General features: G+C 45.7%; 6 protein-coding genes across 33 annotated transcripts; 4 read left to right on the top strand and 2 right to left on the bottom strand.

Moving 5' to 3' along the window:
• Window positions 1–20,314: 20,314 nt before the first annotated feature.
• HMOX1 (heme oxygenase 1) lies at window positions 20,315–28,678 on the top strand. Its single transcript, XM_006137962.5, has 5 exons — window positions 20,315–20,478; window positions 21,239–21,359; window positions 24,485–24,976; window positions 25,637–25,748; window positions 27,926–28,678. Exons 1-5 carry the CDS (start codon window positions 20,447–20,449, stop codon window positions 28,060–28,062), a joined length of 894 nt encoding a protein of 297 aa, XP_006138024.3. The 5' UTR covers window positions 20,315–20,446; the 3' UTR covers window positions 28,063–28,678.
• A 4,076-nt stretch (window positions 28,679–32,754) lies between these two features.
• Window positions 32,755–50,794, top strand: MCM5 (minichromosome maintenance complex component 5). 4 transcript variants are annotated; one of them, XM_075938037.2, is made up of 18 exons: window positions 32,755–32,772; window positions 33,232–33,313; window positions 33,711–33,908; window positions 34,945–35,071; window positions 35,241–35,369; window positions 36,968–37,140; window positions 40,556–40,711; window positions 41,242–41,408; window positions 42,384–42,555; window positions 42,757–42,868; window positions 44,243–44,386; window positions 44,801–44,866; window positions 45,821–45,997; window positions 46,830–46,942; window positions 47,443–47,571; window positions 48,430–48,572; window positions 49,190–49,317; window positions 50,369–50,794. In XM_075938037.2, the coding sequence occupies exons 3-18, from the start codon at window positions 33,742–33,744 to the stop codon at window positions 50,468–50,470; spliced, it is 2,205 nt and encodes a 734-aa protein (XP_075794152.1). In that variant the 5' UTR covers window positions 32,755–32,772; window positions 33,232–33,313; window positions 33,711–33,741; the 3' UTR covers window positions 50,471–50,794. The 4 variants fall into 4 exon arrangements, with proteins under 4 accessions (XP_075794152.1, XP_089637638.1, XP_075794147.1 ...); XM_089781512.1 differs by lacking the exon at window positions 32,755–32,772 and having other exon boundaries at window positions 33,076–33,313; XM_075938032.2 differs by lacking the exons at window positions 32,755–32,772; window positions 33,232–33,313 and adding an exon at window positions 33,352–33,458.
• A 5,256-nt stretch (window positions 50,795–56,050) lies between these two features.
• Window positions 56,051–157,976, top strand: RASD2 (RASD family member 2). Of its 5 annotated transcripts, none has more exons than XM_075938012.2 (5): window positions 56,051–56,165; window positions 109,878–109,991; window positions 137,819–137,875; window positions 153,353–153,632; window positions 155,695–157,976. In XM_075938012.2, exons 4-5 carry the CDS (start codon window positions 153,362–153,364, stop codon window positions 156,222–156,224), a joined length of 801 nt encoding a protein of 266 aa, XP_075794127.1. In that variant the 5' UTR covers window positions 56,051–56,165; window positions 109,878–109,991; window positions 137,819–137,875; window positions 153,353–153,361; the 3' UTR covers window positions 156,225–157,976. The 5 variants fall into 5 exon arrangements, with proteins under 5 accessions (XP_075794127.1, XP_075794131.1, XP_025034714.1 ...); XM_025178929.3 differs by lacking the exons at window positions 56,051–56,165; window positions 109,878–109,991 and adding exons at window positions 116,849–116,984; window positions 130,617–130,803; XM_075938016.2 differs by lacking the exon at window positions 109,878–109,991 and having other exon boundaries at window positions 56,057–56,165.
• A 45,832-nt stretch (window positions 157,977–203,808) lies between these two features.
• MB (myoglobin) lies at window positions 203,809–209,805 on the bottom strand. The gene is made up of 3 exons (XM_006137956.4): window positions 209,532–209,805; window positions 206,226–206,448; window positions 203,809–204,832 (listed from the first exon to the last, which is right to left on the bottom strand). Exons 1-3 carry the CDS (start codon window positions 209,624–209,626, stop codon window positions 204,686–204,688), a joined length of 465 nt encoding a protein of 154 aa, XP_006138018.1. The 5' UTR covers window positions 209,627–209,805; the 3' UTR covers window positions 203,809–204,685.
• A 13,326-nt stretch (window positions 209,806–223,131) lies between these two features.
• Window positions 223,132–232,012, top strand: LOC102461140 (apolipoprotein L6). Its single transcript, XM_025178944.3, has 4 exons — window positions 223,132–223,229; window positions 225,605–225,728; window positions 225,857–226,007; window positions 229,694–232,012. The coding sequence occupies exons 2-4, from the start codon at window positions 225,698–225,700 to the stop codon at window positions 230,583–230,585; spliced, it is 1,074 nt and encodes a 357-aa protein (XP_025034729.3). The 5' UTR covers window positions 223,132–223,229; window positions 225,605–225,697; the 3' UTR covers window positions 230,586–232,012.
• Window positions 232,013–266,323: 34,311 nt separating this feature from the next.
• RBFOX2 (RNA binding fox-1 homolog 2) lies at window positions 266,324–541,436 on the bottom strand. Of its 21 annotated transcripts, XM_089781502.1 has the most exons (15): window positions 540,994–541,427; window positions 475,938–475,988; window positions 334,016–334,240; window positions 321,620–321,766; window positions 309,717–309,770; window positions 297,292–297,384; window positions 294,571–294,631; window positions 292,571–292,624; window positions 292,356–292,448; window positions 291,112–291,244; window positions 283,688–283,731; window positions 278,518–278,590; window positions 275,298–275,386; window positions 273,686–273,758; window positions 266,324–272,485 (listed from the first exon to the last, which is right to left on the bottom strand). In XM_089781502.1, exons 1-15 carry the CDS (start codon window positions 541,174–541,176, stop codon window positions 272,431–272,433), a joined length of 1,428 nt encoding a protein of 475 aa, XP_089637628.1. In that variant the 5' UTR covers window positions 541,177–541,427; the 3' UTR covers window positions 266,324–272,430. The 21 variants fall into 21 exon arrangements, 20 of the variants coding, with proteins under 20 accessions (XP_089637628.1, XP_075793963.2, XP_075793970.2 ...); XM_075937848.2 differs by lacking the exons at window positions 278,518–278,590; window positions 283,688–283,731 and adding an exon at window positions 280,984–281,026 and having other exon boundaries at window positions 321,620–321,763; window positions 540,994–541,430; XM_075937855.2 differs by lacking the exon at window positions 278,518–278,590 and having other exon boundaries at window positions 283,692–283,731; window positions 321,620–321,763; window positions 540,994–541,426.
• Between the last annotated feature and the right edge of the window lie 20,956 nt (window positions 541,437–562,392).

The following is a 562,392-nucleotide window of genomic DNA, read 5'->3' as shown; positions in this document are numbered from 1 at the left end:
TTACTGTCCCCTCCCTGCTTTCCCCCTTCAACCCTCCTCGCCCTGCTGCACCTCCATATCCTCCCCCCGAGGGGCAGTCCCACTCCCAGCTCTGTGCAGAGAATCAGACCCTGGTCAGAGTGCTCAGTTCACCAACCGTCTGGCTGGCAGGCTCCTTCCTTCTCCCGCTGCCTGTTATGAAGGGACACCTGCCCTGCACTGGCCCTTTAAGGGTTAAAAACCAGCCCTAGGCGTGGGTGAAGTGGTGAGGTCAGCAGCTGTGGCAGGAATTAGCTAATTAGGGTCCAGCTGAGGGGAGTATAAATAAAGGCTCCTGGATGGGTGGAGTGAGAATCTTGCTGGGGAGCAGAAAGGGACTTGGCTGTTAGGGAAGTGAGAGGCTGCCTGACTTAGAGCAAGGCAGGTGGGGCTAAGGCAGCTCTGGCCAGGCCAGATTCCAAGATTTTGTGCAAAAGCAGCTGCTGTCTACACTGGCCATGAGTATTTGTGCAAGAACACTGATGTTCTAATGTATGAAATCACTGCTTCTTGTGCAAATACTCTGATGCTCCTGCTCAGGGATAAGCCCTCTTGCTCAAGTATTCTTGTGCAAGAGGCCAGTGTAGACAGCCATGTTAATTTCTTGCGTAAGAAAGCCTGATGGCTAAAATGGCCATTGGCGCTTTCTTGTGCAAGACAGTATCTACACTGACACAGATGCTTTTGCACAAAAGCACATGCCAGTGTAGATGCTTTCTTGTGCAAATACTCTTAATGGAGAAACTCTTCCATTAAAAGGATTTGAGCAAAATCATGCCAGTGTAGATGTAACCTGAGACTAGTAGGGCTGCAGAGGGGCAGCTAGGGGAGCCAAAGGCAGCAGGTTCACACCCTCTTGCCAGTGATGGATGAGTGGCCATTTCAAACTGCAGTTCTGAGGTAAGGGGCTAGATGAAGAGTGGCAGTGGGTCCCTGAGGCAAGGTAGGCAGAGATGGTTGGGGATTCCCAAAGCGGGGAGGACCCCAGAGTATGGTGGTACTGTGGCAGGGCACTACCCATGGTGGAGGAAGCCACAGTCTGGGAGGGACATGGGTTCTAACACCAAATGGTGGAGAATAATGAGTAACAGTAGGTGAGACACCAGCCAGAAGGGGGCACTCCAGGACTGAAGAGCCAATTCCCAGAGTGACTAGCAGGGGGTGCTGTGATGGTGAGTCATGCCGTGTTACACTGTATAGTGTGGTATCCTCTTTCGTTTGCAACTTTAAAGCAGGTGTGTGTAAGGACCTACCTTGTTTCTGGGTGCCCCTAGTAAAACACTGAACCCACCGATGGCTACAGCCCAAGCAATCTGTTACTCTGAAAGCCTACGGCACTTGCTCCAGGCAGAGCTGCACACTACCAAGCCTTGAAAGGGCAGACATGTCCCAGCAATTGTAAATATAGAGATTCACTACAATATTACCCATGACTGAAGTGGAAGCTGCTATGGTTTCAGTTCCTTGCGTGGTCAGTGTCACTATTTATGGTCCCAGCTCCAGGATGGTTTGTTTCTGATGAATAATTTCCTCCAATCATGATAGGGGAACAAATCTGTGTGGAGTGTCGGGGGACTTGGGGATTAAAATGAGGGTAGCGGAGAGCTCTGGGCGTAGAGGATCCTATGGACTGCACTGGCCTAGCTGTAAAAGGAGAAAGGATGGGAAAATTGAGGCAGGAGAGACAGAGAGGGAAAGCGCAAATATCAGTGACAAGAGGAAGAAGACATGAAAAGGGGAGAGGGCTGTACTTGCCCAATGCCTCAGTTCAGGAAGATTCAGGGGCAAGCTGGGGCTTATCAACTACAAAGGTACTCTAGCAAAAAAGGGGGGGGTTGGAAGCTGTGACAGATTGGACCCCCTGGGATTCCATCTGATGTGCTGAAGATACCACTGAGCCCACCTTTTCTGCCAGCCTGTGCACTCTAACTTGGTCTTGCTGAGCCAGGCTCTTAAACTTCCTCTAGCACACACATAGAGCTGCACCTGGCTGCAAAATGATCCAGACACCAAGATCAGTTCTGGGAGGCCACAGCACTCAGGTGTCCACCTCTCTTGAGCACAAACCCAAAGCTGTATGAAATTCACCTCCTTCCCCAATGTGGAGGAAGGTATGCACAACTTTGTGCCCCACACCCAGTTAGAAATTACATAAATTGGGTTATGTTATAAACCAGAAATAAGTTTAACTACAAAAATGCATATTTTTAACTGCTTAAAGTGGTAGCAAACAGAACAAACCAGATTAATAAGAAAATAATACTAAACATGCAAACTAAGCTAGATTCACTAAATAACTGGTTACAAATAATTCCTTGGGCTAGATATTGTTTAGGTAGAGTCCTTTACAGGCAGAGGTGTCTTTCTAGCTTGGGTCTAGCAGTTCTTCCTCCCCTGGCCTGCCCCTCAGTTCCAGTCCTTTTGTTTGTAGATGTTTTCAAGTATCATCGTTTTCCTCACCCACCTTCTATAGGATTTCCATAACTCAGGAATCCTTTGATTTCCCCCACCTCCTCATAGAACAGTACAACAGGATGGAGGTTAGGACAAGTTAAGCAGGTCACTTAACTCTGTAGCATCACAGTGTCTGAGTCGGTGTCCCTATAGAGCATCCCCAGGAAGGCCAAGCCCTTTTACAGTCTGTCCTTGCTGATAAGCCATTAGACCTGTCTGGCTTTGAAGTGTTAGCAGTGGGTGTCATCCAAAGTAGCATCGCTGAGCTAGGTATGTGTCAATATTCTTAACTTCATATACAAAAATGATACATGCCTACAAATAGAATAATCATATTCAGTAAACCAATCTTTCCAACGATACCTTACGTGAGCTACCTTGCATAAAGTACATCTCTCTTATGTTCTCATATTTTCATAAAGAATATGGAATGTCACAGAAGCCACAATTGGAAGCCCCTGTTGTAACAGTGGCTGGGCCTGTGTCCTCCTAAAGCATCTCACATACTGCAGGAATGGATGAAAGGCTCCATGATCTACCCAGACAACTTATCACCCTCTGCTATAAGAAGTTCCACTAACCTCTTGCTATTCCTGATAAAAGAACAAGGGGAAAAATGCTATCATGACTACCTTTTGCAGGAGGCATTAGGTTCTGGTTACATACTGTGAAGGGTTAAGTATTTAGTCTCTCTAGATTGCAGTCATAGTCCAACCTTTTTCAATTATTTATATGAAAAAGAGGTAGGCTTCAGCATAAAGCCGAATGAAGTTTTGATAACCCACGCATGTCTTTGGGTCTTTGTTTTGTTTTTGTTAATGTTTTCCATGTCAGTCTCTCTTTTTGCCATATGTTGTTCAGTCAGCAAATGCCTGAATCACAGCTCTAGACTTATCTGCTTTCTAGGTTAACCGGCTGTTGTGAGCTACTAAGGAACAGTATTTGTTGCTCAGCCATGTAGTCCCCTACTGAACCTTCACCAGTGATAGTTGAAATATTCTGAGGAAAGGTTAATCTGTGTGCCCTATAAGGCTGGAATAATCTTCCTAGTACAGAATAGGAGCAGCCCTGAGAAGGAGTCCCCACAGACTAATATCTGCAGATATTGCTTTTCAGTGGAAATCAGTAAGGGCAGGTCCACACTAGGAAATTTTGAAATAAAATCAAAATAACTCCCAAAATAACAAAATTGAAATCGCATGTCCACACCACAAGACAGAATTGAAATAGCTCAGAATTATTTCAAAACAGCAGGTTCACACTGATAGAACCTGCCTCGCACTTAGAACTCCAGGAGGGCACCAGGAAGACAGATGCTTCCTGTGGCTGCTTGGTCAGGCAAGCTGAGACCAGTGCTTTCAGGGGCTCCTCTCTACATCTGTGTCTCACACACGCCATCCCTACACTGCCTCCTTCCTCGGAGGACATCAAGCTGGTGTAGTGAGCTCTCATTGCCCTTGCAGACTCCACAGTGCACACACATGGAGCTGGAACTGCTGCAAAGCAGTGCCAGGTTCACAGGCCTCCTGCTGCGGATCATGGTGCAGTTTGTCCATACTGCCTGCATGCTATGCCAGCAGCACGACAACCAGCCCCAACCAAAGGACCCCTTCACTCAGGTCCTGGTGCTCCTGTTGCTGCAAAAGCCCCTAAACCCACTGGATGCCATCAAACACTGCTTCTGGTGGAAGGAAACCAGTTCTGACTGGTGGGAGCGCATTGTCCTGCAGCAATGGGACAACCAGCAGTGGCTCCTGAACTTCTGCATGCAGAAGGCCACCTTCCTGGAGCTCTGCTAATGGCTCACCCCTGTCCTCAGACAACAGGCCATCCAACTGCAACCTGCCCTCTCCCTCTGGAAGCTTGCCATGCTGGACAGCTACTGCTCTGTCAGGAACCAGTTCAGCGTGGGGAAATCTACAGTCCAGGCCCTGCTCCTGCAGGTAGCCAAAGCCATCAACAATGTCCTGCTGCCGAGGGTCGTCATTCCGGGCAATGTCAACACCATTGTCGATGGCTTTGCCACCATGGGCTTCGCCGACTGTGAGGCGGCCATAGACAGCATCCCCCTCTTGGCCCCTGATCACCATGCCTTGGACTACACAAACAGGAAGGGGCACTTTTCAGTGGTGCTGCAGGCCTTGGTGGACCACAAGGGCCGGTTCACAGACATCAACGTTGGGTGGTCAGGGAAGGTGCACAACGCCTGCATGTTCCGGAACACTGCCTCTTCCAGAAGATGCACACTGGTACTTTTTTCCCCAACCACACAATCAGGGTTGGGGGTATGGACATGCCCATGTGCATTCTGGGTGACACAGCCTACCCCTTGTTGCCCTGGCTGCTGAAGCCCTACACGGGCCACCTAGACTCCACAAAAGAAAACTTCAGTGTCAAGCTCAGCATGTGCCACAGGGTTGTGGAGTGTGCATTTGGCCACTTGAAGGGGAGGTGCAGGAGTCTCCTCATCCGCCTGGACCACAGCAAGCAAACATCCCCTGCTGTGTGCTCCACAACCTTTGCAAGAGCAATGGGGAGATTTTCCTGCCAAGGTGGGGTGCAGAGGCCGAACGGGTGGCCAGAGCTTACGAGCAGTTCGACACCACTGACATCAGGAGAGCACGAGGGGACTGTGCTCATCCAGGAGGCCTTGAGGGAGAGTTTCAGCCATGGCTGCCTCTGAGACTGTCCCCAGGGCCTCTCCACAAGGGGTCCCTGTGTGCCTTTCCTCACCCACCTCTCCCTTCCCATATCCCCCCTCCCCCGCAGGCCAACTAAAAAAAGCCTTTTTTTAAACAAACAACTCTGTTTATTTGGGGATATAAAACAGGTGAGGGATTGGGGAAAGAACGTGGAATGGGGGAGGGAGGCTCAGGGCTGGGGCTGGGAGTGGTGCCTGCCTCGGCCAGCTCTGGAGGCCTCAGCTTCCCTGGAGATCCCACCACTCTGTGTTTGGAGGCCCTTGGGGGGGACTGGGAAGAAGGGGCAGGGGCAGGGAAGTGGCTGGTGGCCTGTTCCGTGCATGAGGCCATGCGTGCCATCACCAAGGTGAGGGATGAGCACATGGCCTCATGCTGGCTTGACAGCTGGTCCCAAGAAACTTCCACTTCTCCTGGTCAGTGACCCACTCCTGGTGCTCATCGCCAAGCCCCTGGATGAGGGACTAGAGGCAGGCCAGCTGGTCCCCCAGCAGGTCTTCACAGGTTCTCTTCCTCCGGTGGAGTCGGGAGGATGGTGTGGGAAGCAGTGGACGTGTCATACATGCAGCTGGCCCCACTGTGAAGAAGAGTTACAAGGGCAGACATCCCAGGAGTCGCTGTGCACGAAGCCGAGTCCTAATCTCTGAGCTGACAGCGAAAGTCTCAGTTCAGACAATGGTGAGGTGCTTCAAACAAGGCTATCTGTTGCCTAGACAATGGGCACTTTCCCGCAGGGGCATGTACATCCCAGGGGAGCATCCCTACACCCATGTCCTGGGGATAAGCAGGCATAGGAAGGTGCCAGCCAAGCCAGGAGCGTGCAAGTAGGATGGGATGGCTTGGCCTCTGTCTGTGTCCCACGCATGTTGGGTCCAGCACTGGCAGTGCCCTGCGAAGAGGGAACTTCTATCCCTGCCTGCTGGAGGGTGTGGGGGAAGGTGTTGGTGGAGGTGTATGTGAGCCACAGAGGTTGCTTGCCAGAGAGAGTGATACTGGGTTCCCCTCCACTTCTTCCCCCCTGGAAAGTTCCCATGTAGGGGACCGGTCTCCTCCGCCTTGCTGTGCTTGACTGGGAGTGGATGCTGCCCAAGTGCGGGCATGACCCTGGGCAGCGTGCGGCACTGCTGTGGTTCCATGACCCCAACCTACTTAGTGGTGGCTTGTCATGGGAAAGTGTCCCATCATAGAGGCTGGAGTAAGGCAGGTGTCTCCAGGAACCCTGTGAGAAGGACCAAGAGGTTCTTGTGTAAGAGCGTCATGCAGCTGAGTGCTCTAAACTAGTGCTCCATGTGCACAGGTTGCTGCATGACTGCCAGGCCAAGTAAGCTGAAAGAGGAGTGTGCAGCCCATCATCTGTCCCCACAATAGATAGGGAAAGTTATAGAACTCACCTGGACTGCCATTCCTGGGTTTGTCCGATGCCTGGGAGACATCCTGTCCTGGGATGGGGGGAACCAACTCCAGCATGAGGAGCAACTTCTGGTTTGCAGACATGGTCAACTGGCTGATCTGCTCCTCCTCCTCCACAACCCTGCCCTAATGAAGGCTGGTGCTGGGCATGTCCTGGCTAGACTCGATGACAGCATGGAGAGGTGACCAGCCCGCTTCCCAGGGTGTCATCAAGCTGTTCACAGTAGTGGACTGTGTGTGGTGCCACCCCAGAGCATCCTCACTGCTCGCTGGCCTTATAGTAGGCCTGCCTGAGCTCTTTCATTTTCATGCGGACCTGGTCAAGAGTCCATGTGTGTCCCTTCTCGGCCAGGCTGGCAGTCATCTGTCCATAGACCTTGGCATTGTACTTTTTGGTGCAGAGATCCTGGAGTTTGGTCTCCTCACCCCAGACCTTGATGAGATCCAAGATCTCCACCTCAGTCCAGGATGGTGCCCCTGGCAAGGGGCAGCCGACGATACTGTGAGAGTGCTGGCAGCTGTGGAGAGTGGGGCTCAGAGAGAGTGCTGGGCTCGGCCATGGCCCCTGTGCTGCTGCAGTGTTGCATGGGGCTGACAGAGGTCTGCACGTGCCACAAGCCCTTTTCCTGCAGCCAGTTGCTTTCAGGGCTCCACAGGAGAAGGGGAGCAGTGGAGATGTCAGGTGTAGCCAGAGCAGCCACAAGTGCAGCTGAGAGAGGCCTCTGGAGGCCAATTATTTTGAAATAGCAGCAGCTGAGCATCCGCACTCACACTGTTTCAGAATAACAGTTTTGAAATAAGCGTTATTCCTCATGGAGAACAGGAGGTACTTTGAAATAACCAGCCCCTTATTTCAAAAGAACTGGTTTGGCAATGTGGACGCTCCGCTTGCTATTTCAAAATAAGGGAAGTTATTTCAAAATAATTTCCTAGTGTAGACCAGGGCTAAGAGGAAGATTTTGAAGATACCACAAAAGACCTTTGGAATTCCAGGGTACTTTGAAAAAACATCCATGGATTCTAGCCCATTCACTAGCCTGTGGGCATTATACAGCTCTGTCTTAGGAAAGCTGGGGTATGGAGCTAGGGTTTTCTAGACTCTGCATTCTCATCCCAGCACTTCCTCTTTTCCATCTGTCCTTTCCCTTACAACATCTCGTAAACAGGAGGTAGCTTCTGATTCTGCTTCTCTCTGCAAGAGTCTGATTGGATTCACTTCCTTTTTCTGACTCCTGGGTTATTCGGAGTCACAGAACCAGAAAAGAGAGGCAGAAGGAGCACTGTTTGTTTCAGTGAAAAAGTTCTTTCTATGGTGGTATCCTTGGGAGCAATCCAACTTCTGCCCTATTTCTGTAGGGTTGTGCTGTCCTTGTCTCTCCTCTCCCTCTAACACTTAAAGCTCCTTCTGTCCCTTCTTGACAGTCTGGCTTGTTATGGACTGATTTTCAGAAGAGCTGTGCCTCTCTGATTAGCACTTCCCCTTGCTGTGCTTTCTGTATCTGTGGTGTCCACATTGGCATGAAAAGACGTGTGCGCACTGCGGCCCTTTTATGTCACACAAGGGGGTAGGGAATAGAGGAGTGCCTTCTGGAACACGGCTGATGGGAACCCCTGTAAGCACCCACCGATGATTTGTTTTTTACCCAATTTACACTGGAAGAATAGGCCAGACTGCCAACCTCCTAACAGTGCTTCCTTGCTCTCTGAGCCTGTGGTAGGTTCTGTAAATGTGGACATGCTACCTCAGAGAATATTCGATTCTTGCCCATATTGGGGACACGGACCCTTGCCTTCTCAACATTGGGTGCCCAGAATTCGCCCATAGTACCTTTGAACTTATCTCGTAGTGTAGACGTGCTCTTTGAGGAGAACTTATTGCACCGAGTGCTTCCCTGCCATAATGCAAAGAGCAGGCAATTTTAAACATGAATAACACCTTTTCATTAGCTCCCAGAGGAAGAGATGACATGCTGGCCTATAGTACGCTGAAAGCAGCTGGTGCCCTCCACACCTTTGGGTGCTTCTTCTTTTGGGTCAGATCCCAGTAGAGTTGTACCACATGCTGGGTTCCATTCACAAAAGTTTCTGGCCTTATGTGCCATCTTGCCAGGTTTTCCTGTTCCCAGAAACAGGCATTTTGGGGGAGGAAGTACTTTTTCTGCTCCAGCTCCCATGTATATTCCAGAAGCTCCAGTTCCAAGAACTGCTTTTACCTCCTGTGTCACCTTTACTTACAATTTTGTAAGCACACATACCCTCATAACACTATCTTTCCACGACCTCCGCCTCCTCTGCAACGGGCATAGAACTGTGCTGTGTCTTGTGCTGATGAGGGCAAGGGAGAGGAATCAGCTATTCACAGCATAAGCTGTGCTCTGGCCATTCCAGTAGCCTCATAATGGAACCCCTTGTTGGATTGGTCAGTCCATCCCCTGTGAGTGCAGGGCGGTTCCCCATAGAACATTTTCTAGTGCTTGTTGCAGTCTAGTTGTAGAAGTCCCAAGAGAACTTTCCTTTGGACTTTTCCACAGCCTAAGTCATTCTCGTTGCCTATGATTTCTCCTCCTCCCCCCCACCTGCTCAATTTTTCCCTTTCTTAATTTTCTCCTATTGTTCATACCTTAAACAAGAATTTAAATAATTCATTGGAATTAACAACCATCAAGCAAATTGTAGACTATTATCTTGTCATCCCCTTAGTCATTGGTCAGCTGAGCTAGCTAGTATTTATGGCTTTTATTCTTTCCACCTGAGTTACCCTCAGTCCCCGATTAGCTTTGGTAAGATTCTCTGAACTCCCTTCAGTTTAGAGAGAGAGGGTATGGGTGAGAGAATTTTTGTACTGGACTACCTTCTGTTGGTGAAACAAGTTTTCTAGCTACGCCAAGCTCTGCTTCAGGTCTGGGAAAAGTACTCCCAGCATCTCAGTAAAATGCAAAGTGGAGCAGATAGTTTAACTAAATAGTTAGCAAACACTGTAGGGCACTATTCAAGGGTACAGCTACACCTCTGACATCACAGGACAAAAAGGCGGAGATGGGGTTAGTGGGTTACAGTTGTTGTAATAAGCCATAAATCTGGTGTGCCTGGTCAGTTCATGATTTAGTGTGTAGTAGAGTTATAAATTTATGCTCTCGGACTTGTCTTCTGAAAGCACTGTTTAGGTTTCCTTTGAGGATGAGGACTGATGGGACAGATATAGAGAGAGATCCTCTATGAAAAGCATTCACCCATAAGTAACAGGCTGTTTTTGTTTTTTTTTAATCATTTTTCAGTGTGAGTTCATTGTGTAGAGATTGTCTATCTGGTTTCACTCACATAGTTGTTGTTGGGGAATTTGATGCACTGGCTGAGGTGCACCACATATTGTGACAAGCATGTGTAGAATCAATGGATCTTGAAAAGTGTATTGTGGTGGGTGTTGATCACTGTAGCAGTGAAGATACATCTGCAGGTTTTGCATTTGTTGTGCTGGCAGGGTCTGGAGCCACTTTAAGTTGGTGTGCTGTGATCCTTGGGGAGCTTGCTTCTGATAATGAACTTAGGAGATTGGAAGGTTGTTTGAAGGATAAAAATGGGGGTTGTAGTTGTTTCATACTGGGGTCCTCACTGAATATGATACCACCCTACACAGGAGCCCACACAGAGTATCTGACATCTATGAGTGTGTGATCAGAGGGAATGTGTGCTCAGGGTATGCAGATGGTCCGTTACTGGAGTGTCCTTGTTTGAAGGTGGTTTGTTAAGGTGTATATCCCAGACTTTCGCCTTTTTCTTTTGTGGTGTATAAGTGCCTTACTGTAGATAAGAGATGTCTTGGTGTGTTTGGGATGGCTATGGAATCTATAAAGGTAGGTTTCTTGTATACGGTTAGAGCCCTGTGTGAATAAAAAATTTGTATCTGCATCCACATCTGTATCTGAAAAAATGAGCCATGGATATCTGCATTGATGTCCGCAGGTGTGGATGCCAGCAGATACCTGCAAATTGGCAGGGTTCTAAATACAAAATTTGTATTTGCATCAATATCTGCAAAAATGAGCTGCAGATATCTGCGGATTTGCAGGGCTCTATGTATAATCGTCTATAGAATTCCATTGTTGAAACTGATTGTGCTGTCTAGGAAGTTGATGCTTGTGTGGGAGGTTTTGAGAGTATAATAGACAGTGATCATAGTGTGATGTTGTAGAATATAGTGAGAGAGTCTTGCCATTTAGAGAATGAAAGCAACTCTATCTTTAGGTTTATCTGTAGCACCAGTAAGTGCAGTATCTAAGCCCTGCTGTCACTGGAATTTTTAGGCCTTAAACTCTGTGTGAAACAGTGAGTTACTCTCTACTAAGTCTTTTGGGGGAGGTTGAGGCAAATTCAAAGACCTCAATGAGATCTTCCAGTGGCTGCTCACTAAATAATATGGCATGTTCCTGGTGGCTTTTTGCCTTCTAGTTTGTAGCAATTTTACTTAATTAAAAATACTATGTAGATAGTAGTTGTTATTAACAAAATTCTTTAGAGATATGAACTTGGCCCAGAAGAATTACTTCTGTCTGCTTGCCCTTGGGCAATTTTTAAAATATACAAGTAAAATAACGTTTCTGGCCTCTGTCATACACTTCCTAATAGCTTTAAATAAATCACTTAATCTTGTTGTGCCTCAGCTCCCATCTCTAAAATAAGATTTCCTTTGTCTCCAGGTCCCAGACTGTGCTTGCTGTGTATTTATATAGCACTGAACCCAATACTAACACAACAGTAACATCTTGTGCTCATCAACCATAAATCTCAGAAGTGTTACGAACAAGAGTGGTACCATTCCCATTTTACAGTCGGGAAAACTGAGGCACTAGGGGACTAAGTGATTTGCTAAAATTCACTCAGCAGGCCAGGAGGTAGAGCCAGGACTCAAATCCAAACACATACAGAGCTTGTCCAGTTGTATCTACAAGGCTGCACTGCATCAGCAGGACTCTGATCTTGGGTGGGACCTTTAGGAGCTACTATTATACAAGCAATAATTATGGTTCACTATCCTCAGTGAGCATGGCAAAGAATAGATAAGAAGCTATTATGCGTTTCTTGGCATATTTTGCAAAGGGACATTAACTAATCTGCTGCATTTGCTTGTTTTATATTCATGAAATTTAAGACATTTTCTTGGGCTTATTACTCTTGCTTCCAGGACTGACAGTCTCTATGCCACTCTGAAGTCTAAAATATCTGAGTCAGTGTGAAGTGGTGGAAATAGCTGTAAGGATGGCTGATGGCTCTGTTTGTTCAAAATAGCGCCAGGTTCAGTCATCATTAGCATTCATGGTCTGTTACCATTCATTTTTTAAGTTCTCAGCTATTTTGACTTTACAAATTACACCCATACCATGTACAGCTGCAATAAAGCCTGTATCTAAAAAAGTCATAGACCACTGTGATATCAGAGGTAACTCAACCAATCACCACCATTATTCTACAACTAATTTGCATTCAACCGTTTCATTGGTTGGATAAAGGAGGCTACACAGATGGTGGATTATTTGGCCCAACGCCCATATCTGTGCACCCAACTGCCATCTGGGTAAATCAGCACAAATCTCCCAGCGTACCCCACCAACTCTAGTCAATCCACACAACTGGCACACATAATAACCCAAAACACATACACAACTCCTCACCGCCCCATACACAGCTCATTCGCCACCCACACAAGTCCATACAGCTCTCCCAAATCAACACATGTGAATTAACACACCTCCTCACCACAACACAACTAGGATACATGATAACCCTGTTAGGCCACAGAAAATTGGGCCTAGGGCAGTTATGCTAAGACAGACCGAGAAGAGTCCAGCAAAGGGTTCTGGGTAGTCCCTGAACAAAATTTGAGACACGAGTTAAGCAAGGGCATGAGATAAGCGAACAGCTGCATCTTTGTACTTGCTGAGCTAAACAGCTTGCTTAAGGAACTGATAAGAAAACTCCCTGTCTCCTCGTTGTCTGGTACTTGCCTTCTGTCTTAATAAGAAAGTTGCTAATGTATCAAGGCTACCTTGTACAGTTGGCAAGGTATGCATCCATGCTAGAAGTTTCTAACTAACGAAGGGGGGTGGGTTGCTTAAGTAAATAGTATATGATGCGACGGATCTGTCTATATAACCCTACTTGCTATAGAAATCGGGGGCTGGTTCTCAGTGGAGACGGGCTGCTCTTTATTGTCGTGTGCACTCTTCAATAAAGAGCTTTGTGATTAGACCTTGCTGGTGTTGCCTGTCTCTTTGCGGTCAGACAACGAACTGAAGCCGTCTGGGTTAGAAGTCCCCGACAACCCCAAACTGAAGCCTAGAATGTCTGCTGAATTGGTATGAAAGGAGTGCGGCTTGGGGAAGGGGTGGAGCAGAGGTGTGGTCTGTAGCGGGGATGAGGGTTGCCCTGGGCCCCATGCCAGGGGCACTGGGCAAGGGGTTGCCCCAGTTCCCACACTCCTCCCCTTAGGATGGTCCCGTACAACTGAGATACCAAGTTCAGGATAAACTGCTCAGAAATAGAGCAAATTTATCCCAAATCTGAAGGTTATTCTCCCATGAGATACTCCAAACCAGCAACAAAAACAAACACCTGTCTCAGTATACTGGCTAACAAGAAGTCAGAAAAGAACAAAGGGTCAGTCACACATCCAGGTCAATATACAACTCAGATCTTACCCCAAAATCACGGGCTGCATCTAGACTGGCAAGTTTTTCCACAAAAGCAACTGCTTTTGCAGAAACACTTGCCAGCTGTCTACACTGGCCGCTTGAATTTCCGCAAGAACACTGATGATCTCATGTAAGATTGTCAGTGTTCTTGCGGAAATACTATGCTGCTCCCGTTCGGGCAAAAGCCCTCTTGTGCAAATGCTTTTGTGCAAGAGGGCTAGTGTAGACAACGTGGTGTTGTTTTGCGCAAAAAAGCCCCGATGGCGAAAATGGCGATCGGGGATTTCTTGTGCAAAACTGCGTCTAGATTGGCATGGACGCTTTTCCGCAAAAAGTGCTTTTGCGGAAAAGCATCCGTGCCAATCTAGATGCTCTTTTCCGCAAATGCTTTTAACAGAAAAACTTTTCTGTTAAAAGCATTTGGGGAAAATCATGCCAGTCTAGACGTAGCCACGCTGTTGCCAGGAGTGGCCTGAGGCCGGAGCTGGCGCCCTAGGCAGAGGCGTGATCTGCACCCCCGCCTGCATGGCCGTCAATGGCTGTGACATCATCATCGGGCGCTCGGGCCAACGGCGCCCCTGGCTGTTGCCAACACTATAGTATCTAAAATCTAAGGCTTCGTCTACACTGCAGCCTTCTTGCGCAAAAACTTGCGGAGCGTCTACACTGCATGCATATTCTTGCGCAAGCAAATTTACAGCAAAGCATCAGAAGAGAGGGCTTCTTGTGCAAGCGTTATTCCTCTCCCCACGAGGAATAAGCCCTCTTGCGCAAGAAGGCAGCGTGGATGGGCAACAGGGGTTAAAATGGCCATCAGAGCTTTCTTGCGCAAGAGAGCATCCACACTGCCATGGATGCTCTTGCACAAAAGCACATCTCTTGCACAAAGGCACATGGTAGCGTGGACACTCTCTTGCACAAGACCTTTTGCACAAGAACTCTTGCGCAAAACAGTTCTTGTGCAAGAAGCCTGCAGTGTAGATGTAGCCTAAAGGTTTCTAGAGAGAAAGAAAGAAAGAAGGTGAGATCAGTTAAAGGAGTAAAATATTTATAAAAAATACAAAGTTCTTGGTTCAGGCTTGTAGGAATGATGGAATAATCTGCTGGTTTGATAAGTCTCTGGTTATTTCTCTTGAAAGACCTCAGTCCAGTGTTCCCTGTAAACTGGGCACATGCGTGGCCACTCAGCAGAAATTCCAATTTTGCCCAGCTGACCAGCAGACTGCTCACAGCTAGATTTGTGTTTCTCCTGGTGGTGCACATTCACATATGCCTTGGTGCACATCATAGAATTTATTCTGCAAATAGATGGAAAAATTCCACCCATGGATGGAAAAAAATTAAAGGGAACATTGCCTCAGTCTCTTGGTTAGAATGTTCCCATTAGTTTAAGACCACAGTTCAGAGGCTTGAGCAGGAAAGAAGCAAAATGGAGATGTTTCCGGGTCTTTCACTGCCATGTAGAGGGAAACCCATTGTTTCAAACAAAGCCCTCAGCACAGCTAGTGGAAAATTACAGGAAAAAAAGATGGGAGTTTGGAGTCACCTGAGCAAGTCACCTGTCCATGGCCGATTTTGCTTAGACATAGTAGGAAGCCATTACCTGTACTTCAGATGGACCATTCACAGGAAAGTCCATTCAGTTTAGCTGGGCTTCTCCCATGGTCCATTGTGAATTAAGTGTCCTTTTGATGGGCCAGTCAATTTGAATAATCCCTGCAAGATGTGCTGGTTAACTACCATGTGGTTGTTTCCCCAGCAGAAAACATCTGAAATACAGATACAGATCCAAAACCCATAACTTCAAATAGAAAAATGAAACATACATACAAATATATAATGATATTCATAATATTCAAATAGCATAATCATATTCAGCAAACCATAACTTTTCCATAGATAACTTACTTGACAACCTTTGTACAAGATTTGTTGCAAACCTGTAACTGTTTGCAACCATGATCTACAGGGTTATATTTTTATCACATAACATCACAGGTGGTGACAGATTGTTTCTTTTAAAGGCTCATTTAGATTTTATGCTGCGCTCTTTTGATGGGGAGGAAATTTCTGATTTTCCTTCCTTTTTTCACAGTCTCCTGCCATTTATGAAAGGGAACAAAGTTTTATTTTATTTAGCTGGTCTTGCCTCTGAAATGCTGGTAACTTGGGAGCTGTGTTTCTGTGGGAAATTCCATCTGCTTTGTGAACACTGTAACCAAAGAACAGCAAACTCAAAAACTGCACACAGCACAAGAGCCACGTAGCTAGATTATGCTGCTGACTAACCCTTTCAAGGGCCTCTGAAAACATGTTTGTCCTCATTTTGCTGAGTCACTGTAGTGCGTGTTTGCCTCTCCAGATTGCTGTGTCAAGTTTCAGTCCCAGGCTTTCTTTTGCTGAGTCACAGCAGGTCTGAGGTCCACGTGAAGCTGTGTACTAATCAGTTTCCTGTTTTCTGTCCTGAGATTGCAGCTGATTCAACTGGCTCCACTCCCATTTTGGAAACAGTCAGACTTCAGAATTATCTGGAAATACTTCTGAGCCTTAAATCCAAGGATCCCTTAAATTTCTGCTTCAATGGGGAAAGGAAAATGAGATTCATTTGGAGCTGCGAGAAAAGGGAGTTTTGGTAAAGTGGAACATGATTTCTAGTTCCTACTAGTTCCCCTAATCTGAGAGAGGCACACAATACACCAGATTTACCTGTTTGTGTGTGAGGTTTTTAAATGTTCCTGATCATGCTTAGACCCCAATCCTGCAAACACTTATGCACATCTTCCACTTTAGAGATGTGAGTAGTAGTCTCATTGATTCAAAAGGACAGCACAGTTAAGTCCTAAGGCAGTAGTCACCTACCAGTAGATTGGGATCTACTGGTAGATCTTGGAACCTTTGACAGGTGATCCTGGGGAGGTTTGGCCGGGAGGCTATCAAGTGCCGGCACTTCATCTGCCCCTCTCAGCACTGCCGAGCTGCTCCTGCCTTCTGCCTTGGAGGTGCCTCTCACCCCTGGGAGCCTCCTGCTTGCTGCGCAGGACACGGGAAGAAGAGGAAGGGGGGTGCTGATGTCAAGGTGCCCTTCCTCCCACCTTGTGCCCCAGCTCCACAGAGCAGAGGGAGGCAGGGATGGAGAGAGTTTGCTGGCTGCTTTTGGGAGTGGTGCAGGGCCAGGGTAGGGGTGAGCCTGCCTTAGCCCCCTGCACCTCCACCCAGAAGCCACCTATGGTAAGTGGTGCCCAGCTGGAGCCTGCATTCCAAACCCCGGCCCCAGTCATGAATCCCCTCCACCAGATAAGGTTTTTGTGAAGGTACAGGGCAATGTTTTGAGTACACTTAAGTGGCCCGAGTACCCTTACGGGTACTCGAGAGAAGTCGGGGGGGGGGGGGGGGAGTACGTCAACACAACTGAAATTTGGAGAAAACTGAATTTTTGTTTTAAGTTTTATAGTGGTTTATTATTTGTGTACTTTTTACACCCAAATATTTCATCACTTGCCCAGCTACGATTAAGTTGTTTAAACAAATGTGTTGCAATGGTAGAAAAAAATGTGTGTGTCTGAAAACTGTAGGTAGTGGGGGTACTTATAATTTTTTTAAAGGGGTACTTTATAAAAAAAAGGTTGAGAGACACTGGTATAGGGCACTGGAGGGTATGCACAGCTCAATGCTGTGAGTGCATAGCCCAGGTAGTTGATCAGCAACAATGTGCATTCTGCGGAGTTTGTCAGCAGTCTGTGCACTCCAATGTGTGCTCCGAAGAGCCCATTGGTGCTGTATATGCCCTAAATTCTTTTTCTGTACTATGTGCTCTCACCAAACTCTCAGCAGAATTTGTTGATTCTTTGTACTCCTGTTGTGTGCTCTGCCAAAGTCCAGAAGAGCTCATTTGTTCCTATGTCTCCTGTAACACAGAGAGCATATGTCCTGGGGAGTTTTTCTCTATTATCCACTCTTGTCACAGCCCGTGGCACATGTCCTTGTCATGTGTGTGCACTGCACATCTGCCAGTACTCTGAGTTCCTGGAACATTAGGAACAATTAATCCATACTGTGCACTTCTGTCATGCTCAGGGCATTAGTCCTGGGTGGGAATTCACCTGCACCATGTTCTTCTGTCATCTTTGGGAATGTTTGTCTTGGGACTTCATCTGTGCTCCCTTCTCCATAACACTGGAAGCACCTTGTCCTAGGAACTCTTCTATACGGTGTGCTGTCATCTTGTTTGGAGCATTTGTTCATGGAGTTCATCGGTACTATGTGAATCCACTACTCTTCTACTTTTTAAGTGTACAACCTCAGAATTCATCCATACCATGCACACACCCCTCACTCTAGAGGTGCATCTGTTCAAATTCAGCTATGTGGGCACCCATCCTCTTAGCAGTGTGCACCATAGGAATTCAGCCCTCCTGTGTGCCCATACCCATCATTCTAGAGATATGCACGGTTAGCCATTTAGCCCTCATCCTAGGAACATGTGTCCCAGGAGCTGACTTCTGAACGGTGATTTCAGACTTTCCATTTTATCACGGCTTAGATTGTTAAATGGCTACACCAGCATCATAGTGTAGGCTGGGCCATCCTGCCCTTGGCAAACATCAATGACTGCAGTGAATAACATTATCTCACTGTGGTAATTGCTTGCTAAGGTGTGGCATTGCTATAACCCTGGTCTCCAGAGGGGTCATGTCCTGTTTTGTTGGGGAAGTATTTAGGCTCCTGTCACCTCTATTAAAGCCTTTTAATTAAATATTAATTGCTTTCTTTCTGTTACCTTGCAGGCTATGATTACAGAACCAGTCTTGCCCTTCCAGACCACCAGGCTGCATTCTGCTATGTCATCATCTGGCAAATACTGCTAATTCCTTGTTTAAGTGGAAGCCCTCACTTTCCCTGGGGAATGTGTTCTCTTCCTACCAGAGCTGCCTGTCCATAAGATAGTTAGTGTGGGGCAACCACACCAGGCTTTGCAAGTGTGAGTCCCAGGGTGCTCCGGGGGATTAAAGGCCACCTTTCTGTTCTCCATGAAGTGACAGAAGGATTCCATATGTGCAGACCTGCATGTTGGAGGTCACCCTTCAGGACCCCTATGTGACAAGTATATTTTAGGTCTCATAAAGTCAGATCATGACATGAGGCTGCAACATCATTGCATAACTCAAATGTGACATTGTTATTTCACCCTGAAGTATAAATGCAGAACAGTGGCAGCAGCACCCTGAGCGCAATGGCACGTGGGGTGTGTGGGTGGAAGGGAAGTAGAGGAAACGCAGGAACGTTCTGGAGTGCCTTCCCTCATTGCTTTAAGAGAAAAAGGGAAGGCAGGGAGCCCAGCTGAGTCAGCTGCAGAAGTGCTGTGTCATCTTTCCTGAACACTCAGCCTCTTAACTACATAGTCCTGTATTTTGTTTCAGCTACACGAGACTAACACAGCTACATTTCTATCACCCTCTTAACTCCAAATGTCTGACAGAGGTGAAAAAATGTGTAGAGACACAAATCCTGCTCGCCATCTTCTATATCACAGTACTGGTGTGGTCCCCAGTCAGTGGCATGAGTCCAGGCCAGAGATCTGGGGTGAGAGGCTCATATCACAGTGCTTTCAGCAGGGTCCTGATCCCATTTTTCACCATACAGGCCGTCCTCGCTATACGTCCAAGATACATTCAGAAAAACGTGGAATTATAGCAAACTTAAAGCAGGGATTTTTTTCCCCCATTACTGACTTCCATTTACTCAAATTGTGTGCGTTTTGTTTTGTTTTTTGTGTGACTTAAGAGCAGGGAATGGGAGGACTTATAATGCATCAGTCCCTACAAGCATCAACGACTTTAGTGCAGAACGGATGTATACCGGGACGACTTGTAGCAGAGACGCCCTGTACCCTGTTTTCTGGTTGAAGGCAAGCACTCTTTTGCCAAAATTAAAGCCAATGGATGCATTTTCCTCACCCAGCCTCACACTAGCAGGCTGAGCTTCTCACCCATCAAAATAAAGCCTAAAGAAAACTCCAACATGGCCCTATGTGTTCCTAATTATTCACCAGTTATGACAACAGAAAGGCAAGTGCCCATCAATTACTGTCAGGAAATCAGTCTCTAGACAGTCCAGTTGCTCTTTGCCTCTAGTCCCAGATTAGATAAACTATTTATGCTGCAAGGTCTCTGCAGACCTTCACCAGAATTTCCCAGGTATATTTCACCATCCATCACGTCCAGGGATGTGTACAATATCCAACAGGCACAAAGCTCCTTTGGTCCCAAGGCCATGCCAGAGAGAGTGTGCAAACTCCTCTGGCCCCTGGGCCAGCCACATCAGGGGAACAAAACGTGCCCCCCCAAAAGCAGATATATTTTTATTTCTGCATACACCCTTAGTCGGCTCCTTGGCATGTACCTGCTTTGTGCGCTGTAATACTGTGTGGGAACATAGTACACCTTGCCGTTGAATCTCCCAGCCATCATTTCTGTTCACCCCCTCCTTAAAGTGTGAGCTCCTTGTTATCTGAAAGACTATACAGATACAGACAGACTGTGAGGGCTTGTCTACACAGGGAGTTATTCTGAATAGCTCTTCCTGATCAACTCCCAACGTGGACACTCATATTCTGGAATAAGAGTAACTTATTCTGAATGTGTTAATTCACTTCCAAAAATGGATTAAACTGATCAGAAAAATTTCACTCTGCAGGGAAGTCAATCAGGGCTAGACGCTCCACTTTAAATTCACACCCTGCTTTAATCTGAATTAATTTCCCAGTTTAACCCCCCTTAAACTTTAGTGAATCCTCCCAAATTCCTACAGTGGTGCTTCTTGGTTCTCCCTACTGGGCAGAAAAAGGGTTAATGAGCCTAGGCAAGCTGCCCAGCATTCTGTAAGGGGAAATCTTTCAACATCCTGTTGTTGGGCCTCATTGTCAAGATTGGTCAGGAGACTTGTCCCTCCCAGGGGGAAATAGGCGGAGGGGAGGGGGAGCCCACTGAGGAAAGTGTGTGTGTTGCAACATTTTCACCAGGGTCAGCTGTTTGACTGCTCACATGATCAGAGCAAAGTATAAAGCAGGATGCAGGAGAAGGGCTGCTTAACTCCGAGGCTTCTCAGCGCCCTGACAGAAGAGGGAAGGAGAGAGGAAGACAACAGAGGAGCACAAAAAAGAAGGAAGGAAAGACAAGAGAAATGGAAGATTCCAAGGCACGCGGGTCTGAAAGGTGAGAGCAGGGCTAGAATTCAAGGGAAATTACCATAGAAAAGAATGGCATTTCTCCCCTCTTGCTCCTTGGGTTGGGAATCCTCTTGCTTCTCTTCACCTCTACTGGGAATGGGAGAATCCTTTCCCCTGCCTCCTCCTTTCTGCTGAAGACGGGTATGACAATATTTTCCCCCCACTCCAGGAAGTATTTGGGATGCTGATGCTCCTTCTCTTTCCCACTTGCCCCTCACCCTCGGGAGATGTTTTTTCTTCCCTCCCCACTGTTGGGAAAGAGCTTTTATTTTGGAGGGGGTGGTGAGATGCTGCTTCCAAGGGGGAAAGTAACTTAAATTTCTCACAACCTTCCTCCCCCTTTGGGGGTAGCTGGGGTTGCAATAGGACAGTATCTATGAGAAATTTAAGTGTGGGATGAAGTACCTGGGGCTCAGGGGATTAGGAGAGGGGAGTTCAGGACTAGGGAAATGAATGTGAGGAGCTCATGACGGGAGTTAGGGATGTGCAGGAATCAGGGCAGGGGGCTCAGGGTAGGAGGTTGTGGGGTATGGGAGGAACTTGAGGGAGCTGTCTGGCTGCAAGATCTTTGGGGAGCTTGTGGGGAGGCTACCCACCCATGCTATGATGGAGTAGCCCAGGTGCCGGCAGCATCCAGAACCTCGCTCCTCTTAGCCAGGCAGTCTCTTACTAGTGTGCTGCACCGGGGTCCGGCTTAATTTCTCCTTTGCTTCTGACACTGATGGCTTTTCCCTCTGCTTTCCCAGCATGCCTGGAGACCTGTCAGAAGCCCTGAAGGAAGCCACCAAAGAGGTGCATGAGCAAGCAGAGAGCACAGAGTTCATGAAGAATTTTCAGAAGGGGCAGGTGTCCCTCCGGGAGTTTAAGGTATCCCTGCAGTGCTGTTGGGGTGGGTGGGGACAACTGAATTCTAGGTAATGTCTTGTGTCTAATTCAGAACAGCCAAGCCAGAGCTCTTAAATGGGAAATCTTTGGGTCATGACAACGTGGTGTCATTGTGTCACTCACCACGCCAATATCCAGCCCCGAGTAACTTCAGGGCTCTTTCAATGTCTTGCCAACTCCTCTTGCAAAATGTGGCATGGAACTGTGCATTTCTGGGTGGATAGTGACACTGAGCTGTGGTGTGCCTGGCTTTGCAGAGGCTGCATGAAAGGGCTGAGAAAATGGGTTGACCAGGAAAGGTTAAAGCAATTAAATGCCTAGGTGTCTTATGGCCAAATGATTGCTGAAGCTATAATGGTGTACCCGTATTTGAAGGAGGGGGAAGAATTATTTAGAATGATATATATGGACATACCTGGAAATAATGGTGGGAGAGTCAGACCAGGAAAATCCATGGACATGGATATTAGAAATCTTGTTCTAAAAATGAAATCTGCCAGGCTGAGGAATCCTGAAGGTTCCTTGTCATTTCCTCTGTAATATTAGAATTGTAACTTGGTTTTGCAATGGATGTGGCTATATGGTTCATGGATTTGAGCAAATAGCGTCTCTCTCAGTTGTGCCAGAGCAAATCATTGCCCCAGTTGAATGAGTAAATAAATGCTAATATCTTTGTAGCGCCCTTTTTGCTCAGATGTACATTGCACAGTATCTAGGTGTAACCCTGAAGATATAATAGGGTTCCTAACAGCTGAATCACATAATAAACAAAACCAGAAGGAAAAACAAGCCAAGTGAGCTATACGTTCCTTAGAGCCCTCAGCTCACATGGATTGTCCAGCAAATAGGAACATGACATTCAGAGCCGGTCTTAGGGGCTGGCGAGCCGGGCGCTTGCCCGGGGCCATCATTTTCAAGGGACCACCGAGAGAGCTGGTCTTAGGGGTGGGCCATGACCGCATATTGGCCTGACCTACTGAATCCTCCCCCCGGGTTTCTCTGTTTTTTCCCCCCCACCCCCTTGTTTTTTTTTTTTTTTTTTTTTTTTTTTGGTGCTTGACAAATTTTTGCCCAGAGCCGCCAATTGGCTAGGACCAGCCCTGATAACATTAGCTCTGCAATGAAGATCCAGATGAGTTTCTGGGAGGATAGTGATCTTTTGTCAGGGAGAGTCAGAAGTGACTAGGATTCCAAAAGGTGATGCAAACTGTCTGAAATTTCCAAAATCAGCTGGCAGATTTAGCTACACAACTTCCACTAAAGCCTGTAGTTAACTAGAATAGTTGATATTTTCCAAGCTAAGTTTTCTTAATTTATGCAGTTTTCCTCTAGTTTGTTACCACACTACTCTATTACCAGACCTTTCCAGGAATCTAGCTAATAGGGTCAGTGGTTAGAATCTTTTTATTTTTGTTGCTACCTTCCTTATAACATGCAGATCTTTTCTGAAATATGACTACGTAGAAATAGCACTCTGTATATTCAGAGTACTGTCTGATTGAAGTGGCTAATGTAGGAATGATTGCTTTTTATTGCAGTTAGCCCTGTAAAAACAATGCAGATCAGAGGGAGTGAATTGGTTTCTTTTCTGTCGTATTTTTAATCATCAGCAGAATTTTTAATCAAGCCTGAGCTATCTGTATCAAATAGCCATCCGATTCTGCCCTGAGTTACCCCTGAGTTACCCTTGATTGTAAAAACACGTGTACAATCCCACTGTCAGTGAAGGCAACATTTGACCAACAGAATCTTCTGGTGATGATGCACAAGAAGGAAAGACCCCATTTTAACAGCCAAACCCCAGTTTGAATGGTTGGAAGTTAGAAAAAGCATCTTGTAAGAGGAGAAAATGAGATATGGCAATAGAGACACAGCCAACACACAACCTCACAATGCTCTTTTCACCAAGTCCCTTTTCTGAGGTGAACTGTTCTTGCTGTCCCTCTCCTGTGACTGCAGTGTCCTTGGCTGCTAAAGTGGGTGTTTTTGGAGGAATACCAGCTAGGAATACTAGTCGTCCCCTGCTGGCCCCATGCTCCCTGCAGTGCTTTTGCCTTTGAAGTGTAGCAACAGCCCTACACTTCAAAGGCAGAGTCACCCTTCTGGACTAATGGAATAGTTAATGCAAATTGAATCGACTATTCGATAAGCCAATTAATCTAAATTTAACATCCCTAATACTAGCTGACTATCTCTGAAAAGACATTCCTGCCTAGACTCCTTGGCTGTGTCTAAACTACATGGGTCCATCGATGGAGCCATGTAGATTAGGCTGATCGGCAAAGGGAAATGAAGCCGCGATTTAAATAATCGCGGCTTCATTTAAATTTACATGGCTCCGTGCGCTAGTCTGGACGCTCCCGCGCCGACCTGAAAGCCCTTTATCGACCTCCCCGTTATGCCTCGTAGGATGAGGTTTACTGGGGAGGTCGATAAAGGGCTTTCATGTCGGCAGGGGAGCGTCCAGACTAGCGCACTGAGCCAACAAACAGCTGATCAGCGCGGCAGCCATGTAAATTTAAATGAAGCCGCAATTATTTAAATCGCGGCTTCATTTCCCTTTGCCAAACAAACAAATCTACATGGCTCTGTTGACGGAGCCATGTAGTTTAGACATATCCCTTGAGACAACGCACGTGAAAGTGGCCACCCTACTTATTGAATGAAGAGACAGGGGCTGCAATTCCAATATCCGTGGTGTCTGAGCAGAGGTCTGCCCATTGAGTGAATAGATCATAAAGTAAAAAGGTTGTCACAGTATGTCAAGGGATAGGACCTCCAGTTTCTGGAGACAATCAGAACTGAACAGTGCATTGGAGAATGTACCTTTGGGAATCATCCCTGCATGTGGGAAGAGAGGAAGAAGGGAAGGGGTCTGTGTGCTGAAGAATAGCTGAGAAGTGACCTAATATGTTTCTTCAGCCTCTAATTTCCATGATCCCAAGGACCCTGCCTTAGTAAAGAAGGGACTATGGGATGACATGGTACAATAACCAGTGACACATACACAGTGTTTATATGCAGATATGTTGTATTGACAAGAAGTGCACCTGAAGCTGGGGGGAGAGAGACCCTGTCGCTGATTTATTCCTTCCCTTTTACCACAGATGGTTATGGCTTCTCTCTACTACATCTATTCTGCTCTGGAGGAGGAGATTGAGCGTAACAAGGATCACCCAGCCTTTAGTGCCGTTTACTTCCCATCAGAACTGCACCGTAATGCTGCCCTGCAGCAAGACTTAGAGTATTTCTATGGCCCATCGTGGAGGGAAGACATCTCATGTCCTGAGGCCACTCAAAAATATGTGGATAGGCTCCACTACGTGGGCCAACATGAACCAGAACTCCTGGTGGCCCATGCCTATACTCGGTACCTGGGAGACCTGTCTGGTGGGCAGGTGTTAAAGAAGATTGCCCAGAAAGTTCTCCACCTGCCCAGTACTGGAGAAGGGCTGGAGTTCTTCACCTTTGAAGGGGTGTCCAGTGCCACAAAGTTCAAGCAACTGTACCGCTCCCGGATGAACTCCATCGAGATGGATCCAACCATGAAGAAGAGAGTCTTGGAGGAAGCCAAGCGGGCATTCTTGCTGAATATACAGGTACGTAGTCTGCATTTCCCCCCCTCCCCCCGGCCTCTCCCACTTAAGGTACAGCTGCTATCTGAGCATAGGCCAGGTAGCATTTGTACTGAATAGCTGAAGGGAAGCTGTGAGTTGAAAGGAGCCAGTATTGAACTTCTCTTATGTGACAGCTGCTTTTATGAGCCTCCCAAGAGACTCGATACTAGAATGCCCTTTTTTCCCCACAGGGCAACAGATCCTCTCCAGGATTTGATTGCAGGCTCTTTGTTGCTCTTGTTCGAACATGGGCATTTATTGGGGAGAGGGGAGGGGACAGGAATTAGAGCCCACCACTCCAACCCTAATATTTCCATGTATCTTCTCCCTCCCTTACCACTCTTTTCCATACTAATGCACACACCCAGATTTCCCTCTGATCTGAAGGCTGAACAATGGGGCTCAACTTCCTATGGAATTGCCCTGGGAAAGCATTTCACCCACTTTATACTATTAAACAAGCAAGGTGTTTACAAGATACCCTTAGGCAGTCTCCTTTCTGGAGAAGGAAAGACACAAAGGATCAGTGGTTGGATACGTCCTCTAGTTCCCAAAATGTTTTGTGCTGTAAGAAGGGGCTCATGGAGGAGAGAAGACCACATTTCCAAGTAATGAGGGAACTGTATGTTTTTTGCTGTCAAGGTGTTTGAGGAGCTGCAGAAACTGGTATCCCAGCCACATGAGAACGGTCACCCTGCTGCACAACAGAAGCCAGAGCTCCGCACAAGAGGCACCAGCAGAACACATGAGCATGGTAAGAACCTTCCTAAAGCCAGTTTTCAGAGTTTTGTCCTTCTCCCTCCCTGCCCTCTCCCTTGCTGAGTGGTGAGGAGGCTGCTCCGGCTCTCCTGGGGCTTCTCTATTTACACTCCCCTAGTGTTGGCTAGTGTGGCAGCTATGTGTGTGAGGAAACTACTACCGAGAGCCATAAAAGGAGGCCAAAACATGTCGGGGCTTGTGAGCTCTGCAGAAATAATAAAAATGTACCATTGTTATTCAGTGCTTTTCACCAGTAGATCTCAAGGTGCTTTACAAAGGAGGGCAGTACCAATATCTTCATTTTGCAGATGGGAAAACTGACAGTTAAGAAGGTTAACAATTAATGGGCCCGAGTCTCCTCTCCTCACTGGTTTTACAATGATATAACTCCATGGCTTCACTGGAGAGACACCTGTGTAAGCAACAGGAGAATTAGGCCCAACTGAGTGCATCCAGGACTAAAGGCTGATGGTTTGGCCCCAGTGCAGCACAGTAATGATCAGTGCCACAGTCCTGACTGAGGAAGCTCTTGCATTATAAGCCTGTTGACATGAAGACCTAGCCAAAGATCCGTCTTGTGGATTGAAACGTTTCGTGCTTGTGGTCAGTGAATATTTCTGGAAAGCAAGAGAAAATTCTTTCTTCTCCTGAGTGTTGGGCAAATGCTTTTATGTGGTGTCTGCTGCATTTCCTTGCTATGAAATATAGCACAGTCAGAACTACTCATTCCTGGGCTTGAGATCTTGTGGCTGCAGTATCCCGGGGCAGCTATTTTTCAAATGCTCAGCATTCTAGTCTAACTTTAGAACGACATGGCTCCATCTACTGACAAAATGCTGCCATTGTAGGAATGACACGGGAAGGTTCAAAGGTATTGCAAACCATGCCGTTATTGCAGGGTCAGAGTAATTATTCCATAGCAAAGGTTGCTTCCAGATTTCTACTGGAGAAAGTGACTTATCTGAGAATGTGTAGTTAAGATAAAGTTCTCCTTGGAACCTAAGATTTTGAAACAAGCAAGCAGCACTTTCATAGGTATTCAGTTGGGTTAGCTTCATTTCAGCATGAGAAATGTTATTCTCAACTTCACCCTTGTAGGTCTCTACACGTTCAAGCATGGGATAATTTTCACAGAAATGGCATGAGAAATTTTAATGCATCTTCCCACCCTAAAGTTTTTTTTTTGTAATGTTTCAAATGGTTACCTGCACTCTGCAACTGCTAGAAGTTGTTGAAGGAGCTTATTGGGGACTATTGAATGAGTGTGTGAGGTTCAGAGAGGCCAGGGATACAATGAGATATCCAGGAAGATACAATGAGATATCCAGGAAGAGAGGGAGACGCCCATTATTCTTGTGCACGCTCTTTTGGCAGCTGGCAGCGCTGCTAAGATCTGATAAAGGAGCCCTGCTTCAGCAGACTTTATATACTGCTCTCACACAGATCTAAGAAGGAATAGAGTGGACTGGGGCAAGGTATAGTGGGAGCGAGGACTGATTTCTGAGGCAGAACTCATATTGGGACATGAAGTAGGGCTGGAGCCAGGGAATGAAGGCTAGCTGGGGAAAACAAGGCTGGAGACTATCTAAAAGGTTTGGCTTTGTTCTGGAAGCAAGGCCAGGGAGGAGATGAAATAATATTTTAATGTTTCCCAGGAAAATCTTTTCACATCTCTTCAAGAAAGCTTTAACCAACCCTTAGGCTTTCTCCACACAGTGCATTAAGCTGTTCCTATGAAACAGCAGGAGCCTGGCGTTGTACCAAATTTGAGACTTTACAAAAAGCAAAAGGAACCAAAATGCATTAAGTTACAGCAATGGCAAGCTACCCTCCACATCTAGCATGGAGAAAAAAGATTATAGAGTACACCTGCAGGGCAGTGAGGGTTATTATACCACACACCTGGGAGGGACGTGAGATTTTAAACCACAAACCCAGCCTTCTGAACTAGCTGAAGGCCCTTGACCACTGACCTTGTGTCTCACTAGCCACCCACTTGGGGTGTACATTTGGTGTAACCATCCACCATTATCCTGTGCTATTGCTCACTTTGGCTTCAGTTCATGTGCCAGGGGCAGTGCACCTTTGGAAATGGATATAAAACTAACCTAGAAGCAAACCCTTCCTAGCCTGATTCCTGCTCTTACATATTTGATTTCTGTTGATTTTTAGGGCCAGTTCCTGTGAAAGAAGGTGAAAAAACATCACTGACGCACACTGGTATGCTGCCTAGCACTCCACTGGTACGGTGGATTCTTGCCTTCAGCTTCCTCGTGACAACGGTTGCTGTGGGCTTGTTTGCCATGTGAAGAAAAAGGACTTTAGGCTTTGCCCTCCTGCCTCTCCTCCTCAACCTAACACACCTTCCCCGTGTGATATGAGCAATACCACCCAACCAGCCCTCTTCCTGGACATTCTGATCTTGGCTGCGCCACTAACACTTTGCTAGTGGATTAAGAGGACTCCGAAGGCTCATGCAAATTCTCTCCAACCTGTGCTGAAAGCATTTCTGAACCCACAGACTGAACTTTGCCAAAAAGCTGAGGCAAAAAAAAAAAAAAATCCTGAAAGGCAAGGCTGGCCCCTGGCCTTGCTTCAGACAGTTCCTGCAAAGAGCCCCAGATATAAAATATAGGTTTGGTAGCTTCCCTGCTGCCTGGGGGAAAAAGCCTTACTGGTGCTTTGTTCTGTCAGTGTTTTGTGCAGCTGCCTGGTACTGCAAAGATTTCTTCTGTGGAGTTCTCAGGCTCCCCTCGGATTACAGACTTTTTTATATGACACTATTAGCCCCTTATAGCCTATTTTTCCAATCATGACTCAGGTCAATTTTGTTTTTAGATAGCAGAATGCAGTTGTTGAACAGTGTTGTCCTTGTGTCCTGTCTGTACAATTTATACATTAACAATAAACTTCAATGTAAGGTGACTCTGCTGTGTTTCCTGGGATTAGTGCCTGTCTGATGTGGGGGAGGAAGCCTTTTGCTGATTCTCTTATGCTTTGGGAGGGGCTTGCTGCATGCTCATAAAATTGACATGAGGCACAGAATGGAGGGTAAGCAGATCTGGGCTCTGTTCCCAGCTCTGATGCCAATTCTTTGTGTGACTGCAGGTTAAGAGACTTTCTATGGTAACTACACTTCCCTATCTGCATAACACACTCTGAGATCTAAGGATGAAAAGCTCTATGTAAGAGCAGGGTACTGGTAATTATAAAATGTCTCTGACATTAAAGGAAACAGCTGGTGAGTCAAAACCTCTCCACATTTCCTGGGCCTGAGCCTCAGCTGGTGTGAAATGATGCCGCTTGGTTGACTTCAGTGTAGCTGTGCTGACCTACACCACTCATGAGGCCCTGGCCCATCACAAATCCATTCATACTGCCTGGTTGAGAATTTCACTGTGGTTTCAGGAAAAAGAGGTATATTTAAAAACCAAGAAGTTAGTCCTGGTGATAACAACAGACTGACTTTTAATTATACAGAGTAGACCAAGCCTGGGCAAAATACAGCTCAGTCTGGATCTGGCCCACCAAGCCACCAGATCTGGCCCTCTGAGGCAGTGGGGAGCCCCAGGCAAGCTCCCCTGCTTTCCCTGCACTGTGCAGAAATGTGGCTGCCAGGCTTCCTTTCTGTTTCAAAACCTGAAGGGAAGGAGGAAGCTTCAGGAGCCACCCCACTCCCAGCACAATCCCAATAGCTAGTTTGGGCTAATAGCTGGTGAGAAACCGGCCAATGGCAGCTGCTTGTTTGAATAACAAGCAGCCAAGAACCATGCCCCCTCCACTCGTCTCAGTTATTCACTGAAGCACATGGCCAGGCAGGATGGCTGGCTGCGAAACGTTTTAGCTCTGTAAGCCTTAGCTAGGCAGGCTGGGTTGGCTGCTGGATGGTAAGTCTCTTGGCCACAACCTGCCTCTGGCACCCCAGCACCTCGCTCCCCCCTCCCCCCCCCACACACACCACATACCCAAACCCTCTGTCCTCCTCTTGCAGCCATACCCACTCCCAGATCTAGCACCCCAATCACCTGCTCTAGATCACAACCCCTTTTACCCATGTCATATCCCAAACTCCTGTATCTCAGTTCCCTACCCTAGATCACAACTGCCTCCTTCACCCAAACTCCTTCCTAGACTCCATTTTCCCTCCTGCACCCCAGTTCCTTACCCCAAGCTCCCCTCTGCACCCACCTTCCATCCCAGACCCCACATCTGCTCCACTAATATCATCAAAGAGTACGGCCCTCAACCGCTTTCCAAAATCTTGGAGTGGCCTCCTGTCAAAAATTATTGCCCAACCCTAGAGCAGACCAAAAAAAGAGTAACAATTATGCAAAGAGTTCTCTATCCACCTCCCCTTTCACTGGATGGAATTTGGATGCCTGGCTAGCAGCTATTGTAGTTGCAGGTTGTAGTTGTCTAATATAATCAAGTTGACTAAGTTCTGGGAGATATTAGAGAAAATAAACTCTTTGGCTACGTCTAGACTGGCATGATTTTCCGGAAATGCTTTTAACGGAAAAGTTTTCCGTTAAAAGCATTTTCGGAAAAGAGCGTCGATTGGCGCGGAGTTCGCGTTATAACGATGCGCTTTAGCGGAAAAGCGTTCATGCCAATTTAGACGCGCTTTTCCGCAAAAAAGCCCCGATCGCCTTTTTCGCGATCGGGGCTTTTTTGCAGAAAACAAATCTCAGCTGTCTACATTGGTGCTTTTGTGCAAAAGTTTTGCGCAAAAGGACTTTTGCCAGAACGGGAGCAGCATAGTATTTCCGTAAGAACGCTGACAATCTTACATGAGATTGTCAGTACTTTTGCGGAAATTCAAGCGGCCAGTGTAGACAGCTGGCAAGTTTTTCCGGAAAAGTGGCTGATTTTCCGGAAAACTGGCCAGTCTAGACACAGCCTTTATGTACCTTGGATGTTGATCTTCAGGGCATATTATGAAGTCAATCTCTATAGCCTGAGTTCTGAGGGAAGAGAGTCACAATAATGAGGACTGATGTTTGGGTATTGGTTGGATTTGATTTATTGCAGCTGGTTATTTTTTTGTCTTAGTGGCATGGAGTGGAGGTGGTCTTTTTGTATGACTATTTCTGGGTTTTCTTATTTTATTTTTTGGCAAAGAGGTAGGGCTCTGGATGGGCACTTTTAAAATATGTTCTAATTTGAAATACATAGAAGTTCATAGAAATACTTAATTATTTATGCAGTGTGTATGTGTGGGAGGATATTATGAGAGCTCTTCTTTCTTTTAAAAAGTGAACTAAGTTCTGGTAAAAGGCCCTATTCCAATAGTTAGATCTGGTAAAAGCTACATTTGATAAAAGGCCTCGGTTTGACAGCCTCACTGTAAATCAACAGAAGAGATTACAGCAAAGACTGAGGATCTACCTTATATTTACCTTATAGTTACAAACAAAACCTACTGCACTGGAAAGAGTACTAGGACAGTCAATACAGACAATGACTAAATAGTACAGCAAGTGCCTAACAACAAAGCAAATACAATTCGGCTACGTCTACACTGGCATGTTTTTCCAAAAATACTTTTAACGGAAAAGTTTTCCGTTAAAAGCATTTTCGGAAAAGCACGTCTAGATTGGCAGGATGCTTTTCCGCAAAAGCACTTTTTGCGGAAAAGCGTCCGTGACCAATCTAGACGCGGTTTTCCGCAAAAAAGCCCCGATCACCATTTTCGCGATCGGGGCTTTTTTGCAGAAAACAGTACTGTGTTGTCTACACTGGCCCATTTGCACAAAAGTCTTTCGGAAAAAGACTTTTGCCCGAATGGGAGCAGCATAGTATTTCCGGAAAAGCACTGACGATCTTACATGAGATCGTCAGTGCTTTTCTGGAAATTCAAGCGGCCAGTGTAGACAGCTAGCAAGTTTTTCCGCAAAAGCAGATGATTTTGCAGAAAAACTTGCCAGTCTAGACACAGCCTTCATGCGTATTAAAAAAAATCCACAGGAAAGCTAACTGAAGCTGGTCTTCTCCCCTCAATGTATTATTATTCAAGTTAGAAGAATTCATGCACACTGTACTGTTTAGCAAATGGTCTGGTAGCACTTTATAGACTAACAAAACATGTAGATGGTATCATGAGCTTGCGTCAGGTTTTCTTAGTGTATAAAGTGCTACCAGACCATTTGCTTGCTGGTTTTTTTTCCCGTAACAGACTAACTCAACAGACTAACTCAGACACCCCCTGAAGTTCCTGTACTATTGAGGGTTGCCAATTTTCCCTGAATGTATTCCTGGACGTTTCATCACATATGATCCTTAATTAAAGATTAATCTTTAATTCCTGGAGACTCCTTAGTCTGGCAATCCTAGTACTATTCTCTACACCAGAGGTGAAAGTAAGCTGGCGCACCCTGGTGTGCAGCTCTGGCAAGAGCTGGCAAAAGCCAGCAGGGAGCTATTTCAAGAGCAGGCAGGAACCCAGGTTGCAATAGGACAGTACCTGTAATACACTTTTAATTACTTTCACCGCTGCTTTACCTGAGTGTTTGTAAACTTGTAATATAACCACATGCTTTTCCACACCAGTCTTCCTGGAAGTACAGGTTGGACCTCCCTGGTCTGGCACCCTCGAGACCTCACCCATCTGGGACAAGGGAGTTTTGCTGGACACCAGGGAGGACGGTGCAAGGCTCCCTACTGGGCTTCTCTCCCCAGTCTCCCACCCTACAAGCTGCAGCAGCCTTACCACCCCGCGGAGCTCCCGGCAGCCCGGCTAGCTGCGGGCTCTGCCGCCCCATGAGCTCCAGCCCTCCCCCAACCTGCCCGCTGAGGACGCTGCTGCTCCATGCTCGGGATCCACTGCCCTGCGGGCCCTGCCACGCGGCTCCACGCCCAGCTGCTGGCAGCCTCTGCCGCCGGGGCGCGCTACTCGCTCCCGCAGCACGGCTGCTGCTGGAGCAGAGTCCCAGCCGCCCGGGTGCAAGCGGGACCTCCGCTCCCTGCAGCTCCGCAAGGGAGTCAGCTGCCCGGGGCCCAGCAGAGCGCGCCAGGGGGAGGTGACGCTGCTCTGGGGCCGGGACTCGCTTTTCCTTTTGGAACTGCCCGCAGGACAGAAGCACGTCACGGGCCCGGGCCGGGTTACAGGCGCGCGGGGGGGGCGGGATGCACCGGAGGAGGGTTCTCGAGGGGGCAGCCTACGGGGACCAGGCACGTGGGGCGGCTCGTTGGTGCGTCCAGCCAGGGGCGGCGGCAGCTCTAGACCCAGCAGCGCTGCCAGCCTAGGCCGCTCGGGCGCTGGCGGAGCCGCCCCAGAGCGCTGGGAACCGGGGACGGGGGAGGGGGGGGCGCGGCCGCCATTTTATCCCCCTCCCATTTGTCACGTCCCTCGGGTCGGGTTTTCGCGCCAAACAGCGCTTGGCCACACTGGGAGGCGGGGAGCGGGGCGGGGCTTCGGCGCCTCCTCCAATCCTCTTCCGTCTCCATGGCGACTCGCCGCTCGCTTCCCGTTCCGACAGGCCAGGAGGGAAGGTCGCGGAGCCAATCCCCGGCGTCAGGTTTCAGGCTGGCCAATAGGGAGGCGCGCTTCCGATGACTTCAGTACGTTTGTAGTCTCTTTCTCCCCCCTTCTCCCCCCCCCCGCGGCCAAGTTTTGCCGCGAAAACCGGCTGGTCCGCGAGTGCCTGGCGCGGGGCCGATTCGAGGGGAGCGGGAGCGGCGGGTCGCCCCGGGGCCTGTGGCCAAGGCGGGTCGGATGGGGGGGTCGTAGCCAGGGGGTCAGGTCGGGGCTGGGGGGCCGGATGGGGGGGTCGCCCCACCCGGGCTGTTGGGTGGGACCCCCTGGGGGTCGGGGGGCTCGGGTGCCGTTGGGGCTGAAGGGGGTCGGATGGGGGGTCCCCCCGGGCTGGGCGCAGAGGAGCGGCTGGGGCTGTTGCAGGGCGCGTGGGAGGGGAGCGCTCTCTGGGGAGCTGGACTGATCGTTTCCCTCTTTCTGCAGGTTGCCCAGGGCGGCGGAGCCAATTTTCACCATGTCCGGCTTTGACGATCCCGGCATTTACTACAGCGACAGCTTTGGGGGTGACCCGGCGGCAGATGAGGGCCAGGTCCGGAAATCCCAGCTGCAGAGGCGGTTCAAGGAGTTCCTGAGGCAGTACCGGGTCGGCACAGACCGGTCTGGCTTCACCTTCAAATACAGGTGCTGCTGAGGCAGAGAAGGAGCCCTTCTCACCAACTCTGTGTTTAGCCATCTGCCTTCTCCTTTCCTTTTGAAGGAACAGCTGTTTGCTTTCCTTGTAGCTGTGCACAGGCTCTCACAGAGCACTTTCAACTACAGATGCCAAACAACTTTTCACAGGATGGTCAGTGTCATCATCACTGTTTGGTCTGTTGGGGAAACTGAGTCCTTGAGTGGCGCAGTGATTTCCCCAGGATCACAGATCAGGGAATGAAAACTGGTTGTCTGACTCCCTGTCCTGTGCCCCATTCACAGTACTAAGCTGTCTTCCATGGGCCCACACTGCAAAGTATGGCTCTAGCCCTGAATTTCAAGTTCCGAGTTTGATGTTTCAGAATGTTTAGATCCAGGGTTTGGTTTGAGTTTCTCTTTAATGTAAGGATGTAACAGTTTTTCATCCAATGTCTTCTGAAATCTGTGAAGATCCTTCTGTGGACTAAATATTTTTCTACTTCCTGTGTATATTTTTGAACTGTAAGGTTTGTGATTCTTTTCTTTTATAAAGCATTGAATAAGTACTTAATTATCTGCAGAATGCATGGAAATAAAAATGAGCGCAGATCACCCAGAGACTGAGAAATAGCCAACCTTTCATCTTTTATTTCCCTGAATTCTGATTTTTAAAGTGAATGTTAATAACTGTTATTATATCATGCATTTTTAAAATTCAAACTTTGGGTGTGATAGACCTGATTACTTATGCTTAGAAGTATGTAAACTGTCTTTGTAACTCTGATAGCACAATGACACTAAGCATATTCGGACTAGAACTGGGCAGTTTTAGAAAGCGGATTTGGATGCCCTGTGAAAAATCTGTCCAGCAGCCTCCTTACAAAACTTATCTACTCTGCTTCCAACTTAATCAAGTCACTTCAAACAATTTATAGGATCCCCTTTATGCTGATTCACTGCCCTGGTCCTGCTGATTTACTTGCATTTGTTAAGAATTGCACTGTGCTTTCTGCTCTTCAAGTCTGAACTCCTTGTTGCCTCACAGGGATGAGCTCAAACGGCATTACAACCTTGGCCAGTACTGGCTTGAGGTGGAGATGGAGGACCTGGCCAGCTTTGATGAGGACCTGGCAGATTACCTGTATAAGCAGCCTGCAGAGCACCTGCAGTTGGTAAGAATGGGGAATACCATGGGAAGAAGGACATGGAGAACTACTGTAAGAGTAGCCTTAGAACTGGCAAGTTGCCAGCTAATCATGGGCAGTCAGCTGACACCAGTAGCCCCGATAATTCTTTGTGAGAGTGATAACCTGAGCTGTGATGTTCCCTCTCTCTCCCCAGCTAGAGGAAGCGGCAAAGGAAGTGGCAGATGAGGTCACCCGTCCTCGCCCAGCAGGAGAGGAGACACTTCAAGATGTCCAAGTCATGTTGAGATCAGATGCCAATCCGGCCAATATCCGTAGTCTGAAGGTGAGCTGAATCCACCCATGCTATGGAGCAGTGGGGGCAGTAGTTGTCCTCTGGTGAATTTGATTGTGGTGAGAGCTGTTAGAACAGTGGCGGCCAACTGCAGCCTGAGGGCCACACACGGTCCATCAGGGTTCTTTGTGTGGCCCACAAAACATTTTTACTGTTGCCTACAGTTTTGCTGGTTTCTCTTTGCTTAGGGTTTTTTTCCTACCAGAATTACTGAAATGACATGCATTTAAAGCAAGGGCATGTGAAGTGAGGGGAGTGCTGATATCACACAACATTGACTGCGAGAGTTGTGTGCTCTCTCTGCATCCATTCAAAGCATTGCTGTGGTTCAGTTGGCACATTCTGCAAATTCTAGGTACGCAAGCACCTTAGCAAAACTACCCTATCCTAGAAGACCATCTTGGTAACAAAAATCTTGCAGTCTACTGATATGAAGAGTCTCTCATTCAGCCCATGTACTAGCCTAGGTTGCCCGATGACTTACTCAAGGCTCAGATCAAGGAGTGAGTTGGATAAATGGTTTGGGGGTTGATCCATCTCTGCTCTGCTTACTGTGATGAAACTGCACCAGACAGCACGTATTCAACTCACTACATTTGATGGGATTTGCTAACTTTAGGGCTGTGCTACACACTTGAACATTGTGCCATTTGAACATTGGTTTGAGTCACATAGCTAAAGCCTCCTAGTGTAGCTACGTTAATAAAGGTGCTTGGACTGCTATAGCTTAGAATCATAGAACCTTAGAGCTGGAAGAGACCTCAGAAGGTCATCAAGTCCAGCCCCCTGCTCTAGGCATGACAATGTTTATTCCCATAAGTTTAGCACCTTTGTGCAGGTATATTCATATCTCTGTAATGACTTCAGTAAAATATTCTGCCTATCTGAAATAGCTAAATTGATTCCAGAACTGTGTACATCAGATCTTAATGGCTCTGTTGACAATTTTGGGGATGTCAGTGGATGGGTATTCTCATCTGTCCATTAGATGGTGAGAATTATTTTTGTGTCTCTGAGGGTTTTACTGAGGAACACTGTATTCTTCATCACAAACTTCTCTGATCAGTGCAAAATGCATCAAGAGACGTATCTATAGAATAATGAAGCATCTTGTTTAAAAAAAAAGCCACAGTCCCTTCCCTTTGGTGTGAGGCTATTCAGTGCCTTGTCTGCATGAGTCTGCTTCCCTGAGATGCACGCCATGGCTTGGAGCCTTAATGTGTTTCGGCAGAAGGGCTTGGAGAGGTAACAGACCTTTGAGCCAAGATACAGCAGAGCACCATTATTAAGGTGACACTCATAGCACGTTCTAAACTCAGCTGGCAGGCTATTGTATGGATCCAAACTACTGAGCAAAAATATGCTGCAGGAAGGTGTGTTTAGAGGGATGTACATGTTAATTCCAAACACTTCTTCTTGGTTCCCTCTGTGGGCAACACAGGGAAAGCTGCCCACAAAGCATCATAACCATGATCCTGGCAACTCTGTGCATAAAGGCTGCTGTGCTTTCCTTTCCCGCTGCCATGATGAGGTTTCCCTTCTCCATGTGTAAGATGTTTCCTTACCTTTCCCAACCTCTCCTCTCTCAGTCTGAACAGATGTCCCATCTGGTGAAGATCCCCGGGATCGTAATTGCTGCAACTGCTGTGAGAGCCAAAGCCACTAAGATTGCCATCCAGTGCCGCAGCTGCCGTAACACCATCAACAACATCGCCGTGCGCCCTGGCCTGGAGGGTTATGCACTGCCCAGGAAGTGTAATACGTAAGCAATGGGAATCCTTTCAGGAGTCGTGGCTAGGGTGGGGAGACTAAGTTAGGTCTCACTGGGTGTCCTGTGCCGGGATCTAGAGGACAATCATCCAGCCCTCTGCAGGATGGAGAGTCCTCTGTGCTCATGAATTAGTCTGTGATGACTTTTAATTTATCTGTGAATTGAAGGCCTTGCCCAGGTCCACATTGGTGGTGGGCAAGGGTGGTTAAGGCCAAATGTTAATGACCAGAATAGTGTAACTGAAGCACAGTCTCCTCCCTGCACCCTGGAACTTAAAGGGCACAGTCACACTCATGCATCTCAAAATGCCCTCCCTACCATCACAGAAATCCTTAAGCACTGCTGAGTCACTGAGTGCCACTGGGGTGCTCTGCATGGCCCGAGCCTTAAAAATAGATGATCCTTCCTTCTGGGGGCATCCAGTTGAAGAAGACTGCTTTTTACTAATACTTTCAATTGTTCAGTCCCCAGACAACACTTACTCTCTGTGCGTGTAAAAATCAAATACAGTCCTGGTCATCTGATCCATTTAATTTATTACCCTTCTCTGTCCCCCAATGAGTGCATTGCTCCTCCCAGTGAGCCATGTCACGATACACTTTCTCACACTGAGGCTGTGTCTTCACTGCTGTTTGTTTGACAGAAGTTCTGTCAGTCCAGAGGGTGAATAAACCACCCCACTGAGTGAAACAAGTTACACTGATATAAATGCGAGTGTGACGAGTGTTATGTCACAGGAGAGCTGCTCCTGCCATCATGGCTTCTGCCGCTCGCAGAGGTGGTTTTACTTTGCCTATGGGAGAGCTCTCTCCTGTCAGGCATAGAGCGTCTTTATCAGATGCAATGCAGCACTATACATGTAGGCAGGCTCTGAGTAATACCTTCCTCCACAGTCGACCCAGTAAAGTCAGTAGGGCTAGTGTATTGGTGCATTCAGCATAAATAAGGGGGTCGTGAAAATGGCTCTAAGCACATAGGGTGGGCTCCCTAAAGCTGCCATTCCGAGGGATTTGGATGCCCAGTTTCCATTAGAAATGCACAGGAGCAGAAATGTGCCAGTCTCTTACGTGTCTTTGGAAATCTGAGCTTTGGTTGAAAATGACTTCCGGTCTGTAGTCTCCCAAGGGACACTGGCTAATAAATCTGCATCAGGATGCTTTCCCTGCTATTCAGCCTACACTTTTCCTTTTTTAGTTTTCCACTAACCCTAACTAAACCTCTGTATTCATATGTAAATAGGTTTTCTCTTCCTTTGTATTATAGCCTCTTAGACTTTTGTCCCCACTTAGGCTTAGTTTGGTACATAACTATTTAAATGTCTAAAATCTTTCCCCATCGGTCAATCCCTTTTCCCTTAACCTATTTTATTTCTTTACTCTGAGCTTTCCAGTTTGTGTCCCTTTGTCTAACTCTTTGGAATGGGGAATGACTCTTAATGTGCATCTAAACAGCACCCAGCTGCTTTAATTTCCATTGGGCCCTGTAGCATTACTCTTCTACAAATAGCCTCCTCCAGTTTCTCACAGTCTAGGACAGGGGTTGGCAACCTGTGGCTCACTTAAGAGCCAAATATGGCTCGCAGCTTGAGCTCAGCCCCCGTCCTCCTCTCACAACAGAGAGTCCACAATGACGATCCAGCATTGCGCCCCCCACGCAAGATCGGAGCCAGTGCCAGCTTCTTGCATGCCAGATCCAGCTTGCAGGGAAGCATGTGCACGCTTCCTTATACACCCTACCTTCCCCTGTGCTCTGGGGAGGCAGGACACAGGAGCTGTGTGGCCTTCCCTGCCTGATGAGCACCAGAGTGCACCCAGCTGTGCCGATATGGGGGTGATGCACATTGAGCTTGCAGGTGCTGGGAGTGGGGGGAGGTTAAAATGGCAGCAGAGGTTCTAGATATTGGAGATGAGGAGTGGCTGGATTTCTTGAAGGAGTGGCACGTACGCTTCTTCCAGCACTGCCTGCAGACCCTGCCCAAGAGATACTCGTCCCTGAAGACCAGCAGGTACCAGCCAAGCTGCTCCTGCCTCCTCCGTGGCTAGACACCCACCCACACCCTGCTCCTGCCTCCCCTCCCCTCTGGCCAGACACTTACACCCAGCTTGCTCCTGCACCCTACCTCCCACCCAGATTCTGCACCCTCATCCATATCCCACTCAGTGACAGCTCTGTCCCACACACTGGACTCCTCATTTTTGGCCCCACACCAGAGCCTAGGGGGGGCCACAAAATCCACTAACCCTAGAACGCCAGAAGAGTTAATCTGGCATGAGACCTTGAACCTCAGTCCTCCCTGCACATCCTACCCCCACCCCACCATGGGGCTGGAGTACTAGGGAAATGAGGTGTTTCAGTTGGGGGTCACATTCAGTGAGGGTTGGGGTTTTTTGGAAGGGTTATTTTTTTTGCTTCTCACTTGTGTGGCCCCTGCTGATTTTTCTGAGAGACAGTGGCCCCGACCCAAAAAAAGTTTCCCATCCCTGCCATAAAAAAAAGACAACGGTGAAACCTTTTGTGTTGAACATAATATTTTACTTCAATTAAAAATGAAGCCTGTTCAGTAAGCCCGCAAAGGGGGCCCAGCCCCAGTCTGGCCACAAGGTCATAACACTCCTGCACCCCTCTTGCAAACACCAGTCCTCAGCCCATCATATGCCTGAACCCTCTGCCCTGAACCCCGTACCCCCACATCCCCATTCCCCTACCATAACTCTCCTGCACCACCCACACATTCCAAACTTGTGCGCTGAGCCCATCATACACCTAAGCCCCCTTCCCTAAGCCCCTCATACATCTCAACCCAAACTCCCAAATCCCCAGCCTCTGCCATAAGATTTACAGAAGATAGCCCGAATGTGTTCATGAAGCTGGATTTGACCATTATGAACTTCAAATAAATGTGCAAAAGATGCAGCAGCAGAAGTCCCATTATAAAAAGTCCTTGAGTACAATGTTTCATTTATGCTATTATTAATCATTATGTCAGTTATCAATAACCTTAAGTTGTATATTTTTAGACATGCAAATGGGCATTCTTATATGGCTCTTTGTTAACCACTTGTTCTGATTTTTTATGTAGTTTGGCTCTTGGGTTTGAAAAGGTTGCCGGCCTCTGGTCAAGAATGAGGTGGCTTTTCACTTGCCAAATCTGCCCATTTTTGGAGTTTCAAGGGAAACTTCTGGGAGGAGGAAGCAGGGAATCCCAGCGTGCCTTGCTGCCTGCTTCACTTATGGATCGTTAGGCAATGCTAAATAAAAGCAAAACTCAGCCTTGTCAGTTTACAGGGCATTATTCTCTGTAGCATCACTGGATGCAAATAGATCTTCCTGGTGGTCTCTCCTGAGTTCAGATGTCACTGACTAGTTTTGTATAACCTGTTTCTTTTAACATTCCTCCTTTGCTCAGGGAACAGGCCGGCCGCCCAAAGTGTCCCCTGGATCCGTACTTCATCATGCCGGACAAGTGCAAGTGCGTGGACTTCCAGACCCTGAAGCTCCAGGAGTCTCCGGATGCCGTACCACATGGGGAGATGCCCCGGCACATGCAGCTGTACTGCGACAGGTAATGCCAGTAAGATAATCCCTTGTAGCCTGTTCTGAGAGCTGTTTCAAGGAGAATCAGTGGCAGACCCAGCCATTTGCTGGGTTTGGATGTATGTGGGGGGCTCTCATCTTCCTAGCTTTTTGCAGGGCAGGGAGGATTGGGTTTGGTGAGGAATGGTTATAAACAAGATTTTGGAAACTTACTTGGTCCATACTTACATGCCTACCTCACAATTCTGTGAGGCTTAATGGTTTGCTAAGTGCTTTGATATCCTTGGATCATGTGTGCAAAGTTGAAAGGAGAGACAAACTGGAGCAGAAGAGGTTTTTCTTTTCTTGTTGAGCTTGAAGTGAAAATAGTGAATTTTGGTTTGAGGTTCTTTAGCTTGAGTGCCAGCTTCTTCGGTTCTCCAGGGGCCAGGAATCTATACACGTTGTCTAAGTTCAGATGGGAAGTAAAGGAAGAGAAGAAGCAGGGTTTCCATCTCTGATAGTCTTCCATCATATTCCTTTCTTATACAGAAATAACATTCCCCTTCCTCTTTTCAGATATCTATGTGACAAAGTCGTCCCTGGAAACAGAGTTACCATCATGGGCATCTATTCCATCAAGAAATCTGCCCAGACCAAAAGCAAAGGCCGGGATAACGTAGGAGTCGGGATCCGAAGTTCTTATATCCGTGTGGTGGGGATACAAGTGGACACGGATGGCTCAGGTAAAATTTTACATTGGTTTCCTTTCTGGCTTGGTTATGACATTGTGTTAGAAAATCCTCCATTCTGAGCAGCCTTTACCTGTGACCTCCAGCTAGGGTTGCCATAGGCATGAGTCCCAGGTTTTCTGTGCATATGCACTTCTGCTTTCGTATAGAGATCTGTGCTGCTTGTGCTCAGTAAAAATTCAACAGGAGACCTCATCAGCTTTAGAAAAATCCAGCTCCTATTTCAAAAGCACACATGGTTTTTGTTCTGCTCCCAATTCAAGCACCCCCAAAGCCTCAGGCATAACTTCCTCAAGGTTCCTGTTTTCCTCTCCCTAGCATCAATCAGGCCTCTGATCCTTCTCCCCACAGCAGGCATGTCACTTTCCAAGGTTGGTTGCTGTTAGCTGAGCCAACTTTTAAGTCTTGACTCTTTATTGCAGAACAAAATAAATGCCTTGGGGCACGTCTACACTACTGGACAACGTTGAATTAAGATATGTAACTTCAGCTATGTTAATTGCGTAGCTGAAGTCTAAGTAGCTTAGCTCAGCTTTTGGCGCTGTCTACACTGCAGGGAGTGGAAAGAAGAACACTCTGCCTTCTAATTCCCTTATTCCTTGTGAAATGAGGGTTACTGGCATCCACAAGAGCACCCCTCTGAGTTTGAATTAGCTGTCTTAACTCAACTGCTAATTCGAACCCTGGAAGATCAACAGCAGCAGCTTCGATCTTTCTCTGCAGCATAGATGTACCCTTACAGTCTTCTCTTTAAAACTGCACTGTCAGGCTTTCGTAGCAAACTCCAGTCCCTGCTGTGTATAATTAACTCCACTATCCTTTCATTGTGACTGTGTAACTGCTTTACTACAGTAGTGACCATCCCCGCAGTTAGATTCTGAGGAAAACCGGTGGCCAGCCAGGCTTGATCGAGGTTCATCTCTTCTGATGACAGTTCAGTCATCAGTAAACTGTCTCCACCCTTTCTAGGCCGCAGTTTTGCCGGCTCTGTGACTCCACAGGAAGAGGAGGAATTTCGCCATCTCACTTCCATGCCCAACATCTATGAAACTATTGCCAAGAGCATTGCACCCTCTATCTATGGCAGCACTGATATCAAGAAGGCCATCGCCTGCCTGCTGTTCGGTGGCTCCCGCAAGAGGTCAGGAAAATGTGTCAGACTGGGAACAATGGGTAGGGAGGGAGGGGGAAAGATGCTATACAAGGCATAACCCTCCCTCCCCCTGGGATCCTTTTCTGTTTGCTAAGAGCAGAAAGGTTCAGTTCAGTGATGTATTTTCTTGTGCTTTGTCTAACCAGAACACACCTCCCCTCCCTTCCTCCCTCCTGCCTCTCTCTGCAGGCTTCCAGATGGGTTAACCCGCAGAGGAGACATTAACCTGCTTATGCTGGGAGACCCTGGCACAGCCAAGTCCCAGCTCCTGAAGTTTGTAGAGCAGTGTTCACCCATTGGGGTAAGTGCCTTAGGTTACTTCTTTATCACCAGCAGAGACTTTGTATCAAGACAAGTTCCATGCGTTATTGAGAATCAGAGCCAGTAGATGACTCCATTGATGGTTCATGGGGCAGAATGGAAGCCAGTGTGTGCTTGGAGAACAGTAGTGATGAGCCCTTGGGCCAGCTGATCACAGTTAGACAGCAGAGGAATGGGCAGATATGGGTCAGAACTAGGGATGTTAAATATTGATTAATTGAATAGTCGAGTAACCTCATGAATTCTTATTGGTTACTTGACTATTCTGTAGTCCCCAGGGGCGGGGCTGGCAGGCAGTGCGCTTTGGCCCTGCTCCCAAGGGGCCCCCTGCCACTCCATACCATAACAGAGGCAGCAGCCCAGGGTGGCAGGTGGGAGCTGGTCTGCAAGGGGAGCCAGTTTAAAAACCTGATACAGAAGCAGCATTGCAGGGTGGCAGCAGCCCCTGCCCCGGGGGGTCTGTGCTTCCAGACCTGGCATGAGCCCGGGACTCAGCTGGCCCGCCTGCCCACCTGGCTTCTAATGCACTTTAAATGCAGAGCCACAGCAGGGGTAGGTCCCAGACCAGGCACGAGCCAGGACTAAGCTGGGCTGCTGGTCAACCCGCTAAAAAATTTACTGGTGGGGGGGGGGGAGATGGGTGTAGTTGATAAGCAAAAGCGTATAGGTTAATGCTATCAGTCAATTGACTACACTATTACATCCCTAGTCAGAACTAGGGGGCCTTTCTTACAGGGTGACTCTCAGAACACAGCTATGGTTTATTGGATATTTAACTGGGCATATTTTCCCCAGCCTATTGTCCAGGCTGGTTGAGCTGCATGTAACCAACTGAACTAACAGGGAAGTTGGAAAATCAGGTGAAATAATTTTGGTTGACTGCATCTCTTAGATGCTGAATTCCAAACTGAGTATGGAACTTTTATTTCCATCCATGTTTTTTCTGCTGTTGCCATAGGTGCTACATCTAGCTCTCCGTCTTTCTCTTGACTGAAACAAACATAACTCCACAGCCTGCTGAAGTGACCAGATAAATTACTCTCTGTATTTCATAACTGCATCATTAGCCTCTGAGCCCTCTAATGCTTTCTTACTACTTAGCCCAAACCCTGACTAAATAAAAGCCCCTTACTCTATACCCTGAAGGCTGCCAAGCACTGGCCTCAGTGTTTGTAATGAGGAGGTGCTCCCCTGGGCTCAGAATCTCACCGAGCAGCTGCTGAGCTAGCCTGTAGCTGTTACTGTTTTGAGGTCACAGCTCGGTGCTGCATTTCCTTCCCTCCCTGGCTGAGTAATGCAGGGTTGAGGTTGCCATGATGCCTGATCTACTGTCCTCTTTCTGTCCTTCCCTCAGGTGTACACCTCGGGGAAAGGCAGCAGTGCAGCTGGCTTGACAGCCTCCGTGATTCGAGACCCCTCTTCGCGGAGCTTCTACATGGAGGGAGGAGCCATGGTTCTGGCAGATGGAGGAGTGGTCTGCATTGATGAATTTGACAAGGTACAAACATAGCATGCTGTGCAGTGCTCAGAGGAGGATGTAAAGGGGGGGCCTGGGGTACATGGGGGAGCAACAGTGTTCCTTTGCCATGGTGGGAAATGTATCCTGGAAGGGAAGGGAGTTACCTATAAGTATGGTGGTTTGTGCTACAGTGTTGAAGGGAGAGGGTTGTTTGTGGTGCATGGAGTCCTGTGCCCTATGGGTGAGGGCAGGAAAAGGAGCTCGTATCAAGAGGCAATTGCAAGGGAACTTTGTCTGTGTGCATCAAAACCAAGTGAAACGTGACTGTCCTGGAGGCGGGAACAGTACTGGCTGCGTGCGGCTGTCCTGTGAGCCCCGCCTCCAAGAGAGATGTTCAACTGAAATCCAGTGGGTGTGAACTGTTTTATTTTTTCCTCTCCACCCATTGACAAGATGCGGGAAGATGACCGAGTGGCCATCCATGAGGCTATGGAACAGCAGACTATCTCCATCGCCAAGGTGAGCCACCAGCAAACAGCATTGGCCTCTGACTTGTGTTGAACCGTTTGTGAAAATGCAGCACAGCTGCTGAGACTGGGGGAGAGAAAAGGGAGGGAGGAGCTGTAGGGGTAGGTCCCTGAATCCAGCTCAGGGCTTCTTGTGGCACAGAGGGACTGGCTTTCATGGATTCAGAGGCTTTTGCCAGAAGGTGGCTGAGCCTCGAGGGTTGCCCTGGATTTCCTGCTAATCATTGGTTTGACAAATTGTCCAGTCTGTGGGGTTTGGAATTACTGAATGCTTTGGTCTAGGAGCAACAGGTCCTGCTCTGGGTCCAAGAGCACCTATAGGGAAATCCTCCTCCAGCTCAGCATGAGGAGAACCAAACTTCCTGTCTTCCTTCCCAGCTGCCATTATTACTGGTAACTCTGCCATGGCCCTTGCTCCTTCGGTTCAGTCTCAGGGGTAACTTTTGACTCCTCTCTCTTTCTTCTGCTGCCTAAACTTATGGGTTTTGCTCTTGCCAAATCAAACTACTTCCCAATACTGATCTGTCTGTGCAACTCCGCCCATGCTGTTCTGTATTAAATATGGCTTCCACCAAAGGGTGGCTTTAGTGAGGTCTTCCTCAAATGAGGTTCACATGGCTGCGCAGTCTCACCAGTAGGAGAAGGTAACCATATGGGGTTGGAAGGCTGGGAGCTGGCCCTTCCTTAGCCAGCAGGATGCCGCGTGTGGAGCCTTATTTAAAGTGTGTGTGTGTGGGGAGGGAGGGGGTTTCTTCATGACTCTGACAACCAGAGGTAGAAGAAATAGTTAAATAACTTTTCCCACCCTGGCCCTCTGCCATCCCACGATGCTCGTGTGCGATCCTGACATCATACACTGCTCTAGAGGCTCTATTGGGAGCCAGCAACATGGTTATTTTGTTGATGTGGGCTTTGACCTCCACCCCCGCTACTATTTCCCATGCAGGCTGGTATCACAACCACTCTGAATTCCCGCTGCTCAGTCCTGGCTGCTGCCAACTCTGTCTTCGGGCGCTGGGATGAAACCAAAGGCGAGGAGAACATAGACTTCATGCCCACAATCTTGTCCCGATTCGACATGATCTTCATCGTCAAGGATGAGCACAATGAGGAGCGAGACATGGTGAGGGCAGGCGGTGGGCTGGGTGCTGTGACTTGACTGGGGTGGGTAGGACACGTGCAGCAGGGGTATTGGCAGGGGGACATGTTGGGACAGAGGATTTGTGGAAGGGGGCAATGGAGGAAAGTGTTTACTCAGCTCACCGCCTCCGTCTGTCCAATGCCAAGTGGGTGATTTGATTTAAAGTATCTTGCAGTGGACCTTCTACAGGTTGGACATCCCTGGTCTGGCCTGACCGGTCCTTATGAGAGATTTTGCAAGGCCAGGGGAGGTAATTTCTGCCCCTCCCCACCCCGCCACTTCCAGCCCTTGGTCTCCTGGCAGCTTCCCACCTCCTGCTGCCCTGCTGATCCCTCTTGTCAGCCGTCGTTAGCACATGCTGGACATCCCTGCTGTCAGATCGCTGTGGGTAGCCCACTGCCATGCCAGCCCTGCAGGACTCCCTACAGCTGGCCCTCCACTGGGACTCTCTGGTCCTGCAACATCCGTGCTGGACCACTGCTGTTGCTGGACCAGAGTTTCAACCTATACCAGCTGCCCTTTTTTTAGCCAGTCTGAATACAGCACAGTCACTTTGGGTTTGGGGAAGGGAAAATAAATTTGGCAGGGACTGGAAGAAAGAGTTAAAGGTGTCTTCTGCGGTCCTGGACTCTGTGCACTAGGTGCCTATCCAGGTCGTAGCTTTAGAACAAAGAACAAGACCCATCTCTTCTCCTGACTGGCCCAGGTTGAGAAGGGCTTTTTCTGTTTTGCCTGGCACTTGTAACAGACCAGAATGTCTGTAGCATTCAAAGGGTGGTAGGAATTCTGTTATCCACCTCCCCGCTGCTTCTAGACGCTGGCCAAACACGTGATGTCGCTACACGTGAGCGCCCTGACGCAGACCCAGGCCGTGGAGGGCGAGATTGAGCTGAACAAGCTGAAGAAGCTGATCTCCTACTGTCGAACGTAAGTCTGCAGCAACTCTCCGGTGCTGTGATGATTGGGCCAGGCATCAGAACTGTGGGCAGGCTGCAAAGCTTGCTGGGCATGTCTCGTGGTGTGCTGTGCTAACGTGCTTTCTGCTGTGCTCAAACTCCTGCTGGGACTTAAGGTTACACTCAGCAATTTGGGACCTGCTGCTGGACTGGTCACCTCCCTGAAGTGATTTCATTTAGGTGGGCCCGGTACCAGACTTCTAATTCCTTAGTGGGAGCCCTCAGCACCCCTCCTTTACAGTCAGCCCCCAATGTCTTGGGTTATTTCCCTCCCTAGTTTGAAGGAGGACCTGGTCTCCTCCAGGGTTCTGCTCGAGATGCTAGCAGGGTAAGTTCTCTTCAGACTTAGACTTACCAGGGTGGTGGAAGGGGAAGACCCTCCACCATTGCACTGCATAGCTAGGGGCTTGCAATTATGTCTCTTTCCCATGTGTCTTCTGGCTCATGGTGCTTCCTGCTTCCTTCTCTCAGGAAGTGCGGTCCACGCCTCTCGGCAGAGGCTGCAGAGAAGCTGAAGAACCGCTATGTCCTGATGCGCAGTGGAACCCGCCAGCATGAGCGGGAGAGTGACCGCCGGTCCAGTATCCCCATCACCGTCCGGTGAGAAGCACACCTCTGCCCAGGTGCAGGGAGGAAGGCAGAGAATGTGAACCTCAGGGCATGGGGTGACACTATAAAGAGCATCTGGCCACTATCCACGGCTGCGCACGCTCCCGGAGAATGGAATAGGCTTGGGTTAACTCCAGACCTACATGGAGTTGGACCCTGTTAAAGCCACCAGAACTAAGTACATGTTCTCAGGCTCTTCTGAAAGTCCTGTAGTCCTAAAGATGGCTGCTCCTTTCTCCTCCTGTGCCCACCCAGATGTCCTTAACACTACTGCCTTCTGCTGGTGTAGGGATTGTGAGACTCCAATGCAGACCCTCACTAATAGGTGGGGTAGCATCATGCAGACCTGAGAGAGCTTCGCTACCTAAGGGAAGATGGCTAGAGCAGAGTAATGGCTGCAGACGTAAGGGTGTCTCCAGGCTGCTCCTGGCTCTCACTCATGATGGATGGGAGGGAAGATGTTCCTTCTAGTCAGAATCCCCCTGTCCCCCATTTCCCTTCTCCTCCAATTTTAATGACTAGAGCTAGAAGTGTATCTGCTTAGTGATAACTGTTAACTGATGTCCAGTGCTTGGAGGTGGGAGGGCTCTCCCTTGGGATAGGTGTTTCCCTTGGGTGGGGAGAGACCTGGGATGCGTAGATCCCAAGGCCAGAATGGTCCCTTGTGGTGATTTAGTCTGATCTCCATATAGAACATCCCCCAAAACAATTCCTGGAGCTGGGCTTTTAGAAAAACAGCCAATCTTTAGAGCCCTGCAAATTTGTGGGTATCCTCATCCATGAGTAATGGGCCCGGGGAAGTGGAGTTCCATGGTGACTTTATTAGAAAGGTTTCCCTGTGGTTCCCAGGCAGCTGGAGGCCGTTGTGCGGATTGCAGAGTCTCTCAGCAAGATGAAGCTTCAGCCTTTTGCCACCGAGGCAGATGTCGAGGAGGCCTTGCGGCTCTTCCAGGTGTCCACGCTCGATGCGGCCATGTCAGGCAGCCTGTCAGGTGAGGCCCTAAGGGAGTTGTGTAACCCCCTTGCTCCAGAAGCCTCCTGAGATATCAGTGATCTCCTTTGAGAACCCACTCCCCTCTGACCAGAGCATAGAGAACAAATCCAACCTCACAGCAACATAACTGCTGGGCAGCTGTGGTGCTGACTTCCCTGGGGCAGGGCTGCAGGTGCCCCTCATTCATTCTGGGGTAGGTGTCGTTATGTCACTGCTCTTCGGCAGAGGATTAGTTTGGTGCTATCTGTAGTGGGTGGGGAGCATGGACTCCCAAACCCCAGAGGAGATGCTTGAGTGAGTGTTTTTTAGCTCAGAACAGCAGGCCCAGGAATGGTGGGAGTGTGAAGGCTGGGAAGGGACGTAGTCAGGGAAGTAGGCCCCTGACTACACTGTTCCTTTTAGATATAATCTTAGCCAGGGGATTTGCAGAAGCATGTGACTGTCGGAAGATGAGATGAGGAGGATTCAGCCTGGGTGTTTGATAGTTGGTCACCTGTTGGGAAGTCCAGGGTTGTCCTGATTGCCTCTTGTGGAGAGGGGGCAGATTGGATCTCATGCAGGGCGTGTGAGGTCTTCTGGGGAGCAAGGATCTCTCATCCAGTATCTCCTGTCTAGGAGTGGAGGGCTTCACGACACAGGAGGATCAGGAGATGCTGTCCCGCATTGAAAAACAGCTCAAGCGCCGCTTTGCCATCGGCTCCCAAGTGTCAGAACACAGCATCATCCAGGACTTCATGAAACAGGTGAGCCTAGTGGCGGTGGATTGTTCCTGGGGAATAATCTGAAGGACTGTGAACAGAGAACCTGCAAGATCGCTATGGCTGCGAGCACTGGCCAGGCTCCTCCTCCTGCTGCCTGTGTATCTTCCCAGTCAGCTGAGTGCCAGGGAGAGGTGTGAAACCAGGGCAGTGGGTGAGTGTCTAGGGAATGCTATTGGGAGTTCTCCATTCTGTGTCAGCCCTGGGATCCCATAACACCTCACTGCAGCTCCTCCCTATGTTTCCACTGACATTGGAACAGTCAGAATTTCAGTCGAAGACATAGAGGAGAGTTCATCCTATATTACAACATGGCCCTTCCCTATGTAAGGTAAACGTCTGGCAGTCTTAAATGACGTCAGTGTGGTTTCTCACAGGCCTAGGGTACATTTTTTCTAAGCGGGCCACAGCACCCACTAAGGATGTTAAGAAGTGGGTAACTAACGAATCATGTACTCAATACAGTTTGTATCGAGTACGCAATTAGTTGACAAAGAGCCCTGCTGTGGCTCTGCAGTTTAAATGTAGTAGGAGCCAGGTGTGCAGCTCTTACTATATTTAAACTGCAGAGCCACAGAGAGGGTAGGTCTGGGACCTTGCACAAGCTGGGACTGAGCAGTTCCAGTTCGCACTGGGTCCCAGACAGCTGTGCTTCTGCCTCTTAAATGTAGTAAGAGCTGTGGGGCTCTTACTACATTTTAAAGGCAGCGGGTTGGGACCTGGTGCAAGCCAGGACTGAGCAGCTTGCTTGATCCCAGTTCATGCTGGGTCTGCAGCAGGTCCCAACAGGGAGCTGGGATAGAGCCAGCAGCGGGGGAGAAGGGGCACTGTGGATACGGTCCTGGAGGAAATCAGCTTTGAAACCGGCTCCCCCCAGCACTGGTTCCCGTTTTTCCCCCAATAAAGAGGCAGCTGATATGGAAGCAGCAAGGGCAGGGGGGCAAGCACATCCCTAGCACCCACAGCTCATGGCTGTTCTGTGAAAAGCTCCTAAGGGATTGCCATTCTCCCACTCTTCTTTTTTTTTTTTTCCCAGAAATATCCCGAGCATGCTATTTACAAGGTGTTGCAGCTCATGATGCGGCGCGGTGAGATCCAACACCGTATGCAGCGCAAAGTCCTCTATCGCATCAAGTAATTTCACTTCCTCACTCTCTCGCTGGTGGCCAAAACCATCCTAAGGGAACTGGGCCAGCTGATGCTGATGAGGATGCTCCTTCACTCACAGCTTGCTGGAACTCAGGTGAAAGCGCTGTAGTGCTGGTCTCGACTGTTCATGGAAGAAGGCTCCAGCTGGGCAGCTAACTGGGAGGGCACCTCAGGTTTTAACCAGAGTTTGATGACCGGAAAGACTCCTTGTCATGTATCATAGCTGCTCTAGGGAACATCATGATGACATTTTAATAAAACATTGCAAAGCTTTTAGTTGTATTGAAACTCCCAATAAAAGGTAATGTTGGTACCAATGGCTTTGTGTTCTAAAGAAAGCGGAGGGAGGAGTTTTTCCCAGGTCCCATTTGTCATTCTGCAGGATTCTCCATTGTCATGGCACCTGCTCTGCTTTGCTCATGCTATGGCGGGACCTCCATTTGCATTCCCTGATAGCTGAGCCACTGGATACGTTTCCTCCCCCAAGATGGGCCTTCAGTCGGCCCTGTTAGTTGAGGTTACACATACAAATGTAAGTTCAAGGAGTCGCTTTTCACAGGAGCAATGACACATGATGCAGTCTGCAGTGTGGGGTGGAAACGTGCGGCGAGCATATCAGTAAGTAGCTAACCACAGGGTGCTGTACTTTCTCCCACCTTCCAACAACAAAGAAGCAAATCTCTTGCTTCATACAAAGAGCAAGATGTTGCTTGTTAAGCCCTCTTTCAGTATCTAAATGTATGTTGCTGTCCTGCAAGGATTAGCTCATGGGTAGAGGCAACTAACTGGGATTTCTTTTGCAGACCTTGTGTATACATCTAAAGTCACTGCCTATCATTACACTTGTGGGAGTGTCCTGATTCTGTGCACACATCCCAATAACAGGCTTCGGAGGCAGCCATGTTAGTCTCTGTCCTTAAAAACAGAAAGGTGTCTGGTGGCACCTTAAAGATTAACCATTTCATTAGGGCATAGCTTTCATGAACTGTAACTGTCAGATGTATGAAGTGAAAGAAAAAAGAAACAGGAAGGAGTGGTACATCAGCGCTAATTCAATCAGGGTAGTTGTGGATAAGAAGGTGAGAATACCAGCAATAGAAAATTTACTTAGTTTATCTTGTGGATGGGACAGAACTATCCTGGAAGATCCTAAGGCAGTATGGTGATGCTGTATCTGAGATCTTCTAGCAATCACTTCACTTAAATATCATTTGCTCTCAGGACCAGCATAAATAGGTGTGAGGATCCTGAGTGCAGGACTTAAAATCCTTGAAGAGACTGATGCTTGTAGCATTTTCAGAATCAAGAAGTGTACACACACATGCGCACACAGTCTGGGATATGGAAGGATTTCCATGGGAATACATACTCATGGCCAGGAGAGGCCACTAGAGATCCAAGAACACAATTCTGTAATGCTACAGCCCCAGGATAGCTGTGGGCAATAACTCGAGGTGGAGAGATGAGGCATCATGTTTATGAAAAAAAGTAAATCATCTTGAGTTTATGGCCAGCAAGCCTCAAACTGTTAGCATGTGGCTGGTCACATGGCACCTTTTGGCTAGAGGAAGCTTCCCTAGTTATTCCTTTTTTTGGTAGTGAAATTGACAGTTATATTATTACACTTGCCGGGAGGTAGCGAAGGTAAAGAGAAGCTGGCCCATTGTTGGGTTGGTGGTCTGTTTGGATCTGGATTCAACTCACAGTGGGAAGAGTTTGGATCCAGGATTTGGGTTCAACTTGGATGTAATGTTGATCTGATACAGATCCAAACTGCAGAGCTGTTCTGGGTGCATCTCTAGCTTAGTTTTATCCCCTCAGTCTCTTATATGCCATGTCAGCAGGACCAGCCCATGGAGGCAGACTCGGCTCCTTTCTCCCGCAAGCACGGTGTGCTCTCTCCACAGCACCCCTCATCCCACTGCTGAGGAGAGACTGGAAACATGCACTGGGAATGGGCCCTGTCTCTCCCTTACATCAACATAAAGCACTGCCTATTGAACAAGAGCGACATGAGCTTCATAATGCCACACACGAGAGAATCTTTAAAGGCTCCCTAACATTTTCCACAGAGAACATATTAACAGGTCTTGTGACATGGCTCGTTTCCCTTTCCCGTTCAGTCACGCAGCCTACTTCCTCTCCTCTGTGCACTCATTGGATCTCTGAAGCAAGGACAGCAATTCTCGCATATAGAAAAGGATTTTTAACCGCCTTCGCTGTGATCCATTTTGAAATGCACAGCTCCCTGTTGGCTTTGGTCTTTGTATCGTGTCCCCTCGTGTCTGTTCTGCGCCCCTCAGCAGCACACCTAGAAGAAAGTTGGCAGCAGATGAACCTTGAGTGCGCTGCTTGCCATGGTTTTAATAATGATTCTTGCCCTGGGCTCTCACCCAGGTGTTTCTTTGGTTAACTTTGAAAGTGGTTTCCCCATTTTTCAAGCCAAAGGCCTATGAAGCCTTGAGACTGTGCCAAGAGGGATTTGAGTCTGAAAGGGTTCAAGCAGTGGCCTTACACCTGGTATTGTTGCTACCTGGGTAAGGGTTATGCAAAGGCATCCTGTGTTTTGTGGCATGAATAAGTCCAGTCACAAGGCCCTGCTGCCTGGCCAGCTTTTCAGTAATGATTCCCTAGGACAGGGGCAGTCACTAACAGCTGGTGATGAAGGTGTTGGAGACATGGCACCTGAAACCCAGGCGCCCACCTGTGCATAGCTCTGCCAGAGAGGGTTGAGGAATGCACCCCATTCACTTATCTGGTGGAACTGCTGCCTTTGTGTCTCACCAGGCTCTCTAGTAGGAGGAGCTGCATGTGTCTGCCTACATCACAGGCTCGCCCTAGTGTCTAGCCACCTCCCGGCCAGCACAGCTGTTCCATGTGGTGAGGCAAGGAAAGTCAAAAAACAGAGTGGCACCTACACCCATGTGACTGCTGGAGGCTGAGGAGTAGCCCCCTGAGACCCAAGCCTTGGAACAAAGAAAAGAGTATAGGAGAGGAGCTGAGAAAGCAGCCCAAATAAGGGTTGGCTCCCCACAGTGCATGGCCTTCTTGCCCCCCCATCTCGGAATAAGCTGTAGCACTCAGCTGGAGTGGAGGCGCAGTGTCCAATTACACACATGGCACCGTTCCTGACATTTCCCAAATGGCAGCCTCCTGCCCGGGTGCTCTGGAGGGGAAAGAGCTGTGGTTAATTGGTTTGACATTCAAAATCGAGGTGTGTAACTGAGACAAGCAAGAGCCTGCCACCTGCCTGTTCTAAGTCTACATGAGGTCAAGGTAGGGTCAAATTGCCCAAACCCTTCTAGAGAGCCTGCAGCTCCTGAGGTGGTCACGGCCTAGTTAAAGGGAATGAATTAATTGCAAGGCTGCCGCTGCAGCTATAAACGCAAGGGCTGTGACCTTCCAGAGTAGACCACAGGGTTGAAGGGTGGTAAGGATGTGTCTGCACCACAGTAAAGCTCTGTTAGCTTGCAGGCTGAAGTGCTCCCAGCCTCTGCCAGTCAGGGCTGAGCCATTGAACCAGGGGCTGCCAGATAGCTACTTAGTGTGCCCTCAACCTAAGCAGTGTGCATCTGGGTTTCCTGTAGGGCAGTGCTGTGCAGCTGCATCCATTTATCGGACTGGTGGCCCACAAATAACACCAGTAAGAGGCAGGCATAGGGAACAACCTAGAGCAAGTGAGTCCCGTGGTGTTAGCAGCACATTCTGCTCATAGGGAGCGACAGGTAGAGCTGCCAGGTGTCCAGTTTTGAACTGGACAGTCCGGTATTTGAGGGTTCTGTCCAGGAAACAAATTGAGAAAATACTGGACATATAAAATGTCCGGTATTTTCTAATTAGGTAAGTTTTATTATTATTAGGAGTATCAGTTCATAGTTGCGTACTGCCTGGCTGGTGGACATGCTCATGCTGCATGAGTGTGTCTACCAGCAAGGCAGCACGCAACTATGCGGGGGCGGGGCTGAGGGCGGGGTGGAATCCCCTGGGCTGGACTCGTTAGTGCTTCGCTGGGACCGTGCACGGGATGGGCAGTGCCCTGGGATCTGCGTGGGCCTGGGTCAGCCCCGCTCCCCACTGACCCCTGCTGCCCCCCCCCGGCCAGTTCTCTCCCACCCCAATCTCCCTTGGCCAGCTCCGCTCCTCTCCACCATCTCCTGGCCAGCTCCAGTGCCCCCGACTCCCCCGACCTCGCCCGGCCAGCCCCGCTGCCCTCCGAACAGTTCTCCCCCCCCCCCCCCTCCCAGCCAGCCCTGCTTCCCTCCCGGCCAGTCCCCCACATCTGAGATCAAGTGTGTCCAGTATTTTTTTTTAAAGCCACCTGGTAACCCTAGCGACCAACCCCATTTGGGCCCAAGAGTTCAGGGGCACAGCAGAAAAACTTTGGCTAGTTCTGCCATTGTTATGGTGACCAGCAGTGGCTTCTGCAGTCGGGTTGGCTCTTTTTGCTTTGCCTGTTGAGTCCTTTTGCTTTCCAAGGGGCTTAGCTTAGCATTCTTCCTGAGAAAATGAGGACGAACGGCTCTTGTGCAAAAGAGGGGTTTTGCACAAAAAGGAGCCATCTACACAGCTCCTTTTTGTGCAAAAGCCTCTTGCACAATAGCGGCCGCTAATTAATTATGCAAATGAAGCGTGGCAATATTCCACGCCACACTTCATTTGCATAAGCTTTCCCAGAAGAAGGCTATAGTGTATCCGTAGCCCTGGATTCAGTAGGGACATGTCTGGATGTGAAAGCGGGAAGAACACAGGAAAACCAAGTTAGGTTCCTCTCATGTGGAAAGTACGTGAGCAATGCAGCTTGGGTAAAGGCTTTGCCAGGTTTAGCTGGCCAGCACAGCAACACTATCCCCTCCAAAAGAAATCCCTGATGGAGAAAGCCAAGAGCATAATGGCTGTGACACCACACTCAGGGGGGCTGTTCAGGGGAGGAGGGCTGCTGGCAAGAGAAGCACACTCAGGCCTTGCATGTTGCTCTGCGGACTTCCATTTCCTGAGGGTACCCTGCTAGGGAGTCTAGACCAGTGTGAGTGCTTGTATTTGTTGTCGTTTAAGGGCTCTGACAGACAAGTGCTGGTGGTGACGTTACCCAAAAGGGAAAGCAAATAAGATGCAAGGGCACCAGTGTTCCCTGTAAGCTGAGCACAGATTAGCAGAGCACCCACAGCTGCTCACAGCAGACAGCATGTTTCTATTGGTAGTGCACATCTGCACATTCCTCAGTGCACATAACAAAATTAATTCTGCCCAAGGATGGAAAAACCTAGAGGGAAACTTGAGTGGTGGTCTTTCTAAGTCACTTGACCCCTGACACAGAGCTGAGAGCATGTGGAAGCCACAGCACTTTTCTCAAGGGCTCTCATAGTTCTAGGGGCTGCTTGGAGCAAGCAGGGGTATGACAGAGTGTGCAGACCCTGTGCTGAGACAGGAGGGGTTAAAACCTTGTGGGCAGAGGAAGTCCCGCCCCTCCACCACACTGGGCATGCTCCAAATGCTGGAGCAGTATAAAAGGGAGCAGCTCAGCTCAGTCTGGGCTAGATAATGGAGGATAAGGATCTGTTGCAGGTGTTCTAGAGTGAACCCAGCAGAAGACCTGCCCCAAGGTGTTGGAGAGGCCGGAGAGAGAGGCTGATGCTGCAGAACCAAAGGATCTGGAGACCATGTGGAGCAGCCCTATGCTGGATCTGGTAGGAAGTGACCTAGGGAAGGTTTGTGAGTGTTACCTCCCTCTTGAGTAACATTAGTGTGTTTTAGTTGGATTTCCTGCTGAGTGGATGGCAGAGTTCTCTGCCACTAATAACACCCTGGAGTACAGTGGGTGGGTGGGCGGGCCTGGGCCCTCCTACTGGGGCTACTGCCCCAAACCTATGACTCTAGCCATTAGGCTGAGCTGCCCTGAACTGAGGGCTATTATTATGGACTCTAGTTCTGGTGTTGTGTTGTCCTGAGAGCAAAAGGGGCAATGCAACTGATCCTGGACCAATAGGCCTTAGGGCAATGGACCAACAGAGGTTGTGATGGCCAGATGGCTGAACAGGTGGCATCCATACCCCTTGGTACCTGCACTCCAAGGGAGGGGATGTGCATATGCTGCAAAAGGAGGTTACAAACAGGGATGGCACAGAAGCTCTTACCTGGAAGCAATAGACTGCCTAATGTAGCTGATCTGCGACTGCTAGCAGCAAATGTCTCCAATGGCTGGAGATGGGACACAAGATGGGGTGGGCTCTAGTTACTACAGAGAATTCTTTCCCATGTGTCTGTCTGGTGGGTCTTGCCCATATGCTCTGGGTCTAACTGATGGCCATGTTTGGGGTCAGGAAGGAATTTTCTCCCAGTTCAGACTGGCAGACACCTTCGTGGGGGGGGAGTTGTGGGTTTTTTGGGGGGGTTAACCTTCCTCTGCAGCATGAGGTACAAGCCATTTCCTGACTTAAACTAGTGTAAATGGTGGATTCTCTGTAACTTGAAGCCTTTAAACCAGGATTTGAGGACTTCAATACAGCCAGATGATCAGGTGGGTGAGGGTCTGTGGCCTGTGATGTGCAAGAGATCAGACTAGACAATCATGATGGTCTTTTCTTGCCTTAAAGTTTGTAAGTCTATAAGCAGAGCTATATCTTCCCTCCCTTTTGCTGGTTTTGGGGAAGCCCTGTTCCCCTGAGGCCCTGATCTTTTCTGGTTGATAAAATGAGCTGCCCAGGCAGAAGAATTAGTACCTGACAGGGTGCTTCCTGGCGTAACCACCACCTGGGTGGATTTTAACCTGGGACCTCTGGAGCATAATGTAGGAGTTAGAGTGTGGGGGGATGTCTGGCTCTGGGGGAGAGCAGGGGGACTGGGTTTGAGTAGGGGGGAGGGTCTGGCTCTGGGGGAAGGGAGGAGGATTGGGTTAGAGCAGTTGGGGAGCTGGGGGTGCCTGGCTCTGGGGGAGAGGGAGGGCATTGGGTTGGGGGGTGGCTGGGAGTGCCTGGCTCTGGGGAAAGGGGGGCATTGGGATGGGGCGGGAGCGGAAGCACCTTAAAATCAAAGTTTGTGGATGCAGAATAATGCAGCCAACAGATGTCATATTTAAATTCCAGGGGTAAAAAAAAAAAAAAAAAAATCAGCATGTACCTGATTTACACTGTGTTTCTTTAAAGAAAATTCAAAGGCTGTTGTTTGCCAGGCTGAAGCAATTCTGAGATGAGAGTCTCTGTTATTATTTTGGAACCTCTCATATTTGCAGTCTGGGACAGGCACTTCAAATTTTGGCTAATTTTCTTCTCAGTTCAGTTAATTTTTAAAAACTCACAGGACATATTAGGGCAGTCATGTTAAGTTTAAAATACATGGTGGGGGTGCTTCTCTTTTAGTGTGAGAATATTACTGTATTTTTAAAGGGTTTTTTAGTTTGTTCCTTGTCAAGTTCTCTGAAGATCTATGAATTGGCAATGAATTTAAGTGACTACTAGAGACTGTTGTATTGGTTTTTGTCCAAAAGAAGTTCCGACCCCCTGCACTTACAACCATTTTTGTAAGTGTAGAAGGGGCCGGAAACCTCCGACTTACGTTCTTGGCCCGCATTTACGACAGGCTTGCGACGCTTCCTCTGGAACCAATTGCGTTGCAAGTTGGGGGCCTCCTGTAATATTTTTATCACTAAGTTTTGTGTACTATATCTTTCTATATAGATATATTAAATAAATAAATAAAATATAATATATATAAAAAATGCGTGGCTCTTTGCACTGTATCCACCACTATTTTGGCTCTTCATCTTTAACTGGTTGGCCACCCCTGATCTTAAGCATCATGATTTCTAGAAATGAATGGAACCCATCAGTTCCTCACAGCACTATGATCCTCACTCACGCTTTCCTTCCCCCCTGACTCACCCTGCCCACTCAACCTTCCTTTGCTACTTGCTTTGTGCTGTGATCGCAAAATGCAGTTCGATTTCTCCTGGTGACTTGAAACATTGTTTGTTTGAACGTGCAGTTCAGGTTGTAAGGAGGCAGTCCCAGGTTATAATGAAGCCTGCGATGGGCTCTCTTCTTGCGTGATACGTTGGAAAAGCAGGAGAATATTCCTGTGACTGGGGTGGAATGATTGATGTCTTTGGGGGGTTATATGATGTGTTGATGATAGGGTGCTGGGTTATGTAAGTGTGACTATTATTCTCTAGCAACTATTGCATGGAGTTTGGTTGGAATAAGTCATGCTGGGGTGTTCAGTACTGTTATTCTGTCTTGCAAATGAAATTCTAGCCTTAGTTGTTTGTTCTTTTGAACATTGCACTTTAGGGGCAAATCTGAGGCGGGGGCAAAACTAAGACTGGGTGAGACAGTGACTATGTTAGTGCTGTAGCGCTAACCAGAGAGCCTGACCAGTGGTTAGAGCACTAACCTAGAACTTAGGAGATTTGGCTTCAAGTCCCTCCTCCACCAGATTTCCTGAGGGACTTTAGGCATGTTACTTAACTTCCCTGTGTCTCAGTTCTCCATCTGGAAAATGGGTCTAATAATTCGTCCCTTCCCCCACATGCACATTAACATTTGTGAGCTTCTCAGCTACTAGCACAACAGGGACCAGATAAGTAGCACTATAGGAAGATGATCCCTACCTAAAGAGTTTAAAAGTGAAGGTCAATTCAAAAGTATTTGGGGGCCTCCATTTTTAGATGCGAAGCTTGACATTGTAAAGAGGTTTGGGGTTTTTTTTGGGTGGTTGGGTTTTTGTTTGTTTTTTGTTGTCTGGTGGGTTTTTTTTCCAAGAGCATGGTGGTGACTCATGGCCAGGACACCTTTCATCAGCCCTGGAATTCCAGGTTGCTGTGGCTTGCAGCATTGTAACAATTCTGGAGTTCTCAGATGGCCATGGATTTGCTACAACATGATTATAGGATGATGTAGCTGCACCCAATTCATGTTGTTCCTAGATCAGAATGGGTTGCTCTTTTAGGATAGCACTGCTAGAGGAATAGGACTGTCAAAGCCAGACAGTGCAAATTTGAGAGCTATCCTGCAGCAGCAGATTGCTACTTTTACGTGTTTGTGCTCTAACAAGAACACCCATATTTTGTCATAGGGAGGGCCATGGTACCAATTAGCTGAGGAGTGGCCTGATTTGTTTAAAAATGAAGCAGGTGCCCATATGGTTCATGCAGAGGAGTGCCACCCGAATACCCCAAGTGTCATCATGCAAAGTTGTACCAGTCTGTTTGGATCAATATGGGGCCCTGAATGCAAAGACTGGTCATCTCTATGGGCCACAATGATCCTAGAAGGTGGCAGTGACCATTAGCCACAACAGCCTGATGTGAGGCTCGAGGAAACTCACTGGCTTCTTCTCTTGCTTACTCAAGCCTCTGGTTGTCAGAAGCTGTGAATGAATGGAAGGGGACAGATCACTTGGTGATTCCCTGTTTCTGTTTACTCCCTCTGGGGCACCTGGCATTGGCCACTGTTGGCAGACAGGATACTGGGCTAGATGGACCTTTGGTCTGACCCAGTCTGGCTGTTCTTATGGTCAATCAGGTGTCTCTGCTGAAATGGCGGGGGAGCTACGCTGCTGTAAAATCAGCATAGTGGGGAAGAGACTTGGAGTGGCTGAGTCATCATCTTTGCATCACTCAGCTGCATGCCTTTGTCAAATACCATGTGGCAATGTGGTGAGGTGACCTCTGCAGGCAACTTGTGTCATTTAATTAAAACAAGTATATAAACCCTGGAATCCGGAAAACTATCACTACACGTGGTGAGACAAACAATGGAAGAGAAGTGCTGATGCTTCCACAGGCAGCGTGATCCAGTGGGTCAGGAACAGGACAAGGACTTGGGAGAGATGGGTTCTGCTCCCATCTCTGCAGCTCCGGGACCTTGAGCTAGTTACTTCACTTTGCTCTGCCTCCGTTTCCCCTCCTGCTGCTTGTCTTTGCTTTAGTTGGCTGAGTAGATTGTAACATCTTCACAGCGGGTACCGCCTCTTACTCACTGCATGTTTGCACAGTGCCTGGCACAAGGGGGCTCTGATCCCAGCAGGGATCTAGGTGTGATGGGAATACAAACAATAATAACAGCAGCACATTCAGGGGCCCTGCTTCAGCGCTCATTGTAACAAGCAGTGGGAGAGCCCTTCGTCTCATCACAGCAGGACTCTGGGAAGCTGAGTGACTTTTTCTTACTCTGTAAAGTGCCAGCAATGAGAAACTGGAAGAGATCTGTGGGGACTGTGAACCATAGGGATTGTAGAGTTAAAAAGTAATAAAAAACCACAGCCTGGCCCTCAGTGGCATTATGCTGTGGCTCTAGTACAAGGAGCTGTTTGTATTGACCCTTTGGTTAAATGTGGGGCTGTTGTTGAATTTTAGATGTACACTTGGAGTCAGGGCTGACTAACTAAAAGCCAAGAACAGAACCTGACCTAGTTACCAACTTTGTTTTCAGCACTAACTCTCACAACAGCCTCCCTGTGATCCACTAATTCAGGTCTATTTCCCTCAACTTGAGATCTAGCCCAGCTCTACAGATGCATACTTTTTCCCTCTCGCCCCTCTTTCTCTTCCTCTCCAGTGCTCCCATTAGTTCTTACTGTGTTCCCATCCATCACTATTGCTTTGTTCCAGTAGTGCTCTCCCAACAAGCTCCATTATCCCTGCTTCAGATGGCTTTTTCTCCCCTCCTCCCTCCCAATGTTTGCCTCGTGCCAGGTTCCCATTAACCTGCTTTGGGTCAGGTGCCCCCCCACACACCTTTCCAAATTTGGCTTCCAGCCTCTGGCTGCCTTGCAATGTTCCCCACACAGCCCACAGCTTCTATGCCCAGACCTGCGGGGTTTGCCCAGGGGCAGGACAATGGAATGGAATGCTCTGTATTGATTGTCACAGCTGGTTATTAGGAAGTCCCTCACAGGCCAAGGAACACCTGTCTGAGCCTGCCCTTCTCCAACCTTATGCTCACTCTCACCTCTGGCTTAGCACAGCCATCCCTCCCTGTGCCTTACTCCTGACTTTTCTCTGCTTCTTAATTTTTAACACATTCTGCATTCTTTCCCTTTGCATGGTCTGGTTTCTTTGCTTTGGTATCTGCGCCAGTGGGAGATATGCAGAACTTCCCCATTTTATATTGGCATTTCATCTATTACATCCTAGGAATGTCTCACACCCACACATACCACTGCATCATAGAATCAGAACACTAGAACTGGAAGGGACCTTGAGAGGTCATGATGTCCAGTCCCCTGCCCTCACAGCAGGACCAAGCACTGTCTAGACCAGTGTTTCTTACACTGGTGTGCTGCAGAACACAGTTGACTGCAAGGCAGTCAGAGGTGTGCCGCAGAGCACAACAGAATTCAAAATGGCTGCCCTTAAAGGGGCAGGTGAACTTTTCTCAATAACTTCCCCCCCCTTCTTTCCGCAACAAAATCCTTGGTGTTCCTCATTTAAAAAATTTATATATAGAGAGAGTTTGGTGTTTCTCAGTCTTAAGTTTAAGAAACACTGGTCTAGACCATCCCTGACAGATGTCTATCCAACCTGCTCTTAAATATCTCCACAGATGGAGATTCCACAAGCTCCCCAGGCAACTTATTCCACTGTTTAACCACCCTGACCGTTAGGAAGCTTTTCCTAATGTCCAGCCTAAACCTCCCTTGCTGCAGTGTAAGCCCATTGCTTCTTGTCCTAACTTCCTGACCAGGAGATATGGCACTCCCCTTTGCAAGCAGGAACTGTCATAGTCTCACCCACTTCCTCTCAGGACAGTCAGCAGCCTATTGTGAGTCCCATCACCAGGCCTCATGTGCTTCCCAGTCAATTGGACCTGGGCAACACTCTGTCATGATTTCTAGCTTTGGAACTGTAGGACGTGCTCCCAAGCGCCGATCTTATGACACCTTTCCTTAGGACATCATGCATCACTGTCCATCAGCTCTAACCCTGAAACTGGTATCTGAGACTTCCTAAGGCCCCTGGTCACATGTATATAATTCTCCAGCACTCCACCAAGACTGGTCACTCTGGGCTTCTAGTTCAACCCCTTTGGGAGAAAAGTGGCAGGAAAGTAAAAACTGCAGGCTTAGCAGAGGAATTTCTTTGCCACAGACTGTTAAAGCACTCAAAAGTTACAGATCTTTGAAAATGATGCAAGTCCTAGGTTGCCCTCTCTGTTGGTCTGAGCTACCCCCTTCCATGAGTCCAAGGTATATTCGTGTTTCAGGCTGGGCAGAAGCCCTCCTGTCCTCTTGTCCCAATAAGCCCTTCAATTCTGTGTTAATAGGTCAGGTTCCTGCCCGCAGAACAGAGCCCAGCTCATAAATGGGGTATTGGCCTCATTGCCAGGTGGTCAGATAGAAAATTCCAGCTCTTTGCCTCCCTTGTGGCTCCTCTTGTTCCATGAGTCAGCTGCTGAGACAAGCATAGCTGAGAGCTCCAGATATTTTGTCTTGGTGGCTTCTCCATGAGAGCCCTACAACAAAGGTCAAGCATGGTTCCGGGACAGGGCTGCTATCTAGGATGCAATTCAATAGACTTCCCTGGACAAATTCAGATGCATTTGACACCACACAAAATGGAGCTCCCCACCTGATGCAGACATACCCACTGTCACAGGGACTAGAAACCACCCTGGCACAGAGGTTAAACTGACTGGCCTGTAGTTTCACACAGGATTCAGGGCACAATCGGACATAGCTGTGAGTTTTGACTGGTTAGTTGTGGATGTCTCACTGGCGGGCACATGCTCAATAAACCTGACGGTTATTTACTTTGATACCAGTTCATCCTGTGGTAATCCCAGGCTCTCAAAATTCAAGGAGGCACATTAAGAAATGCTCAAGAATGAGTGAGCTAATGTGTATCCCATTTGCTCTGTGAAAAATGGGGCTATCCAGCATTAGTTATATTCATGCTCCCCCCCCCCCCCCCCCACCACCATTAGGCCACAGCTCTTGACTACATCTGCTCTCTCCAGTGTGAGTGTGCCCCTTTGGCCTCTGCTGACGGAATCTATCAGCTTTGACAGTATGCCCAGAAAGCAGGGGAGCTGACAGGGTCTCTAGACAACGGTGGGCAGGGGGAAGCAGCAGGCCCTGGAAGGAGCAGGCCCTCAAGTAGAAGGGGTGGGGCTGGGGCAGCCCGCCCTCAACACTGCCTAGATTGTCAGGTTCCTCCTGCAGCCCTCAGAGCTGGCTGGGTGAGTGGCATGGGGCTCTGGGATGCACAGCGTAGTGCTCCAGTGACCATTCTAAAGGGCACTGGCTATTGCCACCGCTCCTGTAGCAACTGGGAGCCCTGTATCTGAATTCTGGTAGCACCTCCAAGCCCTAACTAAAACTGGGACTCACTGTAGTATGCATTGGACAAAACAAGGAACAATGCCAGCCCTGGAGAGCTTGCTCTCCAAATGGAAAAGACAAAGAGTGGGAGGGGAAACTGAGGCACAAAGAGGTCATAAATTGCCTCAGGTTACCCAGCAGGCCAAACTGGCTTCACCTATTACTGGATGGGGCTTGAGGGAGTGGGAGGTAGATTAAACCAAATTTCAGTGAGTGGCATTGTAACCTGGCACACACTGCTGCAAGACCACTCAGGTTTGGCCCAGCCACTTCTCTATCCTGATAGCAGGGCAGCCAAGTCCAATTTCAGCGAGCAACATTGTAATCTGGCAGCACAGGGTCACAGCCCTAACCAGGTTGGCCAATTTTCAAATTTGGACCGTAGACATGTGCCTAGTTTGTGCCTGCATTCATCTGATTCTACCAACAGATCAGTGGCACCACTGGGAATAGACCCCAGCTCTCCTGATTCCGAGGCCAGTGCCGTGAGTAGCAACGTTAATGTTGCTATGGGAACAATAATGTTGGATTTGTTTGACTTCTGTTTCTTTTATTTCTAGAATCAGACAATTAACACACCGTTCCACCACAGTGCTAACACTGCCACGCTGCACCATTCTGTTCTGCATTTTGGGTACAAAAACAGCATACACGGCTACATAAATATTATGTGCATTCACACTGCTGCTTATCCTTTGAGCCCAAGCCCACAAAGTCTCATTCAGGGACCCCTGCATATGGCCCAATTTCTGAATACTCCTGACTAGTGTGTGCACATTTGTAATAATAATATTGTATTTATATTGCAATCCCTCTTGCAAAAGCACTCAAGGTGCTGAATAATAATAATTTCTCCTTCATTAATAAAAAAAATTCCAAATCACAGACAATGGAACAACAGCACCAGGCAAGTCTTTCAACAACAGCTCAAAACAATAAGGTCAGGCCCGTCCCATACAGAACTTTAGAGACCGATGAGGTTCATTTATACCAAATCTGCCACTGCCTAGTTGGCCAAGAGACAGAAAACTATAAGGAATGAATATGATCATGAGAGCTGCAACACATTAGCAACCAAGTTGCTGCAGTCTGAAGAAGACCCAAGTGACAGTGCAGGACATGGGGAATTCCAAAAACAGAGCATCTAGGTCACAAGGGCATTGCCATCACCATGTAGTCACAAAATAAACAAGAGTGCAACCTGTGCAATTTTTCAGCCTTCCTGGGGCACTAGTTTTTCTTTTTCACTGAATTGCCCTGGTTGAGGGAGAAACAAGACTAAAACATCAATGTTTCTCCTCTCTCCAAAGGACAAAAAAGGGGAAAAAATGACAATTACTTATCTTTGAACTTAGAATGAGCATAAGAAATTGCACCAAAGGAATAATTTTTTTCCTGGCAAACACCATAACATTGCAGGTTTGGATGAAAGTACATCCTTAGCCAGGACTCTTGCCCAGTATCACTAGCATGAAATTAATATGCAAAGTCACCCGTAATCAAATAGGACAGACACATTTCTAGGATCCCATGTGAACCCAGTGCTTGTGAGCCACAAGCCCATTGGAAAGGCAACTGCAGGCCAAGGGCTCTTCCTCTTGTCATGTTACTTGGCTTTCTTCCTGCCATGACTTCTGGGGTGTGGCAACAATTGGTGAGTGTGTGGGGGATGGCTGTGTGTGTAGAAAGCCATTGAACCAAAATGTAAACCCTATGTGAGGGGAAACCACTTCAAACCAGAGGGAAGCCCCTAATTCCAGCACCTATGTGAGTTCACCTCAGTTTTGAAGCCTTCTGGGTAAAACTTGTCACCAATTATTCAGCGCCAAGAGACTGGAATAGGCAGGGACTCGGGTGCAAGGGATGGGGCTGTGGCCAGCTAGTCTTCTGCACTGCCCAGAGCATGCCATGCCAGCCCCCTGGCCCTGAGAACTGCCCAGAGCACCACACTCTGGGGGCAATTCAAAGCCTCTGGGGCACCACTGCAGTGGCAGCAGCCAGGAGCTCCAGGCCCTTTAGAATTGCTGGGCCCTGGAGCAGCTGCTCTCATTACCTCTTTCTCCCCCTCCCCGCCCCTCATCAACTGCCCTGCCTTGCCCTGGAAAAAGGGTGATTTCAGGCCAAAAAATAGACCCAGGGACAGAAACTCCATGGGCTGTGTCTAGACTGGCCAGTTTTTCCGGAAAATCAGCCGCTTTTCTGGAAAAACTTGCCAGCTGTCTACACTGGCCGCTTGAATTTCCACAAGAACACTGACTTCCTACTGTAAGAAATCAGTGCTTCTTGTGGAAATACTATGCTGCTCCCGGTCAGGCAAAAGTCCCTCTTGCGCAAAACTTTTGCGCAAAAAGGCCACTGTAGACAGTGGAGATTTGTTTTCCGCAAAAAAGCCCTGATTGCGAAAATGGAGATCGGGGCTTTTTTGCAGAAAAGCGCATCTAGATTGGCACGGACGCTTTTCCACAAAAGCACTTTTTGCGGAAAAGCGTCCGTGGCCAAAGTGCTTTTGTGGAAAAGCGTCCGTGCCAATCTAGACGCGCTTTTCTGCAAATGCTTTTAACGGAAAACTTTTCCATTAAAAGCATTTCCGGAAAATCATGCCAGTCTAGATGTAGCCCATGGTTGGGTCCCTCATCTATGAGAAATAGAAAACCCATTTGTCTGGGGCTTGCGCTGTTTGCCTGGGGACACAATCTAAAGACTTTATCCTTTCACCTTCTTGCTCCTCAGAGGATAAAACTGCTTCCTGTTTATTCCAGAGACAGCTGTGCACTCAGAGGGGAGAGCTGGTGCACTGTGATTGCTGGGGCTGCTGCTTGGAGTTGTTTTTCCACAGATTGTTTGTTCAGCTGGGTTTTCAGCAGCTGTTGAAATTTATCCCTTTGAGAACTAGGAGCTCCCAGACAGCTCTTGGACACCTGGGTCCCCATTAAACACTCACTGTCCCCTCAGCCTGATCACCAGTCTGTTAAGGAACCTCCTCAGAGCAGAGGCAGACTCTATGGGCCCAAAGCAGATAAGTAGTTGTGCAGGAATGTAGCCACATCTGAGGTGCCTCCCTGCCCTTCTGTAGCCTGTGCAAAGGTCTTTCACAGTAGTATTACCCTGTGCTCTCAGAGGCCTCTTGGGCCAATGCCTCATCGGTATGATAAAGGCCTTTTGGAATAATGCTAGTGTGTTGTGGGAAGGAAAGGGAAAGCCTGGAGCAGCAAGGGAAGCTCCCTGCAGCCATTCCCCAGGGAAAAGTGAGCCATGGAATGGGAGGGTGGGGAACAGTCCCTGGAAATCACCAGAGACATATCACCCTTTCAGGACTCAGAGGCCCAGTTTGCACCTGCACCATGACCCTTTTATGGTGTCTCTCCTGGAATCAGGTTGTCTGAAACAGAGTGGAGTTTCACCCAAACTTTGGGTATTTCCTGATACCAGGAGCTTCTTTGGCTGGTGTGCAGCCACCATAGCTGGCCTGGCCTAGGCCATCCCCCACATGAGATACTTTGGCATGCAGGAGAGGAGAAAATGAAGCCAAAAGCTACTTCACTCCAGATATTCCCCATGGCTGCAATTGCCGCTTGGGTCTGTGGCAGCAGAGTGCAATTGGAGGCTGCTGTAACCTGCACCAGAAACCAAAGTGGTGCTCAGGTGACTTAAAAAAATCTTTGCCCCTGCCACCTACATGGGAACAGCCATATTGGGTCAAACTAAAGGTCCATCTAGCCTAGTAGCCTATCTTCTGACTGTGGCTATTGCTAGGCGATTCAGAGGAAATGAACAGAACAGGCGACCAGTGACTAATCTGTCCCATGTTGCCCATTCCCAGCTTCTAACACCATCCCTGCCAATCCTGCCTAATAGCCATTAATGGACCTAACCTCCATGAATATATCCAGTTCTTATTTTAACCTAGTTATAGTCTTGGCCTTCACAGCATCCTCTGGCAAAGAGTTCCACAGGTTGACTGTTATGTGAAAACATACTTACCTTTGTTTGTTTTAAACCTGCTGCCTAGTAATTTCATTTGGTGATCCCTTGTTCTTGTGTTAGACAAGGCACAAATAACACTTCCTTATTTACTTTCTCTGCACCCATCATGATTTTATAGACCTCAATCATATTTTTTATAGACACCCCCCCACCCGGTCATCTCTTTGCTATTCTGAAAAGTCCCAGTCTTATTAATCTCTCCTTATATGGAAGCAGTTTTATGCCCCTAATAATTTTTGCTACCCTTCTTTATACCTTTGGGCTATGTCTAAATTGCAGGCTTCTTGTGCAAAAAGTTTTTGCGCAAGAGTTTTTCCGCAAAAGCATGTCCACACTGCCATGTGCTTTTGTGCAAGGGATGTGCTTCTGTGCAAGAGCGTCCATGGCAGTGTGAACGCTCTCTTGTGCAAGAAAGCTCTGATGGCCATTTTAGCCATAGGGGTTTCTTGTGCAAGAAACCCCTGTTCCCATCCACACTAGCCTTTTTGCGCAACAGCTCTTGTGCAAAAAGGCTTATTCCTTGTGGGGAGAGGAATAACTCTTGTGCAAAAAGCCCTCTCTTCTGACAATTTACTGTAAACTTTGATGTGCAAGAATGGGCTTGTAGTGTAGATGCTCCGCAAGCTTTTTATGCAAGAACAGCCGTTCTTGCACAAGAAGCCTGCAGTGTAGACATAGCCTTGTTGTTTATAATATATCTCTTGAGCAAGCACATCTACACTGTTTCCCATCTTTTAATCTGTTACCAGTCCAGGAGAGGACCTTCCCTCTTATCCCATGACAGTTTACTTTACTTAAGAGCCCTTGGTGAGGGAACTTGTCGAAGGCTTTCTGAAAATCTAAGTACACTAGATCCATTGGATCCCTCTTGTCCATATGCTTGTTGACCCTGTCAGAATTTTAGTAGATTGGTGAGGCATGATTTCTCTTTACAGAAACCATGTTGGCTCTTTCCCCACAAATCATGTTAATCTATGTGGCTGATTATTCTGTTCTTTACCATTGTTTCAACCAGTTCGTCCAGTAATGAAGTTAGATTTACTGACCTGTAATTGCTGGGATCACCTCTTTTTTGAGGCTATCACATTAGCTTTCCTCAAATCAAAAGCTGATGTAAATGAGATTACCATCATTGTGCAACTTCACTTTTGAGTTCCTTCAGACCTGTTGGGTAAACATCATCTGGCCCTCGTGACTTATTACTGTTTAGTTTGTCACTTTGTTCACAAATCTCTTCTAATGATACCTCAAACCGAGACCGCTCCTCAGATTTTTTCACCTAAAAAGAATGGCACGGGTTTGGAAATTGCCCTCCTATCATCAGCTGTGAAGATTGATGCAAAGAATTCTACAATGGCCTTATTATGCTCCTTTAGCATCTCAATTGTCCAGTGGCACGGTTGGTTGGTTGGGCTTTCTGAAGTTCTGATGAACTATTGTTGTTGAGCTTCAGGGGGTAGCCGAGTTAGTCTATTAGGATATGTCTACACTACAGCATTATTTTGTAATAGTTAATTCGAAATACATTATTTCGAAATAACACATCTACACACAATGCATTTTGAAATAGCGTTTTGCTACTTCAAAATAGCGCGTCCACACTGAGTGGACGCTGAATCGCATTTAAGGCCATCCGGAACCAGGTCCGGCAGGGCATCAGGTCAGGAGTTAGCCTCAGGCAGCAGCCATACAAAGTATCTGAGGCCTGTGCTTAAAGGGACGCCCCCGGACAGCCGGTTCTCAGCTTTCCCTGCTTGCCGGTTCTCAGCTTTCCCTGCTGCAGCTTTCCCTGCTTGCCGGTTCTCAGCTTTCCCTGCCTACCTCGATGAGGGACAGCAAAGCATTTTGTCTCTGTGTGCTCTGGTTGCCGTCACTCGGGACACCACAGCACTCTGCAACATGGAGCCAGACCTGCCCCTGGGCACTCTGGTGCTTCTCATGGACACATTGCTGCAAGCCTGGCTGCACTTTTTGCAGGCTGCCAGCCGGGAGGTCCGTCAGGGGGCTGTCAGTATCCAGGAGGCCCTGCGGGAGAGCTTCCACCCTGAGGAGCACTAAGAGCCTCCCTGGTCTGCCCTACTGGGGGCTTGTGCCTCATTCCTTCCTCATGTCCTTCCACTTACCCCTCCCTAACCTCCCTTCTTGATGTCAAATAAAATACACGTACTTTCATGAACACAAACTTTATTTAACAAAACTGGGGGGGGGGGGGGGATGAAACTCTGGTGAGACTGGGGAAAGGAGGCAGGAGAGGGGAGAAGAGAAGGTGGGAGAGGGGAGGGGGAAACCTGGGAGGAGGGAGCTGAAAGGGGGAAGCCAAGGGAGGAAGGGGGAAGGGAAGCTCAGGGTTGAGGGTCTCGCTGGACCAACTTGATTTTCATGTAAACCTGCTCCTGGGTTCGCATGTGGCCTTTGGTGGCCAGGCTGGCAGCTATCCTGCCCTAGATGGCCAAGTTCCTCCATCTAGTGCGGAGATCATGGACGTTGGAGGCATTCCGCCCCTTCCCCCCCCCCCCAACCTGAATAAGGTCCATGATCTCCACCTTGGACCAGGAAAGCACCTGCATTCTCTAGGCCCTGGCAGGCTCCTGGGAGCTGGCAGATTGCTCCTGGGGAGTGGAGGAGGGCTGGCTGCCAGTGGCTTGCTGGCTCATGTTTTGGGGCCTCTGGGTCAGGGCAGTGACTGCTGGCTCTGGGCTGGCAGGCTTAGAGCTGGTACAGACACTGTGGCCAGAGTCAATCCCATTAAGGGCTCCAGGGAAGGGGGAGGGAGAAGAGTGTTCTTGGTTGAGGCTGGAGTGGCCACCAGGGTACCCTGGGAAGGCTGGTGGCCCCCTATTTTTGATATGTGTCTACACAGCACTTATTTCAAAATAGCTATTTTGAATTGGCATTATTCCTCGTGGAATGAGGCTTACCAAATTCGAAATAAGCACTCCACTATTTCAAACTAATTTTGAAATAGCATCTACACAGCCAAATCGCTAATAAATTTATTTTGAAATAAGGGCTGTTATTTCAAAACAACTTTGCTGTGTAGACATACCCTTACAGAAAAAACAACAAATGGTCTGGGCTATCTAACAAACTTTAGCACTTTATAGACTAACAAAACATGTAGATGGTATCATGAGCTTTTGTGGCACAGCCCACTTCTTCTGATGATCAGAGTTATGAGTAGGGGATATGAAAACTGGGAATAAATAGGAGAAGGGAAGAGAAAGGAAAGAGGAAGGGTGGGGAGGGGGGGACACTCAGTGTGGACGCGCTATTTTGAAGTAGCAAAACGCTATTTCAAAATGCATTTTGTGTGTAGATGCGTTATTTTGAATTAACTAGACATATCCTAATGGACTAACTCTGCTACCCCCTGAAGCTCAACAACAATAGTTCATCAAAGGGGGGGAGGGGGAAAGAGGAAGGGGGGGGACGACAAGTCATTATTAAGTATCTGGGTAATGGGTATTTAAACCTAAGCAGATAAAGATCAAAGTCAATAGATTGCTGAGACAGGAAGGATACTGCTCAGAAAGCTGTTAGCAACTTCAGTGATAAGTCCCCACTAGCCTATATCTCAAGCTTTCCCCGTGGATTTTGCTTGAAGAGCTGGCTTGTGTCAAGACTGCCACCTGCAGGTTGTCAGTGTGGTTAGGCAAGCAGAAATGTTCTCCAATTGGAGAATGGCTAGCGGTTCTTCAAATTCTCTTTTTGGCCTTTTTAATTATATTTTTAAACTTCACTTGCCAGAATTTATGCTCCTTTCTGTTTCCCGCAATAGGATTTAACTTCCACTTTTTAAAGGATACCTTTTTGCCTCTCACTGCTTCTTTTACATAGAGTCCAGTTCTGGGGTGGGGATCAACTGGGCTTCAGGGATGTATATATATCCTTCCCCAGCTCTCTTTCCAGGGTATAAACAAGAAATGTACATTTGAAAGACACTGCTGTCTGGTAGCAGAGAATCAGCTGTATGGTGTGCAGGAGGGAGATGGGCCTGCAGCCTCGGATGTCACACTGCCTCACTTCTCACATCAAGGTATATCTCACAAATACTTCCACATCCTCCCCTTGCCTAAAAGGCCTGTGTTCTTTGGGCTTATTGTTTCTTTCCAAGTGCCACACTGACCCAGATTCAGAAGTAGTGGTGGCCAGTGATCCAGGTGACAGATTTGTACATGACATTGCTTGCGCAGTTGTCTGAATTACTATGATGAAATAAAAATCAAAGCCTGACTCCCCCAGTGACCCACACATGGCCCCTAGAGTCAGCAGCAGCCCAGAATTAGTGCACCAAGATACAGAGTGTAAACAGAAAATGTGTTTAGCCATCCACATGAATCAATTGCAATCTGCAGACAAACCAGAGCCAGCCCTGATTTGCAATCTATTAATCAACCTTATTTTCCAATAGCTTCTACTATGCTCAGCCTCCCCCAGCTGTGCGGGATTAGGGACTCACAGGGATATCTTACCACACACAGTCTGGAATGTCTCTGTCAAGCATCAACTGCTCATGCTTGGTTTTGCAAAAGAGCGGTTGATGAATTAGGTGGGAGAAGGTATTTTCTGTAATCATGCCAGATCCTACTTTATTCCATGTTCTCTCACTGTGAGCTTCACCAGCACTTCCTTATCTACCAGCCCTTTCAGTAGGATAGATACAAATAGCAGATTTGGTGGCTCCATATTCTGAAAATGAAAGTTTGGAGGATGGATTCTGGAGCTCACATTTGGAAGAGTCAGGGGGTGCTGCAGGTGAAAACTGAGATGCCGTAACACCAGTGGCGATAGGAAGTTAGACTAAGACTAACCTAGCAGGGGATGCTGCAGGTCAAGGTTGAGGTTCATTGGGTAAAACTGCAGGGCATGGACAAGACTGGAGTGAGGCAGTAGGAAGGAGGTGAAGCACTGGAATGAGTTGCATAGGTAGGTGGTAAAATCTCCATCCCTAACGCTTTTTGCAGGCCAGGCTTGAGAGAGCCCCAGCTAGAATGATTTAATTGGGATTGGCCCAGTTTTGAGAGAGGAGTTGAACTTGGTGACCTCCTGAAGTCTCTTCCAACCTTAACTTTTTCTGATTCTATGCAGAGCTTTTGCGGAGGTAGGTGAGGAAAGCTTATGCAGGGACTGCTATGTTATTGATGGTTCTTAGCAGACCTGGGCAACTTTTTTTTTTTTCCCATTCAGAAGTTTGAAAAATGCAGATTCAAGTTGATTGAAACAATTCATGAATGCAGATCAATTCTGGTGAGCTTTCATTGGAAAGAAAAGAAAAGGAAATGTTTCAACTGTGTCGGAGGACCCTTATATGAAAGTGTCCCTAAAAGGGCAAAGTATTATATTTTATTACTGTATGCCTTATTTTTTGATATAATATTAGATTTTTTTTTCCGCATGTCTAATTGTGGTGCCACCCATTGAGATCCTGCTGTGTCCTCTGTCATACTGGACCACCTGCCACTGCACATCTTACAGTTCCTTCATCCCACCCTTCTTTTATTATATATATTTTTAGTATTCCTGATGTTTCATCTCATTGTACTATGAGCTCCTACAGAGGACAGACCTCATCTCTCCGCATATGCACACAGCTAAGCACTTCCATGGGAAACGAAATGTTGTTACCTCGGCAACAAAAGTTTTGAAGGAAGTCAGGGAAGAGTTCCGAACCAACCGATTGTGATGGAAAATGACACTCGGAATGAATGTGCCATGTTGCTATGGCAGCCAGAATACTTAAATGGAACGTGGTGTGTTGAAAATATAAAAAGATTCTGCTTAAAGCAAGTCTAACAAACTTTATTGCTTTCCCTGGTAGCTGAATAATGCCAGCCACATGACATTTATTTGTCAAACATGGCTTGACACGGAGCATAGCACTTCGTAAATGTTGCAGGCCACTTTCATTTAGCCATGTGCCAGATTAATAAGATTGCAGTTTCTGTTAGATGCTCTCTAGTTTTATTGCTCTGGGTTTTGGCAGTTCCACCTTCCCTTCTTTGAGGGTCCTTGAAACCAAGCTGGGAGGAGTTGCAAGTGCTTTGGAGGATAGGATCATAATTCAAAATTATCTGGACAAACTGAAGAAATAGGTAAATAGGATGAAGTTTAATAAGGACAAATTCAAAGTACTTCACTTGAAAGGAACAATCCATTTCACACACACAGAATGGGAAGTGATTATCTAGGAAGGAGTACTACAGAAAGGAATCTAGGGGTCATAGTGGACCACAAACCACCTATGAGTCAACAGCACGGGTGGGCAATAATTTTGGAAAGGGGACCACTTCACAAATTTTGGATGTGGCCGCAGGCCAACCTGGAAGGGGTGGGGCCTCAGGCAGAAGGGGCAGAGTTGAGAACTACCCTTCTGGGTACGGTGACCTTATTTTCTGAACCGGTTGCAGCTAGCAAGAGCGGTTTAATTTAAATTATGAAACAGATTAAGCATTTTAACTTTCTTATGTTAGTTTATCAAACTTCATTTTAAATAAAGTAAAATATTATGTCCAACACAAAAGGTTTCAATGCTTTCTTTATTTATGGGAGGTGTGGGGAATCCTTTTTGGATCAGGGGTCACTGACCCACAAAAAATCAGTTGGGAACCACACAAGTGAGAAGCAAAATCTCCAAAAAAAAACAAACAAACCTAATACTCGCTGATGTGGTCCCAACTGACACACCTCACTCCTCTGGTGCCCCAGCCTCACGAGGTGAGGGGAAGGGAAGGAGGAAACTGAGGTACAGGGCTTCCCATAGACCAAATATACTTTTCTGGAGCTAATGGATTTTTATGGACCTCCTTAGGCTCTGGGGTAGGGACAAAAATGAGGGATACAATGTGCAAGACAGGGCTGCCAGCAAGTAGGTTAGGGATGGGGTGCAGGATCTGTGAGGGAGCTGGGGTGCAGAAGCAGGCTGGGTGTAGGGAGTCTGGCCAGGTGGAGGGAGCAGGAACAAGGGAGGGTGCCGCGTGCGGCCAGAAGAGAGGGTGCAAGAACAAGGGAGTGTGTGAGAGCAAGCTGGGGGTGCTGAGTCTTAGGGGGGAAGGAAGTGATGGGATTGGGGGGGGGGGGGTCTGGGCATGAGGGGAAACCTTACCTGGCTTCATGCCCCCTTGCAGCAACAGCTGCAGCCATGCTGTCACAACCACCCCGGAGGGAGGCCCTGCTGCCACAGCCATGTGGTCCTGGAGGCCAGAGACACTGCTGCTGCAACCACATGGTCCAGGGCCAGCCCTGAGGCACCACTCCTTCCCCCTCCACACACACATGCCCATGGGGGCAGGGCCTGTAATTGCCTCACGGGATGGATCAAAGCCAAAGACAGGCTGGATCTGGCCTGTTGAGAGGCTTTTGCCCCCTCTCCCCTTCCCCCCCCGGTCAACAGTGTGACACTGTGGCAAAAGAAGTAGACATGATTCTGGGATGTATTAACAGGAGTGTGGTGAGCAAGACACGAGAAGTCATTCTTCCACTCTACTCTGCGCTGGTTAGTCCTCATTTGGAGTATTGTGTCCAGTTCTAGGCACCGCATTTCAAGCAAGATGTGGAGAAACTGGAGATGGTCCAGAGAAGAGCAACAAAAATGATTAAAGCCCTAGAAAACATGAGGGAAGGCTGAAGGAATTGGGCTTGTTTAATTTGAAAAAGAGAAGACAGAGGGGACATGATAGTGGTTTTCAGGTATCTAAAAGGGTGTCATGGGGGAGAGGGGGATTGTTTCCCTTGGCCTCTGATGATAGGACGAGAAGCAATGGGCTTAAACTGCAGCAAGGGAGGTTTAGGTTGGACATTAGGAAAAACTTCCTAACTGTCAGGATGATTAAACACTGGAATAAATTGCCTAGAGGGGTTGCGGACTCTCCCTCACTGGAGATATTTAAGACCAGGTTAGACTGGCATCTATCAGGGATGATCTAGATGGTGCTTAGTCCTACTGTGAGGGCAAGGGACTGGACTTGATGACCTCCCAAGGACCCTTCCAGTTCTAGTACTCTGATTCCTTACTTGTTTTGGTGGTGGTTTTGCTTTGTTACCCAATTGGCTGCATCTAGATTGACATAATTTTCCGGAAATGCTTTTAATGGAAAAGTTTTCCGTTAAAAGCATTTTTGGAACAGAGCGTCTAGATTGGCATGGACGCTTTTCTGCAAAAGCACTTTTTGCGGAAAAGCGTCTGTGCCAATCTAGATGCGCTTTTCTGCAAAAAAGCCCCGATCGCCATTTTCGCAATAGGGGCTTTTTTTGCGGAAAACAAATCTGAGCTGTCTACACTGGCCCTTTTGTGCAAAAGCTTTGCACAAAAGGGACTTTTGCCTGAACGGGAGCAGAATAGTATTTCCACAAGAAGCACTGATTTCTTACAGTAGGAAGTCATTGCTTTTGCAGAAATTCAAGTGGCCAGTGTAGACAGCTGGCAAGTTTTTTCTGGAAAAGCAGCTGATTTTTCTGGGAAAAACTGGCCAGTCTAGACACAGCCATGATGTTTTCCTTCCAGAAGACCGGAAGATTTTAAAACACCTGGAAATTTGTTCAAAAGATCTGGATTTTTCACTTGCTCACTAGTAAATTATACCGTAGTCTTTGAACATTGGGTATGTGATTAGTTTTAAGAACCTGGCCCAGTTTCATTCAGCTCATCATTCTTACCCAGAGACACGTTTCCCGCACTATCTATAAATATATCTTAACTCACCTGAAAGGCAGTGGCAAAATCAGTCTACACTGGAATCTTGTGTCCCATGGAATGGATTGTGGGTGCAGCCCTTGGAGGGGAAGAAAGAAGTCTAAATTGGATTCCTATGACCAGCTGGAATGGATTCTGGAAGAAGATCCTGAACTGCGACTGTGTGCCCTGGAATAAACTCATTGCCACCTTTTGGGGAAACTTGGCTGTAAACTGGGTTTCTGCATCGACCTAGAGTTGCTTCCTATTGCAACCAATGGAAGAGAGACCTTTCACTGGATTTCTGAATCCTGTTCTTCATGAATGAATTTACTTTGTGCTTCTGACAATACCCACAACAGAATTTTCAAACACAAAAGGGAGTGTCTCTGCCTCTGAGCATGAACACTCAAAAAACTGCAAAGCTGATAAGAAAAGGGCTGCAACAAACCAAAAAAGTGTCCTGAAGATGGTTAGCCACATCCCACTAAGATGAAACTTTAATGGCATAGCAAGAAGAATGTTGGTTAGTGGATAGTGTTCTACATGGCAAGCAGGCAGAGAAGTTAGATAAAAGGCATAAAGTACTCTTTCAGGAAAGCTGCCAAGGAACACGACTTTATCTCTTAAAACCCAGAACTTTCAGCACACTAGAACCAAAACAAGAGAGAAACAAAGCAGGCTGCTCCCTATGACACAAGGACCTTGTTGCTCAAGGCTGGCTCTCCTCCAGATTATTCACTTCCCTACAGAGACCCTTAGCCTGCTAGAAATATGAGGGCAAAACACATTGCATTTCGTGTGATATATTAAGATTTGAATACAGTTTTCCATGAACCACACTTAAGCTGCTTCAACTAATTCCATATAGCAGGATACAGGAGCTGCTCACACTGCTCTTGCAGAGTAAATGCATTACATTACCCTACTCCATGTCATTCTAGTTGCTGTACAGGTAAGTCTGCAAAAGGGATTTGAAGTAGGAGAGATCCTGAGGAATGAAGGCGGGAGGGAGGGAAACCCCTGAGGTAAGGGATATATAGATTTCTGTGGCTTCTTGGAATGGGTTGAGACCAAGTAGGTAGGACCCAGGTGCACAAACACACTGCAGTTATTTCTGGCTCCCAAATCTTCCTCCCTGGCTTAAGAAAAGATGCTCCTCTGAATTCTAGGGATTGAAGGTTTCCTAGTTGTTCCTATTCAGTGCTCAGTGCACACCTCTCCCTGAAATGTTCCTCTCTAATTAGAGAACTAAGGATGCAATTTGTGTCCAGGGGTTTGGAAAGGACATCACTATTAAATTCTTAACTTAATTATGTTTCCTTGCAATAGTTTCTAGTCTAGTCTCTTTTTTTCCCCTTGACAGTTTTATTTTGGAAATATTTTTCCCCCTCTGGGCTCTCTTTTCTGCCTCTGTGCAAGCGTTTACAATAGGACTTCTTGAGGTTTTATCTCAAGTAGGTCAACAGAGATCAGCTTATGCAAAACATTGAGTTGGCTCTGAGGAGACAGATGGGCTAAAAGAAAATGTTAAGTATTTCATAAAGATACACTGTGTTCTGCTCTAGTCATCTCGGCTGTGCTCCCTCCCCCTTCCCCCAACCTTAGCTTTTGTTTTTACTGTCTTCAGCCAACACAGGATAAGGAACCCTCTGAAGGTAAGGAGGTGGGCTGGGTTCTGGAGTGGACTAGGGGATAGGGCATTCGCCTGGGTAGCACAGGGTGGTGGGCTCAATCCTGCCCACCCTGGGAGCAGCCAGGCAGCCAATACGGCCTGTCCCAGGGATGGAGCTGGCTCCCACAATAGGAAAGCAGGATAAAGGATGCCCTGAAGATAGAGAGGTGAGGTGGGTCAATTCTGTGACAGAGCAATGAGAGGGTACAGGTCCTGCTGTTTCATACGCTTGCACTGCAGGCTTCCTCAGAGCCATTCTCTATCCGCACCAGCCTTGGATTCTACAATCAACTGAGCTTCCTCCCATCAGTGGCCTGTCAGTCCGGCTCCAGCTGCCTGAGAAGGCCCTGCTGCTTCATGCCAGCCCCAGACTCAAGAATATGAGCCCTTTCAACAGTAGTGTTGTGTCAGAGGCTATTGGACCTGTTGTAATCTGAGCTGCCTGCCTGACTACTCTGCTGATTATTCATGGCTTACAGAGTACCCTAGAAATGTATGGAGCTTTCAACACAGGTAAAGATGGCCTCCCTGGCTCATACAGCTTGCCATTCTAATTGGGGCCTCTAGGTTCTACCACTGTACACACATGGGCAGCAGGTATGCTAGGCAGGGGAAGACATTGCTTTCCTAAACTGCCAATCTGGCCCCACCCATACTCCACCCCAGAACACCTGCTGCAGGCATACAGGGGCAAAGTGTTGCAATGAGGGGGTTGGGGCTGTGCATTATCTGCCCTCCCCATGCTTCAGGGCCAGAGAGGTTGGGGCCACGTGCTGCCCCACCTCCCTGTGATACTGGGGGATGGGGCCTAGGCGGAAGGGGTAGGGTTGGGGGCTTGCCCTCCCTCAGCCCTATCTTCACCCACTGCCCCTGCAAACAAACAATAAACAACCCTAAATTAAGGCAAGACCAACAGGAGGAGATGGTAGTCCAGAGACAGGCAGGAGAATGGAGAGGACACTGAGATGTGCATCATAAGTATGACCACATTTAAGTTTCTAGGGGTTCTAGGAAATAGAACCCCCTGCTGTCCCTGTGGGGGGGTGGGGGGGGGGAGAAAAAGAAAAACCTGCTCTGGCCCACGTCCTTTGCATAAAATAAAATGTTACTTTCTTATAATTCCACATACTGTGTGTTGCTGCTTTAGCTGGAATGTGCCTGTTCTGCTGCCATATACGTGATTGTTACTATAGTGATTGTTACACATTTCCGCTTACCTTTCAGGAGTAAGACATGCCATGGAATAAGTGTGTCCCCTTGACTCTAGCCGCAGTGGGCTCTTGTTTGGGAATAGGATTCAACTTCACCAGGAGAGGGTGGAAGGTTTTGCAATAGGAATCCGGGTTCTACTGCAAGCCCTCAGTCCCTGGGTGACAGTCCAGTATTTCTCTGGGTTCTGGTTTTGGAGATTCCTGCATGGAGTGGTTCTGTGGGACTAGACCAGGCTGAGGTGTCGGGTGTGGTGCAAAGCTGGCCTTGCTACAGAGCACAGGGGCTGAGTTGGATGATCTCTTGAGGTCCCTTCTAGCCCTACATTTCTATGCTTCCCTGCAGTGAGGCCCAACTGGATCAGTGGTGGCAAGGCACAGGTGACTCCACAGTGTTTCATCGGGCATCACTGTAGAGTTTACTTCATCTAGGACTGATCACTTCTGCAACAATAGAATTGATGTTGTAGGGCTGGACCAAGGAATGTGGCCTTCTCTGCTCTGGAGCAGCTGGTAGAAGAGCCAATCCCCTGATATCCCTTGCTACTCCTTGTGATAGGGCGCTTGCCCTGCACTGGTCCTTTAAGGGTGAAACCCTGGCCCGGGGCTGGGAGCAAAGCCCCAGCTGAGGCAGTTCTAGTGAGGAGAGCCCAGCTGGGAGCTATATAAGGGGGAACTGACAGCTGCTCTGGGAAGAGAGCAGTGAGAGCTGAGCTGGAGGGCAGGGCTAGGGGAGCTCTGGCCAAGCAAGTTCCCAGGCTGCAGTGCCTAAGCAGGAGAACAGGGTGCTCTGGGAAAGAGGATCCTGGGGTGTGAGCAGAGCAAACAACAGCCTCTGGAAGGGGGGCTTAGACACTGGTGTGGGCACTGCCAGAGGGCAGTGTCTGGAAGAGGATGCTGTGACACGAGGAGAAAGATGGGTCAACACCACCTAGAGAAAGGCATCCAGCAAGGCAAGAAGAGCTAATTCCTAGGATAGCCAGCTGGTGGCGCTGTAGCAGTGAGTCGGCCCCTCATACTCTTGCATCTAATTGGACCTGTGACAGGAGCTTTAGTGGTGGAGGGGATGCTATGTGATTAAAAGTTCTGGACTCAACAAGGCAGGTAACTCAGATAGAGGAACCGTGGGCCTGACCAAACTCCCGACATATAGGTTGGCTGAGCATACATACGTATTGATAGAAATGTAGCCGTGTTAGTCTGGTGTAGCTGAAACAAAATACAGGACTATGTAGCACTTTAAAGACTAACAAGATGGTTTATTAGATGATGAGCTTTTGTGGGCCAGACCCACTTCCTCAGTGGGTCTGGCCCATGAAAGCTCATCATCTAATAAACCATCTTGTTAGTCTTTAAAGTGCTACATAGTCCTGTTTTTTTGCTTCAGCTACATATATATTGTTTGCTTGGATTTTTTTCCTTCTCCCCATAAATAAAAAGTACTTGTGGTTCCATGATCCAGAGGACTTCTGAGCACCCACAGGTGGGTAAGAGTCTCTGCAATGGTAACACAGGATGCTGGATTTTAATTTCCCAAATCCTAGAGTCCACGTGGCTTTTAGGTGGAGGCGTAAGACATCATTCAACTTATTTTAGAAAACGCCCCTGCACTGACTGAACCCAACCCTCATTGATTCTGTTGGCACCTGGTAGAAGGGTAACACACACCTCCCTTTTAAATGAAAATTAGGATTTGCAAAAGTGGAATTTGTCACAGGGACCAGATCGCTACATGAAACAGGTTGGATCCAGCCTACAGACTGGGTGTTTGACATTCCTGTCTGAGATGCTGTTGAGCTGAAACTGGTAGGGTTTAATTATAGATCCTATGTGGGAGGAGAGAAAGAGAGAGGAGTTGAAGATGACCCCAGGATTTGGGGCCCATGGGACAGGGAAGGCAGTGGCATAGCTAACAGTTCCAGACAAAGGAGGTGAAGATTAAGGAGGAATGATGAGTTCAGTTTTTGAGTAAGCTGCATTTTCAAGGCCCTTAACAATCCGTCCTCACTCTCTGTATTGGCTCCTATTCACTATTGAAATGATGATCAGGCCTGGCCAAAGAGTTTGTGGGGCCCAAGGCACCATGTTGTGGTTGGCTGCACCCTGTGGTCAGGCAGGTCCCAGCCAGGGCAGCAGGCAGGTGGGCACAGGCAGGCATAGGGCCCTGAAGGCACGGGTCCCAAGGCAACTGCCTTGCTCACCTTGCCGTAAGGCCAGGCCTGATGATGATTCCCACCTCTAATCAATCTATGATGCCATCCTCCACTGCCCACTTGTTAAATTGTCAAACAAGCAGCTTCGTGCTTTCTCCCAGGCTGCCCCCGCCCAACACAGGAGTAGCTTCCTGCAAACTTTTACAGAGCTGCCTCATTATCCTCCATCAAACCCCTCCTCCAAACTCTCCTTTGCCTACAAAACAGTTGAAAACAGTTAAGCTGCTGGTGTGCTGAGACCACAGCCTGTAGTTCTGACCAATACTGTCTTATTGTATTCCCTCATCTGCTTGTATCCATCTGTGTCTTGTCTATACTTAAATGGTAAGCTCCTTTGGGCAGGGACCGGCTCTGTTCTGTGTTTGTACAACACCTAGCACAATAGGCTCCTGGCCTGTGACTAGGGATCCTAACTGCTGTGGCAGTAATCATTATTAATAATAATAATAATAATAATAATACATACTTGATAGGTTGCAGAGGACTGTCTAGGACATGGGTTCCCAAACTGGGGGGTGTGAAGAAATTCCGGGGGCATGCAAGGCAACCCATTCCCCCACCCCCAAGTTTTGCTGCTATTTTTGTTTTTCAGCCCCGGTTAGTTCCTTTTTTTTTTCTAAACAAGTTTTGCTGCTATTGGGGGGGGGGGGGGCGTTAGGGTTTCTCAAATCAAAAAGGGGCATGAAGCTGAAAAGTTTGGGAACCACTGGTCTAGGAGGAGATGTATATGAGATGCAATTGGAAATGCAAATCTGAGGAGAAGGGTAAAGGTCAGGATTGGAAAGACAAATCAGAGACATTGGTGTGGGATGGTAATTAAAGCCATGAGAATGGATGGGGTGTCCCACTGACAAAGTTGAGGAACATAAGGGAAGACAGAGTACAGACCCCTGTGGGACCTTGTCAGGTTTTAACTCCCATCCCCTGCAAGGCAAGAAACATCGCCCTATTAGTCATACTCCACACCTGGGAGGATGGGGGTTGATAACTCATTGCTTCCTGGCAAAAAGAGGCAGAGGTAGGTCTTATGAGTAGACTGAAGGAGCTCATTTACGAAGGGAAGCTCTAGGAGAGAGGAGGAAGGGGGAAGGCCTGGACAGTCAGACAGGCTCCATGGTGGATTTAGGGAGAGAGAGTGCAGGACTCTGCTTATGGAGGGACCCTCACAGGTTGTATAGAAGGTTCAGGGGCAAGGAAGCCCTGATATAGGCTTTTAAGCAGAGAAGACTTCAGCAGTCCAAGAGGGCAGAAGAACTATTCAGTGCTGGTTATACTCACTTATGGTACCCAGGGTGAGTCTGAACTTAGATGACTTGAGTAGAGAGCTGAGTCACAGAAGAGCTGAGATCAGAGACAAACAGCCAGTAGGCTGTTCCAAAGTTGCTGATAACATTTTGCACTGACACAAAGGGGCACTCCAAGGGCGAGTGAGCCCCACCACAAAGACACAGATATAGTGAGAGCAAAATGCAGGACTATGTAGCACTTTAAAGACTAACAAGATGGTTTATTAGATGATGAGCTTTTGTGGGCCAGACCCACTTCCTCAGATCAAAAAGTGCGTCTGGCCCACGAAAGCTCATCATCTAATAAACCATCTTGTTAGTCTTTAAAGTGCTACATAGTCCTGCATTTTGCTTCAGCTACACCAGACTAACACGGCTACATTTCTATATAGTGAGAGGGTATATAGCAAGGAGAGCCTCAAAAAGAGACTGAGGAAATGGCTTGATGGGGTGGAAGAAAACGGGGAAAGCCATAATCTCTAGCAGGGTTGTCTTTAGGATTTATGGTGCCCTAGGTGGGATTATTAAACTGACTATGCCTGACTTGCTCGTAGCAACACAAACATGAGCTTACAGTATTGGTGCCCCAGAGATACTGGTGCCCTAGGCAACTGCCTATTCTGCCTATGGCTAAGGACAGCCCTGATATCTAGAGTAATTGGGAGTGGAGGTTTTCTTGACTGGAACACCTCTCTCAAGCGGAGTGGGAATAAGAACAGCGGCTTTGAAGTGGTCATTGGTACCATAGCAAGGGTTGATTCAGTGGAATGGTGGGGGTGGAAGCCAAATTGTAGGGACTGAAGGAGCAGCAATGCCAGCAGGGAATTCAAAGATTCTTGGCTTTTCGGAGTTTAATGACTTTTGGGGAAACAGAAAAATAGACATTTTCCATCTTTTAGATTTTTGACAACCCCTCCCCAAAATGTCCCTGCCAATGGATAGTTCCTGTGGAAAATTTCATTTTGACAAAAGCCATTTTTCATGCATAAACATTGAAATTTTTTGTTCACAATCAGCTCTGTGAGCCTCCTCATAGAAGCGTTTTGCCAGTGTATGCCCCAGAACTCAAAGACTTGGAGCTTCCTCACAGGTTGTCTTGTGTCTGACAACCCAGGACTCCAGTGGTGTGCACTACTCCATAGCAATGCCAGCCCTAGTAAGAGAGCAAAATATTTCTTATGTCTTTTTCTAAAATCAGCCTCCCAAGAAGCTTCTGGTTGTTCTCAACTTGGTTATATAATTCTTTGCTGAGTCCAGAATGCAGTTTGGTCATGAACTTCCAGACTTAAATATTTACATTGACGCTTCATGTGGAATGTTTATTCCTGCTTCTCCGAGTTCCCTCAGTTAAACAAATGGATATCACTTAATGAAAAACACTCCTTAGTACAACTCCCTTTGCACTTATACCCAGGTGTGGGATGGGCAGAGGAAGGAAGAAGGGAAAGAGGTATAAAAACAAAGGTGAGAAACATGTCTGGTTTTTTATATATAATGGCAGTGTTGTGGAGGACCGTTTCTGCATGGGCCTGTTAGCCTTGGTGCTGTTTGACTCAAGATAACATTTATAAGCCAATCTATTTATGTTAGTATTCTCATGCCCATTACCAAATTAAAACAGAGTAAGATATTTCTTCTTGCTGTGTCACCATGAAGTCCAGGTTTTTCTTCTTATTGTAGTTGGAAGTGCTTCCTACCATGCCTGTCTCTTGCTACAGCAGGTCTTAACAATTTTAGAACTTGCCCTCTCTACTTGAGGAGTCAGGGGCTTTGAGGGAAGTACCCTTTAAATGAAGGTTCCCTACTACACCGACTAAATAGGATTATAAAGCATATTAAGGAAACACGTTGTTTTTAAACTACACCACAGCAAGTTCCATGCATTACTGTCAGCTCTTTGCTGGTATGCTGTGGTCATTTTTGTCCAGGAGAATGACTGCAGCATGTGCAATTTTCCCAGCCATATGGGGGAATGGAAGACAGATGCCTTACAGGTGTACAGTCATATCCAACAATGCATAAAAAGGGTTAAAAATTTGAACAACGTACAATATGCAACCTGTTAAACTGCAGTTATAATCAAAACAGTGTCCATAGGAGGGGGGGAAAGGACAAACTGATCTGATCTCTGTGTGTATGCAAGTACATCTGCTGACTTCAGTGACAGAAATAAATCAAGACTTTCAAATATAGGCACTTAACGTTAAGTTTCTAAAACTATGCTGAAGTCAGTGGGAGCTGCGAAGTACTCAGAACTTTTGAAAATTAGGACACTTATTTAGAAGCCCAACTTTAGGCATCTATTTAAAAAAAAAATCCTGGCCACAGAATAGAGAGCTGCTGTTTTTTTTGTTGATTGTTATTATTTTTAGTCATGGAGAGCAAACTCAGATATGAGAGAACTATCTGGATTCTATTGTGTCACAACTGGAACTAAGTTCACAATTCTAACAGCCTTATTACTGCTGATTGAGCCATAAGCTAGACAGAATCCAGGTTGAGTTTGCCAGGTTTGGAGTTAACGAAACAATCCTTTTTACTCGTACATTGAGAAAAATTGAAGCAGAATCCCTGGAAGACAATAAATACTGAACACCATGCGGTTTTTATTTCTAGAGTAACATTGTAATGATGAAGGCACCTCAACAACCACCAAAAAGCACCCTGGATTCCTCAGCATTTCTGAAGCCCTTCTCCCAAGTCCAGTCAACATACAAGAATCTTAGACACTCATCAGGCAATCAACACCTCGTTGTTCACAGGATTCTGAAGGCAAACAATACCCAGACCAATTCCTCAAGGATGTCTGCCCAGCAGTGCAGACTTATTGGGGCACTGTAGCTTTGACATTATTCTGGGACAGTTATATCTAGTTTTAAGTGATGGAGCCAGACAATTGAGAGAGAATGTTTGCTAATGGTGGAATGTTCTTCTCTACCTTAACACAATTTTATAAATTAAACATTGCAGGTAATAAGCCTGAGGCTCTAATACCTTAATAATTTTGTTAGCTTTTAAAGTGCCACGGGACTCTCTTTCTTGTTTTTGCTGAAACAGACTCACACAGCTACCTCTCTGAGGGTATGTCTACACTACCCTCCTAATTCGAACTAGGAGGGTAATGTAGGCATACCGCACTTGCAAATGAAGCCCGGGAAATTCAAATCCCGGGCTTCATTTGCAATTGCGGTATGCCTACATTACCCCGCTAGTTCGAACTAGCGGGGTAGTGTAGACATACTCTGATACCTCTCAGTATAAAGAAATGTAAGAACGGCCATACGGGGTTAGACCAATTGTTCCATCTAGCCAGTGCCCCTGAGAGGGACCACAGACAGATGCTGCTAGTGGCTGAAGGTTTAGAGACACCTGAAGAACATTTTTGCCCCTGACATCTTGGCTAATAGCCACTGAAGGATCTATCCTTCATGAACAATCTAATTCATTTTGGACCCATTTATACTTTTTGCCTTCACAACATCCTATGGCAAAGAGTTCCACAGGTTGACTGCGTGTTGTGTGAAGGAAGCACTGTCAGGAATGAGGGCCTGCAGTAGTGCCTGCCCAGTTACCAAGCAACCAAAGCTGAGCCACAGCAGAGCCACCTGATTGGTCAAGGCAGTCAGGTGACTTGTTCTTAAAGTCCATCAACTAGAGCGGATAAGCAGCTGCCCAACACGCATGCCTGTGGATTTTCTGCCTTCCTGTGCTGGCCTCACTTCAAGTCCAGCTTCGATCCCTGCCCTGTACCCAGCCTTATTTGAGTCCTCTCACAGCTTTGCTCCTGCCCTCCCTGACTCCAAGTAATCCAGTTCTGATCCTCAGCTTTTGACTCCTGGTTCTGACTCTGTTTTGGCTCTGGCATTTGGACTCTGACTCCAGTTCTGACCCTTGCTGTGATTACTAGGCTTGATTCCTGCTCCAGTCACCAGGCCAGACCACCTACAACTCATTCTCCTGACAAGCACTTCCTGTTTGTTTGTTTGTTTGTTTGTTTGTTTTTGTTTTTAAACTTGCTGCCTATTAATTGCATTGAGTGATTCCTAGTTCTTGTGTTATGTGAAGGGATAAAGAACACTTGTTCAGGTTCTCTGTACCATTCATGATTTTATAGACCTCTATCATATGCTCTCTTAGTTTTCTCTTTTTCCAAGACTAACCATCCCAGTCTTTGCAATCTTTCTTCCTATGGAAGCTGTCCCATGCCCTGAAACATTTTCATTGCCCTTCTCTGCACCTTTTCCAATTCCAATAGATCTTTTTTGAGAGGGGGTGACCAGAACTGCATGCAGTATCCAAATTGTGGGCACACCATGGATTTACATAAAGTATTATATTTTCTGTCATATGAGCTATCCCTTTCCTAATGGTTCCTAACAATCTATTAGCTTTTTTGATCACTGGGGCACACTGAGCAGATGTTTTCAGAGGACTGCCCATGGCTCCAAGATCTCTTTCTTGAGTGGTAACAGCTTATTTACACTTCATTGTTTTGTATATACAGTTGGGATGATTTTTTTCCAATGTGAATTACTTTGCACTTATCAACATTGAATTGCATCTGCTAATATAGAAATAATTGGTAATAAATAACTGCTTCCCTTCAGACAGGCTCCTTATGGTCTCTGTGCAGCGTTTTATTTGCTCTAAAGGAGCCATTAAAGATCTTCCTTATGGTGTCTGCACCATATTATTGTTGCTGTTGTCTATAATCTGCTCCTTGCCTATCTTGTTTGCAGTATGAGAGCCATCCTTTTTGGTATCCGTGAGAAATTCTGTTTCTTCTATGAGAAGAGCCACATCTGCACATTTTGGTTTCAATATGCTCTCATCCATGGCCATGCGTAAGATGACCCTCCATTCCACCGATTTAATTTGTAATGCATGTTCTGGGTTGTTCGTACATAAATGTTATCCAAGGTCTTATATAAGGCTTTAGTGTGCTTCTCTCCCACCACACACATCCATCTGGGAAACTATTGATGACCATTTTGAAATCCGTTAGCAATGACACACAATTTGGCTGATGAATCAGAAGTTTGTTTTAGTTTTAGGCTATGTTTGTGTCTCTCTCAGTGGAGCCTGTCCCTCTCCTCTCCATGGTAACTGCTCTGCTTCTGACATCACCAGCCAAAATAGGGCATGGAGGTTATAAAATCCTGTGGGGATGGGGAAGTGGGAGGGCGATATGCAGATAAAATGGGAATATAATTCAAAAGAAACATTTTAACTCTTAGAATGCTAAGCAGTGTCAGGCAAAGGACATCTAGCAGCCAGAGTTCCCTATAAGCTGAGCACTTGGGCATTCACCCTGGGGAGATTCAAGTGCTGCCCAACTGATTAGCAGAGTGCCCACAGCTTCCCACAGCCAGCACCGGGTGTTTCTACTTGTGGTACATATCCACACATGCCTTGGTGCACATAAAATTTATTTGTCCATTGATGGAAAAATTTGAGGGAACATTGCTCAGCTGGGATTATTAGGGTTTGCCAGCTTGGTCATCAGTGCAAGTTTTGGTGTTCCTGGCAGCTGGGATAAAGAACTTGTGTGGGATTCTCCCTTGGAATGAATCCTGATCCACTCTGCTTTCCTGGTGCCAAAAAGTCTCCCACCTCACACAGATCTATGCTCATTGTGAGTCCCACAGGTGGGGGGCCTATATTGTGGGGGTAATGTTAAGAAAGATAGTTAACAGCAAGGAAAGATGATTAAGTGGCAGTAGATGTAAGGGAAGAGCATGCTGGACATGACTGTTGCCACTGCATGACTTTTTAATCATGTGCATTGCAATATTTGGGGTTGTCTTAAAGCCCCAGTGGCTGGAGGCAAGTGGTTAATAGAAGCATCTCAGCTTTCTTTTATTAAAAAGCAAGTTCTAACCCTCGTGGTTGCAGAGAAAAGCCTGAAAATATGACTCAAGTGCATCTTAAAGGCTCAAATACAAAAATAAATAAGAATCCAACATTTATTAACTAATCATTATTTGGAGTGAAGAGAGAGGTGAGGGCTTTTTCATTATTTTTGAAGGCTTGTTGTTGGCAATACAGGCAGTCCCCGGGTTACATACAAGATAGGGACTGTAGGTTTGTTCTTAAGTTGAATCTGTATGTAAGTCGGAACTGGCGTCAGCCGCTGCTGAAACTGATCAGTTTCAACCGCGGCTGAATCTGGATGCCAGTTCTGACTTACATACAGACTCAACTTAAGAAACCCAGGCGTCCCCAAGTCAGCTGCTGCTGAAACTGATCAGCGGCTGATTCCAGGAAGCCTGGGGCAGAGCAACTCTGCCTTGGGCTTCCTGTAGTCAGCCGCTGGTCAGTTTCAGCAGCGGCTGACTTTGGGACGCCTGGGGCAGAGCAGCTGGGGTGCTGCTGGGTTGCTCCAGTAGCGCGGCTCCTCGGCGCTACTGGAGCAACCCAGCAGCACCCCAGCTGCTCTGCCCCAGGCGTCCTGATTCAGCTGCTGCTGAAACTGATCAGCAGCGGCTGAATCAGGACGCCTGGGGCAGAGCAGCTGGGGTGCTGCCGGGTTGGTCCGGAGCGGCGCTGCGGGACCAACCCGGCAGCCCCCAGCTGCTCTACCCCAGGGGTAGGCAAGAAAAGCCTGGTCTGCTGGGGGGGCACTAGCTGCACCCCCCCCCCAGCAGACCAGGGAGACGGAGAGCAAAGCCGCGGAGCACGCCCGCAGCAGGACAGCCCAAGCGCGCCCGGGCTGTCCCACTGTGGGCATGCTCAGCGGCTTTGCTCCCCGTCTCTCTGGTCTGCAGGGAGACGGGGAGCAAAGCCTTGGAGCACGCCCGCAGCGGGACAGCCCGGGCGTGCCCGGGCTGTCCCGCTGCGGGCGTGCTCCAAGGCTTTGCTCCTGTTCCCCTGGTCTGCTGGGGGGGTCCAGAAAAGCCACTGGACCCCACCCCCCCCAGCAGACTAGGGACACCAGAGCAAAGCCGCCGCCTGGGTGGCTTTGCTCGTTTGCCCGGGAGCAAAGCTGCCCAGGCGGCGGCTTTGCTCGGGTGTCCCTGGTCTGCTGGGGGGGGGGTCCAGTGGCTTTTCTGGACCCCCCCAGAAGACCAGGGGGACAGGGGCAAAGCCGCCCGGGGGGGGGAGTCCCGCCGCGTGGGCGGCTTTGCTCCGGGGCAAACTAGCAAAGCCGCCCAGGCAGTGGGACTCCCGCCACCTGGGCGGCTTTGCTCGGGTGTCCCTGGTCTGCTGGGGGGGTCCAGCAGTTTTGCTGGACCCCCCCAACAGACCAGGGAGACCGGGAGAAGCTTTTCTCGCCCCGGAGGACACGGGTGGCGATTCGGCGCCCGTGAGCTCCGGGGCGAGAAAAGCCCCGTTCATAAGTGCGGATCCGACATAAGTCGGATCCGCGTAAGTCGGGGACTGCCTGTACAGAAGTGTTGAGTAGAGCTGGTCAGGAAATATTTTCTCTGTCCTGGGAAAATATTTGTGACTTTTTAAGTAATTCTCCTTCTGAATCAGGAGGAAAAGTCAGTATTTCTAAAATGTTTGCAGGCCAATGAACTATAAAATATATATAAAAATAAATTGGGTCAAGCAAAACTTTTCATTTTGACATTTTCAAATTCTAAGTAAACATTTATTTTGAATGGGGAAACCAAAAATTGTCATTTAAAAATGTCAAAACAGGAACTTTCGATTATTTCAGAACTTTCTTCCAAGTATATTTTTAAGTCAAGATATTAGTTGAAACTGACCCTCTCCTGTAAAAGTGTCTGTCAACAAATCAGTGTTTTTTGGTGGAAAAACAACCTGTCAAAAATTTCCCAACTAGCGCTGCTACTGAGGATGTTGTAGACTGGAAGACCTAGAAGGAGTTCCTGTGCATTGTAAGAGAAGAGCTGGAAGTTGAAGGAAATAGGAGGAGAAACGGTCAGGGGGAGGTTTAGTTTCATCTTTGTTCTTCATTGCATTTTATGGAGGCTCTTGGTGTTCTAGGAGTTAAACATTTCCAGAAGAATGGAAATTCAACTTCAGCCTTGTCAGAGCTCTGTCTTGTCAACACAATTTAAATAAACAGAAACTGAGGATTAAGATGCTGCACATAAACAGATCTGTGCAATGTGGAGAGAATTTTCTGGTCACCTCACTGGACTTTCCAGTGATGGCCTCCTGCTTTGAACAGTTTGTTTGAAATCCATGTTTCCCAAACATACCTGCACAGAGGACTGGGGTGATACGAGGCATTTCAAGAACAGAGTGGAAGAGAGAACAGAACTGGATTAACAAGGGAGGAGAGTCAAGGTGTGCATGTGTAGGGGATATGTGGACAGACACATGATTCTGAACGAGGGAGGGATGCAACGGGGGAAAGGAGCTGGTGCTCCAGACTAGTTAAGAGGAGCATATTATTTCAAAAAGGTTGAGGTCAGAAGAAAGGACAGGTGGGGATCATGCTGGATGAAATCTTTTCACCAAATCTTTTGCTAGAAAATGGCTTCCTGAATTTTGCAGAGAATTTTCATTTGTCATTCTTTTTAAATGAAAAATCAACCCCTCAAAATAATTTGTTTTTTTTGGTTTTTCAGTTTCCCTTCTTTCTCTCTATTTCACTCCCCCACCCCTTTCAGGTGGCAATATTTTTCAAAAATCGTTTTTCAGCTTCTCATCAAAAGAACAAAATGTTTTAAAGCAAATTCAGAAAGAGATGAAAATTTACCACCAAAATAAAATTTACTTTTTTACAAACAGCTCTAGATAATGTTTCCTTCATTTCTGAAATTTAATTCTATGGACAATAGAGGAAGAGAAAATTAAAGTTAGAGGAATAGGAAGAAAAGAGAAAAATGAACAAGGAAGAAAGAAGGGGGTGGGAAATGCGCATTTCTTTTCATTGACTTTTCAGTTTATGAAAAGTAAAAAAATGAGTTTCATCATAGATATTGGTACAATAGCAAACAAATGTGATTGCTAGGATTAATGGAAACTTACAAAATAATTAAACTGGGTTATGCCATCTGCAGAAACAGATGGCAAGGCATTTATTTAAGTGATTTTTTTTTTTTTAATTTACACAGCCATGGTATCTAGGCACAACATATGTAAAAAGCAGCCTATGCATTAAACAATACCACCCACAATAACCTATGTAGAGAGATCTTCTCTATGGAGTGTCCCTACCCAACATAAGGAAAACTCGGCCATTGATATAACCTTTGTTGGCCTATGAGGTTTGCCTGTCTTTAACGTCCTATCCTACTCTCACTGAAGTAAGTGGGAGTCCTTCCACTCAGGCTGATTGATAAGTTGGTTCAGTGTCATAAGCAATGAACTTAATGAACAGACCATGGAGAGGCAGCACAAAACCCCAAAATATAAAGCAGGGAGAGGGGGAGGAGAAAAAACCTGTCAATTATAGTGTCAGTGCTAAATAAGGCCAATAGAGTAGGCTGTAAGGGTCTGATACTTAGCTTTAGATATCGTTTGGGTGTTGAATATAATGGCCCATCCAATTAATGTCTTTGTTCAGTCTCTGGGTAAACATGTCAAATTTGCATATGAAGGCCAGTTCTGCAGTGTCTCTAGTTCAATGGTCTCCAACCTTATTAACCACAAGATCATTTTTTTCAATTTAAGTGCAATGTAAGATCTACCTTATACCCTTGCCCCACTTCCTTCCTGCCCTTTCTTTGAGGCCCTGCCCCTGCTCTGCCCCTTCTCCAAAGCCTCACCCTGCTCACTCAACCCCCCTTCCTTGCTCACTTTCACCAGGCTGGGGTAGGGGGTTGGAGTGCAGGCTCTGGTCTTAGGCCAAAAGGTTCAGAGTGTGGGAGGGGCTCTGGACTTAGCCCAGAATGGGGGATTGGGGTCCAGAAGGGTTTTAGGGGTGCAAGCTCTGGGATGAAGTTTGGGTGCAGGGGAATTCACATCTGCAGGAAGTTGGGTATAGGAGGAGGTTCAGGTCTGGGACAGGGGTTCAGGAAGCAGGCTCTGGCTGGGCACTGTTTAACTGAGATGGCTTCTCAGTGGTGGAGCAGTGGGGTTAAGGCGGGTTACTCCTGCACTGGCCCTGCACCACTCCTGAAAGCAGCTGGCATGTACAGCCATGGTGCCATGTGCTGCCCCTTATCTACAGGCACTGAGCCCACAGCTTCTACTGGCCACGGTTCCCCCTTGTTGATCAATGGGAGCTGCAGGAGTGGTGTCTGCAGGCAAGGACAGCATGTGGAGACCCCCTGCTCTGCCTTTCTCAGGGGCTGCAGGGACATACCAGCCACTTCCAGGAGCAGCAGTTACCATAGAGATAATGACTCCAGCCACGACAGGTTAGGCATTTTAGAACTCATTCCTCAAAGAATTAAATTTAAGCATAAGAGAGAAAAGAACATTATGAACTGCACAGACCAGTCCAAAACCAAAAACCAAAAATTACACACTTTGCAAGCAGTAAAAGTAGTAACAACAACCCCACAAGTATGTGCTGGGTGGGGAGATGAGAGTGAAGGACAGTGTGTGTTTGTGAGAGTGACAGACACACAGCATGTGAAAGTGACAGATTTGCATTGCCAAGATCCCTCCATCCCCTTCTCTCTGTGTGGAGATATATTACAGAAGTGGGTACACTGACATCAGTGCCCCCTCCCCCTTCTTCCTGCCACACTGTGCACAGCAAGCAGGAGGCTCCCAAGGGCAGGTCCAAGGCAGAGAGCAGGAGCAGCATAACAGTGGGTGGAGGGGCAACTGAAGTGCCAGTGCTTGATAGCTTCATGGCCAAGCCAGTCAGGATCACCTATCAGAGGCTCCAAGATCTACCGATAGATCCGGACCTACTGATTGGTGACCACTGCTCTAGTTGGTTCCTGAAATCACTTTGCAATAGAATAGCTACATTTTAAACCCATTAACAAGTGTCCAGGCAAGTTAAAATGTTGCCCAACAGGTTTCACATAGGTTCAATCTGCCCTAGTTAAACAGTATTCATGAGATAATTCAGACCTGAGCAAGGTAAGCCCAGAAGTGCAATCAATAGCAATAATTCACGGATATGAAGAAATATGTGTAGCAAGCCTATTTGTAGGCCAGTGCATTTCACAAATGGAGACTGAATTAAAAATGGAGAGCAACTTTTAGGGAAGAGAATGTACAACAAGGGCCAAAAATGAAAGCAGAATAAAGTCACTGTCTGGGTGGGCTTTCAGTAGAACCCTACTGTTAACTTTTGTATGTGTTTTATAATAAACTAGTATTAGACTTCCCAGGTATCACAGAAGCGGCGAGGAGTCCTGTGGCACCTTATAGATTAACTGAAGTGTTGGAGCATAAGCTTTCGTGGGCAAAGACCCACTTCGTCAGATGCCCACGAAAGCTTGTGCTCCAACACTTCAGTTAGTCTATAAGGTGCCACAGGACTCCTCGCCACTTTTGCAGATTCAGACTAACACGGCTACCCCTCTGATACAGGTACCACTGCTGGTTCAAGTAATGTGCTTTCTGTACATGCTCCCTCATACAAACAATAAAATTGTAGCATGCAAATTAGCTTTAGATTAAGTGTGTTGATTGGCTGAGTTACCTCTAATACTGGAGTGGTTTACAACTCTTGGTGTAGATGCAGGCCTTATTGTAGCTGAACACTGGACAGGTATAATTTGTAATGTCTGGGAATTTAATTTTGAACTGTAACAGACATTGAATCAAGTGGTGATTGACCATGGTGATATTATGAACAAAATGCTTTCAACTAAGCTTCAGAGGGGTAGCAGTGTTAGTCTGAATCTGCAAAAGCGGCGAGGAGTCCTGTGGCACCTTATAGACTAACAGAAGTGTAGGAGCATAAGCTTTTGTGGGCAAAGACCCACTTTGTCAGATGCATATAGTGGAAATTTCCAGAGGCAGGTATAAATATGCAGGCCAGAATCAGGCTGGAGATGATGAGATGGATCCAATCAAGGAAGATGAGGCCCACTTCTAGTAGCTGATCTGGAGGTGTGAATTCCAAGAGAGGAGAAGCTGCTTTTGTGGTTAGCAAGCCATTCACAGTCTTTGTTTAATCCATAGTTGATTGTGTCAAATCTGAAGATGAACTGTAGCTCAGCAGTTTCTGTTCGAAGTCTGGTCCTGAAGTTTTTTTGCTGCAGGATGGCTACCTTTAGATCTGCAATTGTGTGTCCAGAAAGATTGAAGTGTTCCCTACAGTTTTTGTATGTTGCCATTCCTAATATCTGATTTGTGTCCATTGATTCTTTTACGTAGGGACTGTCCAGTGGGCATGCCCCACTGCTATATACATGGCCAAACTGGACAATCCCTACGTAACAACCCCTCGGAACAACTATTCCAGAATAGCTTATTTCAAAATTGATGTGCAGTGTAGATATAGCCATAGTAACACACAGACTGAGTGACAATGCTGGAATTTTCTTATATACATTACTGTTGCTGCTACTGTACTCTGGATATTGTGGTTACATTATTATGGCTTCTATGGGTTAGGTGACTTCATTCAGTCAGCTAGAGAACAGACAGCACTCCCCAGATGTTTTCTCTGTCACAAATCACAATGCAGTTCAAGGTGGCGCTGTAATTTTGCCATTTGTTTTCAGTAGTGTGTTCTAGAAGTGTGCTGTTGGGATAAAATAGTATGTTTCAGTAGGTCCTACAAAAATACTAGATATTTTTGTGTTTGTGTGATGTTTTAAATTGTGGATGCTTGTCGATTTCTTGCTGGTTTCTTGGAAGATGCAGTCATCGCCTTGCACAGCAAAATATGAACTTCACGCCACTAGGAGAAGCCCAAATGCTGATTGGTTGGGAGCAAGTACTTCAGCATACTGAGAGATTGCTGATGTTGATTGGAAGTCTTTTCCTCTCAGACAGAAGCCTGGAGATTTGTGAGTGTTGATTGGGTGAGGATGTATTTTTAAAAAGTCAGATGATCCTGTGTGCCAGTTGGTTGGAAGGAAGCCCATGATAGATCATTGAGGTTGATTGATTGGAGACAGGGTAATTCAAAATGCTGAGAGAATTCTAGGTGCTGATTGACAGAACAAGTTGCATAATTTTCTCATTACATATCTTTACAACTTATATCTGTTACTACAAAGAGCTAAGGACTGTAAAATGATTATGTACATTGTGTGTTTTAATTGAAACCCCTTTTGCAGAACTTCAGTCATTTAGAACATTCTTTTATCAATTGGCACGTTAACTATCAAATGATGACGATAAATTTCCTCTAAGGGGAATTTACACTTTTTGAAGATATTGCATACAAAATTTTGCTAAAAGAAAATGTGACCGTAGGGAACTGAGTCTGGTACTAAATAGCCAGAGGCTACTAGAGCTGACATCAGCCAGGACCTATGGCACACAGCCATCCTAATGATTCATGGGATCATGTCTTCAACATTCCCATAAAACATACAAAATTTGTCTTTCTTTTCTGGGCTGTCTTCCAAGTGCTCTCTCAGAATTTCCATGAAAAGAAACTTACAGCATAATGGAAATATATTTTATACAATACATAAAAAATCTTACTTTTTTCCACAGCTGAGAACATTTTTTGCTGACTTTGGCTTTGTTGAGAAGCGAGGGTCATGGTGAATAAGTGACCGACCTGGGAATTTAAATTTGGGGTCCCAATGAGAGCCATCCATGTTGTTTTATGGAAGAAATATGATTTACTAAGATTTGCAGTCGGTGTTCTTGCCCATATTTAAAGTTCTGCCAGGTGAACTTTAAATTGGGGTTTAAAAAAACTATTTTAAATTAAACTGATGCAAAACCTATGTGGGACCAAGCACTTCAAGCAACAGTATCTAAAGGAGGTGACATCCAGTATAGCCTCCAAACTATATCTTTTCCTATTCTATCCCTTTTTCTATATGTTGTTAGAAATGCCAGTAACACAAGGCCTGTAGGACTTGAGTTAGCCTGTATGAGTTGGCTTTAGCAGTACAGTAGTGTGATAAGTGAGGGTTAATCATCCTTTAGAAATTATATATATATTCTTCATATCTTTTTAGAAATTATGGAAGACCTTGTGGCAAAATTTTCAGTTGGGGTCTGTGACTCAGGGCTTCAATGAGACCTAAAATAAGTCCAAAGCTGCAAGACCCAGTTAACGGACATTGTGGATAAGGAAATAGGAAGAAACAGGCTTCTTGTCTCTACTGCAAAGTTCCCGCTTTTTCCATGTCCAGGAACAAGTCCAAGGGGGGAAATTGGGTGATTTTATTCATGCATATTCCACACCCTGAGATTTTGTGGGTACAAAATCTGGTTTTTGGTCATTAGAGGCTGGGTATTATGATGCAAAAAGAGGGATAAAAGCTGTGGGAATAAGGAAGCTCGGGGCTCAGGCACATGCTCTATCTATTTCATCAACTTTCTTTCATTTAAACTCTTTGCTTCACTTTACTTATTCTTTCTAAGTCTGTTTCTAAATTTTCCATACTTCACCTTGCACCAGAGTCCCACAAGCAGAGGGAGGCTGGTCCTTCCATGCCTAGTCTTCTGGGAGAAGGGGGATGTGAGTATGGCATTATACTAGGTAATTGTATCTGTGTACTTAGAGAAGTACAATTCATATAACCAAATTGTGTTAATGTTACCCTCAGAGGTGATTGAATCAATTTGTGTAATCCGTGCTGTGTGCTTTGTTTTGTTTGCCATCTTAACACTTATCATAACAAAAATTTGGTTTTAATTTGGTACTGTCCTCATTGTGAGTGTGGCTGCTGTTGTGGGCCCCCCAATCCACCTCCAGAAATAGCTTTATAGTTTTCCACTTATGTGACCTAGGGTAAGGAGGACAAAAACCTAGAACCTTCTAGTCAGATTGGTAAGCCTTACCCACATACTTCTCCCCCAGGCTACACCAGTCAGCATACAGAGAATGGATAGATGGCAAGATAAGACCATAGGCTGAAGTGCTGTATGGAGTTGTAGAACAGCATTGGAGAACCAGCAACAATTGACTGGTGGATGGGGTCCCAGGCCAGTGTTCTGACTGGGAAGGGGACACCTCAGGTGAACAAACACGGATGCAAGCTAAATCACACTCTTACCTGAAGCAAAATGCAGGACAATGTAGCACTTTAAAGACTAACAAGATGGTTTATTAGATGATGAGCTTTCGTGGGCCAGACCCACTTCCTCAGATCAAATAGTGGAAGAAAATAGTCACAACCATATATACCAAAGGATACAATTAAAAAAATGAACAAATATGAAAAGGACAAATCACATTGCAGAACAGAAGGAGGATGCGGGGGGGTGGGAAGGGGGAGGAAGGAAGGTAAGTGTCTGTGAATTGCTGATATTAAAGGTAGGGAGAGTGGGATGTTTGTGAGTTAATGGTATTACAGGTGATAATTGGGGAAACTGTCTTGGTAATGGGTGAGAAAGTTCAAAGTCTTGTTAAGTCCCTGGTGGTAAGTGTCGAATTTTAACATGAATGACAGTTCAGAGGATTCCCTTTCAAGTGCAGATGTAAAAGGTCTTTGTAGCAGAATGCAGGTGGCTAAGTCATTTAGAGAGTGTCCTTTCTGGTTAAAGTGGCAAGAAACTGTTTTCTCTTTGTGATCTTGTCTGATATCTGTTTTGTGGGCATTAATCCTTTGGCGAAGTGTCTGAGATGTTTGTCCAATGTACATAGCAGACGGACACTTTCGGCACATGATAGCGTAGATTATATTTCTGGATGCGCAGGAATATGTGTTCTTGATCTTATAACTCACTTGGTTAGGTCCAATAATGGTATCAGCAGAATGAACATATTCATTCTGCTGATACCATTATTGGACCTAACCAAGTGAGTTATAAGATCAAGAACACATATTCCTGCGCATCCAGAAATATAATCTACGCTATCATGTGCCGAAAGTGTCCGTCTGCTATGTACATTGGACAAACATCTCAGACACTTCGCCAAAGGATTAATGCCCACAAAACAGATATCAGACAAGATCACAAAGAGAAAACAGTTTCTTGCCACTTTAACCAGAAAGGACACTCTCTAAATGACTTAGCCACCTGCATTCTGCTACAAAGACCTTTTACATCTGCACTTGAAAGGGAATCCTCTGAACTGTCATTCATGTTAAAATTCGACACTTACCACCAGGGACTTAACAAGACTTTGAACTTTCTCACCCATTACCAAGACAGTTTCCCCAATTATCACCTGTAATACCATTAACTCACAAACATCCCACTCTCCCTACCTTTAATATCAGCAATTCACAGACACTTACCTTCCTTCCTCCCCCTTCCCACCCCCCCGCATCCTCCTTCTGTTCTGCAATGTGATTTGTCCTTTTCATATTTGTTCATTTTTTTAATTGTATCCTTTGGTATATATGGTTGTGACTATTTTCTTCCACTATTTGATCTGAGGAAGTGGGTCTGGCCCACGAAAGCTCATCATCTAATAAACCATCTTGTTAGTCTTTAAAGTGCTACATTGTCCTGCATTTTGCTTCAACTACCCCAGACTAACACGGCTACATCTCTATCACACTCTTACCTGTGCAAGATAGCTGCCTGAATGTGTGCCACAGCTAAGGCACAGCTTGTGGGGGTTTTGAACCTGGACAAAGACATGGGGTGGAATAGTCAAGACAAATATTAAGGTCTCTAGTGAAGACAAGCCCTATATTGATTTAGCTTAACTCAATAGGGAGCTGAGTTAAACAGCATTGATGTAAGGCATGATTAAATCAAATTAAGAGCATCTACACAGAGTTTTACACTGATTTAACTCGGTCAGTTTAAAATTGCACCTTGGATAAACTGCTAGAAATTGGAACATAAACAAGACCACAGCGAGGAGATGGAGAGATGGCAAGCAGCAGCAGATGGGAAAAGGCCAAAACTTGCTCTGTGTAGAAGAGAAACTGGCTGAAAAATGAAGAAATGTATCTGTCAAATGATCTCTAAATTCCATTGGCAATTCAACTAGGCCCTAGTAATGTCCCTACAATTAATGTACATTTCATTGTGACAAGCTGCTCCGTCCTTGATCCAAAAGCTGAGCTTCGTTTTTCTACAATGCACAGTGGGAAATTCCAACTTCCCTTCATGATGATCAAGGACTAATATTATAAATAAGTATGGGATGTAAACATACATCCGTTCCCCTTTCATCACATGCTGCTTATTGATAGAACCTTTTTGTTCAAACACTGGCATGGTTCCATCTCAGTCTTTCTTCTCCTATGCCTTCCTACAGTGAGGTCACAATGCTGGATCTATGACATTTCAATCATTTCCATGGCAGCAGAATGTGATATTGGAAGGGAAAGGGGAATGCTTCACTGCAAGGGAGGGGGAGAGAGAGAATTGTGAAACACAAAGATCAGAAATGACAGGAAGGTGCTGTGGGGGAAAAAATACAGTCCAGATAAAATACATTGTTTGTTCCACTCATATTATTTTCTTTCAGCTTGTCTTTCTTTGTAACTTGTAAAATCAGTGGGTCAGAGGCTCTCTCTCCTTCATGGGATCGAACAGCACTGAGTGTAATGTTGGAATGTAACAATGCAAAACACCAAGCCAAACGCTAAAGAATTGAAGGAGCCCAGGGGAGCCTTGTCTTCCCAAGAATTATTCAGCAATCAGACTAGCTTTTATTATAAATTACTGTAGATCTGTTTGTTTCACGTTTGTTTTATTCTGTGCTATTCTAGTTGCAGATATATTTCCATAGGAAACCGGCTTTGGCAGCAGAGAGCTGTCAGGATACTGGGGGGAGCCCACAAGGTTTAAATGCTCCACAGAGCTGCAAGAGCCTCTGGATCTAGAGAAAGCCTGCAGAGCTTAGGAATTCTAGGGGCAAAACACATCAGATGGGGAGGGAGGGGGCATGAAAGCAGGAGAGAGGCTTCTGTTTAAAGAACAGCAAATGCCTCCCTGTCTCCCCACAGGAAATAGAAGGGAGAACTACATCTAAGAAAAATGTTTCTCTAAGAAGAAATAATAAGGCAGATCCTCATTTGGGGTAAATAAGGTCTGACGTTTTAACTGCAGACATACTGGAGCAATTACAACACCCAAGGGGTGTGAAAAATCCACACCCCTGAATGACATAAAGTTATATAGTACTAACCGCCCGGCATGGACAGTGCTGTGTCAACAGGAGAGCTTCTCCCAAGGATATAGCTAAGGCCTCTCAGGGAGGTGGGTTAACTACACCATGTGTCACAGGAAAGTTCCTGCTCATCAACTTCGAGCATCTTCATTTAGGGGCTACAGTGATGCAGCTGGATGCTTCGTTTTAAATGTAAACTTGATGTACTCCAGCTAAGGATCTGGTTCAATTTATGTAATAAGTCAACTAACTATGGGCCAGCGTCTCACCTCAGCTACCCTCCTATAAACCCAGAGTAACTTCCCGGGTTTCAAGTGGGATCACAACCTGCCTGTATAAATCCCTGCCGGTGCCCTGGACCCAGTGGCTCTCACAGGGTGTGTCTAGACTACCTAGTTTTGTCGACAAAAGTGGACTTTTGTCGACAAAACAATACCAGCGTCTACACTACCACGGAGTTCTGTCGACATAACGTCGACAGAACTCCGCGGTTTTGTCGACGCTGGTATACCTCATTTTACGAGGCATAACACTTTCTGTCGACAGAACTCTGTCGACAGAAGGTGTTATTGCCTGTAACACTGCGTCCAGACTACGGAGTTCTGTCGACAAAGCGGCTTGCTTTGTGGACAGAACTCCATGTTTCTGGACGCAAATTGTCGACGGAAGTTTTGTCGACAGTATCTGTCGACAAAACTTCCGTCGACAAAACGCAGTAGTCTAGACGTACCCACAGTTTTCTTAGGGAGTTTGTAACTTCCATAGACTTCCCACTTGCCCAATTGGCTCTCACTGGCTGTTTTAATTTGATAGTCAGAGGTACAGTGCAACGACATGTGTTCATAGGGAAAATAAAGAGCCTTCTGAGCTAATCAGAGAGGAAGGATGGTCCAGTGGTTAGGGCACTACCAAACTGGTGGATTAATCTGAGCTCAAGTCTCTACTCTGCTACAGGCTTCTTGTGTGACTAAGCACGTCACATATGTTGCTGCTGAGTAGCAGTTTATGAATTCCAGTGCTGCCTAACTGTTGGACTTTGGCATCTAAACCCCCTGTTTCCATTGGTGAAGTCCCTGAGGTGCATACATTTCAGCATGCACGTAGACAGATCAGTCTTGATGTTGCAGAGGGCTACCTGGTGCCTCACTTATCCATAAGCCCTGGTAGGAATCACAAAGTAGATGCTTTCCCCCATGCATCTGACCTGATAGGCGAACTCAGAACACACTTCACCTTGTGCAAAAGAGGAGGGGGTTGTGCCTGCTCCATTTTTACCCAGGCTGTAGGAGATCTAGGTTCAAATCCTGTCTCAGCCTAATGTGCAAGTCCATCCTCCCCAACAAACTCCATAGCCCTTAGCTGTATGGCATTCTGCGTTTGGTCTCACTAGCTCCTCTGTTGAAACTGTTCCACTTTGTATAATTACATATTTAGTGAGCCAGAGAACATGTGAGACTGATTCTGTAGCACAGCAGCTCAGGGCCTTACCTGGGAGAGAGGAGAGCTAGGTTCCAGCTGCTGTTCCAATGAAGCATTCTAATGCCTCAATCCTCGTTGTGAATCTAGCCCCTAATCTTTCTATGCCTCAGTCCCCCATCTGTAAAATAGGCATAGAAGCACTGCCTTACCTCAGAGGGGTGCTGTGAGGATAAATACAATCCACATTGTAAGCTGCTTCAATACTGCAGTAACATGGGCCATTGAAGTACCTCAGATAGCTCGCACACTTGGAGATCTAGCTCGTAGGTTAGACAGTATCTTAACACTGTGACTCAGCACTAGAACTACAGATAAATAATGAACCTTATTAAGCAGTTCTATTGTTAGGATACAGTACAGAAAATAATTAGCATACTTGGATAACCAATATCAACATCAGTGGTGTACATAATAATAGTAAGGTTGATGGCCCCTCCTGTGCCTTCCTGAGTATCTAGGCCCCGCAAAGCCCACAAACTGACTGGTAGATTCTGGGCACATGAAGCAAGAAGCAAATCAATTTTGTTTGGCAAACATTTCCACTTTTGAAATCCAAAAGCATTTTCTAATGAAAGCCATGACTAGCATTTCTCCTAGCTTCTATCCCTGAAAATGCTTCTTTAGAAAACCTCCGAAGCAATTTCTTTTTTAAAAAAAGGTGTCTGTGCATAGTCTTGAACTTTCTCCACACTCCATTAACTCTCCATTTCCTCACTGAGTCTTTGAAGACTTTTGTAAATTGAAAGCAATGCAGGTTATTAACCATGTGATTTGCTTGTTACACACAGATAAAAATCTTGCTGAGATGGAACTGGGACAAACAGGGAAGGGAATCACTTGTAGAGCCTTCAAGGATGCAAACTGAGGAGGCAGCTGTAGCCCTGTGGGGTGCAAAATGGGGGGCTCCTCCTTGTCGGGGTCAGTGGGTGGCCACTGACCCACTACACAGCACCCCATCTATAGTAAAGCGCCATGTGCTTCTGGCAGTATGGGAGTCTGACAATATATCCCAAGAACCGTCCCCAGGCCCAACCCTACGTCAAAGAGGGGTAATAGGCAACTAAACAGTTAGTACCAGGAAGCAGTTATAAGTCTGAGCCCAGGGCGGGGCTGCAGGGAAACAGTTTGTAAGCCCAAGACCTAGTTCAGGGCAGGACTAGCAGTAAAGCAGTTTATAAGTAGCTCAAGGCCCGTTTCCAACAGCTCCAGCCAGGTCCCCTTGCTCAGATGGCAGGGGGGACTCAGGCCCACCTGCTCCACTGAATCCTAGCCAAGGGCCCTAACAGCAGCAGAGTAGATGGCTGCTGGGTCAGCAGGGATCCGTGCCGAAACACACTGACACTGCTGCTACTGGGTCAGCGGGGGTCCATATCGCAACCCGCTGACCTTCTGCTAGACCGAAGTCAGCTGTTCCTGGGCTGTTTCCATCTCCCACCTCGGGTTGTACCAGGATCCAGGGCAGGTCCTCTGGACAGCGTAGTTTGGAGTCCTCCAGGCAGATTAACAAACTCTCCAGGCAGTCCTCCAGCAGTGGGCCTGGCAGGTCCAGGCCAGTCGTCAGCTTCCTCAGGGTCTAGTTCCCTACTTGGTTGTGCTGGGGAGGCTTCCTTGCTGGCTGGGGCCTGACTGGCCTTTCGGGCAGGCCTTTTATATCCCTGGCCCCGCCTCCTGGCTTCTGCCTAGGTGAGTTCCTAGGGCCACCAAGGCTCCTCCCCCTCGGGGTCAGTGGGTGGCCGCTCCAACCCACTAGAGCAGCATAATCAGCCGGGGCACTAGATTAAGGCATCGTCTACACTAAACCCACCTGTCAATCTAACCTTTACACTTTTAGCTACACAAATAGCACAGCTGAAGCTGATGTATTGATCGCGGTGTCTTTTGCACAGTGAGATTGGCAGAGGGGCTGCTCTCCCATCAACTCCAGCTAATCTTCTCACCTTGACCGAGTACTGTAGTTGACGGGTGAGCTCTCATAGATCGATTTATTGTGTCTAAGCAGACACGATAAATCAACCACCAGTGGATCGATTGCTGCAGGTGGGGTGAAGACAAGCCCTAGAACTGTTACAAGCCTTTTGACCTCTGTTGCTCCTGTCATCCTCTGTACATATTGTCTATTCAGATTGTAAGCTCTTTGGAACAGTGACTGTCTCTCAGTGTTTGCTCAGTGCCTATTTCAATGGGGTGCTGAGCTCAGTGCCTCTAGGTGCCATAGCAATACAAATACTAAGCAATAATCATCATCTCAACCAAAAAAAAAACCCTTCCAAATTGAGTCCTGTAATCAGATGATCACTAGTCTGATTGTGTCAGGGTACAGTTTGTTCTGGAGGGGATCTGGTATAACTTTGTCATCCAAATCCTGAAATGGCACATCATGGAGTGGGGGAAGGAGGCGGCTGGAGGGCATGGTGGCATTGACAGTGGCATCTTTTCTACTCCTGCCAGATAATCCAACGTGTATTCTTTTTTTTTTCTCTTGTACTGGGGTAATAGTTTCCTTTAGGAAGCCCAGTGTTCAAGAACAGCCTTATTTGGAGTGATGATCTCTGACAGTTTCCTATAGCCTGACTTCTGAAACAGACCCTAAAAGGCACAAGCCCTTGTGCCTCATGACACCTTTCCCCCAATCAGAAACGGAGCAGTTATGGTTGTTTGTTTGAAGTAGAATTTCATTTCCTTTTGAGCATCTGAGTCTCATATCAAAAGTCAGTTGCCTGTGGACCGGTGCACACCAAGTAAATACAAGATAAAGTGACCAATCCAAGGTCCGAAACCATGCCGGCCAAGGCTGTACCTTCCCAACAGCTCTAGCTTAGAGTAACTTGAGGCACATCTTCCATTTTAGAAAAAGCCAACAGGAAATCCCTATCCTAAAAAATAACATGCTTTTCTAAAAAGCAGCAATAAGGTCCAGCTTCTCCATCGGGTGTTTTATCCCAAAAGGCTTGCAAATAGTATTAGAATCCATAAAATCCATATTCCAAAATCAATGACAAATTTTGCCTTTGACTTTAATGGGCTTTAGATCAGGCCTATATATGCAGCAGGAATTACTTCACCCATTGAAAATGGGGATCCATATCTGGGATGAAATGTGGCATCCATTTAACAGCATGAGGCAATGTTATATAGTGGGTTAGGACAGAAAGTGAAGGAGAATACCACATCTCAAACCACAGGAAAAAAATACGTAAAAAAGATTATAATTAGCCAGATTGGAATTTGGCCAGGATACCAGAAGTCTAGGCCACTCCTCTTTCAGAAAGTGCTGTTGGATCTTCAATGACCATAAGTGGCTAGGATTAGGATCTTGGTTTTATGTCTGATCTGTAGTTCGGGAAGTTTCCAGATACCCAAATGTCTTCTATTTTCCCATCTGAATCACTAAATTCAATAGCTGCTCTAAGCAGCAGAGGAAATGTTAAACTAATGACTCCCTTTCTCTCATGAATCAGCATTGCACTAAAAAAAACACCAGTAATTTTTATTAATGCTCTGAGCGGAAGTTGATAAAAAAAGAGAAACATTAAAACAGAATGCCAGAAGTTGTACACAGCGAGACATTTCGCAGATTGTTTGTTTAAACAGGAAACAAGAATCTTAATAAATCTTAACCTTTTGAAAGTTATTCTATTCCATCTATAAATGCTTTAACAGGGAGACAAATCTATATTCCCATCCCAAACTGCTGTTAGTGCCCTATGATAAGGACTTCATAAAAGGTTGTTTCTCATTTTAATGTTTCATGTGACACCGGTATTTATGAAAGGTACCCGACTGACATCTCCAAAGAAAGAAACCCTCTATTTGTGCACCCAAGAGTGACGTTTGAGGCAGCAGCTGCTACTCCAGGTTCAACCTGCCTTGGAAAAAACACACATAATGTTGTGAAAAAGGAATTCACTCTTTACAGTCCATTTACTCCTTGGGCTCTCTGCTGAGCATACTGACAAGGGTGCCAAATGCTACAGTGACTTTTGATGTGGCCACCTATTCATTAACATTAGGATCAAGATTCACTCCCTCTCTCCATTCCCATAGCTCACCAGAAAGTCATGGGCCTGTAGCTACTTCCCGTAACTAGCAACCAGGGCTGGATCAGAAGTAGCGACTAAGGCCAGATCCTCAACTGTATTGAGGTCCCTAACTGCCATTGATTTTAAGTCCAGCACCTACCTACTTTTGTAGATCTGGACCTAAAGATTGATCAGGCCCCAGATTTCATGCTTTCACAAGGATTCATTTCAAAGGTTATTCTGTTGCATTTCTGTGTAGCTTTGGAGCTGGCTGTATTTTCAGTGGGTAGCACCAAGGATGGAGGAAATGCATTGCGGGAGGCATGCCATTTTGCTAAAATACATAGTGTAACTATAAGAAAGGTGGGTGAGACTTGCTTCCATGCTCCATGACAGTGGCTGATCAAGGAGACTATTAGGGATGGTGAATACACAAAATAACGAGCAAAAAGGGGGCCTCCCTGGCTGTGACACTGAGGAGGCTATTACGGACAGTGAGACACATGAGATGGAAGAAGGTAAAGCACCATGCTAAGATTTTGGGCTGATTCAGAAATTTCTCTAGCTGGAAAAGTAAACAGACTTATGCTCCTACATTACTCTCAGGTGAAAGATGCAGAAAACACAGTAGTACCAACCAGGGTACACCAAGGGATGGCCAAGAAGGAGCAGCATTGAGCCAGCCAGAATGGTCTAATGCCAGACCTGCCATTCTTTATCTCTCTCCATTATTACTATTGGAGGCTAAACAGAATGCATTTCCACAGGATCTTAATATGCTTGATAATCAGGTCCATTAATGTTTCTCATTTACATGAATGCCACTTTACACTGTTCTAGCAAATCAGATCAGATCTCTAAGAACATGAAGACAAAAATACAATTCTTTCTAGCTTACTTAGCTGCAGGATCAAAGAAAATTAAATGCTACACTATAAAGCAGCTGCTGCACTTGAAAATCAATTTAGAATCCACATTGTACAGATCTTTGGTTTATTGAACAAGGATGGAGAGGAAGATCTGGGATCATTTTTTGCAGAAACAAGGGCAGAGAGGAAGATATGGGTTCATTTTTTTTGCAGAAATAGCTCCCCAAAATACAGCAAAGAGCTGATGCCTCAAAAAGACTACATTCAGAACCTCTACAATTTTTACATTTCTTGTCTTGGAACCCGGTACCCAGGCAACAAGACATAATAACATAAACAGAGACAGAGTGTAACACATATATGGCCAAGGTAGTGTGAGGGAATCCAACCCTTAATGACTGAAAGCAACAGTTAATTCTTGCCTTGCAACAGAAGCAAAGCCAAATACGGAAGTGTGGTGTTTAATGCATCATTTGTATACCGTGGATCATAATTTAAGGCGGGGTAGGCAAAAGGGCCTCCGCGGGCCAAATCCGGTCCACCAAGTAGGTGGATCCAGCCCGTGGAGGCCCTGCTGTTCCCCTGCCTCCAGGCCAATTAGGGCCTGGGGGTGGGGGAGCACGTGAAGCCTCCTGCCATCCTGCCAGGAGCACATGGCACTTTGAAGTGCAGTTCGCTGCTCGCAAGGCAGGGGCAGAGCGGAGGAGGCTTCGCATGCTCCCCCACCCCCAGGCTCTATTTGGCCTAGGGGCAGGGGAGCTCAGGAAGTCTCCTCCCATGCCAGGGGCATGGGCACCAAGGGAGAATGTGAAGGGGGGGCAAAGGCACTCCCTCACCCCCAGACCAGTCATTGTGGGGAACAATGGGGAACCCAGAAGTACCTTGGCCCTGCCCCTTCCATTTGATGTCCTGTCCCTTTCCGTGTGGCCCAGAGCCACTTCAAAAATTTCCGAAGTGGACCCTGGCAAAAAATTATTGCCCACCCGTGCTTTAAGGTATGTCTTCACCACAGAGTTTACCCAGGATTTTACTCAGGTTTTGCCCCTAACCCTGCCTCTCATCCTCATCTAAAACCCTCTCACTTGAGTGTGGTAGTACTTTTAAACTAAGGACAGCTAGGGATACAAACTAAAGCTTAATACTGTTTTCACTCAGATTCGTAACCCACCCACTTTGCAGTGAAAACAGAGGCTAAATCATGCCAGTGCTGCTAGTCCTCCGGTTTTTTTTCGCCAGTTCCCCCATGTACCCAAAAAGGCAGGCAAATTCTTCTCCAATTCATGGGGAAAGACAGAGCGCCACATTTCAAAATAACTCGCTGTTCCGAAATTCCCCTTAGCCCTTGTGGAATGAGGGTTGCCAGGATGTCAGAATAAGCTGCCCATTATTTCAAAATCTATTTTGAAATAATAGGCTGCTTCAATAGACGCAGAATAGCTATTTCAAGATACTTCTGGTATCCTGAAATAGCTCCACAGTGTAGACGTAGCCTCAATGTTCTTGAGTGTAAAGAGCATGTGTGCAAGGGAGACTTGTTTCTGTTCAGGAAGGCTGACTAAACCCAGCACCTGAGTGTATTACTATCCATCCATAACCTGTGCTTATACTCCTAGCTGTGTACCACACCAGGTCTTGGAGGATCAAGGTTCATAGATATAGCCCATTAGAGGAAAACATTGGGGTTGCAGCCCTGTTTCCTACAAATCTCAGGTTTCAGCCCAAAAGCAAAATACGTTTTGTTCTGGGACCTAAGCAAGCCATAAAAGCACTGCAGATGACTGAAATAACTTCCTCTCATTAACTCCCTTTCAACTCAATGGCAGCACAGATGGTTTGAGGACCTGAACAATGTTGGAACAGATATGTAGGTTGGGTTTGTTCTTTGTAAAGAATTTCCAGTATATTCCCTTCAATGTAAAAGAGTTAAAACATACAGCTGAAAGTGCTACTCAACCTTGATTGCTTTTTGTAGGTAGGTTTGGTATTCTCTGTTAATGCTGTTTTATTTAATTTAGTAGGGGTTTGGGCTTGATCCTGGCTCAGTGAAGTCAGTTGTTAAATCCTAGTGGGGGTTTCAGTGAGGCAGGTGCAGGCTCTTCATGACAATCAGTTTCCCATCACCTAAAATTCCCCATGCATATTTATACTACTGCAGAAAATAGAGATGCAGGAAAATTGTCATGTGATTTTACTTTGGTGAGCTAATTTGCTTCTGAATCTGCCTCAGACTGGTTGACAGTGAAACACAAATGGTAACTGAGTGATTTGCCTTAAGTAAATCAGAGACAGAGCTCTCAGTAGAGGAAGATGTGGCCTAGCAAAACCCGCAAGAAGAGAGGTGTTATCCCGTGTGCAAGTGGAGATAATGATGTTTGAAAGTATAACTGTAGGTACAGAGACTCTGTGCTTCTCTTTCATCTAGGAAGCAAGTGAACACTGGGCTTGCTTCGTGAATGGAAGATCATAGCCAATCCTAACTGTAATATGCCAAAAGCATTTTACATGAGCTTTCATTCTGTATGATAGGACAATGTCTTGTCAGTTGGGATTAGGCCTGTTGTAAGTTACCCTTTGTTTCCAATATTTCTGCTTGCTATCATTTGAATCTCTGCTCTTTGTTAAACGAATTTAGATGAGCTTTTTCTACAATCAAATCTAAGTGCTGGGGATTATGTGGAGCTGTGTTCTGCAAAAGCAGTAAGCTGAGTTACACCATCCCTCTGGGAACAGAAGATCTGAGAATTCTGTGAGTATCCCACAGATTGGGGCTAGGCACTCCAAGGAGATGCCAGAAGGACCAGTAAATGGAGTGTGCCTATTGATAAGCTGGAGAGAGCAGGGCCATCAGGAGCCTAGAGGGGAGTGCTTGTGTTGCAAGGGACTAGTGGTGTTTGGGAGCAAATTCACAGCCCTCAGAGACGCAGGTTCTTTGCATTAAGCACAAGTGGTAGCAAAGTCCTCACAGCCCTGTCCTTATCTCCCCAAGGCAGCATCACAGAACAGTCCAGTGATTAGGGGCAATAAGATGGGATTGAGAGAATTGGCTAAGCTGCAGCAAAAGCTATCAGGGAGCTATTTAAAGAGCTGGCAGAGACCTGGGCTGTGACAGGACAGTACCTGTAAGAAATTTAAGTTCCTTTCACCCCTGGTTGTTATTCTGAAGTTACTTTCAAAGTCGATTTCAATCTGCTGGGAGTGTGAATAGGTCTGCAAAGATGCCAGTTAGTCAAATTGTTCTCCAATGTACTAAGTAGCCATCAACAGTAACTAATATGAATGTCACATGGATTTCCTAAGTATTCTACAGAGTGGGAATGCCTGGGAATTCCTGTTATCTCCCCACCGGGAGGATTCTCCATGGTGTAGAGGAATTGGATGGATATTCCACTTCTGTACTTCAGTTAGATTTCAGGAGCTGTATGGACGCAGACAACAGCTTTTGTCAAGCCACATTTTATGAACAGCATGGAATATGGAAACTTGCCTGTTCCCAAATGGGAAGAGCGGTTGATCCCATCCCTGGGAATAATGAATGGAAGTGGGGGAGAATTCTGCTACCGAAGGCTAAGACTAGACACTCGGGTGGATTAAGCCACTACTAGCTATTGGTTGAGGTCAGGGGAGCATCCTTAACAGGGTAGACCCATGTCTCCCTCACAAATTGTTCCATCTACTCCTGCTGCTGCTCCAAATGGTGGTGAGATGGGCCACCTTAAAAGGACAGTCCATCATCCCGAAATTCTGTAAGCTGGTGTCAGAGGGGCAGGGCTAACCCCACTTCTAAAAATCAAGTGTTGTAGTTGGCCATCTGTTTAGCCTACCCCTGATGCTGGCTCAGCTGCTGCTTTGAAAATAACCTCTTGTTTTGGCTTTCATACAGTAGCACACACAGGATAAACTGTTGCTAATTGTATTTTTTCCAAAGCTGAGAAGCCAGTCCCTATTGGCTGGCTCTGTGATAGAACTCCGAGAAGTACTGACTGCAACGTCAAGCTGCCCTAAAATCATGACTTCCCCACTCCACCCATCCCTTCACCACTGATCCCCATGTGAAATCCTACAAAATCCAAAGAAGTAAATGTACTGTGCTGTTTAGTTGATGATAGGTTTTTTTCATCCTTCCTCAACAGACAAACTAAACCTACACTGGACAGAGCTGTTCCATCCATCAAACCCCTATATTTATTTTCATTTGATAACAACCAAATCCCAGTTCTAAGTTTTCCAGAGAGATCAGAGTCTTGATCCAAGTGTATAAGCAGGAACAGCAGTCACATTTATTTACATTAGAAATGTGTGTACTAGTGCATGTGGAAAACAACATTTCAGGGTAATCCAAGATCCCTTCTGTACTCCAAGTTTTTACCATATCTGTAGTATGGTTGACTCTATCTCCCATGCATGCCCATACACTCTGGTTAACATGTGGTTTTTAACCATGTGGAAGTGCTGTGTTTCAATCCTCTTCTAGAGAAACCATTTATGAGTGAAAGAGGCCTGAAAGAACATTTTGATTTACTTGGGGACAGGAGGTTCTGTTAAGACGAATTGAGCTGTAATGGTGAGGCAAATTAGGCTCACCTGTGAATGGTCTGAGCTCTACCCGTGCCTAGGACAGTAGCTATAAAAGTCTCAGGCTGTTTCTACACTGGTGCGATCTCGTGCAAAAGAGGTCTCACTTGCGCAAAAACTTGCTGTCTGTCTACACTGGCCGCAGGTTCTTGCACAAGTAAACTGATGTTCTAATGTATAAAATCAGGGCTTCTTGCGCCAGAACTCTGACGCTCCCACTCAGGAAGAAGTCCTTTTGCACAAGAGCTCTTCCAGAAGAGGCCAGTGTAGACAGGCAAACATGAATTTCTTGTGCAAGGAAGCCCTATGGTTAAAATTGCCATCAGAACTTTTGTGAGCAAGAAAGCGTCTACACTGGCATGGATGCTCTTGCGCAAAAGCATATGCCAGTGTAGACGCTCTCTTCTGGAAGAGTTCTTGCACAAGAAGCTGCAACTGTAGACGTAGCCTCAGAGTAAGACAAAAGCAAGAGAGGGTTCTTGATTCTGCCCTCACTTGCACGGAGCAACACCTGTTAATTTCAGTGGGGACTCATACCTTGTAAATGAGGGAAGAATTGTATCCATATTTGTGTCAAGAGAAAGCTATGTAAACATACTGAAATGTGTTCACTTCATCTCAGGTAAGTGTATCAGAGGCCAGGTACACTTAATTTGGTTTCACCTTTAAACTAGACAGGATCTACAGATTTGATTTCTACTTTTTGGCCTTCCAAATGTCAAATTCTTGCTGTCAGGCTGTGTCAACAATAGGCAATTGTTCAGGAATTCCCATTGGTGCTATCTTTGGTTTAGATATCTATTGTTAGTTCCATTTTGGGTGCTGCCCACGATGTCTTGGATTGAAAAATAGTCTCTGTCCCAAGAAGCTCACAGTCTAAAAACACATATTAAGAGGAAGAGCCCAGCAGATCAGGAAAGGAATCACAGTGGTGACTAGTCACAAAATGATAAAATAAAATTATATTGACATTAACACTGAGGCTGTCTATATGCTGGCGCGATCTTGCGCAAAAGTGGCCGCTCTTGTGCAAAAACTTGCTGCCTGTCTACACTGGCCGCATGTTCTTGCGCAAGTAAACTGACGTTCTAATGTATTAAATCAGGGCTTCTTGCGCCAGAACTCTGATGCTCCCGCTCAGGAAGAAGCCCTTTTGTGCAACTGTTCTTTCGTAAGAGGCCAGTGTAGACAGGCAACATGAATTTCTTGCGCAAGAAAGCCCTATGGTTAAAATGGCCATCAGAGCTTTCATGAGCAAGAGAGCGTCTACACTGGCATGGATGCTCTTGCGCAAAAGCACATGCCAGTGTAGACACTCTCTTCTGGAAGAGTTTTTGCAGAAGAACTCTTGCTCTAAAGAGTTTTTGCGGGAGAACGTGCCAGTGTAGACATAGCCAGAGGGTTGTATTCCTGAGTGTAGGAGGCCAGGGAGGAGAGTTGGATTATGCAGATTATATAGCAGTTATCCCAAATTTACTCTTATCAATGTAAGGCATGTCGTCAAACTTTAGCTCACTAAAGTTACATCAGCATAAAGCTGCCACAATTAGTATATCACTTTTGCACACATGTGCTAAGCTCTTCGTATTGTGCAGCACGTGGATACAAGGAGTGCTTGTGCCAATGCAGAGCACAGTGAAATATGGGTAGGTATCCCAGTTTGCTACTTTCCACCATCCAGCACACTGTCTTTTGCAAAGTTTTTGCAATGCCTGAGTCACGTAAGGATGATTGGGAGCAAGACGTCAGCTTCCCAGCACAAATCATTCTCCATCACCTCACATCACATCTATATCATATAATATTTGTGCCTTTCTAAAATATCCCACAAACACACGCAGCCCTTCTTGCTGTCAATCACCTCTGACAGAAGAATGGAGCCTGCACAGTTCTGCACTACTCTCATGAGCATGCACAATCCTCCAGTATTTGCAGAGCTGCAAGAACTGAATCAGCGGTGACCATGACTATTTTGTGCAGGACAGATTACTGTGGGACATAGTGAAAACTATAGTGTTTGTGTGTTCCCAAAGCAGATGTAGATGGGGGAGCTCCACTTCTGGGGCTGAGAAATGAGCACTAACTGTGTTATGCTTGTAATAACACACAGGATCATTTTCAGGGGGAAAGACAATACACAGCATTTATTAAAAAATACAGTATGAAAAGTAACATATGCATTTATACACACACACACATCTTGTAGACAATTTACAGTTACCAGTCTATTGTGGCTCAAGTCAGTTTTATTGGCCAAGTAAGACTGAGCATGAGTGACGAAGTTGGGGTTTATCGATCGTGATTCAAGGCTCCTCTAAGGCTTGGCTTACAGGACAGAACCCAGAGTGTCATGGCAAGAACACTCCATCTTATACTTGTGAGATCCCATTTGTGTCTATGGGTTTTGCAGAGTCATGCTGCAATCCTTGATATGTTAATCCTGGGAGTTTCCTGCAGTTATCCTTTGATAACAGTGTCCGTCTGCTATGTATCCTTTGATAACATCTGTCTGCTATGTATATTGGACAAACTTCTTCAGACACTTTGCCAAAGAATCAATGCCCACAAAACAGACATCAGTTTCACAAAGAAAAAACAGTTTCTTGCCATTTCAACCAGAACAAATGATCATTGATTACCTGCATCCTGCTTCAAAGAGATTTTAACACAAGACTTCAAAGAGAAGCCTCTGAACTGTCAGTCATGCTTAAATTTGACACTTTATGAATGGGCCTTAACAAAGATGCTAATTATCTTACCCATTACAAAGATAGCTTCCCCAATTATCACCCCTAATATCATCATTTCATAGACATTAACCTCCCCGTCTCATCCCCCCTCTGTTCTAAAATCTGATTTGTCTATTTTATGTGTTCACTTTTTTTGATTGTATCCCTTTGGTATATATGGTTGTGCCAATTTTCTTCCACAATTTGATCTGAGGAAGTGGGTCTGGCCCACGAAAGCTCATCCCCTAATAAACCATCTTGTTAGTCTTTAAAGTGCTGCGTAGTCCTGTCTTTTGTTTCAGTTCAGTGTATGTGAAGCTGTGGTTTTCCTTAATGTCTCCCAGTGTGGGGAAGTGGGGTAGGCATGCACAGGCCCACCAACAGGCAGTTGCCCCAGGGCCTGGAGATTCAAAGGGGCCTGGGACTTTCAGCAGCAGTGGCAATTGGAGCCTTGGGCTCTTAAAGTTGCTGCTGGAGGGCCACGCAGAATGCTTCAGAACTCTGGGCTGCTTGCTCCATGCAACTCTGAGGACTAGGGAAGCATGCCATGGTTCAGGTGGCGTGGAGGGCTGCTTGCCATCAGTCCCAGCCCTTCTTCCTGAAGCCTCACCCCTTCTGGGAGCCCAGAGCTGCCCCCCTCACCTTGCCCAGGGGCCCATGCAGGATGTTGACTCCCCTGGCCATGAAACCCCTGATGCAACATGGTCTAATGCACCACATCCCAGCTTGCACAATCTTGCTGAACACGTCATCCCAAATCCTCTTCTTTCTCCTCTCTAACTGGATGGGCATTCTGCAATTGTGGAGGTGGAACCTCTCAACAGTACAGTGGCAGCAGTCATAAATAAAGCACTCAGAGGCATAGCTAGACTCACTGGTTGCATGTCCCCTGTCGTCATTATCCTCATCCTCACCATGTTCATGTCAGGGGCCTGCAACTCAGGTTTCTCAGAGGTATCCATGGTGGTGCATGCAGCTCTTTATAAAAGTGGCAAGTCTGAAGCTCAACACCGTATTTCATGCTTGCCTCCCTGGCCTGCTAGTATGCCTGCCTTGGTTTCTTTACCTTCATACAGCATCACAACTGATTGCCTTCCTCTTGTATCCCTTCCCCTGCTTCCCCCATGTTATCGGTCGACAGAGGTCCATATTTCTATGCCTGGTCCATAGCTATGCCTGCACAGCCTCTTCTCCCCACAGGAGATCCAATACCACCAACAAAGAGCTGCTAGGTGTGCTTAGGGTTGCCAAGTGTCTGGTTTTTGACTGGCATGCCCGGTCAAAAAAGGACGCTGGTGGCTCCAGTCAGCACTACTGACTGGGCTATTAAAAATACAGTCAGTGACTCTGAAGGGCTACAGCAAGCTCCTTGTCTGCCCTGGCTCAGTGTGGCTCTTGGAAAGTGACCGGCATCTTCCTGTGGCCTGCAGGCTCAGGGGCAGCCAGAGAGGCTCTGCATGCTGCCTCTGCCCCAAGCACCAGCTCCACAGCTCCCGTGGGCTGGGAACCATAGCCAAGGGAAGGAGCAAGGGTGGTGTCTGTGGGGGGGAGGCATCCTTGAGCTTCCTCCCACACCTCAAACCCTTCATCCCTGACCCCACCCTCAGTCAGATCCTTTATCTTCTCCCACATTTGAATCTCCTACCCCAGCCTGGTGAAAACGAGTGAGTAATGGACAGAGTGAGCAAGGGGCGGGTCCTCAGGGCAGGGCAGGATATTTGGTTCTGCAATCAGAAAGTTGGCAACCTGAGGTGGGATCATCAAACTGACCAATCCGGAAAAGGCATTTCAAGAACATGTGAGATTTTAATGCTAGGCAGGAGAGCTTCTCGTCTCCCTGGCCTCTGGGCACTGGAGTTCACAAGGTGCATTGGTAGGAGACAAATTTAAGCATAAATATATGTGCAACTAGGTTGACATGAGGCATTATACATCAGCCTAACTTCATAGTGCAGACCAGGCCTTTGTCTACTGCAGTCAGAGGTGCGATTGTGGTGGCACGGGTTGGCAGGCCCGTGCTCCCGTTTTAATCTAGCTACCGGGACTGCAAATAGCAGTGACGACACAGTGACGTGGACTGTACAAGCTCACTGGGGACTCTGGACAGGTGGTCAGATGACAACTTGCTCTGACGCCCGTGCTGCAATTTCTTCACTGCTATTTTTAGCTATGCTAGTTCAATGACAGCTATGGCAACCTGAGCTGCAAGCACATCTCTGATAGCAGTGTACACATACCCTGAGTCAGCCAGTTCTCCCAGTGTTGCCACGGTGGATATGTACAAGCAGGTGACCTGACCTGGCTGAGGAAGGACTCTCTGAAGGACAGAGGGGAGCGCTGAAGAAGGCGCAGATGTGTGAGAAACTGAGAAACCAGGCAGCTGTGATTAGCGGCAAAGATCCTCGCTGTCATGGTGGGGACAGATGCTGAGCCACGAGGTAGGTGGATAAGTTGGGAGGAACAAAGTGAAGCTGTGCTTCAACGGCAGTGGTGAGAAGTTTGAACTTGGTGTGATGGAAGAGAAGAATTTGAAGAGCCAGTGTGTAGGCCTCCAGCATAGCTTTGGCTAAGCAAAGAAAATGGCTGCACTGGGTTTGGCTTGAGTTTTTAAGAAACAGAATGAAGTTACTTGAAGGATTTTTATTCTTTGCCTCAGTCCTTAAAAGAAGGTATTGGCAAAAGGGCAGAGGGAAGAATATTTTTGAGTCCTGATCCCATGCCAACTGAAGTCCTAGGAGAGCATCCCATTGATTTCTTGAGATCTTACAGGCCGATGAGCTCTGGGATAATGAGGGACTTTTACCAGACTTTTGCTTTGTGTACTTCCCTTGCCACCTTTGAGAATGTATGGCAGGGGTATTTGCCTGACATGCCTCTCTCAACTATTCTACTTAAAAAATGTCACCTGATCCAAGCTCAAACTTTTGATCGAGGACTGAGGCCTTGGCTTTGATTAAGCTTAGGCATGCCCATAGGAAACTGAACACTCGGGAGTTCTCGCTAAATCCTTGTTCCTACAACTGGATCCATATGGACACATTCAAACTAGTGAGGCAGTGGAAAGGAAGCATCACCGTCAAGCAGCCAGCTGCAGAATCCAAGCCTGGAAAAGGGAAGCTCTAACTCACCAAGCATCTGCTAGTGAATGGGGAATTTTTGATTTGCCAAGAGAAGGAAGCAACAGCATGGGCTGGATAAGAAATGAAAACCATTGCCCTGGGTGCAAGAGTCTGGTCTGGCATTTTTTGGTAAACAAATGTTTTACAATGACAGATTCAGCATTAACCTGTGTTTCAACCTCCTTTGGCGTTGGATGCCAACACTAGATCTTGCAGATTAGGGGCAGCATTGGCACAACACCAGAAAGGATTGAAAAATTGGTAGGTTATTACAGCAACAGTCTGTGTTGTTGTGCAGAGAATTATTACCACGCCTGCTGGGAATGCCTGTCAGCAATTAAGTCTATAGATCATTTTTAGTGCTATCTGAATAGGGAAAAAAAATGTGATTAGAGCAAACCATCAGTGTTTACATTCAAGGGTCCTGAAGATAGCTGCCCAGTTAGCTAGCTGCTGCACATACCATTTCTTCTTTAGACACAGATTTGGAGATGGGTCTGGGCCGATCTAGCAATGTGCACAGTTTCAGTTAAATCAAGCTCAGCTTTCTGCTTATTATGATAAATTTGTCCTAAACACTTCCTGCCCTGCATAATTTCATCCACATCCATAAATGCACAATTCTTAGTCAGCAATTGTAACTTTGTCACTAATCATTCCAGAGCTTCATCAGGGCCTTGTGCTCTGTTATGTAACTTGTAGCATACCAGTACAAAGCTGTTGGAGTGACATGTTCATGGCATCTATTGTACTATGCTTTCAACTCCTTTTCTCTGCAGCTGACGTATTGCCTCACTCAGGTTTCTCCAAGCTTTCTGAAAGGTGGGTGGTTTTTGAAGGCTTAGAATTTTTGTAGAGAAGCCATTGTGGCTTTTCAGGAGGTAGCTGGAATCCATTGAAATGGAATTTCATCCTGAATTCTTTAATTTTGTTTGTTTGTTTACAAAGTTCCCTTGGGGGAATTTTAATGAGGAACAAAAATTAAAAATTGAATCACTGTTGACAGGTATTCTGAGCCCCTCCTCCCCCCAAAGATTCAGCAAGATGCTACAGAGGATGTGTGTGTGAGTGAGCTATATCTGAATTGGATACAGCAGTAGGTGGGTAATGGGGAGGTGGAGTTGGATGTGGCAGAGGGGTAACGTCTATTCCTACTAAAAGATTAAAGTTTAAAATTCAGTGGGAGCTGCCAGCGCTCATCAGCTCTAAGAATCAAGTGTTAGAGAGAGATTCCCCACCCCAAACACTTGTTCCAGCCCATGTATGCTGCATCAGGGGTGTAGAGATTGTAAAGGCACTACAAATGGTTGGGGAAGAATTGGTCCTCTATCAAGCCCCTTGCTAACTTCAGTGTAGGGGGGATGGTGCAGAGCCAGGGGCAGGAGCTGGGGAGTCTGAGTAGTGTCTATTGCTACAAAAGTCCTGGGCTGTATCACAGCCTGTAGGCATAGCCTGTAAGGCTGCTGTGAATTAAAGCAGCTCCAAAGCCTGCATCACATGCCAGCCAGCCCTGGACAGAAGTGGCTTTCATCCACATTTGTTCTGCTCTTGCTCTCCCAGTCTGTACATGCCTATGCTATGCCTGCCATGTGGTGATGGGAACAGAATAACATCCAGGATACAAGAAACCAATAAAGGGTAAAATAATGGGGAGGGTGAAACTATCATGACAAACTGAGTCAGAGAGTGACTGATGAGCTGCTGCCAATCTGACTGCAGGGAAAAGAGACCAAGATACTGCAAGTGAGCAAGAGAGAATGGAAAGAGTGATCGTCTGGGGACAGGGCTGTAAATAATTCTTCCCTTTTTTGGCAATGCCACAGCATATGGCAGCACAGAGAAGCCTCCTCACATCTTTGGTATTACGCTCTTAGTTTCTATAGTTCTTCCTCCTCAAAGAGGTTTATTGCTCTCACTTTGGAACCCAGTCCAGCTCACTGGAGCTAGCAGGGTAGTGTCTGGAAATATAGCCCCATTCAAACTCCAAAGGAAAACAAAGCTTGGGCAGGGCCCAGAACTAGAGAGAGGCTTTTGCTAGAATATAGAATACAAAATCCAGTGTGGATATAGAATACAAAATCCAGTGTGGATATAGAATACAAAATCCAGTGTGGATTTTGGAGAAGGAATGCGGAAGGAACAGTCTGGGATTTAGGCAGCAGGGCATGTGTCAGATCAGAAACCAAGCACAAAGTGGGGCAAAATGCAGGAGGCATTATCTGTTAAGGAGGACAGGTGAGCACTGCTGCCCTCAGAAGCAGACATGGCTGCCTAATGGATGAGGGTCCAGCAGGAGCTAATAGATCACCCTACGTACTTAGCACAATTAGACCTGATCTACACTAGGGAGTTATTTCAAAATAACCTTCCTTATTTCGAAATAATAAGCAGAGCTTCCACACTACCAAGCCCGTTATTTCAAAATAACGGGCTGGTTATTTCAAAATCTGTACTCGGGAATAAGCTTATTTCAAAATTGTTATTTCATGGATTATTATTTCAAAATAATTTCCTAGTGTAGACATGAGAACCCAGTCCAGCTCCTCCATTCAAATCAATGGGATGTCTCCCACTAACTACAGTGGAGTTGGATCAGGCATTTAGGCTGAGATTTTTACAAAGGACTAAAGGTGTTAGGTACCCAACACCATTGAATTTTGATGGGAATTAATAGCCCAACTTCCTTAGGCTCCTTTGAAAGTCTCAGCTTATAAATCAATACTTACAGCACTTTAATCACTGCTATTGCTCTTCTCTAAACATCCTTCAATATCTTTCTAGTAATTAAATGGCCACAAATGAATTCAATATTCCAAGTGTAGGTGTGCCAGAGCCACACACAAAAGGAATTTATTAATCATAGAATCACAGAATACTAGAACTGGAAGCGACCTTGGGAGATAATCAAGTCCACTCCCCTGCCCTCACGGCAGGACCAAGCACCATCTAGATCATCCCTGATAGATGTCTATCCAGCCTGCTCTTAAATATTTCCAGTGATGGAGATTCCACAACATCCCTAAGCAATTTAATCCTGTTTAACCACCCTGACAGTTAGGAAGTTTTTCCTAATGTCCAATCTAAACTTCCCTTGCTACAATTTAAGCCATGGCTTCTTGTCCTATTCTCAGAGGCCAAGGAGAACAATTTTTCTCCCTCCTCCGTGTAACACCCTTCTACATACCTGAAAACTGCTATCATGTCCCCTCTCAGTCTTCTCCTTTCCAAACTAAACAAGCCCAATTATTTCAGTCTTCCCTCATAGCTCATGTTTTCTAGGCCTTTAATCATTTTTGTTGCTCTTCTCTTGATCTTCTCCAATTTTTCCATATCTCTCTTCAAATGTGGTACTTGAACTAGACACAGTACTCCAAGTGACACCTAATCAGCGCAGAGTAGAGCGGAAGAATGACTTCTTGTGTCTTGCTCACAACACTCGTATTAATGCATCCCAGAATCATGTTTGCTTTTTTTGCAACAGTGTCACACCGTTGACTCATAGGTAGCTTGTGGTCCACTATGACCCCTTGATCCATTTCTGCTGTACTCCTTCCTAGACAATTACTTCTTGTTCTGTATGTGAGAAACTTCCTAAGTGGAATACTTTGCATTTGTCCTTATTAAACTTCATCCTATTAACATCAGACCATTTCTCTAGTTTGTCCAGATCATTTTGAGTTATGACCCTATCTTCCAAAGCAACCCCTCCCAGCTTCGTATCATCTGCAAACTTAAGAAGCGTACTTCCTACCGTCATCTAAATCAGCGATAAAGATATTGGACAGCACCAGTCCCAAAACTGTGGAACTCCTGTTGTGCCCTTCCAGCACGATTGTGAATCATTAATAACTACTCTCTGAGAATGGTTATCCAGCCAGTTATGCACCCACCTGGTTATCCAGCCAGTATAGTAGCCCCAGCCAGTATAGTAGCCCCATCTAGTATAGTAGCCCTATCTGTCCATGTATCCTGACTTGAGCCCTAGAGCATGCCCTGGGTTCAGGGTTAAAGTTGGCATAGTGTTTCTTCTGAGTGCTAGAGGTGTGCCAAGCTGTTTTTCATGCCAGTGTTTCCTAACAATAGTCATGTGTGCTGTAGCTAGCCCAGGAAGCAGGATTATGATGGTGCCAATTAGCACATCTTGTGTTTAAAGATATTCACTGCCCATCTCTGAGGCAAGAGAAATCCTTTTCTGTTAATGAGGGTTTTCTTTTGAAGCCTGGAGGCTGCAACAGCCAAGTTGGTTTCAAAGCGAGTCAGGAAAAGCAGCAGAGCTTCCTTGGGGAAAGGTGCCAGGCTGCAACAAGAGACAGCCAGCATCATCCCAGCACCTGGAGGTAAGAGAGGAGTTTGGGAGATGGAAGAGAGTGGAAGGAGATGGGCAGGGAGAGAAGTAATTCATAAAGCCCCCCAAAGTGTACTAGAAGCAAAGTTTATAAAGAATCCTGCTCTGTATGGTGAGCAATGGACATCTCAAGTAAAATCTGCCCCATTCCCAACATCTGGGGACAGCTAAGAAGAGTGGATCTGTTTGCTGCTCAGCGCTTGTGCTTGAGTACTGTTCTCTCTGTGTTTCCATGCTACTCCTGACAGGGCTTCACGCTAAGGGAGGTCAACTCTAGAATGGCTAGGAACCAACCATTCCCTGCAGCTACTGGGGTTGAGCACCTACTCCTGATATACCCTACTGCCCATGACAACAGCAGACAATGAGCACTACAGAGACATAACGCTGCCCTGCTAAACTCCCACGTGAAGGAGAATTTAGAAATCAAGGTAAATTAAAATGGCTAGTGTCAAGTACTTGTAAATCACTGTGTGGATCGTGAGATTTCAGGGTATTCAGTATAGAGAGGCTGGGAACAATGAAAAGCATTGATGGCTCCCATGTAAACCCACAGCAAGAAGCCTATCTGGAATGCAGTTCAGCTGTTTCTGAAGTCCATCTGATTATGGAATTCACCCACAGACTTTTTGTGTTTAGAACTTGACACTTTGATTCTGATGGAAATGAAAAATGCTGAAGAGGAGATTGAAAAGTCTCAGTGCATCCTCCTACTCCTCAAATACACACAATCTGATTTCTGTATCATGCTCACGTGCCAGTTTGGGGCTTGTAGCTAATCACTGAGGCTCTTGATTGGTGAGGAAGATGGCTCGATGCAGAAAGATGGTCGATGAAGACAATGGCCAGATTCTTCATCTGAGGCGTATTTTCCAGTGATGACTCCACCACCATACAGACAGAAGTTGAAATTTCAGTGCCACTTAAACAACGGCTCATAGAAGCAGAAAGAGCATGAAAGAGAAGCATTGTTTGCCCAAGTTTTTTTAATGTTTTTCCTAGAACAGATAGTTACATGTTTCTTGACTGATTCCAACTTAGTATGATAATGCTGTAGTCACCTGTGACATATTGCAGTATCACAGCAGCTACTTGCGTCATCAGTCTGTTAGAGCCGCTATAATGAGGATGAAATGGCCCCTCGTGGCACTGCATTTAATTCTTGTGGTTACTCTCCATGTCTGCATTACTGTTGCTGTTCAGTATTGATTTCCAAGGCCATCTCAAGGAGAACGTATGTTGCAAGAGGCATTAGGACAGAGATCCCCTCAGCACAGATTGGGCTGAGCTACTACACAGCCACCAGCAAAAAGATGTGTAACATCCTTTCAGCCTCGCTGCAAAACCAGGCAATGCTTAGCCTTTCCAGCTCGAGAAGCAGCTGTGCTTCACAACTAAAACCAACCATCTGCAAGCGATTAGAGGCTCAGCAGCTGTCCAAGGCAAGGCTAAATTGACTTTCTATTTGCCTATTGAGGGCATAAAATGAAGAGGCCTAGATTGTGCCTTTAATCAACAGCCTTGAGTAAAGGATTGTTCAGAGCCACCCTGCCCCTCTAGGAAGGATTGTACAAACCTTTCCAAAGATGCTTGGTAGACAGGAGCAGGATAGCACAGTCTGTTCTGCCCAGTAAACTTACCCTGTTCCAGTGGGCAGTGCAGAGGAAGGGAGGGACATGGTTTTCACTCCTCTTTGCCCTGATAGGGTGGTGACATGCAAACTGGCCCCACCTTGTGTAAGGTAGGAGATGTGTCCCGACCTGGCTGGCCCACAGACAGGAATCACACAAGGAAATAGGGAATTTTAAAACAGCAGTGTTTGGGGTCTTGGGGTGGTGTGAAGTTTTTTTGTTTTGTTTTTGTGTTTGCATTCACACCTTACCCCTTCCAGTGTGTGGAACTCTCTCCTTCCCTTTCTGTTAGCTTCTCCTCAGGCCATCCCAGCTAGGTCAGGTTGTGGTGTGGCACATGTTTCCTTTCAGTTCCCTCTTTGGCTGACCTGTGTGATGGGCTTGGGGGATTTTTTCTAGCTGTTACGGGATGCGCCTGACAGTTTGTTTATCTCTGCACTGTTTGGAATAGATGAACATGTGGACTTGCACCCTGTGTCAGCTTGCCAAGGCTTCTCTGTCAGCTCTATGCCTGCAGAGTATCACCACAGCCTGGAAATATCCAACAAGACTGCAACGTGTGGGATCCCTGTAGGGTTTAACTGCAGAGACCAGCATGGTAAATATCCATGTCTGAATGCTGACAAAATGCCCTAGCCTATGAACTAGTGCTTATTTTTGTAATGGAACAGACCTGTACCTGCTAGCAGATAGAACTTCAGTGGGATAGGGGTTACTACTTACACTGGAGAAACCAGAAGGCTTTCCTCATGCAAATACAGAACTAACACATGGTTAAAGGATTGATGGCTTAGCCAGTCAGCTAGTGGGCCATGTTCACTGAATATTTAACTGAATGTAAGTGTCTTTGGTAGGCCCTTTGCACTGAAGGGTGTTGCAATATTAAGGTGAGAAGAGAGAAAGCTTTTGCATATGCCATGCCTATATGGATAGCACTACAGCTCCACTTCCTGTAGTGGTTGATGGGTTGGCCAACCCCAAGTGTTCAGAATCATAAGTTGGGTCCTCAAAGATCATGCGATTGGCTTAGAAATAATGAGGTTTTTCGAAGAAGGTGGGTTTCTTCCTATTTATCATCTGGTTTCAGAGCTTCTAGGATGAACTTTGGGTCACATTTCTAAGCTTTTTCTCTGAAACCATGCAGTCTAAACACCTTGTTTTTTAAACGAAAGCTGAGATTCTCTTCTAATCATATGAATCTGGAACATTGCTGTGTTAATATTATGCTAAAACTCTTTTCTGTGAATGGCCCTTTAAATCCCTAAGGAAGCAGCTTGGTTGTCCATTTTAAGACTATCTGCAGTGTTGTGATAATACTCTGAGTACATAACCCAGATCTAAAGAAAAGCTGTGTGTAGCTCGAAAGCTTGTGTCTCTCTCACCAACATAATAAGCTGGTCTTGATAAAAGATATGACCTCACTCATCTTGTGTTTCATTTTGAGGCTGTCCATATTGGAGGTCAGTTTTAGCTTAGTTCAGATGCAGGATGTTAGTCACTGTGTTCCCTATGTCACAGTGACTTTGGAATTCTTTGCCTTTTTGTTTTCTTTAATCTGAAAAAAAAAAATCATCTAGATGCCCTGAATGACTGAGGCTCCTGAGCCTCAAATGGCTCTTTAACATGTCTCCTGCAGTTCTTTGAAGCACGTGATATTACAACACTGCATGATTTCATTATTAACCAATCAGGATGCTTTTATTGTGCTCTTAACCAATTGTAATTGATAACATAATAATATTTGGCCAGTCATTTTGCTATGAGAATTATACATACAAGCTAAATATTTCCCTTGTTCTGTGGTTTAAATATGAATATACAGCACTATAAAAATGAGTAGTCCTGTGGCACCTTAAAGACTAACAAATATATAGTATCATGAGCTTTTGTGGGTAAGACCCACTTCATCCAATAAGTTGGAGTGGAAATAAAAGAATCTAAAGATATATATATAACTTTGTATATATACAAATTTATATATAATAAAAATAAAAATAAAAGAAGTACTTGGATTCTGTTATTTCCATTCCAACTCATCTGAGGAAGTGGGTCTGGCCCACGAAAGCTCATCATCTAATAAACCATCTTGTTAGTCTTTAAAGTGCTACATAGTCCTGTATTTTGTTTCAGCTTCACCAGACTAACACGGCTACATTTCTATCACCATGATATTATATATATTTTTGTTAGTCTCTAAGGGTATGTCTACACATCAGAGCTATTTCGGGATACCAGAGGTATCCCAAAATAGCTTCCCCACATCTTCACAAGCCCCCCGTTATTTCAAAATATTTTTTTGAAATAACGGGCATGCTATTTTGGCATCCCGGTAACCCTCATTCCATGAGGATTAAGGGATGTCTCAGAAAAGCACTTTATTTCAAAAATTGGTGCTGTGTAGAAAGCACCAAATTTCAAAATAGCCTATTTCAAAATAAACTAGAAATAAGTGCACAATTTGCACAGCACAAATTGCATATCTTATTTCAAGTTTAGAGTGCAGTGGAGTCATAGCCTAAGGTGCCACAGGATTACTCGTTTTTAAAAATTATAGACTAACATGGCTACCTTTCTGAGACTTTTATACAGCACTATCATAAATGAAACATTGAATTCACACTATTACGGAATGTTGGTGGCTAATTTGGCTCCTAATCCCCAAAGTTTGAGTATTGCCACTCTAGAACAAAAGATGCATGTTGTTCTTTTTGTCTGAAAATACAGGACCCACCCCCTACCCCAAGGAAGCAATTAAAAAATATGGTCGAAGCAAGCAAAACCCTGATCATGCCCCAGGCACCACCATGCTCCAGCAGATCCACTTGGAGATTCAGCGTGCAGATTGACATAGTCCCTGGTTTCTCTCTGCCTTTCTCCTTTCATGAGGGATGAGCAGAGAACAGCTTCTTCACAGTTGAGCATCTAAATTTCCAAGTGTCCAATTGGCAAAGAGCAAAAAACCATCACGTTTACTCCTAGACTTTGTGCTTTGTGTCCTCAGAGCTGTGGAGCTACATTTCCATGAAGCAGACACAAAGTGCAGAGCCTGGTGGCATTTACACACCCACTTGGTCCAATAGCATTTCACTTCAGTCTCACCACAGTGACGGTGGTGGGGTTGGGCTCTTTGTTTGTTACGTGCACCTATTCAGAGGTGTAACACTTAGTTGTGGATGTTCAAGTTTGGCCAATGGCGTGGCGGGAAATGGCTTGCACTGATACTTTTCCAATAATGGGGCTGGCCTGCTGGCAGAAGGTGGTACTGTTCTGAAATGCCCATGCCTGTGCCAGTATGGAAGTGCCAAAGCTCTGGCAAACAGTTGGCCTCAATTTAACCCCATAACACTCAGTTTATGTGTAACTAGCTAAAGCAATTCTTCTGTCATAAGGCAAGTACCCCACTGCATCTTCCAAACCTGCTTATGGTTACATAACCCTGGAACTGCAGAGTCTGAGGTTGCTATGACAACTTGAATTCCCGAGTCTCCATCTCCCTGTCAGTAGAAAACTTTGGGTGTGTATGAAGGAGAGAGAGCAGAGCATATGCTGTGGTGATGGACAAAATAACTCCTTTGTTTGGGAGGGGCAGAGCATGAGAGCAGTGATGCTCCCTGGGGTACCCAGAGCTGAGAAGCACCGCACCACTACCTGTTCTTTTCATGAAGCAGTCTTGTCTCTCTATGCTGTGAATCAGCTCCCTGAAACAAAGCGCCTCTGGCAGTACATGCACTGCTTTCCAGACCTCGCTTTCTCCATACTGGTCGTGACAGCCACGCATCCAGGGGAGCCAACTGCTTCTGTGGGCCCCTGGGCAAGGTGTGGGGGGTAATTGCATGCCCCCAGATGGCATTGGAGTCTGTCATGATCATGAGGGTTAGCCAGCAGCCTGGGGACTAAGGGGTTAACCTTACCTAAGTCAGGTAGATTCAGCCAATAGGAATGTAGGTAGGAATTTCAAACTAAGACAAATGAATGTTTGGTTTTTCCTTCCTTTGTCTCTGGGACAGTTTCTACCTCGCGGTGTTGCTTAGGAAGGGTTGGTTTCTCTAGCTCAGTGGTTCTCAACTCGTTTCAGTCCACGGACCACCAGGCCGACCACCTCCAGCACATGTAGCACAGGACGAACGACACAGCAACCGCTCAGCACGACGGCAACAGCTACACCGATGCTCAGAACCTCAGAAGGAAGTTACTGGCAACACAACGCGGTTGCATCCTAGGTGACGCTATGGATGACATGCTGCGTGCTTGTGAACAAGCCATAAAACAGCCTAATGGCGGTGCCTGCTCGCGCCGTGCGACTTTGGACAATGTTCCTGTGGACCACCGAAAATGTCACCATGGACCACCAGTTGAGAACCACAGCTCTAGCTGGAGAGAAACTACCCCAGAGACACAGGAGGGAGAAACCAAACATTCCTTTGTCCTAGTTTGAGATTCCTACCTACATTCCTATTGGCTGAATCTACCTGACTTAGGTAAGGTTAACTCCTTAGTCCCAAAGCTGCTGGCTAACACTCATGATCATGACAGGGTCTCAGGCAGAAGGGGTGGGGCCAAGGCAGCCAGCCATTAGCTGCACGGAGCACACGATGCAGTGCTCCAGTGGCAATTTAAAGGGCCCAGGCTCCCCTGCCACTGTCACAGTAGCAGCAAGGGCAGCTGGGCCCTTGTCCCCGGGGCAACTGCCCCCTTTGGTGCTCATTCCATTGGTGGGCCTGCACACACCAACCCACGATACTCAGAGTTCACTACAGCAGTGATGCCCAACCGCTGGTCCACGGACTGATGCCAGGCCACGAACTGCTGGCTGCTGGGCCGTGGTACGCTGCCAGGCCACACCCATGTCAGTTGCTCCAGGACCAGGGCTGGGATATACCCCAGGCATGCGGCAGGTGGCTGCCAAAGCTGAAGCCGCCTGTTTGCAGCAGCTCTAGGGGCCAGGGCTGGGGTACATATTTTGGTGAACCCGTAATGTTACCGGTCTGCCAAAAGTTTGTGAATGGGTTTGCCAGTCCATGGTATAAAAAGGTTGGGAACCACTGCCCTACAGCATCCAGCCACTTATCCACTGAACCATCTAAGAATAACTGGTCCTCTGTCCCCAAAGGAACAATACACACTAAAGGTACGGCTAAACTACAATAGTTTTAAAAACTCTTCCACGTCCAGGGACTCGTTTGCTCTTCCACTTTTGTTCCAGACGAGCAATGTGCTCTTTCAGAAGCCCCTGTATTCCTCATTCCACAAGGAATAAGTGGACTTCGGAAAGAGGTTTTTTTTCCAACATTTGGCCCAGTCTAGATGAGCCAAATGTCAGAAAAGCCTCTTCCAACAAAAGTATCGAAAAAAGCGGCAGTGTAGCTGTACTCTCACTTGTAAGACTTAACTCAAGATCAGCACTTTGCCTAGCAGCACAGCACTGACCCATATTTATTATGAAAATAATAATAAGTTTATTATTAAAGAGCAGAGTTCAGTAATAAGAAGTATGAATGTTGGCAACAAGTGGTCACAGGTTAAAATCATAACATGCTTTCCTGTCTAAAAAAATGTATCATGTTTTCAAACTTTTCTTGGCAACAATGAGGGTTAGAAATTTAAATGCAGTCTTAAAATTTAAAATCTGAGGCTTTCACATCGTCACATTAATAATATTTTTTTTTTAATTAGGATCTGGGGCTGTAAGAAGAGTACCAAATATTATGTGGCTCACAAAACTGCATAAGTCAACAACACTGTTAATATCAGGTGGCACTGTAAAATTGGACTAAGGTTCATTGGTAGGGCTGTATTTGTGAGCTGGAGGGTTCTGGGGAGGGGAAAAGCAGGGGGTGATGCGAGTGAGGATTTAAATGCATGGCAGAGCTCTTGGAGGGGTTCTCAGGGCTAGAATAGTAGGGAACCTGCAGGTCATGATTAGGAGCATTGGTAAAACAGGGAGGAGAACCTCGGAATGAATTAGCAGGAGGCTGGGACTGAGGTGCACTGGTAGGGTGAATGGGAAGTTTGTATAATGTCTTTCCATCTGAGCCAGGGGTGGGGAACCTAAGGCTTGGAGACCCTGGATCTGGCCACTGAGGCTTGGGGATCCCCCCCAGCACTGGAGAGCTCATGCTGGTGCTTCAGCCCCACACCATCACCCAGGGGGATGGAACACATAAAACCTGCTACCCTGGTCCCCCTTTAGGCTCTGGTGGGGAGAATCTTTCTCCTTCTCAGTCTGGAGCCATCTCAGTGAGGGGAGGGTTGTTTTTGTTTCTTACTTGTGTGCAGCCCCTGACTGATTTTTTTTCTGTGGGTCAACAGCCTCCAACCTAAAAAAGTTTCCCCACTCCTAAGAATCTGAGCTATTCGTTACCTCAGTTTCATGAGCAGCAACCTCACCTCAACATTCCACGTAACACAACCTTTGTAGATGTCTTTGGCTTTCAGTCCAAAATGAGCAAGTGTTGTTACCAACCAGGCAGAACTGAAATGCAGTATGTATCTCTCTGTATATCTGTTTCTCTGGGATTAAAACAGAATAAAGTGCTTTTCAAAAAACCTGGCAATGAGGGCTAGTTTTTTTCTCGAGGTGGTTAAATAACCTTTCTAGAGATAATCTTCCCTCATCTTCCCCAAAAAGTCAATATTAACTTAATTAACTTTCTTTCTATAGTCTTTTCTTAAGACAAGAACAGGGAAATAAGCAACAAATGGAGAAATAGGGTAAGGTTAGGACCATTGAAGCCAAGGGTAGATTATGTGCAGCAGAGGTGACTATACACAGTTTGTAGCCTAATTAGCTGTAAAATGGTATGCTGCACTGCACAAATGCTCATAATTTTCATCTATTTTCACTAATTTGTCCAAGAGTTCTAATCCCTCTATAAATTGGACCTCATTTGCTCTGTGTTCTGGCACTGCAAAGAGTGGGACTCCTGTTGGTTAGGTTGACACTAATTAAATTGGTTTCCGCTGTTCATTTCACAGACGCAGTCCTCTTCCACTTCTAACGACAGTGGTGGTCACTGCTAGTGGGAGCCTTTATTAATCCAGTAGTTTTCACCACCGACAGCAGAAAATTCTGTTGCTAATTGGATTGCTATGGGATTATTTGAAGAGGTGAGAAGTTTCCCAAAGCCGAGGAAGGTCAGGAATATATGGAAGCAAAAAGAAGGTAAAAAGTAACTGTTCTGAAGTATGTTCTGTGAACTTTGATCCAGAACACATAGAATGCATTTTGGGTCTGATTCCCCATTACCCTAAACCTTGTACTGTCACTTACATGCACAAACCACTGCTATGTCAGAGTGGGAGCAATTTACATCATTTTCATATAGGCTCTAATTTGATCACAAGTTATTAAGTCTTGATGCAGGAATTGCTGGATGTAATTCCACTGCCAATTATACAGGAGGCCCAATTGCATGATCAAAATAGTTCCTTCTGGCCTTGAAAGCTATTCATTGAAAGAGTGATGTTATAGTGAAGTTGGCCCCATGTTGGCACAGCTGTTTGTAGCTTTCATTATAAAACCTGAAACTGGGACATGTTCGTCCTGATTTGGATTTCATTCAAAGCTTGAAGTTCAGATCAAATTTGCAGGTAAGCTCTCAAACATTGGAGCAGTGATAGAAATGTAGCCGTGTTAGTCTGGGGTAGTTGAAGCAAAATGCAGGACAATGTAGCACTTTAAAGACTAACAAGATGGTTTATTAGATGATGAGCTTTCGTGGGCCAGACCCACTTCCTCAGATCCAATAGTGGAAGAAAGTAGTCACAACCATATATACCAAAGGATACAATTAAAAAAATGAACAAATATGAAAAGGACAAATCACATTGCAGAACAGAAGGGGGATGCGGGGGGGGGGAGGGGGAGGAAGGAAGGTAAGTGTCTGTGAATTGATGTACCTTCCTTCCTCCCCCTCCCCCCCCCGCATCCCCCTTCTGTTCTGAAATGTGATTTGTCCTTTTCATATTTGTTCATTTTTTTAATTGTATCCTTTGGTATATATGGTTGTGACTACTTTCTTCCACTATTTGATCTGAGGAAGTGGGTCTGGCCCACGAAAGCTCATCATCTAATAAACCATCTTGTTAGTCTTTAAAGTGCTACATTGTCCTGCATTTTGCTTCAAACATTGGAGCAGCACTGGTTTCTGAACATTGGCACTTGCAGGTAAGTTCCACATTGAATCCTGCGGCTCGTTCAAACTTGAGATCAAATCCAGGGGACAAACAAATTTGAACAGTGCTTCTGGTGAGTGTCCTTCACCGTCTATGTAGCAATATAATGCTCTGTTTTAGCACTGCCAGCTCTGATTTTATTGCACATCTTGTGATATTAGGCCTTTCATTTGAAACCTTGGCTTTTATTTTAGCCCTTTTAATTTCAAAGGGCTAATTTTAATTTCACATTTGAAAATGTGACTCCCAAGGTATCCTAAAGGCTCAAAAATCAAACAATGAAAAGAACCCAAAACATGTTGGTTTTAGTCTCATAATCGGGAGAGATTTGACTTACACTTTTTGAACCCTTATGGGTGGCACTGTGGTCGAAAATACTGTATTATAACACCCAGTGTTCTCTGTAAGATGTGCAGCAGCACAGCTACACGGGTGATTAATTAGCCCTGCCCAGTCAGTCAGCTCCATGCATGGAGCCCTGAGCCTCTGACTGGGCAGGGCTGAGTGATCACCTGTGAAGCTGGGCTGTTGCACAGCTTAGAGGGAACACTGATAACAACTGGACAAATGGATTTGTTCCAAACAAATTATCAATTTCCCCTGCTCCTAACTTTCATACCATATGAACCGTTGTTCACTCATGCAATAACATGCCTCCCGGGGTAAATGTTCAGACTTTGCAATTAGTTTTCCTTACCTCCTCTCTCTGTGCTGATTATACCCGATCTTATGGTTCAGACACAGGATGGAGAGTGGTTGCGACAAGATTTCTAGTCCCACTTGATTCACTGTGTGACTTTGAACAAATTACTTTGCCTCTCCGCTTCAGGTTTTCATACGTCAAAAGAGACACAGATTTGTGTAGTTGTATCATAAGGAAGGTCTGAGGCTAAACTCCTGGGTGTTTGTAAAGCATTTTGAGGTATTAGTAAAAGACAACAGAATTTCAAGCATTCCTATTATTTATCAGTTTGGCTTCTGCTTTGCATCTTAAGTACATTATTGCTATGCTTAGAACAAAAAAAAGGGGGGGCAGGGGAATAGGGTCTGGAGAGCAAGAACAAAAAAGGGACAATCAGTGATTCTGAGTGCTTCTTTTTCCAGGAATTATACTTAATCACAGACTTTAATTTTTAAAAATCAGAGGTATTTAATATTGTGTGTCAAAGTAACGAGGCATTTATTTATCCCAAAGGCACCCTTATTTTTATAATAAAAAGAAAACATGGTAGGTAAAGAACAGTTATTGTAATTATTACATAGAAGTGGCACAGCTGTGAGATACCCCAGCAGTTCTATGGGACAGAAAGGGGAGGGTAATTGAGATTCACTTACATCTCTGAAGCAATGGACCTGATTCACTGCCATATTTAAACTATTTTTACTCTGGTGTGACTCCATTGAAACCAAGTGCCAAGGTGAAATCCGTGGATCTGCAATAGTATAACACTGGAGTAACATGGTGGTGAAGCCACTTTAGGGAGGAGGCCAAGGGGGATAACAAAGAGATTAATTATACTTAATAACAGGAAAAATCTGGTCCAGAGTCACTGACTTCAGGGAGAAAGTCTGAGGGTATGTCTACACTTGCACCTTAGTTTGAACTAGGGATGCAAATGTAGGCATTCGAAATAGTCAATGAAGCGGGGATTTTAAATATCCCATGTTTCATTAGCATGATCTCGCCGGCACGTTACTCCGAATGCCAGCAGTTTCGAAAGTGAAAGTGCACGCCCTGATGTGTTAGTTCAAACCAAGCCCCTTGGTTCGAATTAACGTTACTTCTCAAAAAATGAGGAGTAACGTTAGTTCAAACGAAGGGGTTTGGTTCGAACTAACGCATCCTGGCACTAACTTTCGAAACAGCAGGCATTCGGAGTAATGCTCCAGTGAGATCATGCTAATGAAACATGGGATATTTAAATCCCCGCTTTATTGACTATTTCGAATGCCTACATTTGCATCCCTAGCTCAAACTAAGGTGCAAGTGTAGACATACCCTTAGGCTGTGTCTAGACTGGCCAGTTCTTCCGGAAAATCAGCCACTTTTCTGGAAAAACTTGCCAGCTGTCTACACTGGCCGCCTGAATTTTCGCAAAAGCACTGACTTCCTACTGTAAGAAATCAGTGCTTCTTGCGGAAATACTATTCTGCTCCCGTTCAGGCAAAAGTCCCTTTTGCACAAAGCTTTTGCACAAAAGGGCCAGTGTAGACAGCTCAGATTTGTTTTCCGCAAAAAAGCCCCAATCACAAAAATGGTGATCGGGGCTTTTTTTGCGGAAAAGCACATCTAGATTGGCACGGACGCTTTTGTGCAAAAAGTGCTTTTGCAGAAAAGCGTCCGTGCCAATCTAGATGCTCTGTTCCGAAAATGCTTTTAACGGAAAACTTTTCCGTTAAAAGCATTTCCGGAAAATCATGCCGATCTAGACGTAGCCTTAGGGAAGAGCCAAAGGGATTAGCCCTCAGTTGCACCATCCACCACCAGTGGTCTGTCTCTGTCACAAAGAACGCAGTTTCTTTTAACAGGAACTCTGCCAAATCTATCTGCAAAGATATTTCTGGAAATACTGCCCCCACCATCTCCTGGAGCCACAGGTTGGAGGGGAGGGAGTGTTTTGAATAGATTTTAAAAAACAAGGTTCCAGAGAAGCGTTCTCTTATTAGCTGCTTCCCCACCCAGTCGGGCCAGCCTCCAGTCTGCAAGGCAGATGGAGCCTGAGTGTTTACACTGTCCCCGTTTATGTAGCGGCAGCCAGCACTGCCTGGCTTCTTAATGGAGACCAAAATAGAACTACCTGCCAGAGACAGCATCACATGTGCTGCAGAAGGCTGTGGTGTTTTAGTCAATGCTTCATGCATTTTTCATGTATTTCAGCTTGTTTCTGTTCCGTTTATTTTGTCTCTGTTTTTCCACCCCCTCATCTTTATTATGCTTTTGTTTTGATGCTTTCAAGTGATCCCCTTTGCTCATCTCTTTACCCCGTTCCTTCCTCAGTTCCTCAAGCTCATGTTGTAACCAAACATTTTCATAGAATCATAGAATACTAGGACTGAAAAGCACCTTGAGAGGTCATGGAGTCCAGACCCCTGGCCCCATGGCAGGACCAAATACTGTCTAGACCATCCCCGATAGACATTTATCTAACCTGCTCTTAAATATCTCCAGAGATGGAGATTCCACAACCTCCCTGGGCAATTTATTCCAGTGTTTAACTACCCTGACAGTTAGGAACTTTTTCCTAACGTCCAACCTAAACCTCCCTTGCTGCAGTTTAAGCCCATTGCTTTTTCTATCCTCAGAGGCCAAGATGAACAAGTTTTCTCCCTCCTCCTTATGACACCCTTTTAGATATCTGAAAACTGCTAACATGTCCCCCCTCAGTCTTCTCTTTTCTAAACTAAACAACCCCAATTCTTTCAGCCTTCCTTCATAGGTCATGTTCTTTAGCCCTTTAATCATTCTTGTTGCTCTTCTCTGGACCCTCTCCAATTTCTCCATATCTTTCTTGAAATGCGGTGCCCAGAACTGGACACAATACTCCAACTGAGGCCTAACCAGTGCAGAGTAGAGCAGAAGAATGACTTCTCGTGTCTTGCTCACAACACATCAGTTCATGCATCCCAGAATCATGTTTGCTTTTTTTGCAACAGCATCACATGCTGACTCATACTCAGCTTGTGGTCCACTATAAGCCCTAGATCCCTTTCTGCCGTACTCCTTCCTAGACCATCGCTTCTCATTCTGTGTGTGTGTATGTTTCTGGAAGGTTCCAACCCTGACAGGCAGTGATTGTGAGGGAGGGGGAAAGTAGGGTCACAAAATGGAGTGCCAAGGAGAAATACCTAGATAAACCAGTGTTGTGGAAACAGAACTGTGGAAGAGACTAGGTAGCTGCCATTTACCCTTGCTGCAGTTCCTGGAGAGCAGAAGCCCCCGGGAGGACTGTCTATGGAACCTCTCATACCATGCTGCTTGCCTACAGTCACCGAGCTGAAGGACTCAGCAGAGAGTGGTGTACACCATCCCTGGCTCCACATTCATACTTGTTTTCTGGAAGAAATGGGTGTTTGGAAAGAGATTGAAACTCATGACTTATGCCTGCTTCTATACTTTCATGATGGCTTCTAAACTAGGAATGTTAAATTTAGATTAATTGGCTAATTGAATAGTCGATGAAATTTGCATCAACTATTCGGTTAGTCGATAAGGGCACCTCTGCCTTTGAAGTGTAGCAGTGCAGCATGGGCACCCAGGGTCAGCGGGAGAGTCCCCAGCTAACCCTGGACACCACCCAGCACTGCCACTTTGAAGCAACCCGTTCCCTTCCCCCTCTTGCTGCCTCTTTCTGATAGAGGCATCAAGAGGTGGGGAAAGCAGCTAGTCGACTATTGTGTCGACTAGTCGTTCACATGCCCAGTATATATACTGACTTCTTTACACTTAGCTGTACAGCCCTCCCTTGGATAGGGGAAGAATAATACTCTCTATTTCTCTGGCACCTTCTATCCAAGAACCTCAGGGTATGTCTACACAGCAGCGTTATTTTGGAATAATTGGTGTTATTTCCAAATAACAAAGTGCACGTCTACACAGCAAACCATTATTTCAAAATAATGTTGAGCTGGAGGGTTTCTTACTCCGATTCCTGTGACGCTCATTTCACAAGGAGTAAGGGAAGTCGAAGGAAGAGGATTCTTCCTTCGACTCCCTGATGTGTAGACAGCACCAAAAGCCGAATTCAGCTATTTTGACTTCAGCTACGCAATTGACATAGCTGAAGTTACGTATCTTAATTTGAATTTTGCCCTGATGTGTAGACATGCCCTCAGAGACCTTTACAAACATAAACTAATTTAGGTTTGCGGCTAGAGATCAGTGAAAACTTTCTTTCAGCACATCTTTGATGAAAAATGGCTTGTTTTAAAACTGAAAACCTTTGCAAGACATTTTACTTTCTTGTCAAAACTTTTGAATTTGTTTTTGTTTCTCCCTCTTTTTTTTCCCTACCTCCTATTGTTGATGATTTAGGGTGTGTATTTTTTCATTTTTTCTGTTTTCTTTTCATTCTCCACTCTGTAACCTTTCTGAACGCTCAAATGAAATTCTAACTCTGCTACAAGGTAACTTTTCAAATATGGGCAAAGTTTTTTGAAAAGCTAGAGTGGCAAAAAGAGGAAAAAAAGCTGTCTGTACTTTGGGGAGGAAGTAAAATCTGGATAGCTTTAATTTTATGCCCTTGGTGATCAAATGAGAGAAACGGGGGGGGGGGGGGGGAAGAACTTTTATTTTTGTTGTTTTAATGAAAAAATGTTCAATTTCAAACTGCATGAATTAGAAACAACTTCAGAATTTTTCACAAAATTGTTCCTCCATTTTTCAATCAGTGTTATAGCATCTCCCTGTGAGACAGGTAACTATAGCTCTGTTTTACACTCAAGGCCAGTGAGGCACTGAGAAATCAAATTACTTATCCAAGGTTGCACACAAAGTCTGTGGCAGGGCCAGAAATAGAACTTTGGCTGTCTCCCAGGCTTGCATCTCAGCTTTCCTCTCATTCTAGGTTAACACTGTTGATACCCACTTATTTCCTCATATTTGTGATTGATTGTAAATACCACCCCCTCTTTGAGTGACCTTCATCACGATTAATTAGCTGGGGGGGGGGGGTGTCTCATCGTTATGTCTGCCCAACTTTTTGCTGCTTATAATATGTGTGACATGGTTGCCAGCCCTTAATTGTTGTCCTGTGAGTAAAGCAGTCCAGGAATACTTCCAGACAAAACTGGCAATCCTAGGGGTTAGTGAAAAGAGATGCAGTTTGCTGTCTTCTTTGTAATAACTTTGCAGTTATTCAGGCAAGTGCCATAAGCAATTGAAGTGAATGCAAGCGTAGTGGGGGGGGGATGAGTTTGGCACACTGAATAATAAAGAGGATTTAAAATGAATGGGAGAAGAGAGAAAAGCTGGTTTAAATATTTAATTTCTCTTGCGTTTGCAGTGAAAAGGTGACTGAGACCTTGGAACATCCTTTGTCTTGAACTAATTGTGATCAGAGGTGAGTGGCAGGCAATTTTCATTTTCCTTGTTAAGATAATAGATGGGTCTCACTCATTGGACCACTAGTCCATTAAATCAGCATCCAGACCAATGCTTCAGAAGAAGTAAAGAAATAACTATTATTGCACCTGGCCTATTATGCAGTGCTGTATCCTACGTGGGGAGGGGCCCCATTGTGATCCTGTAGCAATTAGTGTGAAAGGTTCTGGGAGTACTGCATCTTTAAAAATGGGGGATCCTGCCTGCAGTTGCCATTTTGTGCTTTTGCACAAATGCAGAATATTACAGAGCAAGTCACTTGCTTTCTGTCTGTCGTTTAGATCTGGAACCAGTCAGTTTGAGATGCGCTGTTCTATCGCTTTTCATTTCTCCATGCCCCTCCTCCTTTATTAGTAAAGCCTCTGGTGAAGTTGGGACATGCATCTTCTCCCATCACTATGTTTGTTCTGTTTCCCTTGACCATTATTGGTGCATTTTCTGTTCTGCTGACCTATTTTTTCAAGGCAGAGCTGAAACGAGCATGGCACGTTTGCTCATCCGCAACTACTGCATCATCCACAGCATGCTCTGCTGCAGAGACAACTTAATTTATGCACCAGCATGAGTGAGTGATCGTGGTCTCATGGGCCAGTGTATATAGGTGTTCGTTGCTGCAGAGCCAGTCTATGGAGGAAGAAACATTATTTTTGCAGGCCCTGACCAAATAATGACTGCTGGTTTTTGTGCAGCAGTAGCTGGGAGCCCCAGACCCTTTTCAATTGCCAGGCCCTGAGGAAGTTGCCCACTTTGCCCCCCCCCCCCCCCCCCACTGTTGGCAGGCCTGAGAGCGTGGCATGGAGACACTGCTCCTCCTTCCCCCAGGGGACAGTAGGTGGGGCTGGGGGATGCACAGAAGGAGCACACAGGGTGCCAGGGGATACAGGGAGCACATGAGGCAGCAGGTGGTGAGTTTTGGTAGAGCCCGGTTCTGGGCCAGGAATATTCCTGGTGCCAGGGCACCATGAGCCCATATAATTCACCACCTATGCCAGTTTAGGTCTATTTGTTCCTGTGTCAGTATTGTCTGTTAGTTTAAATAGCTCTTTACCCTTTCAGGGGTACAGCTAGACTGTGGAGGGGGAGGGAGGTTTCAAAACATTGGAGGCATCCTGAAAAAACTCCACCGCGTCCAGGGAACGTGTTTGCTCTTCCGCTTTTTTTTGTGGAAGAGAAAATGCGCTCTTTCGGAAGCCCCTGTATTCCTCATTCTATGAGGAAGAAGGGGGCTTCAGAAAGAGAGGTTTTTTCTGGTATTTGACCCAGTCTAGATGGGCCAAACGATGGAAAAGCCTCTTCCAACATAATTGAAAAAAGGTACACAAAATGCATAGCACATTTTGCATACCTTTTTCCAAGAAACGTGTAGTCTAGCCATACTTTGAAGTAGGAATAAGACCCTCCGGAAAAGGGCACTTTTTCCGGAGGATCAGGGCCAGTCTAGACGCTCTTTTCCGGCTTTTTTAAAAGCCGGAAAAAAGCAGCGGACATTTTTATTTAAATGCCGCGGGGGATATTTAAATCCCCCGCGGATTTCCCTACGACGACTAGTGAAATTTACATGCCCCTTCCGGAAAAGGGGCCAGTGTAGACGTAGCCCCAGTGTTTACCCTTCTGGTATATTTCTAGAAGGCAATCCTATTCTGTCTCAGCCGCCTTTTTGTTAGGCTAAGCAAACCTAGCTCTTCTCGGTCTCTCTGGGTGATGATTTTGGGTTCTTGATTTTTATCTGGTAGAAATTGGGTGGTAGCCCCTCTGTGCTCCTCTTATTTAGGCCACTGAACATCACATAGTGACAGGATTTTGGTTCCTATAGACCTGGATTCAGTTTGAATTGGTGACCTAGAGTAAAGGGCATCATATCTCAGTTCAAAAAGAATGTCCTGAGCTAGCCAGTCCCCACCATCTAGTATATGTCAGTATGCCAGGGGAGACTCCGCAGTTGAAGGACCTGGTCTAATTGCAGGAAAGGAGTGTGAAGGATCGGGTCTACTTTATAGCACCCTCTTCTGGCTGAACCCAGGCTGTGGCATCAGCTCTCTCTCTGGGGATATTCTGCCTGGGTCCCTCTCTCAAAATCCAGGCGGATAGTCTCAGCTCCCTTTAATTGCTGTGGATTTTATTCCAAGCTGCCTTAATGAAAACAAGATAAAAAATTCACAGCATTTCCCCACAAAGTCTTCACAGATTAGATCCCTTTCTTCTTTTTACTCCATCTTTTTATCACCCCACAAGTGCCTCAACCCAAGGTTCATGGCACTGACCTCTTAGCCTTTTGCTCTAACAGGCCTTTTCCCAGTCTATCTTATGTCCCTTTGTTTCTTAAGGTTGTTCCAGCCTCTGGCAGGAATTGCAGCCTCTCTTCCATTTTCTGCGCCTTTTATGAGGAATAGTGTAATAAGTTGCCAATCTTTTCCCCAGGTAAAGCAGGTGGGGCTGCTTAGCCAGTCAGCCAGCTATAGGCCTTTGACCCCAGAGGAATACTACTATCCCTTACATTTTCACATACCCCCTCTCCTGGAGTGGTCGGTCAGGCACTTACCATGGGGCCCATAGTAATCTTCAGTTCATGACAGGAAGTTGGCATTATGATGTCAACACTCTATTCAAAACTGAAAAGGCTGTAAAGGTGAAGTGCCAGTATGTCATGTGGACACTTGAGTTTTTTATGGTTTGGAGCCAACTTAGAGCCACATGGTCAATGACCAAGACAAAGGGTTTTCCAATCAGGTACTGCCTGTATATCTCAGTTTAGAACCAGACATTCCTTCTCAACGAACAAGTATTAGGTTTCCCAGAATAGGAGTTTCCTACTTTTCTAGAGGGTAGGATGTTCTTACCCATAAAAGGTTTAGGACAACACTGTATCTACAGCACAGTGTAAGATGTCAGGGCATGGAACGAATTCTCAGGAAAAACTGAGGATGGGCAATACAGTATTGACACTGGGGAGACTATGTGACTTGTCAAGGGTCTGATTATTTTCAGCAAGGTCATAAACAGTGTAGTCAATCAGACAAAGTTTGGTCCAAATCTTCTGTATGACCTGATTAGACCTAGGAATGCCTAGACCTGCTTTTTAGTTCTTGATGTAGTAGTGTTTGCTAGGGTCTCAGCGTTATCCACTAGGATTGTACCTTTCTGTTCCCTACTAGATATCCAAATATTTTGTTTCCCATTTCTCCTCCCTGCACTTCTTTGGATTTGCTGTTAAATGGCCTCCTAGTGGGCTTGAAGGACACCTGAAAGGTTTTGGAAGTGGATGGGCTGTATTGACTTTACAGAACCACATCATCAGGGTAGACTACAGAATAAATGATGGGACTTCTGATCTATCAGCCTTTGAAAGGTAGCTGGAGCATGCTAAAAACCAAACCAAAAGGCATGCTAAAAAAATTGAAATAGACCCAGTGAAGTCAGGCAGGTGTTTTTTCCTTTGGAAGTAAGGGGAATTTGCCAGTAGCCCTTAGTTAAATCTAATGTTGTGATGAAGCAGGCTTCACTGAGGCGATCCACTAGAAGATCATTGACTCGAAGCATCAGTTATGCATCAAATTCAGAAATAACATTTCTGTGACAGAAATCTACCCACAACTACTGGACTACATCAAGGGCTACAGGACTCTTTGATTACTCTCAATCTTCAAATTCCTATAGTTCCTGAACTAATTGGTTTTATGCCTTATGGGATGGAATGTGACTTCTGGAGGAGCTTGGCCCTATAAGATACATCAAGTTAAAAAAAGGTTTGTTCTGATAGTAGGAAGAACATTTCCATGGATACTTTCACAATGCTGTTTGCCTTCTCCACCCATCAAAGACCTATTCTCAAGTGGCAATTCTCCTACCCCTATTACAGGCGGCTTAGTGAGCTAAATGTTCTTTGCTTTCCTTCAGGTGGATGAAGAGGTTTTCCTGAACCTTCCAGAGTTTTCACAGATTTATGTGATAACTATTTTCTCGATTTGAGCAATAGATTTCATAGTCTACTGGTCCCACTCAATGGAGCACTTCATGTGATCCCTGCCATTTGTGCAGGAGCTTTCTCTTTGAGCTGGGAAGTATTTGGAAGTTCCTGGCTTTAGCCTCATTTTATTATTGCATGTGGGTTTGTTGGGCTGCAAGGGGTTAGTACAGGCAAGATAGCCCCCAGCTTCTAACCGTTCCCTTATTTGAGTATTGGAGATTATTGGGAGAGCACATGGGGTGTGCTTCCCAACACACCCTAACTATGCTTCCCACTCTGTGTCTAAGAGGCTGCCTCCCATCAAGAAGCATAATAGGGGAGAAGCCCAGGCAGGCCTGCAGTATTTGCCATACTGCAAACAAAATATAGAGGGGCGTTTGGTCCCAGTCTTTGGCCTCTGTTCCACAAACTTGAACATACTGGGAAGGGTCTTATTGGATCACTCCCTTCGTCAGTCTTTTGGGGGGAAGAAGGGGAATAAGACCCACTCCACCCTCTGGAGTGGTTTTACTTTCAACAGTGGTCACGCTTGGAGCATTTGAGATGTGAAATTCTTCCCCCCAATCAGTGAGGATTTCCACAGGAAGATCAACACAGAAAAACCCAGGAAAATGCTAGGGCAGAGGCAACAAAATTTCAGAAGGGAATGCAGGTAGCATAATCCACCAGTACAAAAATAAACTCATGACCTCGCACTCTTATCCCTACCTGTTCAAAAAGGGTTGCAATGAGGAGTAGAGGAGTCACCTTTTGGCAACTGGGGCACAATAAGCAGAAATCATCTACTTCCTTATGTATGCGTGATCAAAAGAATAGAGCCAATAGAAACAATCTGTCTTGGGTTTTCACCTTATGGAGGTGCCTTGACATGGAGAGTGTATGGGCTAGCTATAGGAATTCACAAGACAAGCTGGGAACTAGAAGTTGATTTGTTAGTTTGGGGATATCTTTCTACTCAGTGCATGATCCATCCTGTAATTCAGAATGGGAAGGGCAGAGACACTGGTAAAATTCATCTTTGGAGATGGCTATCCTGTTGATGGCAGCAAGTTAGCTGAAATATGCCCAGAGCATCTAGTCGTAGTGTTGAGTCACCACTACAACAAAGGTGACACTTAAGGCTACGTCTACATTGGCATGATTTTGTGCAAGAATTCTTTTGTGGAAGAGTTCTTCTGCAAAAACTCTTCCAGAAGAGAGCGTCTACACTGCCATGTGCCTTTGCACAAGAGATGTGCTTTTGCTCAAGAGCATCTGTGCCAGTGTAGACGCTCTCTTGCGCAAGAAAGCTCTGATGACCATTTTAACCATAAGGCTTTCTTGCTCAAGAAATTCATGTTGCCTGTCTACACTGGCCTCTTGTGCAAGAGCAGCTGCGCAAGAGGGCTTATTCCTGAGCGGGAGCATGATAGTTCTTGAGCAAGAAGCACTGATTTCATACATTAGAACGTCAGTGTTCTTGCGCAAGAACTCGTGGCTAGTGTAGACAGGCAGAAAGTTTTGGCGCAAAAGAAGTCGCTTTTGTGCAAGATCGCACCAATATAGACACAGCCTTAGGGTGCTGCAGTCTAGGATGGGAAGGAGATCTGTGGTATCCAGGGATAGGGGACATCCCCAATATTCAGTAGGCTGTTCCTTCACCCAGACCTGCTTTTCTCTTCTCACTACTTCATAGAGTCACCTCTGGCTTGTCCTCCCTTCTTGGGCTGTGTTTGTAAACTTTGGGATCATTAGGGAATTTCGAATCGGTCACACCGAGCAATGGGAAATGGATCCCAGCTATCCTCCATTGAGTTCTTTTCTTGCCTCTTAAAAGTGTCTGAGCAGCATGGACTTGAGTCTCTTCCCAGGAGGGTCTGAAGAGGTTTCCAGTCATGTCCCAGAATCATGGACCAAGGTAGGCAATCTGCCACTCTTGCCCAGAGGCACCATAATTGATATGCTACCTGAAAAATAATGCAGTCTGTTGGGTATGTATGGAATTTCCCATGAATGTGAGAAATCTAAACCAGTTCTAAGATTAGATGTCACTGAAGTAGCATTTGCCCATACCCTGAGACTGTGTCTAGACTGGCCAGTTTTTCCGGAAAATCAGCCACTTTTCTGGAAAAACTTGCCAGCTGTCTACACTGGTGGCTTGAATTTCCGCAAAAGCACTGACGATCTCATAGACGATTGTCAGTGTTCTTGCGGAAATACTATGCTGCTTCCATTCAGGCAAAAGTTCTTTTGTGCAAAAGGGCCAGTGTAGACGGCCCAGATTTGTTTTCCGCAAAAAAGCCCCGATTGCGAAATGGCGATCGGGGCTTTTTTGTGGAAAAGCGCGTCTAGATTGGCACGGACGCTTTTCCGCAAAAAGTGCTTTTGCGGAAAAGCGTCTGTGCCAATCTAGACGCTCTGTTCCGAAAATGCTTTTAACGGAAAACTTTTCCGTTAAAAGCATTTCTGGAAAATCATGCCAGTCTAGACGTAGCCTGAGAATATTAATTCCTCTGCCAAGTTTGGCCCCGTCTTTCTTGTGACTACAAAGGGCTTTGGGTTCAATTCTGTGGGTTTACTTGGACTCTCACCTGCTTGGCCAAAGAAGCATCTTGAATAGTCACATTCCATCATATGGGCACTTCTGACATAAATGCCTGTTGGCCACAGTGATAACATGCTACAGGCCATCATGGCTATAGGGGCAGTAGTGGTCTATGGGAAATCTGGAACTTTGAGGTCCCTTTTTCTGGACATGGGGGACCATGCTAGGGGTAATGTTTCAGTTGTATTGTAGTTATAGTCTTTTGCTACCTTTCTAATTGGGGCCAGCTGACTGAGAAGCTGTTCTTCCCACACCTAGGCACTTCATCCTCCAAGAACATCTCCATGGCTTCCACAGTGCATCTGGGCTGAAACCATTGAAAACAGGTTTGTACCAATATAGGGAGAATATGTTCCATGAGCTCCACTACTGTCTTGACCTCTGGGTTAGCCATTGGGTAGCCAAGCCCAGGAGCTATTGCGTTACTGCCCAAAGGTGTTTTCCATTAGGCTATGTCTACATTGGCATGATCTTGCACAAATACTCTTTAACGCAAGAGTTCTTGCGTTCAAGTATTTGCACAAGAGAGCATCTACACTGGCATGTGCCTTTGCGCAAGAGATGTGCTTTTGCGCAGGAGCATCCATGCCAGTGTAGACGCTCCCTTGCGCAAGAAAGCTCTGATGGCCATTTTAGCCATCAGGTTTTCTTGCACAAGAAATTCATGTTGCCTGTCTACACTGGCTTCTTGCGCAAGAACAGGTGCGCAAGAGGGCTTATTCCTGAGCAGGAGCATCATTGTTCTTGCGCAAGAAGCACTGATTTCACACATTAGAACATCAGTGTTCTTGCGCAAGAACTCCCCGCCAGTGCAGACAGGCAGCATGTTTTTGCGCAAAAGCAGCCGCTTTGGCACAAGATCGCGCCAATGTAGACACACCTTAGAGAATAACTCCAACCAAAGTTTCTTTTGATAAGGTTCTACAGAGCAACCGAGGCAGTCCCCGATTACTGCCCTGTGCATTGCATAAGATTCTGCCTCATCCATGTTGAGAGCCTGATAATCTGCTTGGGGACAGATGTGCCACCCAGCAATTCCTCTGCCAGCCTACTGTGGTAGCAATACACTCAAATATGGGCAGGTAGGCCTCAGAATTATCACTGCTGCCCATTTTGGTCAAGGTAAAACTGGATGAAACTCCAAGGCAGGCCTCCCTTCTGTGGCTGATCCCTTGTCCCATTGGCCACCATGAGAGCAAGTGAGGCCATTTCCACCTAGAACTGCCTGTTTTGCTCAGTCTCATCAAGATGGCTTTCCTTCAGGTGTTGCTGAGAGGCCAGGAGAGCCTCCTGGCATTAGTGTTTCCTTTCATTCTCCACATTCTTTTGATTTACCATTAGAGTATCTCCTCCATGGTCCTTCTTGATGGAGAGGGTATGACGGCACGTTGGGGTTTTCCCGTCTCCTGCACCCCCGTAATGGCACGGACAGACTCCACCAGCCAGTAGAATAGAGGGAGTTTATTGCTTTTCCAGAATACAGCACAGCACAGATGTAATCTGGTTACAGGGAAGGCCTAGGATGCCTCAGCCCCCCCCCCCCTTGAGGTGGGGGATCCTGTGGCCCTAAATCCCAGCTCATTGCCTAGGCTGCTTCCTCCATGATACTAGCCAGAAACCTAACTAACTAACTCACTTCCAGCCCTGCCCCCAGCCAGGGCTCCACTCCCCTTCTTCCCATTGTTCCGCTCCCTGGGAGATAACTCGTCAGACAGGTTTGAAGCCCCCTTGCATAATGACTCATCCTCTGCCCTGCTGGGCCATGCTGCAGTCAGCAGCCAGTGGAGGTCACTCACAACCCAAGCCTAGCAACCAGCAAGGTACAGAGGGTGCAGAGCAAAAGGTGCCTAGGCTGTTCAGGTGCCACATATGAAGAATTAGGCCTACGTTATCATACCCTCTTCCAGCTCCACCACGGCTGGTGCCAGTGCTCTTTCAGCTGAGCCAAAGCTGTAGGGTCAGATCCCAACCTGGGTCAAGCCTGCCTGGAGCCCACTCACAGAGTTCAGGCAGAGTAGTCTCTGCTCCCATTAATTGCTGGGGTTTTTATTACAAGCCTTCCTAATGAAAAGATCAAAAGTTTCACAGGCTTTCCTCACAAAGCCTGGATTAAGATTAAGCCTCTTCCCCACATCCAAATTTGTCCCTCACCCTACAAGTTTATCAACCAAACCTTCCTGGCTTGTTCCTCAGAATCCTGTGTGCTAACAGGGCTTTCCCCCACACTCCCCTCCGTTTCCTGGAGTTGCTCTCACCTCTAGCAAGTACTACTGCCCCTTCTCCCATTCCCTGCTCCTCCTTTTCTGAGGATCAGTCAATTAAGTTGCCATCCTTTCCCCAGGTATAATGGGTGGGGCTTAATTGGCCAGCTGCAAGCCTCTGACCCCAGACAAAAGGTAAGGCAGGGAGCTGAATCCATGCACTGACCTATCCCCCATTATTGTGTGGTACCATCATAGAGAAATTACCAGGGACTGCTGAAAACCTTTGTTCCTGGGCTGGTGCCTAAGAACCTGGCAGGCTGCAGCTACGTGCACATTCAGCAGCATGTGGGTGGGTATGGTTGGAGGTCCTCTTCCTAAGAACTGATTTGTTATTCATAGAGATAAGGGGTGTAGATAAGGCAGGAGACTATTACAGAGCAGGGTAGTAGCAGTAGTGTCAGAATGCAGTCTGTGGAGAAAGTGGTCAGAAATACAGGAAGCAAGTTGAATCACTGCTTTTAGATGGGAAATTAGCAATGCCACTGGGTTGATCCAGATCAAAATGAAGTTGCAAGCCATGTAACATTTGCAGTCTGATTTTAAGTTCTAGATTAAAATCAACAAGCACTCCTAACAGCTGCACAATGTCTCAGGGAAAGGGATGCTATATCTCAAAGGAATCATAAAAATTAGGAATGTAAAAACCCTATTTGGTTAACCACTCAGTCCATCTTTGTTTAGCAGGAAACGCTGAAAAGGGGAAATGTGCTTTTAAAAAGTTAATGAGAGATAATAGGAATAGGATTAACAAATCTCTCACACACATGATCATGCACACAGGTCTTTTTTGGAAAGAGAGAGAATTTGCAATCTGGAATATGCAGGAAGTTTAGTGGGGGGGGGGGCCTTAAAAGACCTTCAATAAACATAAGATCCACCCCCTTGGTAATTCTTCCACTGTCTCTGACTTCGAGGGAGGAGTGAGTCAATTATCTGTGAGTTCTGCCGAAGGAAAACCTACAACTTACCAGCTGCTGGGAGAGAGAGACAGGGAGAGAGGAAGAATCATTAGACAAATTTTAAAATTTAAAGAAAAAGCAAAGCCACCTCTGTACTGAAAAGGGAGCATTTTTAAACAAATCTCAGATGAGAGGGAAACCCTGCTTTACCTGCCAAGATTTTTGTGCAGTGCAGGAGTGAAGGTGTACTTTCAAACCTACTATCATAAGAAACTCCCAGGCCCCCCTCCTGAACCCGAATGTGCTTCCCCCCCCTGCAGTATGGGTCAGCTGAATGCACATACCAGCCTTGGCAGCTAGGTGTCGCACCAGAGGCCAGTTCCAACCAAATGAGTCTACAAATTACAAGTTGCAAGAAAAGCAAGTGTGAGTGGGAGACCTAGAGAACTGAGATTATCAGGAGAAGAGCAAACCTCTTCAGAAGGGAAAAACTACCTCTGGTACAGAGAGCCTACCTTGGATCATGTCAGTCTTCTGACCCAATAAAGATCACTCATGGGGGACCAGCTGCTGGATCACTCTGGTCTTTCCCAGTCCAGCTAGGGTCCAAAGCGGTCAAGAGGAGCCCAGCCCAGCGACTTGGGATCCAAAAAGGATCAGCAACACATCTGATTAAAACCATCAAGACAGATTTATCTACAGCACTAAGATTCAGGATTTCTCCTCCACACAAAGAAAGGTAAGGGAGAGGCACTTGACCTAGCATTAAAGCAATAGAGAGAAAAATACCTTCCAAAAGTAACAGCAGTGTGCATGAAAATGAAAGGGACTCCAGGATTTTCTAATCAATGACAGGTCTCTAATGCACAGTTTGGTTTGCTTCTGCCTGTCTTTTTTTAGCCAGATGCAATAAATCTTGTAGGACTAATGTATATAGAGATAAATACTGTAACTGCTGACTGTAAACAGTGGCACCTTTGAGTGCTTTTGTGTATGTTCAGTGGTAAGGAGAATACTGCATGTGGTAATTCTCGTAATTTGAGTACTGAAAGCTAACAGCAAAAGCTCCCGGTAGCAGGTTTTCTGTCTTCATTATTCTTTTTTCTGTGACTGGTACATAGGATCAGACTTTCAAAACCTGATTGGAATTTAGGTATGATCTCTTTAGTGCATGCATGGATTTGCAAAGGCGGGTGCATTATAATGTGGTCTTAAATTTGGGGGGGAAATAGCATTATCTTATGTTTAGAGCAAAGGGATAAGGTCAGGAGACAGGTTTAAGGTTTTTCTTGTCAGTGGCTCACAGTGTGACTTTAGACAAGTCATTTTATCTCTCTGGGCTCTGGTTTCACAGAAATAGGGATAGTAGTAATTATACCCACCTTATGTGAACCATTTTAAAATAATTGGATAGAAAGTGCTGCAAAAGGGCAAAATAATATAAATCGGGTGTTTTATTACCCTAAAGTCAATGCCTGAAGCTAAAGATGCAGCAGGGAACATCTATTTTTAAACCTTCAATAAACTTGAAGCAAGAGACATAGATTAAAATCAGCTGGTGGTGTTTGTTTGTCCTCTTGCAATTGATTTTTACTTTATTTAGTAAAAGTGTGGTCTCCTTCTGTTTCTTCTTTATTACCTTTAATCTTTTCCCGTGTATGGCTTCCTGCATCCCCAAAGGGGCTTAAATGTGGTTTCTTTCTCTGAGTAAAAGAGGAGAAAGGTTTGAGTCTGCCAGAAGCTGTGGTGATGGGAAGAGCATGAAAGACAAATGAAGGTTCCAGGTTGTGCTGCACCCTGCAAGTCAGGTGCACAGTGGAGGCAATTAAGTGAATAACAGCTTCAGGAATTAGAAGGGCTGAAAGAATCTATTTACTGTGTACTAGACCAAAGGCAGGTTGCAAAGCACGGGAACTTCCTTAAAGGAATAATCTGACAAACAGAACCAACTCCTCAATGGCACCATACGATGACATTGTAAATTAATAAAATCTAGCTGTGCTGGGGGAGATCTGCTTCCAGCTGTTGTTTCCCCTGACCTGTGCACAAACACCTCTAAGTCAAAGCCTCAACGACTGAACATAGGGCGGAGGGAGAGAGGCGAGCACGCACACAATAAGGTTTTGTCCTGCTCAGGATGGCAGGTAGTGTAGCCTAGTGATTGGAATTTGAGGCACTCTGAGAATCAGGAGATTTGGATTCTGTTCTTCACTCTGCCATGGACTTGTTTGACCTTGGTCAAATCACTGAGGCGCTCTGTGCCTCAGTTTTCCCGCTGTGAAATGGGGACGATAAAACTTTTCTCACGGGAGTACACTGAAGGAGCCATTAACAGAATATGCTTTGAAATCTCTAGAATTGGAGGTGCTGTGGAGATGCAAAGGTGTCACTGATATATTGCACCTTTCATGCTCCGTGCCTCTTTAAGAGAAAGGAGAAATGTTAGAGCCCATGTGTATTGGTACCAGGAAAAGATAATACATTTTAGGATAGTTCCCAACTTTACATTCTCCCATGCTTCATCAAGTTTGTTAATTCGCCCAAACTATAAGGCTCCCACTAGTTCCCAAGAAAGAAGCTATTCTGCACACTGTCAACTCTGATTTTTAGGACCTATATGAGAGAAACATTCCTAAAAGTCCATTGCATACAGCTGCATGAGAAACAACCCTGTGCTAGGCAGGACAGACAGAAAGTGGATTATTTTTATTTTCGGTGGAGGAATGTGTGCTGTCACATTTTAGGAGAGAAGAGACAGAAGGTTGTAGGGGGCATGCTATAAAGTGACGTGGCACAGCTGGAGCAGCATGCCAAGTCTACGTGTGTAAAATGAAACTGACAACATCTGTATGCTCCCAACCAGATCCAAAACTAAAAAAATTCTCTTCTTCCCCAGTTCAGTTGTTTGCTTCTTGTTCTCAGCAAGGTGTGAAGGACCAAGATCAGTTTTCTGGTTTTATATAGAATCACGATGGGCTTGGGTCCAGATTTTCTGCTGTACATTGGCCCCAGCTGTGGCCAGATATTCCAGTGCTCAGCCCCCTACAGAGAGCTCTGCTGAACATCTGGACCAATGTTCTAACATTTCCTTCAGCGCTCAGCTGAGGAGTGTGTGTTTCATTCCCATTCCCCCCCTTCCCCAACCACTGTTGTGAGCCGCCTCTTATGGCCATTTTATATTATGATCCATTAGGAGAGCCCTGCGCAGATACAAAATTTGTATTCTCATCTGTATCCGCAAAAATGAGCCGCAGATGCAGATACCCATGGATATAAAGTGGAAATTTGTGGATTTGCAGGGCTCTATTCATTAGGTTTGGATAGTCACCTACTTTAACCACTATAAAGCGATTAGCAAAAATGAATGTTCCTCTATGCCCTCAAATACAGACCAGATGATGCACACGTGCATCTCGACATGCCTGTGCTATCATGCAAAATTCTCCCACCGATTGAGATGAGACACTCCCCTGCTTGCTTTCTTGATGGGCTGTATATCTGTGATTTGCTGCTATTTGCTCAGTTTCCTTTAACGCAATATTTGTGTGTTTATATGATGGTAGCACCTAGAAGGTACAGTTGGGATCAGGGCCCTGTCATTCGGAGTGCTGAATCAAACAGGTTAAGACAACACTGTTAGACTCCCATATTTGAAGAAGGCTACTATCCTCTAACAGTATTCATCACAGCTACATGATATTAGGCTAGATGCTCAGCTGGTGTAACTCAGCAAAGCTCGCTGAAATCAGTGCAGCTACACCTGTGTAGAACAGCTGAGAATTTGGCCCATCACTGAATAATGTCAATCTTCTAGGGAGTATCTGGCAACATTTATTCTGCTTTTGAAACATTTATTCTGCCCATCTTACTAAACAAAGCTCCAAGAACACAATGGGGAAAAATCTCTAAATAATTCAGTCCCCAGCCATTTGGTGCACAGTCTGTAGAGCCTGCCTATCAAAGCGTACAAAGGAGAGTACAAGGGCAAGTGAACACTACTGGCTGTAGGTGTTTCTGAGGAAAATGCGTGACTTTGCACTGAGATGGTACAACCCGTTCCAAATTAGTCAAAACATAGGACTGGATTTTGCTAGCCTAGCCTGACTCAGCACTCACATTGACACAATTGGACTATACTACGTGTGCAAATGTTACATCCTCCTGACAGTATTTTAGACAGTAATCCCCATTGAGTCTAATGTAGATTATAATTTGCCTTTGGGACAAGCACTGCTTTTCCTTTTGTGCTTCTTCTAGAGCTGAGAATGCTGTCAGTGCTCAATAAATAACAATAATAATGAGTAGTAACGTTCTGTTGTTGCCTTAAGCCACAACACAAAGTCTGTAGGGATGCTGGTTCAGACTTCATACAGGCTTCTTTATTTGCAATGACTATTTCTTTACTTTTGCTTAGTACCTAACACATGTAAAACATTTTAAATAATTTTCCTGGCATAAATACCAGATACATAAAGGCATGGGAGATTAAATTCACATGGGGGAAAGGTTAGGAATCCAGGGGGGGGTGTGTGTGTGTAAATTCTCAAAACTTGCTATTCAGTAAACAACACTTACATTAAATAAACAGCACTGTGGGAACTTGATATTTCTTTCATAAGACTCTGGTAACCAAAATAAACTGTCCAAATGTGTAGCTCTGCTTTGACAGATAGTTTTCTACAGCATGCCTGTATTTCTCTTTTCTGTGCTCCACATATTTGATCTAAGAGATGAAAAAGATCTGTGGAATCCATGGTTTTTCTATTGAGATATCCTATATCTGTGTGCGGTGTCAAAATATAATCTCTTCGTCTGTAAACTCACTATAGTATTCATCTTGCACTTTGGTTCTACCAGAAAGCGGCCCTCTTCCCTCACTGTCCCCCATTTCTTTCCAGTTCACTCAATACAGCCAAGACCTGCCAGAACCAAGAACTAATGTGCATGTAAGGAGTGACACACTGATGAAAAATAAAACTAGTTTTTCTACAGCTCCGTCCATGACCAGCCATCTTGCTGCAAAGCAGTAATATTTGAGATGCTAACAGTTTGAGAGTGAAGAGCTCTGGCATTAGAGATTTGTTGGATACAAATCTGGTGCCAAAATCTGAAAAATAACATTTGGGGCCCAAGTCTTTGAAGTTAGTGTCCGATGATGCAATTCTGAACCTACAGTTTGTTGCCTGTGCCAGCACTTTAGATCCTAGAAAACAGGTACTGTGAGCAGCTCCCATTTAAACGTTAAAAAAGGAGTTGCTAGATCTAAATGGGGGATGGAGTGTGCTTCTGGAAACCTCTCTGCTTCATTTAGGAGTCCAAATGAGAACTGAGCTCTTTTGAAAATCAGGCCCAAAATGTCTGTGTGATTTAAACTATGGGTATGAAACTGGAGTCAGAGCTAAAGCCAAGATGGTAGATTAGCCCTCAATGTTCCAACAAGGTGGCAAATTGAAATTCAAAACTTCATATTAAAATATAAATTTCTTCATTTTGACACGACTTAAAAAATTCTCCTTAAACTAGACTAAAAATAAGGCTGTTTCCACTCATGCAGTTTCCTTATGGACCCCAACCTACTAATTAGAACCAAACTATCTTACACCATGGAACAATCCACAGTGCTCTTTGAGATTTTTTGTAAGAAAACCCAGGAGTCTTTACACACCAGTCTCACTCTTCTGTCCTTTCTCTCCACCCCCACCTGCTTTTATTTTGACCCTTTCAGCACCAAGCAATGATGAAGACTCTGTCCAGTGGGAACTGCACCCTGAGCGTGCCAGCCAAGAATTCTTACCGCATGGTGGTGCTGGGAGCCTCCAGGGTGGGCAAGAGCTCCATTGTCTCCCGCTTTCTCACCGGCCGCTTTGACGACCAGTACACTCCCACCATTGAGGATTTTCACCGTAAGGTCTACAACATTCGGGGCGACATGTATCAGCTGGACATTCTGGACACATCTGGGAATCACCCATTCCCCGCGATGAGGAGGCTTTCTATACTGACAGGTGAGAGGTATGGGATGAGAGAGAGATGAGGGGTGTCCTTCTGAGGGGTGGTAGGTCAAGGATCCCATCTTGGATCTCTTCTTGAGAATAACCTTGACAAAGCTATTTCCTAAGAGAGCATTGGTTTATATGGTGAATGAGGAAAAATAAGGGCTAGATATAAGGAATGACTGGTAATAGTATAGATCTTATTATAAAGACACATCTTTTCCCCAGAGACTTTCCTTGACTGGAGCACTCCAGCCATCACCAGGGGGTATATCAGTCACCTAGGAACCAACTTGGAGAAATTCTAAAGTCTGAGTTTCTTTACCTAATTTATTCTCCTTCCCTCAACTCCCACATATTATACACACCGCTTGTTTTGATGTTGTTTTTTTAACTGCAGTGACAAGTGAATTATAAAATCAAAATCTCACTGGTATAAATAACAGCAAGAGAAAGAGGAGGTTTGTCACCCCCATGCACAAGCAATGAAACATGCATGTCAAATATACACCAAGGAATTTTAAAAATGATTTGACAAGGATTTTAGTTTTAAACTGGTGTCCTGCATTTGGACAATTATAAATTCAGTGAAATGCATCTCCCTAAAATCACTCCCTCCACTCTTATTATTTCTGCCTTCTGCTATTAAATACTCCCAGAATTCTCTCTTACCACATTTTGGGAAAATGGCTATAATTACAAGAATGGTGGCTTCATAATGAAAATGTGGATCAGCTAGTAGTTCTGTTGTTTTCAAGTGGGTGTTGCTGTGCATGCATCAGTTCTGAAAATTAGACTGTGGGTGTGTACACACAGATAAGTATAGGGCCAAGTTCATAGCCCACCTGAGTTCAGTACTACAGGCAGTCCCCAGGTTACGTACAAGATAGGGACTGTAGGTTTGTTCTTAAGTTGAATTTGTATGTAAGTCGGAACTGGTACATATTGTAGGGGAAACTCTAGCCAAACATTTCTCCAGAGCTCAGTTTTATTCTCTCTCGCCTCACTTCCCTCAGTCCTTTATTCTCAAGCTGAGGTATCTGCTGAGAAAAGCCGCTCCGCGTCTCCCTGGTCTGCTGGGTGGGGCACTAGCTTCGTGTCTCCCTGGTCTGCTAGGGGGAAAAGCAGCTAGTGCGGGGTTGTCTCACCCCGTTTGTAAGTAGGGATCTGATGTAAGTCGGATCCGTGTAACCCGGGGACTGCCTGTACTTGCATTACAATTTATCCAGTGACACCCTAAGTCTACATTAAGTATTGTCAGCTACCAGAATCTAGATCCTACATGATACAGGGGTCAAACTCCTGGATGTGGGTGGGGAAAGATCTCTTTCTCAGTTGCACATAAACTGCACTTAACAGGTTGTTATTTGCATTGTCTTATATTTATACAAGAAAGATTCTCCCAGCATTATAGTAAAACCAGAGGAGCTATGTCATTTGCATTTTCTTTTGTACTCTGTTTCTCTTGAGCAATGGAAATGCTAGCAGAGCACTGCCTTTTTGGAAGCTCAAACTCATTTCTCAGATGCTCTGAACAGACAGGCTTGTTGGTCTGGAGGTCAAGTGCTGCTCCTGTTCTTGTACCTTAAAAGAGTCAAAGCAAACTGGCGACTGTTCTATCGTCTTGCTACACAGGTGGTGTTTTTCATGACAAATGATCTTGAGAAGGGGGAGGAAGGACTAAGTGACCCAGAAGAATTAAGTCAGAATGTTTTTGAAAAAACACAATGCAAATGGGTAACACCAATGAGTCAAGTGCCGTTTTGGATCAGACAACAGGATATGACTGAGGAAATACTTTGACAATAAGACATTTCTACAGCTATGGGAACAAGGAGGAAGGGGAATCAGAAGGTGACCAGGAACTAGTGTCCTTAGAGAATGTATAGGATTGAAGGGAAAATAAGCAAAGAGAAAGAGGAGGGCAAATGAAATGCATTACTTTTGAAACAGAGGTAATCAGTGTAGGTGAGATAATATCTTTCATTGGACCATCCACTTTGGTGAAAGTGAAATACACCATTCTGAGGTGGATTCTAATGAACAAGTTTTCTGGTTCTCTTTTTAATTACAGGGGATGTTTTCATCCTGGTGTTCAGTTTGGACAACAGAGAATCCTTTGATGAGGTCAAGAGGATCCAGAAACAGATCCTTGAAGTCAAATCCTGCCTGAAGAACAAGACCAAGGAGACAGCTGACCTCCCCATGGTGATCTGCGGCAACAAGAATGACCATAGTGAAGTCTACCGCAAGGTACGCTCAGACGAAGCAGAGAAGCTTGTCTCCAGTGATGAGAACTGTGCTTATTTTGAAATCTCAGCCAAGAAGAACACTAATGTGGATGAGATGTTCTATGTCCTCTTCAGCATGGCCAAGCTACCTCACGAGATGAGCCCTGCCCTCCACAGGAAAATCTCTGTCCAATACGGTGATACCTTCCACCAAAAATCCTTCAGAATGCGCCGGGTCAAAGAGATGGATGCCTATGGCATGATCTCCCCGTTTGCTCGCCGACCTAGTGTCAACAGTGACCTGAAATATATCAAATCCAAAGTTCTCAGGGAAGGCCAGGCAAGAGAGAGGGAGAAATGCACTATCCAGTGAAGGGGAGCCACCATTCTGAGTGAGGTCATTGTGTTTGGTGCAGTGCCTTAAAGAAAATGGTTTGAGAATGGGTTCATAGCACCCACCTGATGGAGGATGCCCACTATGGCTATACGGATGGCTCTTCCTCAGACCACCGCAGAATTGCTAGTGTAAATAGTAAACTTCCAAGTTACCCTTGTAAACAGTTGAGGAAATCGGAGGTTTCAAAAATGACCAGCTTCTTTATTTTATAATTAAGTTGCTCTTCGTTCTTCTCCTATCTGAAGAACTTGGACATGTAAAGAAGGATTTGCTTTACGTCTACCCAGAGAGTAGGTCAGTCACACAGAGAAGGCATTGGGTATATGTAAATAACTGTAATTCATCATTCTGCTGAGGAAAAACAAATGTGAGACTTTTTTCAAGCACACTTTTAAAATGCTCCAGTTTATTCAACTTCATTCAAAGGAGAATGGTGTTAATCCAGGCTCCCCGGACTGAAGGTGGACTCTATACATGGATATGCAATTCTGACTTGCCAGTAAAATGACTTTTGCTTTCAAGTAGCTTAAAAGGTCTGGGTGCAATGAAATTTTGCTGTACTAGTGGCAATTTCTGAAAGCGATCGACGTAAATGTCACTTTTGTATTTCAGCTTTAATCTTGTTTTTGTTTGTTTTGTTTTTTTAAGTGAAACCAGATGGCAATTGTGTATTTGAAACAAAAACCGTGTCTGTGTTCTAGAATTGCCAAGTTTTTTTGGTTTAAGGTTACATAATATGCACAGTAATTGAAAGTGAAATTGTTGTACTGTAAAGCCAACACTTCTGACTGCTATGCTCTCCTTGTGTGTGATTGTGTCTCAAAACAAGCACAATTCTGCCACAGGTACTCTGAATTCTTTATCTTAAATTCTCACTCCTCCCTCCCCTTCCTCCCCACACACCCATCATCAAAATAGTTCCATCCACCTGTGTTTGACATGAGGTAGACCTGATTTGAATTTTGATTTGGACCATTATAGAAAGAGATTTGGACCTTCCCATGAAATTCAGGGGTGACTGGACATGGGGCATTGATTTTTGGACCAATTCCTCTTGGAACCATCCCTTCAGACCAGAGTTCTCCTTATTAGGTTTCCCCCAATGGAGAATGGGCTTAACCACCACTAAAGTCCCTGAGAGTATAGTCCTTGTGCTAGCTCTCTGCATGAGGGTGAATTTCACCACTGTGATTAATCTGGAGCTTAACCACTCTTTCCTACTCTTCCCTTGCCCTGGTCCCTGGCTGCTCTCAGCGTCTTTTCTGTTTCTTGGTGTGTTGGGGCCCTAGGTGCACTCAGAGTGACAGATGAATTCCCTCAGATAGGCGTATGTCGCTTCCATTGATTTAAATGGGAATTGGGCTTGCATAGCTGTGAGCAGAATCTGATTCTAAAACTGTAAGTAACAATCCTACGTATTTTCTTCCTATGAGTGGTTTTCCATCCCTCACATGCTGCCCCTTTATGTATCCATATTGCTGTGGGCTGAATGCTAGCTCATTCTGTAACTTGACAGATGACAAAGAATGATAGGTGTTTGCTAGAAATAGCCTCCGAGAGATCCAATCCTGTCTCCACTTGTCCGTCATTCCAAACTCGCCATGTATCGCTCACAGGTACAACACACAAGTGTTTGACTTCTGGTGCCATGGCAACACCCTATCTTATCAAGTCTCACTCACTCTTTATAAACACATATACTGTTTATCATTAAATCTGATTTATTTATTAGCAGTGTCCTGCCTGCTTTTGCTTTGTACAAGAATTATTAGAAGGGCTGTAAGGTTTTTAATGTAAGACATCAGATGATTTTGAAGAGGGAGCTTCAGTTGAGGGCTTATAAAAGGATTCTGGTTTCCAATGGGAGTATACATCTGACAGGACTATGACAATTCCTTTAGACTTAGTTTTGATATAGCCCTGCTGGGAACAGAACATTTTATTCTCTGCGGAAGGGTTCTACACCCTATGTCCATCCCTGCCAGAGCTCTGAGCATTCCACATGTTTTTGACAGCTCCTGAGAAGGGGTTAAGTTCTTTGGGTCACACACCATGATGTTATGCTGATAGCACAAACCAAAGAGGACCTATAGCTCCTCCTGACGACAGGCAGCTAGCTGTGTTCCCCATGTTGCCCCTGTGCAAGGAACCAGCCACTCTCTCTTTCATCTCATGGGCTGAAGATACTGTCTACCCCTGCTTGCATTAGATGTGGTCCCTATGATCCTACATCCCCTGCATCACTTCTGACCCATCATTAGAACACAGCAAATACCTTTATTTTTATTCTGTGGCAGTTCTGAAAAATTGAAGAAAAAAATTCATCAGAATTTACAGCCATTTGAAAAAGTTGGAAACTTCTTTTCTGGTCAAATTAAATGTTTCATTCAACCTGAAACAAAACATCAGGTTGATTTTTTTTTTCTAGCCTTTTATTTAATGAAAGCAAAAGACATGGAGAGCTAGAGTCATGGAGGAGTCCGTGTCCTCCTATTAACAAGTAGTGTAGTCGGGTGCTCAGCTGGGAAGGGTGACTGAAATCCAGAACAGGGATTTGAACCAGGCTTTTCCCCTTCTACATTAGTGTCCTAACTCTCATACTATTAGCTAAAGAGAGAGCACATACCCCCAATCACTACCACCAGCTCCTCCTTGATATTGTGATTAGTGCCGAACACCCCTTGTGACTTTTTGACAAATTAAAATGGTTTGTTCTGATAATATAAAACGCACAATCCAGGGCAGTATTTAGGGTGTGGCCGGCTGCCCATCCTCAGACTCTGGGCAGCTTTTGGAGAGGCTGAGTCTGTGCTGTTGTCTGGACATTCCAAGGAATGTTGCTGATGGAATTGCTCTCCATTGCTTTGAATCACAACTGGATGGTGATAAACAGTGAGTCTGATCACCACTAATAGTGAACAATGCTGTTTACAGTCCTGGGGGCATCGGGAGGCTGTCCTGGCTAGCTTACAGCTTTAGATAAGAAGATACAATGTGGAAAGAAGCCCAGATAGTAAAGGGCGTGGGAGGAGGGCAGGGTGACAGCAGTCTGATGATGTGGCTGCTTTGGTACGTTCTGCATGAAGGCTGCTAAAGTTTTTAATAATCTGTTAGTTGCTGATGTTGCTGGTCCAAAGTATGTGCGGGAGGCTTGATTGGGAAAGACTGAGGGATGATGCTGGGGGGGGGGGGGGTGAGAAGGCATGGATGGGATGATGTCACACAAATAAAAGACGATCAGACTGATTCGTAGTTAGCATGCCTGGTTCTTGTCAAGACCTTGTCTGTGGGCCTCCTCGGGATGGGTAGTTGCCATGTAGGAGTGCTGCCATTACACCCTTGAGAGAGCTATTGTTGTGGCATCTGCTGGGAAATGACACCTTTTTTCTTGTGGTAGCCTCCTCACTTAGTTCTTCTGGGCCTATAAAGAAGCATCTGAATGTTTATTTTTGCTTTATTTTTTCAGATTTAATCTTTGTTACCCCTTACGCCCCTCCTTGACAGTAGTGGAATTGGAGACAGGCCAGGGAAGCTTTAGAAATAAAATCATTGTAGTACCCACCTATCTGTATTAAATGGTTTCCTTGAAACATGTCTAAAGTGGGATATAATGTATGTTTTCCCTCTGGTTTCCATAGTGACAGTCTCTTTTCTCTCAGCCCACAATGGCAACAAAGTCAGCAGAAAGTTTGCAGTGGGAGAGGTATACAAAAGCTGATCTTCACCAGTGCCAATGTATATTGTTCTCAGGGAAACACACTGTCAACCCTTCAGGACAGGGGCCAGCCCCCCCTAATATATCTTAACGGATACTTCCAACAAGGTGTGGAGAGAAGCAGAGTGGAACTGCTGTTCTATGTAAAATACCAAATTCCATGCAATAACTATGAGGCATGGTGCAGAGGGATTTGCTTTAGTCATGTTGCAGGCCAACATCGTGGGTGGATTTTAGCATTCTTGTCCCATCTTCAGGACTCAAGCACTCTCCTTCCTTACAGAGCTGCCAGCTGGTGGGTTCAGGGGATGTGACCTTTCTCCAGGAAACACTGGATGCAGCTGAAAGGCAAGATCATTCTGCCACCCACCTAGAACCTCTCCTTACTCCCCTCCCGCACACACAATCAGAGACTGACGCCAGCATCTGGACTATTCAATGGCTATTAGATCCTGCCTTATTAGATGGCTATTGACAAGGCAGAGGGGATTAGGCCAGCAAAATTTATTATGGGGCTAGAGAGTGTGTCTTTCATGAGGATTACAGAAAGACTAAAAATGTACAAATTAGGCAGACAATCTTTAACGGTGGTGATGGAATGAAAACTTGCTATAGAAGTTGAAGAGGGCAATTGTAATGCTGGCAGGGGAATTGAACCTGGAACCTGTGGAAATCAGCACATGAATGTCTACTGCACGAGATAAAAGCCATCTGGCTTTCAGTGCAGGCTGTAAAGCAGACTTATAATTCTCTCTGGAAGTGGTCTCAGTGCCACTACATGGGTCAGTTCACCACACTCAGAAGGTGTGTGGGCTACATAGACATCAATCAAGAAAATGAATAATTTATTGTTGGCCTCTACAGTATCTGAGTTAAGAAGGGAAAATATTCCTAAAAGTGGTATCTATGTCTATAATCTCCCAAGGGAAGTCATGGAAGTGTTCTTATGACTAGCTAGGGATCAACACTATATACTAATGGGACATGGACTAGATAACAGAATAGGTTATCTCCATCTCTAATGGTACGTCTATACTGCAGCATTATTTCGGAATAACTGACTATATTTCAAAATAACAAAATGTGCGTCTACACAGCAAACCATTATTTCAAAATAATGTCGAGCTGGAGGACTTCTTACTCCAACTCCTGTAAGCCTCATTTCACGAGGGGTAAGGGAAGTCAAAGGAAGAATGTTCTTCCTTAGACTTTCTGCTGTGTAGAATGCACCAAAAGCTGAATTAAGATGTTTCGACTTAAGCTATTCAATTGATATAGCTGAATTCGCGTAGCTTAACTGGACTTTTTCTCTGCTGTGTAGACATACCCTAAGAATGTCTCCATGGTGGAACGTGAGATGCCCAAAGACAGTAGCCAAGAGATCAAACTAAATGAGCACAGTGGTACCTTCTGTTCTTTGATTCTGGAATCTATGAAAAATCTCCCCAAATTTCCCTTCACTTCCAACCCCTTTCCTTCCATCCACTCTCTCTCTGTCATTTGGAGGTGGGGGTCATTCTCTGATCCTCCTCCAAGCAGATCAGTATTACAAGGTAGGCCTAATGGCCTCTACTATGCCCCATTTAGAGAGCATCACAAGAGGAGCTCCGTGAACTATTTGCAGCAAACCATCAATAAATTATGCATGAACAGGCACAGACTCTTACATACATGTTCATTATTCAAAAGTATTTGATCAATGATTTATGCAAATACATTTTAGCCAGAGGGTGGATGGATCATTTAAATTCGATGAGACAGAGGAACGGTGAGATAAGGTCACCACATTTTTCAAAATTAAAAAAAAAGGGCAGGAAATTTTTGTAACCTCTATGAAGGGTGTAAAATACTCAAGTGCTCCATTGATTTTCAATAGATGTTAGGTACCTAAATGCCATTCAGGATTGGGGTCTTAGTCTCTGTGAGCACTGTCCTGCATTCCAGGGGGATTGTGAAGAGGAAATGTGTAACAGATTGTGGGGTACTCTGATACTGTAGTGGTGGAGTTTCACAGAAATACCAAAGACAAGCTACCTTCTCATCTGGTGGTCGAGCTGTAATGCCAACAATGAGCGAATGCAATTACACTTCCTAGGAACAATACACAGACTATGGATGTCCTCCTGGCAATCTTGAAAATCACATCCATTTAAGTGTTAAAATGAAACCAAACTGAGGCTATATCTACACTGCCTCTTTTTTGAGGAAGAGGCAATGCAAATGAAGCGCTCATTAGCAGGAGTGGCCTGAGGCCAGCTGCGGCAGCTGGCGCCCCAGGCAGAACGTGCAATTGGCACCCCTGCCTGCACAGCCGTCAATGGCCGTGACAATCATCGGGCACCCTGGGCACCCCCGTGACGTCATCATCAGGTGCCCCGTTGAAGGCGGCACCCTAGGCAACCTCTGAATCTGCCTATACTCACGGGCTGCCCAGCTGTGGATTGATCCCTGCGCTTCAATAGGCCCCGCGCCAGCCCCGCTCACCCTGCCCTATATCTTCCGCTGCTGCCCTCACCTGCTGGAGCCGCCTCTGCCGCTGCCTTTCGCTGCGAGTCCGCAAGAGGCTCTGTTAGCCAGTGGCGCGCGGCGGCAGCTCGTTGCCATGGAGGTGAAGGGTGACGCCTGGCCATGGTGCCCGGGTATCCCTCTGCTCCGCCCTCCTGCCCTGCCCAGAGAGGCTGGGGGTGGGACGGTTTCTCCCCCAGGGGGAGCCCAGACCCCCCTTTCCCACAGCGCCCGGGGGTAGAGCGACCCACCCGCAAGGGAGACCCCATCTCCTCCTGCCAGTCCCCACCTCCCCCCACTTGTGGGCACAACGTGATCCAGCTCCACAGACAGCGCCCCCCTACACACACGTCCCTGGGAACAAGGGGAGTTGCTAGCTCCCCCCACCCAGCCAGGAGGTGTTCGAGAGGCTGAAATGGTAATTTTGGCCTGTCTGATGAGTCAGACACCCCTGCCTGCTGGTCCTCCCTATGGCCCATCTGTGCGCCATCCTCCACGTAGCCACACCCTGCCTGCCCCCCAACCCAATTAACCACACTCTGCCTGCCCCCCCAAGTCCCAACACCCACACACTGCCTGCCCCCCAAATCCCAGCACCCACATGCTGCCTCCCCCCAACAACCAATGCTGCCTGCCCCCCCAAGCCTCAACACCCACATGCCCCCTGCCCCCCACACCCCATTTCAACACCCACACTCCACCTGGCCCCCGCAAGTCTCATTGCTGCCTGGCTGTGGAACACCCAACGCTGCCTGGCAAATACCAGCCACGGGCAGCCAAAGAGAATCTACTGTGAGCCAGGAGCGTTTTGTAGGTCTTTCGATTATATCGATTGAAAACGACCTGTGTAAAGAAATGGACTTTACTGACATAATTGAAGAATGTGCTGCCAAAAGAGCTAAACAGCTATAGTAGACTTAAATACAAATTAAAATGTTTAATTATTAATGCAGAATTGTGTTTAAGAATGAATTACAATATAATTCCAATAACAATTATCCAACTAAATTAAGTTTCTATCAAATTTACCTGATTCACATTTAATATGAAAAATAGCCTTCAATTTGCACACATGACATCTTTTTTCTATTTTGTCTCCAAAGGTGGGGGGACCACCCCTGCTCATTAGCAACTGCTCCTGCATAATCTCTTCCAATGCTTTTTGCGCAAGAGGTTTTTGCGCAAAAACTAGCAGTGTAGATGGATCCATTTTGCGCAAAAAAACCCCCCTTTTGTGCAAGATCCTTATGCCTCAAAAAAGGAGGTATGCAGATCTTGTGCAAAAGGGGGTTTTGCACAAAATGGACCCATCTACACTGCTTGTTTTTGCGCAAAAACCTCTGTGCAAAAATCCTCAGGCAGAAATTATGCAAATGAAGCACAAGAAGTTGCTAATGAGCTCTTCATTAGCATACTCTCTGCCTGCAAAAGAGGCAGTATAGCCATAGCCTGAAAGTATAATCCCCCACCGGATCAATGCATAGTGGTGTGTGACCTGGGAGTGGATTGCAGACAGGTTAGAGCCCAAGAGTCTGTAGTTCTGGCGTGATACATAAATTCCTCAATCATCCCCTAGCTGCTTTGGAACCCAAACCTCTAATGAAAACACAAGGTGATTACAAAATAGTGTGTGTGTTGAGAAAGTGACACTGGCTGGGGGTGGTGGCAGGACAGGTGGCTCTCTGACTGGCTGATACAAGAAAGTGCCCACATGCAAGGGGACAGTTTGTTCCAGGCCTGGTGGCATACTGCCAGCCAAAGAAATACAGGTTTCTAAAAAGGAAAATAAACATAGAGTAGCAAAGCGTTCGGCAAAGTGACAGGAAGTTTGCATGATGAGGATGAACTGTTCTCTTCGGACTGAGCGCTGCCGCAGTTCTCAGGCACTTTTCAGGAGCTGCTTTCATCTGGGAGAAGAGAGCCCTCCATTTTGGCAACTATAGATGAGAACAGTTCTAGCCAGGCATGCCACTGACAAAATAAACATTAGCCCCTTACACACAAACACAGTGATGACTCATACACCTTGCGGCGCCATGGATTTAAGTGCAGTTCTACAAGGTCCAGTAATATTATTACTACTAAAAGCCATGGTGTTGCACAGGAATGGGAATTGGGCTCTGTCCACACTCCCTCCTACAACCAATGATAGGGTTCGATGCAAATAAGTAGCGTGAGGATGGTGTTTGGTTGAGTTACCTCTGATATCACAGTGGTCCAGGCCGCTTGGCATGGCGTTGATACAGGCCTTACTGTAGCTGTTCACTGTATGGGTCTAATTCATACATTCAAAATGGACGAAAACTTAAACACTGGAGGTTGACAGATGGTGAAGCCCCGTGATAATTGAACCTGGTGCTATTCAGAACAAAGAGTTCTCAGCCATGCTTGTAGTGGTGTCCCTCCCATCACACTGACTCAACAGCCATTCTAGGCTTCAGAATGACAGTTTTACAAAGACTATTATTATTTCATGTATTGACTGCATGTGCGGCGGTAATGCTGAGGTGTCCCAATTTTGGGGCCAGGATTCATTGTGCTAATTGCTGTATATACACAGAACAAAGAGATGATCCCTGCTCCAAAGAGCTTACAATATAAATAAAACCCTGGGTAGAATTTGGCTCACAAGTAGCCAACGGTATTATAACCATACCGTGCCTATCATTATGATGGCTGGCCTGTGCTTTATTCATGCTGGCTAGTCATCTGCATAGCCCTTGGCTCTCTTCCATTTTTCCTGTTTGGTAAGGTGAAATGGGTATATTTGTATGCTCTAAAAGTCAGCCACTGCCTGGGTAACAGCTGGTGATAGATATGTCTGTGAAGACCTAGCAACTATTCTAATAAGTAGCAGTGCTGTTCATTTGTGCTGGGACTTGCTAAGACACAGCTGGAGAGGACAGAGCTCCCATGCAGTCCTGCCCACTAGTCATAGAATTCTAGCTGATTCTGAGGCATGACAGGAAAGCCAGAATTTGTAATCTTGTCCCCCTCTGATCTGGGTGCCTCGTGCTTGCTGATTTTCAACATTACTGCCACACATACAGTCAATACATGAAATAATAATAGTCTTTGTAAAACTGTTATTCTGAAGCCTAGAATGGCTGTTGAGTCAGTGTGATGGGAGGGACACCACTACAAGCATGGCTGAGAACTCTTTGTTCTGAATAGCACCAGGTTCAATTATCACGGGGCTTCACCATCTGTCAACCTCCAGTGTTTAAGTTTTCGTCCATTTTGAATGTATGAATTAGACCCATACAGTGAACAGCTACAGTAAGGCCTGTATCAACGCCATGCCAAGCGGCCTAGATCACTGTGATATCAGAGGTAACTCAACCAAACACCATCCTCACACTACAGGTAATTTGCATCTAACCCTGTCATTGGTTGTAGTCTGCCTATATTCACAGGCCGCCCCTGCTCATTAGCAACTTCTCCTGCTTCCTTTGCATAATCTCTTCCAATGCTTTTTGTGTAAGAGGTTTTTGAGCAAAAACTAGCAGTGTAGATGGATCCATTTTGCACAAAAAACCCCTTTGGCGCAAGATCCTTATGCCTCAAAAAAGGAGATCCCTGCCTCATTTACAATGTCGACCTGCCTAATCTGCATCCCTCTGCCGACAGAGGGATGCAGACTAGACATACCCGGAGAGCTGTTCTAGGGATTGCTAGATTGAGATGCTGTCACTTTGCTCCTTAGCTGACACTTAGGTGGTTCAGTAAGATGTAACCAATTGGCTACTGAGTGTGGGAGAGGAGATGTTACTACCCCATCACTGAAGGCAAAGCAGTGAGGAGTAGGGGCAGCAGGAGGAAGGATTCTTTTCTCTACGGCACCTTTGCACTGCTGCAGAATGTAATGGATCTGGTAGAGCCCTGCAGCCAGACAGAAAATCCCCTCCCCTTGCACAAGCTTGGGCAAAGCAATCAAAGTCATATATTGCTCTGCAGCTGGAATACCCAGGGGGAAAAATAGTGGATGCTCATTGCCCACCAGCCACCTGATGATCAGCTATTCAGCAACAGGCAGGAGGTGCTGGGGAAAGAGGACAGAGCAAGGGTGGGATGAGGTGGGGCCTTGGGAGAAGGGGTGGAGTGGGGGGGCTTTGGGACAGAGCAGGAGTGGAGCACCCACCGGAAAGAAAAAAGTCAATGCTTGTGGTCTACATTGTTCTAAAAAGCCCTACTGCAAGCCTGTCTGTAAGATGAGTGTTGTAGGTGGAAGGGGTCGCACTGGCTTCTACAGCCACTCAGCAGGGGACCAAACTGGTTTCTATGACCACCTGGAATCAGAAGGGTGCAAAAGGGTTGAAGCCTTCTTATCTCCTTCTCCGTGGGCTGGGGGAATTCTCACCCTGGCTCATTTCTTAGAGTTCTGCCAAAGGATGACATTTTCAAAAGCACCTAATAGACGGTGGAGTTGTCAACCCCACTGATTTCCCATGGGGCTTAGGCTCCTAGGTCACTTGGCTCCTTTTGAAAATGTTCCCCCAATTGTTTTAGTGGAGAGAGGGAATCTGAGATCTGATGTTTATTAAAGAGCAATGTTGCTTCCGACCAGGCTCCCATTCAATAGAAGGCTGAAACAATAAGTGGTTTGCCAGAAGAGGTATTTAAGCTGAGAACCTTTCCTCAGCCAAATGGCTGAGAGAGGTCTTTATTTTCACTTGATTACATTTAGAAAATAGGGAGGCTTGATTTCTGTTCAAACAGTCAGGCAAAGGAATGCACTCCTGGGGACTGCATTGACGCATGGACAAAGGTTGTTTGTTATTGTCCCAGTCAACATCTTTTCATTAATCAGGGATTAAAGTAAGAAGGACCTCAGGGGCTCACAAGTTGGTTCCCTCCCCTCCTCACTCCCCCTGGGGCATGGAGAGCTCAGCTACCTAGCCCTCCACCTCCTCCTACCTTTTCACTGGTTGGTGAAAAGAGACTCTGAAGCAGGTGCGGCAGAAGGGGCTGGTTAGTGTCTGATTGCAGGCTTTTCTGGAGCTCCAGGACTTCTTGTCACTGGGTGGAGCAGCACTAGCATCTGCTGGGAGAATTATTCAAACTGGGAGTCTCTGACCAGCCTCCTTTCTTCTACTGGAAGATATGTTCCTGATGCTTCTCTCCTCCTTTAGGCTATGTCTAGACTGCAGGCTTCCTTCGGAAGAAGCTTTTCCAGAAGAGATCTTCTGAAAAAACTTCTACCAAAAGAGAGCATCCACACTGAGAAAGCACATCAAAAAAGCCATCTGCTTTTTCGACAGATAGCGTCCATTCAGTGTGGATGCTATCTCACATATAAGCTGTGATTACTATGGGTGGAATGGCCACCAGGGCACCTGTGCTTTTTCCTCTTTCCTCTTCTCGCAAAAGAACTCCCTCTTCCCCGTCCACACACGCCTTTTTCCGAAAGAGCTCTTTCACATAAAGGTTTCTTCCTTGTAGAAAGAGGTTTACCAATGTCAGAAAAAAACCTCTGTTCTTTCGATTTTTTTTTTCCAAAAGAGCATGATTGCAGTGTGGATGAAATTGAAGGGTTTTTTTTGGAAAAAAACTCTGTAGTGTAGACATACCCTTATAGGCAGAGAGGGAAAGAGAAGAGTATACCACTTTTAGGCCTTCCTCCTTTTCTGGAGAAAAGCTTGCCTCCTCCCTTCACCAAAATGAAGGAAAACAAAATGGCTGTCAATACCCTGTACTCGCCTGGCATTCCATCACTGGGTTCTGGGTGGACTAAGTATGTTCCTTTACACCAGGCATGTCAAACTGGCATCTGGAGGGCTGCGTGCTGCCCCATCAAAGTTTTTCATGGCCTGCCAGTACATTTTGAGAAAGACTGAAGTGCAGCCCGCTGGCCACTCGGATGACATGACCGAGTGCAGGTCACGCCGGCTGGCCGCTCTGTGCAGGGCGCCGCAGCAACTACTCAAGGCCAGCCAGCTGGGCAGCTGTGCACATGGCCCCCAGCACATGCTCAGAGCCAGCCAGCCAGCCACTCTGCACATGCCCCTCCCAGCACGTGCTCACAGCCAGCCAGCCACTCTGTGCATGCCCCCCCCCCCCACACCACCACCACCTGCCTAGCATGTGCTCACAGCTGGCTAGCTGCTCTGCAGGCATCAAGTGCCTGCTCACAGCTGGCTGCTGTGCTCATGCTGCCCCAGGGCCTAAGGAAGTGTGGCAGGGGCAGCAATGCGACAATGGTGGTTTTGGAACCCAGGCTTTAGGTTGGGAGGGTCTGGGGGGGGGGCCCTGCCTCTGGGGGAGGCATTAGGTTGTGGGGGGGCGGGGAGTGCCTGGCTCTGGGGAAGGGGAGAGGCATTAGGTTAGGAGGGGGCTGGAAGTCCTTGGCTCTGGGGGAGGGAGGAGGCATTAGATTGGGGGGGGGGGCTGGGAGTGCCTGGCTCTGGAGAAGGGGAGAGGTATTAGGTTAGGAGGGAGCTGGAAGCCCTTGGCTCTGGGGGAGGGGGAAAGCATTGGACCACAGCTCTTCCCCTTGTACAAACATATAATTAAGTATTATATGTATGGTCACATACTGTTTCTCAAATAATATAACATACAGTTTTTTTCTACCAAATGGAATGGAATCAAGAGTACTGTAATATAGATACACGCAAGGGTCTGATTTGTGGTTCCCAGTTTAATTTTTCATATGTCCTGAGTTTTAAGTACCTAACTGCACTGTGTTAATATTTGTCATGATTTCCTTCAAATGTAGGCATTGCCAAATCAGCTAGTGGGACCCTCTAGTCCAGTCCAGTATTCTAGCTACAAAAGTGGCCAATACAAGATGTGTCACAGGATGGGGTGGGAGTGTGTTCACATATGTCCACAAGAAACTACAGTGAACCATAATCTACCGGATAGGGAATGTAGTTTCTTCACTCCCATCATTTTGTGGCTGGCTTATGACCTGAAACATGAGTGGGTTTTAATATGTTGTTTAACCTACCTATGGTATTTCAGATGTTCTCAATATCAATAAGCCTTTATCCTTTAAAAAAATCTTACAAACTTTTGGCCTTACTGCTATTTAATGGCAGTGAGTTCCACAGATGAATTGGGTCCAAAAAGTTTCCTTTTATCATTTTTAAATTTGTTGTCATTTAAGTAAATGTAAAAAGATATTCAATGAAGCCAGGTGAGGATGACCCATTCATCTTTGTAATGGCATTACAATACTTTCAGTGTTATTTTCTTTCCTTATGAATTCAGTGAAATCCTTTCCTTATGGATTTCACTCTTCCTCTTCCCCTTTTAACATCTATTATATACATTGAGCAAATGGTCTTTTTTGTGTGTGTGAAGCTGGTCAAAACAACAGGAAAATCGGGTCTGTCTGTCTTTGCAGCAGCTATGCTAATTACTCCCTTTTCACATATTTCAAAGTGAAAATAATACTGTTTTTTTAAAATAAGGTTTCAAGACCATGCTCTTTTTTGTAATTCCAAGATCCATTCCTAGTGCTTTTAAGATAGAAACAATATTTGTCACTCTCCAGTCCTCTAGGAAAGAATTTATTTTGATGAAATTGTTTAACTTCATTAGTAGCTCACCAAGTTCGTTCTGAAATTTCTTCCAAAGACACGAATCATTTCATCGGCACCTGTTGCTCTTAGATTTATCACTTTGTTCTAGCACCTCATCTTAAATACATCCACAGAAATTAAAGAACAGTTTCTGTGGAAAGGAAATTACTTAGCTTCTTTGCAATGTCTTTATTCTCCTTTAATTTTCTGTTTACTCTCTGCAGACTCAACAATGTCTCTCATAGACTTCCTGCTTCTTAGAAACAAATATTTTTGTAATGTTTTGGCTGTTTGCGCATCAATTCCCACTTTGCAAACCTGATATCTATCATGGGGTATGTCTACACTACAAAGTTAGTTCGAACTAACGGATGTTAGTTCGAACTAACTTTCCTAGGCGCTACACTAGCGCTCCGTTAGTTCGAACTTAATTCGAACTAACGGAGTGCTTAGTTCGAACTAGGTAAACCTCATTTTACGAGGATTAAGCCTAGTTCGAACTAGCTAGTTCGAATTAAAGGCTGTGTAGACCCTTAATTCGAACTAGTGGGAGGCTAAGGCTTCCCAGGTTTCCCTGGTGGCCACTCTGGCCAACACCAGGGAAACTCTATTGCCCCCCTCCCGGCCCCGGAGCCCTTAAAGGGCCATGGGCTGGCTACACAGTTTGTGCCAGTTGCAAGGCTGCAAGCACCCGTGCCAGCAGACCCTGCACCTGCCACAACATGAGCCAGCCCTCCACTGCTCCCCAGGACCAGCCTGGCGGCTCCCAGGAGCCTGCCCGGGGGTGCAAAAGGCGGGCGCCCGCTTGGTCAAGTGCGGAGATCGTGGACCTCATCGAGGTTTGGGGGAAAGCCTCCAATGTCCACGATCTCCGCACTAGCCACAGGAACGCGGCCGTCTACGGCCGCATGGCTACCAGCCTGGCCACCAGGGGCCACCAGCGCAGCCGGGAGCAGGTCCGGTGTAAAATTAAGGACTTGCGGCAGTCCTACTCCCGGGCCTGCCAGCCAGGGGCCGACCCAGAGGCCTGCCCCCACTTCCACGCCCTGGACCGCCTCCTGGGGGCTCATGCCATCCCTGCCCCCCGGGACGTGATTGACCCCGGGGCAGAGGGCCCGCTCCTGGAGACAGAGGAGGAGGAGGAGGGCTCTGAGAGCCAGGAGCCTGCCGCCAGCCTGCCCAGGACCCGGGACCCCCGAGGCACCCCACAGAGCCGCTCGCCTGTGTTGTCTGAGGCCGGGGAGGCGTCCACCTGTGAGTACCCTCGTGTTCCCCTTATGTGTACGGGGGGCTGGGGCGAGAGGGAGCCCCGGGACCGTGCGCCTGGGCCTTGCCCACCAAGGAGCAGCAGCTGGGGATCCTGCAGGGGCCCTGGCCTTGCAGAGGGGAGCTGGGTTTCACACACCTGGGCCCCTGGGGTAATTGACCGCTGGTCTTGTTGCACCACAGCTGCAGCACCTGGGCCTTCAGGGCGTACCACACCTCCTGCAGCAGCTGCCCGTGCCCGGGCAAGCAGGAGAGCCAGGAACGAGGAGGAGTACCAAAGGCGGCACCTCCGGTTCATGGACCATCAGCTCCGCACCCAGGACCACTGGGTCCAGGAGGACCTGAGGCTGCGCCGGAGGAGTCTGGAGGCCCTGGAGGAGCAGGGCCATGCCCTGCGAGGCCACCTCCAGAGCCTGCTCGACCGCTTCCCATTTCCTCATCCCCCTGCTCCCCCTGCTCCCCCTTCTCCCCCTGCTCCTGCTCCTGCTCCTGCTTCCGCTCCTGCTTCCTCCACAACCCCTGTCCCTCCTGCCCCCCCCCTCCACAACCATTTCCCACCGACGCCCCCAGACCCGCAGTGTGGCGAGACGGGAGAGGCAGCCGGACTCCCACCCCTGAGCTTTCCTTTCCCTTCCTCCCTTCCCTCCCCTTCCAGCTCCCTCGTCCCAGGTTTCCCCCTCCCCTCTCCCACCCTCCCCCCTCCCTCCCCCCACCCCACTTATGTTAAATAAACAGACGTTTTTGTTTCAAAAACAGGTGTCTTTATTTTACAGTAGGTAGGGAGGGGAAAGGGGAAGGGGGGTAGGGTGGAAGAAGGCCCCAGTGGGGCATGCAGGGAGAGGTCAGTCCTCCTCCTCCACCAGGAAGCTCTCCCGCAGGGCTTCCCGGATCCGGACGGCCCCCTGCTGGGCTTCCCGGATGGCGGCGGTGCGGGGCTGACCGTAGTGTCCAGCCATGCGGTCAGCCTCAGCCATCCAGGCTGGCAGGAAAGCCTCCCCCTTCCGCTCACGGGAGGGATGTTGTGCTCGGCCAGGTCCAGACGGGTGAGGAGGCATCGAAAGCGGGCTTTCAGTCGCCCGAAGGCCCCCTCCACCACGATGTGGGCCCTGGTCAGCCTGGCATTGAAGGCCTGGCGGGAGGGATTGAGGTGCCCCGTGTAGGGCTTCATGAGCCAGGGCTGCAGTGGGTAGGCGGCATCCCCCACCAGGCAGGCGGGCATGTCCACGTCCCCGACCCTGATGTAGCGGTCGGGGAAGAAGGTCCCGGCCTGCAGCCGCTGGCACACGGAGGAGTTGCAGTACACCCGGGCGTCGTGTGCTTTGCCGGACTAGCCCACATTAATGTCCGTGAACTGGCCCCGGTGGTCACACACGGCCTGCAGGATCACGGAGAAGTACCCCTTGCGGTTGACGTACCGGGACGCCTGGTGTTCTGGGGCACGAATGGGGATGTGCGTCCCGTCGATGGCCCCCCCGCAGTTGGGGAAGCCGAGGGCACCGAATCCCCGGATGATGGCGTCCGGGTCGGCGAGGCGGACCACCCTGCGGAGCAGCACCCGGTTGATGGCCTTGACCACCTGCGGAGAGAGACACAGCAAAGCGCCAATCAGTGGGGCGCCCGGGTGGCTGGGAGCGTTCGTGCCCTGGCAGTGCCCCGCGCCCCACTCCCGGTAGCAACCCCCCTGGCGGCGTGTAGTACGGCCGGGACAGCCCGACCCCTCCGGTGCGGGGCGCTTTCGCCTCCTCCCGCCCCCCCTTTGTCCCTGGGGCGGCCCATCCCCTCCTCGCAGCCCCCCTCCCCCCCGGCTCAGTGGCCGACGAGTGCCATACCTGCATGAGCACCGCTCCGACGGTGGATCTCCCCATGCTGAACTGGTTCCCGACGGACCGGTAGCTGTCCGGTGTGGAGAGCTTCCATAGGGCGATGGCCACCCGCTTCTGGAGGGGGATGGCGGGCCTCATGTGAGTGTCCCTTCTGCTCAGGGCAGGGGCGAGCCACTCGCAGAGCTCCAGGAAGGTGTCCCTCCTCATCCTGAAGTTCTGGGTCCACTGTCGGTCATCCCAGCGCTCCAGGACGATGCGGTCCCACCAGTCGGTGCTGGTGTCCAGACGCCAGACGCGGCGGGGCACGCCGGTGACGGGGCGCTGCCGCGGCTCCTCCATGGCCCCCAGGGCGGCCAGGCGGAGAGGCAGGGGGCTGACGTGCACCAGGTGGTGCCAGGCAGCCTCGAGCCATTGCTGGCAGGCTTGCAGCAGCAAGTCCAGAAAGTGCACCAGAAGGTGCAGGGCGAGCTGTGGATCCATGTTGCCACCTGCGGCGGCCCCCCCCCGAAGGGAAGCACCGACACAGACGGGCACAGAGACCAACGCTTTGCTGTCCCTCAGCGAGGTTGGCAAGCAAGCAGGAAAAGCTGAGAACCGGCTGTCCAGGGGGGGTCTCTTTAAGCTCGAGCCTCAGAGATAGCCTCAGACAGCAGCCACACAAAGCAACTACAGGCAGTCCCCGACTTACGCGGATCCGACTTACGTCGGCTCCGCAGTTACGAATGGGGCTGCCCCAGAGTACACGGACTGCGGGACCTCGCGGTCCTGCCGCCCGTGTACTCTGGGGCTTTGCTCTGCGTCTCCCTGGTCTGCAGACCAGGAAGACGCAGAGCAAAGCCGGGAGGGGCTCGGGCAGCGGGGCACCCCAGGCGCGCCTGGGCTGCTCCGCTGCCGGCTTCCCAGAGGCTTTGCAAAGTCGCGGGGGAAGCCAGCAGCGGGACAGCCCAGACGCCCCGCGGCTGTCCCGCTGCCGGCGTCCTCAGAGGCTTTGCTCCCCGTCTCCCTGGTCTGCTGGTCTCCAGCAGACCAGGGAGACGGGGAGCAAAGCCGCGGAGGACCCAGGCGGCGGGACCGCGGTGCATCTCAGTCCACCGCCTGTGTCTTCCTGGTCTGCTGGGGTGGGGTGGGGGGGCGCAGCTAGTACGCCCCCCCCCCCCCAGCAGACTAGGCTTTTCTCAGGACGCATGTGGCAGAGCAGCTGGGGTGCTGCCGGTTGGTCCTGCAGCGCCGCTCTGGGCGCTACTGGTCCAACCCAGCAGCACCCCACCTGCTCTGGTCCTGATTCAGCCGCTGCTGGTCAGTTTCAGCAGCGGCTGAATCAGGACGCCTGGGGCAGAGCAGATGGGGTGCTGCTGGGTTGGTCCAGTAGTGCCGAGGAGCGGCGCTACTGGAGCAACCCAGCAGCACCCCAGCTGCTCTGCCCTAGGCGTCCCCAAGTCAGCCGCTGCTGAAACTGACCAGCGCTGACTACAGGAAGCCCGAGGCAGAGTTGCTCTGCCCCGGGCTTCCTGGAATCAGCTGCTGATCAGTTTCAGCAGCAGCTGACTTGGGGACGCTTGGGGTTCTTAAGTTGATTCTATATGTAAGTCAGAACTGGCGGTCAGTTTCAGCAGCGGCTGAATCTGGACGCCAGTTCCGACTTACATACAGATTCAACTTAAGAACAAACCTACAGTCCCTATCTTGTACGTAACCCGGGGACTGCCTGTACTGACCTGATGCCCTGCCAGAACCGGTTTCAGCTGCCCTTAAATGCCCCCCTGCGTCCAATCAGTATGGACGTGCTAGTTCGAATTAGCAAAACGCTAATTCGAACTAGTTTTTAGTTCTAGACGCATTAGTTCGAATTAGCTTAGTTCGAATTAACTAATTCGAACTAAGTTAGTTCGAATTAGCGCTGTAGTGTAGACATACCCTTACATTTTATCTATCCTCATTTCATTTTCTGCTCTATAGACTTAACTATAGACACTGTATTTCTTTAAAGAAAATTCAAAGGCTATTTTTTGCCAGGCTGAAGCAATTATTCTGAGATATGAATCTCTCCCTTATTGTTTGGAACAGTTTGGGACAGACCTGAATTTTTAGAACTCAAAAAAACCCCATAATCCTCTTAAGTAAAAAAAAAATGAGGAAACCATACCAGAGATCAACAAGCTGGAGTGAAACAATTGTGCTAATTTACTTCTCAGTTCAGTTTAAGTTTAAAAAACTCACAAGACATAATAGGGCAGTAGCGTTAAATTTAAAATACATAGTGGAGTGTTGTTTTTTAGTGTGAGAATGTTACAGTATTTTTAAAGATTTTTTTCATTGTTAGCTTTTTGTGCTATAAACAGTCCTTAGCTAAAACATAATCTAATAAATAACTATTGCTTTCTGACAAAGTACTTTTTTTGCTTGACAAATTGGGAATGGCCCTGTGGCCCTGAAAGCTATCAGTTTTCGTTTGTGTGGCCCTCGGTGGGCTTCGAGTTTGACATGCCGGCTTTACACAACTGCACACTATATATACACACGTGCACAGTATATTTCTTCCCTTTGCTCTGCTTTTGTTAACATGCCATGTCCCATCTGACACAATATTGAAGTATCACTTCACTACATGATGCCAACCTCCACAAGGGTGTGCATCCACCAGAATGGGAGGGTTCTCCTCCTACTTTGATCTTTTCAACCACTAGTAGTTTAAATTGGTAGTCTCTGGGGGTACGTCTACACTACAGCGCTAGTTCGAACTAACTTAGTTCGAATTAGTTAATTCGAACTAAGCTAATTCGAACTAACGCATCTAGAACTAAAAACTAGTTCGAATTAGCGTTTTGCTAATTCGAACTAGCAAGTCCACATTGAGTGGACTCTGAACAGGGCTTAAGGATGGCTGGAAGCAGTGCCGGCAGGGCATCAGAGGAGGACTTAGAGCGTGGAGATGCTGTCTCAGGCTAGCCGAGGGCTGCGCTTAAAGGGTCCCGACCCCCACCCCGGACACACAGTTCTAAAGGGTGCCCCGCTTGCAAAGAAGTTCTGGCTTGGATTGCCCGGAGTACCCACACTGGGCACATCACACCACTCGGCCATCAGCCCGGCTGCACTTGCCGCAGGCTGCCATCTGGGGAGAGGGGGCAATCGGGGGGCTGCAGGAGAGCTTCCACCCCCAGAAGCCCGCAGAGCCAGCCCAGTCGTCCCCATCGGGGGCTCGTGCCCCATTCCTCCCTCACCTCCTTCCACTTACCCTTCCCTAGCCCCCCTTCTTATTGATGTACAAAATAAAGATAACGTTTCTTCCAACATTGACTCTGTCTTTATTGAACAAAACTGGGGGAGACTGGGAAAAGGAGGTGGGAGAGGGGAAGAGAGAGGCTGGGAGAGGGGAAGGCAACTACAATGATCAGGGGTTGGGAACAGGTCCCAGATGAAGAGAGGCTACAGAGACTGGGACTGTTCAGCTTAGAAAAGAGGAGATGGAGCGGGGACAGAATAGAGGTCTCTAAAAGCAGGGTTTGGGTGGAGAGGGTGCATTCAGAAAAGTTCTTCATGAGTTCCCATAAAGAAGGACTAGAGGACACCAAAGGAAAGGAACAGGTAGCAGGCTTCAAACTAGTAAGAGAAAGTTGTTCTTCAGAAAGCAAATAGTTAACCTGTGGAACTCCTTGCTGCAGGAGGCTGTGAAGGCTACAACTAGAACAGAGTTGAAAGGGAAGTGAGATCAAGTCATGGAGATTGGGTCCATGGAGTAGTCTTAGCCAGGGGGTAGGAGTGGTGTCCCTGCCCAAAGTTTGTGGAAGGCTGGAGAGGGATGGCACGAGACAAATGGCTTACTCACTGTCTTCGGTCCATCCCCTCCAGGGTCCCTAGGGTTGGCCGCTGTCGGCAGACAGGCTACTGGGCTAGATGGACCTTTGGTCTGACCCAGGACGGCCATTGTAAGCTCAGGGCTCAGGGCTGGGGGTCTCAGTGGACCCCCTTGATTTTCATGCACACCTGCTCCTGGGTGGCCAGGCTGGCAGCTCTCCTCCTGCCCTAGCCGGCCACTTTCCTGTGCCTAGTGCGGAGATCGTGGACGAGGTCCACGATGTCCGCACTAGCCCAGGAAGGTGCCCACCTCTTGCGGTCCAGGGCAAGCTCCCGGGATCCGCCAGCCTGGTCCCGGGAAGAGGGGGTGGGTGGGGGACATTGGGTGGGTGGCTCTGTGCCATGCCAGGTGCAGGGTCTGCTGGCTGGGTGCTGGCAGGCTTGCACCTGGCACAGGCACCGTAGCCAGCCCGTGCCCCTTTAAGGGGTCCGGGGCCGGGAGGGGGGCATAGAGTTTCCCTGGTGTTGGCCAGAGTGGCCACCAGGGAAACCTGGGGAGGGCTAGCCTCCCACTAGTTCGAATTAAGGGTCTACACAGCCCTTAATTCGAACTAGCTAGTTCGAACTAGGCTTAATCCTCGTAAAATGAGGTTTACCTAGTTCGAACTAAGCGCTCCGCTAGTTCGATTCAAATTCGAACTAGCAGAGCGCTAATGTAGCGCCTATTAAAGTTAGTTCGAACTAACATCCGTTAGTTCGAACTAACTTTGTAGTGTAGACATACCCAAAGAGACCAGAGTATTGGCGTGTCAGACAAGGCAGAGGTGCTGAATAGGTAACCTCAGAGACATTGCTAGATAAGCAAAGTTAGTGACCTCACACAAGCCAGGACATCATACCAACTGGCTAAAGCAGCTGAGTTAGTCACCAAAAAACCAGGAGTGTATGGTCAGTGAGTTTATAGGGACCTGTTCCTTGACAGTAGAAGAGCAAGTCTGAGATGTTGAGACAAAACCTTACAAGAGGCCTACAGCTTGATATCATTCCAGTATTGTAGAGGAACTTAGTAACCTAGCTGTGATGGGGTACGTTACTTATCTGTGTCCCACGAGGGGCCAGCAGTGACCTATTTAGAAAGCTTTTGGACTCCAGTCAGGAAAGCAAGAATTAATCTGCAGGTACACAAAACCACTAGCATCCTTTTGCCCCTCAGGACGCCACCCTGAGACACCTGAGAGGAAATGCAAGTTAGCATTAAGGAGCTGGGGCAAGTCTGCAATCACTGGAGCCTATCTGCTCATGACAGAGCCAGTCAGAGTAAGTCTGTTTTGCTTCAAACTGGTAGTTGTTTGATCCTGGTTTAAAAGTTCCACTTTCTCTCTGTGCTCTAAAGAGGAGCAGGGACCAAAGTCTATGTTTGTTTTCAGGCCATCTGAAGGCTTTACTCTCCCTCTGTCCCATGGAGATAGGAAGAAAGAGCAAGAACATGATTGAAACTAGTCCTTTTAGGGCTGCCAATTTTCTAATCCCACAAAACTGAACACTCCTGCCCTGCCCCTTCCCCGAGGCCTCAGCTGAGGCTGAATTAAGAAAGGGGCTTTAGGGGCTACAGCGTAGGGCCCCAGGCTAAATGGGAGGAGATGGCTGTAGTCATTAAAGCGTCCGTGTGCTGTATTCCAGGCCAGCTTTGCCCAGCTAGGGAGGGGAGGTGGCTCCACACGCTGCCGTTCCTCCTTCCCATCTCCAAGCTGTGTTGCCACAAGGAGCACCGCACCAGGTAGTTCTGTCTTGGTGTTGCCCTTGCCTGCAGGCTCTACACACACCCCATCTCCCATTGGCCATTATTCCTGCCCAATGGGATCTGTGGGGGCAGTGCTCACAAGTGAGAGACACCTGTTCCCCTCTTCAAATGGGAGCTGCCCCAGGTAAGCACCTGCACCCAACCCCCTGCACTTACTTCAAGCAGTTTCTGGTTGGTGGCAGAGTGGGGCTGAGACAGGCTCCCTGCCTGCCCTGGCTCCACACAGCTCCCAGAAGCGGACAGCATCTCCCAGCAATGCACTGAGCTTCACTGATTACCCCTGGACCTGGGGGCAACAGGGAAATGCCAGCTGCTTCCAGGAGCTGCACAGAGTCTGGGCAGGCAGGAAGGTTGCTTTAACTTTGCTGCGCTGCCAGCCAGACTTGTAATGGCCTGGTCAGTGATGCTGGCTGGAGCGTTGAAAAGCCTGGCAACCCTAAGTAGTTTTGGGGTTGCAGAGGAGTTTGGGTAGCAAACTCAGATCAATTCCTTGAGTCTAGAGCCTGGATCCTAAATTCCAGAGGGTGGGGTGGGTGAGAGTTCCTACTTCCTTCAGCGATAACAGTCTGCTGGGAGGACACGTTGCACCACCCTCAAAGATTCTCATATCAGCACAGCTGCTGAGCTAGAGGCCTCACAAAAGTCTGGGCTTTCATTGTTAACTAGCAAGCTCTAAGACTGGGGTGGGGAACCTCAGGCCTGAGAGCCGGATGTGGCCCCTGGCTTGCCTGGATCCAGCCCCTGGGGTTCGGGGATCCCCTCCCATTGGGGAGCCCACGCTGGTGCTCCAGCCCTCCCCCCCCAATCACCCCACGGGGCTGGAGCACACAAAATCTACTAGCCTGGGCAGGGCCAGCCCACAACATTTTGGCACCTGAGGCAGGGAGCTCAAATGACGTCCCCATGCCCCCTCGCTTGGGCCAAAACTTGGAAAGGTCCCAATTCTGCCTTCTTTCTGTTCTACTCCTCTCATGGTACTGCTCTGCTACCTACATATGCACCAGCAACAGACACAATTTTCTACACTCTGGGTCCTAGTGGTGCCCCCCCTCCCACACACACACAGTCTGGCCCCTGAGGCGGCCGCCTCAGTTCACCTCATGGTAGGACCAGCCCTGAGTCTGGGCCCCCCTAGAATCTGGTGTGTGAGGAGACTGTGGGGAGTGTCTTTCTACTTCTCAGTTTCTCAGTTTGGGCCATGTCAGTGAGGGTTTGTTTTGAGGCTTTTTTCTTCTTTCTCACTTGTGAGTGACCCCCGACTGATTTTTTCTGTGGGTCAGTGGCTCCCAACCCAAAAACGGTTCCCCACCCCTGTTCTGAGAGCTAAACCAGCGAGTTCCCTACAGAGGTGCTGAGCAGTGGTTAAAGAGGAGCATGTGGGAATACCGCTCTGCTCTTCCTCCTGGCCATTGGGAGCTCAGCTCACCTACCTCCTGTCTCTTCACAGGCAATTACAATAGGGACTCATAAGGCAGGAGAATCAGACATAGGAGTAAAAGCAAGAGCTGTTGCCCGCCTGGAGTATTTCTGAGCCTCCATGGCTTTCTGCCAGTCAGTGGAGCAGCACCAAACTTTGATGGGGAGAGAAGAATTGTCTAGGCTGCATGTTCCCTACCTGTCCCCTTTTTCGCAGAGGAGGATCTGTTCCCCCTGCTCGTCCCCCATCTATTCTAGGGGGGCAGAGAGGAAAAGAACCAGAGCCTGGTTGCATCCAGCTCTCCCTGCTGGTTAGGGTAAAGGAAATTGTATCACTATCCTCCTCTCCCTTTGCCATAATCCAGGAGGAAAGGTGTGTGTGAAGGGGAATTTTTATTGAATTGGTGATAGAAATGTAGCCGTGTTAGTCTGGGGTAGTTGAAGCAAAATGCAGGACAATGTATTGGTGACATTTTAAAGGGAGAGATTTTCTTAAAATGAATGTTGCTCAGGCTTTCTCTTCTGCCTCGCCTGGTATTCTGGTTAGATCTGTGAAGAAAACGGACATTGCTGCCATGCAGAAACATAGGCTAGGAAGGGATCCCGGGTCAACCAGTGCAGTCCCATGCTGTTCTGGGCAATGCCACATATTCTGGTTCATAAATGTATCAAGCTCCATCTTAAAAGCAGATAGGTTGTTTGCCCCCACACTTACTGGAAGGCTGCTCCAGAGCCTCACGCCTCTGAGAAGGAAAGTCTGTGTTATATTTTTTCTCTAATCTACCCAGCTCTTGGCTACACCAGTTCCGTGCTGTGATGGAGGTAGAGGAAGCAAATGTTTCTGGTTGGCAAACAGTGCTCTTGTTGCTTTCTAAAGTAGTATCTCCAGCCACAATGCGACAGGCACTCAGCATTGTTTGCGGGGATGAGGCAGAATGGGCTGCATTGCTTGCTCTTCTAAATGACATCAGCTCTTCATGGAGGAGGGGGGAGTCCTATCTAGCCAAGACTTCAGCAGTGGGAGGAGGTGGAAGGGCAAATAAAAAGGAAAAGCGAGACAGCAATTTTAACTGTACAGACTTTCTTGAGCTTAGCCATGCTTCAAAAGATCAAGGGCCTGATTCCCACTGACATAGCCCTGCCAGCCTGGTGTAAAAGGCCTCAGAGTAAATGAGAGAGTCATGATCCAAAACATCAGCTTCATTCATTAATCGCATCAAAAAGACTTAGCACAAAACAGCAATAAATTAGTGCCGGCTTCCCTGCTGAGATAATTCAAGGGATCTTTCCTTCCGCAGCAGGGACCAATTTTCCTGTTGATTACATATTGTGATTAATATAGGGAAATTTCTTGATTAAAAATGTCACTGAGTTTGGCCTTTTCTGAGGTAACTTGCCCTGTTTGTGTCTGTCCAGGGAGTGAGCCATTTGTTTCGGTGATAGTTGTGATATCAATGGGTTAGAGTTAATCAGTGGGTCTTCAGGTATCCACTTCTAAACTGAGTGAGGCTTGTCAATCACAGCAATGCTTATCTCCTCCTTACCTCCCACACCACTGATTAGTGTCACTCATCCAGCAAGCAGGGAGAAATTGCTTGCAGATCCTGCCTCCGCTCCAAGTGACTTGCTGAAAATCAAATTCATACAATGCAGCCGAAGAATCATACCTCGTAGGTGGAAGACAGAGGAGGAGGGGGGATATATTTTCCTCTTACTGACTGTGTGGCTCCTTTTTATTGCTTGTAACAAGAGTAGTTAACAGAGCCAGGGGAGAAAAATGGCTGACTTTTTGGAAATGTTGCATAATGTCTAAGCGGTTGTACTCAGGTTGCACAGGACAGCGGTGGACTTTGGGGATATTTGTGAGACAGTAGGCCAAAGATGTTCCTGTGAGAGCTCCCTGCCCCGAAAGTGAAGATCTCCTGTGGGATCAGCCCCATGTGGCAGGAAATGCAAGAGGCTTTACAGTACAATGTTGAGGCAGGAGGGTTGACAGCAGCATCTTCTGTACGGGGCTGTAGAAGGCAATTGCTCCTGCCATGGGCTGGTACTGTGGAGATGGGACATCTGGTAACTAGAGGTGATTCTGAGCAGCAAACCTCAGATGTGGAACTCTCCAAAGTTTGGGAGTGCCTGAAACCAGAGTGTTGGTCTGGGCCCTCTATTTTTGGTTCCTGGTTGAAATCTGGCAGAAGATGAAAACTCTGAGTGAGAGGATCCAAGGTCCAAATCTGGGTGAGGCGGAAACAGCCCTGTTGCTTATTGGTCATATTAGTGAACGTAGAGACAGGTCTTCTGGGTTCTATTTCCAGGTCTACTACTGACTTTCTGTGAATTAGGGTAAGTGATGCTGCCTCAGCTTCCCCATCTGCAATTTAAATATCTAGCCCAGAAAGGTGTTAGGAGACTTAGAAATAGTCACAAAGTGCTTTGAGCTGCTCAGATGAAAGGCAGAGCATTAGCGTGTTCTCTCACTATATAGGTACAGCACTAAATAACTGTTCTAGTGACTGAACAGTGGAATTTGGGGGCTACAGAGGAAAGCCCTGTGAGGGAAAATAAGTATCCAGATTAGTGATGGGTAATCACAAATAGTGGCCCTCCTTCACCTCAGTGAGCTGTAGCAGCCTGCAGCCCATGGGGGATCCACCTGTGGCCTGCAGATCCCCTTGTCTTCCCCCTTTCTCCACATGCCTGTCACGCACAGGGACATGGATCCCCACACATCCTACTCTTCCCCTCTCTTCCAGCATTTTCAAGCACCACAAATTGCCTGATTCACACTCTTTCCCCTCGTCCCCCTCCCTCCCAGAGCTTGAACAGCTACAAACAGCTGATTCACAGAGGGAGGAGGAGGAGCAGGGACAGAGTGTGAATCAGCAGATTTGTGGTGCTCCAAAAGTGCTGGGGGGGGGGGAGGTGTAAGGCTTCCCCCATGAGGGATGGGGGAAAACAGGGGGTCTGCAGACTGTAAATGGAGCTCCAGTGTGCCACATGTGGCCTGTGGGCCATAGGTTGCCCACCACTGATCCAGACCCTCTATGTGTGTCCTTTCCATGGGAGGTAGATGTCATTAGTGCCCGTGGACAGTCATCCACTCCATGGAACAGAAGAGGCTGCATTTGATCTTTGTCATACCTACTCTCCTCTGATTTCAAAGTATCTGGGACTTGGTACTGCTTGGTGCTTTGCTCTTCCTCTCCTCCACTGAATGTGAGGGGAATTGAGCAAGTTCCTCACCGTGCAAGAGCAGGTCTGTAAGTGAGAGACTATGCCTGTCACTTCAGTCTTGTTCAGAGATTCACTCACATCCGGAACCCCCCATCGCTCTGCTAGGCCCCCTTCTAACTCTGGCTCCCTTTCCTCTTCAGGCAAGGTGAAAGGGCTTCCATCCCCAGGATACCGCAAATATATAATATGCTTGTGTGACAACCCTGACATTCTGCCCTTTTCACTGAAAAAATTTACAACAAAAAGCCACCCCATCATCCTCCTTCAAATCCCTTGTTAAAACTCTCTTTGACAGCAACAAAAAAAATAACCTTTGACAATGGCTAGGCGGTTGGTGTGCTGATCCCACCACTGTCCATCATCCTGACCACTGTTGTCCCATTATTTCCATGTGCCCCCCTATCTCTCAAGCTGTACTGACCCCTACTTAGTTTTTTAGCTCCTTGCAGGGCAGGGCTGCCTTTTAGTGCTGTGTTTGTACAGAACATAGCACAATGAGGGTCTGGCTCCAGGACTAGGGATGCTAGGTGCTATGGTCATACAAATAATTAATACTAATTTTACTATATATTTTAGAAAGGTGCACCTGTCTGTCTGTCTGTAAATCCATTTGATCAAGAACTCCTCCTAAATTGTAAAAGCTAAGACCACCAAATTTGGTATGCAGCTTCTTATTATTATCATAACTTAAAGCAAGGTCATGGTTTGGTTGTGCCAGAACCATGGGATGTGCCTAGAACTCAATATTTTCTCATACAATGGAAAGGGAGGGGTCTGGAAGGAGGGACAATTATACTGTAGAATGACCAAAGGGGGAAACAAGGGGCCAGAGATGGTGACAATGACAGCTATAACTCCATTGGGCAAGCAGACGGCGGGGGTGGAGAAAGGGACAGCTATCTAATATATATTTCAGCGAGATTGTCTGTTTGTGTGTCTGTCCCCCAGCTGGGGCACATGCACCTTCCCCTGCCTGTGCCCACTGCAGCAGTAGTGGCCGTGGACAGGCACGTCTCATCGGGCCCCAAGCTGCTGCAGTGAGAGGGGGCTGAGTTAGTCCTCTCTCCCTGGGGCAGCTTGGATACTGAGCCCCTCATTCCCAGCCAGAACAATAATTTAAATGAAGAAAAGCAAAACTTACATGAGTTAGGGACCAGAGAAATGCCGGATAAATCTAGAAAAATATAAGAACAGTCACAGTACGTTAGACCCTTTGTTCATCTAGCCCAGTATTCTATCTTTTGACAGTGACTAGTGCTGGATGCATCAGAGGGAATTAATGGAACAGGGCAGTTATCTAGTGATCCATCCCCTGTCGTCCAGTCCCCACTTCTGGCAGTCAAAGATTTAAGGACCCCTAGAGCATGGGATTGCATCACTGACTACCTTAACTAGTATTTATCTAATTCTTCACCCAATTATACTTTTGACTGTCACAACATCCCCTGGCAACAAATGCCTCAGGTTGACTGTGCCTTTTATGAAAAAAATACTTTTTTTTTTTTTGCTTTAAACCTGCTGCCCATTAATTTCATTGGGTGACCCCTGGTTTTTGTGTTATGTGAGGGAATAAATAACACTTCTTTATTCAATTTCTCTATATCATTCAGGATTTAATAGCCCTCTGTCATATCACTTCTTAATTGTCTCTTTTCTAAAATGAACAATCCTCAGCTTTTCAGTCTCTCCTCAAATAGAAGCTGTTTCATACCTCTAATCATTTTTGTTCCCTTTCTCTGTACTTTTTCCAATTCTAATATATCCTTTTTTTAGACACAGTGACCAGAGTTGCACACATTATTTGGGTGCAGGCGTACCATGGATTTATATAGCAGCATTATGATATTTTCTGTTCTTTTATCTAGCCCTTTCCCAATTATTCCTAGCATTCTGTTAGCTTCTTTGACTGCTGCTGCACACCGAGAGGATGTCTTCAGAGGACTGTCTACAATGACTCCAAGATCTCTTTCTTGAATAGTAACAGCTAATTTAGAAGCCATCATTTTGGATTTATAGTTGGGATTATTTTTCCAGTGCACATTACTTTGCACTTATTAGCAACAATTTTCATATGCCATTTGGTTGCCCAGTTTTCCACTTTGGTGAGGTCCTCTTGTAACTTTTCACAGTCAGCTTTGTAATTAACTATCTAGAGTAGTCTCATAGGGTGCGTCTAGACTGGCAAGATTTTGCGCAAAAGAGTCTGCTTTGGCGCAAAATCTTGCCGCCTGTCTACACTGGCCACGAGTATTTGCGCAAGAACACTGACTTTGTACTGTACAAAAGCAGTGGTTCTTGAGCAAATACTCTGATGCTCCTGCTCAAGGATAAGCCCTCTTGCGCAAATATTGTTGCGCAAGAGGGCCAGTGTAGACAGGCAAGTTAATTTCGTGCGCAAGAAAGCCCGATGGCTAAAATGGCCATCAGAGCTTTCTTGCACAAGAGAGCGTCTACACTGGCACGGATGCTTTTGTGCAAAAGATGTCTTTTGCGCAAAAGCATCCGTGCCAGTGTAGATGCTCTCTTGCGCAAATACTTTTAACGGAAAAACTTTTCCGTTAAAAGTATTTGCGCGAAATCATGCCAGTCTAGACGCAGCCATATTGTTTGCAAACTTTCCCGTTCCAGATTGTTTATGAATACATAGAACAGCATAAGTCACAATACAGATCCTGAGGGGACCACACTAGTCACTTATTTCCATTGTGAAACTGACCATTTATTTATCCTTTGTTTCTGATCTTTACTGGATCATGAGTGGACCTTCCCTGATGGAAGGTTAATATCAGGTGATATGTTATCAAGTATTCAAAAAGGGCCCAGTTCTGCTCCCTGATAATAATGGCAAAACTCCTATAGCATAGGATTAGGTCCAATTCAAATTTAGGACTCTTTTTGTTGGTGATTGTACATGTTAACATTTGAAAAACTGACACTGTCAGGTATCCAATAAAAGTCCTAAATCTGAATAACATATAAAAAAAGATTCCCTCTAGAAGCATATGCCCAATTTAGGTGAAATATCTCCAACACTTGTCTCTTGCTCTAACATAATTTTTTGGATGGAATCAGTAAACTCACACACAGACTGCCCCTGCTTAGTAGGACAAGTCCCTGCTTTTCTTCATAGCAAAACAACTAAACCTTTTACTACTGCTGGCCTTACCTAAAACGCCTCCCAAGCCAGTGCAATTCAATGGGATTTTAGCATCTGTCTTTAATGGAAGTTTAGAGGCCTAGACACTGTTTTTTAGTTAGCTTTCATAAGCGGACAAGCATGATAAACATAGAGATTCAAGGTGAGATGGGTCCATTGTGTTCATTTAGTCTGGCCTTTCTAGTAACACAGGCCTAAGAATTTCATCCAGTAATTCATGCACCAAACCAGTGGTGCCAGATATGCCCTCCCATTTTTTACTAGCCCTAAGGGTGAATGACAGGGGTGGCGCATAGAAAGGAGCAAGCAGGGTCTTAAAGAAAGATGCAGTGGGGAGAGACGGGGTAGAGCCACAGGGGAACAGGTGGAGTGAAGACGAGGGCTCAGGCAAAAGGGGCAATGTGGGGGCGGGGCTTCAGAGCTAAGAGGTGGCCTGAGTGTGGGGCCTCAGCAAGAAGGGACAGCAGGGGGCAGGGCCTAAGTCTGGGTACTAGTGTCCTCCTCCCCTCCCCTGCACTTTTCAGGAATTTCCAGTGCTCCTGCACCAAGCCACTACACCACACTAGAGTTAATCCATAGCTGTAGTTGACAGCTGGCAATCAGGATCCTTTCACCCACTGTATGATGGGAAGGCACAATCCCTTCCTCAAGAATAATAAATAGAGGTTGGAGCTTTGACAGGGGAGACAACAGCAAATGTGGAGAGGAAAGCTGGTTTTGGGAGAGCAATCTATGAAGAATTGAGCAAAGACATATCGCTATATTCAACACCCAAATGACATCAAAAAGCTAAATATACCACACTTTATTATTAGCCTCATTTATCACGGATACTTTAATTGACAGTGTGTTTTGTTCTTTTTCCTCCTCCCGTTTCCCTCCTCTTTTTCTGCTATATAGTTGTACCCTCAACTCCTTGCTCCATTCATCTGAAGAAGTGGGTTGTGCCCACAAAAGCTCATGATACTGTCTATATTTTTTGGTTAGTCTCTAAGGTGTTACAGGACTATTAGGTTTTGTAAGCATTTTGCGATTGCTCTGTATATTTTGTTTCCATGCTCCTTTTCTATTTTTGTTCGTTTTAACATTGGTGGGGAACCTGTGTGAGATTATGAGCCCTTCATCTGCCTCGGTCCAGTCTGAAGACTCCATCTTGGCTGCGGGGATCGTCACCTACTCCGTTCCTCTTTGCCTGCAGGCTGGACTGAATGCCAACAAGGTAGTGGTACAGGGCTGACAAGAGCAGGATGTTAAATCCAGATGTCTGACCTTAAAAATGGAATAAGCACTAGACTGGCTCCCAAGGAAGAGAAATGGTTTAGCGGGGAGAGGCCACCTGGCAATGAAGTCACCTTGGTAAGGGCCTGTGGAGTAGATCGCCTGAGTAGGCCAATCACTGAGTCACTTGAGAGGGACTAGAACACTATAAAAGGCAGGAGTTACTCTATCTAGTTGCTGTCTCTCTTTGCCCATTTTTCATGAGCGTAAGCTCAGGGAAGCTGCTGTGGAAGACACAAGGGCTATGTCTACACTGGCAGGATCTTGCGCAACAATGGCTGTTCTTGCGCAAGAATCTGCAGAGCATCCACACTGCCCACCTGCTCTTGCGCAAGAAGATTTACAGTATGGTGTGGTAAGACAGGGCTTCTTGCACAAGAGCTACGCTCTTTTCTAACAGGTGTTAGCCCTCTTGCGCAAGAGGGCAATGTGGACGCGCGGCAGGGATCTCTTGCACAAGAAAGCCCTATGGCTAAAATGGCCATTAGAGCTTTCTTGATCAAGAGAGCGTCCACACTGCCATGGTTGCTCTTGCACAAAAGCACATCTCGCACATGGCAATGTGGACGTGTTCTTGAGCAGGAAGCTGCCAGTGTAGACATAGCCAAGGAGGGGGACCTGTGCCTATCTGGAAACAGACAGTACTCCTGAGGGAATCATTGGTTAAAGTGAGGGGAATTGTGAGGGCAGGCCCATATGCAGGGGCATGCAAAGGGTGCAAAGCCCCTCCCCCCAAGTAAGCCTGCTCCAGCTGGCCAGAGGAAGGCAAGAGCGGCATTCTGCCTGAGCATCTCTTCCTCGAACTCTGGCCTGTCAGGGGAAGGCTGGGGCTGATTTCCCTGTTTACTTGGAGGACTATGGAGAGGTGCAGTCACACCCTTGCAGCCCACATAGGAAATGGCCGGGAAAGCAGGAGACTAGTTTGAGATGTTAGTAGAGGCAGAGCTTTAGAGGAAGAATAAGAAGGAAGATTCTGATCTCTTTTGTGTTGTGTAAATGCAGATTCGTGCCACCCTTGACCTCACTGCAGTCATTCTGGCATTACACCCAAATATGTGAGAGCCCTAGTCAGGCTTACCTGAAGAATTTAAATGTGAAAGCCCTACAGTGGATCAGCAGTTGGAAAATCCTTGCTGGGCCTTTGAGTTATTAGTGACAACAAATTTGCAAATGTTGATAGATAAAGAGAAAAGATTATAATGATGGGTGTGTGTGTGTGTGTAAGTAAAAGTAAGGGTGTGGGGCACTTAAGAGCATAACAGGCAATTCTTTCCTCACTATGTGTACTACCCAGTCAGATTGTCTCATGTTTCTCCAAAGCTGCTGTGGCGAAAGACATACAAAGTCAAGTTTCTCAGTAGCATCTTGCTCCAGACCAGAGAGTGTCTGTTCATGGGGGGGGGGTGCTCCATTTATGGCGGCTGGGCATGCCAGAGCCTGGCCCCGCCCCAAGTCCCACCTCCACTCAGTCTCCTCCCCAAAGCCCTGACCACTCGCCACGCCTGCCCTGCTCAGCCTTCTCCCTGAGACTCCCACACCTGCCTCATCCCCCAAGCCTCCACCCACACTCTTCTTTCACCTCCGCCCCTGAGGCCTTCCCCACCCACCATGCTTGCCTCTTTGCCTCCTCTCCCAAGACCCCGCCCACCTGGCTGGCTGTTCACCACACACATGCATCGCTTTACCCATCATCACTGTGACCTCCATGCAGGCAGAAGAGGGATGGGAAGAAGAGTGGAACCTTGGGTGGGAAGAGGATAAGTGGGACCAGAGTCATGCTCCTGGACACCCTTTGGGTGACAGTGTCCTCCAAAGATAGTAGGCCTGCTGCTTGGGAAGCCTTCTCCCTCCCTAGTCTCTTATACCCACGTGTCTGTTAAATGTCTCCCCAAGAGTTTAGTTCACATTCCCTCATGGAAGTTCTGTTGTGGTGGGAATGGTGTAAGTGTAGCGTCTTAGCCCACTACATGCACCCAACGCTTATTTTTTCTGAAACGTGCCCAGCTGGGGGGATGCAAGGCACAATGATGCCATCTTGTGGACAGTTACAAAAAGCGCCAGGTCTCAAATCCCTGCAGACTTGACAGCAGAGGCTGTACAAGTTCCACCTGGAATAATAAATACTTGACATCTTCACATGTGTACACACAGCACCTTAACCCTCACAAAGCTGCAGTCTGGTGGGTAATTATTCCCATTTTACAGTTGTGGAAACTGAAGCACGGTGAAACGGAGGCAGGACTGCAAGTATAAGCTAGGAGTTCCTGGCTTCTATAACCATGTAAATTCCTCTGTGGTTTGAGTCTAGCCTCATAAGGAGAGAAAGAACTTCAGCTGAGCACCTTTCCAATTACTTCACTGGCAGTTGGATTAAGGCATATATAGGCGACGAGGAAGACTGTGATGTGGAGTTCTGGATGTGACAAGTGGTCAGACAGGGTTAAGACTCCTGCTGGCTAAATGATGCAAATTCAACCTTTCCGGACATACTAGTAGATAACATTTGTGATTCTGTGGGTTTGTCAGAGGTTAACAAGCTAACCCAGGGGTCTCCAAACTACGGCCCGGGGGCCGGATGCGGCCCGCGAGGCCCTCTCATCCGGCCCGTGGAGACCTTTTTGGATTCAAAGGCAGAAGAAGTGAGATTGTTTCAAAACCCATTTGAAGCAGATGTGGCCAGTTGCCCAGATGAACTGCAGCTGGAAGTCATTGAGTTGCAAGCAAATGACCTCCTTAGGGACAAGTTCAAAATAGGACTGGTGGGTTTTTACCAGTTTTTGCCCAAGGAAGACTTTCCTAATGTCAAAACTTTTGCATCAAGGTACCTTTCAATCTTTGGAACAACATACCTGTGTGAACAAACATTTTCAAGAATGAAATACGTGAAGAACAATTTGAGAACAAACTTGTCCGATGATAATCTCAGGTCACTGTTGATGTTAGGGACAACAAATCTAAAGCCAGAAATGTCTGCTATTTTGGCATCCAGGAAACAATTTCACCATTCACACTAATACAGGTGTTCATGTGTAGTGTATGAATGTGTTATTAAATAATAACTGAATAAAATAATATTAAATAAATAATTAAAAACAACATCCATGTTTTGATTGTTTTTTATTTGGACCCCAAGTGTGTAGTCGGCCCCCGAACTGCTGTTTGATAGTTAATGCGGCCCTCGGGCTGAAAAGTTTGGAGACCCCTGAGCTAACCAAATGGTTCCTGGCTATACAAGATTCATCTCTCTTTGATGTGTCTCGCAAATTTTCCGTGAATGTTAGAAAGCAATTGCCTTATGTGTATCCATATAGCTAATTACCAGTGAACTTGGGAAATAAGTCTATTTGGAAGGCTCCATGATTATCTATTGTTCGTCTAAAGCCTGAACTATGAATAGGACCCTGGGACGATGCAAAAAAACTTGGGTCCTCATCCTCTTTAGCTCCGATCTGCTTGATGTTTTATCAGGGAAAGTTTTGGCTTGAGCATTCCAGTCATAAGCTGAATGCACTTTGAACATAGGCATTAGACTATAACCTGTGGACTTACTCTGTACAAACTCTTTGCAACTACAAAGCTCAATAGTGATAGCATTTTGCTTCAACTACCCCAGACTAACACGGCTACATTTCTATCACTAAAGCTCAATAGCTCTCTTATGAATCTGGTCTCAGAACTGAATTAAGATCTGCATGTGTGTTGATCTCTTTTAACCAATACTCTCTCGCACTCTCTTTTTTTTTTTTTTTTTTTTTTAGACAAATTTTAGTTTAGTTAATAAGAATTGGCCAGGCCTGCTGATGGGGCAGCAGGGAGCAACAACTGCTTCAGACCCTTAAAATCACTGCTGAAGTGCCACGCAACACACTCCAGATGACACGCCACACTGCAGCCCTGCCCCTTCCATTTGAGGCCCTGCTCTTTCCAGGAGCGCAGAGCTTCCCACCCTTCCCCCACCAGCACCATCACCACCACCTTGCCCAATCCAGTGGTTAGGGTACCCATCTGGTTGCCTAGAGTGAGGCAGCAAGATACATGGCCAGAGCCAGAAACTTGGGGGGGCAAAGGAACTTTTACTCTGAGGCTGTGTCTACACTGGCCACTTATTCTGGAAAATCAGCCGCTTTTCCGGAATAACTTGCCAGCTGTCTACACTGGCCCCTTGAATTTCCGGAAAAGCACTGACGATCTACTGTAAAATCATCAGTGCTTTTCCGGAAAAACTATGCTGCTCCCATTCGGGCAAAAGTCCTTTTCCGGAAAACTGTTCCGGAAAAGGGCCAGTGTAGACAGCACAGTAGTGTTTTCCGCAAAAAAGCCCCGATCACAAAAATGACTATTGGGGCTTTTTTGCAGAAAAGCGCATCTATGTTGGCACTTACGCTTTTCCGGAAAAAGTGCTTTTCCGGAAAAGCATCCTGCCAATGTAGACGTGCTTTTTCCGGAAATACTTATAACAGAAAACTGTTCCATTTTAAGCATTTCCGGAAAAGGGTGCCAGTGTAGACGTAGCCTGAGACTTTAGCTGCTGAGCATGTGGCAGAAGTTTCATGGATCAAAATGGAACCTAAACTGGGCACTTAGATGCCTACATTTGGGATTGGGGCCCCTAAGTACCTTTGTGGGGCTGGGTCATAGTAACTAGCATCCTCCTGCTGTATGTTGTCACCACAAGATGACACAACAGCTCATCACTGCACAAAAATCAAGCCAGCCATCAGAACTGGGGGGCAGGGTCTCCTCTTTTGTGCCAGGTGAGTAAAGTGTAAGGCCAGAGAAGACCATCGGCTCATCTAGTCTGTTCTCCTGGGTCATCCAGACCAACCATTGTTGTTCACCCAACAATTCCTTTCTCTCCACCCATCTGTACAGGCTAGGAAACCAGATCCTCCTGCAGGCATTCCCACATGCGGCATTCCCAGCATTAAGAATTCTCTTTCTCCTTTCAGGGGCAGGTGCTGGCCCATACCAGGTATTCTGGGAGCCCCGAAAGCTCCACACCAGAGTAGCACCTCTCCATTAAAATGCCCAGTTTTCAAGGTGGGAAAACTTTTCATTCAATAAATTTCAGTCAGTTCTACTTCTGGACTGGCAACGGCCTTTTGTGTCTCTCGCCTGATGAGTCCTCCTTTTCCTGGGCGGAGAAAAGGAGGTGCTCTGCAGGAGCTGCACTTGGAGGCACTGCTCCTTCCTTGCACTGCTGTGTGGCACTCTACCTTGATGGGATGAGGTCAAAACTCTTCTGACCTGGTAGCTTATTTGAAGAGACAGGCCTCGGTGGAGCTAGTTACTCTTTATTGAGTTAACATCATGGCACAGACCTCTGAGCTCACTGGTTCAGTACCTCTAACCAGGCCTGCCGATGGTGGGGGGCAAAGGACGGGCCTGGCAATTTAAAAGGACTTGGGGACTCCTGGCCACCGCTGCTGCTACGATGTTGGCGGCCGGAGACCAGGGTGGCTTCCTGCAGTGCAGAGGCTAAATGCCACCCACCCCAGCCCTGCCCTTCTGGCAGCAGAGTTATCCCCTCACCGTGCCCAGGGGCCTGGCAATTCTGTCAGCTCTCGCACCCCCCACCCCAGCCTCTAACTTTCTGGCCTATGTTAAAGGGCAAGCCTATGCCATTGGAGGTCATTATTCTAATGTCTTTAGCTTTTCTGGCTTTCCGTGAAGGCACAGCCATTTGTAAAGTCAGTCAGTCTGCTTTGCTGGGATATTGTTGAAGCACCGTTTCAAGTTCCTGGCTCAGCACTGCTGGTTTGACGTCAAATGACTAGCCTCTGCATCTCGTTGGTCTGATGACATTGGCAATGGCCTCTATGATGGCCTTCACTATGCTGATATCTATGCAGAGGAGTCTCTGAGATTACCTGCTCAGCACTTCTAGCTAAGTGGTCAGAGATGAGCTACTTGGAGCAGGAAACGTGTCATCTTTTGTGGTGTCTCATTGGAGGATATAAAATATGCTGGGTGAGGTTAGACCAGATTCAAATGGAGAATTTCATAACAATGTCTGATTCCAAAGAAAAAGGTGTTTATGACATATGTCAAAAGCGGCGAGGAGTCCTGGGGCACCTTATAGACTAACTGAAGTGTTGGAGCATAAGCTTTCGTGGGCATCTGACGAAGTGGGTCTTTGCCCACGAAAGCTTATGCTCCAACATTTCTGTTAGTCTATAAGGTGCCACAGGACTCCTCGCCGCTTTTGCAGATTCAGACTAACACGGCTACCCCTCTGATACATGACATATGTCAAGTTACTAACTGTGCAGGCAACTGTTATGTGGTCTAGTCATTGCTCATATACCATGTTAGACTGCAAACCCTGTTTGAGTAGGTTACCAGTCTTGGCCAGGATCTCTAGCACTGACTATAACAGTACCTTAGACATTTTAAGGTTTTGTGAGCAAGACAACTCCTCTAACCTATCATTCTGTACTGGGACATGCTCTGAAGAGAGATCTGTTCAACATCTCTCCCTCCAGATGGTGCAGTTATCAAGTAACTCACAGCAAGCAAGAGGAAAGCACTATTTAAATGCCTGTTTTCTTACTAACTGCTTCTTTGCACCACTCATTTCTGCCAGGCACTGTCGATAGACTTCCCTACCCTGGGATACCTATATATGACTGCAAACTCTGACTTTGGGAATGAACTCTTCTCTGATCATTTTGACATAGAACACTTAAGTCTCATCTCAAGCTGGGAGGGTGTGTGTCTGTTTCCTCCAGCTGTGGTTTTACCTCAGGCTAAGCAGAAACAATTCTGGAAGGCTTTGCTTCCTAAAGAAACTAAACTAGTGATTTTGGTTCTGGACTTCCAACACTCCGGTCATCTGAAGAAGTGGGCTGTGCCCATGAAAGCTCATGATACCATCTACATGTTTTGTTAGTCTATAAAGTGCTACCAGACTATTTGTTGTTTTTTAAGTTTATCCTGGACAGACTAACTCTGCTACCCCTCTGAAGCTTTTAAACTAGTGATGTAATTCCAATAAGTCCTGGCTGTGCTGGAAGTCACAGTACTCAATAAAAAGGAAATTTCATATGAGACAATTGTGAATAACTTGAGGAGCAAAGTCAGATGACCTCAGCCTTCCTAGCCAGCTATCAAAGGAACAATCACAGGCTCTTCTGAACAGATCAAAAGCCAAAGGCAGAAGCTAGCATGGAAGGCAGTGACAGCTTACCCAAAAAACTCAGTTGGCCACTACATAGTTGCGCATAATTTGGAAACGTAACTTAAGGGACTGAGTCTCAGCTTGGGAGCCACTGGTAGATTTTGGAGCCTCTGACAGGGGATCCTCACTGGTCTGGCCAAGAGGTTGTCAAGTGCTGGCACTTCAGCCGCCGCTCCCCCCACTGCTGTGCATCTCCTTCCCTTTGCCTTGGAATTGTCCCCTCAGGAGCCTCCTGCTTTCTGTGCAAGGCAGATGGGGGAGAAGAGGGATGCTGATGTCAAGGTATCTGTATCCTACCTCCAGGACTTGAAATGGGGTTTGCTGGCTGCTTTTGGGAGTGGTGCAGAGCCAGGACAGGGGTGAGCCTGCCTTAGCCCCACTGCACCCAGGAGTCACTTGAGGTTACAGTGCCTATCTGGTGCCCACATCCTGGAACCCCAAGGCCAGATTAAGGGGGCGGGGGGCTAGCCGGGCAGCTGCCCGGGGTGCCAACCTATGGGGGGGGCGCCTGATGGCATCTGTAATGGGTGTCACGTGCCCAGCCGCACGGCACCCCTTAGAGCTGCCATCAGGCACCGCGTGCCCGATTGCAGCTGTAAAGTGTGCCAGGGGGCGGGGCCACACATGTGCTGTGTGCCCAGGGGCGGAGCCGCGCATGCATCACGCGCCTGCTGCCCGGGGCACAGGAATGGCTCGAGCCGGCCCTGTGGAACCCTACCCCAGTCATGAACCCCGTCCTGCACCTGCAGCCCTGAGTAGCCCTGCATCCAAATGCCTCCCAGAGCCTGCACCTAGAACCCCCTCCAACACTCCAACTGCCTGCCCCAAGCTCAGCTCAGAGCCCCTCTCCCACTCCAAATCCCTTAGTCCAAGACCAGAGCCTGCACCCCAACCCATTGCCCCTGCCTGGTGAAAGTGAGGGAGGGAGGATGGAGTGAGCATGGGCGGGGGCCTTGGAGAAGGGGCATGAAGGAGATGTGGCAAGGGGATTTGGGGTTGAGGTAGATCTTGGATTGCACTTACATGCAAAAAGTGATCTTGTGCATATAAAGGTTGGAGACCCCTGTACTAGAGTTGTAAAGGGGCATGAATAGAGTGGAAACTGTCTCCTCTCAGCAAATATGTTGGTGGAATGGATGAGGGAGCAGATTTGGGTGAGGGGTCTTTTTGTTTGTGTGCGTCCATTGATATCTTACTCTCTGCGCCTGCTGCTGAAAATGGTGTTTGGAAGTCTGAGCATGTTAAAGAAATCACAGCCATTGCCACAGAAAGGACCATCAAGGTCTTAGGGTGCAGTAGGCTAATACAGCGAGACCTGATTTCCACTCTTTGCTACATTGAAGGTGGAATATGTTGAGTGAGCTCAAGCCAGTGGCTTTTGGAGCAATCCAGGGCAGGGAGGAGAGGTGGCCAGAATGCACCACACTCCAGCTATTCAATGCTTCCATAGGAAGCAGCACGTAAGTAAGTGCAGCCCTGTGACTGCTCTAGCTTGCATTGGAGGAGCAGGCCAGCCACTGGCTGCCCAACACAGAGAGCACAAATCTCACTCAAAGCCACTTTTGCTCCTTTTCTACCTCCCATTCCTGCCCTACCCTGTGTGCCCACAGGAACAGATTAACAGAATCAGCACGTGAACTGAAACACAAAAGCGATGGACTCCATCTTAGTTTTAAACTGAAATCTCTAAACAGCCTATTTCTATTGAGCTTCTACAGGGCTTCCATGATATGCTGGCTATTACATATAGGCTGTGTCTAGACTGGCCAGTTTTTCCGGAAAATCAGCCACTTTTCCGGAAAAACTTGCCAGCTGTCTACACTAGCTGCATTAATTTCCGCAAAAGCACTGACTTCCTACTGTAAGAAATCAGTGCTTTTTCCGGAAATACTATGCTGCTCCCGTTCGGGCAAAAGTCCTTTTGCGCAAAACTTTTGTGCAAAAGGGCCAGTGTAGACAGCTCAGTTTTGTTTTCCGCAAAAAAGCCCCGATCGCGAAAATGGCCATCGGGGCTTTTTTGCAGAAAAGCGCATCTAGATTGGCACGGACGCTTTTCCGCAAAAAGTGCTTTTGTGGAAAAGCGTCCATGCCAATCTAGATGCTCTGTTCCAAAAATGCTTTTAACGGAAAACTTTTCCGTTAAAAGCATTTCCGGAAAATCATGCCAGTCTAGATGCAGCCATATTGTGCCAGGAGAGAGAACAGCCCGTTTTTATTGCCTTTACTGGACCCTTTACAGGTGAGCATAGCTCACACTATTGCTACAGCACTATACAGCGTTAGAGAAGTTGCAAAAGTTGAAGCAAGTTTTCCTATGAAAACTTGAAGCAAGTTTCCCCACCATGTGTGCCCTGCCTCCCCCCTCCACCCTGAGCTGTTTAAAGTTTACATTGAAGGATAAGCTGCTGATTTTAAAATGAGCATGCTGCTGTTAAATCAGAGTTCAGTCTGGCAGACATGCCATGTGGATTTAGTCATGAGGTACTGGTGAATGCAGCTCTAGTCAGTGGGATAGCACCGGCTCCCTCTCCTTGGGATAAATAAAGGAGAATGAATTTGACGCAAGCATACAAATCACAGCACTGTTTTGACAGGCAATCCAGCCGCCTTTCCTCACAGACATAACCCACCAAAACACGCCATGCCCTCAAGCACACACTGACTAGCAACCACTGCAAGTAGGAGGGATATCGGCCTTTGAACAACAGCATGGGGGGTGAGGGAAGGGTGTCTCTTTTTCCTTTTTTTAACACGCTTCCATTGATAGCAATCACTCTATATCTACTGCTGGGAACTGTGATTTGAACGGCATCTTAGCGCTTTACAGAGATCATAGCCATTGCCACAAAAAGGACCACCAGGAACTCAGGGGGAAGGAGGAGGAATTGTTACACAAAGGCCTGGTTTCCAATTTCTGTTACATTGGAAGTGGGATCTGTTGGCTGGGCTCAAGCCAGTGGGGTTTTTGCCCAAATTCCAGCATGTATAGTTCAGTCTGACAGTAGGGCTAGGTCTACACTGGCGGGTTCTTGTGCCAAAAATATTCAAATGAGGCTAAGCATGGAATATTGCCAAGTCTCACGTGCATACCTAATGAGCTGCCGTTTTTGCGGAAGAGGCTCTTGTGCTAGAAGGAGCATCTACACTGCCTCTTCTTGCACAAGAAAAACCCTCTTGCGCAATGCTGTTATTCCTGAAAATAATCAGTGTAGCAGCATTGCGCAAGAGGGTTTTTCTCATGCAAGAAGGGGCAGTGTAGACAGCTCCTTCTAGCACAAAAGCCTCGTCCGCAAAAATGGCAGCTCATTAGATATGCAAATGAGGCTCGGCGATATTCCACGCTTAGCCTCATTTGCATAGCTCTGGCGCAAGATCGCGCCAGTGTAGACATAGCCCAGGAGTGGTGGGTGCTACTAGCTCAGGACACTGTTGATTGTAGCCTAAAAGCTCACACTAAAATCCATAGCACCGTGGGAGGACTCCTCTAACTACAGACTAAACTGGTATGAGTGAAAAGGCTATTCCTAATTGTACCCCAGATGGCTGTCACCTGCTGTGCCCGCAAAATACAGGCTACTCCCTTTACTGTCTGTTTGCACGTATACATCTCTAGCTTAGCATCTCCAGGGGCTTGCAGACCTTTCTGCTTTGGCCTGCCTCTGATGTTCACAGCACCAGCAGCTCTTTTCTTTGCAGTTCTATTTACCACTTTCAGTGCTGAGAATAATTTGAGGTGGTCTGTGACTTTCCCCCACATTAGTGTTGAATAGGAAAAATTGCCAGGATGGTTTTCATTTAGCCATGACTTTCTCCAGCCCAGAGGGAGATAAGCCTGAGCCCTTTCCACTCCCTGGCTCTGAATAACAGACTGGCACTATGGTTTTAAAAGTAATGGCTTTAAAAATAGATAATAAACCAGACTACCACATTGCTAATTAAGTACTGATAACGTGCTCCATCCCAGACACGTCTCACAGATAGACAGCCCCTGCTGGCGCTCTTCCAGTCTAAAACAGACTAAAACGTAAAGAATGTGCTTGAACGCCATCAGAGGAAATATGTTAAGCTTTTAATCTGATTTTAGTCTGTGAATGTGCATCTGGTGGATATTACCAAAAATTCTGACATTAGGGGGGATGTGGATGAGGAAAGGGAGTGAGGTGGTTTCATAAACTGAGCCTAGGGGGTCATTTCATTTACAGAGTGAGCATGGAAGGCATCTTGAGGACAAGAACAGAAGGAGACTAACCAGGAGTCAAGTCTGCCGTTGCTGATAGACCAGAGAGATGTAGGGAAAAGGGCTTGCCATAAGTTGCATAGGTCTGAGAAGTAGGACATGGAGGAATTATGTCAGAGTGTGAAGGTGAGGCTGAGTTGTTTAAGCTTGTGGTGCTGGGATTACCCTATGGAACTGATTGACACCTGACACAAAAGCATATATGTTTTATTAAAGGGCCTATTAAAGCCTAATAGCTGCAGTGAGTGTAGCCATGATAAAAGGTCTTGCTATGGCCCAGCAACAGGTCAAAAGGATTATCAGCTTGCTCAAGACACCTTTTGCCCCCTGCCTGTTCATAGTAAAGGCAGTGAACAAATATAAACTAACTGGAGCTCATGAAATTGGCGGTTGCCCAAAGGCTGAGAGCAGGCTTGATAGCCTATTGGTTGCAATTTCTACTGTTTTCTTTTCTCCTTTCATCTGTCCAGTAGTGCTTTACCTTCACGCCTTCTCTCTGTCCCATTTAGTTTTCCTCCTCCTCTTCCCACTCAAAGTAAACACATGACATCCTGCATCCCTCAAAGGGTTTCTGCCGAATGGCTTGACTATTCTTGTATGTGTTCCGCCAACGGAGGGGGTGAGTGAGAAGAGACAGAGCCCTTCTGACATATCAGCTACTCTCATGATAATCCAAGAGCTCACAATGAGCCAGCAGGATGGGACTGCTCTCACGTAGGCCCTAGGCAAAGGCCCCCCACGTTAGCATGATGTCAACGCCAGTAATTTTCCACCCTCTACAGTGGGACTCTGGGAGAATCTACTGTGGAATTTGGAAGGGAGGGGTTGGAGGGAGGAGCAAATGAGAATGGGATAGAGTACATGAAATTGCCATGAAGTCCCGTACCAAGAGTTCCAAACAAGTACCACTGTCGGCCCATGAAGCTGCTTTTCTTAGAAGCAAGGAGGCACAGAGAACTGGTAGCTAACACCCGAACGAGAAGCGACTTGGACTTCCAGGCCAGGCTATTCAGTTGATTCAGTGTGTGACCAGGCCAGAACAAGGCTATAATATTAGATCAGGACCCCTGTGTGCCACATGTGTGTTGCCCTTCACGGGGGAAACAAACAGCCTCAGAGACAATCCAGCACCAACTAGTTCAACTCTTGGTGCTCCTAAATCACCATTTGCCCCAGCAAGAGCTGAGGCAGCTGGATCAATCATCTGAGAGGGATCAGGCACAGATATGGCTCATCACTGTGACTTGAGCATGAGTCCTAGTTTCAATGCACGGCTATTGTGCTGGAAAATCACTGCCTGTGGACGTGTGCAAGAGCCTGGGATGCACAATGTTCCAGGGAGGTGCTGCTGTTTGCAACTGCGCACCATAAAAGGCTGCTTCAGTTTGTCCTGGGGTGGCAGAAGATGCATGGGGGTTTTTTGGCTTGTAACTTTCTGGAGTGAGGGCAGCCAAGCTGGGCCAGGACCGTGGTACAACTCAGCCAAGCCTCTATAAACCAGCTCTTTAAAAAGCCACAAAGTCACCTTTGCTGACATTTGCGAAGGGATTATATGCAAGTCACAGGACTGAGAGCTGGCCCCTGCTGTGAGTAGGCGCTCAGCAGCAGGGAATGAATTTGTGCTAATAAATGAGCCTGCACAGTTTTCTCTTCTGGTAGATGCAGTTCTGAGCTGCTGGTAGACACGTTTGAGCTAAGGTTGCCAGATGGTTTCACAAAAAATACCGAACCCACCAAAAAAAACACCGGGGAAAAATTCTATTCAGCGGGAAAAAAAGCTGCAGGAAAAGTTGAAGGAAAAAAAAAACAAAAAGGGGGGAGGACTAGGGCCAAAATGCAGTTGCAGCCCCTTTAATTCCCGGGCCACTCCCCCCTTCCTCTGCCCCATCATGTGCCAAGCGGCCTTCCATTGGGCACCTGAGCCAGGCCTCAGGAAGAACAGAAAATACAGGACATTTTAGATGTCCGATATTTTCTGCCTTTTTTTACCAGATGGAAGGCACAAATACCAGGCTGCCCGGTTCAGTACGGGATACCTGGCAACCCTAGTTTGAGCTGGTCTTCTCTTTCCATTTACTTCAGTCTGAGGATGGCCGGCCACACGCACCTCTTTGCCAGTCCCTTGTGGCCTCCGACCTGATTCACCACGTCCATGAAAAGTGAACTTTCCCTGTAACCATGCTGAGCTGGCAACGTTTTGCAGCATTTGCACTGCTTGCAGGGAATGGGACAGCACCTTTTATGTAGCGACAACCGGGACACAGCCTCTGTGCACTTGGGACATTGCCCAGCTCCCAAACTGGGCTGAGGCAGTTGCCGCATGGACAAATGTCCTTGAATGGAAGGGGGGGGGCGGGTAAATGGGCTGAAGAAATGACTGATGTTCTGGGCACTGTTGCTCACAAAGCCGGGGAACAAAGCCAGTTACAGTGCCCACGAGAGGGGCTTTATTCTCGCCCTATAAAATAATTAGCCCTCACCATCCTGACATGCCATGAGCCAGTGTTCAACACTGCAGCACTGAGCCACTAAGATGCACGCCAGTGCTGCCAGTCACTGGAGGGGCAACCTCATGCAGCAAGAGGACTGTCCATGTGGTAGGTGAGCCTCAGCGATCAGCATGTTGGGAAGGTTTTAAAGCAAACGCCGCCACCTTAGCCTGCTTGATATAAAAAAGTCCTAGCTAGTGAGTTCTAGGGAGGTGGGACCATCATATCTATACAATGCCCAGCAAAACACCACCCTGCACACCAGCTGAGGTGCTTTCATGCTAGCACACTAACATACAAATGGGTGCCTGGCTTTCTACCAGGTCAGTGGGGTATGAGCTTAGCATTGTTCCCTGAGAGCTTGGCTGGGGCGGATAGAACCTCAGTTCATCCAATACAACTGTCGCTTAGGCTGAGCATGCCGCAAGTAGTCAGACACAACACAGTCAGTGGTAAGCCCTCACCTCGCCTCATTACACGGCCCCAAATTAAAATAGCCATAGATGGCTGCTGGCCCACTTGGACTGACAGAAGCACCTGCCCATAGCCGCAGAATTTAGCTCCTCACCAAGCATAGCTTTGCATCCAAAAGCAGCAGCTGTTGTCTCTGGCAGGGAATCTTATTGTGCTCGGCCGGAGCCTAAGCCCATATATAATATGCTGTTCATCCAGCAGCAGCTGGGGTACCCTGACCTGGAATGAGCAAGCTGCAAGCAGTCTGACTGAGACAAGGGCTAAGCAGGCTGTAACCTCATCTAGGTGGCAAGAGGAAAGCATCTTTCAGCGACCCTTCCAGCCAGTTAACAATGCCAGACTGAAAGGTTGAGTTCCCAGACACGGGAATGCTGATCACGACCCGGGAGCGGGGAGTGGATTTATTAAGGGAGCAAAGTAAGAAATACTCCCTGTTCCATCAAGGACTTTGCTCCCATTCTCCTCTGAGTGGCAGAGGGGTTTGGGCCTCTGATTTGAATGGAGAAGCAACAGGACCATCCTAGCAAGGATTCTCTATTTGAAGGAAATAGGGGGCTTATCCACTGCTGATTTCACTCACAGGGGCATGAGGAATGCTCTGTAAAGCATTTATAGTCCCTATTACAAACATACTGAGCCCCTCACTATCCTCAATGTAGTTATCTTCACAACCTCTCTGTGTGGCAGGGGAATACTGCGATCCCAGGACACCGCACAACTAATGCACGTCTTCATACAATACAGAGTCAACCTGTGGAACTCCTTGCCAGAGGATGTTGTGAAGGCCAAGACTATAATAGAGTTAAAAAATAACTAGATAAATTCATGGAGAATAGGTTCATTGATGGCTATTAGCCAGGATAGGCAGGGATGGTGTCCCTAACCTCTGTTTGCCAGAAGCTGGGAATGAGCGACACTTACCTGCTCATTCCCTCTGGCACTGGCCACTGTTGAAAGTCAGGATACTGGGCTAGATGGGTTTTTGGTCTGAACCACTGTGATGAGTCATACAGGCTTATGGAAGCGACATGCCCAAGGTCAACAGGAAGTCTGTGGCAGAGCAGGGAATTGCACTTGGGTCTTCCAAATCTTAGGCTAACCACTGGTCTATCTTCCTCCATTGTAGGTTTTAACATTTACCCACCACATGCACCCCCCTAGTACCCTCTTGAACGAGGAGTTGCATTTCTTTTATTACCATGTTTTAAAGGACATAAGGAATGTACTGCCTGTAGAAAGAAGAGTACCGCGTCACCTTTAGTTCTCTGCAGAAGCAGTGCCATTTGAGCATCAGCGAAAGGAAGAACGCATGCTGGGGCATGAAGGATCTCCAGCCCAGCAGTGACCACAGAGTTTGGTCAAGGAAACCACATGGCATGGACCCAGAATTAAACTGAAGTCATGAATCTATGCTGGTATTTGAGCAATGACAGAGCTGAGGAGGTCTGCCCCATACACAAATATAAGGACCTTTTAGTCCACCCTAGAGCAGCTTGATTTCCCCTGCACCATACAGATTCCAAGTGCAGCTCAAAATCTTGACTGGTTCCCCAGAAGCAGCTCCCTGTCATGGCCACAGAGAGGGAATGCTGGGTGTTTGCTTTTTTCACTTCCCCTGCGTCTCACCTACACGCATCCCAAGAGTAAGAAGCAGACACAGACTCTGGTACAATAAGCGTATTTATTTACTGTGCAACACAAAGGCAAAACCACAGCTGCTGGGGATCACAGAGTCCTACACTGTCTCATGAGGGTTTTGCCACCGTTAGTGTAGTGACTAGTGACACTTGGCAGCCCCCAGAGGCTGACGGGCTGTTCTTACTACTAGCATTGGCACTGGGGCAGCAATGCAAGCACCCCACTGTATCCTGCTAGCTTGTCTCCTCCATGCTCTTGAGAGGCTGCCCTCCCTGCTTAGGGAGAAGTGGGAAGCTCCCCACAGCCCATTCACTCAGCTGAGGCTGCTAAGATCTTCCAAACTCGTTATTCTGACATCTCACGGAGACCTGATTTTCCAGAAGGCAGGAGCACAGCACTTCCTGACCATCAGGCCCCTTTGTGGCATCTCTGGCAGGGCACCCAAACCTCCTAGCTCCTTTTGAAGATTTTGGCCAAAGCTGTCCATTAGTGCCAGCTGGGGTGGCAATTCTAGCAGCAGGCAGGAGAGGTCTCACTTCAAGCCCAGTTTCTCCCTTTGACACACACACACACTCACTCACTCTCCTATCTCTGGCTCTGCTATGAGATGGGGCCATTGAGAAGAAGCTGGGGGCATAAGGTCTCAACTCGTCCTTTAATGAACAAACACATTATTTTGCTAAGAAAAAAGATCATTCCTCCTCTAGGTGAAGCCAGGGAAGGACGAGGGTTTATAGTACATATCACCGTGAGTGCCTCTCTTTGGTGAGAGACTGAATACTGCTCTAATAAAAAACACCCCCACACTTTTTGCATGATCATTTAAGAGGCACCCAAGCCAGAGCCAAGGAAGCTATTCTAAGATGCATTGCTGGGCCTCCGTGGAGGTGTCTCCTCGTGCACTCACTAGCCCTGAAACCCGAACTCCTTGTACTTGCTGGCCATGCTATTTCGGAACAGCTCCAGGGCCTTCCTCATCTCAGCCTGGGAATCGGCCCCAAAGTCCGCGGGATGCTTTTCAGCAATGACCTTGACAATGATTTCACAAATGAACTGTCAGGAAGGAGGAGAGGGGGGAAAAGAAAAATGGACAAGTTAGTGTCACTCACAGTAGGGAGTCAATCCAGTCAATTTCAGTCAATCCAGAGTAAAAAACTGGTCGCAGGTAATAGACATGACATTTTAGGGGTGTCTACACAAACATGGCAAGAGGAGGTATAAATCTACCCTGGGCTAGCCGGCTGTACACTGTGGCTGTGTCTAGACTGGCCAGTTTTTCCAGAAAATCAGCCACTTTTCCAGAAAAACTTGCCAGCTGTCTACACTGGCCGCTTGAATTTCCACAAAAGCACTGACTTCCTACTGTAAGAAATCAGTGCTTCTTGCGGAAATACTATGCTGCTCCCGTTCGGGCAAAAGTCCCTTTTGCGCAAAACTTTTGTGCAAAAGAGCCAGCATAGACAGCGCAGATTTGTTTTCCACAAAAAAGCCCCGATCGCAAAAATGGCGATCGGAGCTTTTTTGCGGAAAAGCGTCCGTGCCAATCTAGATGCTCTGTTCCGAAAATGCTTTTAGACCCTGCTGCTGCACACTAAACATTTCTTAGTGCACTTTGATTTACCAGAATGGGAGTGGATGAAAGTGAAACTTTTGATGCACGGCAGCAAGGTGTCTACAGGCACTTGTAGCATGGCACACTCCTGCAGGGCACATTCACACACCAGCTTCCCACAAATTAAGAGCTGGCATTGACAGGTCCTAGGGCTGAATTCAGGAGTCCTTCCCTCAGACACTCGAGAAGCGCCAAGGCCTATGGAGCACTAGGCTGGGACATGGGGAGATACCTGGATTCCAGTCCTGGATCTGCCACCGACCTGCTTCTTGATCCTGGGAAAGTCACTTCCCCATTCATTCTTAGTTTGCCTGGTCCATTTACACTGAGTTTGTGTAGTGCACAATAGGTCCCTGATCTTCACTGGGCGTCTAGGTGCTGCTGTAATACAAAGCACCCTTGGGTGCTATCACTCACTGGTCTAATACAATCTGGTTCCCCACAAGTGCTGGCGCTGCACACACTGGTTAGTTATTGCTAAGGGTTGCGTATGAGCAATGTAAACTTGGGGACTCTCACACAGGAATCCAGCTCTTATACATAGACCTCCCAGTAATGAAGTGGTCTCCTACTCATCTAAGTCCAACTAGACATCAGTGTCCAGCGATACGACAAGGGATGTGAACGGTTAATCAGTTAACCAGTAAGCATCTCCTGGCCGCCGCCCTCCCCTTCCCTTCCCTCCCCCCCCCATTTAAGCGGTTAACTGGTTAAACACAATTATTAAACAGAATTTTACACCCCTAGATACAACCCCTCCACACACTGAAGCCCACGTTCCCTCCACACACTGAACCCCCCTCTGCCCCTAGAAACCCTCTTCAATTCCCGTACCTCCAGGTACTTGACAGGGATTTTATGCTTGGTAGCATGGCTCTCTGCCAATGGCTTCAGCTCCTGCTCATGATTGTTCTTCTGCTTCAGAATTCTGCCCAGGGCAGTAAGGACGGTGATGCCGTGCTTCTTCAGTTCATCTGAGCTCTTCATCTCATCCGCCGTCTTCAGGTTTTTGAACTTGGCAAAGAGGCTCTGGGTCTCAGGGTGAACCTGAAAGAGCCTGCAAACAGAGGCAGGGAACCCATGAGAAAAATACACCCACAAGAAATGCCAGTCTGGATCAAACCCTGTATTGTACCCATCTCAACACTGCAGTATGGTCGCAACTCTAAGCAAGCACACCCCAGCTAGCTTTAATTTAGCTAGATTGGCTACCGGAGCAGTGAAACTGAAGCAGAACGGACATCGGTGTGGCCTACCATCCACATAATTACCCAGGGTTCTTGGTAAGCTTGTCCTGTCCATGTGACTGGCTTTGCTGCTGTGGTATCCAAGCTAGCTAGAGTTTGGGTATCCCTATGCATATTGCTATCACGCTGCCAACCGGAGTGTAGACATACTCTTAGATAGTGATGCTTCACAGGAAAGTGTAAGAACCGCAGATATAGGATCATCCGTCTCCCATGAAAGTCTCATTCTGGTCCTCAATTGTTTGAGATTAGTTTTACGCTGCCTTGAAACAGGGGCGTTGGAACAAATTGTATAAGGTGGGTGTTGAGAACCATTGTAACAAACTGTAAACCCTGGATATGATGGAAACCAGTTCAAGCCAGACAGTGTGGCAGCAGCACCTCCAGCATTCCTAGTTCTGGCATTTATGCCTTGAAGCCTGAAGTTTTAGATCCTTTCCAAGTTTTCAGCAATAGCTATGACAACTCAGGCTATTCCTGTCACCCACATACATTTCTAATCCCTTTTGGAACCCTGCTGTGTTCCTAGCCTCAACATCCTGTGAGTTCCACAGTCTAATTACATATTGCGTGGAAAAGTGTTTCCTTCTCCCCATTTTGAATTTGCTACTTTTGCATTGCATTGCATATCCCATTGTTCTTGTGTTACAAGACAGGGAGTACAGAAGCTTCTTTCCTGGACCAAGCATAATTTTATAACATTTAATCCTGGCCTCTTGTATTTGTCTCCTTTCTAAGATGACCAATCGCAGGCTTTTCCATCTCTCTCCATGAGAGACCTTTGCAAATGATGCCTCACAGCAGGTGCCCAGCTGACATGTTTTGCCCTTTGGCACCAGTCACCTGGGATTGTGCCAGTGTATTAGGATCAGGGTAGGAGCACAGGGCCAGCAATGACACAAAGAAGTAACTGACATTTGTCTGAGAGAACCCTTCTTCCCCTGCTTGTCATGGGGCTCTGCAGATTCACACAATTTAATGCGCTGCCTGCTTCTTCAGGCTCTCCTCCAAGAGGCATTGCAGCCATTAAACTCTGCATTCCCATCCAAACCCATCAGCACTGCTCTTAAATTGGGAACAATGTTAGACAGTGCCCCCATCCCGGAGCAACCTTGTACAGTACTTAAATACTGTAAATGCTTAAATTTCTGGGTCAGTTTATCAAGTACTACATGCACCAAGATGGGTCTTTTCCTTCTTGCTTGTTTCCTCTTCACGACCTAGTCTGATTGAGAAAGAAATGGCTGTCACAGAGGTATCTTTTAGGGGAGGACATGCAACAAAATCCTTCACTTAGTATCATTTGAAGTCTGTCGGGACCAACTAGCCTTGTTAAAATTCCACCACTAAATTGGAAGAAAATTATGATAATTTCTATGCTTGTGATCAATATCCCTTCACCCACTACCTGGCAAGGGCTAAATTGTGCCTGCTAAAGATGAGACATCCTCGGGACTCCTAAAAATACCTCTGATGAGCAATTTTTGTTTTGCTTGAAATGCGTCCAGTTGCATCAAGTGTCAACTATTTTCCAAAAATATTCCCAGGATATGATATCAACCTACAAGCTCTTTCACATAGCACAAGCTGGACACACACCACTATGGCAAAAGAAATCTATGAGGCCTCCCTGTATTCAAATCGCTCTACATGAAACCAACTGGCTATTTAAGTCTTGAGGTAGGGAGAGATAAGCTATGTATGTTATATTATTAAAAGACTGCACTGTCAAGATGTATCTATACACCACCATGTCCAGCTTTTCCTATTGTTTATGCTGTCCTCATTTCCCCTACTCTCTCTCTCTCTGCCGGTCTTTCTTTTCTGTTGTGAGCTCTCGGGAGCAAGGACAATTCCTTCTTTTTTGTTTGGAAAGTGTCTAACATATGGTAGCCACTACCAGAACCAAAAATTGTCATACAAGAATACTGCGCACAGGATATTTTTCAAGAGCAAAGTATAGACCTTTCCAGTGAAGGGCTCTGTGTATGGGTTTGCCAAGCTATGTTGCTTCCACCCTTAAGCTATGCTGAAAAGAAAACATTCTCATTCAAAGAAGGGAAGCAGACGAAGAGATCCTCCAGTCGTCTGCACCTTGTCCTCTCTTTGCAAGCATACACCATACCACTGGTACCTAGGCTTTAGTACCAGCTAAAGGAGAACTCTTGTGGTAGACCCTAATGAAAATATCAACAATATGTCATTGGCCTCACATATAGGTGAAACGGCCTTACCGTATTACAAATAAAACACTCAACACAACTTAACCAAGAACATGTTTCCATGCAGCATTTTTGTCACATGTACCCCAGGGGATTTGTGACAACTGAAATTGGGCAGGCAGAACTGATACATAAAGGAGATCTCAATTTACATAGCATATGTCCCTTAGCAGAATGCTCACTCACACATGCCTTGGTGCACATACAAACATTTATGCTGCACATGAATGGAAAAAAATCCACACATGGATGGAAAAGATTAGAGGGAACATTGACGGGCACTCACCTCACTCAGGCATTTTGTTTCACTGTGTTCTGTCAGTGGGGACCTGGAGGGTAGCTGCTGGCTGAAGGGGGCAAAGGGAATGAGTGACAAAACCTTTTGTGTAGGTGAAAGGGGGGGAAACGTTAAAAAGTTATAAGCTTTCGACCCAGAAACCACAGGGACAAGGAAACCACTGCCCTAAGAAAGATCAATTTAAAAACAAGTCAGTTCAAACAATGTTAGAGAAAACTAAAGCTCCAGGGCTAATGAGGCACATTCACTCTCCTTGTGTTCTCACCTGTAAACCTTTAAGGGATACTCAAAAGCAGATTGTTCCTAAAATCCAGTGCACCAATCACTTGAACCATGCTCTCACTCAGGCTTCCATCACCAGTTTCCTGCCTACCTGATCATAACTTCCTGCCCGTGGGCAGGGATGTCTGATTCCACCTTCGCCCAGATGCCCAGGACATGCTGCCATTCATTATCACTGAGCCCCATAATTTGTTGGTGCTTGAAAAAAAAGGCAGAGAGGGGTTCAGGTTGTCTCCCAATTGATGCAGCTGTGTGCCTTGCCTCCGAGTGCTCCTAGACAGCTCGCTCCTGGGGTTTATAATCCCTCCGCACAGACAGACACCTGTCAATTGTCAGATGGAGTGTCGCTCTCTTTCAGGCTGGTCTACCCTAATCTGCTCCTGTCTCTCTCTCTGGGAAGCTATTTTGGGTCAGATGCTCTTGTGGCTGCCACTGGTGGAATAATTTCTCCTTTTCCTATTGGGTTGGCACATGTCCCGTTGTTGTAGGCAGAAAGGGCACTATTGAAACGCAGTGCCAGGATCCTGTCACAGAGTTCCAGTCCCAAGGACCCAGGAGGCAGAGTCAAACTTTTAAGCTGTACGTCTCAGAACCACAGACTTAACAGCACCGAGATGGACCATGTCTGTCTGCCATGACCCATTCTCTCCACCCCATTCATCCCCACAGAATGGGCAGCAGGTGGGGGCTCAACTTTACTGATTACAAAGAGCATTTCCTTTCCACTGCTGATCTGGGATGAGATTTTAAATTTCCGTTGTAATAGTCTTATTTTCGTTTCCTCCGATAAAGCAAGTGATTCTATTTTGGAAAATCACACAGTCTCATGAAGAAGTCTCCTCAAGAAGCTTTAGTTGCTCTGGGTCCAAGTACCATGTGTTCCCTTCCTCACTCCCCAGAGCCAGAAAAAAACCAAAGGGGAAATTACATTATAGCACTGAAAGGCCTGAATGTTGCAATGGGGCACCCAGAGCGTGTCACGGAGGATTTATCAAACGATACAAAAACCTGACACTTTGGGGCTTAAAACCATCTCTAACTATCAGAGACCTAACGCTAGGGGCAGATTATCCCATATCTGCATATTGCAGGGCTCTGAAGTGTCTGGCACTGATACCTGTCAGAGACAGGACTCTGGGTTAGATGGATCCAGGGTCTGATCTCATCTGACAATGTTTAGCTTCCTCATTGTTAACTGTATGTCTATATCCCTACATTCAAATACCTGCATCTGTTTGGAGACAGTGGGGGAAAGGGAGGGAGGGACAGCGCTGTGTTCACAGTTTGGAAGACTTACCAACCTTTTTTATAGCTCCATAGAGGGAGCTAGCCACAGGGGAAGGAAAGACAACAGGCAGGCATATTCAAGTGGTAATTTAATCCCTCCCAGGTTCAAGAAATCCTTATTGGCATGGTCAGAACATGGCCTGATGATAAAATTAATATGCACCTATAGCTGAGGCTAAGCAGAAGTATATATGCACAAAGGGAGCTTTTGTTAAGAGCTGAACATTAATACTGGCTTAGAACTTGAGAGCTCTGTGTTCAGTTCCCTGCTCTGCCACAGACTTCCTATGTGACCTTAGGCATGTCACTCAGGCTACAGCTAGACTGCAGGCTTCCTTCGGAAGAAATTTTTCTGGAAGAGCTCTAAAAAAACTTCCAAAAGAGAGTGTCCACACTGCCAATGCACATCGAAAAAGCGATCTGCTTTTTCCACAGATAGCACACTGAATGGATGCTATCTCGCATTTAAGCTGTGATTACTATGAATCGAGTGGCCACCAGGGCATCTGTGCATTTTCCTCTTTCCTCTTCTTTGGAAAGAACTCCCTATACCCCGTCTACACACACCTTTTTCCGAAAGAGCTTTCGGAAAAAGGCTTCTTCCTCGCAGGAAGAGGTTTACCAATGTCAGAAAAACCCCTCTGTTCTTTCGATTTTTTTTTCAAAAGAACACGATTGCACTGTGGACGTAAGTGAAGTTTTTTTCAGAAAAATGACCATTTTTTCAGAGGAAAAAAAACACCTCTGTAGTGTAGACATAGCCTCAGTCACTCTGTACCTCAGTTTCCCAACAGTAAATGGGAATAATAGCAGTGCTGTGAGTATAACCTAGCCCTGAGGCATGGGTGCAGCCTTCTCCCTTTTCTCTTCAGGGATATGGCTCCTGAGGCACCTGGTTCCTCCACCCAAGGAAATGTAGAGGGCCTGTTCCTTGGCAAAATATTTAACACCCATATTCATATAGAGGAGTGTTAGTCAGAATACACAACAATAAAACAGTTATATCAGTTCCCATAGTAATAAAACAACAACCAATACACCAACAAAAGACTAAATTAGTCACCTATAAACTACACCCACTTAATATTTACAGCCAGTGCAACCCCCCTGCTCCCTCTCCCAGCAGCCAGCCTCTGCCTAGGCAAATAGTGAGGTCAGGCTCTGTCTTTGATGCAGGCTGCAGTACTGCAGTCAGTGTGTGGCTGGCTTAACACACATCATCAAAATAAACATCAAAATAAGGGTGTTTTTTTATGCAGTACTGTAATCCCACCATTCTGTAGTCTGGACTTAAGTGTACAGTTAGGCTGGCTTTCGATTTGCAGCCGTCCTGGTGTTTGATTTAAACTGAGATGACATCGTCCATTTTTCCAGAAATTTCAAAAGGTCTTCAAATCTTCCCTTGGGTAAGAACGTGGAGGGTAGAATGGTTTTCCCTGGCTGTGAGGCTACTGTCCCTGCTATACTCCCAACACAACCAAAAAGCCAGAAGTAAACCAAATCCTTTGTTTCTGAGGTTTGGCTTTTGATTGGCTCTGGTAGCATCCTCTGGTTTCTTTTCTCCTTGCCTGAGATTCTGGGCAGTCTGGGAAATGCGGTACTGAGCCTGTGTTGCTATTGCTGGGGTAAGTGTAAAGGCAAGCCCCCGAGGTGTACAGTATAATATGTCAGGAACAATCAGTTCCAGAGAGGGCTACACACTCCCACTTCTGGAGAAACTTGATGTTCCCATCAAGCACTTCAAGAGACATTTAAAACGATACATACATTATATTTCATTTATTGGTCCTACTGAAACACGCTGTTCTACTGAAACCTGAGGACAACATGCAGGTAGTATTAATGTTGGACAGCGTGCTCATGACACCTACTTACACTGCTCCAGGAGAGGGGCACTGCAGGAGACAGTAGGGGTGTCATAGGTCTCACCTCTTGACCAGACTGTTTGGATTTAGCTGCAGTCTTGGCAGCAGGAGGACATGTACTTCCCACCTCAGCCTCCACACCTGGGTCTGCAACTTCTCTCTGGATAGGATTCTTCTCTACAACCATGGCCATGCCATCTTGATTATCTGGTGGAATGAAAGGCTCAGCCATAGGGCTTAATTTACCTAGAGCAGTAAAGTTTTGTTGAAACTAGGGGGGGGGTTCGTTTCATTATGAGTCTTGTCCCTTCCAAACGTTATCAGATCAATGTGCTCATAAAGCATTTCCCCGCACGGGGTGCTGGTACTGTAGCATTAGTACTGGAGTCTTACTGTGCAAGGATCAACAGATGATTTCTTTGGAGAGTTTTGCTAGGTTCTCTTCCTTCCTCAGCCAAACTTTGTAGACCAAAAGACCTGGCACCTTCTATGATGTAGATTTGGTCTTGCAACAATCAGCAATCGAATGTTTTTCCTGGAGCCCAAGTTTTTGCATTAAGATCTCATCCCAGGTTTGAGGGCTTGATCTCTTAGGGTACGTCTACACTATTACTAAGGTAATTCGAACTAACGGATCTAGACTAAAAAACTAGTTCGAATTAGCGTTTTGCTAATTCGAACTAGCATGTCCACATAGAGTGGACCCTGAACCAGGCTTAAGGATGGCCGGAAACAGTGCCGGCAGGGCATCAGATGAGGACTTAGAGTGTGGAGATGCTGTCTCAGGCTAGCCGAGGGCTGCGCTTAAAGGGTCCCGACCCCCACCCCGGACAGACAGTTCTCAGGGGTGCCCCACTTGCAAAGCAGTCCTGGCTTGGAGTGCCCGGAGTACCCACACTGGGCACATCACAGCACTCGGCCATCAGACCAGCTGCACTTGCCACAGGCTGCCATCTGAGGAGAGGGGGCAATTGGAGGGCTGCAGGAGAGGTTCCACCCCAAAAGCCCGCAGAGCCAGCCCAGTCCTCCCCATCGGGGGCGCGTACCCCATTCCTCCCTCACCTCCTTCCACTTACCCTTCCCTAGCCCCTTTTCTTGATGTACAAAATAAAGGACAATTGTGTTCAAAAATAGAATCTGTCTTTATTGAACAAAACTGGGGGAGACTGGGAAAAGGAGGTGGGAGAGGGGAAGAGAGAGGCTGGGAGAGGGGAGGGCAACTACAATGATCAGGGGTTGGGAACAGGTCCCATATGAAGAGAGGCTAAAGAGACTGGGACTTCTCAGCTTAGAAAAGAGGAGACGGAGGGGGGACAGGATAGAGGTCTCTAAAAGCAGGGGTTGGGTGGAGAGGGTGCATACAGAAAAGTTCTTCATTAGTTCCCATAAAGAAGGACTAGAGGATACCAAAGGAAAGGAATGGGTAGCAGGCTTCAAACTAATAACAGAAAGTTGTTTTTCACAAAGCAAAGAGTCAACCTGTGGAACTCCTTGCTGCAGGAGGCTGTGAAGGCTACAACTAGAACAGAAGTGAGATCAAGTCATGGAAGTTGGGTCCATGGAGTGGTATTAGACAGGGGGTAGGAGTGGTGTCCCTGCCCAAGGTTTGTGGAAGGCTGGAGAGGGATGGCACGAGACAAATGGCTTGGTCACTGTCTTCGGTCCATCCCCTCCAGGGTCCCTAGGGTTGGCTGCTGTCGGCAGACAGGCTACTGGGCTAGATGGACCTTTGGTCTGACCCAGGACGGCCATTGTAAGCTCAGAGCTCAGGGTCGGGGGTCTCCCTGGACCCCCTTGATTTTCATGCACACCTGCTCCTGGGTGGCCAGGCTGGCAGCTCTCCTGCCCTAGTCGGCCACCTTCCTGTGCCTAGTGCGGAGGTCATGGACGAGGTCCACGATGTCCGCACTAGCCCAGGCGGGTGCCTGCCTCTTGCGGTCCCGGGCAAGCTCCCGGGAGCCGCCAGCCTGGTTCCGGGAAGAGGGGGAGGGCTGGGGGGCATCGGGTGGGTGGCTCGAGCCGTGCCAGGTGCAGGGTCTGCTGGCTGGGTGCTGGCAGGCTTGCACCTGGCACGGGCACCGTAGCCAGCCTGTGCCCCTTTAAGGGGTCCAGGGCCGGGAGGGGGGCAGACGAGTTTCCCTGGTGTTGGCCAGAGTGGCCACTAGGGAAACCTGGGGAGGGCTAACCTCCCACTAGTTCGAATTAAGGGGCTACACAGCCCTTAATTCGAACTAGTAAATTCGAACTAGGCTTAATCCTCGTGGAATGAGGATTACCTACTTCGAACTAAGCGCTCCGTTAGTTCGAATTAAATTCGAACTAACGGAGCGCTAGCGTAGCGCCTATCAAAGTTAGTTCGAACTAACGTCCGTTAGATCGAACTAACTTTGTAGTGTAGACATAGCCTTAGACAGGTATTTGGCTTTGTTGGAATCTCTGCCTTTTTTTTTTTTTTCTGATTCCGGGGCTATTTTATATGCCTTAAATGCTATCTTAGCTGGATGTCACACTGGAAGTTGATTTCAGGGTAAGAGCCACCAGCAGATACTCCAAAGACTAAGTTCACTTTCAGTCTGCCTCTCTCCCAAACATGGGGAAAACCCAATGGACTTATTTCTTGTGTAATTGTAAGCATGTACTAAGAAGCCACAACACTGACTCTATTTGAACTTTTGGTTAGGGTTCAGAGTGCCTGGCATGTTTAACAAGGTCCTATTAAATCTCTCTGGCTAAGCGCCTTCTTCGGGATGGTAGGGGCTCATTTTGGATTTCCTCATGCCTCTGATTTGCAATAGTTTTAAGCTGACTTTTGAAAGCTTTTCCTGAATCTGAATGGATTCTACGGGGCAATCATAGAATCCTAGGGCTGGAAGAGTCCTCATGAGGTCACTGAGTCCAATCCCCTGCTAAAAGCAGGGCCAATCCCAACTAAATCATCCCAGCCAGAGCTTTGTCAAGCTGGAACTTAAAAATCTGTAGGGATGGAGATTCCACCACCTCCCTAGGTAACCCATTCCAGTGCTTCATCACTCTCCTAGTGAAATAGTTTTTCCTAATATCCAACCTAGACCTCCTCCACTGTAACTTGAGGCCATTGTTCCACGTTCTGTCAACTGTCACCACTCAGAGCAGCCTGTCTCCATCTTCTTTGGAACCCAAACCATAGTGCACAAAGAACTTTTCCCACAGCATCTTTGCAATGATGGCAGGTTTCTAGTCCTTTGGGTCCTTTAAGAACAAGTATTTTTTTTTCAGTGTTCTCAGTATTACTTTCCAAACTTAAAAAGTCACTTCCATACAAGATCAAGGGGGTCCACAGCTGGTGATATTAACTAAAGAGGCAGATTTCTTTGTCAGTGTTTCTCTTTATATACATCTAAAGCAAACCTTACAATGCTTTTCCACCTCATGAACCATACATGGCCAACAGAACCTGGACTTTACTACATTAAGAGTTTTGTGTGCACACAAGTGATCATTTAGGGGTAGGAATGGTATCCCTTCGCCTCTGTTTATCAGAGGCTGGAGATGGATGGCAGGAGACAAATCACTTGATCATTGTCTTCGGTCCACCCCCTCTGGGGCACCTGGCGCTGGCCACTGTCGGCAGACAGGCTACTGGGCTAGATGGACCTTTGGTCCTGCCCAGTCTGGCCATTCTTATGTTCATTTTCTTCATGGAGAAAGTATAGGGCAATTCTCCTAAACTGAAAAGGAGAATGTTTCTTCAGGGTCATTGAACCTTGGTTTATGTGAAAAAATAGTCCATTTATTTGGGTAAGCTTACGCCATCTTGGTGAGAAGACTTGACTGATGACCTTTCTGTAGAGAATGAATTCAATCTCTTAAACTGAAGTCAGCTTTCTGAGCTTTTCTCTGTGGAGACTTTACTCTTCACAGTAAAGAAGTCATGTCCAGATGGGGGAACTGGGCATAAACTATAGAGATAGCTTCTGGAGGGGATCCCAGCTAGTTGACAGCTCTCTTCAGGTTGGTGATCATTTTGTCTATAGATTTTAGCATATGGTGTATAGCCATTACATCAGTATCAGGAATTGTCCTCCAGAACTCTGCAGTGTTCTGTCCTAAGTAAAGGTATCAAGACAGAGCATCATCATTAGTATCACTCACACTGAACTGGTATTAAAGTCATAAATGGAGAATACTGAAAGCCACTGGTGCCCTGGTGTATTAAGCTTAGCTGATGTTAGCACATAGGATAACAGATTGTTGTTTGTAAGCTCCAGAGACTTGGCTGTGTAAAGATAGTCATGACACTTGCTCACTGCTATCCATTTCAGTGCCAGAAATTTCAACTTAACGAGCAGGATAAATTTTTTTCTCCTCTTCTTTCAAACTTCTACAAAGGCAAGGCAATGGGCTTTAACTTTTTATCATTTCCTTGATTTAAAAAGAATGCTTCCAAACCATTAAGGCTAGTGTCTGTGTGCAAGGTGTAGAGTTTTTTACACTGAGTATAGACTCATCCCAGGGCCCATGTCAGGCTCTGTATGAGCTGTTGGAATGTCTACTCATATTTGGGGTCTCATCAGACTCTGAAAGGTTGAGACTCCTTAAAATTAGTTTTTTCTTTAAATGTTTTCTTGCCTGTCCCCTCAGATCTGGTATGGGCACAGATCTATCCCTGTGTTAGTTCATGCAGGGATCTCATAATTAATAAATAATTCTTGACAAACCTGTGGCAGAATCCACTTAATTCTAAAAAGAATAGTAGACTTCCTAAATTTCATGGCCGAGACCACATAGTCAAAGAACTTATTTTGTTGGGCTTGGGAGATCTCTCCAGTTCAGACATGATGTATCCCATGTATTTGATAGAAGTCTGGAAGAAAACACACTTGTACTGTGATAGTTTTAGGCCATATTCCTGCAAACAATACAAGACCTGTAGCACATGTGTGTCATGGTCCTTTAGGAGCATCCCAAAAAATGATTTCGTCCTCTAAATAGACTAGCAAAAGTCTTCCTTTGGTAATGAGCCTCTGTAGTCCAGGGTTAGCCCCACTAGAAGCTTAGTGTAATATGTTATGAACAACCAGTTCCAGAGAAAGTTACAGACACTATGGCGAGGAGGGCCAGATAAGTACCTTCAAGAGGTGTGCATGGCATCTCTCAATGACACATACGCTTAGAGCAGGGGTGAACAATAAGTGACCCATGGGCTGGACTTGGTTCGCCAGAGTTAGGCCCTAGCAGGCTGCCAGACACTTTTTAAATCTGAACATCCGCAGGAAGAACCGCTTGAAGCTCCTGGTTGGATTACCATTTCTAGCCAATGGGAGCTGTGGGAAGTGGTGGTCGGTCTTACAGCGGTGAGAGATTTAAAGCTCTGATAACTCAGGACCCACTAGGGATAGAAATAAGAGTTATAGTGCAAACACGCCAGGAAAGCTGTCTTTTCAAGAACATAAAACGCTTTATACAACCATGGTAAATCACAAGATATCAGATTTTAAATTAGAGACACTGTTACATAGATATATTATCTATATAAATACGTTGTCAAAATTGATTTGTTCTAATTTTCCTCTTCTTCTGAAGCCCATATAGCTGGTCTCATCGTATGTAAGGGAGTCTGGCTTGACAAGCAAAGGAATATAGAACTATTAACATTTTATATCACTTTAAACTTGTTTAAAACAAAGTTTTCTTGAAAAATATGGTGTAATTACACATATGCAATCATAATAATATGGTCTTATTAGCACATATATGAGCTAATCACATAACTCATGGGTAAAAAGACTTTATTTTCTTCTAAGCAAGGAATTCATCCTGAACTCAGCCTATTATTATTAATATTGTGGTCAGAGACCAGAACCCCATTGCTAGGCACTGTATGAACACAGAACAAAAAGATATTTTCTGAGCCAATGAGCTCACAATCTAAGTAAAACCCTAAAAACAAACACCAATAAAACCTCCATATAACATCAATCTCTCTGTGCCTCTGGTCACCATCTATGAAATGGAGATAAACTTGACCATCTTACCGGCTAAAATTCATTAATGTTTGTGAGGTCCATAAGCATCTAGATAAATCAATTATGCTAATTAAAGAGAAATGACATATATCATTCCAAATAGCTTCCAGCCACCAGAGGGAAAAAAACATTCTGCCTGATTAGATCATCTTTGTAAATCACATAGAAACACAGTGTAAACTTGCTAATAATTCTAACAGTATATAACACTAGGGGCTAATAAAAATTCTACGTCCCTGAGAGACATAGTTTTACCAACCTAACCCCCCTTGCCCATAGAGAGGGCCAAATTTATAGCTTACTCAGAGCTATCTCATCCATAAGACAGTTCGGGATGGCCACTCTGGACCTCATACTTTGAGGGATCCCATGGAACCCAGGACAACCTGAGGGAACACTGGGGGGCCTGGTGCCAGCAACAGGGGACAGGGCCAACCCCGCACTCACCAGCAGCAGCAGGAGCCACAGGAAGCAGAGCAACCCAGCAGCCAGCTCTGCTCCGCTATCTCCAGGCTAGGTCACTCCACCATGGTGGCAGGAAGCAGAGCACTCTACCCGCGGTTCACTCTGCTGCCCCAAGCAACACATCTGTGAGCCAAGATCAGGGGAGTGCAGCCGGCTGGGGCCAGGTCACTCCGCTTCCTGCCACAGTGGTGAGTGTAGGGGGATCTGATCCTAGCTGCTGGCCAAAGGCCCACCCGGTAATCCCCCAGGTTGCATCGCTTTGGGGAAGAGATGCAATGGGCACAGGCGGGAGTAGAGCAGAGGTAGGAAGAGGTGGGGCAAGAGCAGGGCTTTGGGGAAGAGGTGGAGTGGGGACGTACCAGGGTGGAGCAGGACTGGGACAAGGTGGGGCAGGGACAGGGTCTGGGGTGGGTCCCAGGCCCTGTACCTCCATAGGGATGGCTCTAACCTTATTCACACTCCACGGCACAGCATCTTCAATGCCCTTCCCCCATCCCTGCCTTCTGCTGACCTTCATGTTTTCCTTAAAAAAAAATGAAACTTTCAACCCACCTTTAACTTTTAGTTGCTCCTAGAACGCCAGTCCCTCAGGCATGTACCTACTGTGCCTAATTAGAAATCCGGCCTTGAGTGTAGAGAGCACTAGGTCAAGATAAGAATTCTCCCATTGACTTAGCTACTGCCTCTCTGGGAGGTAGATTACCTGCACCAATAAAAAAAACCCCTCCCATCAGTGTAGGTAGTGTCTACACTGAAGCGCTGCAGTGGTAGTGTTTTAAGTGTAGACAAGCTCTGAGAAAGGATACACGGCTCAGTGGGCCATTAGCTAGCTGGAACCAAAGATATGCTCTGAGGTTCAAAGCAGAATACTAACAACCTAACAAGTAGTCCTATGTCCCGTCCCTCCTCCCCTTTAAAATAAGGATGTTAAGGACTAGTCGACTATCCGATAAGCAAATGCTTATTGGATAGTCAACAGGATAGTCAGCAAGTCGCTTCCCCCCCTTGCTGCCTCTATCAGATAGAGGCAGCAAGGAGGGGGAAGAAGAAGAGGTACTTCAAAACAGCATCACTGCTTGAAGCCTGGGGCCAGACCCCGGGCTCCACCCAACGCAGCTGCTTTGAAACACTTTGTGCAGCCAGGCTGGGGTGCCCCCAGGCAGCATGCAATGTTTCAAAGCAGCAGCGCTGCATGGAGCCCGGGATCGGCTGGGGATACCCTAGCTGACCCTGGGCTCCATGTGGTGCTGCCACTTTGAAACACTGCTGCAGCGTTTCAAAGCAGCAGCACCACATGGAGCCCAGGATCTGTGGGGAGTCCCCTGCTGACCCTGGGCTCCATGCAGTGCTTTCACCTTTGAAGTGTAGCAACGGCCTTAAGGCTGTTGCTACACTTCAACGGAAGAGGCGCCCTATCAACTAATCGAATCATTGATGCAAAATGCATCAACTATTCAATTAGTCGTTTATCTGATACCTAACATCCTTACTTTAAAGTCCTAAAGAGTCCTATTTCCCAACTCTTGCAATTCCAACTCCTCATGAGTGCTATTCTGACTGGTACTCTCCTTCAGGTTCTGTCCTGTATGTCAGCCAGCTGGAGAGGAGGGAGGTATGAGAGAGCAACACAGAGAGATAATACCATCTTCTATATGACAAGTGCTTTCTGCATGCTCATACCTACATTCCTTCAGGTACCTGCAGCTCAGCCCAAACTTCAACCTATTGGGCATGACCTGCTGCCACCTACTGGCCCTAGGAGAGAAATGCATTAAGCCCAGACTCTTCATTCATAGTGATGCCATGGTAGGATAATCCCCATGACAGAAGCCAGAGATTTTAAAGAGTTCTATTTCTCCCTGTGGCAGAGGGAAAGAAGAATAGATTTTACAGTCCATTGCTAACTAAACATGACCAACATCTGTAGAATTAGCCCCATGCTTGCAGGACTGTAATTATAGAAGACTGCTTCTCCAGTTCAGTATGTTGCAAACATGTTAGCTGTCATGTTCTGAGAAGGACAGTTTATAAGATCTTCATGAGAGCAAGAGATCTATTATCATCTCCAATTTATAGCTGGAAACCGACAAACACACAGAGGTTATGTGACTTCCTCAAGGCCCTGCACAAGGTATTAAGAGAGCCAGGAAGAAAACCACGTTCTTTTAGTCCTCTGCAAGATCCTTCTAAGATATGACAAAGACACTGATTTAGTTCTTTCAATGACAGCTGTTCCTTAGTTACTCACAAGGGGCCTGTCCACAAAAAAGAACCTATGAGATCCTCCAAGAATTATGGACCTGTGAGTCATACCATTATGTTTATGAAGGGGGTATTAGAAACTAATTCCAAACAGTTCGAACCTAATCCAAATTGTTCTTGTGATGATACAACCACTGTGAAGAAAGAGAGAGAAAGAAAGAGAGAGAGAGAGAGACTCATCTGTAGTCCATAAAATGAATGGGAATAAAGACTGGGTCTGGTGACATCAAAAATTCACTCTCCTGAGGTCACCAAAATTCCTGGCAGCTCACTCTTGTCTCTCAGTTAAAACCCTAAATACAAAATGCTCAGCCTTTTGAGTCTTTTCAGAATGCATACAGTAAAGGCCATGCTCAGGACAGAGTTGTTAGCATAGCTGGCTGAAAAATTTTGTTTGAGGTTTTCTTCTTCAAAGGCACAAATATTTCCAGGTGAAAGAAAAAGAAACAGATAGTTGGGATACAGAGATGGGAGTGTTACATCACAGCTAATTTAATCAGAGTGAATTACTACAGACACAGCTCTCTCACCAAAGAGTTTAGAGGTGAATTAGCTCTTACATAACACTCCCAAATCAATATCAGGTTCTTTTTCTTTTACTTCATGCATCTGATGAAGTTGCAACTCATGAAAACCTATGCTTTAATAAAATTGTTAATTTTTAAGGTGCCACCAGACTCCTTGTTATTTTTGCTGAAACAGAGTACCACAGCTACACCTCTGAAATTAGGTCAACATAATTTTGTAGTGTAGATTGAGAATGGCACAGCTAAACACAAGATCAAACTAATAGGTTACCATATATAGTTAGTATATATTCTAAGGGATTATTCTAGGTGAAGTGGCCTGTTAATACCTCTGCAGTCATAACACAAAACAAAGTTAATGAGCTACCGATTGTTGTAATAAGCCATAAATCCATTCCAGTGTCTTTATTAAGATCATGATGCTAGACCACTAAACTATCTGTTCTACCTTGTATTTAGCTGTGATGGTCTGAGTACCTTTCCCAGAGCTGGAGAAGACTTCTGTGTAACTCAAAATTCATCTCTATCGCCAACAAGTTGGTCCAACCTTTTACCTCACTTATCGCCAACAAGTTGGTCCAACCTTTTACCTCCTTATCGCTACAACAGGAGGGTGTAGCCAGCAAAGGAGCTGACTCAATGAAAAAAACATACTTTTTGTTTCACTCCTCCCACGTCCCTTCATAACAGATTACACTGGGTTACACCACACTTGGTAAACACACATTAAGGGCCTTTGCAAGTATATTTAGCTTTTATATGACATGGCTTTAAATACACTTCTGAGAAACTCCTCTTTATTTCCATACAGAAATCTGTGCTTTCGTCTACTCAGAACGCCCTATGATTTCTCAGGCACACTAGCGAGGGGCAGGCAGAGAGGTAAGTGTCATAGCATTTTCTCAGGGTTTTCGATCTTGCAGACTTTATATCGAGGGAGAGAATATTGTTTTGCTTCCTGCTGGCCTGTAGGCAAACTTGAAATTCTCTGTATACTGCAAACTATTTATGATTGAAACATAAAGCCGACTGTTAGGAATTTCACCATAAGCAGATCTCCTGTGCTCTTACACTTACTTCTTCCCTTCCTCTGAAATACTATGTTTACTATCTCTTCTCTGAGCACCCACAGATTCCAGCAGCAGGAAGGAGGGGCCAGGCTGCTTCCTAAAAGGGGAAGGGGCTATAGATGGAAGAGCAGTGAGGGGAGGAGAGTTAATCATCGGTGGGACATGTTGAGTCATTCACTTGTGTGCTTTATTTATCTGTTTGTTTGTGTGGTCAGTTTGAAGGGCATTAAAATCCAAGGGAGCTTTGTCATTAACTTCTGTGGTCCAGACTTTCAAAGACAACTAGCTGCTATGTAATAAGACGACTGGTATGTAATAATTTTATGTACCCTGTATTTCTGAGATTATTGGTTATTGAGATAGACTGTGTAACTTACACTGGGGTAGTGGAAAGTTTATTGTAACTGTATGATGCTCAAATTCAATGAAGACTGTTGGAAAAAACAACCAGGAAAGAAACTTAATGGTCCCACAAGAACAAAGCTTCTATCCTGTCTCTTTGCAAGTCTTACTCTGCCAGGCTAGGAGACATGTAGTCAAATGGTCTATAAATGGAGTGTTCACTAAGCAGTCTTTAAAGGTGACTTTCTCTGAAGCAAGAAGAGAAATGGTTCCTGAGCTAAGGCAACAGATTATGCAGGGCAGCCCCTAGAGCTTTCAGGATGTTTATAGGAAGCTCCTACTTACCTGCCAAGGACCTCTTGTGGAAGGTGTTAGATACCTTGTACATTAGACATGCATATAGTCTGTTTATTGTTTTAATATTTGGTTAGTCTAAAAAGCTTTGGTTCTCAATAAATAATTCTCTGCTTTAGGAAGGCTTTCCTGTTACTGGATAGGGGATGCCATTGTCATTGGTCACGCAGGGGACTAACTGCAGGCCCTGAAAATAAGTTAGCCTGCTGAGGTAATTATGGCTGATCACAGGGCACTGCAGCCAGGGCCTGGACTGTGAGCGGGAGAATCACGAGTCCCTCCCAAGAAAGACCCATGGCATGAGGCCCAAGACCAGAGCAAAGTGTCCTTGAAGAAAGCAGATAGGCTCAGAGGTGCAATTAGTCCGATGACTGGGACAAAGGGCTTTACCCCCATGCAGGTTAAATTGTGCTGCACAGCAGCCACCGTCATACTCCCCCCCCCCCCCCACCACCACCACACCACACACACCCGCACCAGGACCTTTCTATTATGACCTGAAACAAAAGAACACAACAAAAAGAGAGCAGTTTCATTCCTGTGGAAAGCTCATCCTGTTTAGTTACCAAATCAGTATTCTGACTATACTGACTCCCATGTGCCAGGGATATGGCAGGATTCAGATGAAGGCCACTTGTGGTAGGGAAGGGAAGGGTAATGGAGGTTAACTTACCAAGGCGAATGGGCCAATATCCACTGACCATTATGTGGTCAGTATTCACATTTCAGTTCACACACACACACACACACACACACACAACGAGGAGGAGGGAGAAAATTGTTTTCCTTGATATATGATGACAGGACAAGAAGCAGTGGGCTTAAATTTCAGAAAGGGAGGTTTAAGTTGGGCATTAAAAAAAACTTCCTGCCTGTCAGGGTGGTTAAACACTGGAATAAATTGCCCAGGAACGTTGTGGAATCTCCCATCATTGGAGATATTTAAGAGTGGGTTAGATAAATGTCTATCAGGGATAATCTAGATGGTGCTTGGTCCTGCCGTGAGGGCAGGGGACTGGACTTGATGACCTCTTGAGGTCCCTTCCAGTTCTAAGATTCTATGATACAAGGTTGGTTGAAAGTACTCTGTTGGCCTTCATACCAACTCATTAGCCATTTGTTAAAATGACTGTAATAATTTATTTACCCTGTATTTCTAATTCAAATTAACCTAACTATTTCTAGATGTACCATAAAGGGTGATTAATTTTTCCTAAAGAAACTGCTGTGTAGGGCATCCCACATCAAACTCCTTATTTTATTTCCCACTGTGTTTTCAATTTTTGATCATCCATATTTTTGTCTCTTGTCAAGCATTGCCGTGTTGGTGGCCATTTTGTGTAATTTATCACCCCTTGCAGCACAGTCTGACTGGACACTGTCTGCTTTAGCGCTACAGTCTCTGATTTCTGTATTCACCTTTACAATGGGGGTCTTGCCATCCTTAGCAGCTTTTTGACTGTAAAGCATCTCCAAGCTAGATCTTCAGATTTCATTGTTAGCTTCTTCTAGGCTTCTTTACCCATCTGCAAAGTTTACAATAAGTGCTAATACACATTCAGTTATTACCCCATTTAGCACAATGTAACTGTGCATTTCCAGACCTCTGGCTAAATCCAAGTGCAGGCTTCATAGATTAGCCTCTCTTCAAGCCAGGAAGAATAACTTTAAATATACAGGGATATTTAACACAGAGGTTTTTAAGAGCAGTAACATCAATCCCCTGCATAACCAATTGATTGCAAATTACCAATCACAGCATGACAGGTTTCAAGCTGCTAGCAGCATCAAGGTGCTAGATTTCCTCTGCCCACAAAAGGGAGAATGTGTGCCAGATATGATGGTAATTTTGTAATGGCTGGGCATATTCCACTAGCAAACTAAAATGGGACCCTACCTTCCCATTAAACTTAACCCATATATGATACTTGTTTCTTCTGTTGATTCACTTAGAACCATGTTTTCTTTCTACCTTTCCCTTTACCAGGGTGGAATTCCCCCTTTTCTGCATGAGAGGTGCTGAAGGACTGCAATGTAAAGGAAGTCACAGAGATTGCACCTGGTATTTTCACCCGATAAGATGGCCTCAGGAACATTTGGTAATTACAAAGGTATCCCTGCTCCTGCCACTGTGCTATTTCTCTTTCCTTCTGTAGTCATGATTTAGAACTGGAAATGCATGCATCCTTTTAATAGTAGGTCTGAAGGCACTCCGGTCTGATGTTGGTTTTAATCTTAGAAAACTTTGATGACTATGATTGGGAATATGACGGCAGCCTGGAGGTCTCAGAGCTTTTGCGGGAGAAAATATACAGCGAGGAGCTGCAAAGCTTGCTTTCTGAAGAGTGGAACTACATGGAACTGTTGCAGGAAGTGGTGAATCTTGAGAGGTAAGTGAGAGAAACTTTGGCCAAAGGCGAAAGAGAGTGTGGCTTCTCCCCTCTCCTTGCCACATGCCAGGCCCTTCCGTCCAACCAAACGAAAATAGGAAGCAAACAAAAAACCATAATGATGAGGGTTCACCCCAAAAACCCTGCAGGGTCAGATGAAATGTCCCTCTCGTTGGAAAATTTCAAAACAGCCCAACTGCAATGTGTTTGCAGTGATTTGGTGTTCAAGTGATTTGGCCAATGTCATAAACCTGGGCCACCCATGGTGTTCCCATCAGATTCAAACACTTCATATAACTCATTCAAAAAGCCAACATCAGCTTTGTACAAAAAGAACCAAAAAAGCAGGTTAACCCTGGATCCCCACCCCTTCCGAATACAATCCACCCATCTCCTACTTGAATCAGACCTCCCAGGACCCCTCACCCCATAGGATTGCATCCTTTGACCTATCCCATACATACAATCAAAGATATCTTCTTAGGAACAAAGTGGCAGCAAGCCCTGCCTAAAACTATTAAAATACCTCAGTCTCCCTTGTTTGTTCAGCAGATTCCTACTTTTGCCATTATCTGTTTGATTTTTCCCTCTGTCTTTTTCTGATCTGGTTTTACTTGAGATTGATTAAGCCCAGGTAAACAATTTGATCATGATCATGTAACCGGTGGGGGTGAGGGGGGTACGATACAGCCCACAGCTCAGATCCAGCCCACCAAACTGTTGGATCCGTCTGTGGCCCACTTGGGGGGGGGGAAGGAAGCACACAAACTCTCTTACCCCCGCCCCAGGCCCAGGCCTCAATTGGCTTGGGGGTGGGGCAGCGTAAGAAGTCTCTCCCTCCACCCTGCCCACACCCACCGCCACTGTTAGGGGCACGTGGCTCATAGATGAAGCTGTGAGCTGTTCGAAGCGGTTGGTGGCTCCCTCTGGCTGCCACATGCCCCTGGAGGCAGGGGTCGGGGAGGAGGTTTTGTGTGTTCCCCTGCCTCCAGGCCAATCATCACAGCTGGGGGCAGCAGAATGCAGGAAGTCTCTTACCCTCCGCCAGGAGCACTTGGCGCATAGAGGGAACTGCTGGCGGTTCCACCTGCACGCTGTATGACTCTGGAGGGGTGAGAGACTTTGTGCACTCCCCTGCCCCCAGGACCCGATTGGCCTGAGGATGGCGGAGCACACATGAAGTCTCTTGCCTCCCAGGGATGTGCGCCCCTGAGCAGCACATGGAGGGAACCTATGTGGCTGGGGCCTGCCTCAGGGACTCTGTTGGACTGCTGGCTGGGAGCCACCTAAGGTAAGTGACTCCCAGCCAGAGCCTGCACCCCGTGCTACACTTCTCCCCCAGGTCAAAATTCACTCCTGCACCCCTTCTCCCTCCCGGACCAAGCACCCTAAACCCCTGCCCAAGGTCACAACCCTCTACTTCATTAAATTCCCTCTCAGACCCCACACTCTCTCTTGCACCCCAATCCACTACCCCACTCCCTTTTGCACTCAACCTCCGTCCCAGACCCCACACTCCCTTCATTGAAATGCAGCCTTTGGACACTTTCCAAAATCTTGGAGTAGCCCCCCCCCCACCAAAAATTAATGCCCACCCCAATCTCGCCCAATCTTCTGCAATAACATAGGTCATGGCATTTCACCCAGTAATTGCTGTATTTAGCCTCTGGTTCCTAGTTAAGACAGAGCAGGGCCACCCCGAGCCATTTTGGTGCCCCAGGAGGGTGATGTCACCCTGGGCGCACAGCGCATACGCGGGCCCACCCCCAGGGTGCATGGGCCCACCTCCAGGTGCATGCGCGAGCCTGCCCCCAGGGCACGCGGGCACGCCTCCAGGCACACGGCGCATGCATGAGCCTGCCCCTGGGGCACTCGGGTGGGTGCATGGTTCATGCGCTGTCCAGCCACTGCCACTGGCGCACAGCCCGGGTGGGCTATGCCTGGCTGTGCAGGGCCCCGCAGCTGTGGGGGGAAGGGCACTGCAGGGGTTAACGCGGCCCCCGCCCTGGGCAGCCACTGCAGCCCGCTGGGAGCTGGGCACGTGGTGCCTGATGGCAGTTATAAGGGGTGCCGAACGCCCCTTACAGCTGCCATCAGGCGCCCCAGCCCCATCAATTGGTGCCCCGGGCAGCTGCCTGGCTCACCTACCCCTTAGTCTGGCCCTGAGACAGAGCATACCTGTTTTGAAAGATACCCAAGTTTTATTTGAGACTCAGGTCATAGAGAATCTATCACAACTCAAAGAAAGCTGTCTCAGGGTATGTCTACACTACCCTCCTAGTTCGAACTAGCGGGGTAATGTAGGCATACCACACTTGCAAATGAAGCCCGGGATTTGAATTTCCCGGGCTTCATTTGCATAAGCGGGGCGCCGCCATTTTTAAAACCCCGCTGGTTTGAACCCCGTGCAGTGCGGCTACACGGGGCACGAACTAGGTAGTTCGAACTAGGCTTCCTAGTTCGAACTACCGTTACTCCTCATTTCACGAGGAGTAACGGTAGTTCGACGTAAGTCGGATCCGCGTAAGTCGGGGACTGCCTGTATATATATATTTTAAAGGAAGCTGCCCCTTTAAGACAGCTGCCATCTTGGGCACCATTTTTAAACCCCTGCATCTCCAACCCAGTAAGCACAGGGAAGCCGGGGTTGGAGGGGGAGGGAGCCGGTTGGGGGGGGTGCAGAAGCCACCTGTGGTAAGTGATGCCCAGCTGGAGCCCGCATTCTGAACCCCAGCTCTAATTCTGAACTTCTCCTGCACTCCAAACTCCTGCTCTCGCCGAGTTCCCCTGCATCCAAACTCCCTCCCAGAGCCTGCACCCCCTCCTGCACCTTAACTCCCTGCCCCAGGCTCAACTCAGAGCCCCCTCACTCTCCAAATCCTTTAGCCCAAGATCAGCGTCCACATCCCTCTCCCTTGCACCCAGCCCTCTGCCCCCAGCATGATAAAAGTGAATGAGGATGGGGAAGGGAGGGAGAACAGAGTGAGCAGGGGCAGGACCTCGTAGAAGGGGCAGGAAGGAGTTGGTGGAAGGGATTTTGGGTTTGAGGTAGATCCTGGATTGGATTTAAATTCAAAAAGTGATCTCATGATTAAAAAGGTTGGAGACACTGGCCTAGCGCAACCTACAGGGGACTTAGGTTGGCTTAACTACAGTGTGCAGGGGGGTGATGTTGCAACTAATTTCTAGGCTACACCAAGGACACTTGACTCTCAGGTGCCAAGCTGAGCTTTCAAGGCTGGCTGTATCATTATTTGAATTCCAATAGCACCTAGAGATTCCAACCAAAAGTGAGGTTCCATTGTGCTGGGCACTGTGTCATGCAGGCTAAGAGACAGTCCCTGCCCCAAAGAGATTACAGTCGAGGCAAAGGGTGGTGGGGAAACCAGGAACACAGAGGTAAAGTAACTTGCCCAAGGTCATCCAGCTGTTTGGTGAGTAGCAGAGCCAAAATTAGAACCAGGTGTCTCCCAACTCCCAGTGTAGTACCTCAGCCATTAGAACAAGCATTCTCTGCGTAAGTCTGAAAATAGTTTCACTGACTGGCACAGTAATGTTTCTAATATGCACAAGGTGACACATCTGCTAAGGAAGAGGGGGTTAAGGGGCCATTTTTAACAGTCACTTTTCACAGCACAGCTTTAAGGTTTTTGCAGTGACCAAAATACACCTGGGGCTTCTAACAGGTCTGAAGGAATCGTCCCTTGGGAAGAGAGCACCAGTGAAGATATCATCGTCTTTCTGAAGCAGTTCCCGAAGCAGAGAGAGGAGATAGAGAAGTGTATCCAATGCCTTAAGGAAATGGCAGACAACATTGACAAGACCCATAAGAGGTGCACCATTGCCAGCGTGGCAGCAAATTCCACCAGCGTGGCTTCTGGCATCTTGACCATCCTTGGGCTGACCTTAGCACCGCTGACAGCAGGGGGAAGCTTGGCTCTCACAGCAACTGGGATAGGCTTAGGGGCAGCGGCAGCAGCAACCAGCATTTCTGCAAATCTGTATGAGAACGTCAGCAATTCAAAGGAAAGGAGCAAAGCCAACGACCTTCTGGCGAAATGCCAAAGCAACCTGGAAACATTGACCTGCTCTGATGAAGTTGATTTCAGATCCAAATTCTCCCCAGCAAGCGAGGCCACAGGCGACCACCTGAAACACGTCCTTTCCCCTGCAAGTAAAATTCCCGGGGTCATATGCAAAAGCGTGACGGGGATAAGAACCAACGTAAGAGCGTTCCAACTGGTAAAAGCTAACCCTGGCTTGAAGGCCTTAGCAAAACGGCTCACTGCAGCTGGGAGCACAGCCCGGAATGCAGCAAAGGGGACCAAGCAAGTGCAAAAAGCCCTAGCGGGAACCACGTTTGCCATGTCCAAAAGCGCCAGGGTGCTCGGTGCCACAGCAGCGGGGGTTTTTGTCCTGCTTGATGCCTACAGCCTCATGAAAGACTCCATCCATTTAGCTAAGGGGGCTCAGGTAGAGGCGGCAGTAGATATAAGAGAAAAAGCCAGCCAGCTTGAGAAGGACCTTCAAAACCTCAGTGAGCTGTATGAGGAGCTGAAAGGCATGGTGTACGGATAGAAGACACACACATTTTCATTTCCAGCGTTGGGCCACAAGAACCACCAAACCACAAGGGGAGGGGAGATCATGGTAGAAAGTCAAAGCCTTCCAAAGCCACACGTGCTGCTAGCTGACAAGGAGATGCCAGCTCCACTTTGACCAAAAGCATCAAACTCTGAACAGCTCAAAGAGATTGCAACCATAACCCAGTCCCTCCTGTCTTTGGAATTCAGTGAAAGGAGCAGGAGACGTTGTTCAGAATCTGTGGCATCCTGCTAGGAGTTTATCCTATCCTGCCTATGCTTACGAGAAAGCAACAATGTCCTGCATGCACGTGTGAGACATCTGCTCAGGGGTGAAATTGCCAAGCCAGTAACTGCTTTTCAAATGAACTTGTAAAGCATGAAACTTTTTCTCCCTGTCTGTGTGGAGTATATTAGCTGCCTTGCCCACATCTGTAATGCTCACTGAAGCATTTTAATTCACCTCAGAGTGAATAGCTAGAAATAGCTGAAATAGTTGTGCCTTGTCTTTGTGTTAGGAGTGACACCTCCTTCCCTTAATGCCAGGGGTTCTACAGACACCTATTAAAAGACTCCGCCTTGAAGAGATTGAAAACCCAATAGATAAGGCAGACAAATGGGGAAATAGAGGCAGAGAGAGGAAAAGTGATTTGCCTGAGATCTGCCAAGACAGCAGCAGCGCTAGGCACAGAACCCAGGTCCCTTGGGTTCCATGCCACTAGACAATGCTGTTGTTAGGCATAGTGGATGCTGTGCCGACGGGGTAAGCTGAGGGCATCATGCACTTTCAATGAGGCGCTGACAGGCATGGTGCCACAATTCTCCTTTTCACGTGGAGATGAGAGAATCCTGCGTGGCTGAAGGGGAACCAGACTTATGCTTGGCAGAGGCCCTTTCCTCCTCCTCCTCACCCACCCAGTTATTTGACCAAGTACAGCACTAGATGAGGGAGGCTCGGGACCCCACCACATCTGGAATTCAGCACCCGCTGTTTAGCAAGAGATGGCAGGAGCCTAACCTGAGTCAGGGGCCGTCGTTAGCACCATTCCTGTGACTCAGCACTTCAAAGCTAGGGAGGCAACCCTCTGCCTCAACCTCTCTCCTTGCAGGGAGTGAGTCACTTCACTGCAGGGCCCGGTGCTCCTGAGAACGGCTCCTGCGAATGCTGCTGCACAGTAACCATGGGCAGCAGCGCTAGAGAGAGAACCAAGCTAGCCTATGCCTCCCTCCCACTCACCACCGGGAGGAAGATAGAACAGGGGGTGCAGAACCCGGGGCTGGGAGTGAATGTCTAGATGAGTTGATGTCGGCTCTGGAAGCCCCCCGCATACTCCCTGGAGTACATGCAGCCCTGCTTTAACCAAACATGTGCTAGCATGGGGGAGGTGACAGGGCGAGTAGCAAAGCACTATCTCAGGGAGCTGGCACATCAAACCTTTTACATTTCACAGGGTGGGAAGGGCGCGCACACTCTAGCAAAGAGGAAGCTAACATGTTGTTTCAGGCTCAGGCTTTAAACTGAAAGTGTGGCCTCTGCTCAAGCGCTCCCAGTGCTCTGTGTAAACCCCCTCTTTGAGGGGGGCAGCTAACAGCTCTGAGAGCACAGTTCGCAGCACTGTAGCCTGGTTTACACGGGAGCTTTCCAGGGCTATGACTTACTGAGCTCGAGGGGGGGGGGGGCGTTTTTTCACACCTATGAGCCAGAAAGTTACAGCTCTTTTAAGTGGCAGTGTAAACTTGGCCTCAGGCAACACTAACTAGCCACACTTTGTAGCCTTGCTCTGCCTGGGGCAAGAAAGCTTAAAAGAGACAGCCTGCAACAGGACGGGGTGGCGCCTAAGAAGGGGAGAGTGCTGTACCTTGAAGATTTCTGGGTACAGGGACAGATCAGTGAAGAGGAAGATGATTACAGACCCTGCCACCACCCCTGAGAATGTCTGATATACAGCAGGGGTGACCAAAAGGGAGGGGGCTTGAGGCAGACCCTAATCTTGAGCAGTAACATCATCTGGGGAGTTGAGAAAATATACACAGATAGTAACTCAGGGTTCGTCTACACTGCACTGTTATTTCGAGGTAACTAGTGTTATTTCAAAATAACAATGCGAGTGTCTACACCGCCATTCTATTATTTCAAAATAGTTTTGAAATAACGGGCAGCTTATTCTGAAATCTGTAGACCTCATTCCATGAGGAATAACGCCTATTCTGAAATAGCTATTTCGAAATAAGGCATGTGTAGATGTTCCAGTGCTGCTCTTTTGAATTACCCCTCACCAGGGCCATTCTAAGTTATTCCTCCCCAGTGCCACCTGGGGCTCTAAATTGAGATAGCACATCTACATTAGGGAAGCCTGCCTCGGACTAATTTAGAGGCTTTCTTGCAATGTAGACGTGGTGTTTCGAAATAAGCTATTTCAGACTAACTTTCAAAATAAGCAATTCCGGAATATAGCCGTGCAGTGTAGACGTACCCAAAGGGTGTGGCTACACTGCAGGATTTAACTTGAAATAAGCTATGGAAACTGAGCTACGTCAACTGCGTATCTTATTTTGAAATTGCTTATTTCGAAATAGGGAGCATCTATATAGCACCTATTTCAAAATAGATCACTCTTCCTCCAACTTCCCTTACTCCTCATACAATATGGGTTACAGGAGTCAGAGTAAAAATTCCTCCAGCTTGACAGTATTTTTGACACTATTTTGAAATAACTGCCTACAGTGTAGATGAGGACTAAGTTATTTCAGAATAACGCTAGATACTTCGAAACAGTGTTGCAGTGTAGACATACCCTTAGAGAATAAGGAAAGCTGCATCAGCCCTTGAAAGGAAAATAAGAGGAAGCTATTTCCCTAGAAAATGTACCCTGTATGGTAGCTGTGACATCGCTCCCACATCCTGGCTTTGAGACTAATAGATCAGATTCTGTACAATGACTATGGCAAAACAGGTTTATTGGTATTTGAGGCAGGGAAGAGTTAAGCATAAGCATGAACCAGCTTGGTACAGGTCTGAAATCTTAGCTGTGCACATATATATTTCCCACTAGACTCATGCAGTTTAATTCCTGACTCATTATGAATTAATTAAAAATGTGTTTGAAAAAAAATTAATCCAACTCACAAATAAAAATGCAGAATCGGAAAGGAGCAGCCATGGAAATTAAAAAACATTTTTCAAAATTACTGATAATATAAATGGAGGAGGCACTGAGGGCATCACATGCAGCCTGTATCCAGTTTTAATAGTTACACTGGAGCGGGGAGAGACACATAAACCCCTGTAAAGCCCAGCCCTACCATTCCGAAAGCATTGCCTGGGAAACATTTATTATTTGTTTTGCAGTAGATGCCAGAGGCCCCAGAACAGGTACTAACTAGGAACAACATGGCAAAACATTCACAGTTCATATGGTGCCCATTCCCAGCACAGATGCCCAGATTGTTGTGACAGTGAAATCACATGCTGAATCCAAGACATTACTGCAAAAAAGTATTAGGGGAGGAGGACACATAGCCTAGCAGGCTGAGAAGGGAGTCAGGCAGATTGTTGGTACGTTCTGAATGGCTAGGTTATTGTGACATCAAAATCATAGGTGAAAGCCAGATTGCAAAGAGAGAACTTATTGCCTTTCCGCCAACCCATGATGGGAGCGTGTATCTGAACATTCACATACAAATCAAGCCTGAGTCTGCACATTGTACTAAATGGCTTCATTCCACACAGAGCATCTCCTGCTTTCCATACGTTAGGCAGCTTTGCACACACAGAACAGGCCCAACCCAAAATCACAAACCCAACCATCCACAAATTCTTGTGAAAGGCAGACCCAGGTCTGTAGCTTGGGGAAGCCTCCAGTTCTTTAATGTGCTGAATTAAAACCCTGGAGTCCCCTGGGAGCAAGCTAAAGCAGCCTGTGACGGGGGTCCCAGCCCCCGCACTAGCTCCACCAACAGCGCTGCATTCGCAGCCGATAGGCTGCCACCATTCTGGTCCTGTGGCACTTGCGCAGAGGCAGCGTGTGGGGAGGCGCCCTCATGGCGCAAGCACACACCGACTGGTGTGCAAACTGGCGGGCAGACAGACCCACGGGAGCAGGGACACCGGCAGGTACGCCGACGTGGGGAAAGGCGCTGATGCTTAAAAACGGCGCCAGTGCAGACTAAGGGAAGGAAGGAGGGAGCTGAGTCGGCTCTTCTTTTGGCCCCTTTGGATGGAGCACCCTGTGACAGCAGTGCGGGAGAACGGAGAGGAGACCATATGAGGCCGCCTGGAGGGCACGGAGGCAGTGAACTAAAGCGGACAGTGGAGGAAGCTCCAGAGTGAAGGGCAGAAGGGACTTTGATGGGACCTTTGAAGGGACATAGAGGAGCGGTGCGGCAGGACTGCGCCGCTGCCTGTTCACACAGCCACAGAAAAAAAATTGGGGGTCCTTAGCACCCACCAGCAGCCCCACAGGTCAGCTCCTCCTCCTCCTCCTCCCCAGCACCTCCCATCAACTGGAAGCCCCATAGATCACTTCCTGCCCACTGCTGATCAGCTGTTCAATGGCATGTTGGAGGTGATGAGGGAGGAGGAGAAGTGGGAACAGGCAGAGGTGGGGTGGGAATGGAATGCAGATGGAGGCTTGGGGGAAGAGGTGGAGTGGGGGTAGGACCTGGAGAGGAGCAGGGAGCCCAGCACCTGTGAGGAAATCACAACGTCAGTGCCTCTGATTACATTCCTGCAGGTACCTCTCCCATATTTTAAATGTCTAGCCACTGGGATAATCTGAAGCCACCTGGTGGCTACCCTCAGAAAAACGCACCAAGTGCAGATTCTTCTCATGCACAAACAAACCAGGCGAATCTGTGCAATGCAGACAGTTCCGTGCAGTGACAAAGTCAAGGTACTGCAAGGGACTCAGGTCCTGGTACAAGCACGAGGCTCAACAAATGGCAACGACGACAAGTACCACTGCACCAGGACCCTTGGGAGTGGAATCTTCCTCCAATTCGGCCCTTGTCCACACTACACAAGCAGGGTAGAGCAGGGTAGAGCTTTCGCAGCTCAGTAAACAGAGACCAGGGTCAGGAGATGGCAGCCCCCACAAGGGAGAGCTGCACCTTGCAAGCCACGGAGCATAGTAGCCAACTATAGTGCGGGGTGTCACCAGCAAGGTTCCCTCTAACCTGCATGGTAGTAGAGCCCCACAGCTGCTTAATGAGCCCCACCAAGCCAGGGGCTCAGGGCATGGAGCTGCCTGGCTTGGGGAGGGGCACTTTTCCCTCAGCTACAGCAGCAGCTGCCCTCCCTCTGCCAGGCAGCCCCGTGCGCAGAGGAGCCCCTGCTGCCACACAGTTTAGAGGGACCCTTGGTCACCAGGGCTGGGCTAAGGCATGCTGAGGCCCTAAACTATGTCAAAGTTTAAGAGACCCCATTGCATTAGAATAATATAAAATTTTGGGGTAACAGAAAGGACTATGAAAATAGAAATAATAAAGTTTTCTATTTGCATATATACCGATACATAGGAAAGGATACAACTAAAATCTAGTCATTTTTTGCAGTGAGGCCCCCTCATAATCTGAGGCCCTAAACTGTAGCTTACTATGCTTGCGCATAAATCCAGCACTGCAGCGTAACTGTGAACCCCCGATTTCTAGGTATCTTCTAGCACCCTGAGTGAACCACACTGGGTTCTTTCATCTCTAGCCCTTAGTGAGCATCCATTCCCAGTGATAACATAGAGGGTTTCCTTTAAGGATGTTAAGGACTAGTCAAATAGTCAATTCCCCCCCCCCCCCCTTGCTGCCTCTGTCAGAGGCAGCAAAGCGGGAGAGGGCGTACTTCAAAGCGGCAGCTGTGCGGCATTGCCCCCTTTGAAACAGAGTCCCCAGCTGACTCCGGGTTCTGGGAAAATGCCATGTGGAACTCAACAGTCAGCTGGGGAGTCCCCAGTTGATCCTGGGTTCTGCTGAAATGCTGCGCTGAACCTGGGCTCCACGTGGCATTTCACATCAGCAGCGCAACATGGAGCCTAGGGTCAGCTGGGGTCTCTGAGTCCCCTGCTGAACCCAGGCTCCATGAGAGCGTTTCTGCTTTGAAATGCATAAGAGTCCTTGCTGGGAACTCTTGTACATTTCAAAGCTGGCACCCGCATGCAGCCTGGAGTCAGTGGAACTTCCCGCGGGCCCCAGGCTGCATGCGGAGTTGCGTATTCCTCCTTTGAAATATACAAGAGCCCATGTAAGGATTCTTGTACATTTCAAAGGAGGAATGCAGAAGTGCCTATTGACTAGTCGAGTAGTCAATGGAAATTCCATTGACTACTCAACTAGTAAATTAATGGATATTTAACATCCTTAGGTTCCTTACTGGGCTGCAGAGGTAAGATGCAAAGACCCTCAGTACAATTGCTTTTAAAAAATCACAGGCAAAAGAGATGATAAATGATCGATTCAGTAGCAATTAATTCAGAGTCCCCCAAGGCCCAGGGCAGCCCAGTATCAGGCGATGAAGGAAGAAGCCTTAGTGTCACCTCTCTAACCCCTTGCAATAGATAGTGCTCGTCCTTTGCCAGTGGCAGGCTTCAATCTGATCCAGCTCTCCAGCCTTCCAGGCTCAGCTCTCAAGCTGCCTTGACTTTTCAACCGCCAGCTCCCCTCATCTCTTTTCTGAGCCATGTCTCCCAGGGACCTCCTTCTTCCCTCTCCTGGGCTGGACTCCAGAAGGGTTAGGGAGACGTCTGCTGGCTGAATGTTGAACTGGATTTGAACAGGTGCCCAGGAGTTTTCATGCTCAACCTATATGAGCCTTTTCTCTACAGACCGGCTTTCCATGTTGAAAGGCAATTTAATGCAGAGTTGTTACCTAAAGCCCCAAGAGCTCAATTTAGCCTTGCTGAGCACACCCTGAAATCCCCATGGAATTTGCTGTTGGTTTCTATCGGACTGATTTCTTGGTTCCACTTTCTTTTGAAAGTTTTGCTCTTTGTCCTCGCACAGCACAGCCTGTATGTCAGTCAACAGGGAAAGCCACACAAATCATTACACAGACAAATGTGGCACCCCAAGGGGTAAGTGCAATAGGATTTCATTTGAACTATTGATTTAGATCTTCTATATTTATCAAGCCAGGTGCTATTGTTTTGCCTCCTGCTGGAACACATAACACACTGTGGTTGGAATTCTCAGAAAAAAAGTGAACCATTTACAATAGAAACCATACAGTGGACATTTGTGATGGTTACAGCAACCAAATTCACTTTTCCTTCATTCTCTTAATTGCTCGTCCTAATGCAGCACTGTTGTTAATATTAACTTTCCTTTCCTTACTCCTATGTGCTCTTGAACCCAACCCACATACTTATCAGATCCAGGACATATGTACAAGACTCGGAACATGAGTTGTCTTGTACTCAGAAATTCACTTTAACAACTAGCCACCCAGAGCACTTTAAATGACTACTGTAGTTTTTTAATTAAGGGAGCAAATGCATTACAGATTTAAAAGATCTACTAAAATAATTGAGTCCACTCCTCTCTTGTGCCCCGCTTGTAAAAGATTGTTCCTCGTGATATATTTTCTAGTGCTTCATCTAGCATCAAAAGATAAGAGTCCAAGCCAGAAATGTGATCGGTTTTATTTCTCCTGCAAAATAGATTCTGCAGAACACTGAAGATTTCTTAGCATCCTGCCCTCTACACACAGAGAACAGCCTTATGTTTCAGTAAAATGGCATTTCAATCTGACATTTGCCAGATTAAGGCAAAAGAACTAACAGAGACAAGGTAATATCTTTTATTGGATCAATGTCTTTTGGTGAAAGAGGCAAGCTTTTGAGCTACATATGGCTCTTCCTCAGGTCTTGAAAAGATTCTCAGGATATGTTTACATTCAGGTCACGGCTTCACTTCCTGAAAGATCAATGATCAATCTTCTGGAGTTCGATTTAGTGGGTCTAGTAAAGACCCACAAAATCAAACGCTGAGAGCATCCCCATCGACACTGGTACTCCTCCAATTGTGAGGAGTAAGGGAAGAAGACGGGAGCATTTACTCTTGTCGACCTCCTACTGTGGTGATGATGCCAAAGTTTGAAATAAGATACATCGACTCCAGCTATGCAATTAACATAGCTGAAATTGCGTTTCTTGATTCAAACTTCCACACAAGTATAGACATGGTCTCAGGGACAACTCATACTGCTGACAGAGTGGGGCACAGTGAGGGCAGCAGCTTCAGATGTTACTGAGCATGCTCAGTGTGAACATGCTCAGTACAAGCCAAGCCACAAATTGGGGGTGGTGGTGTGTGCCCCCCATCCGCAGAGAGCTACAGGATTGGGAACAACCCACTCCTCCACCCCAGCCTATTCTGCCCCTTTCCCAAGCCACCTCCCCAAGCAATGCAGCCAAGGGGTGTGACAATGGCAGCAAGGGTCAGGCCTGCCTTGCACTCACTGGCATCTGGGGGAATCCACTAAGTGAGTTTGGGGAAAGGGGTGGAACCGCCCCACGCAGTCACTAGTGCCAGGAAGTGAAGCTACACTGCTAGGAGTCAGAGAAACAGAGTGGGCTGGGGCTGCATCACTCTACTCCCCACTGCCACTGGTAAGGATGGGGTGTGGAGGTGGGCCCAAGCCCTGCTTCCAGTGTCAGGTCCTCCGCAGTCCAATGGCCACCCTAGGTCCTGCAGGCCCTCTAGCACAGAGGGCCCAGAGTGGTTGCCTCAAACCATCCTATGGATGGGACAGTCTCTACCCACAATCGCACCCCATGCATCACCTCTGGCCACACTTAAAATGGTGCAGTGGTGAATGCTGCAGCTGCACAGCTGTAGTGCTTCAGGGTAGACACTACCTACACTGATGGGAAGCGTTCTCCCATCAGTGTAGACAATCCACCTTCCCAAGAGGCAGTAACTAGGTTGAGATTCTTACCAACAACCACAGGACATACCCCATTAATACCAACCCTGGAACTTTCCCTTGCAACAAACCCTGTTGCCACCTTTGTCCACATATTTACTCTGATGACACCATCACTGGACCTAACCATGTCAGTTATATGATCAAGAACACATATTCCTGTTCATCCAGAAATATAATTTATGCCATCATGTGCCAACAGTGTCCTTCTGCTATGTATATTGGACAGACTTCTCTGACACTTTGCCAAAGAATTAATGCCCACAAATCAGACCTCAGACATCTTCACAAGATAAAACCAGTTGCTTTTCATTTCAGCCTACCTGGTCATAGTCTTAAAGACCTTACTACATGCATCTTACTTCAAAGAGACTTTAACACCAGATTACAGAGGGAAACTTCAGAACTTTCTTTTATGCTTAAATTTGACACTTTACAAATGTGCTTTAACAAAGATGCTAATTACCTTAACCCCGTGGTCCCCAACCCGGTGCCCACGGGCACCATGGCTCCCGCCGGGCTCTTTACATGCGCCCGCGAAGCAATCTGGGCTGGCAGGTGCCAGCCCCGGGCGCATGGCCGGTCCCGGCCCCGGGTGCGCCGCGCGTGCCGGTGCCGACCCTGACCCCCGCCCCCGGGTGCGCCGCGCGTGCCCTGGCCCCGGCGCCGGCCTTGGCCCCGCGGCGCTTACGGAGGGAGGGGGGGCACCGGCCTCGGGTGCGTGGCTATGGGGGGGCCCCGCCCCCGGGCATGCGGCTGGGGGGGCCGCCCCCGGGCGGGCAAGTGTCCCCGCCCCCTGGCGCCCGACAACCTGAAAAGGTTGGGGACCACTGCCTTAACCATTACAAAGATAGCTTCCCACTTATCACCCCTGATTAGCCATTCATTGACTCAAATAGCTATTCCCTCCCTCCCTCATCCCACCTTCTGTACTAAATCTGATTTGTCAGTTTAATAATGTGTTCGCTTTTTTCATTGTATTCCTTTGGTATATATAGTCATGCCAATTCTCTTCCAGAATATGATCTGAGGAAGTGGGTCTGGCCCACGAAAGCTCATCACCTAAATAAACCATCTTGTTAGTCTTTAAAGTGCTACATAGTTTTTCCTTTTGTTTTAGGTTGACAGAGGAATTCTTCCATTGACCTAGCACTATCTACCTTGTTCTTCATCGCAAGAACCGGGCGGTTCTCTAGCGTGGCGCTGTCCCTGTGCACCAGCTCTGGCCACTCCACGTAATCCACTCCCGAGACACTAGCCCTCCCAGAGGGCTTCAAGTGGGATGCAGACCCTTCTATCCCTTCCCCATTGGAAGTGATGGAGTGGTTCAGCATTTGACCCTACACGAGAAAAAAAAAATACATTACACGAAGCTGGTACTGCACATATATAAGGATAGCTACTCCTCTCAGGGGTAGTGGGAATGTTGCCCATGGCATCCCTGAGGCTACCAACAAAGAGACAGCTCATGCCAATTTTGATTCCACTGACAGTTTTGTAAGATGGACTCCTGTTCCCATTAGGGACTAGCCTCTTAGTCATTCCTAACAGCCTCATTTGTTTCCTCCTGAGTCACCTGTAACAAGAGACCGCTGAAGGGTTCAGCAGAGAAGATCCAGAGGGTATTTTTCCCTGAGATGTCTTCAGGGGCATCCAGTATTTCTGAAGGTACTTAAATATCTGTTGTAGCTCAAGACATTTCTCAATCTCCCCCTCTATTTTTACCTGATCAGAACTGGTGCATCACATGTAAAACACCCTTTCCAGGCCAGAATTTCCTCCATTCCTCTCTCATCATCTCATTGGCCATGTCAGACTACTAGGACCCTAATCAGAGTCACCCATGTGACCTGTAAAACACTCCCAATTATAGCTGGTCAGTGGTAAAAGACTAAGACCCAAATCTGGGTCTTCTGAATGATTATAAGGAGCATTTTCAGGCCTTGCTAGTCCAGAGACTGAACGACCAGGACTTGGAACTGAGTTCTAATCTCCTACACCTCAGTACAGTGCATGAGCCACTGTCTGTACCGTCTTGCCCCCCTCTTAATTTGATGCTCATGTGAAACACAAGGGAATGCTTTTTATTTATTTTAAATGTTATTTAGAAAATCTCAGTGACAACCTTGAAACATGACCTCCCGAGGTCTCGTCCAGCCCTATGATTCTAATATCAAGGCATCTGAAAAGATTACTGGTGGACAAGTTTTTCACTGACTTGAATGCTGAAAATTTGATGATGGCGAAGCAGGTCTTGATATATCTTGAGAGGTAACACACAAAAATTTTGGTTAGTTAAGAATTTTCATGAACAAAAGATAACCACGAGCAGCCCTGTGGCATCTTAGAAACTAACAAATGTATTAGGTCATGAGCTTTTGTGGGTAAAGCCCACTTCATCAGATGAGTTGGAGTGGAAATTACAGAATCTGGGCTATATATAACAGCAAAAGACGTTACTTGTCAATTGTAGGATCAGTGTTAATGTAGATAACTAAGTCAGGGTGAATGTGTCCCATTCACAGCATTTGATGTGGAGATGCAAATATCAAAAGCAGGGAAATTGCCTTTATAGTGCAGTAACCAATTCAAATATTTATTCAAGCCTAAGTTGATAGTATTGAACTTGTAAATGAACTCCAATTCAGCTGTCTCTCTCTATAATTGGGTGATAAAATTCTTCTGTAGAAGGATAGCTACTTTCAAATCTATTATTGAATGTTCAGGGAGGTTAAAATGTCCCCGTACAGGTTTATGTGTGTTACCATTCCTGATGTCTAATATGTGTCCATTTATCCTTTGGCACAGACTATCCGGTTTGGCCAATATACATGTCAGAGGAGCATTTCTGGCACTTGATGGCATAGATCACATTAGTGGATGTGCAGGTGGATGAGCCCCTGATGATGTGACTTCTGTAGTTAGTTCCTGTGATGGTGTCACTGGTATAGATATGTGGACAGAGTTGGCAACGGGGTTTATTGCAGGGGTAGGATCCTGGGTAAGTGCATCTGTGGTAAGTATTTGCTTCAGGTTGGGTTGGGGGCTATCTGTAGGTAAAGTGAGGAAACACATTGACAGAGACAGACGAGTACGCAGAAGTCACCTACTCCAAGACAGGCCCAATAAGGAAAATAACAGAATACCTTTGCTCATCACCCACAGTCCCCAGCTTAAACCTCTTCAGTGCATCATGGACAATCCACAGCCTATCCTGGAAAATGATCATTCACTCTCACAGACCTTGGGAGACAGTCCAGTCCTCACCTACAGACAGCCACCCTGACTTAATTAGGTTCATTAAAATGAGTCCTTCAATTGACAAGTAACTTCTTTTGCTGTTATATGTAGCCCGGATTCTGTAATGTCCACTGCAACTCATCTAATGAAGTGGGTTTTACCCACAAATGCTCATGACCCTAATGCATTTATTAGTCTCTAAGTTGACACAGGGCTGCTCATTGTTTTTACAGTTATAGACTAACTTGCTACCCCTCTGAGAAGATAACCAGTTGATCTGCTTTAATTTACTTCCAGGTTCTATGTTATGTGAAAAATACAGGCTGTGGTGTTCTAGTTCGATGCACAGGTGCACGGTCTGTGAAGAATTTCATATATTTTTTTCTGAAAGTGCATTGGATCTACCTGGAGCAGGGTTACATGACACAACATTAAAGCCAGCAGCATCTGTCCGGAGTGGGTGCTCTCAATGTTGCTAATGTCTGTGAAGCTGAATTGACGTTGTTCAGAGTGGGAATTTTTCAGAGCAGGGCTTCTTAGAATTAAGGCCTAGGGTTAGCCTTTTTAAGGTATTCTATGCACTCAACATCCATAAATGTTAATCAAAGTCAGAGTCCTTCCTATGGGGAGTGAAACAGCCTCTGGGTGCCAGTTACGACAGAAAGACGTCCCACTCCCAAGCTTCAGGACACAGGACAACCTCTGAGTATTGGCTTTTAGGAGGAAACGTTCCTGGGGGCAGGTAATACTATAGCTGCCTACTGCAGGCATTGATGGATTCAAGCACCTAGCACTGGCCTCCATCAGAGACAGGGCACCGAGCTCCCATAGATGGACATCAAAGGAATGCTCCAACCTGTCAGCTCCTATGTCTCGCAACCGTGACATGTTCAGCCTGAATTCAGTGTTCATTCGAATGCTTCTACCTCCAGTGACTTACGTGCTTCAGAATAAATCCCACCAGCACTTCCTCCTTCCTATCAAACTATATTTTCTTCCTCAGTAAATGTAGACGCTGGATCTTTTGCTCCTCACACAATAACTATGTGAAGAAACCACATGCACAGAACTGGGTCCTAAGTAACCCTGTTTACTAACCTACACAAGCAAGCCAGGCCTAGTCATGTACATACAGCTGCTCTGGCTGCTGACTAGGTGCTTCTAAAACACAGAGTGTGCCACTAGGGGGCTCACAGGCTGTTACAAGCGCTACTACACTAGACACAATGCAGTGGCTAAAAGAAGGTCACTCACTTTTTAAAATCCTTTGTCTCTGGGCATTGCCTCCAGGAGTTGAGCTATTTTGGGACCACTAGCTGCCAGGGGGCTGGATGCTTCTATTCAGAAGCAAATGGAGTGTTCTCTCTCCCCATTCTGCAGAGAGCAACTGAGGGGCAACATGACTTGCTGCTACTCGAAGTTGACTCCCTTTCCCCCTGCTCCAAACCAGAAGCTTGTGTGGGCCGGATGCCCAGGCATAGTTTGTTCTGCAAACAAAGTCTGGTTGTTCGGCCACCTCAGTCAAACTTCTGGGCTTGCAACAACTTCTGGGCACTAACGCACCAGTGTCCATCCAGGTCTCAAATGCATGGGTAGCACAGGTAGCTTCATGCTTCTGCTCCTCCTGTTGCAGATGAGTCTGTGCTGCTGTCTGCTGGGGGGGGGGAAGGAGGGGAAGCTGCTTGTCTCAAACCCCCTCCCTCCAAATGATAAGAGAGCTTCAATTATTGCTATTGATGTAGCATCCGCACCAGGGGTGGGCAAAAGGGCCTCCACAGGTTGGATCCGGCCTGCCAAGTGGGTGGATCCAGCCCACGGAGGCCCTGCTGCTCCCCTGCCCCCAGGCCAATCAGGGTCTGGGGGCGGGGGAGCTGCGTGAAGCTTCCTTCGCCCTGCCCCAGCCCTACAAGGAGCCTGCGGGACTTCAAAGTGCCATGTGCTCGTCCCAGGGTGGGAGGAGGCTTCCTGTGCTCCCCCATCCCCAGGCCCTGATCTAGACAGCTCAGACAGGCCGGGTCTGGGGCTCCCCATGTGCTAGATGTAGCACACACATATATATATTAATAGAAAGGATAGGTTAGGTGGTCCCTGTCCCAAAGAGCTTACAGCTGGGGGATACAGCCAGCGGGAAGGGGAAGGTAACACTGGGACTAGCCTGTTCAGCTGCAGTCACTGCACCCTCACCATCTTACCATCATGGACTGGTCTGCAGGCACTGTGGCTGAAGTCAGTTTTGGAAGGGACTCACCAGGAGGCATAGGGGCTGGAACTAAGGGTGCTGGGGATGCAGCAGCACCTCCTGGCCAGAAGTGATTTCCATCAAATCCACAGTCTACACTTCAGTTCAATGGCTCTCAGCACCCTCACTAGATGTATTGTTCCAGCTACCCTGGCAGGAGAAGCAGCTTTATAGAATCCCACCTTCCCCGAATAGCTACGTGTCTGCAGTTTAGCATGTACTGTCACTCCAACATCTGCAGACTTGGATACAAGGTGAGGGTTATGGCAGAGGAACCTGAACCTAACAGTTTCACTGGAGCACTTGCTATCCAGGAATAGCCAATATTCAACCCTTTTGTGTTTGCCTATTTGATTGTTCCAATCATACCTTTAGTAGCTCTCAAGTGTTAACTGGCCCGGTGACATCTAATATAAAAGCATGACTTTATCATCCCACAGGAATAAAAAAGGATCTGTGACTTTCTGAAGCAGTTTCCTGAGCAAAGAAACAAGGCGGAGAACTGTATAAGATGCCTTGAGGAAATGGGAGACAACACTGATGAAGTCCACGAGAAATGCTCCAAAATAAGTATTGCAGGGAACACTGAGTTTGGTTTCAAGCGTGTTTAACCTAGCAAAACATCATGACTAGCTAAGCCTTGGTTTGGAGACATTAGGTCAGTGTTAATTAAACTTTTTGAGACCATGGAACACCAAACAGTAATATTTTTTATACGAAACACATATGAAAAATGTCTTCAAAAAAAAAATTGTTGTCAGAAAAAAAAGACAAAAACAAAGAAGTAACAAACACAAAGAAGAGGTCGTGGCACACCTGAGAGTCATTCATGGCACACCAGTGTTCCGCAGAACATAGTTTAAGAAACACTGCATTAGGTGATGTTGCAAATATTGCCAAAGCTATATACAAAGAGCATAACAACTTCAAGATAAAGAAGAAAGTTAGGGAGCTGCAACAGCAATATGAAAACAGTCTGAATTATCTGAAAGTTTCTAATGAAGAGGATTGTGAATCAGAATCTTTTCTGAAGTCTGGGGCCCTACACACCAACTGGAATGAGTTAATGTCTCCTGATGGTTCAGTTTGTGGATTATATAGAAACAATAAAAAGCTATGTGAGTTGACTCAACACAAAACTACCCCCTAGCTCAGGCTCTTTGGCAAGGCACCCCTCCACAGAAGGAAACAGCATCACTGGCACAACTAGACAATCTAAAGAAATGGGAAGTGACTTTGCTGAAACACCATCTGCTACATCCAAAGGAAACTGGGCAAAAAATGCTGTAATAGCACCAGTCATCATAAACAAAGGTTGTGTAATAAAGGAAGAATTAAAACATTTATCTGAGAGAGGTGAGGGAGAGACTGGAGCTGAAATAAGAAAAATGGCTGAGAATCTGAAAATGAAACTTGCGGCAAATTAGCACACATTTAAATGCAAGCATACACAGAGATATTAGATTTAAAAAAATACTCTTGCTGAAAGGTTGCAACATAATACTACAGGTTGAACCTCTCTAGTCCAGCACCCTTGGAACCTGACCAGTGCCAAACCAGAGAATTTGACGAACCACAGGAGGTCAATATTGTCTAGCAGCATTACCAACACTTCCACTGCTTACTGGGCTCTTAGAAGACATTTAGGGGTAAATTAGAGCTAAGTAACAGCACAGAACACGGAGAGCCAGGTCTGGTGGCTGTAAACAAACTTTATGGAACTACGAGAAATTTGGCCACACCTATGATAAAACTAAACTAAAATCATACTGGACTATGGATGTTGCCGTATCAGAGTGTGCCGGACTAGAGAGGTTCAATCTGTATTATAATTTGGAAACATTTACACTGAAAAGTTACATCTGTAAAGTTACATCCGCATAATTTCAGGGATGTGAAAACTCCATAGCATAATGAAGCCAACATAACCTCCAGTGAAGCCAGTGCTAGGCTGATGGAGGAATACTTCCATTAACTTAGCCTCTGCCTCTTGGGGAGGTGTATTAACTGCAGCCATGGGAGAATGCCTCCTATCTCTTCACCTAATAAACCATCTTGTTAGTCTTTAAAGTGCTGCATAGTCCTCTCTTTTGTCCTATCTCTTCAGTGAATGATTACAGTGAAGCTGTGAAACTGTGCTTTGGTAGTGGTTTAAGTGTAGGCATAGCCTCAGAATCATGGTATTTAAGGCCAGAAGGCACCACTAGATCACTTACTGGCCTCTTGTTTAGCTAGGACCCTTCATTTTCAGCTTTTATTTCATTTGATTTTTCCCAGGAATTCATCCATGTGTATTACCACCACAACAAAAACAATGCAAAAAACTATTTATAATTTTACTGGCTATATATTGGGGCTTATTTTGGTGGACCGAAAGACAGGGGCAGGGGAACATTCAATAAATTAATGCTCAGAATTCTATTCATCACTGTGGTTTGCTGGAGAAGTAAAAGAGAACTCAAACCACAAGGCTACCTATCAGTTTAAGAAAAAAATATGTATCTAATTTCCAGGTAAAACTTTTCATTTTACTAAAGGGTTTACTGTTCTGTACTTGGAACTATTAGCCAGTAGATATTTCCATTTAATAATTGGGCCACACTATTTGCAGGGCACCCACCTTCAACCTTTTCTCCTTTTGCGGGGTTTTTTTAAACTTTCAAATACTTCCTTGTAGTCTGAAACATATTCTGATACAGATATTCATTTTCTTCCCATTTTAGTGTCTCAAATCTTTAAATTATTATCTGCTAACAGTTTGAACTGTATATGTGGCGTGAAATCCATCAGTATGTTCAGACATGCACGCACTTTAGAGCCTGTGTGTGTGCCTAGTTTGTTTATTGTGTGTATCCTGTAGACTAACACCTTGTCTTACTTCAATAGGCAACTTTGCACATAGACCAAGACTAATGTATTGGCATACCACTTGCAATAGAAATGGTGTGGGATTGGAGAAATTATTCAACTTTCTTTATATAGCTGGTCAAATATCACAAATGCACAAAATGCTCCAGGGCATGAGAAGCACCTAACCATCCTAAATATAAACCATGGTATACAACAATAATTTCCCATTACAATGTCTGAAGGATCAGCTGTGAGGGACAGAATCCTATGCCCCATATTCAACATGCTCTTTATAAAAACAGATCGCTTTTGTCCATCACTCTCTCCGAATCAGTGAAGCCATGGTAAGCAGCACCCCCTCCCCACTATGGAGTTGTTTGTGAAACTCCGTCTCTTTCCCCTCTGTGCCCCAGTCACAAAAACAAAATTATTTCAACCTAGCAGAGTTCCATTCCCGTGGTTGTTAGAGCTCGGAAGGTCAAGGTGTATCAGCTGAATGGCCAGCATTTTCTATCCTGGTGCCCTAAGATCCCTTAAGATTTACTTTTTATGTTGATGACATCCTTGTTCCAAAATTTTTTTTTCTACTTTCAATTAAGGCATGGCTTGAGAAAACACATGCGTGGAACTAATGTTCTCTTTCCCCCCTTGACCCAATTATCCAATGTAGTGGGCTTTGTAAAGGTCTGATTTCAAGTCTGAATCTCACTAGATCTCAACCATTGAATCTCAACCACTAGTTATTTGCAGTATTGTAGCTGTGTTGGTCCCAGATATTAGAGAGACAAGGTGGGTGAGGTGATCGCTTTTACTGTGAAGCAATAGTTGGTCCAATATAAGATATTACCTGACCCTCCTTGGCCTCTCTAAAACATTTATCTGGAATAGAGCAAGGAAAGCCTTGGATATTATTTGCAAAGGCAATTGTGAAAACAAATTGAAAGAACAATCTGGAACATCTTAGCTGTCTTGGCCCTGGTCTACATCAGTGCGTTATTTCCAAATAACCCCCTATAGGTCAAATTTTTAAGCTGAGCATTCACGCTACCAAGCCTGTTAATTCAAAATAATGTGCTGCTTATTGAGAAATCCATACTCCTGCTTTCCTCTGGGAATAATGCTAATTTCAAAATAGTTATTTCGAAATAGGGTTAGTGTGGACACTCCGCTGCTGCTATTTTGAAATGACTACTCCCCAGAGTCATTCAAACAAATTACTCCCCAGTGCTTCCTGGGGCTCTAAGTCGAGGGCCACATTAAGGGAGTCTGCTTAGACTAATTTTGACGCTTCCCCATTATGGGGACACACTATTTCAATTTTGTAAAATTGGGAATTATTAAATCAAATGTAGTTATTTTGAAATGATTTCCTAGTGTAGACCTGCCCTTGGAGACTGTTCAGGTCTTCATGAATTGTATGTGACTTCTGCTCTTTGCTGTCAATGTGTGATTGCAGCTGATTCACTCTCTCTTAAAATACAGAGGAAGTCCAGCCAAGTAATCTCATGGACCTTCCTGAGGATCTCCATCTTCTGAGATAAACCTTGACACTCCGGTGAGTTGGAGATCAAGACACCTGCTCCCCTTCTTTTATCATTCCCAGGTAAAATCCCTGACTCGTCCCCAGATGATACCATATGGCTCACTCAGAGCAGGCGTTCTAGACACAGATACATTACATCAGGGCAGTGGTGAACAATAATTTTTGATGGAAGCCACTCCTAGATTTTGGAAAGTGGTCAAAAGCTGCACTCTTCCATGATATTAATGGAGAAGGTGCAGGGGTCTGGGATGGAGTTTGGGTGCAGAAGAGAGCTTGGGGTAAAGGAGGGGGGAGTTTAGGTGAAGGAGGCAGTTGTGACCTGGGGCACTGGACTGGGGTGCAGGGGGTTGGATTGTGACTTAGGGCAGGGAATTGTGGTGCAGGGGGTCGGATTGTGACCGAAGGCAGGAGGGGACTGTGAACTGGGGCAGGGGATTGGGGTGCTGGATCTGAGAGAGGATATGGGTACAGGAGGGGGACAGAGAATTTGGGTATGTGGTGTGGGGGACAGAAGGTCCAGGAGACTTACCGCCCAGCAGCCCATTCCTGAATCAGCCTCCCCAACAGCCAGCGTTCCCTCTAAACTGCTCAGTAGCTCTGACTGGGCAGGGCTGATTAATCACCTGTGAAGGTGGGCTGCCATGCAGCTTAGAGGAAACACTGTTGCCTGCCCTGCCCCGCCCCCCCCCACCACAGACTGCAGCCATGTGCTCTGGAGCCCCTTGTGTTTCGTGGCTGCCTGTTATTGAAACAGGCAGCTCTCATTGGCCTGTTTCTGGCCAGAAACTGGCCAATGGGATTGTGTTGGAGGTGGGAGCTGCTCCTAAAGCTTCCCCCCTCCCCTCCTGATTCACAGATTTTTAAAAAAAAACCACCCTGCAGCCGTGTTTCTGACCAGGGAGCCTGCCTGGGGCTCACCACAGCATCCATGGGCCGGATCTGGTGGCTTGGATCCTGCCCGTGGGCCATATTTTGCCCAGGCCTACATCAGGGGTATGGACAATCCACTCGTTGAATGAAAACAAAAGGAAACTTTTCTATTCAAGGGAAAGAGACCATTTATGGGGAAAAATGATTTTCTGATTTTTAAGAAGCATGGAGAAGCTATCCATGAGGAGGGAAAAGACCAGAGACTTTGTTTTAAAAGGGTTCAGTGTGGCAGCTATACCCAAAAGAACTAGTATTTTTTCTTCTTTTAATATATTGAGTTATCATGTATGATTTAAAATCATTATAAATAATATAGGTATGCAAGAAGATGTATGAGCTTTGGAGATATCCTTTTTTTCTTTCCTAGAAGAAAAAGTTGATATGGAGATTTGACTGAAAAACGTGTTCACTTTATTTTTCCTGTCCATGCGATTGTCATTATCTATATATTTTTTCTAGTAAATAGGTTGTATCTTTATATGGCCTTTAGTGTCACCTTTGATTTTGTCTGCAAACAAACAATCTCAAACAAACAATCAGAAAAAAGGGCTTTTTCTACATTTTTATTCTTCTGCTTATTCTTCTATTACCATGTGCTTTGATTAATGTCTTATACATTTTCAGTACACTTGAATAATTAAGTAATTCCTTGAGGACATTATTTTCCTCACATGGACATACACTTAGTGCCTTAGTGTGGAGAGGGACTCATCTCTTAGCCATATCACTGATCAAGTAACTAGATCCAAAGAAGAGACCAGAGCAATGAAGGAGAATGTGATCAATTTAAGAGTCTGATTACCCAGAGTAGGACAGAATACTAATTCCTCCATCATCCCAAAACACCTCTCTTAGGCAGTTTTCACTATTTATAACATACATACTCTGCTCAGACATTGTGGTAATATTTTATAAATGCCAGTAGATTTGATAGCTCAGAAGCTGAGATGGGAGAATGGGGGGAGGGGAGGGAGAAAAACTTGCTACATGTACATAGGTTGTAAAAGTCAGTAGACAGGGAAAGCAAAACTTGAGGTTGAGAAATATTCTGTGTATTTCCCAGTCCATAATTGTTTGGTGCTCCCACAGACTTCAATGGAAATCTGGATCTTTCATTTCTTCTGAATATCCGGCTGTTTCTATTCAGATACCTAAATATGTACTTCTGTAATTATTTTTAGGCTCCATAGTTTGAAAACTTTTGTCAGTGTCCAATTTCCCAAAATGGAGAGTCAGATAAAGCTTCTGATAGGGTGGAATGGGGATTGCACTTTTAATTTGATGGGCCAGATTTTTCTCTAAGCTACAAGATATGGAGTCTTAAGTATCACCCCTGAAATCACTGGAATTATTCTAGATCAGGAGTAGGGAACCTTTTTTGGGTCAGGGGATGCTGACCCACAGAAAAATCAATCAGGAGCCACACACAAGTGGGAAGTGTAAGAGAGAGGGGAAAAAAGAAAAAATCCCTTCATTGATATGGCTCCCAACTGAGGAGCAGAAAGAAGCAGAAAGATACTCCTCACATTCACTTCACATACCAGAGCCCCAGGGGGAGGAGAAAGGGGGGAAGCAGGGAGGTAGGCCTAGTAGATTTTGTGTGCTGCAGCATCTCTGGCTTCCCCATGCTGGATTTTTTCTGAGTCCCTTCAATCCAGGTTGTGGCTCACAATAAGGATGCCCTGTCTCTCTGCTCCTGGGTGACAAGCTTTTGAATGGATGGCAGTCACTATTAGACACTCATAGAACCATAGAATACAGTGCAGATTAGAGTGGAAGAATTACTTCCTGTGTTTTGCTTACAATACTCTTGCTAATGCTTCCCAGAATTATGTTTGCTTTTTTTGCAACTGTGTCACACCATTGACTCATATTTAGCTTGTGGTCCACTATGACCCCTAGATCCCTTTCTGCAGTACTTCTTCCTAGACAGTCGCTTCCCATTCTGTCTGTGTGAAACTGATTGTTCCTCCCTAAGGGCTCATCTAGACTATGTGGAACAGTCGAAAGAGGATATGCAAATTCCACAGGATTTGATAATTCTTCAGATCGCACTTTTGAAAGCAGAGCTTTCGAAAGTGAAAGTAGTGTAGACGCGGCTTTTTTGGCGAGCCCCCCCCCCATTTGTCAAAAAGCCACGTAAACCTCAAAAATGTGGCTTTTCAACAAAGGGGGGGGGGGGTTCGCCAAAAGAGCCAAGTCTAAATTACTTTCACTTTCGAAAGCTCTGCATTTGTCCTTGTTTGAATTTCATTCTATTTACCTCAGACCATTTCTCCAGTTTGTCCACATCATTTTGAATTTTAATCCTATCCTGCAAAGCACTTGCAACCCCACCCAGCTTGGTATCATCTGCAAACTTTATGAGTGCTTTCTATGCCATCACCTAAACTATTGGCAAAGATATTGAACAGAAGCCGTCCCAAAACTGATCCCCATGGGATGTCACTTGTTATTCTCTTCCGGCATGACTGTGAACCATTGGTAACTACTCTCTGAGAATAGTTATGTAGCCAGTTATGTACCTACCATATAGTAATTCCATCTAGGTTGTATTTCCTAGTTTAATTATAAGAAGGTTATGCAAGATTGTATCAAATGCATTTCTAAAGTCTAGGTATACCACATCTACTGCTTCTCCCTTACCCACATAGCATGTTATCGGGGCGGTCCGTGAGCCTAGGCAAACTAGGCAGTTGCCGGCCCGGGCGCCCAATGATGACATCATGGGGTGCTGGGGCACCCCGTGATTACATCACGGCCATTGACGGCCGTGCAGGTGGGGACGCCGATCGTGCCTTCCACCTGGGGCACCAGCTGCCACAGCTGGCCGCAGGCCACTTCTGCATGTTATCCAATCAAAGAAAGCTATTGGGTGGATTGACATGATTTGCTCTTTACAAATCCATGGTGACTGTTACTTATCATTTTACTATCTTCCAGCTGTTTGCAAATGGATTCCTTAACTATTTGCACCATTATTTTCCCTGGCACAGAAATTAATCTGACTAGTCTGTAGTTTCCTGGGTTGTCCTCATTTCCCTTTTATAGATGGGCACTATATTTGCCCTTTTTTAATCTTCCGAAATCTCTCCCATCTTCCATGACTTTTCAGATGATAAATAATGGCTCACATATTTCTTCTATCAGCTCCTTGAGTATTCTAGGATGCATTTCATCAGGCCCTGGTAACTCGACATCTAACTTTTCTAAGTAATTTTTAACTTGTTCTTTTTCCTATTTTAACTTCTGAACCTACCTCTTTTTCTCCAGCATTCACTATGTTAGGCATCCAATCACCACCAACCTTCTATTATCTCACCCATTACAAAGATAGCTTCTCCAATGATCACCCCTAATGTCATTACCTCACAGTAACTTCCCCTATTATCACTCCTATGTCATTACCTTACAGAAACTTACCTTCCCCCCTCACCCCAACTCTGTTCTAAAATTTGATTTGTCAATTTCACATGCATTCATTTTTTTTTATTGTATCACTTTGGTATATATGGTTGTGCCGATTTTCTTCCACATATGGATCTGAGGAAGTGGGTCTGGCCCACGAAAGCTCATCACCTAATAAACCATCTTGTTAGTCTTTAAAGTGCTACATAGTGCTGTCTTTTGTTTAAACAAGTTATTAAGCACCTCTATCTTTTGCACATGTTCTGTTACTGTTTTTTCCTCTTTTTTGAGTAAGTGGTCTTCCTTTGCTTTGGTCTTCCTTCAGTATATTTGTAAGGTATCCAATGTACTAAGTCTGGGAATACAGTAGAAACATTACATACAGGTGAGTCTCCTCCTTTTATTTCCCCACCAAATGTACCCTTTCTCAATTGCCACTTACTAAGACTTTGGGGTTTTCAGACAAATGTATAATAAAATGGGCAAAAATCAGAGCTGTTGGTCCCCTCCCAATGTAGCTCAAAAACAACATGGTGAGCAGTGGAATGTCAGCGTCTGAAATAGCTAATGATTTGGACACCAGGCCTGCTTTCAGAGGCAAGGATGTGTAAACTTGAAAGCTCTTTAAGGAACATTTGACTTGAGAAGGTGACATGACCTGACCCTTCCCTCTGGGGTTTTCTAAATCAGTGTTTCTCAACCTTTTTTTAATAAAGTACCTTTTACATAAACTATAAGTACCTCCAGTACCTACAGTTTAAAGACACACACATTTTTTCTACCATTGCAACACATTTGTCTAAACAACTTAATCATAGCCAGGCGGGCAATGAAAATTTTGGGTGTAAAAAGTACAAAATAATAAAGCGTTGTAAAACTTAAAACAAAAATTCAGTTGTCTCCAAATTTCAGTTGTGTTGACGTACCCCCTAGACTTCTCTCAAGTACCCCTAAGGGTACTCGGACCACTGGTTGAGAAACACTGGTCTAAATAGTCTGAAAATGCACATTCTTCCTTGTCTGCTTTAGGGATGTGAAAGGTTAACCAGTTAACCGGTAAGCATCACCCGTAATAGATGAGGCTTACCACTTCTGGTTAGGCCCCATGGGGCTGGAGCCCCCACTGGTTATCACGGACAAAGGTTGCTCTGGCCTGTCCGGAGCACCCTCTGTCTGCAGTGAGCCTGGGCACCCCCCAAGCAGGGCTGCTCCATCTGTCCGAAGAAGATTCTGTCTGCGGCAGGGGGTTGTTCCCACCCGCCCCCTTTAATCAGTTAACCAATTAAACAATATGTTTAACCAATTAGCCATCCCCAGTCCACTTTATGCCCTAAGGCTCCAATGTGGGCAGAGATTTACGCATGGTCTTAACTTTAAATCCTGGCCTCAGTTCATTCTCTGCTCTATCTTCCTTAAATACTTTACGAAAATGAATGGGTTCTTATGCAGGAAGACGGTAAAGCGCCAAACTCTGCTGCTAACTGGTACCTCTCCCCCTTTAAAGGGAAACTGTTTCCCCAGCTAGTGACACTACATAATACGCACCCTTCGTGTTGCATCAGTCTTTATATTGGTATCACGATATCACATCTGATAACCAACCTGGGTAAATAGAGCAGGTGCTTACTTGAGACCTTCTACTGCCGAGTATGCTGGACTCTTGCTGTCAGCCCTCGGAGTGACCCTGGCAAAGTAGAACATGGCTCAAATTTCAACAGCTGTGGGCACAACTCCCACTATTACAAATTGGTGCCACTCCAGCAAAAGCAGTGTACTTTTACCTGCTTCCAGCAGCTCTGAATTCAGCCTCTAATTCTTCGTTTTCTCTGTAGGGCTCCATTTTCCACTGAACTTGCTATAAAACTCTTGGTTTAAACAAGGAGGGCGTATTTTAAAAAAAATAGAAAGTCGATCAAAGATTTTTCCATTGTGCCTAGAAAAGCAGGTGTTAGACTGAGGAATGAAGAATCACCACCCGGAAGTACACACCCACATGGCAACTCCGCCTATTGCACCATGTGAAAACCCAGTGCTGCTACTGGAAAACACCCTAAAGCTGTTACTCCTCAGACAGGTACAGTAACTCTGGATCTGCAAGATGTATCATACACATATATATTCCATGGCCCTATGTGCACTATCGCTCAAAGGAAAACAATATTATAGTATCAACGTTGGACAAAAACACCACAACCAGGGAAGCACTGTGTCCAATAGGAAAGGCTATGATTATGTCATGGAGGTCATGAAGGTCACAAAATCTGTGACTTCCAGAGACCTCCATGACATTGGGGCATGGGTCAAGCCACTTCTGGCAGTGGGGAACCCTCCCACAGCAGCCCAGCTGCCTTTGGTGGTGAGGGGACCCCACAGCTCCAAACCCAGCAGGGTGGCAGTTCCTGCTCCTGTTTCCCAGCTTGCTGGCAGCAGAAGGTCCCCCAGACCTTCTCAGATGTCCATGGAGGGACCATAGCAGCTGCTCAGTGCCCATATACAGGGTGCTGGGCCCTCTCCCTCCCTCTTCTGTCAGGAATGTTTTGAGTAAAAACCAAGGATAGATCATGGCTTCTGCCATGAATGGGAACTGCAAAGGAGAGTGTAACTTACCTGGAGAGCAAGGAAAGGGTTAAGCTAACCTTAAAGCCCTGCACCTGAGGCAGGGGGCTTTGGGCACTGAGCTAATGAAATGCAGCTAAAGAATTTCAAACTGAAGAGAAATCTTTTGTCTGAGACAGACTGGAATCTTCTCCAGGAACAGAGGGGAGAGATGAACTCTCCCAAAAAGCAGATCGCCTGGCTTCATGAGAATGTGTGAGTAAGGAAAAGTTTAGGTAGTCTGACAGGTTTATTATTTTCCTTGTTTGGGGTTTGGGAATGATGTTCAAGCTAGTTAATTGTTTTTTATTTACTCTCTCATAACCAAGAATTATAGCCCAGGGAAAACCTCTGAGTTTATTCCAATTCATGGCTTTAACACCTAGTCATTTACTATGCTTTCAACAATAGTCTTATTTTAATAATAAAAGTGTTTTCTTTTGTCTTGGTAACCGGTATTGGTTGATCTTTTGTGCCCTTAACTTACGTGCCTGGTTGAAACCACATTACCCGAGAGGAAGCAGATTCTCATTGTTCTCTCTGGGAATGTTTCCTGTTTGTTTTTCCCAACTCCTTGGGGACAGCAGGTTGTGGAGGGGAGGACGCCTCAGGAAGGGAATTCCAAGTGATTTCTTACCTGGAAAATGATTTTTGTTTCCTTTGTTTTCATGTTGTATTTAACGCTTGGTGGTGGCAACAGCGATTGCCGGATTTCAGGGAAACTGAAACCAGAAAAAAAATTTCTGTTGTCTCTGGGAAATGCAGAGACAGGATCTTACAGAGATTTTAATTTGCTAGCCAGTCCCCATTATCTACACTCAAAGTGCCAGGTTGGTGGATTCATGTGTGACAGCTTCTGTGAATTTTTTTGTTTATTGCCTGTGACCCATCCCTGACTTTTACTCAAAATATCCCTGACACAACCCTAGCATTACTAATAGATACATTGTGCACACCTCTCATTATTGAGATCCTGAGGTTACATAGCAAATCTGAGACTTCACGGCAAATGCAGGGGAAATGTCCTGATGGTTTGGGGTAGGTAACATTCCCTTGAATTGCCTAATGCTTGAGGTGTTGTTTTAGAACCCTTGGGCTTCAAAATAGCTATGTCATTGTGGCGTAGTGGGGGTGCTGTCTGCTCTGTGACCTGGGGTCCCCCTGCGTTGTGATGTGAGATTCTCACTGACTCTCCCAAATGTATATTAACTCAGACACCCAGGCTCAGCCTCCCAGGGAGGGAGACAAAGGAAGGAGGGCGGAGACCAACACCTGGCTGGGGGGCAGGGCTGAAAGAATTTTAGTTTCTGTCTGGAATCATGGAGGAAGCAGCCTAAGCAAGGGGGCTGGGAGTTAGGGGCCCAGTCTCCCTCATATCAAGGGGGGCTGAGGCATCCTAGGCCTGGCCCTGTAACAGAATGACATCTATGCTGTGCTGTATCCTGGAGAAGCAATAAACTCCCTCTATTCTACTGGCTGGTAGAGTCTGTTCGTGCCACTACGGGGTTTCAGGAGTCGGGGGAACCCCCACGCGCCGTCACAGTCATGATGTCTAATTCCTAGGCCAAATCTAACAGCACCAGTCTCAGAAGAATTAGCTTTCCAAAGAGGTATGGAGAAACTTACAGTTCTTCATCAGCAAGGAGCCCAGCTGCACACATTGGCAATATAGAGCATGCAAGATTGTTCCTGCATAGGGAATTTCTGCAGAATGTGGACTGTAGAGGATTGTGCATGGGAGCAGAGGCTGACAGCTAATGGAACTATGGAGGTATGGGCCCTGACTAACTAGGGAGAGATCAGGTACCATCTCAGCTTGGGGTATAAACAGGGATGGGACCCATGAGTACAGTGTCTGTGCCTGGCACAGGGACTGGAAAAGCTCAAGGTACAGGCAGGAAAAGCTCACCTTGTGAAATCCTGGCCCCAGTGAAGTCAGTGTGAGTTGTCATTGAGTTCAATGAGGTTGTCACGCCACGATCCCGGGGACAGGGAAGCGGCCTCTTTTATTACTAGAAGAAAACAAACAAAATTATGGGACTATGTAGCACTTTAAAGACTAACAAGATGGTTTATTTGATGATGAGCTTTCGTGGGCCAGACCCACTTCCTCAGATCAAATAGTGGAAGAAAATAGTCACAACCATATATACCAAAGGATACATCAAAAAAAAAAGAACACATATGAAAAGGACAAATCACATTTCAGAACAGAAAGGTGATGCGGGGGGGGGGGAGGGGGAAGGAAGGTGAATGCCTGTGAGTTAATGATATTAGAGGTGGGGAAAGTTAGATGTCTGTGAGTTAATGGTATTAGAGGTGATAATTGGGGAAGCTATCTTTGTAATGGGTAAGGTAGTTGGGGTCTTTTGTTTCAGCTACCCCAGACTAACACGGCTATATTTCTATCAGACCCCAACTACCTTACCCATTACAAAGATAGCTTCCCCAATTATCACCTCATATGTGTTCATTTTTTTAAATTGTATCCTTTGGTATATATAGTTGTGACTATTTTCTTCCACTATTTGATCTGAGGAAGTGGGTCTGGCCCACAAAAGCTCATCATCTAATAAACCATCTTGTTAGTCTTTAAAGTGCTACATAGTCCTGTATTTTGTTTCAGCTACATCAGACTAACACGGCTACATTTCTATCACTATTCTGAACAAAATTATGGCTTCCTTTGTCGAAGTTCCCCCGTTCGGGTACTTTAGGGATGTAAATACGGCCTGATTGCCCCAAAGTTCACAGTTAGGTCCTGCTATAAGCGGCAGTACGGCCCGCCAAGTCAAAGTCCACGGTCCAGGGCTTCTCTCTAAGCAGTAATATGGCCTGCCCGTCTGCAGTCCAGGGCTTTTCTGTAAGCGGTGGTGGACCTCACTCCTAACCCTAATTCCGGAGGAGGTCGAAGTCCAGCTACTAAGAAAAGAGAGGAGGTAGGGAGACCTGCACCAGCCCTCTCTCATGGGTCCCAGCTCAGGGCCCTAAGGACACGGTCAATTAAGCTCCCGTCCGGCTAGCGGGGACTCCTCCCGAAACTCGCTAGCCTGCAGGCGTTGCAAAAAGCCTCGCCCTGGGCAACTTCCTACCCCTATGGTTCCCACTGCTCAAACCCGGGCGTCACCTCTGGTTCCTACCTGCTGCAACTGCACCCTCACAAACACTATGGGACTTTCCTACTGAAGCTCCTCCTCCTAGTAGGCAGGGAACAGCGTCCCTCCCATTGGGGGCTGTCATTTCTCCTCCAGCCCCCCTCATTCTCCCCAGTGGGTTTTTAAACCCCCTGGCGCTCATCTCTCCCTGCCCCTGCACACCTGGTGGGCGTGCTGCCGAGCCCCACCCTCTGGCGCCAGATGCCATGTAGACCTGACCTGTGGCTCCGCCCCTGATGCCATGCGCCCCGTGGATGACGCTTTAGGCCCCACCCCCGACTGCAGGCCATGACATGCTGCCTCCCAGCTGTTCCGTGGCATTGGAGCAGGCGGTGCAAATTGGCTGCCGCGAACCCCGCCCCCCCATAAAGAGCCAGGGTCGGGTCGTGGGAGTGCGGGGCTCAGATGCTTCGTCACAGATGTGAAGATTTCACCCAGGGTGTTTATGAGGTTCTGGAGGATATAGGGCCCGGATGAAAGTGGAAGTTCAAGGTTACAGTGCACAGAATCATGGAGCCTGGAAAGGTGTGCATTGCTTGAATAGACTTGGCTGGGGGCGGGAGCTAGGGGAAGACATGCATTGTCTCTCTTATGTTTCCCAGGCACTCTTGGAACCCTCAGTGTTACAGCAGCACTTCCACTGCATGAGGAAATGTATCAGTTGCTTAAAGCATCAGTCTGTGTCCAATTTTGGGCTTGAGGGTATTGACCATCTGCAGCTGCGATGGGTAATTTCATATTGTTCAAAGCTGTCCCATAATAGCCAGAAATAACTACTCGCTGGGGAGGGCCCTGTACCAATGCAGCTGCACCACTGTACCACTTCTGGGGTAGATGCTCTAAGCCCATGGGGGAGCTCTCCCATCTGTTAAATAACTCCTGCCTCCATGAGAAATGGTTCCTCTGTCAACAGAGAGCTCTCCTGTGGCCATAGCACTGCCTATGCCGGCACTTTGGTCCATATAAACTCACGTCACTCAAGGGCGTGGATTATTCACACGCCGAATGACCTAAATTATACCGTAGGAATCTGTAGTGTAGACATAGCCTTAGACCAGAGTCAGCAGTAATTATTAGGATCACAGCAGAGATGGGGTTGACCCTGTGTGTGTCTTCAGAGGCCACTCCAAGTCCTTTTTCTGTCTCCATCGAGTTTTCACAGCTTTTTATTGCTGCTCACCCAGGAAAGCCAAGATGCTATGGAACAGCAAGCTGGATTCGACTCTGGTTCACACGTTTTTTGAGAGAATTCTACACTAAATTATAAATAAACTACAATATTTATTGCCTAGATCACAGCCATAAAGAACTCTGCCTTACCGCCAGAGCCTATGGTAAGTTTGCAAGGTTGGCAGCTAGAAATCCCTTTCTCCCCGCTTCTTTTTAAGTTACTTGTGTGACTAGACGTTAGAGGCACTGAGACATATCTGTACAATCCACACATACGGAGCCTCGTGTGCTGTGTTTACCATTTTTGATAAGTTTTGGAAGGGTTACCCCATTTTCCCCTTTCTATCCACCCCTCAAAAGCCCTGTCTCTCAACAGTCACCGTGCTTGGGGACGCAGCTAATTCCGGAACCAGTCAGTGTTGCTCCTGAGTCATGGAGGGGGGCCACCTCCCCTCAAGCGGTAAGAATGCTGTCATCCCTGCAGCTGCCGAGTATGTGGCCAGGAGACCTGACTTTATGCTTTGTAGAACCTGGGCCTCTGAGACAACTGTCAGTTGCTTCACACATGTGAAATGTACTTAAGCAAGTGCAAGAGGTGTTTATGGAGTCTGAATTCCTTCCACATGGACAGAGAACTGAGGAGTAGGATTTTTTTTTTAAAAAAGCACCAACACTTTTTAACTCAAAAATCTAGAGTTCTTACAGTTGAGCCAGAGGGCGAAGGGGTGGCCTAGTGTGGAATGGGCAAGGGGTGCTAGGGTGACCAGATGTCCTGATTTTATAGGGACAGTCACAATATTTGGAGCTTTTATTTATGTTGGCTCCTATTACCCCTGGCTCACCCCATCCCGATTTTACACACTTGCTATCTGGTCACCCTCCAGGGTACAGTGCATCAACAGTGCTAGGCTTGTAAATTCACAGAAAAGATCATTTGTGATGAAACAAAAATGAAATGAAGACGTTTATACAGAAGCAGTGGCTTCTCAGCTGAGTTAGGAAGAAAAGCCACAATTTCCATAAACAGCAAAGTGACTTTGCAGCTTTACGTTTCCTACTGACACAAGCAAATGTGGTTTGCGACTGAAAAGATGGGGAGTTTATCACCCAAGAGAGTCAGGACAAAGTCTGCCATGTGCACATGGCAGAGCGAGGCAGATGCAAAACAGATGTATTTATATCCTTCCATGAATAACACAAGCCAAGTCAATCCATACCTTTGTGCTAAAGTTAGAGTGCAGCACTCAGCATGTCCTTAAAAAGACAAAGTGCCCACAAACTGGGACAGCTGCTCTCTGTGCAGGCGCTGCACTTCTCCTCTCTCCCACGTGTGCACAAAATCTCAAGACCATTGCAAGGATGATCAGCTCACAGCAGAGCAGGAGACAACTGCCGCATGATTTCTGGGCGTACAAGGTCAATCTCTTCTGGCAGACATCTTGGGATACTGGCATCTGCTTTGAGGGTCAAGAAAATGCTCCCGCCTCCCATTTTTACCAAAGAGTAACAGAAGCAGAGTGCGCGTGGTTAGGAACAAAGCTCCCCTTTTCTCAGAGCTAGCCCAGGCCCTTCCGAACGCCAGCTGATGAACGGCGTGTACGTCCAGCCTGTGAATCTAGACGTGAATTTCCAGTATGTCTTTGCAAGGGCACGTCTGAACTCTTGTGCAGAATGTGAGCTCTTTGGGGTGGGAGTCATCTTTTTCTGACTAGGACTTAGCACAGAGGAGCCCATGTTTTCACTGAGGGCCCTGGCTGCTATTGAAATGCAAATTATACAACCTAAGGCTGTTGACTGCTAAGGTGAGGCCAGAGGTTGAGGTGATAGGACTGGAGAGCGAACCCACTAGGGCAAAGAAGTAACCCCCCCCCCGCCCCCCACAATGCTCCAATTTCAGTGCCTTGATTGATAAAATGGGGCTCTCGGAAACAAACACTTTTTGAATAAATAAAAAAAGAATGCTCCCAATGGGGTCTCAAAATGTTTTAGAGCAACAGTTCTCAAATTTTTGGCCCACACCCACCTCGTTTAATGCAGGCCTTTCCATGGACCACCAACCAACCACCCTTGATGACAAAATGGGTGCAGGAGCAGGGTCAGGGGGCTGGCATGGAAGCAGGGTGCAGGAGAGGCCTGGGAATGTGGCTCTGGGTGGGAGGTAGGGTACAGGAGCAGGCTGAGAGTGGAGGGGTCTTGGTGGGAGGCAGGTGGAGGGGTCTGGGAGGGAGGGTGCAGGAGTGAGGTGGGGGTGTGGGGTCTTGGCATGAGGGGAATGGGAGCAGCAGCAAAAATCTCCAGGCGAGCAGTTTCCTATGCTGCCGTTCCCTCAGCCAAGAGAAGGGAGAGCGGCAGCATGCGGAGCCATTTCTATCCCCCTGTAAAGAAGATCCATCCCCCCCTACCACCTGCAGTGGGAAGCTGCTGCTGGCATTTCAACCTCATAGGGGAGGAGTGCGGGGCTGGAGTTCCAGCGCAGGCCCCCCACTGTGGGGAAGAGGGGTGAGCCCCAAGCCTGTGGCCCACCTGCAAGGCGATTGTGGAATAGTGATCCACAGACCATACTTTGAGAATCAGTTTTAGAGCCAACACTATCATCAGGAACAAACCTGTGTGGTTGTCTCGATCAGCCACTAGATGACAGACTAGCTGCACCAGAGTGCTGTGAAAGCAAGCCCAGCACCTATTATGAAAGAGATGACATCTCAGGTAACTCTGAAAAACATCCAGTGCAGCAGATTCATAGACATAGAAGGCCAACAGGGACCGTGGTGATCATCCGGTGTGACCTGCTGCCTAACACAGGCCACAGGACTTCCCTAAATTAATTCCTTTATCAGGTCCAACAGCTATGGTTGAACTAGAGCAGGTCTTGTAGAAAAGTGCCCAATCTTAATTTAAAAATTTATACAGCGATGGAGAATCTACCATAACCAATAAATAATAAATTGTTCCACAGGTTAATTTCCTGCACTGTTAAAAAAAAGGTTTTATTTCAGTACTGAATTTGTGTAGCTTCAGCTTCCTTCCACTGGATCTTGTTAGACCGTTATCCTCTAGACTGATGAGCCCTGTTATCAAATTTCTGTTTCCTATATAGGTACTTACAGAGTGTGATCAACCCATAACCTTTTCTTTGATACCTTAAATAAATTTAGCTCGAGTGTATCCCTAGGTGGCGGCAATGGGCAACCTAAAATAAGGAGTGGGCCATGAGTGGCCCTTCACCTCAGTGGGCTGCAGCAGCGTTCCCTGTGGCCCCACAGCTCTATCTGTCCCTCTTCCCCATGCACCTCGAGCACACTGTGGCACCAGAACCCTGCACTTCCTACTCGCCCTCCTCCTTCCCAACACTTTTGAAGAACCGCAAATTGCCTGATTTGTGCTCTGTCCCCACTCCCTTCTTTCCCTCGCAGAGCTTGAAAGCTAGGGGAGGTGTAGGAAGTGCAGTCCTGAGAGGCACATAGGGCAAGGGGTCGGATAGGGGGGTCGTGGTCTGTAGGTGATGCCGCAGTGGGCCACTGGCTGCGAAGAGGCATATTTTCCAATCTTTTTATTGTTTTTGTGGGTCTGCTCTGAACCTTTTCTCATTTTTCAACTGAAGTGTGAGCACTAGGACTGGACACAGTATTCTAGTACATAACCACACCAGTGCCAAATATCAACGGGATATAACCTCTCTACCCCCACGTGATATTCCTTTTTACACATCCAAGGATCACAGCAGCCCTTTAGGCCACAGTATTTGGTCACACTCAAGCCTTTTCCAGGGTCATGGCTTTCCAAGATAAGGTTCTTTCCTTCCCTCCCTGCCATATGACCTACATTCTTTATTGACCTTACACCTGGCTATCTTTGAAACATATAGTGTTCATTTGCACCCACCATACCAAGCAATGCTGATTACTCTGTGCTAGTGACATGTCCACTTCATTATTTACACCCTACCCCAGAATCATTTCTGATAAAACTCTGCAGATGCCCCCAAAGCATCTGCAACATTTGGGGCATCTGCAAAGTTCATCAGTGATGATTTTGAGTGTTCTTCCAGGTCATTGATGAAACCGTTGACTAGTATAGGACTATAACCATCCCATTAGAGAATCAATAGAAACATACCTGCTCTGTAAGGACTTCCCATTTGAGACCTATCAGTTTTTAATCTATCTAAGTACAAACTATGTTGATTTTACTATTGTTCTAGTTTCTTAAATCAAAATGTAGTTTGGTACCTAGTCAAATGCCATATAGAATTCCAAGCATATTACACCTAAACTCCCACCTCATCAGCCAAACTGGTAAAATAAATGAAATGATATCAAGTTCATTTGAATAAATCTATTTTCCATAAACCCATTGTTGATTAGCATGAATTATTTTACTCCTATTTCTTTATTAATCAAATCCACTATCAGCTGTTCCATTATCTTACTTGGAATCAAAGTCAGGCTGACACTTAATTGGGTAATCCCTTCTTAAACATTAGCACATCACTAGCTTACCTTCCAGTTCTCTGGAACTTCCCTAGTGTTCCAAGACCTGTTAAAAGTCAATATTAATTGTCCAGAGTGCTCCTTGCCTACCTATTTTTAAACAGCTGGATAATAAGTTATCTGGATCTCCCGATTTAAACAAGCCTAACTTTAGTAGCATCTGTTTAACACTCTCCTTAGTTACTGTTGGAATGGAAAATATTTGATCATTAAATGATGTGAATACATCATCTAGCTTTTACCCCAAACGCAGAACAGAAATATTTTCAAACATTTCTGCCTTTCTACATACCATTTCTTTTGTTCCTGATGTGTTTCAGAATACTGCTTATTGTCCTTAACTCTGCTGGCCACAATTTTCTCCTGTCTCCTTCTGCTCCCCTTATCTCCGTCTACAATTACAAGTAATTCTGCCAGCAGTATGATTTATTATTTCTCCCTCATTCTTAGGATCATTAGCCTGGAAAATGCATTTATTTCAAGGGCTAATAATAATACACTGGCATGTGTACACCTTTCATTTCAGTATTTCAAAGCTCTTTATAAAATATGAATGCATTAAACCTCAACACTTGTGTGCGATAATAGGTATCCTCATTTTACGGGCGAAGAGGATCAGAGAGCTTAAAATTACTTGTCCAACCTCCCACAGGAAATCTATGCAGAGCCAAGATTAGAACATAGAACTGCTGACTCTGAGTCATGTGCTAAGGGCCATGCTAACACAAATGGCAGGGAGGCTGAGTACACAGGTTTAAGACAAATGGCCTTAAAGATACTATGGGCTGACTGACATATTTTAGCCTTTCACCCTCTAACACTGGATTCAGATGTGGATGAGGTCACAGGTGAAAAAGTCTCAAACCAGATCCACAGTGAATGGGATTTTCTGCTTTTAAGAACACACAAGAAATGGACAGCAGAGAGTGCTGCAACACAAAACTGGGAGATACTGACAGCTTTGGGGGCCCATGGGATGAACAGGTTAGGTCAGGATGGAAGTGTGAAAGGCCTGCCTGCGTTCTGACAGTATTCTCAGCCTGTCTGTCCTGAGCTTTACAGTTATCATTTTTTTAAAGCCCCTCTCTTCTCTCAAATTAAAAACCAAAAAATGCAAAATTATTTCCCAAGGGGATCGGGCATGAAAACCAACAACATTCACAGAGACCCAGTAAACAAGCACTCAAGACACATCAGACTGGTGTTTCTCTCTTTTATTTAAAAACAGTGCTTCATTACCATTTGCAAAGGGTGAGGAAGGGCTCCTCCCTTGCTTAGAGTTTATAAAAGCCAGCAACATGATCAATAATTTATACACATGGATAGTAATACAAAAAAAAAAGGAATAAAAGCTAAAGATCTAACTACTCCGACCTTCACAATTCCAGCTACTTGATAATAATAGGAGTAACCCAATGAATACTGTATGGTCTGAAAGCTACTATACAATATGATACTTAATGAGGGGGGCAGGAAGTTAGAGATGGTCACAAAGCCCTGGGATGCAGACACTGCTTCTCCAGAGTCAGCAGAGAAATGGGACCCTGAACAAGCGGCTTAGGCGTCCTAGGAAATGATACAGGGGAGAGGAAAGCATCCAGTTATGATGCATCCTATGCCCCAAGGGTACCTGGCAATGGAAAGGTGGTGGGGAGACCGCATGAAGGGGCGAGTCAGTCGTTGCCACTGGAGGTTCTGTGGAATTTTAGCCTTGCACTGAAAAGCTCCAAGTCTCAGCAGATCAGCCCGTGAGGTCAGTAAACTCTCCACCAGCTCCATATCGCTCTACAGCCCTGGTTCTCGTTTGCTATCGGCCCCAGGTTTTTTTGCTCCAGCTATTTACAAGCAGAATTGATAACATAAAAAGAAAAAAAAACAAATCATATCCCCTGGGGTAAAAGAGGATTACTTCGTCACTTGAGAATGCAGCCAAACTGAGCTGCCAAAACTACAACACGCGCGCGTGTACACACAAAAAATACTGTCAAGAGAAAAATAGAAGAAAGTGACTGAAGCTGAGACAATGGGGGAGGCCAGATTCCCTTAACAAGGGAAGAAACTGACCCCCTCTCATCCCTATCCCCCCAAAAAAAATCAGGCAAAAGAGAGACTTGTTGACCAGCTTTAGAATCAATCTGTAGATTACTGGCACTTTGCAGATTGCCAGTCAAATGAATACTCAGGTGGACGGCTTCATACATCAGCAATTTCCTTAAAGGCAAGGTTTTGCCTGATGTATTCTTACTCAGCTACCAGTCCTTGCCAACTGGCTGCACTGGCCCTGACCTTATTTGTCATCTTCCTGTGTAAGCATTCATCGGTTGCTGCCAGAAACATGGGTAAGACAACAACTGCAGGTGGTTACAACACATCAGGAATGTCCTCCTCCACTGTGAGTGGTGGCAACCGATTTAGGCATTGGACGTCTTCATTCTATTTGTTTTGTGTCCGCTGTGTGCTCTGGGGAGAGGCGTTATATTGCATACAGGAAGGATTCCGCCATGGAGGACACCCAGAGCCTACTTGAAAAGGGCCCCATTTCACACTCTGGCTATCACATTCCTGCATGCTTTGTCAACTTGTGATTTCATTATAGAATAACATAAGTTGGGGGTGGGGCAGTCAGTAGGGTGGGGGCAAGGAGGGAGGAGCTTTTCAGACAGTAACATCACCAAAAAATAGTGTTTTATGCAACAAAGAATCAAGTCTCACTGGTGTATATACTACAAAATGTTTGACATTTCCAAGAGCATGACAAAATAAAAACACACCAAAGTTTACATTGGATGTTCACCTTGTTCACTAGTTTGTTTGTTTGTTTTTTCTCCTATTTTAAAACAGTGCAAACAAGTAACACACTCTTTAAAAACAACTTCCTCCTGCACCAAGGCATGGATTCCTCAGACGTGGCCATACTAGAGGGGCACAAGTAGCAAGTTCTTGCCTAAGCTGCTTGTGTGGTGTACCTTTGGAGCTGGACTCAGCAAAAGAGGAGTTCCCCGGGGCCAACTTTTCCCCCTTCTCGAATTTCTAAGTGCTCCTCTACACCTATTCTCTACTTGTCTTTTCCTTAGGGATCAGGAGGAGTAAACGGGAGATAAATGAAGGTTTGCAAAGTCTCTACGGTGCCTACAGATCAGAACTCCAAAAGCCGCAATAGCCAGGGCCTCATTTAAGAATTATTCTTACCACAAGGTTGCTAGGCTATAAAATAGTTTTATAAACCATGTTAGACCACAGTTAGGCCCTCCCTATATTGGGATTTGGGCCATTACTCAGATCTCATGTAGAACTCTTCACCTATGGGTGTCAAAGTGCTTCACAAAGGTGGATAAAGTATCACTATCCCCACTTTGTGGATGGGGAAAACTGAAGCACAGATGGATGAACTAACCTGCACACTGCAGGGTCACGAGCAGAATCTAGATTAGTCCACTTGCAGCCAAATGCCCCATCCCACTAGTCTCCTGCCTCCATAGCACTGGGCTGTCTAACCAAGTACATAATTTAAAAGCATGGTTTTGGCTAATACGGTTGAACTCTGTAGACGGAACCCCCACATGACTGCCTGTCTTCCAAATGACTGGTTATTAAGCGGTTAGTAATTGGGACACTAAAGAGCATGTCTACACACAGAAGTCGTACTGCTTTACCTACACCAGAGTAGTTAAAGTCATACAACACCCCTAGTGTGGACACAGTTATATATATATATAGGTGCCTTATGCTGATACAGCTTATTCCCATGTCGAACAAGCTATACTGGTATAGCACACCTTTATACCACAATAACAGCACTCACATTAGGAACTGTACCAATATAACTATATCATTAAAATCACCCTTCTAACCAAACCAGTTGTACTGGTACAAATATTACGGGTAGACCAGATCTAACTGACTAAGCCAAACTGTGTTTGAAATTCTTGAACAATGACCATTACAGGGCAGAAGTGCTAGATATTCTCAGTGAATAAAGCCTGCCCCAGTTCTACTACTATTTCCCTCATCCCGGTAAAAAGCGTGAGTATAATTAATTCTGCATAGGGAGATACAGGCCTTCCTCAATCTTTGGGACAATTGATACTTCAAAGATTGATACACCCAAGGCTTGACTAATCTGAATGGAAATCGGTCCTTTGTATCATGAGCCAATTCATGAAATGTCATCTGTGGGATCAGAGTCATTGTGCCTGCAAGAGGGAGGAAAGGAGAGAAGAGGCTCTCGCTTGCCATGGTACAGCATTCATAGGAGCAACTCTGCTGCACAAGTTCAGCTGTGGCAAAGTTGTCTGGGAGGCCTTGGCTTTGGAAAAGTATCACCTAGACTGTATGGATGGTAACTGTCCAGAATTACAGAACCAACTCCTGTAGTCAGCTAGGCAAAGGGCTCAACTTCCCCCAGTCCCTCATCATGGACTACAGGAATCAGGGAAACCCAGGTGCTTATACACTGAAGGGCCGAGAGCAGTGATTAACAGATCAGAGCAGGCCAGACACTGATGCATCAGGGGTCTGGCCTTTGTGGATCTGAAGTTGGTGATGGTGGGTGCTAAAGCAGTAGGTGACCCACCCTCTGCAAAACCCAGGCACTTGTGTAATGAGAACCCAGATTCCCAACAGAGTTTAGCTGCCAAGCACAGCTTCTACTTAGAGCAGAAAAGTGTTCAGCCTTGCCTACAGATTGAGAGGCAAGAGGGCAACCAATTACATGTTGCACTGCCATGGTGCAGGAGCGCTCTTGAGAAAGCGGAACTTAACCTTTCAAAAGCTACAGTCAGAACCAGCTGAACTGGGACACACGAAAGGGGCCAAAGCAGCTGCCACTGTAGAGCTAAGCAAGTTGAGTCCTCTCACCTTTTCCCACACTGTGGCCCCACGGCATTAGCAATTTCTCTCTCCTTCCTGAGACTAAGGGAAGAGACATCCCTCTAGCATCTTAGGTGTGGGAATGATCAACTCCATTTCAGGCTTTTGCTGTGTCTCAGCTCCAGAAGGGAATCCCTCATCTGCCACATGATGGAAATTGGCTTCCCTTCAATATGACGCTAGAAGTTCTACTCGAAATTTTTTCCCCATTCAACCAGTAAAAGCCAAAAATCACACCATCCCCCTCATTTCCTTGATTTTGTGAAAGCCCCAACACCCCACTCCCCCCATCCCATTTTCAATCTAACTAAAATATTTATATACAAACAACAAAAATTGTCATAACTGCAACAAACCAAACTTTGGCTTGAAAAAAAAAACCCAAAACAAAACACAAAAAAGTGGCCAACAGGCTGGCAGTTTGGTGTCCCCTTGTTTTAGCTATTCTTTTATAGAATCAATAGCTTTAGGGTCTCTAGCTTAACTAATGTCTCCCTGATCCTTCCCATTTCAGCACCTCCTTCCTGCTAGGCACAGGGAGGACATGTGCTGCGGGAAAGAGCAAAGATGTGTGTCGCACATGGCTGGGTCAGTGCACCGCGCAGACAGCGCTGCTCACTAACAATGCTTGCAGTTCAACGCGCCTGGTTTCCTATTCTGATATCAACTGTTGCCAGAGAAGCAAGTGTATGATGGCAGGTATTCAAAAGCTCTAGCTACAAATCCACATCCCACAGAGCCCTTCTGCGGGTGAAAAGTTGCCCCGAACCAATTCAGCTAGACAAGAGAGCCAAATGAATTGTGCTTCTCTCTCTGTTTCTCTAGGGTCTAGGGTTAGATAAAGCTTCATAGAAGAGTTGCTGGGAGCATTACAATAACTAACGACTGGAGGGGAGACTACTCATCCTCTGAGTTCTAAAATCAAGTTCAGATGTTGACAGCAATGACTCCCTGACACAGTGCTGCTCCTTGAAGTAACCTAAAAAATACCTGCTTTTTAAAACAAAAGAATCACTCTAGTTACAAGTGCAGAAGGGAGATGACCGTGGGAGTTATGGAGCCCTTCTAAATAGTCTCTCTGCTTTAGAATCTTACAATCTGTAGTGTAAATGTGGACTGAGCTGTCTAGGTGCTCTTTGTCAGATACCGTGAGGCTGGGCGAATGGCCACTGGGACTCTAGATTAAATATTTAAGGGCCTCAAATAGATGTAGGAGATGGGAGGTTCGTAGGATTTCAGAGCTTGTACAAACTGCTCCTGCCTAGTCTCAGACATCTGAGCTATACAAAATCACATCAGGAAAAATGTTCTGACATAAAACACACACTCTCTTGTCCCTCTGCAGCTGATCCATGACTCATTTTTGTTGTTGTTGCTCACACTAACCTAAATGATTTATTTGCGATAATGCCTGAATTGGAAGAGGGACCATGAAGGCTGAACCTCAGAGCAGCGCAGTGTAGCACTGATACAGAGTTCTTTTGCCAGCTTCCTCACCCAGAAAGCTGCAAACACTCCATAAATCTAGCCACGCTGATGTCTGAGACACAAGCACTCTCAACCATTGCCTCAAGCTCTGCCGTTACAGGCCCACATTTGTAGCATCACACCAAAAAACCTTCAAGGAAATAAGGGAACAGAGAAAGACCTTTGAAAGCAGAGGGCAAGGGAAGGACAATTACAGTCCTGTAGTGGACAATAGTCTATTAGGATTAGGTGTGGGGGGAGGGGAAGAGATGTCCAGAATTCATTTCAAAATCTTGTGTCACCTCCCTCCCCCTGCAGTTAATAACCGAAGTCTTTGGGCAAGTTTGGGGAATTTTCTCTTGCCACCTCTCCAATCCTGACACTGCTGAAACTTCCAAGCATGTGCATGCCAGATGGTGATAAAATGCTGGAAGTCTCTGCATCTCCCATCTTTTCAAATACAAAGGACTATTTCTCACCAGCATGTGGGTTCCAGCCGCAGCCAATTAACATGTCCCTCCAAAGGACAGAAACACAGCAAGAAGAGGCTCTCCCTCACAACCTCCTGTCTCACAGGTGCCAAGCACCAGACCCAGGTAAGTAACTTTGTCCACGATTAGTTGCATGATATTGGTTCCTAACATCTTTCCTCATCATTCCGTGATTGGTAGGATAAGCTGTGCACCAACATACAGACACGATAATGCATTATTTTTTACCACAGTTAAAAAACAAAAAAACAAAAAAACAAAAAAAGCACAATCTTTGGAACAAAAGAATTAAAGGCAGAAATTTAAAGGAAAAATACATATTCAAAGAACATAGTGAGGTATAAAAAAGTATTTTCTCTTTTGTTTTTTTTTTTGTTTGTTTTGTTTTTCCTCCTCATCTTGCTATAGAGTTCCTCTACTAGTAAATATTGCAATAGCCAGGCCTCATGAACTGGGGGGCTGTCCCACTTGCAGGGGGCTCACGTCACTTCAGTAGGGGGCAAATCGGCTGTAGCCACCTCGGTATAAACTCGCCTGCAGAAGTTAAAAGAGCAAAGAAAAAGTGATTAGGAGCTGGGGAAAGAAACATTCAAAACAATGACAAAAACTCCGAAAGGGAATGGAGAGTGTGTGTCCTGGCACTGATCTACCACCTCTGGTGTTGCCCACTGGTTTATGAGTTAGGAAAATCAGAAAAAACAGATGGCGATCTCAGGTGGGACAGTTTCAAAGTTAATTGAAAGTAGAGTTGAGCAAATCTCCCAATCCAAACAGGTTCAAAGACAGGCGTAGGCATTAATTTTTGATGGGGGCCACTCCAATATTTTGATAAGTGGTCAAGGGCCGCACTTTTCTATGGAGAAAGTGCAGGGTCCAGGACAGGAATTCGGGTGCAGAAGGGAGCTTGACATAGGAGATTGGGGTGCAGGAGAGACTGTGGGGTCTGAGAGGGAGTTTGGGAGAAAGAGTGGTTTGTGACCTGAGGCAGGGGATTGGGGTAAGGATGTTAAGTAGTGAGTAAATGACTAATTGTGTACTCAATACAATTTGTATCAAGTACACGATTAAATCATCAAGGAGCCACTGCAGCTCTGCAGTTTATACGTAGTAAGTGCCAGGTACGCAGGCAGCAGAGTTCATACTATATTTAAAAGGCAGAGCCTCAGCAGGAGTAGGTCTGGGACCCAGAGCGAGCTGGGAGTGCTACAGCCCCTGCTGCCAGTCCAGACTGCTGTGGCTCTGCCTTTTAAATGGCAGGTGGCTCTTACCACATTTAAAAGGTAGAGGTGTAGACCAGCTCCAGCTCCTTTTAAGCCGGTTTCCCACAGCACCGACTCCTGCTTTCCTGCCCCTGGGCAATGGGGTGGAGAGGGGTGGGGTGGGAGAGAGGGGGAGAAACGCGAGTTGACTGTTTGACTACTCTTTTACATTGGGGTGTGTCCAGGAGGGGGTATGGGTGCAGAGAGCATTCTAGTCTGGGGGAGGGTTTAGGAAGGGTGCAGGGTCTGGAAGAGGGAGTACTGGAGTACTAGCTCATCCCAAGTACATAACAGTTTTTTCGGGCAATACAGATGAGCGGGCACGGACTACATGGAGAGCTTCTGTGAAGTGAGAGGCTCCTTGACTAAAGAGAAACGGTAGGGAATGGAGACTCTTAGCAGCTCCTGTGCTCTGGGCAGCCACTCTCCAGACTAGGAATGAGAGAAATGGCTGGAGAAAGAAAATCATACTTACCACAGCGCCAACTCCGTAGCTAGCGGCAGGGGCAAGGGCGTGATAAGGGTCTGCTGTGTATACCCTGCCATAACTGAGAAAAGGGGGAAAAGAAAAAGTGTCACCCCACAAAAGGGATTTAGACGTTGTTTTACCATAGGAAGTGTGGTGTGGGTGTCTGTTACGCCCCACCCACCAGCTTGAGGCAGCTCTACTCCAGATAGGGGGTGGTAGAAAGGCCTGCAAGGAGAAGCAACCCAAAAGCCATATTCTCAGCTAGCAGGAGTGTGAGGGGGCAGCTGGCATCACATTTGGTGCCCCCCTTACCTCTAGTGGTGCAATTTTGGAGGAAGGCAACTACTGGTATTAGGGCAGCTGCTGTGATTATAGCAGCTACATGGATAGGAGAGAGGACTTGTTCAGAAAATGAACATAGGAGTGCAAGCTTTAGAGCTAGATAAATGAGGGAGATTTTTCAGTTGTCTGGAAATTCCAAAGCCATTTAAAAATTAGTTTAAGTCAAATGATTGATTTTAAGTGTTTTTCTTTCAGTTTTTGTGTTTTCAAAACTGAAGGAAATTTTAAAATAAAAAATGGTTTTGACCCCCAAAACTGAAACATTTCAGTCTGAAACTGTCAAAAAAATATTTTTTCCAGATTTTAGGGAGCAATGGGGGCAGGTGAGTTGGACAAAACAAACTTGTAAAACCATGACAAATTCCTGAAATGTTTTGGTCTGTATGACTGAATCTGCATTTTTTGACCCCCCCCCCTCCCAAAAAAAGTTTTGGATGCAAGTTTTCCACTAGATCTAGTGAGACTGAAGAATCCCCCTTCACTGCACTTGAATTAAAAGCATTTTTCATTGTATAGGGAAATAAAAGACCTTACAACAATTACTCTGATAATCATCCAAATACTTCCTAGCACATATACATAAGTTCTTACTAAAGGATCTCAAACCACTTTTCATGGTAATGTTTACTATTTTACACATGTGGAAACTGAGGCACAAATTGATTCAGTCAGGGAAGTCAACAGCCTCCGCGGGTCCCTGGGCAAGGTGGGGAGGCAGTTCCACACTCCAGGTAGGACGGGGCCTCAGACAGAAGGGGCAGGGCAGGGGACAGCCAGTCCTCCATGCTGCCCAGAGAGTGCCTCACCCCAGCCCTCAGAGCCATACAGAGAATGCAGCCCGGTAATCAGGAGCCCCGGGGCCCTTTGACTCATTAGGCCCTGGGGGAAACCACTCCCTTCCCCCCTCCATCCACCATCAGCAGACCTGGATTGAGTGACTTACCCATAGTCACAGAACAAAAAAACTAGGATATAAGCCATGTCTCATGACTCGCAGTGCCTGTTCCTAACCACAGAACCATGTTGCTTGCTTTGGCAGAGGGGGAGGGGGTAAAGTAGAATGCAGGCTTAGCACTCGGTCCCATATATCTGACAGATTCAGAGCCCAAGCCTGGAACAGCCCAAGTGGACATTTTCCTCTAAAGTTTCTTGTTGAGGTGGAGGTGGGGGGAGCCAAGATGAGCTAGAGTAATGAGGTAGAGGAATATTTAAATGGAGTAGCAGTACTCCATGAATCCCTGAGCACATCAAGCTTGCCCCATTCCTCCTTACATACCCATCGCTGTAAGCTGCTGCAGCGGCGGCAGCGGCTGTGGCTGCTGTTGCAGTAGCAGGCTGTGCATATCTGTAGGCTGCATATCCACCCTGCAGGAGAAAAAGAGAACTGACTTTACAGATACCTGTCCACTCCCAGAAATCAAAACTCACACACACACCACAAGGAGAGGACATGTTTCAAACTGCATCAGCTCCCATGTCACATCCATCACAACAGTCACCCTCAAACCCCTGTATATTCTATCTCTCCCTCAGAAGGGTTGGAAAGAGCCTTGAATCAACAGTAGGCAATTTAAGGAAAGCCATGGACCGAAGGAAATCTTATAGGGTCATTCAAGTAGGAAATTATAGGTGGTGTTGAGGAAAACGAGGACAGAAAGGCTAAATGTGGGTGTTCTCTTTTCCAGCAATATGCACATTAGAAAGAAAGTCACTCAAGGAAATGCCTGCTTTTGTTTCCTTGATGTGAGAAGAATAAGACAGTCAGCTGGTCCAGACACACAAAAGAATCAGACCAGGTCCACATTACAGGGGAAGGTTAGCTTAAGGTATGCAATTCCAGCTATGTAAAAAATGTAGGTGGAACTGACGTACCTTAAGCTGAACTTTGGCACCGCCTTCACAGCGGGAGGTTGATGGAGAAATGCTCCAGTTGACTTCCCTTACTCCTCGTGAGGAACAGGACTACCGGCACCAAGAGGGGAAACCTCAGAATTTAATATAGCGGGTCTTTACTAGACCCACTAAATCAAATGCCAGAAGATAGGCTGCCGCAGCATCAATATTCCCACAAGTGGAGACGTGACCTCAGTTAGTAAAACTCCCAGAAATTGAACCAGGTTCAATTAAGTGGTATTCTCAGTAGAAGTGGAAAGGGTTAAATGTCTACAGAGACTGAAATAGCCTTTTGCCACTTTGGGTTGGCCCCTTAAAGTAAGGCTGAGGCATATTGGGTGATGTGGGGGCATTACATCTGGGAAGCTTGCATTATTGCTCTTTTCCATTCTATAAATGCTCTGAGAATAGAGAAGCCTTTGAAAAGATGTTGAGATGATACAGATCACAGAAGGTTGCTCAGAAAGTTAGTTACAGCTCCCTGGGAATTGGCAAGATTCACTCTAAATTCTGAGCCAAAGGAAGATTTGAAGGTCTCCCAGTGGAATTCCTGAAAAGTGAAAATCTTGAAGTGGGTTTTATCCATGGAAATTTGCGATATGATTGAATCTCTCTGGTCTGACACCCTCAGGACCTGACCAGTTCTGAACCAGAGAATTTTCCAGACCACAGGATGTCCATACTGTCTAGCAGCATTACTAACACTTCCACTGCTTACTGGGCTGTTAAAGGACATTTAGGGGTAAATTAGCACTAAATAACAGCACAGAACACTGAGAGCCTGGACTGGTGGCTATAAACAGACTTTATGGGACCACGAGAAAACTTGGCTATACCCACAAAAAGTGGACCAACTAAAATCATTCCGGATGACAAACGTTTGCAGACCAGAGAATTCTGGACTAGAGGAGTTCAACTTGTACTATATATTTTTGTTAGTCTCTAAGGACTAACAGGACTACTCATTGTTCGAAAAGTGAAAGACCATTCTTTCCTTTTTCCCCCTTCTCTGGGCTGAGAGAAACCCGAGCAGTCTGACAAGTGGCTTTTTATATCTTTCATGGGGCAATTAAAGATAACCTATGGACTGAAGGAAATGTTCCCACTGAGAAGGGAGACAAAGGCCCATCTCAAGAGGCTTCTTGTGTCAAAATCTAGGATAACAAGCTTGATGAAATGGGAATTTGATCTGCTTTTACTGTATAACTTTGAACATGGCTTTTTGTTAATCATATGGGTACTGTATGGCAAGTTACTCCAGTTTGTGCTGTGATTCTGAATCACAGGGAACATCACTAAAGCCAGAAAACCCAGAGACTGTATTCAACATTTACACAGTTGTGTAGGACCAGGAGCTGGCCTTACATCCTTCATCCCTCTGGATTGACTTGATGACAATTTTGTCATAATTAGCAGATAAACTGTTTGGCAAAAGCAAAAACTCAAGCTCATACTCAATCTGAGAGAAAATGCATCATCCTTTTCTTTGTGAAGTCTGACTCAAAGTTTTCCTCTTTAAAATTAAAGGCTACTGCATATTTTTTTATTTTCACTGCCTTAGTGGAGCTCCTTGGAATGTAGAGTGGGGTGCTGAATGGAAGGTTGCTGATACTTTCTTACTGGAGCAGATGAACATATAACGTGGATGGCTAAATGAGGATCTTCCTGTTAATGGGATACAGCATGCTGCAAATCTTCTCCCATTAAACATCACATCATCTTTTTAAAATAGTCTGATGACACGGCTTTTACCCTCCCACTCTTAGCTGGCTGTTTTTAGTCCCTCCACTTCAATTTGGTAGGTTTTTACACTTTACTGCTGATCCCCAAACACGAAAGAGCCTCTAGGGTGTATGAAGCTCAGTGAGACCTAGTTCATCCATATTAATCTTCTCCTGCAAATGCAAGCAAAACTTGAAATTGAAACCACTACGGTACTCTCCTTGTTTAAGAGACTCCTGAATTCTTAGTAGGTCTGATGTTCAGAGAGATGCAAAATTGGCCCAGTTCCACACCTATTTAGTATCACATGCAGGGCAGCGTGCATCAGAATATGCCCAGATTCCCACGCTTCCAAACATTTACTATTCACATTGGAGACCAAGAGCCGTGTTTAATGTGACTGGAGATTATTGTGAACATAACAGCAAGATGCAGTTTGAAACCAAAAAAAGGTTTTCATTTATTCTCTTTTAACTTACATGTCATATAATGGGAAAAGGGACACAGGGACTGGAATCAGGTGTAGGAAAGGTAATGGCGTAACATCTATTAATCAAATTAAAAACTAAGCATGCTGACATCTGGAGCTAGAACAACCAGCAAAATCACCACGTTCAGACTCATATTGGCTAGTTCTATCTATCCCAGCATTCTCTTGGGACAGCGGTTCGTCCTAGGCTCTACCACAAGCTCGGTGAAGTACACAGCCTCAATTACTAGAGCGTGCAGCCACAACGACCTGCTATTACGGAAACAGTCAGTCACCACTGAAGTTAACATTCCAAACCTTAATAATCCCCGCATCCCGCCCCAAAATAAAAGTATCTCCCGCCCTATCCCTATCCCACACCACAATGTTAATAATTATAACAAGCAATAACCCATCTGTTATATCAGAGAAGGGAACAGAGACTCCACTGAGAGATTTAGAGCGAGATGTTAACATTTCTTCAGCTGACTGCACAACAAACAAAAAACAGGAGAAATAATTCATTGGAGAAATGAAGTTAAGAAACAGCTGACGTGTATTGGTTTTAACCATGCACTGATGGAAAACTGAAGCTACATTTAATTTAAAAAAAAATTTAAAGGATGTATTTATATACACACACATAATCAAACTCATTTGATCTGGAATGGTTTACAAATTCTATTTGTGTGTACAATAAAAACAAAACAAAACAAAGGACCTAATATGGCTATGGTACATTCCTGATCTACGAGAAAGGAGCATGGATCACTTATTGGGATTCAGGTATCTGGATTTATCTATAGTATTACCTAACCAGATTCGAATACACCAAAATGGAGGGAAAATAAAAGGTCCCATTTCTCACTCTTTTTCATTCCTTGAATCATTTTTGGTGAATTTTAGGGCTGAAAAGCAAGGGGAAGCTTTGTGTATGGGTTTTCTTCCTCAGCAGCAGCCCCTGCTTTTCAAGTCCTAGGACTCGCACTTCACTTCATCTATGCAATTCAGATCCCTCACAGCTTGTCCAATGCACCTACAATATCTCCATCCTACTCACACACAACTTTGCCTGACGTAAAAAGCAAATCCATTAATTCACTCACAGAGTGAATCCCCAATGGTTTCTTATGCCCCTCTCATTAAGCTTATTTAAATTGTGACATTACAGGATATTTTCACTGAATTTGAGTGTTCATGTCACCCAATGAAAAAGATAGCTCTTGAAGTTCCATACTTCTCCAGTGCTGCAGAGGGATCCAAATGGGGCCTACCAGTCCCTAAATACCAAAGGCAATAGTGCAATTTCCTACTACCTATTTAGGCTTTTATTTTTTTTAAACCTCCAAACTGTAAAAATAAATGAATGGGTCTGGACTTCTTGCGAGAATGTGATGTGCAATACCTTCCTACCTGCAAGGCAGCAACAAATCTCTCCCACAAGAACAGAGGAGGGGCAAGGAGAAGGGCTGTATGTATTTAGTCCACAATCAATTGCAAACAGAAGGCCCTTTTACAGTAGGTATGAGTCTCTAGAGTGCACAGTATTTTGACTGGGTTGAGGGAGTTCTGTGAAAATAGATGAGGACAGTCTAAGCACTGCTTCTGTAAAGTGTAAAATAGCTTTGTTTGAGTTCTTTTACTCTCCAAATGTCTCAAGGGCTAAGAGAAGTTGTCTTTAATGAACCTCTCCTCTTATGTTGCTATATGGTGGACCCTACACACTGATTCCATCATTCTCATTTGTCAATTTGATTGGACTTTCTTAGGTGTGTAGCAGAAGTTCCCTGAACTCAAACTGCTTTTCTGACGGCCAGAGAACTAAGATAAGCAAATACCAGTGACGGCCCAGCAGAAGAAGCATAAATCAAAACATCCCCTTTGGATTCCTTTGCAAAATTAAAATGTGGATTTTTTTCAACATTCATTTGTTGCAAGTAGCTGAGAATTATTTGATAACTGATGTAAGTATGAAGCTGCTTTTTGAACTGAAGCCACATTTCAGCTGCCCACTGAAAATTCTAAAGGCAGATATTTTCAGTTGCTTACACTGCTCTTCATCACAAAAAAATCCTCCAAAAACAAAAACAAAACCCACCCCATGCTCTCTCTTCCAGACATAAGAGCCATATGAGGTAATCATAAACTAAACAGTCCTCAAGGAAATCCAATTATACCTTCCAACAAGCTTCCCCTCTCCTCTTTCAGTGCCATATTATTCAGGCATATTAGCAGTTGCCCTTTCTCTGGAGTGGTAGAGGACACAAGGGAAAGAGCAGAGAAGAGTGCTGCTGAGGTTCAGTACTATGGAGCACCTGCCTACCTCTAGGTGTCAGAGGTATTTCTAGAAATATCTAATGAGTGTGTCTTGTATTCTCACCGATCTATCAATTTTAGGGTTACAAGTCCAATTTTAGGAACAGCTTATTTTCTAGGCCTATTGCATGTCTTTTCTTCATGTCCCACAACCCCTATCATGGAAGGTTAAAACGCAGAAGGGGCTGGAATTGATTTCTAGGATTTCCATATGTGAAAACTGGCAGGTAAGCACTGTGGATCGGCAGGTGTGAATTGAAAGAGGTGACAGGATAACAGTGTTCACTGCACCAGGTGCACCTACATAGTAATGGGACAAGCATGACCTTATTAAGGACCTTCCACTTCATTTTTGGAAGGAAAAGCCACTTGGTGTGAAAGCTGAACATGTGCAGCCCTGAGGAAGCAGGAGCTTTGATCGCACGCTCACAAGACTGCACTGTCCTAAAAAAAGCCTCTGTTCCCATCTCTAATGTGGCGCTGGAATGGTTAGTATAATTCAGGTTTTTTTCCACTGCAATCCACAATCTGATTGGTTGGCAGGTCACACTGGCACTCCTACCTGAGGTATTTTAGCGCTAATGATTGGTTCCTGTAAGACTATTCTATAACAGAACACAGGAAGAGCAGTTCAAAAAACACAGCTGTGGGAAGAAACAATCAAACAAACAGCCCGCATAGGGGCTCACCAGCCTTTTCTTTCCAGTGGATGCAAGCACGCTTTTCATAGATGGGAGTGGTCTTTATGAGTGGTTTGTTATCCCAGACTGACCCCATTAAGGAGAAGCACTCCCTTTCCTAAAGGTCAAAATGGAGCGGTTATCCCCCCAACCCCCTCCAGAGCCTGGGGCAGATCACTTTATAAATTCAGTTATTTTGCCAGAGAAGAATGTGTCCAACAAGAGATGGAACAGCCCTTTTAATAAAAGAAAGTGGCTAGCAGGATGGTTGCCCCAGAAAAGAAGAAGAGGGGGGAGGAGGAAGAGGAAGATCAAACAAAACATGATACCTGTGTGAGAAGAAAGAGCATCCAAAGCTCAAGACAACCCTCTTCTCCTTCTACTCAGCCCATCCTGCCAGCTGGAGGTCCATCTCCCCCTGTTTTTCCTTAGCCCGTCCATACCAATTCAGTAGGTGTGAAGGTTCTTCACCTTAATTTCCACTGTCCCCACAACTAGGAAACCCTCTTCCCAAATCAACCACCAATGGCTGAAGAACCCTTTTCCTTCATCCTATAGCTTAGGACAGCCCCCGTACAGCAACTAAATGAATACAATCCAATGGGCTATGAGGCACTAGTACACAGTCAATTAGTGCCAATCCAGAGTGGAAAGTGGGGTAATTTAGAAGTTAGGGCTGAGACACAGCTCTGAACTCTACTAGAGAACTCTAGCAATAAAATGTAAAAAGGTAAACCTGGCCAACCTATCTTCAGAGACACCTTATATTGCAGTCCTGTTTTCCCCATTAGTGGGACCTGAATTGTTACAGTGAGATGACAAATAGATTTATCTGAGAGTTCTAATCCCTTTTTTTCAAGTAGGCATATTAAATGCTTAAATTGGAGTGCAACATGAGGTGGGTGTGCAGATTCTCTGTACTACTAAAGCTGCTATCATGTATTAGGATAAATGAGCAAGGTGCAAGATAAAGATCTGAAGGAACTTCCTGAAAAGAATCAGAGGATAGCCCTAGCCAACATCTCCCTCTCAACAAGGCTTTAACGTGTTAGACTGTGCAAGAGAAGCCACCAAGTGCAGATTAACTGCCTGTTTACCTGCTTAGTCACTGCACTTTCAGTACCAAACTTACTGATTTATATAGACTACTTTAGGAGTGACAGAAAAAAATAGAACCCTTTCCTATATCATGAAGTAGTATTATAATGGAACACTTGAGTGGGCAGGTCACTTTCTAGGTGAGCATATGCGCAAGAGCACATGTGAAAATCAGGAAATGCATGTGCACATGCATCTACACGTGAAACCATGTGTGTGAGAGTTTACCTCCAGGCAACTTCAGTGAGTGTGTATATAGGTTGGGAAAAGTGTTTTACAAGGTCTGAAGCTCCACAGAGACCAGAGAAGCCTAAAGGCAACCCTATCCACTACCTAGCAACAGACACCTAGATGAGTATCTTTGGATGATAGGGGCACCATCTTCTAAGCAGTATGGATACCAAGCTCAGCTATTCTGGTCACTGTACCCACACACGAAACAAAGTTCTTGTAACTCCAAAGATACATCTTCTCTTATTAAGAGAGATCTTTGCTGGAGCCCCAGAATCTGAGCAGGATGAGGGTGGGGAAAGTGAATTTAAAGTTCTCTGGTCTGGAGAGCTCACTCCTCCACTGTAATTGTTATAATGGAACTTTCCATCCAAAGGAAAACTGTCCTCCTCACTTACCAGTCAGAACCTCTGCCACCTTGTGTTCTGGAAATGGGAACTCCACCCACAATCAGTTCAAACATCAGTGTTCTAGGAATCCTGGATACAGACTTGTTAGTGAAGTCACATGATAGGGCACAGCCTTTTGCAGTACTTGATAAATTTACCAGGAAGCAGGAGGCTGCTGACTCCTCCATCTACCCATCCTCATACACGTGCACTACAACTTCTCCAGGGAGAAGAAAGAGAAAACCCTTATTCTATTTAGGTACCATCTCAACTAGCAAAATGAGATGTCAACTTTCACTCCAGTATCTTAGACTCCATTTTTAATCAGCCCCGGGTCTCATCCAGAGGAGTGACATCCACATTCTAATGGTATATGAGCTTTTGTAAACACAGAGCTCAATTAGCTTAGTCCATGCTGCACAAATCAAGTCTGAAAGAGCCCCAGGAGGGGAGAAGAAGGGGGAAGGGAGAGGGAAAGGAAGGGGAAAGGTCTGAGGCTAAACCAGTCCTGTTATATTTCTATCCAAATTATGCAAATGAGAGAAGTATTGAGAGAAATTTCAATTTGCAAATCATCTCTCAGATTGATTAGTAGCAGTGTGCATGTGGGGGAGAGGACACCCAGTAAACTGACCCTGGCAATGATCAGAAAACCCATAGGCTTAGGTCTTGCACCCAGGGGCAAGCGCAGTGACAGAGAAGCATGCTTGCATTCTTAAATATATAATATATATATCCACAAGGAAGAAGAAAATCAAACTAAATGATATTTTAAAAAAATCAAACCAACCAAATAAACAAACAAACAACAACAACAAAAAGGCTGGCTTGTCGGGGGTTGGGGATGAGAAGGCTCCGGTGTGTGTACTTACATAGAGGTCAGCACCGTAAAATCCATCCTGGTAAACCACACTGCAGAAAATCCACACAAAAACAAAAAAACAAAAACAAAACAAAAACAAAAAGAACAGAAAACACATTCCGGTTATTGAGGACGGCAGCATGCACATGCGTTTTACACAGGCAGGTGATGTATGAATCCACAACCTGAGCTTTCGGGCAAGAGCAAATCAGCAAGAGAATGTGTGCGCACGTACCCATGCGGCCCCATTTCATCCTTCATGGCATGCAGAGGGGAGGGGATGGGACAGTATGCATAGGGTTGGGAGGGAAAGGGTGGGGAAGAACAGCCTTCATATTTTGTATAATAAAAATAGACTCAGAAAGACCTGATGCCCTGAAGAAGAGAAACACAGGTTTAGGAGCCTCTACTCTGGTTATGATCCTGGAATTTTTTTAGTTACTTCCTAAACACATGGAAAGATTGGCTTCATGAAGTAGGTTTCACGGGGACTAAAGAAGCCCTTTAGAAGCAATCCCATAAGGGATAGAATCCACCTAAGTCAGAAGCACATTGGAGAAAGTTGTGTTTAATTCTGCATGTTGAGTTTCACAGGGCTGCATGACTTTGTTTCTAATATCCATACATCACCTGTTTTTACCCTGTACATTAGACATGCGATAAGATTTGGCTAATCACACAAGCATGCAAAGTATTATTATTCAGCATCTTAAAGAACCGATGCAACACCTCAGAAAAACAAGTCAATCAATTCTGATCAAAGTAAACACAGAAATGTAATTAAAAAGAAAAAAACCAAAAATACCCACAATGCATTGCTTTCACAAGCAGAGATAATGAGCTAAAAAGGTTAAGTGATTGATCCAAGGTCCAAGAATTGAAAGGTGCAGTGGGATCATCCCTGATAGTAACGACATATTCCACAGCAGAGAGGAGCAACTGGAAGGGCTTGGATGGGCCGGTGCTCTCTTTGGCTTCATTGGCCACTATTAGTTTCTCTCAGAACTTCAAGTCGTAAATATATCAAACCAGGGTCTGGGGTTCCCAAAGAGCCACTCCTACCAGGATACTAGGCAATGTAAGGCTGCAATGGAGCTTGCTTTGGGGATGGGGAATTGGGGAAGGACAAGGAAGGACAAGAAGGAATACTTCAGCTAAGCCCCCTCTCCCCCGTTATAAATATACACTTTCATATTGCACAACTTTCTCCTGATTTGTTCTCTGGACAGCCCAGTGACAAGCACACTATACTTTTAAAAGCATATCTTCACCATCTTTGAGAACTACAGGGACACGTGTATGACTTACCAATAGAATTACCACAAACTAGAAAGAGATAGGGAACATTAGCTGTAATTTTATTCATGTTATCATCTGGAGTGTAAAATGCTGCCAAGATGTTGACCCTCTCCCCACCAATTAAAATATCCCTCTATTGTAAAATACACATAGAGAGGTCAGTATATCTTGCAAACAGATTGGATCCTGCTATTAAAAATAGTGGAGTGGTGTTAGTCATCAGTAAAGTCTTTTGGGTAAAGTTGTGACTAACCCAAGATAGATGCAGCCCCAATGGACAGAGTTGCATTGGTCTCTAAGAGGACGAGATGTGGAGATGAAGAGAAAAGATGATGATACACCACTGGCTTCTTAAAAAACAAACGAAAAAGTACAAGAAACCATATTGTGGGATGATTTGTCACTAGAGAAAGTTCTCCTCTGTAACCCCTAATAAATTGAGATTGGCTTATATCTGGAAGTTTGAGGGTTTAAATCCTTTCCAAAACTTCTGGTATTTTTTTCCCCTCACCTCTTAGCATTGTCTATAAGAACTTTGGTAATTGAGGCCAAAAACTTAGCAAGATTCAAAAAGGCACAGGATATTTATATGGCTAATAAGACTATCCAGATTTATTAATTCATTAATGCAAACAATTTTTGAAGTGATAATCATATATTTTAAGACCAAACAGACAGCTATGATTATAGGTTCTGGCCACCTGCATTACACAGACCACAGAATTTCACCAAATGGGTTCTGCATTAAGCCTACAACTTCTGTTTGAGTCATAGCATATCTTTTAGAAAGCCTTCCACTCGGATCTGCATCACCCTTTTTATCCCCATGCACAGGTGCAGGCCAACACACACTGCCTGGAAAAACTTCCAGATTCAGCTGCATGGAAAGTTTTTTATTTCTAGTTTGGATTGGTCTAGTTTCAGCTTCCAGGAATAGGATCCTCTTATGCCTTTTTGTCTGCTGGATTAAAGAGTCTTGTACTATCATAAATTCTCTCTCCACATAAATACTAATGGGCTGTGATCAAATCACTTCTTAACCTTCATTTTGTTAACCCAAATTGATTGAACTTTTTTCAGGTTTAAGTGTGTTAGCAAGACATGTTTTTCAGATCTTGAACCAATTTTTGTGGCAGCTCTTTACTGGACCCTCTCTAATTTCAAATGCATGGCCACTATATAGGGACACGGTACACCAATAAGTTACACTTACTGCCACATCACCTCCCTACTACTTCTCAATATGAAGCTGCTTGTACATTCAAAGATTCAATTTTCTCTCTTAGTCCCAACATTGTACAGTGATTTCATGTTCAGTTGGGTTATCCACTATGACTCCTAAATATTTTCTGGATCACTGCCTTCCAAAATATAGGATGGGAGTCGACCATCTTGGTAACTTCTGTTTTAAGTCCCTACGTGTATGACCTTGCATTTAACTGTATTAAAATTAGGGTTGTAAATGGTTAATGGGTGAGACTTACTGGTTCCAGTTAATTGGTGGGGGCTGGAGCAGCTCCTTGACCGCCCTGGGGAGGGGCTGCTCTAGCCCCAAGGGGCCCAAATGCTGTCGGCTGCTCCAGCCAGCTGGCAAAAGCAGTCCCTACATTTAGTGAGCCCAGCCAGGGAGGTATGCCAAAGGTTACCTGCTGGCTCCCCTGGAGCTGCCTGCAGAACCCACAGCAAAGTCTCCCTGGGAGCCGGGCTAGCAGTCTTTATATATAAGCTTTATACTGCAGAGCCTGCCGCACATGTAACTGTGTAACCACTAGGATTTTTAGCAGTTATTTTTAAACGACTTTTTACATCCCTACTTAAAATGCATGTTCATACATATTTTATTAAACCTCATGCTTCGGGTCTTGAACCAAATCTCTTATTACTAGGGATTAAGAGGTTTCTTGCCCCTTTCTCTGAAGCATCTGGCTCTGAGGGTATGTCTACACTAGAAAGTTAGTTCGAACTAACGGACGTTAGTTCGAACTAACTTTCATAGGCACTACACTAGCATTCCATTAGTTCGAATTTAATTCGAACTAACGGAGCGCTTAGTTCGAACTAGGTAATCCTCATTCCACGAGGATTAAGCCTAGTTCGAATTTACTAGTTCGAATTAAGGGGTGTGTAGCCCCTTAATTCGAACTAGTGGGAGGCTAGCCCTCCCCAGGTTTCCCTGGTGGCCACTCTGGCCAACACCAGGGAAACTCGTCTGCCCCCCTCCCGGCCCTGGACCTCTTAAAGGGGCACCGTGCCAGGTGCAAGCCTGCCAGCACCCAGCTAGCAGACCCTGCCCCTGGCACGGCTCGAGCCACCCACCCGATGCCCCCCAGCCCTCCCCCTCTTCCCGAGACCAGGCTGGCGGCTCCCGGGAGCTTGCCCGGGACCGCAAGAGGCGGGCACCCGCCTGGGCTAGTGCGGACATCGTGGACCTCGTCCACGACCTCCGCACTAGGCACAGGAAGGTGGCCGGCTAGGGCAGGAGAGCTGACAGCCTGGCCACCCAGGAGCAGGTGTGCATGAAAATCAAGGGGGTCCAGTGAGACCCCCGACCCTGAGCACTGAGCTTACAATGGCCGTCCTGGGTCAGACCAAAGGTCCATCTAGCCCAGTAGCCTGTCTGCCGACAGCAGCCAACCCTAGGGACCCTGGAGGGGATGGACCAAAGACAGTGACCAAGCCATTTGTCTCGTGCCATCCCTCTCCAGCCTTCCACAAACCTTGGGCAGGGACACCACTCCTACCCCCTGGCTAATACCACTCCATGGACCCAACCTCCATGACTTGATCTCACTTCCCTTTAAACTCTGTTCTAGTTGTAGCCTTCACAGCCTCCTGCAGCAAGGAGTTCCACAGGTTGACTCTTTGCTTTGTGAAGAACAACTTTCTGTTATTAGTTTGAAGCCTGCTCCCATTCCTTTCCTTTGATGTCCTCTAGTCCTTCTTTATGGGAACTAATGAAGAACTTTTCTGTATGCACCATCTCAACCCAACTCCTGCTTTTAGAGACCTCTATCCTGTCCCCCCTCCATCTCCTCTTTTCTAAGCTGAGAAGTCCCAGTCTCTTTAGCCTCTCTTCATATGGGACCTGTTCCCAAACCCCTGATCATTGTAGTTGCCCTCCCCCCTCCCAGCCTCTCTCTTCCCCTCTCCCACCTCCTTTTCCCAGTCTCCCCCAGTTCTGTTCAATAAAGACAGAGTCTATTTTTGAACACAATTGTCCTTTATTTTGTACATCAGGAAGGGGGGCTAGGGAAGGGTAAGTGGAAGGAGGTGAGGGAGGAATGGGGTACGAGCCCCCTATGGGGAGGACTGGGCTGGCTCTCCGGGCTTGTGGGGGTGGAAGCTCTCCTGCAGCCCCCCAATTGGCCCCTCTCGCAGGATGGCAGCCTGCGGCAAGTGCAGCCGGTCTGATGGCCGAGTGCTGTGATGTGCCCAGTGTGGGTAGTCCTGGCACTCCAAGCCAGGACTGCTTTGCAAGCGGGGCACCCCTGAGAACTGTCTGTCCGGGGTGGGGGTCGGGAGCCTATAAGCGCAGCCCTTGGCTAGCCTGAGACAGCAGCTCCACGCTCTAAGTCCTCCTCTGATGCCCTGCCGGCATTGCTTCCGGCCATCCTTAAGCCTGGTTCAGGGTCCACTCTGTGTGGACATGCTAGTTCGAATTAGCAAAACGCTAATTCAAACTAGTTTTTTAGTCTAGATCCGTTAGTTCGAATTAGCTTAGTTCGAATTAACTAATTCGAACTAAGTTAGTTCGAATTAACGTTGTAGTATAGACGTACCCTGACAGAGGATACTAGACAGAACATTGAGTGTGATCCAGTCTGGCAATTCCTATTTTTGTCAGATGTTTATATTGATAATCTTTTTGAATTCTGCTAAGCTCTAAGTCTCAACGATATCTTGTGGCAATTATTTCCACAAAATAATTGTGTATTGTAAAAAAGTATTTTCTATGGCCAGTTCTGAATTTTCTACCTTTTGAATTTTATTGAATGTCATCTTCCTAAGTATCCATTTTATTTTACTAACTCAAGGCTTGGTTCTCATTTTCATGGTCTCATCTTTCCACTAAAAGGATAGGGGAAGTAACTGATGCAGGATATGATTCCAGAAAGGTATGTATGACATGGAACATACAAGGTTAAAAGTGGCCTGATGTCACCTCAGTTGTAAAGCTGTTTCTCTCCTACTCTTTTTTTATAACTAACTGCTCCGTGCATTTTAAACTTTACAATGAGGAAGACAGGCATGCCTTGCAGAGGAAATGTTGGAAACCCTGTCTATGACAATAACAAATGTATTAATTAAACCCTCGTGTCTGTATCTAGAGCAATACTGGGTCATTTATGAGTGGAGCTTGTTTACTACTGTCTTCCAACTGTTTGCTGGACAGTTCACTGAACATGAAGACATGTGAAATCAATCCGTGACATCAGATGAACTGAATGAATCACAAGGAAATACAGTCACCAGATATTATTTAGAAGGGATGGTAATGGTCCATGGCCCGTATTCCAAATGTAAATAACTCCTTTATACAAAGATGGGAGTGGATTTAACCAATCAGTCATAAGTATAGAAAGGTTGTAAGGAGTGTTTCCCAGCGTACCATGATGATAGACTCTTGTTAGGAATGCTCTAGCCGTTACTATCAGGGATAAAGAATAAAATTATTTCCTACAACAGGATAAAAGTCCTTCTAGATAGTAGCACTTAGCTCAGTTTTGCTTGTGTGCTTCACTCTGGAGTATTTCCTGATAAAATAGGACTGGGTCATTATTGCACTAACATAGATGGACAGAGATTGTAGATCAGAGGCCAGGGTTAGAGAATAAAGGATATAAACTTGTAATGGCAGTGGAAGGAGATGGAACTATGTAAGAGGGATGATCTGAAAATTCAGCAAAAAGAATGCCATTGTCAACTCCCATGTGTTCAGGCAACAGTGTCACATCCCAGGGTCATCGGACCAACTAAGCCTAAAATATCTATCTGCATAACATGAGCTACAAAGCAGTTCCAACTATTGCTACAAGTTCTTGCTGTAAGGTAGACAGATGTCTGGCCACGGCAACTTGCTTCACTGAGCTCTATTTTAAAAGCCAGACTGGATTTTACAAAGAAAGGGCACAGTAACCTCCATCTTAATCTATTATACATCTCCCAAGCCGATCAGTACATCTGAGGATAAGGTCCAAAAGTACTGTGATTTTAGGAGATTTATGTTCTATGCTCTCCCCCCTCATAGCTAGCCTAATAAGGACAAACGGGTGTGCATGTCCAACTTTTTTGCTCTCTGGAAGGATTCTCTCACTGAAAGTCCCTCTGTGAAAATGTGAGGATGTTGCCTTGAAAACAGGGAAAACAGTCTGCATGGGGTAAGCAATGTGAATGAGGCATCCTCAGATTCAAATAACCCAAAGAAACCCAGTAATGTACATCTTTCAAATAACAACAGCATAGTTTGTTGCTACAGATCCATTCCACTGCAAGGCTAACAAAAAATCAGATGGTGAAGGATGCTAGATCACGCGTTCATCAAGTATTTCATACCATTCTTAGAAACATACTGCCATTTCATTCTCCCTATACATCCTCTCCACCCCCACCTTAATTTAAATGGACTTGATTGATCTTTGTTTTAAACCTTTTTAAACTGTCTCCAACAAAGAAAGCAAATCCATTGTGGGTAACTGGCTCTCCTATGCCCTACTCCCAGATGGTGAGGCATGAAGGTAACTGATAATACGCCCCACTCCTGGATCACAAAATACAAAGGAGTGAAGAGAACAGAACTTGCCTCACTCCACAGACTTGAGACTCTTTCTTTGTCATGCCAATGATAGATAATTTCACATGGACAAACTGCTAATGCACATGAGAAGGAACCCACTGGTACCTTAGGCAGTTGCCCTTAGTTCCATGAGCATCAGGATACTGACGTGTACAGTATCCTGTAAGTGTAACAAAAGATTTTAAATCTTCCTTTTTCAGTGTCAATGGGGGCAGAGTTCTCTGGTAGTGGTGCAGCCTGATTCTCACCATCCAACAGAACTCTGATTTTTATCCTTGGCCAATCAGCTACCTCTCAATATGGTGTAGAGCACTCTGTTTTGATGTCCAGTGCTTACCCTGGGTAGGCAGGGATGGCTGTGGGGGGTACTGCCCGGACTGCACCGTACACTGTCCGTCCTCGGCCCCGCAGGTGTGCGCCCCGGAAAGCAGCTGCTGTGGTGGCTGCAGTTGGGTAGGGGAAGCCTGGAACTGTCAAGACAGATAAGAAGAAAGATGAGAGGGATCAGAACTTGTGCCCCATTCAAAACTGTCTGCTTTGAACAAAATAATACAATAGGCTCCAGGGCTATGGGATGCTCCGCGTCTGTCCAGCAAAGGGGCATGCTTACAGCCCTGTAGAAAGAGTGTACCTCCTGCTACATCACAGCCCACAGGGAGAGAGGGGCTGCAGAGAGGTCTAGCATGCAAGGAGTTAATGCTGTGTCATGCCTCTTTCATTGCAAACATGGCACAGTTTTTTTCCCCACCCCCATTTTGACACTGCCATACAGTCTGGTTAGAAAGAATCAGAAGCACAGAGAGTTGCTACCACTGTAGCAGGTGACTCTTCCAAATTTGGATGAGGCTCTTTGAAATAATTCAGCATGAGCCCCTTAAACAGTCAATTGTCCTGTCCCTGTCCCCTGCTTTGCCATCCCCTCCTCCCCATGTTCAATTTAAAGCCAGAAAGATGGGATAACCCCTGTGTAAGGCTGCAGAAATTCCCCATAAAATGCCAGTTTACCAAGAGCCCATCATCTTCTGATAAATGGGACCAGTAACCGGTTACTTGTATATTGGGCCCTGTTTTATTACACTTCATGCTGGAGTAAACTGGCCAAGGGTAAATTAGGTCAAAACCTCAGAGGCAGCTGCAAACACAATGCAATAAGAGATACCCAGAAGGAGCCAGTTGTTAAGGCACAAACTCAACCCAAGGTGCTTCCAGGCGCATGCCACTAGGGGGCCTGCAAGTGGACTCGCAGTTTGGCAGCTTGTATAATACGTACTTTGGGGATTTGTCTGTTTGGTTTCTTTGTTTCTGAAGTACAAGCAGTGGCACTCTCCTTACACGCCCCTCCCTCCTGTTCTGCATCTTCCTTATTTCAGAAGCCCCAGTCAAAACCAAGCATAGAAATGCACTGCAAGATGAAAAGGTCATGACCACTGCCCAGGTGGGAGGCACTGGATGGTGGCAAATCCGTCCCCAACAAGACCCATCCTTTCAAGTATATATCATACAGGCTGGAGAGAAGAGGGCTAGCAGATCATTGTTTACTCAAGCACAGTAACAGTACAGGGGCCAACTGGGGCTACTTACTGATTAAAGGAATGTAAGTGTTAATACCCCCCCTTCCTGACAGGGGCACTGCGGCGTCATTGCCCAGCGAGACATCTGCTTGAAAGCTGGACGCTAATTTAGTTTTAAAAAGAATAAAAAACGTAAAAAGGTTATAAAGAAACAGCAGACTGTGAACACAAACAAACACCACTGCAGTTAAGTGGCAGAAATGGAAGTGTCTACTTAAATTCTACCTGCATATAACTCAGGGCCGTACACTGCTCCAACCACAGGGCTCAATTTCCAACCTGAAACAAGCAGAGACGGCAATGAGTCCACCCAGGAGAAACAGTGGGAAGGGCCAGAGAGGAAAATAAGCTTTGCATCTGAAACTCAGCTTTTGGTGCTTCTCCCACTCCTGCTTCCACCAAGGTCCCTGTGATTTTAAGTGGATGCTGACTACCTTTCCTAGATATAGATGATTATATGAGAAATAGGAACAAAATATGAGCTGATCCACTGCATAGAAACCTCTCATGTAAGCTATAAGAAACAGAACGGAGCAGATTGCCAACTTTCTTACACACGTGTTAACTACAAATCCCATAGTTGGCTCACAAGACCCTACATTCTCTCTGTGAATCTTCCTGTCAGTTCTTAGTATGCTATATGATCATTGGGAACGCTATGGATTCTAACTATGTCTAACCCACTGATTCAATCTGTGACCTCAGGCAAGTCAAATTATATCCCTATGTCTCAAAAACATGGGCTATGATATTTACTGGAGACGCCACTGACAATGGCATGGCAATTGATTTGAGATTTCCCAGACACCTGAATCTCTCACACAGTATACTGCACCAAAATATTTCAAACAAGTTTGTTCATTCACATTTTCTCTTCTCCGTTTTATTTATACTTTGCTGCTTTCTCCATGTTATATCCCTCAGATCCAATCTTTCCCAGGGAATCATTTAATAGAATCTGTACAATGGGCAAGAACTGAAAACCATAAAAACAAACACACACGAGAGCAATGGTTAAATAAGCAAATACTGCTTCTGGTGAAAAAACTCCCATTGTAGATTGATATGAACTGAGGCATTTTCAGAGCTGGAAAACCTGTTTGTCTCTGCTTATTCTAATAAAAAAGGGAAGAGAACTAGGATTAGGATGGATCCTTGATCACACCCGATTTTCACAATAAAAGGTCTTTACTTTTCAGAGAATACCTCATCTATTTACTTGGAAACCATGCAGATTTTACTATTAAATATCACATATCTTTCCTCCACAGGAGTCCTATGAAACTTACCACACTTTAACTAAGCATCCCCATCTTTGAAATACTATCTTTTTGGTCTGATTTGATCACAGCTCAAAAATGTCAGTACTTAATATGCTGGGGGATAATGCACAATGATGTAATGCATACCATCTCTGCAGCACGGGGCCTACTGCCTGTGCATTGCCAACTTTGTAAACAAGACACTGAGATGATGGGTGCCAAGACAAGAAGCTGGATAGATATGGATTTTAATTACCAAACCTCGTCTCTTTCACATGGCAGTGAACAACACTAACTAGCACACCTGTAACTGCCCAAATGCCATATACCTTCATTTTAATGGCAGGGGTAAGGAACATTTTTTGGGTTGAGGGTCACTAACCCACAGAAAAAAAATCAGTCAGGAGCCACACACGAGTAAGAAGCAAAAAACAAACCAAAACCAAAACAAAAAAAAACCAACAAAACAAAAACAAAAGAAAAAACCCACCTCACTGAGGAGGCCTCCAACTGAGAAGGAGAAAGACATTCTCCACATTCCCCTCACACACTAGAGTCTATGGGGAGGCCTGGTCTAGATTTTATGTGCTCCAGCTGCCTGGGGAATGGTGGGGGAGCTGCAGCACCAGAGCTAGGGGGAGCCCCAATCCTCAGGGGCCAGATCCAGGCAAGCATGGTGCCACATTTGGCTCCTGGGCCTTAGATTCCCCACCCCTGCTTAACGGGTTGACAAACCAAAGGATGCTCAAGCCAGTCACCGTGATCTAAATGTCATTATGATGTAACCCAACTTCTGGTTCTGAATAATCTTATACATTCTCTGTCCCCATTCCCAGGGTAACACAGCACAATCACTTTGTACTTCCCATAGTGACTTCAGTTGAGTAGCCAGAGATTGCACTGTAGTGTTTGTCACCACCCCTGAAACCTTTCAGTTTATCGTTAGCACAAACATTCTCTTACCATTTGCATATGGTGTGACCATCTTCTTATTGGTCATCACTCGCGCTGTGGCATTATTCACCTAAAAGTAAGAAAGGGGATGGGTAGGAGAGGGGAGGAAGCACAAGATGTTAGGGAAAATGATACCCCTCTCTCCAATACTACATAGTCTATATATCTTTGAGCAAAGAAATCAAACTACTTTTATAAAAATGCAAGACATTTAAATTACTATTAGAGTTGCCATTTAATTGTAAACATTACAGCAAATTGTGACACTTTATGCATTTAAACAAAAGGCCAACGAGAGTAGTTAGGATTCTCAGACATCCTGCCACCATTAGAGCACACTGGATAGCTGCAGCTCACCAATCCAATGGGCAAAAAGCTTCTGATAGCTTGTCCCAGTCCTACTGGAGTGGTAGGGATGGGGGATCTCTGAAGCTGAGGCAGAGGACAAACAAAGCAGGTGGTGAATAAGCTAGCTTCTTTTAGAAGCCCACTATTAAAATGTGGTAATCCCCAAATGTCACAGATAAATAGTCTTCAGGAAGAAAAGTAACATGGATTATAGTTGTCTTGAATTTAATCTTTCCAGGCCAAGGGAGACTCTGGAATCCTGTGAGATGCTGGCCCAGTTTCAATTTGTCCTTGGATTACTGATTTGTGTATCTCTGATTTTAAAATTCTCACAAAAATCTCTCAACGTAAAATGCAGAGGTATAGATGGGTTTCCTGGTTTCATTGTACCCTCCACCCTCATTACAGAGCTCCGTATAGTTCCAAGCTTCCTGAGTGCTACAGTAGCAAGTGGGTGTTACAGCAGAGGTGGTGCTGATAAAGAAAGGATGGATGGGGTATGAAAGCCAAGTTACTGCAGCCCTGTGTCAGAGGCAGCCTCGGAGCTCTTGCAAGGAGGGTGAAGCTTTTTAGTAGGAATCTGTCAAAATCTCAAACCAGAATAGGAATGAAAGGAGCCAGTCTTAAGGAGAAATAACTTTCTCCCACCCCCACTGGCCAAAAAAAAAAAAAAAAAAAAAAAAAAAGTTTCTGTATGTCCTTTAGGAAAGGTGAGCGAGTGCAGGCGAGGGGAGCCTGGAATCACATTTACTCTAGTTTTGGTCCAAAAACAATATAAACATACATTTAAAAAAGAAAGAATGGGAAACAACAATGATAAGACTGAGAGCATGCAGTTAAACACACACAAATAAAAGAAAGAAAAAACGATTGGGGGAGGGGGAAGGAGAAGAGAGGGTCTCACAGACAATCATTAAGATGGAGCGAGTGCCCAAAATCAGCTGCTATAGCGAAGTGCAACACAAGCACTCAAAGGAAAAACTGCCAGAACCAATCAGAAACCACCAGTCAGCAAAGAGAGACCAACAGCTGCATTTAACTGAGTAAAGAAATAAACTGGAAGGATAGGGAGGAGGGAAGAGGTGAGAGAGAGAGAGACCAATCATAGCTACAAACAGGTCTGGGAAAGACAGCAAGAAAAAGAAGGGGAAGGAGAGAAAAGAGTAGGGGATGGGTGCATTAATAAAAACCAGCCAAACTGGAGTTCAGTAACTCTGAGTAAGATGTGCAAGGGGAAATCACCATGAAGTCAGTAATTAAACAGCTCAGACTGCTACAAAACGATACGTACATCCAAAGTCCAGGCGGCATTACTCAACAGCATTGAAAATAAAAGAGGGGAAAAGGGAAAGGAGGCGGGTGGGGACAACAAGTCAAATCACATTTTGTAGTGTTAATGTGAGATGGCAGATGGATTTTTTTCTTTCTTATTTTTGTTTTTGTAACTTTAAGAAAAATTTTTAAAATATAAGCTTCTTCTCTAGCGCTTTTGTTTCACTTACCGCCAACTCGTACCATCGCCAGCATTGTGTATAGTTACCATGGAAAGAGTGAGTCAAGTGAAGGGCCCTAAACGCTAAACCATCGAAAAGGGAAATAAAAAAACAAAAACAAAAAAAAAGCAAAATATGCAGACATCTTACTCAAAACGGCGGCTTTTTTGTTTAATATTTTTTAATATTTAGTACTCTTTTTTTAAAGAAAGAGGGAGAAAGGGAAGGGGCCAGTTAGCCTTCAACAAGGTGGAACAGAAAATTGTTGAGCACCATACAAAGGCCTCATATGGAATCTACTTTGGCCAGCCACTTAACCCTTGTATTGAGAGCTTTCCTTACAGGAAGTTTTAGGAGTTAACTTTAATTAACTGCAGGTAGATGTAGAAGGCAGCTATCGCAGCCCATTCGGTACCTCTTCCCTGCCCTCAACATCAGTTCACACTCATATGAAGGAGAACTGGCCTCTGAGGAAAGAGAGGATACTGGCTGGCCCCCTGCTTTATTGTCAGACACAGAGTTAGAAATCAGACAGTACTTTTTGAGTTACTTTTGTTCAAGCCTGATAACAAACAGGAAATCGGAGCCTCACAAACTGAAGCAAAGGAAAATCAAGACAGCAGAAGGGCAAAAATTTGGAGTAGGTGGGAAACAAACTTAAAAAAAAAAAAAAGAAAGAAAGAAAAAGAATAATATTCAAATCAATCAAAGATTTTTTGGGGGAAGGGATGTCACTTTTATACATTTCAGTGCACTGGGGTGAAGGACACAGACACAAACACACGCACACACAAGACGGGGATCCAAATGTGAAATAAGTGAGGCAAGACACAAAAAGAAATAAAAAGAATAAATATAAAGAAGAAATTGAATTACTGAAGACATGCACCTCGATTTTACGGCCCTCTACCACGGTGCCGTGTAATTTCTCCCTGGCCCTGTCTGCATCAGCACTATTCTCGAAAGTTACGAACCCGAATCCCTGCATGCAGCGGGAGAAGGGGGGAAAACATGCACATCGTTATATATTGAAATACTGATCTCTAGGTAAATAGAGAAAAAAATATCACAGTATGAAATTGACATCAGCACAACTCAGCAATACTCTCCTAGAGTCACATAGTTGGTTCATGCATGTTTCATAAACAAAAGAAATTCAATTCAATAAAATAAAGAATTGTAATAATAATATTAAATAATAATAATAAATAATAATGAAAAGAAAATGTAAAAGCAATTGAGGCCAGACCAAAAAAGAAGTACAAAGTTACTCGAGACAAATTTTCTAAAAGGTAAATCCTAGACCCTACTCTACTCTGATGTAGAGAGGCTGGTGAAACCCAAGCCGGGACATTTCATGCCACTGCCAATTAAAGCCTGTGCTACTTTGTGGTACTGCAAGGCACCTGGTCATTTCAACAGTTTTTTGCAGGAGAGAAGTCTCAGAAGGGTAGCTGTGTTAGTCTTTCAGGTGCCACGGGACTTGTCCCCCCCCCTTTTTTTTTTTTTCTTGGCAGATCCAGACTAACAGATTTATTTGGACTTAGTGGGTTTTACTCACAAAAGCTTAAGTCCAAATAAATCTGTTAGTCTTTAAGGTGCCATAGGACTTCCCATTGTTTTTGCAGAAGAGAGATGTAGTTGGAATTCAGCACTGGGCACCAGGAATTCCCATGTTCTGATCCTGGCTCCTACATAGACATCCCTGTAGCTTTGGGCAAGTCACCCGCGGTGCCTCATTTTTTCCCCATCTGTAAAATGGATACAATAATAATATTTACTTACCTCACACAACTGTTGTGAGGATTAGATGTTTGTATAAGGTCTCTGGGGCAGAGATCGTGTCTATTTCTATGCTTGTATAGTGCCTAGTACAGGTCCCAATGCGATCTCGGGCTACTCGGTGGTACCAAAATATCAACATGTAAAACACTATATATTGTCAAAAAGAGCGATGTAAAATTTTCCCGTCACGGACATGTCATGTCACATCCATAAATTGTCTGACCGAGATTTCTGTGTGTGTTAATGTCATAGGCCATGACAGGATTTAGCGGACATCCCCTACCAATAGCTGCCTTCCTCCTAACTCAGTTACACACCTGGGTCACTATCTTAATACTTCCCACTTCCAAAGGCTTTCACAGTTTTTTCTCCACTGTGTGCAGAGACCAGATGTATCACCAGGTGGGCTTGAATTCTGAAGCTGGAGAAGAATGGTTTCACGCTGGCCTGTTGGCAGGGGCGCTGGAACAGTCTGTATAGTGGGCATGCTGAGAGTCATTGAACAAACCCTGTAAACCCTGATATGATAGAAGCCACTTCAAGCCAACACCTAGACCTGTTGAGGTAACTATGGTGGCCCCAAAACTAGTGTAATATCCCCAAAGAGGCAAAGCTCTAGGCCTTACTTAGTCAAGGCCACCCTGAACATAACATATATAATCTTTTTCCTAAGTCTCTACTCATGGGTGTTCATTCAATCATAAAACTGTGCAATCACACTGACTCCCATGGCGATGAACTGCACTGTCACACAGATGGACTGACATGACTAAATGAACCAGGAATTTAACTAGCGACAAATGATATATTTTGACAGACAACCCTGATGATTTGGACATTCCTAATATAAGTCTACTGGTCAGGGACCAAGGTTAAAATTTCACCTCTGATTGTTTTTAAGATCCTTTATGAACAGAAAAGGAATACCTAGCTCCTGTGGCTTGGTATACAATGAACACCAGTTGTGTACTGACAGTAACCTGTGCTGGAACCATCCTGGGGAGCAGGGAGAACAAACCTTGTGTTTGATGTAATGGAAACAAACAGGCCCAAGTAATGTGCATAGTGCCATTTCCCTGCAGAGACATAGTCTTGCATCTCAGCTCTGTAACCCTCTCTCTCAACACACAGAAGATGCAGGGGATGAAGTGGATTAGTAGTAGCTTGATTTCTAAACAAGGTTAACAGCAAAAGGATAGTGGGCCATATTTTACAAGTGTTCTTTCAGGATTTATAAATGAGAACTTTAAAGGTTTGAGCCATTTGTTATTCCAGTAGCCTTCTGCATGGTAGACCTTAGGGATGTTAAAGACTAGTCGACTATCTGATAAGCATTTGGTTCTCGGATTGTCTTTTGAGGAGTTCACTAGTCGTTATCCCTCCTTGCTGCCTCTATGAGATAAAGGCAGCAAAGTGGGGTGGGGGGGCCACGTCAAAGTGGCAGTGCAGCACAACGCTGTCACTTTGAAACCCCAAGGCGGCCACTTGTGTGGCAGGCTGCCCCTTTAAAATGCCGCCTCTGTGCGATCGAAAGGGGCAGCTCCGGAGCTCGGAGTCAGCTGGGGACTCCCTGCAGCATTTCCCTGGAACCCGGGATCAGCTGGGGAGTCCCCAGCTGACCCCGGATTCCACGCAGCACTTCCCCTGCTGGGGCTCTTGTACATTTCAAAGGAGAAATGCGGAAGTGCTTATTGACTAGTCAACTAGTCAATTAACCACATTTTAACATCCTTAGAAGACCTTATCCTTCACAACAAGGTTTCCAGTGCAAAGTCCTTTTACATTCGTAAAGGGGAGAGGAGGATTGTTCTTGTTTGTTTTTAAGATCAAGAATAAAACAAATAATAGTTGATTAAACTGTTGTGCTGGATCTATAAGAGAATCTCATGTCTTCTCTCATCCCAGGAATCTAAACTTCTAGCCAATTATATTTTCCTGGTTACTTTAAAAAAAACAATAACCTTATGTGACTAATAAGTATCTCCTTTTTCAAAGCAGCTTAAAAATGTGCTGCTGAAATAAGTCAAAATTTGGACCACGTGGTGGGCAGAAAATCAGGAATAACAAATTAGTCTGAATTGATAAAACCCTTTTGAACCTTGCCTCAAACATGCTGGAGCTGAGATGGCTGTCAAGGGAGGATAAGATCATAGGTTGCCTTTAAAGGCAACTCATGAAGGTGGGACAGTTATGGTTTTGCCTCTGCTTCTTTATGGTGAATAAAGGCAGTCTGAAATGTAAAAAACGGAATATAAAAACTTGCTTCTTCATTAAAAAAAATCAGTAATTATCTGTCATGGAAGAGTTTATGGAGAAAAAAAGAAAGAAATCATGACAGTACAAAAGACAGAAAACGGAGCAACAGAGGACAAGGGACTTTAGGGCTTGTCTACACACAAACTGGAACCGAAATAACTATATTGGTATTATTTCACACCATTCTAGACAGCATAAATCTGCATGAGGACACTTATTTTGGAATAAGAATGCCCTATTTCAAATGAACTTAAGAAAAATTTTTTAAACAACTAGTAAGATCAAACTGGGGCACTCATTCCAAAATGAACGTCCACATACAGACTTGTACCAAAATAACTAAAAGATATGAGTTAAAACTAATTTAGTTATTTTGGTTCAGTTTATGCATATAAGACCTCAGTCTTATCACTCTGCTAACACTTATTTAATTGTAATACCCAATTAACACTTTACATTATGGATGCATTAAAGTATGCATCATATAGTGCATATGTGAAACTTCCAACTAGTATTCTAGTATTCCACTGCTACAACACTGCATACAACTATTACTCCAGTTAAACTGGACCAAACCTGACCTGACGTTACTTTTATTTCTAAGAAGTAAACAACCTCTCCTCCACTCTTCTTCCCCTCTAAAAAAAAGAACCTGGCAGAATTTTTATTTTCTTCATTTGTTTCAGAAATGTCCATGAGGGAGTAAAAAGGCACAGAACTGATTTTTAAAAATCCATATAAAAAGGTGGCTTACAAAAGAATGGAGATTATTTGGTACCTATATATAGCAGTCTTCTTTTTCTCTCCTTCATAATTTCTGCTTGACTAACTGCTTCACAAAACAATTCTTGGAAGTTTCAAGCAAAAATATTTGCTAGCTTGGATCCACAATGGGCAATGGCACTCTCTACCTCTGCAGGCAGAGAGCCAGATTCAGGGACAATAGAGGCCTGGGTCAAGAGAGATCTGGGGTTTCTAAATATTACAAGTAGACTAAGTTGAATATGACTGTTATGGCTTTCCATCCCACCCTCAACTTTGCTAATATCTCGACTGTCAGTAGGAAATAAGATCAAAATTAGACAGTACTGGGTACTCCCCCCAAAAACTCGCTATAACATTTGAGCAATTTGTAGCCCTCTCTATTTTCCCAAAAGCTTGAGGGCCCTGAAGAGACCGAGTAACTGTCACCCTTTTAGTCTGGCCTCAGATTCTGCAATAAATAACAAGCAACAGGATGAGCAGTGTAAAAAATAGATAGATAGATAGATAAATATAGTCTTTGAATGTTTCCATCTCTGAAGAATGAGAAAGAAAATTTACCATGTGACCGTAAAGGGAGAAATCAAAAGCAGACGGTTCTCCTGGGTGTGGCCAGAACACAGAAATTAAAACAAAACAAACAAAAAATAAAACAACAACAAAAAAAACCAGAAAATAAAAACCAAAGGAAACTAAACCGAATCCCTTGAAATCCATGCATTGTTAACTCTTTGTTTTCCACTGTGCTTAGAACATTCACCTGAGCAGCAGCATCTTTGTCTTGTGTTGCTAGAACACAAAGCCTCTGAAGGGCATTTCCTTAATTTGCTGCTACATTCAAAAAAAATTTTTTTAACCAAAAATAAGTTGTTTTCTGAAAATAAATCCTCTTTATAGATACAGTTAAGACACAGAAGCATAGAGACATGGCCAGGAAAGTCCAGCAGTGAGGGCTGCCTGCTTCCAAGACTTTAGAAGAGATTAGGGGACCTTCCACCTTTCCTCCATAATCCACCTGAGATGAGTGATTGGAATGCACCAACAGCAACAGAGCAGGAGTTTCAGAAACAAACAACTGTTTAAAGAGTGGAAACATATTCCCTAAACCCTGGAGTAGGACAATAGTATACAACTTCTGGTCAGTAAAGAAAATCAAACTAAATGCTTGTCTATATGCAGAGTTGCACATAGCTGTAATTTTAAATGGATTTAGTTAAATCAGTACCCAGCTGGCAGTGTTAACTCTTTTATTTTGTTTTCCACCACAGTTTGTTTAGTTTGTCTTAAATTAATTAAGAACAGGTATAAACTAAGCAGAAATTAGCTATCACTAAGCAGAAATTAAACTTCACACCAGGCTTCGCTCAGGTTCAAGATGGTGTGTGTTCAAGATCTTAGCTACGTCATTTTCATTCCCAATAATTACTCTGGGCCTTGCTAACCTGTTCCTCCCTACCGCCCAAAAAAGTGGCACTGACTCATCTTGTCTGTTTTAAAACCAATTTTTAGTTAAATCGGTACATACCTGTGTGGACACACTTATTTCACTTTAATAATAAAATAATAATAAGGCTATGTCTATACTGGCACTTCTTTTGTCAATCAGCTATGTGAAAAAAAAACCCATACCCCGACCAAAAGTTTCATAGACAGAAGCGCTGGTGTAGACAGTGCTATGTTTGAAAGGAGAGGCTCTCCCAGGCTATGTCTACACGGCCGGTTTTTGCCAGCAGAGTAGACAAAGCTCCACTGACATAGCTACTGCTATTTATTAGCAAAATGCAGGACAATGTAGCACTTTAAAGACTAACAAGATGGTTTATTAGATGATGAGCTTTCGTGGGCCAGACCCACTTCCTCAGATCAAATAGTGGAAGAAAATAGTCACAACCATATTTGTTAGGAGTGATTATGCTGAGGGGAGATCTCTCTCCTGCCAACACAGAGTAGCTACTTGGGACACCTTACAGTGGAGCAGCTGTGCCACTGTAAAGTCAGCCGTGTAGATATAGCATTACTGACTTAATTTAAACTAAATTAAAGTGATTTAAACCAATATAAGAGTGTCCACACAGCCTTTTCCATTGGTTTAACTAAATGGATTTAAAATTACAGCTTTCATTAAATGGGAACAGCCTTCTTGTTTAGGCTTACTTCTCAGGACATTCTGTGCCCCAAAATTAAAAATTCTAAACCAAAGTAATAAAAATTCTATGCACAATATTTTGTACATTGATCTATTCCCCCTATAGCTAAGGAGCGATAGGTGTAGGAAGTGAAGTTGAGGGTGGAGTGTACAGAGTTTCCTATAGCCTCAGGAGAAATCTGGGGGATGGTCGGACACAGCTTGGGATGCCATGCTGGGGAAGAGGAGGTCCTGTCCTCCCTACTGGGAGGCACAGTATAACTGCTCTTGTAGCTTCCCTATCAGAGACATTTTCTAGGGAAAAGTAAAGAAATCTGCAGGGGACATAAATTCTGAGCATGTGTAGTTGCGCAGAAGTCCCACAAGAGTTAACTTAGGCAAGCCCTAAGTAGCATGCAGCCATACTGTTAAAAAACAGGAGTGTGCTTTCTGTATCTATCTTATGCTGTAAAAATTGTACGAACGGAGCAAGTATATGACTCTATGAGATTTCCTATCCCTGACCCTAGCTTTTAAGGGTAGGGCTAGCAAGAGGAAGGGTGTTTGACTACCAGTGTTCTGAAGCTGTTTTTTGCTTTTTATCATAAGGGTGAGAAAGCCTCCACTTGGGCTGCTGCTACTGCCAGACCAATTCTGAACTTGCAGTATGAGCAATATGATTTTACATAAATAAATTCTGGTGATGATGCTTCAAGAGGTAAGGTGCTTGGTTTTGTTTTCTTACACCCATTTTTATGTTTCTGCACTATTTTTTTCTTTGATCATGTTTTCCTCTAAAGATCCAGATATAGGTCCAGGAACAGGTTTGACAAGGTGATGTCCCCCATTCCATACCTCTAGCAGCAAGGCTCCAGGAGGTGTGTTTCAATCCTTGGGGAAAGAAGAGGTGATGACTGGGCACTGGAGCAGCATGTGAACATAAGATGATTTACTTGGGGATAGCAGAGGAAATGAGAGAGAAAGATTTGTACATGTGTGCCCTTTAATCGTCACTTTTGGGTTTCTTTGGTTTCAGAGCTCAGGAATGCAGGAGATGCTATTGATGCAGCACAGACTGCCATGGCAACATTCAGTACAGGAAGTCAATTTCGGGGGGAGGTGGATGTTTCAGTGTGCTTACTAACCATCTCTACCTGTTTTCTGCATGAACTGCCAGAGTCTAAAACAAAATATACAGAATGGGTATGATATTTTATCAAATGTTAAAATGAAACAGCTACCTGGGCGTAGTTCCTCAACTGCAGGGGCATGAATCAATGCCCAGGGAGCTTCACTGCATCTGCCCAACCCTAATGCACTGAGACCCCCTCGTGCCAAGATCCTGAAACAACTCTACGGAGAGCCCAGTGTGAAATAAATTGCTCTGGGAATCAAAATCCAGTAATCAGATATGTAGCCAGTAGCCTGGGTCACCTCAGTAGCAGTGTGCACTGTTGACAGGAGGTTTGTCAGCTAGCAGTTAAAAGTGGAACTCTATAGATGTGATCAATGTATATTTATCCAAGTCACAACCCCTTTTAGGGTTGAGTTCCATTGGATTTGCTCTTGTGGATACCACCTTCTCTCCCATAGAAATTCAGAACACTTTTGAGGACACTGGACTAACTCTTTTTTGATGGGTCTGGGTTTCCCTCATATAAGGCAGCAGGAGACATAATTTACAGCAATGTTTCTTAAAATTTTTAAGACCGAGGAATACCAAACAATTTTTTTATGAGGAACACCAAGGATTTTTTGTTGACCCCCCCCCCCCCCAAAAAAAAAAAAGTCTGGGAGGGGATGGTCAGGGGAAGTTATTGAGGGGAAAAAAGGGCCAGGGGAAAGTTATTGAGAAAAAAAGTCGCCTGTCCCTTTAGGGCAGCCATTTTGAATTCTCTTGTTCTCCGCAGCATACCGGTGTGCCACGGAACACAGTTTAAGAAACACTGTAGCATTCTGAATCCAATGACATGGGAGCTATACTAAAACTGAATTATTCTGGGGGGGGAGGGGAGGAGGGTTGTGTGTAAATGATTCCCTCATCAGCCAAGATTCGTAGTTCTGAAGCAGTCTTATTTTGTAATTAATATAATCACGCACCCCTCAGAACACTGCATCTTGAATGGCTCGTGAAGAAAAAAAGTGCTGTTTCCTTCTGGTATAATGTTCTGATGTAGCTTTTGCATATAGGACATAGGGGAAGCTATCTTGCAGCTAAGCATTAACTCTGCAAACACACAAACCTATTCAGTTGTTGTACTAATGTTGGGACATCAACTAAAAGAGGTGCCTTCCCTAATAAGGGAGCATCATAAACCTTCACCTACTCTTGATATATTCTGTTCCCACTAACATGGATGGTGAATTGGGAATGGGAGTTTTGTACCATTTACATGAATTACAACTAGAAATTTAATGATAGGCTAGGGGAATCAAAACCAAAAAGCTAGTTTCCCTGGAAACAAAAACATTCTATTTGAGGGAAAACTGAAGTCATTCTGTTAGGCAAGCTGAAAAACAACAAGAAAACCAAGAGGCTTTTTAACATTCACTTATGCTTTCTAATGGGAAAGAGCACAGAACTGGTGTAAAGATCACCAAGGCCAACACTGACATCTTAAACAAACTTGATCAAAGGAGCAGTCTGGAATCCAAATCATGTGATTAGAGGAAACCACAACATGACTTGGAACTAATTCACCCTGCCCCACCTCACCCTTCAGAAAGTTGTTAATGCAATTTATAAAATGGGCAACCCAATCCAGGGTGTGAAGTTGTTGTGACATATTGTTTACGACTCAGTTACTGTATTCCTCAGGTGTGCGGGGACCATGATCATTTGCCCTGTTGGGTACAATTTCTCGCAAAATGTAAAAAAATAAAACATCACCCATCTAAGTGAATTAACAACGCAGAAAGAAAAGGTATCAGTTCATCTCAGGTGGACCCAAAAGGAAGGATATAAAGTTTCACGTTTACTCAAATCCCTATATTTACCAGCCTTGGAACAATTTCTGGCAGAGAACCTCTGCCATCATTAGGCAGGGACAAAGAACTGCTCAGACCATGGAAGAGTTTCCCCATCACGTACTGGGTGGGGGGCAAAACCAGGGGAATCTGGGATTTACCTTTAAACCTTAAATATTTACCAAACACACATACAAGCTAGACCCTTTAGAAACCATGGGAAAGGGAAAGGGAGCATTGAGAACACAGCACAAGGCAGGCAGCAGGAGCATCTGCTTTCAGATTCCCAAGAGAGAGGAGGAGGAGAAGAGAGAGGTTTCATACAATTAGATTATAAAGGAAACCACATGGCAGGAGAAATATATTCAGGTTTTTTTTTTTCATTTTATTTTGGAGGTGGGGGGAGAACCCAAGAGTGAGTAAGGGGCTTCCAGAAAGATCCATTTCCTTTGCTTCACCATCAGGTCACCAAACTGTTGTTTTTATATTATAGTGTGAATACCAGGTGGTTTGTGCAGCTATACCCCACTCAGTAACACTTGTGCTTCCCATTTTCACACACAGTCGGAATAATTTTGACATTTTTTAAAAAACAATTATAATTGCTTTGGGTATAGCAGGATGCAAAATACCATTCTAGGGGTGTATTCTGGCTTCCATTCAGGCTGTTTCCCATCTCTGAAACAGCAAGCATCAGTTTTGCAAACAACTACTCATTGCTGTGAAGTTGACAAGCGGTAATAGCAAACTGGAGATTCAGAACATTGTGTCTCTGGGTTGTTTTGATTTTAAAAATATCTAATAAGAATCCAGAGCAAAATTTTGCAAATAACTCTTCAGCAAACATGGTTTTTGTTTAATTGAAAACAAGAAGCCTTGGGCTTAATGATCTTCTTGCATAGTTAATGTTCATAATCAGAATTCAAGGTTTCACAGAAAACCACCTATGTTAACATTGCTGAAATGGGAAAAACAGGTGTGGGTGTTTAATACAAGACTGGGGAAGGAGGTGGGGTTTGTATGGAGATGGAAACGTACATAGAACTGTAAAGCACAGATACTGTGGGGGAAAAGAGGTACAGTAAACTTCTGATAATCTGGCACCTTTAGGACCCAGGGGCTTCCTGGAATCAGCCGCTGATCTGTTTCAGCAGCGGCTGACTTGGGGACCCCTGGGGCAGAGCATCTGGGGTCCTGCCGGGTTGGTCCCGCAGCGCCGAGGGGCAGCGCTACGAGACCAACCCCGCAGCACCCCAGCTACTCTGCCCCAGGCGTCTGGATTCAGCCTGCCGGTGAAACTAACGCTGCTAGTCAGTTTCAGCAGCGGCTGAATCCCGACGCCTGGGGCAAAGCAGCTGGGGTGCTGCCGGGTTGGTCCCGTAGCGCCGCCCCTCGACGCTGCGGGACCAACCTGGCAGCACCCCAGCTGCTCTGACCTAGGGGTCCCCAAGTCAGCCGCTGCTGAAACAGATCAGCGGCTGATTCTAGGAAGCCCGGGGCAGATCAGCTCTGCCCCGGACTTCCTAGAATCAGCCGCTGATCTGTTTCAGCAGCGGCTGAATCGGGGACCCCTGGGGCAGAGCAGCTGGGGTCCTGCCGGGTTGGTCCTGAAGCACCGTCCTTTGGCGCTGCGGGACCAACCCGGCAGCACTCCAGCTGCTCTGCCGCAGGCGTCCCCAAGAGCAGCTGGGGTGCTGCCGGGTTGGTCCCGCAGCCCCGAGGGGCAGCGCTACGAGACCAACCCGGCAGCACCCCAGCTGCTCTGCTCCCGGCTTCCCCGATTCAACTGCTGGTCAGTTTCAGCAGCAGCTGAATGGGGGAAGCCTGTCTGGCTGCCCCAGCACTTCCGGGTTCCTGATGGTGCCGGACCATCAGGAGTCCCAGAGCACTGGATGCCGGACTAATGGAGTTTTACTGTATATAGTTCCACTGATTTTTGACAGGTCAGTTTTTTTTTTAAATGGGATTACATTCAGAAAAGCAGGGATTTTACTAGAGGCTGTTCACAATGCCCAAGAGAAATGCCTAAAATCAAGGCTAATTCACAGACAGCTTTGGCCTATAAACATCAGACTGTGCAAAAGCAGAATAAATATTTACAGATTCAGTCATAGCTGAATGTTCCTGGTAAAAGCAAGTAGGATTTACTGTATCTATAAAGAGAAAGAAAACTTCCAAGCTAAACTATCTAGAAACCAATTTACCCATATTGGATTATAAAACACACAAAATAGGCAAAGGGTGTGTGTGCGCTGTCAGAAGTGGAGTGTGAATCTTGGTTCTTTTAGACAAAAAACAACCCCTTGCCTGGATTCCAAAGAATACATGGAGAGAGTAAGGAATTTTAAAAGGCAATTTAGGGAACACAGGCGAGAATTTGTAGAGAACCATGTATGTAAGTATATCGCTGAGGGAGAAGTGAGGCTGCATAGTGCTGTGAACTTCAAACCCAAGGGAAAAGGCAGGGATTTAAAAATATCAACTGCTTAGCTGGCTTGCATCTTAAAAATCTCATGTGAGAGGGGAAATTTTCATGTTTAATTGAGAATGGGAATTGTAGCACTGATTAAGTCAAGCATAGTATAGACATGCACTGTGCAAGCTTCCCCCACAGAGCTCTGCCAATGCACCTTGATCCTGACCTGCAACACTCCCTGCTATTCCAGTGCTGGACCTCCTGGGCAGAGAGAGAATCACATCAATTTGTCATTGTGATGATCTTGGTTATGAGATGAGACCCAACTGCCAGTTAGGACAAAGATCACTGAAATTCTCTACATATGACCTGAGCAGCAATTTGAAGCCTGGTCTCCAAAGAAGTGACCTTCCCTCCCTTTTAATGCATCTTAAAGGTGAAAATAGCTGCACCAATAGAAATTCAATAGGGATGGGTTCATACCGAGAGAAACTGAGGGTGCTTAATTTAAGCATCAGAAATCTCAATCAAGAAAGGCCAGTATTTCTCACAACAGCCTATTCAGTTTTTGAAGGCGAGGGAAAAATGCCTTGCACGTGTGAGATATTCCATTTATTTTCAATAAGCACTTTTCTATATAACAAAACTCATTTTATGGATCTCAATACACAACATAATGTCACCTTGTCTTTCCTTCCCCAGAGAGCACCACATTGCTCATGCAGTGAAAACTGTGGCTAAGAGGGCTCAAATGATTCCCTCCTTCTTCAGAGTCGGGGAACTTGGAATGCTTGGGAGCATCTGGATGTGCTGCCCAGAACTAACTATGCTCAGATACTGGAGTTACAGGGAGCAGGAAAAAGTCCCAGAAGGAGCTTCTCCCTCCCCTCCCCATTACACCAGTTCCTCCTGATAACTGTAGAGCACATTATTCCAGGCAATAAACTACTTCTTTCTCTGTGCAATCAAAACAAGAGAAACTGGATATAGAAACAGGACTTACCTTGGAGCCACGCTCATTAAAGATTATCTCTACATCAAGAATTTTTCCGAACTGCTGCAGAGACACAAGAGAAGAAAGATTTACTTCTTGCCAGCCACTTACCCTCTTTCTATTTTTGTTATCTTTACACGTGAAAAGAAGGGAGGTGGGAGTCCTTCCATTTTTGGCTCACAAGTGAGAGCACTAAATACCAGTGACAATCCCAGAGCTGTCCCAATTCTCTGGGGCTCTCAGACTCTCTCTCAATTATAGGCCCATTCGTTTATTTTTTTCTTCTCTCGGCGTACTTCTAAATCAGTTTTATGGTATTGTCTCCATTCACTTTTTCAACAATCTCCCTCCTCCTCCATTCTACTGTTTCCCTTTGGACTAGTGACACCTCCCAAATTTAGTCACATCATTCCCTCTGCTTCCTGAAAGGGCTGTAGCAAAGAGAAAATGAATTGTAACCCTGCTTCTCTGAAGAGAAAATCATATAGGACTCCTATTTTTGGGAATCATCTCCCCTGCATAAGACAGATAGGAACTGCCCGAAACTCTCAGGAATTTTCAGGACTGGCAACCTTAAAAATGTTCAATAGTCTTGAGTAAAACTGTAGAACAGTGGCAGGCAGCATGTGGCCCATCGGAGTTTAGTATGTGGCCCATGAGACATTTTGTTTTGTGTTATCCACGCATAGGGTTGCCAGATTCTGCTGGTTTCTGTCCGCCTGTTTTTTTTCCTACTGGTATTACTAAAGTGACATGAATGCAAAGCAGGAGCACATGAAACAACACATTGACTGCTCCCTCTGCATCCAATCAAAGTGCTGCTAAGTTTCAATCAGTATACCCAGCAAATTCTAGGTATGCAAACACAATTAGCAAAACTACCCTGTCGTGAGAGACCGCCTTGATTATGACAATCTTGCAGCCCACTGAGATGAAGGATGACCATTCATGGGGCCCACTCACTAGCCTAGTTTGCCCTTTGTGGCTGTAGGAAATGAGTTTGGTGAGAACATTTAAAAAAATATATTAAATCATGTTTTTTACACGCCCGCCCATCCTCAAGGTGTGAGTGTGAGACAATCAGTGTTGTTAACTCAAATGATTAACCGGATTTTTGCCCCTAAGGCTGGAGCTATCTCCTGAGGGCTTACCCGAGAGCAGGGCAGTGTACAAACTCATAGGGAGAGATTGTTTCTGCCCTGAAGATCTTGCTCATCTAGTACAAATAGTAACTGCGACGTGGGAGTTGGAAATAGGATGCACCAAACTACATTTTTTACACATACTCACTGATGACTTCCAGATGAAAGGCACTGCAGTGCCTAAGCAATGCCCAAAGGCATCCAGCCCTCCAGAAATAATATTGTTACACTTCTACAATGAGACTTGCTTTCTGAAAAGTGTATTACATCAAGATCTGACCCTCCTAAGAACATAAAAAGGCTGGGTCCTCCACTGTATGGATACAGGCAACATCTCCTGCACAGTGCTCTCAAACACACACTACAGTAAAAGTGCTCTCCCAATCTCATCCATTTAGGGACAGGGCAGTTCAAATCAACCAAAATATAAACACCAAAAATGTAATAAAACAAACATTACTATAATATCCAAACTCACTTTTGAATATAACATTTTGCCATATTAGTAATTTTAACAAGTACAGTTATTCCAGGGTCTTTACCCTACATATAGTATTACATTCAAAAATTTTCCTAAATAAAACATGCTACATTAAAAAACATCAAAAAGTTACTGCTGCAAAATCACTCACTCAAGTTAGGAAATGATGTAACTAAGATTGCATCTTGTAACTTTAACTCAGCCCCCTTGTGCATGTGCATTATGATAGCATGATGTGACCTTACTGTTTTTACCACAGGACCCTTGCCTTGTTCAGAATGGTAGTTAATGAGGCACCTGTCATTTGTTAATGAGGACCCATCTCATTTGTTGCAAAAACTGGAAGGTGCCAAGTGAATTTTCTAGGTACTCAATTTGAGAGACCTGGGGCAAGATTTGCAGAAGTGTTGAGAACTCATGACAGTAAGTGAAGGTGATTGAAGCTATTCTTTGAACATATGAAGTGATGTTATCCTTAAAAATCAGACCTTAGGTATCTCGACTTGTGCCCAAGAAATTAGTGGATATTTCTGACAATTTTAGGCCTCTTTCTTTGCTGCAGTTTCCCATTTGTAAAATGGGGATGATAATACAACTTCACTTTTCAAAGGTGTCATGAAGATAAGTTCATTAATGTTTTTTACACTTGGATATGATAGTGAATTCACTATAAGCATGGGCATGAGGAAATTAATTTTGCATTCAGTGAAAAGTTTCAATATGTATTACATAAGGCACTGGGCTACACACTGAGGGCTCGTCTACACTGGCCCCTTTTCCGGAAGGGGCATGTTAATTTCACCTATCGTAGTAGGGAAATCCGCGGGGGATTTAAATATCCCCCGCGGCATTTAAATAAAAATGTCCGCCGCTTTTTTCCGGCTTTTAAAAAAGCTGGAAAAGAGCGTCTACACTGGCCCCGATCCTCCGGAAAAAGCGCCCTTTTCCGGAGGCTCTTAATCCTACTTTGAAGTAGGAATAAGAGCCTCCGGAAAAGGGTGCTTTTTCCGGAGGATCGGGGCCAGTGTAGATGCTCTTTTCCGGCTTTTTTAAAAGCCGGAAAAAAGCGGCGGACATTTTTATTTAAATGCCGCGGGGGATATTTAAATCCCCCGCGGATTTCCCTACTACGATAGGTGAAATTAACATGCCCCTTCCGGAAAAGGGGCCAGTGTAGACGTAGCCTGAAGGAGAAAAATAAAGAGATATATTTAATGAAGTTCCCCATTCATTGGGAAAAGCCCACCATTTTGTGCACTGATTAAGGTTCGGTGTATTCAAAGTAATTAATTAGCAAGCAATACCCCCAATCGAAACAGGGTTCGGAGTCTACTTGAGCAAACATTGCAGCACTGCTCTTCTGACATTAGTGTCACAATGATTGCATAACGGTCTTTAAAAGAATGCATGGACAGGTCCAATATGGGCAAGTCATTGAGGAATGTTGTGACATTGCTTGGGCTGCCGTCAAATACGCCTGTATCTGTTAATGAGGGGAAGGTGACATTATTCTGTATGTGGTCTTGATGCAAGATGTTTATCCATCTAGAGATGGTCTGCACAGTGACCACTTGTCCCCTTATGCAGTCCATATGACAAGAAACATGGCAAAGCAAAGCAAAAAACTGTTCTATCTTGTTCATATAGAAGGCTAACGAGAGTCAAACATCTAGTGTATGGAGGCACTACTCTTCTGGGAAGGAACACAGATTAGGGAAAAACACAGGCAAATACACCACCCGGTTCAAGTGAAACAGACACCACCTTAGATACAAACTCTGGGTATAGCCAAATCGTAACCTTGTCCCTGGCTGTCAATGTCCTCAATTCACACACTCTCCTGGCAGAGGCAATGCCTATCAAGCATGCATTTTTTTACGAAAGGCGGGACAATGGATAGGAAGTGAGGGGCTTGAATAGAGACCACATAAGATCTGCTAAAAATGTGTTCAGGTTCCACAAGGGTCCCTTAATTTCCAGTATATGCTAGCACTTTACAATGAGATGTTCTAGAAGCTGAATCTGACAGGAAATTCTTAGGTCCCTAGCTTTCACTAACAACAGTGGTTTGGAAAGGGTTAAATGATTTTCACAGACCACGTGACATCACTAAGGTTCATTTCTATGGCAGTCTGGAACATTAGCTGATGCTACCTGCCTGGGGGGAGAGCTGACCTCTGGGCTGCCATTCTATCCTTGAGGGATTTCTTCCTCACCGTCACATTCACTCCTTTCTCCACTTCAGTGCTGTCTACCCAATTTCACCCTTTGCACAGTATTTTTGGATAACCACTCGAGGCAAAGGCTTTGAGTCTCTCAGAGATGATGTTGAGGAGATCAGATCTGACATACAAAAGGGGGAGAGAGGAAAAGGAAGCTTGCAGCCACCCACAGCCGAAAACTCAAACAACCTTGAGTCCCCCTGCAGGAGACAGAAGGATTGTTTCAATATGAGTCACCAAAGGAAAAGCCTCCTGCTTCCTACGAAGGGTGGGAGTGAGGGGGTGCTAAGAAAGCCCCACATTACTGCTCCAGGCTGTGGATGTGTTAAAAGAAGCAGCACTGACAGGGGGAAAGGGAGCAGAGTCATTGATTGTTTCTCTGGTAAAGCCACAGTATGCAAATTGTTAGTCTTTAAAGTGCTACATTGTCCTGCATTTTGCTTCAAAAAATGGCATGTAACTGAATTTGTGCTCAAAAGATAAATATAGTTCTGACAGACCACTCCTGGAAAGTTCATACCTCTCTCACTGGACTTACAGATATTCTGAGCACATTGGCACAGAGTTACTAGTCACAATTCTCCCCTGAAATCCATGCTAATGAGCCAGCTGTCCAGTTGAAGTTACTGTTGATTTAAGTCAAGTAACTTTAAAGCACAAACATCACTTGGTGGAGAATGAAAATTAAGTAAACCATTTACTTTTCCGCCATATAACATAACATGACAATCCTTGGACAGGAAATCTGCACTGCAAGTATCTGGCAGTTATAATGTGCTTTGTGGAAGGAAGCTTTGAGATAGAAGTATAGTAGTTCAATATGTCTCAGTTTCCTCTTTAGTAAAATGCAGATGATATTGTTAGGTGCTCAGGCATAACTGTGATGAGCCTGAACAGGTGACTCAGAGGACAGAGGCTCCTGAACTCCCAGGGCTGTGTGTCTCACACGAGAAATAAACCCAGGTCATCTGCACAGCAGGAAATTATGTTGCAATCTACTGCATTAACTGCCAGGAACTCAAACCTAGGTCTCTCACCAGTGCGTACTCCCATCCTGGTGCAATAAAAACAGGACTTGATCCCTGACCAGAATCAGAGAAAAGAAAGGCTGGAAGGGAACTTGAGAAGTCATCAGTCCACTTCCTGCGCTGTGGCAGGACCAAGAAAACCTAGCCCATATCTGAAAGTAGGTATGTTAAATTTAGATTAATTAACTAATCAAATAGTTGATGGGATTTCCATCAACTATTTGATTAGTCTCTAAGGGCGCCTCTGCCTTTGAACTACAGTAAGAGCCTTACTGGGCTCTTGCTACAGTTCAAAAATGGAAGCCCCGCAGGGAGCACAGGGCCAGCGGGGACTTTTAAGCCAGTTCCCGCTAGCACTGGTTCCTCTCCCCCTCTTGCTGCTTCTCTTTGATAGAGGCAGCAGAGGGTGGGGGACAAGCGACTAGTCATCACTAGTTGACTATCCAATAAGGTTATGCTTATCAGATAGTCGACTAGTCACTTATATCCCTACCTGAAAGTTTGTCCAACTTGTTTTTAAAAATATAGTGATTGGGGTTCCACACGCTCCCTTGTAAGCTTGTTCCAGAATGTTTGTCCTTCTAGCTCGATAGTTTTTTCTAATATCTAACCTAAATTTCTCTAGCTGAAGATTAAGCTCATTACCTTGTCCTGTGATCACAGTCCTCTTTCTACAGCCTTTAACATAATTGAAGACAGTTATCAGGTCCTGCCCCAGTCTTCTTTTCTCAAGATTAAACATGCTCAGTTATTTTAGCTTTTCCTCTCAGGTTAGGTTTTCTAACCCTTTCATCATTTTTGTTGCTATTCTCCAGACTCTGTCCAATTTGTCACCATCTTTCCTAAATTGGGGCACCCATAACTGGGCACAGTTCTTCAGCTGTGGCCTTACCAATGCAGAACGGAGCCAGAGAATCACCTCCTATGTGTCATACAAAATATTCCTGGAAAGAAACCTCAGAATGACACTGGCATTTTTCACAGGTGTAACACATTGTTGATTAGTTCAATTTGTGATCTACTGTAACTCGCAAATCCTTTTCAGCAATGCTATAATCTAGCCAGTTAGCCCCAACTTTGTAGTTGTGCATTTGACTATTCTTTCCTAAATGAAATAATTTAACCTTGCCTTTTTTCAATTTCATCTTGTTGAATTTTGACCAATTCTTCAAATTGCCAAGATCATTTTGAATTCTTATCCTCTCTTCCAAAGTGCTTGCAACCCCACCCAGCTTGGTGTTATCTGCAAATTTTATGAGCAAACACTCCATGCCATTTTCCAAACCATTAATTAAATATTAATGAGTACCTGACTCAGGATTGACCCCTCAGAGTAGGGATGTTAAATACTGATTAATTGAATAGTGGATTAACCTCATGAATTCTTATCAAATTACACTTGACTATTCTATAGTCCCCGGGGGTGAGGCTGGCCCCACTCCTGAGGAGTTACCCACCACTCCACGCTACTGCCTCTGATACAGAAGCAGCAGCACGGGGTAGCAGCAACCCCTGTTTGGGCAGGATCTGAGCTCCTGAACCCAGCGCAAGTTTGAACTGAGCCAAGCTGCCTGCCTGTCCGGCTCCTAATACACTTTAAATCCAGAGCTGCAGCAGAGGTAGGACCCGAACCCGGCGCAAGCCAGGATTGAATCGGGCTGCTGGTCAGCTTGCTAAAAAATTTACTGGCAGAGGGAGGGGGGAATGCATTAACTATAGCATTCACTTATAACCTTTTGCTTATTGGTTAATTGACTACACTATTACATCTCTACCTGAGACACCCCATTAGATAAGTCTTCCCAGTTTCACAGCAAACCATGGATTACTACTAAGTATGGTCTTTCAACCATGGCTGTTCAAGCTCAGGGAGGGAGAAGCAGAGATGGAGCATGAATTAGCAGATTCACGGTGCTCTGAAAATGCTGGGGGAAAGGAGGAGGAATAGGAAGTCTGAGGCTCCAATGCCTGAGAAGTGCATGGGAAATGGGGGGAAGACAGCAATGTGTGGGCCACAGGTGGAACCCCAGTGAGCTGCAGGCCACAGGTTACTCACCACTGTCATTCACGTGGTCCACTGAGACTAGTCTTGCTTGCCTTTCACTGGTCAAAGAACTAAGTGCAAGACCAGAAGACTAAAGGTGTAACAGGTCAACCAAAGATATAGTCATCCTTTAGTTGAACTCCCCAGGCTCATATGGAGAACCACTGCCTCTTAACCATATAGGCACTTTGATGGGGGGCTTTCTACTAGTGAGAAAAATTTGCTCGATCATCTCCGAACATGCTTCCTCCTCATCATCTAGCCATCCACAGCATGAGATGAGATGCTGTGCTGGAAGCAAAACCTGATCACAATACTGAGTCAGGAGATCAAGATGAAGAGGCAAGTATATGGGAGGCCATAACAATAATGCGAGGCTGCTGGAGAACCAACTTTGTCTTGGCCATGTTGGAGCAATAAAAATAAGCCTGGCATAATCCAATTTCAGCTTAAGAATGACCTGTAGGATGACTGGAATTGAAGGAAAACCATACGGGGAGTGACAGTTCCCAGTTCAAGCAAAAAGGTCACAGTACTGGAACAGAAACCTCTTCAGGAGCAAAACAACTGATATTTCTTGCATTTTGTGGCAAACTGATTGATAGTTGGGATGCCCCAAAATGCAAAGACTGACCACAAAACTCTGGGCTTTGGGGACCATTTGTGATTCATGGAGAAATTTCTGTAGAGATGATCTGCCATGTGATTTTGAATCAGGGTAATGTTTTCACTGATGCAAAGCTACTGGAGCCTGATTACCTCTTGATACAGGACATTGGAGCATGCTCCTCCACATCTGTTCACATAATACACTGTGGTGATATTATTGGTAAGAAAATGCACTGCAAAGTCCCTGATGTGATCTTGAAAGACCCAACTGCAATGGTAGATGGCACGAAGCTCCAGGACATTGGTATGCAGAGAACTTCCTTTTCTGACCACAGTCTTTGAACTTTCAGTGACTCCAGATGTGCTCTCCAGTCTATTAAGGAGGCATTAATGACAAGAAGCATCAATGACAAGAGGAAAAAGAGGAATGAATGCCTTGACACACACTGTCCTGAACCATACACCACTGTGAAGAGTCCAGAATTGGCAGTGGAAGTTGAACCAGTCTATCCAAAGGTTGACAGTTTGGATGTTACACCAACTTCAGCAACATCTAAAAAGGGTGAAGGCACAACAGGGCATACTGAGCTACCTATGTGCATGCATCATGAGACCTAGAAACCTCAGGCAGATGCAAGCTGTGGTTGAGGTTCAGATTGCAGTTCCAGACACAGACAGTGAACCCAGTGAAACCAGTTAGTCGGTAGTAAGAGTCTCAAACTCAGAGTCTAGCAGGATCCCAAAGAATTCAGTTCTTGTCTGAACCAATGTTGACTTCCTGTTTAGGATAGAGGCCTAGATGATCAAGTAAGCACAGCATAAACTGAAGGTGAGAGGATTTCATCTCTGGACTTGCCTCTCTGTACCAAATTGTGCAGATAGAAAAAGCTATAAATTCCCCTTTTCATGAGGTACAGTCACCATAAATCATGCATTTGGTAAAAACCTGGGAAGCTGGTGAAAGGAAGCAGGGCGTACTATGATAGTGTTTGTATACCATGACAAACCTAAGAAATGCCTGTGGTTTAGAAGAATTACTATATAGAAATAAACATTCTGAAGTTCTAGGGAAGCAAACCAGTTGTGATTTAACACAGGAAGAATGGTTGCTAGGGTGATCATACAGAATCTCACATATCTGACATTCTATCAGACAACAAAGGGGAGGACAACTCCAATCTGGATCTCAAAGAGTCCCAAATATTCTGCAGTGAAACCAGAGAAGCCAGAGCCAATGGGGTGGAGAAACATAGGGGCTGCATACATGCTGAAGAAGAATGGGGAAATCAGCATCACAGTATTGAGAGACTCCCCTACTTGGTACTGGGAGAGGCACCAGTCTCAAGGCTCTGGATGGTACCAAACTGGACAATGAGACCTCCTAAAGTGCAATGACAGTGCCAAAAGGCATACCGGCATTAAAGGGGTCCCTGATACTAGTGCAGCATCAGCCTCAACTCCACAGTTTGGGACACAGGGGGTGTGTCTAGACTACCTGTGCCACGAGGCATACCTGTGCCGATCAAGAAAGGCTTCTTTGTCGGCGCGTCGCGTCCAGACTGCCCCGATCTGCCGACAAACAGTTGATCGGCAGAGCCGGGCAGCCATTTAAATTTAAATGAAGCCGCGATTATTTTAATCGCGCTTCATTTCCCTCTGCCGATCTGGCTAATCTACATGCCTCCGTCGACGGAGGCATGTAGTTTAGACGTACCCAGGCAGTGGTGTTGAGGCGCTAATGAACCCAATTGCTCTGCAATGCAGCCAGATGGTGCCAAAGATATAATGGAGGATAAAGTGGTAGATGCTATGGCACTGGAAAACTCCTGAAGTAATGGAGAGTCAGGAACTGAGTGCCAAAGCAAGTCTGACACTGATGTCACCAATGTGGAGACAAACACAGGTGCCAATATTACCAGTATGGCCTTAACAGACACCCCAGGGTACGAATCAACAGGAAAGTCTTGCGCTGATCTCAGTGTAGTACCAGGGATCGGCTCCATCCCACATGTTGGAAAGAGTTCAGTGCTGGTCAGCACTCTGAGAAGAGGAGGAAGAGCCTCCTTGAGTGCTAGTGTGCTTCCAATTAATCTTATGAGATATCTGAGAGAAGAAACAGGTGACCCAGGAGCGGATGGGGTAAACAGAACCACTTTCTTGCCTATGCACGTTTACTTCATTTGCTCCTGGGTCGCCTATTTCTTGTCTAACATCTGGAGCCCAATGTGGGACATTGGCACAGGATGCTGCAGGTTCAATGAGACCACGCTGCTCCAAGATTTCTTTGGCAGTGGAAAGGTCCTGTACAGCAGCCCAAGAGATAAGATATTGTCTGACCACAGGAGAGGTCCCCCCGCCCTCGAATCTCACTGAGGTTTGGAGCTGACCAGCATCCAAGCTATCGCTTACCCAGCCACTCGGACATTGTGTTCAATATCCAAGGTAAACATGAGTAGACAATAAAGCGGTTCCGTTTACTCCATCTGCTCCTGGGTCGCCTGTTTCTTCTCTAACAATATCTTCCTTGCTGCACTAAAGAAGGAATAATGACTCCTCTTTCTCTTGGGGGAATAACCAGAATCCAAATGTGGAGCAGCATCACTTGCTGGTCATGAAAGCAACCACCAATAAGACAAGGGATCTCAATCGGCCTCTTGGTCTTCTTCAGAAGGTGCTGCTTTGCACATAATATCTCTTTCATCCTAATCCTTTTTATGAATGACTTACAGATGGAGTACCATTCCTCAATGTGTACCTCAACTAGATACAAAAGCACCTCCCGTGGAGATCACTATTAAGGAGGGCCCTCCCACATGATGGACAATGTTTGAATTCTGGTGAAGGCAACACACAGGGAAGCCCACTACTTAAATACTTTAATAGCACTAAATTTAACCTACGGGACTACTAACTACTATGCAAAGGAAAATCTTTCAGATAAATGACACTGAAAATAGAAGAGAACACACTATACAGGGCTCTGGCTCTAGCCCTGGGTGAGGGGAAGGAACTGAGGTAGGTTGGGGCAGTACCATCATTATATAGCCAGGAGAGAGAGTAGGGCGATAAGATACGAGCATCACTCCTACAGATACCATCCATAGGCAAAGTTCTCCAGCATCAGCGCACTGAGCATGCACACGCCTACATGGAATTCACAGACACATCTACTCAAAGAACCATCCTATTAGCCTTCAAGTGCTCACAAATGGATTGTTTAATAAGTATCTTTCCAGGTATCCAAGGTTGGATGATAGGCCTATAAGACCTTTCTTCTTCTTTGTTCCCTTTTTAAAGAAAGGTACTAAATTTGCCCTTCTCCAGTCTTTTGGGACTTCACCTGTCCTTCATGAGTTCTCAAAGACAACTGTTAACAGTTCCAAGATTACTTCATCTGGTTCTGTAAGTACCTTAGGATCAATTTCAGCACGGATCTTCCAACTTGAATGCATGTAACTTATATAAATAGTCTTTAACCTATTCTTTCCCCATTTTAGGTAGCATTTTTTCCTCCTTTCCCCTTATTAATATTAATTGTTTTGAGTTTCTGGTCATCATTAACCCTTTTAGTGAAGACTGAAGCAAACTAGGCATTAATACTTTCTTGATGTCATCAGTTATTAGCATTCCTTCTCCACTAAATAGTGGGCCTACACTTTCCTTTGCCTTTTTCTTGCTCTTAATGCATCCATAGAAATTTATATTTCTCCTTAGAAAGTTGTCCATATTTCCACTTTTTGCAGGATTCCTTTTTAATTTTCAGGTCACTAAAACTCCTGATGGAGCCATGCTGACCTCTTACTATTCTTGCCATTTTTCTTTCACATTGGGACAGTTTGCTGATGCAAATAAGGTATGGTTTCACAGAACGCCTGCTTCATTCACCGAATGTTTAAGCTGTACAATGACTGAAGCAAGAATGAATAGTAGGCCATGGTGCAGTTAGAAATTATTTAACACATACATTTAGAGAAACACTACAAAGTTGCATGAACAACCTTAATTTTGTATTTCCTGACTTGAGTTCTTTACTCTGCAGACTTACCAGTACACAAAGTTTTGTTTTATTAAATGGAATTCCCTAGATTATGTTAAAAGAAAAACAAAACACGATGCTACGAGGAACTATTTGCAGACAAAATTAATACACTGTCTGCCACATAGGGTGAGCAGTCAGCAAGCCAAAGGTTCCTGTTGATTATGTATATACACTTCACCTGAAGCATAGCTCTTACAAACCTTGTATCAACATTTGAATTCTTGTGCGTCCACAGGGGACTAGTTCCTGGTCATACATATGAAGACAGCCTCTGCCCCAAAGAGCACTATGTACTGTACTTGTAATGAAATAGAGTCTGTTGTTCCTTAAAAACTTCAGTAACTTACCCCAAACATCTGTCGGAGATCTGGGTCCCGGAAGCGGAAGGGAATGTTAGAGACATGAAGCCGCTTTGGAGTGGACTTGCTCTCCGTATTCTCACTGCTTTGTGTCTGTGTCTGCTGTCCGTCTGTCTGTGCCCCTCCTTCTGTCTGCTGAAATCAAAGAGTGACAAAGGGAGGAATGAAGAGAAATCATACAAATTCCAACCAACCCTTATCAGATTGTCTCTGTCAAGGTATTTATACTACACTTGTAACTGTGCTACAGTAATTGGAAAAAAAATGCAGCAAACAATTGATCTTTTGTTCTCTCTCTCCTTTCCATGAGCAAATAGTAAGAGGATCATAGTCTTCATTCTGGCCCCCCTTCCCCAATATAATCTTTTAGCTTAGTAAGTTCTTCTCTTCTTTTCTTTTTTTTAAAATAGTTTCTCCTCTTTCCCTTGGCTTTTCTTCCCTCTTGTTACCAAAGGAAAGCTACAGTGAAGAGGTGGGTCTTCTTTTTTGTCCTAATGCTGTAAAGTAATAATATCATTCTAATCTCTTATGGCAGCGTGTTCATGCAACGATCAAAATCCTATGACTGAGGTGCAACTTTCTAATAGACTGATGTTGGTAGTGCATCCCCAGGCAAAACTGCATTTTTTCTGCTGCGTTCCATTCTCACAGGTACTGCCTCCAAATAGGACCTGCACTAAACTGGTCACAAGCAATGGCTATGTATTCTTATGTTTAATTTATTTTATAGCTAATTGAAAATCTCCTCCAAGAAATTAAACAAGTATCCATTTTTAGGTCCTACAAAAGACTTGAACTACACCCCTTTCTGGCTTTGCAGCCAAAATATATGTGCTGCCCCTAACCCTGTTTTGCATCATAGATGATGTGGAGGCACAAATGAAGATGTCTTGGTAGGAGGCTTTGACATTGAAATTGAAAGAGCCAGGTTTATTTAATCTCCAATTGAATCTCTCTTCCAGGAGATTCCTCAAACTGTGTCATGACTTTGTTAACCCCAGCATGGGGGAACCCACCCCTTACTCTGAAACCTGAAAAATGCACTCATGGACTCATGACTGCCAGCAGTAGAATGGTGAAATTGATAATAATCTGATCAGTTTTATTGCTGTGTCCCTTTCCAACAGCTGTGATTGGTATGCCAGGATAATCTCTAGAGTGCCTATTCACCCCTTCTTTTGTCATCTGTCTCAGATGAAGATTTAATTCTTTGGCTGGATGTCTAGTAAATTTCTTAAACCCTGCTTCATTGTCTCACATGGTGAGGGCTTACTGCTCTCTTTCATTCACAGCAATAGTGACAAGTTATTGTGTGGGAAATCAAAGGGCTAACAAAGATTTTTTTCAGCCTATTTTAGGCTTGCAAGGACATATCCAGGGTCTAACAGTTTAAAAACAATCATGTGTTTTGATTCTGCTGGACTTTATATTTTGTCTACCAAATGTGCAGAGAAATACTCCCAGGAGACTTAAGCAAAGACTTGACTCCCCCACCACTGACTGGATTTACCTGGAGTGTGCTACACATTATGCAGCAAGGATTTGGGAGCCTCCAAGGATATGTCTACACTAGGAATGTCAACGTGTAATCGACTATACAATTAACCAATAAGCTTAGACTTATCAGTTAATCTTGTTGACTACACTCATTCCCCCACCCTTGCTGCTTCACAGTGCTGCCTGCTCACACCCTGCACTGCTGTCAATCAGAGACAGCAGTGGAGGGGTTGGGGGGTAGGGGAGGCAGCTCCGCCTCCCGCAGAGCAGCCTCTGTCCATGGCAAGCTTTGTTCCACCATGGACAGAGGCTGGTCCTCAGCAGCAATCCCTGTCCGCAGGGTGTCTGAGTGCTCCACAGACAGGCAAGGTGGAGCAGCCTCTGTCCCCAGGGAGTGTGGGCCTCCTGCACACAGGGGCTGCTCCTAGGCAGCTTGTCTGTGCAGGGAGCTGGTTTTAAACTGTCTCCCCTCATGGACCGGCTCCTGCCTGCCATCCCATGCTGCTGCCTCTGATACAGCAGGACAGGGTGGTAGGGGGCTCCCCGAGAGCTGAGCCGGATACACTGGCTACCGCCTTAGCCTCCAGGGACTATAAAAAATAGTCGAGTAACTGATAAAAAGTAGTGCGGTTACTTGGCTATTCAATTACCCAATAGCTAACATCCATAGTCTACACCAGTGTTACCCAAATGGTGTTCCGTGGAACCCTGGGGTTCTGCGAAGTGAAAATAAGGGTTCTGCGAGAAAATGCCACTACAATAACATTTTATGATTAAAATTTTTTTTCTACACATTAAATGTGATTTTTTTAAATATGTGCAATTAAACTAAATGTTGATCTCATGACCTTAGTTAGCATTTGTTTATTATTATCCTTACTTATTTGTGGTCTACTTTTTCTGCTCCATATATAAGACTGTTCCACAAAATTCTTTCGAGTTTAAAAGGATTCTGTTGCCAAATAAAATTGGGAAACACTGGTCTACACAGCAAAGAAAAACCCATGGCTGGCCTGTGCCAGCCAACTTGGGCTCAGGATAGGGGCTCTTTCACAGCATTGTAGACTTCTAGGGTGGGCATGGATCCCCAGGCTCTAAGACCATGTGGTTGTCTGGCCAGTTGAGTATGGCTAGTTCGCAATAGAAGTAGCTATTATAGTGGCTACTGCTTCAAAACTGGTCAGAAACCATGACTCTAGAAGCCTGAAAGGTGGGAGGGTCCTAGAGCTTATGCCCAGGAACCTACACAGTAACACCCCCGCAGCGCCAAAGCTGGTACAGGCCACCCATGGGTTTTTCTTTGCTCTACAAAGTCCCCAAAACCTGAAAAGAAGTGTCTCTCCACTGCTATTCAACACGGGCAGCAATATCACTGAAATTCACTCCACCACAAGTCTCTCTCTTTGACATACATTTGAATTATATAAGACTAACAATAGCATGTTAATAGCGAGCACTGTGGCCTCGGCATGCCGATCAAAGCAATGGCAGCTTTCCATTTTGCTTCACTTAGGCAATGCAGGCAGTACAAATGAGTTCGATCTATTGGTATAGACTAGCACTGAGGGGGGCAGCGGAATGGCATGGGAATGCAAGCATCTCTATTCACGAGTTGCCATAAAGAAGACAGCATAGCAATATGAGCCTCACACACACTGGACAAAGTACACCATTTCCAATCATCCACAATTTACCCATCCCCAAATATCAGCCACAGAACATCCTGACAGATACCATATCTAAAATGTACCACTTCCAGAGGCTTTTCCCTTCCCTTACTCCGTGACAAAATGCATCTCCAAACACATATGTGGTGCACTCTAGGGGAAAAATCAATGAAGCCAGCTTGTGATTAAATCACACCATGCTATCTGGCAGCTTTATTTTTATGACTCATCAGAGCCCTCTGCTCCCCAGGGCAAATCTGTCCAAGGCAAAGGACAGAACACATGGCAGCTCATCCATCACCAGTGCAAACAGTGCCCAGTAATTAGTACTCCAAAACAACCCCCAGAAATCATTAACTTCCCCAGCATTACTGAGTTTTGAAGGGATTCTCTCTTCAGCCAGGTTTTAGGCATGTCTGGGGGTCCCACCAATGCAAATTTCCTAACTTTGAGCTTCTTACAAGAGATGGTAAATGTTGCAAGTAGACACACACAATGTTCCCTCTAATTTTTTCCATCCATGTGCAGAGTAAATTTTATTATGCGCGCCACCGGTAGAAACATATGCTGTTGGCTATGGGTGCTCTTTTAATCAGCTGTGTGGCATCTGAATCCCTTCTGGGAGGCAGGCCAAAGGCTCAGCTTATAGGGAACACTGGACACATACACCATGTGATAGGCAGATACCCTCTGTCCATCCCTTCCAAGCATGAAAGGGTAGACTCTCTAAAGTGAGGTATGTCAGCACAAGTTTAAGGACTCTGAACAACTTCTGATGTAATCTGCCAAAGAATAGGTCTGTTGGAAACCAGGCATGGAAACCAGGAGGCTGTGAAGTAGTGGACATGAGGAGAATATAAACATTCTTAGATGCAGGAACTCATATCTTACTAAACCTGTACTGCGTCATACAGCAACCTATTCAAAAATCCCTCAACAGGTGTGTCTGCATATGGCAGGATGCTGCTGCCATATAAGAGATAATATTTCACAACACATTAGCTTTGTATAGTGAGATAAGGCTTCAAACAGGGGAGACAAGAGGTCTTCTGTTAAACCTTAACTTGACTATGATGAGACTCTCAAGTTCAGAGACAGGTAACACTAAAGGGCACATTCTTCTACATGAATTCAATAGTTTCCTGCTAATGTCAGATACGTTCTCTCTGAAAGTTATAAATTGCACAGGCAAGGGAATGTGCTCATCAGACTAATGAGTCTTTTCCAGTTCTAATATCTGTGGCCTTAAAGTGAGGTTCACTCTTTCAACCAGCATGAAATTGGCTTGATACATTTGTCTATTGCCATATATTCAGTTGCCAATACAAATGGAAGAAATTATTTTCTAAGGTCTCGGTCTTGTTTTATTGGTCATTGCTTGACTTAATTCATCAGGAGATAAAAGCAAAAGGCCTAAGATTTCTTCAGAGGCAGCATTTCATGGAGACTGGTGGGAAAAATTACCCTGAGTCACATAATTAAAAAAAACCCACATGCTTCACAAACCAAATTTCTCCTCCCCACACCACCTTTCATTCTGGCCTGACAGCAATATCTGGCCCCAAACTACACCAGTCTGTTCTGAAACAGCCAGTGAACATGCAATTCTACAGAATGCTCACTCAAATTAGGATCTCAGTTCAGATTTTCGAGAAGCAGCGGATCTATACTGCTTGAGCCAACAATGAATATTTATCTGCCTGGGTGTGTAGACATAGGGGGAGTAGACAAAGGGAGACTGACAACAGCAAAGATCAACCAGCACAGAACTAAAAATACAAAGTACAATTTGTTTCTCTCTCTCTCACATTTGCTTCTTCAGAACTGGAAGTTATCTACTATATATTTAAGAGTGTTTGTCTGTGTGTGTGTGTGTGTGTGTGTGTGTGCTTGTTCAAGAACTCTTCCTAAATGGTAAGAGCTAGGACCACCAAATTTGGTATACAGTTTCCTCTTATCATAACTTAACGCAACATAAGAGCTTGGCTCTTCCAGGAAAATAGGATGTACCTGGAATGGGATTTTTTCCCTCATAAAACCAAACAAAAAAGAGAATCACCAAACTAAGAACAGTCCCCAAAAATGACAATCAAGCGAATGGTCAAAGAGGGGTCAGAGCAGGCTCAGGGAGAGCAAAGGCTCAGAGCAGGTATGCAGAGGGCCACTTTTGCCTGCACACAGCAGCTCTGTTCTGAGCCAGCAGGGCGGGGGGAGGGGGGCTGTGCCTCCCCATAGCCATGGCAGCTCTGTGCTAGGACTATGGAGCGGGTGCCTCACTCCTCCCAGCCATGGCAGCTCCATGCTGGGGCCAAGGGAAGGGACACCCTCTCCCTACATCTAGCCACATCTCCTCTATGCTTAGTCCAGAGGAGGGGGCACTTCTTCCTTCCCCCCAGCAATGGCACCCAACCCAGAGCTGCCCCAGCTGGGCGACAGATAGTCCTTCAGTGACTTCCACCCAGTCTAACTTGGAACTGCCCCAGCCATGGGGAAATTTACCCCTCCACCGGCTGGAGGTGCAACAGCCATGCAGAGATGCTTCTCAATTGGCCCCAAGCTGCCGTGGTGAGAGAAGGCTGAGGTAAGTCCTCTCTCCCCAGGTCAGCCTGCATACCGAATCCCGAATCCCCAGCCCCACCCCAGAGCAATCATTTAAATAAAGCATGTATATTTTCATTTTATTTAAGAAAAATAAATTGAGTTAAGGACCTGAAAACGCCGGATAAATGTAGTAAGTTATACACTGCATCCTTCAGATGCAAGTTATGGAAAATATAAAAGTTTGGAAATAGGAGGTCTAGTATCTTTGAAGCCCAAGAACAAGGGCAGGCTATGGGTAGCGTTTATTTACAAAACACACAGAAAAATGTAAACTATTATTGCCTGTATTCAGAGCAGAACTGGATTGCTTAATGAGCTTTGGAGTTGAACTACAGCATTTTTTGACTCCACTAGTTATAGTCTGACCCCAGAACAGGAAAATGGTGAGCTTTCAGAACGATATCGAGGCAGTGACTGAAATTCACTGCTATCTGATGGTTATGTGCCTATCGAAATGTAAGGTTCTTGCCGAGTTTTTAGGAGGGCAGAGGAGTCTCAATCCAGCTTCTAACAGGTAAATGTTCATATCATGAAAGCATAACAGACCCCAACAGATCCACTATAAAGCAGTTAGATCATGGGTTCCCAAACTGGGGGGGTGTACCCCTCGGGGGGGGGGGGGTGGGCGTGAAGAAATTCCAGGGGTGGTGCGAAGCATCCCGGCTCCTCCTCCCCCATTAAGTTTTGCTGGCCTGGTCAGTTCTTTTCTTTTTTTCGCTCAACAAGTTTTGCTGCTATTTTTGGGGGGAAGAGGGGACATGAGGGTTTTTCAAAAATCAAAAAAGGGGGGGCGTGATGCCAAAAGTTTGGGAACCACTGAGTTAGATAGAGGTGCAGGTTAATTACTTCAAGGCTCATGAACACTGAACCCACCATCCTTCAGTCCTACAAGTTCTTCCTACAAGTTGTTACGTCTGAAGTACACTATGACCAGTGACTGTGGGAACTTGCATTGTCATTGCTTCCGCTGTATCTGTTCTGGACACTGAGGACTTCAAATGCAAGTCATCACTTTTCAACTGCACTAAATTTCATTTTTAAAATTTACAAATTAATTTCCATTTGTATTAATTACCTTAAAAATATGGAGTCCGAATTACAGAGATGGCAACATGGATGTCTAAATGCAACTCACGACATTCTAGGCTAGCAGTTCTCAAACTGTGTGTCATGACCCTATTTTAATGGGATCACCAGGGCTAGTGTTACACTTGCTGGGGTATAGGAGTGCATCTGAAGTTGAAGCCCTGAATCCCACCACCCAAAGGCAGGGGGCTTCAGCCCTGAGTGGCAGGGCTCAGGTTATAGGCCCCCACCTGGGACTGAAGCCCTTGTGTTTTGACTTTGTTCTCCCCACCTCTTCCTCTCCCTGTCAGACTATGGGGATCAGGCTTTGGCCCCCTATCCTGGTATCGTGTAGTAATTTTTGTTATCACAAGAGGATCGTGGTGCAATGAAGTTTGCGAACCCCTACTCAAGGCATACAGAAAGAAAGCAATTATTTTGAGGAATTCTGTGGCCTGTGTTACACAGGAGGTCAGAAAGGGTCCTTTCTTGCTTTGGAGCCTCTGAATGTATTAAATGTTCTTCTATGCAATGCAGTGTACACACAGGATTCTTTTGATGGCCACCAAGCCAGAGCCATCATAAAAGTCTCTTCGGAGCAAATGCATCTTTTATCAAATACAGAAGCTTTGGCACACAAGTCAGAGAACGTGGTGGTGAACAGTGTCCTGCTTATTCATTAAACAATAAGTGCTGAAAACTGAACTAAGCTGCTTCATGGTCAGACCATGCTCTCAAGTTTCAAATTTTATATTTAGCTGCTTCAAGACAGTGGTTTCCATACCGTGGACCATGAACCTCAGTGGTCCACAGAGAACTGGTCGGCCACCCAGTGATGGCTCCTCCACCAGTTAAACTGCATTAAGAGACAACTAAAAGTAAGTGTTACGTATTTTCTTAATATTAAATTTCCTAAATATACAATTGCTGTAGTTACCACAGGGATCTTATATTATCCATGAGAGGGGAGGTAATCTATGCAACAGCAAATTGGAGAGAAGAAATCCATGGGACACTCCTTTTGTTAAAAGGCGGTTCATGCTATTAAAAAAAAGTTTGGGAACCCCTATCCTAGGAAAACCTTGCCCATTCAAAAACCTACGTTTTGATGCAAATAATATACCCAGAAATCTGAAAGTCTAGTTCTTCTCTCACCATTCAGTTTGACTGGAATATGTGGACCTCACTGTGAATGTGATTCCTCATTCTCCAATAAAAAAGTACATCTGTATTCCTTTGGAGTATGCACTGCATTTACTAAATGTGTTAAAGTGACAGTATGCCAGAGATTTATCTGAGACACTGATCTCCGCAATTAGATTTTATATTGTACTAGTTCATGACACAATGTGAAAAGCAAGCTCTCAACACCTGCCATGTATTAGGGTGCATCAGGAACTTTAATCTCAAGCAATTTATGTATGTCTATTCCTAGTGTTAAAAGTATATATGTACTTATAACACTAGACACAGATCCACACACACACACACACACACACACACACACACACACACACACAGAGAGCTTCTTCCATCTATTCAACTGGCTTCTTTCATCAGTTTTATTCACCTTATAGGGAAATGTTGTTTTCTACTCTCAGGAAAGCCATTTTAGTTCACTAGATGGTTAATCATTCCTCTAAATAAGTCTCTCCACCTTGGACTGTCTCAGATTGACTGTCCTCAGGCTGTTTTATGTCTACCTCTGTAAACTGATAAAAACTCAAGAGTCATAGCACTGATGGAAAACTGAGATGCAGAGTATCAGTCAGGGAAACAGACTCTTCTGCTGCAGGTTGTTTTGTTAAGCCAAGTTTGAACTGATGTCCCTGTCAATTTTTGATCCAGCTCTATCAACTGTGCTTTGGGCATAGTGTAGGAAAAAAGGCCAGATGTTTTGGAAACAGACTCATAACTCCAAGTTCCAGGCAGGAAACAGCCAAGCACATACCCTGACCAAGAAATGTGGACCTTGCCAGAAAATAATTGATTAGCTCTTATGTAGAGGAATGTCCAGTAGAGTAGACCTTGACTCATGAAGGTTTTTTTTAATTTGTAACTAGAGCTGACATTTGAACTCGGGACTCCAGACTGTGTTAATTAACTCACTGTGTCACTGTCAGCCCCCCTTACCTCAGCTTGCCTGGCTTGTGTGCCGGAGTCTGACTAGCACTAGCTCTTAAGAGAAGAAACTGGTCCCAACGCGTGGAGGATGAACTCCTTACATTGCTACACAGGTTTGTTATCAGTTAGATGTACCCCACTCCAAAACCAATCCAAAAGTGACACACTGTCTTCTCTGTGTCATTTCTGCAACAACCCCCACCTCTGCCAGGCTGAAAAGCAGGAATTTTAAGTTCTTCCTCCCGCCCCCACTTTGCTGACTCTGTACTGCACCAAATGTGCATCAGCACAAAATCTGGTTTTAAAAGTAGGGAAATGTTTCTTTTCTCTAGAAAGAATTCCTGAAGTGCCCTAACGAGTCCAGCTTAAGACCATAACATCAGAGGAATCTGCAGACCTGCTGGATTTGGGATCTCACTTGCACACATGTGAGGGCAGCTGTTCTTGTTGAGTGCTGTAGTGAGAGGAGAGCATCAGCAGCCCTAAAACAACTTTACACAGTATTAGGTTAGTACAGTTCTGTGGGTCAGGAGATAGGATTAAAAAGGGGGAGAACTTGTGCATGGCAGATGAATACACACATGCAACAAACACACACAAATATGAATTTAATAACTGGCATGCATAGTGGCCAGTGCGCTTGAGTTACGGGTATATTCAGAAAGATAGCATCATCTCCCTGGAGTGCTGTATTGTAACACCAACCTGAGTGGCTAAGCCTCCTAATTCTAACACAATACAGTGAGTTTCTCTCAGTTTCCACATGATTGCTTAGTGTGTGGAGCAAAGAGAAAAGCTAAAAGGAAATACACCCCAAGGCTTATATTCTATGGAATCAAAAAAGCTTCATACACTAAGACCCCACTACAGGAATAGAAAGGAACAAGTGCAGAAAGATTCAAGGCCCAAAATATGTAAGACACAGACAAGGAAAGCCCTCAGCTACTTTGTCCACTCCCCTTTGGATTTCCATGAAACACATAGTGGCTTGCCACAGACTGGAATCCTCTCAGGTTAAGTAATCCTGGCCAAAACTGCCACCACTAATTTGTCATGGGTTTTTTTTGTTTTTTTTTTAAGGACTTAATCTTTACCCTTTCCTGGAAAGCTCTACTCTACTTTGCAGTGTTCACTTGCACACCTTTAACTATGTTAAATGGTTATAGTAGACATGCCTACTGTTTCCCGTAGCTGGTACGAAAGCTACATGCTACACAACTTAATTATCTAACATCTCCCTGTTGCACTCCCTCCACAGACTCCAGACAACAATTCTCTCTCACAGCAGGCACTCAGCAACGCACATGAGCTTCTATTCTTTCCTCATAGGCTACTAAATGCCACTGCCTCACCCTGCCAGAGCACATAAGCGGACTCCTATTCTCATTCCTTTGGCTCTCTGGAGCTTGTATTAGTCGATGAAACACAGAGCTCTTCCCTGCAATGCAATGTAGATGGCTCCTAATATGGAAGAGGAACAAGAGGGTTGGCAGCAGCTTGTGTCCAGGGTCAAGGCTCACATCATTCATTTCCATTAAAAAAAGCAACAAACCATTCTTAGTGTCCGGGTGAAGTTTACTGGTTTAGGTTAACCAGTGGAGCTGGAGCAGCTCCCTGACTGCAGCAGGAAGGTGGCTGCTGCAGCCCTGCAGGGGGACCTGCCATGGACAGGGGCTGCCCCAGCACAGCCCCTGCCTGCAGTGGGCCTGGGCACCCTGCAGGCAGGGGTTGCTCTGGCATCCCATGGAGCAGCGTCTGTCTGTGCTGGGCCTGGTGATAGGGGGAGGGGGTTGCAGGCAGGGGCTGCTCTGGCAGGGCTAGAGCAGTCCCTGCCTGCAGGGGAAGGAGAGAGTGCCATTCCAGCTGGGCATTCCACTCCCTCATCCCCGTTTATGTTTAACTGGTTAGCCAATTAAACAGGATTTTACATCCCTAATGGGAATAACAAAGGCATGGAGAAGCTAGGAAGCACTCTGCACTGGCATGCAGATCTACAGTGCTTTCCCAACATCCAACTCCAACACTGAGCTGGTAACGCTTAGTATTGCTTTGCATTGCCAGGCAGGAGACTAAAATTCCAGTTCCTATGTTGCATTCACTGGGTGAATGGGTCTTGGGACAGCTCAGTGTCATAAAGGTTATTTATATGACTCTCACTTGACTTGCATCAGTCTTCGGTTCCATTTCTAGTCATGATCTGTCATTGACTAGGTTTGCACTGGCCATGTGCCATATGAAGTGAATTCAATGTACTTAACCAAGCTTACACTCTTCCTTCTGTACAGTTGTGAGACAATCTATTTATCTTGCAAACACCATAGTTCAAAGCAGATCTCAAGGTCAAGACCAATGCTGTCATCAGTGCAGCCAAGACCCATCACAGAGACATGGGTACTACTTGCTGTGCATCCATACACGCTTGAGCTGGCACTGTATCAGTCCTTCCAATCACTAGCATTAAATTTGCTCCATATTTATAGGGAGAAAAAATAATCTCTTTCAGCCAAGTACCTAACTACAAGAAAAATTGAAAGCATTAGCAGATTAAATCCACCCCTTTGCACCGAGGCCTCTCACCATAAGGCTCTTTATTAGGAAGTTAAATCTTAGCAAGTGGCTTAAGGGGTGGATAAAGCTTTCCCTGGGATAATCTGCCAGCATGTTGTCCAGTTTCTTTTCCAGGCTATGGGAAGATGAAAGTGAACAAGGAAGAAAGTTGTTCAGCCAAAAGGTTGTCTCCTGCATATGTCCACATCTTTGCTTCACCTATACACCTGGCCATTTTCAAAAAGCCAAAATGTCTTCCCCATCCATTATCTCCTTGAACTGGGATATTTCATGTGTATCTACTAATTCTAATCCTACCTATAATTTCAGCCTTCTAGTGCATGTTTTCACTTTTTTTTTTTATTGCCCATTAACTCAAAGTAGTTAACACATTTGTAAAGACAGGACATCCCCAGAATGGTTGGTGTAGGACTATTGTTCAGTCACAAAGCTTATGAAAGTCACCATAAAGCATTGCTGCAGGAGAGGCGATATTTCTCTCTTCATAAAAACAGATTTATTAAGAGAGCATATCTGAAGGAAGGTTGGTGCATATGTGAACACTTTTCATAATTCTCTCACTTTTGGGGTACAAGTTGCCTGCCTCTGATATAAGAGTGACATTATCTATAGAAGTGTTTCCCAAACTTTTTGGCATCATGCACCCTTTTTGATTTTTGAGAAACCCTTAGGTCCTCTCCGCCAATAGCAGCAAAACTTGTTGAGCAACAAACACACACACACACACACCCATGATCTATAGGCTTGTGAGACATTAGGGATGGAAAAGAGCCATCAGGTAATCTAATCTAAAAATAATTTCAGGAAAAGCACTATATGAACGATATGTATTGTTTTCCCACTCTGCAATGGCTGTGCGTACCGTAAGAGATCCATTCTGTGTGCTGGGCGTGTTCGTGCTCTGCTCTCCATGCGCCTGCGTACTTCCGTAGAGTGTCAGATTGTGCTCGCTGGTCTGGCCTGCATAGTCCTGAGTGTGTGGCACCCCGTACTCTGTGGGGATCCCATTCTGTGGGGGTGGTGGGAATGGGATTGTGGTGAATGGCTGGACCATTGCATCAGGAGTGGCTGTTGGCTCCTGGTTACCCTGGAGAAAGGGAAAGAAGAAAATGGATTTAATATCTACAAATGATGGACTAGCACCTCAATCTAACAGCAAGCAGGTATGCAATCCAGCCCAGGTAAATATCCAATTCACCGTCACTAACTTCCACCCAAACACATCCTCCATTGTGTTTTATACAGAAAGGAACACTCCTTCTCCCCTGAGAGCAACGGATTCTCATTTTTTGAAGTCTGCTTTGGCAGCTTTGCTGATCCTAGGTAGAATGAAGGTGTCATATTTGTGACTGAGGACCTACACACCCTTGAAATATCACAAGCCCTAACTAAGCCAAGCCAGGTGTATCTTTGGAAGCTGACTGGTCTGCATCTCCTTCTCAATCCCAAACTGTAGAACAGAAGGCCCTGACTTTTCCTGAGTGCTCTCTGTGTTTCAGTGTAGGCTGGCATTAGTCCTCAAGCCTATAAAATGCCAGTGTGCTTAGCTGGCGCACCCCACTTCTCCAAGCTTCTGTTAGGATATTTTTTGTGATCATCTGCATCCTCATGACACTCCTCCCCCTACCCCCGCCCCCAAGGCAGCACATCAAGTACCCCTGCCTAGGACAGAACTTCTTGCTTCTATACACCAGTAAAAGCAAAAAGCAGAGATTTGTGTTCTAGGACAGATCTGTGCAAAACAGATTACCCAGTTACCCAATTACTGGAATTCATGCTTCTTGCCTGCTCCTCAGAAGACAGACAGGAGCCACGGGGAACTGAGAATTGAGACTACAGGCCTGCAGCACTTGCTCTCTCCCAATCATTAGCATCGCTACCTTCAAACAAGGCACTAATTATACTCCTCCCTCAGCTCAAGGCATCCCACAGAGATCTCTGTGCTAGGACAATGGGCTTTTTAACAGCTTTTGGCGCCGTTTGATGCCAACTGGTTGTCTATTAAACAAATACTGCACCAGACAAAGGGTATCCCCAAGAGGGTAAAAATCCCACGCTGCCATGCCTCCAGAGGACCACTCTGCCCAACTCTGTAACCACTATGCCCAACTGTCAGGGCTCAACATATCCTCAGAAAAGGGAGAAAAGCATGGCTGGAAGAACTCAGTTACCTGGTGTAAAGGAAGATTGCTCCATAATACTCAAGTCTCTCTAACCTTACAAGACTAGACTACTGCTCTGCTTCTATTACACCCTGCACCTGACCAGAAAAATCCAAGGAATAATCAAGCTGTTGAACAAGCCGTTCAACTCTGTCAATGTACTGTAATCCTGATTTTAAATTTCATCTGCTACTCCAAACATGGGTCCTCCTCCCACAACTCTGAAGTAGAAAAGACTGTTGTAATAGTGCTATGCTTAAATCAATGGACAAAAATGAAAACTAGTTTTGTCACTAGATGAGGCAGAGGAACCTCTGTTGGGAAGGGATTCACCAAGGGGTAATTGCTGCAGGAAGTTATAAAGTAGTCTTTCAGCTAAGAATATGGAGACACTGAAGGGAGCTCCACTGAAACGGGACAAATCTTTCAATCCATTTATCAAAATGCCTGCAGCTCCCATTTCAGGGTGAATGAAACGATGATAAATTCAATGCACCTCCAGCTAACACCGGTCATTCAGATATTGGCTGAATCCCAAATTTGTTCTGACACTAGTATATCTGGCCTGTGTCCCCTGCAGGCCACATGATCATGCAAGACTGTAGCTGGGAAGGTGAGGGAAGGGCATTCAAAACCATTTAGCAGTGCAGAGCTGCAGCCATTACTTACTGAATCCCTACACAAAGCTGCATAGAAGCACTGTTGCTTGCAGAAAAAGAACTCTTATCAAGAGGCCTTATCAAAAAAAGAAAAAATAGTAGGCATAGTCCAGCCCAGTACTGCCAACTGTCAGCAGCAATGCAGCCACAGCACTGTTAAATTCATAGACAGCGCTCAGACATTTTTACCCCATGCCAAGAAAATGGCTGCACCACTGTTGGCAGCTACTAGAATATCACTATAATTTTTTTCAGTGTATTTTTTTCAGAAATTTTTTTTCTGTACAATGCAATGTTCCCCTCAAGAACCAAGAAGAATGGTAGCCTCACCATGCTTTCATCTCTATTCCAATTGGTTTCCCAAACCTGACAAGATTCCTGTCTTTGCCTATTTAGTGAAATGAAACAACAAGCAAGTTTTATTTTTTTTTTAATGAAGATAGGCCTGAAGACTTTATTTTTAAATGAAGATTTTAAATAGACACCAGAACTAAATTATGCTTTGGCCTAGAATTTTTTTAAACCGGTCATCATGAGAGAGAAAGATTATCATAACAGAATATTTAGAGAAAAGTAATGTTAATACTCCTTCAGTTTATTTATTGTGAGTATTTAACAGCTATTTATAGTTGGTTTCCCTGTTTCCCCGGTTCAGGTCAGTTCCCCATATCTGTAGGTTTCTCCATTTTTAAAACAGAAGCAAAAATAGAATTACAAAAATTGGCAGCAGGACTCTGGGGAAGGTGCAGAATCTGAAACTACTAACTTATTTATTTTTCACTGGACCAGCTTTCACTCTAACACTGAAAACAGAATGCTAATTAGATTGATTTTAAAAACAAGTCGGACAAACACCTGTCAGGGATAGGGTTCCCAGGTGTCCAGTATTCTACCAGACAGTCCGGTATTTGCGCTCTCTGTCTGGTAAAAAAAAAAATCAGAAAATACCGGACACGTACAGTGTCTGGTATTTTCTGATTTTTCCAGCTGTGCACCGGACAGAAGCCTGGCGTGGGAAGCAGCTGGAAGGCGGGGCCACGATTGGCGCTGGGAGCCTGTGATTGCAAAGAAGCCTGGAAGGGGCGGGAGGAGTAGCTGGGAGTCCCAGCCACTCTCCCCGCCAGGCTTCTGCACAATCACAGGCTCCCAGCTCCAATCGTGGCCACACCTCCCAGCCTGGGAGTCCCAGCTGGGAGGTGGGGCCGTGATAGCCGCTCTGGGCGCATCAGAAGCCCAGAAACCTAGCGGGGGCGGGAGGAGTGGCTGGGAGGTGGGGCACGATCAGTGCTGGGAATTCTCTACAGTCATTTCAGCTGCAGGATAAAAAGGAGTTCTCCTAAATTCTTCTATAGCCTTAGCTTTAGTGGAATAGAAAACAATGAAAATAGCATGCACATTTGCACAATTACTTCTAAGCCTCTTTTCATAGAGCTGGTGTAGGATGAAGGCTGTTTATAATAAAGTTAAGTATTAAACATAGCATGTGTGTTCGTGGCAGTGGTTTTTTTTTTTTTTTTTTTTTTTGCTCGACAAATTTTTAGCTAGCATGTTTGGTATTTTTTGGAAGACCATCTGGCAATCCTAGTCAGGGATAGTCTAGGGCTATCTCAAACTTCATTGCATGGTGACCCCCTTCAGACAACAAAAATTACTTCATGATCCTCCCTTTCCTGGGGGAATGGGGGGAATCAAAGCCTGAGCCCACCTGAATCCCTCCACTCCAGACAGGGAAGTCACAGTTAAAGCTCAAGGGCTCAGCCCCAGGCAGTCCTATAACCTTAGTCCTGCTGCCCAGGGCTGAAGTCCCTGGGTCTTTGGCTTCAGCCCTGCACATTGGACCTTAGTCTTTAGTCCCAGCAAGTCTAAGCCAATTTTCATGACCCAATTCAAAGGGAGTCTTGGTGCACTTTGGAGTCTCTCACAACCCACAGTTTGAGAACCATTGGTCTAGGTTAGTGTTTCTCAACCAGTGGTACAAGTACCCTTAGGGGTACTTGAGAGAAGTCTGGGGGGTACATCAACACAATTAAAATTTGGAGAAAACTTAATTTTTGTTTTAAGTTTTACAGCGCTTTATTCTTTTTGTACTTTTTACACCCAGAAATTTCATCACCTGCCCAGCTATGATTAAGTCGTTTAAACAAATGTGTTGCAATGTTAGGAAAAAAATGTGTGTGTCTTTAAACTGTAGCTATTGGGGGTACTTATAATTTTTTAAGGGGGTACATTATTAAAAAAAAAAGATTGAGAAACACTGATCTAGGTTAACTTGGACCCTGCCACTGCACAGGGGGCCAGACGTATCTCTTCCAGCCTTACATTTCTATGATTCTATGAATAAGACCTATTAGGTCACACAATCTATCATTCTGATTGTGCAGGATTGTTTTCTCCAGGACATATTCTATTATTTTATTTAATCGCATTTCAAAATGACCCAAGGAGACTTATCCCACAAACGTAATCTAATTTCATTTTCAGAGGTTGTTTCCCTCAATTTAATTTTATTCCATTCCTCCCATCTTACCTGTACTTGTTCAATGCTACATAACAACGTTCCCACTTATAGTCACTCTCAACATTTTAAGGGTGAAAATTCTATGTCTATTCTATACATACAATATGATAGGGACTAACTTAGCTACAACAAGAGAGATCTTGGAGTCACTGTGGATAATTCTCTGAAAACATCCACTCAGTGTACAGCGGCAGTCAAAAAAGCAAATAGAATATTAGGAATGATTTAAAAAGGGATAGAGAATAAAACAGAGAATATCTTATTGCCTCCATATAAAACTATGGTATGCCCACATCTTGAATACTGCATACAGATGTGGTCGCCTCATCTTAAAGAAGATACACTGGCTTTGGAAAAGGTTCAGAAAAGGGCAACAAAAATGATTAGGGTTTGGAACAGGTCCCGTATGAAGAGAGATTAAAAAGACTTTTCAGCTTAGAAAAGAGACTAAGGGGGGATGTGATCGAGGTCTATAAAATCATGACTGGTGTAGAAAAAGTGAGTAAGGAAAAGTTATTTATTTATTCCCACAATATAAAAACTAGGAGTCACCAAATGAAATTCCCAGAGGATGTGGTGAAGACTAGGACTTTAACAGGGTTCAAAAAAGAGCTAGATAGATTCATGGAGGTTAGGTCCATCAATGGCTATTAGCCAGGATGGGTAGAAATGGTGTCCCCAACCTCTGTTTGTCTGGAAATGGGTGACAGGAGTGGGATCATGTGCAGATTACCTGTTGTGATTCCTCCCTCTGGGGTATCTGGTATTGGCCACTGTTGGCAGACAGGATACTGGGCTAGATGGTCTGACCCAGTATGGCCGTTCTTATGTTATGTCCCTTCTAGCCTTAGTTGATGCTTAGACAATACATATATATTTAGCTCTTGATCACACCTCATAAACTCAAGTATGACCATTTTTACTTCTCTTCTCTGAATGTCCTAACATTTTTCAATCAATTTCTGGTGATAAATACAGTACAGACCAGAGGAGACTGTCCCAGAGCCACATGGGTTTATTCTGCTGCCACACTATTGCCAACTCATTTTTAGTTTGATGTTTCTTACTATATTTCACCAGTATTCTTATCCACATTACTCCTTCCCACTGAATATTTGTATTTCAGATTCTTCTTCTTCTTCAGATGTATTTACTTGCACATTTTTAGTTTAAACTCATTATTCTCTGCCCATAATTCTAATTTAGTTGGATCTCTTTGTATTATTCTCTGTCCTCACTAGGAATACCTCCTATTACACTATCCATAAGTATCATTATTGTCCTGTTATCATCAGACGGTTAGTGAACTTCACGTCTTAATAGTTGTTCCATTATTTTACTATTACTCATTCCTAGCACATACAGAACACTTTACATCTTTAAACTACAGCACATAGTACAGGGAACACCATCAAGACCTGAAATTACATATCAAATACAGCAATTGCCAGGATTGGGCTCCTCACTTTCCCTCCCAACATGTAAAAAACAAATCTCACAGCAGCATTTAAGCAAACTGATTCTCCCACTTCCCAAGTCTGAACAAAATAAAGACATGCAAACTTCCTGACAACCACGAACAGGAAGAGAGATGTGGATGGATGGACTGAAACTGCATTGCCTACCCATCCTCTCTACAATCTGGCTCTGTCTGGAGGGTCTTGTCAACAACAGAATGTTTCAAACTCTCTTCTGCAGACAACAGCCGCCATCCCAGACTAGCCAAACAGGGAAGTGTTGCTCACATATAGCAACAAGCCCTCCAAGTGCAGTGGTAGCTTAGCAAACATAACTAAAGAAAAAGCAGTGTAAGGTAGTGTACACCCTGCAGTACAGAGTAAGAAAAAATTCTGCTTTCTTCCCCTAATTCAACCAGGCAGGGATTCAAACCAACTCTCCTCACAAAAGAGATGAACAGATTCCTGCATCTGATTCACCAGCACACATCCACTTGTGAAGACCTCACTCCCATAAAGATATGGGGAACATCTCTCAAAGCAGAGTCTCTGTTCAGAAATGTAATTGAGACAGTGGCTAGAGCACAAAAGGGACATGGGATTCATATAACTAGATGCAGGGGCTCCATTTACAGCTTGCACTTAGTCCTCTTGCCTTATAAGATGTGGCCTGATCTAGTGCCTAGCTCTCTGGAAGCCTATTGGATGGAACTCAAAGAACAGTCACCTCCTCCCCAATTTAGAGCTTGTCTTCACATCATTTTTTTTAAAACCAACGTAACTAAAATTTTAAAAATCTGATTTAGTTTAATTGCTCAAACCCCATGATGGCACACTTGCACCAGCTCACACTGGTATTGCTTACAGTTGCAGATTTAGTTAAATCATAGTAAAAAGTGGGCATAGATTAGTCTTTACAGAAATGTAATACCTAATAAAGATGTGGAGCCTGGGACATTCCTTTGAATATTTATTAAAGTACTTAATTCGCCACTGAAATATTAATTAGGTAAATTCCTTTGGCAGTCAGCAGGTGGTGATCCAACATCATGACACTGAAATGGAGCATAACTACTAAAAAAATATGGGCCTGGTCTAAGCACATTTTTATACTAGTACTACCATTTTGGTCAGTGGTGTGATTTTTGTTGTTGAAATAGTACAAGCTATAGGGTGAATACATTTACGCTGGTACAACTACGCCTTACACCAGTACAGTTCATGCCCCTTCCTGTATGAGGATAAGTTATCCCGATTTAAGCACATTTATACCTGTGACTATCCTAGGGAGCTTGCACCACTTTAACTATACGAGTATAATTGAAGGAGTACAACTTGTGTGTTTAGAGAAGCCCATAAAAATGTCATACTGGATTAGATCAATTGCCTACCTAGTCCAGTACCCTGTATGACAGTAGACAGCATCATCCGCTTTAGGAAGGTACACAGAATTTCTGTGAATAACCTACCCTTGGAGGAAGTCTCCTTTTCCTCTCAGGTAATGGTTGGTTGACTTATGTCCTGAGAAGTAATAGGGTTTAAAAAACACCAACCAAGCAAAACAAAAGAAGCCACCAAGCAAAAGTCAAGGCACTTTTCTCAACTGTACCGTCTATACTAACCTTTTTACTTGTGGTAACGGATTGTTAACTTGAGGTAAATACACATTTGTAAAGACTAGTGTGTTCCATGCAATAATTATTTATTCTTTACTTCTTTGCCCTGGAGAACAGACTAGACATGGAGAACAAACAGAACCTGGATCTAGAAGACAAGCCCACAGAGGAAGGCACTAAGCACATGACAGCTTTCCAATCTACTGATGTTGTCTACAGAACTGTTGAATTAATGGTAACGTGTGATAGGAATGAAGCCCAGTGTTATACTTCCTGTCTTATGGATTAAGTAATGGTGAGTAAAACTAATTAAGAATCTGACCATGCAGTTCCTTGGTGAAATAAGCTAGGAGGTGTTTGCCAGAAGATGATCTTCAACCAGTTTCTTCTTGAAGAGACAGAAGCAGGACACTTCCTTGTCAAAGTCTCTTTTTTTTTGGTGTGAAGTCAGAAGTAAAATATCTTAGCAGAGGAGTCCACTAATGCAATCCATGCTTTCAAATTTCACTACTTGTTAAAGAAAAGAAGCCAAAGAAAGTGCAGAGTATTTGTGGCATAAGCCAGCTACACTGCAACAAGAGAGGCCAGAGATTGTGTCTGCCTCCATAAAGGTGACACCAACTCTCCCGGTCTCTTCCTGAAATTAGGGCCTTGGCCAGGAGTTGTTAATAGGCTGGGAGTGTGCGGGCACTCAGGACGTCAGCTCTAATGGAGGTGTGCCAGAGCTCACAGCTTCAGCTCTGCAAGGTGTTTCAATCCCCCCCATGGCTCATACAAGGCTGAAGCCCTTATTTCAGGTAAGCTTCCCATGAGGCTAAAACCCCATCAAAGATGCACCAGGATTCAAAGCTACAGTCCCACCGGATGCACACTGAGGCTCATGACTTCAGCCCCGTGGGACCGTGGGAGGGAAGTGGGGAGGAGGAGAAGGTGCTTCAGTTCCAACAGACCTTTTATGGGGGCTGAAGTGCTGATTCTTGGTGACGCTTCACCCCAAATCCAGGTGTGCTTCCTGTGGGGATAATCCTCCACTGAAGACATGCTGGGACTTAGACCTTCAGCCCCACTGGAGGCTCTCTGGAACCAGTGCTTCAGCCTGGCAGAAAACACAGCAGGGTTCCCAAATGTCCGAGACAGAACATCAACATTTGCTGCCCGTCGCAGGAGAGCCATAGCCTGTCATACCTCAAAGGCTGGTATAGGGGGCTCTGTCTGTGAGGTGGAGCACTTCCCATATAAGGGCATGTAAATTACTGATCTTCCCCTGCTCGCTCCACCCACTGCAGTGAAAGATCAGCCAATGGGCTGACTTGTGGTCAGGCCTGCTCTCTCCACCCATTGCGGCAAAAACCAACCTATGGGATGATAAGTCCTCAGGCAATAAAGCAGGCAGGCAAACCCCCCCAACTGGGGATCACATCGTGTCAACGCCTGGCCTGATCACCCAGTCGCCTTGCACCCCCCGCTCTCGAGTCTTTTTGAGCGTACCTTGAGTTGGTCGACCTGAGTGGAGACAGTTTGTGAGCATGTGGCTGGTACTCGTGTTCCTGCTGTCTTCAGAATCGGTATAACCCCTCTCCCCCACGATTATCCCCATCCCAATTGATTTTTGAGTTGCCCTCATTGCCTATCAAGTAAAAGTAGTTTAAGAGTTATTGTGCTAGTTCTTCTAATAGTGGTTGTTAAGGGTTTTAACTGTTCTTTGTGTAATATAGTGTAAATAGTTAGACTTATGAACAACACCAGTGTGAATTCGACTGTTTCTAAACCCTGGGCAGTTATTGGGAATTATTATGATTTAGAAAAGCCTCAGGGAATTGTTTTATATTGTTTGATGATTTGTTTGTTTTTCATTCTGATGATTGTCTGGCGCCCACGCATGTGACTAAGTTTACAGTCATTAGGCACCAGAGTCCTCATCAAAATAAAATCAGTTTTTATTTTTTTGAACTTCCAGTCATGATCTCATTCTTTCCGGCATCCCTTCGAACCTCGTGTATTGCGGGGACTGACACCAAACATTTATCCAGCTCCAATCTGGTGCAGCTGAAATTAAGCCATGATGGTAGGAGCCTGGATGCCTGGGGCTGACAGCCAAGTAGCCCTTGGAATGCTACCTACCACCCCAAGCAAAATCTAAAATGGCACCTCTGAATTATTCACAGACCCTGCAATGAAAATGTCCACAATCCCAGCCAAGCTGCTGAGACTGCATATTTCCCATCTTGGGGACACCTCTTCTGATTGGGAGCCAGGGAAAAAACAATCTGGGCTGATGCAAGAAGCAGGTGGTGCTCTCTGGCCGTGCCCTCATCAAGTGCCATTTTTACAGGAAAAAGGAAAGAGTTCAGTGACTTCCAGCAGCTCTACTCTTCCCTATCTTCTACCCTTGGGGCAAGGAGAAACTCTTGTGCGTCTTCCTCCCTGACTCCTTCAGCCTCGCTGGGAAACACACTGGCACTCAGGGCTTCAGAGTGAAGAAGTGTTCCAAGAACTGCAAAGTGAGCCAAGGTAGTCCCACCTCCAGTGCTTTCAACTGTGCAGTCAGTGTGTTTAAAATGACAAAAGAGGAAAGTTGACACTGAAAAACATGTATTTAAAAAAAAGCAAACTGTCCCTTATTTTGCCAAAGGGTCGACCAGTGTGTTTAATTGGTAGAGGCTGTGGCTGTTGTTAAAAGTGGGGTCATCAAATGGGACTACAGAATGAAGCACATGAATATTTGTATCTGTTTGACACTTTATCCACGTACTTTCTCAAAGTCTCAGGTAAATTTAATCTTTCTTGGAAGTTATTTTTAGGTTACAAAGTGGTTTGATTTTATTTTTCATTTGTAGCTGTAAAAAAATATATTTTGCATTGCATATTGCAGGTATATCGCATGGCATAGTACGTGGTCACTAAATAGTGGCATTTGTGGTGTGAAAAAACTTATCTGGAGTCCAGACCTTGACTATATCTTACCAAGACATTTTGACCTTGACAAAAAAATAATTGACTATCCCATGCCTTGTCCATACACAGGCTGGCAGAAGCATAACTAAAGGTGTGGTTTTTGAACCAGTTTGGTTCATTTTTTGTTAACCAGGTACAATTTGTGTGTAAATATTCTTGTTTTAATTTGAGGTTCGCTTATACATATAATTTTTAATTGGATTAAGCTAACCCAAAATAATGCACTCTTAAAATGATAAAAAGAAAGCATCTAGCACAAACTTGTACTCGTTTAACTAAACCTGTTTAAAGACCCACCTTAAGGTTATTTAGTGCAAATACATATAGAGAGAAAACTTCCTGATTCAACATTTGAATGTATCTTCCTATAAATTCTGCACTATTCAAACCCAATCAAAATATAAGCAGGAGACTTAGGCTCTGTCTACATTGGAAAGGTTGGCAACAAAAGTGCTGTTGATATGCAAAAGTTGCAAAAATTGAAAACTTGTCAAACCTGTTTTTCTGCCACCCACTGTCGACATATCATGGCCATGTTGTTAGCTCCACTGTCGATGGAAAGGGCAAAGAAATGTGGATGGCATCACCGTCAGGCGCTAAGCACTGGGACAATGCTCAACATAGCAGTAGGAATTTTGGGAACATGAAAAACATCCAGTCAGTCACGTCTTTGCTTCCCAGCCCTCCTTGGGCTTCCGGCTTACTTTCACGCAACTTTGTCCTTGCTGCAAATTCCAGCATCTGCTGTGAAAAATCATGGACCCCAGATTTCTCTCCCATGTAGTGTTCAATGTGCTTAGGACATCATGCATTGCAGGAGAGCTACTTATGTGAGTAATAGAAGAGGACAAAGACTTGGATGTGGATGACAATGTGAGTGACAGGGATAGCAGCAAAGTGGCAGCGCATTGGGCTCTCATGGATAAGCTGTGTACAGTAGGGATTGCACTTGTGCTAAGGAAGTGAGTTATGGGATCACACTGTCTTGCAGGTGCGGGATGAAGATCAGTGGGTACAGAGCTTTAGGATCAAAGCAATCTTCCTGGAGCTGTGTGCTGAGCTGGCCCCTGAACTGCGGTGGAAGGACATCTGAGCGAAAGCTGCTCTCTTAGCAGAGAAGCGCGTTGCCGCTGCTTTGTGGAAGCTGGCGATTCCCAATTGCCACCGTTCAGTTGCAAATCAGTGTGGAGTGGGGAAGTCCACCGTCAGGGTAGCACTTCTGCAAGTATGCGAGGAGATAACTAGCATGTTGCTGCACAGGACTGAGACTCTGGGAAATGGGCATGACATAGTGGCTGGCTTTGCTGAAATGGGCTTTCCAAACTATGGCAGGGCAATTGATGACACACATATTCTCGTTATATGGCAGCGCCCCCCCGCCTCCAACTGCATCAGTCATAAGGGATACGTCTCCATGGTAATTCAAGCACTTATGGATCACCATGGGCATTTCACAGACATAAATGCGGGGTGTGGGGAAAGGTGCCTGATGCACCATCTTCAGCAACAGTGGAACAGGAAAGCAGCTTGCTGGGACTTTCTTTCCAGACCAGAAAATTATAGCGAGGGATGTGGAAATGCCCATAGTGTACCTGGGTGCCACGGCTTGCCCCTGACGGCCATGGCTCATGAAGCCTTACATGGGGCAGCTAGACAGCAGCTAAGCCAATGCCACATGGTTGCTGAATATGCCTTTGGCAGTCTGAAAGGGAGATGGAGGGGTCTCTATGGTGGGCTGGACCTTTCAAATGATCATACCCTCAAGGTAGTGGCCGCATGCTGTTGCTTACATAATTTGTGTGAGAGTACGGGTGAAGTGTTTGCCTGCGGGTGGAACAATGAGACATAGTGCCTGGACACACAGATAGAACAGCCAGACACTCGAGTTGTTCGAGGAGCCCATAGGGTGGCTATCAATATCAGGGGGCTTGGAGGAACCACTTTGACAATGAGGATGCTGACATTTGTGTGTGCTGGGGTTGCTTCTCTACCTCATCCCACTGCTTATCCTGAGTGAGGCATTCCCATCCAACCCACGGGATAATTTCAAGCTTCCATAGGGGCCAGAGCGATTAGTGTGAGTTGTGTCACACAAATTCCAGCCTGCACAGCAACTTACCCTGCATCTTTTCCCTTGCATCATGACTGTGCGTCTCTTCCCTTCTGTCATGCTCCACGTATAGTTGCTGGGAGTCCTCACAAACATCAGAACTTGAGGACAATTCCTCATTGCCTGGTGCACAGATTGTTACCAGATTGAGCTTCACCTCCTCGTCTGCTTCCATCACTTCATCAATAACTCCTGTCTCCTGTTTCTGACTTTGCACTATGGGAAGTATCCATATTCTCCTTGGGTGTGGATATTGGGTCTCCATCCAGGACTGCATCCAGTTCTTTATAAAAACAACATGTTTTGAGTGCAGCACCAGACTGGCTGTTTGCCTCCTTCGCCTTCTGATACACCTGCCAGAGTTCCAAAATGTGTGACCATGCGTGTCCCACTTCCTACAAGTCACTTGCAGCTGTGATTGCAATGATTCTTTATCCCCACACAATGATAAGATCCAAGCACTCTGAGATGCTCCAAGCAGGAGAGTGTTTTGAGTAATAATCACCTCTGTTTCCCAGAAAAAACGCCATGAGGACTGCTACACAATGAGCCAAACACCAGGAAACGGATTTTAAAGTTCCCGGGGCATGCAGGTGGGAGAGGGACATCTGTTTTCATGGCTGCAAAGCAGTGGAGTTAAAAATGCTGGCCAAAGTGACTAATCAGGCATTGTGGGAAATATCTTGGAGTTCTTTAAACTTGAAAAAAAAAGAAAACCTACTGTAGAATACACTACATGATAGTAAAATAAAGTGAAGCAGAGACACAAAAGTCCCTTGTGCAGGTGTAAGTTTTTTGTTGCCAAAATTAAACGTTTGTTACAACTTTTGTTGCGTTACAATGTGAACACTCTCTGGATTTTGTCTCTAAAAACATTTTTGGGTGAAAAAACTTGCCAGTGTAGACAAGGCCTTAAAATTTTTGCATGTACTCCAATGTTCAGGGAAGCCCACAAAATCAGAGAAGTCAATGAAAAGGAACAAAAAGAATCACTTGTTCTTGCATATTTTAGTCTTGCAATATTTTACTCTCCCATTTGCCTCAGATGGCGGGAGGGGGGGTTGTTTTATTTTTTGGTTGGGCAAGGAAAATAAAAATTCACTCTCTCATTGACAAAGGTATTTTGTATCTGAACAAGAGAACTGTCAAGAAAATTGTGAAAGAATGCCTTATTTAGCATTTCTTTTATATGTAGGTCTCTGATATCTAATAAAAACCTAAGAAAGGAGAGCTAACCTAAATTATGTAACTCCCTTCTCCCCAGGATAAGTCCTCGCATACCCATGATATCAGCTCAGATTCAGACACTCTTCCTTTTTCCTTCTCCTCTTTTCTGGGGAAATGTCAGGAACTAATAAACAAACGGACAAACATCCCATTCCTGTCTGCAGCCCTACTACCTCAAAATCCATAGTGGCACGGTGTTGCTCAAACTCCATTGGTCTCTCAGACCCTTAAAGCAGCTTGGTGGCCAACTGGGAAACGAGACAGAGTGAGCAAAAGTGGGAGCTTGTCTCTGTACATACAGGAAGGAAGGAAGCTCTTATGCTATTCTCAAGAAACCCATATGAAATTGCTTTAGACAGGGGACTCCAGCCTTGGATACTTCATATGGAAATAGAAGCCTCTTCTGAGTAGCTTTCAGATGTCACGATGGAAAAAGATAATTCAAGTGCCACCACCTACGCACTTGGGACATTAGATAAAGTTTATTTCAGTAATCATGTAGCCACAAAAAATGTATTGGTTATATGGTTACTAAAATACTCCCCAGGGGGTGGGACTGGCAGTCAGTGCAATCTTGGCTCCTGGCCCCACTCCCAGGGAGCCCCTTCAAGTGACGGGTGGCAGAGCCGGGCCGTGAGGGGAGCCGGTTTAAAAATTGGATCTCTGCACAGACCAGCTCCCGCCTGCCACTTCTGATACAGAGGCAGCAGTGGGGGGAGGCAGCAGTCCCTGTCTGTGGGAGGCCAGAGCTCCCTGTGAACAGAGGCTGCTCTGGCAACCCATGGAGTAGCCTCTGTTTGCAGCAAGCTCGGGCCCACCCTGGACAGAGGCTGCTCTGGCATCTCACCTGCTCCCACACTGATGCCCATGATACAGAGGCAGCACTGCAGGGCGGGGGGAGGAGGGTCTACAGAGACAATGCTTGTGGAGAGCTAGGTTTTAAGCTAGCTCCCCCTGAGCACTGGTTCCCACCTGCTCCCCAACTGTTGCCTCTGTGGGAAGCAGCAGGGTGTGGGAGACAGGCAGCTCTGCAGGAACCAGCAGGTTTTGGGAGTTGGCTAATACAGAGGCAGCAAGGAGGTGTGTGTGTACTCGTTTTGATTAACCAGTAAGCCTAGGATTATTGTTATTGTTTAATTGTTTAAATGACTATGTTCTAACATCCCTACTACCCACATTTGAAACTCCAAAGAGAGGCCTTTCAACTATCTCATTAATATAGGATTCAAAATCAAGAAGCAATATTTACCATTTACATGTTCATACTGAGAGCATACCTGCAGTCCCACCTAAGGATGTTAAATATCGGTTAATTTACTAATTGAATAGTCAATGGAATTTCCATCGACTACTCGACAGGCACTTACACGTGACTTATTTGAAATGTACAAGAGCCCCAGCAGGGGCGCTTGTGCATTTCAAAGTTGGAACTCCATGTGGAGCCCGAGCCAGTGGGACTGCCCGCTGGCCCCAGACTGCACGCAGCATCCCAGCTTTGAAATGTACAAGAGGCCCCAGCAGAGAGTCCCGCACTGACCCCGGGGCTCCATGCAGCACTGCTGCTTTGTAATGCCACACAGAGCCCTTACCAGGCTGTGTGTGGCGCTGCTGCTTTGAAGTACCCCCCCCCCCCCCCCTTTGCTGCCTCTATCTGTGGACACAGACTGGCTAACCTTGTGAGGAGGGCTTTAAACTAGGTTTGTCGGGGGCAGGTGAGCAAAGCCCACAGGTAAGTGCTGAATGTGCGGGACTGGGAGATGGGTTGGAAATGGGGGGGACTACGGCCTATAATGGCAAGGAGAAAGGAGGGTCAGGGCACAACAGGGAGGCAAGATCAAATCAGTATCTTAGATGCCTATATACAAATGCGAGAAGTATGGGTAATAAGCAGGAAGAACTGGAATTGCTAACCAATAAATACAACTATGATATCATTGGTATTACAGAAACCTGGTGGGATGGGACGCATGATTGGAATATTGGTATGGAAGGGTACGGCTTGCTCAGGAAGGACAGACAGGGAAAAAAGGGAGGAGGGGTTGCCTTGTATATTAAAAATGTACACACTTGGACTGAAGTGGAGATGAACGTAGGAGATAGCTGTGTAGAGAGTCTCTGGGTTAAGCTAAAAGGGGTAAAAAACGAAGGTGATATCATGCTAGGAGTCTACTACAGGCCACCTAGCCAGGTGGAAGAGGTGGATGAGGCCTTTTTTAAACAATTAACAAAACTATCCAAAGCCCAAGATTTGGTGGTGATGGGAGACTTCAACTATCCAGACATATGTTGGGAAACTAACACAGCGAGGCACAGGCTATCCAATAAGTTTCTGGACTGCATTGGAGACAACTTTCTGTTTCAGAAGGTTGAAAAAGCTACCAGAGGAGAAGCTGTTCTGGATTTGGTTTTAACAAATAGGGAGGAACTAGTTGAGAACTTGAAAGTGGAAGACAGTATAGGGGACAGTGATCACGAAATAATAGAGTTCATGATCTTAAGGAAAGGTAGAAGGGAGACCAGCACAATTGAGGTTATGGATTTCAGGAAGGCAGATTTTGATAAGCTCAGAGAACTTGTAGGTAAGGTCCCATGGGAAGCAAGACTGAAGGGAAAAACAACTGAGGAGAGTTGGAAGTATTTCAAAGGGACGTTGTTAAGGGCCCAAAAGCAAACAATTCCGCTGTGTAGGAAAGATAGAAAATATGGCAAAAGACCAGCTTGGCTTAACAAGGAGATCTTGCATGATCTCAAAATAAAAAAGGAGTCATATAAAAAATGGAAACTAGGACAACTAACAAAGGATGAATATAGGCAAGCAACACGGGAATGCAGGGGCAAGATTAGAAAGGCAAAGGCACAAAATGAGATCAAACTAGCTACAGGCATAAAGGGAAACAAGAAGACCTTTTATAAATACATTAAAAGCAAGAGGAAGACCAAGGACAGGGTAGGCCCACTGCTTAGTGAGGAGGGAGAAGCAGTAACAGGGAACTTGGAAATGGCGGAGATGCTCAATGACTTCTTTGTTTCGGTCTTCACCGAGAAGTCTGGAGGTGTGCCTAACGTAGTGAATACAAGCAGAGAGAGGGTAAGTTTAGAAGATAGGATACACAAAGAACAAGTTAAAAATCACTTAGGAAAGTTAGATGTCAGCAAGTCACCAGGTCCTGATGAAATGCATCCCAGGATACTCAAGGAGCTGATAGAGGAGGTATCTGAGCCTTTAGCTATGATCTTTGAAAAATCATGGCAGACAGGGGAGATTCCAGAAGACTGGAAAAGGGCAAATATTGTGCCCATCTATAAAAAGGGGAATAAGAACAACCCAGGAAATTATAGACCGGTCAGTTTAATGTCTGTCCCAGGGAAGATAATGGAGCAGGTAATTAAGGAAATCGTATGCAAACACTTGGAAAGTAATAAAGTGATAGGGAATAGCCAGCATGGGTTTGTGAAGAACAAGTCATGCCAAACTAATCTGATAGCTTTCTTTGATAAGATAACGAGCCTTGTGGATAAGGGAGAAGCGGTGGATGTCATATACCTAGACTTTAGTAAGGCATTTGATACGGTCTCGCATGATATTCTTATTGATAAACTAGGCAAATATAACTTAGATAGGGCCACGATAAGGTGGGTGCATAATTGGCTGGATAACCGTAGTCAGAGAGTTGTTGTTAACGGTTCTAAATCCTGCTGGAAAGGGATAACAAGTGGAGTTCCTCAAGGGTCTGTTTTGGGACCCGTACTATTCAATATCTTCATCAATGATGTAGATATTGGGATAGAGAGTACTCTTATTAAGTTTGCAGATGATACCAAACTGGGTGGGGTTGCGACTTCTTTGGAGGATAGGGACATAATTCAAAATGACCTTAGCAAGTTAGAGAAATGGTCAGAGGTAAACAGGATGAGGTTTAATAAAGAAAAATGCAAAGTGCTCCACTTAGGAAGGAACAATCAGTTCCATACATACAAGATGGGAAGCGACTGTCTAGGAAGGAGCATGGCGGAAAGGGATCTAGGGGTCATAGTGGACCACAAGTTGAATATGAGTCAACAGTGTGATGCTGTTGCAAAAAAAGCAAATATGATTCTAGGTTGTATCAACAGGTGTGTTGTAAGCAAAACTCGTGAAGTCATTCTGCCACTCTACTGTGCACTAGTTAGGCCTCAGCTGGAGTACTGTGTCCAGTTCTGGGCGCCACATTTCAAGAAAGATGTGGAGAAATTGGAAAGGGTACAGAGAAGAGCGACAAGAATGATTAAAGGTCTAGAGAACATGACCTATGAAGCCAGGCTTCATGAACTGGGCTTGTTTAGTTTGGAAAAAAGAAGATTAAGGGGGGACATGATAGCGGTTTTCAAATATCTAAAAGGGTGTCACAAGGAGGAAGGCGAAAATTTGTTCCTCTTGGTTTCTGAGGACAGGACAAGGAGTAATGGGCTTAAAGTGCAGCAGGGGAGGTTTAGATTGGACATTAGGAAAAAATTCCTAACTGTCAGGGTGGTCAAATATTGGAATAAATTGCCAAGGGAGGTGGTGGAATCTCCCTCTCTGGAGATATTTAAGAACAGGTTAGATAGACATCTGTCAGGGATGGTGTAGACGGAGCTTGATCCTGCCTTGAGGGCGGGGGGCTGGACTCGATGACCTCTCGAGGTCCCTTCCAGTCCTATTATTCTATGATTCTATGATCTTATACAGGCAGCAAAGAGGGGTGGGGGAGAAGTGACTAATTGATTCAACTATCTGATACGCATTTACTTATCGGATAGTCAACTAGTCCTTAACATCCTAGTCCCACCTGCAGCCAGTCACCTATCCCAGATGCCCTGAAGAGTTGAACTCTTCATACCTACCACAAAGCCCCATACCAGGGAAAATGGATGGACTCAGGGGATTTGAAATGAGATACAAAACCTTTTGTCTCTATAACACTATTTCAAAATGGTTCTTCTTGTTGTTCAAAATCTGTCACCAGTTGTTCAGTGGGGTAGGTACAAAGAGATGGGGGAACATAAGGGTCCTGAATTCAGCTTTAACAACTCTGTTGTAATGCGTGACGGTGAGTCGGGGTTCCCTGCCGATCCTGCACTCCCGTAGCAGCAAGAACAGACTCCGGCAGCCAGCAGAACAGAGAGGATTTATTGCTCCTCCAGGATACAGCACAGCATAGACATGATGTGGTTACAGGAGTCAGGGCCAGTATGCCTCAGACCCTTTGGGTTAGGGAGTCCCTTGCCCCACCTAGACCCTCAGCCCTCAGCTTCGGCTGTTTCCTTCATGTTTCCCAGCCAGCAACTGCCTCGCTCCCAGACCCTGCCCCCAAACCAGGAGTTTGTCTCCACCTCCTTCCCTTTGTACTGCCAATACACATGTGGGGTGAGTCAGTGGGAATCATACATCACAGCACAGGGGAACACCAGGTTACAGAGCAGACAGCACCCCCACTACATCACAGAATGACAATGTATACACGTGTTACCAAAATTAACTCTCAGTTTTGTCCTTCATTGGCTTGTATCCACAACACAAAAACATAACCACAACTGCTCCCTTGCTAACACTTCAAGCACAGGGCAAGGACTGACTAAAACATGGAAAGCGAACACTACTCAGAGTTAGATGGAGAGCTTGCACTGCTACCATATCTGTTCCATAAACAAGAGGTCTTCAGCACTCAAGGCTGTCCCTCTAGTACTTTTCACCAGCACTAAACTGCATTGGATAAAAGGAGACAGGAGAGAATACTGAATTGGTACTTGGGCAATGTGGATTCTATTCTGAGCTCTACCACTGGCCAGCTGATGAACCCCAGGCACCTCTGTGCCTCAGTTCCAACAGACAGACAGAAAGAAAGAAAATGATACTGACCTCCTTTGTAAAGCACTGTGTAACAGGCAGATATTACCAGTGCCACAGTATTATGAATTCTTTTGTTTGAAGGCTCGGACATTTGTTCTCATCACAGCAGCTGTCTTTACACTGGGATTTTTCAGGCCCGTAATTCACAGTAGGTGCAGTCCCACTCATGAGAGCACCAACGGAAGCTATAGTTCACAGAAGGTGCCAACATATACATGCATTTTTACCATCTAATGGTGAATAACATGGTGGTAAAAATGCTTGAGCTCATCTGAGCCTTGTATACCCAACAGAACTCACTGGTGCTAGCCTTGGTTTTTCAGAACACCATGAGGATGTATAGGTCTGAAAAATTCTGAGAGAGACAGGCAAAAGAAATTTGAGATATGAAATTTAACCCCTGGAGTTTTTTTTAAACACATTGTAGGGAAGAAAACCAAACCCCTCCTGCTGTGGGAAAGGAAGAAAAGAGGGATGTTTATTTTCAAGAACCTGAAAAACAGCAAACACCCTGACAGTCACTGTTCCCAACACTAATCAACCTCGATTCTCTTCCTATGCACAAATACAAGTTTTCAGTGTTTAAATGGACAGGTTAATCAAGAGGCTCTCAGTACCTGTGGAAAGACATCCTCGTGGATATAGTCAAGATTTGAAAAATATACATGTACGTTTAACACGTACTAGCCAAGAACTAAGCCTAATCATCAGGCTGAAAATACATGTGTGCTCTGAGTCATACCTTCCTCTGCCCAGTCTCCCAGTGGTAACCTCCCCTGATGAACTCCAAAACTCTGGGTCTACTGCTGCTGAACTCTACTTCAACCACCTCACCTACGAAATCTATTTAGAGATGTAATAATGTAGATGATTAACCGATAAGCAAAAGCTTATAGGTTAATGCTATAGACTATACACATTCCCCCCTCCCTCCACCCATTGCCAGTAATATTTTTAGCAGGCTGGCCAGCAGCCCGGCTCAGTCCTGGCTGATGCCAGGTCCAGGACATACCCCTGCTGCAGCTTTGCATTTAAAGTGTATTAGGAGCCAAGCAGGTAGGCAGCAAAACTCAGTTCTGGCTCACGCTGGATCTGGGAGCTCAGACCCTTCTCCCCCGACAGAGGCTGCTGCCACCTTCCTCTGATACAGAGGCAGCAGCACGGGGTTATAGGCAGCCAAGCAGTGAGAAGAGCTGGTTTTTCACAACTGGCTCCCCTCACAGACCAGCTCCCGCCTGGCACCCCGCATGGCTGCCTCTGATAGAGAGGCAGCGGAGCAGGGTTTCAAGGGGCTCCTCGGGAGTGGGGCCGGAGCACACTGGTTCCCAGCCCTATGCCCGGGGACTGTAGAATAGGCAAGTAACCAATAAGAATTCATGAGGTTAATCTACTCAGTTAATCGATATTTAACATCCCAAAATCTGTTATGACTGGCACACCCCAAAAGTCAATTTATGCTCCTAAGGGGTTTCCAACCACTTTACGTTGACTTGCACAGAAACCTGCTGGAGTGGTTAGGAGGGACCCCATACAGAAGCAACATCCTCTGCTGGGATGTTTGGAGGCTTGAGGTTTCCTTTCCAGACCAGAATCTTAATCACCCAGCACAAGGAAGCAGCAGACTAAGGATAAAAGGTTCCCATACATGAGCCCATTATTAGAGAGACAGATAGAGGGCATGCCACCGGTGGCATTCAGACTGACTTCCAGACCCTCAGTCCACAGTTTCCCCAACAAAAAATATTCCGATTGTGGAAATGGGAGTGGGGAAAGGAAAACTCTTTGGTGAGATGATGTAATAGTGCTGGCAGAGGCCACAAGTTGGGCATCTGGTTCTGGGCAGTGCCACCCATCCCAGATGTGTCTGCTCCAAGGGGTAGGAAGAATGGCAGTCCCATCCCCCATTCCCCCCTCCCCACCAGCACCACCACCACAGCCCCTTCCTTCAAAAACAGTGACTGGAACACCCATCCCAGTTACCTTCGTAACAGAAGTAGCCAGATATCCCAAAAAGTGGTCAAGGAGCTAGCTCTGCAGATTTAGAAAGACATCACAATAAACACTAGAGGATTTTTTTTACAACAGATTAAATCCTAGAGAAGCTGGTGGCTTTCCCCCAGAAAAAGTCCTACTCAGTGTAAGCAAGTGGATTTTTCAAAGCCTTGTCTACTGCCCGCAGTGCAATGGGCGTCTCATGAAAGCTCTCTCAAACTGGTCTCCTCTGGAAAAAATTGCGGAGATCCATTTGCAACCAGAAGCCAGTCTTCCTTGTCTCTTTCTCTACAACTTAAAGAGGAAAGCAGGGTGGCTCTGACAGCAATACTGAACTATGCAAAGCAACTGCCTACATAGTAATTTTGATGGTAGGGTGGACATAAAAATTAAGGACTAAATCAAAGCCCAAATGTCTTATTTCACTTATGTAACAAAATCCATTCTTTGATTCCCTGTTCCTGTGGCCAGCAAAATATGCCCCTTTGCCTACACTTCCTTTCCCCAAATCCAGCATCTCAAGATGAAAACCAAGGACATAGCAGCAGTGCTGGCTTAGTTACCATCTGGAAGGGGTGGGGGAGGGAAGGAGGGAGACAGGGAATGCTGGGAAAGAGAACAACAACACATCTGGAAGCAATTGGTAGGGTTTCAAATGCCTTGGAAGGAACTGCAGAGCTGGCAGGAAGCACAGTGAAAAGCTGTATGTACGGACACGACTATAGAAATGAGATGTGGGGGAACATATAGCAAGTATTTATGTATAAAGCACAACTCTTGAGAGTCTTCACTGTAGCAGCTAAAGCTCTCAAATCCATGCCACTTTCACTGCAGACTACACATACCACTGGTCCAATCGTCCTGGGCATGGAGAATTTAACAACAATCAAACCGGATCAGATGCACGCAATCCGAGCCAAGACAAACCAGACTCTCCTCTGTGTCTTAAATGCCAGGACTCAATGGCAAAGCAACAATAATGTAACAATCTGCCATAGAGGTGTGGATGGAGGAGAGAAGTGGCAAAGGAGATCTGTGATTGACTTGGCATGTTATTTTTAACGAGTCTGGTGGCTCAGAAATCCAGATTTTCTCCCACACTGGCTTCTCTAGCTAATCTAGCTTCCTCCTGCCTTCTGTTATTCATTTGTTCCAAGACCAGATTTCCATCCTAAAGGAAGGTTTCATTCTGTATTCTGGAAAGCACTGTCTGTGCAAAGGATTTAGGGCTCATATAAAAAAGCAACTCAACATAAGCTCTCCATGCAATCCTGTGGTAAAAAGGGCTAATGTGAACCTTTGCATTGGTAAGACATATTTTTAAAGGATGTTGAAAAACTGGAGGGAATATATAAAAGAGCCATAAAAATAATTCGGGAGCTAGAGAAAATGCAATATAGTGAGAAACTTAAGAGCTCAATCTATTTAATTTATCAAACAATGCAAAGGTGATTTTATTACAGTGTATAACCTCCGTCCTCAGAAGACAACACCAGATACCAAAGGCTCTTTAATCTAGCAGAGCTAGACAAACAAAGAACTAATGGCTGGAAGCTGAGGCCAGACAAATTCAAATTAGAAATTAGGCACAAATTTTTAACAATGAGGGGGATTAACCACTGCAACAAGGTAAAGTGATGGATTTTTCACGTCTTGAGGTCTTCAGATCAAGAGTGGATGCCTTCCTGGAATACAAGATTTAGTTAAATTTAAGTTATATTTTAGAAAGATACAGACTACTGAGCTCAATACAGGAGTAGCTAGGTAAAATGTAATGGCATGTACACTCTGCAGGTGGTCAGACTAGATGGTCTACTGGTTCTGGCCTTAACCCTCTATGAATTTGTCAGACATATCTGCAAGTGATTTCTACTTCATTGCAGAATCTCTTTGTACAGCAGGGAGAGCAGTAACCTCAATTTAACATATACTCGCCTGTAACCACAACCTTGCACCAAATTCTGTTTTAAACCTCCCACAAACATTGCTCAGAGCTGCAGCCCAAGATACACATCTGACTCCCACCTATGTGACATCCTCTACACTTCCAGTCTCTCGGCAAGCGCTCGGTAAAAGTAGGCCTTGATGCCCAGTGGCGGATTTAGGGCAGGGTGAGCGGGGCGGCTGCCCAGACCCCACACTTCCTGAGGCCCCGCGCATGCGCCGTGGCACCACAGCACATGCGCCGTGGCACCACGGCGCATGCGCTGTGTCAAAGGGGGGACCCCGCAAAATTTCGCTGCCTGCGGCGCTGCCTTGGGCCCCGCGGCACTCTCATCCGCCCGTGTTAATGCCTTCAAATGAAACATTCCCCTAAGCCTTCCAAAGAGAAGATGCTTACCCCTATTCCCATTCCACTAAGGTCTTGTTGATATTAGAAACACATACCAGTTTACAAGGATCAATTTAAAAACTGCAGTCTCCTAATATGCAGGATTTAAATCCTTGCGTAAGCTAAAATGATGTAAAGGCATCTGGTATTGGGGCTTCCATCAGTATCTAGACTTCTCTAAAATGTTATGTAACTCCCAAAGATTACGCCTCAGTGAATCCCAACAGTTGTCAGCCATCTACAGCAGTCTGTCAAGGAGTGAGAAGATAACATTTTCCCTCTTTCCATTGGTCTGCCACCACACCAGCGATAAAAGGGCTAAGTCGCATCAAACTCAACCCCCTTCTGTCAACTGGGCCTACATATAAATGCCAGGCTAAACAAGGCTACATACCCTAGGACAGTGGTCCCCAACATTTTGGGGCTGCCGGGCGTCTGGGGGCGGGGCCGCTCACACACTGCGCGTACGGGGGCGGGGCCGCTCACAGGCCACATGACTGGGGGCGGGGCCAATCATGCACCGCACACCCGAGGTCAGCACCGGCTGCCCAGGTTCCGCGTGGCGCCGCTGGGGCCGGCAAGGGCACACGCGGCGCCCCCGGGGACGGGGCCAAGGCCAGTGCCGGGGCCGGCAAGGGCATGCGCGGCGCACCCGGGGGCGGGGGTCAGGGTCGGCACCGGCACACACGGCGCACCCGGGGCCGGCCATGCGCCCGGGGCTGGCACCTGGTGCACGCCTGGGGGCGGGGCCAGCCCAGATTGTTCCGTGGGCGCATGTAAAGGGCCCGGCGGGTGCCATGGCGCCCGTGGGCACCGGGTTGGGGACCACAGCCCTAGGATATAGGCCTGAGAGTAAGAATGAACATCTGGAAGCTAAAAGAGAGACTCTTTAGGATACATGCCTAAAAGCAAACACGAGCTTCTGTTACTCAAAGGAAATACCAAGATGTAAGCCCGAACACCCGTATGAATTCTGTACTGGGGGGAATGCCTTATATTTATTCCATTTTCATCACATTACTGAAAGGAATTGCCAAGGAGTACTGTTGGGATTGGCCTGTAATCTCATGGAATCAGAATCACTCTCCTGGTGACAACTGCAAGCAATCCTGGAGATTTCAATTAGATATTTTAAGAAAATGGCATTACATCATGTCAGAATTGGCAACCCTAAGTACTGCAGCTTACCAGTCTCCTGAGGCACCAGTGCTGCCATCAAGTTGCACTGCCTTTGCAGCAATGAATATTTAAACAGGGCAATAAATATTTCAGAACACATTCATTCTGACGAGAAGTCTATTAGGGTAAAAGAGAAGACATAAATGCTGCAGGGCCATGGCCACTCCTTGTCCTGATCCTCCCTCCTTCATGAAGCCTCCACTATGCACCTGAGAACTTCAAAGATTAATGAGCACAGCTTCAGTTACTTTCCAAACAGCAAAAACCATGGCAAAGGAAAAAAAATGTGTCCCCCTCTTTCCCCCCCCCACATCCCAGGAGAATGAAACCACAAAATGATCACAAACTGCCTTCACCAACCCCTAGGGAGATGCAAACTTTTAGGTGATTATCTTGTTCTGGGGGAGAACAAATTGCTTTAAGTCCAAAGCATAGACTCTACTCTTCCACTATACACCCTGAAAGAGTAAGGGTACGTCTAGACTACATGCCTCTGTCGCCAGAGGCATGTAGATGAGGCTACCAGACATGCCTCCTGGGATGAGGTATACCTGGGTGGTCGAGAAATACCTTTGATGTCGACCCCCGCGCGTCCAGACTATCGCGCTGAGCCGACAAACAGCTGATCAGCTGTTTGTCGGCTCAGCGCGGCAGCCATGTAAATTTAAATGAAGCGGCGATTATTCAAATCGCCGCTTCATTTTCCTATGTCTGGTAGCCTAATCTACATGCCTCTGCCAACAGAGGCATGTAGTCTAGACGTACCCTAAGATACAAACATGTATGGAACACCAGTTCAGGGCCATATTCACTGAGTCACAACAACTTTGCCAGTTAGGTTTCCCAAAAAATTTTGGCTGCTTCTAAAATTCAAGCTGGATAACCAAAATTTCCACTGAAAATGCGAAAAGAGCAGACGATACATTTTAGGGACATGGCATGCCTCCATTTACACCATCATTGACTTTGATATGCTTAGATTATAGGAAGGGGATAGATAATCTAAGTCTACTTATAGAAGTAGTCATAGATCATCCACTACTACTTACTCATCAAGCTATGAAAGATGCCATTTAATATTCTGAACAGACATACAATTTTAGGACAAGCCATTTTGGGCATTATTTAGCCTTTCACTGAAAACAAAACAGTGGAATACCACCTCCTCCTTCTACTGGCCTGCCTGAATGTTTCCCATTTAATTAATACAAAGTTTAAGAAAAGCAGTATGAGTTCTATCTCCAAGTGATCTAAAGTGCAGGATAGTGATGCGGACTAAAGCTAGAACCAAAAGGTGGAGTATAGGTAGATCCCTGCACATCCGCAGTTATCTACTTCATATCCATGGCTCATTTTTGCAGATACAAATATAATTTTTGTATCTAGAACCCTGCAAATTTATAGATATACACTTTATATCTGCAAGTATCTGCTGATTTGGATGCCGATATCCATGGATAATTTTTGGAGATGCAGATGTGGATACCAATTTTGTATACGCGCAGAGCTCTAAATATAGGCACCTGCCCTCTCTCAGAAGGTGGAGAGAGAAAAGAAATAATGCTTGAGATGAGATTTTAGGAAGAGGAAATTTCTTCCTAAAACTGGACTGAGTGGTTTTCTGCACCATCTCATTGTCAACACTAGTGACACAGAAACGTATCCACCAACTGCCTTGCAGCAAAATGGTCATATACTTCCCCTATCCAATCCCCATGCCCACTCTGCACATCCACTGATTTGATTAATCCATTGGGATGAAATTTATAGGAATACCTGGATCTTCCTTGAGAAATTCATCTTTCAGGTACACTGGTGAATTCAGTATTACCAGTGACACAAAAATGGTGTTCCAGCTAGTGCCATTGACCTGACAAGTTTCCGAAATCTAAAAGGATAAATTCTGTTTCCTATTTCTCATGGATTCTGGGTTTTTGCCCCCTGTTTAGCATCTTTTCCTAACTGCCAGGACAAGGGATTGGGTAGAGAAGAACAAAGTGAGAGGACTTGGTCTTTGCTTCCTTGGATGATAAGAACTGAAGAGAGGGTGCAACTTGAAGCTATCCCTCTAAAAGCATAATCTTATCAAACAAATCAGCAACAACAGAAAGATCTAGGTTTCCACAAGAAAAGAAACTTGTATAACAGAGGGAACCTCCTAGTGCAAATGGGGATTTATAATGTACCATGAGTCCTCTTTTTTTACTGACCATCAAAATGTCTGATTTCTACTTGGCCTGCTGTGGGTGGCCAGTTTCATATTAATGAAACTATCTTCTCTCCCTCCCGCCCCCTTCCATGGCATGTTTTGGCTCCTATATGAAATATCGAGCAGTCAAGTGGCAAAGTCTCTCCCCCCAGATAGAATTTCAGGGAAGTGAAGCTGTGTATTGAATTGTTAGATCAATCATTTGCTGCCTCCCTCCATCCCTGCAGAACTGAGGCTCCATAAAAGTTAGCAGAAGACACTACTCCAGACTATGGTAAGGGGGAGGCGGAAGAGATCCTGCTTACGTCAACATTATAAAGTAAAGACCACAAGAAAGTGGTTCCCAGGGAAGCAACAATTCTATTTTACCCTTGTTGAGGGCTCAGATTTTACAATCCCACTCCCATCTCACTGCAGTCACCATTAGTATCGACAGAATTCGGGATATTAAATTGCAGGTAATCAGCTAATCGAGCAATCGATGGAATTTTCATTGACTTCTCGGTTAGTCAATAAGAGGGGAAACTGCACAGCCACAGTGGGGTTGGGAGATAACCGTGCTGCGGCTCTCCCTTTAAAATGGCAGAGGTGTAGCAGAGGGGATGGGGGGCGCGGCGGCCTAGGAGCAAGCTGGGACAGTTGATTTCCAGCTTGCTCCCAGTCCCCTCCATTGTGCCTGTTTTTTAAATGCAGGCTCTTAATACATTTAAAAAGCAGAGGCTTTTTAAAAGTAGTTGTAGCCAAATTAGTCCTCATCATATTGTATATATAGTTGGGATTATTTTTCCCATGTGCATTACTTTACATTTATCAACATTAAATTTCATTTGCCATTTTGTTGCCCAATCACTGAGTTTGGTGAGATCTTTTTGAAACTCTTCATAGCCTGCTTTGGTCTTAACTTTCTTGAGCAGTTTGGTATCATCTGCAAATTTTGCCACCTCACTGTTTATCCCTTTCTCTAGATCAGGCATGTCCAAAGTCCGGCCCGCGGGCCAATTGCGGCCCGTGTTCCGGTTTAATACGGCCCCACAGGTAATTTGGCAATATCTATCTTTTATGGCCCCCAACGAATCCATATGTATTGAGATGAATACATTGTAAAATCTCAGTTAATGTCAGTTGGTCTAAATCAGTTATAAATATATTTGGACACAACATGTATACTTGGTGTTATGTTCCTGTTCATATTTTTTGAACTTAAAAGTTGACAGACAACCTTTATTACCAATAATATGTAATGTACTTTACAATGTTCCTGACATATATTTCAGCTTCCTGGATTTTTTTTCATCTGGCCTTCAGATATGAAAGGCAGAGTGATTTAACACCTGTTTAGATTTGTCATCCATGTGACGAAATGAAAAGTATGCCGTTTGCAATAAACTTTGCATAAAATAGTTAATTTGCATTTAATTTTAATGGTTCAAAGAATGTCAGGCAAAATGGTCGGCCCTCACGCATGTTCACTTCATCAAATCTGGCCCTCTTTGAAAAAAGGTTGGGCACCCCTGCTCTAGATCATTTATAAATAAGTTGAATAGGATGGGTCTATAAATTGAATAGAATACTAATGGAAGACAGGGGACAGGAGAGAAGATATGTGGTACTGTGCAAACACAGATGATCAAGATTGTAATTCTGAGTATTTTAGGAGGAATAGAAAGCAACAGAACATTAAAGGAGTCAGGAGCTCAGAGTGAAGCAAAGAAGAGACTACTCTCAGTGCTATCACCACATTTTTTCTGACATATACTGAGGGCACTGGAAAATGCAATTGTCTCTCAGCTCATGAAGTCTCACACAGAACAGAGAAAAACAGTTTGCTCCATCCTACAGACATGTTCCTTAGAAGCAGATGTCACTTTGCAACTGAACATATTCATTGTTTTGGAAGCAGAAGTCCCAGATTGCTGGATAGGTTCCACACAAGCCTCCCCCAGATGGGTAAGCACAGCTCACAAGACACACTTTATCTTTGTCAAACTCCAGAAACCTTTTACAGTACAGAGCTCTGGGCAGTTTGTTTTAGTTTATTTTTATCTAAAATAATAGGATTGGGGCGTCTCCTTTCTGGAAAGAGTTCTGGCCAGGTGCTAGATGAAGTTTGCATCAGTCGTGCAAAACCCACTTTCCATTGTGTGTTAGTTCCTCCCAATTAATAGTCAGCATGTTTAAAACAAAGAAAAGGAAGTTCTTCTTCATTCAGCGTACACTCAACCTGTGGAACGCCTGGCCAGAGGATGTGGTGAAGGCTAGGACTAACAGGGTTCAAAAAGGAGCTAGATAGATTCATGGAGGTTAGGTCCATCAATGGCTATTAGCCAGGATAGGTAGGAATGGTATCCCTAGCCTCTGTTTCTCTAGAAGTGGGTGACAGGGGAGGATCACATGGGGAGTACCTGTTGTGATCCCTCCTTCTAGGGCATCTGGTATTGGCCACTGTCAGCAGACAGGATACTGGGCTAGATGGATCATTGTTCTGACCCAGTATGGTCATTCTTATGTAACTAGCCAATAGCCCGTCATAAAACGGGATTTTTCAGGTCTCTCCTCCATGTCCATCTCTCTCTCTCTCCTTCTCTTCCTGCCTCCCCCCCCCCTTTCAGCTCTCCTCTTCTCTCTCCGTCTCTCTTTCTCTTCTCTCCCTCCTGCTCCTCACTCTCTCTTTCTCTTCTCTTCCCCCTCCTGCCTCTCATTCGGGGTACCGCGGAGCCCAAACAGTTGTTTGGGCTCCGCGCTCCCCATGCGGGGGCAAGCAGCGCAAGCGGTACGGGAACCACGAAGCCTAAACAGTCACTTGCTCTGCTTGCTCCCCCGCAGTGGCCCAGCCGTGGTGGCCCCCTGGCCATGTACGTCACCGCCCCGCCCCCCTTCCCCTCCTGCCGTGGCGCTTGGCTGAGTTCTGCATGGCTCAGCCTGGGCCGCCGGGAGGGAACAAGCGGAGCAAGCGGCTGTTTGGGCTCCCCCACAGCGGCCCGGCTGAGTGGCGCAGAACTCAGCCGAGCACCAGAGCGGGAGGCGAAAGGGGGTGGGACAGAGACGTACATGGCCGGGCCCCGCCCCCTGGCTGTGTACGTCACCGCTCCAGCCCCCTTCCCCTCCCGCCATGGCGCTCGGCTGAGTTCTGCGGCTCAGCCGGGCCGCTGTGGGGGAGCAAGTGGTGTAAGTGGCCGTTTGGGGTCCGTATTCCCCATGCAGCATGGGGGTGCTGCATGGGGAGCGCGGAACCCAAACGGCCGCTTGCGCCACTTCCTCACCTGCAGCAGCCCAGCTGAGCAGCGCAGGAGTCAGACGAGCACCATGGCGGGAGGCAACAGTGCCCCCCAGAGTCACAGACATTGGGCTACTATATATGTATTCACACTAGCCAATTAGCCCATCATAAGATGGGATTTTCAGGTCTCTCCTCCACATCGGTCTTCTCTCCTGAGCCTCCAGTCTCTCGCTCCGTCTCTCTCTCTCTCCTCCTCCTACTGCCTCCCCCCCCCCAGCTCTCCTCCATCTCCTGCCTCTCTCTCTGTATCTCTCTTTCTCTTCTCCTCCCCCTCCTGCCTCTCACTCAGGGGAGTGTGGAGCCCAAATGGCCGTTTGGACTCCGTGCTCCCCATGCTACATGGGGACCACAGTGCTCAAACGGCCGCTTGCTCCCCCACGGCGGCCCAGCTGAGTGGCACAGAACTCAGCCGAGCACCACGGTGGGAGGCAAAGGACGTGACTCAGGCAACAGCACCGCCCAGAGAGAACCGCTGGCATTTCAACATTACAGAGTCTCAGACATTGGGATACTATATACAGTAAAACTTCATTGGTCTGGCATCTGATGGTCTGACACCATCAGGACCCCGGAAGTGCTCCAAGCAGCCAGACGATTGGAGCTGCTCTGCCCCCGGCTTCCCCAATTCAGCCACTGCTGAAACTGACCAGTGGCTGAATCGGAGAAGCCGGGGGCAGAGCAGCTGGAGTGCTGCCGGTAGGTCCCGTAGCACTGCCCCTCGGCGATGTGGGACCAACCCGGCAGCACCCCAGCTGTCCCCAATTCAGCCGCCGCTGAAACTGACCAGAGGCTGACTCCGGGAAGCCCGAGGCAGAGCTGCTCTGCTCCGGGCTTCCTGGAGTCAGCTGCTGGTCAGTTTCAGCAGAGGCTGACTTGGGGACACCTGGGGCAGAGAAGCTGGGGTGCTGCCAGATTGGTCCAATAGCGCCGCCCCTTGGCGCTGTGGGACCAACCTGGCAGCACCCCAGCTGCTCTGCCCCAGGCGTCCCCAAGAACAACTGAGGTGCTGTCGGGTTGATCTCGCAGCGCCAAGGGGTGGCGCTACCGGACCAACCTGGCAGCACCCCAGCTGCTCTGCTGACCAGCAGCGGCTGAAACTGACCAGCAGCGGCTGAATCGGGGACGCCTGGGGCAGAGCCGGACTATCAGAAGGGGGGGGGGCTATAAGAGGTCTGGGGTGGCATCCCCCCCACACCACCCTAGACCCCTCATAACCCCCCTTCCGATAGCCCAGCATATCTGATAACCCGGCACCCCCTTGGTCCTAAAGGTGCCGGATTATCGGAAGTTTACTGTATATGAGGATTCCCTGGATCTAGACCGGAGGCTTTTAACCTTTACTTTCTTCCCCCAAAACTGTGGAAGGAATGTATTGAATTTTAATACTCCTAAAATGGCCAAAGATTATTAACAGCACAGTGTATCAGTCTAATTTGCCACATCCTTGCTATTCTAGTCCTTTCCAGGGCCAATACAAAACAACAGACTTACAAGAAAAGACTTACAAGAGAGTAAGTACATATGAGCATAGTGTATAAGTTTAAAATAGTTAAAAAAAATTAATTTAAATGAAATGCATTATTTTGAAAATTGTATCTATTTTAAATTAAATTTGAAATTACAACAAACTATGCTAAGGTCTAAAACTCAGTATCATGTAGTACAATCATTCAATTAAAGATACTATTAAGCAGAATGTATAAGTTTGTTGCCAAGGTTTTAAAGAAAGTCATACCATTGAATTGGTGGAAGTCACTGGTTACACAAATGGAACCAGTTTGCTGAAGTGCTAAAATCTTTATCTGACAGTCATAGCCTTCTATGCGAGTACAAAGAAATATTTCCTTCATATCAGTTTATATAATTAGTTTAGTTCACATTAAGACCCTCACAGAGTGAAAAAGAAGGAAAGCTTGTTTTCCTTTTCCAGTCTACAAATAAAAACTAGGTGCAGGAGGATGAGATCTATTAGTTCTAAAATCTTAAAAGACATGGTGATCAGAAACAATCTGCTGAATTCATTAACTACTGATTATTATTATTATCAGGGCTCGTCAAGTGGCGGCGAGGCCTGCTTGCCAGCTGCGTGGTTCTGCAAGCTGTGCATGAGCAGATCGCGCGGCGCCGGCTATGCCAGCTTGTAATCTACTCGCCTGTGGATTTGTCGAGGCCTGATTATTATTATTATTATTATTATATCATCATTTTACATTATTGTAGCACACAGAAGCCCTAATCATGGCTAGAATCCTTTAATAATTAGCTAGTTTTAAAAGCAAAACGTGTCTCGATAAACATTTTTCCTTTATATATCCAGTGCATGCAAGGTACTTTCATTTAAGTAATCTATATATATGAAAAAAAAAATTCCTGCTGCACAATAGAATGATTTCATCAGGTTTTCTGGCCACAAAAGCAGCCAGAGTGCGTGTGTGTAGTGTGTGTTGGTGAGCATAGCGAGCAGGGCGCCACACCCAGTAAAAACTAGGGATGTAAGCAACTAGTTGACTAGTGATGTAACTAGTCACTTCCCCCCATTTGCTGCCTCTATCAGAGAGAGGCAGCATGGTGAGGGGAGGGAACAGGAGCCAGCTTAAGAGCTGATTCACCCCAGCACCATCTCCGTGGGAGGCAGGAGAGGTAGAGGCACAGCAGGAAACAGTGTGAGTGGGGACCAAAGCAGTCTCCGCTCATGCTGTTTCTGCTGCGATTCTGCTTTTGAAATGTACAACAGCCCCAGCGGGGCTCTTGTACACTTCAAAAGCAAAAGCCCCACAGGGAGCAAGGGGCCGCCTGTTGAAATGTACAAGAGCCCTGTCAGGGGTCTTGTACATTTCAAAGTCGGAGGCACCACAGGGAGCTTGAGGTCAGTGGGGAGTCCCCTGCTGGTCCGGAGCTCCCTGTGGGGCTTCCTTTTGAAATGTACAAGAGTCTCGCTGGGGCTATTGTATATTTCAAAGGCTGAGTTGTCACAGGGAGCACAGGCCTAGCGGGGAGTCCCCCACTAGCCCCATGCTTCCTGTGGGGCTTCCGCTTTTGAACAGTAGCAATAGCCCAGCAGGGCTCTTGTTATAGTTCAAAGGCAGAGGCACCCTTATAGACTAATCAAATAGTCGATGGAAATTCCATCAACTAGTTGATTAGTTAATCTATATTTAACATCCCTAGTAAAAACCATTTTAAATGCTGTTTTTGTGCATTTAATTGAATTCTAATTTCAATCCAAATAAAGCTTGACATACATGACTAAAATATTCATCTAAATAAGAAATGCATCACTCACCATTTTCTAACATAATAAATGTGTAAAACTTCAGAATCTAAATAAATGTATAGTAGGCCATATAGATGCTTAAATAAATGTGTATTGCTAGATACAACAGACCCTCCAGGTTAGCAAGAAGTAGTATCAATTTTCTTGAAATGGCTATATTTAAATTTCAAATCAACATGTTTTAATGGTTACCACCTAATGAGGAAATCCATCTCTCTTTAGGAAATAACTACAAAAATACAAATGTAGATCAAGACTAAAATTGATTATTGAAATCAATCCACCCTGTTTATGGAAGATCTACAATCAATTCAGGAATTAAATATTGATGTTTATTTGAATGTATGATTCTCCAAAATTTTTAAGATAACATAGGATGACCTAATATACTGCTTTTATATCGTTCTCTAAATTCAATGCCAGCGAGTTTGCCATGATTCCTGAAAATGCTTACCTGGTCTCATAATTCCAAGTATACTATTACTCATCTGCTAAGATTACTAGAATGTTAGCATGGAGACTATTGCAGTTATGCATTTACTATGTTACCCAAAAGTGGCTTTGCCTGCCACCAGACTCTTTCCTCCCAGGCTTATGTTAGACACTAACTTGGCACAGTTGAATGGCAAGATAAAGTATCCTCCTGACTAACCTTGAGCAACATTTCACATTTTGAAGCCACTGATGCCTTTTATGATCTGTCTGGATCAATAAAATCTATCTCCCTTTACAGTCACCTAAATATTTTAAGTTCTCCATTACTTAACCATTAGATATTCCTTTTCTATTGTTAATTTCTCAGAGTTTCCACTCCACTCATTCACTCACTAGTCTTCTCCAGCTACTTCTGCTTTGCTCAGAGGTTTGGCTGAGGGATACATAGTTCCTGATGTGATTCCATTGCTGGTGAGTACTTCTGGCCTCACATTAAACAGTTTTTGAATTGTTATTTGTGGCTTTAGGACTGCCTTGATTCCTGACAATGAATCTGGAGTTTCAAGCTTCTGGTTTAGCTTTCTCCCTGCTTTCTTTCCCAGACCTTCAGTAACTATTGTAAGAATCAGCTCAATTTCCAAGATAATTAAGTGTCTCTCCCCTTCATTTTTAACTGAAGCTAAGCAGTGCTGCTATACTGCCCATCTCTCACACATCCCAGAGCTAGATGGTTTCCTTTAGGACGAGTCTTATGCCTTGTCGATTTTCAAAGTTGCACTCCATTGCCTAAAGCTACAATTTCTAACTGATTTATTTATATTTGCCTTCAGAGTACCTAAGACCGCTGTAGCTTTGTCTGTATCTAATAAGCTTACTATTGGGTAATCTTGCCCTCTCTCACTATAGAAAATGGGGATCTACATTTTTCAACACGAGACCCAATTCTGACTCAGTGAATATCAGGCAGGACGGGCGGGGGGGATGTCAAAAATACCTTTAAATGGCCTTTACTCACGCTATATTCTTGAGCATTTCGGAAACTGACTTTGCCTTGCTGTGAGAACATCTTTACTACTGCTCTTACACTCCTCAGTTCTCATGTCCCCAAACAGACCATGAGAAGCAGAGAACAGTCAGAGCACAGCATGCTTCCCACTATGCCCCCTACTCATTCTGATCAGCCCTCTTTCCTCCCTGTCCTCTACTCCACATTTGTGTAGCCCCCTTATAGGGAGGGAAATGTTTGTCCCTTTACACTGGCACACTGTTGAACACCAAACAAAGCTAACATTCCACAAAATCTCACCAATTCATAAGCAGTCAACAAGTTCCTGGACCCCTCAAGAAAAGAGCCACCTATCCCTCTCCTATTGTCTAATCTAGTCAATCAGAAAGCAGTTCCTTGTAGAAAAACATGGATATCAAATTCAATCTGTTCAAATAGCTGATTTTGGTTCCTGTCTGTACTGCACTTTCTAATTCAGCAACTCCCAACCACTGGTCTGTGGACCGGTGGCAGGCGGCAAACCCCTGCCTGCGGGGCCATGGCACACAGCCAGGCCACATCCTCAGCTGCTAACGAGCCCTGCCCACTCGAGAGCTCCATTCCCTATAAGGTGCACACCTGCGTGTACACTAAAAATTCTCCTTACACCTACCCACAGTGAGTGGCACTGCAGACTGTCCCATGTGCTGCGGCTGGAGCTGGGCCGTGATGAGGCTGTCCCTGCAGGGACAGCCTCACCAGCCCTGGCTTCAGGTCTGCAGCAGCCACGCAGCCCAGCCAGCAGGGCTGCGTGCCAGGCGGCTGTCCCATCTCCTTTCCATTGCAGGCAGTGTGTTTGGGATCAGGGAGCGGTGCCTTCATGGCCATGAGCGTACTGGCCTTTATCGATACCGAGGTGGATCAGGTTAGAGGCCCGGGGAGCCATGCTGGGAGTCCATGATTTCCACCTCTCCTCCGGCAAGGCCCGGGTTCCCCGACGGGGTCTTCCCTGCCAGCTCCGGCCTGCACCACGAGTCTGGCCACTTCCCAAAGTCCTGGGGCACTGCAGCCATCAGCACAAGTCAGAGTTGTGCAGGGGGAGCCAGGCTTCCTGACTCAAACCAGTAAGTGTCTGGGCGCTAGTACCACCGAGCTGTTGGGTAGGTGCCGTGAGCCCAAGACGCGCATGGGCTGAGAAACCCTGGGCTTGTAGGCACCGACTATTAACAGCCAGGGGAGGAACTCTCGAGCTACCAGAAACATGCACCCACCCGTCACTTGTGCCGCAGACACCGCCAATCCCGTGATTGTGTCAGGGGCTGGGTTGTGTCCAGGCCTGGCAGTGCAGCGGCGGGGTCTCTTCCCAGCCACAGGAAAGCACTTTGCTGCATGGCAGGAGGGCCGCGTGGAGCCCAGCACAGCCACCTTAGAGCAGCCACGACCCGGGCAGCAGTGCTCAGCTGGTGGCTGGGAGGCAGCACAGGACTTGGTATTGGGGGGGGGGGGGGGGGACAGGCACTGGGGCGGGGCTAGTAGTGGAAAGGCTCTGGGGACAGGGCTAATATTAGAGTCTGAGGGCTGGCACTGTGAGGAGGCTCTGGGGAGATTGGTTGCAGTGGGGCTCTGGAAACAGGAGGCTGGCACTTAGGAGGCTCTGAAGATGGGAGGCTGGCACTGGGGGTTTGGGTGCAGGGGACTCTGGGATCATTGGCTAGTGCTGGGGGGTAGCGGAGGGATGGGGAGCTCTAGAGGTTAGGGCTGACACGGACTCTGGAGGCTGGGGCTTTTGGTATATGGGTAAAATTTTATTTGCATATTTGCATATTCATTATTTGCATAATGAACATACATATAAAATGGTGCTGGTCCACCAAAAGTTTGTGAATGTGTTTGCAAGTCTCTAGTATCAAAAAAGTTGGGAGCTACTGTTCTAATTAGCACTACAGTGAGAGATCTTTCTCAAAAAGGGGGCGAGTTAAATGTCCTTCCCACTGCCCCTGAAAGTAGTCACTTTGAATAGTGTGTTCTGTTTTGATCACCCTACTGCAAGTGTTACATAGGGCACAACAAAACAAGAAAAGATACAGAAAAGGACAACAAAACAACTTAAAGACAGTGTAAGTTTCCAGGGATGTGTGCACCACAGAGGACAAAGGCTGTCCAAAAGAAACTTGAGTTCACTCTTAGGTGAACCTCTCACACTTCTTAAAAATATTTTAAGCCTAGCTATAACCTAGGGATTGGAAGGCAAGACAGGCTTTTTATAGAAGGACAGGATAAACTGAAAGGTGAATTGGAATGATATTTGTATTTACTGCTTAGGTCAAACTTTGATGTCTAAAACGTATTCAAAAACAGTTATCTGAAAGTCAAATTTGCTCTTTGAAATTTAGAATTCTAAGGAATGTAGGATGGCTCTCTCTAAATAAGGAAGGCCAGCCCAGCAGGCTTTAACTGCACTCTCAAATTCCTCAACGTATTATAGTACTTAAAGTTTGTTAAGTAGGCTGTCCCCCAAAAGTTGTAGTGTCCTCTTGCACCCACAGATAACTGGATGGTACTGCACTTTGTAGATCAGGAATGGAGAACCTAAGGCCCGGGAGTACTGGGGAGCCCATGCTTGTCTCCAGACCCTCTGCTACCTCACCATGGGGCTGGAGCATGCAAAATCTACTAGCCACTCCTCCCTCCCCACCCCCCCAACTCTAGTGTGCAAGGGGAACATCTTTTTCCTTCTCAATCGGGGGCCACATCAGTGGGGGGTTGTTTTTGTTCGTTTGTTTGCTTCTCATTTGTGTGCAGCCTTCAACTGATTTTTCTGTGGGTCAGAGGCCCCCAGCTCAAAAAAGGTTCCCTACCCCTGCTGTAGAACCTCAGAATTATGCCCTCACCAGTCAACCACACACCTCATTTGAAATCAAAAGAACACAGGCAGAAGTGCACACACACAGGAAAGCAAATATAATAGTGCCCTGCTAAATGTAAACTACTGAAAAAATTAAAGGGAAAGCAACATTTTTCTTCTGAATAGTAAAGTTTCAAAGCTATATTAAGTCAATGTTCAGTGGTAACGTTCTGCAAGAACCATAACTTTTTTTTTTTTTACAGTTACGAACATTTCAGAGTTCAAAAATGGAAATTGTTCATAAGTTCTACTGTATTTGAGATAAGAATAATTATTACAAGTAGGCTTGAAAGCATTAGATTTGTATTGGTCGATACATGTTTATTTTCCTGCACACACAAGCCAAATGAAAAAATAATTCCATCAACAGTCAAAACTTACAAGTAGGCCAAAAAAAAAAAATCTGCTTGAGAAGTAAAGAGTTTTACTTAAGGATGTTTATTGTGTTTATTTTGACATGTGATGTTGTTAACAGTTATAAAGCTTTAACTTTTTGATTCAATGCCTACTGTCATTAAATAATTACTGATTGACACCTCCCACTGCCTGACTCCCCCACAATTTTTCACAACTGTGAAAAATTATATTGATAAACTCAGGGAAATGTATTAAAACATATTTTTGCATAACTGAACATTTTAAAAGATAAAAATAAGAAGTTTAATTTTAAACTGTTATCCATCAACATTATTTAACAAATAAAACTTGAATTTTGCCAAGCCCAATTATAGAGCTTGTACTGTTGCCTATTTTTAAGATTGTCCAACACTGTTCATTGTGGGACTCTGTTTTCAGTTACTTATAATTTTGTCAAACTATTTGAAGTTTTCTATGCTATGTGCCATTTTTTATGCCATGTGCCCGTTTTATATGCCATTTAGGCTGAGTTTTTGTGAAAATTTCAACCAAAATGGTTCAGCAGAAAAAAAGGGATGGGAAAAATATTTTGTTTTTCCCAATGTAAAACATTTCAGTGACTCTTTCTTTGAAGAAACATAGCACCACCATGCTGTGAAGCAAGGCAGTTTGGCAGAGGGAGGCCTTGGTGTGAGAGATGTCTTTTCCATTCCTTTGAAAATCCACTCAAACTTGGCCAAATTATAAGCCTTTGGGGGGAAATCAGTTTGCACATGCTAGGTAGAAAAATCTTAGATTTTAGCAGCTAAATTCCCTCAAGATTCCATCTGCAATAGGCATGTTCTAGCCTGGGGCCAAGCAAGACTTTCACTGCAACTGCAGTTCTGGACTGCTGCTGACCATATGGTGGGTCTGAGCCCAGGTCTCAGCACCTGAAGAGATAGCAGGGGAGACTTTCTTTCCTGTGTTCTCCTTTACTCTTCTACTGGTTCTAGGCAGAGAAAGAAACTGCCTGACTAGAATTCAGAGGAGACAAGAGCCAGGCCTCCTGGGGGAAACTGAGGAAGGGAGAGTAGCTGGCACAAGAAGTCTGGGGATAGCAGCTACAGTTGCAAGGAAGACCAAGACTGGCTGAGCAAATAGACTGGGATGATAGCCACAGTGATAGACTCAGGCTAGAAGTTAGCCAATGAGGCTGGCTGGGAGAAGGGATCAGAAAAGAGGGGGGAGACGTACTGAAATTGGACAAGGAACTAGGGATGTAAAAATCACACCTAATTGGTTAACTGGTTCAAGGGAAGGTGGGCAGGAGGGCAGATGATGGAGCTGCCCATGCATGTGGAGCACTCGGGCCCACTTCAGACAGAGGCTGCTCCAGATGCCAGAGCAGCTTCTGCCTGCAGGGATTCCACCATGGACAGAAGCTGTCCCAGATGCTAGGAGCAGCCCCTGCTTGTGGGGCACCTGGGACTGCCATGGACAGAGGCTACTGAGGACCCCAGAGCAGCCCCTGCTTGCGAGGTGCCCATGACCGCCCCAGATAAAGGCTGTTCCAGCCGCCACCAATTAACCTCAACCCAGGGGAGGTGATTGGGACTAAGAGCCAGTAGGGATGGGGAATACAGGTGGGTGGGGGGAGAAAGTCCTCTGGTGACTGGAGCCAGGAAGAGAGGAACTAGACCTGACTGGGCAGAAGGAATTGGGATAAACAGCCAAGGGTGGGTCAAAGACAGGACAGGGATGTGGACAGGATGGACCGGACAAGGCAGAAGGGGTTATGGTTGGGGGAATGAGCAGTAGAGTCTATACCCACAAAAGCACCCTTTCCTCAAAACCCTGAAATGGAATTTAAGACTCCTGAATCTCCCCATTTCCTTGGAGTCAGCAAATAGCTCTGCAACCCACTGGCAAAACCTATGTCTCATTTCCCTCTAGTGCTGGTCCACCTACTACTGATATCATTTACTCCCTTAGCTCAAGTGGCAGAGATCTGGATAGTAGATCTAAAGGTTCCAGTTACACTGATGATCTACTTGTGTGTCAATACAATGCCACGTGATGGAATTTTATTTGTTCTTTTTAAAACCTTTTTCTTTTCCATGAAAAAAATTGTGAGATCGTGAAATTACAAACGGTTTCATAATGCATATTTCACAAAGGGGCTGAACGGAGTTTGTATAGACAACCTTCATTCTGGAATGTCCTGATTTTGAGTGCTTTACTTTGTAACCTTAATATCGTTCTTTTAACTTGTTCTGTCTGGTCTGCAATATTAATATGAATTACATAAACAGACTGAGCTTGGTAAGGCGAAAAATAAGAAATTTGAAAGCAGCATACAGTCCCTCTTAACAGGCTCAACATCAGTCCTGATTTATTTTCCATCTATTTGCAAAATCCATTTAATTCTTTATTTTTTGAAAAAGGTTTCACTAGCAAGTCAAAAAAAAAAAAAAAAAAAAAAAAAACACCCCATCTGCACAGCAGAGAGACCATAGATAACCCTACAACAAATCAGAGCAGTTTCACATAATGTAGATGGAAAATAGATTTAGCGGGAAGGTAAGATTTTTGTTTTCAGGTTCCAGAAAATAAATGAGAAAAGGGAGAGGACCCAACAACATTCCTCTTAAATCTATGTGGTTTTTTTAACAAGCAAACTTCTTCCATCTGTGGGCCCCATAGTGAGGCCATCTGATTGCTTCTACACCCTGCACTTAAACCTCTGAAGGAAATCTCTGGATTAATTCTGTAGCCTAAGAAGCTAACTGGTAAATGGCAAGAGTGAAGGTAAGAGGAAAGAAAAGAGAATAATATACTACTTTGTTCCAACAAATGAACAGATGCATCTCCCATTGAAATTGTTTCTAGAATTTGACACATGAGCACAATCACTTTACCTATAAAAGCTAGTGAGAAAATGGAGTTCATCCTGATATAAATGTCTGTAAGCCAAGTCAGCCTGCCCTCTCATGATTTTCCTCCGGCAAGTAGCAGATCCTGCTTTGCAGTCAGTAGGTGTCCAATACTAATTCATTGCAATCCCATCGGTTACAAAGAACTTGTGTTTTGGTTTTTTTCCAACTTGGCCAAAAGACATACAGGAGAACACCAACGGTTCCTTATTCTCGAATGGCTCTTGCTAACTCACCATATCCAGTGAGCAATGTATTAGGATCTTTCATGTTGGGACCACTTCTGGAAGTAATAAAAAAAACCCAGTACTTTCCATTTACATAGCACTTTTAATCTGATAGTGACAATATGTTTCACTGTGAGCCTAAGAACTCCAATCTCCTAATTTTCAATCCTAGACACCAACCACTAAATCACCTTTGACTCCAAAAATAGTCACGCGCTAAAATGAAATAGTTAATTCCTGAGACTGGATTTGAGCAAATGGCACAGATGTATCAAATTCCCTTTCACACCACCTCACTGCTTAGGAATCACTAAATGCAGTCTGCCATCCTGAGGCTGCTAAGTGAGTGCCTGGAGTTTGCACTTTCAAATATGCCTGAAAGTCCTCAGTAGGGTGGTGCAGAGAATAGTCTTTCAATGCTTCTAGGTCCTGACAGGCCTCAATGATTTTAAGTTCTTCTTCTAAATGCAGTAAAGACTCTTAAAATGAGCTTGATACCCATTACTAGATTCCTCACTGGGAGGCTCTCTTGGAAAAATTACCTGCAAGGACTCCTGCTCTCACACAAACAAACTCACCCCTCCACTACCAACAGTGTCTGCAGCATTAGAAAAAAAAAGTCCTAGGAGCATAAACGAGGGAAAATGAGCAGAGACAAGGAAATGCAACATGCACAGAAGCAATGTATATTTAAATGGGCACCCTTTTCAGAATGAAAACTATGAACATTGAATCCTAGCATCAAGAGAAATGCAGTCTTTCAATAGATTGAGCACACTGTGACAGGAACCCCAAATCGAACAGCAGAGAAGAGAGTTTGTCCGAGGAAGATGGAGACACCATATAGCAAAAAGGGTGTGGGAGGACTAGAGAAACACACATCATACAGGGAGGGGAGTCCTTGAAGGAACAGGGAGAATTTAGTTCTACTCATCACACAGGAAGGGGAGATGTGTTTAAAAGAAGCAAAGGGATTCAGCAGCATACAACTCTCCCGAGAGGGAGTGAAAAAGAAATCTCACCACCTATTGTAAGAGGAAGTGGAATTGAGTCTTTCTTACAGACAGTTCAGACAAAGGAGGACAGTTTCATATAACAGAATGCATTGTTTATTTTTAGATAATACAAGATAGCATCCTTACCTGGCCTCCTGTCCCTACCCCACCTAACGTACAGCACCTGACTAATCCCAATAGAGGGTGCAGACAAAGATCCATTTTATCTGGTCATTACTGTAAGGGTGGATTGGGAAAGACAGGGAGAGAGATTGAGGCAAAGGAATGAGATGGGCACAGGGAGAGAGAGGCCTTTAATGAGTCAGAAAGTTGCTCAGATTCAAATAAGATCTCCATTTAAGGAGTTCTGCATTTGTTTGCAAAAGAAGCAGAGACTGGGCGAGCAACTTCTGGCTGCAGAGGGTTGTCTAACAGATTGGAGCGAACCTGGAAAGGAAAGGGTTATAGAAGGGGGAAGGGAAGAAATAATCTCTGGAAAAAGTGAGGCCTTTGCTAGTATGTTTTAACTGGAACATAAATTAGTCTCAAACCCACAAAGCCCACCACCTCCCTGAGCCCTGGACAGAGCGTAGTGAGTCAAGCACGTGCCAAAATAAACTGTGCTAGCTGGAGTCTCAGAGGGGTGCTGGAGGGAGAGGGGGCATGCTGGCAGAGAATGGAATGAAGTCACTTCTGATGGTGTCACAAAATGGAGACTAGTAATCCTACAAGGAGATTCAGGACTCACGTGAAAGGGAATACCAGACCCTCAGATACTACTGCCTATATCTGCCACAGAATGCAAAGCTGCCACCCTCCTACCCCACGACATGTTAAGAGAGAAAATGGGGCACTCTAGTTTGAAGACAGCAGCTCTCTTGTGTCTGGCTTTAATTACAGCAAATATCCCCTCCTCCTCTTCCCCCCTCGGAACAAGAACCTTGAGCAGGCAGCAGCCCAGGTGAAAAGCTCCATTCCTCCAAGCTACAGGGGAGGGGGAAGCAAACAATGGAACGGGTGATTCATTACAAAGGAATACACTCCAGAATTGCCTGTGGCCACATGGGCTTGCTGAACTCCTTAAAGGCACAGCAGCCCCTTTTCTCTTTTCCCAGATGTTCAACACCTTCCCCCTCTTTCAGCCATGATGGGAAACAGATTCTGAGGAAAATGCCAGCAAGGCACAGGCCTGTCCAAGAAAGGGAGGGCTTTGTGTTTCACTGAAGCTAGCAATCTTACCATGTAATTCACAGAGAAAAGTCCTTTAACATATAATTTTTTTCCTCTCCACCTAAGGCTTTCCCTTTCATCTGCAATTAGCACATGACATACTAGACCCAGGTTACACTCATTTTCACTGATTTAGGATTAAGGGAATTGGGGCACATTCTGCTAATGAACTCATTTTAAATTCTCATTAGTAAACTTGATTTCCTATTTTTAAAGTATATCAGAATCTCCTGTTTCTTCCCAAACATTAATTCTAGCTTTGATCTCTTCCTCGTTTTTTTAATGGCCCTTCATACATCACAGCTCACTCTCTCACTTCCAGGGAGACTGGGAAGCTTGTTCCCTAAAATATGACAAACCATATCACCTTGATTTGAGATGTTCCAGAAAATGGGTGTGCAGCAGATTGTGAGAAAATATGACAGCATTACACAGAGAAAGACTGCTTTAAGCTTAATACAGATCACTTGCTTTCCATACATAAAGGCTCAAAGTCCTACTGGAATAAGGGTTTTCACTCACAAGCTTTGAACAGGGTCACTGCAATACACAGAATCAGACAACTCTAACATGGGAGAGGATGCTGTTCTGTATGCCACGTTATTCTAGACCACGTAACACCCCAACACTGCAGCAAAGTCACATAGATAGAGCCTGTCTTTAAGCAACCTATGCAGTCCTCCTAAAAGATGGCACGACTTTATGGATGAACTTTACTTACATTTGAGTAAACTGATATCACCAACCATTCAGAGAGCCTTCAGAGAAAGATGTCGTCTGAGCTTTCAGACCCATCTGGTTATTTTAATTTTGATTTCTCTCGTATCAGAGTATTAACGTGCAACTTCCATTAAACAAATGTATCCTTGAAATCACACGTAAGACTCTGAAGCAAAATGCAGGACAATGTAGCACTTTAAAGACTAACAAGATGGTTTATTAGATGATGAGCTTTCGTGGGCCACCACGAAAGCTCATCATCTAATAAACCATCTTGTTAGTCTTTAAAGTGCTACATTGTCCTGCATTTTGCTTCAACTACCCCAGACTAACACAGCTACATTTCTATCACTTAAGACTCTGTAATTCAAGGTCAACCAAGACTAGTAATTCATGAGATTGATATGTTCTCCCACACGCTTGTGAATTAATGGTTCTCTGGGACAAGCAATATATCAGGCTTTCCTCACCTGGCTTATTAGGGTATCCCCAGAACCCATTAATAGGTTTTTAATTTTTCTGTTTCATGAAGTACTACAAGAATCCCATCTTTCGAAGCTCCTGCATGTCTCTATGCCTACACGTTCCATCACAGGTTTTCTGGCCATATGCACACACTTACTGTGCACACTTGTAATCGAGGGCACAGGCACACACATGTACAACTATATAAAGACACACACAATACAGACACAGGCTATGTGCACAATAATTGTACACACAATAAGGACACATCACATACGCACACAGAGGAATACAGACTATGTATATACAACTGTACAATAATTGCACAATCTATAGGCACACTACAGGACGCTGAGGATGCGTTTTCACTGCATCCTTAGCGCGAAATAAGCTATGATATTTGAGCTATGCAAACTGTGTAGCTTATTTTGAATTAATTTTGAAATAGCTTATTTTGAAATTTGGTGCTGTCTACACAGCAAAATAGAGCGCTATTCCGCAATGTCCCTTAATCGTCGTGGAACAAGGTTTACAGGGATGTCACAATAGCGTGCCCGTTATTTCGAAAGCTATTTCAAAATAATGGGTGCACTGTCAAGACACAGAAAATGCAATTTAGGGATACCGGAAGTATCCTGAAATAGCGCCGCTGTCTAGATGCATCCTAACTGTTAAGGCACAGTTTTAGGACCATTTATTAAACTAAATGGAGGCAGAAAGTCTCAGAACATTACTGAAAGCCTTCTGCTGAAAACAGAAAGACCTGGTCTGGATGAAAGGGCACACTGATGGAGATGACAAGTATGACAGTGAAAGCAGAAGAGGGGAGCTGGGGAGACCTGGAAAATGCCTTAGTGCAAGAAGAGAGAGACTGAAAGGGGTTAAAGCTGGTATCACCACTTCTTGTGGCTGTCTCATGCTAAGCCAAACATCTATGAAATGTCCCCTTGCAGTGGGACAGGCACAGTCACAGCAAACATGCATTCAGTTAAGCTAAGGGCAGTTAAAAATGGATGTGTATGTGTGAAATTAGAATGTTTTCCAAATAAAGCGGGAATCCAAAGAAAAAGAGCATTCACCAACCGCAGAAATCTGATGAAAAGTTCCCTCCGCTAGACCTCTCCTCCACCCCCACTTCCTTTGGGAATACCCCAGAAAGGTTTCTGGCTCTGCACGGTACTGCAGGGCATTATATAATGTCTAACGGTAAAGGATTCCAGCTTCTGCGATGCTACTTCCCGCCACTGCCTCCTCCTCTCCTTACTTTCTCCCTACAATGGTGACTTGGAGATTCCATGCCAAAAAAATCCCAAAACAAGAAGTGTCCTTAAAAGGTGGGCACTGTCCGATAAAATCCCCTCACAGGGGGAGAAAGATGATGGCTGCAGACCTTGGGTAAGTTCCCTGACAAATGTCAGTTGTCCTCAACACAAGCACTTTCCCCATTCTAAACTGTAATTAGTCCCATTCCCCTTTTTACATCTGTTTAAAGAAAGGTCCATGGCTTGGAGGGCAACCAGCAGAGCCACCTGAGAGATGGTGGCAGGGGGATATTTGCCTTTGTGTTTGTCGGAAACAAGTCATTAAAATGCAGATTTAACCCCACTGTAAAGAAGACCTACATATGCCCATGCACTATGCTCTCGAGAGGGCACTAAAAAGCTAAATTAGTTGTCAAAGATGAGGGGTTTCAAATCCCCTGCTCCGTAAATATGCAGAGGACCCCCATCTGCTGGGGCCTGTGCTACTAACTGAGCCATAAATGAATAATTCTCCCACAGATGCCATAGCCACTGAGTGAAGGAGTTAAATTCCAGCTCCCAAGCCAAAATAGGAGAGGAGAAAGGGAGTGAGGTCCAACCCCCTGGTAACCTATTCATGCAAATTCTCCTGTGAACCTGGAAAGTGAAGCCCCTCGTTTCATGGCAGTTGTGTGAGAATCCCTCAGTACCTCTGCAGTCCCTCTCCCTCCCTCTCAACATCAAGACAAAGAGGTAGACAAATCCCCACAGGGTCTTTCCTGAGCTGCAGCTGCACAGCACAGGAAACAGGAATCTGCTATGGAGCACGGGTGGAGGGGGTAAGCTACACACACACACACACCCCATGCAGATCAATCCTCCCGCGGCTCAGAACGCTAAAAGCTGCTTTTTTCCAGCAGGCGAGAGCACTGCGAGAAGCCTCCCCATTCCCCGCTCCTGGGAGTTTCAGGGAGAGACAGCAGACCGCAGCAGGGAACACAAACCTTACCTGAGTTACCATTTTCTTTTTCTCCATAAACCAAAGCGGAGTAGAAACAAGTGGGAGGAAAAAACCCTTCGAGACGGATGTACTAGAACCTCCTTGGCTCTTTGCTTTTCACCCTGCCCTCGTGAGGATCTTCTGAGCTTGTGGGGATTTCCCCTTTCGCCCGTTTTCCTCCCTTTCTTCTCTAGTGTTTCTTCCTTTCTTTTCTCTTCCTCTCTGGCTGCCTCTCCCTCTCCCCCTCCCTCCAGCTCCCTCCCATATCTCAGCCAGATGGCTGATGGAAGCCCCACCCCCGAATGCCTAAGGTAATTAATCAGAGCAGGGTCCCGCCTCCTCCTTCCATCCCTGCCTGGCCTGCTGACATATCCAATTCAGAGACACAGAGAGGCCTTTTGGAGGCTGCGACTCTGGGAGCCAGTGTTTGCTCTCTGTGTATGTGGCTTGGGGGAAAGGGATGTGTGTGTACAGTTGTCATGTGTGCGCTCAGCTCTACATGTAGGCAAACAGAGATGCACCAGGAAGGTTGGCTAGTCACTGAAACAGAACTAACCTGAGAACTGCATACACTTTCTCTCACAGCAAAAGGTCAACAGCCATGAAGGTTGCAAATCGTGTTGCAGCTGACAATATGAAATATTTATTTACACTAAAGCACATGCCTACAATACTGTCTCATATGTCAAATGAGCCTAGATGCTGGTATTTAAGTGACAAGGATTCCCCACAATTATCAAGGCATAATTGCCAATGCACACATTTCCAGAGTGTCCCCCTTGCAGGGCTTCAGAATCTCCATAAAAAAATAGGGCAGAGGTGACATTAAAAAATATCTGATCCTAAAACTGTGGGATCATTTGGAAGAAGGGAGAAAAATGTAGCAGTATGGAAACAAAAAGTATTATACAGAAAAAAAATCTCTGCCCATATGACAAAATATGTTCCATGTAAGTGAAACTAAAATATTGCTTATGCCCACTTGAACCCATGGTCTCAAATAGTTCAACAGACTTAACACAGAGCTATTGTCTACCTCAATTTCCCCAGACCAACCTAAGTCCTGGACCAGAAACAGCCTGACAATGGGAGATCACACCTTAACTTTTGCCTGACAGTCTGATACTTTTACACAGAACTATCACAGACGTTAAAGTCACTGGATGAGAGATTACACGTGAACCTGATGAGATACCAATGGAAAAGTTTGCATTGGTAACAGTATTTCCTTCATCCCAATTCTTTCCCAGGCTCCTCTATCTATCTGGTGTTTATCTGGCCCCCTTGGTCACTGTAGCTGAGTACCACACAATTTTTAACATATTTATTTGGCCAACTCCCTGTGTGAGATACCATAATCCTCATTTTACAGACAGGCAACAGAGGCATAGAGCAATTGACTTGCCCAAGGTCATACAGGGAGTCTGTGGTAAGCAGAGAATTGAACCCAGTTTTCCCACATCCCAGATTAGTGTCAACCACTGACCCATCCTTCCTTATCATTGTATCGCTTTCACCTTTCCTCAAGAATAAAACTACAGGGCACCAAAGTCTCTCCTTCAAATAAATCATACCTTACTGAAGGCCACATGCACTCTGTGTAGCACATTGGGAGCAAATTCTACTGCAACAACCTTTAAATCCTCCACCAATATTTATTCTTTTACCTATGTAATACTCTTCATCCTTATCCATTTGCCTTCCTGCCAACACACTTATGGCTTACGACTGGAAAATACCTTTCTTTATCCTTCCACATATTCACCAGTTTCCACCATTTATTTTGGTCTTCTGCTCGTCTGTTTGGAATTTTAAGTGTCATATTGATATGTCTGGCTTTTTTCTATTGTTCCTCAAGGTTTTTTTTAGATTACTATTTTTCTCTTTCCAGGCAGCATCCAAATAATAACTTTATGTGGAAATCATGTCAGTGGCATCCATAAAGTCTGTCCTAATTATGTCTATCATCATCTTGTGTTCGATGCTTTAGGTTGATTTGCTCTATTTAGAAACTTTCTATTGTACTCTGAAGAACTGTAAGTATAATGAGTTGATCTTATTAATTTCTGTTGTATATTTCCATGTCTTTGCTCCATAATGAGGGACTGACATAATGCTAGTGTTAAAAATTTGTATCCGTGTCCATTATGCTACTTTTCAAAATCTTTTCAAGTTTATTAATGTTGTTTACTCCTTTTTTATTTGTCGATGCATAAACTTCAGGTCACCATCACTGTACATCTGACTCCCTATATAAGTAAGTCATTTTACCTCATCTATTGTCTCTTCGTCTATCCTGATGGTTGCTTTGGGGACACTGATAGCCATATATTGTGTATACACACACTCTTATCCTGTTGATAAACAAACCAACTTGTTTTGCCATGCCTGCCAAAAGCTGGGTCTTGTCTTCCATTAAGTGATGTGTTAAACTAAGCAGGACAATATCATCAGCAATATGAAGTAATCCAATTGTGCTTGATCAATTCTCTATAATATTCTTCATTTTCCTTCTATGGTTACTTTCCTGATGACATACTCAATGATCAGTGCAAACAACAGTGTTAACATAATACACCCTTGCCTTATCCCAGTTGTCACTGCAAACCTCTGGCTAATGTTACTCATCTCTGACTGTACATTCAGCAGCACCATCTAGATAATTGATTATTGTAATTAATTTTGAAGGTGTTCCATAATATGCTGTAATTCTCCAGATACTGTTCTGTGTACACTCCTGTCAAAAGCCTTCTGGAAATATATGAAATTGATCTTAGGGGCTGGAGTTCTTGCTGCTTCATGCCTGTTTTTATAATATACCTGAGAACAATATGGTCTGCACATGATTTCAATGGTCTGCTAAAACTTGCTTCTTTTACTGTAAATTGGAGATCTATTTGTTTCTTGATACACTTAAGGATGATGTTGCATGTGATTTTTCACAGGAATTGAAATTAACATGATTCCTCTCCAGATATTTGCCAGTAAGTTGGTCACTCTTCTATGGCAATTTTAGTCTGAGGCCTCTCTTCCCCTTCAATTAGGTTATTTTCTTCATTCGATATTCTAGGTAAAAACAAGTCTGGGGGGGTTGTTTCATCACTTGCTTTGAACTCTGCTACAGTATTGTCTGTCCTCTCTTAATTCCTTTCCCATTTTTTAGTTTACTGATGGTTTTTCTAATGTATTTCATTAGAATATCTCCTAAATCAATATTAAATTCTTATGATAAACCTTCACATATTTCTAGTTGTTCACTTGGCCTATATAAAACAATCTGAAAATATTGTGACCATCTTTTCCTTTGTTATTTTTCTGTACTAAGAGTCTACCTAGTTGCATTTTTCATAGGGCCTTTGTTATTGCTATTTTTTCCTATTAGTTGTTTGTCTTATATAGGGCAATACAGTCACCTCTTTAGGTAGGATCTTCAGCCTCTCAATATTTTCTATCAACATATGCTCTGTATCCCTCCTGGCTCTCTTTTCAGTCTCTCATCTAGATTTCTGTATTCTTCTTGCTATTTGCTTGTTTTTTTGCATATTTTAGCATGCATGTATATTTGCTTCATATTACTTTTCTTTCATTGTTGCCCAAGTATCATCACAAATCCATTCTTCCCCTTTCGATTTCATTATTACTAGAACTTGTACTTTTCTAGATAGCACACACTGAAGTTTTCCCAGATAGTATCAATGACTTTGTTTTCTTGAGTTGATTCCATTAGAACCTGTTCTACAGCTGAAGCTGAAAAGCACTTATGTTTGGATCTTTTAACTGTGCACTTTTGATGCCTAGTCTTCTTTTAACGACCCTCTTCCTCTAAACTGATCTTCAATTTAGCAATATAAAGCAAGTACATTTACCAAGGAACCACAAAACTATCCTGAAATGCAGAAATGATCCATCTGGGAAGTTTTACATCACTCCATGGATTTCTTGGAGGTGCTATCATTCCACCTACCATTGGCTATTCACACTGTAGATTTCTATTAATCGTTCACCATTTTGTTTCATAACTTTATTCAACTCATCACTATTGCTTCCAGCCTTTGGAGAAAAATCACCCATAGTCATGTTTATCAGGGAAAACAGTTACTGAAGTAAAATTATAATTATTTGGGGGGGGATTTTTGTTGTTACTTCCTATATGTGGCCTTGGCTCGCAAAATGTCACCCAGGAGACCAAATTCAGAACCTTCCTTCGAGTTTACCAGTGAAAGCAGGGATGGGGTAACATTTGTAAACTGGCTCTTCTCCTTGGATTTCTAAGATTCTGCTTCTGCATTGTTCTTCAAGCTGCCTAGCTTTCCAGTCTACACTACTTTTCGGTGCTCTGGCTTCAACACCCTCTACTGCTTGGTTCAGTAGAACAGTGCCAGAAACAGGTACTATAATCCAATTATCTCCTTAGAAATAAAGTTGGAGTGCGAGAGGGAGCTGCTGAGACACATCTTGGCAAGGCAGGAAGGCCGAAAACAAAATGTCAAGTGGGCAGTTGCAGGAAAATGGTAAATTCAATCTAGGACATCTTGGAAAAAAGGCAACCTCCATGGGTGTAGAACTCTTTGAGTCTCAGGGTTGACTGAGGTGAATAGGACAGTTCACGCTTCTCAAAGCCATTGTTTCAGGATGTCTGCAGACTCAAGCATGTGACACTACATCAGTTTACATTTGGTTTAGATTTCCAAAGTTCTCTCTGCAACTGTAACGGGTAGAAACAGACTTTCTTTCAAAGAAAGCTCAGATTACGGAGCAGAATTTTGGCAGTTGTCTTTAACTAGACAATCTTAAATAAAATTAGACACTCAGACCCAGAATTTAACATTTCAGTATAACAAATATCTCCTAACTTCTCTGCCTTCGGCAAAAGCTTGAGAGAACAGATGGGCTTAAAATGCGCTCTACTGAATCAATTTTAAAAAGTACTCCAAAGTCAAAAACTCTCTACTGAAAATGCTTTGCTGCCAGCTCCCAACATTTGAAAAATGTTAATATAGGTACACCAACTCATTTAAACTATTGTGATGAGAGAGAGAAAATAAGGTGATTTCTTGGGTAACCAGGTCTTAAAATACATACGGCTTTAAGGGTCAATCTCAACACACTGAATTATACCTAGGAATGAATGAGAATCCAGTGTAGTCTGTGGAGTACTGATAAAATATGCTACCTATAGCTAAATGGGCAAAAAGGCACATTCAGCACAAGCTGCAATTTCAGTGTGCTTTTAATAGTGGTCCCATATACCATTTTGCAATCTGGAAAACATGTATAAACTCAGCCCCAGTCATGTTGGAGAGAAATTGTTACAATCAACACACTAGAGATAGAGACACTTCAAAAGGAACATAACCACTGCAAATTCTACAAGGGGAATGGGAGCCAGACCCAACCGACAGGAATAGAAACAAATCCAAATCAACCTCCTACAAATATTTTGTTTCCTGTGCACAGTCCTGCATGTATCACAATTTACCCTACATCGGTCCAGAATGCTACCCAGGAAACCTTAAGAACCCTGCCTCACAAAGAAAAACTTAGCCTCCCACACCCAGTAGCCAGCTTGACGCATGCATTTACTCTTACTGTAACTCACAAGCCCAAGATAACTTGCAGCAGCACATTGCAGTAGATAAATCCCAAGGCTTAAACAAGTGATTTGATGGTTATTTTTACAATTAACTCAGAGACAAAGGTTCATGTAGTGAAGTCATTAACACAAAGGAGCAACAGCCACAATCAGTGAGTCAGTACGATGGCTTTGATCCATTTTGGTTTTCACCTTAGAAATTTCTAGAGACTTTTGCTAATAAAACCCATCTCTGAAAACAAAGCAACTGCTCATAAGTCCAACCACTGTTCAAGCGCACTGCATCTAGTCACTTCCTTTGTACAACCACTTGACACGAGACAGAACCAGGATCATGCCCAGGGCTGGCCTTAGGGTCAGGCGATCAGGGCCTAGGCCCAAGGCACTGCAGCCAGGGGGGCACCACAAAGAGCTCTGACCCTGCTCCTCCCCTTCAGCTCCTTTTTCCTGCTGGCCAGCTTTTCTCTTCCTGCAGGCCCATACACAGGGGGGTGCGAAGGGTTCCCCAAGTCAATGGGAGGGGGCTCTGCAGCTGCCTTCTATGTGGTCCGCTGCTTGAGCTCAGCTCCTCTCCTTACCCCAGCAGTAGGGAGCCCGCGCTGGCACTGCAGCCTCGCCCTCCCCCCTCCCCTCTGTGTATGGGCCTGGAATGCCAGTGACAGTTTCCCGCTGGTGCGGGAGAGGGGGAGATAGAAAGCCCCAAGCCTCACTGCATGATCCAGCTGGCAGAGAAAGAGCGCTCCCGCTCCCCCTCTCCTGGCGGGCGTGCTGCTGTTCCCGCAGCCAAGGGGAGGAGGAGCGCTTCTTCCCCATGAGCCGGATCGCACAGCAAGGCTCAGGACCTCCTCTCCCTTGCAGGAAGCCAGTGCTGGTGCTCCAACGGAATCCGGCCAATGGGAGCAGTGGAGGCGGTGCCAGGGACTAGCACAGGGCACAAAGGCAAGTAAGTGCCTCCCGCTGCCTCACGCCCAGCTCCCACACCCCAGCCCCCTCACACATCCCCACTCTGCCAAGACCTCGCCCCCCCAGTGTACTTCTGCATCCTCCCTCCTGGCCAGACCCCTACCCCCAGTTTACTCCTGCATCCTTCCTCCAATCCAGACTTCACCCCACCTCTCACCCAGATCCTGCACCCCATTCCTCTCACTGGCAGCCCTGTCACGCACACTGCGTCCCCCACTTTTGTCCCAACCCCAGGGCCTACAAAATCCACTAATCCTGGAACCCCAAAAGAGTAAATTCGGCTTACGGGAAGCCCTGAACCTCAGTCCACCCTGCCCCTCTCCTCGGTGGGGCTGGAGTGAAAGAGGTGCAAAGTGTCTCAGTTGTGGGCCATATCAATGACAGCTGGGGGGGTTGGAGGGTTTTGGGGTTTTTTGCGCTTTTCACTTGTGTGGTCCCCAACTGATTTTTCTGTGGTTCAGTGGCCCTCAGACCCAAAAAAGGTTCCCCACCCTTACTATAAATAAAAAAAACATGGGAACCATTTGTGTTGGACATAAATTAATATTTTATTGTTTAAAACAAAGTTTGATAAACTAATATGAGAAAGTTAAAGTACTTAGTTTAATAATTTAAATTCATATTTCCTTTCTTACTGGTTAAATTAAACTGTTCTCCCAAGCTGCAGCACTAGCAAAATGGCTCAGGTGTAATTATATAATTAACCGTGAGTTGCCATTAGCAACTGGTGGTCCACGGAAAGGTTTGCATTGGACCAGGTGAGCCATGGGCCAGAAAGTTTGAGAACCACTGGCATCAGGTATTGGATGATACTGGACAGGGAGGCAATGTGGTAGTCACAATGGCAACACAGAACTGGAGGTGGGGGTGCAGGTGGGAGGGAAGTACAGAAGTTGGGGTGAAGATGGTATTGTGCAGAGGTTGGGGTGAAGGTGACAAAATGCTGGGGTGAGGGGCACAGTATAGGAGTTATGGTGCAGGAGAGGCAGGAGTTAATGGCGAAGGGGGCATAGGATGGGGGTTCAGGGGTTGGGGGAGCTCATGACAGCCAAAGGAAATGGGGGGCACTATGCCTGGTATAGCAGGGCAGGGGAACCAACATACAAGTGCGCCCAGGGTACCATTCTTCTGAAGGCCAGCCCAGAGCACGTCCATAGAGGTGCCTACACTGCTGCCTTTATCTCATACCCAAATGAATACTTCGCAAGCTAGAAATTAGCTCCCTTGTTTGGTATATATCTACTGTATCCACCATCTTTGTTCCTTTCTGACTGAAGAGGAATGCCCAAGGGCCAATGCGCTCTCTGGTGCGACAAGCAAGGAAGGTTCTCTTTAGGGGTTTTGTCTAGGGATATGAAGGGTTAGCTGATTAACTGGTAAGCCAGTTAAGGTTAACCAGTGGGGCTGAAGCAGCTCCCCGCCTGGTGCAAGCAGGGGGTTGCTCCAGCCCCTGCTGGGGACCTGCCATATACAGGGGCTGTTTCAGTGCAGCCCCTGTCTGTGGGGCATCCTGGCTTACGACAGGCAGGGGCTGCTCTGGCGTCCCGACTAGAGCAGTCTCTGCTTGTGCGGAAAGCAGCCCCGGCCTGTGGCCGGGCACATTGCAGCCCAGTGGCGGGCAGGGGGACCATTCCAGGTGGGCTGCAGTGGCCAACCCACTTGCCCCCTTTAGTCGGTTAACAGGTTAAACAGTATGTTTAAGCAGTTAGTCAATTAAATGGGATTTTGACCAATACAAACAAAATCCCATTAAATAATTTAGGACAGAATTTCCAGAAAGTTGTGTAGGTCAGGATTAGGCATGCTAGCAATTCTCTCTATCATGCTCTGCTAGAAACAGCAAGAAAGAACTTAGAGTAGGACGAACAAGATCCATGCGATAAGCAGATTTCGTCCATTCACTCTGGGTACCTGGGATCAGATATTGCTTTGTGGTCATGTGAAGTAAGATGGGTAGGTCTCCACCCAGCACCTCATTTGTGCACACCATAGAACCACACCATAATTTAGCATTATTGGCGGTCAGTCTCTACTTAGGAAAAGCCCCAGGTTGAAACTGCTGGGGATGCTGCTGTGATAGAGGTGCACCAGCAGAGCGGAGTATGGAAAGCTTACATAGCACTTCCCAGTCCTGCGCCCAGCTCTGTACTATCAGGTTCTCATTTCCCAGTCACTACATTAATTAAAAATTTAAAACAAAGTGTATCTGTACACTGGCACTGATTGTGTGTGCATCTTGGTGCAAGTTCAGGTAGGCAGGTATGCACTTGGAACTTCATTTTATCATTGGATAAACAGCATTCTAAAATAACCAAGGGGAAACTTAACCACTGTCTCTGTAAGAGGCTAAACAGACAGGCTTTGTTTTCCAATGGGGCTCTACATCACACCTGGGCATTTCCTACCCATTCTTAAATTCCTTTATAACCTCAATGCACTTGATGACTTCCATCAGCCCATGCCATTCAATTCCAAGGGAAAAAGAGGCTGGAAGGAGAATAATTAGACTGCAGGTGACTAAGGTGATGTCAGGTATTGAAATTACACCATAACCATGAATGCATAAAAAAAGGGTTAACATTTGGTGCAGATAACTGGCTTGCAGTTAAATTGGCCACCATGGTTAAAAGGTTTATACACCACAGGCAGATAGAATCAACTGTGCTCTCCTTCACCCTCCAATTCTTTACTTCAAGTGCCTCCAGGGTTCGTTTTAATTTTGCTTTGCTATCCCTATGTTTCTCCCTTGGTGGAGTAGAAAGAGAGCACACTCTTCGATTTTAACATCCTATTACGTACATTTCTGTGCTGGCTCAAACAGAGATGAGACAAACCTGCCAGCTGGACCAGAGCCAGATAAAAAGTTGCAAGTGCAAAGAACTACATTTATCAGGAACAAATCTTAACAACCAAGAGACACACTTCTGGTGGCGGATTCTTTTCACGTAGCGTAATACGAACCCCAGAGCAGAATAATCTAACAAAACACTGGCTATTCAGTGGCCATTGGGGCATTCTCAGGGCACAGAATCTTCACCCGATGTTTATTTTGTTTGTTAAATTTTGTGGATGAATTCGGTGCTTGTGAAAATGAAGTGCTGCTAGTGCTGGCTAGACAGGCATAGAGCAGAAGATACCATTCTCCACATCAGTGTGCCAAAGCACCTCGGTTCTAATATGTTGCTTCAGAGCCCCTCAGGAACACCACGCAGTCTGAGTAGCCATATTCACCTCTGAATACAGGCCCAACAAATGTCCACTAAGTACTAGCCTGAAAACATCAAGTCATGTCACCTACAGCCTAAAGCAGACTTTCACCCAGATCTTCACAAGTGAAAGGCAAATGGCTCCACAAATCCTGACAAAATCTAGTTTGTTACAACTGACAGAGGGGGGACAGGTGGGGAACAGCTCCCTCCGTTTCTGAAATGGACTGCCCCCAGATGATGCAATGAGTCGCCCAATAAGAGAGTCACTTCCCAGAGTATGAAGGTTTTATAAATTCAAAACCATTTCCCACCCTCTTTGGGGGGGGGGGGGGGGGGGGGGGGAAAAAAAAAAAAACAAAAAACAGGAAACTGCATCTGGAACAACTGAAATCTCCAAAGTTAAATGCCAATCCCCTTGACAGGATCCCCCAAACAGTAAATTCACAGTTCCTGCTACGGCAAAGTTCAGTGCAGAGCCCCTAGAAGGCTGAGGCCTGCTCTGCATCACGTGAAGGGGCAGAGCTTAGAAGCCTATCACCCTTCCATAAAATGCATGCCTACGCATATCTCAAGACAATATGGAAAAGATAAAGAGGCTATTAATTTGCAACTGCTCCTTTGCTTACCTGGACAACTGGGTATTGATAATCCATACAATACACACCATACATAGCCAAAGATTCTCCAATTAAAGACCAGTTAGACAGAGAACTGGAAGCTCCAAATCTGCGTCTCCGTCTTGCAGTCTTATGCAAAGGACTCTGGCAGCACTGTGCAATGCTTGGCTCAGGACTCTGGGTCTACTCAGGTTGATACTGGCTCAGCTGAAAATGAAAAGGAGCTGCCTGATTCAGTTCAGATCAGCCCCCCTTCTCCCCTCCCCAGTGGCATCCAGCACTGCAGAGCCAAAGTGCAAAGGGGCAGAGCTGAGGCTACTAAATTAGGATTCCTGAACTGAAAACCGAATCCTCAGCTGACAACTCTCCTGCAACTCAAGAGGGGAACACTTCACAGCAACAGACAGAGATGGGAGGAAGCAAGCAGCATTTAGAAAAGGGCATATGCTCTTGGTTGTAAGTGCGTCAGAAGGAAAACTCCCAATCCAGGACAGCAAAAAGCATATGGGACTGTTTCTCCCCCTATGCTGAGTTCCTTCTTACTATCCGAGGCAGGGACAGGTGCTGGGATTAGCATAGCGAAATCCTTTGGTGATGCAGAAGGGGGGAGAAGAGAGACACCACATTGATATATGCAGTGAAGGGATCTCTTTCATGACAGAATACAGGCTTGTATCGTTTAACACCTCTCTCTCTCTGCATTAACCCAGGCAGAGACAGCTGCCGGAACCAGCACTGAAATGGGGTGTGTATGAAGGGAATGGGGCCCCCAGCTCTGTGGCAACATGAATCCACTGAGAAGCCTTGAAACATGCAGGATGCACGCTCTCAGCTGTTCCAGTCAAACTTGGGAGGATTAACTCTGGCTTGTCAGCAAAGGGGATGGTGAGGGGTGGGGAAGGCAGCTAGGTTTGGAAACCCAGTTGCTCTTCCCGTTTTAGGAAACTCCCTTGTACCTTTCTAAATGTACACACATTCCTACAAGAGGATACTGGATGTGTAACTGACATGGACAGATGATGAGTAAATCTGACAAAGACCAGCAGGTTCAGAAGTTCCTTTTAGAGCACTGAATGCCATGTGTGTTATCTGTAACCTGAGAACTGAGCAGCGATTCTTAGAAGACAGACTATGGCCTGAAAGGGAGGTGGAGGGAAGGGGACACAAAAGACCTCTAGCAACAAAACACAGAAAATTTCACCAAGTTCTGCTTGAAATTGGCTCAATTTCAGACATGACCCTGATTTGTTCAAACATTCATTTAACACTTAGAAAAGAGTGAGCAATTCCAAACTGCTCTTTGACGCCATACACCATCAACCTCAGAGGATCAGTAATGGTATCCTTCACCTTGGAGTTTCAAAAACTGATCACCAAAGCTGTGGTGATCAAAAGCAGTGTCTACCTCAGTTATCCATATCGTTTTAACTAGAGATGGATTTTTTTTTTACACTTCAAATCTTGAACTCTTACGAAGCATTGCTGTGCACTGTTAAATAACTTCTCTGCCCTACCTCTGAGGTGGCTACATTTCAGTGAGGGATGAAACAATTTCTGCATGATAATATTCACAGTTGTGACCCCTATAGTTAAGGTTTAGAATCAATTTATATCCTGTACCTTCTTATCCCTATCCTACTGCTGTTTTCAAGTATCTTAATTACCACCCCACCCCTCAATTTAATAGATGGAAATGTAAGCACTGTACCCAACGTATCAACGCAGGTTGGACCTTCTTGGTCCAGCACCCTCTGGACGTGACTAGTTCTGTATGAAGAACTGTGCTGAACTAGGGGATGTCATTTCTGCCCCCTGGCCACTGTGGCCCGGAGCCCTGGCTGGACCGCCAACATTCCAGACAGCCTCTGCCCTCTCACTGGCCCCTCTACCTTGTCAGCCCTCGCTGCCTCTGCACATTCAGATCCTGTTGCTGCACTAGGCAGTCTCTGTTGCCTCCGCAAGCTGGGATCTCACTGCCCTACTAGGCAGTCTCACCACTGCACATGGTGCTCCCGCTGCCCTGCCGAGAAGACCCGCTGCCGTGCATCAGGCTCCCACTGCCCTGCTAGCCTGCAGGGCTCCCAGGCGCTAGCTTTCCACTGCGACCATCTGGTCTTGGAACATCCGTAGTCCTGCTGTTGCCAGATGAGTGTGTCCCAGTTTAGAGAATTTCAATCTGTAATCCTTCTTGCAAAGCAGAAATCAAGTTAAGTTGGAAGAAAATTGGCTTATTTCGTCTATGCAGAAAAACATTTTCATTCCGTATTTAAGTACACCCTAACCTGAAAGTGCTTTAGAACCATGGGTGCCCTCACACATGTGAAAAGTGCTTCAGATTTAAAGCTCGGGGGAGGAGGGGAGACTTATTTTCACTATACATGTGTCAAGTTTATCATGCTTGCTACCAGTAGTGCAGCTCCACTGGTGGTAGTGACAGGGCAGACACAGCCTCATGCTGCATAGATACACAGCAGTTCTGTGCAACACAGTGCTTAAAATACTGGCAGCCACCAATGCCTTGCCCTCTTCTACATTTGTGTACCCACTGCTGCTACCACCCATGGAGCCGAAGTGGTGACAGCAAAGGTGGGGCATTTTTTTTTTAACTAAAAAAGGCCTAATTTAACATTACATTTAAAAATGTCACAAAATCATAACCTTAAAGTATTTTAATGCTGAAAGGATACCATCAACATGATCATTACTATTTATATTCCATTAGTCTGTAGAGGCCCCATTGTGCTAGGCATTGTACAGAATAAGAGACTATCCTTACCCCCAGGAGCTTACAACATGAGTCAGGAAAAGGAACAGAACCCACAATAAAATAAAATAGAATCCATTTTAAAAATGAGTTAAAAGCAGTTTCAGGTATTACACCTGCCCCCAAGTGCCTCACTCCACCAATTCTGGTGGTTATATGATCATATTTTCCTACTTTCAAAAATGTTTCTATCTCCACAATTGCTGTGTGAAAAGACCAACATAAATAACAGGAAAACCAATTGGTTCTAAAGGGGGAAACAGTGAAACTTGCTATCCATAAAATGCTGTGGAATGGACAAAATCAAAGGAAACTTTTTTCTCTAATCTTCAGTACTGCCTGAACTATAATAAGCAAATAACTCTAAGCAGAAGTGCAATGTTTTAAAGTTGATATCGGTTTACATACTTAGGCTTGCTAGCATGAATTCACTTAGGTGGCACCTCACTGATGAAGTGGTTTCCCACCACCATCTTCAGAAAAGTAAATGACAAAACCTATTTTTACATCATTGCACTGCCACCAAGCCACCATTCTCATGCAGAAAAAAGTACAAATATGCACTATTTATTGCCCAGTATCCAACTACATGGACTTCCATTCTAGAAAATGCTGTTATAAGGCTATTCAAAATAGCTTGTTTGTTATTGCAGAGTTGCTTGTAAGCACTGGGCCAATGGCGCTGGGGATATTAGGGTACATCTAGCCTACAGGCTTTTGTCGACAGAAGTTTTGTCGACAGATACTGTCGACAAAGAGCGTCTAGACTACATCCAGTTCTGTCGACAAAGCAGCTTGCTTTGTCGACATGACAGTGTAGACGCAAAGGACAGTGTAGATGCAATAACGCCTTCTGTCGACAGAACTCTGTCGACAAAAGGCATTATTCCTTGTAGAATGAGGTTTACAGCCATCGACAAAACTGCTGAGTTCTGTCAACGTTATGCCGACAGAACTCAGCGGCAGTGTAGACACAGGTATAGTTTTGTCGACAAAAGTCCACTTTTGTTGACAAAACCCTATAGTCTAGACACACTCATAGAATGAAGTTGCTTACACTATTAACCAATAAACCTGAGCTCATTGGTTAATCCTAATGACTATGTGCACACATGCACCCCTTGCTGCCTCTATATCAGAGACAGCAAGGGTGGGGGGGGAGGTGGGAGCCGGTGCCCATGGGGAACCAGCTTTTAAGTCTCCTGTCCCCCTCCCACCATGCTGCTGCCTCTGATAGAGGGGCAGCAGCGCAGGGGACAAGGGAAGCAGGCAGGAGCCAGTACACACGAGAAGCTGGCTTTCACGGAGCTGTCTGCCCCCACCCCTTGCTGCTTCCCACAGAGGCAGCAGCATGGGGGTGGGGCCTCTCCTCGAGCACTGGCTCCCGCCTGCCCCAAGTGTAAACATGTAACTGCTGAAAAATTCAGCAAACACGCATGTACAAAAATAAATGTTTGCTAACATCCCTAAAATGGCACAGACCGTTACTGAAGGAAATGGCAGAGAGAGATTGTTAAATGTTGAGCATCCTAATATCAAAAGTTACTCTTCACACGTGGGGTATGTCTAGACTACAGGCCTCTGTCGCCACAGTCATGTAAATTAGACTACCCGACATAGTCAATGAAGCCAGGATTTAAATATCCCCAGCTTCATTAAAATAAAAATGGCTTTTGCCTCGTGAAACGAGGTTTACAGGAGTGGTCGACAAAGGCTTCCCTTGTCAACCAATCCCCGTCTTGACTTGCGCGCTGTGCCGACGATCAACTGAGCCGGCACAGCGTGGTGGCCATTTTTATTTTAATGAAGCCGGGGATATTTAAATCCCGGCTTCATTGACTATGTCGGATAGTCTAATTTACTTGCCTCTGGCGACAGAGGCCTGTAGTCTAGACATACCCTTGGAGAAGAGACGGGGCCCCAACTACATTACCATGTGACACGGTAGGAAATGATTTTCAAACAAATAAACAAAATTCTAATAATACAGCTAACATGATTCATGACACTAGAGTGGGCGGGGCAACTTTTTAAAAACCATGGCACTGATCCTATAGACTCTTTGCATGTGAGTAACTAAGCAGATAAGTACTTCCTATGAGACCAGGGCCCTCTCCACACTAATCAACAATATGTTATTTCTGATACAATAAAAATCAGACCCTCCCCCCCCACTCTCCTTCCACAAACCTGGGGTTGTTAAAGTAGACATGACCAAACTCTTTTTAGCACTAGCATGATAACTCAAAATTACAAACTAACATGAATTAGTTACTACTGTATCTACTCTTCTGGCATGATCATAATAGCTTAAATCATTTTCTACAAAAGCTTTTTAAAACAGCTTACTAACAACACTGCCTAGAGACTGTGGTGTTGACAGGCCAGAAAGCCAGAGTACATACAGCATCTGGGGCTTTTTTCTGTGTTGTGCAATGGTCATGCTACTGATTTACTTTATTAGTAAATTATATCAACACATCAACTGTTTCACAGTAAACAGAATGTATTTAATCTTACCTCTTACACTAAATACTCTCCTCTGAAGATAGCACAATAATCCTTAACCTCATTTTGTATTCCCACTTCAGACACCATCCCCCCCAACATACTCTAGCTATGTTCAGGTTCCCTTCATCCCAGGAAGACTGACTAGCGCACTTGATGACACACCCCCAAACGGACATCTTTAATAATTATTTGCTACATCTGCTAAACTCGGTCATGAGAGCTCTGGAGAGGAGCTTGGAATATGTTTATGTTTTTTAAAGATTAAGACAAATATAAGACACAAGCCAGAAAGCAAGAATGCATTTTCTGGTGTGGTATGTACCAATTTCCACAACAGCTAAATAGACCAAGAGGCCTAGCCAGCTCTTACAAAAATTAGACAAATGGATGGGAAATAAAATGTCCAGATAGCACATTATTTAAGCACTGCATGTCCCATTCCATATCAATGCAAATCACACGGTCTGTGCATGAACATGGCTTTTGCTAGGCCAGAAGATGACTAAAGCTACGTTTACACTGGGAAGGTTTGACAATAAAAGTGTTGTCAACATGTAAAAAGCAGGGCCGGCCCACAACATTGATGCCCCCCCGCCACCTCTCTGCACCAGCAGCAGACACAATTTTCTACACTCTGGGTCCTAGTGGCGCCGTTCCCCCCCCGCCACATACACACACAGTCTGGCACCTGAGGCGGCCGCCTCGCTTCGCCTCATGGAAAGGCCAGCCCTATGTAAAAGTCTCTAAAAGAGAAAAACAAATCCAACCAGTTTTTCCTTCTTTCATTGTTGACACTTCCATGGCCACATTGCTAGCTGCCTGTCAACACAGAGAGCAAAGCAACGTAGGTAATCATCCCACAGTGCAGTGTTGTGGGAATGCAGAGTTGATCTCTGTGCTTCTTGGGATTCCCTCATAGCTCTGTGAGCTCTCAGTTTTGAGGAATGTCAAAGCAGCACAACAGTCTCTCCAGTCCTCTCTCTGCAGCAGCAATCTGCCGGCCACTGTGTTCCCAGTGTAGGACAGAACAGAAGTACTCCGATCATTTGCACTTTGTTTGTTCCCCAAATGGAGCAGCTCGCTCAGCTGTCATACTTCCCGGAGCTTTGAAAGGGGAAGGGTGAATGCCTGCAGGGCAGCAGAGATCACAAAATACTGAGCACAGCCATGCAAGCAGGCATTGTTGGATACTGGCAGAAGCCAGTTCTCTCAACAAAACAATCAGCAGAGTCCACAATGCCTTTTTGTCAACAATAAAGTGAGGGGAAAAGACAAAAGTCTCTTGCAGGGATATAAGCTCGCTGTTGCCAAAACTGGGTGTTTCTCCTGATAAAAGTCGCATTGCAGTATAAACACTTTCACTGTTTTGTCGCCAAAAGGCAATTTTGGCTACAAAACATGCCAGTATAGACAAGGCCTAAGTGAACTCTTTCTGGACTAGCAATACATCTACTAAACTGCTGGGGGGGAGGACGAGGGGAAGAAAAACTCTCTCAAAAATTATTGTGAATTTTGACACTAAAAATCTTTTTGAAGGAAATTTCCACTAAAAATTGGAACAATTAAGATAATTCTAACTGTATGTGGCCCCTGGGAAGATCAAACATTAAAGTAGAGAGGACATCAAATTATGTACAGTATACATGAGGAGATGCTCACTAGTACAGTGCAGGGTACAGAGCTCAATGCTCTATAAGGGAACGAGGTATATTAGCAGATTAAAGGTGAAAAAAGGCGAGAGACCTAGAATTGTTAGACGCCTCCTTTGGTCACAAGAGCAAAAAGATTTGGAAGTCTCAGCATAGCACATACTGGATAGTTTATAGCTCAAAACCACCACATAATTTGACACAATTGGCAAGGCAGAATTCAAGTATGTTTGCAGAGCCATAAGAGAGAAACTTGCACAGTACCTGCATGGCCTGAGCAAGTGTAGACATTTCCAGTTTTTTCACAAAAAGGGGACATTTTCCAGTATGGCAAGTGTAAATATGCCCTAATAAAAACATTTTATAGCTCAAGGAAATGAAATCCCTCTGGCAGGAAAAAAAAATCCCAAAAAGCTGGAGCAAGCTTCAAAGATCAGGTTACATATGGTAGGACTTATGGCCTCTATACATTCATTTTTCTCTGAGACAGAAGGCTCTCTGGCAGACAATGAGACCTCAGTTGTTATCCATCCTGGCTTTCATGGATGTGATCCAAGACATCAGGAGGATGTTAATAGGCATAATACTGAAACAGACTTATTTAAAGAAATGGAAACTCAAAAAATGTTTCTATAGATTCCTTTTTCTTCTCATAAAAGACTGGAGATTTCTCCTATTGGATCTTCTGCCATTTTGCTCAGCATAACTGGGTTTTCAAGACAATGTCTATAAAACTATTACGTTCAACTTGCCATACAATAGAGTCTTTTACTCTAAGTCAGGGGTTGGGAACCTAAGGCCCGGGGACTGGATGCAGCCTACAACTTGCCTATATCCCGCTCTCAAGTCTTGGGGAGCCCATGCTGGTGCTTCAGTGCTCTCCTTCCCCAGTTGTTGCCCCAAAGAGTTTGAACACACAAAATTTACTAAGCTGGGGCCCCCAAAGCTCTGGTGTGTGAGGAGAATGTGGGGAGTGTCTCTTTCTCCTTCTCAGTCGGGGGCCACATCAATAAGGTGGGTTGGGTTTTTTTGTTTTTTACCTGTGTGTGGCCCCCAACTGACTTTTCCTGTGGGTCAGTGGCCCCCAACCTAAAGAAGGTTTCCCACCCTTGCTGTATGTCTTTGTCATTTAATACCTACCCCTGAGTTTGTGAAGTACGTGAGCATTCCACGTCATTAGAACATCAAACCAGATTTGAAAAGCACAAGACAGGAAACATTCAAAGAGCAACACTGAAATTTAGATACAAATATTGTGAGCTCTGATTAGGAATTGGGGACACCAAGGGTATATCTACTTTGCATTTTGTGGGATAGGTCTACAGCTCATGTAGACACACCTGTATTAGTTTTAATCTAGCAAACTAGGGTATTAGAGCAGAGAAGTTGTGACAACACAGACTTCAGAGTGGTCTGTATAAGCCTGCCCAAATTCCAGATTAATTACTAGGGTGGCTAGCCCATGCTGCTCTGGATATATTTCTCCAGTATAATTCAAATTAGACTTAAGATAACTCAAGTATGTCTATGTGAGCAACAATCACATCCCATGATTACAATGCAGACATATCCCAAATGAGAGACTCATCCAAATATGCACCCCCCCCCCACAAGAAGTGACATCACTGACACAAGTGAAAGTGGAGTACAGGCAGGCCCCGGGTTATGTCAGTCCGACTTAAGTCGGACCCCTAGTTAGGAACGGGGGGGAGGGTAGGGAGAGCGCAGCTAGTGCAGGGTGCCTCCCTCACTGTTGCCACCTCCGGCGGCGCGGGGGGTGCTTCCCCCCAGCAGACCAGGGAGACGCAGAGCGGCTTTTCTCGCCGCGGAGGACGCGGGCGGCAGGATCGCCGAGACGCGCCGCAGTCCCACCGCCTGCGTCCTCCGTGGCAAGAAAAGCTGCTCCGCGTCTCCCTGGTCTGCTGGGGGGAGGAGGGGGCGCAGCTAGTGCACCCTCCCTCCCCCCCACCAGCAGACCAGGCTTTTCTCACCGACGCCTGGGGTAGAGCATCTGTGGGGCTGCCAGGCTGGTCCCACAGCGCCGAGGTGTGGCGGTACTGGACCAACCCAGCAGTACCCCAGCTGCTCTGCCCCAGGCGTCCCCAAGTCAGCCGCTGCTGAAACTGACCAGCGGCTGACTACAGGAAGCCCGAGGCAGAGCTGCTCTGCCCCGGGCTTCCTGGAATCAGCCGCTGGTCAGTTTCAGCAGCGGCTGACTTGGGGACACCTGGGGTAGAGCAGCTGGGGTTGCTGCCGGGTTGGTCCCCGCAGCGCCGAGGTGCGGCGCTGCGGGGACCTACCCGGCAGCGCCCCAGCTGCTCTGTCCCAGGCGTCCAGATTCAGCCGCTGTTGAAACTGATCAACGGCTGATTCCTCGGGCTTCCTGTAGTCAGCCACTGGTCAGTTTCAGCAGCGGCTGACTTGGGGACTGTGACGGCGCGTTGGGGGTTCCCCGTCTCCTGCACCCCGAAATGGCACAAACAGACTGCACCAGCCAGTGGAATTGAGGGTGGTTTATTGCTCCTCCAGCACAGCGCAGCACAGATGTAATCTGGTTACAGGAACTGGGGCTAAGAGGCCTCAGTGCCCCCCCTTGAGATAGGGGAGTCCCAGCCCCCTCCCCAGCTCCTTATTCCCTGCCTTCCAGCCAGGAACTAACTAACCCTCTACCAGCCCTGCCCCCCAGCCAGGGCAGAATTCCACCTTCCTTTGTTCCTCTCCATGGGGGGTGTCTGGCCACTGGTTCAACAAGTTTGGCATTAGCTTTGCCTAGTGAGGCTTTCCCTGCTGGGTCTTGCTCCAGACAGCAGGGGTCACCACAGCCCAGCAAGTACCCCTACTACGTCACAGGGACACCTGGGGCAGAGTAGCTGCGGGACCAACCCAGCAGCACCCCTGCTGCTCTGCCCCAGGCGTCCCCAAGAGCAGCTGGGGTGCTGCCGGGTTGGTCCCGCCACGCCAACGGTTGGCGCTACCAGACCAACCCAGCAGCACTCCAGCTGCTCTGCCCCAGGCGTGTCTGATTCAGCCGCTGCTGGTCAGTTTAAACAGCGGCTGAATCTGGACGCCAGTTCCGACTTACATACAAATTCAACTTAAGAACAACCCACAGTCCCTATCTTGTACGTAACCCGGGGACTGCCTGTACCAGTAACAGGCAGTGACACTAAACTCCAGTGCCCTCAATTGATGGTAACTTCCTGTTTTCTCCAAAAATAAAGTTCTGCACTCAACCAGAGACAAGTAGTGAGCTCATGTCTTCCCAGCACAGCTCCCAGTCAAGGCAGACTCCCTTGGGATCACTGCTCTACTGAGAAAGAAGTGATGAGGCAGATCTTGGGACTAATGAGAATGAAACCATTTCCGAGACATGTGAAATGTTACCGTCACCTAGCGCTGTAAATCATCTTCAAAATTGCTCAGAGATGCTCTCATTACTACTACCATAGCCCTGGGAGGAAAAAAGTGCACTTCTGCCCACATGATCAGTAAGCATCTTTCTTGTCTGGGCATCAGCACAGAGGTCGGACAGCTCAGGAGATTTCAATATAATTGAATGTAACAAAACAATTACTGGATAAATGCAGGTGTAGGTGTGGAGGTCAGTCAAAGGATGCTTACAGTTGAGGAGTTCTTCCCGATACTGTTCCCTGCCACTCTAAAGAGTCCTAAGCCAAACTATGTAATGCTGGAACCAATGCAATGTGGCTTAACAGCTAAGGGGGGGGGGGCATAAACTGTAGTAAATATGATACTCTGGTTTGGTTACAGTCCTCAGTTCCTCATTGTTTCGTCCACACTCAGTTATAATACACCAATGGTTTATCTAAACTGGGAAAATAAACTGAGTTTAAAAAATGTGTTAAACACCACAATTTTAAAACACAACTCTGAAAGTAAGGTAGACAGCCCAAGTTGTTCTTAAAATTGATAATTCTCAAAGACCTCACTTTCCTACTCTAGGCAAATTTTAACAGAATGGGGGGGGGGGGGAGGAAGTCAGTGTGGATACGCAGAGACTAGGGATATAAACAGGTAACCAGTTACCTGGTAAGCATCATCCTTACCGGGTAACCGGTTAACAGGTGCCCAGCCCGGCCAGAGCAGCTCCCTGCTCAACCTAGCCAGGCCTGCCATGCCACACCTTGGGCAGGGAACACTCCAGCCCAGCCAGGCTCACAGTGTGCCACAGTAGGCAGTTAAGTGGTTAAACATATAATTTATCCAGTTAACATTTTAAACGGGATTTTACATTCCTAGCACAGACAATATGTTACAAGACACTCGAGTAATTGGAGAGTAACCCTTTCTATCTCGTACAATTGCCTTTGTGCTGTAGGAAACTGGCAGGCAACAACAATCAGGTGGGAAAGCTAATGACAGTTTTAACTAATGGATGAAAGGCTGATCTCCGAACATAAGCATCCAGTTTGGTTAAGGGCACTGCATGATCTTGGGGACAGGGTGTTTTCTTATTAGGAAAGCTCCTAGCCTACTTTGAATAGTATAAAAAGATTAATTATAATTGATAATAGGCTTCATAGCAGAGATAGTTTTAAGAAAAGGTTTAATTTTTATCTCCAAATTATGGCTTTATAAGTCATCAATATGCATATAACATAAAAGACCTAGGAGGAGACTTTCTTTATGTTGTGAACTGTGTCTATAATGTTTAAACCACTGGGTCTACCATAAATGATAATCTTCCTCAGATGGAGTGGATTCCAATGGACTGAAACTCCTGTCAATAGCAGGTTTGGCATATATTTATCAAGGTGGGTAATAGCTGGGCAGAAATTAATTCCTTAAATGCACCAACAAATGGAAGACTATCTGACAGGGCTTGGATCCTTTCCAAGTAATAACAAAAGCTCTTTACACACGCAATTTTATATTCCCAGGTACATTATGAAACTTTGGAAGAAACAGTGGAAGACCAAGGAGTCCTAATTCTACAATCAGATCTATGAAGACAGACCTCAGCTAAAGTAAATAGAACACCTCACAAGCATGTAGTCTGCTTAGATAGATTCAGCTAGCTAGGATATAGGTTTGATTCAGGTTGAATTCAGACATTGCCATGAGAAGAAACTTCAAATGGACACACTGTATTATTTTAATGTTGTGAGATATTCCATCAGGAGAATCTGCCATCAAAGGTTGGGTTTTCCTCATGGTCCCGCCTACATAGGAAGACAATTTTAATAGAAACAAACTGTAAAATGTATGTAAAAGGTTAAAGTCCCAAAATAAAGCACAAGTCAGGAAATGCCAGTGCCTATGTTGCACAAATAACAAACTTCTCCACTTGTGTACATATTATGATACAATCTTTAAAATACATTATCTTGAGATGCTGGCAGCATGTCTGCATACCATAACCTGGCCAACCCTTCTGAATGTCCAGTTCCACAGAATCTCTGACTGGAGCTTCTGTGAACAATTTTCTCTATTTTCCATTGGTATCTGATGTCTTACAGAAAATAAAACAATATCATTACCTTGTCAAATTTGTTTTAACTTTCCATTTAATTTTTTTTTTTTTTTAGTAATTTACATTTAACAAACTACTGTCCAGTATTAGCTTTTTTTTCATCTTCCTTGCTGCCTGATTGCATACTTCCAGTTCCAAATGAAGTGTGTGATTGACCATATAGCTCATAACTCAGATGTTCATAACTCTGAGCTTCTATTGTACTCTGCCATTTCACTCTCATGCTTTGACTAACGGCTGCACAACTTGCATATCCTCAAGTGGAATGACTCTCTCCAACATGTTTTGAGCTTCTAACATGCAGATTCATGACAGGAAGACTATTCTCACATGAAATACACAACTTGAAGCCTGTGCATTTCTCCAAATCCACCTGAACTGGATCCCATGCTAATCCTATTAAAACTAATCTTAAATCCTTATTTAAATAACTACCTAAGAATAAATTGCAATATTATTGGCAATCACCAGATGGCACTGCTGGAGATACTCTAACAAAATCTTCTAAAATTGAATAAATAGTGAGTTAGGTCTTGTCTCCGGGAAATTCTCTCAGTTAGACAAGCATAGTTAAACCACTGTAATTATACTAGTATAATATCTCTATCTACAGACTCTTATTTGAGAGGAAAGATAGCTTCTTTGGGGTGAGGGCTGGGGGCCTTATTTTAAACCATTTCCGAATGATACGTTAAAACTAGGGAAGTTAAATATCGGTTAATTGAATAGTCGAGTAACCTCATGAATTCCTATCAGTGAGTCGAATATTCTATAGTCCCTGGGGGCTGGCCCAGCAGCCAGTGCGCTCTGGCCCCACTCCCAAGGAGCCCCCTGCCACTCTACGCTGCTGCCTCTGCAACAGAGGCAGTAGCGTGGGGTGCCAGATGAGAGCTGATCTGCAAGAGGAGCCAGTTTAAAAACCAGCTCTTCTCACAGACCGGCTGCTTGTCACCCTGTATTGCTGCCTCTGATAAAGAAGCAGCAGCAAGGGGTAGGGATGTTAAAGACCAGTTGACTATCCAATAAGCATTTGCTTATCGGATAGTCTTTTGACTAGTCAACTTCCCCCCCAACCCTTGCTGCCGCTATGAGATCGAGACAGCAAAGGGAGGGGGGAGGAATACTTCAAAGTGGCATTTCAAAGGGACAGCTGCTGCAACAGCTGATCTGAGGAAAATAAAACAATATAATTATCTTGTCTCCATGCGTTTCAAAGGGGCAATGGAGCCTGGGGTCAGCTGGGGACTCCCCAGCTGATCCCGCGTTCTGGGGAAATGCCACAGGGAACCTAGCGTCAGCTGGGGAGTCCTCGGCTGACCTCAGGCTGCTAGCAGCATGCAGCGTAGCATGGAGCCTGAGGTAGGTGGGGGACTCAGTCTCCCGCTGACCCCAAACCCATGGCTTTGAAAGGCACAAGAGCCCCTGCTGGGAACGCCATGAAGAAAATGTCTTGACCCATGTGGAATGCTGAGACCACCTTCGGTAGGAAGGCAGGGTGTGGCCAAAGCAGGATTTTGTCTTAAAAGACGACGATATATGGGGGCTCTGAAGTCAAGGCATGCAGCTCGAAGACCCTCCTAGCCAATGTAATTACTACCAGGAAGGCCACTTTCCAAGACAAGTGCAGAAGGGAGCATGTGACCATAGATTCAAAAAGCAGTTGGGTAAGCCCGGAGAGAACCAGATTAAGGCCCCTCTTGGGGAACAGGAGGTCACACATGCAGGAAGAGTCTCTTGAGACCTCTCAGGAACCTTACTGTCCTTTTGTGCAAAAGAACTGACTGGCCGTGTACTGCTGGATGAAAAGTGGAGATCGCTGCCAGGTGTACACTGTAAGAAGCTTATGCCAGGCCCTCCTGCTTCAGATGGAGTAGGTAATCATAGATGGCCTGAATGGGAGCCTCTGCCAGAGAGAGACCCTCTTCGGGATGACCCACATGGAGAACCTACTCCACTTCGCCATATACATCTGTAGAGACGGTCTGGGCAGGGACGCAAGAGCCATGGAGGAATCACCATAAGCAGTGTTCCTTGTAAGCTGAGCACTTGGGCAGTCACTCAGGAGAGATTCAAATGTCACCCAGCTGATTAACAGAGCACCCACATCCAGCTTTTGTTTCTATTGGTGGTGCACATTTGCACATGCCTTGGTGCATGTAGAAAAAAATGTATTCTGCACATAAATTGGGGAATATTGACCACGAGGCTCATCAGAGCAATGAGCATGACCTGGGCCTTGTCCTGCTTATCTTCATTAGGACCTTGGTGATCAGAGGAATCACTGGAAAGCATAAAACAGACCTCTCAACCTCAGGATGAGGAAGGCATCCAAGAAGTAACCCACATGTGTACATTGTGCAGAAACTGTAGCACAAGTTTTCCAGGCCAATCAGGGTCTGGGGGCGGAAGAACACACAAAGTTTCCTCTGCCCTGGCCCTGCCCTGTGAGGAGCATGTGGCACTTAGAAGTGCCACGCGCTCCTGACAGGGCGGGAGAAGACTTTGCGCGCTCCCCCGCCCCCAGGCTCTGATTGGCCTGGAGCGGGGGAGCATGGGAAGTCTCCTCCCAGCCAAACATGGTCTGGGGATGGGAAACCCAGAAGTATCCCAGCCCTGCCACTTCTACTTGAGGCCCCGCCCCTTCCGGTGAGGCCTGGGGCCACTTCATAAATTTTTGAAATGGTCCCTGGCAAAAAATTGTTGCTCATCTCTGCCCCACGCAGAGCCGCCCTCTTTCTGCCCTCCCCCCCACTTGTATATACATTTGTAACCTCTGAAATTTTCAGCTATTGCACATTTACCAAAAAAAAATATTCTTTTTAACATCCCTAAAGCACTGTCACCAAGACAGTTGGTCTACCAGGCAAGGTAGTCAAGGACCAGAGTTGGGATGATAACCACTATATCAAGCGGGCACCTGGAGGATACGTAAATTGATGCCAGCCAGTTATTGGTGAAGCAAATAGCTGGCCATGGTTATTTGGTGAAGCAGACCGCTGGGCTATGATGTCTACGAGACCATAGAACCTCTCCAGCAGAAGGGGGGCCCTTGCCGAAGTTGAGTCGAATACCAAGCCATTAAATACAGACCTTTGAACCAGCACTAACTGGGACTTTTCTGTTTACCAACAGGTCAAGGCGATGACACAACTGAAGCAGAAGGTCCACCTCCCTGCGGACCTTGGATCTGAAGTTGCCCTGGATGAGCCAGTCATCCAAGTAAGAGTAGATCTGCACCCCTTGACACTGGAGGTAGGCTGCTACCACCAATGTACATTTAACAAAAATCCAAGAGGCCATGGAAGGACCAAATGGGAGAACAGTGAACTGGTAGTGACTGGCACTTACTGTGAACTGCAGAAAGCGTCTGTGCCCTTCGAATATTGTGATAGGGAAATACACATCCATGATATTGAGGGCACCATATCAATCTCCCAGATCCCGGGAGAGGATGAGTAGCAGTTCAAGTCTCAGAGGTCCGAGATAGGCCAAAGTCTGCCCATGATCTTGGAGATAACAAATAGCAGGAATAAACCCCCTAGTTCCTGTAACAGTGCATAACCTCCTCCACCACTCCAATTCACAGCAACCCTTCGATTTGCATTGTCCTGAGGAACCACTGGAGGGCGCCTCACGATAGTTTTCTCAGAAGGAGTAGGATGCCTGTAGCAGGGTAGCCTCCTGCTCTACCTGCAGAGTGACAGCCATTGAAACATCCAGTGCTGGAGGACGTTTGGCAGAGGAGGCCAACCGACACACTGGCTAGTTGGAACAGCATAGGAAACCCTTGCGGGTTCCATGGGTGCCATTAGGATGGCCAGACTTGTGGTCACTGGGCTGGCTGGGAGCCCATCTGCAGTACCAAGAGTGTCGGGAGTGGTGCCGGAGCCAGAGGCACTGAGGCCTGATCTGAGGCCAGGCTGACTGAGTGTGCAGGGGTGGGAGACCAGGAACAAGGGCTGGTGTTAGCACGGTACCATGAAGCCAACTCTTGAGAAATGAATAATCCCCTGGAGATTATCCAGGGGAGACGTACTGTGTAAGGCGTCAGTGGCTGGGAGAGGCATTCTAGGAGCAGATGTAACTACAGGAGCACTGCAGAATGCCAGTAGAGCAGTGACATGATGCAGAACAGGACCACAGAGCCCTGCGCTCCCCAAAGAAAGACTCTGGGGAAGCTGTGATCCTGCAGGGTACAGAACTGCTGACACTTTCTGCTGGACTTTGTCACAAACCTATGTGGGGAAACCCACACTGCTTGAAGATATATCTGGCCGCATTTGTGCAAAGAGACCACACACGGTGACTTCCAAATGATCTGCTCAAGTGGCCTGACAGGTCATTCTGTCCACCAGGCATGTAAGATGCATTTAGACCTATCAAATTGGCAATACAGAGCTCCCAGGGGAAACTCACTTCTTGACAGAGTGCAGAAGCCAGATTACCCCATCTTACAAGGTATAACATACTGCTGTGTTGTCTGAGAGGACTAACAGGCCACTTCCCATGATAAGTGACAGAAATACTTGGCATGCCAGTCTGACTACTTTCAATACTCTGACAGTGATGTGTAAAGCTAAGTCTTCTGAGAACCAGAGACCCTGAGTCTATAGACAATCCAGGTGGACTCCCCATTCCAGAACAGAAGCGATTGTCACTAGCATGAGAGTCAGTTGTGAGCAGGCAAACAGAACACCAACACATACTCTGGCTGAATTTGTTCTTCAGTATAGGGAGGTAAGGATGGAGAGGGTACCCTCACCATTACATCTCCTGATGGTGGCTTGGCGAGAAGGCAGATACCAGCAGCCCTGCAGAGTTCTGAGGTGCAGGCTGGCACACTGAACCATGTAGGTTCAAGAGGGCATGTGACCCAACCAACTCAAACAGTTTTGCATTGCTGAGAGAGGGTGAACCTTCAAACCTGTAACAACTGATCAAATTGCCTGGAACCTAGAGTCCAGAAGAAAGGCCCTGGCTTGAGATGATCCAGTATAGCATATGAACTCTATCCTTTGAACTAAGGAGAGGTGAGATTTTTATATGATTAACAGTCCCAAAGCATTGAATGTTGACTAGATTAGGGCAACACTGTTCTATTCTTGCAGTTCAGACCGACCCCTGAACAGCCAGTCATCCACATGGGGATAAACCTGAACTTTTGATCTTCAGAGGACTGCAGCTACTAAAGCCCTGACTGTTGTAAAGACCCTGGGAGCTGCTGAGAGGCCAAACAGCTGTACAGTGAACTGGTAATCATTCTGATGTACCAGAAATAAAGAGTATATCATATAAGCCTGATTGTCACATGAAAGCTGGCACCTTTTTAGTCATGGGTGGCATACCAGTTACCAGCATCCAGGGAAGGGATAATAGAAGCTAGGGAAGCACTACTGCTCTAGACCAGTGGTTCTACAAACTAGTGGTCCCACCACTACCTTCCAGGTGGTCTGTGGCTAAAGCTCAGCCCCTCTGTTTCCACCCTTTAGTCCCTCCCTTTCGGTTGGGGGGGGGAGGAAGCCCCGAGCTTCCACGCCCGATCCACCTCGCAGGGAAGAAGCGGACCCAGAAGCAGCTCCGCATGCTGCTGCTCTCCCTCCCCTGGGAGCGGCAGGGGTGTGAAAGCAAGTATGTATCTCAAGAATGTATCTCCCTTTCCCCTCATGTCCAGACACCCTACCCCCAACCCTGTTCCTTCATCCTGCCTTCTGGTCAGACATCCTCCCCCCCCACCCTGTTCCTACACCCTCCCTTGCAGTCAGATACCCTTTCACCCCCCACCCTGCTCCTGCATCCTCCCCCCTGGTCAGACATCCTACCCTCACCCTGCACCTGAACACACCCTTGCCTCCTGGCCACACACTGCACTTTCCCTTGCTCTTGCCCCCTCCCCCTCTGTGTCCAGACACCCTACTCCCAGCCTGTTCCTGAACCCTATGTCCCACCCTCACCCCCTCCTCCCACCCAGATCCTGTACCTCCATCTCTATCTCACTCACTGGTAACCCTGTCCCATTGAACCCCTCATTTTTGTCCCTACCCCAGAGCCTGGGAGGTCCACAAAATCCACTAACCACAGAACCCCAGAAGAGTAAATCCAGCCCATGGGAAACCTTGAACTTCAGTCCTCCCTGTCCCTCCCACTTGCCCCAGGGGGCTGGAGCGCCAGAGAAATAAGGTGTCTCAATTGGGGCCACATCAGTGAGTGTTGGGGTTTTTTTGAAGCGTTTTTGCTTCTTACTTGTGTGGTCCTCAACTGATTTTTCTGTGGGTCAGTGGCGCCTGATCCAAAAAGGATTCCCCACCCCTGCCTTCAAGAAAACATTGAAACCTTTTGTGTTTGACATAAACTAATATTTTACTTTATTTAAAATGCAGTTTGATAAACTAACATGAGAAAGTTAAAGCACTTTGTCTGTTTAATAATAGAATATTCCCTTTCTAAATGGTTAAATTAAACCATCCTCCCTAGCTGCAGCACTAGCAAAAAATGGCTCAGGCATAATTATGTAATTAGCGTGAGTTTCCATTAACAACTGGTGGTCCACAGAAAGGTTTGCATAGAGCCAGGTGGGCAGTGGGCCAAAAAATTTGAGAACAAATGCTCTAGACCCATCTTGAAATCTCTAGGTTTGTACATATCTGCCCCAGTGAGGAAGCACTATCAGCCCTAGCACATCCACTGATATTCCACTCCTCAATAGAGCCTGACAAGAACGAGCTTCTACAGGTTCAGCTCCAGCTCCCTACCCTTCACAACATCTGGGAAATACAAAGCAGTCATTCTGATGTGTCAGTCAAGGTTAATTTACCAGTCTCCATCTCTTCAGATGCCAACTTCCTCACTTTTGCAAGAGACCTGTCCCTCTTCTACAGTGCTTGGTCCCAAGTTACTTCAGATCAGTGGGTCTTGAGCACTGTGAAAGTCAGGTAAACTCTCAAGTTTGCTTTTAGCCCTCCCTCCTCACTCTTCTCCAGGGACCATTCTCACAGCAAAACACCCTATCCAGGAAGTGCAATCACTCCTTTGCTTTGGAGCCACAGAAGAGGTTGCAAACGGTTTTAAAGGAAGGGGTTTTATTCCTGACATTTCCTAATCCCATAAGTGAAGGAGGAGTGTGTGACTAATTTTAGATGTGTCTAGCGTGAGCATCCTCAGGCATGGCCCCCTGCAGCTCCCATAGCCACTGGGGACTGCAGACACTTAACTCTTCCAACTTTAATCTTCTATGATTCTTAGGGTTGCCAGGTGTCCGGTTTTGAACCAGACAGTCCAGTATTTGAGCTTTCTGTTTGGGGAAAAAAAATTGAGAAAATATAAATGAGACAATATAAATGTCTGGTATTTTCCAAATAAGATGTAATATAGATTGTAATGTAATGTCAAGTGTGTCCAGTATTTTTGTTGAAACCATCTGGCAACCTTAATGATTCTGAGTTTACTAGTGATAACAGCAAACAACGGAAGGCAATAAGAAATCTGGTGCTGCCCTGAAGACCTGCTGCTTTTATCACAAACTACATGCCATATTGGCAGTCACTTCAACACCCTGCATTCCACTGTGAACACTTTGCAAGAGCAATTCCTATCATGAATAATGGCGGGGGGTGGAGGGAGAGGAGCAATGCTGCAGGGATACTCAGACTATGCCATGAACCAGGAGCTATCTGAAACTCCACCAGAATCAAGCTAGTCCCTCTGGATAAATGCAGGTGAGCCCATGGATGAAGGGGAAGGGAGCTCAAGTAAGTCTGTATGTACATTATTCCATATAGTCATTTTTCCATTTTGTTTCCTGAAACCTCATCTCTCTCCTCCCTTCTGCCTGCCTTCTCCTCTGGATTCTCAGTGACTGGGTCACCCTCCTCAATAATGGGATTACTTTGGTTTATGAAAAATATTGATATTATTATTAATTATTATTATATTGAAATATTGACATTAACAACTGCACTTTCCCTATACCCGTACTCTGGGACACCCAGCATTTAAAAGCTTCCACACAGCAGAACAATCTCCCCCTTCTCCCTGCTAGAGCAGATATACTCACTATGGTTTGAGCTGCAGAGTGTTGCTATAGTGAGGTGTTCCAAAGCAAATGGGACAATTAGCATTTCTAATGGTATTTATGGGAATAATGTTTCAAAGGGAGTTGAGACTTATCTTTCCCTTTCTGTGGCGGCTGTAAATCTATTGACATCTCTGTCTGTTTTGATCAGCAACCTCTGGGATGATGGCCTTGAGAGATGGCCCCTTTACACTTGCTGAACACCCGACATGGTCAGAAGAAAGAAGTGGACTATAGAGGATATATTCTGTGAGAGCCTTGAATCCTCTATAGCTTTGGACTATGACTCTAGAGAAGGAATGACAATGAAGAGAGTGGATGATGCAGGAAAGGAAAAATATACTCATCAGAAAACGTGCAAGGACATCATCAGTTTGCTCACGCAACAAACTCAGATGTTGCAGAGCATTATTGATGTACATGCCCAAAGGCCCCAGACTCACATGCCTTTTTAATCTTTGAAAAACAAGGAGAACCACAGCTACACATATCCACAGGAAAACCACATGATCAGAATAACTTTAATACACCGTAGTTAAGTTTTACATACATGAACATAGATGTTCACTGTTTATTTCCATTTTCAGATGGGGTTTTAAAATATGGGTCAACCTACTACAGAGCTGCTAAATGGTTTTTACATTGTGTTTGTTTGCACTTTAGTTTTGTTGCCTGTTTCTTTGCATACAATAAAATTCTGTTATAGGAACCTGAAATTATCTTTACACCAAGCATTACAGAATCTATAGCGAGAAGCAATAACCCACCCAGATTTGCTCTCCATTCATGCAACAGACACTATTTCATAAAAGCATCAGACAAAATAATTGTGGCTATTTACATGGACTTTTAAGGCCTCCTTCAGACAGACTGTTCTATGGTTGGCTCTTCTATTTGCGCTTGAATCCAGCTGTTCAAAATCAGCAGATAGCTGGGTCCACCCCCCATCCCCTCTTTTGCATCGCATGTTATGCGGTATGTAACAAGGCGCTTATAACAATGGAGATGTTTCCTCCCTAAAATCCAATCTAGTGAGCTAACAGAGCCACTCCTCCACTGTCTATGCAGCTCTGAATTTGTTAGATGGGGAGTCTGGGGTGAATTCGGGCTATATTCCTGGATCTTGTGCCTTTCTCATCTGAAAGTTCTGCAGCTATTGCTATTGTTGTCAGCCAGTATAATGATACAATCCCACTAATCAGTGCTCATCTCTCATGTCCAAAATAGACAATGTACCAAGTGGAGCAGCTCTGTGGGATGTTAGCACCCACCAACTTTGCTTTTTTTAATCACTGCACCAATTATTGTGCTTGAACATGTCCATCTTTTCCTGGTTGTAGTAGTACTCATTCAAGTTATACAAATACAGGAACATCATGCACCCTCTATTAGCAATGCTCTTGAGAATGGCGGTGCAGGGTCCCTGCTTCTGTCAGAGACTGCAGAGGACAAAAAGCAGTATAGGGGACTGTGGGAGTTAAAAAAAAAAAAGTAAAAAATGTATGGCATGAGGAAATGCATTATGGGACGGATTAGAGAAAGATGAATTATGACAAAGATTAGATGCATTATGAGAACGTGTCATAACAGGAACTTGAACCCTAGCTCCCAGAAAACCCAGGATGAACCACTGGTATCCCACAAAAGTGCAAATATCCCATAAGGCACTGAGCAATCAGGCAGTGAGGGACACAATGGAATGCTACATTTTGAATTCATGCAAGCACCCAGGTGTGCATATACCCAAGCAATATACAAAAAACAGCCGGAACTTAAAAATCTCTAGAGATGGAGATTTCGCTTCTGACTAGATCATCAGGCTCAATGGGTAGTCTGGTTGGCGGTAGATATCAAGGAAAGTACCCCAATGGTTGGTTCTGGGGCTGTTCAACATCTTTATTATTGACCTGGATGAGGGGATGGGTTGCACCCTCAGCAAGTTCACAGATGACATTAAACAAGGAAGAGAGGAGGATATGCTGGAGCGTAGGGATAGGGGTCCAGACTGACCTAGACAAACTGGAGGATTGGGCCAAAAGAGGTCTGATGAGGTTCAAGAACAAATGCAGAGTCCTGCACTTGGGACGGAAAGAATACCAAGCACTGTAATAGGCTACAGAAAAGGACCTGGGGATTACAGTGAATGAGAAGCTGGATATGAGTTAACAGCGTGCCCCTGTAGCCAAAAAGACTAACAGCATTTTGGGGTACATTAGTAGCATAATTTCCAGCAGGTCTAGGGAAATTATTATACCCCTTAATCTAGCACTGGTAAAGCCACATCTGGAGTATTGCATCCAATTCTGCAGTCCCCCAATCTCCCCCTGTTAGAGAAAGGATGTGGACACATTGGAGAGAGTCCAGCAGAGGGCAACAAAAATGATTAGGGGGCTGAAGCACATGACTTGTGAGGAGAGGCTGAGGGATTTGGGTTTATTTAGTCTACAGACTTGAAGAGTGATGGGGGATTTAGTAGCAGTCTTCAACTACCTGAAGGGGAGTTACAAAGAGGAAGGAGAGAGATTGTTCTCATTGGAAACAGATGGCAGAATGAGAAGCAATGGACTCAAGTTGCAGTGGGGGAGGCTTAAGTTGGATATTAGGGAAAACTATTTCACTAGGAGGGTGGTGAAGCACTGGAATGGGTTACCAAGGCTATGTCTAGACTGCAGGCCTCTTTCGAAAGAGAGCGTCTAGACTGCACGGAGAAATTTCGAAAAGCGGCTTGCTTTTTCGAAAGAAAGCATCCAGTGAGTCTGGATGCTCTCTTTCGAAGAAGCCCTATTTACATTGAAGAACGCCTTCTTTCGAAAGAGGAACTTTCGAAAGAAGGCGTTCTTCCTTGTAAATTGAGGTTTACCGCCATCGAAAGAAAAGCCGCGTTCTTTCGAATTAATTTCGAAAGAACGCAGCTTGAGTCTGGACGCAGGGGAAATTTTTTCGAAAAAAGGCTACTTTTTTCGAAAAAAACCCTGAGTCTGGACACAGCCCTAGGAAGGTAGTGAAATCTCCATCCTTAGAGTTTTTAAATCCTAGCTTGACAAAGTCCTGGCTGGGATGATTTATCTAGGATTGGTCCTGCTGTTAGCAGGGGGTTGGACTAGACCTTCTCTTCCAATCCTATGATTCTAAGAGGGTTTGCCACCAGACTGCCCCTAACTAGCTGCAATGAAAATGGACTAAGATCTTAGAAGTTCAGTTCACATCCAGATGAAAGCAGAGAGAATGAAAGCTAAAATGGAAAGGGAGCTTTCTGTGAAGACTGCTCCTCACTCATCTTTGTTAGCTGAGATCCAGTTCTAATAGTGGCCCCCACAAACCCAGGTGTTACATTTCAGTAGATCTCCAGTTGCCTGCAAGTAGCTTTAAACCCCCAATCAGTCCTCAGACCACAGGTCTTAGGTGGATGGAGGAACTCCTAAATCTCACCAGGTGACACTTACAATGTTAGAACTTATAGTATGAAGATCAGATGGTATGAGAGGTTTGTAGACAGGGTCAGGACAAAAAGGGAAACATCCAGGTCTATAATTAAAAACAGTTGTGTGGTTAAAATTTAGAAACAATGAGCTGATGAGCTGCATTTGCCAGAGGGAGAAGCACAGGCAGGAAAGTCACAGGTTGAAGAAATTATTCTCTCCTGCACCCAAGGGAAGACAAAGGAGTGACCAAGTTCCCTGTTTCATTTGTGGTTCTGGGTATGGAGGGAAGGTACGTCAAGAGAGAAGGGGAGAGATTTTCTCCTTTCATTCAAGGGGTGGGACAACGATTATAGGATGAACAGGATGGAGTGTCTCTAATGCATCTCAAGGTGTGATAGAGGGAGGAGAGGATTCCTGCTACCTATGGATTTTAAGAAAAAGGAAGAGGAAACACCAATAGCTTGGATTGTTTGAAGTACACATTCCTGTCACTCCTCCTATGAACAGGGAGGGTTGGTTGGGAACCAGCAGTCCTTCAACCCTTGACCCTCATTTGGGAAAAGGAGGGGTCCCCATATCAGCCTCTCAGCAGCATGGAGCTCCCTGCATTGGTACTAGCTGCCTACCCAATTCAGACCTGTAATCTCCCACGACTTTGATTTAATGTAGCAATTACTGGTAATATGGTTTGAAGGAGATAAATGCCCAGTACAGGGCTGGCTGGCGCTGACGCTCATTCCGCTCATGATGCAAGAACAGTTTTAATTAAAATCCCCTTTATGATAAAGGAACTGCTTGACTGGATGTTTCTGTGCAGCCCTGATACGGAGTTTCCTCCAAAGCGGATTAGAAATCAAAGTTTCCCCCTTCTCGCTACTGGCAACACACAAAAAAATATGGAACACAGTCACCATGTCACCCCTCAGTGTGATTTCCTTAACCCAAGAACTGCTGGGATCATGTCAGCATTTGCTTAAAACAATCGCCTTTATCACAGCTTTAAACTCTTCTTACCCAAAACTAAGTATCAGGACCCTTTAATTAGAAGAGATATGTAGCCAGAAAACACATCCTCCTACATAACTCCATTTCAAACCAAACCTTTTTGGCTTATGCTGGCTTCCTGTATTGCAGGCTGACACTGCAGACCGTATTCTTGGTGAGGAGAGAGATACTTGCAAAATTCTGGGAGTTGTGGGCCTGGTTGTTGGACTGGAATAGCAGGAGATTCTTTAGGATGGAGGAGCAGTGACAAAAGAGAAAGAAATGGGGGGAGGAGAACTGGACTAGCAGGCTCCAGCCAAGTGAAGGAGATGGATTTGGAAGAGTTATTAGGGTCTCTGTACAGACCTGTTCTAAAAAAAATCTGTCAGCTCTTGATGAAGTTACAACAAAGGCGGATTTTCTGGTTTGCTCTTTTCTTTGCAATACAAAATATACTAAAATGAATACATTAAACCCAGCTAGTTTCTATTATGGCAAGTGCCAAGAGCAGATTGTCACAGTGAGAAATTGGCCTTGTGCATTATACCGAAAAGGAAGCATAGGGGGTTTGCAGCCTGCAGACAGTGCAATGTGAAGATAAAGAGCCTTAAGTCTGAATGCATGTTATTTCTCTCTTCTCCCAGGGTTACCTTAAGCCACAGAATACATGTCATGATAAAAAAAAAAGCTGATTTAAGCAACTGGATTTCAGCCTGGCCTTGGGAATACGTCATTCTGGGATCTTTGTAACATGGGAGTGCCTATCTCCAGTCCCAGGGATCCCTGTGTTCAGAGCCTCAGCAGATGTCATCAAAACCAGAATCCTCCTGTATCCCATGAGAGTAACTTCTCTCACAGGAATCCTTTATGCCATCTCTGGCAATCCCCCTTTCCTAGCAATTTTGAAAGAGCCTATTCCCATCAGCCTCCTATTTCCTTCTCAGAGGGCTCCAGTGTTCCAGAAGCACTTCTCTCTTCAGAGGCTGCCCCACCACGTGACAGAGGGAGGAAAAAGAAGCTGTTAGGAGAAATGAAGCAGAGCACCCTGCCAAGGTCTGCCACCTGCAGTATAAACATCTGGGAAAGTGAATCTGGTGTCATGGTGGGTTGATACAGTGCTACTGTGGTGAAATGAGTCTTCAGAAACAAACAGTAACTCGCATCTGCAAAAATAAAGGAAAATCCCAGGTCAAGGAAGGCAGCATGAAGGCATAATGTGGCTATGCTGGTCAGGAAAAAGGCCTGGTGTAATTAACAAGATTAAAGGGGGATTTAAGATCAGGACAGAGAGAGCAACAGGCTAGACTGATCCTTGCAGGATTAAAACTGGAATCCTACTAAGAGTCCAGTGGTTGAGAGATCAACACTACGTAATGGGATTAAATCAACAGCAGATTTAGTTTTTATATCTAAACCACAGCCGCCACTCCAGTTAAACAGCAGAGAAGTTGCCGCACTACTACAGGGATTTGTAGGAAAGGGAATGTAGCACTACTGAGTTCAATTCTGTAACTATGGAACAAAACACAGAATGGTCACTGTATATTCACAGAAAGCAAAGGGACAACATAATAAGCTGCCTGAGCACTGAAGACAGGCTAAAATTTATCAAAACAGAGTCCCAGCCTGCCATGGCTCTGTCGATGGAGCCATGTAGATGAGTTTACTAGACACAGAAAAATGAAGCGGCGATTTAAATAATTGCCGCTTCATTTACATCAAAATGGCCACCATGCTGTGCAGATCAGCTGTTTGATGACACAGCACAGTAGTCTGGAGGCTCCGTGGCCGACAACGGAAACATTTGTCGACCGCTCCGTTATGCCTTGTGGTTTACCTCATAGGTCAAATGCTCCAGCCCCCTAATCATTTGGGTCACCCTCTGCTGGACCCTCTCCAATGTGTCCACATCCTTCCTGTAGTTGGGGACCCAGAACTGGACACAATACTCCAGATGTGGACTCACCAATGCCGAATAAAGGGGAATAATCACTTCTCTGGATCTACTGGCAATGCTCCTCTTAATGCAATCTAATATGCCATTAGCCTTCTTGGCTACAAGGGCACACTGTTGACTCATAGCCAGATTCTCGTCCACTGTAATCCCCAGGTCCTTTTCTGCACAACTGCTACTTAGGCAGTCGGTCCCCAGCCTGTAACAGTGCTTGGGATTCTTCTGTCCCAAGTGCAGGACTCTTCACTTGTCCTTGTTGAACCTCATCAGATTTCTTTTGGCCCAATCCTCCAATTTTTCTAGGACCCTAATCTTGCCCTCCAGCATACCTCTCCCCCTAACTCAGTGTCATCTGCAAACTTGCTGAGGATGCAACCCATCTCCTCATCCAGGTCATTAATAAAGATGTTGAACAAAACTCGTCTTAGAACCGATCCTTGGGGCACTCCACTAGAAACCTACCACCAATCTGACATCAAGCCATTGATCACTATTCACTAGGCCCGACCTTCTAGACAGTTTCTATCCGTTTTACAGTCCATTTATCCAATCCATACTCCCTTAACTTGCTGGCAAGAATATTGTGGAAGACTATCAAAAGCTTTGCTAAAGTCAAGGTACAGTAAAACTCCATTAGTCCGGCATCCAATGCTCCGGGACTCCTGATGGTCCAGCACCATCAGGAACCCGGAAGTGCTGGGGCAGCCGGACAGGCTTCCCCCATTCAGCTGCTGCTGAAACTGACCAGCAGCTGAATCGGGGAAGCCGGGAGCAGAGCAGCTGGGGTGCTGCTGGGTTGGTCTCGTAGCGCCGCCCCTCGGCGCTGCGGGACCAACCCGGCAGGACCCCAGCTGCTCTGCCCCAGGGGTCCCCAAGTCAGCCGCTGCTGAAACAGATCAGTGGCTGATCTGTTTCAGCAGCGGCTGAATTGGGGACCCCTGGGGCAGAGCAGCTGGGGTCCTGCCGGGTTGGTCCCGCAGCGCCGTCCTTTGGCGCTGCGGGACCAACCCGGCAGCACTCCAGCTGCTCTGCCCCAGGCATCCCCAAGAGCAGCTGGGGTGCTGCCAGGTTGGTCCCGCAGCCCCGAGGGGCAGCGCTACGGGACCAACCGGGCAGTACCTCAGCTGCTCTGTCCCAGGCGTCCCCAAGAGCAGCTGGAATGCTGCTGGGTTGGTGCGGTAGCGCCGCCCCTCGGCGCTGCGGGACCAACCCGGCAGCACCCCAGCTGCTCTATTGCAGGCATCCCCGGTTCAGCTGCTGCTGAAACTGACCAGCAGTAGCTGAATCAGGGATGCCTGGGATAGAGCCGGACAATCGTAAGGGGGGCTATGAGGGGTCTGGGGTGGCATCCCCTCCCACCCCACTCCAGACCCCTCATAGCCCCCCCTTCTGATAGTCCGGCATATCTGATAATCCAGCACCCCCTGGGTCCTAAAGGTGCTGGATTATCGGAAGTTTACTGTATATCACATTCACTGACTTTCCCGTATCCCATGAAATTCCCTTGAAGGCTGAAACTGACATGGTTTTCCTAAAAGGGGAGGCTATTGTGAAAGAAATGAGAGATTTAAAACACACACACACACAATAGGCTAGAACATACTAATTTGTCAATTTCCAGACAGATGCAGTAATTGTAATTTTTACATTGTTTTTCCACTTTTAACTTTGTTTTTACGTTAGGTACTTTTGAAGTTATAAAAATGTTCAGAGGAATGTCACTGTTGTCCATCATGCATCACAAAATCATCTTTAGCATCATCCTACTGTAGAGCCTTAAAACAAGATGACTAATCTTACAGAATATCTGAAGTTCATCATTTGGTTAGGACAAATTCAAATAATTATCTTGATGTCTAGGCATGAATTAGGACAGCGATAATGGGACAGACTGCCTCTCAGCTCATATGAAATATGGAAACTGTCTTTGACCTGAATTCAACTAGAGGCCCAGAAATAACCTCAACCTAGTGAAAAAATTGTATCTTGCAGACAGAAATTTAGCCATCGGAAACAAGATACTGAAGTACAAATTCAGATTTTCCTAAAGGTTTGTGAGAATAGTGAAAATCAGATTTAAGGAAGGGACAGGAGGCAGCCTAATTACCAATTTTAGCTTCTTCAGAGATTTGATGAACTTGGACACTTTGGATTGATGGTCCATAGCATGGCTAGCATACGTTAGGATCCTCTAATCTGAAGGGTCTTTAGGGCATCCCTTGTTGGTTTCTTGCTTTTCTGCCAGCAGAAAAGAGAAATCTTGACTTTCACTAGGATTCACCAGCTGCCTGCACTACTCCCTCAAGTCTGTTACCTACTTCGGAGATTCTATGAACCCTAACAAAAGTTTACTCTCTTCAATTCCAAAACAGTGATTGGGCTGTCTGCTTTTCTACACAAACTCAGTCAAGTGGGTCCTTGGTCCTCTCGGACCGGATGAACAATTTCTATTTGGAGTAGGTTAAAAGTCCTCTGCACTCCTTGCCTTCTGGACAAGTTAATGCAGGGCAACTCAACAGAATCAGGAAGAATTCATACTAAACTCTACAGCAGGGCTACTCAACTTTGGAAGCCCCGGGGGCCACAATGATACTCACAGCACATGCCAAGGGCCACAACTTAAGAGTGGTTGTATATACATGCAAATATGTATGAAAATATATTCTTTCACACTGATGGGCATGTCTATAAAGCACTTCCCAGAAAGCCCCAGCACTCCCAGCACCTCCTCTCTGGGGGCTAGAAATGCTGACACCCTGTACCCTACCCGTCTGTTCAAGCCAGCCCATCTGTTTGCATCTTTCAATGTTCACCCCACCTGGGAGACGCCTCGCCATTGGGGAGCAGGTTCCTAGTGGAGGCCATGTTCAAAGGATCCCACCCACAGGCTACATGTTGAGCCCCGCATAAACCCAAACCGCATTGTGGGCTGCAAATAAACAGACTACGTGTTGAGCAGCCCTGCTCTACAGAATGCCCAGTGGGTAGCATCTATCACTTGGGACCCTGATATTCTTTTGTGTAGACTCATTCAGGAAACACATGCTTTATTTCTTCTATGATGGCATTCTGCGCACTGGCCTGCATTCTTTCATTTGCAGCATGTAATATGGACTGATCCTGATTCCTAGTCAGCTCCTCCCCTTCTTTGAATACAATGTTGCTTCCTTTGAAATGACCTCTCCCAGTGAACTGGATTTTGATCTCTGGCCTGGGTAATAACCGGTTTCTCTGAATCTGATCCTAGAAGACTAAGAGCTTTACTTTAGGAATCATGTAGGACCCTCCAAAGACAGAATCACTGAGGGTATGTCTAGACTACATGGCTCCGTCGATGGAGCCATGTAAACTACTTTATCCGGCATAGGCAAAGAAGCGGGGATTTAAATAATCTAGTCTAGACAGCCGCGATGTGCCGGATCAGCTGATCGTCGACACAGCGCAGCGGCCATGTTTATTTTAATGAAGCTGGGATTATTTAAATCCCTGCTTCTTTGCCTATGCCGGGTAAAGTAGTTTACATGGCTCTGTTGACAGAGCCATGTAGTCTAGACGTACCCTGAGTCTTCATATACTCTAGTAACTGCTGAAACTTTTCAAGTTCCTCTCCTACCAGGAATATGCTGTGAAAGAAGAGCGTTGACAACTTATCTTTCAAGAAGTAGTCAGTGGATCACTGCTTTGGCCCCAGGGATGATTTTGTTGAGAGTGAAAGACATATAAAGCCATGTGATATCATGATCTAGATAAGGCCAAAGTCTTGTCCAGACCTGACCTTGTCTCTATCACAGGTGATTCACCCAGTTTCTGTAGCCCCTTGATGGCTGCTAATTAATCAATCAACATGGGGTGAAGCTCACAGAGAAAGCCTTGGAGCTGTTCTCCTCAGAAAACTTCTGTTTTTCTGTTCTCTGTCACCTTCCTGAAACTATGATTGCGTGAATCAGCCAAGCCACACCAAGGGAACGTCTACACAGCAACATCATTTTGAAATACCTAGCATCATTTCAAAATAGCTTAGTCCGCATCGACACAACAGGCAGTTATTTTGGAATACTGCTGAAATACTGTCAAGCTGGAGGACTTCTTACTCCAACTCCTGTAACCCTCATTGTACGAGGAGTAAGGGAAGTCAGAGGAAGAGTGCTCTATGTCGAAATAAGTGCTGCGTAGATTCTCCCAATTTTGAAATAAGCTATTCTGAAATAAGCTACTCAACTGACATAGCTCAATTTGCATAGCTTATTTCAAGTTAAGCCCTACTGTGCAGACGCACCCTGAGAGAGTTGATGAATTGATATTTAGAATCATGAGTCCCAAAAGACAGATTCGCACAATTGCTTGAATAAAGTTCCTATCACGGGGTGAAGCCCACAGAGACAGTATTTTGACAGTATTTCAAAATAACTGCCTGCTGGGTTAACGCGGAATAAGTTATTTCGAAATGATGTTGCTGTGTAGATGTATCCTTGGTGTAGCTTGGCTGATTCACGCAATCATAGGCTATTCTCACCTTTGTTCAGGCCTTGCTGATGGCAGTGGTATTGATGGGCTCTAGTTTTTGAAACAAGCAAGGTCTGAAAGCCAGTAAAGTTTTCATATGGAGAAAGGAATTGTGTCAAAAGTCTCAGTTATGTCTCCATCTGCTGTTTGGGAATAAATAAATCCAATCATCTAGACCAGGAGTGTCCAAACTTTTTTCAAAGAGGGCCAGATTTGATGAAGTGAACATGCGTGAGGGCCGACCATTTTGCCTGACATTCTTTGAACCATTAAAATTAAATGCAAATTAACTATTTTATGCAAAGTTTATTGCAAACGGCATACTTTTCATTTCGTCACATGGATGACAAATCTAAACAGGTGTTAAATCACTCTGCCTTTCATATCTGAAGGCCAGATGAAAAAAAATCCAGGAAGCTGAAATATATGTCAGGAACATTGTAAAGTACATTACATATTATTGGTAATAAAGGTTGTCTGTCAACTTTTAAGTTCAAAAAATATGAACAGGAACATAACACCAAGTATACATGTTGTGTCCAAATATATTTATAACTGATTTAGACCAACTGACATTAACTGAGATTTTACAATGTATTCATCTCAATACATATGGATTCGTTGGGGGCCATAAAAGATAGATATTGCCAAATTACCTGGGGGGCCGTATTAAACCGGAACACGGGCCGCAATTGGCCCACGGGCCGGACTTTGGACATACCTGATCTAGACTCACACAGATTATCAGAGGAAGAAAATGTGAGTTACTATTGTAAAACTCTTGGCCAGCAACAAATTAAATAAGACATGTTAGGAACTACTCTGAGCAAAAGGTATACAAACACCCTCAAAATGTGTTTATTTTGATACAGATATCCTCCTCTATCCAACTCTCTCAGTGCTTCCTATCCTGGCAACAAACACCACTTCTTATATCCAAGTTAAATCACAGCCCTGTTGTCTTCCCCCAGATCCCAATTTCAACCACACACCAGTAATAAAATGAGACCAGAGCTCTTCTGGGGGCAGGGCTGTCTTATTGTTATTTATCTAGATCAGTGTTTCTCAATTTTATTTTGCCATGGAACCCTTTTAAACTCAAAAGAATTTTGCAGAACCCCTAATAACAGTCTTATATATGGAGCTGAAAAAGTAGACTACAAATAAGTAAGGATAATAATAAACAAATGCTAATTGAATATATTCTCACCAGTCGTGTTGGTTTGCAAAAATTCACATAAAAGCAAGTTTTCTTCAATAGATTTATCAAACTCATAACAGACAAACACAAGCAAAACTGCAAGACCTACAACGTCAGCGGTCTTGTCTAATTATAATGAATACGCATCACATATATGCAACCGAGAAATAAGCTCCTTCTTGATGTCAGCAGCAAAATCATGAATACAATGTGTGACAGTATTGTTTGATAGTGGCACAGCCTCAACTTTTTGACAAGACTTCTCATCCAACATACACATTACAATATCTTTTGCACATGGTTTTATGAGTGATTCCCCAATTGTGCGTGCTTCTCTGGTGAGCGATATATGATAGCTAATTTTGTAAGACTCCCTTCAGTGAGTACGAGGATTTACAGTGATATATAACAGATTGACTGCGCACACAGCGCTGAGTAGTGACATCATCGTCCCCACTCTCTGGTTAAGCTGGCATTACACGGGGACACTTATCATGGCAAACACAAATGAACACAAATAAAAATTGTTTTAAATAAACTTCATAAACGCTTAAATATTATTATTTTTTTTAAAAATCATAAAATGTTATTGTAATGGAATTTTCTCACCCTTATGTTCACTTTGCAGAACCCTGGGGTTCCACAGAACACCATTTGGGAAACACTGATCTAGATTGTACCCAGCACAAAGGGACCCTGATCGTCAATTGGAGTCTTAATACGTCAACAACAAATAACCAAAACCTGAGTTCAATGAAAAGATGACAAATGAGTTGTATCCGCATGCTAATCACACTGTGTACAAAGGAATGGCTGGACACCGTGTGGCCATCTAACGCTGTGGTGGTGTGGTAAGACAGTCAGTGACAGATGGAACATCCAGCCAGAGTGCCTTAAGGACCCACCTAGAGATTGATCCAGACGGTGCTCATTATCCAAGAAGGCTCTGTCCTTTTGGGATTTCACAAGAAGATGAAGATGAGGAGAAACATCTCATCCACTCTCTAAGTGGCTTTAAACGTGCTTTGAACAGGAGGATGACATTAGGAAATTAACTAAATTGGCCCTTAACCAAAACCATCCAAATATAATATTCTAGAACTGAAATGCTACTACCTGAATTTGGTTAGCAGATTTCTCTCCCACTTTTATCATTGTGCCTAAACCAGCTTGCCACCAACTAACTGGTGCTTGTATCTCCCCTCCCCTCTATTGTAAAGCTGTTCTTCTCTTGCCACTTCCAGGAATAAAACAGGAACTGGAAGCGATCACTTAAAAAGAAGCAAGCAGAAGACATTTAAAACCAGCAAAAATAGGCAATGTTTATTAAATCATGTTTATATATTTTGAACATTAAGCAATGCATACTGCTAGACTATATAGGTGTGTACACAACAACCAGTGTGATGGGCCCCGCTCTCAGGAGCTACTGGAACAATTATTAACAGCAGTACAACTTGCTGACCAGTGGCACACTAGAAAAGAAAAAGTTTCTCCTTCCTGTATTTTGCTTGGGGGAATAAGAACTGGGGGAAGGGAGAAGTGATGTTCAACAATGACATCTACAGAAAATGGCACAGAACCCTGATGAGAGTAGGAGTGTAGCTGAACACTCACTGGGTGAGTAATGGGACTCATTTGTACTGTAAACCCCAGAATTACAGAGCTTTTACCTTTTATAGTTTCATACATGTAGGCTCCTCATGAGACAAGACACTTCTTAGCTCCTAAAACACAACACTCCCCAATATTCTGTTCTATATATATTCTTATACTGCATTCATCGCCATAGCATCTGAATGCCTTCCAGCAATGCATTAAACAATATGCCTAACATCAGTCACATGTTTGTTCTCTCATCCTCTCCCCCTGGGAGAACATATGCAGCGGAGTGTTTTATTTTTATTATTATTTCATAAATTTGGCTGGTACTATCACCTATTATTAACACTTCCCATTAGAACACCTTATGGTCAGATGCTTACAACTTCACCAAACTACTGTTTGGCTGGAATTTTACATGCCAGCTGTCTGTCTCAGACTGATTTGTTTTTGTTGGGGGGAGGGGTAATTTCAGCCCCAACTGTTCCACTGTTTCTGAGAAAGAGCCTAGAGAAAAATGTGTTGTTTTGCCCATGTTTAACACTTGGCAGCTGTTCCTTTGAACTGGAATAGAAGCTTCAAGCTTTGGATTAGGGACCTGAAATTTAGCAGGGAGTGGAGTTTGCGTCAGGGCAACACCTTCTGTCTGACAAGACATAGTTCATACAGGCTCAGCAGAGACTTCTTAACAGTTAAAACCTCTAATGAGTCTGTCCTCACTGAGCATGTTACAGCCTCTCTAACTACTAGTGCTGTCCAGGCCATATATGTTCCATAAACACACAATATCTGGGCATGCTCCAGCCCAGTGCTAGAAGGAAAAAGCAGGACTTTCCTTGTAATAGTTGCTCTTGATTGGGGTGGAACTGGGCACCCAAACAGAGCAGGAAACCTGGCTCATCTGCCCTCTCAACTACCCGAAAGCTGGCACCCTGCCAGCATACAGGAGGCAGGCGCCTGATCTGAACGCAGAAGGAACGGAATTGAGATGAGGGGGGAGGGAAAGGAGTAGATGTGGAACAAGAAGTCTGGTGAGACTATGACTGAGTCAAGCAACGTTCCCTCTGATTTTTCGAATGCTTATATAGAATGAATTTTGTTATGTGCATCAATATGGCGGTGGTGAGGGTGGGGCCAAGGGATTTGGAGCATGGAACATGACTTGGAGCTGAGACAGAGGATTGGAATTCATGGGAATGAGGGTGTCAGCTGGGAGTGCGGATTGTGGGGTAGGGCTGGGGATGAAGGATTTAGGGTGCAGACTGCCCCAGAAGTGCACGGCCATGAAGCTCAGAGAGAACTTAAGGAGGCGGAGACAGGAGATGGAGAAATTGGGACAGTTACTGGCTGGACAAGGCAGCTGGGACTGACACAGAGATAGACTAGTCAGCCTTACCTCAGTCCCCTGAAAAATCATAGAAGTGATCCTCAAGGAATCCATTTTGAAGCACTTGGAAGAGGGGAAAGTGATCTGGAATAGTCAACTTGGATTAATCAAGGGCAAGTCATGCCTGACCAATCTGATTAGCTTCTATGATGAGGTAACTGGTGCTGTGGATATGAGGAAGTCAGTGGATGTGATGTACCTTGACTTTAGCAAAATTTTTGATACGGTCTCCCACAATATTCTTGCCAGCAAGTTAAGGAAGTACGGACTGGGTAAGGTGGATAGAAAGCTGGCTAAATTGTCAAGGCCAACAGATAGTGATGACGACTCGATGTCTGGTTGGCAGTCAGTTTCTAGCAGAGTGCCCCAAGGATTGGTTTTAGGGCCGGTCTTGTTCAACATCTTTATTAATGACCTGGATGAGGTGATGGGTTGCACCCTCAGCAAGTTCTCAGATGACATTAAGCAAGGAAGAGAGGTAAATATGCTGGAGAGGAGGGATAGGGTCCAGAGCAACCTAGACAAATTGGAGGATTGGGCCAAAAGAAATCTGATGAGGTTCAACAAGGACAAGTGCAGAGTCCTGCACTTGGGATGCAAGAATCCCAAGCATAGTTACAGGCTGGCTAAGTAGCAGTTCTGCAGAAAAGGACCTGGGAATTACAGTGGATGAGAATCTGGATATGAGTCAACAGTGTGCCCTTGTAGCCAAGAAGCCTAATGGCATATTAGGGAGCTCCTTTATATGGCACTGGTGAGGCCATATCTGGAGTATTGTGTCCAGTTCTGGGCCCCCCAGTATAGAAACGATGTGGACACATTGGAGAGGATCCACCAGAGGGCAACCAAAATGATTAGGGGGATGGAACACATAACCTACGAGGAGAGGCTGTGGGATTTGGGCTTATTTAGTCTGCAGAAGAGAAGAATGAGGGAAGAATTGATAGCAGCCTTCGTCTTCCTGAAGGGAGGTTCCAAAGAGGATGGAGAGAGACTGTTCTCAGCAGTAACAGATGACAGAACAAGGAACAATGGTCTCAAGTTACAGTGAGGGAGGTCTAGGTTGGATATTAGGAAAAACTATTTCACTAAGAGGTGGTGAAGCACTGCAGTGGGTTACCTAGGGAGGTGATGGAATCTCCATCCTTAGTGATTTTTAAATCCCAGCTTGATAAATCATTCTGGCAGGGATGATTTAGTTGGGGTTGGCCGGCCCTGCTTTGGGCAGGGGACTGGACTTGACTTTCTGAGGTCTCTTCCAACACTAGGATTCTATGACTGAGAGGCAGGGGGGAAGGAGGCTGGTGATGGAATGGGGGCACTGGAAACCAGCTGCGGGAGAGGAGACACATGCAGAGATCGACAAGGAGTTGGGAGAGAGGGGGAAATTTAGATTGGCTGGACAAGGAGGCTGCGACTAGGAACCAATATGTGAGTGGAATGGGGCAGATAGAGGGTAGACAGCGCTAACAAGGAATTCAAATGCCGGGAGGGATGGGGAAGGAAACTGGGATTCGGAAAAGGAGATGAGAGGGGAAAGGGTGAATTAAAACTAGCTGAGTGAGAAGATGGAATAGTTAGAAGGAAACGGGAACACTGACAAAGAACCCAGAGTGGAAGATGGGGTCAAAGGGCTGGGTCAGAAGGGTCCATGTTTGGGGGGTACATGAGTAAGAGACTGTGCTCACTAGGTCACATTTCCAGGCCTTCTGAGCCTGGAAAGGAGCCTAAAATTCTCAAGTCTCACTATTCCTTTACTGTCAGCATGCATGTGCAAAATCATCTGACAAAGCATGTATCTCATCCCCCCTCTAGTGCTTGACACAATCATGTGCTGCTATTAGTTACTTCAAGTGACAGAATAGCTCAAGTGGCAGAGAGATCTGTGCTCTGGATCTATAGATTTCAATCCCGCTGATGAACCATGCAGGTGTCAGTAAGATGCTACAGGATGGAAATTTAAAAAATTAGTTTTATTTTTAAACTTAGGAAATTACATACCAAAATTATTCCAAAAGGTTACTGAGATTGCCATGTCCAGGACTCAGAAGGCAGGAAATACCAGACTTAAGGTTGCCCGTGCAATCTTAAATCAGTCTCCCTCTGCACCAGATTATGATACAATACATGATCACATATTTCCCCCCACAGAACCCCTGTCTCATTCAGCACATAAATCCCAGGCACTGACTTTCTGATTTCCCTGGAAATGCCTGACACCCTCACTCTACCACTTCCCCCAAGACTCCATCCTTGCCACATCTCTTCCCATTCCTGTCTAGCCCCCACCCTGCTTTCTTCACCCTATTGTGACCCTCCCCTGAGCACACCTAGCCTCTGCCTCTCACGCACTCTTTTCTCTGCCCTTCATTGCCTCCTGCCCACTGCCGATCAACAGCATGCAGTACGTACTGGGGAGAGCAGGAGAGGCAGGAGCTGATTGGTGAGGCCTGCTGGTGGGAGCACCCAAAGTCTGTGCCTATGCACAGGATGGACCTGCTCTGGAGATGAATCAGGTCTGTGTAGCAAAGGAAGCTGTTGCCTCTAGAACCTCCACCTCATTTGTTGCAGAAGTTCAAAGGTGTATAGTGAATAAGGCAGAGGATTACAGGAAAGGAAGAAGAGACTCATGGTCCAGGTAATTGAATGCTGCCCTGGAAAACTGGATTCTATCCCTGTCACTGACAATTTGTGTGGGAAAAAAAACAACAAATGATCTGGTAGCCTCGGCTACCCCCTGAAATTTGTGTGAAGTTGGACAAGTCACTTTAACCAAACTTTTCAGGTGATAACTGATTGTGGGCTCCTCATTTTCCGGGTGCTCAAACTGATACCTTAGGGTCTGATTTGCAGAAGTGCTGAACTGTAACTGAAATCAATTAGAGCTGTGTTTTGAACACATTAAGTGCTACATAATACTAAGTAATTCTTTACAGGAGTGAAGTGAAAAAATCAAAATGACCGTGATGCACTCAGATATGAACAATAAGGAGCACCATAGAAAAGCCACAAGGAAATTAATATTTAACAAAGCTCCATGCAATTCCAACCTTTCCTTCCAGTGTTTTCAGAAATCCAGCCTTTAGCACAGTATGTGAATTTCATAGGCATGGATGGCCACTTGCTATGTGACTATATACAACGCGTCCTGTGAAAAACACCCTCTGATGATCACACTCTCCAGTGATACTCAGACTGAGGCTCAGGAGCTGAAAGTGGCTCTGTAATATGTCTCCTGCAGCTCTTTGCAACACAGGATACTACAACACTCTGTGTTTTAAATATTAACCAATATAACTAACCAACCAATCAGGATGCTTTGATTATATTAGCCAATTAAGTTATCAACTTACACTAAATTATTAACCTGTTTGCTGTGAGATTAATATATATTATTCTTTTATATAAAATATATGTGTGTTTCCCCCCGTCGAACTGTTCTTAAATAGGAGTTCACAGTACTATTGCCAGCTGCTATTGTGGCTCTTTTGGATAATGTTAATCACTAATTTGGCTCCTGAACTACTGAGGTCTGAGCATCACTGCTTATTCACTGGCACTAACCAATCTCCTGCAGGAGGATAAATGAAAGAAAGACATGGCATGTGCAGGAGCATGTTGCTATGGCCCAGGCTTGGCTGCGGAGTTGGGTTTCTGGTCCCTAGGGTGGTAAAGCTGATGAGCTCAATACCCAGAAGGAGAGAAAAGAAAAATGATTCTATGATATCCAAAGAGAGGCTGTAGAGTGAACTCCCTTTGCAGTGAAGACAAGGCAAATGAAAGGCAGATCAAAAAGAAAAAGGGGACAAAAGAAGAAATATTACAAATGTCTAGGTAAGTTAGCTGGCACCACTTCTCCTTGTAAAGCAAACAGTCATTAGAGGTATGAGGAAGGGCTTCATTTCCACAGAGCTCTGGTGAAAGAAATCATGAAGCCAGTCCGCTCACAAACACTCAGCATGCACCCTGTGCACGGCTGGGAGAACCGAGGAAATTATTGAGAGACGCTATAATCTCTCTCAGATCAGAGCTAGAAATCCAGTGCTTTCCTAACAGGAGCCTAGCAACAACATGGACTTCTGCTCCATTAGTCCCTCCCGTCTTTGATGGCTTCAACCCTCTCAGAGAATGGGAGGAGGGGTAGATGGATCAAATTGCTTGCTGCAGTTACTGCTCTTTCTTCTAACCTTTCATATTCCAACATACCTTCAGCAAGGCAGCATCTGTGCAACTCTTGAGTCTACATCCTGCACTTTAATATAAAGCACTTCGAATAAAAGTGACCCTACATATGTACCACATGATTCATTGTATCCAAAGGTTAAGGGCCATACCTCTGATTTCTAATGAGAGGGTAAGGCTTTTCTATTTAAAAAGCAACTAAGGGCTATACATAAGCTTGTGTTGGTTTTATTACATCAATATTAAAATTTCTTTATTTTAGTGCAAGCCTGTGTGGAACAAAATTCGATTGACCTAAACACGGATCAGATTGAGAAAAAAATATATACTTGGCCCACTAAATAAGCTACATCCACACAAGACTCTGCTCACAACAGATTGTACAGACATTCAAGAATATGATTTTATATGCTCTTTGTGCTTCTTCGGGTACAAGTAAACACATGGACTCTGCTGGGCTCGGCTTCCCATGGGGAAGGCACATATCCACTGTGCTTTTGGTGCTCAACCCTGTCGCACGCTTTGGAAGGCATCAGATGCCCTGCTCCTTGGGTTTAGCTCACTTTTGATTGGCATAGAGGAAAAAGCATGGTGTCTCCAAATGGACATGCTTATGGCTCAAAAATGAGCTGCTGCAGTCCACAGGAAGCTTGACAGGTGGGGGAGGGAAAGAAGTGTTCGTCCTCCCAGCTTATTCTTCTGTGCCCTTGAGCTGGAAATAAGGAAAGGTGTGAAGTAAGAGACTTAGTTTGGTATGAGTCTGTGTCTGGACACTTATATTTTAGAATAAAAATGGCTAGTGATATAGCTAAAGCTGCTTTGTACTATTGATTGTAGTGTTGAGGCTCAAATCCACCACTGTGTGTAAGAACAGCATACTAGCACCTCTGTCATGCTGCTGCCTTATTTGCCTGAACTTAAGCTGTTGCTTGACGTGCAAGTAAGGGCTTGTCTGCATTTGGAAAATTTACCAAAGTAGCTATTTTGGAATAGTTATTTTAGTATAAACAGCAGTGTGGACACGTGTTCTGGAATAAGTGTTTCTACATGGGAGTTATAATGAAATAACTATTCAGGAATATTTCAAAATGTAGACAAGTCCCAATTTTGTAGCTCTGATGATTGTTGAGGCAAAGCGGTCTCATATTTTTAAGTTAACCAATGCAGTGATATCTACCTGTATTTTCTATCTGAAATGGTAATTCTGAAAGCCATTAATGGCTCCATTCATCTCATTGGAGGCTAAGGTATCCAATGATGTTGCCAATATTGATGCTGAAAATATTAACTAGTGACCTGCTCATCAGAGTATGTAAGAAAGGAAAGGGAAGATCCTATTATGAAGTTCTGCATAGCTCATTTTTGACAGGTAAGCATCAGCGAAACATTTTCCTTTATGGTTACATTCTTCGCTGGTGCATGACCAGCTGCTGGCCCCGCTCCCTACTAGCTATGAGGGATGTAAAAAGAGTGGTTAAAAAAAGCAATCATGTAACTGTTACAAATTCTAGCTGCTACATGGTTACACACATTGCAGGGTCTTCAGTACAAAGTTTCTACTGCAGTGCCCACAGAGCAGCCAGCTCCCCAGGAACCCACTTACGCACATCGACTCTCAGGCCTGCTACCAGGGAGCCAGCTGCACTGTGGACTCTTCAGTAAAAGCTTTATACTGCAGACCCCATGGGGCAGGCACCGTGGTGCTCCTTAGGAGTGGGGCCAGCAGCCGAGCATGCACCAGCAAAGAATGTACCCATAACGGGAAATGTTTCGCTGACGCTTATCAGTTAAGTGTTTAAACCAGGTATGGGGAACCTTTTTAGGGACACGGGCTGCTGACCCACAGAAAAAATCAGTGGGGGGCCACACATAAGTGAGAAAAAAAAACAACCCTTACTGACATGGCCCTCAACTGAGGAGAGAGATATTCCCCAGAATCTCCTTGCACATCAGAGCCTGGGGAGCCCAGGCTAGCAGATTTTGTGTGCTCCGGGGGCCGTGGGGGGGGAAGCTGGGGTGCCAGTGCTGGTTCAGCAATGCTGGGGGGGGGGGAAGGAAGCCCTGAGCCTCGGGGACTAGATCCAGGCAAGCTAGAGGCCATATCCAGACCCCAGGCCTTAGGTTCCCCACCCCTACTTTAAACAGTTAGACCAGTGGTCCCCAACACAGTGCCTGGGCCATTTCTGTGCGCCCACCGAGTGATCGGGACCAGCCCCGCCCCTGGGCACGCAGCGTATGGGTGGCTCCGCCTCCGGGTGCACAGCGCAAGGGCTGTGCCGGCCCCAGGCGCGTGGCGTATGGGCGGTGCCGGCCCCTGGGTGCGCAGCACATGGGCGGCCCCGCCTCCGGGCGTGTGTGCGGCCCCGCCCCTGGGTGCTCAGCACGTGAGTGGCCCTGCGCCCGGGCGCTCAGCACGTGAGTGGCCCTGCGCCCGGGCGCTCGGCAGCCCCAAAAGGTTGGGGACCACTGAGTTAGACACTTACATTCCTAATGGCTAGTCTTCTATAAATAGGACCCTACCAAATTCACACCCATTAAAAACATGTCATAGACCATGAAATCTGGTGTCTCACTATGAAATCTATTTTGTGTGCTTTTACCCGATACTATACAGATTTAATGGGAGGACAAAAGTGTTTCTCAAATGGGGGGGGAGGGTATTCTGATCCAAAACAGGAATTGCAGGGGAACTACAAGGATATTTATGGGGGGCCACCCTTACATCTGCACTAACTTCAGAGGTGGGTGGCAGCTGCTAACCAAGGCTCCTGTCTGGAAGGCAGCAAAGCAGAAGAAATTGTTACTCACCTTGTGCAGTAACATCTGTTCTTCGAGATGTGTCCCCGTGGGTGCTCCACTACAGGTTTCGGGCTCGTCCCGGCGCTGCAAACCGGAAAGTTTTCGCTAGCAGTAGCCCCCTCCGGAGGACCGCGCATGCGCAGAGTGTCCCGCGGCGTTCGCGCCTTTTCTGCGTTGCGCGGTCCGACTCGCCAGTTCCTCCTAGCCGGAACATGTGAAATAGAGAAAGACAGAGCTCCAAAGCAGGGAGGAGGGCGGGTCGTGGAGCACCCACGGGGACACACATCTCGAAGAACAGATGTTACTGCACAAGGTGAGTAACAATTTCTTATTCTTCGAGTCATGTCCCCGTGGGTGCTCCACTACAGGTGAGTATGAAGCAGTCATCCAAACAGCTGGTCGTGCTTCGGAATGATCTGTGCACAGAAGAAAGAACTGCCTGAGCGACTGCTATGTCTGCCGCTTTGAGATGGTCAAGGGCATAATGTCGAGCAAATGTGGATGAGGACGACCATGTTGCTGCATGGCATATGTCACATAGCGGGACATTCTTTAGGAATGCTGTGGAGGCAGCCATACTCCTGGTTGAGTGCGCTGTTGATGGACAGGGTAGGGGCCTGCCCGAGGGTGTAGCAGCGAGTGATGCAGTTAACGATATGCGACGATATACGTTGTGACGACAGTTGATGACCTTTAGAGCGGGTCGCCAGTGATAATAGTAATCAAGGAGACTTCCGGAAGGGACGCGTTCTGTCTAAATAGAATGCCAACGCCCTTCTGACGTCTAATGTGTGCCAGCGGGCTTCCTCAGGTGTAGCATGTGGCTTGGGGTAGAAGGTAGGAAAGACCATAGGCTCATTGACGTGGAATGACGAATTAACCTTTGGCACGAAGGCTGGGTGACATCTCAGTGAGACGCCCTGTTGAGTGAATACTGTATAGGGAGGATCGGCGGAGAGTGCCGTGAGCTCAGAGACTCATCGGGCTGAAGTGATCGCAAGGAGAAAGGCAACTTTAATACTGAGAGTCTGTAAATCACAAGTTGCGAGTGGTTCAAATGGTGGACGGGTAAGAGTGTCCAGTACGAGAGTAAGGTCCCATGGTTCTGAGATAGGCCTATGCGGTGGGTAGAGATTGGAAATACCCTTAAAGAACTTCTTCGTAAGTGGATGAGAGAAGACGGAAAAACCCTCTATTGGAGCGTGGAAGGCCGAAATCGCCGCCAAATGTACTCTTAGGGAAGCGACTGCCAAGCCTTGCGAATGTAAATGGAGTATATAGTCAAGGATTCATTGGATATGTGCTTTGAGAGGATCGATGGTTTGTGATTGGCACCAAGCAAAGAAGCAACGCCACTTGTAGAGGTAAGATCTCTGAGTGCTGTGACGTCTGCTTTGTACCAGTACGTCTCTGACTGCTTGGGAGCAGGTTAGCTCTAGGCCTTGGAGCCAGTTAGGAGCCAAGCTGTCAGATGCAACCGGTCGATGTTCGGATGGAGAAGATTGCCGCGTTGCTGCGAGATCAAGTTGCTCAGCTGTGGAAGTCGTTGAAGTCTGGATAGCGACATCTGCATGAGTTGCGTCAGCCATGTCTGGCGAGGCCAGAAGGGAGCCACCAGGATTACTGTTGCTGCGTCAGCGGAATCGGGGGAAAGGCGTATAAGAGATGGTATGTCCCCCAATTGAGCAGGAAGGCATCTCCCATCGATTGGCCGCCTATGCCCGCTCTTGAGCAGTAAGCGCAACATTTCTTGTTGCCGCGAATGGCAAAGAGGTCGATTTCTGGGTAGCCCCATAACTGAAACAGATTGCGGGCTATGCAGTCGAGGAGTTCCCATTCGTGTTGGGATTGGAAGGATCTGCTGAGTGCATCTGCAATTGTATTGGCCTTGCTGGGGAGATAGGAGGCTGTGAGTGTGACACTGTGGCAAATTGCCTAGTTCCAAAGGCGCACTGATTCCGTACACAAGGTCCTGGACCTGGCTCCGCCCTGTCGATTGATGTAGTATACAGTGCATATGTTGTCCGTAAGGACCTGTAGTGTGGTTCCCTGGATCTGGTGGACGAAGTGGCGACAAGCGTTGAAAACTGCTCTGAGTTCCAGGAAGTTTATGTGGAGTAGGGATTCCTGGTGGGCCCATAAGCCTTGGACCTGATACTGTAGCATATGTGTCTTTGGCAATTCTGCGTCTTTGGCATCAATAAAGTATTTCCTGTCTGTGCGTTTATTGGTAGGGGGCACGGATGCCGGGGTTTGCCAGATGTCATTAGCTACTTCAAGGATAGCGGCATCAAAAGGGAGAGCTAGTTTCGATTTGTTGGATTGTTGTAAGTTTCTGAGGAGGGCATGGTGCTTCTGTGGCGCCTCGGAGGTACGTAAGTTTTGTGAATATGCTACCCGTTTAAAAAGCTCATGGAATTGTTTGTAATCATCCACGAGAGAGGGTTCGTCATTGAACACCGTGTCGTCCGGGGAAGAGGAAGAGACATCTGTCGGAGAGGCCGTGGGCTGTTGCTCTGCTACAGGTGACTGAGCGATATCGTCCTGTGGGGCAGAGGCTGTTGACGCATCCCCGGTAGGCGTTGGTGGGCGTTGAGCCGGCGGGATAGAGTCCTGAGTCATTGGTCGTGGTGAAAATAATTGCTGCCACTCTGGAGACGAGGGTGAGCGTCTTGTGACTGAACGTGAGCTATCACGATGGGGCGAGGTGTACATACGATAACGAGAGTCACGGTGTGAATAATGCGGAGAGTAAGAAGCGACGCTCCTGTGGCGATAGTAACGGGAGCGAGGAGGAGATCGCGGGGATCGTGAGCGGTATGAATGGTGATATGGAGATCTCGAGTAGTATGTACGGTGATAACGCGGCGGTGAAATAGATTGCCTCGGGGATCTGTAGTAACGGTGCGTAGGAGAATAACCGTAATGGTGGTCCCGCCGTCTTTGGCAAGGTGAGAGCAATGGCTCAGGGGAAAATGCCGCCCTATCGGGACTGGGGGAAGGCGTACGGGGATGGTGAGTCTTCCTTTGCGCCTTAGTCGGTACCCCCGTGGATGGGGGAGCCCTGGGGATTGGACTACCCGGAATGGAGACGACCGAGGCAAAGTCAGAAACTTCCTCCGGGAGGCGAGGTGACCAAAGTGCGGAGGATGGTGATGGTGGTGCCGTATCATCCCCCGAGCCGTGGGGTTGCAGGCCCGTAGGAGCCGGCGCCAAAACGACGGACGGAGCCGGTTCAGCCGTACACAATGGATGGTCGGTGCGGGCAGGTGCAAGCGTGCCCTGTATGTGCGGCGTAGCCACATCCCCAGGTCGGGATGACCTAGGCACCGAGTGTTTTCTCGGTGCCGTCTCCAGTGTCTGTGCTGGTTGCGGCTTAGTCTTCGGTGCCTGCTTAGGCTTTGGTGCCAGGTCGACTCTCGGTGCCAGGATAGTCTGAGAGCCTTCACGAGGCAACAGTGCTGAGTGTCTCGGTGCCGAGGACTGCACCGTATCTGGCTGCGGTTCTGCTCGGAGACTCGGTGCCGTAGATGATGGTGCCGATTCCGGGCAACCTGGCGGGACCGAGAGCATTGAGAGTGCGGGGCTCGGCGCTGATGTACTACGGGCTTTTGGTAACTTGTCCACTCCCTGTGTGGGAGGGTGGCTCGACGAGCCTCGTGCCTCTCCTGCACTTAGGCTCCTGGACGGAGCAGAGCTTCTTCTGTCCTTGGACTTATGCGGTACCGGAGCTTCCCGTTCTTCTACTGACGGGGGCTGAAGCGCCTTATTGAAGAGTAGCATCTTCAGGAGCATTTCTCTGTCCTGCCTCGTCCGTGCAGTCAGCTTGGCACAGTGACCGCATTTCTGGGGGATGTGGCCCTCTCCCAGGCAGCGAATACAGCGGGAGTGGCCATCGGAGACCGGCATGGCTTCACCGCACGAAGCGCATTTCTTAAAGCCGGGAGAGCCGGGCATGTTTAGTGCGGCGGTCTCCGGGGGAAGAACGAACTTGAGGGGCTCATCGGAGCAGCCCTCAGAGTTTATAACGGGAAGAGAAAAAAAATTTTTTTGAACTATTAACTACTAATTAACTAACTAAGATAATAACTGACTAACACTATGTAGGAAGGGGCTAACTGGGAAAGAACAAATGAATAACGATACGATTTCTCCTTAGGAGAGGAGCGTGTTCCAAGTCCGTCTGCGGCCGTGGACAGTTAGGAGGAACTGGCGAGTCAGACTGCGCGACGCAGAAAAGGCGCGAACGCCGCGGGACACTCTGCGCATGCGCGGTCCTCCGGAGGGGGCTACTGCTAGCAAAAACTTTCCGGTTTGCGGCACCGGGACGAGCCCGACACCTGTAGTGGAGCACCCACGGGGACATCACTCGAAGAAGTAGTAAGGGTGGCAACACCATACCATGCTCCCAGCCAGAAGCTACCTCCCTCTAGCTGCCCAGTTCTAAGGGCAGCACCACTGCCAGTAGCCATGCAGAAGTTAAGTGTACAGTACAGAAATCCCCACTACAATAACCTTTTTGGGTTAGAACTCCCACAATTATAACCCTGTGAAATTTCAGGTTTAAATAAGTGAAATCATGAAATTGATGATTTTTTTAAATCATAAAATTGACCAAAGAGGACTGTGAATTTGGTAGAGCCCTACCTGTAAGGAACAGTATTCTTTCTGAGTTGGATAAATAAGAGCTTAAAATATTAAAGTTATAAGATTAAAGTTCTGTATTTGAACTGAAACACAGTAGTTATCTTTTTCTGTATGGTATAATTGAACACCACACTACAACACTGCTAAGGTAAATAGTGTTTCTTACTATAACAACTGTGCAGCTCCACTGATAGCCTGCTCCTCAGCTTCCCCCACCACAGCCAGCTGTTTCCCATAGGTTAGGTCATCACATCAGATTTTAAAATTTCCCACTCTCTGGAACTCTACAGCCCAGAATGCACTGCAGCTTACAAAGGCATTATTTAAAAGATCCTATGATATATTACACCCTAGAGAGTACAGAGCAGCAAGCAGGAAATGTAATTTGAATGTGAAATAGGATTGCTCATTCAAAGGAGGTGGCAGTTAACCCCCCTAAGCTATGGTGTTCTGGATACTGTACTCTTCTGGGCTGGATTCTACTCTGCACTCCCAGTTAAAGAAAAGTGCAGTTCCTTTGTATTTTATTTTGTTGCATTATTTACCAAATAGTATGTGACCATGTCCAGCATTTCAGGATTACTTAAGGAAAGATCATATTGTAATGTACATACACAAGGGACAATATTTTGGTCCTGTGGGAACTTGAACTCTAGATTTCCTGGCTTTCATTTAAAATTTAGCATTGTATTAACGTAGCTTTATACACTAAATTAAGGAATGACTTAGTACAAATCTCCATGGATTGACAGCAGTTCTAATGTTCTATGGACAAAAGAGACTGACTAGAGAAAACTCAACACAGGGAACAAAAAGAGAAAGAGCAGTGTCCACAAGCACTGATGTAACAAACCAGAGCCCAGTTACAGTATGGATGTGGCTCAGCAGACTCAGAGTCAAATCAGATAGGTAACTCTGGGTTCCCAATTCGTGTGGCGAATCAGAGGGAACACAGAACACACTGGGAAGCAAAGGCTTCTGTGGAGTGAGACCCATTTCCAAAGAACAAGGGTCACAGAAAATGCCCTACACATTGTAGAGGGAACAAAAAAGAATGTTACTAGTTACCCATTTTAAAATTAACATACTTGGTGCTTTGAAAGAGCCCTTAGCATTGATGTAACAGTTAAAAACCCTTTAAACATCCTTAGTTTTTAACTATAATCCTATCTCAGCGATAGTGGATCTTGGAGAGCGGGGTGGAGGTGGGAGGTAGAGTGGTACATATAACATAAGAGGGGATATTGTTCTTCAATTTGCTGGGAAGCTGGCCAAAACTAAGGCTTTATCTACATTTCTAAAATTAAAGCGCAGCTGCAACAGTGCTTTAAAGTGAAAGTGTGGCCACGGTGCGAGCTCTCCCAAGTGCTCTGTGTGAACCACCTCCACAAGGGGAGTAGCTAACAGTGCTGAGAGCCCATTTACCTGGACATTTTACAGTGTTATAACTTGCTGCGCTCGGGAGTGAGTGGGGTGTTTTTTTCAAACCTCTGAGCCAGAAAGTTGCAGCGCAGCAAAGGGGCTCTTTAAAGCTGAAGCACACTCCTTTGAGTCTCTTTTGGCTGACACATTGGCAGGCCATGTCTCTTATACCTAGAATTGTTAACACACACGTGAAGGAAAGCAGAACAACGAACATGTGTTCCCACACTATAGCTAATCTACACAGGAGGTATAATTTCCAGACCTAAGTGTTCTAGTTTTGATCCAACTAAAGTACTAAAAAATAGCAATGTAGCTGCAGCAGCTTGAGCTGCAGAAGGGGCTAGCCACCCGAGTACCAATGCAGGGCACATTTAACACTCTCATTTGATCAAAGCTAGCATGTGTATGTTTACCTGAGCTGGAAGTTATAGCTCCAGCATACATGCACCCATAGTCAGAGGAGAACTATCACAACATTATTAGCCTGTTAGTTAAAATCACTACCAGCTCAGCCAAGCAGTTTCTTGCTTCACCCCACCCAGCAGACTAAGCAGCAATTTTATCTGATCCACAAGAAAAGGTCTATCCCAACCCACCCTCCCAGCCAAAACTGGTGGCCACATTCTCCATTCAGAATCCGTGGCTGGAGAAGGAGTTTAAAAGTTGAAATTTGTCTGCCAACAGGGCCAACTATATCAAAACAAGCAAGCATGAATTGCCCAGCATGTGTATGTTCCCTATGATTGCAAAGCTAGAGTGTGCACAACAGAAGAAAGTAAAAAGCAGTAAAACACCTCTGTGTTCCAAGGCTTCCTTTGTTTGCTAAATAAACTGGAGGGAAGTGCTGGGGGAGGAGAGATGCAATTTCAAAAACAACACTGACAGAACCCCACAATTTCACCAGTAATGAATATATTAAACTTTTGACCTGATTATCCTTAAATCAAATGCAGGAGCCTGCAATCTTGGGCGCATGGGTAACAGATCCAAGGGCAAACGACAGACTTCAAGGGTATCAAGGAGCAGAGAGAATTATACATCCTAGCCAAGCAATCTAACAGCTGACTACTCTAGAGAAAATTTCAGACTTTGTTCGGAGGATGAAAATGTATGCGTATTTTATAAAGCTGGCTAGATGGTTATCATCTCTCATGCATTTTCCTGTCATCATATCCCATAATCCACCAGAAATTGCAGTAATCCTGGTACCTCTGATAAAAGCATCCTTGCATCCAACTTCTGGCCATATACTTCCCAATTACAATGCTAATCCTCCTCTGATCATATTCTCTTCTCCTGGCGTTTGACAATCAAACTGATTTCTATCCCTTACACCCCACAGTGCCCCTCAGTCATACAAAAATTCCACAAAGCACAGGAAGAAGTGTGTGGGATCAGCCCACATCCAAGAACAGCACAGATCCTACAGGTGCTAGAGAATAAGGATAATTTCACAAAGAATTCTCTCTCTGAGGCACCTGCTGAAAAACATACAAGCTCAGAGGGATGTCACCAGAAAAGTCAGTTTAAAATTCAGTTACCAATATAATTTTTAAAATAATTTTTGAAAGTGGAAACTAAAGGATACTCTGTGTAGGGTCTGCAAAGAGCTGAGCCCTAAGGGGAAGGCCATTCATGCTAGTACAGAATCCCTCAGTTTTCCATTCCTTATATGTGCAAAGCGTGTAAGCCCTCACATAACACCGTCCTCTACTCACCCAGAGGTACATCATGTCAGCCTGGGCTGTTCAAACCCAGCAGGGAGGTAATCCAGGAACACAAAAGGCACTTCAGTAAAAAGTAGAGACGAAAGGTTTTGTAAAAATCCAAATTGCTCAGTTTAAGGATTAAAAAGCGTCTCGCTTCTTCCTCCCCCCTCCTCCTCCAACACTGTTTGGTTGTTCTGTGCTCTCTCACTCACTCACTCACTCAATCTCTCTGGGAGTTCCCAGCCCTGTGTGTCTGTACTGGCGTGCAGAGCACACACACTGCATTTGCCTCCAGGGAATTTCTCTCTGTCATTCTGCTTCTAAAAACACAATCATGGCCTCACAAGATTCTTGCAAGAGGCAGGGATGGGTGGGGTTAGTAATAAATGCAGACCGACTCCTAACTCCAGAGTGTGCTGACTTCAGAAATGGGTTCTTTAAACTTGAATGAAGCAGAGAACTACTCTCCAAGGTCAAGAAGGGTGAGAGCAAGTCTTCCCCTTTCTACAACTCTCTTTCCCTTTAGTTCCCTCTGCAGGACTCATCCATAAACCTAGATCCTGCAACATCTTAGCCCACAACCATTAGCCAACATCAGTGAACATACAAAGCTTAGTCATAATTCAGTAGCTATATGTATTTATATTACGCCACTGGCAGGGATCAAGACAGAGAACAAATCCTGGAAACCCTGAAACTAAGATGACGGTATATATAGAGTGCCAAGCACTCATGTATCCTCTAATTTTTCCAACCATGTGAAGAATAAATTTTGTTATGTGCATCAAAGCATGTGCAGATTTGCAACACCAGTACAAACACACATTGCTGACTGTGGGTGCTTTGCTAATCAGCTGGGCAGCATTTTAATTTATCCTGGGGTGGCTGCCCAAGTGCACAGGTTACAGAGAACATGGACAGGCACCCCAAAGTTATCAACAGAGACAGCAAAAAGATCAGGGCATGAGCAGAAGGGAAGAGACTCAAAAGATAAAAGGATTTAATCTGCTTTTGCAGGTGGCTTCCTATGTCAATAATTTACAAAGCTTAATATCACTAACACAGCTGGTTTGGCTCCTGATTTGTGGAGAGTACTGAGTTACAACTGCCCTGGGGCCCTGCTCCCCCTATGTCTGGCTGAGGCAAGCACCCCCTTGCTCAGCACAGTCAGAGCTAATCCTCAATTTCAGCTTTGCAAAAGTCTACCAATCACGAGCCAGCCATGGAAGGGGTGCATGGCACAGAAGACACTCGATTTGAACCCCCAGAACTGGTCTAAAAAGAAGTCCCTAAGCACTATATGCCCACCCCATCTCCTATGCCCATAGGATAAGTGTCACCTCTCATCTAACTAACCTGGTAAAATTGCTATATCAAACAGAAAAACAAGTTTACTTTTACCTCCCCATCTTGAGATGCAGAATTACTTCTCTTCACTAGGCCCCAAATGATGAGCCTCACTTGGCCTCTCTTCTAATGCAAGAGACTGTTTTTAACTGAATGTGATCAAGAAGCAGAGGCAGCGGTCTCCTTGGAAATGTGCGAGTGTTTGGAAAGAATATTTTTATCTCGGCAGAAGAAACAGAAATCTCACACCACCTCTGCTCTTCATACTTACGTTATATATTGTAACATTTAACATATTACATTATATACATAGTTAGGGCTCCAACTGGAAACAGCGGTGATACTCTCCCTAACTCTACAGCCACCAGTACCACCTACTCAGGGTGACAAAACAAAATGCCACAGAGTAGTTTGTGCAAATGTCCAAAATATGCTCACACATGCTCTATTGGACTCCTCAGGTTTGAGCTTGACTCTCTTCAGTAGGGTTCAGATACAACATGGGGCTATGCTGGATTAAGGTCTAGGCACAAAAGAGCCATGTCTCAGAATAATCAATCAATCAAAATCTAAAGGGGGGGATAAAATGTTTTGCTTCTGGTCCTCATGGCTGTAAAGAAAAGCTCAACAGCGTGGCCAGGATGTAACAAATGCAATGATTTCTTGGCAGCACTTAAACCAGGGAAGAAGCCATCTGGCCCAATACCCACTATCAGAACACTAGGCTCTGGAAAAGGTGCACAGGTTTGGCCCAGGGAGGTCTTGTGCCCCACTGAATTGTGCACATTTGGCTCCCCACTGGTGTAGCTAAAATAATCCCTTGTGGTCTGCCCTTTCCTTTGGCCTTTTGACTCCACAGGTCAAATGGGAGAATAACCCCCCTCCTCCTTTTTCCCTCCAAACATTACCCATTGTAGCACCAAAATAATCTCTCACTCTCTGGAGATAGTGCAGTTTATATAACCCTTCTGCTTCTTTCTTACTTTCACTGAACGGCAATTAATAATGCTCACCTTAACCTCAGTGGGTGAACATTTCACTGACACGAATGGGACAGGCCTCCAGGACGTCTGCAAATTCAGGAGGGTATCCCTGCTTTGGTTGCACTTGGGTCATATTCTCAAGATTTTACTCACAACCATGACAGCCAGACTTACAGTGTTTTTAAAATGAAAGCTGGAGATTCTGGAATATAGAAACACAGGCTCAAAAACACAAAGCAGTTCACTGACTCACTGGCACAACCGAGGCAAATTCAAGTTCCATGCATAAGCGTATTTTAGGGGAAATTTTAAAAGACAAGTGCCTAAAATTAAGCTCTTAAATAGGTGGCCTGATTTTCAAAAGTCCCGAGTACCCAATCGCTCTCTAAGGCAAAAAGCTACCCTGAATTTTCTCACCTTGTCTCACCCCTTATGTCTGTTTCATAAGGAGGGAAGGTAAGGGACAGCCTATACCTTGAAAGCTGCATTTCACTTGGACTATTGGTTTTAAGGCAGCTCCATAACTCCACTACTACACAGGGCACATTCTGCCTCCAAAGCAACATCTGGAACTCAAGCCTTAAACCCCTTTTTCCACAATCATCAAATACAGACTCATCCCGCCACCAGCAGTACTCACTCAGAAATTCTTCTTTGGAGGCCAACTGGGAAGGGTTTTTTTTAAAAGCAAGTTGGCCCTTGTCACCAGTGCCTCATAGGTCCCAAGCATGGTTTAGTGAAACTACAAAATCAGGTTTCTCACTACCCACTTGCTATGAATACTCTGACACCTCACCAAGAAATGATGCCATGAGAAATCCAGACACTCATGATAAAAAAGGCATCATAGCCTTGGAACTAGACCCCAAAAGGAATACTTCTCGGAAGCCTAAAAAACAGGTGGGCTCCAGTCCATCCTAGATCTCAGGGAGCTAAATCACTATTTACTCAATGACAATCAAGATCATCATCTGGATGCTATCATGCTTCTTTTACAGGAAGGTGACATTTACATGCTCTGGACCATACACAGAAGGATAATTCCTAAAGAGCAAAAGTATCTTAGATTTTCCACAAGAGAATGCCACCAACATTTTGTTGGTTGGTAGTTTGGGGGTGGTGACAGTATTCAGAGTTGTCACAAAAAGATTGGTAGTAATTTGTGGCCTGCCTACAACGGCTGGGTGTGCATGTTCCATAAGATATTCTTGATTATTAAGTTCTTCCTAGGGAAAGAGGGAGAACATGAATATAGGACAACTGAGTTACTTCAGAACACCCATACTCATGGGTGGCCTCTGGACCAGGGAATCATGGGAAAACTTACTCAAGAGATGGGATATTAAAAGTTTCTCCTTGTCACTTACCTGAACAAGTAGTTACTCATCTTCTCACAGCATCGAGTAACAGGTTAACGAGGGTAGTCTTAAATATGGTATTGGATCACACTGTTTACCTGAGCATCTCAAGCCTCCCTAATCTGATAATATTCTCCCTTACAGCTAATCTCCTATGTGTTCAAAATCAGTAGGCATGGTGTCTCCACCCCACTTTGTTTTATAATGGCTATGACTGCATTTGGCATTTATGACTTCACAGGCTAGAAACTAAGCTAGACCACTGCTCGCTCGATGCACTACAAGACAGTTTCCATTGCCAGCCTCAGAGATGTTTCCCTCACAGACTCCTGCAAGGCAGCCATATGGTCCTACTGGCATATAACCACAAAACACTACTGCTTGGATTCAGCTCTTGGAAGGAATCTTGCTTCAGCCTCTCTATCCTCTGCAACCTATTTCCCAAACTCTCCTGCCCATTTGAGTTGGCCAGCATTAATCAGTGTTTTGTTCTTGATGTGTTTCACAGGCTATATTACAACTTATGTTGTTGGGAGATCCCATATATAAAACTCTTCCATATATAAAACTCTCTAACCATACTGTGACTATTGGCCTTATTATTGCCTGCTGCAGAAGTTTTATTACTTCTTCTCTGTTCCTGCATCTTAAGACATTTACTCTTCAATACTGCTCATTCTTCAGCAGACTGCTGCCAGTTCAAGGCCTGTATTTAACATGTCAGTTTACATGGACGAGGTTCCCCTATTTGAATAATGAGTAAGCACCTCTTGGACTTGAGGGAAAGAATCAACTTGGCCAGCTAGGGGGACCTCCAGCTTCACTTAAGGAGGAAAATCTTCATGAGTTTGGGGAGCTGAAATGCTGCCTTTAGAGAAGCACAATGACATCTCAATAGTTTACCAATGGATCCATTTTAAAGATTGGGAAAGGGAATCAGGCTAAGGAACTGTCTATGCCACAAACGTAACCACATTCGGGAACCTGATTCCAAAAAACATTTTTCCTTTACCCACTTAAAGACTGTAACATGAATTGGTACGGTTTAACCAGGTGAAAGTTTTGGACCTCATTTTAAAATTCCATCTACAGCCATCACACTTTTAACCACGCTGGAATCAAGTCAGGGTATAACTACTGTAAATGGGTTCCTTATTATTACATTCGCAGTACAGATGAGGAATAAGTTACTTACCTAATGTCACACAAGACAGTGACAGGAAGAAAGTCCAACATCTTGCTGTTCCCAGTCCCACACTCTAGTCTACTCACTAAACCATGCTATTTATTTGCCCCCTCCAGCCCCCCACTCCTTACCAGGGAGAAATCTAAGGATTAATAACAAAATTAGGGGAAGAATAGAAAGAGGATTAAACAAATATTTTATATTCATATATCATCATCTATCCTAAAGGATTCCAAAGAATTTCACAAAGTTTCACATTCTCTGGCTGTAAAAAGCAGCCATCCTTGGGATAAATCCCAGTGACTGTTTTAACACCACACAGTAACTCTACCCAACAGGACTCAAAGTAGATCATATTTTATTTGATATCTGGGTTGACAGAACTTAATGATCAAAATGGGAATACGGCCAGGAAGTAGGACAGAGTGGCCACCCTTATTCTCGTAAAAAGTGTTATGGGATACTTAATCAGGAGGAGCATCAGTCTGTTTTAAAAGACCCTGTTTACACAACAAATATAACAATATCATGGTGCCAAGAATACAACACTGATATCCTCTAATCTAATTAAAATATGTAGACTAGAAGGGACTTAAGCACACTGTTTCTACACAGATAATTTAATCAGACTAAAGCTATCATCCAGGTGGAGATGTGGGGCTATCTTTAAGGATTTAGCCCAATTATATGACTTGTTTACAACAAGTATAAGTGCTATCTTATACCACAAAATTTTAACTATGATGTAACTGGGTCAAAAAGTACAACCATGCTGTAGCCAGAATCCCTGACACAGGTTTTGGGAAAGAATGTGATGTTGACATCTCAGACAGGGGCTAAATCTTGGCCAAACAATGGCATTTCCATCAGCAGTCCCATAGCAATAAATCAGGGCACTGATTCAGAACTGAGTGAGGAAAGTACTACTACCATTGGCAATCACCAATACCACTTTCTAGAGCACCTAGGTTTCCTTGAAGGTTCCCATCCAAGAACTAACCCAGAATAACCCAGCCCAACACTCTTAATGCTGCAAGCCAGAGGAGAGAAAAAAATGAAGATGGGCCAATCAGATGACAGAAGGAGAGAGGAAAATCAACATGCAGTGGAAAGCATAAGGGAGGAAAACAAAATTAAACTGTTCTTTTCGACAGATGCTGCTAATGTAAATTTATATAGTCAGATGGAAGATTCTGGTCAGAAATGTACTATTTTTGTTAGCAAATATGAATTCTCTGAAACCTCTCCTACAAGATAAAATTAAAACTTAGTTAATTTTAAATTAGGACCTAAATACGGATGACCACATCCTTTCATGGTTAGTAAATGTTATTGAATGTACTGATGTTTCCACATTGTGTTGTATTCCTCTGGCCAAGAAGTGGAGGTAATGTGATTACGTCTTGGAGAGAGAAGGAAAAGGGGAATTTCATTTCAAACTGGGGAAACTGATTATTTTCTAAGCCAAAAGTCAGACAGAGGATGCCACAATTTATGCAGAAACAGTATACTGATCAAGGATGAAGACTCATTCATTGCCCCACTGCGATAAATACTTCAGCGACTATCTACAAAGGTCTGAGTGGAGATGGGAAGGAAAACGTGCTTTGCAATTGTCAAAGGGAAATTTCTATGACTAAATGGCTGTGTTCCGGGGCTTATCTAACTCTGTCAGAATGTCTCAGCAAGAGAATGTGTAAATCAGAGTCTTCCAGCTTTGCTTTTTTAATAAAATAAAATAAAATAAAATAAAATAAAATAAAATATTGATGATGGGGGTGGGAACTGTCTGGGGAGGGACACAAAAGTCTTTGGGCACACCCACAGTTCCTATGGAGATAATCAAATCTTCTTTAAGGCTGGTTTACTCCTTTGGGTGCTGCTAGGGACTCTAACCTTATAAAAAAAAAAGTACATAGTCACTCAGAACCTCTCTTCCCAGAATTCCTGCATTATCTACAGGGATCAGAATGTCTGAAGTGGCAAAGTAAGTCTCATCTCAAAGACCTAGACACCTGGAAACATTTTTTCTGAACCAACCGGCTTGTGGAAAAAGGCAAATACAAAGTGTGCACACTAAGCCACCCAGAAAGGACCCCAGGATCCTTTAGAATGTCTTGCCACACAAATAAACAAAACACTGACATGTTTCAAAAGAAAACCCATTTTGCTATAGTGCAGAGGACACACTGGAAAAACAGGATTGCCAGTTCCTATGGTAGGTACAGCTCAACTATGCACTACCACATGAAGCAGGCTTCTAAAAGGGATTACTCTATGGAGGCAAACTGCTTGGGGTTAATTTACCTCCTGCTAAAGAGAAAGAGAATCTAAACAGGAAGAACACCCCAACACGAGGATGGAACAAACCTTTCCAGTGACATTTCCAGACATGTCCTATCACTGGCCACATAGTAATTAATATCCTGGCTTTAAATATACTTCTCAGACTCATGTCAGAAAGAACCATCATGATAATCAATTCTGACCACCTGCATGTGGCAGGCCACAGAACCTCACGCATCCACCTTATGGTTGACCCATAAACTCTGGCTATATTACCGAAGTCCTCAAATTACAATTTAAAGACTTCAAATTAAGGAGAATCCACCATTTACTCTACTCAAATCAACAAGTGACCCCTGCCCTGTACTGCAGGGGATTGCAAACACTCTCTGCCAATCTGACCTGGGAGAAAATTTCTTCACAAACTCAAGTATAGTGATCAATTAGACTCAACATGTCAGTAAGACCCATCAGACACACACCTGGGAAAAAAATCATTGTAGTACTCAGAGCCCTCCCCACCTAGTGTCCCATTTCTGGCCATTGGGGATATTTGCTACTAGCTTCACAGATGGGTCATGGCCAGTGTAGGTAATATCATACCATCCTCTCCATAACTCCTCTCCCTCCCTACTGTTTACCCCTCTGATGTATTTATAAAGAACAATTCTATATCCTGTAAGCCTCCATTCGGTTAAGCTAAACAATGCAGGCTTCTTTATCTCCTCTCATGAGGCAGGTTCTCCATTCCTCTGATTATTCTAGTAGTCCTTCTCTACACCTTTCCCAGTTTGAATTCATCATTCCTAAATATGGGAGACCAGAATTGTACACAGTATTCCAGATGAAGTCTCACCAGTGCCTTGCACAATGGTAGTAAATACTTAAAGCCTCTGTTCACAACTTTACTGTCTGACCCGGCAGCCAAGAAAGGTGAAGTCTATAGCAAGGAGAAAGGAACCAGGTATTCAGAAAATCTTTTTAGCTGTTACTCCCAAATTAGTAGCTTCAGTAGAGTAATACAGAGCCAGCAAGAAGAGAGTCTTTGTGGTTATTCCCAGACAGAGCTATTTGTTAAAGTGAGATTAAGATTGAGAGAACATACAGTGCTAGTAGAACCAAAATGTAAACTCAAAAATACAGTGTTAAAGTTGATAGTACAAGAAATGCAAGTATTTAGAAATACAATTGTGTAGTGCGTTTTTGGTATGCCACCTACCAAGGAAGGTGTCCTGCCAGGATACAGGTAAATTAGTTTGAGTGCCTTAATTGTGAATCTCTAAGCTTTTAATTTACAAGGTTCACAGAAGAAAGACTTCACCACCTAAGTGCATCAACCTCCACTCCTCTCCCACAAGTGTTAGGAGATGAAGAACAGCAGTGGGAATCCCACAAAACCTCACTCTCATTGCCACGACTGTGAAGAGATTTGCCGGGCCCATGGTCAACATGGGAGGCAGCTCAGATCCATGCCTTTGGAAGGGGTGGGGTTGAGGCTAGCCTCCCCCAGCCAGCCCTTCAGGACCACCAGGAGCGTACTGCCTGGGTCTTTGGCAGTGGTTTAAAGGGCCCAGATCTCCAGCCACTTCCACTGTAGGGCCCTTTTAAGTCATCAGGCCCTAGAGCAGCTGCGCCCTCCCTTTCCAATCAACGGCCCTGCTCATTGCAAACCTTAACACAGCTTCAGACAAAACCAACTCCTATTGCTTCCATTGTAACCTTTAGGAAATGCAACTGACCGTACTGTCCCTAAATAGGATTGTCAGCTCCCCAACAAGCCTCTGTAGCCTCTGAGTGGGCCTGCATATCTACTAACAGATAGTTATTTTCCATCGTTTTAAAATCAGGAATCAATTTTTTTGCCTCTGTCTTATACTACTGCAGACTATCCCATGGCATTAGCAACTCACGAGCGTGCACACACAGATCACCCACTGAATTCAGATAGGCTATGTGTGGAGCAATATTACAGCAGTATATGTGGGAGAGGGAGCAGCAGAGTTTCCACCTCTGCTCCAAGTAACTGTGTATTAAAATTCTACTATTCTACTATTATAAAATTCTATTAAAAACCTTGGCTTAAACCCCATGTTGACACCTCAGGACAGAATCCTAGGGACAATGTCATCCATTACAGAAGCCAAAGAAACTCTATTCCTCTGCTGTCTGTGCAGAAGAATCTTAAAAATATTAGGGCATTTATTCAAAAAAATAGAAAACACTGTCTTGTCCACGTTAAATTCTTTTTCACTAAGAGATACAAATTTTCCAGGCAATAACACAGCACTGAATGCTTGCCAACTATATCTACCTGTGTCAGCCCTATACTCCTGGATCTAATTCAATATTATTTTTGCAAGCCCTGAGAGATGGACGTAAGTGGAGATAACAATTTTATTCTGTAATTGTAAGAGCCCCTGGATCAGCTGAGCAGATTCTGAACAGTCCCTATAACAGTATGCAATGAATTCTGTCTTCCAAAGAAACCAAAAGATGAATAAATCCTATTGAGTAGATTTGAATTATACCTAAGACAGCACAGGAACCCAGGTATTTTACCAATACTGCATTATATAGACTCATGGTTGACTATCTGTAGCCTACTGTCATGGTTCCTCAGGGTCCACAGGTGATCCGTGGCTTGAGCTTAGCCCCCGCCTCCTTCCCTATGCAGCAGGGATCTTGGGCAGCCACAAGGCTGGAGCACCAGCTCTGGCTCCCTGTTCGGAGGGCGGAGGTGTGTGTGAAGAAAGTCCCAACATTCCCCACCAGACCAGCTTGCAGAAAGAAGCAGAGCAAGCATCTCCATGCACTGCCACTATCCCCCCCCCCCCCCCCCTCGACCTCACTGAGGAAACGACAACACATGGAGCCACTTGCTTGCGCTCCCTCCGCAAGCTGAGGTTGGGACTTCCTTAACACCCCCCTCCCTCCCGCCCTCCAAGCGGGAAGCCAGAGCTGGTGTTCTAGCCTCACACCTGCGTGGTGACTACCAGGCTGGAGTGGCAGTATAGGCTCCCCATTGCGTGGGGGGAAGGAGGGGCTGAGCGTCCGTCCCCCCCTTGCTGGGAGAATGGCAGCACCAGCCAATGGGAGAGGTGGAAGGCGGTACTTGGGAGCAATGGAGGCACGAAACCAGGTAAACACCCCCCCCCCATGCCCAGACTCTTGTACCTGCATCCCCCTCACTCACCCTCCCCCCCAAAGACCCCACACCCTCAGCTTGCTCTTACACCCTCCCTCCAGGCCAGGCATCCTACCTCCTGGCCACACACACTACCCCCAGTCTACTCCTGCACCCTCCCTCTTGGCCAGACTCTGCACCTTCCCTTGCTCCTCAGTGGCCTCTGATCCAAAAAAGTTTTCCCATCCCTGCCATAAATAAAGAAATGTTTTGTGTTGGACATAAATTAATATTTTACTTTATTTAAAATGAAGTTTGATAAACTAACATGAGAAAGTTAAAACATTTAGTCTGTTTAATAATTTAAATTAAACCATTCTCCCAAGCTGCAGCACTAGCAAAATGGCTCAGGCGTAATTATGTAATTAATGGTGAGTTTCTGTTAGCAACTGGTGGTCCACAGAAAGGTTTGCATTGAGCCAGATGGGCCATGGGCCAAAAAGATTGAGAACCACGGACGTAAAACAAGACAAGTTGTCTGGATTGTCAGCTTGTTTTTGCCAACAGAGTACCAGTTACATGATTTTGGTGAGAGAAGGGATCCTGAAGAGACCAATACATGCATATATAATTTATAGGTAGGAGAAGAATGACTTCCTCCCTGATCCCCCCAGTTAATTCAGGGGCAACACTAATGAGATCTGAAGGGAATCACCAGAAGGAATGCTGATATTCACACAATTGCTAAAGACTTTTGTGAAGCATAGGAACAATTATATAGTAAGTAAGGCTGGGAGAAAGAAAACCAAATGTAGATTTAAGGGAAAACCGATACCTGTAGACCATAGGAGTAGAGAAAAAGCAAGGTGAGACAACCATAAACAGAACCAAAACTTTGCAAATGTGTTTCTACAGCTGTCAAACCATATACAGAGGGACCAGAGTGGGATGTGTCCAAGGCCATATTTACAGTACAAACTGTACGTTGACACAAGTTATGCTGGTGTGCAATGGCCAAAGTGGGTGTATCGCTAGGGTGTGTACCTACTTGGCTACTTGCACCAACACTGTGCATGGTGACCAGGAGGGCTTGTGTTGATGCAGATATGATGCATTATGGGTTGATCTCTCAGTGCCCCCACATCACCATCCAGCACAATGCCTTTGGGGATATTTTTATACTGTTTTGTGGGATTGAAATGACTCACTGGGAGGTTGGGGTCAAGTTCCAGCATGCAACTTTCTCCATCCCATAATGCCACAAATATCTCTTCATCCTTGCATCTAAAACCTCGCAGATCTGCCTGGCACTGTCCAGTGTTCACCAACTCTGCCAGAATGATGGAGCCCACACAATTTTCCACTATTCTCATGTACATGGCAAATGCAGAGTACACAATTATTCCATATTTGCAAACCTGAAGAAAGTATTGCAATAAAGGACACTTAAAAAAAATGAATGGTCCTGCCGCACCTTAGAGACTAACAAAAAAAAAAAATGTAGATAGTGGTCTGAGCTTTCATGGGCACACCCTCTAGGAAAGCCCATGATACCATGTACATTTTTTGTTAAGTCTATAAGATGATGTGGGACCATTTGCTGTTTTTTAAGTTTTTTTCAGTTACAGACAAACACAGCTACCCCTCTGGGTCTTTGAGGACAGTTTGCTGCAAGACTTAGCAAAAAACAGCTCAAGATTGTTGGTGGCATTCATGGAACAGCTACACACATAATGCAGGTTTGGAATGATGAGCACGGTTGCCAAACTTTCAGCTGCACAAGGCCACATTTCTACATCTGTATAGCAAACTCGCCCCAGTTTTCCCACGCATGGACACCAGAATGAAAACAGAGGATAGCGTGAATTACACTGGGGCTATGTCTACACTCGCGGCTTCTTACACAAGTATGGCCATTCTTGCGCAAGAATCCGCAGAGCGTCCACACTGCCCAATCCCTCTTGCGCAAGGAAATGTACAGTACGGCGTGGTAAGAGAGGGCTTCTTGCACAAGAGCTACGCTCTTTTTTAACAGATGTAAGCCCTCTTGTGCAGGAGCTCTTGCGCAAGAGGGCAGTGTGGACACTCAGCAGGGATTTCTTGCGCAAGAAAGCCCTATGTCTAAAATGGCCATCAGAGCTTTCTTGCGCAAGAGAGCATCCACACTGCCATGGGTGCTCTTGCGCAAAAGCACAGCTGGCACATGGAGTGTGGACGTTTTCTCGCACAAGAGTTCTTGCACAAGAAACCTTGCGCAAGATGTTCTTGTGCAAGAAGCCGCCAGTGTAGACATGGCCTGGAGGTTCGCCATGCTGGATTTCTATTGGTAGTGGGAATTAGAAAATTCACAGCATGGGCTACTATCATTAAACCATGCAGGGCCATTAACTGTCTCCTGCTATGCATGACTGAGACTCTCAGCAAACTGCAGGAAACAGTGGATAGATTTGTAGCAATGAGGTTTGTTGGGGCAATACAAATTCTTATTGTGGTACCACCGAAGCATGCCACAGAATACATCAACAGAAAGGGCAACTATATATACACAAGTGTTGGTGGATCACCAGTGACACATCACTGATATTCAGTGTGGGCTGGTCAGAGGAAGTGAATGAATACACATCTTTAAAACGACAAGATTCTGGGCCTGGGGGATCCACAGGAAAAAAATAGTGGTACTGAGCATCCGCTGACAGGCCTCATAGGTTAGCACCTCCCTTCCTCTCTGCCAGTAGTGCCATCTGCCTGCTAGTGGCTTTGCCAATCAGCTCTTCCCCCTCCCTGCCCACCCTGGATCAGCTGTTTAGCAACATAGAGACGGTACTGGAGGGGAGGGAATGGAGTGAGGGAGGATGTGCTTGGGGCAGAGGGTAGAGTGGGGACAGAGCCTGAGGCAGAGCAAATTCAACACCTCTTGCTCCTAAAGCCACATGCTGGCTACCTCAAGAATGCAAGGGAAAGCTCGGCAGATGCAAAATGGTTACTGAATATGCTTTACTCACAAGACTGGACCTCAGTGACAAAGATTTTTCAGTGGTTACAGTTGCCTGTTGTGTTCTGCATAGTATCTATGAAGTAAAAGAGGGAAAGCTGTTTCCTGGGAAGTGGGGTAGCAGCTGCCTGTTGACTTAGAAAAGCCAGGCACCAGGGCTATTAAGAGTACAGTGGAGCTACGCAGTCGAGAAAGACTGTGAAAAAGCACTTTAACAGACAACTACAGAAGCTTTCCGAGCTGGAGTCCCTGGCCTGGAGATCTGGGTGCTGCTAAGACTGTGCAGTGCTTGCTGTACATGTATAAATATGACTGGGTAGTTTCCTAAAGCGGGTTCTGTGGTACTTCAGAGTAGATTTACAAGTAGCATTTGCTTTGTCTACCACTGTGCACTGTAACATGTAATATTTGTTTCAAACTAATAAACAATTTAATTCTCTAAAAATAGAACTTGACTGAGTAGAAAAACACAGTACAGAAAATCAATGTGCTAATAAAATGACAGATAACAATTACAAATTTTTAACATAAATTAACACAGTGAAAAACTAAAATTAGAAAGGCAATAGACATTTATGTCCAGTTGAGTGCAAAAATGCTGTTCTTTGTGGCTCTCACAAGTCAGCGTACATGAAGCTGTAGTTTTCCTTGCTGTCCTCCAGTGTGGAATAGTGGGGTAATGACCACCTCACCTCTGCAGAAGAGAAGAGTGAGGGGGGATTTGATAGCAGCCTTCAACTTCCTGAAGGGAGCTTCCAAAGAGGATTGAGAAAGGCTGTTCACAGTAGTAACGGATGGCAGAACAAAGAGCAATGGTCTCAAGTGACAATGGGAGAGGTCTAGGTTGGATATTAGGGAAAACTATTTCACTAGGACAGTGGCAAAGCCCTGGAATGGGTTGCCTAGGGAGGTGGTGGAGTCTCCATCCCTAGAGGTTTTTAGTCTCGGCTTGAGAAAGCCCTGGCTGGGTTGATTTAGTTGGGATTGGTCCTGCCTTGGGCAGTGGGCTGGACGTGATGACCTCCTGAGGTCTCTTCCAGCTCTATAATTCTATGCCATGTTGTATGATGGAGGGTGAAGAGGGCAGTGAACATGGAGTTATCCAAGGACAGCAAAGTATGAAGGATCCAGGATTTTTGGACCTTTAGATCAACCAGGGTCTCCAGCACTTGGGTTTGCTACCTGAGAAGACCCATTATGTCATGGTGCACTTCCTGCTCCTTGTCCTGCTCGGATGCCTGGGCCCATAGTCAATGACTTTGACTTCCTGAGTTCCTGGGAGGTGCTCAACCTCCACTCTTCCCCATGCCCCACCTCCACTTCACCCTTTCTCCAAGCATCTATCACCACCCCATCTACTCCACTTTTTTCCACATTGCTCCTCTTCCTCCCCACCTCTTCCACCCCTAGCATCTCCTGCACATGGTTGAACAGCTGATTACAAGCAAGCAGGAGACACTAGGAGGAAGGGCTGCCAGTGATCAGCTATTTAATGGTGTGCAGGAGGTGCTGAGGGGTGGAGGAGGAGCAGAAAGATGTAAGGGAGGGAATGGAGGAAGCTGGCAGGACTACTGGTGGGTGCTCTATGGTTTTGGACATATTGTCCACCCCCACACCAAGCTTTGTTTGGGGGTCGATGCAGCACCAGCTTGAAGGACCTCTAGTCTTCTTCCTCCTCCTCAGGGTCAGGTGTTCTAGGGAGGAATGTTCCCCAAAAGGCCATCACACTAGAAGCTGTTAAAAAGAGACAGATGTGCCCCTGCATTTACCAACACAAGGGACATGGAAATACAGGTTTCAAAATTCCCTTCCCCTTTTCCCCCATAAAGGCTTTTAAGAGGAAATACTTACAGATACTCTATCTCTGGAGCACAATGGCACAGCACTTCTCTTCCTCCCTACCTGTGGTAAGTACAAGCCCACTGGGGCTACGGTCAGGGGAGGATTTTCTGTGGCATGAAGCTACAGAATTTCAGTCCCTGTTCCATGGATAGGAGCATAGGGCAAGGACAATGAACACTGACCCTGTTTTCCACAGTTGGTGGGGATTTTAGCTGATGTCTCACTCCTGAGAGTCACAGAGGACGGCACATGAACCAACAGGCTGCTGGATTGTTGACTATGCTGGTGCCAGCCAAATTCATTGCAGATCAACGTGGTGAAATGACCTACTGTGGGGGAAGAAATAAGGCAGCCATCCCTAGAAACCTTCAACAAAGCACTTCAGACTATCACCAAGAAAACTGCACAGCGATCTCTCAGGAGCATAAAAGCGATATTCCTATGCACAAACTTCCCATCTAACCCAACAGGTGAATGAAAGCAGATGGCAATTCTAACTCTGTCTGCTGTACCACTACCTCTTCTCAAGTAAAACAAAACAAAACTCAATATCTTTGCCTTGTTAATTGGGGGGTGAGCTGATGCCCTCTTTGAATTTAAACACAGTAAGGGAAAATATATGCACCCAGAGTTCCCTTCCCTTTATCAGGTTCATCTCCACTCATCTGGCAGAACTGGCTAGATTGTGACAGAATCTTAAATGAGACCTGACTTGTCACATGGCTAAAGCCTTCTGCTATGTCTTCCTCCTTCCTGTTCACAGAAGGGATCTCCATCTCAGGCTCCTCAAAGTAGACTGTGGACCATTGTTGGAGCTCTGCCAAGTATGGCAAGCAGTTCCTTATAGAAACAACAGGTCAGAGGCACCATATTCAATCTATCGTTGAACTTTTTGGCCTTGTGATATCCCTGACAAAGTTCCTTAGCTCTAGCTTGGAATTCCTGCTGATCCCCGTCATACTCCTTTGAATATGCTCACAGACATCCACATTTCTGCAGCTGGTCTGTAGGTAAACCTTGTGACAATCTGTACTTAATGGCAACCACTTTAACAAGACAATGATACATTCAGTACAAAATCTGCCTTGTGAGTTATTTGGAAACTCAATCTACTGAACATTATTGTCCTGGTAAAATGTGTGGCAACACAGAACATACATTTATAAGGTTTGCTGCATGATATTAGAGACATAAGGCCATCAAGCACCTGAGCCAGGTATCAGCATAATCAAATAGACTAGCACCTTGGTAAACGTCCATTCTTTGGCAAAAAGAAAAGTGTGAGTGAGAAATTTACATTTTGATAATGGAACAGCTGAGGATTCTCAGACTGGATGCTGTATGAACCCGAGCTGGAGATAATCATCCAATAGGAGAGAAAGGTATAAGAAAAGAGGACAACATAAATAGCCTCTCTCTTCCACTCCTATCTGTTTATGGCACCAACTACACCTGAAGAAACACTGAACTGGGAGTGTGATCCTGGCTGAGATGCTTTCAGCCAATAAGTCTGCAAACCCTGTGGTGAGAAAAACCTGTGCTTTGAATCAATTTAATTTGGCAAATTAGTTTGTGTTTTTATCTTTTATTTTCTATTTAACCAATTATGACTTTCATGCCTCATTAATGTTAATCACTTAAAAATCTTTCTTTCTGTAGTTAATAAACTTGTTTTATTGTTTTATCTAAGCCAGTATGTTTGGATTAAAGTGTGTGGGAACCTTCACTTGAGATAACAGGGCTTGTGCATATCATTTTCTTTTAATGAAATGACGGATTTTCTATGAGCTTGTGTTGTCCAGAAGAAGAGAGTTGAACACAATTCTGATGGAAGGTCTGGGACTGGGAATTTGCTGGTATCACCATATAATGCAATTCATGATAGGCTAAGCTATAGTACTCATACAATATAACTGTTAGTAATTTACATGCTGGAGACTGTGTCTGAGCTGACCAGGAATGCTTCTCTCACAACAAAGCAATGTAAAAGGTACCTGAGGTTACAGATGTAGGGGTAAGATTTGAGGGGACACAGCTGCCCATCTGTCCAGATTGTACCCAAGGAAATGTCACAGACTTGCACAATACCCTCCTCATCCTATAGACAGGCCCAGGAGCACCAGTACTTCTGCTCTATTCCAGACAGAAGTGTGTCTGGTGTCTTGTCATGTACAACAGAATGGCCAGTTGCACATGATAAGTGTGAGCTGCTAGCTGGGCTTCCTAAGCTGAGCAATCAGGAAAAGGCAAACCCAAAACACTAGGGCTACGTCTACACTGGCCCCTTTTCCGGAAGGGGCATGTAAATTTCACTAGTCGTCGTAGGGAAATCCGCGGGGGATTTAAATATCCCCCACGGCATTTAAATAAAAATGTCCGCCGCTTTTTTCCGGCTTTTAAAAAAGCCGGAAAAGAGCGTCTAGACTGGCCCCGATCCTCCGGAAAAAGTGCCCTTTTCCGGAGGCTCTTATTCTTACTTTGAAGTAAACCCTTCATGGCTATTCTGAAGACGGGGCCAGTGTAGACGTAGCCTAGGGGGAAGAAAGGGGGACTTTCAACTGCATAACTACTGGGCAGTGCAGTGTAAAATTGTGGCCAGAGCAGCTGCTGATGCAGGAAACACATCAGCTGCTGGAGGGCTGTTAAGATCAACTCTGCATTGACTTAAGTAGGTTGGTCATTGCTCTCCAACATTCAGGGAGGTGATGTTGTTGAAGTGGGTTATTTACACCAGCTGGAGGCAAATTTGAGGGAAAAGACATGCACAACTATGTTGACCCAAAGTGCACAGATGACCCAGGAGGACACAAAAGACACAGTTCAAGGACTAGATATCAGTGTACCTCAGAGACACCAATCTGCATGACAGCCTGAGCTTTAGAGGGCGACTATAAAAGTCATTAACTGAGAACAGGGAAATTGCAAGAATTATGATAAAATTAGTTCTATGCTAATGCTCAATCTGAAGGACAAGCAGCTCCAAATTATGCTAAATGCCTTTTATGTAGCACAGCCCACAAATGATATATTACATTTATGTTGCATATTGTGCAATTATTAAATTAACTTTTGAGTGAAATTCAGAGCTTGGCTACTATCTACAGAGCCCAACATAATCTGGACTATCACTGAGACCAGCACTCCTGCTATGCCCCACCACAACAACTGCTCTCAGGGGGAGTTTATCAGCTATTTGTCCTTAGGGAAAAACTCAGACGGGTCAGCTCTGAAATTCCATCCAACTGAAAACACGACAGTCCAAACCTGACCATGTACACCACAAAATAAAAGAATTCTCCTTGATCCCAGCTTTCAACAGAGAGCTGTTGAATCCCATGACATTTACTCTTCCGGCTGTTAGCCATCTTCTCAGATCCTTGCAAAGAATCAGAGTTGGCTGCTACACAGGGTTAGAAAATGCATGTTCCATCACACTAAATTCTTCAGTACTATTTTAAACCTATATAAAGTCTCCTTGGGTAACAGGGTGTTGGGTGCCTTGTAAACACAGATGACAATCATAAAAAGGGTTAGGTGTTTCCCATGGGTGCTTTGTTGACATGTAAAAATGTGTAACCCAGGCATCCAGGCTGTAGCTGGGGAGTGATGATGAAGCACAAGAGGTTAGCACGTATTACACAGCAGTTACTTAAGCTTCTTCTCATTATAATCCTTGTGGGAATACTCATCAGCAACAAACCCTTCAGAAAATCTGCAGTAGGCAGAAAGCAACTGCCGCTCAGCCCCACACAAACCGACACTGCAGCTCATCACCAATCACAGCAACCAAAGAGTTAAACACTCAGATTCCTGCTAAAATTGCCGAGAGCTACAAGCCTGTCTCCTGTGTGGGTGGTGGCGGCAGCAGCTAAATCCACACTCCAATGATTGGCTGGTCTAGTAGAAAGAGGGGGTGTGTGGAGGAAGAGATGGGTCGCGGGTTCCCCCCCTCAGTAAACAACAACATGGCATCTGCTCAGGTTTTCAGCTAAAATCTGTCAGACATTTCTGTTAATTTTACCGCAAGTCTCAGGAGACATCAGCCTCTGACCTTTGTTAGAAAGAAAACCCTTGTCCTCTAATTACAGACTTCTTGAAAAAACACAATCCAGCTGGCAATTAATGCAGAACAGAGAAATATTTTTTTCTATATCAAATTAGTACGGTTGACCACACTCCAAGGGCATTGATGCACATCCCCCCATCAAAATGGCAGCAGAAGTAAAGCAAACTTTCACCTGCCACGTCACTCCTATTAACAACACTTAACTGGACTGTTTTCAAAGATATTTCCTTTAAACTTCCTTCCTTCCACCTGCCATCCCCCAAAGACGTTGTTTCTGCCAGCATCTCCTCAGATCCACTGGGAAATCTAGGAGAGTTATTAAACCAGGACATTGCCGATTTATCCACTAATGGAATGAATCAAAATAGCATATATAGGCCTTCTCACCTCACCCCCCACCCCAGAAATCTCCAGGGAATGGAATCCATTTGGTAAATGACTGCTCCAAGCAGTGTTATCCTAGACCCTACTCTACGCAGAGAGCAACCCTCTTTTTTAGAAAGAGCATGAACATCCTCTACCAACTGTCTTTTCTTAAATGACATCTATCTACTGACAGGAGATAGTGTCCTTAAAGGCACCATCTTGCACTACCAAATGCAAAATTGCTTGTTTACTGAACTGGACAAGTTGGCAGAATAGCAATAGGTAGGAAATTCCCAGTCATTTTATTCTCATGGTAGTGCTGCAACATGAGGTGAAGGAGGGATAGGGATAGGGGGAGAGGGAGAGGGAGGAGGCATGGAGCAAATAATATATAGGAGATAATTTGTTGTCCATCTCCTGCAGTTCCCAATAGCACATGGGTAAAAACAAACAAAACAGTTCAATGGAGTGAGGAAGTACTGATGCTGAGGACTGTTATCCAATTTTCTTTATCTAAAAGAAGATGGGGAATGGGTGGCACAAAAGTGTTTATGGCAGCGAGAAGGAGGAATCCTTCTTTAAATGTGTTAAAGAGATGGAATTCTGAATCTTATGGGGGAAGAGTCATATAATTCAAAGGTTTCTGGGGTTCACAGCCTAGCACAGCTTATGCGTGAGAGGGAAAGAAAGGCCTGTCACTGCAGTCCCTGGCAACGAAAAACCCTTTATTGGTTCTGGTCAGCAAGTTTTTTTTAGTAATGTAAAGATATCAATTTGGGACAGCTATCTCGAAGTGACCCACCCCAGCTGTCTGGCACCTGGATGGACACATCATGTGTCAGCCACAAAAGACCTCCAGTATTACAATTAATGACAGACAGAGGGGGCCTTTGCCTTCAATCTATCATGGCTGTCATGTTATAGATGGAGAGACACCTGTTTTCAGATCACTGGAGAAGGGGTTGTGAGTGGGAGTCCTGTTTCCTCTTCTATTCCTATAAAGGGTGTGATAAATTATGGTATGCTGACTACAGTGGAGCATAGGCAAACTGAGGCGGTTAGGGGCCTGAAGGGGGATGTACCTATATCAAATCTCATCAGTGACTCTCTCATTCTATATAAAACACTGAGTAGGAATGATACTCAACAGCATACACAAATATTCATAATGATAATGCAGGCTCAAAAAACAGCAGCATACTAACTTCAGAACAGCCATAGTATCCAACCACCCTCTTTCCCACAAAAGGGCATCTCTCCAACATTTCTCAGCAAGTTTCAGAGAGGTGGCAAAGTTAGTCTGTAACTGGAAAAAGTTAAGAAACAACTAATAGTCTTGCAGCACCTTAGATACTAACAAAAGATGTAGATGGTATGAGCTTTCATGGGCACAACCCACTTCTTCAGATGAATAAAATGATAAAAATGGAGTTTTTAAAGGTCCAATTTCTCAGCAAGACCTGCCTGTATTTCTCACTTTGTCCACCACCTTGGATATACAGAATCTTGCAACCAGATAGAGACTGTTCCATGATTAACCCTTTTCTTGCATACCTTGCGCGCAAAAGCTCTCCCACCGCCCCTCAGATTAACTCTTTTGTCCTAGTTCCAAAGCAGATTGTATTTGGGGATGACAGGCCCATTATCGCCCTCAGACGTATGCACACGCACACACGACCCACATTGGGTGCTCCCTGCTCTGTGTGGAACTGTTCATAACATTTTATTCCCACTTCCAAAAATAAGATTTCTTTTGTCAAGATTAGCCTCCTACACATCCAGAGAGAGAGTAGCTGTAACGAAAGGCTTACTGTGCTAGTAAGTACAGCTATTTTAGCATGCCTTTTCCCACTTCCCAGTCATTAACTCCTTCACAGAACCAGCCAGTTTTCACCCTCCACTTTCTCTCTTCCTCCCCAACTCTTACGACATTCCTGTTTCACAGCAACAGTCACAAATTTGTGGTTAACACCCTGGGTACATGTTCCAGACCTGAAGAGGTGCTCTGCATAAGCTCAAAAGCATGTTTTTCACCAACAGAAATTAGTCCAATAAAAGATATTACCTACCTACACTGTGTGTGTCATACTCTGGGACCAACACATTACAACAGCACTGAATATAACGAATTTGTGGGGACAGAAGAGTCTAAAAGGCTTAGAAAATGAGAATGACTTTCTGGAGTGGAAGGAGGAAACTTTGCACTCCTACCCTTGGCTTTTCTGCACATGCATTCTGTAGTAGACAGATCCAGCTCTGGAGTCTTGAATGATTTCCACTGTAACATCTGGCACTTGCTATGCACTGGGTGCCCTCTTCCGGCAAAGCATAGATACAGCCACACAGATCAACTATCTCCTCCCACGTGGCACACAGCAGGCAGGCCCTTCATTGGTTCTTGTCAGTAGCATTTTCAAGAAACGTAATGACATCAATCTCATATACAGGCAGAGGTGATGCCTCCTCCAAAATCCTTTCTTTTGTGCTGGCTACTGTGTGGATCATGTCAGAACTGAGACTTTAGGACTGAAAGTGAATTCTCTACTGCTGTGAGATGTTGCAGCAAATAGTTTAAAAAAATGTTGCAGTCAGCTACGAGGTGGTTTCAGTGATGTGTGCAGATATTTATAGATATCCAGAGGAAGTTTGTACAGTGTCTTTGGCTCTTTCAGGATCAAAATTGTTAAATAAATGTAAGATACTCAAGTGTTGGGTTTTTTTCAGTTCAGAAGGTATCAAACAATAGAATTACAGACAAAAGCAGAGAGCTGACAACTTCCCTTTTCCATGGAGTTTTACTCCCCTTACTGAGTAGCATGCTAAATATTCCTAAGAAAAAATAACCCTACACAAGACAGACATTAAGTTTACACATTTTTAGTTCTGACCCCATGAGCCTTAGTCTGACCCCTTGTCCGGCTAGACTTCCCTGTTCTCAATTTGAACTCAGTACTCCTATTCTGACCCCCATATTCCTCAACCTTGTTGTTTACAGTGGGGTTTACACTAGGAATAATGAGCTCAAACCGAGAGCAGGGAAATCTAGGCTGAATACTAGCTTTCTGACAGTGAGATTTATAAGCCCAGTTTACCAATGGGTAGAGTGGTGGTCCCACTGTTTGGAACATGCAAAGCTGTGCTGGAGAGAATACTCACACATTGGCATGGAAACGAGCTGGATGGCCCAATGTAGGTTCATGGCTGGGGTGACGGTTGGGATTGATGTGAATCCTGCTAGTACCCCCAGAGGGGTCTCCTCTGCACAATTCCAAGTCCAAGGGTAGGTGATACTGGAGGCAAAGAGGTGGGTCCCATCTTCCCTCTTCTCCTTCTACCCTCATCCATGCAGCAGCACCTGCATTAAGATCCTCAGCACATGCAACACCATGTGCCTTTAGTGTACGGCTGGCTCTTCCCTATAGTTTCTTTCCCTAAGGAATATTTGACCCTTACTTTTTTCTTCCAAAACTTCATGATTTATGTTGCTTTTAACTCCTTCCAATCTGTCAATACTTCACTGGTGCTGAATAGAAAGTCCTGGGCATATTAAGCGACATCTTTGTATCAGAGATGTCTCAAGTGAGTCTTTTCACCTTCCTACTCGATTAAAAGTCTTTATATATGCACCTTTAAATTAAATCCGTTTGTTATTGAGACCATGCTATATTTTAATCTACTCTTCAATATCACTCCTCAATATCTTTCAGCAGGATTGCTTCCTAGATTTCTCCCTTTGTCTAGGAGGATTTTGTTATTTTATTACATAATAACTATAGGCACACATGGTGTCAGTCAAAAATAGGTATCCCAGAAAACTCCCTGTGTAGACAAGTTCCAAAATAGGAAGTTCTTTGTTTGTACGGCACTTAGCACAATAGGGTCCTATGCCATGACTGGGGCTCCTAGGTTCTACCATGACTGACACACAAATGAGGCTATTTTCCCCACTCCCTCATGTGGACACTTTGAATCACAGAGATTGTAAGTATTGTCCTGTAAGAAAGTAATACCAATGTGGAATCCCAATTCATACTGCTACACATCCCCCCTCCTCTAAAGGGCACAGGACAACCAAGGTATAGGAAACAGACCCAGACCAAATCTGTTAGAGGGCAATGCAGAGATCAGTCTCCCACTGTTACTCCCTGCTAGAGGAGGAAGTGGAGGGGCTGTGAGGAGCCTATAAGAGCCAGGCACAGATCTGTGAATTTTCCAGTTGCCAGAAAGGGATCAAGCAGCACAAGAGACTGCCTGTTTTCAAAGCTTCTGCCAGTGATGCGTGGCTCATCCAGACTGGGTCACAACCATGAGCAGGAGCGAGCAAACACAAACATTTATGGCTAAATTGCTCAGGAAACCTAATATACATTTAAAAAAATAAGAACGCAAGAGATCAGGGGCTCAGTTGGAAATTGATTAGATTAGTGGTTCCCAAAACGGGGTTCCCAAAACCCCTAGACGTCTATCCCTTGAACTATGTCAAAACAGCAAACTCTTCTGCTGCATGGATGGCACAATTATGTTCTGAAAATAAAGTTCTCTGCACAGCAGTGCCTTGCATATCCTGTGCACGAGAGGTCAAGCTGGCAGGGGCATTCCCAGTAACACTAGAAATGGCACAGCGAAAAAAGGTTGGGAACCACTGGATTAGATAACCTCCAGGAAAAAAGTTAACATCAGATCAAAAGGGCAGAGAAACTGAAAGTTGTTACAAGCAGTTACCATATGCAGCCAACCATACTGCCTTGGACTATATTCTGCACTCACAAGAAAAATAAGGTCAGGCCTAGCAAGAATTTGGATGGGAAACCAGCAAGGGAAATGGCATGAAGTAGCAGTTGTCATGTGATAGATGGTACTTTCAGTACGATGATAGAACTCTGTATTCCTGGAGGTGTAATCTTTTAAATGAGGTTTCAGACTAATATTCTGAACCCTAGCTCTTTATGACAGCTGAAGATCACTTTTGTGGCCCAGTTCCAATGAATGCAATTATATTCTGCCTGCAGACCATGGCACACAGCAATGCTACTCAGCTGTCTGGAACAAAATGAGGCAGAGCAACATGTTCAATTGACACTGGGGAAAGGGCAAACTTCACCCCAAAAGTGGCTGAAGCAAATCACAGACATGGTTTATAAAGTACTTCGGCATGAAAAGCACTAGAGAAATACAGCACAGGGCAAGTCACTGGCATAGCTATAAGGGTACGTCTACACTTGCACCCTAGTTCGAACATTTTTTTGAGGAGTAACGTTAGTTCGAACCAAGGAGTTTGATTCGAACTAATGCGGCCCCGAGCGCACTTCCTGGTTCAAATCAGCTGGTGATCAGAATAGCATGCAAGCGAGATTATGCTAATGAAGCGCGGGATAGTTAAATCCCCACTTCATTAGCAATTTCGGTCACCTACATTTGCATCCCCAGTTTGAACCAGCGTGCAAGTGTAGACATACCCTAACAGAATTACTATTTTGAGGTAATGGGAATAATTCGGAGTAATTAATTCTAGAATAAAGTCACATTTATTCCAGAACAAAATATCCACATGGGGGAGTTATTCCACTATAGTAAGGAAGTTCAATTTCCTTGTGTAGACATGCTATAATATCTAAGAGCTGGCTTGGCAGGAGACACAAAATGAGCTCTGGAAGTCTCAGTTCAGTGCCTAAGGGGCAGGTAGTCACATCACAGAAACCTCCACCACAACTGGTTCCTTTTGTTAGCAGGCTCAGTAGAGGGGAAACTAGCACATACAGAATGAATTCCCTTCACCCATCCAGGTGGTCCCCCTTCACATCAACAAGGAGACACAACCACAGAGGAAGTCTGTATTGCTGCTACCTGTGCTATCCTTTTGTGGACTAGGTGACTTTGGTGTCTTTAGATGACTGCACCAGTCACCCAAAGAACAAATGTACAATTACTAGAAAAGCTTGCAGTCCTGCCCACCTTGATCCCCAACCTCACAGCCACAGCTCAAACACAGCCCCTAATATAAGCGTTTCCTTTTCCCCTTCAAACAAATAAAGCTCTCACCAATCCTGTGCCCTGATGGATGGGCCACAAACACTCACCAACTCTTGTTGCTCCCATTGTTTCAAGCATAAGTGACTGCTCAGGCAGGAAAAGCCTGAAGCAGGACACTGGGAGCCCACTGGAGCGGCCCAGAGAGGTGGCCATCGTAAGTCAGACTGTAATATACTTGGCTGGTATTACTGAGATTGCAACAAATATGGCTTCCATAGAAATCCCCATTTCAATTTATTCCTCTACAAAGCAATTTAGCATCTACAAAGCTAAAAAGAGTTAAATATATGGAGAAGATTTAGGATACACACTGTACCACAGAGCTAAGTAACCCCACATTGCATCAGTGGGTATGTCTACACTGCAATATAAGCCCATGCTTGAGCCCGGCTAACTCCCCTTGAATTTACACTGCATTGTGCTAATCCAGGGTCTGAGCTCAAGTCAAGCCAGGATGCAGGATCCAAACCCTATTTCTTTGCAGTGTAGCCGCAGTTCCACTTGACATACATGCTGGGAGTCAACTAGGGATGTGAACGACTATTCAACTATCTGATAAACAAATGCTTATCAGACAATCGACAAGCTAGTTGACTAGTCACTTCCCCCTCCTTTGCCGCCGCTATCAGAAAAAGGCAGCAAGGGCGGGGAGAAAAGGGGTGCTTCAGAAGACCCTGGGCTCCACATAGCGCTGCCACTTTGAAATGCCACATGCAGACTGGTGCCAGCTGGGGATTCCCAGCTAGTCCCAGGCTGCATGCAGCATTTCAAAATGGCAGCACCATGGGGGTCTGCCACTTTGAAACACTGTGTGAAGCCCGGGGCCAGCTGGGAGTCCCCTCAAAGCGGCAGAGTCCCCAGCTGACCCAATGAGGCTCCATGAGGCACGACCGCTTTGAAATGCCATGGGGAGCACAAAGCCAGTGGGGAACTGCTTGAGTCTCTTGCTGGCCCTGTGCTCCCCACAGCACTTTTGCCTTTGATGTGTAGCAACAGCCCTGAGGCTGTTGCTACACTTCAAAGGCAGAGGTGTCCTATCGACTAATCAAATAGTCAATGCAAATTACGTTGACTATTTGATTAGCCAATTAATCGATATTTAACATCTCTAGAGTCAACCAGCAGTAATTCACAATTTCATAGGACAACTTCCTTAATTCTCTCTAACCCAACGACCTGCAATCCACTGTGCTGAAGACACAAGCATGCTCACATACGCACCTTGGCAAACTGCAGCAGCTCAAGTCACTAACACAGGGGTGGGGAACCTCAGGGGCCAGTTGCAGCCCCTGGCTTGCCTGGATCCAGCCCCCAAGGCTCAGGGCTCCCTCCCCCAGCACTGGGGAGCCTGCGCCTACTGTGGGACTGGAGCACACAAAATCTACTAGCCTGTGCCCCATTAGGCTCTGGTGTGCAAGGGGTATGTGGAGAGTATCTTTCTCCTCAGTCAGGGGTCATATCAGTTAGGGGTTTTTTTGTTTTGTTTTTGCTTTTCACTTGTGTGCAGCCCCCCCCCCCCCCCCCAACTGATTTTTCTGTAGGTCAACAGCCCCTGACCCCAAAAATGTTCCCCACTCCTGCTGTAACCCATTCAGTTCTGAGCACCGATCTGCAAACACACTATCAAAGAGCCTCCTGGATTTTCAATGGAGAGTGAACCAATCAAACCATGTGCAAAGCAAGCAGCTTCCTGATAACATGAGACGAGGGGGACTTTTTCCACAGTGAACCAAGTTCCTAGGGCCACGTTAGGGGAAGGGGAGGGTTGCTAAGGACTCTGGGATATAGCTACTTTGACTCAGGTCTGCACATTGCCAGAGGTCTGGGTTCAAGCATAATGGAAAAAAATTCTTAACGTCGGGGAACAAACACAATGTAAGTGCTTACGCCCAGGGTCCCCCAACACAGGTAGGTTGACTTGAATCCCACTAACCCTGGGCTTACATTGCAGCATATACATACCCACTGAGGCCCTCAACAGTTTTATGGAAGGGAGGAGACAAATCTGAAATAGTAAAAAATGTTTGCATAAGGTTTATCCACTAGATGGTGTAAGAACTACACAATAAAATGTTTACAGACATTAGTTGCCCAGTTCAAAGGTGTGAAAAAAAGCATACAGGAAGCTATGGAAGAAAGGTTGAGTTATCCCTGAGCACTTTTACCCAGAAAGTAAAATTCAGTTTGCCATTTCTGCTAAAAAAAAAAAAAAAAAAATGACTTGGTAAAAAAACAGCACAGTTTTTAGAGAGACATAAACATGATGTCCCAAAAAAGTTAATCATAATGGGTTGTTCACTTTCAGTTCTTTGGGTACGATGCAGCTTTTAAACAGTAAGGCCTAGCTACATAAAGGTATTTAGGCACCTAACTCCCTAACTTACACACCACTCAGAGCTACAAAACTCTTGCCTGGCTGCTGTTGAAGCCTACAGGCACCCAAACTCTCTTTGCACCTAAGGTCTTGAAGTAAAAGATCACTATTACAACACCTATGCCCCTCTGTGGAGCCAAGCCTACATCATCTGTTCAAATCCAGCTCCCAGTCAGAAGTGTGGGGAGAAATCGCATTAAACAGACCAACTTGCTGCTTTTGCATCTCAGAATTACTTTAGCATGGAGCCTGAATTACTAAACATGGTCTCCCTCACCCTGCACTGCAAAGAACCAGGTGATAGATTGCACAAAGCCATCTCTATAACACCAGACCCAGCCTGAGGCTACCAAAGGACTTTGCTCTCTGCTGGGATCAGATTAGAGGCCTCCAATCAGATTAGCTAAAAGCCTTAAAATCTCATTAGTGAAAGCCAGGTCTGAATTTCATCTGCCTCAAAGCCAAAAGTGAGACTAAGAAAAAACCCTAACAGATCAAGTAATAATGAGGAGCAAAAATGTAAGGAAAATCATTTTACAGAGAAGTATACTAAAGTGAAAACATGATGGTTAAAAAGTGAGGTTGCTTGTCCTACCAGGAAATTTCCACAAAATAACTTAACTATCTTGAGTACAGTCCCAGACAGACTGCAAAGAGCTACAAAAAGATCTCTCAAAACGAGAGGACTGGGCAACAAAATGACAGATGAAATTTAATGCTGATAAACACAAAGTAATATGCATTGGAAAACAGAATCCCAATTATACATACGAAACGATGGGGTCTAAATTAGCTGTTACCATGCTTAGAGTCACTGTGGACAGTTCACTGAAAATATCCACTCAGTGTGCAGCGGCTGTTAAAAAACCGAATAGACTGTTGGGAATTATTAAGAAAGCAATAGATAAGATAGAAAATATAATATTGCTTCTATGTAAATCCATGGTAAGCCCACATCAATACTGAGTGCAGATGTGATCACCCCATCTCAAAAAAGATACATTGGAATTGGAAATGGACAACAAAATGATTCAGGATTTGGAATAGTTTCTGGATGAGGAGAGATTAACATTGGAGCTTTTCAGTTTGAGGCGAGATTAACATTGGGGCTTTTCTGTTTGGAAAAAAGAGAACTGTGAGGGGATATGACTGAGGTCTATAAAATCATGACTCGTGTACAGAAAGTAGATAAGGAATTGCTATTCATTGCTCCTCATAACACAAGAGCTATGGGTCACCAAATGAAATTAATAGGCATCAGGTTTAAAACAACCACAGTAAGTTTGCGAAATGCACAGTCAACCTGTGGAACTCTTTGCCAGAGAATGTAGTGTCACCATGACTATTATGAGGTTTAAAAAAAAAAAAAAGCAGCGGCCCTAGATAAGTTCATAACCATTGATGGACCCTATCCTCTATTAGCCATGATGGGCAAGATCGTGTCCCTAGCCTCTGTTTTTCAGAAGCTGGGAATGGTGACAGGGGATGGATCACTTGATGATTGCCTATTCTGTTCATTCCCTCTGGGGCACCCTGCATTGGCTACTGGCGGAAGACAGGATACTGGACTAGATGGACCTAGTATGGTCAGTCTTATGTTTTTATACGCATTAATAGTTGACCTTTGTGGAGAGGCTGCACTGCATAGAGTTGAAAGCACATCTGCAGTCTGTTCCACTGGTCCTGTGCCCACCTGCAGTGTCCTCCCACCTGCAGTGTGTAGCCCCTTAATTCGAACTAGTGGGAGGCTAGCCCTCCCCAGGTTTCCCTGGTGGCCACTCTGGCCAACACCAGGGAAACTCTATGCCCCCCTCCCGGCCCCGGTGCCCGTGCCAGGTGCAAGCCTGCCAGCACCCAGCCAGCAGACCCTGCACCTGGCACAGCACAGAGCCACCCACCCGATGTCCCCCAGCCCACCCCCTCTTCCCGGGACCAGGCTGGCGGCTCCCAGGAGCTTGTCCTGGACCGCAAGAGGCGGGCACCTTCCTGGGCTAGTGCGGACATCGTGGACCTCATCCACGATCTCCGCACTAGGCACAGGAAAGTGGCCGTCTAGGGCAGGAGAGCTGCCAGCCTGGCCACCCAGGAGCAGGTGTGCATGAAAATCAAGGGGGTTCACTGAGACCCCCGACCCTGAGCCCTGAGCTTACAATGGCCGTCCTGGGTCAGACCAAAGGTCCATCTAGCCCAGTAGCCTGTCTGCCGACAGTGGCCAACCCTAGGGAACCTGGAGGGGATGGACCGAAGACAGTGACCAAGCCATTTGTCTCATGCCATCCCTCTCCAGTCTTCCACAAACTTTGGGCAGGGACACCACTCCTACCCCCTGGCTAAGACTACTCCATGGACCCAACCTCCATGACTTGATCTCACTTCCCTTTCAACTCTGTTCTAGTTGTAGCCTTCACAGCCTCCTGCAGCAAGGAGTTCTACAGGTTAACTATTTGCTTTGGGAAGAACAACTTTCTCTTACTAGTTTCAAGCCTGCTACCCATTCCTTTCCTTTGGTGTCCTCTAGTCCTTCTTTACGGGAACTCATGAAGAACTTTTCTGTATGCACCCTCTCCACCCAACCCCTGCCTTTAGAGACCTCTATCCTGTCCCCGCTTCATCTCCTCTTTTCTAAGCTGAACAGTCCCAGTCTCTGTAGCCTCTCTTCATATGGGACCTGTTCCCAACCCCTGATCATGTTAGTTGCCCTCCCCTCTCCCAGCCTCTCTCTTCCCCTCTCCCACCTCCTTTTCCCAGTCTCCCCCAGTTTTGTTCAATAAAGACAGAGTCAATTTTGGAACAAACGTTATCTTTATTTTGTACATCAAGAAAAGGGGCTAGGGAAGGGTAAGAGGAAGGAGGTGAGGGAGGAATGGGGTACGAGCCCCCGATGGGGAGGACTGGGCTGGCTCTGCGGGCTTCTGGGGGTGGAAGCTCTCCTGCAGCCCCCCGATTGCCCCCTCTCCCCAGATGGCAGCCTGCGGCAAGTGCAGCTGGGCTGATGGCCGAGTGGTGTGATGTGCCCAGTGTGGGTACTCCGGGCAATCCAAGCCAGGACTGCTTTGCAAGCGGGGCACCCCTTAGAACTGTCTGTCCAGGGTGGGGGTCGGGACCCTTTAAACGCAGCCCTCGGCTAGCCTGAGACAGCATCTCCACGCTCTAAGTCCTCCTCTGATGCCCTGCCGGCACTGCTTCCGGCCATCCTTAAGCCCTGTTCAGGGTCCACTCAATGTGGACTTGCTAGTTCGAATTAGCAAAACGCTAATTCGAACTAGTTTTTAGTTCTAGACGCGTTAGTTCGAATTAGCTTAGTTCGAATTAACTAATTCGAACTAAGTTAGTTCGAATTAGCGCTGTAGTGTAGACGTACCCATGAAGACCAAAGACTAGAGTTTCATAGTTGCCAATGTCCTGGTATAGACCCACCAATTTCTCCTCCCAAGCAGCTGCCAGACTTATTCTGGGCCTAAGCTATGAGGAATTCTAGCTCCTTTGGCTGACAGTTCTTGAGAAAGATCTTTGATTTGAGTCTGAATATTTATTCAATAAGTCATTTTAATTTGTTGCATGATTGATTTTCTGTCACTCACCTTATAAACAAAGCCAACCACCATGAAACCTACTACATTTGGCTAATATATTCAATGCTATGTTTCCATTATGATCACCCTTATATTTTCCCTTCCCCCCTCCCTTGTATTCTATACCCACCAGTCCCACCTTAACCTTATTTAGATTATAAACATATAGAGCAGACACACTCTTTCTACATTTGCACAGTGACTAGTTCAATGGATCTCCCTCTTAACTGGGGCCTCTGGGAGCTACTGTCTTTTAAGCAAAATAATAATGCATTTAAGAGATGGTTTAGAATTCCAGGGCCCCCACTAGGAAAGTGTGTACAACAGGGCACAGTCAAATCCTCGTGAGGTCATTACAGTCCCAGGCGTTTGGGTGCAAAGCGAGGGAGAACATTCAAGAGATTGTTCATATAGTGTCCCAGTTGCTCTCCGGAGGGCCCTGAATGGCAGGAGTTGGAAGACGGATGGAGACAGCTGAGATCAGATGAGTACCAATGCAAGTGTTCTCAGACCCACATACCGCCAGAAGAAGAGTTACATGATTGATGGCAGTGCCAGTACTCTGAACTGCCACATCTGCTATTTAATGGTAGGGCCAAGAGTGTTATAACTCTGCACTGGCAAAACTAACTTAACCAACATAGCTTCAACACTTATTTGCTGTCTATAAAATCTCTACAATAGTGTAGAGAAACTCAGTGTATGATTCAGTGGTGGCAAGGCTTGCAATTGTACTTGCTCCGATTAAGGGTCTTACAAGTTAAAACAAGGCATACTGGTGGCTACAGTGCCAAACTACAGTTAGACAAGGCTTTTCTTTCTGCCAGGTACTTGGGAATCCCCTAGCTGTGCCTGCGTAGCTAGTATGAATGGACCACCTTTTTCCCCACAGCATTTTGTGCAGTAGGAAATGAAAGACTCTACACTGCACCACAGGCTCTGGTGCCCCTCACCCTCATGGATCCACTGTGGAAGAATGTTCCAAATTCCCCAGGAATACACAGATACAAACAGTTCTGCAGTGTTGAATGCATGGATATAAGCTCCGCTAACCCATGACTTGGTGTCCCAACAACAGAGTTTGGGAGGTTGTGTTTGTTTAGGGGAGGGTTAAGATGCACACATAATTGCACTTCTACTGTGCAAATGCCCATACTCCTTGCTTAGGTCCCTCACAAATTTCTAGACATTTCAATTCTTTAGTTAAAATCAAGGTTTCAGACAAGATTCAGGACTTCCTGAACCATGTTGACCCATAAGCTACAAGGGATAAAGGGTGATAAATAGCCTCACAATGAAAAAATAAAAAGAATTTATGATGGTCTTCTCCTGGCCTGCTCTTCACAGACTCATTAGCTTGCATTTCTCACCTTCTAATACAGTGGGAAGGAGATGATGTGATGGCGATAATGAACTGAACATCATCTTTATTTGGCTGGTGTCTGGGTCCTGAGGACTCAAAAAGCATTAAGAAAAATTCGTAAGAGCTAGAAGCAACCCATACTGGGCCACAGCTGGCAGGAATGGTGTCTGTAACCTCCGGTTGTCAGAAGCTGGGAATGAGCAACAGGGTAGGGATCACCAGATGGTTACCTGTTCTGCTCACTCCCTTTGGGGCATCTGGTATTGGCCACTGTTGGCAGACAGGATACTAAGCTATATGGACCTTTGGTCTGACCCAATATGGCCGTTGTTGTGTTTTTTATTCCCTGTTATAGCAGCACTGCAAGTGAGGAGACCTCTCAGACAACAACTGTGCTGCATCTCTCCTCAGCTGCTAGAGCCACAGCAATAAGAACAGAGCAAAGGATTGAGCCAAAAGCCACCACAGGCCCCGGGGCAAAGTTGGGGGCAGCAGCTCTGCGTCCCCTGAAGGGACAGGGCTGAGAGCAGCCAGCCCTCAGCATTGCCTGGATGACGGCATCTCCCCGGCCCCCTCACCCAGCCCTCAGAGCTCTGCAGAGCAGCACTCCAGCAGCAATTTAAAGGGGTCCAGAGCTCCAGCCACTGCCAGCTGGAGCCCTGGGCCTCTTTGAATCACCAGGCCCCAAGGCAACTGCCACCTTTGCTGGGCTTGGCCATTAAAATGTGTTTAATTTACTGTATACCTCCATAAGTGTTCAACCACTGAAATAAAACAGTCCCCATGCTCAAACAAAACAGTGGCAGGAAGCAGTTTGACAGATCATCTGCAAGTGCGTGCGTGCATGCGTGCGCGCACACACACACGCACACGCACACGTTTACTGTAATCAAACACTTACTTGATTGTCCCTCGCAGGGTATCCATGATAACCTGAGGTCAGCGGCTCATTCTGCAAGAGAAGAACAAAAAAGATAAATGCAATGGTTGTAAGGAATAGAAACAAGTGATTATAAGATGAATACAATGATTCAATGATCTGAGGGATTTGAGGGAAAAAGGCAGGTAACATCACAATCTTCTTATGACATGTTCAATTTTCTGTGTGAGTCAATGCACCTAGATACAAAATAGTCTGAAACTACATATTCCAGAATGCATGAAGAAGAGACCACAGGCATGAAATAATCATAAAGCTATTCCGACTTCCTTTCCTGTAAGATGTCTCTCACAGTTTTGGTATTTTCCACAGAACTTTTTTTTAATGTCTCTTTTTCCATTGTGGAGCTAGAATAATTACAGTGTAAACTGCTGTGAGCTGCCACACAATTAACCCAGTCTTAGAGAAAACTCTCTTCATCTAACTAAACAATGGCAGCAAAGGTGTGAAACCCCTTCCTGATAACTGTGCTACACTGTGGCATGTGAACATAATATTAGACAGTGCAGTTTAAATTCTAATCTTACTAAACCTGAGCAGTATTATCACATGAACTCCTAAAAAGAATCAATGTTCTAGCTTTTCTTTCCTCATCTCCAAATGGACTCGTTTCTCAAACTGCTTCTTATATCAGCAATCCTGTCACACTGACTTAACCGGAAGGATATGTGAGTTTTCAACATCCTCTTCATCATTGGAATTTCCTAGCCTCTCCCCTATTCTAACGACTACAGCAGAGATTAGGTGAACACAACGCTTTCATTTTTTATTCTCCGTGGAGATAGGAAGAGAATCTCTCCTGCTTGTGAATTCAAATCAGGGGAGAAATTAGCCAGATTCACCTTACCCTTGCCAAAATAGGGGGAGGCAGTAAGACGTGAATAAAACGGATATATAGGACAGCTTCAGTTTCATTCTGCTATTGCTCCCCTCTGGGGCTCACAGGGGAAGAGTTGTAGGCAGAAGTAATAAAATACTGGTAACAAGAAAGTAGCAATTCCACACTCCTACACAGAGTTAGTTTTCACATTGTTGCTAACACACTGCAGTAGGCATTGTTTAGCAAAGGGGTGTTCTGGAGTCTTAACAAGCTCTGCATGTTACCCGAGCTGTTCGTTCCTAGAGGAAAAACTAGGCAAAGCTGACCAGAACCAATTTGTTGAAAGCAAACTTGTGCCAGGACTGCTGTTTCCAGCAGTAATTGCATTATTAGAAACAGCTGGAAGTTAGATGGAGAGAATTTACAGCCTCTGACTGATGCTATTCAATTTCAAGTGTAAAGTGTCTAATGATGAGGACATTCCTGACCTAGAGAGAGCATGAGGTGGAACAATAGTCAAAAAAATGATGGTCTTTATCCAGAGAGACTGAACTCCATGACCACAACATCCATGAAGACAACTGCTTTGTGGCAGAAGATACTTTATTACTGCCAACACACCTCATGTTTATCGATATTTACCAGTAATTACTATTTTGCAATCATACTAGGAATGTTAAATATCGGTTAATTGAATAGTCGATTAACCTTATAAATTCTTATTGGTTAGTCGACTATTCTATAGTCCCCAGGGGTGGGACTGGCAGCCAGTGTGCTCCGGCCCCACTCCTGGAGAACCCCCTGCCAACCTAGGTTTCTGCCTCTCTATTAGAGGCAGCAGCACAGGATGCAACATGGGACCTGTTTCGCAAGGGGAGCCAGTTTAAAAACCAGCTCCCTTCACAGACTGGTTGCCTGTTACCGAGATCGGATGGCACGGGATGGCAGCAGCCCCTGTACAGGGGGAAGGAAGGATCTGAGCTCCTGGACCCAGCATGAGCTCTGGAACAGAACCAGGCTGCCTGCCTCCTAATGCACTTTAAATGCAGAGCCGCAGCAGGGGTAAGTCCCGGACGTGGCGCAAGCTGAGCTGCTGGCCAGCCTGCTAAAAATGTACCGGTGGGGGGAGTGGGGATATGCATGTAGTCTTTAGCATTAACCTATAGGCTTTTGGTTATTGGTTAATCGACTATACTATTACATCCCTACACCACACTACATTCAATTATCCCCACTATCTACATGATGTAACTTCTACCATTGTTCCATTCTTCTATGCCAATATCAGAATGGTCCTGTATCTCTCTAATGACACTTGTAGATGTAAAATCATATTTCTGCTAAGGTATGTGTTTACAGTTCTCAGCACACAGTGTGAGCTAATCAGGAGGGGAATCTGAACCGTCGCAACACTCACAAGCCCAACAACTTAGCTCATTCACCAGGCCTAAATATAATGATGTTCCTAGCCAAACCACCTTCTAACTTGTCTCACAATGGTAAGGAAACCCCTGTTTTTGAGTCCAAAGATTGTTCCTGGGGGAATTCTGTGCCATTATGCAAAGCAGAATTTGCTCAGAATTAATATTCTGCACAGAATTTCAAGTTTCCCCAGCATTGGGGCAGCAAAGCTGCTGGCAGCCATTAGGGCCCACTTGACTCTGCAGAGCCCAGCTCTTCACCTTACAGTAAACCAAGTGCCCAACCCAACAGGGATAAAGGGTCTGCATGCTCTGGGTGCCCAACTTTATCTTCATCCTCCTGGGGATGGGAGATGACTCAGGGCAGAGCTTTGGAGGGAAGGAGGTGTATATGTCCAGGCCAGGGGTTGACTGCAGCTAGGTTCCATGTAGCTTTTCTCAGCACCTCACAACTGGTACTGGGTTGTCCTAGGGATTTCTTTAACTCTCTACTCCTGGAGGAATCTTTTGTTGTTGTTGTTCTGTATCGTTAACGTACTTGTTGACAGGGATTTTAAAATAAAATTATCAAAATCATTAACTTTGCTGTGATTATATTATGTTATTTTGACAAATAAAATATGCAGATTTTTGCAGAAGAATAGGATCTGGTCTACACACAAAGTGTGTAACTTACAGTGAAAATGTAAACCCATATAGTTAAACCAAAGGAAAAGGCTGTCTAGACAATTATTTCAGTATAAGAGTGGTTTCTTTGAGTTTAGCACAGATTGTTAACTGATGTGAGACTAAATAAAAATGAGCCAATTTTAAATTGAAATAAGTAGCAGCCACACTCCCTTTTGCACCAGTTTATCCTTATTGATTTAAAAGCAGATTCAATTATACTGGTAAATTCTCTCATTTAGACAAGCCCTTAAAATGCAGGCTAAATTGATAATCAGATTCTAAACCAGAGATGGTCAAAAAGCAACCCACAGGCCAGCACAATTTGCCAGGGTTAGCCCATGGTGAGTTGCCAGACACTTCGTTTACCTGCATGTCCACAGGTACAGCCACTTGCAGTTCCCATTGGCCATAGTTTGCCATCCCTGGCCAATGGGAGCTGCAGGAAGCAGTTGTCGGCCCACACCGCTTCCTGCAGCTCCCATGGGCTTAGAGCAGCAGATGCTCAGGCAAATAAAGAGTCTGGTGGCTCACCAGGGGCTAACCTTGGTGATTTGCTTCTGGCCCATAGGCTACTTATTGACAATCTATATTTTAAACCACTATTTCTACATCCACAGAGGGCTTTGCATTAGTGTAACTAAACTGGTCCTGATTTGCATGTAGACATATCTTGTTTATGGCACTCTCTAAGGTTAGTTTCTAGGAGGGATGTCATCAAACACTCATAGCACTCCCACATTGAAGATAAGCTGAGATTTGCGCTACAGGCAAGATGATTATTCCTGTTTCACAGTTTAATTTAATTTCCAAATTTGTCAATCCTGCTTTTAAGAAAACAACTGAAGTGGCTAGGGGTACATCTACACTTGCTCGTTAGTTCGAGCTAGGTAGGGTAATTAGGGCAAGCGGAGTTGCAAATGAAGCCCGGGATTTAAATATCCCGGGCTTCATTGGCATGTTCCCAGGCGCCGCCATTTTTAAATCCCCCTTAGTCCGAACTCCGTGCCCACGGCTACACGTGGCACGGAGTAGGTAGTTCGAATTAAAGATCCTAATTCGAACTACCGTTACTCCTCATTCCACGAGGAGTAACGGTATGGAATGGAAGAGAGGGAACCTTGACATCAGCACCCCTCAGGAGCCTCCTGCTTTCTGTGCAGGGCAGGGGAGAGGAGCTGATGTCAAGGTGCCCCATCTCCCACTCTATATACTATTTCCACAGAGCAGAGAGGGGGCACAACAAGACTTGGGATGGAGTTTGCTGGCTACTTTTGGGAGTGGTGCAGGGCAAGAACATGGGTGAGCTTGCCTTAGCCCCACTGCACCACCAACCAGGAGCCACCTGAGGTAAGCAGTGCCCAAGCCGGAGCCCACATCCCAAAACTGTACCCCAATCATGAACCCCCTCCTGCACCCAAAGTCCCTGCCTTAGCCCCAAGCACCCCTGCATCCAAACATCCTCCCAGAGCCTGCACCTAGAACCCCCTCCTGCACCCCAAGCTCAGCTCAGAACCCCTCACACTCCAAATCTCTTAATCCAAGACCAAAACCTGCATCCCAATTCTCTGCCCCAGCCTGGTGAAATTGAAGAGGGATGGGGGAGGAAGGAAGGATGGAGTGGGTCCTCGAAGAAGGGGCAAGAAGAAGACGGGACAAGGGTATTCGGGTTTGAAGTAGATCTTACCTTATACTTTAATTCAAAAAGTGATCTTGTGCTTAAAAAGGTTGGAGACCGCTGTATATAGTGGATCCCAAATTGAATTAGTACAATTTTTCACGCACACGCACACACACACACACCCCCACACACCCCCTACTGTTTATATAGATTTCTGAATTTTTTATTCAGTCTTTGCTGATTTTTATTTTCATAGTTCCTGGAAATTAAGGGGTAGAAGTGAATTTAGAGCAGCACAGACAGCAGAAATGCAGAGGACTCCCAGCACTGATAGGAGGATTCTGGGAGGCTCCCTGCACAGCTGAAGGGACCAAGACATAGGGGCACAAGGGGAGGATGTGATCCTGGCTCAGAAGAATAAAGACACTTCCCCGCAGGATAGGATAGCAAGGAGGAGTACCAGCAGCCCTCTGTGGTCCTGAGCTCCACAGTTGGTGGCAAAGGACAGATTCCACACTCTTGCCTAGCAAGCAGCACTGTGACAGCCTGGCTGCAGAGGAAGCCGTGCACAGTTATGGGACTGGTGGCACCTGGTTCCTGCAGGTGCAAGGTATGTGGAAGACTGCAGTCCTGACAGGACAACACAGAGACCCACTTCCAGGACTGCAGAGAGATCAACAATCAGACATTCAGGAGCTGGGTGGTCTCTTTCACCTATGGGCTTGTCCTCCTCCTGCTGGCCCCGGCCAGGAGTCATTGCTCTGCCCCACCAAGACCTCCCACACATTGAGCCTGCAGGGATTAAGTGTCACAGGACTTGTGACAGTGCAGGGAGCTCTCTGCAGACCCGCTGTCACAGGAATGAGGGAGCAGGTCCATGACACACGGCTGCACTGTCACTGCACTACCACAGGGCATGTAATTCTCAATCCCTACAGGCACCACTGGGTTAGGAGCTGTTCCTGCTGGCTACTTTTTCCATCAGTTTCAATGTGTCAGCTGAAATCAGTGTTTATCATTTAAAACGAATCCTGCTGAGCCTACATTGAGTCAACATGTGACATGTGAAAATGGCAAATACGAGTCTGTGTTGTATTACAGGAATGTTGTACAGAATACATGGGAGGTAATTATACCACTCCAATTGACACTGGTGAGGCTTAGGCAGGAGCATCATTTCCAGTTTTGGGTGCCACAGTTTAGGAAAGATGTGAATAAATTGAGGAGAGTCTAGAGAAGAGGAACAAAAATAATAAAGGTTTGGAAAATCTGACCTAGGAAAAAAGGTTACAAACCCTGGGCATGTATATTCTTGAGAAAAAGATAACAGGAGACACCTGATAACAGTCTTCAAATATGTTAAAGGCTGTTATAAAAAGAAGACGATGCTTTATTTTTTCCATACCCACAGAATGCTGGACAGAAAATTACTGATTTAACCTGCTGCCAGAGAGATTTAGGAGAGAAAAGCTTTCTAACAAGAAGGGTAGTTAATTACCAGACTTGGTTACCAAGGGTGTTTGTGGAATCTCTGCCATTGGAGGCATGTAAGAACAGATAAGACAAACTACTATCAGAGATAGTCTAGGTTTATTTGGCCCTGCCTCAGAATGGGGGATGTGGACTAGGTCAGTGCTTCTCAACCTTTTTGATACCAGGAATTGGCTTGCTGCCTTCCTAAAGTGTGTCAGGGAGATCCCAAGGACCAGTGTCAGTCCACAGATCAGTTGTTGAGGAACACTGGACTAGATGACCTCTCAAGGTTTCTTCCAGCTCTACAATCCTGGGCTGTCTCTAGACTGGCAAGTTTTTCCGCAAAATCATCTGATTTTGCGGAGTAACTTGCCAGCTGTCTACACTGGCCACTTGAATTTCCGGAAAAGCACCGACGATCTCATGTAAAATCATCAGTGCTTTTCCGGAAAAACTATGCTGCTCCCGTTTGGGCAAAAGTCTTTTTCCGAAAGACTTTTGCGCAAAAGGGCCAGTGTAGACAGCATAATACTGTTTTCTGCAAAAAAGCCCCGATCGCGAAAAAGGCAATCGGGGCTTTTTTGCGGAAAACCACGTCTAGATTGGCCACGGACGCTTTTCCGCAAAAAGTGCTTTTGCAGAAAAGCATCTTGCCAATCTAGATGTACTTTTCCAAAAATGCTTTTAACGGAAAACTTTTCCATTAAAAGCATTTTCAGAAATTCATGCCAGTGTAGACGTAGCTAACTAATAATGGAATAGATTCTTCAAACTCACTATATAATTAAATCTTAATAAAAATTCATGAATAGGTTGCTTTTGAAAAAGGTAGGGTACAACTCAACAAAATTACCAAGGATTGTTATATTTAATTGTAATGGTTATAGTCAGGGTCATATCAAAATATCATGACATTCAAAATATCATGGCACTTGAGAAAGACAGAGAGAAAATATTTACTGCTGGCAAGGCAAGAGACATGAATGACTCTTCTGCTCCTGAAATCCTCAGTGTTGCAGATGTGCTGTATTGTTACAGTTCTTTATCTTCAAAGGGCTTTAGAAATATTGGCTACATTCTCACAGTACCCTGGAAAGTAGAAAGACTGGCAGACACAGAAGCTGTGGAAAGGAAACAAGGTCAGAAGCATAGATAATTTCAGTATGGCTGGCAGTGGAGGAAAAAGGAATAAAGTCAATGAAAAAGGGGAGAAGTAGTTATTTGGAGGATGCTCTTGTTTATATCATACATTGACTAGAGGTATTACTTGGACAAGATGCAGAAAGGCTGAACAGAGACTCCTTGTAACACTAGATGAGAGAGATAGATGTACTATATACCAGTGTTTTTCAACCTTTTTTTTTATAAAGTACCCCTTTAAAAAAAATTATAAGTACCCCCAGTACCCATAGCTTTCAGACGCACAACATTTTTTTCCATTATTGCAACACGTTTGTTTAAACAACTTAATCGTAGCGGGGCAGGCAATGACATTTTTAGGTGTAAAAAGTACAAAAAAAATAAAGCACTGTAAAACTTAAAACAAAAATTCAGTTTTCTCTAAATTTCAGTTGTGTTGACGTTCTCTCAAGTACCCCCAAGCATACTCATACCACTGGTTGAGAAACACTGCTATATATGACCAAAATAAAAGTGTTTGAGAGAAAGTAACAAAGTAAACAAAAATTGGTTTGGTGGGGAGGGGAAAAGAGACAAAATTAAGCTTTGTAGTACTTGTACGTTTTAAACTGCCTCACCCTAGCAACAGCTCAGAGGAAGCAGTGCAGAGTGGCAGGCCAGTTCACATTATGGTTTGCCAGGTGTTTGGTATTGGCCTGGACAGTCTAGTATTTGCGGCTTCTGTCCAGTAAAAAAACCCAGAAAATCCCAGACATGTAAAATGTCCGATATTTTCTGTTTTTCTTGGACGGAAAGCTGCTTGGGACATCTAGTGGGGGCAGGAGGAGCACCGGGATTTAAAGGCACCATGATTCTTTTTTGTTGTTGTTGTGCGGCTGTGGGTTTTGGTTTTTCTTTTTTGCTCAACAAGTTTGGTCCCCATGTTTTTTTCCCCTTCACCATGTTTGGTATTTTTTTTTGAAACTATCTGGCAACCCTATTCACATGGGGAGCCAGCTGATAGAGACAACAGCGTGGGGAGTGGGGGAACCAGTGATGTAGTGGGGGTGAGGTCTACTTTTATAATCCCGTGTTCACTCTTTGCTGTATTGTGTTATGTGAAATTCCTGATGACTCACTGCAGATGTGTACTGGGCCCAGACACCTAAGGGCCAGACTTAGGAGATCACAACCCCTACCCAGGCAGAGACACAAAGGATAGGTGGGGGTCTCGGGGCTACCCCAGGCTGGGGGGGTAGGGCCTGTGGGAAGAGGCAGTTTCTGCTGGGCTAGAAGAGAGGAGGCTGAGAGCAGGAAAAGGGGGTGAGGGGCCTGGGAGCCCCTTCCCCCTAAGAGGAATAATGCTATCTGCCCTGGCTCCTGTGTTAACATCGATCCTAAGCAATGCTGTGTCTCTGTGAACCAATAAACCTTCTGTTGTACCTGCTGGCTGAGAGTCACATCTGGCTGCAGATGGGGGTGCAGGATCAGGCACCCCCTGATGCGCCGTGACAGCACCGCAGAGCCAGCCCCCGCCCTCCCCCAGCACCGCTCCTGTCTGTCCCGCACTGCAGCCTCTGTAAGAGGCAGAAAAGGGGGGGCAGGCAGGTCTGCAGAGCCGGCACACACAGAGAGCTGCTTAAAAGCTGGCTCCCTGCATGTATCGGCTCTCACCTACTCCCCTCACTCTTCACACTGGTGCCTCTCTATCAGAAGCAGCGATGCGGGAGAGGGAGCAGGTGGACCAGGTGCTTCTGGAGAGCTGGCTTAAAGCCAGCTCCCGCCACCCCCACCTTTTCTGCCTCTGATACAGAGGCAGGGTGGGGGAAAGTGTGTAGACAACAGGATTAACTGATGAGCCTAGGCTTATTGGTTAATCGTCAGGCTTATCAGTTCATTGTGTAGTCGTCTTCACACTGACATCCTACTTCTTCCTAGATAGTCATTTCCCATTCTGTATGTGTGAAACTGATTGTCCCTTCCTCAGTGAAGTATTTTGCATTTGTCCTTATTCAACTTCATCCTATTTATCTCAAACCATTTCTCCAGTTTGTCCAAACCATTCTGAATTATGATCCTAACCTCCAAAGCTCTTGCACCCCAACCAGCTTCATCTGGTATCATCTGCAAACTTAATAAGTGTATTCTCTATGCCAATATTTAAATCACTGATGAAGATCTTGAACAGAACCAGTCCCAGAACTGACCCCTGCAGAATCTCAATTGTTATGTCCTTCCAACATAACTATGAACCATTAATAACTACTCTCTGAGAACACTTATCCAGACAGTTATGTGCTCATCTTATAATAGCTCCATCTAGATTGTATTTCCCTAGTTTACTGATAAGAAGGTCATATGAGACAATATCAAATGCTTTACTAAAGTGTAGGTATACCAGATCCACTGCTTCCCCCCTTACCCACAAGACTTGTTATCCTATCAAAGAAAGCTATCAGATTGGTTTGACATGATTTGTTCTTTGCAAATCCATGCAGACTGTCACCTATCACCTTATTATCTTCAAGGTGTTTGCAGATGAATTCCTTAATTACTTGCTCCATTATCTTTCCTGGCACAGAAGTTAAGCTGACTGATCTGTAGTTTCCTGGGTTGTTCTTATTTCCCTTTTTATAAATGGGCACTAAATTTGCCCTTTTCCCCAGTCTTCTGGAATCTCTCCGACTTCCATGACTTTTCAAAGTTGATAGCTAATGACTCCGATCCCTCCTCTATCAGCTCCTTGAGTATTCTAGGATGCTTATAATCAAACCGTGGTGACGTGCAGACATCTAACGTCTCAAAGTAATTTTAGCTTGCCCTTTTCTTAGTTTAACTTCTAAATCCACCCAATTTCCACTAGAGTTCACTATGATAGGCATCTAGTCACCACCAACCTTCTTGGTGAAAACCAAAACAAAGAAGCCATTTAGCATGTCTGCCATTTCCACATTTTCTGCTATTGTTTCTCCCTCTTCATTGAGCAATGGGCCTACCCTCCTGTGGTCTTCCTCTTGCTTCTAATATATTTGTAGAATGTTTTCTTGTTACCTTTTACGTCTCTAGCTAGATTGAACTCGTTTTGCACCTTCATCTTTTTAATTTTGCCCCTACATACTTGTGTTATTTGCTTATATTCATCCTTTTTACTTTGACCTAGTTTCTACTTTTTATACAACTCCTTTTTGATCTGTAGATCATTTAATATCTCCTGGTTAGGCTTAGGTGGTCTCTTGCCATACTTCCTATCTTTCCTACACAGTGGAATAGTTTCCTCTTGGGCCCTTAATAATGTCCCTTTGAAAAACTGCCAACTGTTTTCAATTGTTTTTTCTCTTTTGCATCCCATGAGACCTTACCTACCATCTCTCTGAGTTTATATTAAAGTCTGCCTTCCTGAAATCCATTGTCTTTATTTTGCTACTCTCTCTTCTACCAGGGTATGTCTACACTACCCCGCTAGTTCGAACTAGCCGGGGTAATGTAGTCATCCACAATTGCAAATGAAGCCCGGGATTTGAATTTCCCGGGCTTCATTTGCATGAAGCCGGCCGGCGCCATTTTTAATGCCGGCTAGTTTGAACCCCGTGCCGCACAGCTACGCGCGGCATGGAGTAGCTAGTTCGGATTAGGCTTCCTAATCCGAACTAGCTGTACTCCTCATTCCACGAGGAGTACAGCTAGTTCGGATTAGAAACCTAATCCGAACTAGCTACTCCATGCCGCGCGTAGCTGTGCGGCACGGGGTTCAAACTAGCCGGCATTTAAAAATGGCGCCGGCCGGCTTCATGCAAATGAAGCCCGGGAAATTCAAATCCCGGGCTTCATTTGCAATTGCGGATGACTACATTACCCCCGCTAGTTTGAACTAGCGGGGTAGTGTAGACATACCCCCATTCATTAGAATCATGAACTCTATGATTGCATGATCACTTTCACCCAAGCTGCCTTCCACTTTCAAATTCTCAAACAGTTCCTCCCTGTTGGTTAAAGTCAAAACAAGAACAGCTTTCCCCAAGTAGCTTTCTCTTCCTTCAGAAACAACAAATTGTCTCCAATGCATTCCAAGAACTTGTTGGATAATCTGTGCCCTGCTGTGTTATTTTCCCAACAGATGTCTGGATAGTTGAAGTCCCCCATCAACACCCAGTCCTGTGCTTTGGATGCTATTGCTAGTTGTTTAAAAAAAGCCTCATCCACCTCTGGAAGCCAGCCAGAGATGTCTTGAGAGCTATGTGGGAGGTCCACAGGATTCAAGACTGCGCTTAGGTAAAAAAAAAAAAAAGAGTAAGATGGAACTCCATGCAACAAAAAGGAAAAACTATACAATGAGAAGTATCCATACTATGGTCAGGGGCACACAGAAAACAATCAAAGATACTGTTGCAAAAATAGCGACTGAAGAGAAGAAAAAAATGACTTTCTTAAGCAACATGCTGAAAAAGGAGCTTAGAGAGTGGGCAGCAGCCAGAGCACCAAGGTCACAGATCGGTCCAAGATACCTTCCTGTCTTTCATACAGAAATGGTGCTGTACTATTTGCAAATTCCCTCCTGTGCATGTTGTAGCACTAATTGAACCTAGCTCTTCAGGGGAAATGGGAAAGTGCATGGGAAAAGGTGGCTCCTGCCAAGAGTCTCTGATGCTGCCAATTTTACGTGTCACTAATTGTGAATCTAGGGCAGGGGTAAGAATCCTAAATATTGACTGACTGACTAATCAAATAGTCGATTCATTTTGCATCGACTATTTGATGAGTCAATAGGGTGCCTCCGCCTTTGAAGTGCAGCAACAGCCCTATGTTGTCCCCGGCTGACTCCATGTGGTGCTGTCACTTTGAAAAGCTGCATGCAGACTAGTGCTGGGCTCCCTGCGACATTTAAAAGTAGCAGCACTGCCCAGAGCCCAGGGTCAGCTGGGGAATTCCCAGCTGATCCCCGGCTCCACACGGCCCTGCTGCTTTGAAATGCTGCGTGGCGTTTCAAAGCAGCAGCACCACTTGGAGCCTAGAGTCTGGCCACAGGCTCCAAGCAGTGTTGTTGCTTTGAAGTACCCCTACCTCTTTCTGATAGAGGTAGCAAGCGGGGGGGGGGGGGGGGGGAAAGGAGAGCGGAAGAGAGAAGCAACTAGTCTGTCAACTATCAGGTAAGCATTTGCTTATTGGATAAAGTTGACTAGTCCTTCGCACCCTAGGCAGGTGTAGGCAAAATATAGCCCACTGGCTGTTTGTAGCCTGCCAAGCTACCAGGTCCAGCCCATGGTTCAGTGGGAGCCTCAGTCAGGCTCCCTGCCCTCACACCAACTGCAGGGCCATGCCAGCTTCTCTGAACACTGAGAACCCAAGGGAAAGGAATGAGGCTTCTTACATTGCCCCTACCCCCACCACAATGGGAGCTGCCTGTGTACAAGACAGGCAGCATGTGAAGTACCCCTCCCTCCCACAGCTCACAGCATTCAGAGAAGCACACATGGCTCCTGCAGCCAGCTGCTCTGAGTGCTTGTGGAGTTGGGACAGGCAGGGAGCCTGGCTGGGGAACCTGCTGGGCTGCTGGCTAACAACTGCCTAGGTAAGCACCTCTCATCCAGAGCCCACATCTGGCACCCCCACCCCTTTTCTGGCACTCCCACTCTTGTGCCTATACCCCGCCCCCAGAACTAGCACTCCAATCCCCTGCTCTCAGTCATGACCCAAATCCCCAGAAACCCGTTTCTGCGCTCTTGCTCCAAGTCACAATCCCTCACAGACACTGCACCCACTCATCCATCTCTCCTCCAGGTCAGAATCCTCTCCTGCATCCAGACCCCCTCCTGGATCCTGCATCTCCTACTACATCCCAGTTCCGTGCCCCAGATCACAACTCTCTCCTTCACCTAAACTCCCTCCCAGATCCCACACCCCTTCCTGCACCCATCCTCTATCCCAACTGCCCTTCAGCACCCAACCTTCATCCCAGCCCCTCCCACTTCTCCATTAATATCATGAAAGAGTGCAGCTCTTGACCACTTACCAAATTCTTGGTAGTACCCCCTCCCCCATCAAAAATTATTACCCACCCCTGATTTAGGGTCTTGCTACATGATTACTCTGTACTAAGGTTGTCATTGTTGAACACTATAGGAGCAGAAGCTTCAGGAGGTAGCCGAGTTAGTCTGCTACAGAAAAAAACAACAAATGGTCTGATAGCACTTTATAGACTAACAAAACATGTAGATGGTATCAAGAGCTTTCATGGACACAGCCCACTTCTTCAGATGACCGGAGTTATGAGTTTAGGATGTGCAGATCCAAAATAAATAGGAGAGAGAAGGGGGGGAGGAGAGAGACAGGGAGCTAGAAGGAATCAGTAAGTATCTGAAGATTGGGAAGCTAAAATGAAGCAAAACTATAGGAGCAGGAAGTGAAAAGGTTTGAAAGGGTTAAACTGCGAATAATCTAATTAACCCAAGTAGAGAGAAAATCCCAGTAGTGGATCCAAAGGATAAGAGGATGCAAAGACTAAATGCAGAGCAAAATAAACCTTACTGCCTATGCTCAACCAATCTTATTCCACAAAAGAAAAGTGAAGAAAGAGAGACTTGATTTTTAAAAATGTGTGCCTGTGCACACACGCACATACCTCCTCGGGAGGGGTAAGAAAACGTCTTCCTTCCAGTAAGTGCCAACAAAGCCTGGTGAGACCAGACAACCCCCACTAATTTCAGTTCCCTCACAACTCCCTCCAAATTAGATTTCTCTCCCCATTAGCTACATGCAACCAGTCATCTCCAAAGAAATTTAGTTCGGATGTGCTAGCCAATGATAGCAAATCAAACTGCCGTGGGACATTTTATTATTTTGTTTACTGCTGAAAGCCACTTCCCAGATGCTTAAGACCTATTTTAAAGCAGGGGAAGAAGGTGAAGAGAGGGGAGCACGAGAGCATCAGATTTCTGACTGTCGCAAGAATATCACTATGGCTGCATCTTCACTGCAGCCTTCTTGCGCAAGAACTCTTTGTGGAAGAGATCTTCCACAAAATATTCTTGTGCAAGAGCGCGTCCACACTGCCATGTGCTTTTGAGCAAGAGATGTGCTTTTGCACAAGAGCGCGTCCACACTGCCATGGATGCTCTTGCGCAGGAAAGCTCTGACAGAATGGCCATCAGAGCACCTATGCTTTTTCCGATAGGGGTATCTTGCGCAAGAAACCCCTGTTTCTTGCAAACCCCTGTCTCTTGCAAACCCCTGTCTCTTGCGCAAAAAGGCTTATTCCTTGTAACAAGAGGAATAACTCTTGAGCAAAAAGCCCTGTTTTCTGACGATCTACTGTACTTTTTCTTGGGCAAAAACGCGCTTGTAGTGTGGATGCTCCACAGGTGTTTGTGCAAAAACTCTGCAGTATAGATGTAGCCTCTCTCTCTCCCTCTGACTTCCTCATTCCCAGTGTTTGTAACTATAGCACAGCAGTAATAGTTACAGCATATATGCCAGCCCATAGGATCTATGACTTACCCTCACAACACCTCCCGTGAAGTCAATGCTAGATTTTTACACTCAGCTGACATTAAAGAGTTCGGATTTTGTTTTTGAGGTTTGTTTTAATTTCCCAGTCTTGCTAATACAAATTCACTTCCGCCAGCATTAGCAACTTAAGAGCTGGTACAGACAGCTCACAAATGCCCAACTCCATTTCCAGCTACATGTCATCTAATCAAGATGGTTCTGAAAATGAAACTGGCTTCCTTTTATCATAACTTAAAGCAAGGTCAGGGTTTGGTTGTGCCAAGAAAATGGTATGTGCCTGGAATGGGATTGCTGCTCATAAAACCATACAGAAAAGAAACAGAATCACCAGGCAGATGAAGGGGCGGTGGGCTGGCTGGAAGTCGTCTCCTCCCACACACACACACTTGTACAGGAACACTGCTAGTAGGGATGTAAATAATCATTAAAATAGTTAATCAGTTAAATGGATAAAATTATCCCAGGTTGTATCAGGGGGCTGGAGTCCTGCCTGATGGCCTACGGCAGTGAGGGCTGGGGTCCCACTGGGACCAAGGCTCTGCTAGCATGGCTAAGCCTAGGGTTCCATTGGCACACCAGCCTGGGCCACTCCAGCCCAGCCAGGGCCTGGATCATGCCAGCCCACACCAGCATACCTGAGGTTAAGATCTTAACTCTTTATATCCCTAATTGTTTCCCCTCGCTTCCTGACAAAGGGGAAGCGCAGTTTGCTGCATTCCTCACTCTGTCTGGGGAGCACTGGGGAGAGACAAAGCTGGACCTGGACCTGTCCCAGCCAGGGAATATGCATCCCTCCCCCAACTGTGCCCGCTGGAGCTGCAGCAACCATGGAGAAGTGCTTCTAATCTGACCCCAAGCTGATGTGGTGAAAGTGCTAGGGTAGTCCTCTCTCCCTGGGGCAGCTTGGTAGGGTAGTCCTCTCATCCCTAGCCCAACCTCAGAGCAATGATTTAAATGAAGCATGTACATTTTCATTTTATTTTCCAAAAAATAAAAGTTGAGTTAAGGACCTGAGCAATACTGGTTAAATCTTCCAGTGTTTTATAAAATACAGTTTATATAGACACACTATACAGTCAAAGTCTTAGAGCGGTAGCCGTATTAATATATAACTTTAAAAATAAATAGTGGTAGAAATGTAGCCGTGTTAGTCTGGTGCAGCTGAAACAAAAAACAGGACTGTGTAGCACTTTAAAGACTAACAAGATGGTTTATTAGGGGATGAGCTTTCGTGGGCCAGACCCACTTCCTCAGATCAAATTGTGACAATTTTCTTCCACTATCGTATATACCAAAGGATACAATTAAAAAAAAAGTGAACACATATGAAAAGGACAAATCAAATTTCAGAACAGACGGGGGATGGAGGACGGGAAGGGGGGGGAGGTAAATGTCTGTGAGCTAATGATATTAGAGGTGATAATTGGGGAAGCTATCTTTGTAATGGGTAAGATAATTAGCGTCTTTATTCAAATTTGCATGTAAAGTGTCGAATTTAAGCAGAGGATTCTCTTTGAAGTGAAGTCTTAAAAGGTCTTTGAAGCAGGATGCAGGTAATCAAGTCGTTGAGACAATGTCCTTTCTGGTTGAAATGGCAAGAAACTGTTTTTTCTTTTTAAATAAACATTTAAATACTTTTCTTTGTTGTTTAAAAATAAACAACAGTCCTGTGGTACCTTAGAGACTAACACAAATATATATAGTATCATGAGCTTTCATGGGAAACCTGTTTCTTCAGATGAGATTATCTTGATTTTATATATATAAATAAAATTGTTGTTAGTCTGTAAGGTGCCCCAGGACTACTCATTTTTATACATTCAGAAGCAGTCAGGGTATTGACTTGACAAGTATTTATGAACAAATTCAAGACAACAAAACATCCAGGGCCTTTCTACATGACTGACTACAATTCCTTGATCTTCCTGAAAAAAGTACACACACCCACAAATCTCACAGTGGTTCCTGGGCTGGTACATGAAATATTATGACATCACTCCTCCTTCCTTCCTGGAATTCTAAACCATGCCGTTCCCCCTTTGCACACAACTATCATCTCCATGGTAACCTCACCTCCTCCTGGTTCTTTAGCGGCCTCACAGAGCAGGATGCAAGGTTTCCCGTTTGTCTAAAAAAAAGGATGCTTTCAACAAAAATCAAAGCTAAATTTAGACACTTAGGATACGGAGTCTTGCAATTAAGGAAACAGCTCCATATTTCCCTTCTCTGCTCTGAATCCAGAAGAAATGGTAAATGTCTGTGGAATGTAAACAACTGGGATGAACATAAATATCTGCCTTTAACACAAAATGGAAAATGCACCTCATCCTTTCTTGGTAAATGGATTGCATGGGACAAAAAACCACAGGGACACTGGTACCTAAATCCCACAGGCCATCTGACTTAAGTCTCACCTAATTCCCAGCATGCTTCAGTGCTTTCTCAAAACATGGAGGAAAGAAGTATTTTAAAAAATGCTTAAGGAACTATGTCCTGTACTTCCCCATCCAGAAACATATACTTGCAAAAAGTTGGAGACATATATAGATTGCCTAGTAAAACTACAACAGAGAGACAGCCCATGTTCCCCTCTCCTCTAAATGCTAGACCACACCATGAACCCTGACTTTCAGTTCAGCCATGCATTTCCCAGTCATAAGCAAAATGCACATCTTTACAGTAGTACTGCGATATTCTATAGCCCAATACAACCTGTAACATTACGCAGCCAAATGGTTCTGCTCTATGTTATGATTAATGGACAAGGCACTAATTATAACAAAGTAAGAAAGCCCTCCAAACTGTCTAAGCCTTACTGAACGGAAGAATATGCTAAAAAAAAAAACCCACACCATGAGTAATGTATTTTCAATTTGCATGGCAGAATCCCAGTTCAAGCCTGTTTCGCTATCCAGTGAGATAGCAAAGGAAGCAAAAGACAAGAAGTGGAAATGATTTAAGATTAATCAAAATAGCCATCAGCCCTAATAAGAATTTCAATAATTTGGAGCAGTTTGCGTGTTTTGTCTGGCTATGTAACCAGGAGCCATAAGTATAACAAGACATGCAAGCATCCACACGGAGATTTATTCCTGTCAGCTACAGCAGCTCTGAAATCAGACAAAGCTAGCTGGAATTCATTGGCTCCAGATAATTTGGTAAGGTTTTCTGGTCCGAAAGAAAGGGTGTAACATTTTCACAATTCCCTACCCAACCTGCATCCTTGATAGGTTTCCTTACCTCCCAGTTTGTCATGCTGATTTGTACAGCAAATAGACCATAAATAAGGAAAGAAAGTGCATCATAAACAGACTGTGGTCTTGAAATCTAAGTTTTAGAAGAAGTGATTTGGTGCACTTCACTTGTCTCTTAGTCCTTCTGAATTTTGATTGATTTTACAATCAAATTTCTCAAGTGTTTCTCTCAATCTTTATCTTCAGATCCAACCCCCATTTGCTTGTCACTGTAGCAAATCTCATAAACTAAAAGGGAATTAATTGACTGTACAGCAGAAACAGTGAAAATGACTACACTTCTGTTAATTTCACAAAGTAAACAGAAAAAAGGCCAAATAAAAATAATCTCTTTAATTTTTTGATTCCCCTAATAATTTCAAGTGTTGTTAGTAACAGCAAATAACAAAGTTTTAAACAGAAGAGCAATGTGGCAAAGTGTCCCTGTATAACTATCATACATCGAAAGAAAACATGAAATATAGTTTTACAAGAGAGAATCATGTGAAAGCCTAAACTATCATATGGGTGCAATTCATACCAAGTGTTAAAAAAGCCAAAATTGGCTGAGAATGGAAAAAACAGATAGCAAAGACCTCAAACTGCAGTGATGATTGAACTTCTTTACATTTTAAACAAAAAGTTCTCATCAACGCTTGTAGTAGAGCTCTGCACAAGATTATTTAATTTTTTATTTTGCTCCCATCCACAAAAACCTTAAGGTCTGCAAATCCTGCAAGACAGACAGATTCTGTCTGGCTACTGAAAAAATATCAATTAATATATTATCTATCTATATATATATTTAGAGATTTATGCATCTGTCTGCTAGTCTGTTTGATCAAGAATTCCTCCTAAATGGGAAGAGCTAGGACCACTAAATTTGGTATGCAGCTTCCTCTTCTCCTAACTTAAAGCAAGGTCAGAATTAAGTTGTGCCAGGACAACTGAAAGCACCAGAAAAGGGACTGTTTTGCATAACATGGAAAACGAGGGGCTGTTTGGAAGGACACAATACTAAGAGTAACCACTCGGGACAGTAAGCCCACAGGAGAGAGTTATATGCAGTGTGTGGGTGTGTGTGTGGGGGGGTAGCTATACCATCGAGGGAGTGGCCAGCAGCGCTAGAGCACCTTTGTCTTGCCTGTGAGTACAGTAAGTAAGTAGTCCCCATGCCTCTAAACTTTTCCACCCTCCTGGCCCTTAGCTGCAGCGCTGGAGGATGGGGAAAAGAGGATGGGGGAAGAGCAAAAAGGCTGATGGTGGCCTGGGGGAGAAAAGTGAAAAGGTTCCTGGAGCTGGGGGATGGGGGAGAGGGCCACCAAAAAGGCTCCAGCGGCCTCCTGTACTGTCTCCCCACATCCTGCCCTGACTCCTGTACCCCCATGCACTGAAGGAGCCAGACAATGCCGGGTAAGTCTTCTAGAATATCTAAATGGAATTCAGACACTATTTTTATCACTAAAAGAATAAAACAAAATCTTGTTTAAACCATGTACAAATACTTTAACTCCAGTTATAATGCATATCAAACCTTTCTATCCCTCACTTAAATGTAAGTATTAAAATATTTATTAAAAAAGCCCTTGCTTTACATTGCTGAAATTGTTTACGACAGTGGTCCCCAACCTTTAGAGGCTCCCGGGCACCTGGGGGCGGGGCCACTCACGCACCGGGTGCCCAGGAGGGTGGGGCCACTCACGAGCCGGGCACCCGGGGGCGGGGCCGTGCGTCCTGGGGCTCGCCAGGGGCGGGAATGCCCTTGCGCCCGGTGCCGGCATGTGCCCCAAGGCCGGGGCTGGGGCCGCCTGAGCACCTTGTGCCGTGGGCCCGGGGCCGGCGCCGCTGCCCGAGCCTGGTACCGGCGCCACGCGCCCGCATGTGCCCCGGGGCTGGGGCCGCCCAAGCGCCGCGCACCAGCCGCTGGTGCGTGTCGCGAGCCTGGGGCCAGCACCTCCAGTGCGCCGCGCGCCGGGGGCGGGGGCGGGGCGGGGCCGGCCCAGGTTGTCGGCGGGTGCACACAAATGCCCCGGCGGGCGCCATGGCGCCCGGGGGCACCGCGTTGGGGACCACTGGTTTATGACAAACTGTTATCATGTGTATATCACACAGTTGTCAAAACAAATTGCACCACAATTTTGTGTTAAAAGATGCAGTTTTTTTTTAATGATTATAAAATAGAGGTAGGGAACCTATGACTTGCCTTGATTCATCAAGCAAGTATTGGAGATCTCCCACCCAGAAGCACAAGCCGACATTGGCACTCCAGTCATGTGAGGAGTGCCGTGGCTGGAACACCAGCACTGGCTCCGCACTGCAGGGTGGGGTGGGGGAGTCCTGAGTCTTGCAGGCCAGATCAAGGTAAGCTGTGAGCCCGATCTGACCCATGCACTCTGCCAGGTGTGGGGATGAAGTGGCTCTGTGCAATGCAGAGAAGCGCTCCCTCCAGGCAGCACCCCCCATTTGCTCCCATTGTCTGGGAATCATAGCCAATGGGAACAGTGGGTATTGGTGCCTTCCCTGAAGTGCACAGAGCCATCTACGCCCCCCTGGAGCAGCCCCTGCCCCCTCCCTCCAGCCCAGACCCTGCTCCTCTACCCCCAGCTCATTCATACACTCTACCTCCCACCCAGACCCTGCACCTTTATCTCTAGCAGCCCGCTCCCCCACACTGAATCCCTCATTTTTGGCCTCACCCCAGAGATCACAAAATCTACACACCCTGGGCAGCCAGAAGAGTTAATCCAGCCCTGGTAAACCTTGAGCCTTGGCGCTCACTCCCCACCCCCCCAAAGCCATGGGGTTGGAGCTTGAAGGGAGTGCCTTTTTTTCCCTACTTCACATCTGTGAGGGTTTTTTCCCCCCCCCTTCTCACCAGGTCAGTGAAGGTTTGGGGCTTGTGTGTGTGTGTGGGGGGGGGGGTTGTTTTTGAGGGGGGGTTGCTTCTCATTTGCGTGTTGCCCCCAATTGATTTTTTGTGAGTCAGAGGCCCCCAACTTTAAAAAAAAGGTAAAAAGGTTTCCCATCGGTTATAAACAGTTGTTTTTAAAAACTGGAATTTCTTAAACCACTTAAGCATACCATTTTTAGAACTCTGAAACATACCATTCGAGTTATTTATATTTCAGGATTATTACTGCTTTTTGAAAAACATTTAACAGAGAAACTGCTCCCAGTACTGCCAGCAAGCTGATACAACAGTGACCGTCTGCGCATATGTGATCACAGAACAATGAAATGAGAGAGTGCAATTCTCTAATCTGATTTAAGCTGCTGTACTACATCCGATTCAGCATGAGGGAGATAAACATAAATAAGAAAAAGAAGCTTAAAATAATTCACAATTTCTCTAACAGGCTACTCTTGGAAAACTAATGAGAGATTTAGTGTTTCCCCACCGGTTATTACAGTTTGGGGCTAAGAGTTTGCTCACTCAATGCCAACCATAACAAAGTACACTTTATCAACTCCTGCTATTAGGGCAGCCAGTCCTGTGGGATTCCAGTCCCACTGCAGGGCTCTAGGCTTTACAGTCAGGGTACGTCTACACTACAGAGTTTTGTTGGAAAAACAGCTGTTTTTCCAACAAAACTTGTGGAACATCCACACTGAAAGCGCGTTCTTTTGCAAGTACAGGTAACCCCTGACTAGCAACGTGATTGGTTCCTGGGGTAGTGTTGCAAGTTGGGGGCGTCGTAACTCAAATCCTCATTTATGATAGTTGCCGTGTGCCATCATAAATGTGGGTCAAGAACATAAGTTGGGGGGTTTTGGCCCCTTCCACACTTACAAAAATGGTCGTAAGTGTGGGGTGGTCGCAACTCAGGTCGTCGTAAGGTGGGGTTTTCCTGTAAATCGAAAGAACAGAGGGCTTTTTCCAGCATTGGTAATCCTCATTCTATGAGGAAGAAGCCTTTTTCTGAGAGAGCTCTTTTGCAAAAAGGCATGTGGGGACAGGGAGGAGGGGTTTTTTCGAAAGAGGAGGTCTCCAGGAAAAAGCCCAGGTGCCCTGGTGGCCACTCCATACAAAGTAATCACAACTCTATAGTGACTGTTTCCTGGCCCCTCTTAAAGCTGCAGGTACCCTAGACAAGCCTTGTGGCAAGAAGCTGGTCAGAGAGCAGGACTTCACTGCACAGCTGTCCCTGCCACAGGCCTGCTTGCTAATGGCTGAGCCTCAAGCCACCCATGACCCTCTGGCCCTTGCCAGGAGCAGCCCCAGGACCCACTCAGGAGGACAAAGAGGCATGCCCCGTCCTGGTCAGGCCCAGAGATCCAGTCCCTCCTCGAGCTGTGGGGTGAGGAGAAGACGTTACAGGATCCCTGGGACAAGTGTCGTAATGCCGACATTTATGGCCAGATGGTCGCCTCCCTGGTGAGCTTTCCTTTCTGAGGAATGTCAAAGCAGAATAGTAGCCTATCCTCGCACCCCCTGCAGCAGCAACCTGCTTGCTGCTATGTTCCTAGCGCAGGGAAGAACATGAGCAGTCCCATGATTTGCTCTTTCTTTGTTCCCCAAACACAGCATCTCATATATTTTAAAGGGAGGGAAGCAGAGATCAAAGCTGACCAGAGCCACCAGGATTGTGGGATACTGGCAGAAGCCAGTTCTGTTGACAAAACAGCAGCGTCTATACTGGCTCTTTGTTGACAATAAAGGAAAAGGAAACGGAAAAAAAATCTCTCATGGGGTGGAAGTTTCCTCTCACCGAAACTGGGTGTTTTTCTGGCCAAAAGTCCCATTGCAGTGTAAGCGCCCTCTGTTTTGTCGCCAAAAGGCAGGTTTTGACAACCAAACTTTGTAGTATAGTCAAAGCCCCTAATAAAATTCCAGGGTTTTATACCTGGGAAGAAGCTGACTGTATTTTCTGGAACTCACAAAGGAATCTTCTGCTAATTGTACTTTTCTCCCCCTAGACGAGCTATGGAGAGTCTTGCGTTAGGACATTTAGCCCTCTGAAATAAAAAGACTAAAAAAAAAAAATTCAGTTTACTTAAAGCAACTTTAAAACTGAATTTTGTTAGAAGATATACAGGCTAGAGGTGGCAGTATTTCCAAAGTGTTCCCAACCTCAAAGGACTAAAGGCTGGCCCATTTCTGGTCCTACATGACCCCTAGGTATATTATGTCCAGTATGACACATACTCCAGCAGATACAAAGGCATGCTATAAACACATAAGTCAGCAGCACCAAATTTTGAATTTTTGGTAGATAATGGTGTTTACATTTACATCTTATCTTCACTTCTATTTCTACTCAGCAGCGGCCTACACAGACTTTAAAATCCAATGTTCGAGCTACCTTTCCATACCAAGATCATGCAGGGTTGTTGATGAAGCATCTTGCACTTTATTCACTACTTGTCCTATGTCGCACATCTACACTGCAGCTGGGAGGGTGATTTCCAACTCAAACAGATATATGCACACAAGCCCTGCTCACTATAGCCTGCAATGCAATAGCAGTCTAACTGCAGCGGCACGGACTAGATGCCTGAATAGGTACCTACATCAAAACTGCACTCTGGCAGCTAGCCTGAACTGCTGCCACCACACTGCTATTTTTGGTGCACTAGCTTGAACTGGGAATTACACCCCCCCTACCCCTACAGTGCAGTGTAAACATACCAGCAGCGACCTAGGGTTTCGAAATTCCATTTGTTCACTCACCCACAGAAAGTATAAAATTTGAGCAGGCAAGTGAAACCAGGGAATTACTAACTCCTTCCTTGGGAAGGTGGAAAAGCAGCAGCGCAGATGAAGTGTCACCTGCTCATACTTTTGTAGAAGATTTCTCAGAAGACTGAGAGGAAAAGAAGAATGGGAAACAGAGGCCCTACATGCAAAGGGGGAGATCAATATAGAGATCAGGGACTTCCTGAAGGATAAGGACAATAGTAGTCCCACAAAAAGGCAGGGCAGAATTAATTCATGGTGTGTTCTGTGTAAGAGAGAATCAATTTATTGGTGGGAATTGAAGATGAGGCGATATACAAAAAGCAGGCATAGCTGTGTTTTAGAGTAAATTTTCTTTTGGGGGAGGAGGAGGAAAGTGAGAAGTAGTACTGATGTTTTTCAACAAGACTAGCAGGTTTGTCGCAAGAACAACCATACTGGGTCTAGACTAAATGTCTTCAGATAGGAATGAACAGAATAGGTAAACATCAAGTGATCCATCCCATTGCCAAATCCCAGTTTCTGGCAAACAGTGGCGAGGGAACTTCAGAGCATGATCTGCCATCCCTGACCATCCTGGCTAATAGCTATTGATTATCTATCTCCACGATAGGGATGCTATATAGCGTGTAATTGAATAGTCGTGTAACCACATGAAATTTAGCAATTACTTGACTATTCGATAGACCCTGGAGGCAGGGTTGGCAGCCAGCGTGCTCCTAGCCCCATTCTAGGGGAGCCCCCTGTGCTGCTGCCTCTCTATAAGAGGAAACAGCGCAGTGGTGGGGAGGAGGAGGATGCTCATCCAGAGGCAGCAAAGGGGGGGGGGGGGGGTATAGTCGACAAGTTTAACCAATAATTCAGATTTATTGGTTAATCATGTAATCGTCTACACATTGACATCCCTACTCCATGAACTTATTTGGTCCTTAGGAAAATAGATATTGGGGAATTTTCCATGCCAGCATATTCTGAACTGACTGTATGAGATAGCAGAGATATTTATGGCCATCAATTTCAACTTTTCTTTTTACAAACTGCTGTTTCTCAGGGAGAAGTTAATATCCCTTCCAAATACCCTATACAATCTGAACTTCATCTGTTGGGTAGCTAACCTCTCACAAGTAACAGGTTAGGTCTAGAGAGGGGATAAATCTCAGGAGGGCGGGCTGAAAGACTACCACTAAAATGTAAAGGGTTAAAAGAGGTGGGAGAAAACATGGAGCTCAGAAGGTTGGATAAAGGAAGGCTTCATGCGCGTTTCAGCAGCGGCTGGTTCTGATTAAGCTTGTATGATTGTGGAGCCAGCCACACAGGAAACGCTCAGGGGGCCCTCGGTCAGCACCATCCCAAACACACTGGCAATCTTTGTGTTCCAGCAGCACCATCTGGAATCAGTCACAACCAAGTAGCTCCCAGGCCCTCCCTAAAAATCATTCCCTCTTTTAAAACCACTGAGCTTGGCCCCTTCATTCCCCCTCCTGGAAACCTCTTCTCCCTGCAGCCATAGCAAACAAAAGGGCATCTATATGAGAGAATGAAACCCCTGAAGTGAGGTTCATACGGCACAACAGCCCTCTAAGCACACAGGAGTCATCACGAGATTGCAACACAAGGGGAAGGAACAAAGACAGACAAATCATTAAGGCAGAATGGGTAATTTCTCAGCTCAACCATCAGTCATCTGTAAGAATCACTTCTTCAAAAGTAACATTAGCAACAAAGCGTCCAGTGCACTAATCACTTGTAAAGAGATAAAGAGAAAACTTGGATTCTAATCCCAACTGTCTGTCAGTGGAAAGAGCAGCCCTAAAAAGGAGTGAAACACCCAGAAGACCTCTCACACTGTTACTTGCTCTTTTGAGAGTTCCAGGCCAGTGCCAAATTGGCATGAAGCTATGAAAAAAACCACTTAGTTGAACATAAAGGAATATTCTGCAGTATCTGCATAAAACAAAAGTCTCAGTTCAGTCCTTTATGGAATGGATGACCATATAAAACACACACACACCCATTACAAATAGCACCAAACTGGCAATCTCAGCAGCAGTAACAAGGACTGAATGGGTCCATGGAAACTGCACTTACCCTCTTCTTACCCCGAAAAGTTCTTCCCAATCAGAGCTGGGATATGCTGGCAGGAAGTGGTATGGGTGCAAAGCTGCTTGTTAATGCTAATCCTTTTATATCCGCTCTGAGGATAAACAGATGACTTCAATCTCCAAGGCTGTTAATATTGCACATTTCACTAATACTACATTCACATGCATTAATTTGTAAAATATAGAGGGATAGGTAGTGACTCTGGCGTTTTACCCAGCCAATAAACTGGGATACATTGATATACTCAAAGTGGTAAATCCTTCTTACAAATTTGTAACAGTGTACTAGTTCCAGAACAAAGAAACACGTGCCTTGCAATCTTCCCTGTCTTCATTCAACTCCCTCCTCCAGATCAATGTTTCATTTAACTTTCCAATGCTGATCCCTATTCCTACACTGCTAAGTTTTTTTTTTCAAAAACATAGCCAAACAAAAATAAAGCAAATCACAACACCCAACACCTTTTTAGATATCAAACCAATTTCAAATAGAAATGAACTTAATAACCAAATAGCACAATGTTATATAAAGTAAGCTTTGCCTTTCTCTTATGCCCAGCCTCAGATTTAGTGTGATTTAGATTATAAGTGGTTTATGCCAGAGCCCCCATCTTACTGTTTTTGTACAGGCACCAGTCACACCAATGGTACTATGTAAATAAGTAATAAATGTTTTCAATAGTGCCCCCAAAATTCTTTTGGACACACTTCTTTGTCTTTCCAACCTCCTCCTCCTTTACAAGGCTACCTCCTGCTAAGCACAATTAGCTCCTTTGCCCTGAGATCCCCATGTTGAAAGAGCAAGGAGACCAGTGAATATGACTCCAGTAAAAACACTTTCTGAGCTATGGAAAACGCCAGCCACAGACAGACTGTCCGTTATGACAGGTTATAGTCAATAATCCATTAATCCAGTAATTGCCCAGGTTGCAACTCGCTAGATCTCTATGCAAAGGGCAGGACCAAGTCACCACGGTGTAAATCAGAGGTGGGCAAGATACAGCCCATGGGCCAAATCTGGCCTGCCAAGCCATTTGATCCGGCTTCTGGCTCACTCGCCCCCAGGCAAATCAGTGTCTGGGGGTGGGAAAGCTCACAGTCTCCTACCCCCATCAGGGGCGCATGGCACAAAAGGGAACTGCCAGCTGTTCAAAATGGCTGGTGATTCCTTGTAAGTGTCACATGTCCCGGCTGGACAGGGGCAGAAGACTTCGCACACTCCCCCACCCCCAGACTCTAACTGGCCTGGGGGTAGAGGAATGTGTAGTCTCTACCCCGGCCAGGACCATGCGACATCAGAGGGAACCGCCAGTTGTTCAAAACAGCTGATGGTTCCCTCTGGGCACTGTGTACCTCTGGCAGGGCAGGACAGAGAGCAAGAGACCTCGCGTGCACCCCTGCCCCACGGGGGAGTGAGGGAAGTCTCTCCCCTTGCCAGGGACACTCCACTCCTGCCCGAAGCTCTGCGCCCCTTCCATCCAAGACCCCATCCCTTCCAGGGCCAACCCACAACCATTACCAAAATTGGTGAAGTGGCCCCTTTACAAAAATTATTGCCCACCCCTGGTGTAAATTATAGCTGCAGCCACTAAGAGGTTAAAAGCAGGAAAAACCAACACCACCATAGCTATCTCCCCAGCTCCCATAGAAAGAACACCACCTCCCCAGAACTGCTGCAGTCAAACTGCAGAAGTATAAAAAAGGAGAAAAACAAGACTGAGGCTTCATGGGGTTGGTCTGCAGCAAAGCTAGGAGGGAGAGCTGAGAGCAGAGAAGGATTTAAATCAACCTGCTAAAGGGAAGAAGTGAGGATGTACCTTAGAGATGTGGGAAAGGAGCACAAAAAGGAGAGCTTGCAGGATGCCAGCAGACTAAGGCCTAAAAGCTTGCCTTCACTGCTTTAAAAAAAAAAAAAAAAAAAAAAAAAAAGGGTACATTCTTAACCTTGTGTGTAACAAGGTGCATGAGCTCTCTCAAGGTTAACAATATAGTGAAGGCCCTTTAGTTTTACTGCAAAGTAAACTCTCTGGCTATGTCTAGACTGCAGGCTTCTTTCGGAAGAAGCTTTTCCAGAAGAAATCTTCCGGAAAAACTTTTTTCAAAAGAGAGCGTCCACAAAAGCACAACGAAAGAGCGATCTGCTTTTTCGAAAGATAGTGTCCACATTTATTGCATGCAATCTTGCATTTAAGTTTAAATTAGTATGGACGAGTGGCTAGTAGGGCATCTGTATTATTTCTTGAAGGCCTCTTCTTTTGAAAGAACTCCCTCTTCTTCATCCAACACACACCTTTTTCTGAAAAAGCTTTTTCGGAAAAAGGCTTCTTCCTCATAGAAAGAGGTATACCGCCATCTGAAAAACCCCTCTGTTCTTTCGACTTTGTCGAAAGAATGCAATAGCAGTGGGGACGTAAGTGTAGTTTTTCCAAAAAAACACTGTAGACATACCCTCTGAAGGCAACAGCAGGCAGGGGTATAGGGTTCATGTTTTTATACATCGTGATAGCTCATGCATATTAATGACCCACAAGGTTAAAAAAAACAGCTTCTAGCAAGGTAGACAACCCATAAGAGAGACCATGTGACAAGTGAAGAAAAATATCCACCAGGTAACTATCCAGCCATTCAAAGCAGGACTTTTCTCATGCTTGACCTGAATTGGAGTGCTAGTCTTGCTTTTAAGGGAAGAACAGCTGCTCCTAGAAATACCCAAGAGAAAGCCCAAGAGTTTGATTCATAGGTGACTGGGGAAGGAGATAAGGAACTATATGTTAAACATCCCTGATCCCACACTCTTGGGACCTGAGAAGTCCTGAAAGAGAGGGTTTGCCAGACCAAGGGAGGCCAGGTCACAGGCTATGCTGGGGCTCCCCTTCTGGGTGCTGTCCTGGCCACTGTCGTGCCCTTCACCTGTTGGTGGGGCTCCACTCCAAGCCTCAGCCCTGCTCCGGCCAGCGTCAGTGGCTCTGCATTCCCAACCACAGGGACTTACCTCCAGGCTGGTGGGGCCCCCAGGCCGCTGCCCCTGCAGCCTGCCTGCTGCCAGACAGGCTGAGCTCCCACACACTGGCAACCTCTGTGGTTGCTGCCGGACCAGAATGTCCCAGACCACAGAGGTTCATCCTGTACAAGTAGTAGAGGGGAAGATGTGTACTATCTTCTTCAAACCCTGTCCTAGATTGCAAGAATTTAAAAAAACCAAAGGATTCTTCATAAAATTAATGATCTTTGGCCCAAATACTGGTCTTGGAACATATCAGGATTGGAAAAGCAAGGGATAGTGATGGTCAGATAGGCATTAAGTGCATCTCTGTGGTTAGCCAGGACTGGAATGCCAAGCTACCCCATTAGCAGAAAGGTGCAAGGGTTCACAACTCAAGCAATAAGTTGTGACAGAAGTCAGGACTGAGGGTTGGGTGACTAGATGCCCCATTTTTAAAAGGACAGTCACATATGTAAGCCCCCTGAAGGTGTCCCTATTTTTTCTTAAAAATGGGCAAATTGTCTGTCCCCTCCCATCAGTAGAGGTGAGTTCTACTGCTGACTGGATACCTGCTCACCAGCTGCCTACCCACTAGCAGTGAGTTGTGGGGATCCAAAGGCTGTTGATGGAGTGGGTGTGCAAACCTGGTGGTCAGGCAAAGCTGCAGTGTGTGGGGCCCGCTGCTCCCCCGGCTGGTCCATCAGTGCCGTCCTTGTAGTGCCTCCTGTTGGCCAGCAGACTCCCCATCCCCGGACTCATTTTCAGCTTGTTGCAGTGGCTGGTGAGTTCTGGCAGGTGGTGGCTAGTTGCATGTCACCTCTGATGCCCACCTGCTGGGCCTTTATGAGTTTCCCTCCCCTGACTATTCTCCCTGCTGTGCGCCCCTTCAGCCACTCATCCTGGCTGCTCCGCCATACCCCTCCCCCTGGCATGGTTCGTCCCTGCTCCCAGCACAGTGCAGAGAACCAGCCAGCCCTTGGTCAGATCATTCAGCTCACCAACAGCCTGGCTAGCAGGCTCCTTCCTTCTTCCACTGCCTCTGGCTAGGCTGGCACCCAGAGAAAGCTCAAGACCCAACAGCCCAAAGCACTGGCCAGGAGGAGCCAAGTCCTGCATATGCCAAAGCCCCACACAGCGCTAGCACTGGGAAGTTTCTCCATCCCTCAGCTAAACTCTGCAGTGGTGGGGAGGAAGTGATTTTCTCTTGTTGAGCATCTTCTCTGGCAGGGTTGGTTGAAATCCCTGCAGTCAGGTTCCCTGGGCCCTAGTGGACCAGGCAGCCTTAGGGATTAACTCCTTCCTGCTCACACGGTAGCCAGGGGGCAGGAGATGGCTGGGGTTATGTCAGTGGGCCAGCAGTAGCTTGGAGGTGTTAGCTGTCTTTCTACGGGCAGCAAGGGACAAGCTGCTTCTAGCCACAGAGGAGCAGGGCGAGAGGAAGAAAGATGATCTCTGCAAAGCCACAGGCCAGGTCATAAAGACTCCAGCTACTGAGTATTTCTTTTTAACAGGGGCTCAATCAGCTAAATGTTAATTTGAGTGTTTGTACTGCATACTTCTGACTGATTACCACTGAACTCGCTTGAATACAAGTAATTTTACCAACTGTCCCGTATTCAGCATGGGGAAATATGGTCACTCTACTGAGGAGCAATGAGCAGACAGAAATTTTGTACAGTTCCTGCTCACATCACAACTCAGTATTATCAAACATTCTTTTTTACTGGCCGTATGTTGTGTCAAATATTATTATTAATAAATGGATATTCCATAATTGGCCCAAGTTCCACTCTCCTGATTTCACACGCACCAAAAACGAAGAGATGTAAAAACTCCAGACTCCAAATTCCTGTGAGTATTGCTGAAAAGCTTAAATATTATTTTGCATCTCCTTGCAGGACAAAGCGAGGAAAAAAAAAAAAAAACCCTCTCAAATCCCTGGGGATTTATTTGCATAAAAAAGTTAAGTCCTCTCCCTACACATACGGATGGAACGCTGAAGAGTTCTGAACATGGTAGGTTCCTGACACTATCGCATCATATTTCCTCCTGGAATGTGGCAAGTTCATCTGGAGGAGACAGAAAGTGAGCTGATCCTCTCGCTACATACACAAACATCTCAAATTAGGTACAGAGAATTTGGCAGGACAGCAGACTCCAGAACTAGAGCAGCCAGAAGGCACCATGGCACACAGCAGCTGACAGAGCCAATCTCAACTTCAGGCTAGACCAAAGCATTATTGCTTAAAAAAATAAAAAGAGCAGTTCTTTGTAAACATAGCCAAGACTTTTATTCAAAGCCCCAGACAGTTGCAATGATTTAAATTCTGCTTACTCGCTCTTCCTTCTGCATAACTGGTAAAAGATGTTCAGCCCAGGGATTGAGAGACTGGGACACAAACTTAGGTCACCCACAGGGTGGTGTGGAGTACCGCCCACTAAACATCTTGCTTGGGAAAATCCATCCATTTCCAATGTGTGTGTTTCAGAACAATTTCTATTGGGCCCTTAAAACTGCTCTAGGTTAAGAAAGAGGACTTTGTGCTCTTCTGCAATACTTTCATTTCATGTGACATCACCTTTCATCTCAGGCAAAGAGGAGGGAAAAAAGGAATCTGCTTCTCTCCAGCCACAATTCTTGGCTTCCCTCCCCGTGCCAAGATACTCCCCATCCAACCTGTACTGTACAGAACCATCAAGTGAGGCACATATCAGCTCATACTGCACATTCCCCCTTACCTATAAGCAGGGAACAGCTGGATATAATATAACTCAACTCTACCAAGCAGAGGAGGTGCTCAAACTGAATTCTGGTGAATGGAAAGGTGTGACATCACCAGTAGCTCTGACCTCAGCTGGGCACCAGGAACCAAGCTTTGTTGTACTCACTCAGGTTAATTATTGACATTGTCTGGTGCATCTGGGGGAAAAGGGGTATTTCTATCAATTAAATCCATCAACACTTGCAAGTTTGACTCCACTTTCCAGCTCACCAGTCAGGGCCGGAGGGAACTGAGGCTGTCAGTTCTGTGTGCACACACACACTTCCTGCCTTCTGCTTCTTCATGGTGATATGATTATGGCTTGTTTACCAAGCACCTGTCTTGCTAGCCATACACTGAAGTTTCTAGCAGCTAACACGGTAAATGGCTCCCCAAGTTCCAGCAGATATAAGTAGCACTTATTTGATGGGCAAGGTTCAGAAATCCACAAACTCATGCAAAGAGATGTCCTCCCCTTGGGTACGTCTACACAGCATGCTTATTTCAAAATAAGCTATTTCGAATGTTTTTCAAAATAGTATGTCCACACTACAAGGAAGCCTCAAAATTAGTCCGAGGGAGGCTCCCTTAATGTGGACGTGTGCTCTTGATTTAGAGCCCCAGGAAACACTGGGGAATAATTACTTTCAATGGCCCTGGGGAGGAGCTATTTCGAAATAGCAGCAGTGGAGCATCCATGCTATCACTATTTCAAAATAGTGATTTCGGAAGAAGTGTTATTCCTCGTTAAATGAGGTTTATAGATTTCAAAATAAGCCATTCGTTATTTCAAACTTATTTCAAAATAACAGAATTGCTGTGTAGATGCATACATTGTTATTTTGAAATAACAGCCGTTATTCTGAAATACTGCTGCTGTGTAGACGCAACCCTAGTAAATGATCAGGGCTTCAACCATCAACTCCTGCGTTAGCATCATTTAAAAGTTCACATTGAAGTAAAAAGCCCTTCTGATCCTGATTAGAAAAAACAAATCTCCCAATCACCAACCAAATAGCAAGACAGCACTGCATCGGATCGAGTCTAATGAAAGACAGCTCCAGTCCCTGGGCAGGAGGGTTACACTTTGCACAGCAGCAACAGTGAAATGTAGATGCTCGTCAGCAGACAGTTTCATTACAGCTGTTCAGAATTCTATGGGAAGTAATAAAACTTCCAGGAATCATGTACATTTTATACTGATGTTACTGCTGAGAAAGACTGGAATTACTGCAGAGGACTCAACTCCTGTGAAATATAGACTGAGGGAAGAACAGTAAACTAAAAGAGCCTGCTTCTCATTCCCATTCCCATTGAAGCATTTAAAAGTAGGAAGGAGTAAATCTCCAAACTCAGGGAGGCAGATTAGGGAAGGAGAAAAAACAAGTTCTTCCAGAAAGAGTCTGCAGAATTGGAATTCATCTACAGATTTGACTCCGCTACCCTGGGCCTAAACAAAGATATTAACTGGTTGGTGCATTACAAAGCCAATTTCTCCTGCCTTTAACATCTTGGTTTCTGTTATTTCCACTTCAATGCTTCTGTTGAAGTAGGCTTTACCCACGAAAGCTCATGATTCTATATATTTTGGTTATGTCTCTAAGATACCACAGGACTACTTGTTTTTAAAGTTACAGATTAACATGACTACTCCTCAGATTTTTCTACTCCTCCAAATAGGGTACAGGAGGAGGAGCTTCAAATGTAATCAGATACCTGTAGCTAGTACCTGAAACAAAAGAGTTGAGAAAGCAGAGGCCAGATAATGAGGAACTTAGCCCACCACCCATTTATCTTGGCTGATGGGAGGATGGCAGCAATGTGGACTTCCCAGAATACTGATTCTACAACCTGTTGTGCCCCTTTCTACTCTCTCAACCTTTTTCAGTTGAGTGGGGGGGGGGGGGGGAGGATTGTGCTTAACTGACCTCAGGGGGTAGTATTTCTCCTGTGTTTGGAGGTTCCTCTTCTCCTTTTATACTTGAAAAAGAAATGGGAGTTTCTTTCCACTCACCTCTCCTGGCTGTTGGAAAAGTGTAGAGCATGGGTGGGGAACCTTTTTGGAGGCAGGGACCATAGAAAAGTCAGTTAGGGGCCACACAGAAGCGAGAAATAAAAAAACAAAAACAAAAAAAAGCCCAACCCAAATAAACAAGGTCACTGACTTGGCACCCAAGAGAGAAGTGCAAAAAGAAATTTTAAAAAAAAATCACCTCACCCACAGTCAACTGAGAGTGCTGGGGTTCCGGTCATGTCCCAGCCTCACGGGGGGCACTAAGCTTTGGAGACTTGCCATGAGGGTGGAGTCTGAATGCCAGTTTACCCCAATGCGGGGGGAAGCCAAGAGCTGGAACAAAGTAAGTCAGGGGCCTGTTCCAGCCTGCGGGCTGTAGGTTCCCCTTCCCTGGTGTACAGGCAAAACCACTCTCCATTATCCTGTTGTTTTTGGCGCTTGCTTCAGCAGTCTCTTCTATGTATATCGGTCTGACCTTCCACTCCTTTTTCTGCCTGGTGTTTTGTTACCCTCCTCACAAAATCATAACCAGCCTCCTCTGTCATTTGTTACACAGAGTCACAGCAAAGTGACACTAACATCATTTCTTCAAAAGCAATAGCATCCTCCAGTGGTCTAGGCACAGGAGAGGGGAAGGAAGGAGGAGAAATATCTGCTTCCTCTCTACCTCCCTCTGGATACCAAACAGATGCCACAGATTCAGTCTTGTCTCTCTGGCTCCTGCTTGTAAATCTGATAAATTTCATCAATGCGGCTGGGGCCCCGTTCACCAGGAAATCACTTGTCATGTATGGCCAACTTACTCCTAAAAAGTGCATTCCATTTTCTTTCTATATTTGCTCTGATGTGAATAGTGTAGATTCCTCTCTAGAATAGACTTTCATTTTCTTTAGCACTTTTCATATCCTAGAGTCCCGGAAGCACTTTACAAACCACTGACTAGATCTCAGCAGTGCTGCAGCTGCACAGACTAATACATCAGCCATTCTGTGCTCAGAGATCATTCACACATTACCTCAATGTTAGAATCTGTTTTAACGAGAGCAGTGACAGATTAGCCCAACCAGTTCTGAACTAGCCAAACAGCCACATGTGGCTAGCGTATTGGACACCATTGCATTAGGCCACCGGGGTCTGTGCCCAGGGGCCCTGGCCAACCGAAGATCCCTGGAAAAATGGAGCGCCCGACTCTCCCAGTGCTCCTGCAGAGGAAATGGGGTCAGAGCACTGGGGGCTTCACATGTCTGCCCAGCGCTCCTGCAGGGGAGCAGGTTTGGGGCACAGGGGGCTTGCCCTGCTCCACTTGCCTTCTGGTATTCCTGCTAGGAAGGGGAGAAAGTCCCTGTTCCCTGACAAGAGTATGGAGGAAGAACTCCAAGAGGAAGAGGTAGAGAGGGCCCCCGCTTGCTCTGGTGCAGGGACCCACAAATCTCTATTCTACTTCTGACAGAGAGAATATTGGCTGTAACCCCAGGAGTTATTCCTGTTTCAGTCTTGTCAAAATACCACAGACTCTGAGTTCCACACTGGCAAGACTAGCGGATAGTATATTTATTCAGTGTCTCTATAGTGTGAGCCCTCTACCCAGCACAGCTAATGGGAGGCTCACACGGCACCCGAGCGCTCCAGGGGAATTGCTCTCTTGTGGTGCCGGCTGCCCTGTCGGCACCGTCTCTACGGTGCGGTGAGCCGTGGTCTCCCAGTGCTGTTGTCTCTTCTCTGGAGTGGCCAGTGCTTGCTCCTGTGGAGGGGTCAGGGGTGCCCTCAGCGATGCAGACTCCGGTGCCGCTCCTGACTCGTCCCACTGCTGCAGGGACAGTTCCTTGTCAGGCAGCATCATTGGTGGCATTAGTGGCATGGCCAGCTTATCCCCCGAAGGGGTTCTGGTCCGTGTATGCTCCCTATAAGTAGGGGAAGCTGCTGCAGGAACCGAAACTGTGCGCGGCGTGGATGATTCTGCCACAGACCGGGAAAGTGATTCAGATGCCGGTCGAATGCCCACTATTGCTGCCTCCGACTTGTCCTGACTCACCAGCGGCAGGGGGGCGACGGGGAGAGAGCGGGCGGGAGAAGCCTTTTTCTTTTTTGTTTTAGGCACTCCTGGTTATAGCGCCCTTCTCTTTGGAGCAGTTATTTGCTCCTGTGAAGTTTGTACAGGCTGAAGAGCCTTGTGGCAGAGAAGAAGCTTGAGCCAGAGATCCCTGTCCCTGCGTGCCCACGGGGTTAATTTCAAGCAATGAGCGCATTTTTGATGCACATGGGACTCCCCCAAACAACGGACACAGACTGTGTGACTGTCTGAGGCTGGCATAGCCTCTTTGCACTGGGAACACCGTTTGAATCCTGGTGTCCCAGGCATGATGAAATTGACTCGGCAAACTGCCGCACTGGCAGAAATTGACTAGAACGACGTCTTTCTCTCTTTTTTTTTCCCCCCCAAAACTAATTAACTAATTAACAGGAAACTAACTACTGAACAAAGGCTAACTATTTTACAATTCTTTCTGACAGGATTTGCTCTGTGTCTGAGGAGATCGCAAAGCTCCGCCAGCAAACTAGGACGGTTGAGAGGAACTGGCGGGAGGGGGCCGGTCTGCGCTCGTGATCAAAGGCGCGAAAGCCGCGCGCTGCAGGGGGCATGCGCAGACCGGCCGAAGATGGCTCTGAAATCTTCCGACCAGCGGCACCGGGATGGACCCGACACCTAGAGTGGAGCTCCCACAGGGCCACTCGAAGAACCACCCAGAAGTTCCCACTCCCGGTGCTAGCATTAGTCCACAACTAAGAACAAATTCAGGTCAGACGGCTTTCTCCAGGAATATTTTGCAGCCATCTGAACTTTATTGCTTATAAGTCAGAGGGACATGGCAAAGAAGGAACACAGAGTGATAAAGATAGCTCCTTTTCTCATTGTCTCTCTCATAGTTAAACACCAGTGTTCTCCGTAAGCTAGGTGCTTATATAGTCACTCAGGAGAAATTCTATTGCCATACAGCTGATTAGCAGAGCACCCATAGCTAGAGTTTTTTTTCCCCTATTGATGGTGCACATTCACACATGCCTTGGTGCACATAAATTATTCTGCTCATGGATGGAAAAATCCACACATAGATGCAAAAGATTTAGAGGGAACACTGCTAATTGCATCAATTTGGAAGTTTCTAGCAAGAAAAGTGGTACTTTTCACAATGAACTGCCCCAACTAAGTAGCTAAGAGCACTTAAGCCCTGTGGTGCTATGATCAACGGACAGAATAAGAACTTTAAGGAGGAAACATTTAATAGCAAAATTTTTCAGACTTACTAAAATTAGCATTACAACTGGTGGGAAACTTTCAATTTTGACAATAGGGGAACTCTCTCCCTCAAACTGGAGACAGGTAATGACCAAGGTTGCTGTGTAGTACACTGGCCCTGGAGAACAGGAGATATGGAAAAAAAGAGATGCATCTCAAGTTGCAACTAAGGCTAGGCTTTGCAGGGTAATCATTGCTATGAGGATCAAATGTGAGCACATAAAGTGAATAAATATGGTAAGAAGAAGTAAAGAACGTGCCTCAATAATCCATTCTGCCTTGAGAACAAAAACCAGACTTGTAGTCCTTGCTAAAGAGGAAAGTGTTTTCATCCCACCAACCTCTTAAGACAGGTCAAGAGATTGCAAAGCCATCTTTGACCTGTAGCTAAACTTCAAACTGCATAATCACATGTACAATCGAATGACCCACCATCATTCTCCCCCTCCCCAAAACTCACATACCCAAAGCACTGTGCCTATACACAGCACACAAAGCAACGGAATCATTTGCCTCAGGGCCTGGCAAGGCGCCCCAGAGCCACAAGGCAAACTGAATATGAACAGCAGGGCAAGGAGGAATGAATAATTCAGACATCTCAATGCACTTACACAAGACAGTCAGGGAAAGATAAAACCAACATGCACTGATATCAGCTGCCCCACAATAGTTTGCAGGTAGAGGTTGAAACCTGAAGTGCGTGGGCACAAATTTCCAATGGGATGCTTGTTTCATTTCACTGCAGGGAATCCAACATGACAAAGAAGCACTCCACTTTCCAGGAGAGGACCTAAGCAGAACAGTCCTGCAAGTCAGCGTATCCTGAACAAACGCACACTTACAGAAACCAGCAATCCTGACTGCTTACCCCAACAGCAATATCCGAGCCTATGCTAATTACACACAGCTGGTTGTTCCCTCTGCACAGAGCTTCCTGGGGCTTTCTGCAAGGGAAAAGTGACTAGATCACATGTTTCTGTACAGCCCAGTCTCTAGAGCTTTACACAGAAGAAAACAGACTAATCCTAGTCATTCTTACTCTGCAGCCGACAGCCCTTCGATGTAGAAAACACAGCTACTCTGCGGCTCCAGTAAATATGGGGAAATGAAGGGAAAAATCCAGGAGGGGAAGTGGGGGCAAAGGAACAGGAGAGAGAGAATCAAAGAACAAAGAAAGGAGAAAACAGTTTCCTAATTTTCAGCCTCAGAAACAGTTATCATCTGAACATGGCATTATTCTGTAACGGGAACTGAATTTCTAGAAAGAGACACATTCAGTCACAGGGTGACTGGCCCTTTTAAACAGTTATGGAGAAAATTATTGCAGTCACATGACTAGTAGGCCCTGTGGCTAAACCAGTTCCAGGCCTAGGGATAAAAGAAAAGTTTCCAGAGAACCAAAGGAGGAAAAAATAAGCAGACAGCCAGAGAGGCCTGCCTGCTTGCCTAGGAAAAACAGACAAACTTCAGCAGGGCAGGCTCAAAGAAGCTGCTCAAGGGCTGCAGCCAGCAAGTTGCCAACACAGGCCCCAGGAAAGCTGAGAGATTCCTGTTTTAAGGAACAAAGCTAGGGACAAAGGAGCCAAAGGGTCACTATTCTGATAAGATTTAATAAATAAGATTCCACAAGAGGGATCCTGCTTTAAATATTCTAGCACATGGACCCTGAGAAAGCTAAGGGGAGAACACCATGGTGTGCCGAAGAGAGCGAGATTCATCAGAATGACTCCCCACTCCCCAGTGACAGAGCAGCAATATCTAAAATGAACACGACTGCATACAAGTTTGGGATGTGAAAGATTCCAGCCCAGTACACTACTTTCTCCACTCAGACTGAAAGTGGGTGGCTGCCCAGAACATCCCAGATATTTTTAACTAATGGAAATAGTTGTAATTTTGCCACACTGGTAAGGATGGGAGGACATTCAGAAATGGGCAGAAAATGTTATGATGTGTCTAGAACGTTCTTCTTCTCTCTCTCCTCCCACTGAAATGGGCCCAAATCTGGAAACACTCCTGAAGGTCTGGATTCCTAAATAGAGATAAGTTTAGACTTAGGATGTTAATTATCGGTTAACTGAATAGTCGATTAGCCTCGTGAATTCTTATTGGTTATGACTATTCTAAAGTCCCTGGGGGTGAGGCCGGCAGCCAGTGCGCTCTGGCCCCACTTCTGAGGAGCCCCCTGTCACTGTGCACTACTGCTGCTGTATGGTGGGAGCTGGTCCACAAGGGGAGCCAGTTTAAAAACCAGCTCCCCTCGTAGACCGGCTACCTATTGCCCCAAGCACAGGGTGGAAACAGCCTCTGTCCCAGGGGGCGGGGAGGGGAGGGAAGGAGGCTGGTGTTGAACTCAAGCAGGTACTAAGCTGGGCTGCTTGCCCGCTTAGCTCCTAATATACTTTAAATGAAGAGTCACAGCGGGGGTAGGTCCTGGACCTGGCGCAAGACTGAGCTGGGCTGCTGGCCAGCCTGCTAATAATTTATTGGTGGGGGGGGAATATGCGTGTAGTCTATAGCATTAACCTATACGCTTTTGCTTATTGGTTAATCATAGACTCATAGACTTTAAGGTCAAAAGGGACCATTATGATCATCTAGTCTGACCCCCTGCACTGTGCAGGCCACAGAATCTCACCCACCCCTCCTAGAATAATCCTCTCACCTATATCTCAGATATTGAAGCCTTCAAATACTTTGAAGACCCCAAGATGCAGAGAATCCTCCAGCTGTGATCTGTACCCCATGCTACAGAGGAAGGCGAAAAATCTCCAGGGCCTCTGCCAATCCACCCTGGAGGAAAATTCCTTCCCAACCCCAAATATGGCGAACAGCTAAACCCTGAGCATGTGGGCAAGACTCATCAGCCAGACACCCAGAAAGTTCTCTATAGTAACTCCTATCATCCCTCCATTGACCTATTTCCCACTGATAATGAATGGTCAATTAGTTACCAAGATCATGTTATCTCATCAAACCATCCCCTTCATAAAGCCATCTAGTTTAATCTTGAAACCAGATAGATTTTTTGCCCCCACTACTTCCCTTGGAAGGCCATTCCAGAACCTCACTCCTCTAATGGTTAGAAACCTTCGTCTAATCTCAAGTCTAAACTTCCTACTAGCCAGCTTATATCCATTTGTTCTTGTGTGCACATTGGTATTAAGCTTAAATAATTCCTCTCCCTCCCTGGTATTTATCCCTCTAATATATTTAAAGAGTGCAATCATGTCCCCCCTCAGCCTTCTTTTGGTTAAGGTAAACAAGCCAAGCTCCTTGAGTCTCCTTTCATAAGACAGGTTTTCCATTCTTCGGATCATCCTAGTGGCCCTTCTTTGTACCTGTTCCAGTTTGAATTCATCCTTCTTAAACATGGGAGACCAGAACTGCACACAGTATTCCAAATAGGGTCTCACCAATGCCTTGTATAATGGCACTAACACCTCCTTATCCCTACTGGAAATACCTCGCCTAATACATCCCAAGACCGTATTAGCCTTTTTCACGGCCATGTCACAATGGCGGCTCATAGTCATTCTATAATCAACCAGGACTCCGAGGTCCTTCTCCTCCTCCGTTACTTCCAACTGATGTGTCCCCAGCTTATAACTAAAATTCTTGTTATTAATCCCTAAATGCTTTCCCCTTCAGCCACGTCATGCCTTTGCCCCATCATCTGCTCAAACCCCCTTCTAAACTTGACCAGAGTTTCCACCTGCATCTCCAGTCCTCGGATCTTTTCTTCCATCAGCTCTATCAGGCGGCACTTAATGCAAACAAAACTCTTTTCAGGTACCCCCTCCAGAATCACGTACATACCGCAGCTACCACATCCAATCATCCTCCTTGTGTTCTCTACTGCTTGGGCCATGGCCACTACTGCCTCTGTGTTTTATCTACTTTCTCACCAAAATCCTATTAGTCCGGTGAACACAAAAAAAAGACCAAAACACCCTCTCCACAGCAAAAACAAACCCCAAACCAGTCCCACAATCCAAACTCCCTTTACAAACTCCCACTCAAACTCCCCTGTTTACAGTTCTGTTTGCTGGCTCCTGTGCCGCTGCAGCTATCTAATCGGTTAATTGACTACACTATTACATCCCTAGTTACATCCCTAAGTTTCCTAATGCTCTCCTCTTTAGTGTATATTCAACTTAGCACACTCTGCCAGATTTGCTACATGACAAAAGTGCCTTAAGGATTTCATGAGATAAGTTCTTTTTAGCCTACATCTGGTTGCCAAGCTTACACATATCCCACATATTACAATGCACTGTGAACCAATAACCCCCGTTTGGGGAAAGGATGTGCACAAACAGCGGTTTTAGCAGCTACAGGCAAAAGGCAGCACCTCCTTACCATGTGCTGAGCTGATGACAACAGCATCAACTTGGTCTGGCCAGGAAATAATTCTTTACATAGCTTACACTCACAATGACTCTTCTATTAAATTATTCGCAGATGAGTATTTTAAACCAGTGGCACCAGGCCTGTGCTAGTGACCTATACTTCTCCATTTCCTTCCCTGACACAGTAGAACAGGCATGTCCAAAGTCCGGCCCGCGGGCCAATTGCGGCCCGTATTCCGGTTTAATACGGCCCCCCAGGTAATTTGGCAATATCTATCTTTTATGGCCCCCAACGAATCCATATGTATTGAGATGAATACATTGTAAAATCTCAGTTAATGTCAGTTGGTCTAAATCAGTTATAAATATATTTGGACACAACATGTATACTTGGTGTTATGTTCCTGGTCATATTTTTTGAACTTAAAAGTTGACAGACAACCTTTATTACCAATAATATGTAATGTACTTTACAATGTTCCTGATATATTTCAGCTTCCTGGATTTTTTTTTCATCTGGCCTTCAGATATGAAAGGCAGAGTGATTTTACACCTGTTTAGATTTGTCATCCATGTGACGAAATGAAAAGTATGCCGTTTGCAATAAACTTTGCATAAAATAGTTAATTTGCATTTAATTTTAATGGTTCAAAGAATGTCAGGCAAAATGGTTGGCCCTCACGCATGTTCACTTCATCAAATCTGGCTCTCTTTGAAAAAAGTTTGGACACCCCTGCAGTAGAGGAACAGTCAGTCTAGAGGTGCATGGGATCTTTGGGAAACAAAGCCCATTTTAGACAGAAAGCACTAAAATTACCTTCTTAAAAACTGAGCATCACATTGTTCATTTGCACATTTAGAACACTTTGAAAAATTAGATTCTACTGCAAGAACAACAGCTAGCACATTATACAGTGCTAACTTTTGATTTATATAGGAGGGGAGGGGAAAAGAGAGGAGAGGAGCACGAAGTTAACTCCTACTTTGGAACACACACATACAACCCTTTAATTAATAGGAATTACTGTATCACTACCACCAGCAGTTTCTCAAATTACATGTGGCCTGTTCCTAAAGAAAAGAAAGAACAGATTTGGTGAGGGATATAAGGAACTATCCCCACCCTGACCTTTGCATCACTGCCTTCTGAAATATTGTTCACCAAGCTCATCAGTCACGTTTACTACCAGATCAGATCCAAGGAGATAAACTCTAAATGTATAAAGGAAAGTACTTTTTCCATAAGATGCAGAGCAATCCTAACTAAGATTTAAAACAGGGCTCCAAAAATCTTCCTCCTCTTCCTGACATACTTATCTCTACACAGAAAGAATCAGACATACTGTGGAAGCCATCCCAACTGAGTGAGTCATTATAGTCATCCCAGAAGGGCAAGATCCAAAGGGCAGCTGGAAACAGCTGGTGTGAGAGCAACTGAAATGGGGAGTGGAGAGAGAGAGGGAGATGTCTGAAACAGAAACATGAATGTAAGGTCCAATTTTTAAAGGGCTGTTTTATTTTCTTTCTTTGATGGAAAGAGATCCCTTCCCCGGGATTGTTCTCTCACCCAAGTGGAACAAAACCATCATTTTAATAAGAGCTGACACAATGATGAATCTGATCCCACAAGAAACTCTCACACAATGGGGTTTTTGCCAATCAGAGGAGAGCTCCTCCAAATGTCTCCAAGTCATGAAATGGCATCAATTTCCCAGAAGGGAGGAAGAACCTTCAGAGAGGTGAAGGAAAGCCAGTGTTTTGATATCTAAAGGAGCAGGACTTTGACAAATGTGAATAAACTACTTCCTATATATTACAGTTCCGGGATAGTAAGCAGAGTGCCCACCGCCCCACCTCCGCACATTTCAGGGAACTATTGATTCCTTACAGTTTAAAGCTCTTCTGTACATGGCACCAATTCTGCTTCCATACAGTCTCTTGGAGTCAGAAAGAAGGGGCATTTACTATCCAAAGCATTAGGAAAAAAATAGGTATTAGTCGCTTTTATTACCACACGTAATCTGTGGAGTCACCTGTCAAGACGTTTCAGCCTTTACACGCATGCCAGATACCATGTCAAAAGTCTAACCAGGATAGGACAGGCTGGTGCAGCAGGGAGGTAAAGTAAGCTGCCCAAAACACACTTTATTATTCTTGGTTCTCACACACCATTCTTTCCACAATTAAAAAATAATAATAATCGGGAATTAATTTTTCGGCCTGCTGGGCACAGGAGAAGAAAAGGGATATTTATGTAGAAGAGGCGATGATTGGAAAGAGGCTAGATTCATTTCTTCAACACGTATAAAGTTTTCTATCTTCAACACTCAACTTTTGATGGCGGTTACGAAACATATGAGCAGACCTACACTGGATGGAAGTAAATCTGAATCTGAAATGAGAGATGTTCCTCCTTAATGAGAGAGAGGGGTATGCATCTTTCAATTTGGATTAGCTCATGAGGTGGAAAATATAGCACTCCCAGCCAAACCTTATTAGAAGATATCTCCAGACTCTCTGCCCTCTCTGGCTTGTTCTCTATGACTGCCAGTCTATCAGTCACACAGCTAATCAGTATGGGATACTCTCTCCCCCTCCCCCATCAGTATGCTCCTCCAATGTGCAGCAGTAATTGCCTTTCCTATTAGCCCACAGCGACAACGGCTGTCATGGCAACTGGCAATGATTTTAATAAATCCAGGCTGTTTTCAAGGGCACCACGCGCGTGCTGGCAGATGAGAGCATTGCAGACATGTGCTGAGGGGGAGGGGCACCTGTCATCAGCTGGAAGGTCAGAGTTTAAAACTCAAAGGAATCAGGGCAGCCACGAACACAAACATTTTCTCGTCTTTTTTTGCACAGAGGGAAGAGTCCAAATAACATTTTTAAAAGAGTGTCTGCATAAAATATAAAGAGGGGAGGGGGATACCAGTGCTGAGCGAGATCCTTTACCAGAAGAACTATGCCTCCTTCCATTGTTCTGCACAGAGGCTAAAACCAGTATTCAGCTGTGCTGAGTACACACACACGCCCACCGAGTAAGGATAGATACCGGTTCTCCAAACAGTGCCGAGAAACAGGAACTCTAAATACTCTTGGCAGAACAGCCTCTTTTTGTGTGAGGAACAGCAGTGGCCACCTGGGCAACAGATATACAAATTCTTCAATGGCCTCTTCTTACACAAGGCTGCAAGAGTCTTTCCTTTCACTCCCTAACAACATGAGGTTTCTTACTTGTTAAGAGCACAGAGGCAAGGGGAAGACAGCCACTGCACAGGCTTGAAACATATTTCTGCCTCCTCACCACCTCCTGCCCCCACCTGTTGGATCAGTTGCCTTTCGAAAATACTGATATGCTGCACCCACTTCTTCCATCCAATCCTCTGCTACAGCCAACTCATGGGAGGAGAGACATTCACTTTTTGTTGACCAATACTCTAGGGCAGTGGTTCTCAAACATTTTGTATTGGTGGCCCCTTTCACATAAGCAAGCCTCCGAGTGCGACCCCTCCTTTATAAACTAAACACACATTTTTTATATTTAACAATATTATAATTGGAGAGGAAGTGGGTTTGGGGTGCAGGCTGACAGCCTGTGACCTCCCACAAAATAACCTGGTGACCTGACCCTCCTAGTTTGACAATCCCTGCTCGAGGGACTCAAAAAAATTCTTTCAGCATTCCTCAGCCTCATGCTTAGCAGAGCATTGTGGAATCTGAGACGTAGGGCTGCTTCTGTGGACAGTGTTCCTACTACTACAGTGTGAATGCTCAAGGACTGGCCTCCATTAATGTTTGGTCTACTCTAGGGATGTTTTCCACAAGTTTCTCATCTTTACTGATGCTAAGCTGGCATTAGCAACATCAGCAATGTTAGGAGCACTAGTGCAGATTAGAGATGTCAATATGTAGTGGACTACACAATTAACCTCTGTATCAGGAGTAGTGGGGGGAGGGGGGGAAAGGTGGGAGCCAGGGCCTGTGGAGAGCCGGCTTTTAAGCTGGCTCCCCATGAGCACCAGATCACGGGGAGCCACCTGCCTTCCCTCCCACTGCTGCCTCTGATAAAGGCAGCAGCGCAGAGGATGAGGAGGGTAAGCAGGAGCTGGTACATGTAGGAAGCCAACTTTCAAGCCGTCTGCCTGCACGTATTGGATTCCACAGAACCACCTGTTCCCCCTCCACACTGCTGCCTCTCTATCAAAGGCACCAGCGCCGGGGAGGGGTGGGGAGAGGAGGTGAGTGGGAGCCAATACACATGGAGAACCAGCTTAAAAGCTGGCTTCCCACAAGCACCAGGTCTTCAGAGCTGACTGCCCCTCTCCATGCAGCCTATCAGAGGCAACAGCGCAGGGGAGGGAGTGGTCAGAGGCTGCCATAGAACAGCCTCTGTCCATGGTGGGCCAAGAATCACCACAAACACATGCTGTTCTATGGGATGCTGGCACAGCCTCTATCCATGGGGAGCTCAGGCACCCTGTGGACAGGGGCTGAGGGAGCAGCGCAGGGCGGCAGGCAGGAGCTGATCTTCAAAGTGGCCCCCCTTATGGACCAGCTCCCACCCACCACTCCACACTGCTGCCTCTGATACAGGGACTATTGAATAATTGTGTAACCACTAAGATCTGATGCCGTTACATGATTATTCATAGACTTTAAGGTCAGAAGGGACCATGATCATCCAGTCCGACCCCCCGCACAGTGCAGGCCACAGAATCTCACCCACTCCTCCCAGAATAATCCTCTCACCTATATCTCAGATATTGAAGCCTTCAAATACTTTGAAGACCACAAGATGCAGAGAATTCTCCAGCTGTGATCTGTGCCCCATGCTACAGCGGAAGGCGAAAAACCTCCAGCATCTCTGCCAATCTACCCTGGAGGAAAATTCCTTCCCAACCCCAAATATGGCGATCAGCTAAAATCTGAGCATGTGGGCAAGACTCACTAGTCAGACACCCAGAAAATTCTCTAGTAATTCCTATCATCCCTCCATTGACCTATTTCCCACTGATAATGAATGGTCAATTAGTTACCAAGACCATGTTATGTCATCAAACCATCCCCTTCATAAAGCCATCTAGTTTAATCTTGAAGCCAGATAGATCTTTTGCCTCCACTACTTCCCTTGGAAGGCCATTCCAGAACCTCACTCCTCTAATGGTTAGAAACCTTCATCTAATCTCAAGTCTAAACTTCCTACTAGCCAGCTTATATCCATTTGTTCTTGTGTGCACATTGGTATTAAGCTTAAATAATTCCTCTCCCTCCCTGGTATTTATCCCTCTAATATATTTAAAAAGTGCAATCATGTCCCCCCTCAGCCTTCTTTTGGTTAAGGTAAACAAGCCAAGCTCCCTGAGTCTCCTTTCATAAGACTGGTTTTCCATCCATCAGATCATCCCAGTGGCCCTTCTTTGTACCTGTTCCATTAATTGATATATAACATCCCTAGTACAGATAGCCCACTGATTGCCACCATCGTATCCATCAGCCAATAAGATGCCAAAAAGGTCAGCAGAGAACCTGACATTGGTAATTCCTGTGTGTTGATATGAAATTAACTGTGGTGAGAAACTTTTGAAAGATAGAGAAAGACTTCTGGAGGCACTGGGTCACCAAAGCTGTTAGCAAACCCATCTGTCAGCTGCTACAAAGAGGCATTTTCTGCTATTCAAGTTGGCATGAATGTCTGAAAGTCTTACCTCTAGGGGCCAGAAACAGAAGAGGAGTAAAATAGAACTTGAATAGAGTTAAAAGAGTGGGGGAAATATACCTGTAAATCAGCCATGGGGTTGGACATTTACTCCAATCTCTTTGCATAGCTTTCCTATGTAGAATATGTTAGCCAAGTACAAGGAGGAAATGGTACATCGCTGTCTCACTATCCATCCTGCACTTGGAAGAGAGATGCAGAAGTCCACACACTGCATTCTTTTAATGATTTATTGGGCTAGAGTCTCAAAAGGCACTACCTCTAGGGACAGGGTGGAGTTCCATTATATGCATTTAACTTTAAATTAATTTGGTGCTGGCAAGAGATGCTGGATGTGCAGACCTTAGAGAAAGAAGTCTTCTATTTATGCCCTGAACAAGTACCTCACAGGCAGCAACAGTGCAAGCACACATCCTCCTCCTCCACCACCACTGTGTTCCCCATCACTAAAGGATCACCTCTAAGAATAAAAGAGGCTATTCAGCTTTTGGTCTCAATCAACAGCCAAAGGAGTCATTAGGGCATATTAAGAAGAAAGGATGGTAAACCACATCTTGAATACTGCGTACAGATGTGGTTACCTCATCTCAAAAATAATATATTAGCATTGGAAAAGGTTCAGAAAAGGGCAACCAAATTATTAGGGGTTTTGAATGGGTCCCATATGAAGAGAGATTAAGAAGACTTGGACTTTTCATTTTAGAAAAGAGAAGACTAAGGGGGGGGTATGATAGAGGTATATAAAATCATGGCTGGTGTGGAGAAAGTGAATAAGGAAAAGTTATTTACTTATTCCCACAACATAAAAGCTAGAGATCACCAAATGAAATTAATAGGCAGCAGGTTTTAAACAAACAAAAGGAAGTTTTTCTTCACTCAGCACATAGTCAACCTGTGGAACTCCTTGCTAGAGATTGTGGTGAAGACTAGGACTTTAACAGGGTTTAAAAAATGAGCTAGACAGATTAATGGAGGTTAGCAGAATGGGTAGGAATGGTGTCCCTAGCCTCTGATTGTCTGGAAATGGGTGACAGGAGGCAAATTGCATGAGGATTACCGGTTGTGTTCCCTCCCTCTGGGGCATCTGGTATTTGCCACTGTCGGCAGACAGGATACTGGGCTGGATAGACCTTTGATCTGACCCAGTATGGCCATTCTTATGTTCTTATGATGGCCCAATGCTTCTGGGACTCTGGAGACCCAGCTTCAGTTCCCTGCTCCGTCACAACTTCCTGGCTGATGGTAGGTAAATCACTTAAATTCTCTGTGCTTCTCGTCCCCATCTTTACAATAGGATTATCAGTACCTCCTAACCTCACAAGGGTATTATGAGGATAAAAATCTTGCCCACCCCTCTCTAAATAGTTGTCTGACCTTCATTATTATACTACCATAGAACAGAGCAGTGGAGGCGGGACTTACTGAGCCTCAGTCACATACACAAATCTCCAGAAGTTCAAGAGCTGGGGAGGGTCTTCCAGGGCTTGGGGCTTCAGCCCTAGAGGAAAGAGGGTCTCGGGCCTAGTGCCTGCCCAAGCTCAGGGCTTCAGTCCCAGCAGTCTAACCCTACGAGGCTGAAGTCCCAAGACCCTTCTCCCCATTGTACAGAAACCCCTAATCCCAGTAGCCCACCACAGGGCAGAAGCCCTGAGCTCCCCTCTACTCCAGTCTGGTAAATGAAGAATGGAGGGGCACAAGAGGAGGAGAAGGGATGCCCCATGACCCATACTTTATCTATAAAAGAGTTACATATGGCTCTTGAGCCGTGGTTTGGCCATCCCTGGATTAGAGGGGTGCTCAAAAATTTACTAAACTGTGGAATAACCCTACTAAAAAAGAAAGAAAGAAAATATATCAGGAAAAAGGAGGGCACTTGGATTCCTACTCTGCTGCTGTCCCTGCACCATGCTCAGAGGCTCATTCAGCCTCTGGCTAGTTGGTATGTGACAGAGGAAAAAACACTATCCCTTCCCCAAAGCCTGAGCTCCTTTAGGAGCTGATAAAGGAAAAGAATTCAGAAGACTTCCTTTACTGCATTTCTCCCCCTGCATCCATTTCTGGATCATCATCCTCTTTCATGAACAGTTACATAGCCTCTCCTTACTGCTACGGGAAAAGCAGAGGGACAGCAGAATGAGTATCATGCAATTCTTGTCAGATTCACTGCTGCCTAGAGGGTTTTCAACTGTAGCAATGAATTGAACAGTTTTGTTAATTTAATTCTGCTACATAGGCAAGCTGTAAGCAAGAACAGAAGCAATGGAGGTTTCTAGCGTAGACTCAAGAAGCTCACACTGTACAGATTCATATTTAGTTGGTTATCTTCACAATCACAGTAGCTAGAGATTTTCTTTTTAATTAAAAAAAAAATAAAAAAAAACAATGACTGGTCCTGTAGCATCTTAGAGACTAACAAAATATATACTCAAGTAGTCCCCCACTGGCCCCATGCTCCTCGCAGCACTTCCTCCTTTGAAACGTAGGAAGAGCCAACAGGGCTCTTGCTACGTTTCAAAGGCGGAGGTGCCCTTATCGACTAATCGAACAGTCAATGCAATCGCACTGACTATTTGATTAGTTGATCAATCTAAATTTAACATCCTTACCCCTCAGGCCTTTCTAATTCAAGTTTAAATTCTGAGGGATTAGTCTTCTCTATGCAAGTAATTTCATAAAATGGACTGAACCACCATCAGAAAGTAGTGACTTCATCTGACAATGACCACTAAACTAGGCCTAATTTTAATTGGCACCTTGAGGTGAAAGTCTCTGGAGTTTGTGTTCTATCCCCTGAGCAAGCTGCACTACCTGACTGGAAAGTCGCAACCAAGAGGTGAAAGGTGCCACATCCTAATCCTATGAACCCCTGAGTCCCATAAACCAGCAGTTTTCATTCAAGATCACAATTGTATTCTTTTGCATTATCTTAACAGTGATAGTTGTCTCCATGATTAAATGACAAACTATATAAAATACAAAGATGTAATGTTTTACACAACAGAACCTGCACACAGACTCATGTTCTAGTCCCAAAATAGAATATAGGAGAACCCAGACATGAGGGAGAGATTCCTAATTAAGAATCATTTGTTCATAGATGTAAAACACATCCCTTCAGCAAGCTCAATAAATTATAGTTCAGCTGCACTGCTCAGCAAAATTGAACTCTGTGTGCCAGAGAAGGCAACAGCCTCTGCAGGTCCTGGGCAAGAGGGGTGGAGAGAAGGCATACCGCACCCCCGGAAGGGGCAGAGCCTCAGGCAGAAGGGGCATGGCCAGGGGTAGCTAGCCCTCAGTGCCACCCAGACGAGAATACATGCCCCCCACAAGTTCAGAACCATCGGAGTGCTGTGGGCTCAGGGTTCTGGACACCACTGCTACTACTGCTTCCTTTGCCTCCCGTCGGTCGGCCTCTTGTGTGCCCACTTACGCAGAAAACCTTACCAAGGTCTGAATTCAAACACTGTTCCCTAACAATAGCAATGCCTCATAACTACTCCTGCCCAAATAACCAGGCATTTGGTCATAGGTCTTAAAATGCAAGTAAAATATTCTAACAGAAAGACAAACCAAGTAATGGTCTAAACATCTGAACTTTGCTGAGAAATTAATGAAATACAGGAATCTAGAAATAGGTTTCTCAAAATAAGAAAGTAGAAATGGACAACTCATGTAAGATCATGACTATTTTAAACCAAGGACAAAGTATGAATGCAGAATACACATTAGGAAAACGCTCACTTTACAAACTCATATGTGTGTTTATTATTGTAGGCTAACTTTATAGCCATACCTACAGTTAAGCTTGTCTAACACATTCCATTATAAGTAAACTTGGAAGGATAGGATTTGTACCAGTAAAAGATCAGTAAATATTGCTTTCACTGTACTTTACACATACCCCAACAAAAAATATTTTTATCAATTATACTTGAAATTTACAGATTGGCAAAATAAGAAACTTGAAAGTATGATTTAAGGATATTTATTTTGTATATTTTGACACGTGATGTTGACAATTTGTGAATACAGGTTGCACCTTCCAAAACTGGAATTTTCTGGTCCGGCAACATCGGTGGTATCTTAGAGGCAGAAGAGCAACCCAGGAGGCATTTGGCTGAAGCAGTGGGATAGGGCAGGGGCTGGGCTGGCAGCAGCCCCCAGTAACCCACAGCAGTGGGGCTGGACCCAGCAGCAGCCCCCAGCAGCCACCAATTATGTATGTTAAATATCGAATAATCAATGGTTGATGGAATTTCCATTGACTACTCAACCAGTCGATAGGCAATTCTGCATTCCTCCTTTGAAATGTACAAAAGTCCCAGTGGGAAGTCCTGCTGACTCTGGGCTGCAAGCAGCATGCCAGCTTTGAAATGTACAAGAGTCCCCAGCAAGGGCTCTTGTGCATTTCAAAGTAGAAACACCCTCATGGAGGCTGGGATAAGAGGGGGACTCTGAGTCCCCCACTGACCCTAGGCTCCATGCTGTGCTGCCACTTTGAAATACTACGCAGAACCCGGGGTCAGCTAGGGACTCCTCAGTTGACCCGAGGCTCTGCTCACTTCACTGGAACCCAGGATCAGCTGGGGAGTCCCCAGTTGAGCCTGAGCTCCATGCAAACACCACAACGATGTTTCAAAGCAGTGCCGCACAGAGCTGACCCCAAGGCTCCACGCAGCGCTGCCCCCTTTGAAACGCTGAGGCGGCATTTCAAAGAGGCAGTGCCACACAGAGCCTGGGCTCAGGTGTGCAGTGCTGCCCCTTTGAAATGCTGCCACAGTGTTTCAAAGGGGCAGTGCCACATGGAGCCCGGGGTCAACTTCATGCTGCACTCCTTTGAAATGCTAAGGCAGCATTCCAAAAGGGCAGTGCCACACAGATGAGCCCTAGATCAGCTGTGCAGTGCTGCCCCTTTGAAACACAAAGCTGCAGCACCACACAGAGTCGGTACGGGCTCCGTGAGGCGCTGCTGCTTTGAAGTACCCTCTCTTCCCCACCCTTTGCTGCCTCTATCTGATAGAGGCAGCAAGGGGGGGGGGGGATCGACTAGTCAACTCAACTATCCAATAAGCATTTGCTCATTGGATAGTCGACTAGTCCTCAACATCCTTACTCCTGATAGCTTGCAGCACTGGGACTGGGTTGGAGCAGCCCCTGGCAGCAGAGGATCAAGCCAGTGACAATGCGGAGTCGTGTCCAGAGCCCTGGGCAACCCGTGGAAGCAGGGCCAGAGCCCGCAGGCTGCCGTGGGGCTGGGACTGGAGTCCGAGCACTTGGCAGCTCCTAGCAGCCCAACCAGAGCCAGTGCCAGCCTCCAGCAGTCCAAGGAAAGCAATACAGCTGAGGCAGCAGCAGCAGATCCAGCAACCCAGCAGGTAGCCTGGCAGGGACTGGAACTAGTTCCCTCACCCTCCCTTCAGCTAACGGAATCAGTAGCTGGGGGTTGTGGCAGGGAACTTTCTCGAGTCTGGAAAATTCCCTGGTTTGAAACCAGTCAGGTCCTGATGGTGCCAGATAAGAGACGTCCAACCTGTAGTTATAAAGCTTAAAGTTTAACATTTTGAATCTCAAATCAACTGTCAGTAATTACTTAATGGCTGACCCCATTATTGATCCATTCCACCACATAATTTCCCACAGCTGTGGGAATTTAAAATACAAATAAATAAAATGCTTAGAAATGTCGACATTAGCAAGCCAAATTACAAAAAAAAAATCAAGTTCTGCTAAACCTAATTATAAGACCCTATTTTCAGGTGCTTATGGCTCTCTCAAAATGTAACTGTTCAGGCTGAAAATTTCCATGCTAGATGTTTGCTTCAGAATTTTTAAATTTTAGCAAAAATTGTTCAGTCGTTTTCTAGGATTACATTTGGGAAGAAACTACGTATTTTCCCATGTTTAAAAAATTGGTAGACTTTCTTGATTTGGAACAGTCTTCAAATTAGGTAGAGGCTTGCCCTTGTTTCGGGAATGTGTATTTTGCCATCTCAAATATCCACCTAAGTTTGGCTAAATGATAAGCCTCCAGAAAATCTGAGTTCAGCAGACACTTATTAGCTTCTGGCAACTAAATTCTTCAAAGACTACGTCTTCATTAAGCAAGCTCCAGCCCAGGAATATAGGGGCTAAGCAAGACTCTCCCTGCAACTGCGTCTCCTGGTATCCAGGACTGCTTTGGTGCTGGGCCAATGGACTGTGACCAAGGAGTCTCTCTTTCCTGATCACTCAATTGTGCACCCAGGCAGTGAGATGAAAGAGGAAGCAACTTGGCTATAACTGAAGGGGATGAGAAGCAGGAAGGAGGCAGTGACAGGCTGTAACTGATACATGCTAGGGAACAGGAACAGAAGGGCATGTAACCATCAGCGACCATGTATTCCAGAACCTGAAACAAGATCGAGATTTCCCAAGTATCAACATATTTCTACTGTTAACAAATAACTGTAAAACCTACTGGCACCATGTCTCTCTCTTCTCCCCCTCTAGTGGCTCTGGTCCACAATGAGCAGAGGTTCTCAAACTGATCCACAGATCATCAGTGGTCTAATGAGAAACATTCAGGTAATCTGTTGATAGCTTCCCCTAAGATGTGCAACTGGGCTGCCACACATGACAGAATGAAGGGCCTTCCACGAGGCGTGGCTCCAATAATTAGGTGTCTGGACCCTGGACCCCAGACCCGCACGTGTAAAGTGAGGTGATAGCTTGAGGGGGGAGAATAGGGAATAGGTAGAAAGGAGCAGTGGGGTGAGGTGGAGAAAACAGAAAGGCGGGGCGGGGGGACAGAAGAGTGAGAAGAGCAAGTGCAGAGGAATTTGGGACGTGCAAGGTTGTGGGGGCCAAAGCTCCAGGGCTGCGGCTGAGGGTGGAAGGAGATGACCCTCCTTCCCAGCCTCAGTTCTGAGATTGCCATGGCAGGTGAGAGACCTCTACTGACATTAAAATATGATTTGTGTGCTTTATTGTGTAAAACAAAAAAGCATTGATTATTATTAAGGGTTTTTTTATATAGTGCTTTTATCCAAAGTGCTTTACAATAGTTAGCTAATGGTACAAACAACATTTGGAAAGATCATTACATGGTCCACCGAGACCCTCAGCGATTTTCAAGTGACCTGCGGAAAAAAACGTTTGAGAACCACTGACAGAGACTACCACTTAGTTATGTTGGCTCAAGCAGCAGACGTTTTTGCTGTTGATCTAAAGTGCCCAACATCAGAGGTGAGGAAGGTCCAGCAAGTTTCCACATGACAAATTGTTTTTTGGTCTTCTTTTTTGAAAAGGGTTACAGAATTACATTAAAACATTTCTAATGCAGAATTTTTGAAGTTGCAAAGTCAAGAATTCTTAGTTCAGCCCTCTTATGCATGTGTTATACAATTGTGAATGACATGATCACATATTACTTTTTGCCTCATTTTGGTATCCCTGCCTCATTCAGTGCACAAGATGGAGAGTGCTCAGACAATGGTTTGTACATGACTGAGGTCATCATCTATAAGAATCTTGTTTGTTGCAGAAGGTGAGTGATGAATGAGGCAGGGGATTTCAGGAAAAGAAAAGATGATTTTGTGCTTTGGGTGTGTGAATGCTGCCCTTGAGAAACAAATTCTGTCCCTACCTTGGGCACAAAGTTTGTGTGTGATGCTAGGCAAGTCACTCAAACCAAATTTTTCACAGGTAATCTCTAATTGTGAATTCTTAATTTTTGAGGTGACGAATTTGAGACACAGGCTACGTCTACACTACAGACTTTTTCCGGGATACCTCTAGTATCCTGGAAAAATTCTGCCACATCCAGGGAACGTGTCCGCCTTTTCAGAACAGTTTCCGAAAAAGCGGGCGCATTCTTTCGAAGCCCTGTATTCCTCATTTTATGAGGAATAAGGGCTCTTCAGAAAGAGAAGGTTTTTCCCACATTTGGCCCCATGTAGACAGGCCAGATGTTGGAAAAGCCTCTTCCAAAAAAAAAAAAGCAGAAAAAGTACACAAATTGTGGTTCGCTATTTGCATATCTTTTTCCGGAAAAAGGTCACAGTTTAGACATAGCCACAGGGTGCTCTGATCTGCAGAAGCACAGAACAGAAAACACACAACTATAAGTGCAGCTGCTTAGAGGTGTGCACAGAATATATAAAACCGCTAAGTGCTCTGAAAAAATCATGCTATAGAGGTCCCAAAGTGGACTCCCAAATTTAGTTGACACTTCTGACAATCTCTCTGAGCTTCAATTTGCCATCTGTAAAGTGGGAATAACAATACCCCCTACCATAGAAGAATTGCTGTGATGATCAGATCATTAATATCTGTGAAATATTCAGATACTATAGAGACTAGTCCTGTAGAAATTCCCATGAGGAAATTAATAATTCAGTATTCAGCGCAAGGTTTGGATGGTGTGCACTAAATAATACATGAGGCCACACAATGGATGATTGGAATTCAAAAAAAAGAAATACTGAATAGCTACCCATTAAAGATTTGATCTTGCACCCATTTTAGTCGGTGTCAAATCCCACTGAATTCACTGGCACAGGTTATGGGTCCCAGTGAATGCTGGCCAAATAGTATGTGATCATGTAATTAAAACTGTACCATGATGCATACACAAGGGAACTGAATTAAGATTGCAAAGGCAATCACCATTCTTGCAGTATTTAACTTCTGTGTTTTTGACTTTGCAATTTTAACTTTCTGTTAACATACTGCATTCAAAAACCCTGCTACAATGGCAGAATGCCCACATCATGTTTTTCTTTAGTAAGACATTTACGGGACTCAGCAGCCAAGCCATAAACACATGTTTGTATGCATCTGTGCTCCATTACAACAGTTTCAAAACAAATGAATTATCTTGCTGCTTACTTCACACAATCCCACACTGCTGGAGCCAATGTGTTATGATAATGGAGATTTCCTCAAATTCCTACAAGTGCTCAGGTCTGGATTAGTGGGTGTTCTGTCTAGGAGACACAAGTTCAAGCTCTAGTCCCACATTTCCAGGACCATCATGTACTGGGAATTCTCTCTCAAACATCCCAGATCTCCCAGGGGTATGAGCACTTGTGTTAGAGCCTCAGACTCTCACTCACTGGCTTGGCAGAAGCTGCAAATGCTTGTAGTTAAAGTTAACAAAAAAAGTCTTCTTCACTCTGAGCCCAGAATCCTGTGGGAGTGTCACACACAGAATGAATTTCGTAGAGAATCCCCCAATACCTAGAAGAAAGGAGAGGTGGCTATGGAACAACCTCCATTCTCACCAAAGAGCATGAAGCTTTCACTCAGAACTAAAAAGGCGGCAGAAGAAATCAAAGAATCCACACACCGGCTGACTTGGGAAGGGAGACCCCATCAGCAGTACCTTTTTTGAGATAATACTGATCTACAGCAGTGGTTCTCAATCAGGGGATAGACATGCCCCTGGGGGTACAGAGGTCTTCCAGGGGATACCTCAACTCACCTAGATATTTGTCTAGTTTTACAACAGGCTACATGAAAAGCACTAGCGACTTCAGTACACATTAACATTTCATGCAATGACTTTCAGAGGGGTAGCTGTGTGAGTTCGTAACTTTAAAAACAAGCAGTCCTATGACACTTTAGAGACTAACCAAAAGATATGTATTTTGGTTAGTATCTAAGGTGCTACAGGACTACTCGTCATTATACAATGACTTGTTTATACTGCTCTATATACTACACTTTGAAATGTAAGTACAATATTTATATTCCAATTGATTTATGTTAAAAATGAAAAGTAAGCACATTTTCTGTAAAAGTAACTACTTGCTTAAAAAAAGCAGACATAATAAGTGAGGTGTAGCTTCAGGGTCCACAAGACAAAGACTCCTGAGAGAGATACAATTGCCTGTAAAGGTTGAGACACACGAATCTAGAGAATAGTGCTGAAGCTTCAGTAGTCTATGGAATATACAGTATATAGAAAAAGCTTCGTTCCCACCTCCCTCAGAGAGGAAACTACAACTGCAGGCATCAAATGATATATCTGTGGTCCCAATTACTGCTTCTTGCTATTACACACAACACTAGATTATATTAAGACTTATGTGAGGCCGTGGTGGGATTTCACCCCAGTGCATCACCCCTAACAGTGGCAACTACTCCAGATAGCTGCAAAATTCTTCCAAAATAACAGCTTAGGAAAAGCCTTGCAAGAAATCCTGAAGCTAACAGAATGCATTCCAGGCCTTGAAAGGAGTCTGAGCTGGAGCTCAATCCCAGGATCTCAAGAGCCTTTAGGGAGAATAATGTGATATTCACAACCAGGCCCACCAACCGGGGGGGGGGGGGGACAGTTGCCTTAAGGCTGGGTAATTCAAAGGGGTTTGGGGCTCCAGTCGCTGCTGTGTGCTCCATGAAGCTCTGAGGGGAGGTATATGCCGCAGTCTAGGTGGCACTGAGGATTAGCTGCCCCCAGTCCTGCCCCTTCTGGGGGCATGGAACTAGCCTTCTCAACACAGCAACACTACATTTAGATCATTTCTTTAGCTCCTCTGCTAGGGTTTTAGCCACAAACAGAGGGAGGGGAAAGCTTTCAAAAGCATCCAACCCCCTGCTTTTGAATAGTACAGGTTCTTCCCATCTTTGCATTAAACAGTATTTTTGTTACAGCAGAGGCAATTATGATCAGGCAAAAAAAATACAGCCATAAAGGAAAACAAACTGTACACGTCTAATCCATGTCCCTGGAAGAATGCATCCAATTATCCCGTGAAAAGAATTCTCCCTTGGCAGAAGCAACAGGGACACACACAATCAATCACACTGGTTAGCAAGGAGTGGGGAAGGGGCCATTAGCTTGCTGTAGGAGAAGACCCATCCAAGCAGAAGTCTGAGTTCCACACATCCTAACTCACAGGGATTGGAAACATCCCATTCCCACACACCCCAGATTACCAAGAAGTGCTAGTATACTGGATAGGGTCCCAGTCTCTCGGGCTATGTCTACACAGCAGCATTATTCCAAAATAACATAGTCTGCATCTACACAGCAAGCAGTTATTTCAACATGTCGAAATAATGTCGAGCTGGAGGAGCTTCTTACTCCAACTCCTGTAACCCTCATTTTACGAGGAGTAAAGGAAGTCAGAGGAAGAGTGCTCTACCTCGGACTTTCTGCTGTGTAGACAGCGCCGAAAGCCAAAATAAGCTATACTGACTTAATCTATGCAATTGACAGAGCTGAAGTTGCATAGCTTATTTCGGCTTTAGCCCTGCTGTGTAGACGTGACCTCAGTGACTGAGCCAGCAGAAGCCAGAAGTGCTTTCTTTGCACCACCCTATAGGAGGCTCATGTTCAAATCTAGATATCATTCCTCACAAAGTAAACTAGGAACCTCTTCCACAACGTCCTCTGATTTAACACAATGTTAAGCCACTTGAACACACTGTATCTTCCCATACCGCTACTGTCCTGTTCCATGCCAGTCCAACAACAGAGCCACTTTGGTGGCATTCACTAAATATCCTATGTCTGCTTGATAAGGCGGATGAGAATGGTATTGTGATTGTTCACAAACTTCTGCTGAAAAATTTGGAGACAGCACAGAAGTGGAAATCCACATTACAGAATGATCAAACAACAGACTGATAAGTAAAACCCAGGGTGTAGCAAAGCTTGCAATAGGCTAATTCAAAATAGCCGCAAGGATAGAAATTTGTGTGTATCTGCAAAACTGATACAAAGGGAGAAAAAGGTGTTTTGAGAAAAAACACACATATAAACAGCTGATGCACATCTTTCAATGGAGCATTTTTCATGAATTCAAAATGATTGTGAACAAAATGAAATTAATAGTAAAGCAGAGGGAGTTAAGGCCTAAAACTCAGCCAAGTGGCTCTAATCCCTAAACTGTGGGATTATCTCATGACAGGTACACTCCGAGTCACCTCAAAACCACTGTAAAATGTAGATCAACAGAATGCTTCAATGAACTGGAACTGGTTACCTCAAATTGCCTCTCTCACTTTACTTCTGGATGCTCCTCTGATCCCTTAGTTGTAATAACACAGAAGAGGCTTTTATACAGACACAAATGCAGTCAATTAATATTTCAAATGGGGAAATTAAACATGAGGTTGCCATGCCACCCACTGCACCTGCTAATCTCTTCTCTGACCTTTTGCTCTTATTTTACACCGAGTTATACACGACAATTCAATCTTTATGAGACTCACCAGTTGAGTAAATGGCAGTCTATACTGAAAATTTTTTCTCTCCTCTCCCTCCAATAGTCCAGCACCAGTCTGACTCCAGCAGTACTAGAAACAGTAGAATCACTAGAGGCATTGGCACTTTTTTCAGCTGTGTCATTGGCACGTCATGTACACTGATGTTTTCACTACTGTTAGACCAACAATGGGAAAATTCTCAGTGTAAATACATCCACAGAGAGAGACTGGAGTGATATACGAAGCCTGAATTCCCACAGTCCTCAAGTGACTAGTGCCTTTTTCTCAACAACTATGAAAACTGAGGTGTGAGCTCAAAGATAAGGTAGAATGGAGGTTCTGCAAATAAAATCACTGGAAATAACACAAAGTACCTGTGACAGGGGAAGCTGGGAGGGAGAGATCACATTGTGCTATCCTGTTTGTGAACTTCATTAGCTAGGTGTACAACGAAGGTCTCAAAATGGCCAAGAAGATCCCAGGATTTCTCAGAAATGCAAGCATTCAACTGTTACTAATTGGGAATACTGTAATTAATTAAATAAATGTTCATAAAGCACCCATCCTTCTATGGAAAGGAAACAGCATCCAGAAGGACCAGACCTTGATTTAGCTTCTAGATTTGCATTCAGATTATTCCCTTTCAATACACACCTCTAAAATCCAGGGAAATACTGACAGACTCTCTTGGTGTTCTACTGCATCAATCTGATTTACCCTGGGTTTTCCTATCTTCCTGAATTCAGGAGGGAGAGAGCCAGATACAAAGAGCTCCCAACTTCACTACCAGTCACAACATTCAATTTGTTCCTAAAGGTTCCCTTTAAACATGGGGAAAATATAAAACCTTCCCAGGTTTCACCTATGAGACAACTATAGCATCCATATAAAGATTCTAAAAAAACCCAGAGAGTAAAAGTGAACAAAGAAATAATTATGAATGAGAGGGCAGTTTTTGTGCCTTCAGCATAAATGTGCCTGTCCCCATCCAAAAACTGTAAACCCACAGTTTCCCAGTTAAACCTCCTTGACATCCCTCACAGAATCTCAGACCGGGATTAATACAGAAAATGAAGCTCAGTTCTACCACAGAATATTCTACATTCCTGGTATCATTCATATGGTGATGGCCACTAAGTGTCAAAAAAGAGAAAAGCCCAAGTCCAGTGTGGACCTTCTAATCTACAGTATTCTACTTAAAGCATCTGCTTCTTTTTGTACGAGTTTGTTAGGGGGATCTGGCAACCAGCCAGCTTCCTAGAGATGCAGTCATACCACAAAAGGTGGATCAACCAATCTTCCTGCCTATTACTGTCCCAGTTCACTCTCTTCCTTGCAGAATCCAACCCAGTCTTAGCAGAGATGCACAAATGGCAAGAAGGAGAAAAGGCATCATTAGCAAGGAAAACAGCAATGGCCTGCCTTGCACACACCTTACTCAAAGTTCCATTAATGCCCAGTTACGATTTATAGTTGACAACAGACAATTCCATTCATGTGCCTCACAGAGATACTGAATGCATGTGACATATGGGACATTCCCAAAAGAGCAGTGCTGGAAAATAAAGTCTCCAACACTTTACTAGCGGATACATCGCACTAGCACCATCACTCACAGAAGCAAAAATATTTTAGTCCACTAAACAAGGCAAGTTTAGATAGAAAGCTACCTCCAAGTAAAAAAGAAAACACAAAAGGCAGTGTGGTTGAGTAATTCAACCTTTCAGAAAACGATCACTTGGACATTTTCTCCAGCGGTGGCCAAGAACCTGTGAGTTCTCTGGCCTTCTTTTAAAGGGTGTACACCTCCAATTCAATGTTTTCCATTATGAATTTTTTTCAGTTCCATTTTTCCCCCCACCCCACCCCCATTTTCTGCTGAAGAAGGAGAAAGAGTGAACACTTCCCACCTCAATGCCCCAATTTGCTCCTCCACACAGAAATAAAATCGTGCTGGTCTCAGTGGCACTCTTCCTTCAATTAGTACAACAGGCAACCTCTTGGAGAAGTAGTGGATCAAGCATTTTCAAAAGCAACTTCAGAGAGATTAGTTCAAGTGAACCAATGAATCATCTCTTTGGAGCAGCAAAACCCCCAGAAAAAGAAAGTTGAATTCTTACACTGCAATATTGAAATGGTTAATAGATGAAGCAACAATGCACTTGGGACTCTGTTTAAAAAGTTTGCAAATGCATTCAAACCCTCCCAGTACACATTACTGGCCCAGCATAGCACATCTGTCACTTACAGTCCACAGAGAGTTAGATCAAAGCAGCTTATGTTGGACCTTCTGCTGCTATGTCTAATTCCTTCCCCCTCCCACATCCTGATTAACAGAAATATGTCCTGGATTCAGATACCAGCTATGATCCGATTTGTCCCAATCCCAGCTCAACCAGCTTTACACCACCCTACTAACAAGATCAGCATCGGCCAAACAGGGCTTATCCAGGCTGATCAGAGATAGATTAGATAATGAAACCCTAACTGTGTAAGCTGTCTGCTAGAGCCAGAGCTGAGTGAGAGTGAAGAATAAGAAACTCAATATACTTAGGGGTTACATTAGCACCTAATGCATACTTTGTCCCCAGCTTTAGCTTCTCACTATCCAGTTACTATCTTGAGTCTCTCTTTGTGACCTAGTTTTTAAATCATATATTCACAGACAAAAAAGCATCATTAGGTTTATTGAAGAGTTAAGATTTTTCAGTAATTGAGAGTTGATTTATTACATTACACTCTTCTTCCTTATTCTGATTCTCTCTCTACTTAATGCTGACATTAATACATAATGCTTTAGCATAAAGGAAATTGTGATAAATATGGCAGTTCAGGACCCCCTCATACATGGTCCACAAGCACAGACTCTCAAAGTTTTGAAGACAGCAGCTACAAAGATTAGTACTTCTGGAATAGTAACTAGAGAATGTAAAAGACCTGCAGGAGCTGCAAAGTATGGTCACTAGTTGCACATTATTTCTAGCTTCCATAAAACCTTTGAAAATTATAAAATCCAGTATATGTACAATTAATAACTTTTGCAAACATCATGCCCAGTTTAGATACTGAGGATATGCTCAAAAATGAGTGACTTCAAATGTTAAAAGTATCTAGCCACTCTCTCTCGTGATGGACAATCAAGTATCAAATTTTTACTAGGGCTGTCAAGTGATTAAAAAATGTAATCACGATTAATCACGCAATTAATCTTGTGTGCCTTCCCCTTTGAAATGAACGGGGCAGCGCTGCATGGAGCCCAGGATCAGCAGGACTCCCCAGTTGACCCCAGGCTCCATGCAGCGCTGCCCCTTGGAAGCACCATGGAAGCATTTCCAAGAGGCAGCGCATTCGGAGTCTAGGATCAGCTGGAGACTCCAGCTGATCCCCGGCTCGGCTTGCACTGCCCCTTTGAAGTGCCGAATGGCACTTCAAAGGGGCAGCGCAGCATTAACGTCTGCAATTAACGTGTTAAAAAAATGAATGCATTAATCCTGTCCTGCCTTAATTGAAGGCATTAATACATGTCAATTGACAGCCCTAATTTTTACATTAAGGCATTGTAGTTATTAGGGATGTAAGAGTGTAATCGTATATACAGTTAGCTGACGAGCCTGGGCTCATCAGTTAACATGCACGTTTATACACACGTATCAAAGGCAGCACCGTGGGGGGCAAAGCAGCACGGGGAAGCCAGCTTTAAGCCAGCTCCCTGCGCATACTGGCTCCCATGGAGCCACTTTCCCCTGCATGCTGCTGCCTCTGTATAATGCATAATCTAATTCACACTTCACACCTTTACACAAGGAAAAATATTGCAATCAGGGAAAAAGCGGGAAGCGTGTGTTTCCTGGCAGCCTGGGAGGATAAAGTGGCATTGGAAACTGAATACATGATGTCCCAAATCAAGTTCAATTGATATGATCTGAAGAGGTGGGTTTGCCCCACGAAAGCTCATCACCTAATAAACCATCTTGTTAGTCTTTGAAGTGCTATATGACTTTCTTTTGATATAATGGGGTGAGAAAGAGGGATGTGTGGTGGAACATGGGAAGTGGGAGGGATGTGGCAGAGAAAACAACCAGGAAGGGCCACACACAGGAGAGCGCCAGACTAATGCAACATAGTGGGGGAAACACTTCCATGGGACACAAATGTCCCTCCCTTCAGAGACTATTAAGAACCACAAACCCAAGCAGGAGTGAAAGTAGAAACCACACGATGAATTAATCTCATTGTTTTCAAAGAGCTCCAGCACATTCAGTGCAAGAAACAGCAGAAAGAAGCACTGAGACCAACTGCTTACCTCTAGCAGAAAAACACTGTGTAAAATACAGCCAGAGAGAAAAATAAATACACTCCATAATACCCTCTCTTTCGTTTAACAGTTGCACCTCCAAACTAGTTGTTATTTACAAGCATACAAGAGCATGATCCGACTAAGTGTCATTAATCTGTAAAACATATGCACGATGGCCGAACCATTTGCCTTTGCCACTCCCATCCATAGCATCTCCCAAGGCAGCACTGCCATTACACAGACTCTGATACTGTACACAGAAGCTACAATCAGAGGGAGATATTCAGCCATGGGGGAGTGAAAGGCCCAGTGAAGAACAAATAGGATCAAAACTGCCAGGAGAAGAAATGTACTCTCAGTAAATTAAAATAGTATATTGATATGACATGTGCCCATATGAATTCATAAACTGATGCCCATCTGTATCTATAGGAGAGCAGGTTCTAAGGTTACAGACCAGATCCTCCTTGTTCACTCATGATATCCAAGACACCTCTGGCTCCATACTCTTAATACTTCAACCACATGATGCTTCTTACCACGCTGTAAACTATAGAAAATAGGAGTTCTTCTTTTTCCCATTTTTAATGAATGGGGGAATAATACTGAAGAAATAACAAGAAAAAGCAGTAAAGGAAATGCACAATAAGCAGCTGTCACCAGTCTGGGGTACCCAAGAGAGAAATAGGCATCCAGTCAGTGCAACAGACATAGTAATCTGGGAAAAGAAAAGATGTTAAAGAAGGGCAGTCCCCATGCTGAACACCAACAATGCTACAACATTCTTTGTCATTTTAGGCATTACTACACCTTTAACAGGAAAAGTCAGTGCTTAAAAAAACAAAATACGGGGCAGAATGATCTATTTTCAAGATTGTGCTTTTTTAATAAATTGGCGAACAGAACAGTAAAAGACAGTCTGAATACTGTATACCTTCACTAATTATAATACCTCAGATTACTATTAAATCAATTAGCAAAAACCACCTATTTTTACTTCAGTTTTACACTGAGCATTTAAAATCACTTTGTATGTGGTCAGTTTCATAATACCTCTTGTATTGCCCCATCAGTTTCTCCATTACTGAGGAGACCCTTACAATCGTCAACTGGGTGGCGGGACACAACCAAGTGAAAAAATTGCAGAATTTGTTTTTAAAGGAATTTTAATTAAAAAAAAATAAGCCACGTGATTTAAGAAAGTACTGGCAAATACAACAGCTTAAAAACGGTCCTTTTGATCAAACAGCTGAAATCCTCAGGGTCATTCTCCAGAATTAGCACGGTCTTCCCCTTAGAAACAGTAACTTCGTGGATTTGCTCGGCGCTGGGACAAGGAAGGACGAAAACCCCTCTCGGAACACGGGCTTCATTTCTGCTACCAATGGGACCACCAAGCTGCGGGTGGGGAATTGACCCCCCCCCCCAAATAAATCCCACATCCCGCTCCGATCTCAGCCTACGGCCGCAGGAGACTGCCCCATCCCCGTAGGCCAGCGCCCCGCTGCTCCAGAGCTGCTCTCAACCCTCCCGCTGGGTCGCTACCTGGCCAGCCGCTTTCCCCTTTTCGCGCCGCTCCCCGCGGCCCGGCGCCCCTGCTCCCCCCAGCCCCGCGGACCCCACCGCTCCTCGAAGCGAGGGTCTCGGCGCCCCACATCCCGGCTACGTGTCCGCAGGCGGCGCGGGGGGGGGACGCCCCCCAGTCTACACCGCCCCCCGGTCGCGGCCCCCCAGCGCAGCCTGCCCGCTGGGCCCGGGGCCCCGCTACCTGCATGCCGCCGCCGCCGCCCGCCTCCGCCTCCGTCCTCAGCCGCTTGCTGTGGCCAGCCTCGGCGCCGTCCCCTCCGGGCATGGGCTGCTCCAGCTCCGGCTCCCGCTTCACGCCCCGGGGGGCTTCGCCGCCGGGGACGAGCTGTTGCTGCTGCTGCTGGGGCTGGGTCCCCTCCGCCATCCGAGCCCGACCCCCCGGCCGCCCCGCGTCCCCTGGGGGAGCCGCCGCCGCAGCCGCACACGGGCGAGAGGGTCCCCGCCTGGCGCGATCGCCCGGTGGCGCTGCGGGCCCGGGGCCGGCGGGACGAGAGAGCGCGTCGCGGGAGCAGCAGAGTCCGTCCCGCAGCGGCCGCTCCACCAACCTACTGGGCACTGACTCGGGCCGGCCACAGGGGAGGAGGCGGTGGCGGCAGCAGCCGGGGACGGGGGGAGGGGAGGGGCCGGAGCTCCTCGGCTATCTCCGGACACGCCAGCTAGGGAGCCGAGGCAGCGCGACCCCGCTCGGCAACCTTCGGGAATCAGGGAGGGGCGGGGCCTCGGCAACCTTCGGGAATCAGGGAGGGCGGGGCCACGCGCGGGGTGGTGGGTACTTGGAGCCTGACTGCCCGGAGAAGGAGAGCGGGTGGGAAGGGGAGGGGCTCTTGCGTCCCCAGCCCGGGCACGCGCGCCCTGCTGTGCTTGGTGCTCCCTGCCCCCGCTCACTCGAGCGGATCCGCGCCTGCCTTAGCTGCCCGGTGGTGAGGGGAGCATTAAACGCGACGCCTTTTCACCTCCTGGCTTGTCTGCTGCACGTCGGGCTCTAGGTATGAGAAACAGGCGCCCCCAGTGCGTGCCCGCTTATTCACTGGCAGGTGGAGTGTTGGCATGCCTGCTGGCAGCGCTGTGCAGCCACAATCGGGCCGCTCTCTCTTCTCACATGAGCTTTCTGGGGCTCTAATCCTTTTCACTGCCTGGCTTGCAAATCTCCCCCTATCTGCTACATCCTTGTGGAGACAAAGTGAACGCAGCCAGCGCTGCAGGTGAGGGCAAATTCTCAACTTAATCTACTCTATATTTTAGAGAGGTGGTTTCAAGATCTCCTCCTAAACAGGAGGGCTGTGTCTAGACTAGCCAGCTTTTCCGGAAAATCAGCCGCTTTTCCAGAAAAATTTGCCAGCTGTCTACACTGGCCGCTTGAATTTCCGCAAAAGCACTGACTTCCTACTGTCTGAAGTCAGTGCTTCTTGCGGAAATACTATGCTGCTCCCGTTCAGGCAAAAGTCCTTTTGCGCAAAGCTTTTGCGCAAAAGGGCCAGTGTAGACAGCTCAGATTTGTTTTCGGGGCTTTTTTGCGGAAAAGTGCATCTAGATTGGCACGGATGCTTTTCCGCAAAAAGTGCTTTTGCGGAAAAGCGTCCGTGCCAATCTAGATGCTCTGTACCGAAAATGCCTTTAACGGAAAAGTTTTCCGTTAAAAGCATTTCTGAAAATCATGCCGATCTAGACGCAGCCCAAGAGCTAGGACAGGAGTAGGCAATACTTTCTGAGGGGGAGCACTCCAAGATTTTGTTAAGTGGCCATGGGCTGCATTTCAATGAAGGGAGTGGGGTCTGGGATGGAGACTGAGTGCAGAAGGGAGCATGGGGTAGGGTATTAGGGTGCAGGAGAGGGTGTGGGGTCTGAGAGAAGGTTTGGGTGAAGGAGGGGGTTGTGACCTGGGGTAGGGGGTTGGGATTCAGTGTTGGAGAGAGCATGAGTGCAGGAGAGGATTCTGGCTTGGAGAGGGAGGGGTTAGGAAGAGACGAAGGGTCTGGGAGGGAGTTGTGACCTGAAACGGAGAAAGTGGGTGCTGAGGATTTGGGTGGTGACCTGGGGAATGGGAGTGCAGAGGGTTGGAGGGGGAGATTGGTGTGCAAGAGAGAGTGCAGGGTTGGAGGGGGAGCTGTGACCTGGGGAATGGGAGTGCAGAGGGTTTTTGCAGCGACCTGGGGCAGGGAGTTAGGGTGTAGGCGGGGCCGGACTAGGGGGTGAGCGAGCCAGGCAGCTGCCCGGGGTGCCAACCGATGGGGGCGCCTGATGGCAGCTGTAAAGGGCACACGGTGTCCCACAGCGCACCGGCCCCCCATCCCCCTGGCGCCAGCCAGTAGCACCCTTCCCCCCACAGCCGTGGGGCCCTGCATGGCCAGGCGTGGCCCGCCCTGGGCTGCGTGCCAGCAGCGGTGGCTGGGCAGCGCATGCGCCCCAGGGGCAGACCCCGGGCTGCGTGCATGCAGCCGTACGCCCCGGGGGCGGGCCTGCGCATATGCCGTGCTCCTGGGGGCAGTGCCGTGCGCCCGGGCCCAGGGCGCCAAAATGGCTCTGGCTGGCCCTGGGCGCGGGAAGGGATGCGGTGCCGGAAGGGGTGGGGTGCCAGATGCTGATTCTAGGAGCTGCTATGATTGGGCTGGGAAGGCAGCATGCAAAGTCTTCCTCCTCCTCTCCTCCCCCAGTTGCGTAGTGCAGAGAGTCACATGGAGGGAGCAGCTAGTGACTTTGAGCTTGGGTCTGTGACAAGCAGGGAACATGCCTGAAGGTCCCGGTAGGGTAGGCTGCAGGCTGGATCTGGTGCATGGGCTATATCTTGTCCACACCTGAGCTAGAACCACCAAATTCAATATACCAGCTTCCTCTTATCATAACTTAAAACAATGTAAGGGTTTGGTTGTGCCAGGAAAATGGCACGTGCCTGGAATGGGATTGTTTCTCACAAAACCAATCAGAAGAGAGACAGAGTCACCAAATCAAGTACAGTCCTCAAAACTGACACAGGACAGTTTTACCGGTTATACTGGTATAATTTTACCAATACAATTAAATCAGTATAATTATACCAGCACAACTCCTTATGTGGACACTCTTATTCCAGTTTAAGAGTAGCTTTTTCTGGTTTATCTGAAAGCCTTTCCGAAGTAACATAAGCTAAATTGAAAACAAAGTACCAGTAGGCCTTCTACTCTTAAAAATTCAATCAGTCTAGCTACCTAGCTCAGGACAGTGAAAAATGTCATGCCCAATGCAATGTGGGCAGGTCACTGTAGATGCAGCTTGAATTCTTCATCAATGTAGTTCCCACCTCCTAGAGAGAGGCATTAACTACACCAACAGGAAAAAGCATCTATTCATGTAGGATTATCTACACTACTAAAGCACAGGTGTGCTGGTGTAGTGTAGACATATCCTTGCACTGAGATAAGTGTCCATACAGGGATTTGTACTGGAATAATTTTTTTAGTTTTAATTATCACCTTAGCTTTTAATGGTATAACTTTCCAGTGTGGCCTAGCCCTTAGGCCTTGTCTACATGAAAGGTATTGTTTTGTTGTTTGTTGTTTGTTTATTGGGTGAGGCCAGAATTTGCCCCATATTTTGTATGCTATTTGATAAATTCTCAATTAGAGACCAGTGTAAACCACAGAATTAGTCTTCTTTATATTTCGGTATCTGAAGTTGTTACATAGGAACAGGTCATTGTTCCATCTGGCTGATCATCCCACCTCTGACAGTAATCCCCCCTTGATGCTTCAGAGCAGTGGTTTTCAAACTATGGGTCATGACCCAGTACTGGATCGTAGAATGTCAGGCACTGGGTCTGGTTGCTGCAGGGGGATCAAGTGATCAGTGAGGGTGCTATGGCAGCTACCTGTACCCCAGAAGCAGCCAGCTGCAGGCCCAACTCCTAAGTGGTGGGGGGAGAGCACACAATGTTCTGTGCACTGCCCCTGACCTGAGCACTAGCTCCGCACTCCCATTGGCTGGGAACCTGCTGCTGGTTGCTTCTGGGGCGCAGCATGGTCTGTGGTGGCAATAGAGGCAGGAAGCTGCCTTAGCACCCCTGCTGCATCACTGGCCAGGAGCTGCTTAAGGTAAGCCCCTCTTACTCCAGCTCTGATCCCCTCCCCCCCGCAAGCCGGAGCCCCCTTTTACACTCTGGTCAAATTATGTTGGGTTGCAGGCATCAACAATTTTCTTCAGTTGGGTCATGAGAAAAAGTTTGAAAACCACTGCTTCAGAGGAAAGGGAAAAAACCTATGTTGGACCTATCCAATAGTGTAGATGGGTTTGAGAAGTCCTTTTTGGCTCCCCAGCTGTCAGTCTATGCCCTGCAGCCAGAGAATTGATTATCCTATCTCAGCATATCTTTACACCTATTACTATTGATCTCCACAAAATTATCCAGCTTTGAACTTTTGAATTCCAATTACAATATTTGACTCCACTCTCCACTGCACTACACTTTTCCTAATCTGGAAATCATTTTCAAAGGTCAAGTTAAAAATAATTTCAACTAATATATTTTTGCTGGCATGTGCCTGTTTGTGAGCACATGGTAGTCTGTGTTGACTAGTTGTAAACCTTTGTGGAATGGTGCATACCCAGAGGAAGCGTAGATGCAGTTTCTGCCTGCCAGTATGCCAAGGGTAACTGCTTGGCCCAGTCATCTTGATTAGATTCCACATGAAAAGGCAAGTCTAGGAAAATTCAATTAAAATATTTGATAAAGTCCTCTAATTTAGGCTGGGAATGGAGACCCTAATCAATGGGCCCTGCCCCGTTCAGAGAAAAGAAATATAACATCTACCTTCTCCCTAGTTTTATGCACCATTCACAACCAATTTTAAACAGATCTTCCAGATGAAAAATCCATTCCAGCAGGGAGTTCAGCAGTATCAGCAACTGCAGAGTGTGACTGAACTTACCACTGGATGGCTCTGAGTGGCACTTTCCAAAGCGCCCTCTGTTAAGGAGCACATGGGGAGCTGAGGCACGTTACTGTACTTCTCATTCGTTCTAGGACACTCTCTGCCATTAATAATGTTGTATGTATCTATCGCAATTTCCATCCCATGATTTCACAGGACAACTGTTAAAGAATTAATCCTCACACCATGCCTGCCGGGAACGTATCATCTTCAGCTAAGTAAAGGAGAAACTGAAACAACACGAGGTTAAGTGACATTTCCCAGGTCATAAGTCTGTGGAAGAGCTACAACTATAACCCAGATCTGTTGACTCCCTGTCACACAATTCAGTTTGTTGTGTGTAACATGCGAGACACGCCCATACTTCCTCTTCCCCCAATACTTTCACTACTGCACTTGCCTCATGCAAGACCAAACAAATGCCCCAGGCTAATATGTAAAAAGGTTCAACAATCAATGCAATTTTGCCACCATGCACCGTAGTTGCTGCTTGGATGATGAGAGTGGAGATGCTGACTTTCCAGAGCTCTGAGAAACAGTCCTGAACTGAGGCCACATGTCCACTTCTTGCGCTGGAGATTGATCTTCTGGTGTTTGGTTTAGCAGATCTAGCAAGGATCTGTTAAATTGAACACTGAGGGTATCCCCAGTTGGCACTGGTACTCTTCAATTTGCGAGGAGTAAGGGAAGCCAATGGGAGCATGGAGCTGTGGAGATGGTGCCGAGCTCGGCTCAAGGCAGGGGTGGGCAATCATTTTTTGCCAGGGGCCACTTCAGAAATTTTTGAAGTGGCCCCGGGCTGCACCAGAAGGGGCAGGGCCAGGGCCAGGATACTTCCCTGCTTCCCCACCCACAGACCATGACTGAGTCTCCTGGCGGCTGAGATTGGCTAGGATTTTGCCCGAGTCCCAGGCAGCTCAGCTCTGGGGAGACAGGCAGGTCCCCTGAGGTGGTGGGAAGCAGAGACTGACTGGAGCCAAAGATGTACTGGGATTCTGCCCCAGAGAGAGGGGACAGAGAGGAGCAGGTGGTTGGGCCTGGGGTCAGAGAGGGGCTCTCAGCTAGGTGGATGGGGGAGCTGATGGGGTCTCAGTGTGCAGTGCAAGTGGAGCAATCTGGGGCCCTTCTGAGCATAGGCCCAGCTCCATGGAGCCACTGTAAATATGGCACTGCATCAGGGTCTCTTAAATTGTAACACCTTTTGCCTGGCAAACCAATGTTTATTGTGGCTGGTTTGTCACACTGTAGTAGAGTTTCAGTTTACATGGACTCACAGGAATACACAAACAAAACTCTGTTCAGTAATGCCCATGAAGTGCAAGGCACTGCACAAATAAACGACAGTATGCGCCCTGCCCCACAGAGCTTACACTCCACAATCTTCAGACAAAAAGAAGGGTATTCACACTGAAATTTTACTCCTGTGTCCACATGTTTGCGAGCCCCAGCCCTTACGTTGTAGGCTCTCTCTGGCAGAATACAGTCATCATTTACATTGTATACAAGTAAGATGGTCAAGGTACGATTGGGCAAGTTATGATAACATAGTGGTTTTGATCATATGGTTTTTGTATGGTTTAAGACAGGGGCGGGGAACCTCAGACCTGAGGGCCTGATGCAGCCTCTGGCTTGCCTGGATGCCTGGCTTGCCCGTGCTGATGCTCCAGCCCCCTTGCAGTCCCACCATGGGGCTGGAGCACATACAATCTACTAGGTTGGGCCCCCCTAGACTCTGATGTGAGAGGGAAAAGTGGGGAGTGTCTTTCTCCTTCTCAGTTGGAGGCCACGTCAGTGAGGGTTTGTTTTTGTTTTTGCTTCTCACTTGTGTGTGGCCTCTGGCTGAATTTTCTGTGGGTCAGTGGCCCAAAGAAGGTTCTCCACCCCTAGTTTAAGACCTACTCGCAATCCCTAACTGCACATTAACATCACCTCTATTTATTAGTAGGCCGATTTCTTGAACTAGTGTATTTTTACCAATTGATTTACTGAACACATAGGTGTGGGAAGTAGAAATGTGGGGGTGCTGCAGCTCTCCCAGGTTTTCTGCCCAGCATCCTAGCAACCATCCCCATGCCCCTGCTGCCAGGGGTCCTGTCCTCCGGGGTCACTGCTGCCCGAGAGGCTCCGCTGCTGGCCACAGGTCCAGCTCAGCTGCTGGCCTTGCACCTGGGGATTCTGTTGCTGGGCTGGGGTCCCAGCTGTTGGCCCCAGTTCTAGGAGGCAGTGACGTGGCATGGATGAGGTACCCCCACTATAAAAACTGTTCCATGGCCACTGACTAAATAGGATCGTGAAGTTCACCCACATACATGCAATGGTGTCAAGATTTCGCTGTCGTAAAGCTGATTTAACTCGCTACAGGAGGATTTCCGTGGGTGCTATAGAGCTTCTACAGCCAGAACTTGCAAGAAGGGAGAAAAGGGGACAATTGTTTTGGGCCCCCAAATGTCTGGAAAGTTTGTGTAAAAGAAGTGAAATGAAAGGGAGTGGGGCCTCAACAAACATGATATGCCAGGGCCCCAGAGTTCTCTTGACAGGCCCATCCTCAGCAGTTCCTACATCATCTTCCCCGTCTGTGGTCAGTGCAGGGAACATGACCAAGCGAGAAAAGCAATGCCACGTCCAAGGAACGCATCCACTTTTTTGGAAAAATTTTCAAAAAAGCAGACACACTCTTCGCTATCCCTGTAAACCTTGTTTTACAAGGAAGAAGGGATGTGTCCAAAGAGCTCTTTTTTCTGAAAATTAGCACCATGTAAACGTGCCAAATTTTGGAAAAGCCTCTTTCGATAGCAAAGCAGAAAAAGATAAAGGCTGTGTCTAGACTGGCCAGTTTTTCCGGAAAATCAGCCGCTTTTCCGGAAAAACTTGCCAGCTGTCTACACTGGCCGCTTGAATTTCCGCAAAAGCAATGACTTCCTACTGTAAGAAATCAGTGCTTTTTGCAGAAATACTATTCTGCTCCCGTTCAGGCAAAAGTCCCTTTTGCGCAAAAGGGCCAGTGTAGACAGCGCAGATTTGTTTTCCGCAAAAAAGCCCCAATCGCAAAAATGGCGATCGGGGCTTTTTTGCAGAAAAGCGCGTCTAGATTGGCACAGACGCTTTTCCACAAAAAGTGTTTTTGCAGAAAAGCATCCGTGCCAATCTAGACGCTCTGTTCCGAAAATGCTTTCAACAGAAAACTTTTCCATTAAAAGCATTTCCGGAAAATCATGCCAGTCTAGACGTAGCCCAACTGTGTTTCCTTTTCCGACTTACCTCTGCAGTGTAGACCTAGCCCTAGTTGCCACAATAGCCCCCTCTGGTGGTAGGTAAGAGGAATACAAAGTATGGCTGGGGTTCATAGTAGCAAGTAGTAATCCTAATATCATGGAAGAGCAAAGGTAGCTTAAAACCATCTTTCCAAGCCCCTTCTCAGCTAGGCTAAGCACTCTTCATGCTTCTAATCTGTCTCAGATGCTCACACTTTTCCATTTACTCCTCACACACTGTTTTCTCACTTTTCAGCTGAAATTTCCATGTGTTTTGTTGTGCTGTTCAACATTCCAGACCATGCTACCTGCATTATAATGAGTTCACCTGTTGGCTATTTATCAACGTGGGGTGTGGTTCACTGTTTCATGTAGTTGCACTTAGACCACTTACAGAGACAGAGAGAGAGAATGTGTGTGCTTTGCAGCCTGAGCTGCGAGCCAGCTGGCATTTAGTTCAAGTGGTAGAGAGGTTCATGCACTAAGCTCCAGAGGTCCTAGATTCACTTCTGCCTGTCGGCATTATATCTATATTTTGGCAAGTTTGAGCCCTTAGATCGGCGTGGGGAACCTTTTTTCGGTCATGGGCTGCACACAAGTAAGAAGCAAAAAAAAAAAAAAATCCTCACTGACATGGACCCTGACTGAGGAGAAAGACACTCCCCCTATTCCCCTTGCACACCAGAGCCTGGGGGACCCTGGATTGTATATTGTGTGCTCCAGCCTTGTGGGGAGGCTGCGAGGGGCTGGAGCACCAGCACGGCTCCCCCATTCTGAGGGGAGCCCTGAGCCTCGGGGGCCAGATCCAGGCAAGGCAGGGGCCGCATCTGACCCCCAGGACTTAGGTTCCCCACCCCTGCCTTAAATTGTAGGCTCTCTCTGGCAGAATATCAGTTGTCATTTATACAGAAAGTGCAATGTGCCTTTATAAAGTTACAGAAAAAATAACATTAGAAGCCAAGTCAATATGCTGCTTGTACAAAACATATTTCAGGCTATTTGCAAGTTTTAAATATTTACACATTTTTAAAGAGTTCTCTCCATTTTATACTCAGCCACACCCACCCCTCACCCAAATATATGCTGAAGAACAGGAGCAAAACCCACAACAACAAACCATGCACTAGTCACAACTATATTCTGGACATGGTTTTCAAGGATGGGAAAACTCCACTGTGTGCATGCAATTGCACATGTCTAATTTATTTACATAAACATTGTGAATGCACATGACAATTGGATGTTTACGTGAACACACTGCCCGCTAGTAATGTCGCTGGCAAAGTGTATGCAGAAATCCCTTGGCCACCTATTCAGCAAGGTACTTAAGCATTTGCCTAAATTTAAGCACATGAGAAGTTTAATTGAAGTCAATGGGATTATTCACATACTGAAAGTTAGGCACATGCTTGAGTACTTTGTTGACTCAGGACTGTGATTTGTGTGCACAGTCACAGTGCTTTTATGCAGATGGCAGGCTTGCAAAATTGCACACATCTGTTTTAGAATATGTGGTCCTCTCTGCTGATCATCAGTGCTCTCTTATCTCCAAGAGAATGAGATTATTTCAAATGCAATTTACAATCTCCACCACAAAAGTCTGTAACTATCCCTCTCCTTGAATTTACTGAAATGCCAGACACTACATAATCCCCTACAGGAAATATAAAAGCCTAATGAAATTTTAAAGATGATTCAAACATGCCAGGCTTTCTAGCCCCAATAATGGATTACAGATTTCCCTATAGAAAAAAGAAGAAAGGAAGGTGGGGAGTGGACTGCAGCTCTTCATGGTTCTTCTCAAACCTTGGGATCTCCAGCTGTGGCTGCTGGTAGGGAGGGGCAGCTAAACTCTCAGTCTGTAGCAATCGGAAACCAAGTCATATTTAGTCATGTTTTCCAGCCCCTTCTCTCATTTCTCCATGCTGAACAGTCTTTAGGAAGCAGACCACAGCCAGAAGTCCAAACCAAAATCAAAATGTTACCAGCCCTAACAAAATCAAAAGGGGCTATCACAGGTCTGTGGAGCTGCTGACAAAGCTGTGGTGGAATCTCTGTCTGCCACTGAATTGGGACTCATGCTTTCTGATGGTATGGGCCAAGTGTACCGGATATCTTTTCTCTGACTCATGATTATAACTGCTTTATACACTCAAGTCCAGCCAGGGACTTGCCTCACACATTGTTATTACTTTTAATCCACAACACAAAATACGTTAAAATAGAGTTTAAAGGGGAGACGACATATCAGTAATTTAGGATAAAGTACATTTTAGGGATGTTGCAATAATCCCTCAAACAAAGATTATAAACCCAGGAAATTCAGTGTGAAGGATAAACTTTACAGAAATCTAAACATGTGATTAAGTGATGAAAATAACTCTGCCCTGGAGTGATCCGATGCAATAACCATGTGATTATGACCGAGACATTTTAGTGTTCATGTTGTCAGATTCATTTAAAATAATATTTAAAAGCACAATCATATTTTTTAATTGGCTCCCATCATGTTGTCACTGCAGGTCAGAGTTAAGGTTATTTGGGTACTCACTAGTGCATTTTTTACTTTAAGGGGGTTACGTTTCTTTTAAACTGAACCTAACACTAAATTTTCTGGGGCTATAATACTTGGTTTGGGGGGATAATGACAACACCTCTACAATATATTACAATATGTTTTCCCCTAAATTATGTCAGTTTCATGTATAACATAAACCCATAGAAATATGAAGTGAGATACAAATATAGAATGAAGACTTGCTCACCTCACTCATTATGGCTCCTTTCTGCTCCTGGCACCTACTGATTTCTGGCTGCTCCCCTCTCCCAAAGACTCTTATCTGCGGCAGGGGTGAACTGCCCTATGGCCCACTTGGGGCCTGTTCCTCATCCCCATAGCAAAGGCAGAGTCCCCGTCTCAGTCTCTAGCCACCTCTGCCACAAAAGGGGCTCCTTGGCCTTCCCCCTGCACTGCCATCCACGACCCAGAGCCTTGCCCTGCGACTAAGGGGCTTGTCAGAGTCTGGTTGTGGGAGGCCCTCGGTGGTTTTGTGGGTAGCCTGGCAGCTTCTTCACTGGCAAACTCCCTCCTCTGCTTCTCCATGTTGTCGTCAGCCTCTGGCTCCCTGACCCGACACGTGGGATCTCCTCTGCCTAGGGAGCCTCCGCCTCAGCTCTTTGGCAGTCTGCTTCAAGAAGCTGAGGCAGGACGCCAGCAGCTCCAGCCCAGGCACAGCTCCTCCTGCTGCTCCCCGTCACTTTATCTTTATTTCCTTCCTGCGCCTATTGCCATTAGGATTGGTTTTGCCTGGGGTACCACTGCAGGGCCCCTCCGGACGAGGCAGGGGAGGAACGAGAGGCGAGACACAAGCACTCACATCGTTAAGAGGCACTGATTTACTCCTCAACTGCCAATACCTTCTAGAACCTCCCAGACCCATCAGGAGCCTCCTGAGGCTCCCTGCCCAGAAAGGTTCTGCCCTTTCAAGGAATCTACCACTGACCCTCACCTTCCACAGAGGGGATAATTACAAAGCACAAACTCTCCCGCCCTCCACGGCCAGCTCACACTACCGCTAATGACTCACACTGGCAGCAAGTCAGGCTTTTCGTAAATACACACTATGGCCCCTGCTTCCCTCTCAGCAGGAAAGACTTATTTTAGCCCTGCCTGACCTCAAACCACACAGATCCTGCAGGATCATTTTTTCAGTGCAATGAAACAGTGACATTAGAAATGATGGACCAGGAAGTGAGGCTACCGCGATATCATTTGACTTGAGCATTTCTTGCTACAAGGAGTTTTCAACCTATCTTGTAGTCAAGAGCGATCCGTTTCAGAGCATGCTTCCTGGGGTTGAGCAGACAGTCAGAAGAAGAGCACACAGGCCATCTTTCCTGATCAAATGATCTAATATAGGAAGGATTAACACTCTGGTAATCGATCCTCCAGGGTTCGATTTAGCACATCTAGTAAAGATCCACTAAATCAGTGTTTCTTAAACTTTTTAAGACCGAGGAACACCAAACAATATATATATATATATATATATATATATATATATATATATATATATATATATATATATTTTTTTTTTTTTTTAATGGGGAACACCAAGAATTTTTTGTTGAGCAAAAAAAAAAAGCTTGCCCCTTGAACAACAGACTACACTTTTACTGACAACAACAATATTCTCTCACTGCCCTATGAAGCCTTCTAGACTTCTGTCTTTTTGATAGGGAAATGTAATTTACTCTGTTTACTTATATTGGTGGAAATTATAAATTCAATACCTTATCAAGCACGGGTTAATGTCAAGCATTTGACTGACAGCAGCCATAGCAGCCACGCCAGCATTAGGGGCACTGAGGGCCTTACCCTGCCCCCCAGTTCACAGTAGGTCCCTTACTGCTTACTGTTTTGTCCTTCAATAGTTCTAGCCCCTGGCTCTGTTATTTTTGACACAGAATACTGAAGGGAAGGGCCTTGTCTGTGAAAGAGGGTGGAATGTGCTGGCCCCCCTCAGCTGTCCTGGGTAACAAGCAAGGGCTAAAGACAACGGTGCAAAGACTCGGTCAGGGTGGCAGCTTTAGGGCAGTTCTCTCCCCTGGCAGGCAGGATCTCCAGAGCAGCAGCAGAGACAGCCAATCAGAGCCGGCCCTGCTGTTTGCCCTGCAATGCTCCTCCCATTTTTTTTTCTTCAAATGGCCGTGACACAGGTGTTCCGCGGAACACAGTTTAAGAATCAAGACACTAAATTGAACATTGAGGGTACCCCGTCTGCACTGGTACTCCTTGTTGTCATGAAGAGTAAGGAAAGTCGACGGAAGCATTTCTCCAGTTGACTTCCTGCTGTGGGGCCACCCCAGAAAATTGGCACAAGATACATTGACTCCAGCTACACAGTTTACATAAGCGTATCTTGCATCAGTTTTCTCTGCCAGTGTAGATCTGGCCTCAAGATTTAAGAGTCTGTCTTCCCAGTCTAGTCTATGAAAAGCAAAACAGTTACTTATTTTGGGCTTAAGGTAGGCAGAATGCAAATCCCACATGACAATCACTGAAAGGCAAGGAAATCACCAGGAAAAGCAACCTTCATTGAAACTCCTTAACAATACTTATCCAAAAATACTCACAGGCGTCTCACATCCACAAGAAGCTTTCTGGCACTTGCAGCTTATAAGGCATTCATCATATTAATCTTCATCAGAGGCAATCCGTAGCCTTAACTCCAACCTCCTAGCTTTCCCCATGTAGCACTATCACGTACAATATCATAATCTAGACATGGTCGTAAGTAAGGTTGTGCCTTATTTGAATGTGACCCAAAACAGGAGATCTTTACTAGACTCCATGGCCCCTCTCATCTTGATACATGGCTATTTATCAACAGACATTTATCCCCTTCGGCCAGTTTTCAACACACAGGACATGGTTGCTGTTAGAACCAACTGTAATTTATTTTCAGGTTTTTGAACAACTCTAAAATTCTTTACTTAGATCCAAAATATTCCATTTACAGCTTTCTCATTAGCTGCAAAAATTATAATTTATCAAACAAAGCTCACCAAAAACATTGTTAGACACTTGAGTGTAGATAGCTGGGAAGGGCGGTATCCTCTTTCCCCTCCCCTACCTGCAAAAACAATTTAGGGATTTCCTTAATAACTAATGGAAACACTGAATTTGAGATAGAAGTATTTTATTTCACTTTATTAAACATGGACAAATTTAGTCATGGTACAAAACTAGTCATTAAAGTGAAATTCAACAGCTACTATTGTATTAATTTTATCTCTAGTCTCGCCACATAAAAAAAGTTGTCTGCATCCCGGTGGCAAGTTTTTACAGAGCTAATGGTGCCCTCATAGATATTTAGTGTCGTTTTTTCTCCTAATATTTATTCCATTATTTTATGTGGGATAGAAGTTAGAATTGTGCGACAATAATTGCCAGAATCACTTTTTTCATATTGTAAAACTCAGTACTATATTTCTTTTGATATTTGCCTGATTTTAAAGTCTGATTTTAAATCAGCGTTTGTACCAGATAACTAAAGGACAGCTAATGGAACACTGATTTTTTTTAAAAGGCTCCTGAGTAGGGATGTTAAGGACTAGTCGACTACTAGTCGCTTCCTCCCCGCTCCTCCTTGCTCCCTCTATCAGATATGAAATGCCACCGCAGCGTTTCTAAGGGGCAGCACTGCATGGAGCCTGGGATCAGCTGGGGACTCCTCAGCTGACCCTGGGTTCCATGCAGGGCTGCCGCTTTGAAACGCCGTCCTATGGACTAATCGATAGAAAAAACAATGATCAGTCAAATAAATTAACACAATATGTTAGGGAAGAGTCCATATTCTGTAAAGGGAAGTCATACTTCACCAGTCTGTTGGAATTCTTTGAGGGTATCAACAAGCACATGCATACGGGTAACCCAGTGCATGAGGGACACCTGTACTTTCAGAATGCCTTTGACAAGGTCCCTTACCAAATGCTCTTACTCAAAATAAGCAGCAATCAGATAAGATGGAAGCTTCTCTCAAGGATCAGTAAGGGTACATCTACACAGCAGTGTTATTTCAGAATAATGTTATTCTGAAATAATATAGTCCGCATCTACACAAGCAGCAAAGTAATGTCGAGCTGGAGGACTTCTTACTCCAACTCCTGTAACCCTCATTTTCCAAGGAGTAAGGGAAGTCAGAGGAAGAGCGCTCAACTTCAGACTTCCCGCTGTGTAGACAGCGCCAAAAGCTATTTCGATATAAGCTATGCAATGGATGTAGCTGAAGTTGCATAGCTTATTTTGGCTTTAGCCCTGCTATGTAGATGTACCCTAACTGTTGAAAGATAGAAAACAAAGGGAAGGAATAAATGGCCAGTTTTCACAGTGGAGAGAAGTAAATAGTGGCAGTCCCCCAGTGATTTATTTTGAGACCCATGAGTTGTGATCTAATTAGCATATTTTCTGCTGTTTCTTTTTGCGGAAGGGGTATTGCACAAAAAGAAGCAGTGTGGATGTTGGGGGTTTTTGCGCAAAAACCCCATCCACTCTGCTTCTTTTTGCACAAAAACCCCTTGAGCAAAAAGAAATGGCAGAAAATATGCGAATTAGATTGTGACTCATGCTAATGAGTCCCTCATTAGTATATTTTCTGCCAAAAAAACTCGCAGTGAAAATGAAGCCATATAGTTAAGTTCATAATATTCATAAATAATATGAAAAACAAAGGTTTTAGACAATATAAATCACTCAAGATAATTAAGTCCAAAGTTGACTGTGAAGCATTACAAAGGGATTTCACAAAACTGGCTGACAGGCAACAAAATTGCAGGTGAAAGTCAATGTTGAGAAATGCAAAATAGGGCACGTTGGAAAACAGAATTCAACTATACTTACAAAATGATGGGACCTAAATTAGCTGTTACCACTCAAGAAAGAGATCTTGGAGTCATTATGGATATTTCTCTGAAAACATCTGTGCGGTGGCAGTCAAATAGCTAACAGAATGTTAGGAACCATTAGCAAAGAGATAGAAAATAAGAAAATATCATAATACACTTATATAAAGTCATGGTATGTACATACCTTGAATATTGACTGTGCATTTCTGATCTCCCTCCCCACATCTAAAAAAAAATGGTAAACTGGAAAAAGTAGAGGGGTGACAAAAATGATTAGGCGTATGCAACAGTTTTTATATGAAAAGAGAACAAAAGGATTGGGACTATTCAGCTTAGAAGAAAGGAAACTAAGGAGAATATAATCAACATCTATAAAATCATGAATAGTGTGGAAAAAATGAATAAGGAAGTGTTATTTGTCCCTCAAAGAATACAAGAACTAGGGGTCACCCAATGAAATTAATAGGCAGCAGGTTTAAAACAAACACAAAGAAGTACTTCTTCACACAGTGCACATAACAGTCATGGGCTGTCATGGAGGCCAAAATTGCAACTGAGTTAAAAGAAGAATTGGATACGTTCCTAGCAGAGAGGTCTATCAATGGCTATTAGTCAAGACAGGGAGGCAACCCCATGTTCTGGATGCTGCTAAACCTCTGACTGCCAAAGCTGGTAGTGGATGATAAGGGATGGATCTGCCAGGAATTGTCTGTTCTGTTCCTAATTCCCTGTTGGAAGACAGGCTACTGCAGAGCAGTAAGTAGGAATTTCAGTGTCCGGAGCGAGCAAGCACATTTGTGCCACGCCAAGGGAATACGTGGGGGGGTCACGATGTATGGGTGGCACAGCTCCAAGCTGTGCCCTGAGACATTCGGCAGCCTCTGCCTGCAGAGCCCAGCTGACATGAGATGCTCCCTGATACGCTCAGTCACCGCTGCCTTGGTGCTTCTGGCTCTGCTGCTGGCAGCTGGGCTCGGTGGGTAGAGACCGGTTCCAGAGGGCATCTCCAGCCAGTGCCTGGTTCCTCCAAGGCTGTGTCTAGACTACATGCCTCTGTCGTCAGAGGCATGTAGATTAGACACATAGGCAAAGGCAAATGAAGCCGCGATTTAAATGATCGCGGCTTCATTTACATTTACATGGCTGCTGCGCTGAGCCGACAAACAGCTGATCAGCTGTTTGTCCGCTCAGCGCGCTAGTCTGGACGTTCCCCTGTCGACATCAAAGCCCTTTGTCGGCAGCCCTGTTATTCCTCGTGGGATGAGGTTTACCGGGGCTGCCGACAAAGGGCTTTGATGTCGGCAGGGGAGCATCCAGACTAGCGCGCTGAGCGGACAAACAGCTGATCAGCTGTTTGTCGGCTCAGCGCAGCAGCCATGTAAATGTAAATGAAGCTGCGATCATTTAAATCGCGGCTTCATTTGCCTTTGCCAAAACAACAAATCTACATGGCTCCGTCAACGGAGCCATGTAGTTTAGACGTACCCCAAGAGCACACTGGGGAACAGCTCAGCATTGTGCCATCCACCTTGCCTGGGGAGCGCCTGACTCAGAGAATAGGGCAGGGAGGACATCTAGGTGACACCCCAGCTCCCCCTGCACAGACAGCCGGGGGCCCAAGCAGACTGGGTGGCCTTTGCCAGTTTCTGATCTTCCACCAGGAGGAAATGATTTTCAAACAGTGAGGTGCAGAGAGCGTGCCCTACAATTTGAAAACCTTTGTGCTAAATGGAAAAAAGAAATCTGGGGGAAGCCCATGACCTTGTATTCCCGTCCCCTCCCCCCCCTTGCCCCACCTCCACCCCCGACTCATTTTTCTGACCCTCTGGTTTTGGGCCCTGGGTGGCTGTCCTGTTCATCCTATTCTGTTTACAGACCTAGGCTACAAAGCTAGACAAGGTGACCCAGTATGGCCATTCTTATGTACTGTCCTGATACGTTTAGATATTGCTGACCCAGTTAAAAATGACTAGTCATTATATACTCAACTCTCAGCCAAAACAATGGTTGTTGACCACTTTTGGGGCCAAATTAGATCACAGTCCAATCTGTGGGGGACAGGGCCTAAACATAGGGCTGCCAGCTGTCCGGTTTTGAACTGGACAGTCCAGTATTTGAGCTTTCTGTTCGGGAAACAAATTGAGAAAATAGACATTTTCTAAATAAGATGTAATGTAGATTGTGATGTAATGTCAAGTGTGTCCGGTATTTTTGTTGAAACCATCTGGCAAGCCTACCTAAACAGGTTATAACCAGACTGAAGAAAGGCCTGGGTTAATGTGTAAGGGAACTATTGTCCCCTCACTAAAACTCAGTGAGGGGGTAGGACTTGGTTGGTTAGCTCGGAGTGCCAAAAGGAAGGGGAAGGGTCAATGTGAAATTAGGACCCTGAGACTGACAGCCCCCAGGAACAATGGGAAGAAGCTAAGGCTCCAGGTTAGGCTGATTGACATGGTGGGCAGGCCAATGTGGGAGTCAGGAGGCCAAGTGGGTCCCATCCTCTGTATGAGTGGGAATTGGCTAGGTCAGAGTGGGGCAGAGAGTAGGGGCCCGAGCTGAGCTGTGGAGCAAAGCAGAACCAGCTAGAGAGAGCCAGAGAGCCAGCCCAGAGAACAGACCCTGAGACAGTCCAGAGAACAGATCTGTGCAGGGAGCAGGGCTATAGCCCCAGAGACAGAAGGGCCAGGAGCTAGAGCAACAAAGAGTGGACTGAAGCAGTCTGGAGCTGGGTGCGGTGAGCAGCTGAGGAGAATGAGGGGACCCGGGGCACAGACCCAGTGCAGGGAGACACCACCAGCCAAGAAGCCTTGCAGGCTAGACTGGGAGGCAGATCATAACCTTGTTGTGGGTGGGAGGCGGCTGATGCTGGAGAGAAGGGTCCAGCAGCCAAGAGATGGAGGTGTGAGGCCAGAACAAGTATCGAATCTGCAGCAACGCCGCGGCACAGCTAGGGGCTGGGACTTGTGAACTTACAGAGACACTATGCGATGTGCCCATTCCACAGAGCAGGGTTATGTGTTTTTCTGTAACCTTTACTGTTTTGTTCTTAATTGTTTTTAAACTGCTTGCTGATTAAAACATTGTATTTGCTTTGAACTCTATGAGCTGAGGGAAACATCCAGTGTGGAGAGAGCACCCCTACTCCCTGCTCTAGATGATCACAACAGGATTGAGAGTCGTGCCCCCCAGGAATCCTGGGCCAAGCCTTGTTGGGATTATGAGACTCTGCCACACAGGCGAGGAAGCGGAGCCCTCGAGGTCAGGGAGGCCTCTGGGTAAAGGACATGGGAACTGGACTCAGATCCTTTCACTAGCCCATTTCACTGAGGTAGACGCCAAGAACATTTCCCTCAAGAGCAGGACCATTCCCCCTGCTGTCAAACGCATGATTTTGTTGGCTGAATGGACTTATAACACTGCTCAGCCCTGCTGCCTGTTTCAGTGACAACTGAGGGGCCCTTTCTGCACTTGGAATTGGCCCCAGTCCAGCCACTGGCACAGCTGCACCATTGCAAACCCCAAGTGTACATGAGGGAAGCTGGAATTTGCACTGGTAGGCTATCCGGATGGCTTTAATTGAGGCTCACTCCAAGTAAAGACAAGACCTATGATGCCTTTGTCTGGAAGGGTAAGCCCTGTGCATTTGTCCCTTGTATGCAGTTACCACAAGCCGTCTCAAGATGGCAGTGGTTACACAATGCTTTAATGATTTATATGGCCATTTCCTCAGGTTGTATAAACAGCGGCAACTGTTGAGGTAGCCAGTGATATGCTGAAAGGGTTCTCAAAGGCTCCTGGGAGCCACGCAGACCAGTTGTACCACCAAACTGCATGCAGGAGGGTGAGGATGTGGGTCACAGGAGATGGATTACTTAATTGCCCCATTCTGTTCATTCCCTCTGAAGCATCTGGCACTGGCCATTGTTGGAAGAGAGGATACTGGGCTAGATGGATCTTTGACCTGATCCAGTATGGCTGTTCTTAGGAGGACTTCTGTACCTCTGATGTGCATACACCCCAGGGATGTCCCTAAGGGAATGTGGGCCCCAAGGAGGGACCTGGTTTGGGGAACCTCTTCTTAAAATTGTTCCGCCTGCCTCCAGCTTCACAGCACTTCTTTTGTATAAATATTTATTAGCTTTTTTGAGAGACTAGAAAGTCCAGTTTATAAGAGGATGAGTTTCTCATTGGAAAAGCTGAGGGTCAGGGACCACATATGTGTTTAATTAGCATTTATTTGTACAGTGGTAGCATGAGGAGCCCTACTCTCAGACCAGGTCCCCATTGTGCTAAGTGCTGTACAAACAGAGACCAAAGTGAGTAAATATTTTCTTGCTATTCTTTCACTAGCTGATTTTGAAGGGAATCCCTCTGTTTCAGCAGTAGGGGGCCTAAACCTACAAGTGTGAGGTTGGGAAAGGTGCTACAGGATGGAGGAGGGACTAGGACAGGTCATTAAGATTTTAAAGGGGTTTGGTTTGTGAAGTGATAGTTGTGTGGAAAGCGGTGTCATCTCTCATTCGTAGAAATGGGCAGAGAACAGGAATTCTGTTTTGCAGCAGATACAGAGATGACAGATTTGGGGTTGTTCCCGTTCAGTCCCACAGAACATTTTGATTGGTTCCATGGTTTTGATGTTGATAACTCAGCACCTTTTGCTGAATGATTCATCAATTCCCCGCCACTTGCATAGTCATTAGCACAGCTTGTCTAGCCCTGCAGTGGATCTCCATTTGAAGACTACTACAAAACTGGATGGCTTTGTGAATTATAATCTAAATTCCACCAACCAGTTATTGTGGGCAAGTGTCACTGGGTGTAGTTTTACGGCCTGTGTTTTACAGAGGATCAGATTAGATCTAATGCAACAGTTCTCAACCAGGGGTACACATACCCCTGACGGCATGCAGAGGTCTTCCAGGGGATACCCAACCCATCTAAATCAGTTTCTCAGCATAGGGGTTGACACCCATTGTGGGGAGGTAGCACCAGATGGATTTCAACAAGGACAGATAAGCTGCAATAGCTTAGTCTCCCCACTTCCATGTAGATACCGTTCTTGCATAGTGCTGTAATAAAGCAGTGAGGTCACTAGTAACTATTTAGCCGTTGAAGTTGATCAGCCACTGGGGCTGGCCCATATCACCCAACTTGGACTTGTGGAGCTGGGCTCTTTCACTGCTGTGCAGAGGCCCAGCCTCGCCCAGAAGTTTACACTGCAATGAAACAGCCCTGTGGGCACGAGGGCCCTGGGATTGTAATTTATGGCTTTAATGAATCAGAGTTACCATTACTCCCCATATAAGCGCCAGAATCTGTCCCAAGCTGAACAAGGAGAGAGTCACCCATAAAATATAGAAAAAACTAGGAGTGCGGAGTGTGCTGCCACAGCCTCTGACTTAAGTGGTTTCCATCATATCCACGGTTTATAAATTGCTTCACTAGCTCTCAGAAGCCCCTTTAGACAAATTGTGTCAGTGCTCATCTATGCTGTTAGGAGACTCTCCAGACAGGCACTGCTGAGAGAACTCTAGTCATGCTCTTAATAAGCAGTCCTTGGTCCCTTTGACTCTGTGACTGTTTTCCTTCAGAGTGATGGGAGAGAGGAAATATGCCCCACTCAGGACAGACCTCTGCTCTTATAGGCTCAATTATAAAGATGGGAACTTCCAAAGCTCCTGCTGAGCCCAAATGGGCCCCTACCTGGAAGAGTTCAGAGCTTCACTTAGTAGGAAATAGTTCAGGCAGGGGTACTGCACTGAACATCACCCCCTCCACAGCTGCCCATCAGCAAGACACGACGACTACAGGCTTTGAGGTACTAGTAAACTTATTTTCCACAGAGAAAGGCAGAGATCCTCATTTCAAACACCCAGAGCCCTGGTAAAACTGGACTGATGAACTGTTAAACGATTCCAGGAAGTCTGCAGGTAGTGAACTTCAGGCTGAGGCAGTGCAACCAACCAGCAGCAGAGAGAAAGTTCAGTAGCTCAAGGTTGCACTCCATAAGGTTGAAATAGA

Source organism: Pelodiscus sinensis, chromosome 1 (genome assembly GCF_052426305.1).
Source record: "Pelodiscus sinensis isolate ZL-2025 chromosome 1, ASM5242630v1, whole genome shotgun sequence".
NCBI classification, from domain to species: Eukaryota; Metazoa; Chordata; order Testudines; family Trionychidae; genus Pelodiscus; species Pelodiscus sinensis.
This window is presented reverse-complemented; position numbering and strand designations above follow the sequence as displayed.

Bases quoted from the DNA above. Each gene is read 5' to 3' on its own strand.
- HMOX1 (XM_006137962.5), top strand. From the start codon at position 20,447: ATGGAAGATTCCAAGGCACGCGGGTCTGAAAG. The intron at 24,977-25,636 runs GTACGTAGTCTG...TTTGCTGTCAAG, and splicing joins CATTCTTGCTGAATATACAG to GTGTTTGAGGAGCTGCAGAA. The intron at 25,749-27,925 runs GTAAGAACCTTC...GTTGATTTTTAG, and splicing joins CAGCAGAACACATGAGCATG to GGCCAGTTCCTGTGAAAGAA.
- MCM5 (XM_075938037.2), top strand. From the start codon at position 33,742: ATGTCCGGCTTTGACGATCCCGGCATTTACTACAGCGACAGCTTTGGG. The intron at 41,409-42,383 runs GTAAAATTTTAC...CACCCTTTCTAG, and splicing joins AGTGGACACGGATGGCTCAG to GCCGCAGTTTTGCCGGCTCT. The intron at 44,867-45,820 runs GTGAGCCACCAG...TTTCCCATGCAG, and splicing joins AGACTATCTCCATCGCCAAG to GCTGGTATCACAACCACTCT.
- RASD2 (XM_075938012.2), top strand. From the start codon at position 153,362: ATGATGAAGACTCTGTCCAGTGGGAACTGCACCCTGAGCGTGCCAGCC. The intron at 153,633-155,694 runs GTGAGAGGTATG...TTTTAATTACAG, and splicing joins GAGGCTTTCTATACTGACAG to GGGATGTTTTCATCCTGGTG.
- MB (XM_006137956.4), bottom strand. From the start codon at position 209,626: ATGGGGCTCAGTGATAATGAATGGCAGCATGTCCTGGGCATCTGGGCG. The intron at 206,449-209,531 runs GTAGGCAGGAAA...CTCTGTTTGCAG, and splicing joins GGGCAGGAAGTTATGATCAG to GCTCTTTCAGGTTCACCCTG. The intron at 204,833-206,225 runs GTACGGGAATTG...CCTTCCTGACAG, and splicing joins TCCCTGTCAAGTACCTGGAG to TTCATTTGTGAAATCATTGT.
- LOC102461140 (XM_025178944.3), top strand. From the start codon at position 225,698: ATGGCCTCAGGAACATTTGGTAATTACAAAG. The intron at 225,729-225,856 runs GTATCCCTGCTC...TTTTAATCTTAG, and splicing joins AACATTTGGTAATTACAAAG to AAAACTTTGATGACTATGAT. The intron at 226,008-229,693 runs GTAAGTGAGAGA...GGCTTCTAACAG, and splicing joins GAAGTGGTGAATCTTGAGAG to GTCTGAAGGAATCGTCCCTT.
- RBFOX2 (XM_089781502.1), bottom strand. From the start codon at position 541,176: ATGGCGGAGGGGACCCAGCCCCAGCAGCAGCAGCAACAGCTCGTCCCC. The intron at 334,241-475,937 runs GTAAGTGTTTGA...CCCTTTCTCCAG, and splicing joins ACCCTGCGAGGGACAATCAA to GGTAACCAGGAGCCAACAGC. The intron at 309,771-321,619 runs GTAAGTTACTGA...GTGTCTCTGCAG, and splicing joins ATCTCCGACAGATGTTTGGG to CAGTTCGGAAAAATTCTTGA.